Here is a 576,716-nt window from a genome sequence, read left to right as displayed (position 1 = left end):
TGTCGTCCCCACCACCACCTCTCCAGTGGTCGACCAGGATCAGACGCAAGCCACAGAGACTGGACTTATGAACATTTGTTGTGTTTGCTATGTTCTGTGTTCTCGCATTCGACAGCTGTTTTCACATGTACATATGTTCACATCCAATGCATGTACATATGTTAATATTGGCCTATTCTTGTAAATACGTTCACATATGTTATCCAAACATAAAAAAAGGGAGATGTCATGATATGCGGACACACACATAATGATATACAGACAAGCAGCTAATGGACACAGAGAACAGGACATGACCAATAAGCAGGCAGGACACTCAGGGGGTGGGATCTGACTATAAAAGACACGAGGCACTCACACTCCGCCTCTTTCCACTGATGAACATCTAGAGAGTCAGTCAAGGGTGTTGTTACAATCTCACACCCTCACCACGTGGCTAAGAGCTAGTCTGGTTCAGTCAGACAGAGTAACCACAATTAAGTTAGCAGAGAGCCGAACTCACAGAGAACTGTGCTAACTGTGCTATTAGTTCAATAAACCTGATTGAACTAACTTCAAGGTCTGGAGTATCTTTTTGATCTGTGCTGCATCCAGTTGCAGCCAGTGTTATACCAGTGTACCTAACACAACACTGATGCCCATCCCTGCTGCCAGGGGCACCGTTGGCTGTTACTACCCTCACTGGGGGCTACTGTGGGTGTGGCCCTCAGTGGTTCCCCGGTGGGTGGCTAACGGTTGGGTGGGGAGTTTGGGGGCAGGGGAAGGGGCGCGCTGTAGCGGGGGGTGGTTCCAGGGGTGGGTGCATCCATACGACCGGTGTCACTGTGTAGAACATGGGGCCGAGGTGGGTTGTCAGCAAGATGGCAGCCATAATGGCGTTCAGCGCCTGGGCACTGCCCCAGTCCTGTGAGGGGCCATCCTGGCTGCTCGGTCTGTCCCCACCCCCCACCCCTGGTAGGGACCCCCCGCCATGGCCAGCAAGGCTGGAGTCCGGGCCAGCAATTGCTGGTTGTCTTAGCTGCATTGTGAAATCTGAATTGTTGTAAGATTCTGCATGGAACTGTCACAGTGACATGCACACTAGTATTTCATTTGTCCCTACCCCACCAATTCAAGTTGGAACCCCTCATTGTGCTCTACCCACAGCCCTCTCCTCCCCTCTTCCCTGCATCCTTGTTCCATACCTCATGCTAGGTATGAAAATGAAATGAAATGAATGAATGAAATTAATGAAATGAAATTAAATTTCATTCATTCATTTCATTTTCATTTCATTCCTTGTTCCATACCTCATGCTAGGTATTACGAAGATGTGTAATAAGTCACAATGATGTGTCATGTGCTTTGTGGTATAGTAAGCTGTATTTCTATTCAGCTGTTCAGATAGATATCAAACTTCTTTAAAAGAACTGTTGCCAAACAGAGATACTGGGCTGAATTCTCCAGACAGCGACGCCGACATCGCATTCGGCGATTGGCCGGAGAATCAAATTTCCTGACCAAATAGGGGGCGGCGCCGCTTTTGTGATGCTCCACCCCCTCCAAAGCGGCGTGCTCGGCCACGTATCGACGGCCTCAGGGCATTGCCTGAGGCCCTCCCCCGATGGTCCGTCTCTGACCGGCCAAATTCCCGACGTCGCGGGACACTTGTGGTCTCAGCCGTCGGGAACTCGGAGTGGCGGCTGCGGACTCAGTCCAGCACCACCACAGTTGGGGAAGAGCCAATCCGCAGGCCGGCGGGGTACTTCACCAGGGGCTAGAGGCACCGTGGGAGGGTGGTCTGGGGTGCGCGAGCCTGTCGAAAGGGGAGACTATTTCGAGGGCCGGGTCCGTGAGCGGCCGCCGGCATGTTGCACAGCACGGCCGCTGCAGGCCGCCTGCGTGCGTATGCGCAGCCACGGACCCGGCAATTCTTCGGGCCGTATCGGCAGCTAGGGCCGGGTGCTCTACGCTGCCTTCCTGCTAGCCCCCAGTAAAACGGGGAATCGGTGGCCATTTTGTCTGGCGTAAAACACCACCGTTCCCATGCCGGTGTGGGGACATAGCCCCAGAATCAGAGAATGCAGCCTAGTGACTTTAAAATGCCTGCTGACCGACAAATTGGCCAAGTGTGGAAATTTCAGAACATGGAATTACATGACTTTCAGCAGTTCCTCTAATTTAGTTTGTATCTTCCATTGTCTAAAACCTTTACAAAACCCAAGGTTAATGGGGCGCGATGCAGCAGGCTTCAAACTAAGTCCGCTGCCGGGCGCATTTAGCCGGGTGTTTCTTGGAGGCTGTAGTTGAACATTCAGGGAGTGGAAGTCCTTGCAGTTGAAAAACTGCACTCTTTGCAGCTGTGGAGATCTGAGAGCAATGTGGTTGTATTCAATGGCTCCCTGCACTTGTGGAAACCTGTAATCCGGCATCCGGGCCAGTCTGAACCTGGTCAAAATGGATGTAGTTGTGAGCCCTTATGAAGAGTGCATCCATCACCTACCTCCTTGATGCATTTTCTTTTAATAAATATTTTTATTTTCCTCCTTTTTCACATTTTCATCATATTTACAACAACAAATAATTAACAATAACAACAAATACAATGGCAATCCCCGAGCCAACAATCCCTTTATCCCACACACCCTCAAACAGTTCCCAACATTTTGAATACAAAACACCATTCCAGGCCCGTGATGCATTTATGAGCGGAGGCTTGTGGGATGCGGCAAAGATCACCTATGAAGCCCTGAAAGAAGTCGGTCACGTAAAGATTGAGAGCGGCCGTGACTTTCAAAGCCACAGACAATGGATACATTCCAAGTCCATGTGGCGCTAATTCCCGAAGAAGGTGGCACAGATGAGCCACCGTGTCCCCGGACAGCCGGAATCTTTGCCAACACTGGTTCGCATTCATCTGGAGGAAAGTCCAGCAACGTCTGTAGGCCTTGAGCTGTGGAAGCAGCCTCTGACCGATCGCTCGCTGGGGTTCTACGTGTGGCTGCGGACCACATCCTGCCACCTCTTCCTCCTCGGGGCAGCACGGTAGCATTGTGGGTAGCACAATTGCTTCACAGCTCCAGGGTCCCAGGTTCGATTCCGGCTTGGGTCACTGTCTGTGCGGAGTCTGCACATCCTCCCCGTGTGTGCGTGGGTTTCCTCCGGGTGCTCCGGTTTCCTCCCACAGTCCAAAGATGTGCAGGTTAGGTGGATTGGCAATGATAAATTGCCCTTAGTGTCCAAAATTGCCCTTAGTGTTGGGTGGGGTTGCTGGGTTATGGAGATAGGGTGGAGATGTTGACCTTGGGTAGGGTGCACTTTCCAAGAGCCGATGCGGACTCGATGGGCCGAATGGCCTCCTTCTGCACTGTAAATTCTATGATAATCTATGAATGTTCTGCTCCTGTCTCTGGAGAGCCAGGAGCCTGCTGTAAACTTCTCTCCCCTCAATGTGCAAGAAGAATTATAGCAAATTCCACAGGCACCATCTCTCTCGCAAGCTAATCACTGCAAAGGACAAGAAAGTGGGAGTTAATGCTGAGCTTTTGCCTTCAAAAGTTGATACTTTGATGAATTACCTTCAGTAGCTGTGTCTTGGCAATACTACTCCTTTTTAAAAACGTGAAGCGGGCACAATGGCTACTGAGGGGAAGTGAGGAGGTGAGTAGCCATTTCCATTTTCCGACATGCAGCTCAAGGGCACTGTAACTGCTGTCCCACTGCTTGGGAAGGTTTTGGGGTGGGGGGGGGGGGGAGGTTGGGCTTGGTTGGGGAGCTGAAGCATTCCAGGTCGGCGGTCGCCCCTGGGTCGGGGGGGTGGGGGGGGAAAGCTTTGCATTGGTACCAATGTGGAACGGTGACATTTCCTTGATGTTTGATAGTTAGTGTGGTATATGGAATGTTACGTAGTTGATTTTCAAATCCTTGTTACTGTTGGCCGTTTTCTAAACAAGATATTCTCAATGGCTTCTCGAGAGTGCATGTGCCATGTCTCAGAGGATGACTTTTGCATCACATTTCAATCAAACTGTGAAACCTGAACAGTGTGCCTGAACCCGAGGAGCATCAGCACCGTCGAGGCAGCAGCCAACAATCAAACACTCAAAAGCTGTGCTTCAGTACGGAGGCTATCCTCGCGATCAAAAAGTGTGTGGATCAGGGAAGGGCACATGAGCACGGTCTCCTTAATGTTACTGGCAGGAGTATGGGGTCTAGGGGCTCCTGTTGTGGCTGGGGCTGAGTGTGCAGAGTGAGGGTTTCCATCATGACTGACTCGCTGGATGGGACTCTGAGAGAAGGCGGGACACATAAGGGGAATTTGAGGGTCCCGGGGTGGAAGCCCTAACTGATTGTTGGTTTGGCTCCTTCTCCAATTCTTTACAGGTACCAAAATGGATGGTTGTGTCGATCCTGCAGAGGATGTTCTCACATTTTGGTGGCAGCCCAGGCGACCAGACGCCGGAGAAGGCGGCAGTGACGCCGTAGGCTGGAGGCGGCACAACATGTGCAGGTGGCGGCCGCACACTCTGAAGATCCAGCTGCCCATCAGGCCGAGGAGGAACCCAAAGGGGGACGCCAGCGATTGTCCAAGGTCTACAGGGTTTGTTGGTCTTTCAAGGAGATGATGGACAGAATGTGACACAAGAGACTCCATCTCAACAAAGAGACAGTGCGGCACCTGTGCCATGTCTTTTTGGACTTGGCATCCCATGGAGGAGGAGGAGGCCACCCACTCCCGGTGGCCGTGAAGCTCACCGCAGCCTTGACATTATATGTCATTGGATCATTCTGTGGCTTGAGCAAGGACTTGTGCGGCATTTCATAAACTACAGCTCCCAAGTGCATCAGTATGCACGGGCAGCAGAATATATTAACTTGGAGCTGGACCAAGCCCACTAAGATGCCCAGACTGCAGGATTCTCTGCTGGGATGCACGAAGTCCAGGGGGTAATTGATGGCACGCATGTTGCCTTGGACGCATCAATGCATCAGGGAGTGCTGTTCATTAACAGGAAAGGGTTCCTCTCTCTGAATATTGAGCTCATATGCGACCACTTATCCGGATCATTCACGTGTGTGCATGCTTCCCAGGGCATATGCGTGACATCTACATCCTGGGGAACTAGGAGATCCCTGGGTTGGCTCTTAGGGGATAAGAGGTACCCGCTTAGATCCTGGCTGGTGATGCCAGTGCAGAGGCCGTGACTGAGGACCAGAGACCTGATATAACAAGGGAGATTTGACAAAGAGCCATTCAAACTCAAAACGTTAACTCCCTTTTCCAGCCACTGATATTGTCAGACCTGAGATTGTCCAGTATTTACTGTTTTGTTTCAGATTGCACCATCCACAGTAATTTACATTTATAGCGAGGCCCATGTTGCCACCCATGCTGTTATTGAGCACCAGACTGCTCAAAATGTGGTTCTAATGCCTGGGCCACTCTGGTGGTGCACTGCAGTACACTCCCAGGAGGGTCTCACACTTTGTGGTGGTTTGCTGTGCCCTCCACAAACTGGAACAGCAGAGGGGCAACAGGCTGATGGAGGAGGAGGCGAGACATGTGGCCTTGTCAGAGGAGGAGGGGAAGCAGGAGGAGCTGGAGGACGTGCCCGAGGGGTACCTGCAACAGGAGCCGGAGGATAGAGAACAGGTGGCGGAAATGGCCCAGCATGCTCGGAGGACCGGGAGGCCCTAATCCTCACCATCTTCTCATAGGTCGAGGCTTTATCAGTCAGCTCACCCACTCCCCCCAATCCCCTCCTACTCCCGATTCCTCCCCTCCCCCCGAATTCCCTCCTTCCCCCATTCCCCGACCCTTCCACTCCTCCCGCAACCACCGTGTTCCACCCTCCAAGGGCTTGTGTAACATTGCCCTGTGTCAGCACTGTCAGCGAGATAATATACAAGGCAGGACAGCGATGATTACTTGTCGTGAGGCTAGCTCTGGTGCTCCTCAGTTTATGACAAAATCTGACTCTGTCTTTCTGTTGGCATCACGCTTACACCCATCCTCTGAATGGGGTGTGCATCGGGGGGATTTGAACTCGGACCACTGTGCCTGGGAGGTGCGGGTGGGGGAGCGGAGATCGATACTGGATGGATGTGCAGGTCGGCCCGCTTTGAAGATTAATGTGACAGAGGCTTCGCATGTACGAGGTGTAACATGTTTTAATGGTGAACATTTGACATTTCAATTCTACCTAGCCACAGATAGTGATACCCCACAATACCCTCCCCCCCACCACACCCTAATGCCTACTCAGTGGTCCTCAATCTTCTTGATCTTACGTGATCTACTGCTACGTCTAGGCGTGTCTCCAGGATGCATATCTGAGGTGGAGGCAGCCTGCTTCATTCATCACCCTGTGGCCTTTGATGCCCTTGGCGGACATACTCTGGAGGGTCTGGAGCCGCAGGACCCCTACCGACTTAACGGTGTCACTTGCATTGCTGTGCCAGCCTGTTTTGCTTGCTGCCCTTGAGATGCGCCGGTGTCAGGAAGGAGGGGCTGCCATTGTCTCCTTAGTGGCAGGACCCGGGTTGGCCTCCAGTGCTTCCTCCTCTCTGACAGTGCCCGTCGAGTCTCCACGGGATGGAGGGTCAGCTGGATTGATCTCCAGAGGCCATTGAGTAATCTGTCTCTGCCAGTCCTGGTGGCTCCCCATTATCTGCACCACGGTGTTGATGCCCAAACTCCTCAGTGACTGGACAATGCTCTGGAGTCCCTCGGCAATGTCCACCTGCGTCTGGGGCACAACCCTCGTGATGTGGTTGGTTTGCCTGTAGAGACACCCCAGCACACAGGTTGAATGGTCGGCAAGGTCGGCACTATTGCCTCACAACCGCAGGATCTCAGTTTTGATTCTGAAGTTCTCCCGTGTCTGCGTGGGTTTATCTTGGATGCTCTGGTTTCCTCTCACATTCCAAAGATGTGCAGGTTTGGTGTGGTATTCTTGTGTTGCTAATTTTAGGATGGTTGGCTTAGTGTTCACAAGGATCACAAATAGCTTTAGATTGAACAAAGCTATCGATTTATTAACACTACTAATTTGGATTCGACACCTACTCCTAGATAATACACAGTTGATAATGAACATATATTCTACACTCAACTACTACTAATAGCTACACTATAGCATTAACTATGATCTGTTGTCACTCACACTATCTTTCGTTCTGTTTATTCTCTAGCTTTTCCACAAATCACCTTTAGGATGCAGTGACCGCAATGCATGTATGCAAATTTTCCCCGCAACAGCTAATCAGCAGCTCCACTCTACTGCCCTCTGCTCTCTACTGCCCTCTGCTCAGGTTAGGGTGTGGAATGGACTGCCTGCTGTGATAGTGGAGTCGGACACTTTAGGAACTTTCAAGCGGTTATTGGATAGGCACATGGAGCACACCAGAATGACAGGGAGTGGGATTGCTTGATCTTGGTTTCGGACAAGGCTCGGCAGAACATCGAGGGCCGAAGAGCCTGTTCTGTGCTGCACTGTTCCATGTTCTAAGTTCTATGTTCACCTTAACCTCTCAACCCTAAGGCTTACATATGTCTTATATATTTGTATATCTAGCTCCCCCTAGTGGTTGATTTAGACATTTAATTAACCCTTGCTGCTCTTACATTTATGATAATGTCACATTTGGTGGATTGGCCATGATGAACTGCTCCTTCATGTCTACAGGTTAGGTGGGGTTACGGGGATCGGTGGCGGGTTGTGTGAGCCAAGGTAAAGTGCTCTTACAGAGGGCTGGTGCAGACTCGATGGGCCAAATGGCCCCCTTTCGCACTGTAGGGATTCTCAGATGGATCAGGGTGCTCTGCTTAGCCTGTGTGCCCTTGCTTACAGTCGAAGGGGTTGTATGTGTTCACCGACTCCACAAACGATGCAGGGAAGCCATAGCAGTCACAAAATAAGTTAAGCGCATCAAGGGGTAACTATTGAATGGCAATCAGAGATAGATACATCAGTGTTGAGATGGTGGGCATAATTGGCTTAGCTGTCAAACTGAAGGAATGTTAATTGACTAATGGCTCAAGGATATCACTGCAAAGGAATGTTCATTGCTGTCATGCCTCACTATTAGAGTTGTTACAGTGGCCGGGATTCTCTGAGCCTCCACGCTGAAATCACGCTGGGGCGCGGAGAATGGGGCGTTAGACCCGCGATCGGGTCCGACGCCAGGACGCGAACCTCCGGCGACCGGAGAATTGGTGCCTGTCGAGCATGCGCAGTCAGCACAGCTCTAGTCAGGGGCCTTTGAAAGAGGCCCCCGCAGCGATTCTCCGTGGCCGACCGGCTGAGTTCCCGCCAGCGTGGTTCACGTATGGTTCCACCCGGCGGGAGCTCGGCATCACGGCTGCGGTGGCCATCCTGGTGGGGGGTGGGAGGATCAGTCTCCGGGGAGGTCTCCATAATGGCCAGGCCCGCAATCGGGCGCCACTGATCGGCAGACGTGCGTGGTCTGGGAGGCGGGGAGCCTACCTTCTTCCGTGCCAACCCGCTGTGTGGGTCCGCCACGTCACTCACGTGCACGGACCCGCGCCAGAAGTGCAGGAACGCATATCAGTATCCGGAGCTGCGTGGAGCACTCCGGCGCTGTGCTGGTCCCCTGTGGGCCACGGAATCGCTGGGCCAAGAGATCCATTGACGCTGGCGTAAAACACTCCGGTGTTTAGGCTGGCGTCAACACTTAGCCGGCGTTTTGAAGAATCCCGGCCAGTGAGTACTGAACTCGCAGACAGCCTCTCCCCATGTACCCTACATCTGAGTGGATCATTCGGCCGAAGGTAACTTGGTCCCCACCCAGCGCACTTGCCCAGGCTTTCCTTCACAGTGTCAGGGCCCATCTAAATGGCAGAGGCCGAGCAGCTGAATAATGCAGCCTTAGGATGGGAGAGTTTTGAACTTAGTGTTCTTTCCCTTCTGGCACGGAGTGCTCTCCCGTTCAGGGACCAACTGTTCCCCTCTTCTGGCACCAAGGCCATTGTCCCTTTGGACTGGCTCCATTGCCTCTGCAGTCCCTATGCCTCCAGCCCCGATCCCTCAGTTTTTGGCCCAGCATGTTGGTCCCTTTTGATTCTGATGGTTGTCTCCCTCAACTGGTTACCCCTCTGCCAGTTGCCTCCCCTGCTGGTCCACCCACTCTGCCAGCTCACTCCTCTGGTTGAGCAGCCTTGCTGGTTGGTCCCCTTCTGCTGCTCCACCGCTGCCACACCTTTGACCCAGTCGTTAACTCACCCTCCCCACCTTTGGTCCAGTTGCTGACTTATCCACCACCCACCCCAAGGTCAATCATCACTTTACCTCACTGCACACCAAGGTCCTTTGCGGTTCCCCCTCATCATTGCCAGTGCTTTCTCTCTCCCGGAAGGCAGTCCTGGCATGTGGCAAACTATGTGCTCACCTCTGACCATCCCTCAGAGGTGAGTTTGCCGGTTTTCTATTTTAAAAAGCTGCCATAAATGGTTCCATTCTGACAGCATGTCGGCGTGGGCAGACCTTTGAACGTAGGAGGATGATTGCTATGGGGAGGCCTGATAATGAGATGTTTAATGTATTACAATGAAGTTCCTGACTTGGCATGGAGGGTACCCTATTACGTCACTAGCATGGGAAGAGGGGTCGGGTTGCAGAGACAGTTGCAAGGATAATCCTGCCGACGGCAAACATGATGGACGCGATCTTCCGGCCTAGTTACACTCACACTCAAGCGTAACGAAGCCGCTGAAGAGCGGGAGAGGCCAAAAACGGTAACCGCGCCAGGTGTCAAACAGTTGGTGATGTAACTGGCCCACTCCCATCGGCAAAATCGGGATCTCGCCGTAGCATGGCGAGAAACCAATTATCACCACTTAAGCCCCATGAGCACGAGCCAACTGTCATCCATCGGCCTCATGTCATTTCCGGCCTCCTCAACAAATGCTCATGCTGACTCCGATTAGTACTCCTTTTTAAAAACGTGAACCTGACGGAAGGGCTTCTGTGGGTACCCGAGGAGGGGAGTAGCCACCTTTGAGAACTCGGGTGTGCTGGGCTTGCCACCCCAGTGCTCGGAGGGGGAGGCTCTGGGAGGGCAATCGCTCGCGGCACCACCGTGCCAACCCCTGGACCCCAACTCCATTGTGGTGTAACCCCTGTCCATGCCCATCTGCCGCACTGATCACCAGTAAGCCCCACCGACTGCTTAGGCCTCTGGCTGCATTGCTGAAGACAATCTTTAGTAGAGAATTGGCAAATGATTAAGTGAGCACTTGACACATGCCAAGTGGGGTCCCGTGGGTAGGCGGGCCAACTAGCATGTGCGACTCATTGTCTAGCATTCTGATCAAACCTAGACACTGGGTGGGAGTCAAACACCACACATGCAGCAGCCAACATCCGAACACCCAGGGGATGGGACACAGCTCCCGGGACACGACCATGGCCGGAGGGTGGGTGAGTGTCACGTGGAGGGGTTGCCTGGAGAGACAGGCAAAGGGTTCGGGGATCAGCCCGCATTGCGGAAGAAAGTGACAGAGGCATCATAATGGTCGTGCAAAAAGGTGTTTAATGTGCTGTACAATACACCATTTCTAATAGTGCCGGCCCTCAACCCCACCCTCTCCTCACCCCCTACCTCACCCCTTCCCCTACCCCAGTGCCCTTAGTGATTCACAACGTGCTTGGCCCTCCTAGCTCTCCCACTACGTCTTGGGGTTTCCATCTAAGGTGGAGGCAGCCAGCTGTTTACCTAGTCCCATGGCCTTCGATGCCCCTGGCAGGCATCCTCTGGGGACTCTGGGACCAGAGGGCCCTGGCTCACTTGTCGACGGAACATGCACAGTCCTGCCGCCCTGTCCCATGTGCTGACCTTGAGGCGTAGCCTCATCAGAGGGATAGAACTCGGGGAAGCTTGTGGCCACCATCGCCGTCCAACGGGACGGGTCCGGGTTGGCACTCAGTGCCCCCTCCTCCCAGTCGGTGTCCATAGGACTCCGGGGTTCATCTTTTGACAGAGGGGCAGCTGGTTCGAGCCCCGGCTGCCCCAGCATCATCTGGCTATGCCAACCGTGGTGGTTCTCCATGGTCCGCACTATCGTGTCGACTCCCTTGGCGATGTTCCTCAGTGACTGGGACACATCTCCCAGTGACTGGGCCATGCTCTGCAGTGCCTCAGCCATGCCCTCCTGCCCATTTGACAAGCTCCGCAATGCCTCAGCCATTCCCATCTGAGAACGAGAGATGCCCAGCAGAACCCCATCAATGACGGACTGGTACTGGATGGGCAGACATACTGCCGAGACCCTCAGCCATGGCCGTCACCGACTGCGCGATGCCTTGGCCACCTTCACTTGTGGTGCCAACGTCATGCACCAGGCTCTCCACTGCGGTCGCCTCACCAGCAGTGCTGGCCTCGGTGCCGCTCATTAACGGCACCATCTCCTGCGCCCATAGCCTCTGGGACTCCTCCACTCGGCTACGGATCTGTGGACTGACGTTGACATCTCCTTCTGAACGTCCTGGCTGCTCCCTATCATCTCCATCAGCAATCAGGCTGGACCCCAGCTGGGTCCAGATATACCTCCAACTGAATTATTGCTTGGGGGTTCCTGCCTCCACCTGATGTACTTGAGCAGCGGTGTAATGATCACCAGATTGTTCCCCAGAATGTTGACCATTAATATTTCCCATTGAGGTGTGTGTATCTGCGCGGGTGGAGGGTGGGGATGAGGGCTGTGCCACGACTGTAACAGTTGCATCCTCGGAGCTCTCCTCCGCGGTGTTGAATCCTCGGAGCTCTCCTCCGAGGTATTCTCCTCGGAGTCGGGAGAGGGGGCCGCCCTGGATGGGCCGGCGCTGTCAGCTACTGGACATGCGTGAAAATGGACATGTGGTCAATGGGAGGGATGGGTCAGTCAGTAAGGCAATCACTACTCACCTCTGACAGGTCCTCCGGATGGAGACTGATGATCCCTCATCTCTGTGGCATCTGCCTGCCTCCGCGCGGGTGACAGCCCTGTCCTCGGCAACACCAGTCACCTCCAGAGCCACCGATTATGGGAGAGCTATTCCTGAGGGGACACAAAGAGGGCATCATCAGCCACACGTGTGGTTCACAGTTGTGGGGGTGGATTGTGAAGGGAGGGTTGGGGTGGAGGGAGGGTTGAAGGGGTGGGTGGAGGGAGGGCTGAAGGGGGAGGGGAATGGAGGGAGGATTGGGTGTCACCTGAGGGATGCTCCCTTGGGGGGGTTGGGGGATGGGACATTGGTGTCTACTCACTCTGGCTGCCCATTGTAGGTCATTGACCTACTTCCGACACTGGAGGTCAGTCCTCCTGGTCACATTGCCCGAGCTGACTGCAGCTGCCACTTCGTCCAAGGCAGCACTGGCTGCCCTGTGTCTCACCCTCTGGGACCCTCGGGGGAACAGGACATCCCTCCTGGCCTCCACTGCATCCAGGAGCCTCCCCAGGTCAGCATTCCCGAATCTTGGGGCTGGTCTCCTCGGCGCCATTGTTGCTAACTGGCTGGGGTTGGCTGAGCAAGTGCAGCTTAAGTGCTGCTCGGCATTGTTAGCGGGGGGGCTGGCAAGCGCGGTTCAGACGAATCAGCTGGTGAGCCAGCATTGGGGCAAGAAGCCCTTGAGGCCTTGTTAAGTGGACCAATTAACTTTGAATAGTGTTGCCATTCTTGCCTGGCCGAGTGGCGGGAAACTCGCGACAGTTCCCGCTCAATACAGCACTTGGAAAGTTTTTGGGAGAATCGCACCCGATATCTCGCGATATTTTGGCCATCCTCACCCAATGCGAACAGAAGCACAAAATCACAGCCAATCATACAACTCTCCCCTTGTAACTCTTATATTTAGATGTGATGTACCATCAATTCACTACAAGACGATGAGAACGAGTGAACATAGGCTTTATTATCCAAGAACTTGCATGCCTGTGACTGCAGTAACAATGAGCGCCGTCCACAGGCAGCAGGTCTATATACCGTCCCGGGAGGGGGGCGGAGCCAGAGGCGGAGCCCATCAGGGTTCCAGTACAATACATGGAAGGAGATCATATTACCATTCCCTGGCCACAGGCCACAGTACTATACAGACAACTTATATTATGGTGAATACATTCACCACAAGATGGAAATACTTTCTTTGTCATGTAACAAAGTCGAAATATTTGCAGTCTGGACAAAAAGGCTTGAATGAATTTGTAACAGACACACGGAACAACTCAACTTAAAAATGCAATTGATGTTACTGCACAGACAGGAACTACTGTGCTCCAGATATTGTTTAATGTTCAGCATTCATATACTGTTTAAATTAAATAAGAACAGTTTTTAACCATTTAACTACTCAACCTGTCTACATCATGTTCATGGGACTATTGCATGAGTGATACACCCGCCAAAAACATTTACGTGGTTAAGCCTCTCTACTTGAATTTTGGTGGTTCAGTATGATCCACGAGTTAAGGCTGGAATTCTCCGGTAATTCGCTGGTGGCAGGTTCCTCTGGTCCCACCTGCAGTGCACACTTGTCTGCGGGTTTCCCAGTGACGTGTGGGTGGCCTCAATGGGAAATCCCATTGATATGTGGCAGGAATAGAGAATCCCACCACCAGCGAATGGCACGCCGCCGAGAAGCACGCAGCTGGGGGACTGAGGAATCCCGCCCTCAATCATATTTAACTCCGAATATGTTGTTATACCGTCACTATTCCTCTAATACTTATAATCTCCATATTGGATATTAATTTAGCAGATGGGTGTAAAGGAAAGGTTTCCTGATTTGTGGGCATTTTGGACATTCTGGAGCCTGGGACATGCCTCAAATACCACTTTTTCTGAAACTCCGAGTAGACGCAGTGAGCACGATTTCTATTTGGTCTTTTGGACCTCTGTAAGGTGTTCTTGCACAGATTGTATGACAGCTTCATTATCAGAATCAATTTCATTCAAATTGCATGTGAAGTGTTCCTTTTATAATGTCTCATTCTTTGCACTGGGATCATTTGTTGTCTCTGTTTGGCCTCGACTGGGCAGCACGGTAGCACAGTGGTTAGCACTGTTGCTTCACAGTTCCAGGGGGTTCGATTCCAGGCTTGGGTCACTGTCTGTGTGGAGTCTGCACGTTCTCCCCATGTCTGCGTGGGTTTCCTCCGGGTGCTCCGGGTTCCTCCCACAAGTCACCTTGTTAGGTGAATTGGGCATTCTGAATTCTCCCTCTGTCTACCCGAGCAGGCGCCGGAATGTGGCGATTTGGGGCTTTTCACAGTAACTTCATTGCTGTGTTAATGTAAGCCTACTTGTGACAATGAAGATTGCTTTACTGTAGATGGTACAAAGAGACACTCCAAAACTACGACATCCTACTTGGAAGTTATTTGTTCTCTGGGGTAATTATAATCGGGAGTTTTCAGCTTGCTTTGTGGTAAGAGTATATGGGAAACATGGCTTAATAGAATCATGAGTGTGCTAAAAAGTGCATCATGGGGAGGGGGGAACGTGTTAATAACCCTATCCACTGCCTGAAAAATATACATAGCCCAATTTCAAGGCTCACTTACTTTAGTATGAAAGCAGCTGAGTGATGTTTCCAGTAGTACAGAAAGCCAACTGTAAATTAAGTATTTGCAATATACTGTAGACAGGAAGGTAATAAAAACCAAGGGAAATTGGAATGTGAGGGTTGAGTTTAATGTGGGCAGCAGGGGGCCTTACGTCCACTGTCAAAACTGACAATACCTCCCGCCACCCGACCTCTGGGAGCCCAAGGGAGTTAATTCCCGTGAAGGCAGTGAGTTCCCAGCTCCAGTGTGGGTACATTTCATTGCTGCACTTCCCCTTGTAGGACGGAAATCCAGCCTCTGTGGACTGCCAGCCTATCAGAGGCTAGCAGCTTACCATTACTGACAATGCTTCAGTAAGCAGTGGTTGGTGCTGGTCATGCAATAAGGGGCTGGATTCTCCACAGCCCCGCTCCAAAATCGCATTTGGCACGTGGGCGGAGAATCAACTTTCATGCCGAAATCGGGCCCACCGCTGGTCCTGCGATTCTCCAGGACCCAGGAATCAGCGTGTTCGCAGTACTCAGCGATCCTCCGCTCCCAACCGGCCGAGTTCCCGACGGCGTGGTTCTACCCAGCTATTTCCGTTCAAGAACCTCGCAAGGTGGCTGCGACTCAATCCGCGGCCGACCTGATGGGGGGATCGAACGCCGGAGGGAGCCTTATGGGCAGCCGGGGGACAGATCGGGCTGGTCGGATCTTCCGGTGCGCGGCCGATCGGGGGGCCCACATTTTCCAGCTGCCTCCGCGGTCCGCGTACACCATGGCGCTTGGCGTAGCCGCTGGAGGCCGCCGCCATGCGCATGCGCGGCCTAGAAACCGGAAGTGCGGGGCCCGTATCCACAGCTAAAGCTGCGTGATTCACTCTGGGTCCCTGCCAGCCCCCTGAAGGTGAGTGAATTAGCTGATCTTTTTTATTGGAAACTCTGGAGTGAAACGCCAGTGATTGTACGCCAGCCTGGGGACATAGTCCCATTTTAGGAGAATCCAGCGCAAGGTCTTTAACAGGGATCATCGGTAGATTCCTTGGAGAAAGATAAGTGAGGGCACGATGGGGGTCATAAGGAGAGGTTGCAAGTGGGAGTGGGAAGGGGTCAGAAAAAAGAGCAAGGTGCTCGCTGTCTATAGGACTCCCTCCTTTCCAATGCTTGATACCAGGTCCCTTGATCAGGCACTGTGTGTGGGCAGGTTCACTTGTCGATCTCTGAGCAAGTACTCCATCTGCCACTGATTGAAAACTCATGGATCTCAATTACCATCCAGACAAGAAGGTCACCCTCAAGCCTTTGTGCCCTGGACTTAATCAGACAGAGGCTGTGAGACAGTGGGGCATTCACCCTGCAGTCTGCCACCTGATCAAACAGTAACCTTCACATTGGGGGAGAAGGGCGGACAGTAAATTCTATCCTAAGTCTTGAAACTTGGAATTATACTCCAGCTCAGGCAGAAAGAATATATGGCAGCATAGGTTGAGGTTGATGGGTGGCAATTGGTTTAAAATTGATGATGTTGATTTCTATTAAAGGCCTCAGTCACAGTGTTTAATGGTTGAAGAGATACAATGTAAAAAGAGGGATGTCAGAGAAGGTTAGCAGGTATAAGAGCACCTACCAAGGTGACAGAAAATGTAGTTAGGCTCTAGTACTTGCACGCACCCAAATATAATTGAGGGCAAGATCCTTCCCTGCTTTCTGCTCAGGATGTAGGCGGTTTTAAGAGAACACCTATCACTGTAGTATAACATTGTCAAATGTCTAATTTCCCAAACACCTTCAACAGCATTTGTTTTCTTACAGACTGTTATCTCAGTCAATCTGCTACCTACACATAATTCACACAAGTGGCTGATGTATTGGACAGCATGGTCATGGCTTTTCTATTCTTCTCTCACTGAAGTGCAATGGCAGTGTCACACAGATGTTCAATGTCACTACAGGGCTACTGATATCACCTGTGTAGGCCCCCAGAAAATTCTGTTCCTCCCAACTTGTTCCTGTTCCTCCTAACTTGTTCCTGTTCCTCCCAACTTGTAACCCTCTGACTCACCTGCTACTACTTTATTCATCTCATTTCTAGGGTTGGTGGAATGATTCCACTGTATACAATGCAGAAGGATATGAGGGCTAAGCCTGCAACGTGTTGTGAGGTGCTATCTTTTCTGGGCCACTAACAGTGATGACAAAGGGAATTGCACTAAATTATAACATTGACCAAACTGTGAAGTTGGCTATAAAATACTTTGGGATGTTCTGAAAACGTGAAAAGTTCCCTATCAAGTCAAATTTGTTCTCTCTCACTTTCCTTTCTCAGCTACAATGGGAAGAAATGTTAAAGTTTTGGCTCTAAGAAATACTTTCAGACAAAGATTACAGGTATTTCAGCAGTTGTATCGTTGATCATAAGGGAGCAAAAGGGTAAGGGACATGTTTTCCTTTTATTGATGTCAAGTCCGAGTCGAGCGACCACTCGGAAGCAATGAGAATTTATACACTATTTATTTACTTATTCAAATACACTCTTACTCCCTCAAGGGACTCCCATGCCAGGCCCACACTAAGGTGAGGGTATTTATGTCCCAAGGTCCCTTAGGTTAAGGGTGTAGCTCCGCAACTTCACCTGAGGAAATCATATGTAGGTCAGGCTACTGGGCACCTGATGGTACAGAGCCCATGACCTTGGGTTGGGTTGTAACAATTCACAAACAGTATGATGATGAAATATTTATAATGAATGTTACATTTAGTGATTTTTTTAAGGAAGCAATTTATGGAGTTCAATGGATTGAATTGAATTGATTGAATTTGTTCATTTTCACGTGTACCGAAGTACAGTGAAAAGTATATTTCTGCGAGCAGTTCAACAGATCATTGTGGTGGTATGTATTAGGGGTAATACGGTACACCACGTGTCGACAGGCTATTGGTGGAGGGATGCCAGGTCCTGATAGGATCTGCCACCTACTGGACTCCACCCAGAAATGCCGGTATAAGAACCCAGTTTTTCCCTCCATTTCCCTCAGCAGTTGCATTCTGTAACCACGCTGCTGGGGATAAAGTTCTGCTTAATAAAGCCTTCAATTGACATTACCTCAACCTGCCTCGTGTCATATTGACGGTGCTACAATCATTAAGTACATAAATAGAAAAGGAGATAAAAGAAAATACATAATCGAGCAACACAAGTTATACAATGTAACTACATAAGCACTGGCATCGGATGAAGCATACAGGGTATAGTGTTAATGAAGTCAGTCCATAAGACGGCCATTTAGGAGTCTGGCAACAGCGGGGTGGAAGCTGTTTTTGAGTCTGTTTGTGCGTGTTCTCACACTTCTGTCTCTCCTGCCCAATGGAAGAAGTTGGAAGTGTGAGTAAGCCGGGTGGGAGGAGTCATTGATTATGCTGCCTGCTTTCCCCAGGCAGCGGGAGGTGTAGATGGAGTCAATGGATGGGAGGCAGGTTCGTGTGATGGACTGGGCGGTGTTCACGACTCTGAAGTTTCTTGCGGCGCTGAGCCGAGCAGTTGCCATACCAGGCTGTGATGCAGCCCGATAGGATGCTTTCTATGATGCATCTGTAAAAGTTGGTAAGAGTTAATGTGGACAGGCCGAATTTCCTTAGTTTCCTGAGGAAGTATAGGCGCTGTTGTGCTTTCTTAGTGGTAGCACGACGTGGGTGGACCAGGACAGATTTTTGGTGATGTGCACCCCTAGGAATTTGAAACTGCTAACCATCTCCACCTCGGCCCCATTGATGCTGACAGGGGTGTGTACAGTACTTTGCTTCCTGAAGTCAATGACCAGCTCTGTAGTTTTACTGGCATTGAGGGAGAGATGGTTGTCACTGCACCTCTCCACTACGTTCACTATCTCTCTCCTGTACTCTATCTCGTCGTTATCCGGGATCCGGCCCACTCTGGTCGTACCGTCAGCAAACCTGTAAATGGGGTTGGAACCAAATTTTGCCATGCAGTTGTGTGTGTACAGGTAGTAGAGTAGGGGGCTAAGTACGCAGTCTTGCGGGGCCCCGGTATTGAGGATTATTGTGGCCAAGACCACTGATTGTGGTCTGTGGGTCAGAAAGTTGAGGATCCAGTTGCACAGTGAGGAGCCAAATCCTAGGTGATATGAGATTGGCTGGGATTATGGCGTTGAAGGCAGAGCTGGAGTCAATAAATAGGAGTCTGATGTAGAAGTCCTTGTTGTTGATATGCTCTTGGGATGAATGTAGGGCCAGGGAGATGGCGTCTGCTGTGGACCGATTGTGGTGGCATGCGAATTGTAATGGATCAAGGAGCGTTCTGGGAGTATGGAGTTGATGTGCTTCATGACCAACCTTTTGAAGCACTTCATTACGACTGAAGTCAGGGCCACCGGACGGTAGTCATTGAGGCACGTTGCCTGGTTCTTCTTTGGCACCGGTATGATGGTGGTCTTCTTGAAGCAGGTGGGGACCCCGGAGCGGAATAGGGACAGGTTAAAGATGTCCGCGAACACCTCTGCCAGCTGGTAGCACGGTAGCATTGTGGGTAGCACAATTGCTTCACAGCTCCAGGGTCCCAGGTTCGATTCCGGCTTGGGTCATTGTCTGTGCGAAGTCTGCCCGTGTGTGCGTGGGTTTCCTCCGGGTGCTCCGGTTTCCTCCCACAGTCCAAAGATGTGCAGGTTAGGTGGATTGGCCATGATAAATTGCCCTTAGTGTCCAAAATTGCCCTTAGTGTTGGGTGGAGTTGCTGGGTTATGGGGATAGGGTGGAGGTGTTGACCTTGGGTCGCGTGCTCTTTCCAAGAGCTGGTGCAGACTCGATGGGCCGAATGGCCTCCTTCTGCACTGTAAATTCTATGATCTATGATCTATGGTCCGCGCAGGCTCTCAGTGCACGACCAGGGATCCCGTCGGGGCCCGTCGCCTTCTGAGGGTTCACTTTCAGGAATGCCGATCTGACTTCGGAAGCTGTGATGGTGGGTATGGGTGTGTTATGGGTTGCTGAGACACTCAACAGCAGACTGTTGGTTTCCTGCTCAAACCGAGCATAGAATGCATTGAGTTCATCGGGGAGGGGTGTACTGCTGCCAGAGATGCTGCTCAGGCTTCGCTTTGTAGCCCGTTATGTTGTTTAGGCCTTGCCACAACTGCCGGGTGTCTGTCTGTGACTCTAGCTTGGTTTGATATTCTCTCTTGGCATCTCCGATGGCTTTGCGGAAGTCGTACCTGGATTTCTTGTCTATGCCATGGTCGTCTGACTTGAACGCCTCAGACCTGTCCTTCAGTAGGGAGTCAATCTCGTGATTGAGCCATGGTTTCCAGTTGGAGAACGCACGTACTGCTTTCTTTGGCACGCAGTCATCCACACATTTGCTGATGAAGTCTGTGACGGTGGTGGCATACTCATTTAAGTTGGTCGCTGAGTTCTTAAATATGGACCAGCCCACTGTCTTTAAGCAGTCATGTATGCGCTCTTCTGTTTCCTCGGACCAGCACTGCACGACCTTCTTAGCTGGATTCTCCCGCTTGAGTTTCTGCTTGTATGCCGGGAGAAGGAGCACCGTCTTATGGCCTGATTTCCGTCGGGGGATGGAACATTGGCGCCCTTGATTTTTGAGAAGCAGTGATCAAGAGTATTGTCGCCCCTGGTGGGACAGGAGATGTGCTGGTGGAAGTTTGGCAGTACACTCTTGATGTTGGCCTTGTTGAAGTACCCGGCCACGATGAACAAGGTGTCCTGTTTCATAGTTGTTTATAACTGTGTACAGTTCGTCCAGCGCCTTCTTCACTTCTGCCTGGGATGCGTTGTAGACCGCTGTGATAATGGCTGAAGTGAACTCACGTGGAGAATAATATGGGCGGCACTTCACGGTCAGGTATTCCAGGTCTGGGGAGCAGTAGGTCGCCAGGGTCACCACATCCAAGCACCAGGAGGAGTTGATGAGGAGGCAAACCCCTGCACCCTTCGCTTTGCCTGATGACGCGGTGGGGTCTGCCCGATGAATTGAGAAGCCTTCAGGTTGTATGGCACAGTCCGGTGAGGCGAGGATGAGCCATGTCTCTGTAAAACAGAGCACACAGCAGTCTCTTACTTCCCTCGGAGAGGTAAGTCTACCGTTAAGTTCATCCAGCTTGTTTTCGATCGCTTGGACGTTTGCCAAGAGTATGCTGGGGACAGGGGTCTTGAAACCGCGTTGCTTCACTCTAATCTGCAGACCACCACGTTTCCCTCGCTTCCTCGGTCGGCGGCTGCGGCATTCAAAATCATAATGTGAAACTTGAATGACTTATCTGACCCCTTAGTGCAAATTGTGTACTGATTCTGGCACTGGCCTTTGCAACGTGATATACTCGTTTTGGTCCTTGCCCACCATTGCTCTCATTCATGCAGATCTTAAAATTTTAATTTGGCTCAATAGGTATTATAACAAAAATGAATAGAAAGTCATTCCTCATTGTTACAAATTCATGAGATCTTTGAAAAAGTCTTCTTCAGGTTCCTCTTACATAGATTAATTTTTAGACCTCTAAATTCTTCAAGTTTTATTTGAGATTGAATGTAATGTTGGATTAGACTTTTCACAGTGAATAACTGGCATTATTAATAGCTCACTCTTTGTAAGAATTATCAGTCATAAGGCTTGGAGCTCAACCCATTTAATTCTTTTTGTTCTGCAACTGAATCTTCATGAAATTGGAAAGAAATTAATACGCCACAAGACATTTCCATTTTACAAAATAAATCAGAAAAATAATCGATTGCAAGGTGCTCATGTGTGAAATACCAGGCTTATAACAAGTAATTCTGCTGTTAGACATTTTGGTGTTTGGAAGGTCTTGCAAAATTCAGTTGATGAGAATTTGAAACATCAATAGTCAGGATCTTAATTATGATAAAGATTGTGTTTAATTGAAAAACCTGGATCAAACAAACATAGAAATTATTTTTATTTTGTCTCAATTGGTAAATCATGAACCAAAATTTAAATAAGATCCAACAAGCGATATCCTAATGACCTGAGAATCTGAACCATTGGATTACCATTAAGTTCACTTCTTGGTTTAGGAGTGACATTTACTATAGATGGGCAAGGACTGGTACCCATATTTACTTACACATTTGTGAGCAAACAGCTCACAAAATCATTTTGTTTGAGGAAGCACTTTAGCGATTTTATCTGATACTGACTCTGCTTCTTCGCAACATTATATATTGGTGTTTATAAATTAGTCCAGAGTGCTGGCCTTAACCATTCTCCTACTTTTTCCAATGCAATAATGACAACGTCCTATTTCAACTCGATAAGAAGATGGAAGTGGTCGCACAAAGCGTGGCTATGTGACCCGGAGTCTCGGAATAGAAATCAGACAGTCTCCCTTGCACTAACAGCAATAAAAGGTCAACCCACATAACCGGAACACTTTTATTGCTTGGATCTTGACCTAGTTTTCGATTTGGATGGAGATCGGGGTGGTGATTCGAATGAATATCTTTAATTATAGAACACCATCCGAGCATCAGGTTACCTTTTGGATTATTTCCAATATTTTTACTTACCTCTTACTAATCAACCTGTAAAAGCAATTCAGAATGTGCCTCTGAAGCAATCGTAGTTCAATGGTTATTCTAATACTATAATGCAACAGTTAGGGTATTGGCATTAAGGGATGATCCATTTGAGTATCAATATTTCAAATAAGCAACTTCTTGTTTAATCAAGCTCAGAAAAACAAGTCTGCAAGATGGTGTTTGCAATTTGGTAGTGAGCTCATGAATGTAAAGTTGTTAAACCAGGTTATTGTTCTTTTATTATTTATATTGAACCAAAAGAAGGTCTCTGAATATACAGAGAGAAAACCTTGAGATTCCAGCTGATTCATGCCCAGATAATAACTTAATCTGGGCAGAATGTCAATTTGCATAAAAGCTAATGGACTTTTAAACTAAGTGGGCTCCACCATAATTGCATTACCTTCAAGTATTCATGACCCTTTAAGTCCATCAATTGACCTCTTTGACTGAATTACTTCCTGCCCACAAGTCTGGCCATGCACCAAACCGCCAACCATCCCAAACCAAAAGCAAGTTTCCACCAATTGTGATTGTTCGGTGTAAGGAGGGAGTACTTTACATTATGCCCAGAATCTCACGCACACGACAGCTGTAATTATTTGAATTCAAAAGAAATCAGTTGATGAACAATGAATTTAAAAAAACTTCAAGCCCTCCATGCTGATACAGAAAGCATACTCCCTTTAAAATATACTCCCATTTTAACCACCCCACACCCCCGGGAAACCCGCAAGAACGGTTGTGCAGCCACCGGGAAAATTGAATTGCAACCACCGGAAAATTCCGGCCCAAGTATTTCAATTTATCTCAATTAATAGTGATAAAATAATTGATTATTCAGATGAGAACTGCAATGGGAAACAGGGCAACAGTGATATTTCCAAATTTGGAACTTAAAAGTTGTGAGAGATATCTTGCAAAACTTACATCGAAAATTCATAATTGGATGACAAAGAGTAAAATATCCTTTCTAGTATAAGGTTGTACTGTTGGGAGGCTGCAATTTGGGTGGCATAGTGATTAGCACTGATGCCTCACAGCACCAGGAACAAGGGTTTTATTCTGACCTTGGGTGACTGTGGAATTTGTACATTCTCCCCGTGCCTGTGTGGGTTTCCTCCGGGTGTTCTTGTTTCCTCCCAAAGTCCAATGATGTGCAGGTTAGGTGGATTGGCCATGAACAATGTGTGGGGTTATGGGGATAAGGGAAGGAGTGGACTTTTGTTGGAGTACTCTTTCAGAGATTCGGTGCAGACTCGATGGGAATTCTATAATAATTTCGGGGCTTATATTTAACAACACAGTCAGTGCAATAAGTGCCAATAATTAATAATGTGTCTTGTTTGTAATTACCTTGTTACAATCCCTGTGGGGAATCATGGGCGGGATACTCCGACCCAGCACCAGGTCGGAGAATCGCCGGGCGGGGGGGGGGGGGCGCGCGAATCACGTGACACCGCTCCGACGCCAGTCCGCCGATTCAATGGCGCCGGCGCGGTTGGTGTGGAGTCGGTCGCGGGCCACTGAACGTGGCCCCCCCCGGCGATTTTTCGCCTCCGATGGGCCAAATGCCCGTCGAATTCGCCAAGTCCCGCCGAAGCCATTTGCGTGTGGTCCTACCCGACGAGACCTCAGCATTCATATTGCTTGTGTGGAAGAGGGGGGATCTGACCCCGGGGGGGGGGGGGGTCCATGGTGGCCTGACCTGCAATCGGGGCCTACCGATCGTCGGGCGGGCTTATCACGGGGGGAGCCTATGTTCCTCCGCACTGGGCCTCTGTAGGGCTCCGCCATATTGCCCGGGGGTCGGCGCGGAGAAGGCAACCCATGCGCAGGCGCAAAATCGCGCCGGCCATAGCGAGCATGCGCAAACTCACGCCGACCGTGGCGCTCCAGTGCCGTGCTGGCCCCCTGTGCGGCGCAGGATCACTGCTCCTAGGGCCCAGATGACGCCGTTGTAAAACGCTCTGGCATTTACGACGGCGTCAACACTTAGCCCCAGGATCAGAGAATCCCGCCCTATACATATTGGGCAGAATTCTCTTTTTCTGGGACTAAGTGCTGACACCGACGGAGAATCCATGGACTGTTACGACAGAAAAATTGGCACCGCACCTGGACCATTCCGCTACCGTTGAGGGGCTAGCACCAGCGCCCCGTGGAACACAGTTGATTCCCATGGAAAATGGTGCAGGATTGGCCTGGTCCATGATTTACGCTCAGGAGGCTGACAAGCTGCAGTCGCACATCCCCAGAAACACACTTATTGAAGCCAAAAAGATAACATTGATTGTGCTGGAGCGCGCCCATACAGCTGATGGGTCGGCTGGGGCCAGAGGGCACCCCAAAGAGGACACATGTACGACCCCTTGCACTAGGTTTAAAGTAGGCTGTTAGCGGTGTGCGCAGCACCCCACAGCCAACCTCCTGGCCATCCCCAACTACTCTGCCCCATCGGCCAGTGCCCCAACTGTCGGCAAACCAAGGCGATGTTGAACACTGTCTGTCCCCCCCCCCACCATGCCAGGTTCACGATTTTTGAAAGCACAAGTGAACCATGCCATCGGGAACTCACCCATCGGAGGTAGAGAATCGTGGGTGGGTCCACTAATGATATGCAAACGGTATTTAAGGTGCACGCGGAGTGCAATGCAATGACGCCATTTCCGAGGTGATGGAGAATCGCGATTTGGCGTCAAACTGGCACCTGCCACGCTTTTGCCGTACAAAGCTATTCTACGCCCAATCACAGTCCCCGATTTGGCGTCGGCTAACGGAGCCTTTAACTTTTCCTTTCAAGCCTTATGCTCCAATGTATTTTTTGAATTAGCAGACGAGTTCTTAATCTGTGGACACATCTTTATTCGAAACATTAATTTTAGCTGCAAGCTTTCAAGTTGCCATTTTTCTTGCATAATTGCAACTGCCTCGGTGGGCTTTCCTGAAACCTCTGGGGACAGTGATAACTTATCCCCAGTCAAATCGTGTCCCAACAAGAAATCAACACCTTCAATGGGTAAAGTAGGAAAGATGGCCACAGTAACAGGACCAGTAATCAAACCACATTTTAAATTAAACTGTAAACATACAAAGGAACCGGTAATCAATTTCCATCAGTACTCTACACCAATACTTTAATATTCAGCTAACTTTTTGGAGAGTGCTTCATGTCACCTGCTGACATCAGTGACGATGCTGATCCCTCAGGAAGATAATCAATTTGCCTGACTCACCAGATGAACATGGGGATACTCTACCCAAGAGCAAAAAGAATTCTGCATGGGTATCCATTTCCTGATTCATCCTGTCAGTGAATGTGGGGAGGCTGCCTGGTTGCCATGAACTTTGCCAGTCAGGAAAATATCACCACCTGGGGGAATACCCCTTGACTGGACAAGCATGACAGGCATGGTTTTTAAATTCGAGCCTTCGCCTTCTTTATGCCCTTTCTTCTGACAAAATGTAGCTTGTCAGTCCCCTTAAAGTAAACCTGCCCTCTGAACCTTAACTCCTCCTAACCTAAGAAAGCGTTTTATCTTTACCTTCTCCACTTTCATCAGCAGGGCCAGATCTCTTCTGATCATTGACCTTCCTCTCATTTCAGTTTCTCTGGAAGGTTCCAAAGTGGGGTCTGTTCTTCATACCTTATGAATTGGTTCATAAATTCTTCCCTTATGTTCCAAACTTAGGGGTTTTCCAGGTGAGACCATAACCCCAAAGGGAAACTATTTTTAAAATTCTTCCTTCAATATTATCTCCCTAAGGTTTTCAACATTCTGTCCAACTTCATCGACCTGCACCACATATCGGACGCCATATCTTTTTCTCTGTCAATTACATAATTGGCCTGACCTGTTCTCTTTCTCAAATTTCCAAATGTCTGTCTATAAGTCTCTGGCACCAACTTTCAAATGTTGAGTACAGTGGTCTTACCATCCTCGTAATCACATTGGTGCTATGCTGAAAGAGATGACCACACATTCAAGACCTTCTCTTCCAAAACATACTGTAAAGAGCATAGCCTACTGTTCTTCAGGCCAAATCAGATGTGTGGCAATTTTCTGGAAGGACACCTCTTCATCTCCACTCCCTCCCAGGCGCCTTGGAAATTCTTCAAGAATCTGGTCATCTTACATTATCCACTCATGCTGTGCTTTCGCCTGTAAATTACCTTTAGTCAACACTTTTGAGTCTCTGAGAGTCAGATCTTCCCTTTCAACATGTCAATTTCCAAATAAAATCTAGCAAAAGCAAACATGAGATCTTGGGCAGGTTTCTCTGTTTGGAGACTATTGTTCTCCCACCGGAGCTGAATTGCACCAGATTTGTGCTCACCCTGGGAGCGCAAATCAAGAAGCGAGTCCCAATCCTTAGCCATGCAAATTTCTGCATTGGAAGGATTGCGAGGGACTCTCTCGGGAATCCTGTTATCAGGCTGCCATTTTGAGCGGGGGGCCCGATAATGAGGTCCTGCAGCTGGGTCCCCCGGCAATGCAATATGCCTTCCCCCACCACAGTATTTTCTGGGTCACCTCCCTGCCCTCCCAACATCCACCCAGTACGGGGTGACCCCCCCCACTGCTCCCCAGCAGAGACCCCTGAATTAAAGTAACCCCAAGAGACCCGCTAATTAAAGAAGCCACTATCTGGAAGACCGCCAGTAGAGAGACCCCAGTCAGGAAGACCCCCAGAGCAGAGACCCCTGTCCGGAAGCTAGAGAGCAGTCCAGACAGAGACTGTGAAAAAAATCACTGCTTTAAAAGTCACATGTGCAATGCACCTCCTGGCTCAGCTAGGTTCCAACCCTTCAGATCTTTGATCTGCAAGCCATGAATTCATTGATATTGATTTTACTCAGCTGTGATTGACAGCTTCCACACACACACAGCAATGTTTTGTTCATCTCCCTTCACGCTTGAGTGAATTTGAAGTAGTTAGCTGTGAAATTAACCGCAATGTTTCTAGACATCAAGCTTTGATTGGCAGCTCCTAGACCACGTCAAACAGAGTTTAGTGCTTTCTGTTAGGTTCACTGCTGACTACTTCAAAGTCACTCAAGCATGAAGGGAGATGAATGGAAAGCACTTCACTCAGTTTGTGCCCTTGGCCCATCGTGAGGTCCACAGTATCAGGTACATGCTTGTCACGACCTACACCAATTCTCATCAACATGATTCCTGGCACAAAGGACCGGAGAACCACGCGGGCCTGTGGAATATGGTGCCCGTTCCATTAAAAGGATGCAAATGGGTTTAATGAGCCTCAATCCTGACGCCAGCGGGTTACTGCAGCATTGGAAAAGGTGTTGTTTTGGGGTTTTTCCCCGCCGCTGGATTCACTGCCGCATTGGGGACTCCACTACCAGTGGCGGGCGGTGGAAAATCCAGTCCCTTGTTTTTTAAAAACACTGGAAAGTTCTGATCACCCATTTTACTGTCTCTGGACTTAATATTGGACTTGAGCCCCAATGTTGTTATGATTCCCATGGAGAAAATATGAACCAAATTTACTGAATGTCCCCAAAATCAAGAAATTATTAACAAGATTTCATTTTTTGTAACTTTTACTTTAACAAAATGCAAATTGAGCATGAATTAACAGGCAAATTACAGTTGGTATGAACTATCAATCACTCATAGAATTGCAGATAAAATAAATACTATTTCACACAAGATTAAAAGCATTCATATCGTTCCCAGCACAAATTTGGCACCATGTACAGTCTTTCCAACTCTGCCTCTGGAATGTAAAATCTCTCACTTTTCTCACTCAATGGATTTCATCCTCAAGTCACCTGCAATGATGACTTTCATCTGATTCCATCTGATTTCCCCAGAGACAGTTATCACCCAAACAGCTACTTGTGTGGAATATCCTGATCTCAGTCCATGACAGTTTTGATGTCACATATTCCTCAGTGACTCCTTTGCCTGAGTGTTTCAATGCACCATCATTAACAAAGGATGGCTCTGGCAAAATGGAACATAGTCATAGAATTATCCAATTCACCCCCTTTTCTCTAACCCTGTCTTCAGTTTTCTGATCGCTTTACCGAGATTACACACAAAGATCCTCATAAATATGCCTTCTCGGTTCCCCCCCTGCTGTAACTATTTGTCTCAGGCCACACAATTCCTGTATCTTAAAGTCCTTCCTGTTGGCACTTCCAGGTCAAGGATCACCAGGTTACATGGACCTTATTATCCAAAAAAACAAACATTTGCTCCCTTTATAATTGATGTAAATTCTTAAAAGTCCCTTCAAACATTCGTAAAAACGACAGATTCTACAGATATTTTAAATAAATCACAATTTTTCCAAATGTGCTGCTTCCGGGTCAAAGGTTGGCGAACAGCCTCAAACTTTTTAAAACACTTATAGAAAGGTAACAGAATTCATAACAGATTAGAATTGGTGATCAGCTTTGTACAATGTAAACATTTTCAATATAAACATTGCCTGGTGAAACCACAGAAATCTCTCAATATTCAAAGGAGAATCACATAGCACAAAACCACACCATTGTTCAATATTGTTTAACAAATTGCCTGAGTCTCTCATCAAAGGCTCATCAATTTTTCATAAGTATAGAAGTGATTTTTTTTTTATCTCTGAGGGGGTGGAAAGTGAATGCAGATTGGGTAGTTTGGGGGAAAGAGCTCAACATAGTTTTGTTGAAACCCTACTTTTTGTACAATTCAAAATGTTTCTTTTAAGTTTATATAAATACCCTGCAAAAGAATGCTTGTCATTTTCCAGCTCTAATAGCAGTATTTGCACTAGAGTAAGCTCGCAATTTTCTTTATGCGAAGCCGTTCATCCATTGTAGCTAATTACAGACACAGAAGCCATCTGCTTACCTGCCCACTCAGATTTTCCATTCAGATTGCAAATATATTTCTCATTTCGATTAGTCTCCTCAATCTCTTCACAAATAACTTGCAAAAAATGCACTTAAAAAGGGAAAAAAAATCATGTATAATGGATGACTGGTGAGGAATTATTAAAATACATGTGGTATTGATTAGTACCACTCACGGGTTTAACTATTCTAAGCCAACAACACTGCTGACAGCATTTGCCTATTCAATGGAACTCTTGACACTACTAGTAGAATAAAAGTGGCAGAAACCCGAGATATCTATACATCTGGAGGAAAAAAAATCTTTATTAGGGTCACAAGTAGGCTTACATTAACAATGCAATGAGGTTACTGTAAAAATCCCCTAGTTGCTCCATTCCGGCGCCTGTTCAGGTACACAGAGGGAGAATTCCGAATGTCCAATTCACCTAACAGCACGTCTTTCTGGACTCATGTGAGGAAACCGGAGCACCCGGAGGAAACACACGCAGACACGGGGAGAATATGCAGACTTTGCCGCACAGACAGTGAAATAGAATCCTTACACAAGTTGGAAATGATACAAAATGCCTGGCTTGCCTCCTTGTCCAATGGCCATCCTTTTGACTCTCAGTATACACTTACAGCATTATTACAAACGTGAGTACTCCCTATCGAATAGTTTTAAGTCTTCAGTGCAATGCCACTCTTGCATGCACAAGGAACAGTAGAGTATATAGGTAAGAAAAATTACTATTTAACGAGCATAGATTAACCATTAGATGAAATGGAAAATGCACCATGTTGTAAGGTTACGAATCTTAGCACAATCTGTTTTAAAAACGATCAGCTTCCGTGAAAAGTTTATTCTGCAATCAGTATGGCGTCAGGACATTTTGGTTTACTGACAAATCTATGTTCAGGATCCTGATTAAATCTTTAATTCACTCCTCTAACGCCTTACAAAGGAATTACTTAAGAATTTGTCTGCTAATGCACGTCACAGGATGCATGATGCTTTTCTCAGCTCGTGAGTTGTTTTATATTTCACCATGTTCAGATAAAAATTAATTTGATTTACTAATAAACTGTTCGATTACACATTGAGTGAGTGAATTAACTCTTCATTGCCGTACAAAGTCAGACCACTAGGCATGTACTCTACTGAACAATATTCATTGCTTGCAAATAACAACTTAAAGTGGCCACACACATGCTTAATAAACGTACAGATATATAGCAGATGAATGGCAAATCATTAATGGATAGAGTTGCTCATAAAAAGGCGCAGCAAAGATTACACAGCCAATTCCATGGATCACAATAAGTAAACACTATTGGGTGCTGAGGATTAACCACTGTAGTGATATGTATTCGGAGGTTATCAATTGATTAATTAGGTTGAGAATATTTTTTCAACTGGTGACAATTTTAAATTGTCCAAGCTATTTGTATGACTAACAGAATGCATGACCTTTCAAAATGCTACTGTTGAGCCATAGAATTACGGAACAGTACAGTATAGAAAGGAGACACTTGAACTATCAAGTTTGAGGCAGTTCTTTCGAAGAGAAATCCAGTTAGTTCCACTCCTTCGCTCTTCCCTTTATCTCCTCTAAATAGTTACCTAATTCACTTTTGAAGACCACCATTGAATCTGTTCCCACCAGCCTATCAGTCCCTGCAAATTCTAACTGCATGCTGCATAAAATAAAAGAAAAAGATCCATCTCCCGGAAGTTCCGCTGCCGCATGTGGTGTCCCAGCGTCCGGTCTCTGGAGACCTCCATATTCACTTCCAATCACTGCGAGCAACAGCGCGATCTTTCTGGCATCCGATGCTGCCTCGAGGTCAGAGGCCTCGATGTACAGGAGGAACTTCTGTTTGAAGACTTTCCAGTTGGCGCTGAGGTTGCCGGAGATCCAGAGTTGCGAAGGAGGCTGGATGTTTTCCATGCCGCTGGATGGCTGCTTGCTGGTAATTGCAGATGCACTCGAGGTAGGTTCGTTAGGATTAATAGCACTCTGGTACCATGATGTGTTAAGTAAGTTGGTTCAACGTTGACTGCAACTGGATGCAGTGAAACTAGAAACAGGCTTCTGACACAGGAGATGGTCCAACACTGTTTTATTGAACTTCCTGATTGCTGTACATAGTCTGCTGTGAGTTGACACTGTACCAATCTAACTGATAACCTCCTACTGGCTTGATCAGACTAACTCTCTACCTCATGGTGATAGTGCTCACTGGCTTGTGCACTCTTACTATCTCAGTAGCTGTGTCCCGTAGAGAGAGGGAGAGTCTTAATGCCCTGTGTGCTTTATAGTGGTAGTGTCCTGTCTGGTGATTGGTTGTTATGTGTCGTGCACTGAGAGCCTGTGCGGACCATAGATCATAGAATTTACAGTGCAGAAGGAGGCCATTCGGCCCATCGAGTCTGAACCTGCTCTTGGAAAGAGCACCCTACCCAAGGTCAACACCTCCACCCTATCCCCATAACCCAGTAACCCCACCCAACACTAAGGACAATTTTGGACATTAAGGGGAATTTATCATGGCCAATCCACCTAATCTGCACATCTTTGGACTGTGGGAGGAAACCGGAGCACCCGGAGGAAACCCACGCACACACGGGGAGGATGTGCAGAGTCGCACAGACAGTGACCCAAGCCGGAATCGAACCTGGGACCCTGGTGCTGTGAAGCAATTGTGCTATCCACAATGCTACCGTGCTGCCCATTAACGGGATGCAAAACAGTTCCATGCAGGCTTCTGGCGGGAATGGTGGCGCACCATGGCTGGTGGTAGCACACATTCCCGCTGTCATTTTACGCTGACAATAAAACAACGTCTTGGCTCATGCCGCAGTGTCTCCCTCCCACGCCATTAAATCCACTGCGTTGTGGGGGGGTGGGGGGGTGGAAATTCTGCCCTTCATGATTATAAATGCCTCAATCAAACCTTATCTTAGACTTCTCCACTCTAAGGAGAACAACTCCAGCTTCTCTAATATTCACATATCGGCGTTCCATAGTGCCAGAACTGTTCTGGTAAACATTTACAATACCCTTTGTGTCCTTCGTAAAGTGACCAAAATCATGCAAAATATTCCCGTTAGGGCCGAACCACTAGGTTCAGCATAACATTGTGGGTTTGCTGTCGACGCCTCCATTAATAAAGTCAAAGATCCAATTCAATTTAGTGACTGCGTTGTTAGTTCAGGGGTTTAGTTACCTTCAAAGATTTATGTATCTGTATCTTCAGGCCGTTATGTTCCTTACCCCACTTTAAGGTTGTATTGCTTAAATTATATTGCTTCTTATTTTCCTTGGAAGATCACTTCAATGATAGAAATACAGGATGATTAAATCACCTTCAAAATAAATAAATAAATAATGTTTCTTGTCACAAGTAGGCTTACATTAACACTGCAATGCAGTTACTGTGAAAAGCCCCTAGCCGCCATATTCTGGCACCTTCAGGATTCTCAGCTGGCACGGGAATTCATACCCGCGCTGCTGGCCTTGTTCTGCATCACCGACCAGCTGTCTAGCCCACTGAGCTAAAGCAGCTTCCGAGCTAAACCAGCTTCCAATGCCATTTTTAATGAGGTTTGCTCATTAAAAATGATCAAGCTACATATATTTTCCAGTGTCTCCAAGTATTGGATTTGGCTCAGGAGTAACAATCTTAACTCCAACTCGTAAATTCACGTCCCACTCCAATGATTTGAGCATAACAGAAAATACTGTAAATATTCAGCAGCCAAATAGCGTCTGTGCAGAGAGAAACAGATACACTGTCAGTCTGAATAGTTAACTCTGTTTCTCTCTCCATAGATCCAGCTGACTGACAGAATATCTTCTGCTTTTATTTAACATTTGGCTCCAGAGCACATTACAGCCTCGGTCCGAACATTGAAAAAAAGAGTTGAATTCCAGAAATGAGGTGAGAGTGACTGCAAGTCAATATGTGACTAAATGTAGCATCAAGGCGACCTCCCAAAATTGAAGTCAATGGGAATCAGTAGGTGGGGGGTAACTCTCCACTAGCTGGAGTCATACTTTGCACAAAGGAAGGTGGCTGTGGCTGTTGGAGACCAATCAACTCGGCTCCAGAACATCACTGCAGGAGTTCCTCAGGATAGTGTCCACGATCCTACCAATTCAGCTACTTTATCAATATCCTATTTCCATCATAGGGTCAGAAGTTTCAACATTCACTGATGATTTAACAGTGTTCAGTGCCATTCATGACTCCTCAGATTAATAAAAAACAGTCTGCCCCTGCATGTAGCAGGACCAGGGTGTTGATAATGGGGTGATGGATGTAAATAATTGTTATCTATTATATTTTGTTGTAGTAATGTAATGCTATTATAAATATTGTGTTCAAATATATACAGGCAGTATGTCTGCTAAAGCTGTGATTAAGGGGTTGTAAAGGTGAGATTATCATTGATTTTAAGCATTTACCTGTTTACATATAGTTGGCTAGCGAAATATTGTTTATATTTATATTTAGAGGGTTCCCTGGCTGTAGATAACTTATGAGGGATTGTGTTTGGTCCGAGCTAAGCAGGTCATGGGATATCTTACTGCGGGAAGACTGGAGATGCTTTATGCTTGGGATGCAGATGATGTAACTGATGGGAGGAGCCAGCTCTGCTTGTAGGTTTGCAGTTTGCCATTGTATTTTAGTCCGACAAGACAGACATATTTTCAGGTTGTTCTTTAAAGGGTGTCTCCCCCGAAGTTCTGCACAGAGAAGCAAGTAACCCTGATTGTTAAATTTATTTATAAGTGACATTTGAACTGTATTGGGTTGCTTAATTGGAATGTGCAGTGGCAGGTGTAGATAGTGAGTTCAAGTCATTTTTTTCCTTTTTTTTAATAACTTTTTAACTGTGGTTTGGAAAGCAAGTACAAAGTTGCTAACGTGATTGGTTCTGTTTTTAAATTAAAGTTTGCTTTAAGACAAAAGATACCTATTGGCCACTGCTATCACTCCTGTGGTTCAGTAGTATTCCCTCACAGCCTTACAAACTGCACATTTTTGAGATTCTTATATGAGAATCCTAACAATGGCAATTAGCATTCGTGGCTCATGAGTGTCAGGCAAGGACTATGGCTGGGATTCTCTAATCCTGCGACCAAGTTCTGACGCCGGCATAAAAAGTGGTGCGAGCCACTCCAGCGTCAACGGGCCTCACCTGCCAGCTATCCACCCCTTCCCCGGGGGCTAGTGCGGCGCCGGAGTGGTCTCCGCAGCTCCGGCACCCGAAAGCCGGTGCGCCACGGCCGCCACGAGTTCGCGGATGCGCGCCAGGGCAAGCACGAGTTCGCGCATGCACGCGGGTTCACGTCTTGGCGCCGGCCACCGGGCAATATGGCGGAGCCCTACAGGGGCCCGGCGCTTTGGAACATAGGCCCCCATGGAACCAGCCCTCCTGCCGATCGGTAGGCCCCGATCGCGGGCCAGGCCACCGCAGTGGCCCCCCCGGGGTCTGATCCCTCCACCCCCCCCCCCCCCCACGAGGACGGCCCCCCGCAGACAGAGCTCCAAGGTCCAGCCGTGCGGAACCATATGCAACCCACGCCGGCGGGACTCGGCCGAACTCAGCGGGCACTCGGCCCGTCGAGGCCCGTCGAATGGCGCGGGGCCACTTTCAACGGCCCCCGACCTGCGCGGTGACGATCCCGTGGGCGCTCCAAAATCGGCGCCGGAAAATCGGTGAGCCGACATCGGGGAGGCATGTCACGATTCTCACCTCCCCCAGGGATGGGGTCGGAGAATCCCGGCCCATATTGTTTTTTTCATAAATTGAGTACCCAATTTTTTTTTTCAATTAAGGGGCAGTTTATCGTGGCCAATCCACCTAACCTGCACATCTTTGGGTTGTGGGGGTGAAACCCATGCAGACATGGGGAGAATGTGCAAACTCCACACGGACAGTGACCCAGGGCCGGGATTTGAACGCAGGTCCTCAGCACCGCAGTCCCAGTGCTAACCACTGCGCCACCGTGCTGCCCTCGGCAAGGACCATATTTAACAAATGATAGTCTAACCACCTTCCCTTGACTTTCCATGCATTCCCAGCACCAAATTCTTCACTAGTGACATCCTGCAGGACATCATTGATTAGAAACTGAACATAATCAGCTACGCAAATACATTGGCTACAAGAACAGGTCCATAGAATCCTGTATAATCTGTAGAATACCTACAGTGTAGAAGGAGGCCATTCAGCCCATCAGGTCTGCACTGACCCCCCCCCAAAAGGGCATCCTCCCTAGGTCCACTCCCGCACCTATCCCCATAAGCTCACCTAACCTGCACATCTTTGGACACTGAGAGACAATTTAGCCTGGCCAATCCACCTAACCTGCACATCTTTGGACTCTGGGAAGAAACCGGACCAGCCAGAAGAATCCCACACATACACAGCAGCAATGGAATGCAATGGAATATTCTCTCCTTGCCTGAATGAGTGCAGCTCCAACAACAGGCAAGAAGCTCAACCCAATCCAGGACAAAACAGCCTACTTTATTGGCAACCCATCAACAACCTTCAACGTACATTCCCTGCACCATCAACACACAGTGATAGCAGTGTGTGCCATCTACAAGGTGCAATGCAGCAACTCACCAAGGCTACTTCAATAGCACCTTCAAAACCAGTGAACTCTACCACCTAGAAGTACAAGGGCAGCAGATACATGGGAACACCATCACCAGAAAGTTCCCCTCCAAGTCACACGCCATTCTGACTTGGAAATATATCATCGTTCATTCACTGTTGCTGAGTCTAAATCCTGGAATTCTTGCCTAACAACACTGTGGGTGTCCCTACAACACACAGATTGCAGCAATTAAAGAAGGTGACTCACGACTGGTCAGAAAGAGTCAACGTTTCCTGGTACTTAAGTTGGAATTTTTAATTGTTTAACAAATTTCATTGATTGTTGAATAGACTGCACCAATATATGAAAGGGATGCAGGTGGCACTGTTTTGCTGTGGAGAAGTGACTACTGAACACAATAAACCTGGAGTCGAAGACTTCAAGACTTGCTTCCTAGTTCTTATTATAGAGTGACCATCGGAGCTTAACAACAACCACCTTCTCAAGGGAAATTATGGATAGACAATAAATGCTGGCCTGAGTCGTTGATGCCCAAATCCTGTGAAAGAACAAATAAACATAGGGAGTTCGACACACTCCAGGATAAAAGAGCCTGTCCGATTTTCACCCTTTCTAACACTTACCACATTCACTCCCTCCATTGGTGACACACAGTGGCTGCATGCATTGTCTAACATCTGAAAGAAGCACTGCAGCACCTCGCCAAGGCTTCTTCAAAGACATCTGCCAAAACTGCCTAGCACCTCGCAAAACAAAGACAGCAGGTGCAAGGGGACCAATACTATCAGAAGGTTCTGTTCCAAGTCACACACCATCCTGAGTTGGAATTATATCAGCTGTTCCTTTATTGGCACTGACTCAAAATCCTGGACCTCCATCCCTAATAGCAATGTGGGTGTATCAACTCCACATAGACTGCAGTGGCTCAAGAAGGTAACCCACCACCACTTACTCAACAGTAATTAGTGATGGACAGTAAAGGATGGCTTGCCAATTATGCCCTCATCTAATGAATGAACAGCAAAAAGCTGGACAAGATATGAAACCAAGAATGATGAAGAAAATATAATGTATCATTAACCAAGGGATAAAAATAGTAACATCATAATGCCTATAATTTTCTTGAAAACTGTATTTTGCATTGGGCTGCTTAATTCTGTCAATCATGCTATTTGCATGCTAATTATGTAGCCCTAAATATTGAACAGCAGTACGTAATTACAGCTAAATTGTAGCACCATTGTCATGCAGAACCTTTTACTGGCTTTTCTCTGAGCTGGACACGTGATTAGAACTGACAGCATGAAAAGCAAAGCGGTTAGAAACTGACAAAGGCTGAGAGATTCAAATGTTTCGAGGAAGAATTACAAGCAATTTCATTTGTTCTCCTGTTTGAGTGTTCCGGGTGCTTTCACAGAGAGGGAGGGAGGGAGGGTCGAGATGACCACCTTTAGCTGTGCCTTATTCAAAAGTTTCTTTTTCACTGTGAAATCATGTCTCTCCTGAATACTAATTAGGACCCCAGAATTGCTGGAGCCATGTACAAGGGAACCTCAGTTTGGAGAACCATGCATGATCCTGGTAAAAAGACAGCTGGCCCACAGCTAAAATCACCAAATTTTGCTCGAGTTCAATCTTATTTGCTCTTGCCTCAGATTCTTGTCAGATATTCCTGTCAGGATGACGGAGAGCTTGTCAACTTAATGTCTTCAGGTTTACTGTAAATAACAACACGTTTTACAGGTTGAGTCATTGATGAAGTCTTGATAAAATGTGTTGCCATATTTAGCAAGAGATTTCCGCTCCCTTGGAGGCTCACAGGATAAATCCACCATGAGAAAGGGAACATTGCAAGTAACAATATATAGATAGACTCGTGAGCTGAACTAGTGAATTAAAAAGGGCATGTTACATATGGAATATGAATAGGTTGACAATTTGTTTCAAAAATAGTTCTGCGATGTCGTAGAAATAATATCTAACCAGCTTTGAAATCCAACTAAGTCAGATGGTGCAGAGATTGGGCGCTATACTAAATCGCAGGGTGAAGTAGCTTTTTGTTGAGATTAAAGCCGATTAGCAAAAAGGACCATCACTAATTTATGATGCAAACTAACAAGGTTCATTGGACCAATAAAGATTTTTACTTAACATTTCATTAATCGAGGCATGGCATGATACATAAGTTCAATGCATGTCAATCTGTCTTTCTTATGGATCTCTTAACGTCTGAGTCTTCTCTTCTTCGTTCCTTGAACCCGGTCTCTTGACTTATGGCGTTCTTGAAATTTTAGCTTCACTAACTTAACTCTAACATATATACAAACTTCTTTGCAACTTTCAGACTTCAATTGCATCAACCCACAACATCCCAGTCCACCTCAACTGTTGAAGCTACACACTTCTCGGCTGTTTGCTGAATATTTGATTTTCTCTCTTTCCCTCTCTCCCTGGTGGAGACAGTTTTCTAACAAAGAATATTCACTCTCTCTTAAAGCAATTCCTTTACCCTTAACACTGGATTCAAATACTGATCTCTATACACTGAACTGGAAACAGCAATCTTCAACCTGTGACAATTACTTTAGTCTCCAACTAAGCCAAGTTAGCCTAAACTAATTGGGTTTGAACGGTAACCCCTCAGCCCAAGACAAATACAAAAATGTAAATGTCGACACAGACCCAGATGCCCAGAGGCTGCTCTCCCCTCCGAGAGTTGACTGGTGGTGATTTAACCTGAGGGTCACCATACCTCAGGCGAAGGATAAGGTTGAGAAGGTAGGGCCTTCATGAATAACCTCAGCCGGTGCAGAAATCCCAGAATCCCAGAATTTACAGTGCAGAAGGAGGCCATTCGGCCCATCGAGTCTGCACCAGCCCTTGTAAAGAGCGTCCCATGCCTCCACCCTAACCCAGTAACCCATGCCTCCACCCTAACCCAGTAACCCCACTTAACCTTTTTGGATACTAAGGGCAATTTATCATGGCCAATCTACCTAACCTAATCTTTGGAATGTGGTAGGAAACCGGAGCACCTGGCGGAAACCCACGCAGACACACTGGGATAACGTCCTCACAGACAGTGACCCAAGCCAGGAATCGAGCCTGGGACCCTGGAGCTATGAAGCAGCTGTGCTAACCACTATGCTACCATGCTGCCCCTGCATTGAACCTGCGTTGTTTGCATCACTCCATGTCACATACCAACCAGCCAGCTAACATGACAAATTTACGTCAACTTTACAGATGCTAACTTCCAAACAAGTGCCCACTCCGAACTGACTCTCCCGGCAATGCCACCTGCCCCAGAAAGTATCTGGTAACAAAGGGTATACCTTGGTAAGAGCAAAAATCTTAGGGATGCACCCCTATTTTTATATCCTGTTTGAAGGTAGATTTACAACATTTAGCCCAAGTGTGTATCACCTTTGTCAACACAATTAACAACTTTTAACCAAGTATTTCAAACACTTGACCAATGGAAGTGCACTCTGGGCATCTCCACAACAACCTAATCAATAGGCGTTATAACCTTGTCATCCCTTCTAACTTCTAACTATAACTTATATCTTTGTACAGAAGGTCCTGGAATGTCGGCGCACTGAGCGCTTTCAAAGAGAAAAAGCTTTTAATAGGCTGTAACTGACAGGGTACTGGTTTCCTTTTCATTTCCCTTTACACTTGAATGCATCTCAAGTACCCTGCTATGAAGCTAACCATTTTTATAAATATCTAGTAGATAAGTGCTTTCACTTCCTCTGTTTTGCAGCAGAAAACATTGAACATCTTTATGTGGTGAGGACCTGTTAATCATAGTTAAATGTTTATAAATATTGTGGTTAGCTTCAAAGCAGGGTAGTTGAGGTGCAGTCAAACACCTGGCTGTCTGGAAGCTATTTCCCTGTCAGTTGAAGCCTACTAAAAGCTATTTCTCTTTGAAAGTGAATAGAAGCTTCACAGATCAAATGATCTGAGAGGTTTTAAAGCCTCGTGATGTGTTTTGGCATTCTATGGTGTAACAGCTGCTGCTTTCAACACTTCTGTCTGAGGAGAGAGATGCAAGCAGCTAGTAAGTGATGAAGCAATGTTTCTGCCTGGATTGTCCTTGAGCTTCCAGGCAGGGGTGACTGATGGTGGGGGAAGGGGTGGGTCTCTGATATGGGGATCTCTGTTAAGAGGGTCTCTGTTATAGGGGTTTCTAATGGGGTCTCTGATCTGTGGGTCTCTGATATGAGGGTACCTGATGGGGTCTCTGATATGTGGGTTTTCTGATATGTGAGTCTCTGATATGGCTATCTCTGATATGGGGGTCTCTGATTGGGAGTCTCTGATTGGGGGTCTCTGATATGGGGGTCTCTGATTGGGAGTCTCTGATTGGGGGTCTCTGATATGGGGGTCTCTGATATGGGGGTCTCTGATATGGGTATCTCTGATATGAGGGTCTCTGATTGGGGGTCTCTGATTGGGGGTCTCTGATATGGGGGTCTTTGGTTTGGGGGTCTCTGGTATTGGGTTTTCTGGTATGGGGGTCTCTGATATAGGGGTCTTTGATCTGTGGGTCTCTGATATGGGGGTCTCTGATATGGGGGTCTCTGATATGGGTGTCTCTGATTGGGGGTCTCTGATATGGGGGTCTCTGATATGGGGGTCTCTGGTATGGGGATCTCTGGTATGGGGGTCTCTGGTATGGGGGTCTCTGATATGTGGGTCTCTGATATGTGGGTCTCTGATATGTGGGTTTCTGATATGTGGGATCTCTGACATGGGGGTCTCTAACATGGGGGTCTCTGATATGGGGGTCTCTGATATGGAGGTCTCTGATATGAGGATATCTGATGAGGTCTCTGATATGGAGGTCTCTGATTGTGGGTCTCTGATATGTGGGACTCTTCTAGGGGGCCTGATCAGAGATATCTGTTGGGGGTCTGATGGTGGGTTCTGTTGGAAGGACTGGGGTTGAGGTGGCAAGATTTGCATTGTGGAGGGGACGGGGCCTTCCGATGGACTTTGGGGGAACGAACAGTAATACATACACCTTGACCTACCATGGGGTCCACCATGGAAATACTTGCACCAATCCAAGCCCACAACAGTCTGTTTGTTGTGGTAGGCAAGGAAATGTCAGAGTTTCTTGTGTAGTTACAGAGAAAAGAACGGAAGGCAGGGGCGGCGGAGCTTACGGTTGGCATAAGTAGCCCAGTCCATCATGCGAACCTGCCTCCCATCCATTGACTCTGTCTACACCTCCCGCTACCTGGGGAAAGCGGGCAGGATAATCAAAGAACCCTCCCACACGGCCTACTCACTCTTCCAACTTCTTCCATCGGTCAGAAGATTCAAAAGTCTGAGAAAACACACTAACAGATTCAAAAACAGTTTTTCCCCACTCTTACCAAATTCCTTAATGACCCTCTTATAAAGTGAACTGATCTCTCCACACATCTTCTCTACTGAGTAGCATTTCCCTCTGATGAAAGCAGACATGCTTCTGTGAGTGATTTCAGCAATGAAGAGAGGAGTGAGCACAGTCAAATGGCGCAATTCGACCACCGCGTTGTGCCTGGTGTGGATGTGGGTGCGCCGGGTAAATAGCAAGAAAGGCCAAAATCGAGATTTGCACCAGGCGCAAACAAGCTTGCAATTCACCTGACCCAGTCCCAATGGCAAGTTCTGGATCTCGCCCAATAATGGCGGGCATATCATTAACCTTCATTTGCATTAATTTTAATCTCATTAGCGAGATTGAAGTCTACTGCAACAGCCTCCCAGGAACTACCCGACTCCCCAGCGAGAAATTATGCAGGCCTTGTTTAGTACTCCTTTTTAAAAACGTGAAGCTGGCACAATGGCTGTTGAGAGGAATGATATGCCTTCAATAAGCACACGACGAGAGACGAACATAACTGAGGCTTTAATACACTAAACAGTAAGCCTCCTGGCCTCTGACCCAAACTGGGTCGGAGGCAGAGACTTGCCACCTTTATACATGAGCCTGAGGGGAGGAGCCACAGGCGGAGCCAGCAGGGACAAACCCAGGCATGCACAACACAACACAATGCAATACAATGCAATACCGTGGTTTACCACATTCACCCCTGTTTAAAAAAGAGTTTGGCGGGGGTGAAGTGGTCTTAAAGGTCAAGTCTGTCGGGAGCCTTGACCTTCCGCCGTGATCGCCTCAGTCCCGGCTGTGGTGTGGGCACCGGTGTCGAGACCTGCACATCCGGGAGCGTGTTGTCTTCTTCTTCACCCAGATGTTGAGTCGGTGAAAGGGGGGCGGTGTATGGGCAGAGGTGGTGGTGATTGTTGCCGGTGGGCCTGTGGGTGCTAGTTCGTGAGGTAGGTGGGCAGGGGCGGGGGAAGACAGTGTAGGGTCGGGGGTGGTGGTGGTGGTTGCTGGGGAAACTGCAGGTGCCAAATCCCGAAGGGAGACTGTGTCCTGCCGCCCGCCCTGATGTGCCACGTCGGCATATTGTGGATATCCATGGAGGAGCAGGACCTTTTTGATGAGGGGGGTCTGATTTATGGCTCCGGAGGAGGACGGGACCTGGGACTGCCAGCCAGGATGGGAGCGAGACCCCGGAGGTGGATTTCCTAGGGAAAGCAAACATACACTCGTGAGGAGTCTCGTTGGTGGCTGTACACAGGAGCGACCGGGTGGAGCGGAGCGCATCGGAGAGGACCTCCTGCCAAAGAGGGACTGGGAGACTTCTAGACTGTAGGGCCAGGAGGACGGCCTTTCAGACCGTCGGGTTCTCCTTCTCCACCTGCCCGTTCCCCCGGGGGTTATAGCTGGTCGTCCTGCTGGAGGCGATGCCCTTGCTGAGCAGCAACTGACGCAACTCGTCGCTCATGAAGGAGGATCCCCGATCACTGTGGATGTAGGCGGGGAACCCAAACAGGGTAAAAAGACAGTGCAGGGCCTTGATGACGGAGGCAGAGGTCATGTCAGGGCACGGGATGGCAAAAGGGAATTTTGAGTACTCGTCAACGATGTTGAGGAAGTACACGTTACGGTCAGTGGAGGAGAGGGGCCCTTTGAAATCGATGCTGAGGCGCTCAAAGGGGCGAGAGGCCTTTACTAGGTGTGCTCTGTCTGGCCAATAGAAGTGCGGTTTGCACTCTGCACAGATCTGGCAGTCCCCGGTCACGGTCCTGACCTCCTCGATGGAGTAAGGCAGGTTGCGAGCCTTGATGAAGTGGAAAAAACGGGTGACCCCCCGGGTGACGGAGGTCATGGTGGAGGGCCCGTAGTCGGTCTACCTGTGCGCTGGCACATATACCGTGGGATAGGGCATCTGGGGGCTCATTGAGCTTCCCAAGAACTTCCCATGCGCGAGTTGGCGCCAGCCAATCTGCGCATGCGCACGTGACGTCATTTACGCGGCGCCAGTCACGTCATTTACGCGGTGTCGCTTTTACGCGGCGCCAAGGCCCGGCGCATGTAAATGACGCGGCGCCGCTCCTAGCCCCCCAAGGGCGGGAGAATAGGGGGCTGGGAACGGCCTCCGACGCCGGAGTGAAACACTCCGGTTTTCACTCCGGTTTTGGGACTTAGTCTCCCGATGGGAGAATTGCGCCCGTGGAATTTTATGTCGTTGATTTTCAAATCTTTGCTGCTGTGGACTGAATCGGTGGTGTTCTGTGACAGCAAAGTTGGCGCCGTTCCGAGAGCAATTTATCAACCATTAATGGGCTAGCCAGTGCCAGTGCACCACGTGGAACATGACCGATTCCAATGAAAAACTCTGATTCGCCAGAGTCGGGATTCAGTCGGGATTGACACTCGAGAGGTTGACAAGCTGCAGCTGTACATTAGCTAATGAATTCAGAATTCGGGGCATGTGGGAGGAAACCAGAGCAACCGGAGGAAACCCATGCAGACATGGGGAGATCGTGCACACTCCACACCGAGAGTGACCCAAGCTAGGATTTGAACCTGGGACCGTGGCACTGTGAAGCGATATTGCTAACCACTATGCTACCTTGCTGCCTGGTTAAGGGTGCTGAACATTGTGCAGTCATCTGCGAACATCCCCATTTCTAACCTTATGATTGAAGGGAGGTCATTGATGAAGCAGCTGAAGATGGTTGGACGTAGGACACTACCCTGAGAAACGCCTGCAGTGATGTCCAGCATCTGCGAAGCGGGAGGCAGAGTGTCCACCGGCATTGTCCTTCCGCCTGACATGTCCAGTGGGTGCTGAGGCCATGATATCTGAAAACTGGAAAGTCTGCAACTCTCTCGTAGGCAGCACCCTGGGGCTCCTTACCAACATTTGGCATTCTCCGGAGAGCTGCCTGTGCTCTTTGTAAGGCCACCTCTGGGTCCCCATTGCACACGGTGCCCGCCGCACCCCAGTCCCTACAGGCAGCACTGCGCTAATGTCACAACACATTTCATGCTGGCCGGCCCTTAACTGGACAGCCAGCCTGAATTCGGGTCCGGGGTCTGATTGCAGCCAGGAGTAGGCATCGCATCCATTCCTGGGCCTTTAATTAGATGTGAACAATGCGCGCAAAATTCAGGCCTATGTTTTGAAACAACCTGATTTTAAAGGCTGTCTAAAATTGATCCGTGCGGGAACGCTCCAGATGTTGTTGACTGAATCATGCAAAATGACTTGGGAAATAATTGAAGATCCCAGTTTGCTCAGTTGTCGCAGTGAGATGTGGGGCCACATTCAAGATCAGGGGCAGGATTCTACCAGCCCGGGGCCGGGCCGGAGAATCCCTGCGACCGGCGCGAATCACGCCACGCCGGCCCGACGCCGGCATGCGATTCTCCGCAGTGCGGAGAACCGGCGCAATTGTCGCCAGCGCGGTTGGCGCGGCGCCGGTCGGGTGGCCGCTCTACGCCGAGTCCCGCCGGCGCCATCCACACCTGCTCTCAGCCGGCAGGACCTCGCGTTGAAGGGTCAGGGGGCGGCCTGTGGGGGGGAGGGAGGGGCGGTCCGACCCGGGGGGGGGGGGGGGCCTCCGATGTGGCCTGGCCAGCGACCGGGGTACACCGATCGACGGGCCGGCCTCTCTGGCTGGGGGCCTCGTTTCTTCCGTGCCGGCCCCTTTAGTCCTGCACCATGTTGCATCGGGGCCGGCGCGTTGAAGGAAGCCACTGTGCATGTGCGCATTGGCGCCGATGCCATTGTGCATGAGCGGACCCTGGGATGCCCATTTTACGCCGGGATCAGCAGCTGGAGCAGCGTGAACCACTCCAGTGCCGTTCTGGTCAGGGCCAGAATTGTTGATCCTGAGGCCATGTTGACACCGTTGAGAAACGCGACGGCGTTTCCGATGGCGTCAACACTTAGCCTCAGGATCATCGAATCCTGCCCCAGCTTTCTCAATTACTCACTCTGCACCCGTCTCGAGCGTCTCCACTGAGGACAAGAAAATAAATTTGTCCATAATTTTGAAATATGGCAATAAATCAATAAAAGAGTTTCAGTACTTAGTTGTATCCATTTACTTAGAAATACATCATTCAGAAATAGTCTAATCAGCCCAACTGATCTATGCCAATGATGTATGCTCCATGAAAACTTCATCTTCCTGACTTCACCTCACATCTTCATCTTTGATCCCTTTCTCCTTCATGTTTTTATCTAGCTTTCCTTTAAATGCATCCATCTTATTTGCTTCAAATACTCCTTGTGATAGCAAATCCTGCATGCAAATTCCACATTCTCACTTCTCTCCGAGGAAAGAAGTTGTTGCTAAATTCCCTATTTATTTTATTAGGGGCAGATTTAGAATCACCTGATTTATTTTGCTCCTCTATTTCTGTTTACTCTGTGAGATATCTGCTGCTCCCAATTTTGCACATCAAAATCAGTTTACAGTGGCATCCCTGGTCATTGGAGGTATTACAATGGTGACAGTTTAGAATTTGCAGTTCCATAGCTCGCCAGCAGTGACAGTGTGAAATGATCCTAGCCAGGTCTGAATGCTTTCACCATTGCTGTGTTATTTCCCCAACTCTTTCACTCAACCCCATTTTGTTGGAATTATCTCGTCATCCCTCTCTGGCTGATGCAGACATATAAAGATCCCCAGAGAATTGTTCGGAGCAGATCAAGAGATCTGGTGCCTTGGTTAATATTTTTTGAAAATAAATTGATTTCCTGGATTTGTTTCGGTACAGTGAGGACCACTCGTGTTAAACTTCTCAATGTCTAATACAAATGAAAGTCAACACTCAACCAATAGTGAGAGATGGCAGATGGAGTTTAATCTGGACAAATGTGAGGTAATGCATTTTGGAAGGTCTAATGCAGGTAGGGGATATACAGTGAATGGTAAAGCCCTCAAGAGTACTGAAAGTCAAAGAGATCTAGGAGTACAGGTCCACAGGTCACTGAAAGGGGCAACACAGGTGGAGAAGGTAGTCAAGAAGGCATACGGCAGGCTTGCCTACATTGGCCGGGGCATTGAGTATAAGAATTGGCAAGTCATGTTGCAGCTGTATAGAACCTTAGTTAGGCCACACTTGGAGTATAGTGTTCAATTCTGGTCGCCACACTACCAGACGGATGTGGAGGCTTTAGAGAGGGTGCAAAAGAGATTTACCAGAATTTTGCTTGGTATGGAGGGCATTAGCTATGAGGAGCGGTTGAATAAACTCGGTTTGTTCTCACTGGAACGAAGGTGGTTGAGGGGCGACCTGATAGAGGTCTACAAAATTATGAGGGGCATAGACAGAGTGGATAGTCAGAGGCTTTTCCCCGGGGTAGAGGGGTCAATTACTAGGGGGCATAGGTTTAAGGTGAGAGGGGCAAGGTTCAGAGTAGATGTACGAGGCAAGTTTTTTACGCAGAGGGTAGTGGGTGCCTGGAACTCGCTACCGGAGGAGGTGGTGGAAGCAGGGACGATAGTGACATTTAAGGGGCATCTTGACAAATACATGAATAGGATGGGAATAGAGGGATACGGACCCAGGAAGTGTAGAAGATTGTAGTTTAGTCGGGCAACATGGTCGGCACGGGCTTGGAGGGCCGAAGAGCCTGTTCCTGTGCTGTACATTTCTTTGTTCTTTGTTGTTGTTCTTTGTAATATCACCAAACACCGCTTTTCTTGTCCATTTGCTGCAGGCAAACTAGCTGTATGTTTGTCGACTTAACAACAGCAACTGCACTTGAGAAGTTAGTGTTTGGTTGAGAAATGCTGTAGAACACCATGAGTGTGTTGCATAAATAAAAGACTCATTCTTTCCTCTGGATCGTAAACCACTCTTGGCAGTGCTGTCAAATAACCATCTGCAATAAATTGTTGAAGAAAATCCCAGATTAGGTGCACCATTATTACTTTCCAGTTGTTGGTCTGGTGGTAATTGACTGAAGTACAGTCTGGAAAAGGTACTTAAAAACCTCTTGGAGTGATTGTAATGCTATTATTTTCTAGTTATTTGAAGCATCTGGATCTTGTTGAAATTACATTTACAAGCAAACATATCTATTAATTTTAGCCCAAATGCAACTCTCTGACAGGAAGGGTATTTACCACCTTTTAGAATAGACAGAAGGATTAGATGTGTCCTTTGAAGTGTTACAGAAGATCAAAGATAATTGTTGTTGATGACAAATCATTGAAAGCCCTAATAATTAATCTGAGTACCTCACAAGACACAGAAATAAGTAGACGTTATAGTCTTTCAGTTTTAAACAGAGAGTTTAGTGGGTAATCTTCAACTGTCAGATAATTCCTTATCTGAAAAACAAGCAGCCAACAATTGAAAATTATAAGGAAAGGGATCCAGGTCACATCCAAAGCCTGCCTAATCCAATTTTTAGACAATTAGTTTGCCTGCCTGTAAAAGGCTTAAGCATGTAAATCAGGGCCCAATGCCCGTTTTCGGAATCTAATTGCAATTTTAATTTGTATCAGACAATGAGCGAGATAATGAAGAAAAAAGCCCAGGCAACTGCTATTTCCTTTAAATCTAACAAAACTGTGGCTTGTTGCAAGCCCATTCAAGGCCCTTACTGTGGATTAGCTGCTGCCCCACCACACCCCACACCCGCCTCAATCTGCTGGCCAGCTCTGTATAGAAGCCAACCAAGTTTCCACCTTACCGTCTGCTCTGTTGACTTTGTGCCTGTTATAGATATTTTTTGTCCAATAGAGACTTGATCATCATTCAAGCGAACAGCAATAAGACTTCTGTATGAGGCAATATGTAATCAAATTTCAATAAGGTGATGTAGTACATGGTTAATAGCATTCCTGTGTTGCCTCCTGGACACTAAAGTGCCAAATCCAGAAACTGAACTTAGCTGAAGGTATTGATAAAGTCTGCTCACTAGATATATATACATAGAACATACAATGCAAAAGGAGGCCATTCGGCCCATCGGGTCTGCACCGACCCACTTAAGCCCTCACTTCCACCCAATCCCCGTAACCCAATAATCCTTCCTAACCTTTTTGGACACGAAGGGCAATTTAGCTTGGCCAATCCACCTAATCTGCACGTCTTTGGACTGTGGGAGGAAATCGGAGATCCCGGAGGAAACCCACGCGGACATAGAACATGGAACATAGTACATACAGTGCAGAAGGATGCCAATCTACCTAACCTGCACATCTTTGGGTTGTGGGGATGAAACCCATGCAGATATGGGGAGAATGTGCAAACTCCACACGGACCCAGAGCCGGGATCGAACCTGGGACCTCGGTGCCGTGAGGCAGCAGTGCTAACCACTGGGGCACCGTACTCCAATTCAAACAGCACAGATGAAAAGTTATCAAAAGCCCAATACCAGATGGGGCTGCAGTGGAGGTAATGGGAAGCATGACACTGCATAATGTTTTGGTTTTTAACAATATGTCGGGTGGTGCATCCCCAATGAATGATGAGTGTGCATTTCCTGCCCCTTTTATTGGAGATTGTACAGGCTGTTTAACATGTTGAAGAACTGTGATGGCTCAAGACAAACACTGGAGACATTCCAGTAACACAAAGGGGTTTATTAACGATAGGCGAAGGTAACTATATACAGGGACAGAACAACAATGGTTAGCTGTGGACTCTCTCAGCTCCATTGTCCACGCTATCCAGGATCCTGCTCCAAGAGGTCTAACCACTTATAATCAGCATTCCAATTAAAATGTGGTGCTGTCGAAGTTGAATAGTGGTGTTTCAACATTTCCACAAACATTCTTTTTTCTCATTTGGGAGAAAAATGAAAATTGTTCATCATTTTGAGTTGTCAAGTTGACACCATATGGAATGTAATCAATGGCAAGCTGTTCATGATGGTGATACAGGAAGTGGGTGTCTCTTCCACTTTCATGTTGGGAGCTGGCACTCACACTATTCATGTGAAAATTTAAAGGGCCTGCACTGGGCTTCTGCAATAATGTTGTAGTAGTGTGTTTCCATTGGAGGATCCTGCCGTTAACTGACAGCCCAGTAGATCTAAACCACATGTGAAACAGCTGTCTGGGCAAGCAGGGAGTCTCTATAATCAACACCATGACTTCCACCTCCACCTCCGTCTGTTCTGCAGCTTGGTCAGTGTAGTGTTCTTTGTGTTGCTTATTTAGGATGGTTGGTGTAGCGTTCCACAAAGACCACAGTACAGCTTTTACTTAAACAAAGCTATGATTTTATTTACACTACGAAACTGGTTTTTGACACTTAGTCCTTTTAGAATACAGAATTGATCAACAACATCGCACAACACTCATCTACTGCTAAACTCATTAACTGGTATAAAGTATAATCTAACCTACCCACACTAACTGCTCTGATGACCTTCACCAGCTATCTCCTGCATACACTCCTCCCCTATGGTCTAGCATCACTGCTTTATATAGTAGTATCTGCAGCTCCCTCTAGTGGCTATTCATGGTACTACATTAACCCTTATAATGGTGGTAGTTATGATAATACCAGTCAGTTTGTACTTGCAAGCCTTTATAACCCCCAGCTCCCCTCAAACGTATCACTCCCCTCCACTCATTTAAATATATTTTCCTGGTAATGGGCCTCCCTCCCCCATTCCCCACACCGAAGACAGCAGGGTCTTCCCACTGCACACTTCCACACCCTGACCCCATCCACTGCCCTAATCCCAACCACTGTCCTCCCTCAGAATCCTCTTCTATTCCTTTATTTCTCAAGCCCACCCTTAGTATAGCTTCAGATCCCTTTTCCATTCCTCTCTGCCCCTTCTCAGCTATTGCATAACCACAGATGTGACAGAAATCTCCCGGAAAGAGAAATACTGATCTTTATTCTTCCGGCGATGTGTACAATGGAACAAAGTATCATCAGTCCGTGAGTGCATGGCCCATGCAGTACTTCCATAGGTCATCTCAGCTGTCCCTGCCCAAAAGCTTTTTTTTTTAATTTAGAGTATCCAATTCATTTTTTCCAATTAAGGGGCAATTTAGTGTGTTCAATCCACCTACCCTGCACATCTTTGGGTTGTGGGGGCGAAACCCACACAAACACGTGGAGAATGTGCGAACTCCACACGGACACTGACCCAGAGCTGGGATCGAACCTTGGACCTCGGCGCCGTGAGGCAGCAGGGCTAACCCATTGTTGCCTTTTCTGTGGCTCTGCTGTAACTATGGCAATCAGTGAGGTTGTCCTCCTTTCTTTTGATATCTATATTCTAATGCTCAGAGTCGCCAGGTATCGAATGATACCACCACAAGGTTCAACCGGGTAGCGGTCAAAGAGCCAAACACCAGTTAGTTAGTTCAAGGTCAAGGGTAATTTATTTACACACAATTAGTCATGCAACATAAACACTACTAGCTAACTACACCTATCGACTAAGACAACCTGTACTTAACTTCAGGCACCCGGCTTAGGTCAGAGGAACAGTGGCCGCTGTTCGATTCTGGATCTGTTGAGTCTGTAGAAGTAATTGCTGCTCCACTAGGCTCATCCACCTGGTAGCGGGCATTGAACTTGGACTTGCTTCTGGTGGTGCTGCGATTGGAGATGGTCGGTGCCGGGGCGCCAGGTCCAAAAGAGGATGAACGCATGGTGGACTCTCTTCTTATGCTTGGGGTTTTTTGCGCTCTTTTGGGCGGTCCTTCAGTTTGGACCCCACTAATTGGGTGATCCCTGATCACTATGTTCGATTTCAAACCAATAAATGGGCAGGTGCCTGGATGGCTGGGTGTGTCCCAAGCGGTCACTGACCCTGTTGTTTACGCTTCCCGAGAACAGGGAGTGACGCCGAAATGTCTGGGACTGTACCGGTCGCTCAAGCACCAGTTCTTCGTCTGGCGGAGATGGGCCATCAAATGCTAATTGGCCGGGGTTTCGATACCGTCTGGATTCCTCACTCGCAGATGGCTACACCATGCGCCACCGCCCAAAAGCTTTTGAAAAGTTCTTCTTCAAACTGTCAAAAACACCATTCGATTGCTTTTTCTATCTTGCCATGTACAGGATTGGTGAGGGGGAAAAATGCATAAGCATAGTGCTTATAATCAAGTATTTACAATTTATCTTCAAACTCATTATGAAGACAGAATTTAGATTACGGTTGCATTAATGTCTGGTTTCATGTTTCATGCATTCGTTGCCTTAAATGTCAAACGATTCTGAGGATTAGTTCCTCGTACTTTACAGTAGCCCTTGTAATTCCTTTACCAAAGCAAACGGGCTAAATCAGTAAAGATTCAATGCCCATGTAAAAAAGAACATTAGGTTGGTTGCCTCCAGTAATAAACATCATTTCAATTTCAAGTACAAAATCTCCAATCACGACATGGATGGATGGGGGTGAGTAATTGTGATGGAGGAAAAATTCAAACCTGAAAGAATATAATAGAGCGTGTAATGAAACTAATCCCACAGAACTAATAGAACGTTTTAACTTGTCTCGTGCCTTCTAAAACCTACCTGGTAGATATATCCCAGTTAGTAGTAGCAGCCTACAGTTAGCGAAAAAGGCTGACTGCTGCATTTTGAGGGGCTTGAAGAGAAAATAAATCTGTTGGCAAAGCAAATTCACCCCAATCGAGCTGACCGACAAGTTTTAAAAAGTAGGAATTTAAGATCTGTTTTAAACTATAAAAACTGGTGACTGGAATTTATTTTTCCAGTCATCAGCAGTTTGTGCGACTTTAATAGATTAACTGTATCTTCTCTTAAGCCACAAACGGAGCAAATGGTCAGAAATATATTAAATAAGCAGCAAGCTGATTACAGAAAGATTCTACAGCTTTTCCTCCATATTTCTCTGTCTCCACTTTTATTTTGTTTTTCAGACACCAGGGAAGGAACGGGAGGAGACATTCAGTCCCTCGAGCCATTCTATTCGAGCATGGCAAATTTGTGCCACAGCTCTTTTTACCCTTCTTTCATATTCCTTATTACGCTTACCTAAGAAAAAACAATTGGCCCCAAGCTTAACATTTTCAAGAAAGGATTAGAAGATTTCCGGCACCCTCTGTGTGAAAAGGTACTTCCTGATTTCACTCCCCTGTGATGGGTAGTCCAACCCCTTCCCCCTCCCGGCCTGCTCCTGTTAATAACCAAATGACGGGCAGAAATGTAGCATAGTTACGGCCTCAAATTAGGGCCGATTTTGTGGCATTTTACTGCGAGAGGAGCAGACTCCACTGTGTGTGGAGGATGCTAGCTCAGTAGATGCAGGTCCCCTGCAGCAGGCCAAGAAACCTTCAGCAGGCTACATTCTTCGATGTCAGAACCACAGGCAGGAAAGTTCAGACCCACAGCTCAAATGATTCAGTCACAGGAGTTTCCCCTCCGCTTCTAGAAATCTACCAGTTTTAGCTCCAACAATGTTTAATTTCTACCCATGCCTCTTTTGATGATATGCAATTATGTAAATATTAACAGATACAAGCTCCAACCAGCAGGTGGCAGTGAAGAACAACCATGTGGCACTGCAACCTCGAAGAGTCTGGAGATAGTCCTTGTAGTGGATAGTCGCATTTGTAATGGCTTTTGGATAATTTCATAATAATGATTTAATAGTTAGTGCTTTTAGCAGTTTTTATATTGTTATCTGACCCACATTATTATTAATCAATAAACATTCATCTAGTCATGAACGAGATGTTCTCTGGTGCACTAATTCCGTCTGGCTAAGCACAAGAATATAACACCTCTGAGGGTGCCTCCATTTTAAGATGCCCTTGTGATCTCTGACTTGCCTCAGCAGCGCCAACCTCCTGATGCGGTTGCCAAGGTGCCAGCCATCTGGATCCTTAAGCACCAAGAAAATTCAACCCTGTAATTCACTTCACAGAAAAATAACAGGAGGTTTCAATATGCAGGGCAAAATCTGTGTCAACTGTGCAGCTCTTCATCAGTTGAGTGAATCGGATAACCATACATTAAATCAAGGTGAGACAGATGGCATTATTGCCAAGTCTATTGATAAAGTGAAGATTTATGCTATGGTGAAATAAAATGAAAGCAAATAAAAAGAAGAGCTTGGTGACCCATCTTTAGGTATAGTAACTCCAATGTAAAAACTGAAGTAATGGGTTCCAGTCCATAGGGTTCCTTGTTGTGGAGGTGAGGTAAAGGGGAAAGTCAGAAACACAGGCAGGAAAGGTCAAATGATTCAGTCGGAGGAGTTTCCCTCCACTTCCCTGATGAATATTCTTGTCAGGGCATCAATCTGAATGTTCCAATAATGTGGTGCAATGATGCACAATTGAGAGCCCTGAAGTTGCTGATTGTTCACAGCTCAGTCGGCTGGTCATACCCATGCTGCTGGCCCATCATAGGTTCCTCCAAACTACAGGCTAATGACACACTCAAATGTCAGCTGGTGATACTGGGGTATACCAAAGTCATTTTGTAGGCAGAAGTTGAGTGCTTTTAAGCAGTTTGAGGAGTTTTTCCTTTGTTCACTGGATTGCCAAGTTAGCTGTATCTGTGCTGCCAGAAGCAGGAGTTGAAAGCTGCTGTGAGATGTCCCGATGGAACACTGTATGGAGGTAATCATGGACTCACTCTTCCATGCTTTATAGTGTGGCCAGAATCTAAAATGGGGTTTTGGATGTTTATCTATTCCCCTAAAGTATGCTGTTCAAGTCTGTCGTTTCTCAAAACCCATCATTTTGTTTACAGCAAGTATTTCACATTTGGAGTGCTTCATGAGGCTGGAGTTCTCTTCCTTTTAGATCTTTCTTACCTTTCAGTCATGTGGTCTGACATCATTATTGCAATGGCATCTGATATTAACCCTTTGCTCAACACCTCCCACAAGTCTTTACCTCTAACATATTTACATTCTCATACATCTCCCCCCAACATCTCAGACTTCACAGGGTTAGTCCCTTAGGTGCCTTGACCAATCTCCCTGATCTCGTTCTGATGTCCTTTTCTGACTGAAGATATTCCACAAACCTCCTTCTTTCTTTCATTGTGAGTGTTCTTCTCCTGGGTACCTGCAGAGTTTGTAGTAGGTATTTCTTCTTCATCAGGATATGAGTAATAACCCCAAGTTTCTATTCACTTGCCCTCCAAGGATAAGGCTCTGTCATAATTCCTTATGGTAACCTAGACTGCCTGCATCGATGGTTGTGGAGCTTTTTCAATGATTGTGCCTTCATTCTGCTGATCTCAGATGCAGACTCTCTCTCCAGACCTCAGCACTCACGTGCTCTATGCCTGTGATTAAAATTCCAAGCCTGATTGCTTTTCTGTTCGCCTTCACGCTGTCTTACCATCTCATGGTCGGTGTGGTAATATTTGTTTGAGCTTTTGTTTGAGAGATGGAAGCTGTGTTCTTAATCTCTTACCCATTAATAACTCTGATGATGAGAATGCATTTTGTAGTGGTGAGATTTGATAATTCAGAAGAATGAGATTAAGGTCTTCGTTTTTCCTTAAATTGTTGACAGATCATACCGGGCGGCATGGTAGCACAGTGGTTATCACTGTTGCTTCACAGTGCCAGAGTCCCAGGTTCAATTCCCGGCTTGGGTCACTGTCTGTGTGGAGTTTGCACATTCTCCCTGTGTCTGCGTGGGTTTCCTCCAGGTGTTCCAATTTCCTGTCCCGAAAGACGTGCTGTTAGATAATTTGACCATTCTGAATTCTCCCTCTCTGTACCCGAACAGACGCCGGAATGTGGCGACTAGGGGATTTTTACAGTAACCTCATTGCAGTGTTAATGTGTGCTTACTTGTGACAATAAAGATTATTATTATCTCTCTGCTTTTCCAATTGCAGGTTGATCATGAGGTGAACTGGTTATATGAATAAAGTCATACTTGTTTGAAAAATTGTGGGAGTAGCTCATTAAAAAAAGTGGCTCATTGTCAGATCCTATGTGTTGCAATAATTCCCTTGATTATATAACTGTGATACTGTACAATCGGTTTACTTCAATCCACGGTGAGTAATAATCTATGACAATAAGGAAGATTTTCCCCTTCAATCCAAAGAAGACCATTCCCAGGTGCTCCCACGGCCTCGATGGAAAAGTAGAAGGTAATAGTGGTTATTTTTGGTCTTGGTTGTTTATGAGACAAATTAAACAGTCAGAAATCATTTCTTCTACAAAGTGAGGAACGCCTGACCAACAGGCTAATTGCTGAGCTCTCGCATGACATGAGGTGACCTTGGTGAACATCAAGCCAAAGTGCTATTAATATGACTATTCCCTCTTTGAGGGCTAGTAAATCTTCAATTACTGTGAGGGGTTTGTGCTGTTCAAAGTACTGCCGTAGGATCAGATTAGTGGGGATATAACTTGGCCATCTTTCCAGATAGTATTTTCAGATTTGGAGGGATTCTTTATCTCGTTGCTGTCTTTAAAAAAAAAAATTCCTGCAACCTTTTTGCAGTAGTTGCTAAGTGCTGAGTGATTAAGGGTGTAAATGCTTCAAACTTCTCAATGAAATGTAAACCCTCTTGTTTGGTTCCCTCTGGACTGTGGATTTTGGCAGTTAATCATGGACAAGGAGTCCAGCTTGCTGACCACTTTTACAACAACATTGTTTGTTAACACCATATTGGTTTATGAAGCCATATTCAGTTGTTATTGTTTCAATAGGCTTCCCTTTGCAATAGTGTTTGCTCCAGGAATTCTCCAGAGAACAATGTCTCCCTCTCTAGAGGGCATGAAGGTGTAACATACCCTGGGAACGACTTACTTGTACATGGCTTCAGGAGAGAAGTGCATGATCGCAAGGTCACAGCAGTCCAGAGTGTCTCACAGGATGCAGGTTGAACATTTGAATGTAATATTTGGTAAATAAAGTTTCCGTGGCTAGTTTGGCAGGCCATTGGGTGGATCACATGCTTCACTAATTTATTTCACTGATTTAGGTCCACGCAGATTCTTATAGGGACGTTTAGTTTTGGGACTGTGATCATTCCCGGACACCATTTTGTTGGCACAATGATTGATGATACAACCCCCTGGTGCTGCATTTTTCAATTTCTCCTTTGACTTTCTCTGTGAGTGGGGGTGAGGGGCTATCCTCGGTGTAAAGAACCAAACTGATGCAGCATCATTTCATAGGGTGAGACTTGGTGTTTAAATTCCACAGCCCCGTAAATACATTTACAAACACATTTTGAAATATACTGTCATGAGTCTCATCAGCAACTTCATTTACTTTATTGTTTAATTTAAGTTTTTGACATGCCTTTCCACTGAGGAGAGAGCACTCTTGATTTTGAACAACATGGAGAGGCTTGAGGATTTCTCTGTGTTCATATTTCAGCTCCGCCATGAATTGACTTCTAAAGTTGTCCCACGAGGAAAATGTAATTTAATAGAGGAGATTACAGTGTAGTCTGTTTTAATCATTTGACTTCCTCTGATAAAACAGAAACTCCTGCTCCTGTGTCTAGTTTAAACTCTGTAGAATATCCATCCACTTGGTGAGAGTGGATCCACTCCAATACTTAGGGTGTGGATTTTACATGTGTTTTTGGCAGGAGTAAAAAGAAAATAGGGTCGGTGCCCACCTCACCACCTTCCCCGCCCACCCTGAGCTTAACTCCATTTTGCGGATCGATAGGCCACCAGTTCCTGAGGGCGAGACTTCCTCTCCATTGAGAATAAGAAGTTTCATCACCAGACAATTTAGCCTGCCCACAGATGTTATGGCTGCGGGGTGAGTGATGAGTCAGCATGGAATGAAACAGCTTCAGACCAACATTGCTTCTGGGGAGCGGGCCACTCCCCTCCCGTGCCCCCAGCACCAGAACCAAACCACACCCAACATAACCCCCCATAATATGCATTCCTTGTTTTCAATATCATCTACCTCCTAAGGGAAGGTTGATTGATTAATTACTTTGCTTGTCATTCTTTCACTTGTATGTGGCTCTGTTTTCAACATTTCTCCCTTTTTGACAACCTCCAACAGGTTGTCAGTATTTTCAAACAATTTTGAAGTAGCCTATTTTCCCACTGTTGTGGCACCTTGCTACCCACCGCCCCCTCTCCCTCTTTCTGGACATTCTTTTCACTTGTGCAGTTTGTTCTCATGCGGAGACATTTCAAAATGGCGGTTGACATGTTTTACCCCATTTTGGTGGTCTGCGGCTTTGATGCGCTTTCTCTCTCATGGCCTACAAATTGAATGGTTTCACTCGATCTTCTCCACAGGAACTCTCCTCCCCTGCAAACAAATACCTTTCTTGAGTTCCGTTTTCCTAGAATTGAGGCAAATAGATTCTGAAGTGAACTTTGTCCGGATAATGAATTTTTTCTCTCTGAAGGAAGAACTAACATCCCAACGTGCCCGACAGCCAATGAGTACTCTTGAAGTGTAGTCACTGTTACAATGTCAGAAATAGGACAGGCAGTTTTTACACGTAGCGAATACCCTACAAACAACCATGTGACAATGAACATATAATCTGTTGTGGTGGTATTGGCTGAGGGATGAATATTGGTCAGAATACTGGGGAGAACTAACTTCCCAGCTCTTCTTTGGAATATGGACAGAGGATCTTTGACACCCACCTGAAAGCTAGGGCTTGGTTGAACATCTCATCCAAACGATGGCATCCCTGATGGTGCAGCACTCTCTCTGTCCTACACTGAAGTATAAACCTAATTTTTTTTGTTAGATTTATTCATGGGTTGTGAGCACCACTGTCAGGCCTGCATTTATTGCTCATCCCTAACTACCCTTAACTGACGGTGTGCTAGGCCATTACAGAGGGAAGTAAAGAGTCAGCCACATTCCCGTTGTACAGGAGTCACTTATCAGATGCAGTAGGGTAAGGACAAAGATTAACTTCCCAAAATAGGGTTGGTACAGCAAAGAGGTTTTTAACAACAATCCAGTAGTTATGTCTTCACCGTTAATGATCTTCGCTTTTTATTCCATATTATGAACGGAATTTAAATTCCCAAGTTGCATGGTGGGATTTAAAAGCATGTCTGCAGCTCATTGAGACGAGTCTACTGACATAACCATCATGTTATCATTCACCTAAACTCAAAGTCACAACCTTCCGTCTCAGAGATGGTTAACCATGGCTGATACAATTATCTGTGCGACTATGTGAATGGGTCAACAGCAAGCTTGCATCAAAATGGCACATGAGATTTTAGGGTTTTGAACTCAGAAGCATCATTTCCTTGTTCAATGCCAGACTCCCACCTGAATCCTGTCGGAATATGGTTGCGGAATTATAAGTGACAGGAGCTTGCCATCAGCAACCATAGAGGACCTTCCCAGGCACTGAGGTAAATGGTTGATGGGAAGATGGGTGTATTACTCTATGCCGAGTCAATGTGAATAAATGTATTATTCTACTGATGTTTCTGGATTATCTTGGGATTTACCATGTTAGGTTGCAGGCACTGGACTTGCGGGATGGAAGCTGATTTGCTTGAAGAGTTTAAAATTGGAAGAGGATTCAGAAGGGTAGTTGAATAAATTATTTCCACTGGAAAGGAATCCAGAACAAGGCAGGTAATATTTTAAAATTAGAGCTTGGCCATTCAGGGGTGATGTCTCGAAGTACTCCTTAATATAAAGACTCACAGAAACTCTCTGCCCCAAAAACCTCTCCTCATTAGTCAGTTGAAGTTTACGCGGCTGACATCAACAGACTTTCAGTAAGGTGCAGGAATCAAAGGTTAAATAATTAGGTGATGAATCAGACCTGTCATGAAGCAACTGAAATACAGTATGGATTTGAGGAGCTGAATGGCCTCCTCCTGTTCCAATGACTAAGTATATTACTTGATGTAAGTTCATTGTGACTGAGTAGATTTGTCTGTGACGGGTGGGTGTAGCTGAGTATGTTTCCATAAGCAGGTTTGATACGGCACATTATTTTGTACAGGCTGCATATGATTAAGTACCTTGCTCTATGCGGATTTGATGTGACTGGATGTATTCTTTGTGAAGGATGTATGTAACTGGATATAATACGAGAAGCAGGTTGAATATGAATAAGTGTAACTCTGCACAGATTAATATGAATGAGTATATTGTTCTACAGAGATTGAGCTGTGACTGAACATATTACCCTAAGAAAATTTTACATGAATCAGTACATTATTCTGTGCAGCTTGGAATGTAATTAAATGTATTAATCTGTGAAGATTGGGTTCAAGTGTTACTCTGTGAGGTGATCTCCCCCAGATCTTAAACCAGGATGCATCGAGCAGATGATATATATTTTGTGTTAAATGTTATAAAGTATTTATCTGAAGGCAATTTTCAGTCAATTATTGAGATCAATGTAAAGGCACTTAAGAGAATTGATTGTGCTCCCTATTAACCTTTACCACATGTACAGAAAATCATTGCCATTAGATTGTGCATTTTTGAATTGAAATATATATGCTTTCATAGAAATTTCAGGTGACAATTAATAAGAATAATTTTTATTTGTGTCATAAGTAGGCTTACATTAACTCTGCAATGAAGTCACTGTGAAAATCCCCGAGCCTGTTTGGGTACACTGAGGGAGAATTCAAAATTCCAATTCACCTGACAAGCACATCTTTCGGGACTTGTGGGAGGAAACAAGGGCACCCGGAGGAAACCCACGCAGACCTAGGGAGAACATGCAGACTCTGCACAGGCAGTGACCCAAGCCGGGAATTGAACCCGGGTCCCTGGTGCTGTGAAACAACAGTGCTAACCACCATGCTACCATGCCGCCCACTGCCTCACTGCTTCATTTAATAGATGCTTATTGATGAGGGCAAATAAACACTCTATAATTTTCTTTCCCGATACACCAATGATGACTCCTGTCAGTTCAATGGGGTTCTTCTGAATATTTTTGACTGTACATCAACTCATGTAATCATAAGGCGAGTTCATCATGTGACATTTATGCAACCTCACAATATACAGATTTTGAACACTTTTACACGGGAAGATAGGAAAAGGAGTAGGCCATTCAACCCCTTCAGCGTTCCCATTATTCAATTCAGTCAGGGATAATCTGTATCTTGACTCCACATAACCACTTTCGTTCTGTAACCCTAAAAAACTTTGCCCCAAAAAACAATCTATCAATCTCAGTTTTGAAATTTTCAACTGGTCAGGCCAGAACAGCTTTTAAGGGAAGAGAGTTCAGGTTTCCACTATCTTGAACTCTCTTCCCTTAGTGTGAAGAACAACTTCATCAGCCCTGAATGATCCAGCTCTAATTTAAGGTGACACCCTCTTTTTTCTGGACAGTTCAACCAAAGGAAAATTCTTCTCTCTCTACACTATCAGCTCTCTTATTAATCATCTTAAACTCCTCAATTTTATCACTGCATAATCTCTATACTCAAGGAACTATACAACTTGTTCTCATACTTGACCCTAAATTTGTCCTTGTTGGAATTCAAACACTAATGTAATGAACATAGAACATACAATGCAGAAGGAGGCCATTCGGCCCATCGAGTCTGGACCGACCCACTTAAATCCTCACTTCCACCCTATCCCCGTAACCCAATGACCCCTCCTAACCTTTTTTGGTGACTAATGGCAATTTATTATGGGCAATCCACCTAACCCGCACATCTTTGGACTGTGGGAAGAAACCGGAGCACCCGGAGAAAACCCACGCAGACACAGGGAGAACGTGCAGACTCCGCACAGACAGTGACCTAGCAGGGAATTGAACCTGGGACCCTGGCGCTGTGAAGCCACAGTGCTAATCACTTGTGCTACCGTGCTGCCCATAATCTTGCCTGTAATCTTGTGCCATAATACACATATTGAGTTCTTCAGTATAATAGTCTCTCTAATAGTTTCTAATAGTTTGTTATTTATATTTCCTTAGTAACAAAGGCACAGGCCAAGATTTTCTGCCCCTATTTTCATGGGGCGAAAATGATGGAGGGGGTGGAGAATCGAGGTGGGGTCCCAAAATGGCTTCTACTCCAGCTGGATTTCCCTATTTGATTGTCCCTGTGGTGATATGCATACATGCATATCTGTATATAACTGTAAATAACTACAAATGTATAAAGCTGGTCATCAGTACATATATTGACAGTTATGACCTCCTGCCAGTAGGTGGAGCCAAATATACACCAGGTGACTGACGAGACTCAGCAATTGGTAACAGGGTGGATAGTAGGACGGTCACATTTTACAGTAGCTCTCAAGGAACTCAAATGTCTGTGGCTGTACATAGGTCTGTTGGTTACCTGCACACAAGTTTAATAATATATACTTGTTCTAGCTGAACATACAATTTCTATGTGTGTATTCATGAGCAGGGCAGCCATAGAGCACAATAGCCCCCACGCCCCCGCCAATGACATAATGGGAATCCTGGCTTTAAAAGTCAGGATCCCAATTTAGATCAATTTGAATCTCATTATCAGGCCTTTACTCCTGATTGTTCCGCCACATTAAATTGTCTATTCACACTGAAGGGAATCATGACAGGTCCCGCACAATGTGCATCCGATGAAAAGAATCTGCCGGAGGTGCATATGTGAGTGTAGCCCCCATGGGGGAGAGGGTCATGCCCAGGCACCTCTCCCGGCACTGTCCCTGGCACTATCCAGGCACTGTCACCTGGATCTGCCCCTTTGCACTACCTAGCCAATCAGAGCCCGCCCTACCAGTATGATGCCCTGGGACCTGCCCTTTCCATCTTGTTTTGGTGAAGGGTTTGATTATTTGGCAGGAAAACCCAGCAAGACAGCCAGCGAGCTGCTCTTCAATTTCCATACCCAGGACAACACTTTGCCAATACACCGGGAAATTCCACTCACAGTGGCAGCCCCTGTCATTACCTTCATATTGATTAGTAGTTAAAATAGTGAGTCAATGCGATTGGATGACCAGTTTCTGGATGGCCTCCGTTCAGTCTGCAAATATGACCCCGGGCTTCAGCTGGCCGACCATTTTAATTTTCCCTCTTGCTCTGATGCTGACATCTCTGTTCTCGGCCTACTGCACTCTTTCTTGAAATTCAACGTAGTCACAAGGAACAGCACCTTGGGCGCGATTCTCCACTCCCACACCGAAGTGCCCACGCCGTCGAGGTTCACGACGGCGCGAAACGGCCCCGATCCCGACCGATTCAGGGCCCGAAAATGGGCTAGGATCGGGGCCACGAGAAACTCGGGGGGGCGTATCGCGAAGGCCGCGTTGTCACCGCGCGACGCCCGAATGACGCGGCGCTGTGTCATAAATGGCACGATCCACGCACAGAGGACCCGGAGGAGAAGAGAGGAGATGGCTGAGCCCCGAAGAGCCGCACCGAGGTTCCGGGACACGGACCTGGACACCCTGGTGGATGAGGTCGAACAGAGAAGGGACACCACCTGCCCAAGACGTGGGTATCGCCAGCCATCCAGTGCGGTGAGGCGTGGCTGGCAGGAGTTTGGCACCGCAGTCAGTGCTGTGGGGCAGACCCCCGGACAGGGAAGCAGTGCCGCAAGAAGCTGCACGACCTCACCCGGGCTGCCAGGGTAAGTGCCATGAGGGTGCCCCGCCCGGCACAGGGGGGGGGGGGGGGGAGTGGGGGGGGGGGTGCAGGGGGGTTGGGAGTGTTGGGGGGGATTGGTGCATCAGGGGCGGTGGTGGTGGGGGGTCACGGTGCCCAACTATCTACTCGACCCACATGAGCCCCGGGACCCCCCTGGAGTGAAGCCATGGCGTGCTGTCTCCTGAACCAGCAACAATGTTGTCTATATCTGCATGCCCTGATGATACCCACCTAATAGTGATGCTTTATCCAACCCCCCCCCCCCCCCCCCCGCCCCCCACAGGACAAGACAGCGCACAACCAGCGGGAGCGCATGAGAACCAGAGGGGGTTCTCCTGTCCTGCACCCCATAACCGTTCACGAGCAGAGGGCCCTGGACCTCGCTGGGGGATCCGCCACCCGGGAGGTCTCGCCATGCCAGGTCGGAGGCGCAGAAGCAAGTGAGAGAACCCTGCATGTCCTCCCCACTCCCAAACCGTCATCGCCCCCCTCACACTCTGGCCACTGCACCCCAGATCCCATCCCCCCTCACACTCTGGCCACTGCACCCTCGATCCCATCCCCCCTCACACTCTGGCCACTGCACCCCTGATCCCATCCCCCCTCACACTCTGGCCACTGCACCCCCGATCCCCTCCCCCCTCACACTCTGGACACTGCACCCCCGATCCCCTCCCCCCTCACACTGTGCACCCACCACCACCATACACCCGGGCCACCGTGTCTAACGAACCCCAAATCTTGTGTTCCCCAGGGCCACCCGCCGAACCTTCAGGGACGTCTCGCCCAGGAAACAGCGCAACATCGCCAACCGCAACTGCATCCAGGGACGCACGCCAGATATTGGCAGTCGGTCGGACAGGAGGGCAGGCCCCTCAGTCTGGGACGCAGAACCGGGACGCTCAGACCACCGAGACAGACATTAGTGAGGGCACAGGGTGGACAGTCATGTCGAAGCGCACATCACGGCCACACACCCGCTGGATCCACCTGGAGGTCAAGACGACATGGCCCGCATGGAGCTTGCGCCGGGCCATGAGGGGGACCAGTACACACCAGACTTCCTGACGGATGATGACCTCGAGCTTGCGGCACTGCTGTCTCCCACACCGTTCACCATCACAGAGACACCCACCTCGGTTGGGCATATAAGTGATGAGGCTCCCGGGTCACGGTCTGGTACGCACCCCACAGCCGAGCCGGTACAGCAGGTGGAGTTTGGAGCAGCCGAGGGGCTGGACGGTCGGAGGGCAGCCCAGGCCCAGCAACCAGCTGCCACCCAGACGGTTCCCGGGTTCCTGGATGTAATTGACCCACCCGGACAACCGATGCGTGTCGACACCCAGGGACTGAGTAACGGGATGAGGGCCATCTTCCAGGACCTGCACACGCAGTTGGAGGAGTCTATCCGCGTCCAGGAGCAGGGAGTGGTGCCGCTCATCGCAGCCACCCAGGCCGACACCGCACGGGTGGCGTCCGCGGTGGAGGCAATGGGTGAAAGGGTTTCGGCCATGGGCCAGGTTCTGCAAGGCGTTGGGCTTCACGTGAACACGTCATCCATGGCCCAGGAGAGGGCTGCCCTCTCACACCATCTCACAGAGCCAACAGGACATTGCCGCCGCTCTCGGGGCCCTGGCCGAGTCTCACCATGCCATGGCCCCGTCCCAGCAAGCGATGGCGCAGTCCCAGCAGTCGGTCGCGGAGAGCATTGACCGCCTGGCGCCGTGTTGGATGGCGTCGTGCACTCACAGGTCGAGATTGCACAGTCCTTGGCAGGAATGTGGCACTCCCTGGGCTCCGTTTCGGCGAACATTCGGACTGTGGTCGAGACCGCTGCAGGCCTCCAGGACTGGCAGCGCTAGGTGTCGGTGGTGTGACGCGGCATGTCTCCGAGTGCATCTCCGTCCCACAGTGAGGCCCGGGGGCCACCGGGCTCCCCGAGGGAGGAGGTTCTGGGGCCCGTCCTGGTAGCTCCATCAAGGGACGTCCCGGTACACTCGGCCTCCCCCCGTTCCATCCCTGGCACAACTGGTGGGGAGCGGGCAGGTTAGGGTGGCACCACGCCATCCAGCACGCCCGCCGAGCAGCCTGGCCCATCGAAGCCGGGCCGCCCCAGGAAACGTGTGCTGACGGGGAGCCATGTCGAAGGACGTGATTCTCAGCAGTCCGCCTCCACTCCTGCTGTACCATCTGGGAACACACCTAGACGTAGTGGTAGTGCCCGTAAGGCAAAGATGTTAGGCACGTAAGAAGTTGGCACGGGTGCAGGGCACAGTCTAGTTGTAGTGGGTAGGGCACCTATGTTAACCACACGAATAAACCACACTGTTGAATTTGACTTGTAAGACTGTGTGCTATGTCCGGTGCCATGGGGGCTCGTGAGGGTGCCCGATTGGCGTAGTGGTATACGAGCCGTTCAAGGTCTGTTCCGGATGTGCTGACCCTTCCCCCCCCCCCCCCGCCTCCCATAATCGGACACCGTTGTCCTCGGTACACCGACGCCAGCCACCCCACGGGCATGTGGTGAAATATCCGTCACAAAGGCTGTGACCACCGGAGTGCATAGTTCAGCAAGAGCCATGAGTCAGACCTCGGCTGGTGAATCTGAGCACACAGCTCATCGCAGAGCGGGCCGTCATCATTCAACATGGCACTGATCACACCCGCTTACCCAATCATCAATGTTGTGCAATCCCGTAGTGCCGCAGTGGTAAGGTGATGTGGAATTGTTGCCGTGAACGCGGTGCGGGTGCGGGGGGGAGGTGGTGGGCGCTGTGTGGTGCCCGTGTACAGGAGTGATGGTGCAAGTGGCAGTGTTCAGCGAATCCCACCCCCACAGTGTGTGAACCGTGCGGCCACCAACGCGTCGCGTGCCCGCTGTCCGCGGCGGTGCCGTTGCGCAGCCTCCTGGACGTAACGAGCAGCCGGGCAGTGTCTGTGTCCTGCGCCCCTCCCCCCACCCCTGATGCGCCCCATCATCCTCATCCTCCGCATCCTCCTCTTCCCCATCCCCCTCGTTTGCTTTGGCTCCGGTGTCGTCGGGTCCTCCCTCCGACTCCTCCACCAGGTCATCTCCCCTCTGCATGGCAATGTTGTGCAGCGCACAGCAGACCACAACTATGCGACCGACCCTGTCGGGCCGGTTCTGCAGGGCCCCTCCTGATCGGTCCAGCCATCTGAAGCGCATCTTCAGCAGCCCGAAGCACCGCTCCACCACACCCCTGGTTGCTGCGTGTGCCTCGTTGTATAGGCTCTCCGCGTTGCTGTGAGGCCTCCGTATTGGCGTCATCAACCATGACCTCAACGGATAGCCCTTGTCACCCAGCAACCAGCCCCTCAGCCGGAGGGGGCATCCATCGAACATTGCGGGGATGAACGACTGTGCCAGAATGTAGGCGTCATGCACACTGCCGGGGTTCTTTGCACACACGTGCATGATCATCATGTGGGGGTCGCACACCACCTGAATGTTCATGGAGTACACGCCCTTTCTGTTCATGAACACGTCCCTGCTGTCTGCTGGTGGGCGCATGGGGACGTGCACACCATCGATGACACCCTGGACCATCGGTATCCCGGCCACCTTGGCGAATCCACGTGCCCGTGCTTCCTGCTGTGATCGGTCCTCGGGGAATTAAATGTACCTGTCCGCAATGGCGTACAGGGCGTCGGTGACGGCACTGATGCACCTGTGGACTGATGCCTATGATATCCTGGATAGGTCCCCGCTCGGCGCCTGGAAGGAACCGGTCACATAAAAGTTTAGGGCCACCGTCACCTTGACGGAGACTGGTATCCTCCCATTCCACGTGGTGCGAGGTGCGCCACGAGCTGGCATATATGTGCGGCCATCTCCCTGCTGAACCGTAGTCTCCTCCTGCATGCGATGTCCGTTAGGGCCTTGAACGACATTCTGTCACGGTACACCCTCGGCCTTGCTGGACGCCTGTGGCACCCTGGCACCACCATCAGTGGATCCTCCTGCTCCACCTGCTCCTCCTCCTCCTCCTCCTGCTCCCCCCCCAAGCACTTCCTCAGCATTCCTCGCCGTCTGGCGGTCAATGTTCCCCTCGGCATCCCCCTGTACATTCGGTTCCTGAGCGCCTGCGGCCTGCGCGTCGACAACGGGCCACTCCGCGGCCATCCCCTCTGCTGCACCGGCAACCACTGCATCTGCAGCCACTGTGGGCCGTCTGACTCTACGCTGCCGGATGGCAAACTCCAGAGCTGCGGCTCCAACCACGGCAGTAAACACCGCTGTCCGGTTGGCATACATGGTGACCTGCAGGAGGGTGGTGGGGGGGCAGAGAAACGACATGTTAAACCAAGGTTCTTCCACACCTCGCCAGCCGGGTTGCATGGGATCCCTGTGTGTCCCGATGGCCTGGTCGCGCTGTAGACACGCAGCCAGCCTAACACCTGGTCACTGTCTGCGCCCCACGGTCAGTTCACACTGCACTGCTCATCAGTGTGCCACTCGCCTGTGCCCATCAGCCACTCGCAACCTGTGGCCGTGTCCTCATCACCGTCCTGCCATATCAGGGTGGCTGACATGTGGCATCCACGGATGGACGATACCATCCACACTCTCCCTCACCCCCCCCCCCACCTGCACGCCGCTCCCTCATCCCCCCTCCCACCTGCACACTCTCCCTCATCCCCCCTCCCACCTGCACACTCTCCCTCGTTCCCCCCTCCCACCTGCACACTCTCCCTCATCCCCCTTTCCACCTGCACATTCTCCCTCATCCCCCCCTCCCACCTGCACACTCTCCCTCATCCCCCCCTGCCACCTGCACACTCTCCCTCATCCCCCGTCCCACCTGCACACTCTCCCTCATCCCCCCTCCCACCTGCACACTCTCCCTCATCCCCCCTCCCAACTGCACACTCTCCCTCGTCCCCCTCCCACCTGCACACTCTCCCTCATCCCCCTTCCCACCTGCACACTCTCCCTCATCCCCCCCTCCCACCTGCACACTCTCCCTCATCCCCCCCTCCCACCTGCACACTCTCCCTCATCCCCCGTCCCACCTGCACACTCTCCCTCATCCCCCCTCCCACCTGCACACTCTCCCTCATCCCCCCTCCCACCTGCACACTCTCCCACACCCCCCCACTTTGGTCGCAGCCTTCTCGGGTAAGCCGACCCGGTCTCCAGGAGCTGCGGAACAGTCCGCTCACCTCCTCCCTGCTCAGCAGGTGTGAATGGCGACGGCGTGAACTGGGGTCACGGCGTCGGGACTTCAGCCCATTCGGGCCTGAGAAGAGCAGGGGTGCCGGAGAATCGCCATTTTGGGTGTCTCGGGTGATTCTCCGGCCTGCGCAGCGCGGAACTCAACGGGGCCATTCTCGCCGCTTGGGAGAATCGCGGGAGGGCGTCGGACCGGCGTCGCGGGAAAATTTGGCGGCCCAGGCGATTCTCCCAACCGGCGCGAGAGTGGAGAATCGCGCCCCTTATCTTTTGAGGATGCAATTCTGAACTCAACTACGATTTTAACTATTTCAAGCCATGATGTCTGCCCCTATTTTGTTTCATTTTATTTGCATGTCATGGTTTTTCTCTATTTTTTCTGTCTTTGGACATCAGCACAATGTCTCTAGGTTTTGTGAGGGCCATGAAGAATCCAGCAGAAATTTATAGAGTCAAAAAGAAAAGGACTTTATTTCCAATAATATGTACACAGCAGCAGTAGTTCAAAATTGCTTCCTTCTCTAGCTGATACCACACTGGCCAGCTCTTTTATATAGACAAAACTGCTAATGATTTCCCCACCCCCCTCATTGGGGGAGCTCACACTCCATCTAAGTAGCCCACACTCTGAGGTGCAGGAGTCTGTCTCTGAGCTCCTGCTGCTTCTGGCGGGAACCGTGCTTCTGGACCTGGTATGTTATTCTGTGTGCTGGCTGCCTTTTTCAGACTTTGAAACCTGGACTATGGCAAGGGATAATGGTGCTATGACCGATTGGATGGGGGGAAGAAGTGCCTGTTGCTGATGCCATTTGCTTGCAGGAGAGAGAGAGAGGAGAGTGCTTGCTTGCAGTTGCCACGCCGGCAACTCGTACTTGTTAACAGCTGCCTTTCTGCTTATCGGCTTGGATTGGAGGGAGGAGCAGATCTTGGTTGGCCTGCAGCCAGGCTGAAAGTGGCGTGGAACGGACTCAAAGAACAAAGAAAAGTACAGCACAGGATTGGGCCCTTCGGCCCTCCAAGCCTGCACCGGCCATGCTGCCCATCTCAATTAAAATCTTCCACACTTCCGGGGTCCGTCTCCCTCTATTCCCATCCTATTCATGTATTTGTCAAGATGCCCCTGAAATGTCACTATCGTCCCTGCTTCCACCACCTCCTCCGGCAGCGAGTTCCAGGCACCCACTACCCTCTGTGTAAAAACTTGCCTCGTACATCTCCTCTAAACGTTGCCCCTCGCACCTTAAACCAATGCCCCTTAGTAATTAACCCCTATACCCTGGGGAAAAGCCTCTGACTATCCACTCTGACTATGCCCCTCATAATTTTGTAGACTATCAGGTCGCCCCTCAACCTCCTTCGTTCCAGTGAGAACAAACCGAGTTTATTCAACCGCTCCTCATAGCTAATGCCCTCCATACCAGGCAACATTCTGGTAAATCTCTTCTAGACCCTCTCTAAAGCCTCCACATCCTTCTGGTAGTGTGGCGACAAGCATTGAACACTATACTACAAGTGTGGCCTAACTACGGTTCTATACAGCTGCAACATGACTTGCTAATTCTTATACTTAATGCCCCGGCCAATGAAAGCAAGCATGCCATATGCGTTCTTGACTAGCTTCTCCACCTGTGTTGCCCCTTTCAGTGACCTGTGGACCTGTACTCCTAGATCTCTTTGACTTTCAATACTCTTGAGGGTTCTACCATTCACTGTATATTCCCTACCTGCATTAGACCTTCCAAAATGCATTACCTCACATTTGTCTGGATTAAACTCCATCGCCATCTCTCCGCCCAAGTCTCCAAACGATCTAAATCCTGTTGTATCCTCTGACAGTCCTCATCGCTATCCGCAATTCCACCAACCTATGTGTTGTCTGCAAACTTACTAATCAGACCAATTACATTTTCCTCCAAATCATTTATATATACTACGAACAGCAAAGGTCCCAGCACTGATCCCTGCGGAACACCACTAGTCACAGCCCTCCAATCAGAAAAGCGCCCTTCCATTGCGACTCTCTGCCTTCTATAACCCAGCCAGTTCTGTATCCATCTTGCCAGCTCACCCCTGATCCCGTGTGACCTCACCTTTTCTACCAGTCTGCCATGAGGGACCTTGTCAAAGGCACTTACTAAAGTCCATATAGACAACATCCACTGCCCTACCTGCATCAATCATCTTTGTGACCTCCTCGAAAAACTCTATCAAGTTAGTGAGACACGACCTCCCCTTCACAAAACCGTGCTGGCTCTCGCTAATCCGTCCATTTGCTTTCAAATGGGAGTAGATCCTGTCTCGAAGAATTATCTCCAATAATTTCCCTACCACTGACGTAAGGCTCACCGGCCTGTAGTTCCTTGAATTATATTTTGCAGTTTTTGACTGGATGGTGTTGGAGACCAGGGGCGTCATTCTCCGCCGGCGGGAGTCTCCGTTCAGCCGGCGCCCGGGGGTTTCCCGACGGCGTGGGGGTGCCCCACAATGGGAAACCCCATTGACCGGCCGGTGTTACGGAGACTCCCGCCGGCCGGTCGGCGCAGAAATGTGGCGGGGCGGGTAGGAGAATTTCGCCCCAGATGCCGGGACTGTAAGAGCAGTAGGGGGGGTGGCCCATTTGACTATGTGTACTGTTTGTACTGATGTTGGTTGTGTTTTGTTGTTGGGGGATTACATATTTATTATTGTATTTTTGTCATGTATTTTTATTTTGAGCCTAGCGGCTGGGTGCTCGCCACTTGAGGCCCTGCTGCTTCTGTGCACCGGGGGTTATGGGGCCATTCCAGGTGCTAGTGAATGGGAGGGGTGTTCCCCCTCTCCCTCCTCAACTGTGCACTGAATACGACCCTGGACTCGTACATGGTAAGAGATTGGGCCCGTTCGTCAAAAGATAATGCTGGGGACCCACTGGGCATCACCAGCAGAATTATGAACAAACACCAGGTCTCCGGGCACATACTGCCGGATCAGCCGACGTCGAGATGCCAATGTCCAAGAAAACCATGTTGAAGCTGGTACGAAGTCTGCGGCCCATTAGGAGTTCTGCGGGAGCTATCCCAGTCACCGCATGCGGAGTTGCCCTATAAGAAAACAAAAAAAGAACCAGTCTAGTGTCCATGGACCCAGAAGACTGTTTCTTGAAGCCCTGTTTGAATGTCTGAACTGCGTGCTCCTCCAACCTATTGGAAGCCGGTTGGTACGGAGCGGTGCCACATGCCGTTCACGTTCCTGAACCCCACAACTCCTCACTTGTGAAAGGAGTGCCATGCGTGCTGAAATATAAATGCATCTTCTCGATGCTTGTGCGGGATGTTGTTCCTGCCATCCTCAGCACTTTGAGCCACTTTGATTGGGCATCGATCAATAAAAGGAACATAGAGCCTTGAAAAGGGTCGGCAGAATCTGCATACAAGCGCGCCCAAGGCCACCCGGGCCATTCCCAGTGATGGAGGGGCGGGGCCGGCAGAAGCTTCCAATGCTCTTGGCAAATGGAGCAGTTTTGGGCCATCTACTCAATGTCGGCGTCGAGGCCTGGCCACCAGACATAACGCTGGGCCAACATAATCATTTTGGTCATGCCCAGATTAACTTTATTTACAATAACATATACAGAGCATCAGTAGTTCACCACTGCTTCCTACTATAGCTGGTACCACACTGGCCAGCTCTATTTATACAGGTGAAATCGCTAATAATTTTCCACCACCCTCATTGTGGGAGCTCATACTCCACCTGAGTAGCTCACGCTGAGGTGTTGGAGGAGAATCTGTCTCTGAGCTCCAGCTTCTTTTGGCTGTTCCCCTGTTCCTTGACATGGTGTGCTATTCTGTATGCTGACTGCCTTTTCTAGACTTTGAAGCCTGGCCTATGGCAAGGGTGAATGGTGTTACAACCAGTTAGATGGAGGAAAAGTTGCTTTCAGGGGAAAGAGAGGATGGAGTTGCCTGCCTGCAGTTCCCACATCTGGAACTCGTACTTGTTACTGGCTGCCTTTCTGCTTACTGGCTGGGAGTGGAGCACGGGGTGGATTTTGGTTGGCCGGCTGCCAAGTTAAAAGTGGAGAGGAACAGTTTTGGAGTTTTGGACTGGATGGTGTCTGAAGACTGGATGCTGGAACTGTGAGAACAGCAGAGCGCTGGCCCAATTGACTATGTGTACTGCTTGTACTGATTTTCATTTTGTTTTATTGTAGGGGGAATTGTATGGTAATTATTGTATTTTTGGTGTATATTGTTATTTTGGGCCTAGCGGCTGGGTGCTCACCAGTTGCAGCCCTCCTATTTCTGTGCATTGGAGGTTGAGGGGTCCTTTCTGGTGCTAGTGAGGGGTGTTCTTTCTCTCTCCTCAACTGCACGTTGCCGGGGGGGTGGGGGGCGGGGGGGTGGGGGGAGGTGCGGGGGGGGGTGGTAGTGGTGGCTGTGTGCTGGTTTGAGAGCTGGTGATTTTGGGTTTTTTTGGTGTCTTGTAAATGATTTTTGCATTTTACTGATTTTCGTGACTGTTTGTATTCTTGAGTTGTCAAGATACTTATAATATCTTAGGGGATAACCAATAATCCCCAGCCAATTGTATTCAGGCAGGTTATAACACCAGGCATATATTTTGTTTATGTATGTCTTTTGTTCCCCTGTCACTGTTAATTTTGGCCCTAGGACTAATTCCAGTCAGACTAACTTCTGTAATACTGCCTCTTATACCATTTAATCTCTCCTGTCATCGACTCTATCCAGACCTTCCTTTTGTCCTTTTTCACACCCATCCTTTCTCAAAACTTCTTGAGCCGGATTCTGCATCTCTGAGACTAAGTGTTGACACCGACCAGAAATCTGTGGAATTCCACGACAGCATAACTGGCGCTGCACCTGAACCAATTCTGCTACTGTTAAGGGGCTAGCACTGGCACCACGTGGAGCCCAACCGAAGCCAATGAGAAATGGTGCGCGATGTGCCGATTTTGCAATTGACACTCAGGAGGCTGACAAGCTGCAGCCACATATACACACTTCACTCCCCACACACACCATCGCAGCCAACAAGATGGCAGCACGCTTCACGGATGCTGAGCTGGAGATTCTCTGGGACGCTGTGGAGGAGAGGGGGAAGACGCTGTACCTCGCCTAGGAAGGAGGCTGCCAGCTGCTGTCATTCACCGTGCCTGGGCGCAGAGGCTGGGAGCACCATGGGTAACGCTGTCCAGACCAGCCAGCAGTGCCGGAAAAAACTGCATGACCTCCTCAGGGCGGCCAGGGTGAGTAGACAGCACTGTGCCCTTGGCACGAACACCAGACCCACACACCAGTAACCCTACCCCCCAACCCGGAGGGCGGCTGAATTCCCACCCTGCACCACATGCCGGTACCCATACCAGCCCCCATGGCCGGATGCCCTGGCTACTGAGACCACCAGCTACCCACTCTCTGGGCTGCAAGCGTCGGTCTGTCTAATACTGTCATTTTCTGTTTGGCCCCCCAGGAGAAAGCCTCCCACCAAGAGCGGGAGAAGCCTGGAGAGGGACCGTCGGACTTGCACCCCCCTCACCATGGCAGAGCAGATGGCCCTGGTCATTGGCGGTGGCCCGGAGGAAAGGGAGGTCGCCGGGGTGGGTTTCGGCGCAGGCGAGGAAGGAGACCCTGCTCAATTGCGATAGGGGAACATGATTACAGATTTTAAATCTGCATTGGATACTGTACTATCTGTCAGAGAAATAGTTCACATTAGCTTACAAGAGGCTTGCATACGTCAACTAAGGCATTACACTTTGCTAAAGCATTTGAATTAATCACTGAGGCTTGTAAGGATCAACATTACATCTAAGAAACTAGTAAACAACACAACTTAAAATACATTGCAAAATCCAAATGTACTTTAGCGCTGAATCAGCGTGAAGGACAGGGGTGCTCTTGAAGGAGTCAAGAGCATCAGAGTCAAGGCCATGATATTCCAAAACCAACTCCGTTGGGCCAGCCATATGCTTATGATGTCAAAGTCCTGACTGTCAAAGCAAATTTTCTTTGCCTAGCTCAAGGAAGGATCCCAAACAAGAGGAGGGCAAAGGATGTGTTTCAAAGACACTCTGAAGGCTGACCCCAAGAAATGCAACATTGACGTCAACACCTGGGACCCTTGCTCAGAAGAGACCTACTTGGAGGAACCTCCTGATTGAAGGCACACAATTCTCCGACGACAAGAGGAGGCCTGGAAAAGGAGCCTGAGAAAAGAATAGTTGTGATCTAGAATCCAAGGAACGATCCCACCTTTTGGAAACTCCTGTCAACTGAGTGATTGACGAGCGGCTCTAGGATCGGGCTCACCAGCCAGACAAGGACCCACAGAACCCATGACCAGTAACATGGAGTATATTGGGTGGGCAATCATACTCATTAGCGAGTGATCACCGAAGATTACATACACTCCAAACTAATTCTATCCATTATAGTTCCTTTAATGGAATAACATCCTCATGACAAATCAAAGCTTAAAAAAAATCTTTCTTTCACTTCCTGTGACTCCAAACTCCTTTATACATTAAAGTACTTTTTAATAGAATTAACAGCGCCATGACAAAGTAAAGTTAAAAATATGTATACATATATAACTTTCACTTTATGTACATTTTAAACATATTTATAAACACTAAACACGAATATTATAAAACATTAACACACCAAAAAAATTGACTCTGATATCTCCTGCCTCTGCTCAATGATTCTGAACTGAAAAAAAAAATGTAAGTACTTACCTAGCATTGGGGAAGACGACCAAGTTATCGCTGTCAGGTTTTCATTCAGCCGATTCAGTGCAGGTGATAAAAAACGGACCGGTAGTTTAAGCATGGGGCGCTTTCAGCACCCATGTCCGTGCGTCGGGACTTCTGCTTCGTCCCGACAAGCATGTGTGGCGGTGAACCTACACAAACGAAAAAAGGAGCAGATGTTGTGGGCCAATATGTTTTTCATTTTATCCAAAAATCAAACTTCAGCCGATAATTATTACTGATGAGCTACTTAAACTGCTGCACAATTTGTCCCTTAATCCGGAACATTCTGCAGCACCAGTGTAATGTTTATTATATTTACCAGGTGTCATAGCTCAGGAATAGCACCATCACTTCTCGTGTCCGAAGGTTATGAATAGATATCCCACTCTAGACATCTCATTACTAAGTCTAGGCTAACATTTTGTGTAAAAGGCATTTAAATACATGATAGATAAATGAATAGTGCTTTATCATGATTGGGAATCATTTTGACACTACAAAACTACAAGATGATGTGTAGAGCCCTTGCATCTAACTTTCACATATTTATTTGGTCTGTTGAAAAAAAAGTAATATGATAACCCATCATTCAGTCCGGTTGTACAAGCTATTTTCAGAATAACTCATTTACAGCTAACAAAGATAGATCAATAAGGACTTGAACTCAGTTCCCAAAGCCTTCAAGCAGTCAAAGGTATGAAAGGATATTTAAAGATATATTATATTCCTTGTAGATCATCTGCAGGGGAAAGCATCCCAATTAAAATAGACAGTTACTCCAATAAGTTACGCATGAGCAATTTTTCACGGATTACGAATTTAACATTTTGCAACACAAACCACAAATCTTTCTGCCAGGATTATTGCAAATAGTTCAACAGTGATCTGCAATTAAAGCCATGCAAGCATTTAATGAAACTCATTCTCACAAAATTTTAGCAAGGTGAAAAAAACTCTCTTCACAAAGCTGTGCCAAGGTCCACTGTACCCTCCACACTTCATGCATTACAAATTTTGCATCACACTTGCAACTGAATAGCAGAAATTTCAGATTTATAAGACTGTGACCCAGTGACAGGACATGGTTAGTATCTTCCCTATTAGTCCACTAACAGAATAGGTCGGAATTAAATTAATCAGAGATTCCAATCACAAAACAACAGTTAGCAATCGTGATGAACTGAAGAGCAGCCAATAAAATAGTTTTTAATATTCTGTTGACCAAGAAAACCCTTCTCGATCAGCTTAATCAGACACAAGAAAACACACATTGTCAACTGTAATTCTATTTTATTTGAGTAATACAATCTTCAAAATGAATCACACAGACTATGACTCAGACTCCCAACTGAGCTCTAGGTATTACCCATCATAGTGAGGGAGGCTGGTCAGACTGAGATCACTCAGTGTGGATATCTTCTTCCCTGAGCTCCGAGCTCACGGTCCTTCTGTGATGGTTGCTCCTCGGGGTTCCCAGGTTGTCGCTGACAATGTGTTCCAATGTTCCTTCTTTTATCCAGGTTTTCCTGCCGCTGAGTCATGATATACACACACACACCTGGCCTGAATTCCATTGTCTCATCAAGACTTAAACTCATTAGTAGAAATAATCAGGATACCCCTGTGCAACCAGGGTGATTTAATCAAGATCCATTGTCCTCTGAAATACTCTTGTCTGACCTACTATTAGCCCATTATGGAGCCTGATGGCCTCTTTGTTGTTCTTTCGACCAACTGCAAACTTGATCACTCCCGTCTCGAAGATACATATTCATAGCATAGTCTTTTGTCCTTATGTGTAAATGTGTTAGCTACTCTAAGTGGGTAGGGCAGAATTGAAGACGAGAGATAAGTTGCGGCAAACGTGTGATTGACAAATATGTCAGAGACATAAGATAAAAGGGAGTGTTAATGGTGCTGTTAAGGGATGAAGAGTGCTAATAGTAGGAAAAGGTGAGCTAGCAGAATGGGTTAATGGGAGCAACCTTAATGGTCAGGGACAGGTGGCCATGTGGCGGAGGGGTGGGCTTGTGTTGTGGCAGACCAAGGAACTGAAAAACAACCAACAACAAACTAAAAAAGATGGAGGGGGAAGTTTACTGTCTAAAGTTGTTGAACTCAAGCTTGAGTCCAGAAGACTGTCAAGTATCGAATCCAAAGAAGAGGTGTTGTTCTTCCAGCTTGTGTGGGCATTATTGGAGCATTGCAGCAGGCCTAAGATGGACATGTGGGCATGAGAGCAAGATGCTGAGTTGAAATGGGTGACACGGTACCACAGTAGTTAGCACTTTTGCTTCACAGCACCAGGGTCCCAGGTTTGATTCCTGGCTTGGGTCACTGTCTGTGCAGAGTCTTCACATTCTCCCCTTGTCTGCGTGGGTTTCCTCCGGGTGCTCCGGTTTTCTCCCACACGTCCCGAAAGACGTGCTTGTTAGGTGAATTGGACATTCTGAATTCTCCCTCAGTGTGCATGAACAGACGCCAGAGTGTGGCGACTAGAGGATTTTCACAGGGACTTCATTGCACTGTTCATGTAAGCCTACTTGTGACAATAAGAAAGCTTATTATTATTATTAAATGTGAAGTGACTAGAAGGTTGGGGTTATTCTTGCGGATGGAGCGAAGTTGTTCCACAAAGTGGTCACCAAGGTCACTCACCATAATCCTACATCATGATGATTTTGGCCAGCCCTGTTTACATTTTCTGGCTGATGTCCATCTTAGAGCAACTTTCCAGTTCACTCTTAGTACATCATTAGCATGTGTTGGAGCCAAGTTATCCAGCACGTCTTGATCTCAAGAACCATCTGTAGCAACCAGTCTTCTGGCACAGGTCCTCATTGGAAATTTTATTTAGACAGTTGATTTTGCAGACCTTATATAGGCAGCTATTATTAAAGGCATTGACCTTGCTCATGTCTGTGTCCATTAGCCTCCAACTTTCAGATCCATATGGGAGGATTGACTTTACATTACTGTTATAGAGTCTTATTTTGCTCTGAAGACTGATTGTTTGGACTTCCAGATAGTTCAAAGTCTGCTAGCTTCATTCAGCAGGGCCTTGATGCCCTCATGAGCCTGTTGATGTTGCTGATCAGGCTGCCGAGGTAAGTGAAGTCCTCAACATGTATTTATTCTTGAGCAAAGAAAATTAATTAAAAATACTTTGCAAACTTACTTAACCTCTTCTCCTGAAAGTTGAATGTTCTGAGAACATTCATATTCTCAAGATTTAATCTTCACTCACCTGATGAAGGAGCTACGCTCCGAAAGCTAGTGATTCCATATAAACCTGTTAGATTTAACCTGGTGTTGTAAGACTTCTTACTGTGCCTGCCCCAGTCCAATGCTGCCATATCCACATCATGAATCCCATTAAAGTACTAAGACATAATTAAATTAATCAGAAATTTCAAAATGCCAATCACCGAAATAGCAGTTAACAATCGCGAATAGCTAAAGAGCAGCCAATAAAACTGTGGGTGGATCTTTCCAGTCCCGTCCACCCTGGGACCGAACATTCCCACCGAGGTCAATTAACCTTTCAATAGTCCGCCAAATTGCCTGTCAAAATTTACCTCTGTTTCTTACTGCCTCCAACCTCTGTTTTCTGTTAACCTGCGCAATCATGGCCAGAAGTAAGATTTGTAAAAACTTTACAACAAAATGCTCAAATAATGTTTTCTGTCAGCAGCATGTGTGCCTGTTTCCTGAAGATTAAATCACAAGTGTATGAGGGTTCCCAGACATCCAAGCACAGGGCTAAAGAGCTGGCTTTTAAAGCAGACCAAGGCAGGCCAGCAGCACGGTTCAATTCCCGTACCAGCCTCCCCGAACAGGCGCCGGAATGTGGCGACTAGGGGCTTTTCACAGTAACTTCATTTGAAGCCTATTTGTGACAATAAGCGATATTCATTTCATTTCATACAGCAGAAGAGATTGCGTGAGTTAAAGTATCTGTCTATCATTCCAAAAATTCATTTGTGCTAGCGATAGCATTTTCTTTTTCACTTTGTAAGGTATTTTTAATTAATATTCTTTGCTCAAGAATAAATACATATATTTTTGAAATATATACAGTTTTCTTGTCACTGCGGAAAATTTTGCATTGTTTGTATGTTTCCATATATTACCGGAGCTAAAAATTGCTTGGACTCAGGACAGTTTTAAGATTCCCTGGGGTTTGGCACAGTGGTTAGCATTGCTGCCTCACAGTGCCAGGGACCCGGGTTTAATTCCAGCCTTGGGTGACTTTGTGGAATTTGTAAGGTTCTGTATAGAACCTTAGTTAGGCCACACTTGGAGTATAGTGTTCAATTCTGGTCGCCACACTACCAGAAGGATGTGGAGGCTTTAGAGAGGGTGCAGAAGAGATTTACCAGAATGTTGCCTGGTATGGAGGGCATAAGCTATGAGGAGCGATTGAATAAACTCGGTTTGTTCTCACTGGAACGAAGGAGGTTGAGGGGCAACCTGATAGAGGTATACAAAATTATGAGGGGCATAGACAGAGTGGATAGACAGAGGCTTTTCCCCAGGGTAGAGGGGTCAATTACTAGGGGGCATAGGTTTAAGGTGAGAGGGGCAAGGTTTAGAGTAGATGTACGAGGCAAGTTTTTTACGCAGAGGGTAGTGGGTGCCTGGAACTCACTACCGGAGGAGGTAGTGGAAGCAGGGACGATAGGGACATTTAAGGGGCATCTTGACAAATATATGAATAGGATGGGAATAGAAGGATACGGACCCAGGAAGTGTAGAAGATTGTAGTTTAGTCGGGCAGTATGGTCGGCACGGGCTTGGAGGGCCGAAGGGCCTGTTCCTGTGCTGTACATTTCTTTGTTCTTTGTTCCCCGTGTCTGCATGGGTTTCCTCCGGGTGCTCCGGTTTCTTCCCACAGTCCAAAGATGTGCAGGTTAGGTGGATTGGCCATGATAGATTTCCCCTTAGTATCCAAAGATGTGTAAGTTAGGTTATGGGGATAGGGGGGGGGGGGGGGGGGGGGGGGATCATTGGTGTGGGAGTGGGCCTTTGTAGAGTGATTTCGGAGGGTCAGTGCAGTCTCAAATGGCCTCCTTCTGCACTGTAGGATTCTATGATCGATTTAAACCTCTGGCCTACATGTAAACTGCAATTATTGTACTTTGTTTTGTGATGGATTTTTGGACCTTTTCTTACATTGGAAGATGGCATCCATTGTGGAGATAAGAGTAGGTCATTCAGCTCCTCAAGCCTGCAGCACCATTCAATTAGGCGTGTACAGAACTCTATTTACCTGACCTTTGCTATGTAAACCTTGCAAAGTATATTGATCTCCACTTTAAAAATGTCCATTGCTGAAGCATCCCCCAGCTTTTGACGAAGCGTGGGTCTTGTGGGCAGAAAAAATAGGTTGGCCTGTGTTATGTTTGTGTACTATGATAATAAATGAATCAGTGTACGACAGAACATCTAGTTCAAGACTAGTTATTTAATGCTGAATCAACTGTGAGTAACTAAACTATTGCTAACAAAACGGTGGACATGCTACTAACAGCTCCTGTAACTCTGTTCAAGACTGACTTTGTCCGGTTCCTGTGTCCTGTTCCTCTTGCATGACACCTAGTGGTCAGAGACTATATAAACTTTTATGTCCACTGTTAATGCATATCATTACATCCCCTTTCTTTGAAATTTTTGAACATACTACACATCATTTCTGTAAACAATATACATGATATGAGTAACATGATATGAGGACACAATTCACAAATTTTATTGTCCAATCACAGATTCAGCCACTCTGGTTTCTTTATCTTCCTTGCCGACTTTCTCAACCTTGGTATGCATGGTGAACCTGTGTTACTAGTTTGAACATTTGTCGGTGTATCTGATAAAGTTGTGTCACTGTTCTGAACATTGTTCTGTATATTCAAGTCTGACTCTTCCAATGTTTGTGTTGGTTCAGGTTGATAGAAGTCTTCACTAATACCATCGTCTTGCTGTTCTTGAGCAAGTTCTTTGTTTCCAACAATGCCCGATGATTTAATCTCAAGTTCTGTCCTTGTTCTGTCATTACCGTGTATGATCTGGGACCTGCCTCTTGTGGTAAAGTAGCTTTTCTAGACCATCCATCAGGATCCTCAATCCTTACATCATCACTTGGAAACAAAGATTTAAGACTCCTGGTTGCTCTATCATAATATGTCTTCTGTTTTTGCTTCTGAGATTCCAGCTTACGTCTTAACGTTTCATTTTGCCTTGTCTTTGTGTGGAATGGCATTGTGGTATGTAGCTTGCAATTCATCAGTAACTCTGCAGGTGACAAACTACAGCTTAAATGTGAAGTTCTATAACTCAGTAGAGCTAGATAGACAGACTTGCTGTCCATAGCCTTTTTTAATAGCTGCTTTATGATTTGAGCTCCCTTCTCAGCTTCACCATTCGATTGTGGGTCTAATGGACTCAAAGTAATGTGCTCAAAATCATACTGCATAGTAAACTCTTGCCATTCTTTGCAATTAAAACATGGTCCATTATCACTCATCACAGTTTTTGGTATGCAAACGTCGATTTTGTATGCAATATCACAAAACTTGTCGAGGAGCTTGACAAAATAGTCAAGGACTATCAGATGTTCCTGGCCATTGAGGTAGAATAAATCCATTGCAACTTTTTTGTCGCGGAGCTGATGGTATTTCAGCTATGTTCATTGGTCCTTTCGCTTGCCAGTGCTGATACTGTTGACATGATTCACATTTCAGAGATAGAATTTCATAGAATTTACAGTGCAGCAGGAGACCATTCAGCCCATCGAGTCTGCACCGGCTCTTGGAAAGAGCACCCTACCCAAGCCCACACCTCCACCCTATCCCCATAACCAAGTAACCCCACCCAACACTCAGGGCAATTTTGGACACTAAGGGCAATTTAGCATAGCCAATCCACCTAACCTGCATCCGGAGAAACCCATGCACACACAGGGAGAACGTGCAGACTCCGCACAGTGACCCAAGCCGGGAATCGAACCTGGGACCCTGGAGCTGTGAAGCAATTGTGCTAACCACCATGCTACCGTGCTGCCCTATCATGATTTGTATATCCTTATTTGTACCAGGCCAATACACAGTATTTCTGGCTCTCCGTTTGCACTTCTCAATCCCGAGATGACCCTCATGAATTTGTTTTATCAAATCGCTGCGTAGAGATTGTGGAATCACAATTATTTCTTGCCTTAATAGTAGCCCATTGACTACACTTAGCTCAGATCTGATTTCATGATATTTTGTGCAAGAACCTTTAGGTCAACCATTGTTAAGGTTTCGCATTACCATCTGCAACACCTCATCTTTTGCTGTCTCTTCGACAATTCGTTTCGACTTTTGTGTCTGATGCTGGCAGTGCATCAGTGATCATGTCTATGTGAGTCTGTACATCTTCGCCACTAGAGCTGACATTGTGTGCTGTTGGAGCCCTGAATAACGCATCTGCTACCACTATATGTCTGCCAGGCGTGTATACCAACTCAAAGTCATGTCTTTGTAGCTTCATCGTGGAGACATTTTGTTGCTATTCTTTTTAAAATTGCAACCAGTGGTCAATGATCCATCTCAATGGTAAATGTGGGTAGGCCATATATATATGTCTGGAATTTTTCCAAGCCAACTACCAGTCATAGGCATTCTTTTTCAATCTGTGCATATCTGCACTCAGAGTCCTTCATTGACCATGAAGCATATTCCACAGGTTTCCAATTGTTTCCATCTTCTTGTTTCAGGAATATTACATCTATACTTTTGATGCATCAGTAGATATTTTGGTGTTCCTTGGTGAATCACAAAACGTCAGCACGGGCGTGGTTGTAAGAGGTTTCTTTAGCTGGAGCCACTCCTGCTCATACTGCTCTGCCCAAGTGAAATCATTCACTTTCCGTAGGAAGCCCCTGAGACCTGATGTTTTGACTGAGAGATTGGGAAAAAAACCTCCCTATGAGGTTGATCATGCCCTTTGTTCGTTGTACTCCTTTTTTTCCCGTGGGTCGGGGCATGTTTAATGTGGCATTAATCTTCAGTTCATCTGGCTCCATTCCATGAACAGAAAGCTTGTCGCCCATGAATGTAATCTCCTGTACTCCAAACTGGCATTTGGCCTCAGCCCATTCCGCCTGATGCTTTGGAAGACCTTGATCAGTCTATCATTGTGTTCCTCGAAGATGGAAGCCCATACAATAATGTTGTCTGCATAGACCTCGGATCCCCTCAATGTCTTCAATGATATGTTCCATAGCTCTGTGGAATATTTTGGATGCAGATATAATGTCAAAGGGCATGCAACAAAAGCAATACCTGTCAAAAGGAGTATTGAATGTGCAGTACTTGGTACTTTCTTCATCAAGCTTGAGCTGCCAGAATCCCTGCGATGCATCGAGTTTGGTAAAACATTTCACATCAGACATCTCTCTTGTGATCTCTTCACTCTTTGGAATTTGATAATGCTCCCTTTTAATGTTTGCGTTCAAAGGCTCGGGATCCATGCAAATCCGGAGATCATTATTCTTCTTTTCCACACAGACCATTGAGCTGACGCAATCTGTAGGCTCTTCTATTTTCCTTATGACTCCAAGTTGTGTTATCCTGTCTAACTCTGCCTTGAGACAGTCACGCAATGTTGCTGGAACTCTACGAGGGATGTGTATCACCGGTTGAGAATCCTCTCTTAATTGTACTTTATATGTGAAACGCAGGAAACCAAAGCCCTTGACTATTTCCGGAAAGGTCTGTACGATGAAGTCCACTGAGCCACTGTGTGTACTCAGTGCACAGTCAGTGCTATGGACTCTTTGCACCAAATCCAGGGTCTCAAACATTTCATCACCCAATAATGATTCACGACCTTCAGCAACAATTGAGAACTTCAGTTTATATCATAGAATTTACAGTGCAGAAGGAGACCATTCGGCCCATCGAGTCTGCACCGTGCTGTCCATTGTTTGTGCACTTTGTTTCTTTTACTTGCATGTCTAATTTGCACATAGCCAAAGTATCAATCTTTTTACCATTGCAGTCCTTAAGTAAGACCAATTTATTCTGAATTCTCTGTGTTAGCTGCATTGTCTTAATATCACTTATACTGATTAGGTTTGCCTTCGCACCAGTATCTAATTTAATAGTAATTAGCGGTCGATTGATAATCAAAGGTACGGTCCATTTGTCCCTTGTTACTGCTGCAACATAATTTTAAACATTGCTCATACATGTGGGCAGTATTTTATTTGGTATGGCTTCATTTGCTGTGTCTTCATCCGACACCAGGCCAACAAAAAATGTGTCACTTAATTTAGTGTCATCGATCACGTTAATCGACTGCCCTGCATTAATTTCCTTATTTGAGAAATAATGTTTCGCAAAGTGATTCTTCCCTTTGCACTTTGTGCATATATTGCCAAAAGCTGGACATTGCCTTGGTAGGGCAGCACGATAGCATTGTGGATAGCACAATTGCTTCACAGCTCCAGGGTCCCAGATTCGATTCCGGCTTGGGTCACTGTCTGTGTGGAGTCTGCACATCCTCCCCGTTCGTGCGTGTGTTTCCTCCGGGTGCTCCGGTTTCCTCCCACAGTCCAAAGATGTGCAGGTTAGGTGGATTGGTTGTGATAAATTGCCTTTAGTGTCCAAAATTGCCCTTAGTACTGGGTGGGGTTACTGGGTTATGGGGATAGGGTGGAGGTGTTGACCTTGGGTAGGGTGCTCTTTCCAAGAGCCGGTGCAGACTCGATGGGCCGAATGGCCTCCTTCTGCACTGTAAATTCTATGATAACAACATTGTTTCTATGCAATCGCTGTATGTTCTTACCGTTTAGAATGGCTGCTGAGATTACGTTTCTTTTCTAAGTGCATCACAAGATCAGTGGCGGCTGTATCGCTTGCAATATTCATGTCAAAATGTATTACATTAAACGTAGTTCGCAGGCATGGCCAATTTTTATGGCATCCGCTAATTGAAGCTTCCATTCTCATAAAAGATGCTCTCGCACCTTAGTATCAAGCAATCCTCCAAAAGATTTGATCTTTAATCATGGAGGAATTCAGAGTCGCAAAGTTATATGTCTGCGCTTTCAGCTTAAGGTCAGTAAGGAACTATCAAATGATTTATAAAATTTACAGTGCAGAAGGAGGCCATTCGGCCCATCGAGTCTGCACCGGCCCTTGGAAAGAGCACCCCACCTAAGCTCAAACTTCCACCCCATCCCCACACCTCACCCTATCCCAGTAACCCCACTTAACCTTTTATGGACACTAAGGGCAATTTAGCCTAGACAATCCACGTAACCTGCACATCTTTGGACTGTGGGAGGAAACCGAAGCACCTGGAGGAAACCCATGCAGACACAGGGAAAACGTGCAGAATCCGCAGACAGTGACCCAAGCCAGAATCGAACCTGGGACGTTGGAGCTTTGAAGTCAGTCTTCTGCCTGCGCATTGTACAATACTCGTCAAATTTTTGATCACAGAATCAAATTCTTACTCTTGCTCATGCCTGAATGTATTATATATTTCAATTGCCTGCGGACCTGCTACCGTGAGCAAAAGGCAACTTTTTTCTCGTCCGGCTGTGCCTGCAATCCAATAGCAGAAACATACAGTGTGAAGTGCTGCTTAAACGCGTGCCAATTTCCATCCACATTACCAGTAAGTTGAAGCTGTTCTGGAGCTTTCAGACGGTCCATTTGAAGAACCACGGGCGGGATTCTCCGGTCTCTGACGGCGAAATCGCGTTCAGCGATCGGCCGGAGAATCCCAGTTTGCGCCGGAATCGGGGGGGGGGTGGGCGCCGCTTTTATGATGCTCCATCCCCTCCAAAACTCGCAGAGTATGCCACATGCCATCGGGACATCACCTGAGGCCCTCCCACGATGTTGCGCCCCCAGTGGGCCGAATTCCCGATGCCGTGGAACACTTATCCTATTTGTTTTCGCTGCTGACTGAGTCCAGTGCCGTCACAGGTGGGTGGAAGCTGTTCGACGGGCAGGGGGGCATTGGCAGGAGTTGGAGGCACTGGTTGAGGGTGGTCTGGGGGTGGCGAGCCTGGTCAAAGGGGGGCAATTTTTGCCAGGCTGGGTCCGCGCGTGGCCGACGCCGTGTTGCACGGCAATTCTCCGGCCATATCTGCAGCTATTGCCAGGGGCTCTACACTGCATGCCTGCTAGCCCCCCACCAGATGGAGGATCGGTGCAGCCTTTGCACCATTTTTTCAGGCATAAAACACCATTGTGTCCGCGCTGGTGTCAGCACTCAGTCTTCAAATCAGAGAATCCAGCCCCACATTTTTCTTGTAGCAATGTTTCTTCTTCGTTCGATGACTGTGCTGTTCAAATCACACCGGGTACCATGTTATATTTGTGTACTATGAAAATAAATGAATCAGTGTGCAACAGAACATCTAATTCAAGATGAGTTATTTAATGTTGAATAAACTGTGGGTAAACTAAACTATTGCTAACAAAACTGTGAATCTTTTAAACATGCTACTAACAGCTCCTGTAATTCTGATCAAGACTGGCTCTGTCCGGTTCCAGTGTCCTGTTCCTCTTGCATGACATCTAGTGGTCAGAGGCTAGCAACACTTTTATATACATGTTTTCTACACTGTAACTGCATATCATTACAGCCTGTATTATCTTAAAAGTTCCACAGGACCTAATGCTCCTTTCTCCATAGTGCAGAAGAAACACCGAATTGCATTCTCCATAGTTAGATTCTAAACATTGCATCAGAGAGACATTGATCAAGCTCGGCCAATTCCTCAAAATAATCTTCACAATAATCTTTATTAGTGTCACTAATAGGCTTTCATTACACTGCAATGAGGTTACTGTGAAAATCCCCTAGTCGCCACTCTACAGCACTTGTTCGGGTACACTGAGGGAGAATTCAGAGTGTAATATTGTGCAATTGTGGTGACTGGCAGGTAACTTCCATGAAACTCAACATTGCGCCCCCTCTAAATTAATCATGTTCAGGGCCTGGCAATGGTACCGATGCAAGGCAAGTCTCCAGGACTGTAACTTAACAACCTAGAAAAACACCACAAATACTTATTGACCCTTTGCACCATGTATAGAATGCTTAAAGGGGGCCTGGAAATGGCCCTTCGGGGTTCTGCTGGATAATGGAGCAGAAACGAGGAGAGATAAAGCACTTATTCATCTCGTTTGGAAATTGGCTGAGAGACTGGCTGAGCGTGGGGAAAATAGACAAGCAGCCTAATTGGCAGAATGCGGCATTGGAGCTGCACAAGAATTTGTATTGGGGCATTAACCATTTGTCATCTTTATCAACAGCTGAGGAGATAGGATAGAAAGTCACATACAAGAATTTGCAAATGGTAGAAAGACATTGCACGAGATTGTCCGTCTGCCGATGTCGGAATCGGGAAACGCGATCGGCGGAGAGTCACACGCCAGCCAAAAATCGAGGCCGGTGATGGTCGCCAAATGAAATGCCATGCTCCGGTACCTTGACAGCTGTGTAAATGCATTCTACACTGCACGTACAGTAAGCATCAATGGCATATCATTAACAAGGCTCTCCGGGGCTCTCGCGATGCTCCTCCTCTGCCAGGAGGTATTACGGATGGCGAGGTTCACTTGTGGTTTTAAAAATCAACAAACAGGTACAGTGACAGAGAGCGGAGGTAGGTCACATTCCCAGAGATGCAATGGTGGGCTACCGGTCCTGCCACTGACATGGCTGGCTAGGTGAGCGTGTCTGCCAGGGCCAGAGGGAGTAGCGGGTGTTGGCATCGGGGTGACCCCTGGGACCAGGGTGGTCCCCGACTCTGTGTCTGCATCTCCATTATCGATGGTACCGCTGTTCCCAAAAGCCAGAGATCCACCTGAACGGCAGCAGCAGAACGAGACAGCACCACGCCTGTCAGGACACCCGAGCAGCAACCTGGCCCATCCAGTCCCGGTCGCCCCAGAAGACGCCTGCCCATGGGGACACAGGTCACAGGGCAGGGATCACAGCAGGCCGCCTCCATTCCTGCGGTACCGCCTGGGGAACCATCTAGATGTAGTGTTAGGGCCCGTAAGGCAAGAAAGTTAGACACCAGTTAAGGTGACAAGGGAGCAGGGCACTGTTTAGTTATAGGGGCTAGGGCACACACCTATAAATATTTGTTCACATTGAACACCTGTTACCACTGTTACAACCTGACTCGGTGCTCTGTCTGATGGGTGTGGGGGGTGGACTGGTCTGGGCAGGCCAGGGAGATGTAATGGGGGTGGGGGGGAATGGGCGGAAGTTGTAGGTGGGCTGCCCCCCCCCCCCCTCCGGCCATCACCATCAGCGCCACCCCAGGGATCCGATGGGGCTGTGTGATGAAATGGCCAGCTCTCATGGAGGGATCACCCAGGTGGATGGTGGAAAGTTCTACCGTGGGCAGGAGTCAGACAGTGACATACAATGCGGAGCACCAGAGCTCATCGCAGAGCGGGTTGTCATCATCCTCCATCCCATGGACCAGACCCAGTGCTACTGCCACCCAGGGTCCACACCCCGTAGTGCGGCAGGTGTGTATCATGGAGGGAGTTGCAGGCAGGGGGTGACCGGGGAGTGAGGTGGGGGGGGGGGGGGGTGGTGGTGTTGCTGTTTTGCTGATGTTCAACCTCCTCCAGCACATCACCCCTCTGCTGCGTGACGTTGTGGAGGGTGCAGCAGGCCGCCACGATGCGGGCCACCCACCTAGTGTCATACTGGAGGGCCATCCAGAGCGGTCAAGGAACCTGGTCCGCATCTTCAGGAGGCCGATGCACCACTCGATCATGAACCTGGTAGCTGCATGGGCATCATTGTAGCGGGCCTCCATGTCAGTCTGTGGTCTCCGGATAGGTGTCATCAGCCACGACCGCAGTGGGTAGCCCCTGTCGCCCAGGATACAACCCCCAGCTGGGCGAGCATCTTGAACATATCAGGAATATACACGAGGCCTCATGCGGCGCTTCCTTGGCACCTTCTCCTCCTCAACCTGTTGGGCGGCTTGCTCTCCATTCTGGGTGACTGCTGTAGTGATCTTTGTATGTGTTAATACATGTTAAGTTACTGTAAAAACGTACAGACAATTTATCACTAGATGGCAACACTAACAGCACCTATAAAAGGCGTTTCCCACTCTTAGTGTGTGTAGAACAGCTAGAGTGAAGACGTGATCAGATCAGAGTGCAGTGTATTGTAATAATAATTGTTAATTTAATCTAAACTTACTTACTTGTTTTACTAGTTTAGTATTGAAGTGAAAGAACTCATCAGTTTATTATATATTACGCAATAAACATTTTGTTAGCATCTGGAAATAATTTGTTCATTTTTGCTGAAGGCAAAGATAAAAGTAAATTCGGATTGTCGCAAAATTTGATGATCATTGCAAAATGCAAACCAATGAAATTTTGGAGAGATTCAGATTTCACAAGTGTTTAAAAAAGAATGGAGAATCCATCACTAGCTTTATCACTGATCTTAAACTTCTCGCCCAGACTTGTATTTTTGCTGATTTGAATGACTCTCTCATCAGAGATCAGATTGTTTATGGAATAATGGACGAAAGTCTAAGAGAAGCTCTATTACGGCAAAATGATTTAACTTTAAAAATCGCTATCGAAAAGTGCATTTCAAATGAGCAGAGTAAAAACCAATACTTAGAATTTTATCCACGAGGAAAAGGCATGGAAGTCCACCATGAGGTTGAGAAAGTTAAAATGGTGTTGCAGGCAGCAAAGAAGCACATTCGAGATGGCAGCTGTCTTGCACGCGCACATTCCAACTCAGGACATGCGCAGTTCGTACCGAAATGCGAGACTCCGCAAAAGAAGTCTGCGCATGCGCGAACGTCACTCATGAGTCAGAGAGACGACGTGTTACAGATGTGGTAACGCCCACTTAAAGGGAAATTGTCCTGCTCAATCAAAACGCTGTTTAAAGATTAAACAACTTTGTTTCTCAAAGCAAATCATCAGCAAATTTTCTCCCAACCGCACAGAAAAAGTATTATAATGTAAGATCAATTGAAAAACATGAAAGAATAAATTCACAACAGAATTTTTTGGACAAAGATGAACATTTTTCTTTGGAAAACACATTTTTTTTGGATTCATTGAAGCATCAGCAAAGACAGATTTTCAAGTAATAAAGCCAGATCTTCAAGCAACAAAGTGAAATCTTCTAGCAACAATAAAAGATCTCCATGCAACAAAGAAGGTCCTTCAGAAAGAAAACATCATTAGTAACGACAATGAATGGACAACGGCCGTGCATATTAACAACAGCCCTATAGTTTTTAAGCTGGACACTGGCACTTCTGCCAATTTGCTCAACTGTCAGGATTTATTATCCATCCAAGGGGATTACAAGATCTTACCTGCGGCATGCACACTTAACGATTGTAATGGCAATCAGATTGAGTCACAGGATTCATGTCATTTAACAGCTCTCAACAGAGACATTCAGAGAACATTATGATTTGAGATGGTGCATGACCACAGATCTTCGTTATTCGGTGCACAGGCATGCAAGGAGTTGTAATTGTTTCAAAGGATCTTCCTGAATACATCTGAGACATCTACATTAGAAAGTGATATTCAACAGTTACTCAGTGAATACCCTGATGTTTTTCATGGTATGGGCACATTGCCATATCAATATAAAATTCTGCTAAAAAAGGATGCGCAGCCTATAATCCATCTACCCAGAAGAGTACCAGCGCCTCTAAGTGAAAGATTGAAAGAAGAACTAATGTGATTACAATCTCAAGGAATCATTTCCAAGGTAACACATCCGACAGATTGGGCTAGTTCCCCGGTCTGTGTGAAAAAAATGTCAGGAGATACCAGAATTTGTATGGATCCTAAGGATCTTAACAAGAATATACAAAGAACAAAGAACAGAGAAAAGTACAGCACAGGAACAGGCCCTTCGACCCTCCAAGCCTGCGCCGACCATGCTGCCCGTCTAAACTAAAATCTTCTACACTTCCGGGGTCCGTATCCCTCTATTCCCATCCTATTCATGTATTTGTCATGTATGTCGAGAACATTATCCTATACCCAAAAGAGAAGACATCACTTCTGAAATGTCAAATGCAAATATTTTCACGAAGTTGGATGCCTCAGGCAGGTTTCTGGTAGATGCAGCTTGATGACTCAAGCAAGGTCCTCTGTACATTCAACACACCTTTTGGAAGGTACTGCATTAATAGGATGCCTTCGGGATCATCTCTGCCTCAGAGATATTTCATCAAATTGTGGAGCAGGTGACCAAGAACATAGATGGTGTTCGAGTCACTGTGGACAACATCATTATCTGGTCTACCACTGAAGAAGGGCACATTGCAAGGCTCAGGAAGGTATTTAAACGCATACATCAGTTTGGTTTAAAGTTAAATCAATCAAAATGCACATTTGCAACCTCATCATTAAAATCTCTTGGGGATGACATTTTGTAAATTTCCTAGGGAAGTTCATATCCAATCTATTTTCCAGGACTATTGCACTACATCAATTAATAAAGAAAAACACTGAATTTGAGTAGACTCCATGTCACAATGCAGAATGGCTGGACCTTAAACAATAACTAATACAGGCTCCAAGCTTGAACTGTTTTGACCCAACGAAGCCCACAAAAATCTCGACTGATGCACGTCAAGAAGGCATAGGTGCAGTCTTACTTCAGCAAGATGACCACACCAACTGGGTACCAATTGCGTATGCATCAAGAGCCATGACAACAACAGAGTGAGATATGCGCAAATCGAGAAAGAATGCTTCGGACTCGTAACAGGTATTTCGATATTTCATGATTATGTTCATGGTCTACCTAAATTCACAGTTGAAACTGACCATCGACCTCTCGTAAATATCATTGATAAAATTCTCAGTGATATGACCCCAAAGTTACAGAGAATGATGATGAAATTAAGGAGATATAATTTCACTCCAACCTGTACGCTCTGTACACGGCGAAGTCGAGACATCCTTTGTGAGGAAACAGCGAGAGTGAGGTTGAAACTTGGTAATTTGATGCAGTGAGTTAATTCGGTGCAGAGTGGGAGAAGGTGCTTTTTCCCTATCGTTTTGTTTTCCTTCTTCTGACTTGTAACTGTTAATCTGCAGCGAGAGATCTGTTAAATTTGAAAAAAATAACATTGAAAAAAAAATCTAATTAAAATTTATCAATAAACTAGGTAGAGGAGTAACTAAACCTGAGGGCAGAGATTAGTATTTAGCATTTAATTTCACAGTAAAAATCTAGTGTCAGGGCCATATAGTTAATTGTAACTCCATCTATCAATAATTCAAGTATTATTTTAAATTAACTAACTAGTGCTTAAATGTCACTCACATTTCCAACTGTGAGATATGGCAGATCTGTGACGCTTCCAGCGTTCCAGTCAACTACACCTGCAGCAAGTGTAACCAATGGCAACTTCTCACAGACCGTGTAGTTCGGTTGGAGCAGCAGTTGGATGCACTTAGGAGTGTGCAGGTGGCGGAAAGCGTCATAGATAGGGGTTATAGAGACATGGTCACATCCAAGGTGCAGGCAGACAGATGGGTGACCGCTAGAAAGGGCAGGCAGTACCCTGTGGTTGTTCCCCTCTCTAACAGATATACCGTTTTGGATGCTGTTGGAGGGATAGCCTATCAGGGGAATACAACAGCAGCCAGAACAGTGGCATCACAACTAACTCTGTTGCTCAGCAGGGGAGGGCAAAGTGCAAGAGAGCAATAGGCACAGGGGACTCTATAGTAAGGGGCACAGATAGGCGCTTCTGTGGACATGAAGAGACTCCAGGGTGGTGTATTGCCTCCCTGATGCCAGGGTCAAGGATGTCTCTGAACGAACACAGGACATCCTGAAGGGGAGTGTGGCCAGCCAGAGGTCGAAGTACACATAGGTACTAATGACATAGGCAGGAATAATGATGAGGTCCTGCGGAAGGAGTTCAGGGAGTTAGGCAGTAAGTTAAAAAGCAAGACCTCGAGGGTTGTAATCTCAGGATTACTCCCTGTGTCACATGCCAGTGAGGCTAGAAATAGGAGGATAATGCAGCTAAACACGTGGCTAAACTGGTAGTGTAGGATTTCAGATTTCTGATTTCTGTTTCAGATTTCTGGGCCATTGGGATCTCTTCCAGGGCAGGTGGGGCCTGTACAAGAAGGACGGGTTACACCTAAACTGGAGGGGCACTGATATGCTGGCTGGGAGGTTTGCTAAATTCACTCTGGAGGATTAGTATGGCAGGGGGGTGGGAACCAGAATGTGAGGTTTGAAGGTGTAATAACTGAAGGGGAAATAGAGAAACAAAATAAAAGAACAACATCACCCTCAGGCAGACCACAAAATGTGACAAGTGTGAGAAGGGAGGTGGTCAATGCAGGATTGAGGGTGTTGTACCTAAATGCACGCAGTATACGGAACAAGGTGAATGCGCTTGTTGTGCACATTGAAATTGGCTGGTACAATGTTGTGGGCATCACAGAGACGTGGCTGCAAGGGGTTCAGGGCTGGGATCTAAATATACAAGGATATGTGTCCTATCGAAAGGACAGGCAGATGGGCAAAGGGGACGGGGTTGCATTGTCAGTAAGGAATGAAGTTAAATCAACAGCAAGGACCGATATAGGATCAGACGGCATAGAATCTCTGTGGGTAGAGTTGAGGAATCGCAAAGGGAAAAGACCCTAATGGGAGTTATGTACAGGCCCCTGAGCAGTAGTTGTCATGATATTCAGGTACACATCATAACACATACATACGTACATACTGATGGACAGATCAACGGACCAATCAACACACACAACACGACAGCCAATCACAGGCAAGAGCATACACAGTACAAAACAGGGAACACTACACTTCCTGGGCACTCGAGCAGGAGACGTCTCAGGGCACAGAGCTCATTGCAGGCCACTCAGACATCCACCATGTGCTGAGTACCACTACAAGATAGAATTAGTAATAGGTCCACAGAATCAAGAGTCATGATCAAACCTCAGTAAACAGTTTACCAATGTGAATAGATGTTTGAAATAAAACTGCGTTGTACCATTAACAACTGTGTTGGTTCATCTGTGTGGCAGAGCACCCAACACTTCAGTAGTCAGGAGGTGGGACAGAAAATAAATCAGAAGACAGAAAAGGCATGTTAAAAAGGCAATATTACAATAATCATGGGGACTTCAATATGCAGGTGGACTGGGAAAATCAGGTTGATAGTGGATCCCAAGAAAAGGAATTTGTGGAATGTCTGAGAAATGTTTTTTTGGAGCAGCTTGTGGCAGAGCCACTGAGGAACAGGCAATTCTGGATTTAGTGATGTGTAATGAGGCAGACTTGATTAGGGAACTTAAGGTGAACGAACCCTTTGGGAGCAGTGACCACAATATGATAGAATTTACCCTGCAGTTTGAGAGGGAGACGCTGCAATCAGATGTGACGGTATTACAATTAAATAAGCATAACTACAAAGACATGAGGGAGGAGCTGGCCAGAGTTGATTAAAAAGGAGCCTAGCAGGAAGACAGTGGAACAGCAATGGCAGGAGTTTTGGGGGGTTATTCGGGAGGTGCAACAGAAATTCATCCCAAGGAGGAAGAAACATGCTAAGGGGAGGACAAGGCATCCATGGCTGACGAGGGAAGTCAAGGACAGCTTAAAAGCTAAAGGAAAAGCATACAAAGTGGTGAGGATTAGTGGGAAGCCAGAGTATTGGGAAGCCTTTAAAGGTGAGCAGAGGACAACTAAAAAAGCAATAAGGGGGGAGAAATGAATTATGAGTGCAAGCTAGCTAGTAATCTAAAGGAAGATAGGAAGAGTTTTTTTCAATATATAAAAGGTAAGAGAGAGGCAAAAAATAGACATTGGATCACTGGAAAATGTAGCCGGAGAAGTAATAATAGGAAACAAAGAAATGCCAGAGGAACAGAATTTTTTTTTTGCATCAGTCTTCACGGTGGAAGACACCAGTGGGATGCCGGAGCTCCAGGAGAACCAGGGGGCAGAGGTGAGAGCAGTGACCATTACTAAGGATAAGGTTCTGGAGAAACTGAAAGATCTGAAGGTGGATAAATCACCCGGACCGGATGGACTACACCCCAAGGTTCTAAAAGAGATAGCTGAGGAGATTGTGGAGGCATTGGTGATGATCTTTCAGAAATCACTGGAGGCATAAAGGGTCCCAGAGGACTGGAAAGTAGCTAATGTAACACGACTGTTTAAGAAAGGAGAGAGGCAGAAGACATGAATTCATAGGCCGATTAGCCTGACTTCGGTCATTTGGAAGATTTTAGAGTCCATTATTAAAGATGAGATCGCGAAGTACTTGAAAGTGCATGATAAAATAGAACTGAGTCAGCACGGCTTCATCAACGGGAGGTCATGGCTGACAACTCTGTTAGAGTTCTTTGAGGAAGTAACAAGGAAGTCAGACAGAGGATGTGATTTATTTAGATTTCCAGAAGGCCTTTAACAAGATGCCGCCAAAGTTTAAGAGCCCATGGTGTTCAGGGTAAGATCCTGGCATGGATACAGGATTGGCTGACTGGCAGAAGGCAGATAGTGGGGATAAAGGGGTCTTTTTCAGGATGGCAGCCGGTGACTAGTGGTGTACCTCAGGGGTCGGTTCTGGGAACACAACTTTTCACAATACATATTAATGATCTGGAGGAAGGAACTGAAGGCACGGTTGCTAAGTTTGCAGATGATACAAAGATCTGTAGAGGGGCAGGTAGTATTGAGGAAGCAAGGGGGCTGCAGAAGGACTTGGACAGGTTAGGAGAGTGGGCAAAGAAGTGGCAGATTGAATACAATGTGATAAAGTGTGAGGTTATGCACTTTGGAAGGAGAAATGGAGACATAGACTATTTTCTAAATGGGAAGATGCTTATGAAATCAGAAGCACAAAGATTCTTGGAAGTCGTTGTTCACGATTCTCTTAAAGTTAACGTGCAGGTTCAGTCGGCAGTTAGGAAGGCAAATGCAATGTTAGCATTCATGTCCAGAGGGCTAGAATACAACACCAGGGATGTACTTCTGAGACTATATAAGGCTCTGGTCAGACCCCATTTGAAGTATTGTGAGCAGTTTTGGGCCTCATATCTAAGGAAGGATGTGTTGGCCTTGGAAAGGGTCCAGAGGAGGTTCACAAGAATGATCCCTGAAATGAAGAGTTTGTCGTATGAGGAATGGTTGAGGACTCTGGGTCTGTACTCGTTGGAGTTTAGTAGGATGAGGAGGAATCTTATTGAAACTTACAGGATACTGCATGGCCTGGATAGAGTGGACCTGGAGAGAATGTTTCCACTTGTAGGAAAAACTTGAAACAGAGGACACAATCTCAGACTAAAGGGACGATCCTTTAAAACAGAGATGAGGAGGAATTTCTTCAGCCAGATGGTGGTGAATCTGTGAAACTCTTTGCCGCAGAAGGCTGTGGAGGCCAAATCACTGAGTGTCTTTAAAACAGAGATAAATAGGTTTTTGAGCAATAAGGGGTTATGGGGAGAAGGCAGGAGAATGGGGATGAGAAGAATATCAGCCGTAATTGAATGGTGGAGCAGACTCGATGGGCCGAGTGGCCTAATTCTGGTCCTATGTCTTATGGTCTTATGGTCTATACTCCGGGTAAAGAGTTAATCATTGCAGACACACCTTTCGAAATCTATCAACACTGAAATTCGTCCAATGGAACCAATTAATGATATAGAACCTCATTTACAACCATACAGAGAAACACTTCCTGCGTCAGATCAAAAACTGAAGCAGATCTGTGAAGAAACACAGAAGGATGTAACCTTATGTAGAGTGATACATCATCTACAACATGGATGGCCAAAAGGACACTGTCCACAATACCAAAGTATACAAGCTGAACTGACAATATTAGATGGCATGCTACTCAGAAATGATAGAATTGTCATTCCAGAAAGTCTCAGGTCAGAAATGCTGAGCAAACTTCATAAGACCATAAGACATAGGAGCAGAAGTAAGGCCGTTCGGCCCATCGAGTCCACTCCACCATTCAATCATGGCTGATTTCAACTCCATTTACCCGCTCTCTCTCCATAGCCCTTCATTCCTCGAGAAATCAAGAATTTATCAACTTCTGTCTTAAAGACACTCAACGTCCCGGCCTCCACCGCCCTCTGTGGCAATGAATTCCACAGACACACCACTCTCTGGCTGAAGAAATTTCTCCTCATTTCTGTTCTAAAGTGACTCCCTTTTATTCTAAGGCTATTCTAAGGACATCTCAGCATCGAGAAGTGCAAATGAAGAGCTAGGCAAGCTATGTACTGGCCGGATATTAACAAGGACATTGTTGAAATTATTATGTTATGTTCAACATGTCAGGAACATCAACCATCTCAATGCAAAGAAACATTACAACAACATGACATTACTACGTAACCATGGGTGAAAGTAGGAATAAACTTATTTCATTAATTTGGAAAAGAGTACATTCTTCTGGTTGACTACTATTCCAATTTTCCGGAAGTAATGAGACTACCTGATCTCACCTCTGCAGCTCTGATCAAAGCACGTAAAGAAATCTTTGCGAGGCATGGCATACCGCAAACTGTTATGTCTGATAATGGTTCGTGCTTGCAAGCTGGGAGTGGACGGAATTTTCAACACCATATAATTTTAGTCAAGATACGTCAAGTATCAATCAAATGGAAAGGTGGAAAAATGTGTACACATTGTGAAACAATTATTGAGTAAAGCTAGAAATTCTCAATCAGATTTCTACTTAGCTTTATTATTCTACCGAGCCTCTCCATTGAACTCAGGCTTATCACCAGCACAAATGTTCTATAATCACGACATTAGAACCACATCACCTCAAATTCATGTTGCTGATCCTGATCAACGAGATGTTTTGAAGAAGATTCATCATCAGCGTGAGAAACAAAGAAATGACTACGACCAACATGCAAAAACACTTTTCTCACGCACCCTCCACACCTCAGAAATCCGCCACTCCTCAGTGGAAAAGGAGGCCCAGGCCATAGTGGAAGCTGTGCGACATTGGAGGCATTACCTGGCCGGCAGGAGATTCACTCTCCTCACTGACCAACGGTCGGTTGCCTTCATGTTCGATAATGCACAGCAGGGCAAGATCAAGAACGACAAGATCTTGCGGTGGAGGATCAAAATCTCCACCTGTAACTATGAGATCTTGTATCGTCCCGGAAAGCTGAATGAGCCTTCCGATGCCCTATCCCATGGCACAAGTGGACCGCCTCCGAGCCCTCCATGAGGACCTCTGCCACCCGGGGGTCACTCGGTTCTATCACTTCGTGAAGACCCGCAACCTGCCCTACTCCATCGAGGAGGTCAGAACAGCCACCAGGGACTGCCAAATCTGCGCAGAGTGCAAACCGCACTTCTACAGGCCAGATAAAGCGCACCTGATAAAGGCTTCCCGTCCCTTTGAGCGCCTCAGTCTGGACTTCAAAGGTCCCCTCCCTTCCACCGACCGCAACACGTACTTCCTGAACGTGGTTGGCGAATACTCCTGATTCCTATTCGCCATCCCCTGACCCGACATGACCGCGGCCACGGTCATTAAAGCCCTCTGCACCATCTTTACACTGTTCGGTTTCCCCGCCGACATACATAGCGACAGGGGGTCCTCCTTTATGAGTGATGAACTGCGTCAATTCCTGCTCACCAAAGGCATCGCCTCGAGCAGGACGACAAGTTACAACCCCCGGGGAAACGGGCAGGTAGAGAGGGAGAACGGAACGGTCTGGAAGACCGTCCTGCTGGCCCTACGGTCCAGAGATCTCCCAGTCTCCCGCTGGCAGGAAGTCCTCCCGGACGCCCTCCACTCCATCCGGTCGCTGCTTTGCACCACAACAAATCAAACACCTCACAAATGCCTCCTTGTCTTCCCTAGGAAGTCCTCCTCCGGAATGCCACTCCCGACCTGGCTGGCAGCCCCGGGACCCATCCTGCTCTGAAAGCATGTGCGAGTGCACAAATCGGACCCGTTGGTCGAGAGGGTCCATCTCCTCCACGCGAACCCTCAGTACGCCTACGTGGCGTACCCTGACGGCCGACAGGACACGGTCTCTCTGCGGGACCTGGAGCCCGCCGGAACTCCACACATCCCCCCAACACCAATCACACCTCCCTCCCACCGGCACACCCCACAGCCGCCTCCTTCCCGGGTGGATCGGTCCTTCCCCCGGAACCGCCTAGGGGTAGTGAAGCAGGAAGAGACATCGCTATGCTCCCAGAGATGATGGTGCCCCAGCCAGCGCCTGCATCACCACCGGCGCTGAGACGGTCGGGGAGGACGACCATGGCACCCATTCGACTCATCGAATCTTTATAATAAAGCAAGAAATGCCTCTGTAAATAATTCAGTTGCCCAGTAAAAGCGGCATTGTAAATAGTGCTAGTAGTTTCACAGTCGCTGTGTTAGTGGCATCCCAGGTACCGACTCTGTAAACCCCTACCACCATACGGCCCACTACCCCCGCCGGGTTCTTTTTTAACAAGGGGTGAATGTGGTGGTATGCATTAGCGGTATTATGGTACCCTGTGATGCCGAGAGGCTATTGGTGGATAGACGCCTGGTTCCGATTGGATCAGCCACCTACTGGCTCCACCCAGTATGGCGGAGTATAAGAGCCCGGGTTCTCCCAGCAGCCGCATTCTGTAACTGTGCTGCTGGGGAACAAGTCTACGTAATAAAGCCATCGATTGACTCCTTCTCATCTCGTCTCGTGAGTGATTGATTGTGCTACAATGGCTAAGCAGTTGTTGCGGAACACACATTTCTCCTTATTGTATGTGAGATTAAGGAGCTTGGCGGTCTGGAGAAATTTTAGGAGGTTAGCATCGTGGTCCTGCTGATCGTGGCTGCAGATGGTGACGTTGTCTAGGTACGGGAAGGTGCCTTGCAGTCCGTACCGGTCAACCATTCGGTCCATCTCATGTTGGAAGACTGAGGCCCCATTAGTGACTCCGAAGGGAACCCTAAGGAAGTGATAGAGGCGGCCATTTGCTTCGAACGCAGTGTATTGGCGGTCCTCCGGGTGGATGGGGAGTTGGTGTAGGCGGACTTCAGGTCCACTGTGGAAAAGACCCAATACTGTGTAATCTGATTGACCATGTCAGATGTGCGTGGGAGGGGGTACGCGTCGAGCTGCGTGTATCGATTGATGGTCTGACTGTAGTCAATGACCATCCTGTGCTTCTTCCCAGTCTTTACTATTACCACTTGGGCTCTCCAGACGCTGTTGCTGGCCACAATGATGCCTTCCTGCAGGAGCCATTGGACCTCCGACCTGATGAAGATCCTGTCCTGGGCACTGTACCGTCTGCTCCTGGTGGCGACGGGTTTGCAATCCGGGGTAAGGTTCAGAAACAAGGAAGGTGGATCGACCTTAATGGTCGTAAGGCCGCATGTGGTGAGGGGGGGTAGGGGTCCGCCGAATTTTATGGTTAAGTTTTGGAGGTGGCGTCTCGGATTAAAGGTTCTGTGTGCTGGACTGCCAAAACTGCCTGGCAGTCACAGTTCCTCCCCAGGATGTGCAGGGCACACCAGAAATCACCTCGGGACTCACCGGGGAGTTGCTGTCTCGTGGACAGGAGGTGCCTGGCCTATAGTTGATTGACTGGCCGAACGTAATGTCCCTTCAGGAGTAAGTGGACGCATACCGGATGAGAGGAAAAATGTCAGGGCTCACCCGTGAATAAAGGACTTGGAGCTTCTGTGCGTCCGAGGGTTCCTCAGAGGATGTTCGGAGGAAGCTTTCGAAGCAGGCTAGCCAGTGGCCAAAGGCGGACGTAGCATTGGCTGCTTGAGGGCTCAGCTGCAGGCGATCAGGCTTGATGTGAAGATCCATCGTTTTGAAATCTTTGCTCAATAAATTGATGCACTATCAATTGCCACAAAGACGAGGGTAGTGGAATAATCGAGGCTTTACTGAGCAAAGATGTTGTGCCTCCTGTAGCTGCTACCAGAATGGCTGCAGCATCGGGGCGCACACACATCTATACGCCGCCTACTGGGCGGAGCCAGCAGGCAGGGATTTACCCATGTACCTCTAGTATATGTGTCTTACCGTAATACATATAATACAGATAGTGGTGACGACCACTGAGGCCCAACAGGACCTACTCCAAGACCCAACCCCAGGAGCTCCCAAGGAGAAAACAGAACATGGGACCCAGCCCAACCTGCCTCAAGAAGCCCATGCCTGCGACCCAGGACCCCTGAAACAGCGGAGAACCCGTTCGAGGACCGGAACACTCCGCAAGGTATTCCCATGCTCGCAGAACGCCAGGACCTGACCGGATCGCAAACATGCCCCCCCAGCAGCTCCACTACCTCAACCAGCAGCCGGGACCCTGCCAGACGTGACCCCAGAAACGTAACCAGCGCCCTGGTCATCGTCAGTGCCCCGGCCCCCGCCAGACATAACCACTTACCTTCCACAAGGGCAGACTTCTCCTGTCGGATCCCGGGACCATCCAGCCGCAGCCGCCGACTGAGCAGGCAAGGGAAACGGGGCAGTCTGCAGGTGAGACTGAAGCAACGCGGTTTCAAGACTCCTCTCCCCAGCATACTCCTGGCAAACGTACAATCAAACAAAAACAAGCTGGATGAACTTAACGCTAGACTTACTTCTCAGAGGGAAGTAAGAGACTGCTGTGTGCTCTGTTTCACAAAGACACGGCTCACCCCCGCCTCACCGGACTGTGCCATACAACATGAAGGCTTCTCAATTCATCAGGCGGACCGCACCGCGCCATCAGGCAAAGCGGTCCCTGGTCGTGCACTCAGAGCCTGCAAGGACCAGCTAGCAGATGTGTTCGCGGACATCTTTAACTTGTCCCTACTGTGCTTCAAAGTCCCCATCTGCTTCAAGAAGATACCATCATATCGATGCCAAAGAAGAACCAGGTAACATGCCTCAATGATTACCGTCCGGTGGCCCTGACTTCAGTCGTAATGAAGTGCTTCGAGAGGTTGGTCATGAAGCGCATCACCTTCATACTCCCAGAACACATCCACTGCAATTCGCATATCGCCACAACCGGTCCACAGCAGACACCATCTCCCTGTCCCTACATTTCATCCGAAGAGCATCAGACTCCTATTTATTGACTACAGCTCCACCTTCAACACCATAATCCCAGCCAAGCTCCTATCACAGCTCCAAAACCTAGGACTTGGCTACTCACTCTGCAACTGGATCCTCGACTTTCTGACCCACAGACCACAATCAGTAAGAATAAACAACACCTCCTCCACAATAGTCCTCAATACCGGGGCCCCGCAAGGCTGTGCACTTAGCCCCCTACTATACTCCCTGTACACACACGACTGTGTGGCAAAATTTGGTTCCAACTCCATCTACAAGTTTGCTGGTTTTACGACCATAGTGCCGGATCTCGAATAACAACGAGTCAGAATACAGGAGGGCGATAGAGAATCTAGTGGAGTGGTGCAGCGACAACAATCTCTCCCTCAATGCCAGCAAATCTATAGAGCTGGTCCTTGAATTCAGGAAACAAAGTTCTGTACACACCCCTGTCAGCATCAACAGGGCCGAGGTGGAGATGGTTAGCAGTATAAAATCCCTGGGGGTATACATCTCCAAAAACCTATCCTGGTCCACCCACGTCGACACTACCGCCAAGAAAGCACAACAGCGCCTGTACTTCCTCAGGAAACTAAGGAAATTCAGCATGGCCACATTAACCCTTACCAACTTTTACAGATGCATCATAGAAAGCATCCTGTCTGGCTGCATCACAGCCTGGTATGGCAACTGCTCGGCCCAGGACCGCAAGAAACTTCAGAGAGTCGTGAACACCGCCCAATCCATCACACACACATGCCTCCCATCCATTGACTCTATCTACACCTCCCGCTGCCTGGGGAAAGCTGGCAGTATAATTAAAGATCCATCCCACCCGGCTTACTCACTCTTCCAACTTCTTCCATCGGACAGGAGATACAAAAGTCTGAGAACACGCACGAACAGACTCAAAAACAGCTTCTTCCCCGCTGTTTCCAGACTGCTAAACAACCCTCTTATGGACTGACCTCATCAACACTACACCCCTGTATGCTTCACCCGATGCCGGTGTTTATGTAGTTACATTGTGTACCTTGTGTTGCCCTATTTGTATTTTATTTTATTTTATTTTCATGTACTTAATGATCTGCTGAGCTGCTCGCAGAAAAATACTTTTCACTGTACCTCGGTACACGTGACAATAAACTCTGCACAAACAGTCATCCAAGGCCGGAATTTAACCCGGGACCCTGGAGCTGTGAAGCCGCAGTGCTAACCGCCATGCCGCCCCGAATTCCCAGCTTTGTAGGTTTGCACGACAATATGTATGTTTCTCAGAAGATTGACGGTGTTCATTGCTCATCGCCTCGGCAATTTCTGATTTGTCATTCACCTGCTGTATTTTGTCCGATGGGACACCGGATGGTTATTCTTATTGCTTGAAATTACCTGTTGTGTCCAGTCTGTTTTGCTCTTTGGAGGTGCACTGCTCCTGTCAAATAACCCTTTCTGCCACATGCCTTGTAGATATAAAGGAAAGCTGGGAATTTCCTTGGTGTATGAAGAAGGCCACACCTTGCTAGGTTTGGGTGTGCTTGTACCTGTATCAACAATTTAGTTGTACTTAAGGCCTATGAGCTTCATTGACCTGCGAGGATTACATTACACTTACATCCACCCTTGAATAGTTCTTCGATGCTGTAGGTTTTGGGCTTGTCTAGCAGATATTCAGTATTCTTCCATGGATGCAAAAACCAACTCAACAATTCTGCCTGCTAGCTCTGCATTTGAAAAATCACACATTATGTACCCTTTTCTCTACATCTGCTGATGAAGTCATCTTTGGGATCTGCAGGCTTTCCTCCAAATGATATGAACTTGCAAGTTTAACCTGATACTGAACCGGTCTTCCAATGTGTTCCCTATCTTTTGGGGATCCTTTAGCTCTTCAGTTCTTAATCCTGGTGAATTAAGCCTCTGTAAACCTTAATTCCCAAATGCTAGGTGAATTGTTGTGGTTTGCTTGTCTGGTTCAGATGCATCTGAACCAAGAAGACTTTTCTCTGCACGTTGTTTAAACATTGAAATTTGTACAGCAGGGCAGCCACTTCCCAATTCAGACTGGGGAATTTTGTCAACCGTCTGATAATATCCACTTGACCTTCCCACCCCCATTCTACCTGGGGTGAGTTTCGATGTAGTCAGTTCCACACGCTCATCCAAAGCTTCGCCCGTTATGACCACAACATTCTCTTTGTGACATTTTTTATTTTTGTTTTGTTGGACTCTTCCTTGCTCATTATTGACCAGTCCCCCAACCCAGGTATGCATCTTTCCTGTGTGAGCTCACCCATTACTGGTTGTTATGACGTGGATGGAAAGCTTGAGGACATCAGAGCCGCAGAGATTGGTATCTGTGTTCTATGCCAGGCCATTGTGAAACTGAGGTTGGATGGCATGACTCACTTCCCTTAAAGTGACGGCATACTGCCACAACTTAAAGACATATCACAGCATCCACTAGTTGCCTCTCGGATGAAAATCCAACCAATTAACTCTGTTTCTCCCCCCACAGATGCTGCCAGACCTGCTGAGTATTTCCTGTAGTTTCTGTGGTGATATGCCTGTGGGCTATATCAGAGGTGGATGGTGGCGACCTCCAACAAACATCAGGCCATTTGCAGAAGAAGATTGAGAGGGTAGTAAGACATACAAGTGAATGGTCAATGTTGGTGAAGATTCCAGAGGAGCAATAAGCAGACTCCATGATAACGTGCTCTGTAACAGATTGCTATCTTACCACCTGAGACTCAATAAAGATTCTGGTTTGGAAAAGTCGAGGTGTTTGGTGGATTCCTTCGTAAGGTACAGAAGACCAAACACAAAGTTTCGGCTTTTATTTCAGTGCTGCATCATCCACAGTACATTTTGCTTTTGCATTCACAAAGCATGCCAGGTCTTGCTGATTATTCACACGAGTAAAATCCTGGTCCAACCATGTCTGTCCAAACAGAACTGTTTTTTTGGCAACACCAAACGCTGTTGCAGCAATACTTCCCAAAGTGCAAAACAAATGAGTTTAATCTTTTCAGTGGTTGCATATATTTCTTGCCCTTACCCTGAGATGGCTTGCACATTCAAAGCAATATGGGAGTCAATGTTAGGAATGGAAAAGTAACCAGATTTTGATTGGGACTTTCCACCCCCGGCCACTGCTGGAATCTTCCAGTCCCACCAAAGTCAATTGGGCCACCGAATCTCCCCCGGTTGGTCCCAGAAAATCTCAGCTTTTGTTTTCCATACAAAATGTCAGAAGATAAAACATAAACTCTGCACGTTTTTTCCTGTGGTAGTTTAAAAGCAGGAACAATGTATACTAATGCTGCTTCCCTGATTGAACACAAATTTGTTCTTGAAGGGAATGTTGATTGGGAAAGCCACCTGCCTGCAGCCCACGATTGTCCACCCACTAATTTAAATGGAAGAAAAGCCAGGCACTGTGGGCCCACAATTTCTGAACCATTGCACCTTGCTAAGTGATCCAATTGTGGAATCAGCCATATTATATAGTGGCTGATCTCTTCCAATGGAAATCTGCAAGTATGTTAACAAAGCTGATCACAGAAAAACCTACGGAGAAGACTGATACTTGGGAAAGGACTGAGATGAGAAACAAATTGGAACAGGTTTTTTAAATTTTGTAGTGGATACCAGTTTGTTATGCCAGACGCATTTCTGCTATTTGTATATATATATATTTTCTCAGAGTTTATAAAACGGCAGTAAAACAGTACATTGATATCAACATTGACAAGCTCTGGAAATGTTGTTCCATTATTCAAGTTTGGAGGGAAATTCTGATTTTAAATCCTGATTTTATCTATCCAAACAGAACCTTTTTTTTGCAATACCAAATGCTGTTGCAGCAATATTTTTAAGGAAAAAAACAAATGAGTTGACTCTTTTCACTGTTGTATATATTTATTGCCTTTAGTCTGAGGTGGACAATAAAAGTAAAAGACTCTTTCCCCCGGATTCTATGCAGAGACTGGGTAATTTATGTAAGAACAGCAGGTGAGAACTAACTTACGCACTTGCAATGGAAAAGGAAAATACCATTTATTTTTCAAAGTCAATTGAAAGCATTTACTACTCGTAAAAATCCCTATTCTTTCAATCAAGTGATTCAATCCCAAGAGCCATGTGATGAATCCATAGAATCCACACAGTGCTGAAGGAGTCCGTTCGGCCCATCGAGCTGGCACCGACCCTCTTAAAAATCAACCCACCTAGTCCCACTTCCCCACCCTATCCCCGTAACCGCACCTAACCTGCACAGCTTTGGACATTAGGGTCAATTTAGCATGGCCAATTCATCTAACCAGCATATCTTTGGACAGTGGGAGGAAATCAGAGCATTCGGAGGAAACCCACACAGACATGGGAAGAACGCGCAAACACCACATGGTTTGTTCAAGGCTGGAATTGAACCCGATGCCCTAGTGCTGTGAGGCAGCTGTGCTAACCATTGTGCCACTGTGCCGCCCCATAAAGGTGATTCCTCTTATGTATAGAATATTGCTGCCCTTGGTAGCAGGCTTGATGATTTTCCCCCACTCTCTCTGTTGCTGAGTATTTGACAAACCACTGGGACCAGAATTAAATGCACTGTTATCATTGAGATGACCTGTGGGAGTTAACGGAACTGAAAAATTCTTCTCACGAGCTGTTCAAAGTGAGCAATTGCAATTATATTTGGGTGCATATGGCTAAAAATGATAAGCTTTGTATTTTGACCCACTTCAAATTGGTAGTCAGTCTAATGTGTCCAAGGAAACTTAGATGATCAATGGATTTAACATAAATAAAAAGAGGAAGTGCTGGAAAAACTCAGTGAGCCTTGCAACATCTGTGGAGAGAGAGACAGTTAACGTTTTGAGTCGGTATGTCTCTTCTTCAGAGCTGAGATGGACTTAGAAAATGTGTGAATAAATGGAATATTACAGCATAGTAATTCTCAATTATCTTATTACTTTAAGACACCAAGAAAGATAAAACATTAAGGGATCATTGGAAGTGACAGGCAATCATCTGCCAATAAGGCTACAGTTCACAATCGGCTTATGTATTAGATTTGTTCTTCATTATGTGTACAAAATGATCATCCCGATGACATTTATTAGTTTTACACTTTCCACAGGGACTGGATGTTGCTGGTCTGTTTTATCTCATGAACCAAAGCTTGAATCCACCTGATGGAACAAATACAATTTGCTGCCTGCAAGATTTAGAAGCAGAATTAGTTTGAACAGCTGTGTGGTAAATATTCCACCACATCACTTCTAGTGTCCAACCGGTGCACATATCAGCTATTGTTCATTCCTATCCCATCTTCGTACAATGGCTGGGAATGCCTAATTCCCAGAATATGTCCTCCTGGAATTTGGGAGGAGCAGTTCAGTGTCTTTACCCAAATCTTTCCCCCCTGATTAGCTAATAGCACTAATGTTCACATAAAATAATGCAACCATTTACATTTATGTAGTGCCTTCAACAAGGGCACTTCACTGGTGAGCAATAAGGCACAAGAATTGACACTGAGCCAAAGTTGGGACGGTCTTCAGCTGAACCATTCTGGGACCAGTGTTCTAGCGAATAGGATAAATAGGTTGGTCACAAGGACTTTAAACTAGCAAGTTGGGGGAAGGGAAGTGTAAAACTATGGACAGTCAAATGGTTAATGGAGATCAAGGCAACAGGTTACGTGACAGGTTATTATGTAGAGATATGGGTTCAAAGACAAGGAAAATTAGGAGAAAGGGTAAGAGGAAAAATAAATTGCGAAAAGTTACTGATCAAGGTGTTAGGATTCATAACAAAGACATAAAAAACAGCATAAGTGTACTTTACCTGAATGCTCGTAGTATACGAAAGAAGGTAAATGAGTTGATGGCGTAAATCATCGTGAATGACTATGATTTAGTGGCCATTATTGAAACATGGTTAAAAGATGGTCACAACTAGGAGTTAATTATCCAAGGGTATCAGACTATACGAAAGGATAGAATCGACGGTAAGGGCAGTGGTGTAGCTTTGTTGTTTAAGGATAGCATCCGGGCAATAGTTAGGGATGATATTGGTGCTATGGAGGACAAGGTTGAATCAGTTTGGGTGGAAATCAGGGGCGAAATTCTCCCCCAACGGCGCGATGTCCGCCGACTGGCGCCAAAAACGGCGCCAATCAGACGGGAATCGCGCCGGCCCAAAGGTGCGGAATGCTCCGCATCTTTGGGGGCTGAGCCCCAACATTGAGCTAGGACGGCGCCGGAGGGATTTCCGCCCCGCCAGCTGGCGGAAATGGCGTTTGTTGCCCCGCCAGCTGGCGGAAATGACGTTTGTTGCCCCGCCAGCTGGCGCGGAAATGCGGCGCATGCGCAGGAGCGTCAGCGGCCGCTGAAAGTTCCCGCGCATGCGCAGTGGGGAGAGTCACTTCCGCCTCCGCCATGGTGGAGGCCGTGGCGGAGGCTGAAGGGAAAGAGTGCCCCACTGCACAGGCCCACCCGCGGATCGGTGGGCCCCGATCGCGGGCCAGGCCACCGTGGGGGCACCCCCCGGGGTCAGATCGCCCCGCGCCTCCCCCAGGACCCCGGATGTCTCCGAACAGGTAGAGCGCATCCTGAAGGGGGAAGGCAAACAGGCAGAGGTCGTTGTACATATTGGTACTAACGACATAGGCAGGAAGGGGCATGAGGTCCTGCAGCAGGAGTTCAGGGAGCTAGGCAGAAAGTTAAAAGACAGGACCTCTAGGGTTGTAATCTCGGGATTAATCCCTGTGCCACGTGCCAGCGAGACTAGAAATAGGAAGATAGAGCAGCTAAACACGTGGCTAAACAGCTGGTGTAGGAGGGAGGGTTTCCGTTATCTGGACCACTGGGAGCTCTTCCGGGGCAGGTGTGACCTATATAAGAAGGACGGGTTGCATCTAAACCGGAGAGGCATAAATATCCTGGCCGCGAGGTTTGCTAGTGTCACACGGGAGGGTTTAAACGAGTAGGCAGGGGGGTGGGCACGGGAGCAATAGGTCAGAAGGTGAGAGCATTGAGGGAGAACTAGGGAATAGGGACAGTGTGGCTCTGAGGCAGAGCAGACAGGGAGAAGTTGCTGAACACAGCGGGTCTGGTGGCCTGAAGTGCATATGTTTTAATGCAAGGAGTATTACGGGTAAGGCAGATGAACTAAGAGCTTGGATTAGTACTTGGAACTATGATGTTGTTGCCATTACAGAGACCTGGTTGAGGGAAGGGCAGGATTGGCAGCTAAACGTTCCAGGATTTAGATGTTTCAGGCAGGATATAGGGGGATGTGAAAGGGGAGGCGGAGTTGCGCTACTGGTTCGGGAGAATATCACAGCTCTACTGCGGGAGGACACCTCAGAGGGCAGTGAGGCTATGTGGGTAGAGATCAGGAATAAGAAGGGTGCAGTCACAATGTTGGGGGTTTACTACAGGCCTCCCAACAGCCAGCGGGAGATAGAGGAGCAGATAGGTAGACAGATTTTGGAAAAGAGTAAAAACAACAGGGTTGTGGTGATGGGAGACTTCAACTTCCCCAATATTGACTGGGACTCACTTAGTACCAGGGGCTTAGACAGGGCGGAGTTTGAAAGGAGCATCCAGGAGGGCTTCTTAAAACAATATGTAGACAGTCCAACTAGGGAAGGGGCGGTACTGGACCTGGTATTGGGGAATGAACCCTCCGGCCAGGTGGTAGATGTTTCAGTAGGGGAGCATTTCGGTAACAGTGACCACAATTCAGTAAGTTTTAAAGTACTGGTGGACAAGGATAAGAGTGGTCCTTTGATGAATGTGCTAAATTGGGGGAAGGCTAATTATAACAATATTAGGCGGGAACTGAAGAACATAGATTGGGGGCGGATGTTTGAGGGCAAATCAACATCTGACATGTGGGAGGCTTTCAAGTGTCAGTTGAAAGGAATTCAGGACCGGCATGTTCCTGTGAGCAAGAAGGATAAATACGGCAATTTTCGGGAACCTTGGATAACGAGAGATATTGTAGGCCTCGTCAAAAAGAAAAAGGAGACATTTGTCAGGGCTAGAAGGCTGGGAACAGACGAAGCCTGCGTGGAGTATAGGGAAAGTAGGAAGGAACTTAAGCAAGGAGTCAGGAGGGCTAGAAGGGGTCACGAAAAGTCATTGGCAAATAGGGTTAAGGAAAATCCCAAGGCTTTATACACGTACATAAAAAGCAAGAGGGTAGCCAGGGAAAGGGTTGGCCCACTGAAGGATAGGCAAGGGAATCTATGTGTGGAGCCAGAGGAAATAGGCGAGGTACGAAATGAATACTTTGCATCAGTATTCACCAAAGAGAAGAAATTGGTAGATGTTGAGTCTGGAGAAGGGTGTGGTGATAGCCTGTGTCACATTGAGATCCAAAAAGACGAGGTGTTGGGTGTCTTAAAAAATATTAAGGTAGATAAGTCCCCAGGGCCTGATGGGATCTACCCCAGAATACTGAAGGAGGCTGGAGAGGAAATTGCTGAGGCCTTGACAGAAATCTTTGGATCCTCGCTGTCTTCAGGGGATGTCCCGGAGGACTGGAGAATAGCCAATGTTGTTCTTCTGTTTAAGAAGGGTAGCAAGGATAATCCCGGGAACTACAGGCCGGTGAGCCTTACTTCAGTGGTAGGGAAATTACTGGAGAGAATTCTTCGAGACAGGATCTACTCCCATTTGGAAGCAAATGGACGTATTAGTGAGAGGCAGCACGGTTTTGTGAAGGGGAGGCCGTGTCTCACTAACTTGATAGAGTTTTTCGAGGAGGTCACTAAGATGATTGATGCAGGTAGGGCAGTGGATGTTGTCTATATGGACTTCAGTAAGGCCTTTGACAAGGTCCCTAATGGTAGATGAGTACAAAAGGTGAAGTCACATGGGATCAGGGGTGAGCTGGTAAGGTGGATACAGAACTGGCTAGGCCATAGAAGGCAGAGAGTAGCAATGGAAGGATGCTTTTCTCATTGGAGGGCTGTGACCAGTGGTGTTCCACAGGGATCAGTGCTGGGACCTTTGCTCTTTGTAGTATATATAAATGATTTGGAGGAAAATGTAACTGGTCTGATTAGTAAGTTTGCAGACGACACAAAGGTTGGTGGAATTGCGGATAGCGATGAGGACTGTCGGAGGATACAGCAGGATTTAGATTGTTTGGAGACTTGGGCGGAGAGATGGCAGATGGAGTTTAATCCGGACAAATGTGAGGTAATGCATTTTGGAAGGGCTAATGCAGGTAGGGAATATACAGTGAATGTTAGAACCCTCAAGAGTATTGAAAGTCAAAGAGATCTAGGAGTACAGGTCCACAGGTCATTGAAAGGGGCAACACAGGTGGAGAAGGTAGTCAAGAAGGCATACGGCATGCTTGCCTTCATTGGCCGGGGCATTGAGTATAAGAATTGGCAAGTCATGTTGCAGCTGTATAGAACCTTAGTTAGGCCACACTTGGAGTATAGTGTTCAATTCTGGTCGCCTCACTACCAGAAGGATGTGGAGGCTTTAGAGAGGGTGCAGAAGAGATTTACCAGAATGTTGCCTGGTATGGAGGGCATTAGCTATGAGGAGCGGTTGAATAAACTCGGTTTGTTCTCACTGGAACGACGGAGGTTGAGGGGAGACCTGATAGAGGTATACAAAATTATGAGGGGCATAGACAGAGTGCATAGTCAGAAGCTTTTCCCCGGGGTAGAGGGGTCAATTACTAGGGGGCATAGGTTTAAGGTGAGAGGGGCAAGGTTTAGAGTAGATGTACGAGGCAAGTTTTTTACACAGAGGGTAGTGGGTGCCTGGAACTCGCTACCGGAGGAGGTGGTGGATGCAGGGACGATAGTGACATTTAAGGGGCATCTTGACAAATACATGAATAGGATGGGAATAGAGGGATACGGACCCAGGAAGTGTAGAAGATTGTAGTTTAGTCGGGCAGCATGGTCGGCAAGGGCTTGGAGGGCCGAAGGGCCTGTTCCTGTGCTGTACATTTCTTTGTTCTTTGTTGTTGAGACCCCCCATGCCGCCTGGTCCCGCCGGTAAATACCAGCTTTGATTTACGCCGGCGGGACAGACAATTTCTGGGCGGGACTTCGGCCCACCCGGGCCGGAGAAATGAGCGGGGGGTCCCGCCAACCTGCGCGGCCCGATTCCCGCCCCCGCCCAATCTCCGGTACCGGAGACTTCGGCGGGGGCGGGGGCGGGATTCACGGTGGCCAACGGCCATTCTCCGACCCAGCGGGGGGTCGGAGAATGACGTCCCAGGAATAGTAAGGCGAAAAGGTCACTGATAGGAGTAGTCTATAGGCCACCAAATAGTAACAGGATGGTAGGGCAGGCAATAAGCAAAGAAATAACGGATGCATGTAGAAATCGTACAGCGGTTATCATGGGAGATTTTAATCTGCATATCGATTGGTTTAACCAGGTTGGTAAAGGCAGCCTTGAGGAGGAGTTTATAGAATGTGCCCGGAATAATTCCCTGGAACAGTATGTAATGGAACCTACAAGGGAACAAGCGGTCCTAGATCTGGTCCTGTGTAATGAGGCAGGATTGATTAATGATCTCATAGTTCGGGATTCTCTTGGAAGGAGCGACCACAATATGGTGGAATTTAAAATACAGTTGGAGGATGACAAGGTAAAATCAAACACTAGTGTTTTGTGCTTAAACAAAGGCGATTACAATGGGATGAGAGAAGAACTAGCTAAGGTAGACTGGGAGCAAAGACTTCATGGTGAAGCAGTTGAGGAACAGTGGAGAACCTTCCGAGCGATCTTTCACAGTGTTCAGAATAGGTTCATACTGACAAAAAACGTTAGAAAGGGGAAAAATCGACCGTGGATATCTAAGGAGGTGAGGGAGAATATCAAATTGAAGGAAAAAACATACAAAGTGGCAAAAAATTAGTGAGAGACTAGAGGACTGGGAAGTCTTTAGGGGACAACAGAAAGCTACTAAAAAAGCCATAAAGAAGAGTAAGGTAGACTATGAAAGTAAACTGGCTCAGAACATAAAAGCAGATAGTAAAAGCTTCTACAAATATACAGGACAAAAAAGAGTGACTAAGGTAAATATTGGTCCTTTGGAAGATGAGAAGGGAGATTTAATAATAGGAGACGGGGAAATGGCTGAGGAGCTGAACAGGTTTTTTGGGTCAGTCTTCACAGTGGAGGACACAAATAACATGCCAGTGACTGATCGAAATAAGGATATGATAGGTGAGGACCTTGAGATGATTGTAATCACTGAGGAGGCAGTACTGGGCAAGCTAATGGGGCTAAAGGTAGACCAGTCTCGTGGCCCTGATGGAATGCATCCCAGAGTGTTAAAAGAGATGGCTAGGGAAATTGTAAACGCACTAGTGATAATTTATCAAAATTCACTAGACTCTGGGGTGGTCCCAGAGGATTGGAAAGTAGCAAACGTGACACCACTGTTTAAAAAAGGTGGTCGGCAGAAAGCGGGTAATTATAGGCCGGTAAGCTTAACTTCGGTTGTAGGGAAAATGCTGGAATCTATCATTAAGGAGGAAATAGCGGGGCACCTGGAGGGAAATTGTCCCATTGGGCAGATGCAGCATGGGTTCACAAAGGGTAGGTCGTGTCTGACTAATTTGGTAGAATTTTTTGAGGACGATACCAGTGCAGTAGATAACGGGGAGCCAATGGATGTGGTATATCTGGATTTCCAGAAAGCTTTTGACAAGGTGCCACACAAAAGGTTGCTGCATAAACTAAAGATGCATGGCATTGAGGGTAAAGTGGTAGCATGGGTAGAGGATTGGTTAACTAACAGAAAGCAGAGAGTGGGGATAAATGGGTGTTTCTCTGATTGGCAACCTGTAACTATTGGTGTCCCTCAAGGATCAGTGTTGGGCCCGCAGTTGTTCACAATTTACATAGATGATTTGGAGTTGGGGACCAAGTGCAATGTGTCAAAGTTTGCAGACGACACTAAGATGAGTGGTAAAGCAAAAAGGGCAGAGGATACCAGAAGACTGCAGAAGGATTTGGATAGGTTAGGTGAATGGGCTAGGGTCTGGCAGATGGAATTCAATGTTGCCAAGTGTGAGGCTATCCATTTTGGGAGGAATAACAGCAGAATGGATTATTATTTAAACGGTAAGATGTTAAAACATGCTGCTGTGCAGAGGGACCTGGGTGTGCTGGTGCACGAGTCGCAAAAAGTTGGTGTGCAGGTGCAACAGGTGATTAAGAAATCTAATCGAGTTTTGTCTTTCATTGCTAGAGGGATGGAGTTCAAGACTAGTGAGGTTATGCTGCAATTGTATAGGATGTTGGTGAGGCCGCATCTGGAGTATTGTGTTCAGTTTTGGTCTCCTTACCTGAGAAAGGACATATTGGCACTGGAGGGAGTGCAGAGGAGATTCACGAGGTTGATCCCAGTGTTGAGGGGATTAGATTATGACGAGAGGTTGAGTAGACTGGGACTATACTCATTGGAGTTTAGAAGGATGAGGGGGGGATCTTATTGAGACATAAAATTATGAAGGGAATAGATAGGATAGATGCGGGCAGGTTGTTTCCACTGGTCAGGGAAAGCAGAACTAGGGGGCATAGCCTCAAAATAAGGGGAGGTAGATTTAGGACAGAGTGTAGGAGGAACTTCTTCACCCAAAGGGTTGTGAATCTCTGGAATTCCTTGCCCAGTGAAGCAGTTGAGGCTCCTTCTTTAAACGTTTTTAAGAAAAAGATAGATACCTTTCTAAAGAATAAAGGGATTCGGGGATATGGTGTACGGGCCGGAGAATGGAGCTGAGTCCACAAAGATCAGCCATGATCTCATTAAATGGAGGAGCAGGCTCGAGGGGCCAGATGGCCTACTCCTGTTCCTAGTTCTTATGTTCTTACGTTAAAGAAGGAGATCCATCAGGGCAGGTAACCACAGGTTTGGTCAAAGTGATAGGCTTTCAGGTGAAGTAGGCTTTCGAGATGGAAAGGTTTAAGGGGAGAATTTTCACTGCACGGCCCCAGACAGCTGAAGAATGTGATCTGATTTGAATGGGTGTGATGGATAAGAGAACACTGGTATGCTGGATGTTGGGGCTAGGCCACTCTGTTGGAGCGTTGTGCAGAAGCTTTATGTAGCGTCCATGTGAATGCTTTGATGCTGGCACTGGGTGAACCGAGTGGAGAAAACCCCCAGCACCATCACCTTGATTCGCAAAAATCTCCCCTTCCCTTGAGAGGCAAAATTAATCCATTTTGAAAATCCCCAGGCAGTGAGAACATTAAACAAGAGCTGTTCATGTATTTATTTCATAGCAAAGATGCTTAAAAGTGTCAAAACCCAAGGGGAGATTTATTAGTGTTTAATTACTGTTTAAACAGCTGTACATTTTGCGCAACATCAGTTCGAATGAGAAGCAGTAAAAACTATATCGCTTGGTCTGCACGATCTATGGAAATGTGTGTGATTGTCTCGCATTGAAAGTGCATACCTATGATTTTATAACTCCAAGATTCATTTTCCTAACATGCTACAGCAGACAATTTATTGAGCAGCGTTGCTCACTGAATGGAAATAGTATCATTGCTATGCATTGTGTGTCTTCCAAAGTCTATTTCAAAGCAGCTATATATTGTGTTAATAAACAGTGATGCAGATTTTATGTGATGAGCCATTCTTTGACGCAAGTGCCACTTTGACGTGTCCGTTTGACTTGCGGTCCTTCAAGTCTCCTACAATCTCTGACTCCTGAATAAGTGTGGCAGTATCCTCATGGATTGCAATAGAGGAGGTGCAAGAGGCCCTTCAATCCTCCAAGTGCACCCTTGATCACTAAATTGCTCAATCATATTCTTTCTAGTATCAAATGTGTTAAATTCCATCTATTCTGCTTGGTTCGCTGGTGTTTGTGATACCATATGCATTAACTTCTACGTTTCCAGCAATGTGGGAAAATAGTGGGTTGCATGTGGCGCTTTTTGAAAACAGTATTGAAATGTACATTATCATCACAGTATGAAAGGCACACACTTTTACTATCTGTTATTATGGATGTAAAGCCCTTCTCTCTATACATATGATACAAACTGATGGATAATTGAGCCCTCTAGTTCACTCATAGTTGCTCCTTGTTTCACACACCCTCCTGCTCGAACTCTCTTCCATATCACTCAGTTCCATCACTTCTGCCAGCTCACTGCTCTCTCTCTTATTTGCCCTGACCCTAATCGTCAATGGGTCACAGACTTGAGGGAGAACTATCAAACGTCAGCCCCTGATAAAAGCCTTGGACACTTCTTCCTGTACCTGCAGAAGTAACTGACTGCATTCCCCAGCAGAAATACGACCAACTTAATTTGACAGCATTGATTTTCAGAGGAGCTCTCAATTTTAAAATGAGTAGAAAACCCAGCCGGTGTAAATTTGGCCCTTTATTGCGGAGGAGCTAGCTCAAATGGGTAAGTTCTGAATATTGATGATAAAACTGGTGCTTCTTTGCAATCTGCAATACAAGGCTGACAGTGGGAGTTAAGTCTTCACTTCAGGAACCCGAGGAATGTTTTTGGCTTGTCTCTCCTATCTGCAATAGAACTGCAGATGTGTGTGTGCTGACGGTGATGGATTAGCTTTTGCAGTGGCAACTCACCTCGCTGACAAGAGAATCTTGTTCCAAAACTGAACAAAGTATCCTCATCAGCTTTGGCCTCTCATTTACAATAAAACGTCCCTAGGCTAGCAGAAACTGAAAACTGTGAGCAATTGATAATCACTTCACGATTTAGATTATTCATTACATAACTGCAAAGCTAAACACTTCAGCATTTTAAATTTATTACATTGTATTCATTGTCATCTTAACCTTCTTTCATTGTCGTCCTGGCTCCCCAGCTTCAGATTTAGGGACTACATCAGTCAAGCGCTGGGGAATCCCTTTCTCGGATGTTTCCAGGTAAGGAGTTACATGGCAATTGTCCGGAAGAACCAACTTTCCCTGGACAATTGTGCTGGGCTGGGAATCATCCAACAAAGCGATATAAATCGCCAACTTCAGATGCTTCAGCCAGTGTTCAGTTAATAGTTACTCTGAAAGAGTTAGAACAAATAAAAGCACTTGTAACTTCAGCACAACTATTTTAAGCACTCAGACCAAGACCAGGGATTCTGTAACCACCACCCCCCCTGCCCATCCTGATTCCCCGCCATGGGATTCCCTCCCCACTCCTCGATCCCCAGCCTCACAGGTCTCCACCCTGACCCCTAATCTATTGGGCCGTACTCTCAGGCTCACTCCCCAACTGACACCACTGCCCCACCCTCGACCTGACACCCCCATCAACCCCCCATCCCAACATGGCCCCCATACCTCGACCTGACATCCTTCCCAACTGACATTCGACAGCCCCCACCCCAACCGCACCCCTGACTCATCACAACACCCACCACGCGCCCCCCCCTCCCCCCCACCATCCCGGGCCTGATCACCCGCACCACCTCCCACCCGACAACCCCTCACTGTCGTGATATGCAGACACACACATAATGATATACAGACAAGCAGCTAATGGACACAGAGAACAGGACATGACCAATAAGCAGGCAGGACACTCAGGGGTGGGATCTGACTATAAATAAGACGAGGCACTCACACTCCACCTCTTTCCACTGATGAACATCTAGAGTGTCAGTCAAGGGTGTTGTTACAATCTCACATCTTCACCACGTGGCTAAGAGCTAGTCTGGTTCAGTCAGACAGAGCAACCACACATAAGTTAGCAGAGAGTTGAACTCACAGAGAACTGTGCTAACTCTGCTATTAGTTCAATAAACATGATTGAACTAACTTCAAGGTCTGGAGTATCTTTCTGATCAAAGCTGCATCCAGTTGCAGCCAGTGTTAGACCAGTGGACCTAACACAACATGATACCAGGAGACTACAAATTTAAGGTGGCTTACCTCAATCCGTTCCGTGACGACCAGCAAATGTATCCCGGCACCATGGCGAAGATTCAGGCTTCTCACCAGCTCAGGACCTCCGGCAATCTCAGTGCCAACTGGCGGATATTCAAGCAAATGTTTCTGCTGTACATCAAAGCATCAGACCTCGAGGGTGCGTCTGATGCAAGAAAGATCGTGCTTCTCCTCTCGACAGCGGGTGATCAAGCCATCGAACTCTTCAACTCGTTTAACTTCACCGAAGGCCAGGACAAGACAAAGTTTCAGACCATCCTGGACAAGTTCGATAGTCACTGTGAAGTGGACACCAATGAAATCTTCGAGCGCTACATGTTCAAACAACGTCTTCAAGGTAAAGATGAATCTTTCATGCCTTTGAAACTAACCTCCGCCTACTAGCGCTGTCCTGCAGCTTTGGTGATATTGCTGACTCCATGATCAGAGACCAAATCGTGTTTGGAGTTCACTCTGATCCTCTGAGAGAGCAGCTCTTAAAAATCAAGCATATGACCCTGCCAGTCGCGATTGAAACATGTACAGTGCATGAGCACGCAAAACGTCGGTATTCCCAATACAAATCGGCTCAAAATGTGAAACCTGCCTCCCACAAGGCAGAGAGTGCGCAGGCCATCTCCTGGATGCATCGCCTCAGCATTGAAGACAGCGGCCATCTCGTGCGCTTTTCCCGGAGCCCCACGCATGCGCGATGCGAACGGGATAACGAAACGACCGACACCCACACTGCGCAGGTGCAAATGTCTGCCGACCGCACTGCGCATGTGCGACAACATACACCGCGTCACGATGCCGACGTCATGACGTGTCCAAACTGTGGTGACGCCCACTTAAAGGGACACTGCCCTGCAAGAGGCAGGCGATGTTTAAACTGCGGGAAGCCTGGACACTATGCAGCCTTGTGCAGGTCTGCACCAGCAGTCAGGGGCCAGCGCTCCCAATTCCGCCGACGGCGTGTCCAGAATGTGCAATGACGATTACAGGATTCTGATCCTGGCAGTACAACGGATCCAGAGGACGAGTGCCTGGAGTCCGCCTACCGAGTGGGCATCATTACCACAAGTGAACATGCCACACCTAACTCATCTCGCATTCAGTCCATCCTTGCTGTGGATTCGGAGGCCGAATGGTGTGCGGTGATGCAAGTCAACCGCTGCTCCATCTAGCTCAAGCTGGACACAGGTGCTTCTGCCAAGCTCCTCTCACAGGCAGACTTCAAACGCTCCGAGAAGCCCCCCAAGGTCCTTCCAGCAGCCTGCCAGCTCCTGGACTATAATGGTAATGCCATCACGGCACTGGGGTCCTGCCATCTACTTGTCTCTAATCGGAGTACCCATGCACGGCTAAGGTTTGAAATTGTCAATCCAGACAGGACATTCCTACTGGGCGCGCGTGCCTGCAGAAAGCTAAACCTGGTGCAGCGGGTTTATTCAACGACATCCTCCAACGTCGATCTTCAAGCTGGCATTGACGACATCCTCGCTCAGTATCCAGGTGTATTTGATGGGATGGGCACTTTGCCATATATGGTACAAGATCCTACTGCGACCTGATGCCAAGCCAGTGGTCCATGCACCACGCTGGGTCCCAGCTCTGCTGAGGGAGCGACTGAACGAACAGCTCAAGGAGCTGCAGCAGCAGGGGATCATTTCCAGGGTAATCGAACCGACTGACTGGGTCAGCTCGATGTTGATGGTTAAAAAACCATCTGGAGACCTGCGCATCTGCATTGATCCCAAGGATCTCAACCAGAATATAATGCGTGCACACTACCCCATCGCGAAGTGGGAGGAACTCACCAGTGGGATGGCACATGCACGGTTTTTCACGAAGTTAGTTGCATCACATGGATTCTGGCAATTTCAGCTGGATGAGTCCAGCAGAAGGCTCTGCACCTTCAACACACCGTTTGGCAGGTTCTGCTATAACCGTATGCCATTCGGCATCGTCTCGGCATCGGAGATATTTCATTGCATCATGGAGCTGATGATGGAGGGCATCGAAGGGGTTCGTGTGTATGTGGACGACGTCATCATATGGTCCACCACCCCTGAGGAGCATGTTTCCCGTCTCCAGCAGGTATTCCGTCGTGTCCACGCCAATGGCCTGAAGCTGAACAGGGCCAAATGTTGCTTTGGCATGACGACATTCTAGTTCCTAGGAGACCAGATCTCTCAGCAGGGCGTGTGCCCCGAAACAGACAAGGTCAAGGCCATCGCTGCCATGAAGGTCCCAGATGACAAGAAGGCGGTATTGCGCTTCCTGGGCATGGCCAATTCTCTGGGCAAGTTCATCCCAAACATGGCCTCACACACCACGGCTCTACGAAACCTAGTGAAGAAGTCCACTGCCTTCGAGTGGAAGGCGGCCCATCAGGCAGAATGGTTGGAGCTGAAAGCCAAGCTCACCACTGCTCCCGTATTGGCATTTTCCAACCCAGACAGGGAAACAAAAATCTCAACAAATGCGAGCCAGGATGGCATCGGTGCGGTCCTGCTGCAACGCGTTGACACTTCATCCTGGGCACCGGTTGCCTACGCATCAAGGGCAATGACGCCCACTGAACATAGGTATGCACAAATCGAGATGGAATGCCTGGGCCTTCTCACTGGCATTCTCAGGTTTCACGACTATCATAGAATCATAGAATTTACAGTGCAGAAGGAGGCCATTCGGCCCATTGAGTCTGCACCGGCTCTTGGAAAGAGCACCCTACCCAAGCCCACACCTTCACCCTATCCCCATAACCCAGTAACCCCACCCAACATTAAGGGCAATTTTGGGCACTAAGGGCAATTTAGCAAGGCCAATCCATCTAACCTGCACATCTTTGGACCGTGGGAGAAAACCGGAGCACCCGGAGGAAACCCACGCACACACGAGGAAAATGTGCAGACTCCGCACAGACAGTGACCCAAGCCAGGAATCGAACCTGGGACCCTGGAGCTGTGAAGCAATTGTGCTAATCACTATGTCCTGTCGACATTCACAGTCGAGACGGATCACAGGCCCCTGGTCCACATTATCCACAAGGACCTTAATGACATGACGCCTGGGTTGCAGCGCATCCTCCTCAAACTCAGAAGGTACGACTTTGGCCTGGTCTACACGCCTGGCAAGGAGCTCATCATTGCCGATACACTGTCCCGCTCCATCACCGTGCCTAGTGAACCACTGAACTTCATCCGGCAAATTGAGTCACAGGTTGAGTCACAGGTGCAGCTGTGTGCTAGCACCCTCCCGGCATCTGATGAGAAGGTGATTTGTATCCGTGAGGAGACAGCCAAAGACCCCCACTTGCAGCATGTTATGCAACACCTAGCCAATGGCTGGCAAAAAGGGCAGTGCCCTCAATTTTTCAATGTAAAGGACGACCTGATGGTGGTTGATGGTATCCTCCTCAAACTGGACAGGATTGTAATTCCACACAGTCTCCAGAGCTTGGTGCTCCGTCAAATCCATGAGGGCCACCTGGGTGTGGAAAAGTGCAGACGCAGAGCCAGGCAACCTGTCTACTGGCCCGGGATCAGCCAGAGCATCGCGAACATGGTCCTTAACTGTGCGACCTGTCAATGCTTCCAGCCAGCGCAGAGTAGGGAGACACTTCAGCAGCATGAAATCGAGACCTCCCCGTGGTCCAAGGTTGGCATCGACCTCTTTCGTGCAAATGGTCGTGATTATGTGTTAATCATTGATTACTTTTCCAATTACCCTGAAGTCGTGAAGCTCTCAGACTTCACATATCGGACCGTCATCAAGGCCTGCAAGGAGACGTTCTCCAGGCATGGTATCCCACTCACTGTCATGAGTGACAATGGCCTGTGCTTCAGCAGCCATGAATGGTCTCTGTTTGCCCAGTCGTATCAGTTCAAACATGTCACTTCCAGCCCACACTATCAGCAGTCAAACGGAAAGTTGAAAAAGGGGTGCACATAGTGAAGCAACTCATCTGCAAGGCCGCGGATTCTGCGTCTGACATTCACCTTGTGCTGCTTGCACACAGGGCGACACAACTGTCCACTGGTATGTCGCTGGCTCAACTCCTGATGAACAGGGACCTGCGAACGACACTTCCAGCCATACACGTGCCCAACCTGCATCACCTCCCGGTGCTGCAGAAGGTGCAGCAACTCCGAGACCGGCAGAAACAGGGCTATGATGCTCATGCCACCGATTTGCCCGTGTTATCCCCGTCAGACACTGTTCGGGTCAAGATCCCTGATGGAGGCTGGTCAGCTCCAGCTGTCGTTGTTCCACAGGCTGCCCCCTCTTGAATGTTGTGCGTCTGGCTGATGGTTCTGTTGTGCGACGAAACAGACGGGCACTGCGAAAAGTTGCCTGCCCGCAACCACATTCTTCTCCATTTCCTTCTGTTGTTTTGCCACCTCCTGATACCTCGACTCACGAGGCCACCAGTCAGGCTTCAATCCCGCCCATCAAGGCGCTGTTGTCCCCACCACCACCTCTCCAGCGGTCGACCAGGATCAGACGCAAGCCACAGAGACTGGACTTATGAACATTTAGTTCTGTTTGCTATGTTCTGTGTTCTCGCATTAGACAGCTGTTTTCACATGTACATATGTTCACATCAACTGCATGTATATATGTTAATATTGGCCTATTCTTGTAAATACGTTCACATATGTCATCCAAACATAAAAAAGGGGAGATGTCATGATATGCAGACACACACATAATGATATACAGACATGCAGCTAATGGACACAGAGAAGAGGACATGACCAATAAGCAGGCAGGACACTCAGGGGTGGGATCTGACTATAAAAGGCACGAGGCACTCACACTCCACCTCTTTCCGCTGATGAACATCTAGAGAGTCAGTCAAGGGTGTTGTTACAATCTCACATCTCCACCACGTGGTAAGAGCTAGTCTGGTTCAGTCAGACAGAGTAACTACACTTAAGTTAGCAGAGAGTCGAACTCACACAGAACTGTGCTATTAGTTCAATAGACCTGATTGAACTAACTTCAAGGTCTGGAGTATATTTCTGATCTGAGCTGCATCCAATTGCAGCCAGTGTTAGACCAGTTTACCTAACACGACACCTCCAACCCCTGACCTGGCATGAACACCCACCCCTGATCTGGCACCCACCCCACACCCGACCCAACACCCGCAACCCAACACCCACCTCACCACTGAATGGACAACCCCTCTCTAGCCAAATCCCATCCACTTACCTGGACACTTACCTTCTCCCTGGCCTGCCAACTTCACGGAACCCTTTAAACCGATCTGCTTTACGGCAGCCAGTGCAATTAAAAAAAGGGGTGTGGAATCTTTGTGCTTCACCGGTGCCGGGCTGCACTGGGCCTTCGGGGACTCTTTCACTGCAAGTGCCAAGCTGCGCCACCAGAGATTTGAACAAAGCTTTCTCGAGCAGCTAAATGCTCTTTAAACTCTTGTAATTCCAGCGTGCCAGGACTTTTTAAAATGAGTAGGAAGTTATGGATCTGTTTTTGAAGCTCTATTTCCTAGCCTTACATGTTTCCTTCATTTTTCCTGACTCACATTTCATATAATAATAATAATTATTATTATTGTCACAAGTAGGCTGACATTAGAACTGCAATGAAGTGTCTGTGAAAATCTCCTGGTTGCCACACTCCGGCGCCTGTTTGGGGACACTGAGGGAGAATTCAGAATGTCCAAATTACCTAACAGCACATCTTTCGAGACTTGTGGGAGGAAACCGGAGCACCGGAGGAAACCCTCGCAGGCACGGGGAGAACGTGCAGACGCCACAAGTACGTGACTCAAGCCAGGAATCAAACTTGGGACCCTTCAGCTGTGAAGCAAGAGTGCTAACCACTGTGATACCGTGCCAGAATAGAATTACATAGTTTTTTTGACGCAGAAGTAGGTAAGTAGGGGAATCAGTTCTTGTTGTTTTTTTAGCCTCCCTTTACCTGTTGCTTTCATTTTTCTGGCTCCTGTTGCATATTTTGAAATTGCACATCGCTTCCAACACCATTGTGGGGAAATATTGAAACTGTGGGAAAATATACTGTGCGAGAATATTGAATCTTCAGAGTAACACATCAGCTTTTCTGAATCCAAATGTGACAATGAAAGCGCAGCCAGTAAGTTAGTTATAAGTGACAACGCTGGTGTAAAATGTTGTTATAAAGTGCTGAGATGGAGCACCAATCAGGCGTCACAATCCAAGATTGCTAAGCAAATGGGGGACAAAGAAGGTGTGTGACCAAAAACGTGCATGTATAAAGCTTGACCCTTTGTGCGCATGGGTCTGTTCATTGTTCTCTCTTCTTTGTTCTCTTTTCATTGTTCTCTTTCTTTTTGCCCTTCTGGACCTTTTGATTCTCTTTCTTATATTTGAATTTGAACAAACTAAGTTTTGCAACAAACTCAGTCTCAACCGACCATCGGACCTCATCTCTTATTAGAAAATAAGGGATCCTACAATCATCCTCCAATTGGTTGAAAATCGAACCACAGATCTTTGCCTGCAGAAGGAGGCTGTTCTGTCTATTTCACCTGTGCTCTGGCTCTTAGATAAATCTATCCAATTAATCTCACTCCCCTGCTCTTTCCCCATAGTCTGTCAATTTTTTATTTTTCAGGAATAAAGCCAAAGAGATAGGCCCATCCCATTCACATGTTCACAGTAAATCCGTGTAAGAAACACATGGGGGGGGCGATGCTCCGAGCCCCGTGCCGGGCCGGAGAATCGCCGCAACTGCGCCACGACGCCCCAACGCCGGCGCGCGATTCTCCGAGGTGCGGAGAATCGGCGCCATTTACGCCGGTGCGTTTGGCGCGACGCGAGCTGCGGGCAGCTGGAATCGGCGGAGCCGCCAATTCTCCGGGCCGAGCGGCCGCGCCAATATGACAGCGTCCCGCCGGCGCCCTTCACCCCTGGTCACTGCCGGCGGGAACTCTGCGGGAACGGTCGGGGGGCGGCCTGTGGGGGTGGGGAAGGGGGGCTCCTTCACCGGGGGGGGGGGGGGCCCTCCGATGGGGTCTGGCCCGCGATTGGGGCCCACCGGTTGGTGGGCCGGCCACTCCCCCCCTTGGCCTACTTTCTGGCGCACCGGCCCCTGAACACGGACTCCATGTTGAGTCGGGGCCGGCGCGCTAAAGAAGTCCCCCACGCATGCGCAGGTTGGCGCGGCACCCATTGGCCGCTGCGAAAGGAGGCTGGAGCGACGTGAACAGCTCCAGTGCCGTGCTGCAGAATTGGTCGTACCAGGGCCTGGTTCGCACCATCGTTAAACGCGACGGCATTCACGATGGCGCGAGCACTTGGGCTCCATATCGGAGAATCGCCCCCATGTTTTTTAAACATTTTATTCACATCTTTTTTTATTAAAGGCTCTCTTTTTTCACAGCACAGTAATTGTGTCCCATTGATTCAACACAAGACAAACCTAAATCTTTTCAGCACAAAAAATGACAGATTGTTTTGAAGGAGCCAACCCATTCAGCTTTCAACCCGAGAGTCTAATTTTCTATTGGGCTGTCCAGAAATTTCTGAACTGAAAACTGAACATTCAAGATTTACTTTGCTCCAAAAAATAAAAGCCTCTTTATTGTTACTCACAAATTAAGTGGCTTTTAAGTGAGTTTTTTACTGAAACAACAATAAGGCTGATAATTGAAGTCTTTAGTCTCCCCAGTTCTGATGCGTCAGTGCAAAAATGGTTACCCTGTTCTCCCAGCAGGGATGGGACGACACGGTTGAATTAACCGTGCAGCCGAGAATTGAAAGAGTCAGGCGGATGAATCCGAAAAGGTGCAAGTGAAGATTGGCAATTGGTCCATTTCAAACTGCTCACAGGTCAAAAATGGCATTGAAGACAGGGTGGAAGGCTGGGTGTTTTCACTCTTTAGTGAAGCAATATCTCATTGTATAGGGAGCACCTGACGAGGGGATTAGAAATGTGAAAATAGGTGATAATGAATTGGAGAATTGGGCAAATGGTTGTGAAATGACTGTGATGTTTGTTTGTTTAAGTTAATATTATTAAGGTTGTAGTGTTGCTACAAAGAACATGCAGACTTTGTACTAATTCAAAGTCAGTTTATTTACACTACACTATAAATTGTGAATTCTCAAGTATGCCGAAAAAACTAATAGATCAAATAACGACAATACAAAGAACTACTGAAAAACACGACTGTCTCCAACCATCTCTCCTAACTCACTTGAAGATCATGTGGACCACCGTGTGAGTTGTGAGATGTGCTCTTACTCCATCTAGTGTCTGGATGCTGTGATTACACATTATTCTAAATGATCATTCATATATACAAAGATGATATACAAAAATACAAAGAAGATATTGAGATATCATTACAATGACAATCTCATAATTTGAGCAGTTTGGATAATCAGAATCTTACAGCCCAGAAGCGGGCCATTCAGCCCCATTTGGCCATGTTGGTTCTCTAAGAGAGACACCAATTAGTACCTGCTCCCTGCTCATTTTCCCCATCGTCCTGCACAATCTTGCTTCCTTAACTGGAGATCTAATTCCCTTTTGATAGTCACTACTGAATCTACTTCCACCATCCTCTGGAAGGGACTTCCAGATCATAAGAATTGGCTGAGGACGTAAAGTTCTCCTCATCTTCCCTTTGGACTATAATTATAATGCAAAGCCAGGGAACAAGGTCACTGCTTTACATGGCAGTATAATACCGTGGGAAGAAAAGAACAACATTCACTGTTCGCCAATTAATTCACACTGTGTAAAAATTCGGACTGTATCCTCAACTCCTGCATGTGGGCAAAAGCAATTGACTGATTTGGAAATCAATGGGTTTTCCAGCAGCTTATCATAGCACATCACAGGGGGCGGCCAAAATTCTCTGTCATCCTTCGTGGCTGGGATTTCCTGGTGCCGCTGAAAGTGAATGCAGTTTTGGCTTGGAACGCCAAATTCTCCGCTCTCGCTCGCAACGGATCCCGCCACAGACCAAACCAGAGAGTCCCGCCCAGTGTGTGTGGGGCCTGGCCATTGAAATTTGTCCCAATTCAAGACATCTGCCATCAACAAAGATATAGGTCATTTCCATCCAGTCCCACCCCATTGTGGGAATCACCAGCGAAAGATCTCATGAGCTCGGGTGGGGATTTCCGGTCTCAGGGTGGGCGGGGCTGGAAAATTCCACCTATACAGTTCACAACTGAATGAAAGCGTGGAATTAAAAGTAAGAAGGGAAATACCATGTGCAAATTATCTTGTGTTTGGTGTTGAAGCACACATTGGAGCGAACGTTCCATTGAACAGTTTACAAATTCCCCATTGTACAACCTGGCAACAGTTGAGAAATTAATTTTTGGTATTTTAAATTTTCGCAGATGAGATGTTCCCATTTGCTCCCTTATGACTTTTAAAAATTTAACCAGCACCCAGCGCAAATTAATTACATTGTCTCTGGATAAACTGCTTACTGGGAGATGGGTATGGGGCAGCCCTTTCACACTTTGAATTTACCCACAATGTTGCCCAGTCTCTGTTCGAATTATAGTTTTTGGATAGACAATTTATATTTTTGCGATGGTAAAAAGTGTGCTTTATTTTTAGGTGTCAGCTTTGGTTAAGTTTCTAACCTTCTTCTCCATGAGTCAAAGGGCCAGAGGTTTTGGTCCACAACTCAAGCACAATGGGTGGAATTCTCCAGCCACCCAGTTCCAGGGAGATGCTGCACCGTTCACCGTTTCTCTGCTCCCACCACGGTCATTGGGAATTCTCATTGAAACCACCCAACATCACCAGAGAACCCGCTGCCAGCAAACGGCCAGAGAATTCCGGCCAACATCTAGGTAGATACATTTTTGCACTACTGAGGGTGTGCAGCATCGTCAGAGGTGGCATCTTTCAGATGGGACATTATACCGGGTGGCAATCAACTCTTTCAGGTGAACATAAAATATCCCTTGGCATCGTTTTAATGAGAGCAGAGATTTCACCCAATATCCTGCATCATGTTTGTCCCTCAACTAACATCACCAAAACAGATGAGAGATACTTGGGCCAGATGAAAATGGGCACTAAATGTGCTAATAAGGAACACCAACTGGATTTAGAGTGCAGTTTTCAAGCTAATTGGTGATTTGAAATGCCTGCTTATTTACTTATTTGTTTAATCTTTATTTAGCCAGGTGAGTCAAAGAACAAAGAACAAAGAAAAGTGTAATGTTGGGTGTTCTGATGTACAGATGAACCAACACGGTTGTATTTGGTACAACGCTGTTTTATTTCAACTTGTTATTTACAGTTCTGTCTTGATACTCTGCACGTGGTGACTCCCTGTGTGTGATGTTAATCAGGTCCTGTCCTTGTCCTGGTCTCCAGATCTACTGGCCACCAGGTGTCGTATTTCTTCTCTTATACTGTCTGTGTCCTTGTCTATGATTGGTTGTCGTGTTGTGTGTGCTGATTTGTCTGTTGGTGTGTCTATCATGATGTGTGTGTTTGGATATCATGACATCCCCCCTTTTTTACAAAATTATGTGCCTACGTGGTTATAAATACGAATGTGTCGTGAGTGCATCTAAAAGTGTGTGTGCGTGATATTTACAGCAGGTGCATGTGGCGTAACTATATACATGGGGCGATGTTGGGTGTGACATGCTAACGAGGTTGTACCATAACAAAACAGGAAGACGAAAAACTTTGAAATGTGGTCCGGTCAAACGATATCTGGAATGATAAAACAATAACATGTTACAATACAATAGTGTTTCAACTTTAACGTGTGAACAGTCTCATAAATCCAATCTAGTAGGTGTGCGACGAATTCGGGTTGAGGCTCCTCAAGGGTGGGTCGAGAACCACCGGCTGAGGTGCGAACCTGGCCACGGGTGGCGATGGAAGGGGCATGATCTGTGGCAGCTCCACAAAGTCATCCTCGGGAACCAGTGGAGGACCCGGCGTGTGTGCACTGTTCGGTTGCGAGCATGGAAGGCGGCGAAGGGCTCGCCGATTGCGGCGACGCACTGATCCATCCGGCATGCGTACCAGGAACTAGCGGGGAGCCACACGTCGGAGAACTTCGGCAGATGCTGACCAGCCACCATTTGGCAGATGAATGCGGACTTTATCCCCGGAGGACAGGGGGGGAAGATCAGTCGCCCTTGTATCGTACAGACTCTTCTGGCGATCACGCTGCAGTTGCATTTTCATGGAGGACACAAGCTTCCACCGCAGACGCTAAGGTCAGGCCTTTAATTTTAAGAAGCTGCTGGCGTAGGCCACTGGAGGCAACGCCAAAAATGATCTGGTCCCGGATCATGGACTCTGAGGTGTTGCCGTAACCGCAGGACTGCGCGAGTATGCGGAGGTGCGTCAGAAAGGGTTGAAAGAGCTCATCCTTACCTTGCAGGCGTTGCTGAAAGATATACCTCTCAAAACTTTCATTCACTTCAACGTTAAAGTGCTTGAGGAGGACCGTGTCATACTTGGATTGGTTCTCGCCTTCCGCGAACACCAGTGAGTTGAATACATCGATGGTGTGCTGACCTGCGGTGGTGAGGAGCATCGCAATCTTTGTTTCATCCGAGGCACTCTGTTTCTCGTTGGCTCGCATGTACAGTTCAAATCGCTGCTTGAAAAGCTTCCAATTGGTGCCAAGGTTCCCAGCGACTTGCAACGGCTGCGGTTTGTTGGTGATGTCCATATCTCAGGATGGCAGGTTTGCCGGCAGGTATCGATCCACTCCTGTACCATGTAGTGTTGGGTGTTCTGTTGTACAGATGAACCAACACGGTTGTATTTGGTACAACGCTGCTTTATTTCAACTTGTTATTTCCAGTTCTGTCTTGATACTCTGCACGTGGTGACTCCCTGTGTGTGATGTTAATCAGGTCCTGTCCTTGTCCTGGTCTCCAGATCTACTGGCCACCAGGTGTCGTGTTTCTTCTCTTATACTGTCTCTGTCCTTGTCTGTGATTGGTTGTCGTGTTGTGTGTGCTGATTTGTCTGTTGGTGTGTCTATCATGATGTGTGTGTTTGAATATCATGACAAAAAGTACAGCACAGGAACAGGCCCTTCGGCCCTCCAAGCCTGTGCCGACCATGCTGACCGTCTAAACTAAAATCTTCTGCACTTCCAGTGTCCGTATCCCTCTATTCCCATCCTATTCATGTATTTGTCAAGATGCCCCTTAAACGTCACAATCGTCCCTGCTTCCACCACCTCCTCTGGCAGCGAATTCCAGGCACCCACTACCCTCTGTGTAAAAAACTTGCTTCGTACATCTCCTCTAAACCTTGCCCCTCGCATCTTAAACCTATGCCCCCTGATAATTGACTGCTCTACCCTGGGAAAAAAGCCTCTGACTATCCACTCTGTCTATGCCCCTCATAATTTTGTAGACCTCTATTAGGTCGCCCCTCAACCTCCATTGTTCCAGTGAGAACAAACCGAGTTTATTCAACCTCTCCTCATAGCTAATGCCATCCATACCAGCAACATCCTGGTAAATCTCTTCTGCAATCTCTCTAAAGCCTCCACATCCTTCTGGTAGTGTGGCAACCAGAATTGAACACTATACTCCAAGTGTGGCCTAACTAAGGTTCTATACAGCTGCAACATGACTTGCTGATTTTTATACTCAATACCCCGGCCAATGAAGGCAAGCATTCTTGCTTGCCTTCATTGACTACCTTCTCCACTTATGTTGCCCCTATCAGTGACCTGTGGACCTGTACACCTAGATCACTCTGACTGTCAATACTCTTGAGAGTTCTACCATTCACTGTATATTTCCTACCTGCATCTATTCCAAAATGCATTACCTCACATTTGTCCAGATTAAACTCCATCTGCCATCTCTCCGCCCAAGTCTCCATACGATCTAAATCCTGCTGTATCCTCTGACAGTCCTCATCACTATCCGCAATTCCACCAAACTTTGTATCGTCTGCAAACTTTCTAATCAGACCAGTTACATTTTCTTCCAAATCATTTATACACACTATGAACAGCAAAGTCCCAGCACTGATCCCTGCGGAACACCACTCGTCACAGCCCTCCAATCAGAAAAGCACCCTTCCATTGCTACTCTCTGCCTTCTATGACCTAGCCAGTTCTGTATCCATCTTGCCAGCTCACCCCTGATCCCATGTGACCTCACCTTTTGTACCAGTCTGCCATGAGGGACCTTGTCAAAGGCCTTACTACAGTCCATATAGACAACATCCACTGCCCTACCTGCATCAAACATCTTTGTGTCCTCCTCGGAAAACTCTCTCAAGTTAGTGTCAATTGAGAACCAATTCTCAATTACAATAATGACCTGGCCAAAAGACTAATGCACAACAATATAATTCATTTAACCATTAAAAACAATAAAATACAAATTAACAGTGAAAGGGAATCAGCAGTTTAGCAAGTACAAGCATCAGTCAACAAAGTCTTAACCCTTCGACGAATCGCATCCACGGTAATAAATTTAGTCACTTCGGCTTTCATAGAATTTACAGTGCAGAAGGAGATTATTCGACCCACCGAGTCTGCACCGACCCTTGTAAAGAGCACCCAACTTCAGCCCACAACCCCACCCTATCCCTGTAACCCAGCAACCAAACCTTTTTTGGACACTAAGGGCAATTTAGCATGGCCAATCCAACTAACCTGCACATTTTTGGACTGTGGGAGGAAACGGGAGCACCCGGAGGAAACCCACGCAGACACGGGGAAAACGTGCAGACTCCACACAGACAGTGACCCAAGCCGGAAACCTGGGATCCTGGAGCTGTGCTAACCACTATGCTACCGTGCCCCCTTTAGATTGAATTGGATTTGGATTTTTTTATTGTCACATATACCGAGTTCAGTGAAAAGTATTATTCTCTGTACAGTCCAGACAGATCATTCCATACAGATCATTCCATACATGAACAAAAATTCACAGGTCATACATAAATACACAAATGTAAATAGATAGACACAGGCTACGGGTGAAGCATACAGAGTGCAGTACCTCTCAGTAGAGAAGATGTGTGAAGAGATCAGATCAGCCCAAAAGAGAATCGTTTAGGAGTCCGGTAACAACGGACCAGTTTGATTAAGGCACATGATGTCAGCTGATAAGAAGAAACAGTAAAATGCAATGGATGGTTCAAATGACCAAGTGTTTTCCTGAGCAAGGTTCGGTAAATAATAATAATAATATTTATTATTGTCACAAGTAGGCTTACATTAACACTGCAATGAAGTTACTGTGAAAAGCCCTTGGTCGCCACATTCCGCTGCCTATTCAGGTGAACAGAGGGAGAATTCAGAATGTCCAAATCACCTAACAGTACATCTTTCAGGACTTGTGGGAGGAAACCGGAGCACCCGGAGGAAACCCATGCAGACACGGGGAGAATGGGCAGACTCCGCACAGACAGTGACCCAAACAGGAATCAAACCCGGGACCCTGGAGCAGTGAAGCAACAGTGCTAACCACTGTGCTACCATGCTGCCCATAATTAACAGAAGCCAGTAGAGTTGGCGCCTTGCATGTAATGAGGGCCCATTAATCAGGGAGTACAGGTCACAGTTATGGGTGTGAAAATTGACACTAGTCACAGATCTAATTGCAGAGTGAAAAAGGAGGCCTAACTTCGGAAGAGAGATTTTGGAGGCCATTTCATAAATTAGGTCACTGTTATCAAAAACCGGTGGGATAACTCTGGTCTATCTTGTGGAGTGAATAACGTGGGACTCATTACGATATAGAAGACCAAGTCTAACTTAACCTTAGCTTGTCAAATGTCAGTGTGGGAATTAGTTGTTAAAGCATGATCCAGCCAGATTTCGAGATATTAATAAGTTAAACTTGCTCAAGTTCAGAATTATCAGGCATTACATTTTTGTGATCATAGGTAGGTAAAGACTTTTTCCGATAAAATAGCATAAACTTAGTTTTAGTCGAGTTCAGTGGAAAGTGAAGACCAAGAAATGCTTGTTGTACATTAACAAAACTAAATTTCAAATGGTGCAAAATAGAAAAAATGGATGGGCTCACAGAATATAAAATTGTGTCACCTGCATGCAGATGGATAAAAGTGATCCCTATTGCTTAAACTACAGAAACCCCCAGGTTTAACACTTAACTGCCGATTAGACCCTTTTCTTGAAACAGTGTATGTGGGCCTCTTCGGATCCACTTCCACGGAAAAGTGTCGATTGCTCTGTCTGGTACACAGCTGCAAGTTGCAGAATGGCTCAAGGGCTGAGGGAGAGAGTCCATTGATTCTCTGATGTCGCACTGGAGATCGTAGTGCAGAACATCCAGGGGAATAGGGCTATGCTGCACCTGCAATGGGAGCAAATCCATCTTGTCCCTCTCTCCCCCCTCGCTCCTGCAGCAGCTGGAACGCTCCACCCGCCCTCACAAGTCATACCTAATCAGAAACAAGTGAGACAGCAGGCAATATTCGACCAAACATTTACTTTCTCTTTGTGAGTCATGTAAGGTGCCAAGGTTCCCGGTGGAACAGCAGAGCATTTTCTCTTGGTAGAGAATTTTCAGAATAAATATTGCTTTAGCATCGATGAAGTCTTGACAAATTGTGCTAGGAAAGCCTTCTGATGTATTTCAAGAGTTCTCTTCACAGCTCCACCAGTGATGACCATGAAATGGCGGATATTACTTTAAGTGGTGAGAATCCCTTTAAAGAGCATTTAAAACCAACCTTAATGTCCTGAATACTCCAAAAAAGCTAGATGCTATTGGGAGCGTGTATTTGTGGAATCGTTGACCACCAAAATGTCTTGCAACTTCTTTAATGGGCATCAGTGGGAGTCAATTGTTGTATTTACATCTGGACAATTGTTCTTTAGCACTGGCTTTGGCCCTCTTTACAAAAATAGTGTCTTACGTCAAAGACGGCTAAAGCTAGCATTTCAGCCCTACTCCATCTTGCCCACCATGTTGACTATCTCTTTCGTGCCTCCCAAAATGAAAAATTAAATGAAATGAAAATCGCTTATTGTCACGAGTAGGCTTCAATGAAGTTACTGTGAAAAGTCCCTCGTCGTCACATTCCGGCGCCTGTTCGGGGAGGCTGGTACGGGAATCAAACCGTGCTGCTGGCCTGCCTTGGTCTGCTTTAAAAGCCAGCGATTTAGCCCAGTGTGCTAAACCAGCCCCTAATTTGGCCCCCAATATCTGTTCCTTTATTTTACTGCAGGTATGGGGCCTTGCTATGTACAAATTGACTGAAGCATTTCCTACTTTGCACCAGAGACTGCTCTCATAAGTGCTTCACTGGTTGTAAGGCACTTTGGGACATATGTGAAAGCCACTGTATATCTACCAGTCTTTTCTTTGCTTTTTACTAAGAGTGATTGCTTTGTGGACAACAGTGTGGTAATAATAGACTTGGGCTTACAGAGCTGGCTGGTTTTGTCCAGCGCAGAACAGAATGTCCTTGTACTGTCAGAATGAATACTTAAACACTTTTGTAGGTGGCAGCCAATCATTAATAAGTATTATTTTAATCACTTCAGCAGGAATAACCTTAGCTTTGTAGCACTGGGGAACAGGTCCACCCTTCTCTTACTCATTCATGTTGCTTAGTCAGGATGGTTGTTCTTTGGAATCTTGGTTTCTAGGCAGACGAGGAATTTTGTCTCCTGTTTGCATTTTAGTCAAATGTCTCCAAAGCTGAAAAATGGACAGAGATTTTGCAAATGTGCTTTGTAAATGTGAATGAATACAGTGAATTGAGAGTGTTGGAGTGTGAAAAGGAAAGCAACCCCTGAAGTTAACCCTGTTTGCACAATGGAAACTGAATTGGCCGTACTGACTCACTAAAGTCTCCTGTTCGGAGAGAGGCCAACACCACAGCTGCCAATTAGATGCAATGTAAAGTTAGTATCACTTGAGCTCCGCTTGGCACAGCATATATTTGTAGACTTGCAGGAACTTTTTATTTTCAAATTCATGTATGGGATGTAGGCATTGCTGGTTAGACCAGCATTTATTTCAATTCCAATTCTCTTCCTGTACCTAGTGGTGCACCCAGGCAGACTTTCCATTGTTTTCATAGCTACTAATTCCCAGAACAGGACGTTAGTCTGTGGCCAGGGGCTTATTGCTTGAGGGGTGCCTCTCCACATCAAGTGTGGCTGACCAGAAGTCAGCTCTTACTCCAGCTATTGGCATGTTGGAAGGATTTGCAGGTTTACACACCCAACTAGTCTGACTGCGTTTTGAATGCACCTTCCTTGGCCATTAAATCTCAGGTGGGACTGGAGAAGGGCCATTAAGGATAGGCAATAAATGCTTCCCTAGCCAGCAACACCCACAGTCCATAAATTAATAAAAACAACATTTTCTTGCAACAACATTCATTCAAGTCAGGATGGTGTTTGGCTTCTGAAATGTTAGATTGATCATTTCCATCTGGAAAGATGCTATCCACTTCTCCTCGATTCTGTTTTCCTGGGTAAGTTCACTTTCTGTTTAGCACAGGGCTAAATCGCTGGCTTTGAAAGCAGACCAAGGCAGACCAGCAGCACGGTTCAATTCCCGTAACAGCCTCCCCGAACAGGCGCCGGAACGTGGCGACTAGGGGCTTTCCACAGTAACTTCATTTGAAGCCTACTTGTGACAATAAGCAATTTTCATTTCATTTCAATGCTGATTGTCTATCAGGCGCTAGCTGACTTAAATCTGACATCCCTTGGGGGAAGACACTGTTGCTCACCTCAGCGACGCACTTATATTTTCCTACAAGTGACTTAGGCAGCACTACAACCTTTCTCCGCATCTTTTAAATTTGACACAGATATACTACATTGCCTCGGCAAAGAACACTAAGCACAAGTGTATTGACTTATCTAAGAGTTCGGGGCGGGATTCTCCATCGGCCGACGCTGGCATCGGGAAACGCGATTGTGCGGAGAATCAGTTTTGACACAGAAATCGTGGCGGGTACCAACTTTACACCAAACCACAATTCTCCGGTGCCCCTACAGCAAGGCAAACACCATTTGCTTATCATTAGGGAGGCCGACCCGGTTTTCTCCGGGGCCTCCGTAATTCTTCGCCTCCACTGGGGGGATTTCCCGATGGCGAGGTTCACTTGTGCTTTTAAAAATTGAGAAATAGTCACTGTGGCTGGTGAGGGAAAGAGAGGAGGTAGGGCATGGAGAGACGGGACCATGGGCTGCTGGTCCTGCCACTGGCTGGACTTGCTGGGTTGGGGTTGGGAGGGGGTCTTTTCCAGGCCGGGTGGGAAGGTGACAGAGTGATGGGCATGGGGCCGGGGTGACCCCCCCATGCGACTGGGACAGTGTCCAGGCATGGACCACCATTGCAGCAGCCTGCAAGGTAGCCAACTTGCTGCACACCTACTGACCACCCACCATGGCGCGAGTTCTGCAGTATGCCACCGGCCATCTGGGTGCCACCAACCCCGCACCACAGCCCCCACCCTTCACCCCACAACCCTCACACCCCACACTCCGCCATACCACTCCCCGCCAATCGGCCGCCACCTCGAAGTGGGGCATGATGCTGCCTGCCCATGGGCAACGCCCACAGTAGCCCTTATGGGGGCTTGGGGCGGGGGCCGCGGAGTGTACTGCTGGCATGGGCATGGGCAGTGCCAGCGGATGACTCCTCTGGCAGTAGGGGCATGTGCCTGGCCCAGAGGCCACCATGGTGCCAGGCACCAATGGGGCCATGGGTGCGGGGATGGGGGGAGGGGGGAACATGCAGGGCAGAGTCTGCAGTGCCAACCGGGGCCACCGTGTAGCCCGTTGGACCTGGTTGGCATGGGGTCATGCACCATGCTAACATGTCAGCCTTTCACCCCCTTCAGACAATGGATTTTGGAGTACAATCAATAATGGTGGCCTTCCCCTCGTCGCCGCAGCTCGAGGGATGAACTGAGGCAGTATGAGCTGGAGTTGCATGAGTAGGAGAAAGCTAGAGCAGCGGAACCTGTCCCAGAGAAACAGGAGACAGCCGGTGTGGATGGCGAGCTGCCCACCCAACAGGCCAAGGAGGAGCAAGTGCAAAGGTGGCATTGCATTCAGGCCTTGTGTGTACTGGCAGAGCCTATCATTCGAGGACCTGCCGGACCGGGCATGCCGTCGAAGACTCCGGCTGAGCAGGGAGGCAGTGCAACGTATCTGCCGGATAATGGCGCACCTGGCACAGCGGCAGAATGGTGAAGGACAATTGTTCCAGGTGGCTGTTCAGGTGACAGCTGCCCTGAACTTCTATGCCACAGGATCCTCCATGCAGTGATTGGGGACCTGTCCGGGATCTCATAGAGCTCAGTGCATAGATGAATCTGCGCCATCACAGAGGCTCTATATGCCCAGTCATCCAATTGGACCGAGCAAACCAGGCTGCCCGGGCAGTGGACTGCACCACCATCGCCGAGATGCCCCGGGTACAGGGTTGATTGACAGGATGCATCTCATCCTATGAGCAACTACAGATGACAGGCTGCTTTTCACAAACCGAAAGGAGTTCTACACGATGAACGTGCAGCTAGTGTGTGACCATCAGATGTGCATCATGCACGTCTGCGTCCGAACCCGGCCGTATGCACGCCGCTTTCGCCGCGGCACACCCAACGGTTCTTCTCTTCAAGGGGACCCCCGGCTGGGGGGTTGGCTCCTGGGAACAGGGGTTATCCGCTGTGGTTGTGGTTGATGACGACTATCCGGAAGCCGCAGACTGACACGGAGACCCGGTACAATGACGCTCCTGCCGTGACCAGGGGTGTGATCGAACGGTGCTTCGGCATCCTGAAGATGCAGTTCAGGTGCCTGGACCACTTTGGATTTGCCCTCCCGAATAGCGCCTGAAGGGTCTCCCGCATCGTGGTGGCCTGGTGCGTTCTCTACAACATCGCGCAGCAGAGGGGTGACGTGCGGAAGGAGGAGGATGAACGCCAGGCCTCGTCCAATGAGGAGGATGCTGGGGAGAGCGAGGATGGGCAGGACATGGGGCCCGGGCAGGTAAAGAAGCCTGCACAAATTGTATGCCAGGGCCAATGCTGACGGGATGCTGTGATCGCCTCCAAATTCACCAACTGGGGCTGGAGGGGACCGGCCAGGGGCATGGATACCGCTTCCCATCCCCAAACCTAGCTCCTATCATTTAGCTGTGCCCTGTAATTGTGCCAACTTACCTGGTGTCTAATGCTCTGCCCTACAGGCCCTAACTATGCCTAAGTGGATCCCCAGATGGAACAGCAGGAGTGGAGGCGGCCTGCTGTGATTCCCGCCCTCTGAACTGGGTCCGCTGTGGCAACCGGCTTGATGGGCCAGGCCGCTGCTTCGGTGTCCCAGGTGGCATGGTGCTGCCCTGTTCTACCCGCTGCCCATGAGATGCGCCAGGAACAGGAGGGGAGCTGTACGAGGCACTGCGATGTTCTGGCACCTCCCCTGCGTGAGTCACCGACACGGGCCCCATCAACTCCTCCTACCTCGAGGTGCCCGATGGCTACCAGGCTACTCCATGGGACAGGGGTGTGAGCGGAGCTAACCCCTGAGGCTCCCTGCCAAATGTCGTTGCCAGTCCTGGAGGCACGCCTTGGCCAGGCTGTGCATGCTCGCAGCCATGGAGCACAAGGAATGGAACACCTCCATCTGCGAATACCCTACATAACGCTGCGACTGTGCCACCACCTTCTGGGTCTTTGTCACACCAGCCATTGATTGTGCCATCTCCCTCTGGGACTAGGCCACCTCCCTCTGTGCCTGTGTCATCTTGGCCAGCACCTGGGCAATGTCGCCGATGCTCGCAGCCGTGTCCCACTGTGATTGGACTACACTCAGGAGGGCCGCTGCAATGTCCAGGTGGCCCTGGCACATGGCTACCTGTGAGAGAGCAGCCCTGTCTTGGACATTGGCCACTGCCTTCACAGAAGTGTCAATCGTGAACCTGGCGAATCCCGCACCGTTTTTCATTGGAATCGGTCATTTTCCACCTGGCGCTGGTACTAGCCCCTCAACAGTCGCTGAATCGGTCCAGGTGTGGCACCAGTTTTGCTGTCGTAGAACTCCACAAATCCTGCCTCGGCGGCAACACTTAGTTTCAAGAACAATGAATTTCACTGCAGGTCTTTCGTTCTGTGACTCACCGTACACATCGCTGCAGCTACCACTGATGACTTCCAGGTTAATGATACACATGCAGTCCCACTTGTTGTTAATTGAGCACTTAACTGGGGCCTTGTCATCTTTCCCACCATTGGCAAAATAGAAAGGCATTGCGTAACCAACTGATGCCTTCCTGCACCTTTTCGCCAGCCTTCACAGAGCCATCCAGCTCACCCCTAAAACTGTTATATATGTGCGTTATTGTAGTTGTCTGCAATGTCTCCTTTAGAAGGGAGTCACATGACATGTGTTCTGTCATTGTCATTTGTGGGCTTTTGCCCTTAATCTAGTACCAAACCTTGTACAGTAAAGGCAAATTCCCCTATTCCCCGTTTTCCAGGGGGCTAGCTGTCCAGACCGTGCAGCCGTGCATGCGCATGGCGGCCGCTGGCGGGTCCACGCATGCGCGCAGCAGCCCACTTCAGCATGGGCGCCGCCGACATGGCAGACCCACACAACGGGCCCGCACGGAGGAAGGTAGGTCCTCCCCAGATCGCGATGGCCTGCCGATCAGTGGCCCCCGATCGCGGGCCTGGCCACTCCTGAGGCCCCGCCCCCCCACCAGGACAACCACCGTGGCCGCGGTCCGAGCTCCCGCCAGGTGGTACCAGATGTGAACCACGTCGGTGGGAACACGGCCAGTCGACCGCGGAGGATCGCCGCGGGGGCCTCTTCCAACTGCCCCCGACCTGCGCCGCCTCGACCGCGCGTGACTCGCAGGTCCACGGAGAATCACTGAAGCATCGCCACGCCGGATTTCGGGAGTGGATGGCTATTCTCCGTCCCCGCGCCGGGCGCGATTCCGGCGCGGAGGGTCGGAGAAACCCGCCCTCTGTTCCTACCGTTTTTTAATGGGATTTCCCATTGAAACCAGCCCATGCCCCTGGGAAATCCATTGGTGGGGGTACACGTCCTACGGAAAAAGTGAATCGCAACGGCTAGGGAATTCCATCCCATATCTCCTTCCATGTTCAAAGAACAAAGAACAATACAGCACAGGACCAGGCCCTTCGGCCCTCTAAGCCTGTACCGGCCATGATACTAACCTTGGCCAAAACCCTCAGCAGTTCCTTGTGCCGTTTCCCTCTGTATCCATTCTGTTCAATCAGAATTTTATATATTTAGAAGTTGTAATAGTCATTGACTCAATACAGAACAAAATAACAGAAGAAATTACATGTCATCAATAAATAGCAATAATAAATGATATTATTCCACTATATGTTGGTTCATAATTATTTTCCTTAGTTTGGAGTCAAGCTAGCAATGAAAGGTTTCAAACAGTTAAATTACTAATTTCCTTATTTTAAAGCTGCAGCTTAAAAAGACCACAAAGTATGCTGCTTGTAAGATAATTCCTCTCAGGACATCAAATAAACTGTGATCCATTGGCCACTGTACTTTTCAAGAATGGACCATCCACATGTAGAGGTCTTGCAGCGCAGTGGATAACATCTCTGCCTCTGAGCCAGAGTCCCACCCCAGGACGTGATGCCCAAGGAAGGTGTGTTCATAACATGGCTAACAGGTTGAATATCAATCTGCAAAATACTTCCAATACAACAGCCCCTCAAGCTGTAAGCCTCAGGTGTCAGACGAATGACCTGTTCAGGGAAAACCTCATTATGGCAACAGTAGAGAATCTGCCTTGTGCACAACTTGGTGTGGGACGAAAAATAACAACCGTCCATATACTGACCTATTTAAAGCAACTAAACAAAGACAGCTACAACTGTTACCAACTGACAAATATATGAAGAGACAATGTTGAAAACATACATTTTATATTGTAATTGTCGACCAAAGGATCATACTTTATTAATTTGATAAAAGCAAAAAGGAAAATTAAGTGCACGATTTAATGACCTCATTGCACTTGACTTGGTGATGCGACAAGGACATTTAATCTCGAGAGATTTGCGATGATCGGAATGGGCTCTAACAAGATCTCGCGAGGCTCGTGATCTGGATCTTGCCATCTCTGGACGAGATCCAGATTAATATGTTTACATTAGTCATTCGGCTGATTTAAATATGTCTACACTGGATTCTCCCGAGGCCCGGGACCTAACGGCCTCACCTGGGAGACATCGCCATGGCACTGTTTAGCACTGGTCCACACAAACTTGGACCAGGCGTAATGGCATCTTGGGGTCTCCCAGGCCATTGGAGACCCCCGGGTGGACAGGCTCTGTGCAAGATGGTATCCTGGTATTCCAGCTGGCACCCGGACACCTTGGCATTGCCAGTCTGGCAATGACAGGGTGCCTGGGTGGCACTGCCAGGGTGCCATGCTGGCAGTGCCAAGGTGCCCAGGTGCCAGGGATCGGGCCTGAGGGGATGCCCTGCCTTTAAGAGGGGTGATTCGATGATCCCTAAGAGGTAAATTGGGGCAGGAGGGGGATTCTAGAGACAGCGGTGGGGTGTCTGAGGGGCGTCGAGAGATTGGTGCGCCATTTAAAAATCACGCCCCGATCTCTTCCTGCAGCAGGAAATTAGTTAAGTGCCTCGGCGAGGCTTTCCAAAAAAATTGTCAGAGTTCCGTTTGATAGAGGGGTTGTTCTCAGTGCTGCAGGTGTTGAGAAACTCCCTGTTATACGCACCCAAAACAGGGCTCAGTTTCCTTTTGTTAAATCGCACCCGCAGTCTTTCATTGCAAACCTTTTTCCACTGTAGCTTCAGGAGATAATCTGTGCAGTTACTTTACCAAACGAATTCAGGCCAAATGGAGGTATCCTTACTTTTATGGGCTTCATATTAAGTAACACATAAAGCTCAACGACTCTTGTGAGACAATATATTGTGTGCAACCGGCTATTATTCCAATATATTTTCATGGCAGCCTCTTGGAGTGTAGACTGAACATTTGTTTTATGCTATTTTTAATCAAATTGATACAAAGCCAAGAATCAGATCATAAGGTTGACGCTCGATCGATAACTCCGGAAGCGAGATTGGAGACAATTGAAGGCTTTATTACACTAGATGCTTGCCCCAGCAAAGCAGGTACAGAAGGCAGCTGCTGGGACGACACGGACTCTTATACCCTGCCTTGCTGGGCGGAGCCAGCAGACAGGCTTAACCAATGAGAACAGAGTACCTTCTACACCAATGGTCTTCCAGCATTACAGAGTACCGTAATACCACTAATACTGACAACCACAAAGGTCAACTGTTAGTTAGCATTTGCAATTATATTTGATCAGAGTCAAAACCCCATCGGCCCACAGCATTCCCTTTCCTCTACAATAAAGAACACGCCCTCCAAATATAGTTAACTTCTAATATAATGTTAAATATCACAGGATAAACAGTTTACGTGCACGATTTAATGGAAAAATTTCCAAGTTTCATTTTGTTGGGCAATTGGCGGGGTGTTTCACGACGGTTGCGTTGGCAAGTACGCGGCTCCTAGTTAACAGCACTTAGTGCCGGAAATGAGTCACCATGAGCTTCGCGCCATTCCTGGATGTCCCGCCGTCTGATTCGCCAGACTCGCTCCTCAGCACCTCACCGCAAACAAGAGGGAGCTGGTTTTAAATACTCCCTCACCACTCACTCAGTCAATGCACAAGCATAGCAACACGCAGACCTGCTCCTTGCTTTGGGGATGGTGACATGGCCAGGCTTTTCAACGCAATAGATGAGAAATGTGCCACTGTGATTCACCCGAGGGGGTTAGAGGACTAGCAGCAGGGTTACCAATGCTGCCTTGGAGACAGTGGCAGGGGCTGCCAGTGCGGGCAGCATGACAAGGAGGACTCCCGTCCAATGTCAGAACAAGACCAACTACCTCCACCGAGTTAGTTACCACTTCCTGGCATCAGTTCTGTCTTACATCCCTCAATTTCCCAAACCCCCCCGCTCCCCCAAATCACCGACTGACACCTCGCACCATCCCCATATCCAATCTTCATGCTGGTCCCGCAGCACTCCCTGGCACCCACCAGCACAACCTCTTCATGTCCAGGTGTGGTGCCAGAAGTGCCACCTGCTATAGACCACATTGACCCATCGGGGTGAGTTCTCCGTTTGGGAGACTAAGTGCTGATGCCGGGACTGAATCACGAGTGTTCTCCGTTGACAAAAGTGGTGCTGGTCCCGGAGCAATTCAGGAAGCGATAATGGGCTAGCACTGATGTTGTGTGGAACGAGTGCATGTTGGCACCAACCCCCTTGCCTCACACCAATAGCCGATCTTCCCCCGCCCCCCCACTTAGAGGGCAATCGAACACTACCCACCAGCAGGATGCTCACATCCCACCCTGCGCCACATACCACCAACCACACTGCTCATCTTGGCAAGGTGCCCTACGCAGGTAGGCCACCAGCTGCAGACCCCCTGTGTTGCCCGCGTCTGAGTGTCTAACACTGTGCATTATCTGTCCCCCAGGAGAAGGCAGCCTCCAAATGCTGAGAGAGAGAGCAGACCAGAGGGGGCCCGCAGGAACTGCGGTCCCTCACCGCTGTTGAACGAAGGGCGTTGGTGATTGGTCATGGGGCCAGAGAGCTGGCAGTCGCCAAAGCGGAGGTCGGCGCCTGTGAAGCAAGTGATCTTCTGATGGAGCGATGTCCCCATGGCAAGTGCCTGAATGATTACCAATCGGTGGCCCTGACATCTATTATTATGAAGTGCGTCCAAAGGTTAGCCGTGAGTCACATCAACTCCAACCTTCCAAAATGCCTTGATCCACTGCAATTCTATTACTGCCACAACCGGTCCACAGCAGATGCGATCTCCCTGGGCCTACACTCATCCTGGAGCATCTCAACAACAAGGACACCTACGTCAGACTCCTGTTCCGCTCCTGCATGTGCCCCAACCCCCGCCACCACCCCTACACCCCTGGTCCCGTTGGTGCCCAGCACTGTGGGTCCTCTGGCCCTGGTGCCTGTCCCTGATGCCAGGGGTACCATTGGCTGGCACTGCCCATGCCAGCGGTATGCTCCGTAAGCGCTACAGTGGGCATTGCTTTAGGTAGGCCACCTGATGCCCTGCCGGCGGATGGCGGCCAGGTAGGGGGGGAGGTATGGAGGAGAGTGGGGTTGGAGGGGTGAGGGCACCCATACGGCCGGTGTCGCTCTGCAGAGACAGGGGCCAAGCTTGGTGATTAGTGGGAAGTGCAGCACGATGGCTGCCTTGCAGGCCGCAACAATGCCGGTCCGTGCCTGGACACTGCCCCACACCAGTGGGGGGTCAACCCGGCCACTTGGCCCATTCCGCCCCCCCCCCCTCCAAGCCCTAGTAGCCCAGCCAGTGTTGGTCCGGTAGCCCATGGGCACGCCTCTCCATGTCCTACCTCCTCTCTCTCTCTAACTCATCAGCCATGATGCCAGTTTCACGATTTTTAAAAGCACAAGTGAACCGCGCCGTCGGGAACTCGGCCCATCAGAGGCGGAGAATCGCGAAGGCCCGGGAGAATACCGGGTTGGGCCCGCTAATGACATGCAAACGATGTTCACTGTACCTATGTTCCAGAACGCATTGTCGCCACTGTCGAGGTGACAGAGAATTGTGATTTAGTGTCAAAACAGCGCCCACAGCGAATTTCGGAGTCAGAACCTACTCTCCACCCAATCGCGTTTCCTGATTTCACGAGCAGTCAATTGAGGACCCCCCCTCATGATGTGCTCTCACAACTAACAAAACTAATTCTTCATTAGCAATAGCCTTCAGCTGTGAAGCTGGAGGCTGTTCACAGTCAAAAGGGGTTAAAGTGACTTTCCGCATAGAACCAAGAGCAGGGCTCTGACCTGGAAGTGTTTGGTAGGACAGAAAGGCAGCAACTGTGGTTGCCTGTTATGGATCTCCACAATATTTAAAGATGTCTTGACGGCATCACATGCAAAAAGCCCCTCACCTCCCCCCCCCCCCCGACCTGGAACACTTCTGAACCCCAGCCAAGTCCAACCCCGACCCATACCCGAGGAGCCCCGCCCACCCCCCTCATCCGAACCTTTGACCTGCATGTCGGAAAATGGAAATGGCTACACACCTCCTCAGTTCCCGTCAGCAGCCATTGCGGCAGCTTCATGTTTTTAAAAAAGGAGCACGAACCAGCACCCATGTGATTTCTAAGGGGAGCCGGTTAATTCCCGGGAGGCCATCGCTAATGAGATGGAAATGAATGTGAAGGAAGATTAACGATATGCTCGCTAAATTTGGGCGAGATCCGGAACTCACCTTTGGGAGCAGGTCGGTTAGATAGCAAACTGATTCACCCTGGATTTTTGGCCTATCCTGCTCTTTAACCGCACGCCCAGATCTGCCGGGCACACGCAGTGGTTAAATCACGCCCATGTCAAACTCAGAGGGAGTTTTGGCTGGCCTTGTAAGTAAATATGAATAATGTCACTTCTCAGTCAATTATGAGGTTAATGATCTCTTTTAGGGCTTTTCAAAATATGTGTCTTCTATCCTTCCTTATCTCAACCTGGGGCTGGTTTAGCACACTGGGCTAAATCGCTGGCTTTTAAAGCAGACCAAGGCAGGCCAGCAGCGCGGTTCAATTCCCTTACCAGCCTCCCCAAACAGGTGCCGGAATGTGGCGACTAGGGGCTTTTCACAGTAACTTCATTTAAGCCTACTTGTGACAATAAGTGATTTTCATTTCATTTCAATGTGTGCATGCATCATGTAGTCTGGTGTCATTTCACACAAGCCAGAATGATCCTACATTCAGTCCCTGGTCTGATCTGAGTTTCCAGATCTTAGCTCGGATAACTGTCCTACAATTAGTCACTCCCCTCCACCCGAGCTAGGGCAAGGGAATAATCAGTCAGTGTTCTCGATTGTGAGCCAATAACCCTGTTGAAAAATATCTGTGGATGAGGTTCAAGTGAAAAAGAAGAACTTGCATTTATGTAGCATCCTTAATAACTTCATGACATGCCAAAGTCCTTAACAGACAATCAAGTACTTTTTGAGCGTTAACGTTTTGTTAACCATTTTAACATGACAACCATTTTTCACATAGCAAGATCCAAAAACTAACAATGAATTATGACCAAATAATAATTTTCTAGGTATTGGTTGAAGGATGAATATTGGTCAGGAGACCGTGGTAATCTCCTGCTCACCTTTGAAATAGTGTTATGGGATCTTTTACATTCATCCCAGAGGGAAAAGGGGGAAGAAAGCCCCTCCGGCAATGCAGCACCACCTCGGTACTGCACTGAAGTGTTTGGACCAGGTTTCTTTGCTCAGGTCACTGGAGTGAGATTTGACCCCACATCTGGTGAGGATCATGATCAACTATAATGCAATGTCCCTGTAGAGCTGAGAAGTCTGCCATCAAATACTGTGTGGGCTCAGTTACCCCAGCACCGAGAAGGTGGCTACAATGGCTGCAATGGCTGCGGAACCGTATGCTGCAAAAGGCAGACAAAAATGGAGGGAACATGAGAGCGGAGAAAATTACATTAATTTAAATGCTGAAATCCCTGTGAATGTTTAATGAGAAGAAGGACTTTTTAATGCAGGAGGTAGTGGGAGCCTGGAATTCACTGGCCAAGTTGGTGGTGGCAGCAGAGACCCCAAATTCTTTTAAAACAACTGTTTTCATCAGTTTTCTTGGCCTGCTGCAATGTTCTAGTGAAGCGCAACGCAAACTGGAGGAACAATATCTCATCTTCCGGGTACGCACGCTACAGCCTTCAACAACTTCAGATGATCATCTGCGGCCATGATCAGCAAGACCATGACACCAACCTTGCCAAATTTCTCCGCACCTCCACTCTGCTCAACCTCACTTACAACAAGGAGAAGTGCGTGTTCAGCACGAACCGCTTAGCCATCCTCAGCTATGTGGTCCAGAACGGAGTTCTGGGGCCTGATCGCGACCGCATGCGCACCCTCATGGAACACCCCCTCCCCCTCCAATGTTGCCTGGGGTTCTTTTCTTACTACGCCCAGTGGGTCCCAAATTATGTGGACAAGGCCCGCCCACTCATCCAATCCACTGTTTTTCCTCTAACGGCCGAGGCTCACCAGGCCTTCAACCGTATTAATGCCGACATCGCCAAGGCCGCGATGCACGCAGTCGACGATACGCTCCCCTTCCAAGTCGAGAGCGATGCATCAGACGTCGCTCTGGCCGCCACCCTCAACCAGGCAGGCAAGCCCGTGGCATTCTTTTCACGAACCCTTCATGCCTTCAAAATTTGGCATTCCTCCGTCGAAAAAGAGGCCCAAGCCATCGTTGAAGCTGTGCGGCATTGGAGGCATTACCTGGCCGGCAGGAGATTCACTCTCCTCACTGACTAATGGTCGGTAGCTTTCATGTTTAACAACACACAGCGGGGCAAGATCAAAAACGATAAAATCTTGAGGTGGAGGATCGAGCTCTCCACCTACAACTACGAGATTTTGTATCGCCCCGGTAAGCTCAACGAGCCCCCCGATGCCCTATCCCGAGGTACATGTGCCAGCGCACAGTTGGACCGGCTCCGGACTCTGCACGACAACATTTGTCACCCGGGAGTCACATGTTTGTACCACTTCATCAAGGCCCGCAATCTGCCCTATTCCGTCGAGGAAGTCAGGGAAATCACCAGAGACTGCCAGGTCTGTGCGGAGTGCATACCGCACTTCTACCAGCCAGACCGTGCGCGTCTGGTGAAGGCTTCCCGCCCCTTTGAATGCCTCAGCGTGGACTTCAAAGGACCCCTCCCCTCCATCGACCGTAACACATACTTCCTCAGTGTGGTAGATGAGTACTCCAGATTCCTCTTCGCCATCCCATGCCCTGATATGACGTCTGCCACCATCATCAAAGCCCTCAACACCACCTTCGTTCTGTTCGGCTTCCCCGCCTGCATCCACAGCGATAGGGGATCCTCATTCATGAGCGATGAGCTGCGTCACTTCCTGCTCAACAAGGGTATCGCCTCGAGCAGGACGACCAGCTATAACCCCCGGGGAAATGGGCAGGTGGAGAGGGAGAATGGGACGGCCTGGAGGGCCGTCCTGCTGGCCCTATGGTCCAGAAATCTCCCGGCCTCCCGCTGGCAGGAGGGCCTCCCCGATGGACTGCACTCCATTCAGTCGCTCCTATGCACTGCGACTAATGACACACCCCATGAACGTCTCTCCTTGCCTTCCCCAGGAAGTCCACCTCCGGGGTATCGCTCCCGACTTGGCTTGCAGCTCCAGGACCCGTACTCCGTCGTAAGCAGGTACGACTCCACAAGGCGGACCCGTTGGTTGAAAGGGTACAGCTACTCCATGCCACCCCACAGTACGCCTACGTAGCGTACCCCGACGGCCGCCAAGATACCGTCTCCCTTAGGGACCTGGCACCATCTGGTTCCACACACACACACACCCCTCCGACCCAGCGCCACCCTCCCCTGTCCCGGCGCACCCCACCGTAGCCCCCGCCCCAGGACAATCCGTCCTCCACCTGCCCATGCCCGAGCATGACGAGGATTTCGGCATGCTCCCGGAGTCACTGAGGACCAGACCGACACCGGAATCGCCGCCACCACTGCGGCGCTCCCAATGGCAGATCAAGGCTCCGGACCAACTGAACCTGTAACTTGATCGGGACTCCATTTTTTTCTCTGTAGTTTAAACATGTACTTGTATGTAGTTCTCCACCACCTCCGCCGGACTCAATTTTAACAGGGAGTGAATGTGGTAGTCACCACTGATGTATATATTAGGTGATTTGTGGTAAGGCCCTGCACTACAGGTACGGGGGTAGTTCCCTGCCTGCTGGCTCCGCCCAGTAGGCGGAGTATAAATATGTGTGCTCCCCATACAGCAGCCATTTCGCCAGTTGCTGTAGGAGGCCACACATCTTAGTGTCATAAAGCCTCAGTTGCATTCAACTCTCGTCTTTGTGTAATTGATCGTGCATCACCTTCACCACCTCGACCCATTTGTTTTCATTTCATTTTAACTGTCTTTTACCATTTCTTTCTTTCTTAATATACTTTTAAATTCCCCCACCCAATTGTATCCACCTTTCCTTCACCTTTCTCCTCTTTGCTCCCCTTCCCCTCCTCCCACATCTACAGTTCACCCTCTGATGTTAGTTTCCCTGCTGTTTGACCTTTCACATCTTTTGTTCTCTCTGGCAACTGCCGTTAGCATTCTTTTCCCTTGGTTTCTGTGGCCATTAGCACCCGGTTTCCCTGGGTTTCTGTGGCTATGACTCATCTTTCATTCTCACTCCACAGTATAAATATTTCCCACTTTCTCTGTCTGTTAGCTATGACAAAGAGTCATCGGACTCGAAACATTAGCTCTTCTCTCTCCCTACAGATGCTGCCAGACCTGCTGAGATTTTCCAGAATTTTCCCTTTTATTTATTTTAAAACACACCTGGATCTGCACCAAGTGCTGTACGATACAGGGTTATGGAACGGGGCAGGGAGGTGGGATTAGAAAGAGCACCTGGGTGCCCTCGGGCTTGCATGGACAAGAGGGGCCGACAGGCCTCCTTCTGTGCTGTAACGTTTCTCTGTTTCTATGATTCTAAGAATGAAATAACGGCATAATCAAAAAAAAACAACGCAGATGTTTATGATCCACAGGTGGAAATTTGAGCTGAAACAGCATTGCAAGCCTTGGAAGGTGAGCGGACTCCCAGTGGGCTTTCGGGAAGGAATTTTGTCAATTATCCAAAGCCATTCACAAAGGCAGCAAAAGTCAGTCATGAGAAGGAGCAACTTCGAGGTCAGCCTGGCTGAATGGTAATCCCAGCATATAAAAGGGAAACATAAGCAGCCTCTGCTGTCGCAGGAACTGGTGAGACATTTTGCAGACACACACAAAAGGCACTTTTACCCCTGTTTTTTGGTCAACAAGTAGCTTTCTAAACTGCATGGCTGCTATTGCAATCATGGTGAGCAATCAGGGTCTTCTTCCCCTTGCTTGCACCGATGAACAAAAGAATGAGACACAAAGCAATAGGGAGGTGCGTGCTGAGGACGCATTGCCGGGAAGGCAGCAGATTCAGCAGAAGCTGAAAAATGTTCATGGGAATTGTGAGGAGGCACTTTCACAGGTGTAACTGACGGTGTCGTGAGTCGTGTTCCTGAAATAGAAGGCATCGATTAAAGGTCAGTACTCCCTATGATAAAACACCCCACAAAGTTCCATTCCATCTGCTCGCACATCTGATGCTATGAATCTATCTTTATTGTCTTTTTAAGCCCTCATCAGAAGTCTGAAGTTGGAGGCTGGTGATTACCTTTACTTATGATAACTCACGCCTGCATTCCCAGATTGGGAATACTGTACAATGTAGACCGTGGATTAGAAATTCAATTTATAGCCTCTTGTTTTGTATCTGTAAAAGGCATTATCCCTTTATATTTTACATCACAGTCTACTGCAGCCAATCTGGATTGGAGTCATCTTGGCTCAGGCTGCTTTTAGTTCCCCAGAGCACTTGCTGGAAAATGGCTCAAACATGCAAATTGGGGTCCCATTACCAGATGTGGATGGAATCTAGTAGCTCAGCGGTAATGCTATTGGATGAGTAATCGAGAGGCCCAGACTAGAGCTCTGGAGAAATCAGTTCAAATCCCACCATGCTATCTAGAGGGATTGAAATTAAATCAATTGAACCGGAATAACAAAAAAAATCTGTGCTCGATAATAATGGTCATGAAACTACCGGATTGTAAGAGAAACCCATCAGGTTCCCTAATGACTTTCAGGGAAGGAAATATGCCATGCTGAACTGGTCCAGACCCATTGACAGCAATGTAGTTGGCTCTTAACTTCCCTTTGAAATGACCTAGCAAGTCAATCAGTTGTAAGTGGCTCGCCAAGGCCCGTTCACGGGCAATGAGGGATGGAGAACAAATGCAGACCTTGCACTCACACACGAGGGATGAATACATTTTATTTTAAAAAGGTGTCGAGCTTACTCGAGGCGCATTCCACCCAGTTGTACCAGATGTTGAACGTCTGGCCAGTGCAGTTTAATAGGGTTGTGAGAGACACTGGAAGACAAGGCTGAAAAAATGTTTGGTTTGTATTTTTGTGAGCCCAGGAGAAACAGGAATGCTAACCTGGTGCTGGGTTCAATTGCTGATCATTGCACATAATCCCTTCCGCAACCAGGTGCCATGGGCTATATGGTCGCCACTGTTGCCAGCCGGTACCTAGCCACGCATAACCACTCTCCCCCACCCCGACCCCCTCCCTGCCCCCCCTCACCGACCCCCCACGCCGGCAACCCCCCCAAACCCCCTCCCCCTCCACCCCTCTCCCACCCCTGACCCCTCCCCTACACTCCCCACCCTGACCTTCCCCAACACCCCTCCACTGCCCTCACCCCCGACCCCTCCCCGACCCCCCCTCCACCAGACACCGTCCCGCCCCCCTGGCCGTGGGCGGCCTCCGCCTTCGACAACAGCACCCCCAGCAGCCACGACCGTGCCGTCTTGGCATCTCTGGCGTCCCCCCCCCCCACGCCGACCCCTACCTCCTAATTCGTTGGCATCAGCCAACACGATTGATCGACGCCGTTCTAAAGGATGTTTGATTAACTCCGGCGTGAGCTGCGGTCACGTCGGCGAGACTGCGGCCTATCCGGCCCGGGCATTCACTGCAAGCCCAGGGACCAGCACGTCGCGCCACTTATGGTGATTCTCCGACCCGCACGGCGCACTCCGTGTTAGCGTGGTTTTGGCCGGGTTGGAGTAACGGAGTCCCGGTGTCGAAGCGGCGTGGCAGGATTCTCGCTTCCCCCCTCCCCCGGCAATTCTCCGACCTGATGCGAGCTCGGAGTATCCCGGCCCTTAAATTTTCTTCCAAACAGTGAATTCAAATCGAGTCCCGACAGGTGAACAGGAGCCATTCTTACCAATTTAATTTGCTTTTTTAAGTGAATATGGAGTTACAAATACAAGAAACACACTGATTCCAGTGTGAAGTCATGTGTTTATAGAGCAAACGTGTAACTTATCATGCTAGTGACTGAGATTGTCGCAAAACCCCCTCGCCCCAACCCCCACCATCAACACTCTCCCTGCTTTGAAATCTCGGGCGAAATTCTCCGTTATCGGCGGAAAGTCCGCCGATCGGCGCAAAAAACGGGACAAATCCGACTTGCGTCACGTCGGAAAAATGGGTCGATAGTCTCCGGCCCGAAATGGGCTAGCAGCGACGTAACGGGATCCGCGCTTGCGCAGTGGTTCACGCCGTGCAGCGTCATACGTGCTGCACGGCGTGACGGCTCATAAGGCCGCGCTGCTCTCCCCCACCCGACCGCAACACCCGACCGCAACACCCGACTGGATGGCTGGCCGTCGCTCAGCCCCGAGGTTCGAGTCACGCGATGTGGAGGCGCTCCTGGACGCAGTGGAGCAGAGGAGGGACGTCCTGTATCCCGGGCACGGCCGCAGAGTTGCCCCACGCCACAGCCGGCGTCTGTGGAGGGAAGTGGCAGAGGCCGTCACCGCTGTGGCCCTGACACCACGGACAGGCACCCAGTGCCACAAGAAGGTGAACAACCTCGTCAGAGCAGGCAGGGTGAGCCTCCCCATATCCCCCCCTTCCCATATCCCCCCTCCCCCATATCCCCCATATCCCCCCTCCCCCATATCCCCCCATCCCCCATATCCCCCCTCCCCATATCCCCCTCCCCCATATCCCCCCTCCCCCATATCCCCCATATTCCCCCTCCCCATATCCCCCCTCCCCATATCCCCCTCCCCCATATCCCCCATATCCCCCCTCCCCATATCCCCCCTCCCCCATATCCCCCATCCCCCTCCCCCATATCCGCCTCCACCATATCCCCCATATCCCCACGCCCCCATATCCCCCCTCCCCCATATCCCCCCTCCCCCATATCCCCCATATCCCCCCTCCCCCATATCCCCGCTCCCCCATATCCCCCCTCCCCCATATCCCCCATATCCCCCATATCACCCCTCCCATATCCCCCTCCCCCATATCCCCCCTCCCCCATATCCCCCATATCCCCCCCTCCCCCATATCCCCCTCCCCCATATCCTCCCCTCCCCCATATCCCCCCCATCCCCATATCCCCCATATCCCCCATATCCCCCCTCCCCCATATCCCCCCTCCCCCATATCCCCCCTCCCCCATATCCCCCATATCCCCAAGTGAATCTAGCCCTAACCTTAACCTCTGCAATGCACGCGCAACCGATGGCATGCATTCATATACCTGCCTAACACTGTTGCCTTTTACCCCTGCCCCCGCCCCCCCCACAGGAGAAGCGCGCACACACCAATAGGGAGCATGTGAGGACTGGAGGAGGGCCCGCTGATGAGAGGCCACTGACCATACACGAGGAAAGGGCCCTGGAACTGGCTGGCGGACCTGAGGACCGGGAGGTTGCTGATGCAGAGGTCGGGGGCGTACTAGCGAGTGAGCCACCGACAGCCCGTCCCCATATCCCCTCTCCCCTATATCCCCCTCCCCCGTATCACCTGATCACTGCCTGATGTCTAACCATGCATGCTTCATTGTGTATCGCAGGTCCAAACGTCCAGGCGCCCATCCCCGCAGATGCAGACCGCCCGCAGGATGCCCCTCGGAGACCACAGGAGACAGAGAGACCCGTACCCTCCAGCATGCGACGCCCGCAGGATGCCCCTCGGAGACCACGGGAGACGGAGAGACCCGGACCCTCCAGCATGCGACGCCCGCAGGATGACCCTCGGAGACCACAGGAGACGGAGAGACCCGCACCCTCCAGCATGCGACGCCCGCAGGATGCCCCTCGGAGACCACGGGAGACGGAGAGACCCGGACCCTCCAGCATGCGACGCCCGCAGGATGCCCCTCGGAGACCACAGGAGACGGAGAGACCCGCACCCTCCAGCATGCGACGCCCGCAGGATGCCCCTCGGAGGCCACAGGAGACGGAGAGACCCGCATCCTCCAGCATGCGACGCCCGCAGGATGCCCCTCGGAGACCACGGGAGACGGAGAGACCCAGACCCTCCAGCATGCGACGCCCGCAGGATGCCCCTCGGAGACCACAGGAGACAGAGAGACCTGTGACCCTCCAGCATGCGACGCCCGCAGGATGCCCCTCGGAGACCACAGGAGACGGAGAGACCCGCACCCTCCAGCATGCGACACCCGCAGGATGACCATCGCACACCACGGGAGACGGAGAGACCTGGAGCAACAGGGAGACGACACCCCCGTCACGTGCGGGAGCGACCACCCAGCGACGAGGGTGGCAGCCACAGGCCCCCGGCACATCCGAGCCAGGACACCACTACCCAGGACACCACTACCCAGGACACCACTACCCTGGACACCCCTACACGGGACAGCACTACCCAGGACACCCCTACCCAGGACAGCACTACCCAGGAAGACGAAATACCGGACAGTGACTCAGAGTGGATGGGTGGAGACGAACCCCCACCCCAAAGTGCCATGGACTCAGAGTGGGACGAAGAGCACGACACAACGCCACTGCTGTCACCAACACCCTCCACCATCGCAGAAACACTCACCACGGTTGGGCACTTTAGTGATGAGGCGTCTGATACACTCACTGGTGCGCACAACACAGCCGTCCCGGTACAGCAGGTGGAGGTAAGAGCAGCAGAGGGACTGGGCGGTCGGAGGGCAGCCCAGCCCAAGCGAACATCTGCCGCCCAGATGGATCCCGGGTTCCTGCAGTTACCACACCCACACATAGATCCGATGCAACCACCGACCCGGAGACGAGCGAAGAGGGTGACGGGCGGCTTGCGGCGGCTGCGGTCGCAGGTGGAGGAGTCCACCTGCGTCCAGGAGCTGGGAGTGGTGCCGGTCATGCGTGCCACCCAGGCCGACACCGCACGGGTGGCGTCCGCGGTGGAGGCAATGGGTGCGATGGTGTCAGACATGGGGAATGGTTTGCGAGGCCTGGGGCCTTCCGTGCAGGCGGCGTATGTGGCCCAGGAAATGGCTGCCCTCTCACAGGAGACCATGAGCCAGTGCCAGCGCCAGATGGCAGAGGCGCTCAACGCCATAGCCCAGTCTCAGCAGGCCATGGCCCAGTCTCTGCAGGACATGGCCCAGTCTCAACAGGCCATGGCCCAGTCTCTGCAGGCCATCGCTGAGGGCATCGGCGCCAGTGGCCATGTGCGAGCCGGCATCGCACTGTCACAGACAGGGTTTGCCAACCCCCTGGGCTCCATGGCTGCAAACCTGCAGACCCCTGTCGATACCAGCACGGGCCTCCAGGACTGGCAGCGCCAGATGTTGGGGCGGCGTCGGATGGCCAGTCCGTTCGCATCCCCCACCCATATAGAGGCCTGGGCCATCGGGCACCCCGAGGGAGGAGGAGGTGGTGTGGTCCGTCCCGGCTCCCTCTGTAGGGGAGGTCCCGGTACACCGCGACACCTCGGACTCCCCCCCCTTCCGTTCCAGGTGCATCAGGTGGGCAACGGGCAGGACAGGCTGGCAGCTCGCCATCCCAGTCGCCCGGGCCGCAGCCTGGCCCATCTAGGCCAGGACGCCCCAGGAAACGGCCGCCAAAGGGATCCAGTGTCAGAGGGCAGTAATCACAGGAGTCCACCTCCAGTTCTGCTGTACTGTCTGGGGAACCACGTAGACATAGTCAAAGGGCCCGTAAGGCCAAACAATTAGACACTGAGTAAGTTGGCACGGGTGCAGGGCACAGATGAGTTTTAGGGGCTAGGGCACGTGCATGAACTCCTTTGGTTATTAAAGTCAATGTTACACCTACCGAAGCTGCCTTTGTGCTCTGTCCAAAGTGTGCGGGGGTGTCATGTACGTTGAGCGCAAGTGTGTGTGTGAGGGGTGGTCTTACCTCAGCCCCAGGTGAGTCTGCCCCCTTCCCCCTGGGCCACCATCAATATCCCCCGGGCAGAGGACGGGACCGTGCGCTGCAGTGTCACAGCCGCATGCAGGGGTGGTCCGGGTGGATGGTGGTACTGTGGCCATGGGTCAGACATAGTCCAACGATGTAGAGCCAGGAGCTCATCGCAGGGCGGGTTGTCATCATCCTCCATGGCCTGCGATAGACACGCGTCCACCCGCAACTGTGTGAGCCCGGCCCATTGTGCCGCAGGTGGATCGGCAATGGGGGGGGGGGTGGTGTGCATGCGGGTGGGGTGGGTGGGGTTGGGGAGGGGGGTGAGGGTGCTGGGTGGGTGGATGGGTGGGGGGTGTGGGTGGTCGGCTGGTGCCATGGTGTGCGGTCTGTGGCCATACTACCCGATTCCCACGCACATCTAGTCAGTGAAGCAGGCGTCCATCAGTCTGTCCCGTGCCCGCTGGGCCAGCCGGTAACGGTGGACAGCCACCCGCCTGTGCCTACCCCGTCTGCCCTGACCATTGCCCCCATCCCCCTCATCTGGGGAGGACTGGGCCTCTTCCTGCTGCTCCTCCACTCCGCCCTCCTCTGCCTGCGGCACATCGCCCCTCTGCTGGGCGATGTTGTGCAGGACGCAGCACACCACAATGATGCGGCCAACCCTATCTGACCGATACTGGAGGGCGCCCCCAGAGAGGTCCAGGCACCTGAAACACATCTTCAGCACGCCAAAGCACCTCTCGATCACTCCCCTTGTCGCTACATGGGCATCATTGTAGCGGTTCTCCGCCTCATTGCGTGGCCTCCGTATAGGCGTCATCAGCCACGATCGCAATGGGTAGCCCCTGTTGCCCAGCAACCAGCCCCTCAGCCGGGGATGGCGTCCCTCGTACATGCCGGGGATGGATGACCGCGACAACACGAATGAGTCGTGTACACTGCCTGGGTGACGGGTGCAGACGTGCAGGATCATCATGCGGTGGTCGCAGACCACCTGTACGTTCATCGAATAGGTCCCCTTCCTATTAGTGAACACGGCCCTATTATCTGCAGGTGGCCGCACGGCGACGTGCATCCCATCGATCGCGCCCTGGACCATGGGGAACCCGGCCACGGCAGAGAAGCCCACGGCCCGGGCATCTTGGCTGGCCCGGTCCACGGGGAAGCAGATGTAGCGGTGCGCCATGGCATATAGGGCATCTGTCACTGCCCGGATGCACCGGTGCACCGATGTCTGCGATATGCCGGGCAGGTCCCCACTCGGTGCCTGGAATGACCCCGTTGCATAAAAGTTCAGGGCCACCGTAACCTTGACGGACACGGGGAGAGGGTGTCCCCCGCCAGTGCCACGCGGTGACAGGTGTGCCAGCAGGTGGCAGATGTGTGCCACGGTTTCCCGGCTCATCCGGAGTCTCCTCCTGCATTCCCGGTCCGTGAGGTCCTGGTATGACTGCCGGGGCCGGTACACACGGGGCGCCCTCGGGTGCCTCCGTTGCCGTGGGGCCACGACGTCCTCCTCCCCCTCCTCGTCCTGTCGGTCAGGTGTCCCTCCAGCCTGGGCGGCTGCCGCCTGCTCCTCTGCGGCAGCCTGCGCCGCCTCTCTGGCACGCTCCTCCTCCTCCTCCTCCTCCTCCTCATCCTGGGCAACATAGGCATGAGCGGCTGCCACCACGGCGGCCAACATCGCTGGATGATCTGAAAACATGACGGCCTGGTGGGGGGGGAGGGGAACGACGACATGTCATCATTGCCCATATCCCCTCCTCCCCCCAGCCAGGTGGCATGGACCGCATGGGTCCAACTGTTGGAGGCTGGCACCTGGCCAGGTGGACCAACTCACTTGCCCTCCCGACCCCCTCCTCGGCACGGAACCCCCCCAACCCCCAACCTCCACCCCAGCACGGACCCCCCCCCAACCTCCACCCCAGCATGGACCCCCCCCAACCTCCACCCCAGCACGGACCCCCCCCAACCTCCACCCCGGCACGGACCCCCCCCCCAACCTCCACCCCGGCACGGACCCCCCCCAACCCCCAACCTCCAACCCGGCACGGCACGGACCCCCCCCAACCTCCACCCCAGCACGGACCCCCCCCCAACCCCCAACCTGCACCCCAGCACGGACACCCCCCCAACCTCCACCCTGGCACGGACCCCCCCCCAACCCCTAACCTCCACCCCAGCACGGACCCCCCCCAACCTCCACCCCGGCACGGACCCCCCCCCCAACCTCCACCCCGGCACGGACCCCCCCCCCCCCCCAACCTCCACCCCGGCACGGACCCCCTCCCGGCACTCCCCCGGAGCCCAGCCTACTCTAACCACCCCCTCCGCCGCACACACACACACACAACCCGAGACACACCTCTCCTCACGCAATCAGACTGCGGCCACGCCATTTCCTGCCCAGAGCCAACCCCCCAGGCCGTCACTCACCTCCACGCTGGTCGTCGTGAGCCTGGAGCACCGGGTCACGCCGATGAAAAGGAGGTTTGATTCACGTCGACGTGAACGGTCATCACGTCGTTGGGACTTCGGCCCATCCGGAAGGGAGAATATCGGCAGGCCGAAAATCGGCTGCCTTGCGCAGACCCGTGACATTCTCCGCGGCAGCGGCGCCATTAACGCCCCGCCGACTTTTCTCCCATTGGAGACTTCGGCAACCGGCGGGGGCGGGATTCACGGCGGCCAACGGCCATTCTCCGACCCCCTGGGGGGTCGGAGAATGACACCCCTCTTCTTTCATATAAAATATTGTCACGCTGGAACTTTCTCACAAATGTTTTGTTGCTGGAGTGCCGTCTTCGACAGAATAGTCAGTTTGTGATGGTTGTCTTAATCCACATTCAATGGGGTTATGTTCACATCAGAGCTGCTGTTCCACCCAGCGCTCTATCAAGGATTGTATTTTCAGATGCAAGGAGTAGGTCTGCCCGTCATCCCTTTGAATGGATCTCACATCAACATTGTTGGCATCTGGCCTCCTTAACAACTGCACAAGAGTGAACAATTTCGAAGAGATCTGCAGCTTTAGTCAGCCTTGAAATAGTTTTCAATAATCTTGTCACAGGAAGAAGCAAGGCAAAGGAGAGAACCAATCTTCACCCATCGTCTAGTGTGGTCGAGTTTGAACAAAGCAAATAAACGTTAATGGATGAAGCTGTTTTATTAGCTCTAATTCTGTCACCTTTGCTCACGAGTCGCCAGGTATCTTTCTGATACCGCCACGTGGTTCAAGCTCCAGTAATGATTAATAATGCAGCAAACCGCTTAGTAAATGTTAAATCAACGATCATTTATTGTATACAGCAATAAATACTCATACAATAATCCTACTTCTAGACTATTCCCTACCACTAAAGGCCAATACTTAACTTTGGTGATGGCCCACCAGGTCAGGGAAACGAATGGTCTATCGAATTGGGTCTGGCCTGCGGGATTCAAAAAGGCTGGTACGGATCGATAGTCTGGAACACCTATCAGGTAGCGATCGCTGGAGTAAGACTTACTTGTTCTTTCGTCGAAGGGTCACGAAGGTTGCGAGTAGGAGAAGAAGGGTCGATCTGAACTTGGCCCCTAGTTTTATAGTCCCTAGGGGCTTCCCGCCTCTCGGGGCGGACCTTGACCCTGGTCCCAAGTGATTGGACTTGGTCCCAATCACTGGGTTCGATATGCTCCAATAATGGGGCGATTCCTTGATCGGGGAGTGGTCGTCCACCTTTGTCTCAGCCACTGCTGGCGCCGAAAGGTCTGGATCGGCTTTCAATTGCTAATTTGTAGCAATTGTTCCCGGGGATGGCCGATTAAAATGCAGATGGCTGGGTTGATGTGCTGTTAATGGTTGCAGGTATCGGTCTGGGCCGACTTCCCCAGAGCCGAATACACTGTTCTGTCTGCAGCTGTCCGTTTGAGTCCTGTTGGCTGATTTTCCCATCAGCCTCTTTCGTTCGCCATTTTACATCGGGGTTTGGCCATTTTACTCGGGAATCAGCCATTTTAGGTGGCTACAAAGCGAGGTGTTACAAACAACTATGGATGCAAAAGCTAAATACTGCAGATGCCGAAAATCTGAAATAGAACCGGAAAAATGCGATGAATTCTCAGCAGGTCAGACGGCATGTGTCGAGAGATGAACGATTCAGATCAATCATCATCTTTCTCGCTTCAAAGATATCACATGAACTTTTGAGTATTTCCTGTATTTTCAGTGTAAACGTGGGCGCAACAAGATTGTTGGGGCACATATGTTATTACAGCCTCACAGCCTATCCTTTTCAAATCAAATTTCTTCTCCCCACCCATTTCTGATTAAATATATATATAAAAATAAATAGATAGACATTGTAATGGGATGGGAGTTGACAGCGGCATAGTGGCAATGTCGGCAGTAGTAATTCAGTGGCCCAGACTAATGCGCTGGGGTTATGGGTTCAAATCCCACAAACTAGATTCCAGCTTATATTCTACTAGCCTGAGCAGAATTGAGATCACAACCAGGATCTTACTGAATGGTAGACAAGCTCAAAGGGTCAAATGGTCTACTCCTGCTCCTAAACCATTTGTTCCTATGATGAGATGGATTAAGATGGTATGAAGATCGTATAGAGAATCAACATTGCCATAGACCTGTCGGAATGAATGGCCTGTTTTTTGTGCTGTAAATTTGATGTAATTCTATGTACAGAGACCAAAAGCTGATTACTAATCAGCAGAACAAGCCAGTTTCATCAGGCTTCCACATTAGCCCAGTGATTGGTAACAGCACGAGATAAATTGCGAATTGTGAAAAGTGAATTCATAAGCACGGGAAAAGTATCAAGGAGTTTTACGGAGCTTGTTCCAATGGCACAGCTGGGGTGTCCTGCGGTTATTAATTAAACTCTGCCAAGACAGGCCCTGTAAAGTTGGTTTGTTTAATTCCCACAATCGCAGTGTCCACCGTAGTGAAGAAAGAGCAAGGTCAGGAATTTGCAGCTTACAAACCTTCGATGTCACAGTGCCATCAACAATACATAGTTGATTAATGTTTTAACCCCACAGGCCTCTCCATTACTTGGACACCTTGAGAAACCACCTATTCAACATATCATTATTTGCCATTTTGTTAGCTGAAATGGGTTTTTAAAATATAGTAGTCTCCTCAAGCAAGATGCTCGCTTTCTTTCCTGTTCTTAATATCTTGTGAACTTCTAAGTTTTATTGTTTTCTAGGAATGACAATCTACTTAGCATTAACATTTCATATTTTTTAAAGTGGCTACAAACCTCCAGGTTAACTTTAATGACCTTGGAACACTCTCTTGACTACTCAGTCCTGTCTATTTTTAAATATATGAAGGAACTTATACAATTTTTAAGCTGTACCCATACCTTCACATGGACACATTTTTCAAAAATTGGTGGTACTATAGAGGCATAGAGCTTTACACTACAGAAAGAGATCCTTCGATCCGCCTTTCCTGCCATCAAGCATTTATCTATTCATTTTTCCAGCACTTGGTCCACAGCCTTGTAGGCTATGGTGTTTCAAATGTTCAGCTAAATGTTTCTTAAATGTTGTGAGGGTACCTGCCTCGACCAGCTTTTCGGGTAGTAAGTTCCAGATTCCTATCTACCTATCTACGTTCATCATAATTTTGTGCATCTTAATCAGGTCCCCCCTCAGCTCTCTCTGCTCTCAGGCATACAGCTCAAGACGTACCAGACTCTCTTCATAGCTGAAACTATCCGGCTCAACATCCTGGTGAATGTTGTAATGGGATGGGCAGCACGGTAGCATTGTGGATAGCACAATTGCTTCACAGCTCCAGGGTCCCAGGTTCGATTCCGGCTTGAGTCACTGTCTGGATGGAGTCTGCACATCCTCCCCGTGTGTGCGTGGGTTTCCTCCGGGTGCTCCGGTTTCCTCCCACAGTCCAAAGATGTGCGGATTAGGTGGATTGGCCATGATAAATTGCCCTTAGTGTCCAAAATTGCCCTTAGTGTTGGGTGGGGTTGCTGGGTTATGGGGATAGGGTGGAGGTGTGGACCTTGGGTAGGATGCTCTTTCCAAGAGCCAGGGCATACTCGATGGGCCGAATGGCCTCCTTCTGCACTGTAAATTCGATGAATCTCCTCTGTACACTTTCTAGCGCAATCACACCCTTCCTATAGTGTAGTGACCAGGGGCGAGATTTTCCGACCCCCCGCCGGTTGGCGGGCCCCCCCGCGATATTCTCCGGCCCAGATGGGCCGAAGTCCCGCCGCTAAAATGCCTGTCCCGCCGGCGTAGATTAAACCACCTACCTTACCGGCGGGACAAGGCGGCACGGGCGGGCTCCGGGGTCCTGGGGGGGGCGCGGGGCGATCTGGCCCCGGGGGGTGCCCCCACGGTGGCCTGGCCCGCGATCGGGGCCCACCGATCCGCGGGCGGGCCTGTGCCGTGGGGGCACTCTTTCCCTTCCGCCTCCGCCACGGTCTCCACCATGGCGGAGGCAGAAGAGACTCCCTCCACTGCGCATGCGCGGGAATGCCGTCAGCGGCCGCTGACGCTCCCGCGCATGCGCCGCCCGGAGATGTCATTTCCGCGCCAGCTGGCGGGGCACCAAAGGCCTTTTCCGCCAGCTGGCATGGCGGAAATTTGTCCGGCGCCGACCTAGCCCCTTAAGGTTGGGGCTCGGCCCCCAAAGAGGCGCGATGCCCGACTGATTTGCGCCATTTTGGGCGCCAGTCGGCGGACATCGCGCCGTTTCCGGAGAATTTCGCCCCAGATCTACACACAGTACTCTAACTGTGGCCAAAATACGTTCCCTCAATTTTTTTTCCTCCCCCCCTGCCCCCCAACAATGTTTTTGCAAATCCGCCAAGCGGCTTAATTTCCCAAACAACCCTAGACTCATACTCTCAAAATACTTTGGTGTGTACTGAGTTTTTCCTTATACTGTCTCTTACCACCCTATGAACTGATAATTTACAGTCTTTGAATGCTGCTTAGGATTTAGCCCCAATTGCTATAAGATCTCACTCTCTGCCAGCGGAAAGAGTAGATGTGAAGCTACCCTGAGCAGTTTCTGTCCCAAGTAAGTGTGAGTCAATTGCAAAACAAATAACCCCTAATGTGGCCTACCTCAGTAAACGAATAGAATAAGTGTTTACAACGGTGAATTAGGAATACTCTGCTGAAGCTGTGGTTAATGTAGGTAGTTGGACCAGGGAGAATATTTCCGAATTTTGCTACACCTGAACTCAAAATGCTTCATATTATATTTAAACTTCAGAAGGGGAAAATGTTTGAATTCTTCAAGTCTGTCGGCCTCATGTTAATTAGCGCAATGTATTCTGGCAGTGGCAACTCATCTCGGTGCTTTTCACTCCATTAAAAAAAGTAATAAGAGGTCTTTGGTGTACGTGAATGTCATCCTGCCTAAGGCAAGCTATTTTCCTTTTTTCTTGTGTTGCCTTTGTTAGTCAATGGAACTGTGTTGGGTGACATGTTAGAAATGATAATATATTCCCCAGTGTACTCCTGCTGACTGGAATGAGAGAGGGAGAGCAGGATAAAGGGCACCTTGCCCCAGGCAGAAGGACATGAGCAGGTGCACTGGCATGTTTATCATTCTCTGCAGGGGAAGAGAATACTGATGCAGAACACATTCTTGGATGTTTCATTCAACAATGGAAATGCTCTCCCAGCAAGCCCAACTACATTCTTTCAAAGTCATCAAATCAAATCAAAATTAAAAAAAAAACCTCTTTAAGTGCAGCAAAACCCGTACATTTCCCACTTTCAAGGACGACTGGTAGATTGGCTGTTACATTCTACATGGCAGATACCTATCAACTATGATCTCACTGAACATCAGAAAATGTTTCCTACTGGTGCACTAAGGTAGACTTTTGTCTGTTTCCATAGTGAATAATTCCCGGAAAAGGTCTGTGGCTAGGGGCTTATAGCTTGAGGAGGCAGCACTCCACATCAAGTGTGGCTGACCAGGAGTCTCTCCCGCTCTTACCACCAGCCATTGGTGTGTTGGAAAGATATGCAGGTTGTCACACTCAACCCGTTTGACTGCATTATGAACGCACCTTCCTCAGCCATCAAGTCCTGGGGTGGGACTCAAACCTGGAGCTCCTGGCACAGAGGCAGGCTTGCTACCCTCTGTGCCAAAATACCTACCCAGAACAAGTTTAGAGGGTTTGAATGGTCTACGGCTGTTCCTATGTTCTGATGCTCCGATTCAATCTTAGTTGATTCATTATACCCATGGCCATATCCTCAATTTGCACCTGTTCCTTTTTAACTGACAATAGAGGAGACCATTTTGCTTGTTAACCACTCTCTGAAATTATTTCCAAATCTATTAACTGTAACTGCACCAAGTGGAGAGAGAATATTTGAAGCAGCCTTTTTTCTGTTTGCAATATGTTTCTTTTTTTCTTCAAAGTGTTGTTTACTTTCATCCTTCAAACGTAACATGGTTCAATATCTCAGTCCTACTAAGATTGACTGGGGGCAGCAGATGACAGAAAAAGGGAAATTTGAAAAAGGGAATTAAAAGCGGCGTGAAAGGAAAATAATTATATCAGATGTGTTTGTGACAAAGAAGTACATGATTAAAATGACGTTGCAAGTTGCTTAAAATATCATTGTGACCTTCAAATATGCTAACAGATGCATCATGCGATTTGTTTCACTAAATCTCCATGGGTGTCATATGCTAATAAAAAAGACCTTTGCATACAGTTTCACAAAATACTATAAATATACCGTGCTTAATTTAGTTATTCAATTTGTTGGCACTGAAAAAAAATCAGTCTTTCCACAGACCCGTACTAAGTGCGAGTTTCTAAATTCATGTCAAATGAATGTGAAAGTGTCTGTATTCTGATGTATTATTGAATGGCACAGCGTTTGATCAGAGGCAATGGAAACAAAGGCCCAAAAGGAAGTTTCCCTGAGAAAGTCAGCTTGTAATATAGCGCTGGTGTGATGATACAGTGAAGGGTCAGCTTTCAAAGAGACACCTTCATTTTAATTGTAGCTGCACAGGCATATGGAGAGAGCAATTGTGTCAGTGGTAAAATGTTAAAGCAAAGCTACAAACAGACTCTCAGTAGCTCAATTGGTAGGTGCACTGAACTATAGCGACGGAAACTGTATGAGGTGTCAGCCACAACTCAGTGGTCACACTTTCACCTCAGAGTCAGAAGGAGATGAGTTCAACTCTTGCTCCAGAGATTGAGTACCTAATCTAGGCTGACATGCGCATGACAGAATATAGTCAGTGCTACCTTTCAGTTCAATGCTTATGTTCCTTATTTAATCTCATGCCCCCTCCAAAGCCACCCTCCCCCTCCATCCTTCCCTAATTAACGGCATCAGCATAATCCTCTATTTTCTTCCCCCCTTTTCTGCTTATCTAACTTTCCCTTAAACAAATCAATACCATTGCCCCATCTACTCTGTGGTATTGGGTTCCATGATGTTACCACACTCTGGAAAAAAAGGACATTCTTCTGAATTCCCCATTTGATTTCTTGGTGATGATCTTATACTAAGGACCTCTACTCCATTTGGATTCTTATTTCCAAGCAATCAGTGTCTTCTTTACCAAATTGTAACGTTTTGTTGAAATTTATATGTCAATGACATGCCTGTTCCTCAAGTTCATTAATGTTTTCTTATAATTTGTTGCCATCCTCCTTAGCAGTGACTATCCCACCCAATTTGATGCTCTTTGAAAATTAGAAAATGTGTTGTGGTCAGTACTAATCCAATGGGGACTTCATTTTCCATTCTCTTCCACCATGAACAGCTCTGTTTTCTATCTTTCAGAAACCCTACTGTCAATAGCTTCCTCAACATGTTATATTTCCATTCTTCAATCTAGGTTGGTTAGCACTGCTGTCTATGGCGCTGTGGACGTAGGTTCAATCTCGGCCTTGGGTCACTGTCTGTGTGGAGTTTGTACATTCTCTCCGTGTCTGCATGGGTTTCACCCCCACAACCCAAAGATGTGCAGGTTAGGTGGATTGGCCAGGCTAAATTGCCCCTTAATTGGAAAAATAAAATTGGGTACTGTTGCGTGAAAATGTCCACAAGCAGACCTTAACGTCAGCAAAAGAAGCAATTTATTGTTGTAGAGCTCTGGAAGAAAGGTCCTAGACCCCTCGATCTTGCCGGCACACTTTCTCTCTGAGCTGTGGCTTAAACTGGATTAATAAACACTTTCAAAAGCAAAATTAGTTTGCATTGTCATTTACAGACAGCCAATCAATTCTCGTTTTGGGCACGTATAGCAGGGTGTTTCACGGCACCGACAGTGCCGAGAATGACCCCACTACCTAACAGGACCCTGCTATTCTTTGGGCCCCAGTCAAGAATACGCCACCGAAGCAGCACTCCAGTCATTTCCTGCACTGATGAGCTCAGCTCGCCAGTACAGGAAGAGCATTCATGGATTGGGGCACCATTTTTAAATGCGGCAGCTTTCAATCTCCCTTCTGCTCCTCCCATACGCACCTTGGCAGTGCCTCTGCCAGGCTGGCAGTGCCAAGGTGTTCAGGTGCCAGCAGGGTACCACCCTGCCCAGAGCCCAGACACCCAGGGGTCTCCAATGATTTGGGAGAGCCCCAGGTGCCGTTATGCATGGTCCATGTTTGCGTAGATCAGTGCTAAAAGGCAGCATGGCGAGGTCTCCCAGGTGTGGCTTTTAGTTTCTGGGCCTCACTGGGCGGCACGGTAGCACCGTGGTTAGCATTGTTGCTTAACAGCGCCAGGGTCCCAGATGCAATTCCTCCTTCAGTCACTGTCTGTGCGGAGTCTGCACATTCTCCCCGTGTCTGCGTTAGTTTACTCCAGGTGCTTCGGTTTCCTCTTACCAGTTCCGAAAGACGTGCTTTTTAGGTGAAATGGACATTCTGAATTCTCCCTCAGTGTACCCGAACAGGCACCGGAATGTGGCGACTAGGGGATGGTCACAGTAAGTTCATTGCAGTGTTAATGTAAGCCTACTTGTGACACTAATAAAGACTAAAAGATGAAAAGGAGAATCCAGCGCAGACAACTGTAAATAGGTCTAATGGCTCATTGAATCTCATTCGGTCTCACGAGGTGTTCCGAGTGTCGTAAATCTTGCGAGAGGCCTCTTGCGAGATTTAACGGCCTTGTCGTGCCGACTCGGTGACGCGACAGGGCCATTAGATCGCATTAGAAAAGTAGGAGCAGGAGGAGGCAATTCGGCCCTTCGAGCTTGCTCCACCATTCAACATGATCGTGGTTGATTCTTTATCTCAACATCTCCAACGCTCTCCCCATACCTCTTAACATGTTTGGCGTTTATAAATCTATCTGTTTCCTTCTTAAATATATTCAGTGACTTGGCCTCTGCAGACCTCTGTGGTGTAGAATTCGACAGATTCAACACCCCTTGAGTGAAGGAATTTCTCCTTATCCCAGTCCTAAATGGCCTACCCCATAGGTTAGGTAGAGGGGTGATGTGGTGGGGAGTTGGCGGCGTGGGTGTGGGGGGACGGTGGCTGGAGAGAGTAGGATTAAGGGAGAGACTGGCTAGGAAGTAAGGGGGGTTTGAACTAAGGGAGCGGGGCTGCCCTCCGTTAGGCCAAGGACAGCCTGGGCAACCCTCTGCCTCTCCCCCTACCTTCCTTCCTTCCCTTGCAACATTAACGTTTACAAAATGGGATTTCCAAATGTTTTATGGCATGTGTCGTCTATTATCAGGGTTAATTGGCTTGGTAGCAAGTTGAGTTGATCGTTATTTAGGGCTGCCGATTTTGATGCCTACCCACTTCCTGTATTATGAGGGAGAGCTCGGGGGTGGGTGGGAAGGTGGTGGGAATGACAGCCACCCCATCTTACTTGTCACTTCAGCCCCCACCCACCCCCACAGGAAACACGTCCACCAGGCATGTAAAATATTTACCACCCCCGAGGGGGCGGAGCGCACAAGGGCATCAACATAATACAATACAATACAGTGGTGAATTGTAGCAGCAATACGTTCACCACATTCACCCCCTGTTAAAAAATTGAAGTCCAGCGGGGGGTGAAGTGGGCTCACAGATCGAGTCTGTCCAGTGCCTTGATCATTCTCTGTGATCGCCTCAGCTCCGGCTTCGCTGCAGGCACTGGTGTTGGGCTCATTGACTCCCGAAGCGTGTCGTCTGGAGCTTCATCACGGTGGGTCGGCGATGGGGGAGGGGGGGCGTAGGCCGTGTAGGGGCGGGGGCGGTGTTCGGTGTGGGGGGGGGTGCGTAGGTGATGGTCGCTGGATAACCGGCGGGTGCCAGATCCTGGAGGGATTCTGTATCTTGTCGGCCATCGCGGTGCGCCATGTAGGCATACTGAGGGTTGGCATGTAGGAGCTGGACCCTCTCGATCAGGGGGTCGGACTTATGGCTCCTCATGTGCTTCCGGATGAGGACAGGCCCGGTGTTGTCAGCCAGGACGGAAGCGAGACCCCGGAGGTGGATTTTCTGGGGAAGACAAGTAGATGGTCGTGAAGGGTCTCGTTCGTGGCTGTGCAGAGGAGTGACCGAATGGAGTGGAGCGTGTCGGGGAGGACCTCCTGCCAGCGGGAAACCGGGAGACTTCTAGACTGGAGGGCCAGGAGGACGGCCTTCCATACCGTCACGTTCTCCCTCTCCACCTGTCCGTTTCCCCGGGAGTTGTAGCTGGTAGTCCTGCTCGAGGCAATGCCCTTACCGAGCAGATACTGACGCAGCTCATCGCTCATAAACGAGGAGCCCCGGTCACTGTGGACGTAAGTGGGGGATGGCGGGCCTTCACCAGGTGGGCCTTGTCTGGCCGATAGAAGTGCGGCTTGCACTCCGTGCAGACTTGGCAGTCATGGCCCTGACCTCCTCGGTGGAGTAGTGGAGAAGCCAGGTGACCTCCGGGTGGCAGAGGTCATTGTGGATGGCCCGAAGTCGGTCATCTTGCACGCTGGCGCATGTGGCGTGGGACAGGGCATCTGGGGGCTCATTGAGCTTCCCAGGACGATACACGATATCATAATTATAGGTGGAGAGTTTGATTCTCCACCTCAAGATTTTATCATTCTTGATTTTGCCCTGCTGTGTTGTTGAACATAAAGGCTAGCAATCGTTGATCGGTGACGAGGGTGAATCTACTACCGGCCAAGTAGTGCCTCCAATGCCGCACAGCTTCCCAATGGCTTGAGCTTCCTTTTCGACAGAGGAGTGTCGAATCTGAGAGGTGTTGAGTGTATGGGAAAAGAAGGCCACGGGCCTGCCTGCCTGGTTAAGGGTAGCAGCCAGGGTGACATCCGACGCATCGCTCTCCACCTGGAAGGGGGGGACTCATCCACCGCGAGCATCGTGGCCTTGGTAATGTCTGTCTTGATGCGGCTGAAGGCTAGGGGGGCCTCGGTCGTCAGGGGAAAGATGGTGGCTTTGATAAGTGGGCGGACTTTGTCCGCACTGTTGGGGACCCACTGGGCATAATATGAGAAGAATCCCAGGCATCTTTTCAGGACCTTGGGGCAGTGGGGGAGGGGGAGTTGCAGGGCGCATGTGGTCGGGGTCGGGCCCTAGCACTCCGTTTTCCACGACATAGCCGAGGATGGCTAGTCGGGTTGTGCGGAAAACGCATTTCTCCTTGTTGTAGGTGAGATTGAGGGCTTGGGGGGTTTGGAGGAACCTCTGAAGGTTAGCGTCGTGGTCCTGCTGATCATGGCCCCAGATGGTGACGTTATCCGTACGGGAACGTGGCCCGCAGCCCGTACTGGTCAACCATTCGGTCCATCGTTCTTTGGAATACGGAGACCCCATTGGTGACGCCGAAGGGGACCCTGAGGAAGTAGAAGAGGCGGACGTCTGCCTCAAAGACAGTGTAGTGGCGGTCTTCCGGGTGGATCGGAAGCTGGTGGTATGCGGACTTCAGATCTACCGTGGAGAAAACCCGGTAGTGTGCAATCTGATTAACCATGTCCGCTTTGTGGGGAAGGGGGTATGCATCGAGTTGCGTGTAATGATTTATGGTCTGGCTGTAGTCTACAACCATCCGGTTCTTTTCCCCGGTCCTGACGACCACCACTTGGGCTCTCCAGGGGCTATTACTGGCCTCGATGATCCCCTCCCTCAAGAGTCGCTGGACCTCTGACTTGATAAAAGTCCTGTCCTGGGCACTGTACCGCCTGCTCCTGGTGGCGACGGGTTTACAGTCAGAGGTGAGGTTTACGAAGAGCGAGGGAGGGGCAACCTTAAGGGTCGCGAGGCTACATACAGTGAGAGGGGGTAGGGGTCCGCTGAACTTCAGGGTCAGGCTTCTGAGGTTGCACTGGAAATCCAGTCCTAACAAGAGAGGAGCGCAGAGATGGGGGAGGACTTAGAGTTTAAAATCGAGGTTCGCGACACAGCACCCCCGGATCTGCACTGAATGTAATCCGGACGCAAGTGAGATTGTTTGGGATGCGGAGGAAATCTAGAGGGAACAGCGCCTTACCGTCTCCAGATGGATGGAGCTCTCCGTGCTCCCAGAGTCAAACAGACAGGACGTTTAGTGCCCATTGACCCGGACGGTCATCCTGGAGTTCTTGAGGTGCTTGGGCCATGACTGGTCGAGAGTGACAGCGCCAAGCTGTGGGCAGCCGGTGTGGTTGGTGATAGAGGGGTGGTTCCAAGGTGGCGGGCCCCATCGGTCGCACGTGTTGGGCGGCGTTGAAGATAGCGGCCAAGATGACGGCCCCCGTCAGTCGCACGTGTCGGGTGGCGTTGAAGATGGCATTGAAGATGGCGGCCCCCTTGAGTCGCATGTGTCGGGTAGGGTTAAAGATGGCGGCCCCCACAGATAGCACGAGGCGGATGACGCGTCTGAAGGGGGCGTTACCAGCAGGCACGCAGCCACGTTGCGGGGTCTGCGGGCCTGAGAGTCTGTGAGTCGCGCCTGCGATTTTGGAACTTTAGGTCGGGTCAAGCAGACATTGGCAAAATGTCCTTTCTTGCCGCAGTCGCTACAGGTCGCGATCTGAGCTGGGCAACGCTGCCTGGAGTGCTGGTTCTGACCACAGAAATAGCAAGGCGGCCCTCCGGTTTGGTCAGGCTGCCGCGCAGCACAGGCCTGGGACACCCTTGGGTCGGGCGATGGTCGCGCCTCTGGCGCCCATGAGGAAATTGCGTGGTCAGAAGGGAAAGCATTTAGGCTCTGTAAGGCTACCTCTAACAAGGTGGATAGTTTTACCGTCTCTTCTAGGTCGAGGGCGCCCTTTTCGAGCAGGCGCTGTCTGACATGGTTGGACCAGACTCCAGCCACATAGGTGTCCCGGATGGCGAGTTCCATGTGCTGCGAGACCGTGACGTCCTTGTAGTTGCAGTTTTGAGCGAGTACCCTCAGATCGCGAAGATATTCCTCTAGCGATTCCCTGGGGCATTGACGACGTGTGGTGAGGAGATGCCGCGTGAACACTTCGTTCACCGGCCTCACACAATGTCTTTTCAGGATCGCGACTGCGGCTGCGTACGTGGTCGCGTCTTCGATTAGTACAGAGATTCTGTGGCTCACCCGGGCATGGGGGAGACTCAGCTTCTGTGCCTCGGTGATGGCGGGCGAGGAGGAGGCGGCGAGGTAGGCCTCAAAGCAGCAAAGCCAGTGTGAAAAGATTCCTTTTGCTTCAGCTGTCTGTGGGTCAAGTTCCAGTCGATCAGGTTTGAGGGCGGCTTCCATTGCGATATCTTAGCTTATTAAATTGATGCGACCATCAATTCACACGAGACGATTAGTAGAAGTGAACAGTGGTTTTAATAAGCTAGATCTGTGCCTGCCTGCGACTGCTCTGTACTGAGTGCCGCCTACTGGCTTCAGACCTATATACCACCCCTAAGGGGGCGGAGCCACAGGCAGCCCACAAGGGCATCAACATAATACAATACAATACAGTGGTGAATTGTAGCAGCAAGACGTTCACTACAGTATGAATCTCTGTTTCAAAGACTAAGTGCTGACGCTGAGACAGAATCGATGGACTTCTACGATAGCAAAATTGGTGCCGCTCCCAGAGCAATTCAGGAACCGTGAATGGGCTAGTACCGGTGCCACGCAGAACATGACAGATCCCAATTAAAAATTAGGTCGGATTTGCTGGGGTCGGGATTGGTATTTGACAGGCTGGGAAGCTGCAGCCGCATATTAGAACTCCACTCTCCACACAAACTCATACCAGCCAACAGGAGGTTGATGGGTCAGTTGGCGCCAGAGAATACCTAGTGGGGGTGGCCTGGAGGAACATCCATACAACTCGGTGCCCTAAGTTCACAGTGAGCAGTCACCAGCATGCGCAGCCGCATGGCTGCCTTACCGGCTGCAGCAATGGTGTTGCATGCTTGTCCACCCCAACCCCACAGTCCAACTCCTGGCTGCCCCCCTGTTCTCCTCCCAGGCCTGGCAGAAGCCCCTGGCCAGCGACACAACTGTCAGCAAACTATGGCGATGTTGGACACTTTCTATACCGCCTCTCTCTCCCTCAGCAACCACGGTTTCCAGATTTCTGAAATCACAAGTGAACCTCGCTGTCAGCAATCCCTGCTGGCAGAGCATCGTGGAGGCCCCGGAGAATGCGGGATGGGTCAGGCCCACTAATGATTAGCCAACGGCGTTTACTGTACGTGCGGAGTAGAATGCATTGACACCGTCGTCGAGGCACCGAAGCATGGCATTCTGGTGGACGGCCAGTGCAGGCCACAATTTTAGCCTCACAACTGATTCTCCACCCTTTCCTGATATCGGCATTAGCCAACAGAGAATCCCACCCATGGAGTCAATGGCTGGTGAACAGAGTCTGTAACAGTGACTGAACATGTTGGGCAAGTTTCTCCATCCCACCGCACCAGATTTCAGGTGCAGCGCATCATCCGGATTCTCCATTTGCCGGCTGGTCAATGGGGTTTCCCATTGTGGGGCAGCCCCACGCCATCGGGAAACCCCCGGGCTGCTGGCAAAACGGAGCATTCCGACGGCGGAGAATTGAGCCCGATATCTTCATTCTTCATTCCAATATTGAATCGGATAATTCTGCTCCTCCTGTCTGGCCGTTTTTATGTCTAGAAATGTCTGTGTCCCTTGGCAACACGCAAATGAATAGCAGCAGGCTGGAGTTGCTGCTCTTGCCTGCCAGCTCATGGCAACTGCACCCAGAAGTCAAGTAGGGAAGAATTTTGTACCTGATGGTTTGGTGATAGCTTTGTATTTGATTACTATGCCAACACTTGTCTGGGTACTTGTGTCAAATCACTAGCGTTTGTCATGTGAGAGTACCTTTAAGAAATGGGTGTTTATAAATGGGTGTGTCTATAAATATCTGTAGTGAGAGTACCTTTAAGAAATGGGTGTTTATTACTGCAGTGATGTCAGAGAGTGGGTGGAGCTGAGCTGTCTGTCAGTTTTTTACTTTCATTTTAGGCTGTTTGCTGCAGGGTGTGTTTTAGTTTCGTTTTCAGGGTTGGAGCTGAAGCCAGACAGAGCAGGTGTACTGTTGATCTCTCTGCCATGAAAATACTATCTCTTGATCATTTGTTGAATTCAGAATTATAAATATTCTCAGTAGTGAATGTAAACCTAATGTGCTTCTGTTCAAAGGTGTTTCTTTTGTCTTCTGGATGTTGTTTGGGAAGTTATTAAGGATTACTTAGTGTTGTATTCTTTGGGGTTTGTATTTGAATTAATGGTTGCTAAGATGTTCACTGTATGTTTTAAAAAGGTTAACTTGAGTTCATAGAATAGACATTGTTTTGCTTAAAAAATACTTTTCCATTTCTGCTGTACCACACCTGTAGAGTGGTTCGTGTGCTCCCCATACCACAATATATTAAAAGTTGCGGGTCAGGTGAACTGCATGATACCCTTTGGGGTTCTCTAAACCCTGGCCCATAACACTTTCATGTATCCATACATAGGTCAGTGTCTTCAGGAAAATAATGGGTAAATTAGAGTGAAGCACAATTCCTTTTAACTTGATGGCCATTGCGAATGCCTAAGTCAAAAGATCAAGAAATAAAGAATTACTTTGTCAAAGGACACTGAGTCACAAATGAAATCACAAATTATCCTCAACCCTTCAAAAAACCTCCTGCTTGTGAATTCACTCAAACAGCAAATCCCTTCCATAATTATTTGTTTTGAATTAAATTTCTGCCCTGCAGAACCTTTTCTCGTTCCAAATTAATCCTGTAATTAGTTGAGGAATATTGTCCTGCCACAGGGTTTCCCATTGGCTGAAATGCTCAGGGCCGGAATGACACCTTGAAGAATATGCTGACTAGGTGGATCATTGCAGATTGTTCACAGATCACCACAGTCATGCATGATGCTGATTCAAGGCAACCCTGGCCTTCACCGAGCTGCAGTCTAGCTGTGGAGAAGACAACAGAAGCACCCACATCCTGCTCGCCCCCACTGCAAGATTCAGCATGCTCCTCGCGCATACATATCGGATTAGTTGACCAAGCTGGTGCATGGTCAGCCGTCCAGCCTTGAGCTGAAATCACTTACACTTCCATTCCTGCGTCTCAACTTATACTCCAGACCGGAAGACCCAACTCCTAAGATTTAAGCATAACAAAGATCCGCACTGGGCCACATGAATAGTAATTGTTAACATTTGTGATATTAAAACATATTTTCTAAGCTGAGGTTTCAGTGGGCGGTGCTGTTTATATTATCAACTTCAGGAAACATGTCAACTTGCTTCAGTCAACTTTGCAACCAACTTTAGAATTACAGTAGATCTTTCAAAGGTACAGGACAAACATAAGATTGCGAAAGAAACAGAGAACCCAAAGGAAGTGGGATGACTTGCATTGTCTGTAATACCAACTTGCAGGTTCAGTTTCCTCAAGAGTCAATGAATACCATAACAAGTATGCAAAATGATTGCTGAAATATCGGAGCATACGTCCTGATATGACCAGTTGACTTCCGTTTGTTCCTTTGACACTGATTCTGGGCTGGGTGGATGAACCTGTAGAGAATGGTCAGTGTCGTACTTGTTTCAGAAATGGACCATTTTTGAGTCTCAGTTGTATGCGCCACCTGTGCTGAGAATATCTCACAATCCTTCAAGAATGGATTAACTGACGGACGTTCAGCAATGAGATTTTCAGGGGAAAATAAAACGAGCCAGGAGAGGACATCACATTGTGTCAGGGCAACATCAAAATAAATGAGTTCTAACCACGCACATATATCATGAGTCAATGTAAGGACAGGATTTGATTCACTCAGTCGAATCAAAGAGTGACAGCTGAGCTTTATCACTGAAACTAAGAAAGAATGAAATGTGAAGGTCTGCATTTAGTAATACCAGTCTGCTGATACAAAATACAAATCTGCATATTTCTTTCTGTTTGAATGTGTCCTGTTGCACCTTCTACTGGTCCAGAGACTATGAGCTCTCTCAGCTCACTCCTGTCACACCCTCTTCTGTTCCTTTACTGCAAGGCTCTGCAGTGGAATTCATCTTGGGTGGAAATGCTAAGTAGGCCCTATTTTCTTGCTCAACCAAGTTACTTTCCAGTAAGGTGATCCTTTGCCTAATTTACATAACGCCACTCGCATACAAAGGAGAAGTAAACAACAGGGGCTAGATTCTCCGCTCCGCACCCCAATGCCAAAATCGCGTTCGGCGACGGGGTGGGGAGAATCCGTTTTGCCGCCAAAATCAGGAGCTGCGCCGGTTTTTCAATTCTCCACTCCCCGAAAATCGACAGACTCAAGGAGGACGCCGCCTTGAATATCCACCGCCTCAACCCATTGCCTGAGGCCTGCCCCGCGATACTCCGTTGCTGACTGACCGAATCTCCGAGGGTGTGGCTTACATGTGTTCACACCGTCCGGGATCCTCGGGTGGCAGCTGCGGACTCAGTCTGGGGCTGTCACATTCGGGGGAGGGTCAATCATCGGGCAGGAGAGTCTTCATTCGGGGCTGGGGGCAATGTGGGCGGGCGGCCCGGGACGCACGAGCAGCCGATGCGGGACACTACTTTGGCGGTCCAGGTCCGTGGGCTGAGTCCGCCATGGAACACAGCGCAGCCTCTGCAGGCCGCCATTGTATGCATGCATGGCCTCTGACCCGGACGTGCTGGGGGCCATTTCAGCAGCGAGAGCTGCTCTACGACAGCTCCCTGCTGGCCCCCAGCAAAACGGGGAATCGGTGGCCTTTTGACAGCAGTTTTCCTGGCATATAAGACCATAGTTTTCACAACGGCGTCAACACTGAGTCTCAAAATCGGAGAATCCAGCCCCAGTTTCCTGAAGTTACGCCAATTTCAAATTCAAACTCAAAATTTGTGCACAGCTGAACATGAAATCATAATTCTGGTGTCACATTGCACTTTGCTCAGACCTGCACTGTGAAAGCATTTGTACAGCATTAGAATTTGCTCTGTTAAAATGTGAACAGCTTTCACAATTGCATTTTCTGAAGCATGCTGGGATAGAGTTTCTGCCAGTTTGTGCCATGTCAATCAATGTAAATCTGTCAAACCAGAATGAAAGCCCAGAGAACCCAGAGAATTTCAAACCTAAGTTAGATCGAGTGCAAATCGAGCTTTCCCAATCTTTTAGGTTGGTTTAAAACTCCTTTTGTCCAAAGCTGGTCCAACCCATAAAACCGGTCATGCCCTGTGCCCCGGAACAATGATTTTCAAACATTTTTTCCCAGGGCCCACTTTTGCCAACTGGCTGACCTTCGGGACCCACGCCGGCCATTTGCACAACCCAAGCCAGCCGACCTTCACAACACAAGTTACATTCGCTTACCTTTAATCCGAAAGGGGAGCCTGCTTGGTCGTCATGATCTCGCTTGAATCAGGTTCCAAGGACAATCAGGGTGGCAGGGCACAATTTCAAAGTTTGTGGCTAATACAAAATTTGAAAGTATTTCAAACTGTGAGGAGGAAGTGTAGGACCTTAAAAGGACAAAGGCGTTTTGGTGGAGTGGGCAGGCAGGTGGCAGATGAAGTTCAATGTTGAGAAATATGAAGTGATTCAGTTCGGCAGGAAGAACATGGAGAGACAGGATAAAATAAATGGTACAATTCTAAAGGGGACATAGGAGCAGAGGGACCTTGGTGTATATGTGTGTAAGTCATTTGAGATGGCAGGGCTGGTTGAGAGAGGGGTTAATAAAGCGTAGAGTATCATGGCCTTTTCTAGGCCCGTAGAGTACAAAAGCAAGAGATTATGTTGTACACTGGCAAGACACAAACTCGGCCTCGGCTAAAGTATTGCATCCAGTTCTGGGTACCACAATTTCGGAAAATGCAGAAAAGATTCATGAGAATGGTTCCAGGAGCAAGGAGCTTCAGTCATGAAGATAGCTTGCAGAAGTATGGGCTGTGTTCATTTGAGAAAAGAAAGCTGGGAGAAGAATTGATAGAGGTATTCAAAATCATACAGTCTGCAAATAGTAGATAGGGAGAAACTGTTCCCATTTGTGAAGATCAAGAACGAGAGAGCAGAGATTTAAAGTAATTAGTAAAAGAAGCAAAAGTTATAGGAGGAAATCTTTTTCATCGAGCGAGTGGTTGGGATTTGGAATGCGTTTCCTGAGAGTATGGAGGAGGTAGGTTTAATAAAAGCATTCAAAAGGGAATTAGACTGTTAGCTGAAAAGGAAGAATGTGTAGAATTCTTTGAAGATTTATTTCAGAATTTAAATTTAATTAATCATCTACCATGGCAAGAATTGAACCTTGCACCCCAGAGCATTGCCTCAGGTTTATGATTTCAGTGGCTTACACCACTAGGCCACAGGAGGACCAGTTGCACTTAGATAGGTTACTTATTCAGAGAGCTGATGCAGACAGGATGAGCTAGATGCCCTCCTTCTGTGTCGTAACAATACTCTGTTTACAATTTAGGAGCAGGAGTAGACAGTTTGGTCTTTCGAGTCTGCTCTGCAATTTAATAAGCTCATGGATGATCTGATTGTGGCTGTAATTTTACATTCCTGCCTGCACCCCCATAACCATTGACTGCATTGTAAGTCAAAATTAACTAATGTCTTGAATATATTGAATTATCCCGGCCGGAATTCTCCGAAATCCCGGCCAAGTGTTGATGCCGGCGTCAAAAGTGGCGCGAGTGACACCGGCGTCAACTGGCCTCCAGGCCCAGTCATTCTCCCCGTCCTCGGGGTCTAGAATGGCCGCCGGAGTGCTGTCCGCTGTTCCAGCACCAAAAGCCAGCCCGCCATGGCCGGCGCGGGTCCGCGCCGCGGCTGTCTCTGCGCCGGCCCCCGGGCAACATGGCAGAGTCCTACAGGGGCCCGGCACAGAGGAACATTAGTGGCCCCAGGAATTAGTGTGCCCGCCGATTGGTTGCCCCCGATCGTGGGCCTGGCCGTGGAGGCCCTCCCCCCCCCGGAGTCGGCTTCCCCACCCCCAACCAGGACGGCCCCCGCAGCCAAAACGCTGATGGCCCGCCGGGTAGGGCCATATGCAAATGACCCCGGCGGGACTTGGCGGAACTCAGCGGGCACGCGGACCCTCGATCGTGCAGAGTCGCCGCCGGGCTGCTTTCAACGGCCCCCCGACTGGCACCGCAGCGACCGCACCGGCGCGAGTGGCGTCGATTCTCCGGTTGCTGGAGAATCAGCGGCCCGGCATCGGAACGGTCTGGCTGGATCCCCCCCCCCTCCCGATTCTCCGACCTAGCGCGGGCTCGGAGAATCCCAGACCCTATCCTCCATTGTTGTCTGAGGCAGAGAATTCCAAAGACAAATTTTTCCCAGGGAAAATAAATTCTTTGCATCACTTCCTAAATTGGGGTCTCCTGATATTTTTAATATGCCCCTAGTATTAGATTCACCATTTTCACCATCTAACCTGCCAAGATCCTCAAAACCATCCATGTTTGAATAAAATCGCCTCTCATTCTTCTAAGCTCCAGTAGGTGTGGGCCAAACCTGTTCAACCTTTCCCCATGAGACACTGTATTGGTTCAAGCAAGATGTTCCTTTGGCAATTTTACAAATTAATTTTAGCAGAATCTTGAATTTTAACTTTACCAATTCAATTCCAAGTGTAATTCCCTGGTTTCACCCAAAGATTGAATTTACTACCCACCCCCACCCAAAGTGCTTAATGTGCGTGAAAAATCTTTTGGTGGCTTCACAATTACATTTTTATGTTGTCAGAGTTTGTCACATTAGAAACTGAGAGATTCCACAATAAAGAAGGTCCTTAATGGTGTATGCTCCAGACTTCCCTTAGTGCCCAAATGTCTATGTATCTTTCTGCTTGTTCAACATCCATTTTATTTTCCAATGGAAGCTAATGACATTCTGAGGAACTTTTTGGTGGAAATTCCTGCAAATTTTGTCATAACTTCACATTGGGGTGTTTGAGGAAATTCCTGGATATTTTGATTGTGTGCACTGATTGAATCGGTTTACTTAAAGGAAATTTTGCATTTTGCTGTAATAAAATATCCATTATCATTGGAGCTTAAAACTGCTGTTCAAATCATGTATTTTATTGACAGAGCCTTGTCACTTGTATGGATGAGCAAAGATCTTAAAAATAAACAATGCTTTCCTCACAAACCTCAGATTTATGGATTGACAAGAACTGTGAACTATGTATCGAAAATCTAATTGATTACAATTTGGGCTGCCGATTGCTAACTTGCTGAAGATGTGCTCTTGTGTTGTGGACATCATAGAATCGCAGAATTGTTAAGGTTCAGTAGGAGGCCATTCGGCCCATCGTGTCTATGCCGGCTCTCCAAATGAGCATTGTAACTGAGTGTGATTCCCATGCCTTTTCCCCATACCCCTGCACATAGTTTCTATTCAAATACTCATCTAGTGCCCACTTGTCACAAAGTATGCAATGTTATCTGGTCGGGTACCCCAATTTGGAACACTGGTTCGTGGGGGTGTATAGTTTTTTTTTTTGTAATGGTGTGAGGAGACAAGTGAAACCCCAATGAGAATAAGGGGTGGGATTCTCCGATATCGGCACGATGTCCGCCGACCGGCGCCAAAAACGGCGCAAATCAGTCCGGCATCGCACCGCCCCAAAGGTGCAGAAGTCGCCGCATCTTGAGCGGCCGAGCCCTCACCTTGAGGGGCTAGGCCCGAGCCGGACTGATTTCCACCCTGCCAGCTGGCGGGAAAGGCCTTTGGTGACCCGCCAGCTGGCGCAAATCTGACTTTACCGGGCGGCGCATGCGCGGGAGCATCAGCGGCCGCTCACGGCATCCCCGCGCATGCGCAGTGGAGGGGGTCTCTTCCGCCTCCGCCATGGTGGAGACCATGGCGAAAACGGAAGGAAAACAGTGCCCCCACGACACAGGCCCGCACGCGGTTCGGTGGGCCCCGATCGCTGGCCAGGCCACTGTGGGGGCACCCCCCGGGGGCCAGATCGCCCCGCGCCCGCCCCAGGACCCCGGAGCCCGCCCGCGCCGCCATCCCCCGCCATCCCAAAGGTGGTTCAATCCACGCCGGCTGGCGTGGGTTGACAGCGGCGGGACTTTGGCCCATCGCAGGCCGGAGAATCGCCAGGGGGGGGCCGCCAACCGGCGCGCCGCGATTCCCACCCCCGCCGAATATCCGATGCCGGAGAATTCGGCAACCGGCGGAGGCGGGATTCACGCCAGCCCCCGGCGATTCTCCGACCCGGTGGGGGGTCGGAGAATCCCGCCCAAGTAGCCCAGTCATCGTGTGACAATTATTAAAGACTTTATTAAAGTAAAGAAAAGACAAATACACATGAACAGGACTACTCTACTGCAATTAAGGCATATGAATTACTAAACACACACAGCACGGTAGCATTGTGGATAGCACAATTGCTTCACAGCTCCAGGGTCCCAGGTTCAATTCCGGCTTGGGTCACTGTCTGTGCGGAGTCTGCACATCCTCCCCGTGTGTGCGTGGGTTTCCTCCGGGTGCTCCGGTTTCCTCCCACAGTCCAAAGATGTGCAGGTTAGGTGGATTGGCCATGATAAATTGCCCTTAGTGTCCAAAGTTTCCCTTAGTGTTGGGTGGGGTTACTGGGTTATGGGGATAGGGTGGAGGTGTTGACCTTGGGTAGGGTGCTCTTTCCAAGAGCCAGTGCAGGCTTGATGGGCTGAATGGCCTCCTTCTGCACTGTAAATTCTATGATAATCTATGAGTTGATGTAGAACAAGCCCCTTGTTCCAAAATGTATTGATGATACCTGAACTCCCCTGTTTCCCAAACAACATCAAAAGGAAATAGTTAAAAAGTACCTATTCAGTTCCATTGCCATTTCCCTGTTCCCCATTATGGCGGTATGGAGGTTAGCACTGCTGCCTCACAGTGCCAGGGATATGGGTTCAATTCTGGCCTTGGGTAACTGTCTGTATGGAGTTTGTTTGTTCTCCATGTGTCTGCGTAGGTTTCTTCTGGGTGCTCCGGTTTCCTCCCACGTCCAAAGATGTGAGGTTAGGTGGATTGGCCATGCTAAATTGCCCCTTCATGTCCAAGTCTGTGCGGGTTAGGTTTCGAAGATAGGATGGAGCGGGTGGGAAAGTGGACATGAGTAGGCTGCTCTTTCGGAGGGTCAGTGCAGTGTTGATAAACCAAAAGGCTTCATTCTGCACTGCAGGGATTCTATGATTACTACTTCTTCAGCCTCATTTTCCAGTTGTCCAATGTGTATTCATGCCTCTCTCTTAGCTTTTATATATCAAAAAATCTCTTGCAGTTTTCTTTTACATTGCATCCTAGCTTACACTCATATTCATCTTCTGACCCATTTTTTATTGCATTTTTATTATCTTCTGCAGCTTTTAAACTTCCAAATCGTCTGTCTTCCCAATCATCCACGACCCACTGTATGCTTTTTCTTTTGATTTAATGCTGTCCTTGACTTCCCTTGTCTGCCTTGTCCTCCCCTCAGCAAGTTTCCTCCTCCTTGGGATGAATTTCTGTTGCGCCTCCCGAGTAACTGTCCAAAACCCCTGCAATTGCTGTTCCACTGTCTTCCCTGCTAGGCTCCCCTTCCATTCAACTCTGGCCGGCTCCTCCCTCATATCTTTGCCGTTACCTTTGCTCAAATGTAATACCATTACATCTGATTCCAGCTTCTCCCTCTCAAACTGCATATTGTTGTTCCGACACCCTGGGCAAGTGTGCAGTCAATTCCAGCCTCACAGACCCCGGAGTCTGTAGCCACCTAAACTCCCGATTTAAAATGTTGAACGGCAAAGGCTGATGGGAAAGTCAGCCAACATAGACAGAAACCAGCAGCTGCAGGTTTGCTGTGTATTTACCTCTGCAAATGCCAGACAACATTGATACCAGCGACCATCAGCATAACAAAGTAGCAGCCATCTGCATACTGATGAGCAATCCCCGGGAACAATAAGTAACATTTTGGACACACAAAGCCAAGCCAGACTCCTTGGCGCCAGCAGGAGCCAACACGAAGGAGGTGAACGAGTACCTCAAGACCGCCCATCGATCAGGGAACCGCTCCAGTATTGGAGAAAATCGAACCAAGCAATTGGGACAAAGTCCATTCACTTGGGACCAGGTACAGGGTCCGCCCCGAAAGGCCGGAAGCCCCTGGGGACTATAAGAGTTGAGCCCCAAGTTCAAATCGCGCTCTTCACGCTCTCTTTTCAGCTCTCTTCACCTCTGCGTCCTGCCCGGGTCACCCAGCAACACGAACCAACATTGACCGTGACCGGTGCAGTGACTCCCGACAGAAGTAAGTCTTAATTCAACACTCACTACGAGATAGGCGCTCCTAGCTACCAATCCGTACCAACTTCGAATCCCGCAGACTCAGAACCCGAACGAAAGGCCATTTGTTCCCCTGACCTGGTGGCCCAGTCTGAAGTTAAGTATAGGCCTGATAGTTGTAGAAGTAGCTTAGCCATAGAATTTGTGCATGAGTAGCGATTACTGTGTATAATAAATGTGCTTTGATTTAAATCTTACTAATCGGTGTATTTGGGTTATTGATCATTACTCGGACTTGAACCTCGTGGCGGGATCATAAAGATACCTGGCGACTCGAGAGCAAAGGTAATAAAACAGAGCAATTGAACCAAGGAGAAAGTTCGCAACAAGTCCCAACATCAGTGAATTAACCAACAATTCTTACGTTTTCCTGAGATCTCTGAGCCTCAACCGCCCCAATGACTTACAGACACCAGGGGCGTCATTCTCCGACCCCCCGCCGGGTCGGAGAATGGCCGTTGGCCGCCGTGAATCCCGCCCCCGCCCCCGCCGAAGTCTCCGAAGGGAGAAAAGTCGGCGGGGCGTTAATGGCGCCGCTGCCGCGGAGAATGTCACGGGTCTGCGCAAGGCAGCCGATTTTCGGCCTGCCGATATTCTCCCTTCCGGATGGGCCGAAGTCCCGTCGACGTGATGACCGTTCACGTCGACGTGAATCAAACCTCCTTTTCATCGGCGTGACCCGGTGCTCCAGGCTCACGCCGACCAGCGAGGAGGTGAGTGACGGCCTGGGGGGTTGGCTCTGGGCAGGAAATGGCGTGGCCGCAGACTGATTGCCTGAGGAGAGGTGTGTCTCGGCTTGTGTGTGTGTGCGGCGGGGGGGGGGGGGGGGGGGGGGTGGTTAGAGTAGGCTGGGCTCCGGGGGAGTGCCGGGAGGGGGTCCGTGCCGGGGTGGAGGTTGGGGGTTGGGGAGGGGGTCCGTGCCGGGGTGGAGGTTGGGGGGGGGGGTCCGTGCTGGGGTGGAGGTTGGGGGTTGGGGAGGGGGTCCGTGCCGGGGTGGAGGTTGGGGGGGGGGTCCGTGCTGGGGTGGAGGTTGGGGGTTGGGGAGGGGGTCCGTGCCGGGGTGGAGGTTGGGGAGGGGGTCCGTGCCGGGGTGGAGGTTGGGGGTTGGGGAGGGGGTCCGTGCCGGGGTGGAGGTTGGGGGTTGGGGAGGGGGTCCGTGCCGGGGTGGAGGTTGGGGAGGGGGTCCGTGCCGGGGTGGAGGTTGGGGAGGGGGTCCGTGCCGGGGTGGAGGTTGGGGAGGGGGTCCGTGCCGGGGTGGAGGTTGGGGAGGGGGTCCGTGCCGGGGTGGAGTTTGGGGGGGGGTCCGTGCTGGGGTGGAGGTTGGGGGTTGGGGAGGGGGTCCGTGCCGGGATGGAGGTTGGAGGTTGGGGAGGGGGTCCGTGCCGGGGTGGGTGATGGGAGGGCAAATGAGTTGGTCCACCTGGCCAGGTGCCAGCCTCCAACAGTTGGACCCATGCGGTCCATGCCACCTGGCTGGGGGGAGGAGGGGATATGGGCAATGATGACATGTCGTCGTTCCCCTCCCCCCCACCAGGTCGTCATGTTTTCAGATCATCCAGCGATGTTGGCCGCCGTGGTGGCAGCCGCTCATGTCTATGTTGCCCTGGATGAGGAGGAGGAGGAGGAGGAGGAGCGTGCCAGAGAGGCGGCGCAGGCTGCCGCAGAGGGGCAGGCGGCAGCCGCCCAGGCTGGAGGGACACCTGACCGACAGGACGAGGAGGGGGAGGAGGACGTCGCGGCCCCACGGCAACGGAGGCACCCGAGGGCGCCCCGTGTGTACCGGCCCCGGCAGTCATACCAGGACCTCACGGACCGGGAATGCAGGAGGAGACTCCGGATGAGCCGGGAAACCGTGGCACACATCTGCCACCTGCTGGCACACCTGTCACCGCGTGGCACTGGCGGGGGACACCCTCTCCCCGTGTCCGTCAAGGTTACGGTGGCCCTGAACTTTTATGCAACGGGGTCATTCCAGGCACCGAGTGGGGACCTGTCCGGCATATCGCAGACATCGGTGCACCGGTGCATCCGGGCAGTGACAGATGCCCTTTATGCCATGGCGCACCGCTACATCCGCTTCCCCGTGGACCGGGCCAGCCAAGATGCCCGGGCCGTGGGCTTCTCTGCCATTGCCGGGTTCCCCATGGTCCAGGGCGCGATCGATGGGATGCACGTCGCCGTGCGGCCACCTGCAGATAACAGGGCCGTGTTCACTAATAGGAAGGGGACCTATTCGATGAACGTACAGGTGGTCTGCGACCACCGCATGATGATCCTGCACGTCTGCGCCCGTCACCCAGGCAGTGTACACGACTCATTCGTGTTGTCGCGGTCATCCATCCCCGGCATGTACGAGGGACGCCATCCCCGGCTGAGGGGCTGGTTGCTGGGCGACAGGGGCTACCCATTGCGATCGTGGCTGATGACGCCTATACGGAGGCCACGCAATGAGGCGGAGAACCGCTACAATGATGCCCCTGTAGCGACAAGGGGAGTGATCGAGAGGTGCTTTGGCGTGCTGAAGATGCGTTTCAGGTGCCTGGACCTCTCTGGGGGCGCCCTCCAGTATCGGTCAGATAGGGTCGGCCGCATCATTGTGGTGTGCTGCGTCCTGCACAACATAGCCCAGCAGAGGGGCGATGTGCCGCAGGCAGAGGAGGGCGGAGTGGAGGAGCAGCAGGAAGAGGCCCAGTCCTCCCCAGATGAGGGGGATGGGGGCAATGGTCAGGGCAGACGGGGTAGACACAGACGGGTGGCTGTCCACCGTTACCGGCTGGCCCAGCGGGCACGGGACAGGCTGATAGCCGCCCGCTTCACTGACTAGATGGGCGTGGGAATCGGGTAGTATGGCCACAGACCGCACACCATGACAACAGCCGACCACCCACACCCCCCACCCATCCACCCACCCAGCACCCTCACCCCCCTCCCCAACCCCACACACCCCACCCGCATGCACACCACCCCCCCACTCCCAATTGCCGATCCACCGGCGGCACAACGGGCCGGGCTCACCCAGTTGCGGGTGGACGCGTGTCTATCGCAGGCCATGGAGAATGATGACACCCCGCCTCCGATGAGCTCTTGCCTCTACATCGTTGGACTATGTCTGACCCATGGCCACAGTACCACCATCCACCCGGACCATCCCTGCATGCGGCTGTGACACTGCAGCGCACGGTCCCGTCCTCTGCCCGGGGGATGTTGATGGCGGCCCAGGGGGAAGGGGGCAGACTCACCTGGGGCTGAGGTAAGACCACCCCTCACACACACACTTGCGCTCAACGTACATGACACCCCCGCACACTTTGGACAGAGCACAAAGGCAGCTTCGGTAGGTGTAACATTGACTTTAATAACCAAAGGAGTTCATGCATGTGCCCTAGCGCCTAAAACTCATCTGTGCCCTGCACCCGTGCCAACTTACTCAGTGTCTAATTGTTTAGCCTTACGGGCCCTTTGACTACGTCTACGTGGTTCCCCAGACGGTACAGCAGAACTGGAGGTGGACTCCTGTGATTCCTGCCCTCTGACAATGGATCCCTTTGGCGGCCGTTTCCTGGGGCGTCCTGGCCTAGATGGGCCAGGCTGCGGCCCGGGCGACTGGGATGGCGAGCTGCCAGCCTGTCCTGCCCGTTGCCCACCCGATGCACCTGGGACGGAAGGGGGGGAGTCCGAGGTGTCGCGGTGTACCGGGACCTCCCCTACAGAGGGAGCCGGGACGGACCACACCACCTCCTCCTCCCTCGGGGTGCCCGATGGCCCCCAGGCCTCTACATGGGTGGGGGATGCGAACGGACTGGCCATCCGACGCGCCCCCGACATCTGGCGCTGCCAGTCCTGGAGGCCCGTGCTGGTATCGACAGGGGTCTGCAGGTTTGCAGCCATGGAGCCCAGGGGGTTGTCGAACCCTGTCTGCGACAGTGCGACGCCAGCTCGCACATGGCCACTGGCGCCGATGCCCTCAGCGATGGCCTGCTGAGACTGGGCCATGGCCTGCAGAGACTGAGCCATGGCCTGCAGAGACTGGGCTATGGCCTGCTGAGACTGGGCCATGGCCTGCTGAGACTGGGCTATGGCGTTGAGCGCCTCTGCCATCTGGCGCTGGCACTGGCTCATGGCCTCCTGTGAGAGGGCAGCCATTTCCTGGGCCACAGACGCCGCCTGCACGGAAGGCCCCAGGCCTCGCAAACCGTTCCCCATGTCTGACACCGTCGCACCCATTGCCTCCACCGCGGACGCCACCCGTGCGGTGTCAGCCTGGGTGGCACGCATGACCGGGACCACTCCCAGCTCCTGGACGCGGGTGGACTCCTCCACCTGCGACCGCAGCCGCCGCAAGCCACCCGTCACCCTATTCGCTCGTCTCCGTGTCGGTGGTTGCATCGGATCTATGTGTGGGTGTGGTAACTGCAGGAACCCGGGATCCATCTGGGCGGCAGATGTTCGCTTGGCCTGGGCTGCCCTCCGACCGCCCGGTCCCTCTGCTGCTCCTACCTCCACCTGCTGTACCGGGACGGCTGTGTTGTGCGCACCAGTGAGTGTACCAGACGCCTCATCACTAAAGTGCCCAACCGTGGTGAGTGTTTCTGCGATGGTGGAGGGTGTTGGTGACAGCAGTGGCGTTGTGTCGTGCTCTTCGTCCCACTCTGAGTCCATGGCACTTTGGGGTGGGGGTTCGTCTCCACCCATCCACTCTGAGTCACTGTCCGGTATTTCGTCTTCCCGGGTAGGGGTGTCCTGGGTAGTGGTGTCCCGGGTAGTGCTGTCCCGGGTAGTGCTGTCCCGGGTAGTGGTGTCCCGGGTAGTGGTGTCCCGGGTAGGGGTGTCCTGGATAGTGGTGTCCTGGGTAGTGGTGTCCTGGATAGTGGTGTCCTGGATAGTGGTGTCCTGGGTAGTGGTGTCCTGGCTCGGATGTGACGGGGGCCTGTGGCTGCCCCCCTCATCGCTGGGTGGTCGCTCCCGCACGTGACGGGGGTGTCGTCTCCCTGTTGCTCCAGGTCTCTCCGTCTCCCGTGGTCTCCGAGGGGCATCCTGCGGGCGTCGCATGCTGGAGGGTTCGGGTCTCTCCGTCTCCCGTGGTCTCCGAGGGGCATCCTGCGGGCGTCGCATGCTGGAGGGTTCGGGTCTCTCCGTCTCCCGTGGTCTCCGAGGGGCATCCTGCGGGCGTCGCATGCTGGAGGGTTCGGGTCTCTCCGTCTCCCGTGGTCTCCGAGGGACATCCTGCGGGCGTCGCATGCTGGAGGGTTCGGGTCTCTCCGTCTCCCGTGGTCTCCGAGGGGCATCCTGCGGGCGTCGCATGCTGGAGGGTTCGGGTCTCTCCGTCTCCCGTGGTCTCCGAGGGGCATCCTGCGGGCGTCGCATGCTGGAGGGTTCGGGTCTCTCCGTCTCCCGTGGTCTCCAAGGGGCATCCTGCGGGCGTCGCATGCTGGAGGGTGCGGGTCTCTCCGTCTCCCGTGGTCTCCGAGGGGCATCCTGCGGGCGTCGCATGCTGGAGGGTTCGGGTCTCTCCGTCTCCCGTGGTCTCCAAGGGGCATCCTGCGGGCGTCGCATGCTGGAGGGTGCGGGTCTCTCCGTCTCCCGTGGTCTCCGAGGGGCATCCTGCGGGCGGTCTGCATCTGCGGGGATGGGTGCCTGGACGTTTGGTCCTGCGATACACAATGAAGCATGCATGGTTAGACATCAGGCAGTGATCAGGTGATACGGGAGAGGGGGATATAGGGGAGGGGGGATATGGGGACGGGCTGTTGGTGGCTCACTTGCTCGTGGGGCCCCGACCTCTGCATCAGCAACCTCCCGGTCCTCAGGTCCGCCAGCCAGTTCCAGGGCCCTTTCCTCGTGTACGGTCAGTGGCCTCTCATCAGCGGGCCCTCCTCCAGTCCTCACATGCTCCCTATTGTTGTGTGCGCGCTTCTCCTGGGGGGGGGGGGGGTGGTGGCAGGGGTAAAAGGCAACAGTGTTAGGCAGGTATATGAATGCACGCCATCGGTTGCGCGTGCATTGCAGAGGTTAAGGTTAGGGCTGGATTCACTTGGGGATATGGGGGAGGGGGGATATGGGGAAGGGGGATATGGGGAGGGGGGGATATGGGAATATGGGGGATATGGGGGAAGGGGGGAATATGGGGGAGGGGGATATGTGGGAGGGGGGATATGGGGGAGGGGGGGTATGGGGAATATGGGGGAGGGGGATATGGGGGATATGGGGGAGGGGGGATATGGGGGATATGGGGGAGGGGGGATATGGGGAGGGGGGATATGGGGGATATGGGGGATATGGGGGAGGGGGGATATGGGGAGGGGGGATATGGGGATATGGGGGAGGGGGGATATGGGGGATATGGGGGAGGGGGGGATATGGGGGAGGGGGGATATGGGGGATATGGGGGAGGGGGGATATGGGGGAGGGGGGAATATGGGGGATATGGGGGAGGGGGATATGGGGGATATGGGAGATATGGGGGAGGGGGGATATGGGGGAGGGGGGATATGGGGGATATGGGGGAGGGGGACATGGGGGAGGGGGGATATGGGGGATATGGGGGAGGGGGGATATGGGGGATATGGGGGAGGGGGGATATGGGGGAGGGGGAATATGGGGGATATGGGGGAGGGGGGATATGGGGGATATGGGGGAGGGGGGAATATGGGGGAGGGGGGATATGGGGGATATGGGGGAGGGGGGATATGGGGGATATGGGGGAGGGGGGGATATGGGGGAGGGGGGATATGGGGAGGGGGGATATGGGGGAGGGGGGAATATGGGGGATATGGGGGAGGGGGGATATGGGGGATATGGGGGAGGGGGGATATGGGGGAGGGGGGATATGGGGGATATGGGGGAGGGGGGATATGGGGGAGGGGGGATATGGGGGAGGGGGGATATGGGGATATGGGGGAGGGGGGGATATGGGGGAGGGGGGGATATGGGGGAGGGGGAGTTATGGGGGAAGGGGGGAATATGGGGGATATGGGGGAGGGGGGATATGTGGGAGGGGGGATATGGGGAGGGGGGATATGGGGAATATGGGGGAGGGGGGATATGGGGGATATGGGGGAGGGGGGATATGGGGGATATGGGGAGGGGGGGATATGGGGGAGGGGGGATATGGGGGATATGGGGGAGGGGGATATGGGGGAGGGGGGAATATGGGGGATATGAGGGAGGGGGACATGGGGGATATGGGGGAGGGGGGATATGGGGGAGGGGGGATATGGGGGAGGGGGATATGGGGGATATGGGGGAGGGGGGATATGGGGAGGGGGGATATGGGGGAGGGGGGATATGGGGGAGGGGGGAATATGGTGGATATGGGGGAGGGGGGATATGGGGGATATGGGGGAGGGGAGATATGGGGGAGGGGGGATATGGGGGATATGGGGGAGGGGGGATATGGGGGTGGGGGGATATGGGGGATATGGGGGAGGGGGGATATGGGGGATATGGGGGAGGGGGGATATGGGGGATATGGGGGAGGGGGGATATGGGGGAGGGGGAAATATGGGGGATATGGGGGAGGGGGGATATGGGGGATATGGGGGAGGGGGGAATATGGGGGAGGGGGGATATGGGGGATATGGGGGAGGGGGGATATGGGGGAGGGGGGGATATGGGGGAGGGGGGATATGGGGGAGGGGGGATATGGGGGAGGGGGGAATATGGGGGATATGGGGGAGGGGGGATATGGGGGATATGGGGGAGGGGGGGATATGGGGAGGGGGGATATGGGGGATATGGGGGAGGGGGGATATGGGGAGGGGGGATATGGGGGAGGGGGGATATGGGGGATATGGGGGAGGGGGGGATATGGGGGAGGGGGGATATGGGGGAGGGGGGATTTGGGGGAGAGGGGATATGGGGGATATGGGGGACGCTCACCCTGCCTGCTCTGACGAGGTCGTTCACCTTCTTGTGGCACTGGGTGCCTGTCCGTGGTGTTAGGGCCACAGCGGTGACGGCCTCTGCCACCTCCCTCCACAGACGCCGGCTGTGGCGTGGGGCAACTCTGCGGCCGTGCCCGGGATACAGGGCGTCCCTCCTCTGCTCCACCGCATCCAGGAGTGCCTCCACATCGCGTGACTCGAACCTCGGGGCTGAGCGACGGCCAGCCATCAAGTCGGGTGTTGCGGTCGGCTGTTCCGGTCGGGTGGGGGGGAGCTGCGCGGCCTTATGAGCCGTCACGCCGTGCAGCGCGTATGACGCTGCACGGCGTGAACCACTGCGCAAGCGCGGATCCCGTTACGTCGCTGCTAGCCCATTTCGGGCCGCAGACTATCGGCCCATTTTTATGACGTGACGCAAGTGGGATTTGCGCCGTTTTGTGCGCCGATCGGCGGAGTTTCCGCCGATAACGGAGAATTTCGCCCCATATTTGTAAGTATAACATGAAACAAAACCTGATTATTTTAATAAGAGGAGAGGTAAACATGGAATGGAAATAATAGAGAAATGGGGCGGGTTTCTCCGACCCCCCCCCCTCCCCCCGCCGGCCGGCGGAATACCTTCGGAACCGTTTGGCGCGGCGCCAAGTTCAGCCGGCGCGGCGCCAACCCTGCCAGCGCTGGCCTAGCCTCTGAAGCTGCAGAGGATTCCGCACCTTCCGGGCGGCCCGACGCCATACTGGTTCACGCCACTCCTCAGCATCGGTACGGCCCACCCCGCCGAGTCGGGGAGAATCCTGCCCATGGTGCGCTAATCTAACTATTCCCCAAACCCCATCCCACCCTCCAAGCAGGCACACACAAGACAGTTATACTGTGGGGGGGGGGGGGGGGGGGGGGGTGGAGCAGAGAAGGTTTAGCAATGGTCAAATAGATGTTTTCAAGATAATGGGAGATTCTGATAGAGTATATCGAGAACAACTGGTCCCCCTGACAAATGAGTCAGTTATTGAAGGTCATAAATTCAAAATCACTGGCAAGAGACGGAGAGAGAATAAAAGAATCTTTCTCACTCAGTGAGTTATCAGGCTCTGGAACATGCTACCTGAAAAAGTGGTGGAAGGTGACTCCAGAAGTAATTTTAAAAGGTGTTGGACAGATACGAGAGGATGAGGAACTTGGAAGGCTACAAACAAAAAGCAGGATGTGAGAGTAAGCATGACTACTCTTCCAAAGAGCTTGCACAGGCATAATGGGCCGAATGGATTCATAAGAACATAAGAACAAGGAGCAGGAGCAAGCCATCTGGCCCCTCGAGCCTGCTCCACCATTCAATGAGATCATGGCTGATCTTTTGTGGACTCAGCTCCACTTTCCGGCCGAACACTATAACCCTTAATCCCTTTATTCTTCAAAAAACTATCTAGCTATATCTTAAAAACATGTAATGAAGGAGCCTCAGCTCCTTCACTGGACAAAGAATTCCATAGATTCACAGCCCTTTGGGTGAAGAAGTTCCTCCTGAACTCAGTCCTAATCTACTTCCCCTTATTTTGAGGCTATGCCCCCTAATTCTGCTTTCACCCGCTAGTAGAAACAACCGGTCCGCATCTATCCTATCTATTCCCTTCATAATTTTATATGTTTCTATCAGATCCCCCTGCATCCATCTAAATTCCAACATACACATACCACCTGCATCTATGCACCATCATGGCCCTTCTTGGATGCACCCAATGGTCAGAAATTTCAGCCTTGATATCTCGACCAGTATCAGGAAACTCTGGCTCCATCTGGTGCAGCCAATTCCAGGGTAAATATCTGAACTATGATGATAACGATCAAAGAATAGTCAAAGCATCATGAGTGCAGGTTAGCCCACTGTTATTAACAAAAGGTTGGGTGTGTTTCAGCATTTGTCGCTCAAAGGAGCTGTCTCTCCTTATATTTCTGCACATGATTGACCCTTTTAGATCTCCAAATTTTCTGGGATTATGTTTTTCTGTCCCCTTTAATGGAACCAAAATGATAATAGTCACTTGGTAGTACAAAGCTTGAGAATTGTCGTAAAAAAGAGACATGCTGTTGAATCTTTCTATCTAGCAGTCATCAGGACTGATGCAAGAATACCCAATTTCAAAGGGAACAACAATTCATACTGCATGAGAAGATGGTGCTGATAGGTTAGTAAGTGGGCTCTGTTTGGTAGAGGTGTTGCCATGGAGAATGTACCAGAGAATAGTTAACAACCAAGCTTTTGTTTAAAAACTAACCAGACCAGTCGACTCTGATTGGTCAAGGCATTGCCTTGGGAAATGAACCAGAGAATGGCTATTGCCTAAGCTTTTGTTTAATGGAAATAGGCGCAGTGCATGGACATGTTTTCTTTGTTTACAAAGGACAGGGTCCTGTGTGTGAATATACATAGCTTCATATATTGTGCCATTTGAACACAAAATGATCATCATTATTGGTCAAAACTTAAAGTTGAAAGACACGCTTTGATGCATTTATGGCTTATGTGATCCTGCAGATTGATGTGCCTGCATTATTTCTCACTGTAGTTAATTGATTCACATCATTTTTATATGAGTCATTGTGCATCTAATCTGTTCCTCTCACACTTGAACAACGTTCGACTGTAATATCTATATGGGAATTCCAAGTGTCATTCATCAACAACTATTGATCATAAATAAGGGAAGAAAGTCAACAAACAAATCATCTGAAACTGATTCTTCCCTTATTTATTTCTCGATGGTCACATCACAGGGATAGATTCAACTACAATTTTGTAAGAGATTAACTTGGTTCAAGTTCCTTCAAGATTGTAACAAGTTTCTTGAAAACACATGGGGTTGGATTCTCCGCAGACCTGTTCCGAAATCGCGTTCTGCACGAGGACAGAGAATCCACATCCACGCCGAAATCGGGCCCGGCACCGGTCCGGCGATTCTCTGGGACCTGCGATCACGCCGCACGGTTGGGGGCCCATTGACAGAGGCCTGCCCAACGATCCTCCACTCCCGACCGGCCGAGTTCCCGATACCGTGGAACTAATCACCTATTGCCGGTCGGGATGAGTCCGCAGCCACCCTGGTAGGGGGCGGGGGGATCGGACCCATGGGGTGGGGGGGGTGCTTATAGGCGGCTGGGGCGTGCTTGTGCGCGATTAGATGCTTGGGTGTGCGGCCAATCGGGGGTCTAATTTTTGCATCTGGCTCCACGGTCTGAGTCTGCCATTGGGCTCGCCGTGGCTGCTGGAGGCCGCTGCTGTGCGCATGCGCGGACTCCAAATCGGAGATGCGGGGTCCCATATCCTCAGCTAAAGCTGTGAGTTGTACTCCGGGTCCCTGCTCGCCCCCTGTAGGGTATTGAATTCGCTGTACTTTTTTACAGGAATCTCTGGAGTAACACACCAGCGTTTCGCTGGCTTGGGGACAGAGTCCCATTTTGGGAGAATCCAGGCCCCTGCTGTTTCTGATACTCCTGTGCAGGATTGTCTCTTTTGTTTCACCATATGATAAGTGAAATGGGATACAAAAGTGAGTAGTCAAGATATTCTCTCAGATATACAACAGATATTTTTAGGGATATTTTTTCCTTTGTCCTCTTCCCGCTCTTTATGGCAATTTCCTATTATTTAGAACTTTTCACCCACATGCTCTCTTCAAGGCAATCATTTTCTAGGCCTCTACAATTTTGGCTTGTTACTTAACTACTTGGCTGTAGACAGGTGCAGCTGATGTTGATTTTCCTGAATTATTTTCTTCTCTTCCAATGAAATGTCTCGTAGCCCCTTTATGACACCAGCTCCACTGTTGACGCAAATCTTGCCTTCCATTGCTCCATGCCTGCAACCAATTCCTGCTGACTTCCCAAAGTCAATGCTCATTTCACAATTTAACTGGATTATAATCTGGAAAAGCCTCCGGAGCCTTTTCACTGCACAGAATGGCCGAATCCATGTGGGATTGGCAGGAAAACTGTCATTAATTTAACAATTGAAAGAAACTGTGCCAAAGTGGAGGAGGGGAGTGGAATTTAAATGAAAACTCAGTGATTGGTGACATTCCATTAGAAAAATTATTTCAGATATAAAACTGTTTGCCAGGAGTACAGTTGTTCCAAGCAACCTCGGTTACTATTGCACAAATAACAGGAAATCCATTCTGTGTTCTCTGCCCATGATTTGTATTTCATTTTGATGCACCTACCAATATTTGGATGGTTGCACTGGTCAAAATCTTCCATCCTCATTTGCAGCTGGGATTTTCCGGTGCCATGGAGTTTGCGCTGGAACGCCAAACTTTCTGTTCTTGCTCGCAATGGAACCACCCATGGACGAGATCAGAGAATCCCGCTCACTGAATGCGTTTTATTGATTTAAACACTTGTTTTGGATATAATTTTTTATTGTGAAGAAACAAATGGAGTGGGGCATTAGGATTGTGATAGCATTACTGGAGGTGTGACCCAGAAGCAATAGTTCAAAACCCACCAAAACAGCAGGAGGGAGGATGTATATTTGATTAGCTATTAAATCTGGAATACATTACTCGACTCAGTAATGCTCAGGAAATTACAAGGCTGTTGGAAAACCCCGTATGATTCACTGATGTCCTAAACACCTTCTCAACCTTGTCCCTTGCCTGAGGTGTGGTGACCTTGGGTTAAATCAGCACCAGTCAGTTATCCTTCTCAAAAGGGAGAGGAGCCTTTGGTCCTCTGGGATCCGGCTTTTTCAAAGTGGGGGTTGTGGGCAGGTGCAAAAGAGGTCACGGTGTTCCCCAGCACAATGGAGAACAGAAAGAGTGACACAAAAATGGCGTTTGTGACAGAAGATAGGAGAGAATGCATGGCCCAGGATTGAGGAACTGCAATCCAGACAGTTTGGGGTAATCTGGAACCATCATATAGACAAGACTAAAGCCGGGTAAAGGGACATCTGATCGTCATCAATCAAGCCGATTCTTCACTGAGCTGAACTGAAGTCTTTCAGTCAACTAGCCTTAAATTGAGGAGCTTTTCAGGAATCTCACCAAGAGATTCAGTCCCCATTTCTGTTGAGAAACGTGCACAGACCCTCACCCTACAAACCCTCCCCATATACACAGGCCCTCACCCTGCAAACCCTCCCCATACACCCAGACCCTCACCCTGCAAACCCCCCCATACACGCAGACCCTCACCCTGCAAACCCTCCCCATACACGCAGACCCTCACCCTGCAACCTTCCCCATACACCAGACCCTCACCCTGCAACCCCCCCCCCCCATACACACAGACCCTCACCCTGCAAACCCTCCCCATACACACATACTCTCTCGGTCCTCTCATTGGAAGGGGCTTTTGGGAAGCCAAACACCAGATTGGGGAGTTTACTCTCCCAAAGCAAAACCCGTTGCATTTACCAGATTAAACCTGACATGGAAAAATCACACTCAGACTCTTTCACAATAGTTACTGAAGGAAAATCGTCCCAATTTTAGGGAATATCGTTGTTTTTGTCCGACCCCCTCCCACCCTAAAAAATGTTTGAACCGTTAAGTGAAAAAAATATTGATATATCAGTCCAAAAAGCAGCTTTCTCAAGTTTAAAGCTGTATCCCTTTGCCTTCCTCAAACAGTTTAATATACAGTAAAGTTCTGGATTCATCTTTCCCAACCATTTTTCCATCCTCTTCTCCTGCAAGATTATCTATAAAATTAGGGGCTGTTAAGCCTCAATTTCTGTAATCTTTCCTCTGTGTTAGTTGTGGCTCAGTGGGTAACTCACTTGTCTCTCGGTCAGATGATTGTGCTTTCAGCTCCACGTCTCGGCGAACACCCCAGTGTACTACTGCAGAGGTACTGCCCTGTTCAAAATGTTGCTTTTCAGATACCATGTTAAATGGAGGCTCTGCTTCTCATGTGGATGTAAAAGATTCCACGGGACTACATTGAAGAAGAGCAGGTGGTTCTCCCTGGTGTCCTAAGAAACATCCTTAAATCGACATCACACAATAAAACACTCTAGAGGTGGAACAACGGCACAGTGGTTATCACTGCTGCCTCACAGCACAGGCAGCTGGGTTCAATTCCAGCCTTGGGTTACTGTGAGTTTTCACATTCTCCCCATGTCTGTGTGGGTTTCCTCCAAATGATCCGGTTTCCTCCCACAGTCCAAAGATGTGCAGGTTGGGTGGATTGGCCATGGTAAATTGCCCCTTAGTGTCCAGAGATGTGTAGATTAAGTGGGGTTACGGGGATAGGGCAGGGGAGTGACCTAGGTAGGGTTATCTTTCAGAGGGTCGGTGCAGACTCGATGGGCCTAATGGCCTTCTTCTGCACTGTAGGGATTCTATGAGTCTATTTGTCTAATTATCAGGTTCACCTATCATATTAAAGGTAAGTGAATGTGGTATGGGTCCAGAAGGTCGGCCAGTTGGCAAAAAGCATGTCCTGGGAAAGAAAGCTTGAAAAAACACTTCTCTGGGACTATAGCAAATTCCAATTTCACAAGGGAGTAAATCTGCTATCTTTACTCAATCTGCTCAACATGTGGCACTGATCTCACAGAAATGGAATGAACTCTTAACGGCCCTCAGGTACGACTTAATAAAGCATTCAGCAAGGAAAATGAGGGATGAGCAAAAAATGCTCACCTTGCAAAGCATCACTTGCTTGTGACACTCACATCCCAAGGATGAATAAACAAAGTTTCAGAACACAATTTGAGCAACTCTGGAAAGCTGGTGACCAGAATAACCTGACAGGAAGATCTACCCTGAGGAAGTCACGCAACCGAGAAATTGCAGTTGTGAAGCAACATCCTACCACTTTACAGAATAATAATTGCTTTGTCACTTGCTGCACAGCTGAGCACTACCTGTGTTACAATTGATTCTCAATCCTAGACTAGCTGTTTCCTGGTTTGCACGCAATGCTTTGATTGACATTTTGAAGACCAATTTTTGATCTCTGTTTCCAATGTTGACATCTATTCCTATCTATTTTATTCTTTCAAATAATAAAACAGATAGGGATACTGGTATCACAATAAAAGTCCTTCTTGATTTAAGGTGCCCTTTTCAGATCTATTTAGGTTTTGGAAGAAAATTATATTCCAAATCCATCCTTAATTGCTTTTATTGCTAATTAATGTGTGAGGTATGAATTGTCCAGTTAATTATTTAGGGTTGAATTGTCATTGATAAATTTAAATCAGTACTGAGAGTCAAAGCAACAAGCAAGTTAGTCAGATTTAGTACAGAAGGATATTAGAAGGTGATATTAGAAGAAAACTGACATCAGAGTGAAACAAAATGTCCCACCTTCACAAAGAAGCTTTCTCAATATTAGAATGCCCCAAAATGCCGAATTGCCTATGAATTACTTCAGAAGCATAATCATTGTTCTGATTTAAAATCATGGAGGCATCAACTGGTGGGATAAGGATTCTCTCCCACAGATTTCATCTGATGTGACCAATGGCATTTCCCAACCAATTAGCTGTTCTAGAGCACGGTCAAAGACAATTTTAAGCAGGTACAAGAACTGAAATGGACCATTATGTCACTTGATACTGTTCCACCATTCAATGTGATCATAGCTGACTTGTACCCTAACTCCATCCACCTGCCTTGTCTCACTTCGCCTTTATACTAGTAAAAATCTATTGATCTCAGATTTAAAATAAGTGAAGAGGACATTCAGTAAGCACATACTTCTGCCACACTGTGTTTACTATATTACTACAATTACACAGCTCTTCCTCGAGGCTTTTCCTTGCCTGGTTGATGCTCCGTAACTGCAAAGCTGAAAAAAGAAATCATTTTAAGAAGAACATCCACCTCACTGAGGCACCTTCAGGCCAATCCACATCCAACAACCTGCTCTGAAAGTTCTGCTCATATTTTGACATTTTACCCCCCCCCCAGCAGCTGAGACGATTCACAACATGCTAAAGTAACCCACAACGTTCTAAATAAAACAGCCAAATCAATCTTAAATAGAAGTCAATTTGCCTGAAAGCCCACTGTTAATGGATCCTTTAAAAAAGTTCCAGATCCACATTTTTGGCAAAGTCTAAGCAGTTCTTCTTTGGGACGTATCCTATCTGTCTACAAGATTTCACTGAAGTACATCTATTCGTTTTTGAAATATTTTGTTTGCAGATTAACAAACAGGGGCAAAATCATTAGCTTCACCCACCTTCAGTGGCGGAAGTAATTATTAACTGAGCTAGCATCAACTTTTTGCGAGAAATGATTCAACTCTTTTGCTTGAAGTTTCATGTAAAAGTGTTTGTTTCTTCTCCGAGGCCTGGTTCTGAATTTAAGATTATGTCAGCTTGTCCGAGACTCCTCCCACCAAAGAAAAATGTTTCTCTCTGTCTGCCTCACAAATCCTTTCAAAAGAAAAACTGAAAACCTCAATCAAATCCCATTTAATCTTCTAAATATAGGGGATACAAGCCTAAGTTTCTTCATTTTGTCCTCAGAATTTTATCCTTCAAATGCTGGTGACATTCTGGTGAACCTATACTGCATTCTTCCTCAGGCCACCTTTCTAAGGTGTGCTGCCCAGAATTGTAACAGTACTCAAAAGGTCGTTGAACCAGAGCTTTGCATAGCAGCAGCAAAAATTCCCTTTATATTCTAGCCCTTTAGTTATAATGCTAAGATTCCATTAGCCTTTCTGATTATCATTTTAACCTGGCTACTACATTCCAGTGTCCTGTGTACATGGACATAGCACCTGGTTTCATCAGCGCTCTCTGTGTGTGCAGAGATAACACCTGGTGTGATCAGTGCTATCTCTCACTTTGTACTTCTATTAAACTGTCAAAGCAATATGAAACCATGTAAAACTAATTAGAAATCGGTACCTTTGAATAAAGGAGACAAGTTAAAAACAGGAGGTGTACATATAAAACAAGGAACAACATTTTGTAACCATGTATATATTTCTACAAAATCTATGAACAGGAGAAAAAAATTGCATGAAGTAAATTAATATTTTCTCATTTTAGCTGAGCTCTTTTTATAGGAATCTATTTCCTGCTTCCAAAATTAATAACTAAATATATACGAGTGGACTTTCCACTTTGGGCTCAAATTTGAGTTTTTCTTTTCCCTCACGTTACCACTCAAATCTATTTGCTTATCACTCAACAGAAATTTTGCCATGAACCAGTCTGATCGAGCAACAATTTGGATTGTAATTTATTAAAAACAATTTTGCCTCAAAACCTATTTCTTAATATATTTCAAAGTGGTAGTTTGGTGCCAGTGTAGTAACACAGCCAAAAATACCGGGGCTGTTTAGCACAGGGCTAAATCACTGGCTTTGAAAGCAGACCAAGGCAGGCCAGCAGCACGGTTTGATTCCCGTAACAGCCTCCCTGAACAGGCGCCGGAATGTGGCGACTAGGAGCTTTTCACAGCAACTTCATTTGAAGCCTACTTGCGACAATAAGCGATTTTCATTTTCATTTCATTTCATTCATTTTCAAAAATGATTTATATCGCAAATAAATCAGCATTTTAAATCACATTGTTAACTCACAAGTTGTGATTTTAAAATAATTATTTTCTAGATTGCCCTTGAGAAGATGGTAGTGAGCCACATTCTTGAATGCAGCAATCTATGTGGTGCAGGTACACCCACAGTGCTGTTAGGGAGGGAGTTCCAGGCTTTTAACTGTGGCCACCTAAAATGGCCACCCGCAAAGGATAAAGGGAATTGTGGTCAAGTCAGGACAGAAACAGTGCACAGCCTCTGTGTATTGAGCAAAGAAAAACCAGACCGAACTGAAACTTGCTCCTATTGAAGGTCAATCACCGATTTCCCCAGGACAATAGACTCAAATTAAGGAATAACAACAGTAGTAGACCCCCCGGCGCCATCTTCCCTTATTTGGAAAGGCATACGCACTTGGAACAATAACAACTAGGACCTGCCCAGCCATCAAGGTACCAGCCCCTAATTGCCGGTATTGATCAGAGTGATCGAGACCATATCAATCCATTGGATCCTGAGTTAATTAATCATGATGTAGACATAAGAAACTCTGAACCAATAAAGCCAAATCCGTCCGATGTAAAACCATGGAGACCGGCTCAATTAGAGATGGAAATACAATGCGTGTTGGACATATTGCAGAAACAAGCGGAACTGCTGTGCTCCACAGAACGGCAAGTAGAGTCTGAGAGCTTGACGGCCGTAAAGTGGACGCACCGGTTCTGGCTTCCCTGGAATTTTCCAGACCATTTAAAATGGCCACAGATGCCAGTGACTGGGGTTAGGGGCATTGCTACTACAAGATGACGATGCAGGAATGGAGAGGCCAGTGGGATATTTTTCAGAAAAATTAAGTCTGTGCCAAATAAAGTATTTCACCAAAGAAAATGAAGCCTTAGCCCTGCTGCTGGCCCTGCAGCACTTTGAAGTATATGCCAAACTTGTATACTGGGGTTGGATATGTATTTGCGATTTATGTCTTACATACCTCACAATGAAACGTCCGTATCTGAAGTTCAATTCTTTAAGGGGGAAGGTATGTAAGGGACCTTCCTGTTTGTTCCTGTTTATTCCCTGTTTATTTCTTTATTTCCCCATTCTTTTATTTTTCTGTTACATTTTTGATCCATGTTGATTATGGACGTGTATCTTTAAAGCAGTGGCCTGTGCCTTTAATTCAAGCAGAAGCCTGTGCTGGTTTGACCAGGAGACCATAGACTGACCGGCACCAATGACAGAGATTGGCTGGGACCCGGTTTGATTGATTTGGTTGGTGGTCAATTGGTGGGCCCAAAAGGTTGTGCTCTGTCTGGTAACAGGTGATTATTGGATATTATCCTCCTGGAATGTTTACAGAGTCACAAATTCTAATTTAGTTTCACTTTTGATTCTGCAGCCTGGATTAAGGGAACTAACTAACTCTCTCCAAAAAGATCTAACTAATCTCTGCGCATCATTCTTTTGAGCCTGCAAAGGCCTGAAGTCAAGCCTCGAGCTGAAAGCAAGGTTTAATGTGAAATTAAGTCTCTAGAAAGGATAATATGGGCCTGAATGTGAACCTCAAGATGAAGGCCCAGTTTGATAAGAAATAATGTGTTTCTCCAGAAAGCCTGCTGCCTATAAGTGCTGTATTTTCTAACCTGTGGGGACCCTGAATGAACGACTCTGCAAGGAAGACCATTACCAGCTGTAAACCAGAGATTTTAATCAGCAAGTGTGCTGTGAGGAAAACATGCTAAATAATCACCATGTGAAGCAAAGACTCTTAACTTTTGACCTTCATCCTTATTATTTTACCCCTTTCCACCCCTCTGTGTCTGTCTATCATGAGTGTGTGGGTAGAGAATGCGACAGTTGAAGAGGGTAGTACATATTAGCTTGTTGTTATCCAGTTGCCTTCACTGCATATTTCATGATATTCCTTGGTATAATTAAACAGCAATTGTGTTTCAACTAACAAACCTGGTGACTGCAATTATTGGGCAGCCAAGGGCCAAAGACTTAAGGGTTTTCTTTAATAATTATTGGTTCATTTACTTGTGATGTGACTCCGTGGCATGAAGGGCAGAAATTGACCGGACACTTGCTCAGGGTGGCATAGCACCAATTTTGTGATTGCAAATGGTTCATAAAAAGGATGCAGAATAATTACCTAAATGTATTGGATTATAGCTTATTAAAAAACATGTTAAAAAAAAGCTTTTAAAATGTGTCTATTTAACGTCCTTACTCCCAGAACCAGTTTAATTTTTGGCCTCCTCAGTTGCCCTCGAACAAGCACAATTCACCAAAATGCCTCGCGATGATTAATTATTGCAGGGGTCATGACCAATTTTGTAGCTGGACTAAGCTTCTAGTGAGTTTTTTTTTAAACCAGCTTGAAAACTCAACTTGTGATGGATGTAATTAATGCTGAAACACCTTTGAGTGAACTGCCTGGAGAAAAAAGCCAAGTGGAAACTCTACTTCATAATATTTTACATCCATTCTCTTTTTGCTGTGACCTGAAATTTTACTGTCCAAGATAGATACTGAAACAATTTTGGTCAGTTAAAAAAGATGAGGCTCTGACAACCAGTGAAGGCATTATTGTGAAGCTTTGAACTGTAGCCTTTTGTGTTGCACCACCTTTGAAATCTAGAAAACCACAAGGGAACCAATTTTAACTTTGAAAGTACAACAAAGACAAGTTCAGAAGAACTTTAGCAAGCTTCTTTAATTTGCAAGCGATAACTTGCAGCAAGGTACATTCCATATCAGAGGAATACATTTTTGATACACTGGCTGTCTTATGTGTTGCCTTTCCATAGAATGGAGTCCATAGAATGCCTGCAGTACAGAAAGAGGCCATTCGGCACATCAAATCTGCAGCAGAACTAACTAGTTTAACCATTGTAACGTTTTGCTTAAGAAGAAGACAATCATAGAATCATAGAATTTGCAGTGCAGAATGAGGCCATTTGGCCCATCCAGTCTGCACCAGCCCTTGGCTAGAGCACCCTACCCAAGCTCATGCCTTCATCCTATCCCCAGAACCCAGTAACACCACCTAACCTTTTGGATACTACGGGGCAATTTAGCATGGTCAATCCACCTAACCTGCACTTCTTTGGACAGTGGGTGGAAACCAGAGCACCGGGAGGAAACCCACACAGACACGGAGCGAACGTGCAAACTCCACACAGTCACCTAGAACAAGGAAAATTACAGCACAGGAACAGACCCTTCGGCCCTCCAAGCCTGTGCCGACCTGAAGCCGGAATTGAACTAGGGACCCTGGAGCTGTGAGGCAGGATGTGCTAACCACTGTGCCACTGTGCTGCATGGAGAGCTGGCGAGAGACACACTAGCCCCAAGTTCATAACCTCAAGTTCTGACCACCAGAGAAGGGGGAGGCGAAAGAAGCCAAGCTAAGAAGTTGGGTTTAACTAAGACGGGCCTTGCATTTGCCTCTGGCAAGTAGGTCTGAGGGAAGGAAGGGGAGGAGGTACAGCGAGTGACTCCCCACAATAAGCAGCCTATATATGTATATGTGTATGTGTGTCCGGTTCACTCCCAGTCTCAGGGGGTTGTCACACATTCTGTCACTCACTCTGTCACTTTCACACTTGCCCTCACCACTGACGGGGGGACTAAGGCTGGGAGGGAACATAGAATCCTTAAAACAGAATCAGAACAGCTGCTGGGTCAGCAGGTGGAGGTATTGGAGATTTTAACCAGAGGGTCGACAATAACCTTGTCCTCCAATACAGGCTCAGTCTTTACTTCATCTACAGTAACTTTATCAAAGTGGGGGTCGTGACCCACGTGTGGACCACAGGCGGGTGTACAGAAAGAGTGCCACGCAAATGGCTTTTGTGACAGGAGATACGAAAGAATGTATGGCCCAGGAACGAGAAGCAGAGTGGACTGGCGGCTGCTAAACATCCAAACACCAAACCAGACAGTTAGCTGTAACGTGGAACCATCACACGGACAAGACTAAAGCCGAGTAAAGGACATCTGACCGTCATCAATCAATCTGATTCTTCACTGAACTGAACTGAAGGCTTTCAGTCAACTAGCCTTGAATTGAGAAGCTTTTCTGGATCACCCACCAACAGACTCAGTCCCCATTTCTATTGAGGAACTTGCACAGACCCTCACCCTGCAAACCCTCCCCATACACACACACTCTCTCTCTCGGCCCTCTCATTGGAAGGGGCTTTTGGGAAGCCAAATCCCAGATTGGAGAGTTTACTCTCCCACAGCAAAACCCGCTGCATTTACCAGATTAAACCTGGACCGGAACAATCAAATTTGGGCTCTTTTACAACAGCTACTGAAGGTAAATCCTCCCAATTTTAGGGAAACTCAATGTCTTTGTCTGTCCCCCTCCCACCCCAATAAAAACGTGCACTTTAAGTGAAAACATGTTGCTATCAGTCCCAAAAGCAGCTTTCTCGCATTTAAATCCGTATGTTTTTGTCCTGCTCAAACAGATTAATTTTCAGTAATGTTCTGGATTCATGTTTCCCAACCATTTATGAGCTAAACTCCTCTTCCCCTGCAAGATTATCTTTAGGATTCGGGGCTGTTAAGCCTCAATTTCTGTAATCTTTCCTCTGTGTTAGTTGTGGCTCTGTGGGTAACTCACTTGTCTCTCGGTCAGATGGTTGTGCGTTCAGCTCCACGTCCAGGCTAACACCTCAGTGTAGCACTGCAGGGGTACTGCCCTGTTCAAAATGCTGCTTTCCAGATACCATGTCAAATGGAGGCTCTGCTTCTCATGTGGATGTAAAAGATTCCACGGGACTACATTGAAGAAGAGCAGGAGGTTATCCTTGGTGTCCTAAGTAACATCCCACAATCAACATCACACAAAAAAACAGATTAAAAGCCTCACCTGTCATATTAAAGGTAAGTGAACATTGTGTGTGTCCTGAAGGTCAACCAGTTGACAAATGTGTGTCCGGGGTAAGAAAACACTTTGAAAACACTATTCTACACGTGGCTCTGGACGAGGATTCCAAGATGTTCTCCTGGGCTTCAAAACAAGTAAAATTCTGACATCTCGAGGCATTTTTCCCACCACTGGAACTCCACTCGTGTTGTCAAAGTCCCGATACCACAGCCCCGACTGGAGACAAAACAAAAAATAAGGATAAGTGACTTAGGGAATGGCAGAGTGCGCCACCACAGGGCCCAGGCCAGGTCGCAGTATAAGTAAACTGGGAGGGTGCCAAAACAATATGATAACCAGGGTCATCAGTTATTGTTTGAGAACCTGCCTCAGGATTTTGCTGAGATGGAACTGAAATAATTTTTCATGACAAGAGATTCTGGAAGGAACCTGTATTAACACCAGGGGAGGGATTCTCTGATCCTGAGGCTAAGTATTGACGCTGTCGTAAACGCCGTCGCGTCAACAGGCCTCAAGGTGCAGCGATCCTGCACCGCACAGGGGGCCAGCACTCCACTGGAACGACTGACGCAGCTCCAGCTGCCGATACTGGTGTCAGAAACAGCGCCACGGGTCTGCACATGCCCACTATGGCCGGGTCGAACTCATGCATGCACGCTAGTTGCCTTCTCCGCGCCGGTCCCGACGCAACAATGCGGAGAGCTACAAGGACCCGGCATGGAGGAACATAGGCCCCCACCAGGAGAAGCTGGCCCGCCGATCGGTAGGCCCTGATCGCGGGCCTGGCCACGTTGGAGCAACCCCCCGGGCTCGGATTCCCCCTCCCGCCCACCAGGCCGCCCCCCGCAGGATGAACGCCGAGGTCCCGTCGGGTAGGACCACACGTGAACGGCGCCGGCAGCACTTGGCCCATCACGTGCGGAGAATTGCTGGGGGGCGGGCGCCTAGAGTGGCCCCCGACCGGCATCGCAGCGGCGTCGCGTGAACCCCCCGCCGGGCACTCTTGCTGCCTGGTGTAGGTCGTTGACCTTTTTCGCCACTTGAGGTCAGTCATCCTGGTCATACTCCCAGAATTTACAGCCGCTATCGCTTCAACCCAGGCAGCACTGGCTGCCCTGTAGCTGACCCTGGGGACCCTTGGGCAAACAGGACATCTCTCCTGGCCTCCACTCCGTCTAGGAGACTCTGGAGGTCTGCATCTCTGAATCTTTGGGCCGGTCTCCTCGACGCTATTGTTGCAAGCTGACTGGGGTTGGCTGAGCAAGTGCAGCTTAAGTGCTGCTTGACCTTGTGAGCAGGGGACTGGCGAGCGCGATACTGACGAATCGGCTGGCGAGCCTTCATTTGCGGCGTTACGCCCATGGGGCCTCATTGTTGGACCAATTAACATTGAATAGTGTTGCCGGTCTCACTAGGCCTGGTAGCTCGCAGCTGTTCCCACTCGCCACCACACTTCAAAATCTTTCCGGAGAATCGCGCCCTTTGAATTCCTTACTTACTCTGCTCGACTTAAAGCTATGTCCATGGACCAAAATAATAGAGACAAAATAAAATAAATAGGAATTAAGGGAATCAACAGGAAAGGCCCCAACACTAAGTTTGCAGCACTCAATGACAAAAAGGTCCAAAAATAAGTCATGAGGAGGGACAGGAGGGACTGAGTTCTGGCTGACCTGTTACACAGCCAATAACTGCTGTTATCCTGAAGAACCACAATCATAGGCTGAATATCCTGTCAATTAGCATGGTTGACCTGCCAGGTTGGCTGCTTTATGTTATATTACAGGGGTGTAATATATATGCAACTTATTTGTCTTGCCGTGTTATACTGAACTTGATGATAAACAGTCAAAGTCTTCCAATTGATGACAAATTATTTATTGAGTAACAAAATAATATACTTGTGAGTTCTTTACTTTAATACTTTGACTAATAGTAGAATTAACTAAGATTGAATTAAATTAACAATGAATATAATACACTACACTCAGCTGATCACACTACTACCCTCTAGCTACAACACGAAGAGAAGGAGAGAAGAGAACGGGAAACTGCTTGAGTTTGCTTATATACTCCCTGTTAATGTTGCCATCTAATGATCATCTGACTGTACATTAAGTAATCATGTATTTATATATACACTTTGGACATTGCCCATTTAGATTGATAGGTCTCTTGGCCAATAAACCCAGGCGCCTGAGGACCTTGCGGTTAGGACTGTCTGTAACCCCGTCTCCTGGGCCCTGGTTCTAAAACACTTACACATCGCAATTAGTTTCTAGCTCTTTACAGATGTTTACAGATAATACAACAATATATAATAGGCTGTCACTTTTCTTATTTCCTGCTTGACCAGAATAGTACATCATCACAGTTTGAATTATTGCCAGTATTTGGGTTTCTCTCTCATCAAATGTAATTACAGCATTCTTCACCAAGTGTCAAGCTGCTGTACTTATTAAGTGACCAAAATAAATAATAGGGATGATTTGGAAATGAAATAAATCTGAATTCCGGTGATGATGTTGCACATTTGAGGGCAGCACGGTAGCCTTGTGGATAGCACAATTGCTTCACAGCTCCAGGGTCCCAGGTTCGATTCCAGCTTGGGTCACTGTCTGTGCGGAGTCTGCACATCCTCCCCGTGTGTGCGTGGGTTTCCTCCGGGTGCTCCGGTTTCCTCCCACAGTCCAAAGATGTGCAGATTAGGTGGATTGGCCATGATAAATTGCCCTTAGTGTCCAAAATTGCCCTTAGTGTTGGGTGGGGTTACTGGGTTATGGGGATAGGGTGGCGGTGTTGACCTTGGGTAGGGTGCTCTTTCCAAGAGCCGGTGCAGACTCGATGGGCCAAATGGCCTCCTTCTGCACTGTAAAGTCTATGAAATCTTGGGCGTCATTCTCCGCCGGCGGGAGTCTCCGTTTTGCCGGCGCCCAGGGGTTTCCCGACAGCGTGGGGCTGCCCCACAATGGGAAACCCCATTGACCGGCCGGTGTTACGGAGACTCCCGCCGGCCGGTCGGGGCAGAAATGTGACAGGGCGGGTAGGAGAATTTCGCCCCAGGTGGCTCTCCTCCCGCCGATCCGTAAAACATTCACTTTTTTCACAAAAAACTTGCCATAAATCCCAATGATATGTTCCCCAAATGTTAAGAGGATGGGGGATGAGAGAAAGAGAGAGGAAAATGATGGGAAAAAGCCAGTCCAGGGATTGCATGGAGACCAGAAGTGGAAGGGGTCGGGAGCAGAGGCAGTCGGACGAGCCGACCAGCGCACGAGGCGGCGGAGCGCAAGTCTCGCCAGAGCGAAAAGGGCAGAAAAGCCAAGTGCAAAAGTGGATGGCATCCCTCTCAGAGGCACTGAAGGAGCACCGGCAGGAAATTAAAACAGACCATACAGGCGCGGTGCGCGGTGGCCAAAACCCTGGAGCAAATACAGATTGGCCTGAGCAGGGCTGAAAAGAAACTGAAGGCCCAAGAAGCCACCATCAAGGACTTTGAAAGATCCGCAACTGACCAGAGTGATTGGATCGTGGCATTGGAAAAGGAGGTGGCGAGACTGGTCGCTATGCAGGGCAGCCTGAGGGGAAAGGTCGAGGACCAAGAGAATCGGTTAAGGGGCAGAACCTGCGGATCGTGGGCCTGCCTGAAGGAACCAAAGGCAAGGACCCCATGAACTACGTGTCCCAGAGCCACCTGGTGGGAAGGAGACCTTCCCGAACCCACCAGAAAAAGACAGGGCCCACCGGTCATTGCGACCGAAACCCAAAGCCAGGGGAAAACCAAGGGCCATTATTGCCAAACTGCACCGGTACCAGGACTGGGAAAGAATCCTGGGCCAGTCAGTCCAGGAACTGCAGTTGGGAAGGACATAGACTCTGAATTTATCAGGACATTGGGGCTGACCTGGCCAAGCGCAGTGCGGAATTCAACAGGGCGAAGAGCGGCGCTGTCTTTGGCATGTTGTACCAAGTCAAGCTCTGGCTCACATATTCGGGCAAGAACACTTTTCTATGGCCCCTGCTGAAGCAGCCAAGTTTGCCGCAGAGTACAGTCTGGAGTGACAACAGGGAAAGCGGTAAAGGGCCCCGGGCAAAGGCAAAGAACAACAGCACGGCAGCAACCCAACAAGGTGGGGGAGAGGGGGGGGAGAAAGAACGGGCAGAAACTACAGAAAGCGGGCGGGAGGAAAATGAGACAGTAACACGTGGTCACCTCACTATCAGGAAAGCTAGTGTCGGGAGCATGCAGCAGATAGAGGCCGCAGCACAGCCCCAAAAGGGGCTGATAAATAAGAGGTCAATGTTCAAGGTGACGAAGACGGTAACGGACTCAAGGGGACAGTACGTCATGGTCATTGGGGCCCTGGACGGGGCACCGGTAGCACTTGTTAACAGGTACGCTCCCAACTGGGACGACACAAAATTCATTAAAAAGACCATGGCGGAAGTCCCCAAAATAGCGACGCACTGACTGATCATGGGGAGGTGGTGGGGGGACTTTAACTATATACAGGACCCACAGACAGACCGGTCGAACCCTAAAACGGGGAAGACTTTGAACATGGCAAAGTAGCTTGGTTGCTTTATGGAGCAGATGGGGGCGGTAGACCCTTGGAGGTTCACCCACCCAGGGGAGAAGATGTTCTCCTTCTCCTCCCCAGTACATGACTTATACTCAAGGATTGACTTCTTCGTGGTCGGGAAATCGGTGCTTCCAGGGCTGGTCAAGGCGGAATACTCCCCGATCATAATCTCAGACCACGCTCCACATTATATGGATGTGAGGTTGGAGACAGGTAATACCCAATGCCCCACATTGAGGTTGGATACTGTCCTACTGGCCAACAAGGCTTTCAGGGAGAGGGTATCACAGGTCATAGCTGAATATACAAAAACAATCAAAATGGGAAGGTCTCACCCTCCACATTCTGTGAGGGGCTAAAGGCCGTGATTAGAGGGGAAATTATCACCTTTAAAGCGCAAAGAGACAGAGAGGAGGTAGCAGCTAGGCAGCAGTTGATTGACTCCATACTGGAGGTAGACCATAAATACTCTGAGGCCCCGACAGTAGAGCTCCTGGCGGAGAGGAAGAAGCTACAAATAATCTTTGACCTGCTCTCCACAAGGAAAGCAGTGCACCAACTCCGCCAGGCACGGGGGACCCTATACGAACATGGAGACAAAGCCAGTCGCCTGCTGGCACACCAGCTGAGAAAGCCGGTAGCCTCTAGAGAGATCATGAAAATTAGAGATAACAGAGGCACACTAGAAACAGATCCAGACAAGGTGAGCAAAACCGTTGAGGCCTTTTACCGGTGACTGTACACCTCAGAGCCCCCAGCAGGGGTCTCGAGGATGAAACAGTTCCTCAATGAACTGGACATGCCAGTTGTGGGTCTGGAAGCACCGCTAGAACTGGGAGAGATCATGGGAGTTACGGAGATAGGGTAAAGACGTGTGCTTGAGTAGGGTGCTCTTTGTAAGAGCTGGTGCAGACTCGCTGGGCCGAATGGCCTCCTTTTGCACTGTAAATTCTATGATTCCACAAATCTATGATTCATTGCCAATCTCAGTACATATACCCTGCTCTATACCCTGCGCAGGACTAATAGAATTTACTAACTGCAGTAATGTAGTAATGTCAGTTGTTAACTTTTTTGCTGTGGGTCATAAGTTTCCTATTTCTAATCCTTTGGTCCTTTTTATGCAACATCAGGTTTTTTTTACCGTTATTCAGATTATCTTACTACCTAAAGCTAGGTCATGGGCTTTATTGCGCTTTCGATTGTAATCTGAAAGGCTAACTTAAAGTCGCGCAGATTCAATGTGCAGTTTTTCATGCAATCCACGAATCAGATCGGACAAGATTGCAATTCTTACTCCGTCTGAGAGGAAAGTATTCTTCACAGAATTTAAAGCATTTCCTTTGCTCATGTGTTATTATGGATTTTATTTTCCTTGTCAAGAAACCTTGGCTACACTCTAATGAAATATTCTCTCCTATTTTTCCTTTGGGTATCATGTGCAGGTTGCTGGAGGGTTAGTAGGCAGGGGACAGTGGGGACGGGAAGGATGGGGGACGGACGGTGGGGGGTGGAATTGAGATTGTCTACCCACTGGGCTGCCATCCATCCCAACCTCTCCACAATGTTATGGTGGAGCAGTTGAGGCTTAGACCAGCCCAGCCACCTTTGCCGCAGTTGAGGCCCTTAAATGGCCGATTATAGACCACGTAAGGGCCATTTTAGCATCAAGTTTCTGGCTGGCAAGAGGATTCAGGGGCAGGGGAGAAGCCCGAAAAATGACATTGCTCAGGTCTCTGTATGAGAGGGTTGAATGGTTCTTCCATCAATAGCCTCCCTCAATGTTAGGCCCACCAACACCCACCCCCCTCCCACCACCACTACCACCACCCCACGCTGGGGCTTCCCTCTTTCTGAGGTGGAATTTGCTCCTGAATGAGGGCAGGAAGTTTCATCTCCAGTCCAAGAATCCTTGTTGAAGCATTAAATTGCTGAATGGGGAAGCGAGTATTGGTAGCTATACATTCACCTCCAACCCCAAGGATGGAGGGAAGGAAACCCTGCCATTCTAAAAATCTTGGACCATCCTTAAATTTCTACGAATTCTTTTCATACTCGAGCTCGCAAATCTCTCATGTTATTAATAATATCCAGATTGAGTGTTATGTGACACATGCATACAGCATCGTATGAATTCTGCTTGACTGGCAAGCTTCATGCTCTTGTCAGCTTCTGAAAGAATTGGAGTTTTGCCCAGAAACCTTCATTTTACATTCCAATTGTTCCAAGATGTCCAACCATCATTTTTAAACCAGGTACTCGATCTTTCATGTTTCTTTATATTGCGTTACTGCTCCCTGTGACTATGCCCCTTGTTTCTTTTCAGGATCTGAATCAGCGATTTCCCTCCACTTACCATCAGACGTTTTTCAGAGATGTCATGTGAGTGTTTTGGTCAAATTTCTCCTTCATCCCCATTCTCTGCCTTCTGCCAGTCAGCCAATCCCCTGTCCATGCTAGTACCATGCCCCTAACATCATGGGCTCTTGTCATATTTAGCAGCCTCCTGTACACCACCTTGTAAAAGGCCTTCTGGAAATCCAAATAGATCACGTCCACTGATTCTCCTTTGTCGAACTTCCTCATTACCTCCTCAAAGAATTCTAACAGATTTGTCAGACATGACCTACCTTTGATGAATCTGTTCTGACTCAGTCCTATTTTATCATGCATTTCTAAGTACTCCGTAATCTCAGTGTTAGTTACAGGCTCTAAAATCTTACAAACAACCAAAGTCAGACTAACCGGTCTATAATTTCCTGTCTTCTGCCTCCCTCCCATCTTAAGCAGGGGTGTTACATTAGCCATTTTCCAATCCTCTGGGACCTTCCTTGATTCCAGTGATTCCTGAAAGATCACCACCAACGTGACTCACAATTGCACACTTCCAACTCCACTGGGACTCACCCAAGGCCCAGATGAGACACAACATTGGAGCCTTTGGAGGAAAAGCTTTTTAAGATACAGAATCACCTCTGGTTTAAATAAAAAGTCAGAACAGGAACAAGTAAATACGCTTCTTTATTTATCAGGATCAATTGCAGATTACATAATTGCATGACAGGATACTAATGAGTCATCGATGAAGTACTAATATCTTTTGACATTTATTTCAACTCGTGATCCAACAAAATATTGAAGAGCGGCAAGTTCTATTTTCCAATTTAGGGACAATTTACCGTGGCCAATTCACCTACCCTGCACATCTTTTTGAGTTGTGGGGTGAGACCCATGCAGACACGGGGAGAATGTGCAAACTCCACACGGACAGTGACCCAGAGCCGGGATCGAACCCGGGTCCTCGGCACAGTGAGGCAGCAGTGCTAACCACTGCGCCAGCCGTGCTGCCCTGCCAAGTTCAATAAAAAGTATACAATATGCCTCCTTAACCACTTCCGGGGAAACTATTGATTCCTTCATAAATGACCTCCACAGGATGGAAGAGACGGGTGAATATATGTATTTAAAATCTGAGCTCAGCTGAGACAGAATCATGGTGGTGCTGCAGTCCATGCTGAAGTATACCTTACCCGAGACAAATCAATCCAACTAATTAGATCGTCTGGTCTACATAAGCAACACCAAAAACTCCTAAGGAGAGAAAGTGCCACATGGGGCAGAAGTCAACTCTGAGTCCATTTTATCAGGTTGCAAAATTCAGGAATCACCCAGCTCAGGCAAAGGAATTCCTGAACCTCCCAGTGGAGCAACCTTGCCAGCGCTGTGTTGTGAAGCACCCTCACGGGAAAGATCAGTGTCCTGTGAGTACTGCCCAACACTTCCACTGCAAAAGACAGGGACAGTTTGGTAAAATATGCAAGTCAAGACTCTAACACTGCACTGGCGGCCTCAAGGTCGAGACCAAAAACCCAGAGACAAACAGCCATGCTTCTTTTGTGAGGTCTGTCATAATATGCACTCATGCACATAATGAGGTAAAGACAGGCAGTGACAGACACCCAGGTTAGCCAATCAACACACAGGACAGAACACAATCAATCACCAGACAGAACACTAGAGGGGGGCTTTCTATTACAAAACACACAAGGCATCAACACTCCGCCTCTTTCCACTGGTGACAACTGTCGTGGCAGTCAGGGTGTATATATCAGTTAGCACCTTCTACACATGGCTCAGAGCTAGTCTGATCTAGTAAGTTAGAGTTAGTACACTTAGATTAGTAGAGTGTCAACACACAGCAAGCTGTGTGCATTGTTACAGAAGCTCAATAAATCGTATTAAACCAATGTCTAAGTTTGGTGTCTGCTTTCCAGTACAACTGCATCCAGTTGCAGTCCGTGTTATTCCAGGGTAAATAACACGACATGATACCAGGAGTCTACTTCATCTAAGTAATTTACCTTAAATAATTCCGTGATGACCAGCAAGTGCCTTCTAGTGGCATAGAACACAGAACATTACAGCGCAGTACAGGCCCTTCGGCCCTCGATGTTGCGCCGACCTGTGAAACCACTCTAAAGCCCATCTACACTATTCCATCATCGTCCATATGTCTATCCAATGACCATTTGAATACCCTTAGTGTTGGCGAGTTCACTACTGTTGCAGGCAGGGCATTCCACACCCTTACTACTCTCTGAGTAAAGAATCTACCTCTGACGTCTGTCTTATATCTATCTCCCCTCAATTTAAAGGTATGTCCCCCTCGTGCTAGACATCACCATCCGAGAAAAAAAGGCTCTCACTGTCCACCCTATCCAATCCTCTGATCATCTTGTATGCCTCAATTAAGTCACCTCTTAACCTTCTTCTCTCTAACGAAAACAGCCTCAAGTCCCTCAGTCTTTCCTCATAAGATCTTCCCACCATACCAGGCAACATTCTGGTAAATCTCCTCTGCACCCTTTCCAATGCTTGCTCATCCTTCCTACAATGCGGTGACCAGAATTGCACGCAATACTCCAAATGCGGCCGCACCCGAGTTTTGTACAGCTGCAACATGACCTCATGGCTCCGAAACTCAATCCCTCTACCAATAAAAGCTAACACACCGTACGCCTTCTTAACAACCCTCTCAACCTGAGTGGCAACTTTCAGGGATCTATGTACATGGACACCGAGATCTCTCTGCTCATCCACACTGCCAATAATCTTACCATATACACCACATCAACTGCTTTACCCTCATCCACCTGTTTGGTCACCTTCTCAAAGAACTCAATAAGGTTTGTGAGGCATGACCTACCCTTCACGAAACCGTGTTGACTATGTCTAATCAAATTATTCCTTTCCAGATGATCATACACCCTATCTCTTATAAACCTTTCCAGGATTTTGCCCACAACAGAAGTAAGGCTCACTGGTCTATAGTTACCGGGGTTGTCTCTACTCCCCTTCTTGAACAAGGGGACAACATTTGCTATCCTCCAGTCTTCTGGCACTATTCCTGTTGACAAAGATGACATAAAGATCAAAGCCAAAGGCTCAGCAATCTCCTCCCTTGCTTCCCAAAGAATCCTAGGATAAATCCCATCCGGCCCAGGGGACTTATCTATTTTCACCCTTTCCAGAATTGTTAACACCTCCTCCTTATGAACCTCAAGCCCTTCTAGTCTAGTAGCCTGAATCTCAGTATTCTCCTCGACAACATTGTCTTTTTCCTGTGTGAATACTGACGAAAAATATTAATTTAGCACCTCTCCTATCTCCTCGGACTCCAAGCACAACTTCCCACTACTGTCCTTGACTGGCCCTACTCTTACCGTAGTCATTCTTTTATTCCTGACATATCTATAGTAAGTTAGAGTTAGTACACTTAGAGTAGTAGAGTGTCAACCCACAGCAGCATGGAGAAGATCCAGGCCCCTCCACAGCTACGGATCTCCAGCAATCCCGGCGCCAACTGGCGGGTCTTCAAGCAGAAGTTCAGTCTCTACATTGAGGCCTCGGGCCTCGAGGATGCATCCGATGCCAAAAAGATTGCGCTGCTCCAATCGACTGCGGGGGACCAAGCCATCCAAATCTTCAACTCGCTCACTTTTGCCGACGGTGAGGACAAGACCAAATTCAGCACAGTTTTAGCCAAATTCTACAGTCACCGTGAAGTCGAAACAAACGAGAGCTTTGAGCGCTATGTCTTCCAGCAACGCCTTCAGGGTAAGAATGAACCTTTTCAATCCTTTCGAACTTATCTCCGTATATTAGCGCAGTCCTGCAAATATGGTGTCACCGCTGATTCCCTCATCAGGGATCAGATCGTGTTTGGGGTCCACTCCGACGCCCTGTCGGAGCAGCTCCTAAAAATAAAAAACATGACCCTGCCAGTCCCAATCGCAACGTGTAAAGTGCATGAACAGGCAAAAAGTCGCTACTCCCATCTTAAATTGGCAGAACAGGACTACATGAGTTCTCCCAGTGAGTTCTCCCAGTGAGCCAGAGAAGACAGAGCCAGGAGTGAGACACAGCTAAGAGTGAGTTTGGGAATTTGAATCTAGGTGGGAATTCGAAGCTGGGTGGGGAGGAAGTGCTTTTTATACCTGGTAAGTGACTGGTAAGTAGTGTTTCTGTTTTTCTGTTTCTTTTCATTGGTATATTTATTTATTTTTTCTTTGTTGTGTTTTTTTGTTGAAATTGTAGTTGTTGAAGTTAACCGAAGGTTTAAGACATGGCAGGAGATCTCAGACCCGTGTCATGCTCCTCGTGTGCGATGTGGGAGCTCAGGGACACGTCCACTGTCCCTGGCTCCTTCACGTGCAAGAAGTGTGTCCAGTTGCAGCTCCTGTTAGACCGCTTGACGGCTCTGGAGCTGCAGATGGACTCACTTTGGAGCATCCGCGATGCTGAGGACGTCATGGATAGCACGTTTAGCGAGTTGGTCACACCGCAGGTGAACGGTACTAAAGGAGATAGAAAATGGGTGACCAAAAGACAGAGCAAGAATAGGAAGGCAGTGCAGGTGTCCTCTGCGGTCATCTCACTGCAAAACAGATATACTGCTTTGGATACTGTTGAGGGAGATGGCTCACCAGGGGAAGGCAGCAGCAGCCAGGTTCATGGCACCATGGCTGGCTCTGCTGCGCAGCTGGGCAGAAAGAAGAATGGCAGGGCTATAGTGATAGGGGACTCAATTGTAAGGGGAATAGACAGGCGGTTCTGCGGACGCAATGGAGACTCCAGGATGGTATGTTGCCTCCCTGGTGCAAGGGTCAAGGATGCCTCGGAGCGGCTGCAGGACATTCTGGGGGGGGGAGGGTGAACAGCCAGCTGTCGTGGTGCCCATAGGCACCAACGATATAGGTAAAAAACACGACGAGGTCCTACAAGCTGAATTTAGGGAGCTAGGAGTTAAACTAAAAAGTAGGACCTCAAAGGTAGTAATCTCAGGATTGCTACCAGTGCCACGAGCTAGTCAGAGTAGGAATGTCAGGAAAGAGAGGATGAATGCGTGGCTCGAGAGATGGTGCAAGAGGGAGGGATTCAAATTCCTGGGACATTTGGAACCGCTTCTGGGGGAGGTGGGACCAGTACAAACCGGACGGTCTCCACCTGGTCAGGACTGGAACCGATGTCCTAGGGGGGGTGTTTGCTAGAGCTGTTGGGGAGAGTATAAACTAATGTGGCAGGGGGATGGGAACCAATGCAGGAAGTTGGAAGGTAGTAAAACAGGGACAGAAATAAAAGGCAGTAAGGGGGAAAGTGTAAGGCAGAGAAGCCATAGTCAAAAATCAAAAAGGGCGACAGTACAAGGTACAGTGACTGAGGGGAGCTCAGTGAATAGGATCAGGACTACTAAAAGAAATAAAACAGGAAGTGAAAACATTAATGGTCAGCGACGCGGCAGGTTGTTACATGAAGATATGGGTTCAATGACAAGGAAAATTAGGAGAAAGATTAAGAGGAAACATAACTTAGGAGAGGTTACTGATCGAGGTGTTAAGATTCAGAACAGAGGTAAAAAAGCCAACATAAGTGTACTTTACCTGAATGCTCGTAGTATTCGGAATAAGGTAAATGAGTTGATGGCGCAAATCATCGTGAATGACTATGATTTAGTGGCCATTACTGAAACATGGTTAAAGGATGGTAACGACTGGGAGTTAAATATCCGAGGGTATCAAACTTTTCGGAAGGACAGAGTGGATGGTAAGGGAGGTGGTGTAGCTCTGTTATTTAAGGATGACATCTGGGCAACAGTAAGGGATGACATCGGTGCTATGGAGGAGAAGGTTGAATCCATTTGGGTGGAAATCAGGAATAGTAAGGCGAAAAAGTCACTGATAGGAGTAATCTATAGGCTACCAAATAGTAACATATGGTGGGGCAGGCAATAAACAAAGAAATAACTGATGCATGTAGATATGGTACAGCAGTTATCATGGGGGATTTTAATCTACATGTCGATTGGTTTAACCAGGTCGGTCAAGGCAGCCTTGAGGAGGAGTTTTCGAATGTATCCGCGATAGTTTCCTAGAACAGTATGTAATGGAACCTACAAGGGAACAAGCGGTCCTAGATCTGGTCCTGTGTAATGAGATAGGTTTGATTCAGAATCTCATAGTTAGGGATACTCTCGGAAGGAGCGATCACAATATGGTGGAATTTAAAATACAGATGGAGGGTGAGAAGGTAAAATCAAGCACTAGTGTTATGTGCTTAAACAAAGGAGATTACAATGGGATGAGAGAAGAAATAGCTAAGGTAGACTGGGAGCAAAGACTTTCTGGTGGAACAGTTGAGGAACAGTGGAGAACCTTCCAAGTGATTTTTCACAGTGCTCAGCAAAGGTTTATACCAACAAAAAAGGAAGGACGGTAAAAAGAGGGAAAATCGACCATGGATATCTAAGGAAATAAGGGAGAGTATCAAATTGAAGGAAAAAACATACAAAGTAGCAAAGATCAGTGGGAGACTAGAGGACTGGAAAATCTTTAGGGGGCAACAGAACGCTACTAAAAAAGCTATAAAAAAGAGTAAGATAGATTATGAGAGTAAACTTGCTCAGAATATAAAAACAGATAGTAAAAGTTTCTACAAATACATAAAACAAAAAAGAGTGGCTAAGGTAAATATTGGTCCTTTAGAGGATGAGAAGGGAGATTTAATAATGGGAGATGAGAAAATGGCTGAGGAACTGAACAGGTTTTTTGGTTCGGTCTTCACAGAGGAAGACACAAATAACATGCCAGTGACTGATGGAAATGAGGCTATGACAGGTGAGGACCTTGAGAGGATTGTTATCACCAAGGAGGTAGTGATGGACAGGCTAATGGGGCTAAAGGTAGACAAGTCTCCTGGATCTGATGGAATGCATCCCAGAGTGCTAAAAGAGATGGCTAGGGAAATTGCAAATGCACTAGTGATAATTTACCAAAATTCACTTGACTCTGGGGTGGTCCCGGCGGATTGGAAATTAGCAGACGTGACGCCACTGTTTAAAAAAGGAGGTAGGCAGAAAGCAGGTAATTATAGGCCAGTGAGCTTAACTTCGGTAGTAGGGAAGATGCTGGAATCTATCATCAAGGAAGAAATAGCGAGGCATTTGAATGGAAATTGTCCCATTGGGCAGACGAAGCATGGGTTCATAAAGGGCAGATCGTGCCTAACTAATTTAGTGGAATTTTTTGAGGGCATTAACAGTGCGGTAGATAGTGGGGAGCCAATGGATGTGATATATCTAGATTTCCAGAAAGCCTTTGACAAGGTGCCACACAAAAGGTTGCTGCATAAGATACAGGTGCATGGCATTAAGGGGAAAGTAGTAGCATGGATTGAGGATTGGTTAATTAATAGAAAGCGAAGAGTGGGGATTAATGGGTGTTTCTCTGGTTGGCAATCAGTAGCTAGTGGTGTCCCTCAGGGATCAGTGTTGGGCCCACAACTGTTCACAATTTACATAGATGATTTGGAGTTGGGGACCAAGGGCAATGTGTCCAAGTTTGCAGACGACACTAAGCTAAGTGGTAAAGCAAAAAGTGCAGAGGATACTGGAAGTCTGCAGAGGGATTTGGATAGGCTAAGCGAATGGGCTAGGGTCTGGCAGATGGAATACAATGTTGACAAATGTGAGGTTATCCATTTTGGTTGGAATAACAGCAAAAGGGATTATTATTTAAATGATAAAATATTAAAACATGCTGCTGTGCAGAGAGACCTGGGTGTGCTAGTGCATGAGTCGCAAAAAGTTGGTTTACAGGTGCAACAGGTGATTAAGAAGACAAATGGAATTTTGTCCTTCATTGCTAGAGGGATGGAGTTTAAGACTAGGGAGGTTCTGCTGCAATTGTATAAGGTGTTAGTGAGGCCACACCTGGAGTATTGTGTTCAGTCTTGGTCTCCTTACTTGAGAAAGGACGTACTGGCACTGGAGGGTGTGCAGAGGAGATTCACTAGGTTAATCCCAGAGCTGAAGGGGTTGGATTACGAGGAGAGGTTGAGTAGACTGGGACTGTACTCGTTGGAATTTAGAAGGATGAGGGGGGATCTTATAGAAACATATAAGATTATGAAGAGAATAGACAGGATAGATGCGGGCAGGTTGTTTCCACTGGCGGGTGAAAGCAGAACTAGGGGGCATAGCCTCAAAATAAGGGGAAGTAGATTTAGGACTGAGTTTAGGAGGAACCTCTTCACCCAAAGGGTTGTGAATCTATGGAATTCCTTGCCCAGTGAAGCAGTTGAGGCTCCTTCATTAAATTTTTTTAAGATAAAGATAGATAGTTTTTTGAAGAATAAAGGGATTAAGGGTTATGGTGTTCGGGCCGGAAAGTGGAGCTGAGTCCACAAAAGATCAGCCATGATCTCATTGAATGGTGGAGCAGGCTCGAGGGGCCATGTGGCCTACTCCTGCTCCTAGTTCTTATATTCTTATGTTCTTATGTACATGCCTCCCACGAGGCAGAAAGTGTACCTTTTGCTAAGGTTCCACAAAGGAGACTGATAGCCAATCAGTCAATGGGATCGAAGGAAATTTGGCAAATTGGATCCAAAATTGGCTGAGTGGCAGGAAGTATAGAATCATAGAATTTACAGTGCAGAAGGAGGCCATTCGGCCCATTGAATCTGCACCGGCTCTTGGAAAGAGCACCCCACTTAAGCCCACGACTCCATCCTATCCCCGCACCTAATCTTTTTGGACACAAAGGGTAATTTATCATGGCCAATCCACCTAACCTGCACATCTTTGGACTGTGGGAGGAAACCGGAGCACCCGGATGAGACCTACGCAGACACGGGGAGAACGTGCAGACTCCACACAGACAGTGACCCAAGCCGAGAATCGAACCTGGGACCCTGGAGCTGTGAAGCAACTGTGCTAACCACTGTGCTACCGTGCTATCTCGAGTAGAGGATGAAGGTCGAGGGCTGTTTTTCTGACTGGAAAGCTTTGTCCAGTGGGGTCCCACAAGGATCCGTGTAAGGGCCATTGTTGTTTGTGTAAATTATTTAGATGTGAATGTAGGAGGATCGATCAGTAAGTTTGCAGATGATGCGAAAATGGGTGGGGTGGTAAATAGTGAGGAGGATAGCTAGCCTTCAATTACAGGTGGATATAGACGGATGGTCAGATGGGCTGATCAATGGCAAATGGAATTCAATCCGGATAAGTGTGAGGTGATGCACTTGGGCAGGACAAACAAGGCAAGGGAATACATGATAAACGGCAGTTTCCTGGGAGGCACCGAGGATCAGAGGGATCTTTGTATGCCTGTACACCGGTTCCTTAAGGTAGCAGAGCAGATGGACACAGTGGTTAAGAAGGCATATGATATACTTACCTTTATTAGCCGAGGCATAGCTTTTAAGAGCAAGGAGGTTATGTTGGAACTGTAGAAAACATTGGGTCGGCCACAGCCAGAACATTGTGTGCAGTTCTGGAATCCACATTACAGGAGGGATGTGATAACACTGGAAAGGGTGCAGAGGAGATTTACCAGGATGTTACCTGGGCTGGAGAGTGTTAGTTGTGAAGGTTTCTGCCCACAGTCCAAAGGTGTGCAGGTTAATTTGACGAGTCAGGATTCATGCATGTGTGTGAGCCTAGGTGACGTGCTCTTGTGGAGGGTCGGTGTAGACCCAATGGGCTGAATGATCTCTTTCTGAATTCTATGGAAAAGATCAGCCAAGGAGTCTTCTTCGTCTATGCCTGAGGCTGGCCTTAGATCCTTTGCACACTCAAATAAGGGCCTACCACCTGCTTGAGGTACAACATTGGCTTGCCCTAAGGCAGCTAGCATCATTGAGTGTTACACTCAGGGAAAATCTAAAACAAATCAGTTAAGTTGCCTCACCTCTCAATATGAAGCAGGAATACTACTTCTCCCTGAAACTTCCATTCCCTGCCCTGATTTCTGAAACACACCTCTCTGCCTTGCGGCTTTCCACTCTCACCACACACCTGTGGGAAATGAGGGAAAGTCATAAATCCCCAAAGCTTGTAACTCCCCATTCTGCGTGACGCTCTCCTTTCCTGAGATTTCCAATACCCCTTGTTTCCTGCCCAAATGCTACTATTTCCCCACCTTCTGAAGATTACGATCCATTGTGATGCCAGCTAACTTAGAGCCACGACGTGCTGGAGGATGAGGATGAACGGCAGTCCACGTCCGAAGAGGAGGATACGGGTGAGGGGGGAGAATGGCCAGGACATGGGGCCCAAGCATTCACGGGAGGCCACACAATGGGTGCGCCTGGACCAACGTGCACAGGGTGCCCTGATCGCCTCCAGGTTTACTGGCTGGTGGTGGTGGTGGTGGTGGTGGTGGGACGGGAGGGTGAGAGGACAGACCAGGGACACATACATCGCATCCCACCCCATTCCCCTCCCCTAGCTACCCGTCTTCAACCCCCTCCGTGATACATACTGTCATGATATCCATATTTACATATCATGGTGCAATCACACACACACACTGATGGACAGGTCGACGGACCAATCAACACACTTGCAACATCACAGCCAATCACCAGTGAGAGCACACGCACTATAAAACAGGGAACACCACAGTTCCCGCTCATTCCAGCAGGAGGTAGCTCAGAGCACAGAGCTCACAGTGTGCCACTCAGATATACACCATGTCCTGAGTGCCTCTCTAAGATAGTGTTAGGGCTGGGTCCACAGGTTAGCTGGTGAAGTACGAACCACAGCCAGAAGTTAACAGTTGTTATTATTCAGAACAATAAAACAGAGTTGTACCATCTGCAACCGTGTTGGTTCGTTTGTATATTGGAACACTCAACACGACATGATACCAGGGTTGGAAACTCGCCAGCGACTGTGAGACCTACCTGCACATCTTCAGAGATCCGCCATCCTGCGCCATGGACACCATCAGCCCGCCGCAGCCGCTCCAAATCGCTGGAAATCTCGGCGTCAACTGGAAGCTGTTTAAACAGCGCTTCCAACTCTTCCTAGAAGCCACAGACAGGGAGAATGCATCGGACACCAGGAAGATCGCTGTCCTCCTCTCCACGGCCGGGCAACACGCCATCCACATCTACAACCCCCTGGCATTCGCGGAAGGCGAGGACAAGACGAAGTACAAGACGGTCCTTCTAAAACTTGAGCAATACTTCAGCGATGAAGTGAATGAGAGCTTCGAGAGGTGCCTCTTCCAGCAGCACCTGCAGGGTAAGGATGAGCCTTTTCAATCCTTTTTGACACACCTCCGTATCCTCGCGCAGTCCTGCGGCTATGAGGCCACCTCCGATTCCATGATTCGGGACCAGATCATTTTTGGGGTCACCTCGAACACCCTACGGCACCAGATCCTCAAAATAAAGAGCCTTACCCTAGCCACTGCCATCGAAACCTGCGTCCTCCACGAAAACCCGATCAGCCGGTTCTCCCAATTCCAGGCGGCTGAATCGGCAAGGCAGGGGTCCTCTGAGGCCAAGCGGGTCCAGTCGATCGAGTTCCTCCCGGCCCGCGGCCCGGACGAGGGCGGCCATTTCGCGCGCTTTCCGAGGCCTCCCGCGCTTGTACGCGCCAAAAGAGGGGACATTGGCGCAGAGGGGTGTGACACGCAGGCGCGCTCTATGCAGGACTGAACTGCGCATGTGCGATAGCGCAACGCCCGCCATGACGTCACGACGTGCGGCAACTGTGGATCCCCACATTTAAAGCGGCAATGTCCAGCCAAAACTCAACAATGCCTCCACTGCGGCAAGATAGGCCACTTCACTGCCTGCTGTCGAGCAGCTCAACCTGCCAACGCTCCGCAATTCCGCCAGCCTCGCAGGGACGTGCGGGCCATTCAGCCTTCATACACCGAGTCATACCCTGACGATGTACAAACCGGTGATACCGATGACCGGGAAGCCTTCCGCATTGCTGTAATAGACAGAAATCGGATGTCCCCAAGTAGAACCCACCAGCCGATGCCAGTGCACAGCGTTCATCTGGGCGATGAATGGTGTGCCACCCTAACGGTCAACCCAAATTCGTCGCCCACCTACTAGCCTGGACTTATGAGCCTGTTTGCACATTGGACTCACTGAATTGTTGTGCAACAATGTTAACGTGTTTCTCTTTTTTTTGTCGTTCCAGGAGTTCTCTTTCGATATTTGATAATTGTTTTGTTTGTGGTACAACCTCGTTGTTATGTTGCACCTGACACCTTCCTATGTATATAGTTTAGCCTCATGTACATGTTGTAAATATTGCACACACATACTCAGTCGCACTCAGTACACACCAATATTTATTGCCATGTAGGCACATATTCTTGTGAAAAGGGGGGATGACATGATATCCATATTAACACATCATGGTGCAATCACACACACACACTGATGGACAGGTCGACGGACCAATCAAAATCACAGCCAATCACAAGTGAGAGCACACGCACTATAACACAGGGAACACCACAGTTCCCGCTCATTTCAGCAGGAGATAGCTCAGAGCACAGAGCTCACAGTGTGCCACTCAGAGATACACCATGTGCTGAGTGCCTCTCTAAGATAATGTTAGGACTGGGTCCACCGGTTAACTGGTGAAGTACGAACCACAGCCAGAAGTTAACAGTTGTTATTATTCAGAACAATAAAACAGAGTAGTACCATCTACAGCCGTGTTGGTTCGTTTGTATATCGGAACACCCAACACGACACATACCTGCAGCACTATGGGGCCCTGGGTTAGCAGTAACAGCGGATCTGGCTCATGGGATGGAGGATAATGATGACGGGCTCTGTGATGAGCTCTAGTGCTCCGCATCATTTGAGATCCTCTGACTGCTGCCCATAGTACCACTTTCCACTGTCCACCTAGGTGATCCCTGCATGCGAGCTGGTCATTCCACCACACGGGCCAACAATTCTCTTGGGTGGTGAAGGTGGGGATGGTGGTGGTGGTGGGGGGGGGGAGAGGGGGGGGGAGGTGGCGGGGGTGGGGGGGTGGGGTGGGGGGTGGTTGGACATCAGAACGGTGAGCGCTGGCTGAACTGCGGTCCCCGAGCAAAGCGCATCCATAACGTCTGCCCATCCACTCCCCACTCACCCCCTGTGGCCAGCCCAGAACAGCCCACCCCTCACACCCTTCTGACAGAGCACCGAGGCAGGTTGTTTGATGTGAAAACATATATACAGATTCATGCCCTAGCCCCGATCACTAAACTTTGCCCTGCAACTGTGCCGCCTTAACTGGTGCCTACCTTTCTGCCCTTACGGGCCCTTACGCACTCATGCCCATGGGTCTCTGCTCTCCTGGCCCCATAGGTGCCCGGCATTGTGGGGACCTCTGGCCCTGGCATCCATCCCTGCTGCCAGAGGTGCCGTTGGCTGCCATTGCTCATGTCAGTGGTACACTCAACAGCCGCCATCCAGCGCCCCCCTGTAGGGGGTTACTGTGGGCGTTGCCCTTGGGTGCGCCTTGTGATGCCTCGCTGGCGGGTGGCGGACAGTTGGGAGTGGAATGATGGAGGGTGGGGTTCGGTGGTGGTGGGTGGGGTGGGCACCCATACAGTCACTCTGGAGAACCAGGGTCAAGGTGGATGGTTAGTTGCAGGCCACGGCAATGGCGTTCGTGCCTGGATACTGCCCCAGTCCCATGGGAGGTCACCCTGGCCCCATGGTCCATCATCATAATAACCACCCACCCCCTCTCCCGCCCCGGACTAGCAAGTCCTCCTCTGATACCCAATCAGCCATGCCATTATCAGGACCGGCAGCCCACAGTTGCAACTCTGCATGTCCTACCTCCTCTCTCTCTCTCATTAGCCATGGCGCCTGTATCCCGATTTTCAAAAGCACAAATAAACTCATCACCGGGAATTTCTACCAGTGGAGGCGGAGAATCACGGAGGCTCACCGGTTGGGTGTGCTTATGATATGTCAACGGCGTTTACTGTACGTGCGGAGGGGAACGCATTGATGCCGCTATAAGGGCACCAGGGAATTGCAATTTGGCATGAAACCGGTGCCCACCACGATTTTGGAGTCAAAACCGATTCTTCGCCCAATCACGTTTCGGAGAATCCTGCCCCCAATAACTGACCATAATAAGACAAAAAATAACACTTACCTTTCAATAGTACAGAAAAGCATAGAATAGAATCATAGAATGCCTACAGTGCAGAAGGAGTCCATTCGGCCCATCAAGTCAGCACCGCTCCTCTGAAAGAGTACCCTACCTGTGCCCATTCACTCGCCCTATCCCCATAACCCTAACTAACCTACACATCTTCGGACCTAAGGGGAAATTTACAGCATGGCCAATCCACCCAACCTGCACATCTTTGGACTGTGGGAGGAAACTGGAGCATCCGGAGGAAACTCATGGAGACACAGGGAAAAAGTGCAAACTCTACACAGACAGTCATCCAACGCCGGAATCAAACCCATGCCCTTGGCGTTGCGAGACAGCAATGCTAACCACTGTGCCACCCTTGGAGATATCAGCAGTCTGCCTGCCTGCCATTATTTCAACCATGATTATGCAATGTCTCTGTGTATCTTGATTGATTTGTTGATGCATGCATGCTGTGTTGATTTTTACCATTTGCTCTTGCTTTCTCCCACCAAGCATGATATTTGAGCAAAACTTCTCTTCATTGTGAGTATTGTGCTGTCAGATGATATTATATATTGACAGCCTGTCAAGTTTCTGGTATCACAATGTGAGCTTAACAAACTATTCTTCCCTAATGGCACATACACCAATCACTTGGCGCACACAGAACTTTACGACTGTCTTAACAAAGTATAACTTTTTAAAATTCCCATAGCAAAAATGATATTCACTGCATTGGTGTTTGTTGTGACTCTTTCTGCTTAACCAGAGGACTTCTCACCACGCCAAAGGCAAACTACTGCAAAATGGTTGAAATCTGAAATAAAATTGAAAATAGTGGAGATATTCAGTAGGTCAGGCAGCATTTATGAAGAGGGAAAGAGATTTAACTTTTCAGGTCAATGAACATTCTCCAGCTCTGGAAAAAAGTTAGAGATGTAACAGGTTTTAAGCAACTGTAGAGGGAAGGAACAGATGGATGGTGGGGAAAGAATGAACGGGAAGGTCTGTGACAGGATAGAAGAAAGGGAATGTTGATGATAGGATAGAAGGTATGGGAGGTAAATGACAAGGATGATGATATCACAAATAAAGAAATATAGGCCAGAATTTTCCATCTGTTCATGCTAGCAGGATCTTCTGGTCGCACCAATAGCGCACTGCCGCCAGGAGGTTCCTGGCGGCAGGGGGTGCATTCAATGGAAAACCCCTGTTGACAATGGCGGGACCGAAGATCCTGTTACCAGCCAATGGTGGGCCACCTCTGCCACTACGAAGCACGTGGTTGGCCGGGGGGGCGCATGGAATATACTGCCGAAAGATTGGGTCAAGAGGAGCTGTAGCTGGCAATAAATAGCAAAGTGGAATATAGTCCTGGCCGGAAGCGAAGTGCGAGAAAGTATAATTGAAATGGAGATGAAAATTAGTGGGCTGATAATGGATACTGGGTGACAGCCTGACACCAGAGATGAAGAAAACGACATTGAGGAAGGGAAGAGTCAGAGATGAACCACGCTAGGGGTAAGGAAAGATTACAAATTTGAAATAAACTTGATGAAGATGTACGGTTTGGGGTGAAAGCCAAAAATTGCACGGATTGAGACATCAATATTCTTCACCACTTTTACTGCCACTTTGATGGTTTCAAAGCAACATGCAACTTAAACAAATCAAATTCGCTGCTTAATACAGTATAATAATCTGGGGCGGCATGGTGGCTCAGTGTTTAGCATTGCTGCTTCACAGTGCCAGACACCCGGGTTCAATTCCGACCTCAGGTGACTGTACAGAGTTTGTATATTCTCTCCGTGCTGTGTGAGTTTCCTCCATGTGCTCCGATTCCCCCACTCCACCCCCCTGTAGTCAAACGGTTAGGGGGATCAGCTGTGCTAAATTGCCTCTTGGTGCAGTTTCAGGGATAGGGTGAGCGATTGGGCCTAGGTAGGGTGTCCTTCCTGAGGGTTGGCACTCACTTGACGGGCCAAATGGCCTTCTTCTGCACTTTAGGGATTCTATCAGAAGACAGGTCAACATTTTAAATTTGTGAAATAAAGGATGATTTTGTTTCTCCTATGAAGAGACACATTGTGATGACTTTTAACCCAGAAGCAGAACAGGACGGAAAATGTATTATTTCTTTAAAATATCTGTGGAATCTACAGTTGGTTTGAAGAATATCTGAAAAGGACTTTGAAGAGTTTGCATCAATTGTAAAGAGATCAATTGTAATTGTCTTGAATAATAAGAAATACATGTGACCTGACAACCCTCACCCTGGAAGCAGTGTCAACTGGATTAAAGTTAACATACATGAGTTAGATATAAGGAGAACTGAAGACAAAGGACAGCTGCAGCAAAGGCAAGAACAGAAAAGGTACATTTACTCAGAGCCATGTGTGTGTAATACAGTCAAACAGGACAGAAAGCCAAAGATGGGAATCGATCAGTAATGAAATGAATAATTTTACTGCTCCTGCTCCTGTGAGGTAATGCATTTTGGTAGGTCTAAATTTGAGGGGAAATATACCGTAAATGGCAAAACTCTTAGGAATATAGAAAGTCAGAGAGCTCAGGGTGTACAGGTCCACAGATCTTTGAAAGCATACGGAATCCTTGCCTTCATTGGACAGGACATCGAGTATACAAACTGGCAAGTCATGCTACAGTTTTACAGAAACTTGGTAAGGCCGCACTTGGAACATTGTGCACAATTTTGGCCGTCACACCACCAAAAGGATGTGGAGGCTTTCAAGAGGGTGCAGAGGAGGTTTACCAGGATGTTGCCTGGTCTGGAGGGTGTTAGCTGTACGGAGAGGCTGAATACACTCGGATTATTATTATTACAATGAAGGAGGTTAAGGGGCGACCTGACAGATGTCTCCAAGATTATTAAGGGCATGGATAGAGTGGATAGGCAGGCATTCTTTCCCAGGGTGGAGGGGTCAGTCACTAGGGGCATAGGTTTAAGGTCCATGGGGCAAAGTTTGTTGGAGATGTGCAAGGCAGGTTTTTTACACAAAGGCTGGTGAGTGCCTAGAATGCGCTGCCAGGGGAGGTTGTGGAAGCAGATACATTAACGGCGTTCAAAAGGCATCTCGACAAATACATGGATAGGAGGGTATGGAGGGATCCGGTACAAGGAATTGCTGAGGGTTTTGGCCAAGCGTGGCATCATGAAGGTTACAGGCTTGGAGGGCAAAGGGCCTGTTACTGTGCTGTATTGTTCTTTGTTCTATATTGCTCTTTGTAAAGGTAAAGTCACCATAGTCCCAGATCACCATAGGCTGCTTTCCTCTTTTACGGGGGGAAAGCTGAAGGGTGGTAATTAAACCTGAGGGTCACCAAACTCAGATGAGGGGCAAGTTGAGAAGTCAGGGCCTTCATGGATAACCTCAGCCTGTACAGGAATTGAGCCCGCACTGCTGGCCTTATCCTGCATCACATACAACTGTCCAGCCAACTGAGCTAAACTGGTTCCTAAATGCACAGATTTTTTCACCTATCCAGCCACAATTATTCAAAACACCCACAGTATTCCCTTGCCCACTGGCAACATGTTTCTCTCCACTAGCTGTTCCACTCCTCAATTCACTTGCTTCTATCGCCATAAATTCCTCTTCCTCAGTTACTTTTCTTTTCTATTCCCCACCTCCTATTTCCTCCCTCCTCTCTATTTCCTACCTTTTCCTCTCCCCGTCCCCTCCTCCCTCTCTTAGCCCAACCCCCACTATCAGTCCTTTTCCTTTCTTTACTTCCTTTCAACCTTCCCCAAAGTGGTTCCATCTTCGATGTGCAAAGCCAAGAGAGCTTGACGAGAAAACAATGGGAGAATGCAAGGGAAAGCACATTTCCAGATCCGTGATTGCTGTCAAAGAGTCCAGCTGTCCAAGTAACTGATAAGAATAGAACAGATTCAGAGTAAGAGGTGAAAGAGACAAAAGAAGGATCAGGAGAATGTCTCCAGGAGACAAGTTGACGTGAGTTTAGGAGATTAGACAGGGATGCTTTTGTTATATTATATGAAACTGAAACAAGTCAGCTCTCTGTACTGTCAAGTATTTACAACTGAAAAAGCGTTTCCCATTTTTCTAATTAACATAATTGATCACTAAGTTTTCAGTGAAATTAGAAAGCTGAAAACTTTGGGAAGAAATATTGCACAAACAGTTCTTAATGAATGCAGACTTGATCTATGAATAATGATCTTCTGACTTATTGGATAAATGTGTCTCCCTAGTGTGCATACACACTAAGTCACATTTAATTCTAAATAGCACTGAGTTAGTTAATTTCAGCAAGGACATTTGTTGTCCATCTTTCCCCGGGGTTAGGGAGAAGAAATTTGCCAGTTATCCCTCTTCTAAGTACCGATCCATGGTGGGAAACTCAATCATTGGGCCTGAACATCTGCCCAGCATAGCAACCAGAGACGGATTGCTCCTACTTGCCATTACAGAGACCCGGTTGAGGGAAGGGCAGGATTGGCAGCTAAACGTTCCAGGATTTAGATGTTTCAGGCGGGATAGAGGGGGATGTAAAAGGGGAGGCGGAGTTGCGCTACTGGTTCGAGAGAATATCACAGCTGTACTGCGGGAGGACACCTCAGAGGGCAGTGAGGCTATATGGGTAGAGATCAGGAATAAGAAGGGTGCAGTCACAATGTTGGGGGTTTACTAACAGGCCTCCCAACAGCCAGCGGGAGATAGAGGAGCAGATAGGTAGACAGATTTTGGAAAAGAGTAAAATCAACAGGGTTGTGGTGATGGGAGACTTCAACTTCCCCAATATTGACTGGGACTCACTTAGTGCCAGGGGCTTAGACGGGGCGGAGTTTGTAAGGAGCATCTAGGAGGGCTTCTTAAAACAATATGTAGACAGTCCAACTAGGGAAGGGGCGGTACTGGACCTGGTATTGGGGAATGAGCCCAACCAGGTGGTAGATGTTTCAGTAGGGGAGCATTTCGGTAACAGTGACCACAATTCAGTAAGTTTTAAAGTACTGGTGGACAAGGATAAGAGTGGTCCTAGGATGAAAGTGCTAAATTGGGGGAAGGCTAATTATAACAATATTAGGCGGGAACTGAAGAACATAGATTGGGGGCGGATGTTTGAGGGCAAATCAACATCTGACATGTGGGAGGCTTTCAAGTGTCAGTTGAAAGGAATTCAAGACCAGCATGTTCCTGTGAGGAAGAAGGATAAATACGGCAATTTTCGGGAACCTTGGATAACGAGAGGTATTGTAGGCCTCGTCAAAAATAAAAAGGAGGCATTTGTCAGGGCTAAAAGGCTGGGAACAGACAAAGCCTGCGTGGAATATAAGGAAAGTAGGAAGGAACTTAAGCAAGGAGTCAGGAGGGCTAGAAGGGGTCACGAAAAGTAATTGGCAAATAGGGTTAAGGAAAATCCCAAGGCTTTTTACACGTACATAAAAAGCAAGAGGGTAGCCATGGAAAGGGTTGGCCCACTGAAGGATAGGCAAGGGAATCTATGTGTGGAGCCAGAGGAAATGGACGAGGTACTAAATGAATACTTTGCATCAGTATTCACCAAAGAGAAGAAATTGGTAGATGTTGAGTCTGGAGAAGGGGGTGTAGATAGCCTGGGTCACATTGAGATCCAAAAAGATGAGGTGTTGGGTGTCTTAAAAAATATTAAGGTAGATAAGTCCCCAGGGCCTGATGGGATCTACCCCGGAATACTGAAGGAGGCTGGAGAGGAAATTGCTGAGGCCTTGACAGAAATCTTTGGATCCTCACTGTCTTCAGGGGATGTCCCGGAGGACTGGAGAACAGCCAATGTTGTTCCTCTGTTTAAGAAGGGTAGCAAGGATAATCCAGGGAACTACAGGCCGGTGAGCCTTTCTTCAGTGGTAGGGAAATTACTGGAGAGAATTCTTCGAGACAGGATCTACTCCCATTTGGAAGCAAATGGACGTATTAGTGAGAGGCAGCATGGTTTTGTGAAGGGGAGGTCGTGTCTCACTAACTTGCTAGAGTTTTTCGAGGAGGTCACTAAGATGATTGATGCAGGTAGGGCAGTGGATGTTGTCTATATGGACTTCAGTAAGGCCTTTGACAAGGTCCCTCATGGTAGACTAGTACAAAAGGTGAAGTCACACGGGATCAGGGGGGAGCTGGAAAGGTGGATACAGAACTGGCTAGGTCAGAGAAGGCAGAGAGTAGCAATGGAAGGATGCTTTTCTAATTGGAGGGCTGTGACCAATGGTGTTCCACAGGGATCAGTGCTGGGACCTTTGCTCTTTGTAGTATATATAAATGATTTGGAGGAAAATGTAACTGGTCTGATTAGTAAGTTTGCAGACGACACAAAGGTTGGTGGAATTGCGGATAGCGATGAGGACTGTCTGAGGATACAGCAGGATTTAGATTGTTTGGAGACTTGGGCGGAGAGATGGCAGATGGAGTTTAATCCGGACAAATGTGAGGGAATGCATTTTGGAAGGTCTAATGCAGGTAGGGAATATACAGTGAATGGTAGAACCCTCAAGAGTATTGAAAGTCAAAGAGATCTAGGAGTACAGGTCCACAGGTCATTGAAAGGGGCAACACAGGTGGAGAAGGTAGTCAAGAAGGCATACGGCATGCTTGCCTTCATTGGCCGGGGCATTGAGTATAAGAATTGGCAAGTCATGTTGCAGCTGTATAGAACCTTAGTTAGGCCACACTTGAAGTATAGTGTTCAATTCTGGTCGCCACACTACCAGAAGGATGTGGAGGCTTTAGAGAGGATGCAGAAGAGATTTACCAGAATGTTGCCTGGTATGGAGGGCATTAGCTATGAGGAGCAGTTGAATAAACTCGGTTTGTTCTCACTGGAACGAAGGAGGTTGAGGGGAGACCTGATAGAGGTCTACAAAATTATGAGGGGCATAGACAGAGTGAATAGTCAGAGGCTTTTCCCCAGGGTAGAGGGGTCAATTACTAGGGGGCATAGGTTTAAGGTGAGAGGGGCAAGGTTTAGAGTAGATGTACGAGGCAAGTTTTTTATGCAGAGGGTAGTGGGTACCTGGAACTCGCTACCGGAGGAGGTGGTGGAAGCAGGGACGATAGTGACATTTAAGGGGCATCTTGACAAATACATGAATAGGATGGGAATAGAAGGATACGGACCCAGGAAGTGTAGAAGATTGTAGTTTAGACGGGCAGCATGGTCGGCACGGGCTTGGAGGGACGAAGGGCCTGTTCCTGTGCTGTACATTTCTTTGTTCTTTGTTTGTTCTTTGTACTTTGTAAACTTGTAATCTTTTCAATCCTTTTTCGCCCAACCTTCCAACTCAGACTAGGAGAGAACTGTGCAACGCGCCTGAAGCCTTCAATCGGGAGCTACTAATTCAGAGGCAAGAAAGCCAGCACCGCCACCCCCCCCCCCCTTTTTATGGCACAAACTGCCAAGTGTCAGGTGGTTTTAAGGTCCAGCCAGGGAGAAGTAAGTTTGTCAGGTAAGAGATTAGAATTTTTATGGGATTCGGTCACTCAAGGAGAGTGCAAGTGTGGGGAGGTCGGGCATCTGGGTGGTAGACGGAGTGAGCAGGATGGACAGTCTGAGGAGGGGGTCAGACAGTCGGAGGGGAGGGCCGAATGGCCAGAAGGGAGAGTTGGAGGGGAGGGCCAGACTGTCGGAGAGGAGGGTCAGATGGTCAGAAGAGTAGGTCAGACAGTGGGAGGGGAGAGTCGGTCAGTCGGAGGGGAGGGTAACGCAGTTGGAGGGGAGGGGTAGACAGATGAATGGGGGAGGGTCAGACAGTCGGAGGGGAGGGGAGGATAGTCAGAGTGGAGGGTCAGACAGTTGGAGGGAGGGGTCGAACAGCCAAATGTGAGGGTCAGACAATTGTTGCATAGGGTCGGACAGTCAATGGGGAGGGCCGGACGGTCGGAAGGGAAGGTCAAAGGGGAGGGTCGGATAGTCAGAGGGGAGGGTCAAAGAGTTGGAGGGGAGGGTCGGACAGTCGGAGGGGAGGGTCAGATAGTCAGAGGTAGGGGTTGGACAGCTAAATGTAAGGATCAGACAATTGGAGACTAGTGTTGGACAGTCGGAGGGGAGGGTCGGACAGTCAGAGGGGAAGGGAGGGCAGTCGGTGGGGAGGATGAGACAATTGGAGGATAGGGACGGACAGTCGGTGGGGAAGGTTGGACAGTCGAAGGGGAGGGCCAGGCAGTCAGAAAGGATGGGAGGATTAGACAGTTGAGGATGAGGGTCAAGCAGTTGGCGGAGGAGCGTAGTGGAGGGACGATCTGGTTGTTTCAGGTCAAGCTTGGGGAATGGAATTGGACAGTCAGGGGTAGGGCGCGAGTCATGTCAGTTGGGCCTGGAGGAAGGTAGAGTGATAGTTGGTTATTGGGGCATGTTCTGGGGTGGGGGGGGAAGAATTGTTGAGGAGTCCCAGGTGAGGTCGGTGTGGATCTGTACAATAGCTACCCAGAAGCTAGAAGTGCTTTTAATTCTTCTAAACCTCTCTGAGTAACTGGTGATGTAGCACAGTTGGAACCATCCAAAGTTTGCGATTTAAATTGCATTTTCATATGGTTCCCAGTGCAGGTCACATGCCAATCAGGAATTTATACTTCCTGGGAAATTACTGTGCAAACCTTACTTGGGAACTTCTGGTTCCGAGGGTGGTCCCCTAGCGCAACGTTGGGGTACCACCCAGTTACACTGCCCTGGAGGCCGAACGTTATGCCCCCTGTGTTTGAGCATGGCCGAGATGTGGATCAGAATTGTTCTGATGTTCTCCATCGATAGATTGTTCCCTGTTATTTGTTATTTCTCGAGGACCTGTAGAATTGACTGGAGATGATACGTGAAAGAAAAAGGCAACAGACTGTTAAATTTCAAGTCATAAAGATCGAGTCTACCAAACTGTAACCTATTTGATGCGCAATCAATTACTCTCGAGACAAGGTGAGGCATAACTAATAGGCTTTAATCTGCTAGAACTCTTCCCCAGCTGCTTCGATACAGAAAGTGAAGGCTGCAGGGACGGCATCGGTTCTTATACTCCGCCTCTCAGGGCGGAGCTATGTATATCAGCCAATGGTAGACTCCTGGGTCTAACCAATGGTCATGCACCTCTCAGGTACCGCAATACCTGGTATTACCACTGTTGCTCTTTTTAACCTTCGTCTATTTGCTCTGATTACGTCACCTTTGCTCATGAGTCGCCAGGTATCTTTATGATACCGCCACGTGGTTCAAGTTCAGGTTATGATTAATAATACAGCACACCGCTTAGTAAGGATTAAAACAACGGTCATTTATTATATACAACAAGCAATATTAATACCCTAATACTACTTTCTATGTAATAAACCTATCACTACTGGCCAATACTTAACTTAGGAAGAGCCCACCAGGTCAGGGAAACGAATGGCTTGTCCAATCAGATCTGGCCCGCGGGATTCAAAGGGCTGCTACAGGTTGGTGGCTAGGTGTCTCTACCGGATAGCGATCGCTGGATTCAAACTTACTGTTGCCGGTTGCTGTTCTTGCGAAGGTCTCGAGCAGGTGAAGAGGAGAGAGAGAGAGATCTGAACTTGGCCCCTCACTTTTATAGGGCCCAGGGGCTTCCCGCCTCCCGGGGCGACCCTTGACCCTGAGTCCCAAGTGATTGGATTTGGCCCCAATCCCTGGGGTCGATGTGTCCAATGGTGAGGCGATTCCTCGATCGGGGGGTGATCGTTCACCTGTCTTTGTTTCGGCCACTGCAGGCGCCGACAGGTCTGGCCCTGTATTCAATTGCTAATATGTTGCAATTGTTCCCGGGGATAGCCGATTTAACTGTGGATGTCTGAATAGATTGGCTGCAAACAGTCCTGAATGTAACTGCAAATACCTGGGTTGATGGGCTGTTGATAGCCCTGAGTATCGATCTGGGCTAACTTCCCCAGAGCCGAATATGCAATACTGTCTGCAGCTGCCTGCTTGTGTCTTGTTAGCTGCTTTTCCCAGCAGTCTTTCGGGTTAGCCATTTCAAACTGGGTTTTGGCCAGATTAATCAGAACGCAGCCATTTTACGTGGCTACAATCCCGCTTTATGATCCTAACGCGAAGCGTGAAGGATCACATAAATTTGTCCTCTTCGTTCCCTGACCGGGGGGGGGGGGGGGCGGGGGGGCACCTCCTACATGGCCACCACTCTGACCCTAGCTATGCACAAAAATTTACCTAAACAATTCTTGAGGGCGCTATGTCAGGCAGGGGCATGTATCTATAAAAAATAAACTGGGAACCTCTAATTTTACCTAAACAATTCTTCAAGCATTATACAATCTTATCTCTCTAAACATACAATAACAATCATAACATTTAATATACTCTTTCCTGGCTTGGCAGTCAAGCTCAGGATCATACATTTCCATACATTTTCTTTTTATTTACAGGAAAAACCGCCAGTGCGTGTTTTATTATTCATATGTCACGGGGGTCTGGGGTCTGGTCATAGCCCAATATCGGGGATTGGATCCGATAGACCGGGGTTCGAGCGCGGTACGCTCTCCTTTTCCATTTGCGGAGGCGCATGGTCTGTACTGCACAACTGAGAAGAACCAATGCCAACAGTGCCTCAATGACGTACGATAGGGAGTACCAAGTTATGAACTTGGCACACCAGGATAATGCAGCGTGGCTGGTGACTGGGCCCTCGGTACTACTGGGCCGTGAAGTGTTAACAGTAAAGGGGTTTGGAGTGATGGGGTCCGCGTTCCCGCGCAACCAAAAGTTCATCAAAAGAGTGTTGAGCACGATGGAAGGAGGCCTCATGGCTGTCTTCTTTCCTTCCTTTTCCTGTGTTCGCTGGTTTTCTCCGGACTTGGAGCTTCTGGAGTTCTGTAAGACAAGCATAGTGTGTGTAAATACTTCGGTTTACTATCTGGTGTGTTAGTGTGTCTGTCCTTCTTGGGGCCAATTAAACCCTTATAATTGGTCACAGTATGTGACTCTCCCCCCCCATTTTTTTTTCCAAAACAAATGTTTGGACACGGCACACTTCCCAATGGTGGACCAGTGCTAGGTTTATCATCCAAATGTTCTAGGATGTAAATAGCATGTGGCAGCAACCCAAAGGTTGCCTAAATTTAAAAAAAACGTTTTTGAAAGAAAAGGTCGAATGAGGTGTGTGTGGGCCGCGACGGGTAAGACTTGGGTGGAGTCCCCGGGTAGGACGGCTACCAATACCGTATCTTCCCTACCCGAGCGTTTTTGACCAACGGGGGTGGGGGGGTCCCCAGGCAGGGCGGGTCTCACGCCGTTTCTCCACTGCCTGAGCGACCAAAGAACGGACAAAAATGTAGTCATCATGGTGGGGTTACTGTTCTGATTCTACCATCAAATCAGAAGAGTAGCTACGATCGGGCGTCTGAGGCAAGTCCTCAGGGGTATCGGCAGAATGGGCGAGTGGCCGCGGTGGGTGTCAGTGGGAAAAGTTAAAAAGTTCAGGTGAATGGGCGTGGGGCGGTGAGAAAATTCTCCTGTCGGACGAACAACATTTAACAAACAGACAGACAACATAAAACATTCTGCAGGTTCCATCAGAATACGGGACATCGTAAATCACATTTGGGCTGGGGTGTAATTAGCATATGGAGGGAGTGCAGCGTGACCAAAGAAGAAAGGAAGGAGGAGTGAAACAAAAATGAAGTGGCCTTGCTGAGGTAACGCTGCCATGAGAAGTGGTGGGTAAGCGCTCACAGTGTGCATGGGACAGCTGGGACCTTGTAGCTGCTGTGGGTGGTGTTCTCTTTCATATCTGGGAGCTAGTCTAGCTGGTGGGGGTCTCCTGCAATCTCGGGCGAAGTGTCCTGGCTGCTCACAGTTGTAACATGACCCCTGAGGCACATAAGGTGGAGCAGGCTCTCTGGTGCATTGTTCCCTTGGGTGTGGTTCCCTGGGTGGGGGGTCGGGGCTGTTGGTTTCTTTGCTGATTCGGGGGGCATTTGTGGGATAATACCGTTGCTGTTTCAGGGGGGCTTGACATTCTCGTGCGTAATGTCCTAATTGTCCGCAATTGTAACATTCCGGTGGTTTCTGTGGGGGGCTGTTCCTTCCTTCGTTTACCCATGCGGGGTTCTGGTGCGTTTTAACTGGATGTATGTCTGCCTGCTCTTCCTCGGGTTCCCTAACTGCGGGTTTGTCTGCTTCTGCCTGCTGTTCTTCAGGATTTTTAACTGTGGGTTTACTTTGTACAGACTACTCCCAGGCGCGGGACAATCTTTTTAAAACCCATTTCTCATTGTGGGCTTCCTCTGAGAGGTCATAATTTGTACAGGCTTTTTGTCCTGCCTCTGAAGCATGGGAGATAAGGGTGCGGGTCCATTTGGCCATATTGTCTGCGGGCAAATAGGCACGGTCTACATTTCCGAAAACGGCTTCGAAGTGAATCCACAAGCGTCCTGCGAACGCTGTGGAGTGTTCAGACTTTTTCTGTCTGCACTTATTTAGACCGTCTACGGGGTCGCCCCGGTTGTACCCGATCGCATCCAGGATCGTGGAATGCATTTCTGCAAGGGTGCCTCCTCCTACATTCTGTGGGTCGGGAAGGGCTGCTGCGACCGATGGGTCTAAGCTGAGGACCATGAGCTTTACCTGCTCTTTCTCATCCAGGCCGTACATGGTCGCCTGGTGTTTGACGGTGGCAAAGAAATGGTGTGGGTCTGAAGCGGGGAGGAACGGTGTGATTTTGGCACACGCGTCCCGTAATTGGGTCACTGTGAGGGGGGTGGAATATAAGACCTCCGCCTCGTCTGCTGTGGCAGTGCGGTGGGTTGCCTGCTTGTGTCTTGTTAGCTGCTTTTCCCAGCAGTCTTTCGGGTTAGCCATTTCAAACTGGGTTTTGGCCAGATTAATCGGAACGCAGCCTTTTACGTGGCTACACCACATTCACCCCCTGTTAAAAAAAGAGCCCGGCGGGGTGATGGCCAGCGTTAATGGTCGCCTTTCGCATGGTATGACCAGGTATGGAGGTGCCGTGATGTCGAGGGTAATAACAAAGTGTTCATGGTGCAGCAATCAGTCGATCGTGTGGCCTGGTCGTCCTTCTGGAGCCTCTGGACTGCGGCGGTGATTCTGACGAGGGTCCGGGCGGTTGCGACTCCGGGAACGTGGTGTCGTCCTCCCAGGCAGCTTTGTCACCCCTAGGCGGCGCTGTTGGGGCGAAAAGTGGGCAGGGGGAAAAAGCGCCTGTAGGGGGCGTCAGTGATTGTTCGGGCCTAGGCAGGAGCGGCGGGAGTACTGACCCTCCATGGTGCGGGTGCGCGTGGGGCTCCGGCGGGCGCCAGGTCCCGAAGGGAGACCGTGTATTGGCGGCCGTCAGGGAATGCTACATAGGCGTACTGGGGGTTGGCATGCAGCAGGTAGACCCTCTCGACCAACGGATCCGACTTGAGCATGTTTCCGAAGCAGGATGGGTCCGGGTGTCTCTAGCCAGGTTGGGAGCGAGGTCCCGGAGCGAGGTCCCGGAGGAGGACTTCCTGGGGAAAACAAGGAGACGTTCATGAGTTGTCTGATTTATGGTTGTACAGAGCAGCGACCGGATGGAGTGGAGGGCCACCGGGAGGACTTCCTGCCAGCGAGAGACTGTGAGATTCCTGGACGGTAGGGCCAGCAGGACGGTCTTCCAGACCGTTCCGTTCTCCCTCTCTACCTGCCCATTTCCCCGGGGGTTGTAACTTGGCGTCCTGCTTGAGGCGATGCCTTTAGTGAGCAGGAATTGACGCAGTTCGTCACTCATAAAGGAGGACCCCCTGTCTATGTGAATGTATGCGGGGAAACCGAACAGTGTAAAGATACCCTGGAGGGCCTTGATGACGGTGGTCGTGGTCATGTCCGGGCAGGGGATAGCGAATGGGAACCAGGAGTACTCGTCAATCACATTAAGGAAGTACGTGTTGCAGTCGGTGGAGGGAAGGGGGCCTTTGAAATCCATGCTGAGGCGTTCAAAGGGACGGGAAGCCTTTATCAGGCACGCCCTTTCTGGCCGGTAGAAGTGCGGCTTGCACTCCGCGCAGATTCGGCAGTCCCTGGTGACTGTCCTGACCTCCTCGATGGAGGAGGGCAGGTTGCGGGTCTTGATAAAATGAAAGAAACGAGAGACCCCCGGCTGGCAGAGGTCCTCGTGGAGGGATCGGAGGCGGTCCACTTGTGCGGTGGCACAAGTGCCACGGGACAGGGTGTCAGGAGGCTCGTTCAGCTTCCCGGACGGTACAAGACCTCGTAATTGTAGGTGGAGAGTTCTATCCTCCACCGCAGGATCTTGTCGTTCTTAATCTTGCCCCGCTGTGTATTATCGAACATGAAGGCAACCGACTGTTGGTCCGTGAGGAGAGTGAACCTCCTGCCGGCGAGGTAATGCCTCCAGTGTCGCACAGCTACTACTATGGCCTGGGTCTCCTTTTCCACCGAGGCGTGGCGAATTTCGGAAGCATGGAGAGTACGGGAGAAGAAAGCCACAGGCCTGCCCATCTGATTGCGGGTGGCTGCCAGAGCTACGTCGGACGCGTCGCTCTCGACCTGGAAGGGGAGGGACTCGTTGATGGCGCACATCGTGGCTTTTGCAATGTCTGCTTTGATGCGTCTGAAGGCCTGGCGTGCCTCTGTCGACAGGGGGAAGGTTGTGGACTGGATCAGGAGCCGAGCCTTGTCTGCGTAATTGGGGACCCATTGTGCGTAATAGCTGAAGAACCCGAGGCAGCGCTTCAGGGCCTTGGGGCAGTGAGGGAGGGGGAACTCCATGAGGGGGCGCATGCATTCAGGGTCGGGGCCTATGACTCCACTTCGCACTACGTAGCCTAGAATGGCTAGACGGTCGGTTCTAAACACGCATTTATCCTTATTGTATGTCAGATTAAGGATTTTCGCGGTCTGGAGAAATTTTCGGAGGTTGGTGTCGTGGTCCTGCTGGTCATGGCCGCAGATGGTGACGTTATCCAGATACGGGAACGTTGCGTGTAAGCTGTACCAGTCCACCATTCGGCCCATCTTCTTCGAAGTCAGTGTACTTGCGGTCACCATCACGGAGGTGTAGCTGGTGGTAGGCAGTCTTGAGATCCACCATGGAGAAAACCTTGTATTGCGCGATCCTGTTTACCAGGTCGGCTATACGGGGGGAGAGGGTACGCATCCAGCTGCGTAAACCTGTTGATGGTCTGACTGTAGTCAATGACCATCCTATGTTTCTCCCCGGTCTTTACCACCACTACCTGAGCTCTCCAGGGACTGTTGCTCGCTTCGATGATCCCTTCCCTCAGCAGCCTCTGGACCTCCGACCTGATAAAGGTCCGGTCCTGGGCATTGTACCGTCTGCTCCTGGTGGCGACAGGTTTGCAATCCGGGATGAGGTTTGCAAACAGGGAAGGCGGGTCGACCTTAAGGGTCGCGAGGCCGCAGACTGTAAGGGGGGGGTATAGGGCCGCCAAATTTAAAGGTCAGGCTTTGCAGATGGCACTGGAAATTCAGCCCAAGGAGGGTGGCTGCGCAGAGGTGCAGCAGGACGTACAGGCGGAAATTGTGGAATTTCCTGCCTTGGACAGTGAGGTTCACTAGGCAGAACCACTTTATCTCCACCGCGTGTGACCCGGAGGCCAGGGATATCCTTTGATTTACGGGATGGGTGACAAGAGAACAGCGTCTTACCGTGTCAGGATGAACAAAGCTTTCCGTGCTCCCAGAGTCGATCAGGCACGACGTCACATGGCCGTTGATGGAGATCGTCGTTGTAGCTTTCGCAAGCGTCCGGGGCCGACTCTGGTCCAGAGTCACCGAGGCCAGTTGCAGTAATGGAGAGTTCTGGTCGGGCAGCATGTAGTCGGCTGTGCTGGGGGCCTGGGGCCCCATCCAAGATGGTGTCACCCATGGGTCGCACATGGAGTCCGGGGATGAAGAAGTTGGCGGCGGTGAGGGACAAAATGGCCACGCCCGCGGGTAGCACGTGGCCTGAGGATAGGGGGGTGGCGGTGAGCGCTGGGCGGTCGGGGCCTGAAAGGGGGGTTGCCGATAGTCGCTGGAGACCGCGGCCACGGCGCGGGCCTGGCAGACCCCCACATAGTGGCCCTTCTTGTCGTACACTTTGCGGGTGGCGGTGCGGGCCAGGCAGCGCGGGCGAGGATGATTCGCCTGCCCGCAGAAGAAAGAGCGTTGTCCGGTGGCGCTAGCGGACCGTCTCGCCGCGCAGGCTTGCGGGGTCAGGGGAAAAGTCTGAGAGGCTGCCGCTACGGGGTGCCACGCAGCCCAGGGGGCCGCCGCGCGTTCGGGAGCAAAGGACAGCGCGTTTTTGTAGGCAACGTCCATGGACCCCGCCAGAGCCCGTGCCTCAGTAAGTCCCAGAGTGTCCATTTCTAGGAGCCTTCGGCGGATATCGGGGGACGTCATACCTGCCACGAAAGCATCCCTGATCAAACGTTCCGTGTGCTCGTTCCCCGAAACTGGCGGGCAGCCACAGTTTCGGCCCAGCACCAGCAGCGCCCGGTAGAATTCTTCCAACATTTCCTCGGGGCTTTGCCTCCTAGTCGCCAGCAGGTGACAAGCGTAGACCTGGTTCACAGGGCGGATATAATGTCCTTCTAGCAGCTCGATCGCGGCAGCATAATTCTCTGCCTCCTCGATAAGATGCTAGATCCCAGGGTGCATCTTTTGTCCTTCCGTGGGGGTGCCGGCAGTCGTGTCGAGGTAGCCCTTAAAGCACGCCAGCCAATGTTTACAATCACCTCCAATGTGTAGAATTCTTCAATCAAGAATGCTATTCAAATATAACATTTTCCACCAAGCTTCTTCCTTCTTAGGCAATCCCTTAGGATTGAGGAGAACTTGTTTTCACTCCGGTTTGATGAGTTCAGAGGTGGCTGGTAAGTCCAGTGATCTGCAGGCTCTTTCACACACAGGACAGCTGGCACTTGAAGGGTAATGCATGTTTGAGTTATTTGCAGGTTTGTGCGCTCATTCCACCAGCGCAGTTTCCCCTCTGCACTGAAGACTTTCCATGTGTTTCGTGCCTTCCGGGTAAGAGTTCTCCATTTTAGCCTCTCACAAGCTGTGGACCTGGCAGGGTTGTTTAACCTCTTCAGCGATTCTTTAAGGGCACCTCTAAAATGCTTCCACTGTGTATGAGACCGGGCCCATTGCCTGGAGGACTACGTCAGTGTTCACTGTGTCCCCGGCACTGAATGTCTGCATGAAGGCTACTTCACCCAGGTCAAAAATGCGTAGCTATGAGCGGCAATGTGAGTCTACCTTGGAGCGGTCCTGCCGCTGGCGGATCCATGAGCTGGGAATACGAGACAGAGGAGAGTTCTGAGTCATCGTCCTATGAGCAATTCCTCCGGTGCGACCCAGTGGTGGCATACGGTGTCGTACGGTAGCTGAAGAGGAAGCGAGCCAGCCATGTCTCCCAATGTCCAGCGATCATCTTCTTCTTGGCCTGCTTAAAGGTCTGGACTGCCCGTTTGGCCAATCATTTGGAGGCCGGGTGGTTTGGACCAGTCCTCACGTCCTGAATTCCATTCGCGGCCATGAATGATGCAAAGTCTTGGCTGCTGAGTACCGTCCCATTATCGGTAACCAGGACCCTGGGAATCCCGTGTGTGCGAAAGATGTGTCGGAGCCTGTCTACGGATGTCCATGCAGTCGCGATTTACCCCCGGTGGACCTGGTGCCACTTGGAATGGGCATCTACCAGAATAAGGAATGTGGCTCCCTGGAATGGGCTGGCGAAGTCCACGTGGACACGGGACCATGGTGTCTCTGGCCATTCCCATGGGTAAACCAGACAGGTGCGGTCCTGAGACCTGTAAAACAGTGCAGCGGCAGGGGAGTGTCCTCTGCTTCAGGGTCATACATGTAGTACATCCGGCCTCTTGGGGGGGGGAGGCAGGTAATGGTGACTGTTCTGTTGCTGGGGAGCGGCATCCCTACGTGATCTCCATGAGCCTCACTCCTGGTCACGGCATCACAGTAGAAATTTGCCTTGGCAATAAGGGATACATTGAGGATCATTGTATGAATCACCTGTTATACTCTCCTCCTGATGTTAAGTACCATTAGCTTTAATAGGCAGGTACGATACTGGACAGCCCATGTGATGTCACCCATTTAGTGCTGGTGTCAAGGTGAATTTTTTCCTTGTTGTATCTGAGCTTCTCTTGCCAAATCAGATAGACATTTCTCAGGGTTCTTTGACCAGATGCTGTTACATGCGCCATAGTGCTTGCTGTCTAACTCCAATGGAGTTAATGAAGATGAACATTTTTTAAAATCTTTGACATTTTTGACCAGAGTTTACACTTCCTTGCCAGAAGGTTTGAAGATTGGAGGGCACATAAAGTCCACCAGGTGGTATTCACGCCAGAAATACACCTGTAACCCCCCCCCCCCACACACACACTCCCCGCTCCCCCCCAACACAACCCCGAGCTGTTTAGAATTTTACGAATGCAGGGAAGGCATTGGGCCTATTGAGGACCTTAAGCAGCCAATCAATGTCCACTTAAGGGCTTCACCCCACCACTGCCAGTACTTTATCCACACTGGGAGTAGCTTACACCATGCAGGAAGCCTGGCAACTTCAGTTGTATGAGCTGTTGCTGGGCTGGGAGGGAGGACCTATCTTGGGAGACTTCCTTGAACCATAGGATGAATTCTCCTCTTAAGGTTACCTCTCCCCCTCATTTAACCCTTCCCCCTAGCCTCTTAAATCCAGCCATTCACTCCCCTGACCAGAATCCCTGACCGTGATCTTACCTGGCCTCAAACTACCTGTTGACCCAGTAGTGACCATCGTCCCTGCTGGCACTGCTGGAGTGACAGATCTTCCATCCGTCCGATTGGCAGGCAGTTCTTAATCTGGGACTCCTCCTGCGACAGGGGCGGAAGTTTTGTTTAAAGCAATTAATACAGTTCCCAGCATTAAATTGCTGTGGAGCTGGATCATGGACCCCACCCAAAAACCTTTAGGCCGAGAGGCAGGGGTTAGTGGCACAGCACACCATTAAATTCAGCTTTGACGAAGAGTCATCCAGACTCGCAACGTTAACTCCGTTCTGTCTCCATAGATGCTATCAGACCTTCTGAGATTTTCCAGCAGTTTCTGGTTTTGTTTCAGATTCCAGCATCTGCAGTAATTTGCTGTTATATTATTAAATTCAGCCCGTTGACGTTGCAGCCATCTAACGACCATGCAATTGTTAACGCAGCCCCATATCCAGCAGTGGACTTAACTTGAACATAGAACATAGAACACAGAACGATACAGCGCAGTACAGGCACTTCGGCCCACAATGTTGCACCGAAACAAAAGCCATCTAACCTACACTATGCCATTATCATCCATATGCTTATCCAATAAACTTTTAAATGCCCTCAATGTTGGCGAGTTCACTACTGTTGCAGATAGGGCATTCCACCACTCTTTGCGTAAAGAACCTACCTCTGACCTCTGTCCTATATCTATTACCCCTCAGTTTAAAGCTATGTCCCCTCGTGCCAGCCATTTCCATCCGCGGGAGAAGGCTCTCACTGTCCACCCTATCTAACCCCCTGATCATTTTGTATGCCTCTATTAAGTCTCCTCTTAACCTTCTTCTCTCCAACGAAAACAACCTCAAGTCCATCAGCCTTTCCTCATAAGATTTTCCCTCCATACCAGGCAACATCCTGGTAAATCTCCTCTGCACCCGCTCCAAAGCCTCCACGTCCTTCCTATAATGCGATAACCAGAACTGTACGCAATGCTCCAAATGCGGCCTTACCAGTGTTTTGTACAGCTGCAACATGACCTCCTGACTCCGGAACTCAATCCCTCTACCAATAAAGGCCAACACTCCATAGGCCTTCTTCACAACCCTATCAACCTGGGTGGCAACTTTCAGGGATCTATGTACATGGACGCCTAGATCCCTCTGCTCATCCACACTTCCAAGAACTTTACCATTCGCCAAATATTCCGCATTCCTGTTATTCCTTCCAAAGTGAATCACCTCACACTTCTCTACATTAAACTCTATTTGCCACCTCTCAGCCCAGCTCTGCAGCTTATCTATGTCCCTCTGTAACCTGCTACATCCTTCCACACTGTCGACAACACCACCGGCTTTAGTGTCATCTGCAAATTTACTCACCCACCCTTCTGCGCCTTCCTCTAGGTCATTGATAAAAATTACAAACAGCAACGGCCCCAAAACAGATCCTTGTGGTACGCCACTTGTAACTGAACTCCATTCTGAACATTTCCCATCAACCACCACCCTCTGTCTTCTTTCAGCTAGCCAATTTCTGATCCACATCTCTAACTCACCCTCAATCCCCAGCCTCCGTATTTTCTGTAATAGCCTACTGTGGGGTACCTTATCAAACGCTTTCCATATACATATATGAAATCCATATACACCACATCAACTGCTCTACCCTCATCTACCTGTTCAGTCACCTTCTCAAAGAACTCGATAAGGTTTGTGAGGCATGACCTACCCTTCACAAAGCCATGCTGACTATCCCTGATCATATTATTCCTATCTAGATGATTATAAATCTTGCCTCTTATAATCCCCTCCAAGACTTTACCCACTACAGACGTGAGGCTCACCGGTCTATAGTTGCCGGGGTTGTCTCTGCTCCCCTTTTTGAACAAAGGGACCACATTTGCTATCCTCCAGTCCTCTGGCACTATTCTTGTAGCCAATGATGACATACAAATCAAAGCCAAAGGTCCAGCAATCTCTTCCCTGGCCTCCCAGAGAATCCTAGGATAAATCCCATCAGGCCCCGGGGACTTATCTATTTTCAGCCTGTCCAGAATTGCCAACACCTCTTCCCTACGTACCTCCATGCCGTCTATTCTAATAGCCTGGGTCTCAGCATTCTCCTCCACAACATTATCTTTTTCCTGAGTGAATACTGACGAAAAATATTCATTTAGTATCTCGCCTATCTCTTCAGACTCCACACACAACTTCCCATCCCTGTCCTTGACTGGTCCTACTCTTACCCTAGTCATTCGCTTATTCCTGACATACCTATAGAAAGCTTTTGGGCTTTCCTTGATCCTACCTGCCAAATACTTCTCATGTCCCCTCCTTGCTCGTCTTATCTCTCTCTTTAGATCCTTCCTCGCTACCTTGTAACTATCCATCGCCCCAGCTGAAACTTCACACCTCATCTTCACATAGGCCTCCTTCTTCCTCTTAACAAGAGATTCCACTTCTTTGGTAAACCACGGTTCCCTCGCTCTACGCCTTCCTCCCTGCCTGACCGGTACATACTTATCAAGAACACGCAGTAGCTGATCCTTGAACAAGCTCCACTTATCCAGTGTGCCCAACACTTGCAGCCTACTTCTCCAACCTATCCCCCCCAAGTCACGTCTAATGGCATCATAATTGCCCTTCCCCCAGCTATAACTCTTGCCCTGCGGTGTATACTTATCCCTTTCCATCATTAACGTAAACGTCACCGAATTGTGGTCACTGTCCCCAAAGTGCTCTCCTACCTCCAAATCCAACACCTGGCCTGGTTCATTACCCAAAACCAAATCCAACGTGGCCTCGCCTCTTGTTGGCCTGTCAACATATTGTGTCAGGAAACCCTCCTGCACACACTGTACAAAAAACGACCCATCTAATGTACTCGAACTATATCTTTTCCAGTCAATATTTGGAAAGTTAAAGTCTCCCATAATAACTACTCTGTTACTTTCGCTCTTATCCAGGATCATCCTCGCCATCCTTTCCTCTACATCCCTAGAACTATTTGGAGGCCTATAGAAAACTCCCAACAGGGTGACCTCTCCTTTCCTGTTTCTAACCTCAGCCCATACTACCTCGGAAGATAAGTCCCCATCTAGCATCCTCTCTGCCACCGTAATACTGCTCTTAACTAGCAGCGCCACACCTCCTCCTCTATTGCCTCCTTCTCTGCACTTACTAAAACACCTAAACCCCGGAACCTGCAACATCCATTCCTGTCTCTGCTCTATCCATGTCTCCGAAATGGCCACAACATCGAAGTCCCAGGTACCAACCCATGCTGCCAGTTCCCCTACCTTATTTCGTATACTCCTGGCATTGAAGTAGACACACTTCAAACCACCTACCTGAACACTGGCCCCCTCCTGCGACGTCAAATCTGTGCTCCTGACCTCTATACTCTCATTCTCCCGTACCCTAAAACTACAATCAGGTTCCCATGCCCCTGCTGCATTAGTTTAAACCCCCCCAAAGAGCTCTAACAAATCTCCCCCCCAGGATATTTGTGCCCCTCAGGTTCAGATGTAGACCATCCTGTCTGTAGAGGTCCCACCTTCCCCAGAAAGAGCGCCAGTTATCCAGAAATCTGAATCCCTCCCACCTGCACCATCCCTGTAGCCACGTGTTTAATTGCTCTCTCTCCCTATTCCTCATCTCACTATCACGTGGCACGGGCAACAACCCAGAGATAACAACTCTGTTTGTTCTAGTTCTGAGCTTCCATCCTAGCTCCCTGAAAGCCTGCCTGACATCCTTGTCCCCTTTCCTACCTATGTCGTTAGTGCCAATGTGGACCACGACTTGGGGCTGCTCCCCCTCCCCCTTAAAGACCCGGAAAACACGATCCGAGACATCACGTACCCTTGCACCTGGGAGGCAACATACCAAACGTGAGTCTCTCACGCTCCCACAAAATCTCCTATCTGTGCCCCTGACTATCGAGTCCCCAATTACTAATGCTCTGCTCCTCTCCCCCCTTCCCTTCTGAGCAACAGGGACAGACTCCGTGCCAGAGGCCCGCACCCCATGGCTTACCCCTGGTAAGTCCCCCCCCCCACAAGTATCCAAAGCGGTATACTTGTTTCTCAGGGGAACGACCGCAGGGGATCCCTGCACTGACTGCTTCTTCCCAGTCCCTCTTACAGTTACCCATCTATCTCCAATCTTTGGTGTAACTAATTCCCTAAAGCTGTTATCTATGACCTCCTCTGCCTCCCGAATGATCCGAAGTTCTTCCAACTTCAGCTCCAGTTCCCTAACTTGGTCTTGGAGGAGCTGGAGATGGCAGCACTTCCTGCAGGTAAAATCAGCAGGGACACTAACGGCATCCCTCACCTCAAACATCCTGCATCCTCAAACATCCTCAAAACTTGCTCACATTATTCATTGAACTGAAAGATTGTTGTTTAATTTATTTTCTAATAGGTTAATTTCTTTGTGAAGCAAACTAATTTCACTCAATTTCATTTTTCAATTGGTATTTCAGACAACTGATCAAAGAATAGCCTCTCTTTTTTTGAAAATCCCCCCAAAAATTGCATTACCATATTCTGAACTCAAAGGCACGGAGACAAATTGGCCCAATTTCCAACACAGACTCTGATTGGCAGGAATGCTGAACGCGACATGCCAGCCTCATCAATCTTTGCGAATTCTTTCTTGTCCCATGGCAACTCTTGGGATACTCCTTGGATACTTTCCATACATTGTGCCACTATCCTTTCATCATTTGTTTCTGTCCCTGCAGGGCAAGCTTTTGAGGGTTGAGACAAAATAAAAGGTTAATGCAATCGCCTTGATGAATAGCCTGATTAATAGGAATATACAGAATGAGTTTCTCGATCGTACAAACTCTGTTGAGCAAATGCTATTTTGATGTTTTGCTTTGAAGGAAGCATTGAATGCGGGAGAATAATAGCGCTTTTGATGATCCACTCGTAGTCGGCTGTGCTTTGAAAATGTGGTAAATGTCACACAGAATTGATGCCATGGCTCAGAATCAAAGTGCATATATTTGACAATCTGTACATTGATTTGCATCAATGACGGAGGTAGGTACAAAATTTCACCCAAGCTTTTTATGCCTCGTATATATTTTTAACATATTTTAGACGGTGGTATTGAACAAATTACTCATGGAAGCGGATTTCATAAAGCAAGTTATTTGGATCAGAGAATATAAACCTGCCCACAAAATTAATTTTATTTAGGAATTATTGATCCAATGTCATATTTTATTCAGGAATAATATATGGTAATACCATAACAAAGTGAAACTTTTTAGAGTTATGTTTGTCTCCTTAGACGTTTAGATATATTCACTGTCTTGCAGATTTCTACAAGAAGGTGGCATAAAATGACTTAAAAAGCGTTAATTTTTCAGAAATTGGATTAGAAGAACAGAACTTTATACTTTGAAGGTTGTGACGAATCTAGGAATTTTAGATTTATATATACTGTATTATATGTATCTGGTGTAATAATGGTTAAAAACTTGGGTTACTGTGTATGTGTCTGCTGCAGTAAGGTATTTTAAAATCTTGGCTTAAAAGATGTGCAGACACTGTGGCGACAGAAGGGATAATTAAGGCATCATGTAATGAGATCATCATCATTTCAAACTGTGTTTATGTGTAAAAGACAAGCCGAATGGATTTTTGTTATGATTTCTATGGAGTAGATACAACTTAAGTAATTAGGTCATAGGACTTGAATGGGATAAGGATGATGTAATTAATGGGAAGGGCCAGGGCCTGAAGCAGTCAGGCTTTGAGTAATTCAGTTTAGATTTGACTGTGAACAGAACAGCAGCTTTGGCGAAAAACTGTCAAGTTAAACAATGGTTTGACACAGGCAAGAATCTTCAGGACCGCTCGCTCTCAAGGCAGTCTTTTGAAAGGAATTCTTTTATTAGAGGCTGGCAAATACTCTTGTGATTGCTAGCTGTATTTAAAAGTGAATTTTGACCAGGGTTGGGTTTTGCCTGATTGGAGATAAAGAAAATAGCAGTGAGGATGGTAAAATGTTTAATTTTATTGTTAAACATTGTTTAACTGTTAATTGTAAGCTATTTCTTTTATGATGTGAACATTAATTTAATACTGTGCTGGTAATAAATTTGTTTTACTGTAACATATCCATATTTGTGCATTGAGTCACTCCTGGAATGAAGTGTCCTTTCCTCACAGCTTTAAAAATAAAAAAATATTGGGGCTCCTGTCCGGTATCCCAGCAAAGGTTGGGGTCTGGCCCAGGTAGTAATAAGGTGTAGGCACAGTTGTAATGTAGGAAATTAAGGAAGAAACTTGTGTACAGCACAGGTGCACAACAGCATTATGTTAAGAACCAGCTTATCTGTCTTTCAGTGACGTTGGTTGGGGAGTAGATATCAGCCTGGGAGAACTCCTCCACTCTTCATCAAAAATTAATTCCATGGAATATTTTCTGTCCACCTGAGAGGGCAGGAGATTCCTTGTTTTATCGTCTCATCTGAAAGATAATGCCACAGTACTTTCCCAGGACAACGTTAATTTGGTGCCCTGGGGAACTCACAATGTTATACCTCAGAGATAATCATTAAGGTAAGGCTGGCACATAAGTTGCTTATTATCATAGTTATTCCTGGAATTATGTATACATTCACTTATGCTGTATTTGTCTTTAATATCCGCGGATTGCATCACCATGATTTCTCTTTGCTTGTCTGCTATAAAACTTAAAACCCAACCTTCCATTTGACAACAAAAACGGGTTGATAAAATAAGGGTTGATCAAACCTGAACTAGAGAAAAGACTATAGGAATAACTAATCCATTCAACCCCTCAAGTCTCTTCCAACATTCGGTGAGATTGAGGTTGATCTGTCTCTTAAATGCATCTAACTGATTTGGCTCCATTATCCGTGTGTATCATTTTATTGTCTATCTCTTTTAGACGACAAATTGAGCTAAGTCTACTGTTTTCTGGAGAGAGAGTTCCACACTTCCACCATTCTTTGCAGGAGCAAGTATCCCCTAAATTCTTCCCTCAATGACTTGGCTTTAATTTTACGTTTATGTCCCCTTATCCTGCACTCTCCCCACAGTGAAAAATGTTTATCTCTGTCTAGTCTATCAATTCCTTTCAAAATTCTAAACCACCCCCTAACTTCTTATATTCCAGGGAATACACGTCGAGACAGCTAACATCAGAACTAAAGCAAGCTGCAGATATGGTTGCTCGAAAGAAACAACCACTCTTTGCCTTCGCTGAACCTGAAGACTATTTCTTAGACGTGGTCCCCTTAACCAGCTTGTGGTGATTATTTGCTGGACTTAACTTGTAAAGTTACTTAATGGGCCGAATGGCCTCCTTCTGCACTGTAAATTCTATGTTCTATGTTCTATGTTAATATTGGATGTTGTCTGGGAAAAAGGTGTGTCTCAGACTTCAGATAACGTAGGTTTGGGGACCAAGGGATATTTTCATGTAAAATTACGTGTCTATATTCATCGGTATACTTAGGATCATAGAGTATTATAATCCTTCTTGCCATGTGTGTTTCTGTTTTTGTTTTAAGTTAACAAAACCCCACAAACATGACAGTACTTTTTTAAAATCTGGCGACGAGGATGTTTTTCCAGTGAATAAATATTCTTTATTAATTGTTCACACAACAACTGGACTGTTCCTCATCAGTACTCAGGCCTCTATCATTTACAACTTACATTACTGACATGGGTGAAGGGACAGAGTGTATTGTAGCCACATTTGCTGATAAAACAAAGATCATAGATCATAGAATTTACAGTGCAGAAGGAGGTCATTCGGCCCATAGAGTCTGAACCGGCCCTTGGAAAGAGCACCCTACCTAAGTCCACACCTCCACCCTATCCCCATATATCCTCCCTATCCCCACACCTCCACCCTATTCCCGTAAGACCATCTAACCTTTTTTGGATACTAGGGACAATTTAGCATGGCCAATCCACCTAACCTGCACATCTTTGGACAGTGGGAGGAAATCGGAGCACCCGGAGAAAGCCCACGCAGACACACTGATTTTTAAAAATAAATTTAGGATACCCAATTCATTTTTTCCAATTAAGGGGCAATTTAGCGTGGCTAATCCACCTACCCTGCACATCTTTGGGTTGTGGGGGCAGAACCCTCACAAACACAGGGAGAATGTGCAAACTCCACACGGACAGTGACCCAGAGCTGGGATCAAACCTGGGACCTCGGCGCCGTGAGGCTGCAGTGCTAACCACTGCACCACCGTGCTGCCCCACGCAGACACAGCGATGTAACAAGGTTCCCACCCAGTCATTTAAATACATTTTAATAAAATCGTTATATAATTAGCGGGCTTCTCTGCCATATACTCTCCCCACATTTAGAATTTCCCCCTCGTCGACGTGACGTCATGTCGGCGAGGTTTACACCTGTTTTTTAAATACATGAAGCAGTTGAGGGCAATCCAAAGGAGGCGCACAAGTAAGTATGGCTGCCGGGGGAGAGTGACATGCTAACACTGTCCCCTGGCACCCTCTGGGGTACTCCATTGGGGCGTTTTCCCTTATGTGTGGGTGGGGGAAGGGGTTGCCCCAGTGCTTGCGGGATCGTCCCAATCTCTGTGGATCTGGTGTTGCTGGCTATATAACGCCCCACCCCGACATAGAACATATGGAACAGAGAACATAGAACATTACAGCGCAGTACAGGCCCTTCGGCCCTCGATGTTGCGCAGAGTGCCAGCAAATAAAAATCAGGAGGGAATTCTCGGTTGTGCAGCTGGAGAGCTGCATGCCGGTTTTCCCGTCTCAGCCAGAACAGAGTGGAAAGCACCGCCCAGTGAATGTGCATAAATTTGGCAGATAGAGGAGGATGTGGAGAGTGGCGAATGTCGTGCCCCTGTTCAAAAAAGGGACTAGGGCTAACCCTGGGAATTACAGGCCAGTTAGTCTTACTTCGGTGGTAGGCAAAGTAATGGAAAGGGTACTGAAGGATAGGATTTCTGAGCATCTGGAAAGACACTGCTTGATTAGGGATAGTCAGCACGGATTTGTGAGGGGTAGGTCTTGCCTTACAAGTCTTATTGAATTCTTTGAGGAGGTGACCAAGCATGTGGATGAAGGTAAAGCAGTGGATGTAGTGTACATGGATTTTAGTAAGGCATTTGATAAAGTTCCCCATGGTAGGTTTATGAAGAAAGTAAGGAGGCATGGGATAGTGGGAAATTTGGCCAGTTGGATAACAAACTGGCTAACCGATAGAAGTCAGAGAGTGGTGGTGGATGGCAAATATTCAGCCTGGATCCCAGTTACCAGTGGCGTACCGCAGGGTTCAGTTCTGGGTCCTCTGCTGTTTGTGATTTTCATTAATGACTTGGATGAGGGAGTTGAAGGGTGGGTCAGTAAATTTGCAGACGATACGAAGATTGGTGGAGTTGTGGATAGTAAGGAGGGCTGTTGTCGGCTGCAAAGAGACATAGATAGGATGCAGAGCTGGGCTGAGAAGTGGCAGATGGAGTTTAACCCTGAAAAGTGTGAGGTTGTCCATTTTGGAAGGACAAATATGAATGCGGAATACAGGGTTAACGGTAGAGTTCTTGGCAATGTGGAGGAGCAGAGAGATCTTGGGGTCTATGTTCATACATCTTTGAAAGTTGCCACTCAAGTGGATAGAGCTGTGAAGAAGGCCTATGGTGTGCTTGCGTTCATTAACAGAGGGATTGAATTTAAGAGCCGTGAGGTGATGATGCAGCTGTACAAAACTTTGGTAAGGCCACATTTGGAGTCCTGTGTACAGTTTTGGTTGCCTCATTTTAGGAACGATGTGGAAGCTTTGGAAAAGGTGCACAGAAGATTTGCCAGGATGTTGCCTGGAATGGAGAGTAGGTCTTACGAGGAAAGGTTGAGGGTGCTAGGCCTTTTCTCATTAGAACGGAGAAGGATGAGGGGCGACTTGATAGAGGTTTATAAGATGATCAGGGGAATAGATAGAGTAGACAGTCAGAGACTTTTTCCCCGGGTGGAACAAACCATTACAAGGGGACATAAATTTAAGGTGAAAGGTGGAAGATATAGAAGGGATATCAGAGGTAGGTTCTTTACCCAGAGAGTAGTGGGGGCATGGAATGCACTGCCTGTGGAAGTAGTTGAGTCGGAAACATTAGGGACCTTCAAGCAGCTATTGGATAGGTACATGGATTACGGTAAAATGATATAGTGTAGATTTATTTGTTCTCAAGGGCAGCACGGTAGCATTGTGGATAGCACAATTGCTTCACAGCTCCAGGGTCCCAGGTTCGATTCCGGCTTGGGTCATTGTCTGTGCGGAGTCTGCACGTCCTCCCCGTGTCTGCGTGGGTTTCCTCCGGGTGCTCCGATTTCCTCCCACAGTCCAAAGATGTGCGGGTTAGGTGAATTGGCCAATGATAAATTGCCCTTAATGTCCAAATTGCCCTTGGTGTTGGGTGGAGGTGTTGAGTTTGGGTAGGGTGCTCTTTCCAAGAGCCGGTGCAGACTCAAAGGGCCGAATGGCCTCCTTCTGCACTGTAAATTCAATGATAATCTATGATAAATCTCGGACAAAGGTTCGGCACAACATCGTGGGCCAAAGGGCCTGTTCTGTGCTGTATTTTCTATGTTCTATGTTCTATGTTTATGTTGGAAAATGTGATGTACTTTACTTTGGTGGGGAGAATTAAAGAAGCAGAATGTTTTTAAACCGGGGAGAGATTGTACAATGCTGCGGTATAAAGGCACTTGGGTGTCCTCATACATGAATTGCAAACAGTTAGCACGCAGATAAAGCAAGAAATCAGGAAGGCTGGGGCAGGGGAGGGAACCCTTTGTAGGGGTGGGTCGCCTTGGGAAGGTGGTGGGGGGGCGAGGCACTGGGGAGTGGGGGGGGGGGCAACCGTGCACGGCACCACCATACCAATTCCTGGATCATGTGTGTCATAATATACATCAGTACATTATGGTGCAGTCACATACACACACTGATGGACATGCAGTAGGACCAACCAGCATACATAACAGCGCAGCCAATCACCAGTGAGAGCACAAGCACTATAAAGACAGGGGACGGGAGAGTTCCCGCTCATTCTAGCAGCAGCCAGCTCAGAGCACAGAGCTCACAGCCTGCATCACAGACATTCACCATGTGCTGAGTGCCTCATCCATAGCTAGTGATAGGAAAGGGTTAAGTTAAGCTGGTATTGCTTATACCCACGTTTACAGTATGTTAGCATAGTTGAACAGTTAATAAAATAGCGTTACACCACTTCCAGCATTGTTGGCTTGTTTGTGAACCAGAACACCCAACATGACATGGTACAAGGAGTAGCCGCAATCTAGCGCTTGTGCGACCTACCTGCAACTTCTCAGCATTCCGGCATCCTACAGCATGGAGAACATCAACCCGCCGCCGCCGTTCAGCATCGCTGGCAATCTCGGCGTAAATTAGAAGATATTTAAACAGTGCTTCCAGCTCTTCCTCGAGGCCACGGACAGGGAGAATGCATCGGACACCAGGAAGATAGCCCTTCTCCTCTCCACGGCTGGGCAACATGCCTTCCACATCTTTAACTCCCTGATATTCGCGGACGACGAGGACAAGACCAAGTCCAAGACGGTGCTCCTCAAATTCGACACACACTTCAGTGTTGAAGTCAAGGAAAGCTTCGAAAGGTACCTGTTCCAGCAACGCTTGCAGGGTAAGGACGAGCCTTTCCAATCCTATTTAACACACCTCCACATCCTCACGCAATCCTGTGGCTCCGGGCCCATCTCCAACTCCATGATAAGCGACCAGGTTGTTTTTGGGGTCATGTCGGACACCCTGCATCAGCAGCTCCTTAAAGTTAAGCAATTAACCCGAGCGACATCCATCGAGACCTGTGTCCTGCATGAGAATGCCACCAACCGGTACTCCTACATACAGGCAGCTGAAACGATGCGGCAAAGGCCCCGTGAGGTGGAACGGGTCCAAACGATCGAACACCTCCCGGGTCACAGTCTGGAGGAGGGCGGCCATTTTGTGCGCTTTCCGAGGCCTCCCGCGCTTGTACGCACCAAACGAGGGGACGGTGACGTGGAGGAACGCGATGCGCAGGCCCGCACCACGCAAGACCGTACCGCGCATGCGCAGTGGCGCAACGAGCGCACTGATGTCACAACATGCGGCAACTGTGGCTCCGGCCACTTAAAGTGGCAATGCCCTGCAGAATCACGACAGTGCCTACGCTGTGGCAGGCTTGGCCACTATGCTGCCTGCTGTCGAGCAGCCCAGCCTGCCAACTCGCAACAATTTAACCAGCCTCGCAGGAATGTTCGGGCAATCCAACCCACCTTCACCGAGTCCGATCCTGACTTCATGAAGACCAGTGACACCGAGGACAGGGAGCCTTTTCGAGTCACTGTCATAACAAAGAACAAAGAACAAAGAATAAAGAAATGTACAGCACAGGAATAGGCCCTTCGGCCCTCCAAGCCCGTGCCGACCATACTGCCCGACTAAACTACAATCTTCTACACTTCCTGGGTCCGTATCCTTCTATTCCCATCCTATTCATATATTTGTCAAGATGCCCCTTAAATGTCCCTATCGTCCCTGCTTCCACTACCTCCTCCGGTAGCGGGTTCCAGGCACCCACTACCCTCTGCGTAAAAAACTTGCCTCGTACATCTACTCTAAACCTTGCCCCTCTCACCTTAAACCTATGCCCCCTAGTAATTGACCCCTCCACCCTGGGGAAAAGCCTCTGACTATCCACTCTGTCTATGCCCCTCATAATTTTGTATACCTCTATCAGGTCGCCCCTCAACCTCCTTCGTTCCAGTGAGAACAAACCGAGTTTATTCAATCGCTCCTCATAGCTTATGCCCTCCATACCAGGCAACATTCTGGTAAATCTCTTCTGCACCCTCTCTAAAGCCTCCACATCCTTCTGGTAGTGTGGCGACCAGAATTGAACACTATACTCCAAGTGTGGCCTAACTAAGGTTCTATACAGCTGCAACATGACTTGCCAATTCTTATACTCAATGCCCCGGCCAATGAAGGCAAGCATGCCGTATGCCTTCTTGACTACCTTCTCCACCTGTGTTGCCCCTTTCAATGACCTGTGGACCTGTACTCCTAGATCTCTTTGACTTTCAATACTCTTGAGGGTTCTACCATTCACTGTATATTCCCTACCTGCATTAGACCTCCCAAAATGCATTACCTCACATTTGTCCGGATTAAACTCCATCTGCCATCTCACCGCCCAAGTCTCCAGACAATCTAAATCCTGCTGTATCCTCAGACAGTCCTCATCGCTATCCGCAAGTCCACCAACCTTTGTGTCGTCTGCAAACTTACTAATCAGACCAGTTACATTTTCCTCCAAATCATTTATATATACTACAAAGAGCAAAGGTCCCAGCACTGATCCCTGTGGAACACCACTGGTCACAGCCCTCCAATTAGAAAAGCATCCCTCCATTGCTACCCTCTGCCTTCTATGGCCTAGCCAGTTCTGTATCCACCTTGCCAGTTCACCCCTGATCCCGTGTGACTTCACCTTTTGTACTAGTCTACCATGAGGGACCTTGTCAAAGGCCTTACTGAAGTCCATATAGACAACATCTACTGCCCTACCTGCATCAATCATCTTAGTGACCTCCTCGAAAAACTCTATCAAGTTAGTGAGACACGACCTCCCCTTCACAAAACCGTGCTGCCTCTCACTAATACGTCCATTTGCTTCCAAATGGGAGTAGATCCTGTCTCGAAGAATTCTCTCCAGTAATTTCCCTACCACTGAAGTAAGGCTCACCGGCTTGTAGTTCCTGGGATTATCCTTGCTACCCTTCTTAAACAGAGGAACAACATTGGCTATTCTCCAGTCCTCCGGGACATCCCCTGAAGACAGCGAGGATCCAAAGATTTCTGTCAAGGCCTCAGCAATTTCCTCTCCAGCCTCCTTCAGTATTCTGGGGTAGATCCCATCAGGCCCTGGGGACTTATCTACCTTAATATTTTTTAAGACACCCAACACCTCGTCTTTTTGGATCACAATGTGACCCAGGCTATCTACACCCCCTTCTCCAGACACAACATCTACCAATTCCTTCTCTTTGGTGAATACTGATGCAAAGTATTCATTTAGTACCTCGCCCATTTCCTCTGGCTCCACACATAGATTCCCTTGCCTATCCTTCAGTGGGCCAACCCTTTCCCTGGCTACCCTCTTGCTTTTTATGTACGTGTAAAAAGCCTTGGGATTTTCCTTAACCCTATTTGCCAATGACTTTTCGTGACCCCTTCTAGCCCTCCTGACTCCTTGCTTAAGTTCCTTCCTACTTTCCTTATATGCCACACAGGCTTCGTCTGTTCCCAGCCTTTTAGCCCTGACAAATGCCTCCTTTTTCTTTTTGACGAGGCCTACAATATCACTTGTCATCCAAGGTTCCCGAAAATTGCCGTATTTATCTTTCTTCCTCACAGGAACATGCCGGTCCTGTATTCCTTTCAACTGACACTTGAAAGCCTCCCACATGTCAGATGTTGATTTGCCCTCAAACATCCGCCCCCAATCTATGTTCTTCAGTTCCCGCCTAATATTGTTATAATTAGCCTTCCCCCAATTTAGCACATTCATCCTAGGACCACTCTTATCCTTGTCCACCAGTACTTTAAAACTTACTGAATTGTGGTCACTGTTACCGAAATGCTCCCCTACTGAAACATCTACAACCTGGCCGGGCTCATTCCCCAATACCAGGTCCAGTACCGCCCCTTCCCTAGTTGGACTGTTTACATATTGCTTTAAGAAGCCCTCCTGGATGCTCCTTACAAACTCCGCCCCGTCTAAGCCCCTGGCACTAAGTGAATCCCAGTCAATATTGGGGAAGTTGAAGTCTCCCATCACCACAACCCTATTGTTTTTACTCTTTTCCAAAATCTGTCTACCTATCTGCTCCTCTATCTCCCGCTGGCTGTTGGGAGGCCTGTAGTATACCCCCAACATTGTGACTGCACCCTTCTTATTCCTGATCTCTACCCATATAGCCTCACTGCCCTCTGAGGTTGTCCTCTCGCAGTACAGCTGTGATATTCTCCCGAACAAGTAGCGCAACTCCGCCTCCCCTTTTACATCCCCCTCTATCCCGCCTGAAACATCTGAATCCCGGAACGTTTAGCTGCCAATCCTGCCCTTCCCTCAACCAGGTCTCTGTAATGGCAACAACATCATAGTTCCAAGTACTAATCCAAGCTCTAAGTTCATCTGCCTTACCCGTCATGCTCCTTGCATTAAAACATATGCACTTCAGGCCACCAGACCCGCTGTGTTCAGCAACTTCTCCCCGTCTGCTCTGCCTCAGAGCCACACTGTCCCTATTCCCAAGTTCTCCCTCAATGCTCTCACCTTCTGACCTATTGCTCCCGTGTCCACCCCCCTGCCATACTAGTTTAAACCGTTGTGACCAAGAACAGGCTGTCCCCGAATCGAAAGCACCAGCCACGGTTGGTACACAGCATTGATCTGGACGACGAGTGGTGTGCCACCTTGACGGTCAACCCGAATTCGTCACCCACCTCAGAGACTTGATTTATGAGCCATACAATGTTGGACTCAATGCTTTGTTCTTTCATCCTGTTTCAGAATTTCACTAGTTTGTTTATAGCATTCGGTATTAGTTTTATTGTTGGTGTAACACCTTGTGTTTCTTTTCTCTGCACCAGGCACCTTCCCGTGTATACAGACTAGCCTCATGTACATAGTTATATAAATACTGCACACACATGGTCAGATACACTCATTACACGTTATTTATTCTCACATAGGCACATGTTCTTTGTAAAAAAGGGGGATGTCATAATATACATCAGTACATCATGGTGCAATCACATACACACACTGATGGACATGCAGTAGGACCAACCAGCATACATAACACTGCAGCCAATCACCAGTGAGAGCACAAGCACTATAAAGACAGGGGACAGGAGAGTTCCCGCTCATTCGAGCAGCAGCCAGCTCAGAGCACAGAGCTCACAGCCTGCATCACAGACATTCACCATGTGCTGAGTGCCTCACCATAGCTAGTGATAGGAAAGTGTCCACAGTTAAGCTGGTATTGCTTATACCCACGTTTACAGTATGTTAGCATAGTTGAACAGTTAATAAAATAGCGTTACACCACTTCCAGCATTATTGGCTTGCTTGTGAACCAGAACACCCAACACGACAATGTGTACCTATTCCGGAGGCAATCTTTGTCCCAACCCGTCTGCCCCACTGACCACCCATGACCCCCACCAACTGCTGAGGCCTCTGGCCGTGCGGCCAAAGGCTATTGCTAATAGGAAAGAGGCAATCGTGGTTAAGTGAGCACTTCACACAACCCTTGTGGATCCCCGTGGGTGGGTGGGCCATGTAGCATGTGGGAGTCATTGCCTAGCATCCCAATCAGACCGTGATGCCTGGACACTGTTCCTGAACACTGCGGGAGACAACACCATGGATGCAGCAGCCAACATCCGAGCAACCAGGGACTGAGATACAGCTCCGGAGACGTATCCACAGCCGGAGGGTGTGTGAGAGAAATGAGGAGGGGACCAACACCTGGTCTAGGTGACATTACAAGCAGGTGTCTGGGGTATAGGGTCCTTTGAGGGGACTCGTTGTGGCCAGGAGTGCGTGGGTCGGGCCTTCCAAGCGTGGGGGAGGGAGGGATCAATGGGGGAATGGGGTGGGAGCCACTGCTGTTTGTCAGTCTGACAACCTCTCTGTGTGTACGGTATGTTGTAATAGATATAGGACAGAGGTCAGGGGTAGGTTCTTTACGCAAAGAGTAGTGAGGCCGTGGAATGCCCTACCTGCTACAGTAGTGAACTCGCCAACATTGAGGGCATTTAAAAGTTTATTGGATAAACATATGGATGATAATGGTATAGTGTAGGTTAGATGGCTTTTGTTTCGGTGCAACATCGTGGGCCGAAGGGCCTGTACTGCGCTGTATTGTTCTATGTTCTATGTTCTATGTTCTATGTTGGACCCCGCAGTACAGGCCTCAGTGGTGCTGCTCGTAGCTTGGGCGGCCAGATGCTGGAGATGCTTGTATCAATAGCGTCTGCAGATGCTCGAGGCGGTGGCCCATGTGTCAGAACCCATCCCACAACCTGAGGACCTGGCCACCTATCAAACTAGGCAGGATTCCGAAGGGGGGTACCATGAGAGGCAGCGCGGTACAGGCATTGCTGGTCCTTTGAACAGATGACGGTCAGTGCGTACCACAGGAGGCTCCGCCTCAACAAAGAGATGGTGCGGCACCTGTGCCTGGTCCACGTGGACTTGGCACCAAGTGGAGGAGGAGGACACCCACTCTCGGTGGCCGTCAACGTCACTGCAGCCTTGAACATTAACGCCTCGGGATCATTTCAGGCTCGAGCGGGACCTGTGTGGTATCTCTCAGGCCACGTTCCACAGGCGCATCCGACAGTTCATGGATGCCCTGTTTGCCTGTGAGGAAAACTACATCAACTTTGACATGAACTAAGCCCAACGAGATGCCCGGGCAGCAGAACTTTCTCCCATCGTCGGGATACCCCAGATCCAGGGGCTGATAGATTACACGCATGTCGCCTTGCACTCACCTGGCCATCTGGAAGTGCCCTACGTTCACAGGAAGGGGTTCCACTCCTTGAACATACAGCTCTTGTGTGACCACCACATGAAGATCATGCATGTGTGTGCACGCTTCCCAGGGAGTGTCGACGACAGCTACATCCTGGGGCAGTCAGACATCCCTGTGCTCACCCCAGGATGGGCGCTGGCTCATGGAGGATAAGGGATACCCGCTGAGGACCTGGCTAATGACAGCAGTACGGAGGCTGGAGACCGAAGCGGAGATCTGGTACAACAAGGCCCATGTGGCCACCCGGGCTGTCATTGAACAGTGCATCTGACTGCTCAAAATGCAGTTCCGATGTCTCGACTGCTCCAGTGATGCCCTGCAGTAAACCACTCGGAGGATCACCCACAATGTGGTGGTCTGCTGTGTACTCCACAACCTTGCACAGCAGTGGGGAACGTGCTGGAGGCTGGTGATGAGGAATATGCGCCCACCTCCGACGAGGAGGAGAATGAGGAGAAGGACGAGGATGATGAGGCAGCTCCGGGCCAGCAGGGGCTGGAGGGTGATCCCAGGGAGGAACTGGAGGACCAGCCAGATGCTGCCGGACAGGTGACACTGGCAAGCTCGGACGGCCAGGGAGGCCCTCATATTCATCTGCTTACATAGGACGTGGCCTGGTCTGTGATCGATACCTTCCCCACCCTCCTCCCCCATCTCCCACCCTCCCAGGGTTTGTGTCACATCTGTCCAGTGTGCTGGGACTGTGTCGACACCATCAGCGGGTCACGTTGAGAGCAGGGAGATGATAACCCACAGGGAACTGATTGCCGACGTTCCTCAATCTATGCCATAGTCTGATCCCTGCCTGTCTGCTGAATGCTCGCTCACACTATTGCCTGCACGCAGTGCGCCGAGGGAGGGGGAGCTGCCTGGAGAGATGTGCCAAGGGGTCGGGGGTCGGCATGCATTACGCAGGAAAGTGAAAGAGGCGTCATAGTAGTTGTGGTCAAGGGTTTTTAATGTGTCACAGGTGTCCAACAATTCCCCACTCTCCTGATGGTGCTGCCCCACACTCCCCACCAGCCCCTCAGTCCCTTCCACCCTCTTTCCCCTACCCTCAATGTACTTAACCTTCCCAGCTCAACCACGATATCTAGGTGTGTCACCAGGATGCATATCTGAGGTGGAGGTAGACAGCTGCTTACCACATCCATGGCCTTTGATGCTCCTGGCAGGCGTCCTCTGGGGGCTCTGGGGCTGGAGGGCCCAAGGCGCACTTGTCAACGACACCTGCACAGCCGTGCCACGCTGTCCCGTGTGCTGACTTTGAAACGTGGCCTCATTAGAGGGGTGGAACTCGGGGGAGCTGGTGACCACTATCCCTACTCCATGGAACGGGTCCGGGTTGGCACCCAGTGCCCCCTCCTCCTGCTCGGTGCCCATAGGGTCCCGGGGTTCACCCTGGGATGGAGTTGGACTGAACTCTGCTTGTCCTGGCAGCTCCCCAATGTCTGCACCAACACTTCGGTGATTCTCCTCACTGATTGCGACATGTTCTGCAGCACCTCAGCAATGCCCACCTGTGACTGGGACAAGCTCCGCAGCATCTTAGCCATTCCCATCTGAGGCTGGGACACGCCCCACAGAATCTCATCAAGCTCGGTCTGGTACTGGGTGAGATCTCCCAGCGAGGCGACATTCAGTCAAGGCCTTCAGCCATGGCCATCACCGATTGCGCCACGCCTTGGACACTTCCACTAATGGTGCCGATGTCGTGCACCAGGCTCTCCACTGCAGTCGCCACCCTAGCAGTGTTAGCGTCAGTGCCACACATTGCCGGTGACATCTCTTGTGCCCTCCAATCGGCCATGGATCTGCTGCAGTATCGGCGACATTTCCCTCTGAATGTTCCGACAACTCCCTAATGTCTCAATCAGCTCCGGATATACCTGTTCCATAGGCTCAGCATCTGGGTGGGACCAGCAGGGTCATGGGAGCCAGCAGGTTTCTGACTGCGGTCTTGCCTGGGGGTTCCTGCCTCCACCTGATGTACATCAGCACCTGTGTGGTGCTCACCAGAATGTGCCTCAGAAACCTGACCACTAATGTTTCCCACTGAGGTATGTGTCCCTGCACTGGTGGAGAGTGGGGGGTGACATCTGTGATGCATCGATTGGGGCACCCTTGGAGCTCTCCTCTAAGGTGTTCTCCTGGGAGGCAGGGGATGGGGCCACCCCAGATGTGCCATGGCGTCGGCTGGAGAACCTGCGGGAGAATGGTCATGTGGTCAGTGGGAGGGATGGGTCAGTCAGTGTGACAATAATTAATGTTTGACATGTCCACCGGTTGGTTCCCGTGCATCATCACCTCTGCGATGTCCGCCAACCTCTGCATTGGTGACCATTCTGGCCTCAGCCACCCTGTCACCTCCAGGTTCTGTTTCTCGAAGGTGGTGAGGATTCATATGTCCAGCACACCTCCGCCAGTCTGGGCCCGCTCCCCGGGATTGTAGGAGAGCGTCTCCTGCAGAGACACAGAGGGGGCATCTTCAGCCGCACGCGAGGTTCACAGTGGTGGGAAGGGGCATGTGGAGAAAGGGTTGGAGGATTCAAGTTAGAGAGGGGTGAAGGGATGGTTGGGGGTCACATGGAGGGTTGCGGGTTGGTTGCTCGCGTTGGGGCGGAAAGGCCTTGTAGGAGGAGGGGGCGAAGTGGGGGAGGGGCGTTGGTGTTAATTCACCCATGTTGTCCGGTGTAGGTCGTTGACCTTCTTGCGACACTGGAGGCCAGTCTTCCTGGTCACTCTCCTTGAGTGGCACGGTGATACAGTGGTTAGCACTGCTGCCTCACAGCTCCAGGGACCCGGGTTCAATTCCGGCCTTGGGTCACTGCCTGTGTGCAGTTTGTACGTTCTTCCCATGTTTGCACGGGTTTTCTCCAGGTGCTCCGGTTTCCTCCCACAATCCAAAGATGTGCAGGTTTGATGGATTGGCCATGCTAAATTTCCCTCAGTGTTCAGGGAAGTGTAGGGTAGGCTATGGGGTTTCAGGGATAGGGTACAGTCGATGGGGGAGTAGACTTGGGTTGAGTGCTCATTTGAAGGGTCGGTGCAGACTTGATGGGCTGAATAGCCTCCTTCTGCACTGTAGGGATTCTATGAGCTCAAGGCCACTGCCACTTTGTCCCAGGCGGCTCTGGCTCACCCTCCAGGACCCTAGGGGGAACAGGACATGCCTCCTGGCCTCCACCCCATTAAGGAGCCTCTCCAGGACTGCAACCCTGAATCTTGGGGCCGGTCTTCTCAGCGCCATGGCTGCAAGCTGAATGTGGTTGTCTGTGTATGTGCTGTTTATGTGCTGCTCGACCTTGTTAGCGGCGTGCTGGCGAGTGAGATCCCAACGAATCGGCTGTTGAGCCTTCATTTGCAGCATGAAACCCGTGGGGCTCGTTAATGGACCAATTAACATTGAATTGCGTTGCCGGCCTCTCTGGGCCGAGGGCCGGAAGCTCGCGGCAGTTCTCACTCGCTACCACACTTGGAAATCTTTCATGAGAATTGTGCCCCTAGAGTTTAGATGGCTGGACAGCTGCTTTGTGATGCTGAGCAAGGCCAGCAGCGCAGGTTCAATTCTCGTACCAGCTGAGCTTATTTTGATGCCCCGCCTTCTCAACCTTGCCCCTCGCCTGAGGTGTGGTGATCCTCAGGTTAAATCTCCACAAGTCAGCTCTCCCCCTCAAAGCGGAAAGCAGCCTATGGTCATCTGGGACTATGGTGACTTTATCTGCCTAGAGTACTAGGCACAGTTTTGTTCACCCTGTTTAAGGAGGAATATACTTGCATTGGAGGCAGTTCCGAGAAGATTCAGTCGGTCAATTTCCGGGAGGAAGGAGGTTGTCAGGTCAGAAAGGCAAAATGATCAAGATTAATCAAATTTGGCTTTGAATATGAATTTTGGCAGACCATGGGCGGGATTCTCCGTAATCGGCGCGATGTCCGCTGACCGGCGCCAAAAATGGCGCTAATCAGTCCGGCATCGCGCCGCCCCAAAGGTGCGGAATTCTCCACACCTTGAGGGGCTGAGCCCCCACCTTGAGGGGCTAGGCCCGCGCCGGAGTGATTTCCGCTCCGCCGTCTGGCGGGAAAGGCCTTTGGTGCCCCGCCAGCTGGCGCGGAAATGACTTTGCCGGGCGGCGCATGCGCGGGAGCGTCAGCGGCCGCTCACGGTATCCCCGCGCATGCGCAGTGGAGGGGGTCTCTTCTGCCTCTGCCATAGTGGAGACCATGGCGAAGGCGGAAGGAAAAGAGTGCCCCCACGGCACAGGCCCGCCCGCGGATCAGTGGGCCCCGATCGCCGGCCAGGCCACCGTGAGGGCATCCCCCAGGGCCAGATCGCCCCGCGCGCCCCACAGGACCCCGGAGCCCACCCACGCCTGCTCCCGCCGGTAAGATAGGTGGTTTAATCCACGCCGGCGGGAGAGGGTTGACAGCGGCGGGACTTTGGCCCATCGCGGGCCGGAGAATCGCCGGGGGATTCCCGCCGACCGGCGCGGCGGGATTCCCGCCGACCGGCACGGTGCGATTCCCGACCCCGCCGAATTTCCGGTGGCGGAGAATTCGCGACACGGCGGGGGCGGGTTTCACGCCGGCACCCGGCGATTCTCCGACCCGGTGGGGGGTCGGAGAATCGCGCCCCATGTCTTTTATATCTCAATGATGCTGCAAAACCTGAATGGTACTTTTAGCTATTTACAGGGAGTCATCAATCACTGATAGTTAGGTTCAATGAAGCAGAGAATTTCACGAGGCACGCCTCACAGATTGCCACAATTGCATGACACAGCGTCACATATTTTGTGTTTGAACTTCACTGTGCACTCATTTGAAGCTTTACACCATCAATTTGGAATATTTGTATGGTAGAGTATTTATTCCTCCTTCTTGGAAAATTATACAAACTGCGCTTTCTTTTGACAGATTACATTGTAAGCTCAGACATCCATTGCACCTGTGATGTCACATTTTCGTCATCCTTTGTAATAACCTCCTTGCTCAGGTACCCAATTCACACGTGTGAATTATGTTTCCCTTTTGTGTGAAGCCATGGGAAAACTCCTCACCCGAAGCTTCTTGCAACCCAATGATTCAAAGCGCTGGGCATTTATTATTATGCAACCTTAGGAATAATATTTGGAAGATAACTCAAAAATGCAACTTATTGCAATAACTTAGAAAGATATTTTAAGAATTATTGTTGAAGCAAGGATTATAACTGTATTGGCTCCTGCATTTAGACACACTCATTTATATACAGAAGACTACTGGTATCCCAGGGACCTGAGATTCAATTTTCATGCTTGTCTGCAGTCTTTTTTCTTCCCCAGGCCTTAGCCATGCTCAGTCATTCATGAATGATTGAGACAAACTTTGGGCAGCCGCACGCTTGTGTTATATAAAAATTGTATTTTTTTGTGCCTTTACTTCATTTTTCTTTGTAATCCAACTGTGTTCTTGATCTTCTGTATGCGGGGGCACTGGGGATGCTGCAGGGGGGATGGCCAGTGGAATGTTGAAATTATGCCTGATCACATGTGCTTTTTGATTTTCTTCCGCTATCCTTTTAACTGGCTTCTTTGTAAAGCTCCAGATAACAGGGGGATAGAAAATACTGAACATAATAGAAGCAAGACCCAAGATACAAAACAAAAAGCCAGAAAAGGCAGCAAAGAAAAGCTGTCACTACATGACATGCATTATCACAAACACTCACATTAGAAAAGGTCATGGACCGTCCACAAGCATTGTCAAAATCGCTAATAATTAGAATATTTATGCATTGACTATTGTTCTATATATTTAAATATCAGAAGGCATGGAAATCATTTCAAGTTTGTCATCTTATCTCAGGTTCAGATATTAGATGAGCAATCCAACTTGGAGTTACAACCGAAGAGAATAACTACAGTTTTAATGAATTAAAATGGAGAAGAATAGGCCAGTGTAAGGACTGATGCACTATCAATCACGACGAGACGAGAGTAGAGAGTAATCGAGGCTTTATTACACAGAGATGTGTGGCCTCCTACAGCTGCAGCCGAAATGGCTGCCGTTTGGAGACCACACACATTTATACTCCGCCTACTGGGCAGGGGTCTACCCCCGTACCTGTAGTGCAGGGGCCTTACCGTAATACCCTTGTATGCAGTGCAGTATATACAATATAATACAACAGTGGTGACTATCACATTCACCCCCTGTTAAAAATGAGTACATAAAGGTTGTCATTAAAATTTCAGAGAAGGTTACAAATTTAGACGGTCGGGCACCTTGTTCTGTTGTTGAGAGCGCCGCAGTGCTGGTGGCGAGTCAGGCGTTGGCTCGGTCATTGGTGACTCCGGGAGCGTGTCGACATCCTCGGGTGGGACCAAGGGGAGGACGGATTGTCCTGGAGCGGGGGCTGTGGTGGGGTGCGCTGGGGGAAGGGAAGGTGGCGCCGGGCACGAGGGGGGGAGGTGTGTGGGGACCCAGGGGGTGCCAGGTCCCTGAGGGAGACTGTGTCTTGGCGGCCATCAGGGTATGCTACGTAAGCGTACTGCGGGTTGGCGTGGAGTAGCTGTACCCTCTCAACCAACGGGTCCGCCTTGTGGAGCCGCAGGTACTTGCAGAGAAGAACGGGTCCTGGAGCTGCTAGCCACGTTGGGAGCGAAACCCCGGAGCTGGACTTCCTGGGGAAGGCAAGGAGACGTTCCTGGGGGTTTCGTTAGTCGCCGTGCACAGGAGCGACCAAATGGAGTGAAGTGCGTAGGGAAGGACCTCCTGCCAGCGGGAGACTGGGAGATTTCTTGACCGTACGGCCAGCTGGACGGCCTTCCAGACCGTCCCATTCTCCCGCTCCATCTGCCCATTTCCCCAGGGGTTGTATCTGGTCGTCCTGCTCGAGGCAATGCCCCTGTTGAGCAGGTACTGGCGCAGCTCATGGCTCATAAATGAGGATTCCCGGTCGCTGTGTGTCGTGTTGGGTGTTCCGAGATACAAACGAACCAACACGGTTGTAGATGGTACAACTCTGTTTTATTATTCTGTATAATAACAACTGTTAACTTCTGGCTGTGGTTCGTACTTCACCAGCTGACCTGTGGACCCAGCCCTAGCACTATCTTAGAGAGGCACTCAGCACATAGTGTATGTCTGAGTGGCACGCTGTGAGCTCTGTGCTCTGAGCTATCTCCTGCTGGAATGAGCGGGAACTGTGGTGTTCCCTGTTTTATAGTGCGTGTGCTCTCACTGGTGATTGGCTGTGATGTTGCATGTGTGTTGATTGGTCCATCGACCTGTCCATCAGTGTGTGTGTGTGATTGCACCATGATATGTTAATATGGATATCATGACACTGTGGACGTAGGCGAGGAAACCGAACAGAGTGAAGATGGTGTTGAGGGCTTTGATGACTGTTGCAGACGTCATATCGGGGCAGGGGATGGCGAAGGGGAATCTGGAATATTCGTCGACCACATTGAGAAAATACGTGTTGCGGTCGGTGGAGGGGATGGGCTCTTTGAAGTTTACACTCCACGCAGACCTTGCACTCTCTGGTGATAGCCCTGACTTCCTCGATGGAGGAGGGCAGATTGCGGGCCTTAATGAAGTGATAAAAGCGGGTGCCCCTGGGTGACAGAGATCGTTGTGCAGGGTCCGGAGTCGGTCCACTTGTGCGCTGGCACATGTACCTCGGGACAGGGCAACGGGGGCTCGTTGAGCTGACCGGGACGATACAAAATCTCGTAATTAAAGGTGGAGAGCTCAATTCTCCACCGCAAGATCTTATCATTTTTGATCTTACCCTGCTGTGTGTTGTTGAACATGAAGGCAACCGACCGTTGGTCAGTGAGGAGAGTGAATCTCCTGCCGGCCAGATAATGCCTCCAGTGCCGCACAGCTTCAATGATAGCTTGGGCCTCCTTTTCGACGGAGGAGTGCTGAATTTCAGAGACATGGGGGGTGCGGGAAAAGAATGCCACGGGCCTGCCTGCCTGGTTGAGGGTGGCGGCCAGAGCGACGTCTGATGCATCGCTCTTGACTTGGAAGGGGAGCGTCTCGTCGACCGTGTTCATCGTGGCCTTGGCGATGTAGGCCTTGATACGGTTGAAGGCCTGGTGGGTCTCAACCGTCAGTGGGAAACCGGTGGAGTGGATGAGTGGGCGGGCCTTGTCCGCATAGGTAGGGACCCACTGGGCGTAGTACGAAAAGAATCCCAGGCATTGTTTGAGGGCCTTGGAGCAGTGGTGAAGGGGGAGATCCATGAGGGGGCGCATGCGATCGGGATCGGGCCCTAGAACTCCGTTCTGAACCACATAGCCGAGGATGGCTAATCGGTTCATGCTGAACGCACACTTCTCCTTGTTGTAGGTTAGGTTGAGGAGTTTGGCGGTGTGGAGAAATTTGGAAAGGTTAGCGTCGTGACCCTGCTGGTCATGGCCGCAGATAGTGACGTTATCCAGGTACGGGAAACTGGCCCGCAGTCCGTACCGGTCAACTATTCGGTCCATCTCCTGTTGGAAGACCGATGATGTGTTGGGTGTTCTGGATCACAAACAGGTCACCAACACTGGAAGTGGTGCTACTCCATTTTATTATAAGGTTAACTATGTTAACATACTTGAACTGTGGGTAAATGCAATACCAGATTTAACTGTTGACCCTTGCCTAGTCCTAACCAGGTGATGCACTCAGCACATGGTGAATATCTGTGTTGCAGGCTGTGAGCTCTGTGCTCCAAGCTGGCTGCTACTAGAAAGAGCGGGAACTCTCCCGTCCCCTGTCTCTATAGTTCGTGTGCTCTCACTGGTGATTGGCTGCGGTGTTATGTATGCTGATTGGTCCCACTGCATGTCCATCAGTGTGTGTGTGTGTGTCTGCACCATGATATACTGGTTTATATTATGACATTTCCCCCTTTTCTATAAAGAACATGTGCCTGCGTGACAATAAATGTCGTGTAGTGAATGTGCCTGACTATGTGTGTGCGTGTTATTTACATGACTATGTACATGGGGCTAATCTATTTACACGGGAAGGTGCCTGGTGCCGACATTATATACAAACTACTGGAATGATGAAACAGGATAACAGAACAGATCAAAGAGTCCAACATTGTAAAACTCATAACTCAAGTCTCTGAGGTGGGCGACGAATTCTGGTTGACCTCCTCAAGGGTGGGTCAGGAGCCATCGGTTGAGGAACGGGCTGGGCCAAGGCAGAGTGAGGAGGATGCAGAGTATTCGGAATCTCCACATAGTCCAGGTTAGGGACAACAGGAGGGTGTGGCACCGGTGGAGGATCACGGAGTGAGCGTGGAACGAGACGAAGGGCACGCCGATTGCGGCGGCGAATGGAACCATCTAGCTGATGAACCAGGAACGAGCAGGGAGACACCTGCCAAAGAATCACAGCAGTTGCAGACCAGCCACCCTCCGGAAGATGGATGCGGATGTTGTCATCCAGCGCCAGTGCAGGGAGATCAGTCGCCCGAGCGTCATGCGCCGCCTTGTGTTGTGCACAAGACTGTTGCATCCGCTGAAGGACCGGAACGTGGTCGAGGTCTGGGACGTGAATGGATGGCACCGTGGTCCTGAGGGTGCGACCCATGAGCAGCTGGGCTGGTGACAGGCCCGTGGAGAGTGGGGCTGAACGATAGGCCAGCAAGGTGAGGTCGAAGTCAGACCCTGCATCGGCAGCTTTGCAGAGGAGCCGTTTGACGATGTGGACTCCCTTTTCCGCTTTGCCATTGGATTGGACGTGCAGGGGACTGGATGTCACATGCACAAAGTTGTATCTGCTGGCAAAGTTGGACCATTCCTGGCTCGCGAAGCAGGGGCCATTGTCCGACATCACAGTGAGTGGATGCCGTGTCGAGAAAAGGTCTCCTTACAGGCACGGATGACCGCCGATGATGTGATGTTGTGCAGGCGTACGACCTCCGGGTAGTTCGAAAAATAGTCTACAATCAGAACATAGTCCCTGCCGAGCGCACGGAACAGGTCAACACCTACCTTAGACCAAGGGGACGTGACCAACTCTTGGGGCTATAGGGTCTCACGTGGTTGGGCCGGCTGGAACCGCTGACAGGTGGGGCAGTTGAGCACTGTGTTGGCGATGTCCTCATTGATGCCGGGCCAGTACACAGCCTCTCGGGCCCTCCGTCGGCACTTCTCCACGCCAAGATGGTACTCGTGTAGCTGTTCCAAAACGAGCTGGCGCATGCTGAGCCGGATCACGATGCGGTCCAGCTTCAGGAGGACACCATCAACTACTGCCAGATTGTCTCTGATATTGTAGAACTGCGGGCATTGGCCCTTGAGCCACCTGTCCGTCATGTGGCACATGACACGCTGTACTAGGGGGTCAGCCGCCGTCTCGCGGCGAAGGTGGATAAGGCGTTCATCCGTGGCCGGCAGATTGGAGGCCGTGAAGGCCACATGGGTGTCAACCTGGCAGACGAACACCTCTGGGTCACACGGGGTGTTGACTGCCCTGGACAGAGCGTCGGCTATGATCAGGTCCTTGCCCGGGGTGTTTAGGAGCTGGAAATCGTACCGTCGGAGTTTAAGCAGAATGCGCTGGAGGCAAGGGGTCATATCATTCAGGTCTTTTTGTATAATGTTGGCCAGCGGGCGATGGTCGGTCTCGACAGTGAATTGGGGGAGGCCGTACACGTAATCATGAAATTTGTCGACCCCAGTCAACAGGCCCAGGCATTCCTTTTCGAACTGCGCATAGCGCTGTTCCGTGGGGGTCATAGCACGTGACGCATATGCAATGGGGGCCCATGATGAGGCCTCATCACGTTGCAGGAGCACCGCCCCAATGCCAGATTGGCTGGCATCCGTTGAAAGTTTTGTTTCCTTTGTGGGATCAAAAAATGCCAATAGCGGGGCCGTGGTAAGCTTGGTCTTAAGCTCCTCCCATTCGCACTCGTGGGCGGGAAGCCATTGGAAGTCTGTCGTCTTCCTGACCAGATTCCGGAGAGCTGTGGTATGGGAGGCGAGGTTAGGGATGAACTTCCCCAAGAAGTTGACCATGCCCAAAAATCGGAGGACCGCCTTCTTATCCGCTGGCTTCTGCATGGCCGTGATGGCTGCCACCTTGTCCGCATCCGGCCGCACACCAAACCGGGTGATGTGGTCCCCTCGGAACTTGAGTTCCGTCTGGCCGAAGGAACATTTGGCTCTGTTGAGGTGAAGGCCTTGGTCCCGTATTCATTTGAAAACGCTCTGGAGGCTGTCATGATATTCAGATAAACATCATGGTGCAAACACACATACACACTGATCAACGGACCAATCAATACACACGCAACATCACAGCCAAGCACAAGCAAGAGCAGACACACTATAAAACGGGGAACACAACACTTCCGATTCATTCCAGCAGGAGACAGCTCAGGGCACAGAGCTCACAGCAAGCCACTCAGACATTCACCATGTGCTGAGTGCCTCTCCAAAATAGTGTTAAGGCTGGGTCCACAGGTTAGAGGGTAATGAACGAACCACAGCAACCAGTTTACAAATGGTAATAATTGTTAGTAATAAAACTGAGTTGTACCTTCCGCAACCGTGTTGGTTCATCTGTGTAGCAGAGCACCCAACACTACATAGTACCAGGATTGGAACCCAGTACCTGTGAGACCTACCTACGCATCCTCAGGAATCCGCTATCCTGCGCCATGGACACCATCAGCACGCCGCAGCCGCTCCAAATCGCTGGAAACCTCGGCGTGAACTGGAAGTTGTTCAGACAGCGCTTCCAGTTCTTCCTAGAAGCCACAGAAAGGGAGAATGCTTCGGACACCAGGAAAATCGCCCTCCTCTTCTCCACGGCAGGGCGACACGCCATCCACATCTACAACTCCCTGGTGCTCGCGGAAGATGAGGACAAGACGAAGTACAAGATGGTCCTTCTCAAACTCGAGCAACACTTCAGCGTCGAGGTAAATGAGAGTTTCGAGAGGTACCTCTTCCAGCAGCGCCTGCAGGGTAATGATGAGCCTTTTCAATCCTTCCTTACACACCTCCGTATCCTTACGCAGTCCTGCGGTTATGAGGCCACCTCCGATTCCATGATTCGGGACCAGATAGTTTTTGGGGTCTCCTCGGGCACCCTACGCCAGCAGCTCCTCAAGATAAAAAGTCTCACCCGAGCCACCACCATCGAAGCCTGCGTCCTCCATGAAAACACGACCAGCCGCTACTCCCAATTCCAAGCGGCCGAATCAGCACGGCAGGGGTCCTACGCGGCCGAATCGGCAGGGTAGGGGTCCTACGAGGCCGAGCGGGTCCAGTCCATTGAGTTCCTCCCTCCCCGTGGCCTGGACGAGGGCGGCCATTTCGCACGCTTTTCGTGGCCTCCCGCCCTTGTACGCGCCAAAAGAGACATCGACATAGAGGGATGTGACGCGCAGGCGTGTTCTACGCAGGACCGAACTGCGCATGCGCGATGGCGCAACGAACGCCATGACGTCACGACGTGCAGCAACTGTGGATCCACACATTTAAAGTGGCAATGTCCAACACAGAACCGACAATGTCTCCGCTGTGGCAAGATGGGCCACTACGCTGCCTGCTGCCGAGCAGCTCAACCTGCCAACGCTCCCCAATTCCGACAGCCACACAGGGACGTGCGGACCATTCAGCCTCCATACTCCGAATCATACCCAGACGATATACAGACCAACGATACAGACGACAGGGAAGCCTTCCGCGTTGCGGTCATCGACAGGAACCGGATGTCTCCAAGCAGGACCCACCAGCCGATGCCAGTGAACAGTGTCAATCCGGGTGATGAATGGTGTGCCACCCTAACGGTCAACCGATCACCAATCACATTCCGTCTGGCCACTGGTGCATCCGCCAACCTGATAGCATGGTCAGCCTTCTACGCCTTGAATGTCAGACCACCAATTCGGACATCCCGTAATAAGATGGTCGACTATAACGGAAACCTTATCCCGGCCATGGGATCCTGCCAGCTTCAGGTGATGCACAATGTGTATAAGGACACACTATCCTTCGAGATCGTTGGTTCATCAAAGGGTGCAAGGTTCTCCACCTCGTTCAGCGGGTACACACTCTGTCTCCAGAAGGCACGTCAGACTTCCCGGATGCTGAATTTAGGGCACAGCTCCACTCGCTCCTCGCCCACAACCGGGAGGCATTCGAAGGCATGGGCACACTGCCGTATACCTACAGAATACGGCTCAAACCGGATGCCACCCCGGTCATTCACGCACCTCGTAGAGTCCCAGCACCACTCAAAGACCGCCTCAAGCAGCAGCTGCAGGATCTCCAGGACCAAGGAGTGCTATCCCGGGTCACGGAGCCCACGCCATGGGTCAGCTCCATGGTGTGCGTTAAAAAGCCCTCTGGCGAACTCCGGATCTGCATCGACCCGAAAGACCTGAACAACAACATCATGAGGGATCACTACCTCATACCCAAATGGGAGGGGATCACGAGCGAAATGGCCCGGGCTAAAATTTTCACAAGACTTGATGCCTCGAAGGGTTTTTGGCAGATCCAACTGGATCAGTCCAGCAGGAAGCTGTGCACCTTCAACACTCCTTTCAGCAGGTTCTGCTATAACAGAATGCCGTTTGGCATCATCTCGGCATCCGAGGTATTCCACAGAATCATGGAACAGATGATGGAGGGCATCGAAGGGGTGCGCGTCTATGTTGGCGACGTCATCATCTGGTCCACCACACCACAGGAGCACATTAGTCGTCTCCAGCGTGTATTCGCGTGGATACGGGAACACGGCCTGCGCCTCAACCGAGCAAAGTGCTCCTTTGGCCAAACTGAGCTTAAATTTCTGGGGGACCATATATTCCGGTCGGGAGTGCGTCCGGATGCAGACAAAGTGAGCGCCATTACAGCCATGCCGCAGCCGGCAGACAAGAAAGCAGTGCTACGCTTTCTCGGGATGGTCAACTTCCTGGGGAAGTTCATTCCCAAACTTGCCTCCCACACAATGGCTCTTCGCCACCTAGTTAAGAAGTCCACGGAGTTCCAGTGGCTGCCCGCACACCAGAAGGAATGGGAGGAGCTCAAAATTAAACTCACCACAGCCCCGGTATTGGTGTTCTTCGACACCTCTTGGGATACGAAGATCTCGACTGATGCCAGCCAGTCCGGCATTGAGGCGGTACTCCTGCAACGGGACGACACTGCATCATGGGCCCCGGTCGCCTATGCCTCGCAGGCCATGACCCCCACAGAACAGCGCTATGCGCAGATCGAGAAGGAGTGCCTGGGTTTGTTGACTGGAATAGATAAGTTCCACGATTACGTGTATGGTCTCCCTCAGTTCACCGTGGAAACCGACCATCGACACCTGGTCAGCATCATACATAAAGACCTGAATGAGATGACCCTTCGCCTCCAGCGCATCCTACTCAAGCTCCGGAGGTACGACTTCCAACTGGTCTACACCCCGGGTAAGGACCTCATCATTGCGGATTCCCTATCCAGAGCAGTAAGCACACCGCCCGATTCGGAGGGGTTCGTCTGTCAAGATGAAGCGCATGTGGACTTCACATCGGCCAATCAGCCAGCTGATGATTCAAGTCTGGCCCGTATTCGCCGGGAGACTGCGGCTGACCCCATTCTACAACGTGTGATGCGCCACATGACGGGAGGGTGGCTCAAAGGACAGTGCCCACAATTCTACAATGTCCGGGACGACTTGGCCGTCATTGACGGTGTCCTCCTAAAGCTGGACCGGATTGTGATTCCACACAGCACGCACAAGCTGGTCCTCGACTAACTGCACGAAGGCCATCTGGGGATCGGGAAGTGCAGACGGAAGGCCTGAGAAGCTGTATACTGGCCGGGCATCAGTGATGACATTGCCAACATGGTCCTCAACTGCCCCACCTGCCAAAGGTTTCAGCCGGCGCAACCTCCTGAGACGCTTCAGCCCCATGAGTTGGTGACGTCCCCCTGGGCGAAGGTGGGTGTGGACCTTTTTCATGCACTTGGCAGGGACTACGTAATCATCATAGATTACTTTTCAAATTATCCAGAGGTCATACGCCTGCACCATTTAACATTGTCCGCTGTCATAAGGGCCTGAAAAGACACCTTCGCACACCATGGCATTCCGATTACAGTCTTGTCAGACAATGGGCCCTGTTTTGCAAGCCAAGAATGGTCTTCTTTTGCTGCTTCGTATGGCTTCACACATGTGACGTCCAGTCCTCTGCATCTCCAGTCAAATAGCAAGGCGGAAAAGGGCGTTCATATCGTCAAGCGGCTCCTCTGCAAGGCTGCTGATGCCGGATCGGATTTCTGCTTAGCCCTGCTGGCCTATCGCTCGGCCCCACTAGCCACTGGCCTCTCACCAGCCCAGCTGTTGATGGGTCGCGCCCTCAGGACCACTGTGCCATCCATTCTTGTCCCTACACTCAACCACATTCCAGTACTGCAAAGGATGCGATAGCAGCGTGCTCAGCAGAAGGTGGCACACGACACTCGGGCAACTGATCTTCCTGCCTTGGCGCCTGGAGACAACATCCGCATCCACCTGCCAGAGGGTGGCTGGTCGGCAACTGCTGAAGTTCTCCGACGCGTGGCTCCCTGCTCATTCCAGGTTCGCATGCCTGATGGCTCCATTCGCTGGCGCAATCGCCTGCTTCCGCGCTCGCTACGTTATCATGCGCCAGTGCCATGCCCTCCTGTTGTTCCTGATGTCGAATTTGTGGAGCTTCCTGCCACCATGCCCATTCCTCTGCTGCCTGTGGCCAGGCCCAATCCTCAGCCGGTGGTTCCTGACCCACCCTTGAGGCGGTCAACCCGAATTCGTCGCCCACCTACTAGGCTGGACTTATGAGCCTGTTTGAACATTGGACTCACTAAAAGTTTTATGCCACTATGTTAATAAGTTTCTCTTTTGACGTTACAGGAGTTCGTTTTGATGCTTGATGTTTACACTTGTTTTGTTGATGGTACAACCTCGTTGCTATGTTGCACCTGACACCTTCCTATGTATATAGTTTAGCCTCATGTACATGTTGTAGATATTGCACACGCACACATTCAGCTGCACTCAGTACACGTCTATATTTGTTACCACATCGGCACATATTCTTATAAAAAAGGGGGGATGTCATGATATTCAGATAAACATCATGGTGCAAACACACATAAACACTGATGGACAGATCAACAGACCAATCAATACACACGCAACATCACAGCCAATCACAAGCAAGAGCAGACACACTATAAAACGGGGAACACGACACTTCTGATTCATTCCAGCAGGAGACAGCTCAGGGCACAGAGCTCACAGCAAGCCACTCAGACATTCACCATGTGCTGAGGGCCTCTCCAAGATAGTGTTAAGGCTGGGTCCACAGGTTAGAGGGTAATGAACGAACCACAGCAACCAGTTTGCAAATGTTAATAATTGTTAGTAATAAAACTGAGTTGTACCTTCTGCAACCGTGTTGGTTCGTCTGTGCAGCAGAACACACAACACGACGGAGGCGACTGATATGCTCCTGCGGGGTGGTGGACCAAATGATGACGTCGTCAACATAGACGTACTCACCCTCAATGCCCTCCATCATTTGCTCCATGATCCGGTGGAATACTTCTGATGCCGATATAATTCCAAACGGCATCCTGTTGTAGCAGTATCTGCCAAACGTGGTATTAAAGGTACACAGCTTTCTGCTGGACCTGTCTAGTTGAATTTGCCAGCATCCTTTCGAGGCGTCAAGTTTGGTGAAGATGTTGGCCCGAGCCATCTCGCACGTGATCTCCTCGCGCTTGGGGATAGGGTAATGCTCCCTCATTATGTTGCGATCAGATCCTTTGGGTCAATGCAGATCCGGAGCTCACCGGAAGGCTTCTTTACGCACATCATGGAACTGACCCAGTCGGTTGGTTCCGTCACTTTGGAGAGTACTCCTTGGTCCTGGAGGTCCTGCAGCTGCTGCTTGAGGCGGTCCTTGAGGGGTGCTGGGACTCTGCAAGGTGCATGAACCACAGGCGTGGTGTCTTGTTTGAGCAGGATTTTGTAAGTGCATGGACACGTGCCTATGCCTTCAAAAATGTTGCGGTGCTGGTCGATGATGGCATTGAGTTGCGCCCTGAAGTCCGTATCCTGGAAGGCAGACGTGTCCTCTGGAGAGAGAGAGTGTACTCGTTGAACGAGGTTTCGGAGTTTGCACACCTGTGTGCCCAGCAGAGAGTCCTTCGAGGAGCCCACGATCTCGAAGGGAAGGATGGCTTTCGCGAGTTGTGCGTCACTTCGAGTTGGCATGAACCAGTAGCAGGAATGACGTTGCCATTGTAGTCCACTAGTTGGCAGGTCGACGGAAGAATGGTTGGTTTAACCCCAAGGGTCTGAAAGTCTGACCACGCTAGGAGATTAGCGGAAGCACCAGTGTCCAGGCGGAATCATATCTGGGATCGGTTGACCGTCAGGGTGGCACACCACTCATCGTCTGGATCAATGCTGTGCACCGACAGCGGCTGGTGGTTTTGATTCGGGGACAGCCTGTTCTTTGTTATCGATCCGACTGGAAGCGGTGTTTAAAAATCTTCCAATTGACCCCAAGATTGCCGGTGATGCGGAGCGGCGGCGGTGGGTTGATGTTCTCCATACTTCAGGATGCCGGAATGCTGATTAGTTGCAGGTGGGTCTCATAAGTGCTAGTATGCAACCACTCCTTGTACCATGATGTGTTGGGTGTTCTGGATCACAAACAGGTCACCAACACTGGAAGTGGTGCAACTCTATTTTATTATACGGTTAACTATAGTAACATACTTGAACTGTGGGTAAATGCAATCCCAGCTTTAACTGTTGACCCTTGCCTAGTCCTAACCAGGTGATTATCATAGAATCATAGAATTTACAGTGCAGAAGGAGGCCATTCGGCCCATCGAGTCTGCACCGGCTCTTGGAAAGAGCACCCCACCCAAGGTCAACACCTCCACCCTATCTGCATAGCCCAGTAACCCCACCCAACACTAAGGGCAATTTTGGACACTAAGGGCAATTTATCAAGGCCAATCCACCTAACCTGCACATCTTTGGACTGTGAGAGGAAACCGGAGCACCCGGAGGAAATCCACGCACACACATGGCGCAGGATGGCGGATTCCTGAGGATGCGTAGGTAGGTCTCACAGGTACTGGGTTCCAATCCTGGTACTATGTCGTGTTGGGTGCTCTGCTACACAGATGAACCAACACGGTTGCGGAAGGTACAACTCAGACATTGTGTTTTGTCTGTCCGCAGAAGTAGCACTTGGGTCCCCCGGGGTTGGTTGGCTGCCGTGCGGCGCAGGTGTGGGGTTGGCTGGGGGCGGTCGCTGATGGGGTCCACAATGGGGTGGCCATGCAGTCGGGGGCATACGCCTATACGTTGCGTGAGGCGACTGTGAGCGAGAGCGCTAGTTTCTTGGTCGCCGCGAGGTCAAGCGTAGCCCCTACTAAGAGGCCGACCCTATGCCCTTAATGAACACGACTCTCATTAGCAGGTTAGAATGTTCAGCGGCCGAAACGGCCTGGCAACCATAGTCTCTCACCAGGGTGAGCAGGGCACGCCAGAAATCTTCCACAGGCTCACCGGGAAGTTGGTGCTGCATGGACAGGAGGTGCCTGGCGTAGATCTTGTTGGTCTGGCGAGCGTAGTTCTCCTTCAGTAGTGCCATGGCCTCTGCGTAGGTAGGCGTGTCCTGGATGAGGGGAAAGACATCGGAGCTCAGCCGCGTGTACAGAACCTGGAGCTTCTGTGCTTCTGGGATTGGGACTGTCGCAGATCCGATGCATGCTTCAAAGCAAGCTAGCCAATGTGCAAAGTCCTTTTTGCCGTTGTCTGCTTGAGGATGGAACTGCAGGCGATCCGGCTTGATGTGGAGATCCACCTTTGTAAAATCGCTGTGTAATAAATTGATCACAGTACGAAGTCTTACAACACCAGGTGAAAGTCCAACAGGTTTGTTTCGATGTCACTAGCTTTCGGAGCGCTGCTCCTTCCTCAGGTGAATGCAGAGGTCTGTTCCAGAAACACATATATAGACAAATTCAAAGGTGCCAAACAATGCTAGGAATGCGAGTATTAGCAGGTGATTAAATCTTTACAGATCCAGAGATGGGGTAATCCCAGATTAAAGAGGTGTGAATTGTATCAAGCCAGGACAGTTGGTAGGATTTTGCAGGCCAGATGGTGGGGGATGAATGTAATGCGACATGAATCCCAGGTCCCGGTTGAGGCCGCACTCATGTGTGCGGAACTTGGCTATAAGTTTCTGCTCGGCGATTCTGCGTTGTCGCGGGTCCTGAAGGCCGCCTTGGGGAACGCTTACCCGGAGATCAGAGGCTGAATGCCCTTGACTGCTGAAGTGTTCCCCGACTGGAAGGGAACATTCCTGCCTGGTGATTGTTGCGCGATGTCCATTTACATAATAAATTGATGTACTATCAATTACGAGACGAGAGTAGAGCGTAATCGAGGCTTTATTACACAGAGATGTGTGGCTTCCTACAGCTGCTGCCGAAATGGCTGCCGTTCGGAGAGCACACACATTTATACTCCGCCTACTGGGCGGAGCCAGCAGGCAGGGATCTACCTCCGTACCTGTAGTACAGGAGCCTTACCGTAATACCCTCGTATGCAGTGCAGTATATACAATATAATACAACAGTGGTGACTACCACATGGACCCATCATGTAAGATGAAGCCTGCCTTTCCAATCAACTCCATCGGGACCTCAGTCAGTCACGACCAGTTCTAAAGTACTGAGGTTTAAATTTTACTGTGCCAGGATTAGATGCTTGCAGCTTTCAGTTCCACAGTTCATCAGATCACACTCTGAGAAGCTAGGTTCACACTGCTACCCTATCAAAAGACTGGAGCTGTTGAAAATATATATATATATCTTTTACTCCAAAGCATGGTAATCACTCTATTCTTGGAGCACGAGGTTCTGAGTATAATATGGTCTCCAGATTAATCCTGGCTGAAATGTAAAGCAATCATAGACACCCCAGGTTACCTTAAATGAAGGAGAAAATAGATGCTGTTAAATACAGGTGTCACGTTTCTGATTGCATTGTTAAATTTATACAACATTGGCCTGCTGGTAAGTAGGAGGTGGTGACTGTGTAATGTATCCGTTTGTACAATCCAGGAGTTGGCAACTCTTGTTGTGTGAGCTAAAGAGCCTTCTTGTGATACCAATTGACTGAAAAATATTTAAATGCGCAGCTGCTAATGTAACGAATAGAGATTTTGTGTGGGCAACTACCACAGGGAAGAGCTGTTAAGTTATTGTGAGAAGTATGACACCTGAGCCACTGCCTGTCTGAAACAAGAGACAGATGGCTCATTAAGGACATCATTCTACACTCACATCAGATATTATACAAAAATGTAAACAATAAGCTTCGAACAGTTAGTACTGGGAAAGAAAGCTGCAATTACTAGAGGGTCCAAACTTAAACATTGGTTTTGGGCATGTTTGACCACAGTGTAGAACATAGAACATAGAAAATACAGCACAGAACAGGCCCTTCGGCCCACGATGTTGTGCCGAACCTTTGTCCTAGATTTATCATAGATTATCATTGAATCTACAGTGCAGAAGGAGGCCATTCGGCCCCCTGAGTCTGCACCAGCTCTTGGAAAGAGCACCCTACCCAAACTCAACACCTCCACCCAACACCAAGGGCAATTTGGACATTAAGGGCAATTTATCATTGGCCAATTCACCTAACCCGCACATCTTTGGACTGTGGGAGGAAACCGGAGCACCCGGAGGAAACCCACGCAGACACGGGGAGGACGTGCAGACTCCGCACAGACAATGACCCAAGCCGAAATCGAACCTGGGACCATGGATCTGTGAAGCAATTGTGCTATCCACAATGCTACCGTGCTGCCCTTAAGAACAAATAAATCTACACTATATCATTTTCCCGTAATCCATGTACCTATCCAACAGCTGCTTGAAGGTCACTAATGTTTCCGACTCAACTACTTCCACAGGCAGTGCATTCCATGCCCCCACTACTCTCTGGGTAAAGAACCTACCTCTGATATCCCTCCTATATCTTCCACCTTTCACCTTAAATTTATGTCCCCTTGTAATGGTGTGTTCCACCTGGGGAAAAAGTCTCTGACTGTCTACTCTATCTATTCCCCTGATCATCTTATAAACCTCTATCAAGTCGCCCCTCATCCTTCTCCGCTCTAATGAGAAAAGGCCTAGCACCCTCACCCTTTCCTCGTAAGACCTACTCTCCATTCCAGGCAACATCCTGGTAAATCTTCTTTGCACCTTTTCCAGAGCTTCCACATCCTTCCTAAAATGAGGCGACCAGAACTGTACACAGTACTCCAAATGTGGCCTTACCAAAGTTTTGTACAGCTGCATCATCACCTCACGGCTCTTAAATTCAATCCCTCTGTTAATGAACGCGAGCACACCATAGGCCTTCTTCACAGCTCTATCCACTTGAGTGGCAACTTTCAAAGATGTATGAACATAGACCCCAAGGTCTCTCTGCTCCTCCACAATGCCAAGAACTCTACCGTAAACCCTGTATTCCGCATTCAGATTTGTCCTTCCAAAATGGACAACCTCACACTTTTCAGGGTTAAACTCCATCTGCCACTTCTCAGCCCAGCTCTGCATCCTATCTATGTCTCTTTGCAGCCGACAACAGCCCTCCTTACTATCCACAACTCCACCAATCTTCGTATCGTCTGCAAATTTACTGACCCACCCTTCAACTCCCTCATCCAAGTCATTAATGAAAATCACAAACAGCAGAGGACCCAGAACTGATCCCTGCGGTACACCACTGGTAACTGGGATCCAGGCTGAATATTTGCCATCCACCACCACTCTCTGACTTCTATCGGTTAGCCAGTTCGTTATCCAACTGGCCAAATTTCCCACTATCCCATGCCTCCTTACTTTGTGCAGAAGCCTACCATGGGGAACTTTATCAAATGCCTTACTAAAATCCATGTACACTACATCCACTGCTTTACCTTCATCCACATGCTTGGTCACCTCCTCAAAGAATTCAATAAGATTTGTAAGGCAAGACCTACCCCTCACAAATCCGTGCTGACTATCCCTAATCAAGCAGTGTCTTTCCAGATGCTCAGAAATCCTATCCTTCAGTACCCTTTCCATTACTTTGCCTACCACCGAAGTAAGACTAACTGGCCTGTAATTCCCAGGGTTATCCCTAGTTCCTTTTTTGAACAGGGGCACGACATTCGCCACTCTCCAATCCCCTGGTACCACCCCTGTTGACAGTGAGGACGAAAAGATAATTGCCAACGGCTCTGCAATTTCATCTCTTGCTTCCCATAGAATCCTTGGATATATCCCGTCAGGCCCGGGGGACTTGTCTATCCTCAAGTTTTTCAAAATGCCCAACACATCTTCCTTCCTAACAAGTATTTCCTCGAGCTTACCAATCTGTTTCACACTGTCCTCTCCAACAATATCGCCCCTCTCATTTGTAAATACAGAAGAAAAGTACTCATTCAAGACCTCGCCTATCTCTTCAGACTCAATACACAATCTCCCGCTACTGTCCTTGATCGGACCTACCCTCGCTCTAGTCATTCTCATATTTCTCACATATGTGTAAAAGGCCTTGGGGTTTTCCTTGATCCTACCCGCCAAAGATTGTTCATGCCCTCTCTTAGCTCTCCTAATCCCTTTCTTCAGTTCCCTCCTGGCTATCTTGTATCCCTCCAATGCCCTGTCTGAACCTTGTTTCCTCAGCCTTACATAAGTCTCCTTTTTCCTCTTAACAAGACATTCAACCTCTCTTGTCAACCATGGTTCCCTCACTCGACCATCTCTTCCCTGCCTGACAGGGACATACATATCAAGGACACGTAGCACCTGTTCCTTGAACAAGTTCCACATTTCACTTGTGTCCTTCCCTGCCAGCCTATGTTCCCAACTTATGCACTTCAATTCTTGTCTGACAACATCGTATTTACCCTTCCCCCAATTGTAAACCTTGCCCTGTTGCACGTACCTATCCCTCTCCATTACTAAAGTGAAAGTCACAGAATTGTGGTCACTATCTCCAAAATGCTCCCCCACTAACAATTCTATCACTTGCCCTGGTTCATTACCCAGTACTAAATCCAATATTGCCCCTCCTCTGGTTGGACAATCTACATACTGTGTTAGAAAAGCTTCCTGGACACACTGCACAAACACCACCCCATCCAAACTATTTGATCTAAAGAGTTTCCACTCAATATTTGGGAAGTTAAAGTCGCCCATGACTACTACCCTATGACTTCTGCACCTTTCCAAAATCTGTTTCCCAATCTGTTCCTCCACATCTCTGCTACTATTGGGGGGCCTATAGAAAACTCCTAACAAGGTGACTGCTCCTTTCCTATTTCTGACTTCAACCCATACTACCTCAATAGGCTGATACTCCTCGAACTGCCTTTCTGCAGCTGTTATACTATCTCTAATTAATAATGCCACCCCCCCACCTCTTTTACCACCCTCCCTAATCTTATTGAAACATCTATAACCAGGGACCTCCAACAACCATTTCTGCCCCTCTTCTATCCAAGTTTCCGTGATGGCCACCACATCGTAGTCCCAAGTACCGATCCATGCCTTAAGTTCACCCACCTTATTCCTGATGCTTCTTGCGTTGAAGTATACACACTTCAACCCATCTCCGTGCCTGCAAATACTCTCCTTTGTCAGTGTTCCCTTCCCCACTGCCTCATTACATGCTTTGGCGTCCTGAATACCTGTATATAAGATTATAACTCGTAACCCTTGCGCATCATGATGAATGTGATATTACCACTTTTGAACAAGTTTAATAAATGTTTCCCTACTTTGGACAGAATCTTCTGGCCCTGCCAATAGCGGGGAGCTTGGTGGATCGGGGAACTTAATTTGGCAGGAGACTAAAAATCAGTTTCCTGTCGACGTGGTGAACTTTGGGAGTCTTGGGATTTTAACGGTTGATTTAAAAGCAACTTGAAGGCAGATCGATCTTCCCAATTAACAATGTTGAGAAGCCCAATTGCATGCATGAGTCAGTCATAAAGATTATTAAAATGACCTTGCTGGAATAAAGTTCCCCATCAAATTAAGTTCCTTGCCAGAAAAAAATTAGTGTGTTCACTTTTATGACTGTATAAGTGGCATGCGCTTGACAAGGTCATTGCTTGGTGGGTCAGGGGGTCCTGTTATTAGATAGGGGATGGGGTTCCAGACATAGATGGTCAGAGGGAGATGGTCCTAAAGGGCGGGGTCAGTGCAGTCTACAGCAGGATCCTGGGCGTTGAACTGAGGCTCCTGGACAGTAGGGGGTGGGTGGCACAGAAACAGACAAAACAGGTGGTTCAGATAATGGGAGGAGTAAGGGTCAAGGTGAGAATGGAAACGGTAAAGGAAATAGCCTCAGAAGAGTGAGAGGGCATGTGGAAGGTTTCACAACATCGGGATCCCATCAACGTTTGGAGCTGCCATTCATTCCATGCAATCTGCCATCTGCTACTACCAAAGGCAGGGATGAAGGGAGGGAGGGATGTGGATGCTTCCAAGGGATTGTGATATGGCAGCAAAATCCCAACTCCAACCTCGAGACTCCCAGGTGAATAGTCATGACTGGCAAGGGCTAGAATGTGCGCCGCCGTGGTGACTACCTGTGCTGGTGGAGGGTGCAGACAAAAGGTGTGATAGTTCATCCTCTGACACTTCTGAGACATCCTCATCAGCGATAAGATTGGGCTGGTTCTCTGGCCAGTCTCCTTTGTTGACCTCCCCCTTTTCTTGCTGGTACCTGATATGGAGAAACGAAAGATCAGTAGATGCATATGCAGACTCCTTAATTAAACCAAATGTGTTACTCAGTGGGCGCAGCTATCAACTGTAGACTGGAGGCAGTCTCACTGGCTTCCTCAGGCAGTCCTATCTCTCCTTCAACACAGGTAAGTTCTTGCTCCTTTTCGGGTAGCCTGGCACCGTGGTCTTCAAAAGAGGTAAGGACATGAATGCCCAGAACGTCGCCACTGGTTTTGGCCTACTCCCTGTTATTGTGGGTATTCTTGTCCTGCAGGCAGACTGAAGAATTGAGTATCATCCCAATGGGTGTGTGAGCAGTTTAGAAGCATTATGGCAGCTGCTGAGCCATCTCCAGTAGATGATTAACTAGCAGGGTGCCCTGCAACATATAGAAGATTGAGAGCGTGAAGTGGCTGGTACATATACAGTACACATGTCTGTGGTGATCCCCCTGCACCCTCAATCTCTGTAGTGGGCCCCCGGCGGAATGGGCAACAAACAATGAAAAATGGCATTGACATCGGCAGGACCGGAAGATCCCATCGTCGGCCAATGGCACGCGATGGGCCAGTGAATCCCGTCCTTAAATTGCCAGATGCCCTCATGATTATCAGTTTGCAATGAGCAGAAAGTGCACTGGCCATGGCAGAGCACAACAGACCATTCATCCTCTTCCTGCACTGCTGGGTGGTTCTTAGGTGGGCTCCATGGTTGCTACCCTCCATGGCCACCTCCTCTGAGGCTACTGTGATCAGAAGGTAGGGCCTCCTATTGCCATCCTGGGAAACCAGGACCTGCTGCCATTCCTGGATGGCCTTGAGGAGAATGCCCAGGGTGAGATTGCTGAACGATTGGTCCACATGTTGTTTTCCCCTTTGCAACATTCTGATTGATACAGAATAGATGCGGCGAGTGAATAGCTGACTGGGTGCCCTTTAAATATGGCTCCCGGATCTTTGATCCTGTAGGGTATGTCACAATATACACCAGTATATCATGGTGCAGACACACACACAGCAAGACCAATCAACACACACAACACCGCGGCCAATCACCAGTTAGAGCACACTCACTATATAGACAGAGGGCATCAGAGTTCTCGCTCATTCGGGATGCAGCCTCTCAGAAGGACAGAGCTCACAGCACAGATGTTCACCATGTGTTGAGTGCATAGACTGGTTCGGACAGGCATAGGTCTTTAGTTTAATCTAACATCATGTTAACCCACAGTGAAAGTATGTTCAACGGTTTCTAACTTAATAAAATAGTGTTGCACTATTTTAAGTGTTGGTGGCCTGTATGTGTTCCACGGATCCAGAACACGCAACACAACATGATACCAGTAGTTGAGGGATGTTAGAACTTCTTAGACCTACCTGCCGGTGATCTGCCTTTCACCAGCATCTAACCATCCTGCAAAATGGACAGCGTCCGCCTGCCGCCGCCGCTCCGCATCACCGGTAACCTAGGGGCCAACTGGAAGATATTCAAACAACGCTTCCAGCTCTACCTTGAATCCACAGACCGGGAAGCTGCCTCAGACACCAGGAAGATCGGTCTCTTCCTATCCATGGCCGGGGAACATGCCATCCACATTTGCTGATGGTGAAGATAAATCAAAATTCAAGACGGTCCTCCTCAAGTTTGACACTCACTGCGACATCGAGGTGAATGAAAGTTTTGAGCGCGATGTATTCCAAAAAGCGTTTGCAAGGTAAGGATGAACCTTTCCAGTCCTTTCTCACCCACCTCCGCATCCTTGCGCAGTCCTGTAATTACGGACCCACCTCCGACTCCATGATACGCGACAAGATCGTTTTCGGTGTTCAGTCGGACCCCCTACGCCAACAGCTCCTCAAGGTAAAGCAGCTCACCATTGCCATCGAGACCTGCATGCTACATGAACACGCCACTAGTAGGTATTCCCACATCCAAGCGGCTGAAACGGCACAGCAAGGTCTCCACGAGGCAGGATGGGTCCAAGCAATCGAGCAACTCCAGGGCCTAAGCCTGGATGAGGGCGGCAATTTTGGGTGCTTTTCGCGGACTCCCGCTCTTGTGTGCACCGAACGAGGGGACAGCGACGTCGACGAACGTACTGTGCAGGCGCGCACCACATTACGACTGCACCGCGCATGCGCGGTGGCGCAGCGAACGTACTGACTCTACGACGTGTGGCAACTGTGGCTCCGCCCACTTAAAGCGGCAATGTCCTGCCAAATCCCAACGATGCCTGCGATGTGGCAAACTTGGCCACTATGCTGCTTTATGCAGATCAGCTGAGTCTGCCAACTCTTGTCGCTCCAGCCAGCCTCGCAGGAATTTCCGGTCCATTCAACTCATGGTCACCGAGCCCGATTCGGACCTGCTACCCGATATTGACACCGAGGACCCGAAGGCGCCTTTTCGAGTCGATATCATTACAAAAAACAGGGTGTCCCCGAAGCAAAGAATCCAGCCGCTATCGGTATACAGCATCGATCCAGACGATGAGTGGTGTGCCACCCTTACGGTCAACCGATCACAAATACGATTCCGCCTGGACACTGGTGCCTCCACCAATCTCATTGCGCGGTCTGACCTCCAAAGCCTTCGTGTCAAACCAGCCATCCTGCCATTAGCCTGCCAGCTATTAGATTATAATGGCAATGCCATTGCTGCCAGCGGCTCATGCCAACTTGAAGTGACGCACAGGTCACGCAAAGACATCCTTCCCTTTGAAATCGTGGGCTGCTCAAAAGCCTCCCTGCTTGGCGCGCAGGCATGCAAGCTGTTGAACCTAGTTCAGAGAGTTCACTCTCTCTCTCCTGCTGACACATCTGCCTTTCAGGACACTGACTTCAGGGCGCAGCTCAACGCCATTATCAACCAGTACCACAATGTCTTCGAGGGCATTGGCATGCTCCCGTTCACCTACAAAATTTTATTAAAACCGAATGCCACGCCTGTGGTGCACGCACCTCGCAGGGTCCCAGCATCCATTAAGGACCGCCTCAAGCAGCAGCTGCAGGACCTCCAGAACCAAGGAGTGATTTCCAAAGTCACGGAACCGACCGACTGGGTCAGTTCCATGATATGTGTAAAAAAGCCTTCCGGCAAATTGAGAATTTGCATTGATCCCAAGGATCTAAATCGCAGTATCATGAGAGAGCACTATTCAATTCCCAAGCGCGAAGATCTCACATGTGAGATGGCTCGCGCCAAGCTCTTTACCAAACTCAACGCCTCAAAAGGATTCTGGCAAATCCAGCTCGATAAATCCAGCAGGAAACTCTGCACATTTAACACCCCCTTTGGAAGATATTGTTACAACAGGATGCCGTCTGGGATCATCTCTGCATCAGAAGTGTTCCATAGGATTATGGAACAAATGATGGAAGGTATTGAAGGTGTTCGCGTCTATGTCGATGACACAATCATTTGGTCCACCACTCTGCAGGAGCATGTTAGTCGCCTCCAGCGCGTATTCAGACGTATACATGAGCATGGCCTCCGCCTCAACAGGGCCAAATGCTCTTTTGGTCAGACAGAACTCAAGTTCCTCGGGGACCACATCTCCCAATTGGATGTGCAGCCGGATGCAGACAAGGTAGCTGCCATCACAGCTATGAAAACACCAGAGGACAAGAAGGCTTCCTCCGATTTCTGGGCATGGTCAATATTTTAGTGAAATTCATCCCTCACCTCGCCTCTCATACCACGGCTCTCAGGAACCTGGTCAGGAAGACGACAGACTTCCAATGGCTCCCTGCCCACGAGTGCGAATGGAGGGAACTCAAGGCAAAACTGATCACTGCCCCGGTCTTAGCTTTCTTTGATCCAGCAAAGGAGACCAAAATTTCGACCGATGCCAGTCAATCTGGCATTGGGGCAGTGCTCCTTCAACGTGATGAGGCCTCATCATGGGCCCCCGTTGCATATGCGTCATGTGCGATGACCCCCACGGAGCAGCACTACACGCAAATAGAAAAGGAGTGCCTGGCCCTTCTGACCGGTGTTGTTAAGTTTCACGATTCTGTCTACGGACTTCCTCAATTCACCGTCGAGACCGACCATCGCCCGTTGGTCAATATAATACAGAAAGACTTGAACGACATGACGCCTCGCCTCCAGCGTCTTCTTCTCAAGCTCCGGCGATATGACTTTCAGCTGGTATACACCCCACGCAAAGACCTCATCATTGCCGACGCTCTCTCCAGGGCAGTCAACACTCCGTGTGACCCAGCGGGATTTGTCTGCCAGGTTGACGCCCATGTGGCATTCGCGGCCTCCAATCTACCTGCCTTGGATGAACGCCTCGTCCAAATTCGCCGCGAGACGGCAGCTGACCCCTTGCTACAGCGTGTCATGCACCACCTAACGGACGGGTGGCTCAAGGGCCAATGCCCTCAATTCTACAATGTCAGAGATGATCTGGCGGTAGTAGACGGGGTTCTTCTAAAACTGGATCGCATTGTCATCCCGCATAGCATGCACCAACTTGTCCTGGAACAACTACACGAGAGCCACCTTGGCGTGGAAAAGTGCCGCCGACGGGCCAGGGAGGCAGTGTACTGGCCCAGCATTAATGAGGACATAGCCAACACAATGCTCAACTGCCCCACTTGTAGCGCTTCCAGCCGGCCCAACCACGTGAGACCCTGCTGCCCCATGAGTTGGTCATGTCACCATGGACCAAGGTGGGCATCGACCTGTTCCACGCGCTGGGTAGCGACTATGTCCTGATCGTGGATTACCCGGAGGTGATACGGTTGCACAATCTCACCTCGACTGCAGTCATTCGCGCATGTAAAGAAACCTTTGCTCGACAAGGCATCCCGTTCACGGTTATGTCGGACAATGGCCCCTGCTTCGCCAGCCAAGAATGGTCCAACTTTGCCAGGTGGTACAATTATGCCCATGTGACGTCCAGTCTCCTGTACCCCCAATCCAACGGCAAAGCAGAGAAGGGAGTACATATCGTCAAACGGCTCCTATGCAAGGCTGCCGACGCTGGGTCTGATTTCTACCTTGCCTTGCTGGCCTATCGTTCCGCCCCACTGTCCACGGGCCTGTCGCCAGCCCAGTTACTCATGAGTCGCACCCTGAGGATGACGGTGCCGTCCATCCATGTCCCAGACCTCGACCATGTTCCGGTCCTTCGCCGGATGCAGCTGTCTCGTGCACAGCACAAGGCGGCTCATGACTCCCGTGCAGCTAATCTCTCTGCTCTGGCTCCAGATGACAACATCCACATCCATCTTCCGGATGGTGGCTGGTCTGCAACCGCTGTTGTCCTTCGGCAGATGGCCCCCCGCTCGTTCCTGGTTCGTCTACCGGATGGCTCTATTCTGCGCTGCAATCGACGTGCCCTTCGTCTCATTCCACGTTCGCCACATGATCCTTCAGTGTCGCCTCGCCCTCCTGCTGACCCAGCCACGGTCTATGCAGAGCTCCCTGTCACTCTACCTCCCCCTGACTCTGACGCAGTCCAGCCCGCTCCTGAACCGGTGGCTCTCGACCCACCCTTGAGGCGATCAACCAGAATTCGTTGCCCACCTCAGAGACTAAATTTATGAACTTTTCGAATTTATGGACGCTCTGAATTGTTCCGTTGCTTTGTTTGATCGTTTCCCTGGTTTGTATATAGTGTTGATCTTGTTATTCTTGTTGCATACTGCTCCTCTGCACCAGGCACCTTCCCATGTAAATAGCTTAGTTCTCATGTACATATTCCTGTAAATATGTCTTCGTACCCCACACATAGTTAGGAACATTCTCCCCACACATTATTTATTGCCACACACGTACATTTTTTATAAAAGGGGGATGTCATAATATACACCAGTATATCATGGTGCAGACACACGCACCGATGGACACACAGCAAGACCAATCAACACACACAACACCGCAGCCAATCACCAGTTAGAGCACACGCACTATATAGACAGAGGGCATCAGAGTTCCCACTCATTCGGGATGCAGCCTCTCAGAAGGACAGAGCTTACAGCTTACAGCACAGATCTTCACCATGTGCTGAGTGCATAGACTGGTTAGGACAGGCATAGGTCTTTAGTTTAATCTAACATCGTGTTAACACACAGTGAAAGTATTTTCAACAGTTTCTAACTTAATAAAATAGTGTTGTACTATTTTAAGTGTTGGTGGCCAGTATGTGTTCCACGGATCCAGAGCACCCAACACATCAGGGTAATGACAAGCTTGGCCAATTTTGGTCAGCCCTCGCTATGAGATTTGGAAATTGCGGATGCATAGCAGATGGCTTGAGCAGCAGAAGATCATGGCCATTCAGCCTTTTCCTCCCTCCATCCTCCCATCCCCTTCCCTAGAATAAGCCTCTTCCAATCTGTGCCAGATGCCTAACCTAGTCAGTGGAACTGAATATTCCGGCCATTTAAACAGTGGTTAAACTTCAAAAGTACTCCGTTATTGGCTTCAAAGCATTTTGAGATATCCGGGGATCATGAAAGGCACTATATCATTTAAGATAGAAATAAAACTCACAAGCCAAACATGGAGTGAAAAACATATTGGGGGGTAAAAATAGTAACGATAAATAGTAAAATATTTGCTGGTGTTTATTGTTGTTTTAAAACAGTTATACTGGAGAGGCAAATCAAAACCGTAATCTGATTGGCCTTTACTGCAGTTTCCGATGGTTCCTGACTCGGGATGACGTTAGAGTGATTTGGTCACTTTTACTTATTGTTCTGCAGTCATTTCCTGGGAGTGAGTTATCAATTACTGTTCAGTGAAATTATCAGTCAAGTTAACTCTCCCCAGAGTTCTGTTACATTTTCCAGACTGCTTGCTGACGAGGGCAAACACATCACAATTTAGCATCAAATTTAAGTTTGTCGGAGGTTGACTTCCAGGGCACAGGTTTGACTTTGATCCAACCAAAATTAAGAAGCAAAAATCTGCGGCATCAAACCTCACCTCTCAGCAAGTTCCTTCAAAACCGGTGCTTTACGACGGAAAATGCATTTAGACCATCTCCTTGTGTGTCAGGTTCAGGCTCGTCATTATCATTTCCAGTTTGGCTCCAGGTTCGCCAGCCAAATATCTCTGCAAAAGAATACATTTCAATTGTGTGAGGTAGTGTAAAATGGGTGACAGCAAATTGTCAGTCCGCAAATGGAAATGAAAATGGGCAGAGTTGTGAAATGTGCGGCCAATTCACTGTTACTTAACTTGCACAGTGCACAGTCAAAATCCCTTAAAGATGTTTGAGATAGAAATGCCTCACATTAAGGCTGTTGGGGAACAAGGGTGCAGAGAATGGGCAGGGGGAGAAGCCAGCGTCCACATTAAATGCAGTGACAGACTGAGAAATACCAAAAGCATCACATCCAAATGATTTTCCACTGTCAGGTTTAAGTAATGAGGTTGAATTTAGCTCAAAATTCTTGGGTGTTTGTTCGATCACACTCATACAGATGGAGCAGAACTCTTGCTAGTTCTAACCTCAGGTCATAGAATGTACCTGAATGGATCATTTGGAGGGCTGGTATCATAGAATCCCTACAGTGCAGGAGGAGGTAATTTAGCCCATCGAGTCTGCATCGACCCTCCGAAAGAGCACCCTACCGAGGCTCCCGCCCCCACCCTAACCCTCTAACCCGAACTTACCTGCACATCTTTGGACACGAAGGGGCAATTTTATCATGGCCAATCTACCTAAACTGCACATCTTTGGACTCTGGGTGGAAACCAGAGTACCCAGAGAAAACTGACATAGACAAGGGGATAAAGCGCAAACTCCACACAGTCACCCAAGGTCAGAATCAAACCCAGGTTCTGGCGTTGTGAGGCAGCAATGCCAATGACGGTAGCAACAGACTGAGTTCTTATCCACCCTTATGAAACACAGTAGCCTAAAATGCTCCACCTACAGTTTCCCAATGCTCAATAGGCCAAAAGAAAACAATTAACTTTTTGAGTCTCCCACTCCAACACTTTTGCCTCTGGGCCAGGTAGTACATCACCTTTAGGATCGATTGCCTTAGTCTGACTCAGGCTCGGGGTATTTTGAAAGCCATTTCTTCACTACCATACAGTCCTCAAATGATATGAAAGACACTTGCCAGTGTATCCGAGAAACTCTCCCAAGCATGTCTCCTTGACATGGTGGAAGATTCAACCACTCCCCCCATCACTCTAAAATTAGCAGTACAAATGGGGGGGAAATCCTCGTGTAACTGCCAACTTCCCAAATTTCACTCTTTCTCTCAGCCAAATCAAAACTTCCGCCCTTACCAACTTCACAAATTTTGTGCATAATTTTGTGTTGAAGCGGTCGATTTCCGGTTTGCTGGTAGTTACCTAATTGTGTTGCACCTTTCTGAGTCACGCAACTAAAAGTAAAAGATAAACGTGTAATTAAAGAACCATTTATTTCAGTCAATATCCATCATCAGGCTTGTGCAGCGTAGGTGCATTTTTGTTTTTTTAAACTATATTTACTTCAAGTGTGGAATTGTCAATGCATTGATCTGTGGTGCTCTTTGTGTTGTTAATACTCAGGATGGATTCTGGACGTAGTGTACACAAAGACCACAAAGCTAAGTTAAATTAACAAAGCAAAATTTTATTACATTACTTATTGTACAGTTCAAACATGATTCCTAAAGCTAGCAATATTATAAACTATAATTACAATCTACACTATACTAACACCTATCTCACACACTATCTCTACTTGTTCTCTGCTCGCCACCTCTCTCTAACCTTCTCCCAGAAGTCTCAGAGGCATTCCTTTTTATAGGTCGGCTCCCCAGCTCCATCTGGTGGTAGGATAAAATATTACACTAATTCTTAACATGCGAGACAGTATGCATAATGTCACATCTCCCTTTCTTTGAATATGGAAAACATTTTTCAAACATTTCATACATACATGTATGGGAATATGCAGACAGCAAATACAATGTCATATGTCAGTGAGAATGATATAACAGAGTATATCATTCAGAGTAACTGTTCAGAAGTTCAGATGATAAGGCTTCTTTTTTATTCTTGTTGATTTTCTTAATGCACACTGTGTAGCATTAGAACTGTCCTTTGGTCATTTGTAAAGGAGGACACAAATATTTTTGGAAATCTGACATTGTGGAAAATAGAGTCCGGTTATGCTGGAGGTAGGTCTGGAGTATTAATTGCATTCTTGATTTTGAGTAAAGCTCTTCGATTTCTTCTATACATTGCTCGTGCTTTCGTTTGGACAACGTATGAACGTGGTGCAACTTCACTCATAACTTTTGCTTTTTCAGACCACCCACCAGTCGGATTTTGTATACGAACAATATCTCCTAGTAGAGGTCGATTGTACTATGAACCTTGTTTGTTCTTCTGTTGAAGCATTTTTTTGTGTACCATCTGATCATCCAGATTTGGAAAAGTTATACCTGGAAGAGATGTACACAGCTTTCTACCTATCAACAGCTGGGCTGGTGATAGACCTGATACCAGTGACGTGGTTCTGTAACTCAACAATGCCAAAGGAAAATCTTGCTGGTCATCATATGCCTTTTAGAATAGCTTTTTGATGATTCCAACACCTTTCTCTGCTTTTCCATTTGACGGTGGGAACAATGAACTTCATGTGATCTGTTGGAAGTTGTAGCATTTGGCAAACTAAGACCACTCCCAACAACTAAAACATGGACCATTATCCATCATTACTGTCAGGGGTATTCCGTGTCTTGCAAATATGGAGTTCGCGGCTCGAATGACTGATTGAGCAGCCAAATCTGTGAGCAACTACTTCTGGATAGTTTGAGTAGTAGTTGATTATGGTCAGGTAGTCTTTACCTCGAAAGTAAAATACGTCCATCCCGAATTTGGACTATGGGATTGTGATGATTTCACTAGATGTGAATGTCTCTTTCACTTGTGATGATTGATGCATCTGACATACATCACAGTCTTGCACAAAGCTTTCCACATCCTTGTTTATGCCTGGCCAACAGACTGATTGCCATGAATGTCTTTTGCATTTTTCTATGCCCTTATGTCCTTCATGAATACGAGCTAGAATTTGCCTTCTCATGGATGAGGGAATGACAACTCTATCATGTTTTAGTAGGAAACCATTTATGACAGTGAGGTGTCATCTTTCACGCTCCTGAAACTATTACAGCTTCCATTGGGCCATCCTTCCATCAAGTGTTTCATCACATGCTAAAGGAGTCCATCTTTTGTTGTTTCTTCACGTATTAGGCAAAGTTGTGCATCTGACACTGGTAGCATGTCTGCTATGAACTTGGCTTGAGCTTTCACATTCAAGATTACCTCTGACGTTGTCTCATCCGTGTAAACTGTGGCACGTGACAAAGCATCTGCCAAGATAAGATCCTGGAGTAAATGATAATGTAAAATCATATCTATGAAGTTTCATCAGCATTCTTTGTAAATGTGGTGACAGTTATTTAGATTTGTTCTAACTGCGTTCACTGAAGGACAATGATCCGTTTCAACTGTGAAATGAGGCAGTCCAAACAAATTGTAGTGGAATTTGGTGATACCAGCAAGTAAACCTGTACATTCTTTTTCTATTTGTGCATTTCTCTGTTCCATTGGAGTCATTGCAGGCAAAGCAATGCAACAGGTTTCCAGAGATTGACCTCGGATTACTGAATTAGTACAGCTCCAATTCCATTGAGCTTTGACAAAGTGTCATCTGGACTTGAAATGTAAGCTCGTTTCTCTCCTTACAGATGCTGCCAGACCTGCTGAGATTTTCCAGCATTTTATCTTTTGGTTCCAATCCCATTCTGACTGCCATCAACTGAGATCTTAGTTTCTTTGGCCGAATCAAAGAATGCTAACACTGGGGCTGTTGTCAATGACAACTTCATGTCCTTCCATTCAGCTTCATGCTGAGAGGTCCACAAAAAAGAAACATTCTTCTTTATGCGGTTTCTTCAGGCTGTTGTTCTGGTTGATAAATCGGGAATGAATTTACCCAAGAAATTTATGACACCAAGTATCCTTAGAATGGCTTTTTTATCTTTTGGAATTGGCATTTGACCAATTGCATTTACCTTATCTTGATCTGGTTGCACACCATCACTCGAAATTACATCCCCAAGAAATTCAATTTCTCTATGCCAAAGTGGCATTTGTCTTTGTTTAATTTCAGGCCATACAAATCAATTCTCGTCACTACTTGCATGAGCCATGAACAATGTTCTTCTGGCATAGTTGACCATATTATAACATCATCGTTGTGGACTCTAACACCAGGTATGCCTTCAGTTATCGTTTCCATCGCCCTGTGGAATATTTCCATCGCAGTGATAATCCCGAAAGGTAGCCTGTTAAAACAGTACCTCCAAACGGTGTATTGAAAGTGCCCAATTCTCTACATTTATTATCCAACTGAAGTTGTCTAAATCCTCGTGAGGCATCCAGTTTCATAAAGTATTTGACATGAGCCATCTCTGCAGTGATTTCTTCTCGTTTCGGCATCGGCATTCAGCATCAGTCCCATTTGATATTATTATTGAAATCTTTTGGATTAATGCATATGGGTAAGGCACCATTTGGTTTGCGAACACATACCATTGAGCTCACCCAGTCAGTTGGTTCAGTGATTTTGCACTGCAACATCCTGTCCAGTTCATTGTTCAGTCTCGTAAAGGTGCTGGCATTCTGCGAGGTGGATGTATTACCGGCTTAGCACCGCTCTTTAGCTGAATGCTACAAATGAACGGTAATGTGCCCATTGCACTGAATACATTTGGGAATTTGCATCAGATCTCTTCTGTCTCATCACTGAGAGAACCAATACATTGGCTGGCAGTATGGATTCTCTGCACTAAATTTAGCTGTATACATGCATCCACACATATCAATAACAATTTAGTTGAGTCAACTATCTCAAACTCCCAAGGAACGCATATCTCACGGTTCTTGACTGTGAGGCAGCATGAACCTCTTATTACAATTTTGTTTCCATTGTCGTCAGTTAGACGACATTTGGATGATTGTATCTTCGGAAACTTTTGATTAGTATCAGATCAGGAATTAGATTAGCATGAGCACCTGTGTCAAGCTTAAATAAAACATTTGAACTATTCACATTCAATGGAACAGTCCAGCCCTTCTGATCTACAGTTTGAAATTTTTAATTTTTATCAGTGTCCAATTGATTGACCTTGGTAACCGCATCAACTATGAAAGTGTCTTGTAGAGTATACTTCGGTGTTTCAAAATTTGAATGAGAAATTTTTCTTCTGCATCTGTTTTGCACATTCTGTACTTTCTGATTGTATTTTGACGATTTTTTTGGAGAAACCCCACTGGTTTCGTCGAGGTTGAATGATATTGGGGGACAAAATGATTTGTTTTACGGCATAGCAAACATTTGTTTCTAAGTGCAGGGCAGATTTTTCTAAAGTGGACATGTCCACAATGCATACACATCATCATGCTGCTTGCGTCATGTTCAAAATGACCACCTGCAGTGGCACGCTGATTTCTGAATTGCATCACTGGGTTAATGGCATCGGCCACGTTTTCCGATTTTGCGCATTTTTCCCGAGCCTTAAACTCTGCATTTTGGTGTGTAGCTTGTTCGCTAGCCTTAGAGAGATTAATCGCTTCATGTAAAGACAAAGTGGCATGCCGAAGTAACGTTCATGCAATCGCTCATCATTAACGCTAAAAACGATTTGATCACGGATGAAAGAATCCGTTATTGACGTAAAATTGTGAGTCTGAGCTCAGTCTTTTTTAAAAATAATCTTTATTGTCACAAGTAGGCTTACATTAACACTGCAATGAAGTTACTGTGAAAAGCTCCTAGTCGCCACATTCCGGCACCTGTTTGGGTACACAGAGGGACAATTCGGAAAGGGAGGAAAACGGAGCAGCCGGAGGAAACCCACATATGCATGGGGAGAACGTGCAGACTCCGCACAGACAGTGATCCAAGGCCGAAATTGAACCTGGGACCCTGGCGCTGTGAAGCAACAATGCTAACCACTGTGCTACAATACATGAATCAATCAATTGACCTTGTTGCTGCATCCATTTTTAAACATGTAGCACTCATAGGTTTCATTAACCTGGGTTTTGCTTTGGATGTCGAATTTTTTTATTACCAGTTCCAATTTGTTTTTATCATTACTGTTTTCAAATTGGAAAGAATTGTACAGCTCAATTGCTTGCGGTCCACCTACAGTTAGGAGACGGGTAATTTTATGCTGGTCAGTGGCAGACTCTAGCGCAGAGGCAGATAAATACATTTCAAACTGTTGTTTGAAAGTTCTCCAATTGAGATTGAGTTTACTAGTTGTCTTGAAGTGCCGGGGCTTCAGCAGACTTTCCATCTTACAGGCTGGAACTCGCTGCTGTCAATGAGATCGGGTCAATAGTGCGATGGTTCTTCTTTTCTTTTAACTTAATCTCTCTAGCTAACTATTTGCTATGTTTTCAGGAATCACTCCTACGTGCCATGTGGTGTTCTTTGTGTTGCTAAAACTCAGGATGGATTCTGGATGTAGTGTGCACAAAGAGCACAAAGCTAAGTTAAATTAACAAATCTAAATTTTATCACACCATTTATTACACAGTTCGAACACAATCTATACCATACTAACATCTATCTCACACACTAGCTCTCCTTGTTCTCTGCTCGCCTCCTCTTGCTAACCTCCCAGAAGGCTCAGAGGCATTCCTTTCTTTAGGTCTGCTCCCCAGCTCCATCTGGTGGGAGGACACAATATTACATTAACTCTTCATCCCTTACAATGCCTTGAGAAAATAAATGGATACTTTATTTTCTGTGTGTGTTTTATGTGCAAAATGGACCCATTTTGCACAGGATTTAATACTGGATTACAGTTCATTCTTTTCGTAGATGTCAAGGGGTGGGGGGAAGAGCTAAGCAATAGTGTTTTTTTTTGCTGAGAATATTTGATCCCACATCATCATCGGCCCAGCACCGTCATAAGGACTGTAATTTTTCACTGAGGTCCATCATTGCCATCCCAGAGTGACACGGGGCAGACAACCTCTCCCAGAGCAGTGAGACAGAGATTACCATAGAATTCCCACAGTGCCGAAGGAGGCCATTCAGCCCATTAAGTCTGTATCAACCCTCTGAAAGAGCACCCTACCTAGGCCCACTTCTCCAACCCATCCCCGTAATCCCGTAATCCCACCTAACCTGCACATCCTTGGACTGTGGGAGGAAACCGGAGACTCAGAGGAAACCCATACAGGTGCAGGGAGGAAGTGTAATCTCCACACAGACAGTCAATCAAGGCTGGATCTGAATCCTGGTCCCTGGCGCTGAGATGCAGCAGTGCTAACCACTGTGCCACTCCGCCCCAATGATAACCTGACTGAATGCCAGTGACCAGTGCAGAGCTGCTTTCTCAGAATGACAGTAGGAAAATTAGATTTTGGATCAACCCATGCTGTTTCCATCAATGTTGTGACATCTGAAGAGGCTTGGGATTAGATTGCAATTCTCTGCTTCTCCTTCTGTGAGCATTTTACAGATGGCTTGGACAAGAAACATTTTTGTTACAAGAATCATAATGTCACTGAAACAAGAAACATAATATCATTTAGCAAACATGATATTTTGTATAATGTGTGCTCTTTTGTACTCGTGCTCATACAACCTGAATTTCAATTTTAAAAAAAAATATTCTTTATTGTCACATGCAGGCTTACATTAATACTGCAATGAAGTTACTGTGAAAAGCCCCCAGTCGCCACATTCCGGCTCCTATTCGTGTACACAGAGGGAGAATTCAGAATGTCCAATTCACCTAACAGCACGTCTTTCAGGACTTGTGGGAGGAAACTGGAGCACCCGAAGAAAACCCACGCAGACACAGGGAGAACGTGCAGACTCCGCACAGACAGTGATCCAAGCCGGGAGTCGAACCTGGGACCCTGGCGCTGTGAAGTAACAGAATCCTAACCACTCTGCTACCGTTATTGTTGCTGCTACTTTTTTGAAGTTATTTTGGCTCATATAAGCAAGAAAGGCAAGATTAGTATAAAGTGCATCATACCATGAAATGAAAATCACTTATCGTCACAAGTAGGCTTCAAATGAAGTCACTGTGAAAAGCCCCTAGTCGCCACATTCCGGCACCTGTTTGGGGAGGCTGTTACGGGAATTGAACCGTTCTGCTGGCCTGCTTTGGTCTGCTGTCAAAGCCAATGATTTAGCCTTGTGCTAAACCATGCAATGTTACTGCAGTAATACCAAGGGTCTATCTTTATTTTTGCAGTCAAAAGAATAAAAAAATAAAACATACAGGAGGGTAATTCTTGTCCTTCATCAAGGGAGCAATAGGTTGGCAGAGCAAATTGTTTAACCATAAGACATTTCAAGCAAAAATGTGTGGGTCTGAAAAGTGGCAAGCAATCTGCCCCTCCTCCCTAGTGAAGGAGAAAATCACCCCCAAGTGCGTGTAAATGGGTACAGTCCACTTACTGCATAATTCTCTTATTCATCATTTGGACATAAAAGTACAAAGATTTGTTTTCTTTGTTCCTGCAGAGGCTATTAATCAGAATTATTGTAGTGGAAGTTTTGAGCTAGCCTCAGTGAACAAGCGCACTCACTCCACATTATGTTTTTGCTAACTGTTCTGACAATGTTTATTACTCAGCCCAATCTGCTGCACATCCTCCGAGCTGTCTAACTTCTCTTTCCTTTGTCTGCTCTGTATTTATGGGGATTTCAGTTCCTTTGAGGAAACCAATCACTTGCTGGCTTTTGATTTAAATTGTCGCAGAAAGTGACAGATGTACTGGATTTTGATCAAACCTCATCACCTTGTCAGCCCTGTTCAGTCAATCCTTTCCTTAAGTCTGGTGGAGAAAATATGTTTCAATAACAGTCCATAGTTACATTCCCCTAAGCAGAGACGTGCAGTTAAAGGCTTTAAGTGCCTTTGGTATTTTGCACTCGGAGTTCCAATGGCAGGGGTCAAAAATACATCCATAAATTTTGTGAGCTGGGTCTCAAAAATCTGATCTTACTGATCTTGATGGGCTCCAATTTTTTTGTGCACAGCATCATTTTGTGATTTGGGGTTTATGCCTGATTTTTTATCTCCTGCACATTTTGAGCGAGAGCTTCAAAAAGCATTTTCATTCTATTTTCATAAAAGTATTGATATTCAAACCATCATCTTCCAATTTCCAAGCAGATCTAAGATGCATCCCCATGTTTAGTCCACCCACTTAACTGAGTATTGAAGCGGAAACTGCACTGTCACCTGCAAAAGGGTGCTCTGAAAGGTACGCAACCTTTTTTGGCTAACAAGTACAGGGTTTTCTTTCAAGGGCTGCAATCACAATGCCGAGAGTGATAGAATATCAAACAAACATGCCACGATCTGTTGGCACCAGAGTTGCGTAGCAACAATCATTATTATGCCACCTATCTGACTACAACAAAACAAAGTTCCCTTTGCACAATCTGGTTCGATACTGAGCACATACTTATAATACTAAATAGAAAATCCTTCTAAGTGACTCCCCGTCAGAGGAATATGAGTAATGGCTGCCTCCCGTGGTTCACAGGAAGTCACTTGGGATTGATCGGATCTTGTACTTCCTGGTGCCTGTTTATTAGATGTGCGTTGGCTACATGTACTACTGTAGTAACCAGTTGATCCTGTTTGTTTTTTGATATGACCTTTAACAGCATATTGAATGTGTCTGTGGCATCACCTGGACGGTCAGTCTTATCCAGATTTCCCCTGCTAGCAGATATGTCTGCAGGATAGCTATTGACCTTCCCAGGAGCAGAGCCAAGGGCAGCAATGATGCCACTGAAAACCTGCATTCTAGCTCTCTCCATCCTGAAGGTAGAAGCTGAACAAGATAGTCTGTTGTGCATTGGGACCGAAGGTCTCCACGGTAAACCCTCAATCAAGAGAGGATTTCTTCCATTGGAGAGTAAACTGCAAATACTGTAAACCTTGCCATGACATCCTTGCCGATTCATCTTATTGCACGCCTATGCAAATATAGCATAAGGACTTCTCCTAGCCATCCCTCAGTAAGTTTTTTATACAGACTCACATGATTCTTCATTTAAGGAGTAGGAAAGAAAGTGGAGACCACAATCATATCAGCCATCACGTATTTGAATGGCAGGGCTGGCTTGAGGGGCTGAATAGCCCACTTGTGCTCCTAATTCATACGATTGTATTCTCAGTGAATGATCTTCACTTACAAGCAACTCTTGTAAAGCTTGCTTATACTTTTCAGCCGAGGAAGAATCTGAACTGGACCGGAATTCTCCGTCCGTTGGGTTTCTCTGTTCTCGCCGGCAGCACACCCCCACCCATGGTATTCCCAGCATCGTGGAGTGGCTTCAATGAGAAATCCCATTGACAAGCAATGGAAGTAGATTATCCCGCCACTAGTGAACGGCGAACCGCTGAGAAACACGCAGCTGGGAACCGGAGAAACCAGCCCCTGATCTTTAAGCCAACAGGTTACCAGTTCTCAACTTACACTGTGTTCAATTCTCCACATCCATGCTCTCTTATAAAGCTCCTTATGTGAATATTCCAGGGTAGATATCATTATGCCGATACTTGCGAAGAAGAAGTGAGTTTTGTAATTCCTGAGCAGCTCCTCGGACAAGCCTACAGAACAGGAAGGGACCTTGTGTACCAATGCTAGCTGCTAGGTACACCTCCAACCAGTGACTACATGGAATATAATGTGTGTTGTGCTTGAGTCAATGGTTCGGACAGCAAGTGAGTGATTAGGGGAAGAAGGCTGTAGCGCACAAAGACTCCCGAGAGACGAATAGAGGTGAAGTCGATGAGGCTTTATGAAGCGTGACTCGTTCCCCGCAGTTCAGCAACAGAGTGGAGCTGCGGGGAGAATTCCTGGTTCTTATACTCCGCCTTCAGGGCGGAGCTAGAGATCAACAGCCAACCAGGACCCGGGATCTGTCAGCCAATGACATCACGGCTTCACAGTCCCACATGACCCCTAATGCATACTACCACATTCACCCCTTGTTAAAAATGAACCCGGCGGGGTGGTGCTTCGCATGGTGGTAGGGGTTTACAAGGCTGGTCCTGGGAGGAAAAAACTTTTGCATGTCATTACAGTGCCCTACACTGGGCTATGTACAGGGTGTTTTGTTTTGAACTATTTACAGTATTCGTAAGAGGGAAAAGGAAAAAAAAAACATTCTCGTTAAAGTCCACAACATTCTAGTGTTACACCGATGCCACGAGTCCGGCGGGCAGTCTGGTCGTCCTTTTCGATCGCCTCAGCCCCGGTGGTGGTGGTGCTTGTTCCAGCGTTGTCGCCTCCGGGAGCTTTACGGTTTCTGCTTCAGCTTCACTTCTGGTCGGACCTGGGAGGAGGACCGATCCTCCCGGGAAGGGGGCTGTCGCGGGGTGCGCCGGTGGCAGGGAGGGGGTGATTGGTGTCGAGGGGGTGTGTGTGTTGCCGGCGGGCGCCAGATCTCGCAGGGAGACCGTGTCCTGTCGGCCGTCGGGGTACTCCACGTAGGCGTACTGCGGGTTCGCGTGGAGGAGGTGAACCCTCTCGACCAACGGGTCCGACTTGTGCGCCCGCACATGTTTCCGGAGCAAGATGGGTCCTGGGGCCGCCAGCCAGGTCGGCAGCGACGTTCCAGGGGACGACTTCCTGGGGAAGACAAGGAGGCGCTCATGAGGCGTTTGGTTAGTGGTGGTACACAGTAGCGACCGGATGGAGTGGAGGGCGTCCGGGAGGACCTCCTGCCACCATGAAACTGGGAGATCCCTGGACCGTAGGGCCAGTAGGACGGTCTTCCAGACCATGCCGTTTTCCCTCTCTACTTGCCCGTTCCCCTGGGGGTTGTAGCTGGTCGTCCTGCTCGCGGCTATACCCTTGCTGAGCAGGAACTGGCGCAGCTCGTCACTCATGAAGGAGGACCCCCTGTCGCTATGGACGTATGCGGGGCAACCGAACAGTGTGAATATGGTGCTAAGGGCTTTAATGACTGTGGCCGCTGTCATGTCAGGGCAGGGGATGGTGAAGGGGAAACGGGAGTACTCGTCCACCACGTTCAGGAAGTATGTGTTGCGGTCGGTGGAGGGGAGGGGCCCTTTGAAATCCAGACTGAGGCGTTCAAAGGGACGGGAAGCCTTGATCAGGTGCGCACTATCCGGCCTGAAAAAATGCGGTTTGCACTCTGCGCAGATGTGGCAGTTCCTTGTGACTGTACGGACCTCCTCCACGGAGTAGGGGAGGTTGCGGGACTTTATAAAATGGTAGAACCGAGTGACCCCCGGGTGGCAGAGGTCCTCGTGGAGGGTTTGGAGACGGTTAATTTGTGCGTTGGCACATGTGCCGCGGGATAGGGCATCGGACGGCTCGTTCAGCTTTCCGGGACGGTACAAGATCTCATAGTTGAAGGTGGAGAGCTCGATCCTCCACCTTAAGATCTTGTCATTTTTAATTTTGCCTCGCTGTGCATTATCGAACATGAAAGCTACCGACCGTTGGTCAGTGAGGAGAGTGAATCTCCTGCCGGCCAGGTAATGCCTCCAATGTCGCACAGCTTCCACTATGGCTTGGGCTTCCTTTTCCACTGAGGAGTGGCGGATTTCTGAGGCGTGGAGGGTTCGGGAGAAAAAGGCCACGGGTCTGCCCGCTTGGTTAAGGGTGGCCGCTAGAGCTACATCGGAGGCGTTGCTCTCGACCTGGAAGGGGAGGGACTCGTCGATGGCGCGCATCGTGGCCTTTGCGATATCCGCTTTGATGCGGCTGAAGGCCTGGCAAGCCTCTGTCGACAGAGGGAAGGTCGTGGTCTGTATTAGGGGGCGGGCCTTGTCTGCGTACTGGGGGACCCACTGGGCGTAATATGAAAAGAACCCCAGGCAGCGTTTTAGGGCTTTTGAGCAGTGAGGGAGGGGAAATTCCATGAGGGGGCGCATACGTTCGGGGTCGGGGCCTATTATCCCATTGCACACTACATATCCCAAGATGGCTAGCCGGTTTGTGCTAAAAACGCACTTGTCCTCGTTGTATGTGAGGTTCAAGGCTTTAGCGGTCTGGAGGAATTTTTGGAGATTGGCGTCGTGGTCCTGCTGATCGTGGCCGCAGATGGTTACGTTGTCGAGATACGGGAACGTGGCCTGCAACCCGTGTTGATCAACCATTCGGTCCATCTCCCGTTGGAAGACCGAGATCCCGTTTGTGACGCCAAATGGGACCCTTAGGAAGTGGTATAATCGCCCGTCTGCCTCGAAGGCTGTGTACTTGCGGTCACTTGGGCGGATGGGGAGCTGATGGTAGGCGGACTTGAGGTCCACAGTGGAGAAGACCTTATATTGGGCAATCCGATTGACCATGTCGGATATGCGGGGGAGAGGGTACGCATCTAGCTGTGTGTACCTGTTGATGGTCTGGCTATAGTCTATGACCATCCTTTGCTTCTCCCCTGTCTTTACTACTACCACCTGTGCTCTCCAGGGACTATTGCTGGCCTGGATTATGCCTTCCTTCAGTAGCCGCTGGACTTCGGACCGAATAAATGTCCGGTCCTGGGCGCTGTACCGTCTGCTCCTAGTGGCGACGGGTTTGCAATCCGGGGTGAGGTTTGCAAACAAGGATGGGGGCTCAACCTTGAGGGTTGCGAGGCCGCAGATTGCGAGTGGGGGTATTGGGCCGCCGAATTGGAAAGTTAGGCTCTGCAGATTGCACTGGAAGTCTAATCCCAGTAATGTGGGGGCGCAGAGTTGGGGAAGGACGTAGAGCCTGTAGTTTTTTAACTCCCTCCCTTGCACCGTTTGGGTCACTATGCAGAAGCCTTTGATCTGCACGGAGTGGGATCCTGCAGCTAGGGAAATCTTTTGCGCACTGGGACGGATGGTCAAAAAACAGCGTCTTACCGTGTCGGGGTGGATGAAGCTTTCTGTGCTCCCGGAGTCGACCAGGCATGGTGTCTCGTGTCCGTTGATCAGCACCGTTGTTGTCGTCGTCTGGAGCGTCCGGGGCCATGCTTGGTCCAGCGTCATTGAGGCCAGACGTGGTCGTAGTGCTTCAGCGTCTTCCTCGAACCCCGTGGAGCCGTCGATGCTGGGGTCCATTGTTGCCGTCCAAGATGGCGGCGGGGTGAACAAAATGGCCACCCCCATGCATCGCACATGGTTGGGGGTCACAAGATGGCGGCGGGGGTGGACAAAATGGCCGCCCCCATGCGTCACGCAGGGCTGAGGGGTCCCAAGATGGCGGCGCCCCCCCTCCCCTCGTGGTGGCCGGGACCCAAAATGGCGGCGCCTGCGGGTCGCACATGGGGCGCTGGGGGGGTTGGGGAGCGTTTGGAACGCGCAGGACTCCTTCTCCGGGGACAGCGGCGACCCCCCGGGACCGGCACACAGCCGCAAAATGGCCCTTTTTCCCGCAGCTCTTGCAAATCGCTGCGCGGGCCGGGTAGCGCTGCCGGGGGTGTTTCGCCTGGCCGCAGAAATAGCAGCGGGCTCCCCCGGGACGACTTGGCGTCTGAACCGCGCAAGCCTGTGGGGGGGGGTGTTTGTCGCGACGGGGGTCCACGGAGCCCAAGGGGCTGCTGCGCGGTCGGGGCCGTAGGCGCGGGCGTTTCGCGCGGCCACATCTAGTGAGGCTGCAAGGGCCCGTGCCTCTGAGAGTCCTAGCGACTCTTTTTCTAAAAGTCTTTGGCGGATTTGGGGAGAGTTCATACCAGCCACAAACGCATCGCGAATTAACATGTCCGTGTGTTCAATCGCGTTTACCGGCGGGCAGCTGCAGGCCCGTCCCAAAATTAGCAGCGCGGCGTAGAATTCGTCTAGCGATTCTCCGGGACTTTGTCGTCTCGTTGCGAGTTGGTAGCGTGCGTAGATCTGGTTCACTGGGCGAACATAGATCCTCTTTAGTGCTGCGAACGCCGTCTGGAAATCCTCTGCGTCTTCTATGAGAGGGTAAATTTCCGGGCTTACCCTCGAGTGCAGGACCTGTAGTTTCTGGTCTTCTGTGACCCGGCCGGGGGCCGTTCGGAGGTAGGCCTCGAAACAAGTCTGCCAGTGTTTAAAAACTGCTGCTGAGTTCACTGCGTGGGGGCTGATCCTCAGGCATTCCGGGACGATCCTGAGCTCCATAGTCCTTTAAGCACACTTAATAAATTGTAGCGCACAAAGACTCCCGAGAGACGAATAGAGGTGAAGTCGATGAGGCTTTATGAAGCGTGACTCGTTCCCCGCAGTTCAGCAACAGACTGGAGCTGCGGAGAGAATTCCTGGTTCTTATACTCCGCCTTCAGGGTTGAGCTAGAGATCAACAGCCAACCAGGACCCGGGATCTGTCAGCCAATGACATCACGGCTTCACAGTCCCACATGACCCCTAATGCATACTACCACAAAGGCCATCAGAGAAAAATGACACCCACTGTCAGCGGGAGAAGGCCTCCTACTTTGCACTCCATGGCTCATACACCATCAATATCCAATGCATCCCCCCCTATAGCTGCTGAAGGTCAGAAACCCATCGGCCATTCTCCTGTTCAGATTTGTTCCATCGCATTGTAAGGGAAACAGAAAAGTAATGTCGACATTTCAAAATGCAAATCCATCCTTGGGCATATCTCACATTCTAGAGTGTGGGTGAATGTTTGACATTTAATCTTGGAACTTGGCTGCATTATCAGATGTGAAGCCTGTTGAAGAGTAGCTACGAGAAGAATCATAGTTGTAAGTTGCAGTTTGTGTCTGCACTGTTGTGTTAATGGACATATGTGGGCAGCAGTTGATAGTAAGGCTGAGTGTGGATATGGGTGGCATTGGCTAGGCCAGCATTTATTACCAATCTTTACTTTTCCTTCAACAGGTGGTGGTGAACAACAGCCTGCTTGAACCGCTGAAGACCATGCGGTGTAGGCACATTCACCGGGCTGTTAGGGAGGGATTTCCAGGATTTTAACTCAGAGACAGTAAAGGAACTGTTATGTAACAGTTTGGCAGACCTTGTGGTGGCATACTTAAGTCATTCATATGTTGTATGAGAACATTTCCCTTGGCAGCTATCTTCAGGTCTGGTAATTTACTCTGCTAAAAATGCCAAATATTGAAGATAGTGCCAACCCTGCTCATCACGAATGTTCCCTCTCAGGTCCCTTTATGGTGTGTAGCCCATTTGCTGCACTATGCTGTCCCTTTAAGATTGAGGTGCAGTCACTTCTAGTGTGCGGCCTCTTTGTTCACTGTGCGGTAAGTTGCTGACTGCTGCCTACCCAACCAGCCTTGCTGCTTAGAATGGAAAGTTGGTCTGCATCTCCTCTTGGACGAGGTGGACTGCTCGGACATGGGCAAGATGCTTTGGAATATCACACTATTGAAAATATGGACATTCAGATCCTATGGTGCAGAGACATTTATGTTAAAATTTAACTCCATTGAGACTGTGGGGCAGTCAGTCATAATTTCAAATAGGAAGGAAAATTGGACGTAGTGGCTAATGGACAGCCAGTCCACTACTGGCTGCTTTGAGCCCTGCTTAAATTGGATTTTACCCCCATGCTTTGCTGACTGAAATATTTTTCTCCCCTCCTGTTTATGCCTACAAGTGGAAGAATTCCGCTTGCAGACTCTGGGCTACAAGCTGCTGTGCAGACAGGAGTTCAGGAAGAATACATAATAAACCTTGTTCTGTCGTCTGGGTAGATATTCTGTCGCACAGTATTCTCTCCCAGAGGCATTCACAACTGTTTCTTGTTTTCTTTTAAATAGCGTGATTAATATCATGTTTGATTGCTAATTGAATCAAGATGTCTTGCTACAATATTTTGCAAATCTTAAAGGGCAGAATTTTGTATGAACGCCCGACCCAGAAGAGCACAAAGTAGCCTGTGATGTTGTCAGGTGAGGATCCTGACGCCATCCCGCACTCGCGTGATATTTCAGCCGACAGGCACAGGCAGAGATCAACAGCTTGCCAACCAACAATTATGGAGCCAATTGAAAGGATGATTGGCCCAATTGCCTGGAATATTACATTGCCCGTATGATTTTTAGGTTGTTGCATGGGCAGAACGGGCAGGCAGGCAATCCGCTTTTCAAACTTTCTCAATCACGGGTGGGAAGGAGGGTGGTGCCTCAATCTGAAGGCTCCTTCAGAATTGGGGTGCCCACCCCTCCAGAAGCTGGAACCTCCAGCCCTCACTCCTCCCCTGGCCTAACTCCCAACCACACGAACCCAGAGGGCATCAGCAACCATCCCGCCCCCGGGAACGTAACTTGGGAATGGTCCAGCACTTATCTCCAGGCAGAGCGCTGCAGTATCTCTTCAGGCCACAGCAGCGCTGTGCCTGGCCGGGTTGGAGAGCAGTTGGCCAATCAGATTGGTCAACAGTTCTCCATGGCGGGATTTTCTTCAAGGGCGGACGGAGGACGGGCGGCACGGTAGCTCAGTGGTTAGCTTCACAGCACCAGGGTCCCAGATTCGATTCCCGTTTAGGTCACTGTCTGTACGGATTCTGCATGTTCTCCCTGTGTCTGCTTGGGTTTTCTCCAGGTGCTCTGGTTTCCTCCCACAAGTCCTGAAAGACATGTTGTTAGGTGAATTGAACATTCTGAATTCTTCTTCCGTGTACGAAAAAAAGCTGTGTGGCAACGAGGGGATTTTCACAGTAACTTTATTGCAGTGTTAATGTAAGCCTACTTGTGACAATAAAGATTATTATAGGAGGCGCCCACTGCCAATCAACGGCCAATTATAAACACTTTTGTTTGCATTGCAGAAACTCATCTAACCTCCTGAGACAGCACTTTCCAAATCCCTGGGCACCGCCATTGAGAAGAACAAGGGTAGCACCACCTAAAATTTCCCCAATAAGTCACTCAGCAACCTGACTTGGAAATATATCACCATTCCCTCATTGTCACTGGGTCAAAATCCTGGATCTCCCTCCTAACAGCACTGTGGGTGTACCGACAATAGAGACTGCAGCGGTTGAAGATGGCTCACAATCACCTTCTCAGGAGCAATTAGGAATGGACAATAAATGCTGGCTGAACCAGCGATGGCCACGTTCCATGAATTAATTTTTTCAAATGCCCAAATAATCTAACCGTATGTTATGAAAGTGTCTGAACCTATTGCATATTGATGAGGTCTAAATTTAACATCTACCGGACATCATTACATGGGAACATCGAGCTATGTGCACTGAATATCATCAAATAGCTTTCAACCATAAAATGAAAGAATAATAGAAGGGTTCTCCATTCTGCCAACCGCGTGTTCTTCGGCGGCGCACCCTCGCCCACACCTGCCAATCGGTTTTCCCATTGTGGCCATCCCGCACCGCCAGGAAAACTGCTGGGGGTGGGGGTGTTGCCTGGCGAAACGGAAAATCCCGCCGGCAGACAAGTCTGCCCAATGTGATTTGTAAGGAACAGTTAAATCAGAAAATCACATCATCAAAGTCCTTGGGCGGATCCTCCATCTCGCCGCACCAGTCTTCTGGTACGCCGCGCCCCCACGTGCAGTGGGATTCTCCGTCCCGGCAGCCGGCCAATGGTGTTTCCCATTGTGGGCACCCCCACGCCGTCGGGAAATCCGCGGGCGTGAGTGTGCTGCCGACGACACGGAAGTTCCCACCAATACAGGATCCAGCTCCTTGTATTTTCTAAAGCCATACTTGGTGCAACATGACATCAGGGATAGAATTTAAGAGACAGCATGTACCGCCCTCTTTTTTGGTTCACTGTTATCATCTGCTGGTTAAGTAATTACATCTTTGCTATTGATGGCTTCCTGCCCAAAGGGTTGAATCAGTAATTGCTTGACCTTTGTCTTCAAAATATAGTTCTTTAGATTTCAAACGAAAACCCCTTCACTTTCCCAATCTGGCCAGTTCTCAGTCGGGACAGTTGGGTGAGGACAAAGGAATGGAGGGCAATGGGAGCAAATTTGTGTCTAAATGACCTATAACCTACAGAAACAGAAGCATTTGTCTTTTTGTGGCTTGACAGTGGGAGGGGGTGGGGGGCGGGGGGGGGGGGGGGGGCGGCGGGGAGGGGGGGGGCTTGCTTCTTGAGGCTGTGTGCCCCAAGGAGGGGGTCCTCCGTAACAAAGGCCATCCCCCTGGCCCTGCACCACAGGGTTTCCCCCCAATTGCTGGGATTTGCCTGCATGGCCCTGGCCTCTGTGAATGGGGCCTCAAAACAGAGGCATCCATTCATTCATTTTGCAGCCTTAGCAACAGCCATTTCTCATGGTGGTGCCTCTGAGAGTGCATAGCTGCCAGTCTCTGATTACACCAACAGCGGAAAGAACCAGTGTTCCATCCTTGACTGGATGGTAAAACTAGTGGTGGCCAATTCAACGGTCACCCCTGAGAAGACTGTCACTGGTTTAGCATGCTCTGGTCCCTCATATGTTTCCAATATTGGGATTTATCTGCTCGTAAATAAAATCTCAGCAACTAACACCTTTTCATTCTCCGAAGAGGCTGCCCGATCTGTTGACTATTTCCAGCAATTTTTGTTTTTATCTGAAATTTCCAGCGTCTTCATTGTTTCATTGTTCATCTTCTTTTGTTGTACAAATATTTGTGTGGTTATATTTAGGTGCTACGGAGAAGTAAAGCGGTAGATGAGGTTAGACTTGTTGGGAGAATGTATGAAGCTGTTGTCTCATTGATATCAGTCTCGGTTAGATTTTCCTCTCTGTGGACACATGATGAAAGAGAAAAATTGTAAATACGCTGAGCGGCAGGGATGAATTGAAAGACTCGATGCAGAGATTGCTGGTAAGGAGAAGGGAAGCAAGGGGGAATATTGTCAGGCACTGCAATTGCAGGGAGAGCGACAGAATCATCTGATCTCAGACTGAGATCCATGAAGGTGGTGCAAATGTGGCTCCAAATGAAAGCATGAATACCCATGAGGAAATAAAGTTTTCTTCTCGTGGAACATTTGCCAGGTACATTGTAAAATAGGAAAGGCTGGTGGGGTTGATGCTCATGGGGCCTCATTGTTGATCTCACATTTTAACTGACGCCGTATAATGACTGTACAGCGACATTAGTATTTTGCTTTTGCCCCCCCCAAAAAATCATTATTCAGAATGTAAACGTGTCTGCTCAATGAAGTCACATGTTCACAGACTTAAGACTGCTACAGTACAAGCTTTTTATCGAACATATGTTTCTGTGGTAATGCGGCGCCTTTCAGGGGCGTGCCCTCGCGGGTTGCCATGACTGGCTTGGGGCCTATCATGCAGGAACACATGAACCCCAACCAATGGGGGATCAGCTTAGGTTCTGGGGAAGGGAATTTTGGTCAGAGAGAACCCAGAACCCAGAGAGTTGACACCTATATTTGACACTCTGGGCGTGATTCCCTGGTCGCCGAAATCACGTTCAGCAATCGGCCGGAGAATCAAAGTTTACGAACAAATCGGGGGGCGGTGTTGCTTTTGTGATGCTCCGCCCCCTCCAAAGTGGCATATCGATGGCCTCAGGATGTTACCTAAGCCCACCCCCCGCGGATGCTCCACCGCCGACTGTCCACGTTCCCAAAAGCATGGGTCTCTTATGGTCTCATCCGGCAGGAACTTGGCCGAATGACCGGGTCCGTGGCTGCCCAGGTGCACGGTGGCGGTCTGCAGCGGCCGCGCCGTACAAGTTTGCGCCAGCCACGGGCGGACCCGGCCTGCCAAATACTGCCCCCCTGTAACTCTCCTCGCCACGCTCCACCAGTATCCCCAGTCCCCACCAGTTCCCCCAGCCCCCGCCGAATGTCCCCCTACCAGTGGAACAGCATCCCCCCCCCCCCCCCCCCCGGACTGTGGTGGCACTGGACACAGTCTGTAGCTGCCATGCTGGTTCACGAAAGTTGAGAGGACACATGTCCTACGCCGTCGGGAAGTCAACCCACCGGGGTGCAGCATCGGGAGAGGGCCTCAGGTGACGTCCTGAGGCCGTCCCAATGGCGAGCGGCATACTCGAGTACTCCATTTTTGACAGGGCGGAGCATCCGAAAAATGGCACCGCCCCCGATTTTGGCGTGAAAAGGGATACTCCGGCTGAACGCAATTCCGGCGTCGGCAATCGGAGAATCCCGCCCTAACTGTTGATGCCAATGCAGAATTTGTGGACTTTCACGACAGAAAGACTGGCACCGCACCTGCACTGATTCTGCTACAATTGGAGGATATCTCCAAACCAATCATCTGCCATATGCTCCTCATGGCTTCCTTTGAAAGCCATAATCTTCTGTGGTACTGGACCTCTGTCATGTCCAAGCAGTTTGATCTTTGCCTGTACACCCTGGCAGCTGAGTAGTGGAGCACTCCTCACCGTCCCTGCTGTCCCTCATGACCCTGTGCCTGTGCCCCTGCTCGAGGTGGATGTCTGCAACCACCAGGCCTCCTCTCTCTTTGTTTCCTTCACTCCTCAGCGGAAGAGGTGTTCCCTGTTGAGTAAACAATGCCCATGTGAGGGCACAAAAATGGGGCTGACCCGTACACAAAGGGTGGCAGAGGGAACCAAACTTCCAGCCCAACACAGAAATATCTCTCTCAAAACCACAAAACACCAACTCAATCCTCTCCCTGAAACCCCCAACTCCTCGTCCAGCATTTACTCTATTCCTGTTTTATCCGACACTTGAATCCAAAAAGTTGGAAAATGGTTGAGCCGCCTGTCTGTGTTTCCTGTGCACTGAGTTTGAAATTGCACAGAGCAGGTAAAATGTTGGTCAATTGGGGATTTAATCCCCTTAACAAGCTGGATAATTGCTGGTGGGCATGCTACCGATCCGCACCTGCGCCCACCAACCAAAATATTGCGCAGGTGCATGCCAGGATACACGCTCGACATCACCACACACTATTTAATGCACTTCCAGGTCGGGTGCACGCCCGGCCGGCAGACATAAAATTCTACCCTCTGGGTAGTGTGTCCAGCCTGTACGACTCAAAGAGGAATTAGAATGGGGCCACAAGGATGTTGCTGGTTCTTAATACAACCAGGTGCAGGATGAGTGCATGAAATTTATACTTGTTGGAGAAAAATGGACATATGGGGAAAGGAAAGAAAATGATCTAGATTTTAACATTCATGAGGCGAGCTGATAGATTGATGCTGGGAAGGTTCTATGTTGAGTCAAAGAAATTCTAGGTTATCACCATTTTGAGTTCAAGCAAACCCAAAATGAGCGTAGTAAAAGGACTGATTACTTCAGACTGAGAGTTGAGACGAGTATAGGGCAAACAGTTGTAATTCAAACAAATGAAAAATATGTGAATGCATGGAATCTCAAATAAATGTTAGAATTTCACAGCAGCCAGCCAGCACGTGGCACAGTGGTTAGCACTGGGACTGCGGCACTGAGGACTCGGGTTTGAATCCCGGCCCTGGGTCACTGTCCGTGTGGAGTTTGCACATTCTCCCCATGTCTCCTCAAAGATGTGCAGGTTAGGTGGATTGGCCATGCTTAATTGCCCCTTATTTAAAAAAAAGAAAATCACAGCCTCTAGAGCAGGAATAAAAAGAGAAAATGTGGAAATACCCAACAGATCAGAGTTGAAGCTGTGAAGTCAATGTCGTGCTTCATACATTGGAGATATGCAGAGATGAAACAACAGGGAATTCTCCATACCTGAAACTAAGGGCTGGATTCTCCGATTGCCGAAGCTGAAATCGCATCCGGCGATTGGCTGGAGAATCCGTTTTGACGCCGAAAACGAGGATCTCGCCGTTTACGGATGCTCTGCCCCTCATAAATGGCGTCATCGCTGAGTATGCCGCAGGGATGGCCTCAGGAAGTCACCCTTCCCAATGCTCCGCCCCCAATGGGCCGACTTCCCGACGGCGTGGGGCACGTGACCTCTTAGTTTTCGGGGACTTCGCGTGGCGGATTGTGTCCAGCCGTGCCACCGTTGAGGGGGGGAGCTGTTCCACTGGCGGGGGCTGGTGGGGCAGGTGGGGGTGGTCCGGGGTGGCGAGAGGGTTTACAGGGGGGCACTATCTGGCAGGCCAGGTCCGCGCGCGGCCGCCGCCATGTTGTACGTTGTTGCTAACTTGCTGTTGTTTCTTAATTTGGCTCTGTTTAATTACGTTTGCTCAAGAGTCGCCAGATGTCTTTCGACACCACCACAAGGTTCAAACCCGAATACTGATCAAAGTCTCGATACACCAGTTAGTAAGTTCAAAAGCAATGCTCATTTATTTACACACAGTCAAATATACTCATGCATAAAACTCTACAACCTAAACTATCACTATCACTAAAAGCCTATACTTAGCTTCGGGTGCCCACTCAGTCAGAGGAACAATGGCCGTTGCTCGGTTCTGAGGCTGCTGGGTTGAGCTGTTTACAGGAAAGCAACTAGGAGCGTCTATTTCGTAGCGTGCATTGACTTGGAACTTACTTGGTCTGGCGTAGCTTTGGCAGGTCTCTGCTCGCTGAGAGCCAAGGCCAAGAGAGCGATTCTCTCTTGGGGAATCCTTTTTATACCCAAAAGGGCTTCGCGCGCTTTTGGGCGGGCCTTGAACTTGGCCCCAATTAATTGGACCATTTCCCAATCGTTCTTATCGATTTTCCTCCAATAGAGGGCTGGGTTCCCTGATTGCTGAGTGTGTCCTAGGTGGCCGTTGGTTTGCTTTGTTTTAGTCTCCTCTGGCGCCGGGATGTCTGTCTTAGCATTGTTTACCTAATTGTTGTCTTTTGTTCCCGGGGATGGCTTATTAGTATGTAGATGGTTCTGCAGTATCGGTCTTGTCTGAGAGCTACAGCTCCAATCAACAGACAGACCTTGCACCTGCGTGCTTTTTTGGTATTGTCCAATTTTCCCTGCAGTCTTTGCAAAGTGTCCATTTTGTAATCGGGACGTGGCCATCCCAGATGGCGACAACATCGCGATCGCTGTAGGTGGCCTCTATGCGCATGCGCGGCCATGGACCCGGCGATTCTCCATCCGTATCTGCACATAAAGCTGCTTTACGTGGCATGGCTGCTAGCCCCGCACTGGGCGGAGCATCGGTGCAGGGGCGGCACCGGCCTTTTGGTCATAAGACTAGACATATACTCCGGACATAGGCTCAAAATCGGAGAATCCAGCCCGAAGTGTTGACTTCGGCGCAATATTTGTGGACTTCCACAACAGCAAAACTGCTGACGCACCTGGACCGATTCAGCAACTGTTGAGGGGCTAGCACCGAAGCCACATGAAACACAATTGATTCCAATGAGAAATGCCAGATTCGCGATTGACATTCAGGAGGCTGACAAGCTGCAGCTGCATATACACACTTCACTTTCCACACACACCATTGTAGAGGGTGCCATCTCTGCTACTCCACTACTGGGCCGATATCTGGGGTTTGAGTATCTGTGTGTGTCTCTCTCCAGCTGGCACTGAAACTTCAGAGGCCAGGGGATGCCGCACTGGGACACCTCCACTGAAGAGAGCACTGAATCAAGCCTGCCGTTTATCCCTAACCGGAAGCCTGAGGCTTATATCACACAGATCTCCAGACCCCTACCAATGCCCAGGTGATTCTCTCTCTTGCCGGTGGTGCAACACCCACCCGGTTCCTACTTCGCTGGAGTAGCTTTCCCAAGAGAGAGAATAGGACACTGCTGTTTATTACCTAACCAGCAGTCTGTCCTGAGTGAATCGCTCAAGATGACCCTAGATTCTTGAACCCGGAATTAAGGTGAGGAATATTTTAACAATGACTTGGTCAGAGATCGCTGGTGAGAGATTGAAGAATTTAAAACGACTCCAATTATCAGCAAATCAAGGTTTATTGCAAAACCCAGGTCAAAATCATCAAACAGGAGAAATTATAATAAAATCTTAAACTCTAACACAAACTAAGTCTATTCAGAAAGTACTATAACGGACACAACGAAAATCTTATTGTTACACAGTTTTAGCAATGACACAGAACACAAATCAAGTCTCCTTCCCCAAAGCCTCAACCACTATCAAAGTCAAGGGAGCTTCGCAAGCTGCTGCAGGGTACTTACGGTCACAGGCTGCAGAGGTCAAGTCAAAGGTGGAGAGGTCGAGCCAAGAGCCAAGAGACCCTCAATCGAAACACAGCCCCTTTTATACCCGTTTTACCAGGCTTTTTCTGTGTTCGGCCAGCCCCTTTTGCATTGAATTGGTAAGGTTTAAAGTTCCCGCTGGTCCCGCCCCCTTTGAGCCGGTCAGAGCTGTCGACTTCCGGGTTTTCCTCCTCCTTTGCGTTGTATCAGTCCAAGTTTAAAGTTCCCGCTGGTCCCGCCCCCTTTGAGCCGGTCAGAGCTGTTTGCTTCCGGGTATTCCTCGCAGGTCCGCTCCTTCCAGCCAGGCAGACCTGCCGTGATTCTGTCAAGATTGGAGTACCTCCCCCAGGTCCGCCTCCAACTTGGTTTTTTTCTACCGCTCGCGATTTGAATTTGGCGCCGACTCCGCCCCCTCCTCCCAGTGAGTTCCTGCCGGTGGCTTCTGTCAAGATTGGAGTACCTCCCCCAGGTCCGCCTCCAACTTGGTTTTTTCTACCGCTTATCTTCAAGGGGCTTTTCCAGCGCAATATACTGAACCCAGACAGTCTGCTTTTTAGGATAACAAGGTTAGGCTCTCTTGTGAAGATTTTCAAAAGGTCTTCCAGCTGCTCCGGAGATGGCTGCTATTCTCACCTTGCTATGTTGATGGGGTGTTAATTGGATTCTGCTCTGGTGGAGGCCAGGTCATTTACATCTGCATGGGGCTATGACCATCCCATTGTCCTGCTTGCAGGCAGGCCCCCTGTGTATTCCCGTGCCCCTTTGTCTGTGTGTTAATCTTATCTCGTTGTCTGGCTCCTTCTTCCTTGTAGCTCCTAGGGGGGGGTTTGTAAATACCTATGCCCCTACTCAGCTCAGCGGACCAAGCCTGCTGGGAAATCTGGTTACGTTCTCTTGGCTGAAAAGTCAGTTTACAGTCTCTGGGTTTTATTCTTGGGCAGTCCAAAAAGCCGAATTGCCCGAAAACCTTACACCATCCCAGCCAACAAGATGGCAGCGAGGAGAACAGCACCCCGTTTCATGGACGCTGAGCTGGAGACCCTCTAGGACGCATTGGAGGAGTCATCTGGTACCCCAGCCTGGGAAAGAGGGTGCCACCACCGTCAGCGCCACCAGCAACATCGTCCGGACCGACCAGTACAAAACCGCATGACCTCCTCAGGGTGGCCAGGGTGAGTACACAACACTATGCCCATATCACTAATCCCTGACCCACACACCCGGAGCCCTACCCACTCCCCCCATCTGGAGGGCAGCCAAACCCCACCCTGCAACACATGTCGGCACCCGTACTGGCTGCCACGGCTGGGTGTCCTGGTCACTAATATCATCAGCTGTCTAACACTGTTGTTTTCTGTTTCCCCTCTTCCCCCCCAGGAGAATGCCACCCATAACTGTCAGGAGCAGGAGAAGACTGGAGGGGGGCCGCCAGACCTGCGGCCCCTCACCGTGGCTAATCAGAGGGGGCTGGATGTGGTCTGCAGCCCAGAGGAAAGGGAGGTCGCTGGGGTGGAGATTGGCCGTGGGCCAGGAAGTGAGACCCTGCTGAGTTGCAGTTCCCCATTCCACGTGTATCAACTCCACCCCCCCCTCAGTAACACCACCCCCACATCGTCCTCACCCCCAAAATCACCCTACACCACCATCACCCCCACCCTCACATTCACCCCCACCATCCCTACTTATTCCCATGGACCCCCACCATCCCTATTTGTTCCCCCGGCCCGCAGTCGAATCATGCATCTTGTCTTATGTCTTGTAGGACCTGCTGGTGATAGGGCGGATCCATCAGGTGTCCACCGCCCCCAGCCAGTGCCACAGACTGAGCTCTCCCCATATGCGGAGCACTGATGGGGAGAGCAGCATGGATGGGAGCCATATTCCTGTAATTCAAGGCACCCTGGAGCTCAAGTCCGAGGATGACACTGATTTCTCGTCATAGCTGTCTCCACCACCATCCACCATCCCAGAAACATTCACCTCAGCTGGGCTCTTTATTGAGGAGGCTCCTGGGACACCCTCTAGTATGCACCAAACAGTTGATCCGGTACATCAGGTGGAGGTAGGAACACCCGAGAGGGCGGACGGTCAAAGGGCGGGCCGACCCCAGGAGCTAACTACCGCCCAGTAAGGTTTTGGGCTTCTGGAACGGACAGTCCCATCGATCGTGCAGATGCAGTTGCAGAGCCAGCAACTACATGAGGGGTTGTCAGCGAGCATCCAGTATCTGCAGATGCAGTTGGCGGAGTCCCACCACGTGGGGGGGCAAGAGGTGGTGCCGACTATGAGTGCCACCCAGGACAACACCGCACTTGTGGCGTCTGCGGTGGAGGCCTTGGGGGCAAGGGTTTTGGCTATGGATCAGCATGTCTAAGGCCTTGGGAATTCTGTGCAGGCACTGGCCGAGGCCCTGGACAGGGTTGCCACCTCACAATCAGCCATGTGCGAGAGCCACCAGGAAATTGCAACGGCGCTTCTGAGCGCAGCCCAGTCACAGCGGGCCATGGCTACGAACGTCGGCAGCACTGTCCAGGCGTGGGCCAATGTGGCGCAGACACAGAGGGAGGTGGCCAAGTCCCAGAGGGAGATGGCCCAGTCACTGGCTGATGTGCTACAGACCCAGAGGTGGTGGCACAGTCAATGGTTGATGTGGCACATTTCCAGATGGCGATGATACACCCCTATGCTCCACGACCGCAAGCATGCAGATCTTGGTCGAGATCAGAGCAGGCCACCAGAACTGGCAGCGGCAGTGGAGGGAGAGCCTCAGGGGATAGTTCCACTCGCACCTCCGTCCCATGGAGTAGCCTGGGGTCACTTTGCATCCTGAGGGAGGAGGGAATATCGGGGCCCCTGAAGGTGACTCCCGCAGGGGAAGTGGCAGAGCACCGCAGCACCTAGTGTTGTGTTAGTACTCTGGGATAACACAAGCTGCAACTGGATGCAGCTTTAACCAAAAGATACTCCAGACCTTGAATTTAGTTCAATCTGATTTATTGAACCAGTAGCACAGTTAGCACAGTTCTCTATGAGTTCGACTCTCTGCTAACCTAAGTGTGGTTACTCTGTCTGACTGAACCAGACTAGCTCTTAGCCACATGCTGGAGGTGTGATACTGTACATACACCCTGACTCACTCTGTAGATGTTCATCAGTGGAAAGAGGCGGAGTGTGAGTGCCTCATGCCTTTTATAGTGAGATAGCACTCCTGAGTGTCCTGCCTGCTCATTGGTCATGTCCTGTTCTCTGTGTTCATTAGCTGCCTGTCTGTATATCATTATCTGCATGTCTGCATGTCATGACACCTATGACTCTTCCTCTCCTGTCCCTTGCACATCTGGTGAGCAGCGGGCAGAACAGGGTGACACCATGCCACCTAGGACACCCGAGCTTCAGCTGGGTCCATCCAACCTGGCCATCCCAGGACACGGCTGCCAATGGGGACCCAGGTCGCAACGCGGGAACCACAGCCGGCCGCCTCCACTCCTGCTGTACCGTCTGGGGATCCACCTAGACGTAGCATTAAGGCCCATAAGGCCAGAAGGTTCAACACCAGTTAAGTCGACATGGGTGCAGGGCACAGGTTAGTTATAGGGGCTAGGGCACTTATCTGTAAATATTTGTGCACATTAAACACCTGTTAACACTGTTAGAACCCTAACCTGCCTCGGTGCTCTATTAGAGATGTGTGAGAGGTAGGCTGGTCTGGGCTGGCCAGAGAGGAAGTGTGGGGAGTGGGGGGGGGGGGGGGGGGGGGGGCGGGGGGGCGGGGGGGGGAATGGGCAGATGTTGTGACATGGCCTGGGCTTCACAGCTCTCCACCCCCCCCCCCTCAACCGTTACCACCACCGACACCCCAGGGATCAGATGGGACCATGTGATGGAATGGCCAGCTCGCCTGCAGGGATCACCCAGATGGTGTCACATGAGGGGTTGTCGGCGGTGGAATCTGCAACTGTGGATATCGCAGAGTGTGTTGCCGTCATCCTCCATCCATGGACCAGACTTGGTGTTACTGCCATCCGGGATGCCACACCCTCTAGTGCAGCAGGTATGTATCACTGAGGGGGTTACAGGAGGGGGGGGGGGGTAGAGTGTGAGGTGGGATGCGGTGTCCGTGCATCCCCCATCCCCCCCTTAATCGGTGAACCTGGAGGCGATCAAAGAGTCGCATTGGCCATGGTGCAGACGTCGCACGGCCTCCCGTACCTGCCTCGGCTCCATGTCCAGCCTATCATTCCCCCTCCCCCACATCCTCCTCATCGGATGAGGCCTGGTATTCCTCCTCCTTTTCCAGAACATCGCCCCTCTGCTGTGTGATGTTGTGGAGGACGCAGCAGGCTGCCACGATGTGGGTGACCCTCTCAACATCATACTGGAGGAGCCCCCCCAGAGTGGTCCAGGCACCTGAACCGCACCTTCAGGAGGCTGAAGCACTGCTCGATCATGCCCCTGGTCGCTGCATGGGCGCCATTGTAGTAGGTCTCGGAGTCGGTCTGTGGACCCTGGATAGGCGTCAGCAACCACGACCGCAGCAGATAACCCTGTCACCCAGGAGCCAACTCCCCAGCCGGGGTGGCGTCTCGAACAAGTTATGAATTGTTGAGTGTGCCAGGATGAAGGCGTCGTGCACACTGCCCTGGTATCAGCCGCAGAGCTGCATTAGCTATGAGGAGAGGTTGAATAAACTCAGTTTGTTCTCACTGGAACGATGGAGGTTGAGGGACGACCTGATAGAGGTTTACAAAATTATAAGGGGCATAGACAGAGTGGATAGTCAGAGACTTTTCCCCAGGGTAGAGGGGTCAATTACTAGGGGGAATAGTTTAAGGTGCGAGGGGCAAGGTTTAGAGGAGATGTACAAGGCAAGTTTTTTACGCAGAGGGTAGTGGGTGCCTGGAACTCGCTACCGGAGGAGGTGGTGGAAGCAGGGACGATAGGGACATTTAAGGGGCAACCGTCTTGACAAATACATGAATAGGATGGGAATAGAGGGATACGGACCCAGGAAGTGTAGAAGATTTTAGTTTAGACGGGCAGCATGGTCGGCACAGGCTTGGAGGGCCGAAGGGCCTGTTCCTGTGTTGTACTTTTCTTTGTTCTTTGATGCGCATCTGTTGGTCACATATCAGCTGCATGTTCATTGAGTGGATCCCTGTTCGGTTTGTGTGGAATAGCCTGTCATCTTCAGGCATTCGTAGGGGGACATGCATCCCATTGATCACCCACTGGACCCGGGGAATCCTGTTGATGCCGGTGAACCCTCCTGCCCGGGCATCCTCGTGGGCCCGGGCATCCTCGTGGGCTCGGTCCACATTGAAATGCATGTATTGGCTGACTGGGGATATAGGGCCTCCAGATGCACCAGTGCACCGAGGTCTGTTGCATTCTGGACAGGTCCCCACTTGGCACCTGGAAGTACCCCATGGCATAACAGTTCAGGGCGACTGTCCTGTCGGTGCCTGGTACCATGAGGGCTCTGGCCCTAGCGCCCATCCCTGTTGCTGGGGTGATGCCCTAACCAGTAGTACACTCCATGGCACCCATCCTGCGCCCCCCATAGGGGCTACAGTGGGCATTACCCTAGGTGGGCCATCTGATGCCCTACCAGCGGGTAGCAGCTGGTTTGGTGGTGGAGAATATGGCAGAGGGTGGGGTGTGGTGTTGGAGGGTGTCGTGTTGGTTGTTCTGATGTACAAACTATTCAACACGGCTGGAGATGATGTAACTCAATTTTATTAACTACTCAACTGTAACAGCGCACTGCTAACTTGGGTACATGCATTACCAGCTAATGTGTGGACCCTGTCCTATCACTATCTGGGTGAGGCACTCAGCACATGGTGAATGTCTGAATGGCAGGCTCTGAGCTCGGTGCTCTGAGCTGGCTGCTGCTGGAATGAGCTGGAACTGTAGTGTCCCCTGTTTTTATTTTTTCTGAGAACTAGGAACAGGAGTAGGCCATCTGGCCCCTCAAGCCTGCTCCGCCATTTAATGAGATCATGGCTGATCTTTGTGGACTCAGCTCCACTCTCCGGCCCGTACACCATATCCCCGAATCCCTTTATTCTTTAGAAAGGCATCCATCTTTTTCTTAAAAACGTTTAAAGAAGGAGCCTCAACTGCTTCACTGGGCAAGGAATTCCAGAGATTCACAACCCTTTGGGTGAACAAGTTCCTCCTACACTCCGTCCTAAATCTACCTCCCCTTATTTTGAGGCTATGCCCTCTAGTTTCGCTTTCCCCGACCAGTGGAAACAACCTGCCCGCATCTATCCTATCTATTCCCTTCATAATTTTATATGTTTCAATAAGATCCCCCCCCGCATCCTTCTAAACTCCAATGAGTACAGTCCCAGTCTACTCAACCTCTCGTCATAATCTAATCCTCTCAACTCTGGGATCAACCTAGTGAATCTTCTCTGCACTCCCTCCGGTGCCAATATGTCCTTTCTCAGGTAAGGAGACAAAACTGAACACAATACTCCAGATGTGGCCTCACCAACACCTTATACAATTGCAGCATAACCTCCCTAGTCTTGAACTCCATCCCTCTAGCAATGAAAGACAAAACTCGATTAGCCTTCTTAATCACCTGTTGCACCTGCACTCCAACTTTTTGCGACTCGTGCACCAGCACACCCAGGTCCCTCTGCACAGCAGCATCTTTTAACATCTTACCATTTAAATAATAATCCATTATGCTGTTATTCCTCCCAAAATGGATAGCCTCACACTTGGCAACATTGAATTCCATCTGCCAGACCCTAGCCCATTCACCTAACCTATCCAAATCCTTCTGCAGACTTCCGGTATCCTCTGCACTTTTTGCTTTGCCACTCATCTTAGTGTTGTCTGCAAACTTTGACACATTGCACTTGGTCCCCAACTCCAAATCATCTATGCAGATTGTGAACAACTGCGGGCCCAACACTGATCCTTGAGGGACCCCACTAGTTACAGGTTGCCAACCAGAGAAACACCCATTTATCCCCACTCTCTGCTTTCTGTTAGTTAACCAATCCTCTACCCATGCTACCACTTTACCCTCAATGCCATGCATCTTTAGTTTATGCAGCAACCTTTTGTGTGGCACCTTGTCAAAAGCTTTCTGGAAATCCAGATATACCACATCCATTGGCTCCCCGTTATCTACTGCACTGGTAACGTCCTCAAAAAATTCTACCAAATTAGTCAGACATGACCTACCCTTTATGAACCCATGCTGCATCTGCCCAATGGGACAATTTCCCTCCAGGTGCCCCGCTATTTCCTCCTTAATGATTGATTCCAGCATTTTCCCTCCAACCGAAGTTAAGCTTACCGGCCTATAATTACCCGCTTTCTGCCGACCTCCTTTTTTAAACAGTGGTGTCACGTTTGCTACTTTCCAATCCTCTGGGACCACCCCAGAGTCTAGTGAATTTTGATAAATTATCACTAGTGCGTTTACAATTTCCCTAGCCATCTCTTTTAACACTCTGAGATGCATCCCATCAGGGCCAGGAGATTTGTCTACCTTTAGCCCCGTTAGCTTGCCCAATACTGCCCCCTTAGTGATTACAATCATCTCAAGGTCCTCACCTATCATATCTTTATTTCCATCAGTCACTGGCATGTTATTTGTGTCTTCCACTGTGAAGACTGACCCAAAAAACCTGTTCAGCTCCTCAACCATTTCCCCGTCTCCTATTATTAAATCTCCCTTCTCATCTTCCAAAGGACCAATATTTACCTTAGCCACTCTTTTTTGTCTTATATATTTGTAGAAGCTTTTACTATCTGCTTTTATGTTCTGAGCCAGTTTACTTTCATAGCCTACCTTACTCTTCTTTGTAGCTTTTTTAGTAGCTTTGTGTTGTCCCCTAAAGACTTCCCAGTCCTCTAGTCTCCCACTAACTTTTGCCACTTTGTATGTTTTTTCCTTCAATTTGACACTCTCCCTCACCTCCTTAGATATCCACGGTTGATTTTTCCCTTTTCTACCGTCTTTCTTTTTTGTCGGTATGAACCTTTTCTGAACACTGTGAAAGATCGCTCGGAAGGTTCTCCACTGTTCCTCAACTGCTTCACCATGAAGTCTTTGCTCCCAGTCTACCTTAGCTAGTTCTTCTCTCATCCCATTGTAATAGCCTTTGTTTAAGCACAAAACACTAGTGTTTGATTTTACCTTGTCATCCTCCAACTGTATTTTAAATTCCACCATATTGTGGTCGCTCCTTCCAAGAGGATCCCGAACTATGAGATCATTAATCAATCCTGCCTCATTACACAGGACCAGATCTGTGACCGCTTGTTCCCTTGTAGGTTCCATTACATACTGTTCCAGGAAATTATCCCGGACACATTCTATAAACTCCTCCTCAAGGCTGCCTTTACCAACTTGGTTAAACCAATCGACATGCAGATTAAAATCTCCCATGATAACCGCTGTACCATTTCTACATGCATCCGTTATTTCTTTGCTTATTGCCTGCCCTACCATCCTGTTACTATTTGGTGGCCTATAGACTACTCCTATCAGTGACCTTTTCGCCTTACTATTCCTGATTTCCACCCAAATTGATTCAACCTTGTCCTCCATAGCATCAATATCATCCCTTACTATTGCCCGGATGCCATCCTTAAACAACAAAGCTACACCACCGCCCTTCCCGTCCATTCTATCCTTTCGTATAGTTTGATACCCTTGGATATTTAACTCCCAGTCGTGACCATCTTTTAACCATGTTTCAGTAATGGCCACTAAATCAGAGTCATTCACGATGATTTGCGCCATCAACTCATTCACCTTATTCTGTATACTACGAGCATTCAGGTAAAGTACACTTATGCTGTTTTTTATGTCTTTGTTATGAATCCTAACACCTTGATCAGTAACTTTTTGCAAATTATTTTTCCTCTTACCCTTTCTCCTAATTTTCCTTGTCTTTGAACCCATATCTCTACATAATAACCTGTCACGTAACCTGCTGCCTTGCTCTCCATTAACCATTATACTGTCCATAGCTTTACCCTTCCCTTCCCCCCAACTTGCTAGTTTAAAGTCCTTTATAGTGCATGTGCTCTCACTGGTGATTGGCTACGATGTTGTGTGTGTGTTGGTTGGTCCTACTGCATGTCCATCAGTGTGTGTGTGATTGCACCATGATATGCTGATCTAAATATCATGACATCCCCCCTTTTCGCAAAGAATATGTGCCTACATGATAATAAATAAAGAAGTGTAATGAGTGCATCTAATCATGTGTGTGCAATATTTACAACAATATGGACATGTGGCTATACTATATACACAGGAAGGTGCCAGGTGCAGAAACTAACTATGTTCCACCAAGAACGAAACCAATGTTATTAACAAACAATAACAAAATCTTAAACAGTATGGCAAAAAGTCTGAAACAGTATGTCAGAACAAGTTAGTGAGTCCAATATGGAAAGGTTCATAAATTAAGTCTTTCAGGTGGGCGACGAATTCGGGTTGACCGCCTCAAGGGTGGGTCAGGATCCACCAGCTGAGGAACGGGCTGGGCCACGGTCGAGTGAGGAGGATGCAGGGTGTCCGGAAGGTCAACAAAGTCCATTGCAGGGACAACAGGAGGGCGTGGTCCCGGTGCAGGATCTCGTAGCGAGCGTGGAACCAGATGAAGGGCACACCGATTGCAGCAGCGAATTGAGCCATCAGGCAGATGAACCAGGAACGAGCGGGGAGCTATCTGTCGGAGAAACTCAGCGGTTGCCAACCAGCCACCCTCCGGAAGGTGTATGCGGTCATTATCTCCAGGCGCCAGGGCAGGAAGATCAGTCGCCCGAGCATCATGTGTCGCCTTTTGTTGCTCACGCTGTTGCTGCATCCGCCGAAGTACCGGAGCATGGTCGAGGTCTGGGACATCAATGGATGGCACAGTGGTTCTGAGGGTGCGACCCATAAGCAGCTGGACCGGCGATAGGCCCGTGGACAGTGAGGCCGAGCGATAGGCCAGCAAGGCGAGGCAGAAGTCAGATCCTGCATCAGCAGGCTTGCAGAGGACCCTTTTAACGATGTGGACGCCCTTTCTGCCTTGCCATTCGACTGAGGATGCAGAGGACTGGACGTCACGTGTGTGAAGTTGTATGAGCTCGCGAAGGAAGACCATTCCTGACTCGCGAAGCAGGGGCCATTGTCTGACATCACGGTGAGCGGAATGCCGTGGCGAGCAAAGGTCTCTTTGCAGGCCCGGATAACAGTCGATGACGTGGTGCCGTGCAGGCGTATGACCTCTGGATAGCTGGAAAAGTAGTCGATGATGATGATGTAGTCCCTGCCGAGCACATGGAACAGGTCCACGCCCACCTTCGACCAGGGGGACGTGACCAACGCATGGGGCTGAAGGGTCTCACGGGTTGTGCCGGCTGGAATCGCTGACAGGTGGGGCAATTGAGCACAGTGTTGGCAATATCCTCACTTATTCCCGGCCAGTACACAGCCTCTCGGGCCCTCCGCCGGCACTTCTCAACGCCGAGATGGCCTTCGTGCAGTTGTTCTGAAACAAGCCGGTGCATGCTGTGTGGGATCACGATGCAGTCCAGCTTGAGGAGGACACCATCAAAGACTGCCAAGTCGTCCCGAATGTTGTAAAACTGTGGGCATTGTCCCTTGAGCCACCCGTCCGTCATGTGGCTCATCACACGTTGCAGAAGGGGGTCGGCCACAGTCTCACGTCGAATGTGGGCCAGGCGTGCATCAGTGGCCGGCAGATTGGCAGAAGTGAAGGCTACATGTGCATCGACTTGGCAAACGAACCCCTCAAGGTCGGACGGCGTGTTGACTGCCCTGGACAGAGAGTCCGCTATGATGAGGTCCTTACCCGGGGTGTAGACAAGTTGAAAGTCGTACCTCCGGAGTTTGTGCAGAATGTGCTATAGGCGAGGGGGTCATATCATTGAGGTCCTTTTGAATGATGCCAACCAGCGGGCAATGGTCAGTCTCCACAGTGAACTGGGGAAAGCCATACACATAGTCGTGGATCTTGTCAACGCCAGTCAACAGGCCTAGGCACTCTTTTTCAATCTGCGCATAGCGCTGCTCTGTGGGGGTCATGGCCCGTGACGCATAAGCGACTGGGGCCCATGATGAGGCGTCATCCTGTTGCAGGAGGACTGCCTCAATGCCGGACTGGCTGGCGTCAGTCGAGATTTTCGTCTCCCTTGCAGGATCGAAAAACGCCAATACCGGGGCGGTGGTAAGCTTGACCTTGAGCTCCTCCCATTCACGCTGGTGTGTGGGAAGCCACTGGAATTCAGTTGTCTTCGTGATAAGGTGCCGGAGAGCTGTAGTGTGGGAAGCGAGGTTAGGGATGAATTTTCCCAGGAAGTTGACCATTCTGAGAAAGCGTAGCACCGCCTTCTTGTCTGTGGGCTTCTGCATAGCCGTGATGGCTGCCACCTTGTCGGCATCCGGCCGCACCCCCAACCAGGAGATGTGGTCCCCCAGGAACTTCAGCTTGGTTTGTCCAAAAGAGCATTTGGCTTGGTTAAGACACAGGCCCTGGTCCCGTATCCGTTTAAAGACGCGTTGGAGGCGACTGATGTGCTCCTGTCGTGTGGTGGACCAAATAATGATGTTGTCTACATAGACGCGCACCCCTTCGATGTCCTCCATCATCTGTTCCATGATGCGATGGAACACTTCAGAGGCCGATATGATGCCAAATGGCATCCTATTGTAGCAGTATCTTCGAAATGGAGTGTTGAAAGTGCACAGCTTCCTGCTGGACTGATCCAATTGAATCTGCCAAAAGCCCTGTGAGGCATCAAGCTTGGCGAATATTTTTGCCCGAGCCATCTCGCAAGTGATCTCCTCACGTTTGGGTATAGGGTAGTGTTCCTTCATTGTGTTGCGATTTAAGCCTTTCGGGTCTATACAGATCCGGAGCTCGCTGGAAGGCTTCTTGACGCACACCATGGAGTTGACCCATGGAGTCGGCTCCGTTACCCAGGAAAGCACTCCTTGGTCCTGAAGATCCTACAGCTGCTGCTTGAGGTGGTCCTTGAGGGGTGCTGGGACCCTGCGAGGTGCATGAACTACCGGGGTGGCATCCTGTTTAAGCTGGATTTTGTATGTGTAGGGCAGTGTGCCCATGCCCTCGAAAACACCCTGGTTGTGCATGAGGATTGAGTTGAGCTGCGCCCTAAATTCTGCATCTGGGAAATCGGACGTGCCTTCTGGAGAGAGAGTGTACACGCCGAATGAGGTGGAGGATTTTGCACGCCTGTGCGCCTAGCAGAGAGTCCTTTGAGGAGCCCACGATTTCGAATTGTAGTATGGCTTTACGTGAGTTGTGTGTCACTTCGAGCTGGCACGACCCTGTGGCGGGGATGACGTTGCCATTATAGTCAACGAGTTGACAGTTGGATGGCAGAATAGGTTGTTTAACCTTCAGGGTCTGGAATGCTGACCATGCGAGGAGATTGGCGGAGGCACCAGTGTCCAGACGGAATCTGATCTGGGATCGGTTGACCGTCAGGGTGGCACACCACTCATCGCCCGGATCAATGCTGTGCACTGACAGCGGCTGGTGCTTTCGACTCGGGGACAGCTTGTTCTTGTTGATGACAGCAATGCGGAAAGGCTTCCTGTCCTCAGTGTCACTGGTCTGTGTGATGTCGGGATCGGACTCGGTGAACGTGGGTTTAATTGCCTGAATGTTTCTGCGAGGCTGGTTAAACGGGTACGAGTTGGCAGGCTGAGCAGCAGGCAGCATAGTGGCCCAACCTGCCACAGCGTAGGCATTGTCGTGCTTTGGCAGGACATTGCCACTTTAAATGGGCGGAGCCACAGTTGCCACACGTCGTGACGTCAGTGCATTTGTTGCGCCACCGCACATGCGCGGTGCAGTCTTGCGTAGTGCGCGCCTGCGCATCGCGTTCCTCTGCGTCAGCGTCCCCACTTTTGGCGCATACAAGCGCGGGAGGCCTCGGAAAGCGCGCGAAATGGCCGGCCTCCTCCAGACCGCGGGCCGGGAGGTACTCGATCGTCTGGACCCGCTCCGCCTCGTGGGGCCCGTGCCGCGCCGTTTCGGCTGCCTGGATGTGTGAGTACCGACTGGTGACGTTCTCATGCAGGATGCAGGTCTCGACGGCAGTCGCCAGGGTAAGTTGCTTGACCCGAAGGAGCTGCTGGCGCAGGGTGTCCGACATGGCTCCGAAAACTATCTGGTCGCGTATCATGGAGTCAGAGGTGGTCCCATAGCCACAGGACTGCGCGGGGATGCGGAGGTGTGTTAAATAAGGCTGGAAAGGTTCGTCCTTACCCTGCAGGCGCTGCTGGAACAGGTATCTTTCGAAGTTTTGTTTACTTCAACGCTGAAATGTTCATCGAACTTCAGGAGCACCGTCTTGTATTTGGTTTTGTCCTCGCCATCCGCAAATGTAAGGGAGTTAAAGATGTGGATGGGGTGTTGCCCCGCCGTGGAGAGAAGAAGGGCAATCTTCCTGGTGTCCGAAGCATTCTCCCTGTCTGTGGCCTCGAGGATGAGCTGGAAGCGCTGCTTGAACAGTTTGGATTGGATTGGATTGGATTGGATTTGTTTATTGTCACGTGTACCGAGGTACAGTGAAAAGTATTTTTCTGCGAGCAGCTCAACAGATCATTAAGTACATGAGAAGAAAAGGGAATAAAAGAAAATACATAATAAGGCAACACAACATATATAATATAACTACATAAGCACTGACATCGGCTGAAGCATACAGGGTGTAGTGTTAATGAAGTCAGTCCATAAGAGGGTCATTTAGGAGTCTGGTAACAGTGGGGAAGAAGCTGTTTTTGAGTCTGTTCGTGCGTGTTCTCAGACTTCTGTATCTCCTGCCGATGGAAGAAGTTGGAAGAGTGAGTAAGCCGGATGGGAGGGATCTTTGATTATACTGCCCGCTTTCCCCAGGCAGCGGGAGGTGTAGCGGGAGGTGTAGATGGAGTCAATGGATGGGAGGCAGGTTCGTGTGATGGACTGGGCGGTGTTCACGACTCTCTGAAGTTTCTTGCGGTCCTGGGCCGAGCAGTTGCCATACCTGGCTGTGATGCAGCTAGGTAGATGCTTTCTGTGATGCATCTGTAAATGTTGGTAAGAGTCAGTGTGGAGATGCTGGTGGGGTCCCGGTATTGAGGACTATGGTGGAGGAAGTGGTGTCGTTTATTCTCACTGATTGTGGTCTGTGGGTCAGAAAGTCGAGGATCCAGTTGCAGAGTGAGGAACCAAGTCCTAGGTTTTGGAACTTTGCTATGAACTTGGCAGGGATTATAGTGTAGTCAATAAATAGGAGTCTGATGTAGGAGTCCTTGTTGTCGAGATGCTCTAGGGATGAGTGTAGGGCAAGGGAGATGGCACCTGCTGTGGACCGGTTGCAGTGGTATGCGAATTGCAGTGGATCTAGACCTTCTGGGAGTATGGAGTTGATGTGCTTCATGACCAACCTCTTGAAGCACTTCATTACGACTGAAGTCAGGGCCACCGTACGGTAGTTATTGAGGCACGTTGCCTGGTTCTTCTTTGGTACCGGCATGATGGTGGTCTTCTTGAAGCAGGTGGGGACCTTGGAGCACAGTAGGGACAGGTTAAAGGACACATCTGCCAGCTGGTCCGCACATGCTCTGAGTGCACGACCGGGCCGGACCTGTCGTCTTCCAAGGGTTCACAGTTGGTATGGGTGTGTTATGGGCTGCTGGAGCACTCAACAGTGGATCGATGGTTTCCTGCTGAAACCAAGCATAGAATGCACTGAGTTCATCAGGGAGGGGTGCACTGCTGCCAGAGACGCTACTGCTGGAGATAATTGAATAATGAATACTATATCCTTTTTCCCTTGTAAAACTATGTAACTATCCGACACAACAAATACACATTTACTTGTCGACGTACGTGTTTATGTACATTGAGTTGTGCCTTAGAGGTCAGTGTTTTATCTAAGCATAGAAGTAGTCTTTGAATTATTGGGGTCACTGATGACAGCACTGAGATCTACAAACTTGAGATTTTGGTTCCGTATGATCAGCTTAATGAGGCAAATGATTTCAACCGCTGATCAGAAAATATATCCTCATAACCACTGTCCTGGTTTGCTTGACTATCAAACGTCTTGTATTCTAATTTGTCTTGTCATCAAACAAGTAATTATTAGTACTGAGCAACTGCTTGATCTCCATTGGTCCTGATAGAGATGATGCGAGCCAATAGTCATAATTTGACCATTTTATGTGAACCCGATCTCCAGCTTCCCTTGCACACGTTTGCTTGTCGGAGTACGCGTTTACTTTACTATGTCTCTTTGAGATTTTTGAGGTTTTGCTCTGACATTCTCATTGAATACTGGTGGATGACCTAAGAGTGGGCAGTGACATGAGAAAGTTCCCACTAGCCGTAAGCTTAGGAGATGCCTTTCCAGTCAGAAAGGGTGGGGTGAATCGATATTGTGTGAAGTAGGATATGACTGGATTGTTCAAACATATTCCCTCCAAAAGGCTAGTGGTGCTCGACACAATTTTGAGTTCTTCTTCAATCTTCCTTACCTTCGCCGTTCACATCTTACTCTGCACGGAAGATGCTTTGCTCCTGTTTTCAGAATTCACATTCCACTTTGATCCCTCCCTCTGGCCTCTTACCCTATCTTAATATTTTTAACTATCAGCCTGACATTGGTCTTCTAAATTTTTTCACTCCCCTCACTCACTCTAACCCATCGTTCTCTCAACATACAGCATGCTGTTTCCTTAGTTCCTGCCCTGTTTGATAACTAGCCCACTACATGGTGGAGGTTGGGTGCCTCTGGTCCTGTCCTCCTTCCTACCCTTGAGCATGACCACTTTGCTGAAAATGAAGTCAACATTTCCCAGATGGACACTGGTCTCATCCACATCATGGCCTCCAATCTCATAATCCCCCAAATCTATAAAGCCCACCTCTACCTCCTCCCAAATCCAACAGGACTCTCCTGGAAAAATTTGTTTCAGCCCGATTCTGGGATAATCTCAGATCTATTTTGCCTCACCTTGTCTAGTCACTTCCAAACTGCATCCTCAACAATTCTGACACCCTTTACTACTTTATCTGTTTGCATTTTCCTGACCCGAATCATCTTCTGTTCATCCTGAATGTTCAATGTTTCTACAGCTCCAACCCTACTGGATGACCTGCAGCCCCTTCACTTCTTTGAATGCGTGCCTACCCAATCTCCTTTGTGTGGGTACACTTAAAATAACTTCTGCTTTGACTCCAATCAATTCCTCAAAATAAAATGTCACAATGGACACCCATGTTGATCCTAACGATGCCTTCCTTTTCAGGGGATATGGAAAACATTCTTTGTTCCAGCCCTGCTCACGTCACCTCCCATTTTTTTCTGCCACATGGATGACTGTGTTGGCATTCCTTCCTGCTACAACCCGTACTGGAAAGTTTTGTCAACTTTGCTTTATTTTCACCTTTTCCCCTTACTTTTACACAGTACACTGCGAACTTTTCCCTTGACTTTAATTTTTCTATCTCCATTTCTGGGGATAGGCTGTCCATTAACACCTGCTATAAACTTACAACAATCTCAACTACACTTCCTCGGACTCCATTCCATTTTCCCAGTTTCTCCATCTGTATTATATCATTTCGGATGATGCCACCTTCCACATCAATACTTACTTTTATTTTCCATCCCTTTCCTTTGCATTAGCCTTTTTGGTTATTTTTTGCATTTGATTACTATGACAGCAGGGTGCCGCTGTGAATGGTCTGAGCAAAATTGGTGGCCAATCACTCCAGAACTGTTGACAGATTTATTTTCCTCTCTGCCGAGAATTTGGGGTCACGGTTTACAACACGAGGATTAAATTAACCGAAGAATGACTGCGCCTATGTGGGTTTTTGGAATTTCTCAACAAGGATATAAGAACAGAAACAACGCAAATGAAAATCTTCCTACTGCAGAACTGCTGTATAGATTTAATTGAATTGAACGTCCTCTGGCTCACTCTGCTCAAATATACCTACCAACAAAACAATACTTGCAGTGGGAAGGGTCATTAATCAAGCACTAAAATCCAGTAGAACTTTTAGAAACTAATTGTCTTTTGAGCAGATAATGCATTGACAGGAATGTGCTCAATAACAGGATTGGGCTATATTATCATTCGTAATGAGAGTTTATTTTGATCAATGATGGTTTTATATTAGAATAGTATATGAATGTCTTGAAATCACTATGTTCAATATTAATTGAAAAAAATAAGTCGGCAGTTCATTTGAAAGTCCTGTTTAAAATTAGCACATTAATGCATTGATTTAAATTAAAGTGCAGAGGGATTTCTCGCAAATGCACAATGTTTTAGTCACTAATATCACACAGTATGATTTCAAGATTAGAATTTATTTATTTAGGTGATACAGGCATCCCTAATGTAGTGATATCATGGTTGTATAGTAATTCACTGACTGACCACTGGAAGTCTCAATGGGATAGAAGTGAATGTTAGACACAGGTGACCCCAGACTGACCAGGGAGCTAGGAGAGAGATAGTGGGGTTTGTGTATGTTCATACTGTTATTCATCCATTGTTTTTTATATATTTTATCCATAGTTAATGTTCAGAAATCATTTATAGCTTTAGCTACAAGTGTTCTTGTAATATAAATCAGGCCATCCGACAAGAACATAACACCGAGCAAGGCCTGTATTTAACACCATACCCCACTTGCCATTGAAAGGGTGAGCGACCAGATTGAAGGTTCATGTCGTGGAGGTTCACCATAGTGCCGTGGTTTCAGGATTTAGATCAAAACTGTAATAAGATCTGCAGCCGAGTGGGTCTGGTGAAATCTCAACTGGACATTGGTAAGCAGGTTATTATCGATCAAATGCCACTTAATATCACTGTAGACAATACCATTTAGAACTTTACCGCTAATTGAGAGTAGAGTAATCGGGTATTAATGGGTCTAATTCAGGCTTGTCCAACCTTTTCACGTAGGGGGTGCCACATTTCAAAATTCTTCTCACTCAATGTTCCAATGAGCAAATTGCAGTAAGATAAGATTTTCTCACACACACCCAGGCTCGTTCGTTCAAATGCACCCAGGCTTGGGAGCTTTGGGCATCTTACCGAGGAGGGCCACTGTAAAGGGATGCCTATTCTGTCCTGTCTGGGGCTTCAGCAGACACGGGCTGGCAGCAGGGGCCAGGCTGGTGCTCTTTCTGTGACACTGCTGTTCCTTGTGGACTCTTGTTCCGCTTCGCCATCTTGAACACTGTGCTTCTTTGGAGTGCCAGTGCAGGAGGGTGAACGAGAGTACAAGTGAGCAAGAGTGAGAGACAGCCATAGCAAAGCCAATGGCAGAGAGAGCCACACTGTGGAAACAAAATGCAAACCACTCATCCTCCCACTGTTCACTGCTCCTCCAATTGTGATGAACTCAGCAAATTCAGGAGAAAAACTATCTCTAATTGGATGGATCATCCATTCAGCATTTCTGGCTTCAGTTAGTTATGTATGCTTGGCTCTGCCCTTGTTGGGGGTGGAGATATTTCATGGAGCCTCATCCTCCAGGTAGTTGCTTAATTGTGCACCATCCTTCATTTATACATATCATGGTGAGAGGGAGTCTGAACCAAATAACCACATCCCAATCTCCACGACTCTGGTGTTTACATAGAAAACAAATATGTAAGAGAGAACACAATCTAAACAGGTTACTTACTTTTTTCTTACAATCTTCTTCATGTCTAAAGATGTGCAGGTTGGGTGGATTGGCCACTCTTTTGAGGTCAACCAAATATAAGAAAGACAACAAACTTAGGGATAAAGCAAAAAAAAAAAAAACTGCTGGTCTTGATAGGGGCACTGCCCAAACGTAATGAAGATCAATGGAAATTTAAAAAAAATATATCAAATGTGAGTGCAATTCAAAGGGTCAGTAAAACATTCCAACCTGCGGTTCTCACCAAGCACAGAAGGCTTTGATGGTGCCTTTGGACACAGCATGCTTCCTTTCCAGAGACACCCATCTGTGAATATAGCTGTGGAAGAGGGGTAGACTGTCTGCTCGGACGATCCCCTCGATCCCCTGCTTCCTTGACCTATAAATGGTGAGCTTTGCCAGGCCCAGGAGCAGGTTCACAAGCACGTAAGTTGTCAGGATGGCCGAGTGGTCCAAGGCGCCGGACTTAAGCAGACATTGAGGACTTGATGATTTCTGGTCCTTTTCTAGGGTCGTGGGTTTAAATCCCACTCCTGACATCCCTCTTTGGGCAGCACGGTAGCACAAGTGGCTAGCACTGTGGCTCCACAGCGCCAGGGTCCCAGGTTCGATTCCATGCTGGGCCACTGTCTGTGCGGAGTCCGCACGTTCTCCCCGTGTCTGCGTGGGTTTCCTCCGGGTGCTCCGGTTTCCTCCCACAGTCCAAAGACTTGCAGGTTAGGTGGATTGGCCGTTAATGACCAAAAGGTTTAGGTGGGGTTATTGGGTCACGGGGATAGGGTGGAAGTGAGGCTTAAGTGAGTCGGTGCAGACTCGATGGGTCGAATGGCCTCCTTCGAATGGCCTCCTTCTGCACTGTATGTTCTATGTTCACGTCCTCCGACTTCCTCGCCCCTCTCCGCACTGGGTGCCCATTGATCAGGGGCAGCACGGTAGCATGGTGATTAGCACAATTGCTTCACAGCTCCAGGGTCTCAGGTTCGATTCCCGGCTTGGGTCACTGTCTGTGTGGAGTCTGCACGTTCTTCCCGTGTGTGCGTGGGTTTCCTCCGGGTGCTCCGGTTTCCTCCCACAGTCCAAAGATGTGCAGGTTAGGTGGATTGGCCCTGATAAATTGCCCTTAGCGTTGGGTGGGGTTACTGGGTTATGGGGATAGGGTGGCAGTGTTAACCTTGGGTAGGGTGCTCTTTCCAAGAGCCGGTGCAGACCCGATGGGCTGAATGGCCTCCTTCTGCACCGTAAATTCTATGATAAATTCTATGATCAGGAGTGTGTGGCTGAATTTCAAATAAAACTTCGACAGAAGGTTTATCGGAAATCTAAAAAGGGCCTAAAACATGTAACATAGAAATGGTCCACATTCTCCACAAGGCCACAAAAATGGCAGGCTTCTTTGGAGTCGGTGAACCGGTGTAATCAATAATTGTACTGCACTGCTGCATGCAACACCCTTCATCCCAGGTCCCCAAGATTGAAGGGGAGGACTCCTCCATAGAGGGACCTCCAGTGGAGACCTCCGCCACTGGACGGCAACAAGGCACGCCATGGTGGGTACAGACGAGGGTAAGGAAGTGAAGGGTGCGCAGCAGCAGCCACTCTCGACGACAGCAACAACTTCACAACTCCAAATTCTGTGAAAACGCATTAGGTCCGACGAGGTGCAGGTTAGGTTACATGGTCATGGGGAAGGGGCAGGAATTGGACCTTGGTAGGGTGCTGACTAGGGTCAGTACAGGCTGGATGGACCGAATGGCCTCCTTCTACACTGTAATGGATTCCATGGAAAATCAGCTATTCACAATTGGTCCCTAATTACGCAGACAAGGCTCGACCACTGATCCAGTCCATAACCATCCCCCTGTCGACAGAGGCCCGCCAGGCCTTCTGCCGCATCAAAGCGGACATCGCAAAAGCCACGATGCATGCCATCGACGAGTCCCTCCCCTTCCAGGTCGAGAGTGATGCGTCCGACGTAGCTCTGGCGGCCACCCTCAACCAAGCGGGCAGGCCCGTGGCTTTCTTCTCCCGCACCCTCCACGCTTCTGAAATCCGCCAATCCTCGTTCGAAAAGGAGGCCCAGGCCATTTTGGGACAGCACGGTAGCCTTGTGGATAGCACAATTGCTTCACAGCTCCAGGGTCCCAGGTTCGATTCCTGCTTGGGTCACTGTCTGTGCGGAGTCTGTACATCCTCCCCGTGTGTGCGTGGGTTTCCTCCGGGTGCTCCGGTTTCCTCCCACAGTCCAAAGATGTGCAGGTTAGGTGGATTGGCCATGATAAATTGCCCTTAGTGTCCAAATTTGCTCTTAGTGTTGGGTGGGGTTACTGGGTTATGGGGATAGGGTGGCGGTGTTGACCTTGGGTAGGGTGCTCTTTCCAAGAGCCGGTGCAGACTCGATGGGCTGAATGGCCTCCTTCTGCACTGTAAATTCTATGATCTATGATAGTAGAAGCTGTGCGACACTGGAGGCATTACCTGGCCGGCAGGAGATTCACTCTCCTCACGAACCAGTTGGTTGCCTTCATGTTCAATAATGCGCAGCGGGGCAAGATTAAGAACGACAAGATCTTGCGGTGGAGGATAGAAGTCTCCACCTACAATTACGAGATCTTGTACCGTCCCGGGAAGTTGAACGAGCCTCCTGATGCCCTGTCCCGCGGCACTTGTGCCACCGGACAAGTGGACCGACTCCGAGCCCTCCACGAGGACCTCTGCCACCCGGGGGGTCACTCGTTTCTTTCAGTTCATCAAGACCCACAACCTGCCCTACTCCATCGAGGAGGTCAGGAAAGTCACCAGGGACTGCCAAATCTGCGTGGAGTGCAAACCGCACTTCTACCGGCCAGAGAGAGCGCATCTGATAAAGGCTTCCCGTCCCTTTGAACGCCTCAGCATGGATTTCAAAGGCCCCTTCCCCTCCACCGACCGCAGCACGTACTTCCTGAATATGATTGACGAGTACTCCCAGTTCACATTCACCACCCCCTGCCCGGACATGACCACAACCACCGTCATCAAGGCCCTCCAGGATATCTTTACACTGTTTGGTTTCCCCGCATACATTCACAGTGATAGGGGGTCCTCATTTATGAGCGACGAACTGCGTCAATTCCTGCTCAGCAAAGGCATCGACTCCAGCAGGACGACCAGTTACAACCCCCGGGGAAACGGGCAGGTAGAAAGGGAGAACGGAATGGTCTGGAAGACCGTCCTGCTGGCCCTACAGTCCAGGAATCTCCCAATCTCCCGCTGGCAAGAAGTCCTCCCGGTGGCCCTTCACTCCATCCGGTCGCTGCTCTGTACTACCACAAACCAGACACCTCACGAACGTCTCCTTGTTTTCCCCAGGAAGTCCTCCGGGACCTCGCTCCCAACCTGGCTAGCAACACCCAGACCCGTCCTGCTGCAGAAACATGTGAGGGCGCACAAGTCAGACCCGTTGGTCGAGAGGGCCCACCTGCTGCATGTCAACACCCAGTACGCCTACGTAGCATTTCCCGACGGCCGCCCACCAGAGCCCCACGTGCACCCGCACCGTTGCCCTCAGTCCCACCCTCCCCGCAGCACCTGACCGGAGGGTCAGTACTGCCACCGCCCCTACCCAGTGCCGAACAGGCACCGACGCCCCTTACAGGCGCCCCTCCCCCTGCCCACTTTTCACCCCAACAGCGCCACCTAGGGGTGACGAAACTGCCTGGGAGGAAGACACCATGTTCCCGGAGTCGCAACCGCCGGGCCCCCACCAGGATCATCGCCGAAGCCCAGACGCTCCAGAAGGACGACCAGGCCACCCGATCGACTGATTGCTGCACCATAAACATTTTTCTGTTACCCTCGACATCACGGTACCTCCACACCTGGTCCTACCATGCGAAAGGCGACATTAACGCTGGCCATCACCCCGCTGGGTTCCTTTTTCACAGGGGGTGAATGTGGTAATACCAGGTGTTGCAGCACCTGAGAGGTGGATAACCACTGGCTAGACCAAGGAGTCTACCATTGGCTAACGTACATAGCTCCGCCCTGAGAGGCGGAGTATAAGAACCAATGCCGTCCCAGCAGCCTTCACATTCTGTATCGAAGCTGCTGGGTACAGTTCTAGCTGATTAAAGCCTATTAGTTATGACTCACCTTGTCTCGAGAGTAATTGATTGTGCATCAGTGTCATTCACCTTTAAGCTGTCAATTCAACTCCACATTCAGTACCATAGAGTAAATACGGTAATATGAAACTGAATCTGCATTTCACCACGTTGCGTCCTCCTGTCTCTTGGACAAAGGCATTACTATGTATTTCTATCATATCCTTTGACTTCACCTAATAGTGAGAAACCATTTCTCTCAAGAGACCATCAAGAACGAGAGGTCACAGATTCAAAATAGTTGGCAAAAAAAGTGATGTGAGGAAAAGTTTTGTTTCACACAGAGGGCCGTTAGATTCTGGAACGAACTTCCTGAGAGGGTGTTGGAGGTAAAAGAGAACTCGATTGCTATCTGAAAAGAAAGAATATGCAAGGTTACGGGGTCAAGGCAGGAATGGGACTAGACAAAAGGCTCTTCCAGACAGGCAGTGCAGACTCAATGGGCCAAATGGCCGCCTTCTGTGCTGTAATAAATTTAGTGATTCAGTGATTCTATGGCCACATTCTATCGAGAGGGAGAATTGTCTCACTCCAGCTTCTTTATTTCATCTAGTCTCTGAGCGTCTCTTGCAATGCAAATCTTGTGGCAAAATTGGGTCATTTTATATATTTTATTTTATGCGGTTCTGAAAAAGCTGGAGCAAAAGATAAGCTGCTTTCCCCTCACTCAACTTTAATATGTCAGCTTTGAAATAAGTTTTCTGTGGGACCAGGTCAGGTTGTTTCGATTTGGAAGTTAATCAGGATAAAATGGGCTTTATTCGAAGGGCTAATTAAATTGTATATGGTCAAGGGATTAGCAGGCACTCAGAAAAGCACCTGCTCATCAGTATTCAACTCAACAATTTCAACCATTGTGTCGTTCAGCACGAATGACTGACAGCTCCGGCTTCAGAAGTTCTGGTGCTGGATAAAAACTGAGGAATCTCCCTCAAGACTTTAAGTTCTGGCAGGAAATCCAAGGTTCTTGGATTCATCTGAGATTTTGCTTGTTAGCCTAGCATTTGGGATGGCGTACTGACGTACATGGAGGCAAAGCAAGTTATATCTTCTTACGTCCAGTCATTTAATGCAAACTTCATCCAAGCATCTTATTACACCTCAGAACCTGTGACAAATAAATTCTAAGAAGAGAATGTTTAAACTGCAACCCCCCCCCCCCCAAATCGGCTGTTTACGACAATATTGTTTTGAATGTAGCATCATTTGGCTTTTGTGCACTAATTAAGCTGTAAACAAATTTGTTATAAAATGTAGCCAACAAGCACTGGCCCGTTGCTGTAATATTTTCTACCCTTGGAAAGTTCTCTAGTGTGGTATCTGCTGAATTAGATGGGGAGGGTGCATTTAATTCCAAATTAGCTTTGTTAAAAATTATTTATACAATACTTTGTTAAAATCACAACTTCAGTGTCAATTTGAGTTGACAGAAAATGTGAATTGAGGAACTTAAAATTGATAGACACGGGCTGAAATTCTTCATCCTGAGTCCACTAACGAAAGAATAAAAGATGTAAACTTCATATCACAAGACACCATTGGTCTGCAATATGCCTCCCTTTCTTGTTGGAGAAAACCCACAACTCCCTAAATCTAATCGTACGCAATATAGAAATGAGTCAGAGAACTGTCTCAAATAGTTTATTTTGCATTCTTCCCAGAGGACGTGCATTCATTTGAAAATTCAGAGGTCAAAATTTGAACACATTTTAATCCATGGGCAGATATTTGAGTGACTGCAATCTAAAACTGGATGAAACCTGGACTCAGTGACAAGTACCATTGTAGCTAGAGTCCTGATCAAAATGAAAATCAAGCTGGGGAGTAGCCAGCCCACTCGTTCCACAAATCAGTTAATGCATCCTTTCTAATTTCATGAACAAACGATTCCCTAATTAGATCATTGACAGAGACCAACAGCAACTCATACAAATTACCACTTTTACTCTTCATGAATAAATGAAGACATCTAATCAGAAAGAAAAAGACATTGTTAAGCTGTGCCAAAGACTAAAAATATAGATTTTTGCAAGAGACAAATAACATAATTATGCGCAATGACAGAAAGTAAGAGAATAATAAAGAAGTAATGAAATCTCTATCCACTACCCGCCTTAAAACCATTTATAATGAACTGATTAAGAATCCCACTAAGTTCCGTTCATAGCAATTAACTATAGCTTCTGTCTAAGTTAGACTAAGTGATAATACACTAAACACGAGTTTTAGCTTTGTTATGTCTGTAAATAGTGTATTTGATGTCTTGTGGACTCAAGCTTGGGAAGAAGATTACTTTGCACAGATCTCTGTCCATAATGTGCATGACATCTTTTCAGAGTAAATCTTCTGAATACAAGTATAAGCAGATATTTACCTGGATTTGCGCATAGGTGCTGATTCATCAGGAAGACTGCATTCTACATGCTATAATCTTTTCAGCAACCAAACTTTTTCTACCTCAAGCTCATTTTAGGTATATGGCACTGATGACCCATCAAGAATTTACTGTCCTTGCACCTACTTTGTCCATTATATTTTTCTCCAATGTCATGAGACAAGCAGTCTGGTATTGTACTTCCCCACCAGTTGGCCACATACTATTTTGCATTTTCAATTTGAGCTTCCTTTCACTTCATTTTCCTCTTGTATTTTCTTTGCATCTTCAGGTTGAGATATCGCTTCAAGAGAGACTATGCTAATGAGTAAGTAGCCAGGATGTAAATCATGTGACCAGCAGACATTGTTTAAAGGAGCTTTCCGTTTAGCTAACAGCATGCGGTGTGATGGAATTTCAACTGTACTTTTCTGTTAACAGCTGTTGGCTCTTTATCGTAAACCTGTCTGATGAGTAATCCTGTGCTACATCTTCAAATAAACTGAACCTCTGTTTGGTTTGCGAGTCCTGTGCGAATGTGGTAGTCACCACTGTTGTATTATATTGTATATACTGCACTGCATACGAGGGTATTATGGTAAGGCCCCGGTACTACAGGTACGGGGGTAGATCCCTGCCTGCTGGCTCCGCCCAATAGGCGGAGTATAAATGTGTGTGCTCTCCGAACTGCAGCCATTTCGGCAGCAGCTGTAGGAGGCCACACCTCTTTAATAAATCCTCGATTACTCTCTACTCTCGTCTCGTCGTAATTGATAGTGCATCAATTTATTACACAGAGATTTTACAAAGATGGATCTCCGCATCAAGCCGGATCGCCTGCAGCTGAGTCCTCAAGCAGACAACGCCATAAAGGACTTCGCACATTGGCTAGCTTGCTTTGAAGCATACATCGGATCTGCGACAGACCCAATCCCAGAAGCACAGAAGCTGTACACGCGGCTGAGCTCCAATGCCTTTCCCTTCATCCAGGACGCACCTACCTACGCAGAGGCCATGGCACTACACAGAAGGAAAACTACGCTCAGCAGACCAACAAGATCTACGCCAGCACCTCCTGTCCATGCGGCACCAACTTCCCGGTGAGTCTGTGGAAGATTTCTGGCGTGCCCTGCTCGCCCTGGTGAGAGAGTGTGATTGCCAGGCCGTTTGGGCCGCTGAAGATTCTAACCTGCTAATGAGAGACGCGTTCATTACGGGCATAGGGTCGGCCTTAATCCACCAATGCCTCTTAGAAGGGGCTACGCTCTTTACCTCGCGGCGACCAAGAAACTAGCGCTTTCGCTCACAGTCGCCTCACGCAACGTACAGGCGTATGCCCCTGACCGCATGGCCCACCTCTCCTTGGCATCGTGGACCCCGCCAGCGGCCACCCCATCGTGGACCCCATCAGCGACCGCCCCCAGACAACCCCAGGCCTGCACCGCGCGGCAGCCAACCAACCCCAGAGGACCCAAGTGCTACTTCTGCGGACAGACAAAACACCATTGGCAGCGCTGCCCAGCACGGAGCGCGCTCTGCAAGGCCTGCGGCAAGAAAGAACATTTCACTGCAGTGTGCCAGGCCCGCTCAATCGCCGCTATTGTCCCTGCACCCCCCGCATGCGGCCAGTGGGTGCCGCCTTCTTCCTCGCCTCAGACCATGTGCGGCCTGTGGGCATCGCAATCTTGCTCCCCTCACAACACGTGCGGCCCGTGGGCGGCGCCATCTTGCTTGCCTCGCAACCAATGGGTGGAACCATCTTGCCTGCCCAGGACATGTGCGGCCCAACGGCGCTGCCATCTGCCCACCTAAGGACCCCTGCCCATCGGGCAACTCATCGGGCCGCTCATCGCCTGCAACCGCCAATGACCAGCCGCGTCTCGCCTCCGTCACAATCGACTAGTCCCGACCGCACAACCTCGCGATCACGTCGACAAAGGTGAAGGCCGACGGGCATGAGATATCCTGCCTTCTGGACTCCGGGAGCACTGAGAGCTTCATCCACCCCGATACGGTTAGGCGCTGCTCCCTCGCGGTACACCCCATTAGCCAAACAATCTCCTTGGCCTCCGGATCCCGCTCCATGGCAATCCGTGGGTGCTGCATCGCCACCCTCACCCTCCAGGGCATAGAGTTCAGCGGCTTCCGGCTCTATGTCCTCCCCAACCTCTGCACTGCCTTGTTACTCGGCCTGGACTCCCAGTGCAACCTCCAGAGCCTAACCCTGAAATTTGGTGGGCCCTTACCACCCCTTAATGTCTGCGGCCTCACGACCCTTAAGGTCGACCCGCCTTCTTTGTTTGCAAACCTCACACCGGATTGCAAACCCATCGCCACCAGGAGCAGACGGTACAGCACCCAGGACAGGACCTTCATCAGGTCTGAGGTCCAGCGGCTGCTGCGGGAAGGTATCATTGAGGCCAGTAACAGCCCCTGGAGAGCCCAAGTGGTAGTGGTGAAACCGGGGGAGAAAAACAGGTTGGTCGTTGACTACAGTCAGACCATCAATCGGTACAGGCAGCTCGACGCGTACCCCCTCCCACGCATCAGATTGCACAGTACCCGGTCTTCTTGACAGTGGACCTGAAATCTGATACCACCAGCTCCCCATTTGCAAGGCCCTTACACCATGTTTGAAACGGACGGCCGCCTTTACCATTTCCTGTTGTATTATATTGTATATACTGCACTGCATACGAGGGTATTACAGTAAGGCCCCTGTACTACAGGTATGGGGGTAGATCCCTGCCTGCTGGCTCCGCCCAGTAGGCAGAGTATAAATGAGTGTGCTCTCCGAACTGCAGCCGTTTCGGCAGCAGCTGTAGGAGGCCACACATCTCTGTGTAATAAAGTCTTGATTACTCTCTACTCTTGTCTCGTCTTAATTGATAGTGCATCAGTGACTTTGGTAAGTTAAGCAAACAGAGCAATACAACATGGTGAGTGGCAATGGTCCCTCCTGAATGAAACAATGAACAGACATCTACAGGAATTGCCGCATCATTTTGTGCTGGACAAAGGCTGCATGTGCATTGAAGACCCATGGACACAGAGACCCTTTGCAGGCAGTGTGTCCATCTATGCCGTGGGAATAGCACTCGAGGATGTTTCACAGAGCAGTGAGTAGTTTGTCAGGTAACCAGATTGACGGTGAACCGGGCAATCCATTTTGAATCAGACAGTCAATTTTGAGTTGGACAATACAAGCTGCCGAGCTATTTCAACATCCTCGAGTGCTATTCCCACGTCATAGATGGAAAGTGCGCAAAACAGAAAAAAAAAGTCCCGACAGCAAACAGTCAAAAAAAGAGGGAGGGAGGGGGGATGGACACCGTAGCTGCATTGCCGATTCTCCCCACAGAGTAGAGAAGCTACAAAGAAAATCAGGAAAAATCACAAAGACGACCACTAAATTCCCCAGCACATATTGGAAAGTCACTGATGTCCTATTCAAATTTAGGAGTTTTAAATAAAGGATGGAGCTATTTTTTTTTAGATTTATCTGTTACAGAATCGCATAAACAAGAAAATAAAGATAGCCATTGGAAATGAGTGGTTGCACAGAGTCAGCACTTTGGGCCTCTCCGAGGAGATTCAGAAGGATCCTGTGGAACATACTGGAGAATCAACTTTGTGTAAAGATGAACTTCAGAATACATTGTTAACAGCAGATGGTTTACAGACAACAAGCACAAGAATTAATCGATCAACTCGTCAGCAGGCACTGTGATAAGGACAAGGACTGTGATTCCTTCTTGGAAGCTGGGCTGTCCAAACAGGTAATGGAGCCGGTTGTAGCTTCAACTCCAGTTGGAGCTTTCCAAAACAATCTTTTGGAGAAAACGAAAACTCAAACCATTGATGCGAAAACAATTGTAGCTGAACAACAACATCTACAAACATTACAAACTACAAGGGTAGCACAGTGTTTAGCACAGTTGCTTCAGAGCTCCAGGGTCCGGGTTCGATTCCTGGCTTGGGTCACTGTCTGTGTAGAGTCTGCACGTTCTCTCTGTGTCTGCGTGGCTTTCCTCCGGGTGCTCCGGTTTCCTCCCACAGTCCAAAGATGTGTAGGTTAGGTGGATTGCCCATGCTAAATTGCCCTTAGTGTCCCAAAAAGGTTAAGTGGGAATCAAACCTGGGATCCTGGAGCTGTGAAGCAACTGTGCTAACCACTATGCTACCGTACTGCCCTACGTCAGTGAAACAACTGGGAGTACTCGTCAATCACGTTCAGGAAATACGTGTTGCGGTCGGTGGAGGGGAAGGGGCCTTTGAAGTCCATGCTGAGGCATTCAAAGGGACGGGAAGCCTTTATCAGATGCGCCCGTTCTGGTCGGTAGAAGTGCGGTTTGCACTCCGCGCAGATTCGGCAGTCCCTGGTGACAGTCCTGACCTCCTCGATGGAGTAAGGCAGGTTTCGGGACTTAACGAAATGGAAGAACCGGGTGACTCCCGGGTGGCAGAGGTCTTCGTGGAGGTCTCGGAGGCGGTCTACTTGTGCGGAGGCACAAGTGCCGTGGGATAGGGCATCAGGAGGCTCGTTCAGCTTCCCGGGACGGTACAAGATCTCGTAATTGTAGGTGGAGAGTTCGATCCACCACCGCAAGATCTTGTCGTTTTTTATCTTGCCCATTATCGAACATGAAGGCCACCGACCGTTGGTCCGTGAGGAGAGTGAATCTCCTGCCGGCCAGGTAATGCCTCCAGTGCCGCACAACTTCTACTATGGCCTGGGCCTCCTTTTCGACCGAGGAGTGGCGAATTTTGGAGGCATGGAGAGTGCGGGAGAAGAAAGCCACGGGCCTGCCCGCTTGGTTGAGGGTGGCGGCCAGAGCTACATCGGACGCGTCGCTCTCGACCTGGAAGGGGAGGGACTCGTCGATGGTGCGCATCGTGGCTTTTGCGATGTCCGCTTTGATGCGGCAGAAAGCCTGGCAGGCCTCCGTCGACAGGGGGAAGTTTGTGGATTGGATCAGGGGTCGAGCCTTGTCGGCGTAATTAGGGACCTATTGTGCATAGTAGCTAAAGAAGCCTAGACAGCGCTTTAGGGCCTTGGGGCAGTGAGGGAGGGGGAACTCCATGAGGGGGCGCATGCGTTCAGGGTCGGGGCCTATGACTCCATTTCGCACTAGGATGGCTAGACGGTCGGTGCTAACATGCACTTCTCCGTATTGTAGGTCAGATTTGTAGGTCTGGAGAAATTTACAGAGGTTGGTGTCGTGGTCCTGCTGGTCATGGCCACAGATGGTGACGTTGTCAAGATACGGGAATGTTGCGTGTAAGCCGTACCGGTCAACCATTCGGTCCATCTCACGCTGGAAGACTGAGACCCCGTTTGTGACACGGAAGGGAACCCTTAAAAAGTGGTAGAGCTGCCCATCTGCTTCGAAGGCAGTGTACTGGCGGTCGCTATTACGGAGGGGTAGCTGGTGGTAGGCAGACTTGAGATCCACCATGGAGAAGACCTTGTATTGCGCAATCCTGTTTACCAGGTCGGCAATACGGGGGAGAGGGTACGTGTCCAGTTGCGTAAATCGGTTGATGGTCTGGCTATAGTCGATGACCATCCTATGTTTCTCCCTGGTCTTTACCACCATGACTTGAGCCCTCCAGGGGCTGTTGCTCGCTTCGATGACCCCTTCCTTCAGCAACCTTTGGACTTTGGACTTGATGAAGGTCCGGTCCTGGGCACTATACCGTCTGCTCCTGGTGGCAACGGGTTTGCAATCCGGGGTGAGGTTCGCAAACAGGGAAGGCGGGTCGACCTTAAGGGTCGCGCGGCCGCAAACAGTAAGGGGGGTGTATAGGGCCGCCAAATTTAAAGGTCAGGCTTTGTAGGTGGCACTGGAAATCCAGTCCCAGGAGGGTGGCTGCGCAGAGATGCGGCAGCACGTGTAGGCGGAAATTGCGGAATTCCCTGCCTTGGACGGTGAGGTTCGCGAGGCAGAACGCTTTTATCTGCACCGCGTATGCCCCGGAGCCAGGGAGATCCTTTGTTGGATGGGATAGGTGACCAGAGAACAGCGCCTTACCGTGTCGGTGTGGACAAAGCTCTCCGTGCTCCCGGAGTCGATGAGGCACGACGTCACGTGGCCGTTGATGGCAATCATAGTGGTGGCCTTCGCTAGCGTTCGGGGCCGACTCTGGTCCAGGGTAACGGAGGTCAGCTGCAGCAAGGAGTTGAGGTCGGGCAGCGCGTAATCAGCCGTGTTGGGGGCTTGAGGCCCCATCCAAGATCGCGCCAGCCATGGATCGCACATGGAGTCCGGGGATGGGGACTCCGAAGATGGCGGCGGGGAGGAACAAAATGGCGGCGGGGAGGAACAAAATGGCGGCGCGCACTGCTCCAGCGTGGCGGAGACCAGCTGCAGCAAGGAGTTTTGGTCAGGCCCCATCCAAGATGGCGCCGGCCATGGATCGCACATGGAGTCCGGGGACGGGGACTCCGAAGATTGGATCGGCGAGGGACAAAATGGCTGCGCGCACTCCTCCGGCGTGTTTGCCAGGGGGCAAAATGGCCACGGCTGTGACGCTGCCTGGAGGGACAAAGGCTGCGGTGCGCGTTGGGTCGGCGGGGCTGGGAAAAAGAAGTGCCGTGGGCCTTGGACAGTTGGGACTTGAAAAAATGGCTGTGGTTGAACAGCAGGGGCCTGGAAAAACGGCTGTGGGTACTCGCTGGATATCACGGCCACCACGCGGGCTAGGCAGACCGCGGCATAGTGGCCTTTCTTGCCGCACCCTTTGCAGGTGATGGTGCGGGCCGGGCAGCGCGCGCGCGCGGGTGATTCGCCTGGCCGCAGAAGAAGCAGCGCTGCCCGACGGCGGTAGCGGGGCACCTTGCTGCGCAGGACTGCGGAGTTAGCGGGTAAGTCTGCAGGTTAAGTGGGTAAGTTTGGGGGGGCTGCCGCGGCGGGGTGCCACGCAGCCCAGGGGGGCGCGGTGCGCGCGGGGGCATACGCAAGGGCGTTTTGGTACGCCAAATCCATGGACCCTGCCAGGGCCCGGGCCTCGGTGAGGCCCAGTATGTCCATTTCGAGGAGCCTTCGGCGGATGTCGGGGGAAAACATACCTGCCACGAAAGCGACTCAGATTAAAAGTTCAGTGTGCTCGTTCCCCGTCACCGCTGGGCAGCCGCAGTTTTGGCCCAGCACTATCAGTGCCCGTTAGAAGTCTTCGAGTGTCTCATCTGGGCTCTGACGTCTTGTTGCCAGCAGGTGACGGGCGTGGACCTGGTTCAGTGGACGAAAGTAATGTCCTTCCAGCAGCTTCATGGCTTTATCATAGTTCGCTGCCCCTTCGATCAGGGGATAGATCACCGGGCTGACCCGCGAGCGTAGGAGGTGCATCTTCTGCCTTTACATGGGGGTGTCGGCAGCCGTCTCGAGGTAGCTCTGAAAGCACGCCAGCCAATGCTTCAAAATCGCGGCAGAGTTTTCAGCGTGAGGGCTGAGCTGAAGGCACGCCGGCTTGATGTGGAGATCCATCCTTCAGAAGTACTTATCTGATTAAATTGATACGCAATCAATACGCTTGAGTCCACGTGGAGTCATATCGATTCAGCTTTAATCAGATAGAACTGTACCCAGCAGCGATGTTACAGAAGTGAAGGCTGCTGGGGTGGCACCGGTTCTTATACCCCGCCTCTCAGGGCGGGGCTATGTACGTTACCCAATGGTAGACCCCGCGGTCTACCCAATGGTCATTCACCTCTCAGGTACTGCAATACCTGGTACTACCACACAAGATTATCTCTCTCTCTCTCTCTAATGCAAAAAACACAGTCACTCATTCATTCTCTTTCTCACACATTCACGCTCACACAATCATTCTTACATTCACTCATATTCTGACACGTTCACTCATTCTCTCACACTCACTCACTCTCTTTCACACACATTCACTCTCTCTGACAGGCCTGTTGCCATTTTATGCTCAATTGAGCATTGATCGGCAGCAGGCGGGACTTCCATCTGCCCTTGGATCAAAGTCCTGCCTTGGAGGGGGCGGCATGGCAGCACAGTGGTTAGCACTGCTGCCTCACTGCACTAGGGACCTAGGTTCGATTCCCTGCTGGGTCACTGTCTATGCGGAGTCTGCACGTTCTCCCCGTGTCTGCGTGGGTTTCTTCCGGGTGCTCCGGTTTCCTCCCACAGTCCAAAGATGTGCAGGTTAGGTGGATTGGCCATGACAAGTTGACCTTTAATGTGGGATTAAAGGGTGGGGGAATGGGCCTAGGTAAGGTGGTCTTTTGAACTGTCGGTGCAGACTTGATGGACTGAATGGCCTCGTTCTGCACTTTAGTGATTCTATGAGAGCTGTTGGCCAATCAGAGTGGCCAACAGCTCTCCAACCCCTCCAGGCACAGTTATGTAGTGGTTGGAAGAGGTACTGAGAGCAGTGATGAGAATTAGGTCCTTGGACTGCACTTCTGGTATGAACCAGGGTTCACTAGGGTGGGAGGGAGAGTAGGAGATGTCCTCGGGGGTTGTGAGGGGGGAGCGATTTCTATCTCAGGGGGTAGACCGGGGGGCAGGGAGCTCCCAGGACTCTGGGAGAAGGCGCCTCAAACCTGAAGGGGCCTTCAGATTGAGATGCCCCCTTCCCCCTCTTCCCCTCTGAGACCGAGTATAAAAACGTTTTCTGTTTGGCACCCTGAACCAACCAGCGCCCTGTAATGATATGTAGACAGACATGTAACTAAAGGGTTAATCACAACACCTAGCTGTAACACTACCACTAGAGGGCATTACAAAACCCACTCTATAACTGAGCTCCCAGAAGCTCTCGCTCTTTTCCCATGCAGGAGTTACCAGATAGCAGCAGTGTAGCCGAGTAAGATCACAGCCGAGACACCATGTGTAGCTTAGATACAGTTTGTACAGTTATTTATCCTTACTATGTTGCTAGAGTTAGTTCAGTGGAGTGTCAAACTCATTTATTAGTTTTATTGTCACTTAATAAATTCTTTCAGTTTACTTCGAAGATTCAAGTATTCTTCAACATCATCTACAGTTAGTAATGACATATATTATTTAAACCCAGCAATATAACACGCCCGCCAGCCTAAAAATGGAGGCTGGGCAGGAAAATAGGATATGGGTGAAACTCTCACGGCCCTACCTTAAATTTGCATCTGGTTGGGGAGAATCTTGACCATGCAATTTTACGTTCCTCCCACCAAGGCAGGAGCATAAAATTCCAACCATTATTTGCAACTTTCTCTTCATAACTCTGCCTCCTCATGCTTCATAATACCCTGGTGACACATTCCCCCTTTTCCATTATTTTCATAGTAAGAAGTCTTGCAACACCAGGTTAAAGTCCAACAGATTTGTTTTGAATCACTAGCTTTCAGAGCACAGCTCCTTCCTCAGGTGAATGAAGAGGTGGATTCCAGAAACATATATATAGACAAAGTCAACGATGCAAGACGATACTTTGAATGCGAGCTTTTCAGGTAATTAAGTCTTTACAGGTCCAGAAGGAGCAACTGGAGAGAAGGAAAAAAACCACAGCAAAAAACTGCACCGACCTCCTCAGGAGACAAACACGGGACACAACCGACAGAGTACCCTTCGTCGTCCAGTACTTTCCCGGAGCGGAGAAACTACGACATATTTTTCGCCACCTTCAACACGTCATCGATGAAGACGAACATCTTGCCAAGGTCATCCCCACACCCCCACTCCTTGCCTTCAAACAACCATGCAACCTCAAATAGACCAATGTTTGCAGCAAACTACCCAGCCTTCAGAACAGGGACCACGACACCACACACCCCAGCCATGGCAACCTCTGCAAAACGTGCCAGATCATCGACATGGGTACCACCATTACACATGAGAACACCACCCACCAGGTATGTGGTACATACTCGTGCGACTCGGCTAACGTTGTCTACCTCATACACTGCAGGAAAGGATGTCCCAAAGCGTGGTACATTGGCGAGACCATGCAGACACTGCGACAACGGATGAATGGACATTGCACGACAATCGCCAGGCAGGAATGTTCGATTCCAATCGGGGAATACTTCAGCAGTCAAGGGCATTCAACCTCTGATCTTCAGGTAAGCGTTCTCCAAGGCAGCCTTCAGGGCCCGCGACAAAGCAGAATCGCCAAGCAGAAACGTATAGCCAAGTTCTGCACACATGAGTACAGCCTCAACTGGGACCTTGGATTCATGTCGTATTATATTCACTCCCCACCATCCGGCCTGGGCTTACAAAATCCTACCAACTGTCCTGGCTTGAGACAATTCACATCTCTCTAACCTGTGATTATCCCTCTCTCCAGTTTCTCCGTCTGGACCTGTAGACTTAATTACCTGCAAAGACTCGCATCAAAGTATCGTCTTGCACCATTGACCTTGTCTATAAAAATATTTTTGGAACCCACCTTTTCATTCACCTGAGGAAGGAGCAGTCCGAAAGCAAGTGATTCGAAACAAACCTATTGGACATTAACCTGGTGTTGTAAGACTTCCTTTTGTGCTCACCCCAGTCCAACACCGGCATCTCCACATCATTATTTTCATGTTCTTTCATTTCAGTGTTCAAATGCTCCCCCGCACTCTCCCGCTTGCTTTCCCTCGCATTCTCTTCCTTGTCTCTCTCTTTCTTCCAATCATTCACATGCTCCCTGTCTTGTGCTTCCCTCAGCTCATTTCCTTGCAGCCCGTTCTCCTACTGAACAAGTCAGTTGCTCGTGTCAGGGCCATTGGCTACTTTTCCCAGCACATGGAAAGGCCCACATCTTAAGCACTGGTGAATAACAGTGAGTTGATTGGGGTTCAACTGGACTGGGGTTCCAAAGCCTCCGGGAATGACCCAGAATTTCCTGGAATCAGGGTGTTCCTCCCTGTGCACATTCTCCAATAGTCCCGAGGATCGCAGTGTACTTTTCTTTACAGAATGCATCACAAATCCACATCTCAACTCCATGTCCAGATCTGACCATTGCCGCAAGGATTTGGAACCATGTGGAGTACAGTCAGGGAGGGGGCACAGTAGGAGAATTGGGGGCAAGAAAGACCCTGGGGGTGGGGGTGCATTGCCACTGGTGTGTCTGTCAGATAGATTTCCCTGGAGGTGGCCAATTCGGAAGTTGTGTCCAGAATCTCTGTCCATTCAGAAATACCAGTCGCGTTTCATGGATGGATGTGGATATGGCTGTCTGCCGCCTGTGCAGATGGGCAATGTGGTTGGTAAAGCCCAAGCTGCAACTTTAGTGCGACTCCCGGGTCCCCTGAGGGCACGCAGCATTCACTCATTACTCCTGAGGTGCGAGACAGCCACTTGAGACAGGAGGTGCTGCCAGAGCCCAGGGCCTCTATGAAGGTATGGGCCCGAGTGATTAGCATCATCTGCACTCTCCTAGGTTTTGCTCCAGTGTATCTATGCCACACACACAATGAGTTCAATTTTCAGCTTGTTCATTACGCCTGAAGAGACCATATCGGATATTGGCCACAGCCCACTGGCATATCTTCTCGGGACATGTGTCCTAAATAGGGTATAAACAATGGGACAGCTTCGCCTCACTATCCCAGACCCAATGGTCTTGTCGAGCAAATGGTTTGCACTGTTGAGTCATTAATCATGAAGTACAGGAAACAAAACAAAGATCTCCGTATCACCATGTTACATTTAAGAACAATACCCTTAAACCTGGGCTTATCAGTGGAATTCTTGTTCGGAAGGTAGGTTTGGACAACATTGCCAACCTGCCCCATTTCTTAGAAGCACAAGAGAACCTTCTCAAAAAACAGCGACAATGATCATGGTGCATGGCCAACATGCTGGTGTGGAACTGCCCATCTGCACCTGGAAATAAAGGTTTGAGTCATACATCCTACCCCGGGAACTTGGTTACCCACAAAAGTATCCAAAGTGTGTAATGAGTCTCGATCCTACGAAGTCACAATACAACTTAGCAACGTTAAGAAAGAACAGAAACCAACTAAGGGAAGTATACAACTGCATATCACCTCGCAGTCCAACTGTGTATCGACCAAACCTATAGGTGGTCTTGGAGAGTGACTTGTGGAAGATGACCAGGAAAACAATCAGCATTCCCCAACAATACACAAGATACCAACACACCACATGTCAAGGACACTCAAATGATGATCTAGCTCTTAGTAAGGTTGTACAATTACAAGGTCCGGGAGGATTGGTAAACCGCCTGTACATTACACGGAAAATTTTACATTTTTACACCCTCAAATCTTTGAACAGAGATTTATTTTTTGTGCAATTAATTTTTGAAACTATCCTAATGTATGTTTTGTAGATGGTAAATGATCAGAACCGAGTTATTAGAAATAAAACTTGGTTTATTACAATACACTAGTATTTACAATATAAGTCAGGTCTGTCTAGTTGGTTCCATACTTGGTCGACTTTATGCAGATCTTAACCATGAGTGATCTAGGGCTCCCCGCCACCATGGTGGAGGAGCTTGTATTCGGCACGATTCACAGGGAGACTGATTGGTCCAATCCTGTAAGCCTTGTGCGAGTTCTAACAATATGTATTTTCACTCTTAGTGCGTGTTATCTTGGGGCAAAAAATTGATGTTATGCTTTAAGAGAGAGTATGTTCCTGGATAAGTAACCAGGATGTAAACCATATGACCAGCAGACATTGCTTAGCGGAGCTTCAGTTTATCGGGCAGCATGTGGTGTGAAGGAATTGCAGCTGTACTTTCCTGTTAGCAATACCTGTTGAATCTTTATAGTAAATATATATTGTGAGCAATCCTGTACAACATTTTCAAATAAACGGAACCTACCTTTATTCTCCCTGTCCTGTGTGAGATTGGTTAGTTTGTATTAAGCAAACATAGAAATGCAACAGTAACGGGGTTAAAAATATCTTTTGTGCTTTTCCAAAAGCTCCGATGGTTCTTGCTTCCAGCACATGGATTTAAATGGACACATCCCGTTAAGTTACATCTCATTAGTCTCTCACAAGGGAGCTATGTGCAATTATGCAAATATATTGACCAGTTTGCATGTAATCAGTTCATTAGATCTCTTGCTAGATGTGTACTGACACCTAGCCACGGAAGACTGAATTTCTGCAGGCCCTGAAATCCTTTTCCACCACAACCACCCACTCTTCCAAACTCCAGCAAGACATTTTCTCCTTCTAGTCTTCATACATAAACAGAATGTACTTCTAGAAATGTAACTTATCGATATCGGAGAAACTAGGAGGAATGATGGAAATGGCATTGCAATAATTTAGCAACAAAAAAGGGCATTGTGTCCAATTTCTTTTGACCATAAATCAACCCCAACCACCTTTCCCCCAATCATTTCTTTCTCAAGAAGTATGTTTGCTAGTTGCATCTTGAATCCATTCCTACTACTTCAATGCCTTTCCGTAGCCGGTGCAGACTCGATGGGCCGAATGGCCTCCTTCTGCACTGTAAATTTTATGATCTATGATCTGATAGTTTACATATGAACAGCATAAATATGTGAAAAACAGAAGTACACGATAGTTCGATAAAAATATGTTCTTAATTGTCAACGTTTGTGTTCAACAAGCCAATCAGAAATATTGACCAACAGAAGCAAAATATACTTTGTTACTGTCAAAGCTTTAGAAGACCATAAGATGTAGAAGCAGAAATAGGCTATTTGGCCAATCGAGGCTGCTCCATCAATCAGTGTGATCATGACTGATCTGTTATATCCTCAATTACACTTTCCCGCCTTATCCCCTTGATTCCCTTACTGATTAAAAATTTGTCTATTTCAGCCTTGAACATACCTAATAACCCAGTCTCTGCAGCCCATTACGCTAAATAATTCCACAGATTCACTACCCTCTGAGAAAATAAATTCCTCTCATCTGTCTTAAACGAGTGACCTCTAACTCTGAGATTGAGCCCTCTGGTCCTAGACTCTCCCACAACCCCGCAGCACCTCTCCTGTCAAGAGGATTTAGCAAGAGAATAATGAGCCCAACTTGGTGTCCTACTTCTTGCAATCACCCCAATACCCATCAACCTTTTCACCCTTCTCCAGATCGGGTTAGGCATCATACAAAACGTTGACGAGATTCCTCCATCCGATCCCAGCATCATCTTGTGTCAGGAATTCCCATGGCATTTTCAAAGGGTGGGGAAGCTGAAGCAGAAATATTATTTCCCAGTGTTCCGAGATGCTATTCCAGTGTGTCCATTCAGCCTTGTGGAGGGATGGGGGGGAGGGGGAGGCATATCCCCTATTGCTCAATGTTAATGAGGAACTTGGCCACCTGTTACAAATGGGGATTTATTCCCAGGCAAGTGGGAATACTCTCCACTTCCTGGATGAGCGCAGCCCCAACAACACTCAAGAAGCTTAAAATCATCCAGGACAAAGCAACCCGCTTGATTGCTCCCCCTTCGACAAACATTCAAGCTCTCCACCACCGTGTGTACGATCTACAAGATGCACTGCAGTACCTCACCAGGTCCCTTCGACAGTACCTTCCAAAGCAACGGCCACTACCATCTAGAAGGACAAGAGCAGCAGATACCTGGGAACCCCACCACCTGGAGATTCCCCTTCAAGTCACTCACCACCCTGACTTGGAAATATATCGCCGTCCCTTCGCTGTCGCTGGGACAAAATCCTGGAACTCCCTCCCTAACAGCACTGTGGGTGTACCTACACCACAGGCACTGCAACGGTTCAAGAAGGCAGTTCACCCCACCTTCTGAAGGGCAAATAGGAATGGACAATAAATTCTGGCCTAATGAGTTAAAGTAACATACAACCAGCCTGTTGATGCTCTCGCCTGGTCACATTTCCCAGTCTAATGGCTGCGTCCAGCTTTCTTAATAAAGCCATGAAAAGGAAAGTTAACTCAATGGAATCTGTAGATGATAGTTTAGCTAAGCTCGCCAAAGCATCCTTTTTATACAACTCGATACAAACAGAGGGTTTTGGGAAATACCTCTTGACAAGGAACCAAGTCCACTGCTGAACATCATCACACCTTTTGGTCGATTTTGCTTTTACTACCTCCCTTTTGTCTACTCTTGAGATACTTTAATGTACCATGTTCACCATACTTAAGGACAAACAAGATGCTCTCTGCCATTTGGAGGACATTCATACACATGGTTTTACAAGAGAGAAACATGACCTTAGGGTAAGAGAATTTCTCAAGACACTCCAGGAAGCAGGACCCACACTGGGCAGCAAATACGAGTTCACCAGATCCAACATAAAATCCCTAGAACACATCATTCAATGGTATAGTATTCCAGTAAATCCTAAAAAAAACAAAGGCTATTATGAATTCCCCCAACCAAAATGCATCACTGACATTCAACGTTTCCTGGACATGGTAAACCAGATGGGAAAGTTTATCCCTAATTTTGTCGCACCCATGTAGCCCTTGAGAAATCTCCTGCCGAATGGCTAACACTGGTTCTGGGGTGTGAATCAAAGGCTTTCAATCCATTATAAATCAACTTCTCTCCTCAATGTCCAGGTGCACTATGACCCCACATTGCCTTCGGTCGTCGCTGCAGACACTTCCTCCATGGGCCTTGGTGGTGTTCTCATCAGCTGCAAAAGAACAAAGATAAGAAACTTGTCTATTTTGCTTTGAGATCTCTCTCGGAAACAGAATGAAGATATGCCACTATTGAGAAAGAGGTACTTGCGGTGTGTGGGTTGTCGAGCATTTTTCTGATTATCTGACTGAGCTGCCTTTCCAGGTGGAAAAAGACCACAAACCCCTCACACGTTCCTCAATTCCATGTAGATTGTTAAGATGCCTATCCTTATTGAATCATTTCACCTCTGGTTGATGTGGTACTAATATGTTGCTATTTTCTGTCCCAGGGAAGTCACAAACTATGGCAGAATCTCCCTCCAGGATCCTGGTCGGCCAAGCTGTTGCCCATGATTCCACATTGGTGTCAGAGGTGGAAGCGCTTTCCATGATTGTTGGGTCTCCTGTCCATATCCGCCATGATGCTTCAGGATGCTTCAATGCTCCTAAAAAGAGGATGCCATTTGGGTTAAAGTGTAGGAGTTCTGTCTCCAAGTGTGGTCAATTTACGACAGTTCATTGTTCATAATGGTATCTCTCATGTCACAAGCTCTCTTCTTCACCAACAAGCCACTGGGGAAGCTAAGGGTGCAGTCCGCATGGGTAAGGACTTAATGTCCACGAATTCAGATTAGCATTGCAACTCTCACAGTATTAGGCTACTACCTTGACCAATGGATTCTCTCTGGCAAAGGTTCTTGTGGGCTGATGTTTAACAACACAGTTTCCCCTGTAGCTGGCAAGCCTTAAGCTGCAATATAATCCTCGCTGACCAGAATGTAATGAGGGTGAAGGAGTTGAACCCCTGAGAAAAACAAAGTGACACACAGAGAGAAAGCTTTGCCACCATTGATGTTGGGCCAATTAATCTGGATCTGGGACTGAAATGCTGAAGATCTCATTCTCACTAGCATGGAACACCTGCATTCATTTTTGGCCCAGTCGCAGCCTTGTACTATCCAAAGAAACTGAAGAGCCCTCACCACACTCACACCCAGACCCCTGAAACACTGTGGATGCTCTGACAACTGTTGCACACCCCTGGACCCAGTCCTCCGACCCAGTGGAGCAGTCACCAGGACACATTTGGGCAGAGTAGCTGGGAGACTCGGTGGGGGGAGAGCAGGGAAAAGGAGGCAGTAATGTAAATAGTTTGAAACCTAAGACGATGTAAATATTTGAAGAGTTAGTTCCATATTGTTGTTGAAACGAAGGTGGTGTACTTGAAGGGAGATTGTCGTGCAAAGAGTCAACAGAATGCATACGCTAATCTATCGGGCAGGTGATGATGATGTGGCACTCACATCAGGGCACAGTAGGGAGTAGACAGGCTGCCCAGTGAGGCAATGTGCCTTCCTGGTAAGTCATGACGTAAATACTGGAAACCTTGTCAATAAACTCATTTTTAAATAGACACAGTGATGCGCCTTCAGCTCTCCCTTGCTATCATCCTGGTTTAACACCTTCTGCAACAGAGATGGACTTACACAAGTTTACCATCAAATTGTGGTGAAAGATCAAGCGAATCTCCACAGAATTTCAAAACCAATGTAAGGGCTACTTTATATACTTTATGCATTCGTAAAATGTTAAAAGGTTCAATGTAACATTACCTGCTAATCTTTTCTCATAACCTCTCACTGCTTCCCATATTAGGATTTTCAATTCTCTCTTGTATTTTCTATTATCTTCCTGGTTTGTGCTGGCAAAGCATAAATTCAAAGGAATGCCAATGTGATTACTGTGGATAATGGTGGGTGGAGAGCTGTCACTGCAGTACATGGGAGGGAACAGCAGTACAGAACTGGAGACACCATTCTATCAGTAATGGTACCATTTTGAGGTAAATAAAGCACAATCATTAAAGCTGCCCTGTGCTCTATTCATTTGTATCTTTCAACTCATTGAAGCCCTGCTGAATCATCCTGTGATAGTTGTTATTTCAGTCCTCTGTCAGTATTGTCCACACAATGATACATTATATAAAAGGTACACAAACAGTTATGACCTTTTGTTATCACTGTTGGGCAATATTGCAGTCTGAGTGAATGACTTGCACCTATTACATTCAGATTCAGTAATTACCTGAACTCATCATGAAATTGTTTCTGCTTATTAAGTTTTTAAAATGCTAATTTACCCTGTAACCTTGCAGTGGGGGCTATAATGTTCCATTTAAAGTATCTTTGTAGAGATGTCGTTGTAATTACAATTCTGGCAATTTAGGGTTTAGCAATCTCGTGACATAGCTGCACGTTAACATGCCTCTTGTCTAATTTTGAAAGTATAATACTCTGATTACAGATTGTACAGGCTCCCAATATGTCAGTTTAAAAGCTTTATTAATTTCAAGAATATGTGCATTGTAGCATGAAAGATCTTGCCATTTATAGTGTGTTTTCCTCTGATATTATTCCTCCCAAGTTTATCACTTCATACTTCTACACAGTGAACCCTAATGGACATACTTCTGATTGTTTACCTCTCTCTACCTTCCTGAAGTCTACATCTCACCCCACCCACCTCATACACAAAGATTTACATTTGCTCAGTTCAAATTAGGTCATTATTCAAACTGGTAAGGGCAGCTCGGTGGCGCAGCATTGGGACTGCGACGCTGAGGACCCGGGTTCAAATCCCGGTCCTGGGTCACTATCCGTGTGGAGTTTGCACATTCTCCCCGTGGCTGCTTGGGTTTCACCCCCACAACCAAAAAACTTGTGCAGGTTAGGTGGATTGGCCATGCTAAATTGGCCCTTAATTGCAAAAAAAAATAATTGGGTACTCTAAATTTTTTTTAAAAACATTATTCAAACTGGTAGTTAATAATACTTCGATGTTTATAGAATCAATGCGGCCAGTCAAAGCATGACCGACCAAGAGTTCACATCTATAAATCCCTATGCAGCACATTATCAATTTGTGGTAAGACATGAAGGAGCCGGTGAGGAGGTGGAATGCACCCGCAAAGAAGAAAGGTGATCAAAGAATGAGTCATTTTACAAAATGAACCGACTAATTACTGCGCAGAGCAGCAGGCACTGTGGGATGGATTTTCAAGACAGGGTCAAGAACCCAACACCTGGATGGATTCTGGGTCCCAAACCCCCGCCTGAACTGCTTTGCTTTGGCCTCGCAGAGCTGTGTTTGAATATAATCAATGAAATGAAATGAAAATCGCTTATTGTCACAAGTAGGCTTCAAATGAAGCTACTGTGAAAAGCCCCTAGTCGCCACATTCTGGCGCCTGTTCGGGGAGACTGGTACGGGAATTGAACCATGCTGCTGGCCTACCTTGGTCTGCTTTCAATGCCAGCGATTTAGCCCTGTGCTAAACCAGCCCCAAGCCAATGTGAGGTGAGCTTGATGCCCAATTAGAGGTGCTGAGATAAGGTTGCCAACTTTGGTTGGCCACATTCTGGGAGGTGCGGCGGATGTGTCTTCATGGAAAGCCAACGACATGGCACAAGCAGGTTCTAGGTTTATGAGTTGCCTGTACGAATGGAAATACATGAATACAAATACTGCCCCACCTCATCTTACTGCTGTCCTTGCACTGCAATTAAAGGAGGAGAGATAATGGAAATATCAGCAACAAGAAAATCTAAATCTTAACTGAACTGCTCCTTAACTTCTGTCACAGCCATACCCAGTTGTTGCTCTACCTACACCTCAACGTCTGGCATTTCAATGGACAAGTCAGATCACTACCACCCACAACCAACCTCACCCACTCCCCCATCTTGGCCACAGTCCCTTCAGGGAGTTCTAGCCTGCTCTCCGTCCATCTCCCCACTCCCTGCCTTGCAACGATCAAGAGACCACATTTCCCAGCCAATGCCAAGGGACCCTCTTTCTGGGCTTCAGCAGTGATGAAGCTTGTGGAACAAACTGGGCAAAATCACTCAATGGCGTCAATGGAATATAGTTTTTAAAATCTCCTCAGACGCTTTCTTTGTCCACTCGGAGATTGATGCTAAATCAGGAGACTCCCAGCCATTCTGGGAAGGTTGACAACCCAATGCTGAAGGTCTCCAGAAGGTAGGAGCTGCCTGTCGGAGGCTAGCAGCAAGGCAGGTTGCAGCCATGTTGGCGATCGCTACTGCCGTGCATATTACATCAGGCAGTTTGTTGAGGTGGAATGCGATGTGAAGTGTCCATGGATGAGAAGAGTAGGAGCGGTGCTTGTGCTGGTGCCCGTTGATACTATGGAGTAAATTTAAAAAACACTTCTAAGCAATTTGCCTGGGCCCCACAATGAAAACAATTGAACATAAAGGTGCTCAAGCCTGTACAGGCTTGCCAAAAACGTAATTAAAAATGACATTCCTGAAGGGACAGACCATTTAAGGAAAGGAGCCGTTAATTGGCAGCGATTGCATTTCCTGCTCCCTCCCCCCTCCCCCTCCCCCAATCTTCTCACAATTCGCAACTGTTTCCGAGGCGAGGTATCAAGATGGCTTTGGGGATGTGATTTTGAATTCCTGCCTGCACTTGCCTCAACTCTATGGCCCTTTGAAAACCTGGCCCAAAATCCTGAACAAATTCTGTTGTTTAATGTCCTGCTGAGGGGAAGCTGTGATATTGTGCAAAGCCTGTGTGGAGAAGGAGGTGGAACCACCAAATTCCAATTTAATGTTGTTCGGAAGGAAACTCCAGGCATAAAATTGATTCTCAGTAGCATACAGTGCGACTCCTTCGATGACCTCTTCGGTATATTGATTCATTTATCATTTCATCAGTTCACTGAGAACAAGTTTTGAAGTGAATGTTTTCTGCTGGCTGGGAACAGCCATTTTGTGCCCTGGAAAGAATATTATCTGCTGTTTGTTATTTGATGGAAAGACACACTCATTCCCATGACTCTTTCCAAGATACAAGGACAGGGAGCCCGAAACGAGAATGGACGGGACTCTCCGTTGGCCGACGCCCAAATCAGGAAATGTGATTTGACGGGGAATCAGTTCCGACGCCAAAATCGTGGCAGACACCGATTTGACGCCAAATTGTAATTCTCCTTCACCTCGAAAATGGCGTTTCACTCCTCATGTACATGTTTGCATATCACCGTTTGCATATCATTAGCAGGCCTGACCAGGGATTCTCCGGCACCTCCTCTATTCTCCACCTCCGATGGGCCGGGTTCCCGACGGCGTGGTTCACTTCTGCTTTTAAAAATCATGAAACCGGTGTGGTGGCTACTAAGGGAGAGAGAGGGGGGGGGTACAGAAAGTGTCCAACATGGCTATAGTTTGCTGACAGTTGTGCTGATGGCTGGGGACATCCACCATGGCCAGTGGGAGTAGCGGGGGGTGGCTAGGAGGTGGGCTGTGGGGTCAGGGTGGATGGACATGGAGCACCTTTGCCGCAGCCGACAAGGCAGCCATGCCGCTGCACACACCACTAACAGCCCACTTTGAACCTGGTGCCACGGGTCGCATAGGTGTCAACCCCCAAGGCGCATAAGTGCTCTCTGGCCCCAGCCAACCCGTCAGCTATATGGGCGTGCCCCAGCACAACTAGTGCCATCTTTTTGGCTTGGATAAGTGTGTCTAGGGCGGGTAATGTGTATGTGTAGCTGCAGCTTGTCAGCTTCTCGAGTGTCGATCATAGACCCAGTGTATCCCGCACCATTCTTCAGTGGAATCGAGTGTGCTCCACACAGCACCGGTGCTAGCCCCTCAAAGGTAGTGGAATCGGTCCAGTATGGTGCCGGCTTTTCTGTCGTAAAAGTCCATGGATTCTCTGTTGGCGTCAACACTTAGTCCCAGAAATGGAGAACCCTGCCCCATTTCTTTGCAAAACAAATTGGCGTGGGAAATTATTTTTTAAAATAAATTTAGAGTACCCAATTGATTTTTCCAATTAAGGGGCAATTTAGCGATTCCAATCCACCTACCCTGCGCATCTTTGGGTTGTGGGGGCGAAACCCACACAAGCACGGGTGTCATGATATTCAGATAAACATCATGGTGCAAACGCACATACACACTGATGGACAGGTCAATGGACCAATCAATACACACATAACATCACAGCCAATCACAAGCAAGAGCAGACACACTATAAAACGGGGAACACGACACTTCCAATTCATTCCAGCAGGAGACAGCTCAGGGCACAGAGCTCACAGCAAGCCACTCAGACATTCACCATGTGCTGAGTGCCTCTCCAAAATAATGTTAAGGCTGGGTCCACAGGTTAGAGGGTAATGAACGAACCACAGTAACCAGTTTACAAAGGTTAATATTGTTAGTAATAAAACTGAGTTGTACCTTCCGCAACCGTGTTGGTTCGTCTGTGTAGCAGAGCACCCAACACGACATAGTACCAGGATTGGAACCCAGTACCTGTGAGACCTACCTACGCATCCTCAGGAATCCACCATCCTGCGCCATGGACACCGTCAGCCCGCCGCAGCTGCTTCAAATCGCTGGAAACCTCGGCTTTAACTGGAAGCTGTTTAAAAAGCGCTTCCAGTTCTTCCTAGAAGCCACAGAAAGGGAGAATGCTTCGGACAGCAGGAAAATCGCCCTCGTCCTCTCCACGGCAGGGCGACACGCCATCCACATCTACAACTCCCTGGTGTTCGCGGAAGGGGAGGACAAGACAAAGTACAACACGGTCCTTCTCAAACTCGAGCAACACTTCAGCGTCGAGGTAAATGAGAGTTTCGAGAGGTATCTCTTCCAGCAGCACCTGCAGGGTAAGGATGAGCCTTTTCAATCTTTCCTTACACACCTCCGTATCCTCGCGCAGTCCTGCGGTTACGAGGCCACCTCCGATTCCATGATTTGGGACAAGATAGTTTTTGGGGTCACCTCGGGCACCCTACGCCAGCAGCTCCTCAAGATAAAAAGTCTCACCCTAGCCACCGCCATCGAAGCCTGCGTCCTCCATGAAAACACGACCAGCCGCTACTCCCAATTCCAAGCGGCCGAATCAGCATGGCCGGGGTCCTATGCGGCCGAATCGGCAGGGCAGGGGGTCCTACAAAGCCGAGCGGGTCCAGTCCATCGAGTTCCTCCCGGCCCGGATGAGGGCGGCCATTTTGCGCGCTTTTCGCGGCTGCCCGCGCTTTTATGCGCCAAAAGAGACGTCGAAGCAGAGGGACGTGACGCGCAGGCACGCTCTACGCAGGACCGAACGAACGCCATGACGTCACGACGTGCGGCAACTGTGGATCCGCACATTTAAAGCGGCAATGTCCAGCAAAGAACCGACAATGCCTCCGCTGTGGCAAGATGGGCCACTACGCTGCCTGCTGCCGAGCAGCTCAACCTGCCAACGCTCCCCAATTCCGACAGCCTCGCAGGGATGTGTGGACCATTCAGCCTCCATACTCCGAATCATACCCAGACGATATTCAGACCGGCGATACAGACGACCGGGAAGCCTTCCGCGTTGCAGTCATCGACAGGAACCGGATGTCTCCAAGCAGGACCCACCAGCCGATGCCAGTGAACAGTGTCAATCCGGGTGATGAATGGTGTGCCACCCTAACGGTCAACCGATCACCAATCACATTCCGTCTGGACATTGGTGCCTCCGCCAACCTGATAGCATGGTCAGCCTTCTACGCCTTGAAGGTCAGACCACCAATTCGGCCATCCTGTTGTAAGATGGTCGACTATAACGGAAACGTTATCCCGGCCATGGGATCCTGCCAGCTCCAGGTGACGCACAATGCGTATAAGGCGACACTGTCCTTCAAGACTGTTGGTTCATCAAAGGACTCCCTGCTAGGCGCACAGGCGTGCAAGGTTCTCCACCTCGTTCAGCGGGTACACGCTCTGTCTCCAGAAGACACGTCAGACTTCCCGGATGCTGAATTTAGGGCACAGCTCCACTCGCCCCTCGCCCACAACCGGGAGGCATTCGAAGGCATGGGCACACTGCCCTAGACCTACAGAATACGGCTCAAACCGTATGCCACCCCGGTCATTCACGCACCTCGTAGAGCCCCAGCACCACTCAAAGACCGCCTCAAGCAGCAGCTGCAGGATCTCCAGGACCAAGGAGTGCTTTCCCGGGTCACAGAGCCCACGCCATGGGTCAGCTCCATGGTGTGCGTTAAAAAGCCCTCTGGCAAACTCTGGATCTGCATCGACCCGAAAGATCTAAACAACAACATCATGAGGGAACATTACCCCATACCCAAATGGGAGGATATCACGAGCGAAATGGCCCGGGCTAAACTTTTCACAAAGCTTGATGCCTCAAAGGGTTTTTGGCAGATCCAACTGAATCAGTCCAGCCGAAAGCTGTGCACCTTCAACACTCCTTTCGGCAGGTTCTGCTATAACAGAATGCCGTTTGGCATCATTTTGGCATCCGAGGTTTTCCACAGAATCATGGAACAGATGATGGAGGGCATTGAAGGGGTGCGCGTCTATGTTGGCGACGTCATCATCTGGTCCACCACACCACAGGCGCACATCAGTCATCTCCAGCGTGTCTTCGCGCGGATACAGGAACACGGCCTGCGCCTCAACCGAGCAAAGTGCTCCTTCGGCCAAACTGACCTAATTTTTCTGGGGGACCATATATTCCGGTCGGGAGTGCGTCCGGATGCAGACAAAGTGAGCGCCATTACAGCCATGCCGCAGCCGGCAGACAAGAAAGCAGTGCTACGCTTTCTCGGGATGGTCAACTTCCTGGGGAAGTTCATTCCCAACCTTGCCTCCCACACAACGGCTCTTCGCCACCTAGTTAAGAAGTCCACGGAGTTCCAGTGGCTGCCCGCACACCAGAAGGAATGGGAGGAGCTCAAAATTAAGCTCACCACAGCCCCGGATTGGCGTTCTTCGACACCTCTCGGGATACGAAGATCTCGACTGATGCCAGCCAGTCCGGCATTGGGGCGGTACTCCTGCAACGGGACGACACTCCATTATGGGCCCCGGTCGCCTATGCCTCGTGGGCCATGACCCCCACAGAACAGCGCTATGCGCAGATCGAGAAGGAGTGCCTGGGTTTGTTGACCGGAATAGATGAGCTCCAAGAATACGTGTATAGTCTCCCCCAGTTTACCGTGGAAACCGACCATCATCCCCTGGTCAGCACTATACATAAAGACCTAAACGAGATCACCCCTCGCCTCCAGCGCATCCTACTCAAGCTCCGGATGTACGACTTCCAACTGGTCTACACCCCGGGTAAGGACCTCATCATTGCGGATTCCCTATCCAGAGCAGTAAGCACACCGCCCGATTCGGAGGGGTTCGTCTGTCAAGTCGAAGCGCATGTGGACTTCACATCGGCCAATCAGCCAGCTGATGATTCAAGTCTGGCCCGTATTCGCCGGGAGATTGCGGCTGACCCCATTCTACAACGTGTGATGCGCCACATGACGGGAGGGTGGCTCAAAGGACAGTGCCCACAATTCTACAATGTCCAGGACGACTTGGCCGTCATTGACGGTGTCCTCCTAAAGCCAGGCCGGATTGTGATTCCACACAGCATGCACAAGCTGGACCTCGACCAACTGCACGAAGGCCATCTCGGGGTTGAGAAGTGCAGACACAGGGCCTGAGAAGCTGTATACTGGCCGGGCATCAGTGATGATATTGCCAACATCGTGCTCAACTGCCCCACCTGCCAAAGGTTTCAGCCGGCGCAACCCCCTGAGACGCTTCAGCCCCATGAGCTGGTGACACCCCCCTGGGCTAAGGTAGGTGTGGACCTCTTTCATGCGCTTGGCAGGGACTACGTAATCATCATAGATTACTTTTCAAATTATCCAGTGGCCATACGCCTGCACGATTTAACATTGTCTGCTGTCATAAGGGCATGCAAAGACACCTTCGCTCGACATGGCATTCCGATCACTGTCATGTCGGACAATGGGCCCTGTTTTGCAAGCCAAGAATGGTCTTCTTTTGCTGCCTCGTATGGCTTCACACACGTGACGTCCAGCCCTCTGCATCCCCAGTCCAATGGCAAGGCGGAAAAGGGCGTTCATATCGTCAAGCGGCACCTCTGCAAGGCTGCTGATGCCAGATCAGATTTCTGCTTAGCCCTGCTGGCCTATCGCTCGGCCCCACTAGCCACTGGCCTCTCACCAGCCCAGCTGTTGATGGATCACGCCCTCAGGACCACTGTGCCATCCATTCTTGTCCCTACACTCAACCACATTCCAGTACTGCAAAGGATGCGACAGCAGCGTGCTCAGCTGAAGGTGGCACACAACACTCGGGCAACTGATCTTCCTGCCTTGGCGCCTGGAGACAACATCCGCATCCACCTACCGGAGGGTGGCTGGTCGGCAACTGCAGAAGTTCTCCGACGCATGGCTCCCCGCTCGTTCCTGGTTCGCATGCCTGATGGCTCCATTCGCTGGTGCAATCGCCGGGCTCTTCGCCTGCTTCCGCGCTGGCTCCATGATCATACGCCAGTGCCACGCCCTCCTGTTGTTCCTGATGTCGAATTTGTGGAGCTTCCTGCCACCATGCCCACTCCTCTGCTGCCTGTGGCCAGGCCCATTCCTCAGCCGGTTGTTCCTGACCCACCCTTGAGGCGGTCAACCCGAATTCGTCGCCCACCTACTAGGCTGGACTTATGAGCCTGTTTGAACATTGGACTCACTAAAAGTTTTATGCCACTATGTTAATAAGTTTCTCTTTTGTCGTTACAGGAGTTCGTTTTTGATGCTTGATGTTTACACTTGTTTTGTTGATGGTACAACCTCGTTGCTATGTTGCACCTGGCACCTTCCTATGTATATAGTTTAGCCTCATGTACATGTTGTAGATATTGCACACACACACATTCAGCTGCACTCAGTACACATCTATATTTATTACCACATCGGCACATATTCTTGTAAAAAAGGGGGATGTCATGATATTCAGATAAACATCATGGTGCAAACACACATACACACTGATGGACAGAACAATGGACCAATCAATACACACGCAACATCACAGCCAATCACAAGCAAGAGCAGACACACTATAAAACGGGGAACACGGCACTTCCGATTCATACCAGCAGGAGACAGCTTAGGGCACAGAGCTCACAGCAAGCCACTCAGACATTCACCATGTGCTGAGTGCCTCTCCAAGATAGTGTTAGGGCTGTGTCCACAGGTTAGAGGGTAATGAACGAACCACAGTAACCAGTTTACAAAGGTTAATATTGTTAGTAATAAAACTGAGTTATACCTTCTGTAACCGTGTTGGTTTGTCTGTGTAGCAGAGCACCCAACACGACAACGGGGAGAATGTACAAACTCCACACGGACAGTGACCCAGGGCCGGGATCAACCCTGGTACCTTGGCGCCGTGAGGCAGCAGGGCTAACCAACTGTGCCACCGTGCTGCCCGGAAATTATTTTGACAAGTAATTGATAGATTATTTCCTATGTCGTGTTAACTATTCTATATTGTGGAGTCCTAATTTTAAACAGGCGTAGAAATTTGGTCCGTGGTGCCCGCTCAAAACTGGAAACTCTCAGAGTGGTCCATGCAGTGCCTCCTGCTGCTTTCCGCATAGCTCATGCAACATGCCATGCTGGAACGGGCACTGACGCTGATATCCCCTGTGCAAGCCACAAACCTCCCAAATACCATGATGTCACTCAGTCCTACCAGCTGAATTGAAACTCTATTTGCATACTTGGACCGTACAGGTTGATTCAACATATTCACTTATTACTCACCGGAGAATATATGTTCAGCCAAAGATGGACCCAGCAATATATGTTTTGTGAAGGTCCACCGACCTTTGCAGGCGGTAGGCATTTTAGAATAACTCCTGCTATTGCAAGGTCTCAGGAAGTTTGGCCAGGTGTTTTTGGAAGTGTAGGGATGAGCTTGTAGATTGGTTGGAAGTGTTCCTGCATCCTCACAAAGACAATCGAGTATTTTGTGACTTGCCTACACAAAGGGCAGAATCTTCCGTTTCCACCATTGGCAGGGTTCACAGTGGGTGAATAAGCGGAAGCTTTGGCAGGTGTCAGGAAATCAGGTCAGGAACTTCCTGAAATGAAATGAAAATCACTTATTGTCACAAGTAGGCTTCAAATGAAGTTACTGTGAAAAGCCCCTCATCGCCACATTCCGGCGCCTGTTTAGGAATTGAACCCACGCTGCTGGCCTTGGTCTGCTTTACAAGCCAGCTATTTAGCTCACTGTGCTAAACCAGTCCCTAATAATAATTGTTGACTGTCAAAGTAGGCTTCAATGAAGTTATTGTAAAAAGCCCCTAGTCGCCACATTCCGGCACCTGTTTGGGGAGGCCGGTATGGGAATTGAACCCGCGCTGCTGGTCTTATTCTGCATTACAAGCCAGCTATTTAGCTCACTGTGCTAAACCAGCCTGTTCCTCTTCCAACGGTCATGATAGGTTTCCTGCTGAGGTTCGGGGGGAATCCGTTTTGCATCTCAAGCACGGTCATTGAAATCCCAAAAGATTGGAATCATGCGCCCTATCAAATCTTCCAGCTCGCAAGCAAGAAGTTATGCCATTCTGTTACCCAACTGCATAATCATGGTGTGATTCCAGTGAGGGAGAGTTTTAAAACACTTTCCTCGTAGTGGAAGGGCATGGTTGCAAGAGACAAAGGTGAGGGAATGTGTCCAGAGAAGACATGGAGGAGCTGGATGAGAAGAAGGGGAGCATGGAGTAAGAGGGGAAGAAAGGCATGAAGTGGAAGGGAGAAAGGCATGTTGGGAAGGGGAACTGGGGGTGGGACGCGGCCGCAATGTATCGGAGGAAATGGTCAGTCGAGTCAACATCAGAATCCTGGGGGGTGAATTGGGGATGCTGATGATAGGAGGGGCTAATGAGAGGGGGGAGTGGATGCGACAAGGTGGGAGGGTCAAGGTCTGGGTGTAGAGGGTATAGTTCAGACAGTGGGGTCATTGAGAGGGACAACGACAGTGGCACAGATAATGGGCGTGGGGCAGGTCAGTGTGGGCTCAACGGGGAGAGATGGCATGTGGAGATTGACCGTGATTGGGTCCAGGACAATGGGAGGGGGTTGCAAGACTCAAGGGTTCACAAGAGGAGAGTGAAGTTGACTTTGTTGGGGGGGGGGGGGGGGGCATTAATGGTAAGGGGGGGAAGTTGTTGGGTGACAGGGGGAGGGTAAATGGCAGTAGTGACAAATTGACATGATACATGCGCCATACTGAGATGGATCCAGCTCCTCCATGTCCAACGGCAAAACACCAGGTAGGCGGGAAGGTCTTCTCAAGTGGGTAGAAATGGATGTCAGCACAAGTGGACAACTAACGGAAAATCCTAATAATCATGTGGCGAATGCATGAGAGCTCTTGCTTTTCAAATCCTCAGTATTTGGTGAAGGCCACATGGCAGCAGGTGTGGCCCAGGGGGTTCTCACTACAATGAGATCCCAGCAAGGTGCAGAGCTACCATTTACTGTGAGCCTTTGGCCATCCGCTCCAGACAGAGTTAGGGAAGAAGGGGGATGGGAAGGAGGGGGATACTTTCAAGGTGGATGGCAGCTAAATCGTGGCTCCAAGCCTCCATCCCCCTGGGGAATGGACCTGCCTGACAAGGCCACATCTGCTTACTCTTTCCATTGTGACAGGGCCTCTCCATAGAGTCCCGAGTGAAGTGGAGGCAAGCAGAAGAATGTGAGTGGGAGGCCTCTCACCTATGGCAGTCATCACCCTTGTCAAAGAGCGATGTCTCCATGGGCAGCTATGTATTACGGGGTGGAAGACTCAGCCTTGGTTCTCATCAGGAAGGGTTGAGCGCACTCAACCATTAAAACAACTTGCACCAAGAATAAGTCCAGGAGACTTCCAATTAGATATTTCGAAGTGCAAAAACCATATTCAATGATTGTACACCCTTACCACCTGTGTTAATACAATACTTCATCATTTTATTAACTCTACCACTACATCTAGTTATATCCCTACATCCGCAGCAGAGCTGGAGGCAACCTTGCCCTATAATGAATTTGGTGGGAATCCTCTGGAGGTCTGCGGCCTGGCAGACCTCGTTCTCCTTTGGGTTTCCTGCTTGGATGCAGTGGCACCCTTCTCAGCCGGAGCAACTGGAGCTAATGGGAACACACACAGAGGGGGCTGAGAATGTCTGGACACCCATGGAGTGTTTTGGGTGAATGTTCACAGGATGACCGACTAACAGTCCTCCACCCTTTGGATGTCCACAATCCCCTCCGTGAGGAGAAGAGTACCTGGAGGAAAGTTGAAATGCCCCATTCCCCTCCCATGTAGGCACTACAAAAGTTAACGATGGCTAAAGCGATAGATTGCAGGTCCGAGCGCATCTTTGTCAGAAATTGGGTGTTCTGCTGGACATGTTCCCCATCGCATTCACCAGCCTCCCCATTGGGACTTCGATGCACTTGCATTTCGGAGCGAAGTTATCCGAGAGCACGCGGGTGGACTCTTCCTCCTCTTGTTACACTGTGCTGAGAGCTCCTGACACCTTTGTCTGATGTTCCCCTGCATCTCTTCGATACTCCAGCATCTGTTCTATGGCCTCTTCTAGAGGTTCATCATCTGAGTCAGCCTTAGCAGAGGCTTCTTCCCCAGCAGTCCTCCAAGTGCCTGAGACCTTGGCTGTCACCGCCCCCTCCGGCTGTGGACACTCGTCTGTGCAATGGCCATCAGAGTGTGAGCCCGAGCCGAATGAGCCTCCGACACGTGTGTCTTTGGGCTGTTGGAGGGTGCAGGTGAACACTCTGGTGGCTGTAGAGGTTCAACGTCGTCCTCACTCTCTTCCGAGGTGTCCTGGGAGCTGGGCTGTACTTCAGGCGCATGGGATGGCCTCAATCTCTGCCGGCTGGGGTGGAGAGAAGAGAGACTGCCGAGGCTAGCTCAAACTTGGCACTCAGCAGTCACTTTGATTTTCCACAGTTGTGTGAATTATACATGCTTCCTCACCCGATGGAAGCGGGCACCCGACCTTGCCATTGGTACAGGCTTGGTAAAGATTGTCCTCTGCCAGTTTGATAGCCTGTTGTTCAAATTCTGTGAGGGGCCGGTGATCAGGCGTCCACCACCTACACCCAGTTTTCTCTCTCTCCCTTCTGTTTTTGGCCACCTTCTCCTCCATAAAGACAGATAGATGGTTTGTGAGCATGTATAATAAAAGAGCAGGTCTCAGGGTGCCAATTCAGTGGCTGCTAACTGACCTCCTGACAGCACACGGGCAACAGCGGTTCAATAAGACAGCAGCCCACCATTTTGTCAAGGACATTTGGAGCTGGGCAAGAGAAATGCTGCCCTTTCCAGTGATGTCCAGGTCCCATGAGAGAAACACAAATGAATGGTGATTATGGGTTGGGAGAGTGGAAGACTCACTTGCCCCAGCAGCGTGGATTAGATCATTGACCCATTTCCTACACGGTAGTCTCCATCCAGGGATGCACAGCTGAAGCAGCGAGCTGCAGCTGGTTGCCAATTGCTCATCCTTCTTCATATTAGTGAAGGCTTGCCTTGGATGCCTTTTAAATATGGCGCCCGGACTTGATGGTGATGTAACCGACTTTCTGACCGCCCCGCCATGCAACCTGATGCATAACTAATGAGGTGAAGAGTGGATTGCATGTAAACACCCACCCCGCGCCACGGTGGGAATGATTCCAAATTTCTGTTCCCGCCACCAAACCAATGGAGGAAGGGGAAGTTTCTGCCTAAAGGCTCCAACAAAGCAGTGGGCCGCAACTCCAGTGACTCTGTGTCAGCAGCATAACAGTGTGATGGAGCAAAGAGAAGTGAGGGGTGGTGGGGGGAGGGTGGCGCGATGTAGTGGTAAGGCACTGGACTCATAATATAGGATTCCAGAGGCCCCTTGGGATATGAGTTAAAAAAGTAGCTCATGAAATTTGAATTAAATTAATTAATTAAATTCTGAAATTGAACCTGGGGTCAATAACGGTGACAATCAAACCATCATCGACTCAGCTGGTTCACTAATGTCCTTTATAGTGAAGGAATGCTGCCTTCCTTCATTGGTCTGGCCTACATTTGACTCCAGACCCATAGCAATATGGTTGACGCTTTGAGACGAAGTGCTGTCACCGGCGTGGAAACAGTGGTGATTAGAGCAAAAATGGCTGCACCGATTCAGGAACTCTGGATGGGCTAGCACCATCGCCACTTCATCTTTTGTACCAGTCTGCCATGAGGGACCTTATTAAAGGCCTTACTGAAGTCCATATAGACAACATCCACTGCCCTACCTGCATCAATCATCTTTGTGACCTCTTCGAAAAACTATCAAGTTAGTGAGACATGACCTCCCCTTCACAAAACCATGCTGCCTCCTCCTGCTTCTATTTGCAATGTTCCAATGCAACGTCTGGGCTGCAGACTTTGTATGTTTGACAGCTGCAGCCTTTCTGTGTCCCTGGGTTGCCCAATGTCCCATCGAAATTTGCGGGCGACCATTTCAGATGGCCATATATCCCTTCACTTGATCCTTAATGCGAAGTTTGGTGGATCACAGACTCGGACCAATACCTGCCCTGCATCCCCAGTCACTTGTCCATCAGGTCGGACCCTAACTCTACATACACAAATCCCGAATACATAATACAGGAATAACAAAGACAAATATACATTACATTACAGACTTAATGCGGTTAGATAAATGGAAGTGTCCTTACTGTAAGATAAACTTGGAAGTCTAATACAAAGGTGGGAAAATATCGTAAACCTAACACAAAAGTGGAGAAATACTTTCTGATATAAATTGCAGAAAATATCAACGGTAGTGGAGATCAATGTAAACAGGCTGGCCTTAAGAATTTACAGTTCTACACAGGTCATAGACAAGCCAACCTGGATACTCAGTGCAAAACAAGCATGAGTCCCCGGGGATCTTTAGTTTGGCTGAATTAAAGGGCCCGTGCAGTAAACATGAGTCCCATGTCCTGGCGCTTCGTGATCTCTGCTGTCCACCCACGGAATTGGACCGTGAGGATGAGGAGGTAGATTAAGGTAAACAAGATCAGGATGACAGCCAGGTGGGGGCGGAGTCGAACAATGGGGTGTCTCTGATCCAATCCCAGGAATCATCCCACCAAGTGCTGGCCTTGATTTCTGCACCTGGTGACATCCTGGGTTTGCTGTCTCTGGGCGTCCTGGGGGATCAAGCATAGTTTCTGTTATTATCGCACGCCTAATGTCTGCAATAATTCTATCATATTCTCACTATCCATGACCCCCCCCCTTTTAATTTTTCATTTAAACATGTTCGAACCCAACACAGCCTTCTCCTGTCGGAGGCTTGGAGTGGTCGGAGCCTGCCTTTGACCACTTCCTTCTTAATACAACCATATACTGGTTGAAGTTTGACTCCAGGGCAACCAGTTGTATAAAGTTTTGGCCCAGGAGCACAGAGGTCTGACCTGAGAAGAGGGGGCCGAATTGTAGGGCAGCCCAATTCCCTCACAGCAGCACTCGCCAGAGGGTTGGTAAGTGTAAATAGCATGTGGGGTCAGTCCAAAGGGACCTCTGGAGAAGAGAGAAGAAGAGGATGAGTTGTGACCTGAGTCACTGAATACATTTTCCATCCCAAAACCAAACAGTGGGGTGTGGGGCAACAGTTTTGGGTTGAGACCTGCCCAAGTGTTTGGTACTTTAAGTAGCAATTCCAGATCGTGGGAGTCAGAGGGAAGGAGGGGGTTAGGGGTGAGAGAGGTGTGTATGGGCCGCAGTGGGCGAAGAATGTGTGGGGTCCCCGGATAGGGCTGGGGAAGTGCCATTACTCCACTACCCAAGTGTGCTGAAGAACAGGAAGAGTGTGTATTCCTAGGAAGGGGCTACTTCCTAGTTCTGAATAGACCGGTGGTTGGAACCAGCAGGAACGCAATGGTGATATGTTGGGAGTCCAACGACAGATCACAGGACGAGGGTATGTAGTTGGTGAGGGACTACCTCCTAATATGTGGTAGGTGCGGTGACTCCCACTCACAATGAAGGTGACGATCAGACTCTGATCGGTGGGGGAGGGGGGGGAGAAGATGGTTCGGGAATGAATATAATTGTGGGTTGATCCAAGTGAAATACACTTGGGGAAGGGGGCAGATAGTATACATACCAATTGCTCTGAGTAGTGTGGGACAATCGTAGGGTTGTGTGGCAGGCACACAACGTAGTATGGGTTTGTGGTCTGTTATCTGTGGACGGAAAGACGGCTCAGCATGAGTGCTGATGATGAAGGTGCTCTCAGAGTCTGATCAGTGAGAGGCGAGGGACAGTTCAAATTGCAAATCACGTGCAGGGAGGAGAAGAAGGGATGGGGAGAGGAGGGTGAAACAATGCACAAACAGAGAAGACGTGCGTGTGTGGAGCACAGATGATGGGGCAGGTTCCATCAGAAATCGTGTACCATGCCTATTGGGAGGCGTCCGATTTTCCTCATATGGGCACCTCAGAATATTTGTGGTCCACATACCTCAGAACACTGCGCTCCACAATTGTTCTTGTAATACCCCCATGGGAGGTTCATCCATGGAATCATCTACCACCGCTGGGCGCCAGACCTGTGTCTGCTGGTTGATTGCATTCATTGGGTTCAGGGTTACCATATCCTGGTTCTTGAATCATTCGGCTAATCTGACCAACTGTCTGGCATGGCCCCATGTCCAATAGGGTGATTGGAGAGAGTGAGTGTTTGTGGGGTGGTTGCGTTCCGTGTGTAAGATAGCTGATGCAAGGCTACTGGGAGAGTGGAGGAAATCCTGTAAGTCGTGCCAATCATACAGTGTACAGAGGTCATGAGGCCCGTCTAAGTCCCTTAGATCCAGCAGGTCGCTTTGTTCAAGTTCAAGTTGCGGGCGGGGTGTTGTAGGGGAGGCAGTAAGGGACAGCTCATCAGATGGTGGGGGGGAGGAGGGGAGTAGATTGGGGGAGGGGTGTTGTCTTCTCCCATTGCCAGTGTCTGCCAGTGTGACATGTTGGGCGTGGCTACTCTGCGCTCCGTAGACCTTGAGCTGGTTTATGTGGAATCAACCAAGTCTTGCCGTTAGGGTACGCTATTTTGTAAACTGAGGGGCTCCCCTTATCTGAAATGGTGTAGGGACCAGTAATTTAGGGGCGAGGAAGGAGCTCGGGTTGTACAGTAAGATCATGACCTGCTGCCCTGCTGTATATTCTACCGGATATTCCTTTTTGTCGAAGTAGGCTTTACTCTGCTACATCCTAGCGCCTAGTCGGACAGCGGCAGCCAGTTGGGCCGCTTTAATATTTTTGGTGATGTGCTGTGCTGCTTTCTCGTGAGTCAGGGCTGTCATAGTGGGGTCGGCCAAATCGAGTCCCACAAATAATCTATCCCCTTCAGAGGCCTGCCTGTGATGACTGTGTGTGGGGTGAAACCGGTGGAGCATGAAACTGTGGTCCTCATTATCATTAGGACGAGAGGAAGTGCTGTATCCCAGGTGATGCTGGTTTTGCTGCAGTTTTCCAAATTATAGATTTTAAAGTGTGGTTCAGGCGTTCTACAATGCCGCTGGACTGGGGTAGTATGCTATGTGAAAATTCTGTTTGATCCCGAACATAGACATGACATTCTGCATAACCCGGCCTGTGAAGTGAGTTCCTTGGTCTGACTGTGGGGGAGACCCCAGCGTGTGAAGATTTGGTGGGCAACGACCTCAGCGGTAGCTCTGGCGGTGTTGGTGCAGGTGGGAAATGCTTCAACCCATTTCGTGAAGGTGTCAATGACAAGCAGTACATATTTAAATCCACTTCAGCATGGTGGGGGTGGGCCGATGTAACCCATATGGGGAATCGTCCAGGGACCCTCCACAGGATGGGTGTGTCCTATATGTCCCCTCCTGGCGTAACTGCCGGGAGTATTCTGGACGCAAATGAGGCATCTTCAATATAATAAGTGACATCCTCCTTTAGTTCCGGGCACCAGCATAATGGTGGTCCAAAGCTTTCTCCATGCCCTGGTGTCCCTGTCCATCATGGGATTGGTATCTGAGCTTGTTTCATTCCTGAACAGGGATCACATCATTCCCGCCCTGTAAAAGAATTCATCCTTCCATTTATCGTAGGAGGTCGGTAATTGCCGTTCAGAATTTGTTCTAGGGAATCATCTGTGCGTTGAGATTGAGCTAACCCGGCTATGTTAGTCTGGGAGATGTTAACCTCATTCACTGGCTCACCTCCGGGTGGCTGCCAGAAAAGCCCATTACGGGCACCGACTCTGGCTAAGGTATCGGCCTTGCAGTTGCCAGGTGGGGAGGTGCGGTGATGGCTTCTTATAGTTCGGCTCACGTTTCCCGTGCACATCGCTCAGGTCTTGCCACCAAGTGTGCCCTGTCGCTTAGGGCCTGTGTTGGTGTGTGATCAAAAGCCTGACCACATGGACCAACCTTTCCCTTTGAAACTACTACCCCCTCCCATATGGGACACCTATCTGCTCCTGTCTTCTGTGCCTCTACACTGTTACCTGTTGCCTGAGCTGATATACTTACGTCAGGGAACAAGGGGGTAGAGGGTCAATTGGATAGCGGGTAAGGCTTGTGGCTGTGTTCCAGCCCTAATCCTTCTGAATCTGTGTGCAAATTTGCAGAGTTTACCCTATCCTCCCTTGTTAGGTACGCATGCAGTTAATACACACTTCCAAAATTCGGTGATTTGTCCAATACAGAGTTTACACCTGTGGTTTCTTTTTGATTTTTAATTAATCCTCACGAATAGAGACCTTAATATTCCCTTCGATTTGCTTGGAATCCTGGCCGTAAAATGGGGCAGTTGCCTTCCTAATTCGGGCTCAGCTTAAATCTCCAAGAATGTAGGTCCTGTGGGAACTTTCGGGACAACAATTGTTACTTCCAGTCGAATACCGCCAGAGTGGCCAGATTTGTTGTACCTTCTAAACTAGTGTGTCTCCAGCCAGTATACAATGGACAAATGACCACACAAGTTGTATAATACAATAATATTTTATTACACACACAGAGTTAATATCAGTCAATCACACATACACACAGGTTGGACTCTAAACTAACAAACAAAAGACCAACTTAACTTCCAGGTGACTGGCATGTACAGAGCAGATATGGCCTTATCTGTAATCCTTCGTCTGGCAGTGCTGGATGTCTGTCACTGGTCGTTTGTGACCCCGGCTCTGGACCCTCTGTGGATGGCATGGATGTTCTTCTCCTTGGCTTGTGAAGATCTCACCGTTGTTTTCGTCAGTGGTCGAGTGTGCGGGTGGTGGGCTGCGCAGCATCTGTTATCCCTTGTAGGTTTTGCGCGCTTTTGGGAGGTCCTAGGTAGATGTCCAATAGATCGATCAAGCCTCGATCACCCTGATTGACCTGAACCAATTGGGGGTGGACGCCTTGATGGCGGGACGGGTCCCAGAAGGCCATGGTCGTTAGTGTCCGAGGCACGTAGGCCTTACCACAAAAGGAATCCGATACTACCAAGTCTGCCACATATTGTTAATTTCTACCAGGAGCCCATTGTTCCGGGATGGCCTTTTCCCTGTATCACTTTCTGCAAAGTCTGGGCTGCAGCTTTAGTATATTTGCAAGCTGCAGGCTGTCATCGTTTCTGTGTTGACCAATTTCCCATTGATCTTTGCGGGCGGCCATTTTAGATGGCCATTACCCTCACCCCCCTCACACCCACCCCCCCTTACCCCCAAACCCCAACCCCCTCCCCACACCCCCGTCTAATGATACATGTCGTCTTGTGTCTTACAGGACCTGCCGGAGATGGGGCTGGTCCATCCGGAGTCGTCCGCCCCCAGCAAGTGCCAGAGCCGGTGCCCCCCAGATGGCCAAGCACTGTTGAGGAGAGCAGCCTGACACACGGAGCTCGTGACAGAGGAGGACACCGACTTTCCGTCTCCAACACCGTCCAGCATCCCAGAGACTATCACCTCGGTTGGACATATTAGGGAAGAAGCTCCTGGGGCACTATCTGGTGTGCACCACACATCTCACCCGATACAGAAGTTGGAGGTGGGAGCAGCCGAGGTCAGACGGTAGGCCGGCCCAGGAACCATCTGACATCCAGACGGGTCCCGGGCTCCTGATACATCCAGTTCCAGTCACAATAGAGATGCAGTCAGAGACCGAAGAACCACAGGAGGGGTGACGGCGGGCATCTAGCACCTGCAGGCACAGGTGGAGGAGTCCTTCCATGTGCAGGAGTAGGGGGTGGTGCCGGTAATGCGTGCCACCCAGGTCGAGGCAGCATGGATGGTGTCCGCGGTGGAGGCATTGGGGGTGACTGTGTCGGTTATGGGTCAGCATGTTCAAGGCCTGGGGGCATTCTGTGCAGGCAGGGGTCAAGGCCCAGGACAGGGCTGCCCTCTCAGAAGCAGCCATGTGCCAGAGCAACCTGGACATCGCAGCGGCGCTCCTCAGCATGGCCCAGTCTCAGCATGCCATGACTGGGAACATCGGCGGCATTGCCCAGGCGCAGGCCGGCATGGCGCAGACACTGGGCGGGATGGCCCAGTCCCAGAGGGAGGTGGCCCAGTCACTGGCTGATGTGGCACAGACCTTCAGGGTGGTGGCACAATCGCAGCGTGATGTGGTGCTGTCCCATACGGAGATGGTCCACTCCCTGTGCTCCAACGCCGCGAACGTGCAGACCCTGGTTGAGACCAGAGAGGGCCTCCAGGATTGGCAGCACCAGGTGGTAGGGGGCCTCAAGGGACGGCTCCACTCACAACCCCATCCTGTGTAGTAGCCCAGGAACCATCGGGCACCCTGAGGGATGAGGAGGTGATGGGGCCCGTGCCGGTCACTCCCAGGGGAGGTGCCGGATCACCACAGCACCTCTAACATCCCCCTTCCTGTCCCTGGCACATCTGGTGGGAAGCGAGCAGAACAGGGTGGCACCACGCCACCCGGGACACCCGAGGAGCAGCCGGGCCCATCCAGGCAGGGTCGCCCCAAGAGATGCACGCTGACGGGGACACTTGTCGCAGGTCAGGAGTCACAGCAGTCTGCCTCCACTCCTGCTGTACCATCTGGGAAATCACCCAGGCGTAGTATTAGGGCCCATAAGAGCAGAAAGTTAGACACCAGTTAGGTTGACTCGGGTGCAGGGCACAGTTAAGTTATAGGGGCTAGGGCACAGACTCTGTATATATTTCCGCACAATGAACAACTGTAACCACCGTTAAAACCCGCCTCGGTGCTCTGTCCGCAGTGTGTGGGAGTGGCTGGTCATGGATGGCTGGGTGAGTGGGGGGGGAGGACCATCACAGGCCCCATGCGAGGACCTCCCCCCCCCCCCCCCCCCCGCCCCCCCCCCCCTCCCCACCCCCACCCCCCACCTGCCTGTGTCCCGACCGTCCCCAGCACCCTCACCCCAGGGATCCGACGGGACCGTGTGATGGACTGTCCAGCTCACATGCAGGGTTCACCCAGGTGGAAGGTGCTACTGTGAGCATGACTCAGACGTTGTCAAACGATGTTGAGCATGGATATATAAGGAGGGGTTGTGCATGCGGGCGGTGTGGGAGGTGGGGGGGGGTGGGCCTGGGGTGTGGTTTCCAACTCCACCCCCTCGCCACCCCCTCCCTCCTAGTCAGTAAACCTTGAGGCATTCAGAGCGTCCCGTGCCCTCAGCCTCTGGTGATGACGTTGTGTGGCCTCCCCTGCCTGCCCGGGCCCCATGTCCTGCTCATCGTCCCCCTACCCCGCATCCTCCGCGTCGGTCTGTGGCCTATGGGTAGCCCCTGTTGCCCAGAAGCCGATAGTCAGCCGGGGAGTTTAACCCTCAAATATGTCAGGGATCACCAAGTGTGCCAGAATGAAGGAGTTAAATACATTGCCCGGGTATCGGGCACAGAGGTGAGTAATCCGCGGCTGATAGTCAAAGACCAGCTGGATGTTTATCGAGTGGTACCCCTTTTGGTTCGTGTAGAGTGGCAAGTTATCCGCCGGTGCCCGGAGGGCAACATGCATCCCGTCTATGGCCCCCTGGACCCGGGGCATCCCAGTGATGGCAAAAAACCCCACTGCTCGTGTCATAATATCCACACATGTATATAATCAAGTGCAGACAGGCAGCGATTGACACATTCAGCAGCTCTGGCAACTGCCTTTAAACTTTCCGCTGTGCTTCCATTGGAGCCGGCACCTGCCCCCCAGGATGACCAGTAAGCACACAGTACAGTGCAGCCAATCACCAGACAGGACACCACCACTATAAAGCCAGAAGGCACTCGGTTTCCCGCTCTCTCGGGACCCAGCCACTGAGACAGTCAGAGTCCACGAGCTAGCACAGTGCAAACACCGTGCGGTAGCTAGTAAGTCTGGTCAGGCTAGTACAAGGTCTCCTGTCAGTTCAGTATAGTGTCGACCCACAGTTAAACATGTATGTTAGTTCTATCGTTCAATAAAACCGCGTTGGATCTTCTACAGTGTTAGAGGTCTGTTTCTCGCATCGCTGCATCAAGTGCAGTCCACACCGAACCGACCTGACTAACACATCAGCTCGGACATCGTGATGGGCTCGGTCCACATGGAACTGGATATATTGAGGTGCCTGGGCAATTAGGGCCTCCGTGATGGCACGGATACATCTGTGCACCGAGTTCAGTGGGACCCCAGATAGGTCCCCACTCAGCGACTGGAAGGACCCTGTAGCATAGACGTTCAGGGCGACCCTCACCTTGACGGTCAGTGGAAGCGGGTGTCCTCCCCCATACCCCTGCGGCGCCAGGTGTGCCACCATCTGGCAATGCGTCACACTGTCTCTCTGCTCAGCCGGAGTCTCCAACAGCATGCCTAGTCCGGCAGGTCCTCGAATGATAGGCAGTGCCGGTACACACGAGGCCTCATGCACCTCGTCCTCCTCGCCCTGTTGGGCGGTCGGCCCTACAGCCTCTGCGGCCACCACCTGTTCCTCTGCTGGGCGTTCTGCTGCTGCAGCCTCAGCCTCCTCACTCGCACGGTAGCAGGGCATCTCGCAGAGCTGCGGCCATCACCACAGCAGCCAGCATTGCTGGTTGATGTCCAAAAACCATTGTCTGCAGGGGGTGGAAGACCAACATGTTAGCTTGGCGTATACTTCCATGCCCTGACAGGTTCCTTGCGTTACACGGTGGCCCCGGTTGGCATTGCGGGTTCAGCCACGAATGTCCCTCCCCCACCACTGCACCCGTGCTCTGTTGTTTTCCGGCCCCATTGATGCCCTCAGTCCTGGCGCCCGTCCCTTCTGCAAGGATAACCGTTGGCTGGCACTGCCCTCACTGGGGGCTGCCATAGGTGTGGCCCTGGGTGGTCTCCCGGTGGGTGGCTGCTGGTTGGGGGACACCCCAGCTGCTCAGCCTCCCTCCCCGGCCCTGGCAGGAGCCCGTGCGCCGCTGCCAGCATGGCCAGTGTCCTTGCCAGCAACCCGCAGTCACTCCAAGCCATTTCCTACCTCCTCTCTCTCGCTCAGCAGCCGGGAGGCCAGATTCACGATTTTTAAAACTACAAGTGAACGACACCGTCCGGAACTCGGCCCATCGGAGGTGGTGAATCACGGAAGTCCAGGACAACAGAGTGTCAGGCCCACTAATGAGAGGCCTGCTCTACTTTTACCCCGCACGGCGAGCGACGCAATTACACCATTTTCAGGGTGCCGGAACATCCTGATTTGGCATTAAACCGGCGCCTACCCTGATTTTGGCATCGGAAGCTATTTTGCGCCCAATCATGTTCACGATTGTGGTGTTGGCAAATGCAGAATCCCACCCTTCATCTTTGTTCATGTAGCAAAACCTGTCTGTTAGCTCCCCCTCTGCTGTCCAGTAAATGCCACATCAAATGTCAAATCAAGAAAAAATACATTTTCATTAGCACCGTGTTATTGAGCTCTCCTCTTGTGTATGCTGTTCTCCAGTGACTGAAAGCAGACAATCAGAAAGAGGAAGGTGATGAAGGGAAGGGGGTGAGGGAGGAAAGGGAGGAAAACAAAAGGTCATGGTTTGCATATCGTGACAGACAGCAGGATGAATGTGAACTGGGAAATGGGACAAGGGCACAAGGCAAGGAAATGTTGTCATGACCAATCTTCCCAGAGATGCCAGTTGCCCCAGGCTCTATCATAGCCAGCCCCATGATACAAAGAGCCATGTCCTTCTTGGGATTCAGGAGATGCAGGCATCCTTGTCCCTCGTTAGTTGTGTTCTGCTGTCTTTCATTGTGAGCCAACTTGACCTTTGAGAGAAAGAGAAGAATGCCAATGAGTGCATTGTGTTTGTGCCTTCCACAGCTGAATGGTAGCCCTAAGTCCTGAGAGGCAGAGGCTGCTAATGGTTTAGTGATGAGGTATGGTGCCTTGAACAATCTGATAGGTTGATGGTGTGGTGGATAGAAAATGCCAAGTGAAGATGTATTAATTGATCTCGACCACTATGTGAAACATTGGGGTGATATTTCAGGGATTGATTTCCCTGGCTACCTTCTCCCAATCAGTTCTGAGAATGGACTGTGACGGCCTCCTGACCTACCATGGAACCATGGCTTCTCTCCTTCTGTTGCCTCAATGACTAAGGCCTCCAGAGCCACATAGTGAACCTGGCAATCCACCCTCTGCCCTGGTGCTCCACTTTCCTTCTTTAAAATTGCAGCAACAACATTCAGCAACGGCCTCCTCTAATTCAGTGCATCTTCCATTTTATTTTATTCATTCATGGGATGTGGGTGTCACAGGCTGTGCCAGCATTTATTGCCCATCCCTAATTGCCCCTGAGGGGGCAGTTAAGAGTCAGCCACATTCCTGTGGGTCTGGAGTCACATGTAGGCCAGACCAGGTAAGGGCAGCAGACTTCCTTCTCTAAAGGACATCAATGAACTAGATGGGTTTTTTACGACAATCGACAATGGTTTCATGGTCATCATTCGACTTTTAATTCCAGATTTTTACTGAATTCAAATGTCACCATCTGCTGTGGTGGGATTTGAACCTGGGTCCCCAGAGCTTTACTCTGGGTCTCTGGTTTGCTAGTCCAGTGACAATACCACTACGCCATCCCCTCTCCTAAAAGGGACAGATGGCGTTTAGAAAGTGCAGGCTGCCTGAACGAGTACACGCTGTTTGGCAGCCCTGCTGAGCACTTGGCCAACGAGAAGCACGGGCCGCTCTTGGGTCGATGTTAAAATCAGCTGAATTAGAAGGCGACAGCAAATTTGCCACAGACCTCCAAGGCAAGGGGCACTAGAAAGGTCTAAATCACACACCCCATGCTCAAACAAAGGCACAAATCAATTTTGAGGCCATACAATGCAATACTGGGGGATTGCTGCACTGTCAGAGGCACTGCCTTTGGATGGAAAATGAAAGCGAGATACCCAGATGACCCAGAGGTATTGTGGCTGCATACAAAAAAAACCTGAGCATTCTACAGGCACCCCTCAACCAACATCACCAATGTCTCTGGTCATTTTCTCATTGAGACTTTCCTGTATGAAAGTTGGCTGCAGCAATTGGCTACATAACAACACAACTACATAAAAGAGAGCCATTCAAATGAGGGGAGAGAAAAGAAATGTAGTTGTAATTGGGGATAGTTATAGTTAGAGGCATTTACACTGTTCTCTCTGACCGAAGGTTGTGTTGCCTACCTGGTGTTCGGGTTCAGGATATCTCATCTGGGCTACAGAGGAACTTGGAGTGGGAGGGTATAGATCCAGTTGTCATGGTCCACGTAGTGCCAATGACATAGGTAGAATAAGGACAGAGGTTCTGCTAAGGGAGTATGAACAGCTAGGATCTAAATTAAAAAGCAAGACCAAAGAGGTAACAATCTCTGGATTACTAACTGAGCCACAAGCTAATTAGCACAGATTCAATAAGATTAAGGAGGTAAATGTGTGGCTCAAAAATTGGTGCGGGAGCAATGGGTTTGAATTCATGGGGTATTGACACCAGTACTGGGGAAGAAGGGACGATCTTCATCTGAATCATGCTGGGACCAGAGTTCTCGCGAATCGCATAACTAGGGCTGCAGATAGGGCTTTAATCAAATAGTGGGGGGGGGTGCTCAAAGGAGGAGGTAAGAGTATAGGTTAGTGATGTGGCGGATGGTTCCAGAAAGTAAAGGTGAGGGACAGAATGGGTGAATGTCTTTATGCAACAAGAAATTATAGAAGAGTAGGGGAAATTTAACAGTGGAACAAATGTAAAAGCTTTGTATCTAAATGCACAAAGCATTCAGAACAAACATAATGAGTTGACAGTGCAAATAGAAACAAATGGGTATGATTTGATGGTGGTTACTGAAACATGGTTACAGGGAGACCAGGTCTGGGAAATGAATATCCAAGGGTAGGCAGTGTTCCCGAAAGATAGACTGCAAGGAAAAAGAGATGGCATAGCCTTGCTGTGGAAAGGGATCAGTGCTGTAATGAGAAATGACATAAGCATGGAGATCACGATGTGGAATCAGTCTGGGTAGAAATCAAAAATAGCAAAGGGAAATAGTCCTTGGTAGGTGTAATCATAGGTCTCCAAACAGTAGTTCTACAGTGGTGCACAGTATACACCAGGAAATACTGGGGGATTGTAAGAAAGGTACAACAATAATCACGGGTGATTTTAATATGCACATAGACTGGAGAAATCAAATTGGCAAGGGTAGCCTGGAGGGAGAGTTCACTGAATGTATCAAAGATTTTTTCCTGGAACAGTATGTTGGGAAACCAACCAGAGAGCAGGCTACTCTGGATTTGGTATTGTGTAATGAAGAGGGGTTAATTAATGACCTCATAGTTAAGGGTCCTCTAAGAAGAATGACCATAGTATGATAGAATTCAAACTTCAGTTTGGGGGGCGAGAAAGTGGAGTCCCACACTTGAGTTCTGGAATTAAACAAAGATAATTACATAGTATTCTTGAAAACTCACCACTATTCTTAGGAGTCCCCCTATACCAAAAAAGGCCGACATTCTAAATGGTGATCAGGGATTTTCACTCCCCGACTCCGATGCAAGCTTCAATTGGTGCTATTCAGGTCAAACTATGTTTTCAAGTTATCCCCCGGTATAGCCCATACCTTCACCGAAGATTTCATCCACTTACCACTTAGTAGCATCGATCCTGGGTCCCGCATTGCTAAGTAAGTAAAGTAGACTTTGGAATAACCACTATTTCAGGTTAAATTAAGTTATGTTATTATTATATTTTTTCTTTTAAAAGCTGCAATTACTGTCTTTACAGAAAGGAAAAAGATCTTGCTTCTGGATCCTTCTGGTTGGTTGAAGGGGCCTTCAGGTCCAACTTGACAATCAATCTTCTTTAAAGTCTGGTCTTCTTTAGATGTATTCGCTGATGAGCTTGGTTGCTGTGTCCTGTCTTTCCCATGTACCGAGCTATGAGAGCTGGCTCTGCTAGCTATCTCTGAGCTGACTCTGAGCTGACTCTGCCTACTCTTTAAATTCGAGTCTTCCTTCGATGTATTAGCTATTTTAGCTCGGCTGCTTTGCCCTGTCTCTTTCCCATGACCGAGCTGACTGTAATCTGACTCTGCGTATCCCCTCTCTCTCTCTCTCTCTCTCTCTCTCTCTCTGAGTTCTGGTTCTGGTTCTGGTTGCTGTTCCCTTTCTTCGGGTTTATATATTTTTCTGACAGTTTTCTAGTTTTTATGACTTTATTGTAAAGTAACGTTTTTCACTTTGATTGTAGAAAGTATCTTTGATCTAAACTTTCTCATTCAACTAAGTATTCATTTTGACATGACTTCATCTCATTGCTCTGATTACATTGTTTGCTTGGTGATGTTCAAAATGCTTTGACTTCAAGAGGTGTTAATTTTGGTTTGGTTCCTGTCATTTCTATAGTTTTATTTTCCAATTGTGTCCTCAGCTCATAATTTTGACTTTGATTTTGGCTTTAAATTATGTTTCTTGTAGACTGATAGTCTCCAGTTTTCTTTAATTTACCTGGTATCAGCAAATTTTCACACCTAGAATTATCACCAAATTCAACTGAACCTCATCCTTTTTTCCAGATGTTTACTAAGATAGTTACTTTTAATTAAGGTGTGAGCCATTGTTTTGGCTTCATTCAAAATCCTATTTGTCTCGTTTGCTAAGCCTGCTTGACCAAGGCTATCTGCATTTTACAATCCTTCCCTGGCAGCTGCTGTTAACCCTTTGTGGGATCTTTCCCTGTATCCTCACATGTTTCTCTCAGACCAGGTATTGCCAGACTTCCGTGTTTCAAATGACACATATTTCCATATTTTCAATAACAATAGGCATGAGAACAAATTTGACCCAAGTAGAGTGGGCAGGAAGGGTAAAAGGTAGGACAGCTGATGAGCTGTGACAATGGTTTGGGAGATAGTCAATTCCTCACAACTAAAATATATCCAGTAAGGAAGAAAGATAGTAAGAGAGTGAAAAAACATTCATGACTAAATAAGGTCAAAATAAAGACAAAAACAGGCGGCATGTGGCACAGTGGTTAACACTGCAGCCGACGGCGCTGAGGGCCTGGGTTGAAATCCCGGCACTGGGTCACTGTCCGTGTGGAGTTTGAACATTCTCCCTGTGTCTGCGTGGGATTCACCCTCACAACCCAAAGATGTGTAGGTTAGGTGGACTGGCCACGTTAAATTACCCCTTAATTGGGAAAAAAAAATAATTGGGTACTCTAAATTTATAAAAAAATTAAAATAAAAAAAAATAAAGACAAAAACAAAGTTATATCATATTGCAAAGGCCAGTGGAAGGCTGGAAGATTGGGAAACTAGCAAACATAAACAAAGGGATACTAAAAAAATGATAAAAAGAGCTAAGGTAAATTACAGAAGATAACTAGCGCAAAATATCAAAAAGGATAGCAAAAGCTTTTATAACTACATAAAAGGGAAGAGAGTCACTAAAGTGCATATTGGTCCTTTGGAAGATGAAACCAGAGTTAATAGTGGGGAACACAGAAATGGCAAAGATGCTAAATCAATACTTTGCCTCAGTTTTCACGGTGGAGGACACGAGTCCCACTCCTATAGGAATGGGCAATTCAGAGGTAATAGAAAGGGAAGAACTTAGAACAATCACCATCAATAGAGAAACGATACTCAACAAACTATTGGGATTGAGGGAAGACAAGTGTTAAAGGAAGTGGCAGCGGAGATAGTGGATCCATTGTGGTTATAATATTCCAAAATACCCTGGATACTGAAAATGTTTCAGTGGATTGGAACAATGCTAACGTAACATCCTTATTTAAAAAGGGATGGAGGCAGAATGTGGGAAATTACAGACCAGTTAGTTTAAAATCTGTTGTTGGGAAATTGTTAGCATGGTAGAACAGTGGTTAGCATTGTTGCTTCACAGTGGTGGGGACCCGGGTTCAATGCCCGGCTTGGGTCACCGTCGGTGAGGAGTCTGCATGTTCGCCTCGTGTCTGCATGGGTTTCCTCCAGGTGCTCCGATTTTCTCCTCTAAGTCCTGAAAGACGTGCTTGTGAGGTGATTTGGACATTCTGAATTCTCCCTCTGTGTAGCCGAACAGGCGCCGGAGTGTGGCAACTAGAGGATTTTCACAGTAACTTCATTGCAGTGTTAATGTAAGCCTACTTGTGACAATAAAGATTTTTATTACTATCAAAGACGTAATCACAGGACATTTGGAAAGTCAAAACGCTACCCATCAGAGTCAGTATGGTTTTATGAAAGGCAAATCAAGTTTGATTAATTTGCTAGAGTTCTTCGAAGCTGTAACAAGCAAAGTGGATAATGGGAATCATGTTGATGTAGTACATCTGGACTTCCGGAAGGCATTTGATAAGCCCCTGTATTCTCACCTTAGCTGGTACAATGCTCAGTCACATTTTGCTCTCATCACGGGGCAAGCTTTAATAATGCTTAAATCCTTCCTTGTGCAAAGTATTCATTCTGAGGTCCAGCTTTGCCTTGCAGAAAAAATAATATGAGTAGATTTGTGTTCGGAATTGGATAGTTGTAGCAAATGCCGTAGCATTTCCAGTCAACAGTTTAACTCTAATTGCATGTTTCTGGAGAAAACTGCAGTGTATATGGGATGGCATTGTTAAGATCTGAAAAAAGCGAAGACAAGACAATTCCGTTCGAGCAAAAACATCCATCCCTGCCTCTTCTTACAGAAGTCAATGCCACTGTTGTGCGTTGTCTGGTTTCATTTCAGGTCTCCAGCATGTGTCAAAATAGTTGGGCAGGTGGAATTTCCTCTTATTTTCACTCCTCTGCTGCTAATATTCAATTGCAAAAGGATCTCCTGCCAGCAAATGTGTTCCAGATTAGTACTGAAAATGCAAGATTCACACCTTGTACATCATAACAACTCCCCTGTGAGATTTTCACCATTGCCCTCCTGTTTTGTAATTTAAGGAACCATTCTAAAAGGCCACTTATCCAATGGGGACAACATTCTGAGCACACAGTGACAAAACATAACCCCACCTGCTGCCAGTGTATACTCAAAAAAATGTCTCCAATGAATATATTTTGAAATTGTAATCAATTTACTGTAAAGTCTGAGAACTAATTTGCACCCTTGTGTATGTGTGTGAATATGGCCTAATTTATTTAGAATTTGACAGATGTTTCCCTTTGGATCTAGAGTGTAGAAGCAGCCCACAAAGGATTATGTTAAATTATGAGGCTTTCATGATATTTAAGTAACACCTTGGCTCTTATTAATATTCATTATATTATCCATGCCAGTGGTGTACGTTAGATTCACTACTGGGCAAGGCTTATCCATGGCATCACCTGCATAGATGAGAGAATTGCATTCAAACAAGTATTTACATTTGGAATTATTCTTTCAGCACTATAATCTAATAGTTTTATACATTATGTTTACTCATGATTTTATCAAATAAATAAAAGGCAGACAAGCCCTTAATGTCTTATCTGAAAGCTGCTCCCTCCAACAGTGCTGCACTTCCTAAGTATCTTAAGTGTTATCAGCAGACATAATCCTCGGTAACTACATGATCTAATTCAGGGGCAGGTGGGTCATAGTGTCATAGAGTCACAGAGTCTTTACAGCACAGAAAGAGGCCCTTCGGTCCGTCAAATCTGCACTAATCATAAAGCACCTATCGACTCTAAACAGTGCTCTACCACTGAGCAAATGTTGACATCCATCAAAGGACCCTGATACCACATCTTCTTTACCATGTTGGCATTAACCCAGTGTCCTAGGCAATATTCACCCCTCTCCACCATTGCACCAAAGACGATATGATTATTCATATCAACATTGTTCTCAGGATCTTGCCATGCACAAATTGCTACCATCATTCCCTAAATGGCAGCACAGTGATTAACACTGCTGCCCCAATGTCAGGGACATGGGTTTAATTCCGGCTTTGGGTCACTGTGTGGAGTTTACATGTTCGCCCTGTGTCTGCGTGGGTTTTCTCCTGGTATTTCCTCCCATAGTCCAAAAACGTGCAGGATAGGTAGGGTTACGGTGTTACAAGGATGGGGAGGGGAGTGGGCCTAGGTAGGGTGCTCTTTTGGAGGGTGGGTGTAGACTCAATGGTCTGAATTACCTCCTTCTATATTGAAGGGATTCTGTGGAAAACTACAACAGTGACTAAACCTCAATGGTAGCTATTTGGCTATGAAGCACTTTAGGCTATCCCGAGGTTGTGAATTGTGTTATATACATACAAGCTCTTTTGTTATAGAATTGATTAAATGGAATTAATAGGAATACAGATGATAGAAACATGCAGGTTTGTATTGAAGACAACAAGCATCAGTTTTACAGCTGTTTGTTGAAGTTTTTCATCAGGTTTGTTTTGCTTCTTCTTTCGTACAGGCAATCCTGTTGTTGGTTCTTTTACAGTAATTTACAATTTTACTTTTTATAATTAAAGGTGATTGTTATTTAATATTTATAAGTGAACAACATTTTTAAATTTGTTTTTAATCTGTGAAACTACTTTAATCTGCATTACATTATTACATAATGTCAGGTGTGGCATGCTTAAAAGTGTTTGTTTGCTTTAAGTTAGATTATGGCAACTGAAAATTTAGTTGGGAAGAAGAGAAATCAGAACGTCTCGAACTTCGAACAATGGAGATTCTTGAAGCAGGATAAAATGTAAATAACAGTCTCCTTACAGACCTGCAGAAAGAGTCATAAAACACCGTCAGGTTTCTGAATTGGTCATAAGATTTATGGACTTCTTGTTTTAGCTGTCACTGTCCTTGTAAAATCTGGGCCGTAATTCTCCAATCCAGTGACCAAGTTCTGACGCCGGCGTGAAATGTGGCGTGAGCCACTCCGGCGTCAACGTGCTTGAAGTGACAGGTATCCACCCCTTCCTAGGGGGCTAGCATGGCGCCGGAGTGGTGTCCGCAGCTCCGGCGCCCGAAAGCCGGCACACCACGACCGGTGAGAGTTCGTGCATGCGCGTGGGTTCCCATCTCCGCACCGGCCCCCGGGCAATATGGCAGAGCCCTACAGGGGCCCAGTGCGGAGGAACACAGGCCCCCACGGAACTAGCCCGCCCACCGATCGGTAGGCCCTGATCACCGGCCAGGCCACCATGGAGGCCCCCCGCCCCCCCCCCCCCCCCCCCCCAGAGTCGGATCCCCCTGCACCCCCACCAGGACGGCCCCTGCAGACAGAACCCCGAGGTCCGGCTGGGCGGGACCATACGTAACCCACGCCGGCGGGACCCGGCCGAACTAGGCGGGCACTCGGCCTGTCGAGGCCTGGAGAATCGCCGGGGGGCTACTTTCAACGGCCCCCGACTGGTGCGGCGGCGATCCCGCGGGTGCGCGAGAATCAGCGCCGGAGAATTGGCAAGCTGAAGTCGGGGCGGCGTGGTGCGATTCTCGCTCCTCCCGCCCCCGGCGATTCTCTGGCCCGAGCGGGGTCGGAGAATCCCGGCCCGGATTTTTTACATTTCTTTTTATCATTATTATATTTCTGCCTTGTTTACTTCAATTATCTTATTCATTTATAATTATCTCATAATTAAATGTTGTGTTTTGATGTTTCAGTAAAATTTGAAAAAGTTAAAGGAAAACATTATAAATACAAAACTTTGATACCACGTTAACTTTTAACTTAACATTTAACATTAGCAGCTTCGAGATGACATTTCATTTCATAACTACCTCAACTTTTCCAAATTATTTGCAATAAAATATATCGTTTCACTTTAACACATCAATAAAATATTTTTTAAATTCGAGCACAACTGTTCTGTTGTCTTTCTGTAAATAGGGTACAGGAGGAAAGGGAGGGAATGGGAGGGGAGATGAGGGGAGGGAGGGGAATTGGGGGAGGGGAAAGAAGGGAGGATTGATATTTTACTGTGCCTGTTGTGTTTATGTGGTCGAAGAAGCGAAGATGCGACTGTAGGATTGGGCTCATCAGCCATGCAAAAGCCCACAAAACCCATGACGGTACGGATTTTCTTAGGCGGGCAATCATACTCATTAGTAAGTGATCACTGATAATTCCATACGCTCCAGCCCCATTCTAGCCATTATCGTGCCTTTAATGGAAATAGCATCCTCATGACAAACCAAGATTTAACAAAAAACTTTCTTTCACTTTTTGTGACTCCAAACTCACTTTATACATTAAAGTACTTTTTAATGGAATTAACAACCTCATGACAAACTAAAGTAAAAAATTGTGTATATATCTTTCTTTCACATTATGTGCATTTTAAACAAATTAATGCACATTAATATTATAAAACATTAACCCACCAAAAAAATGTACTCTGATGGCTTCTGCCTCTGCTCGATGATTCTGAACTGTAAAAAAATCTCTATGTAATAAATTGATGCACTATCAATTACGACGAGACGAGAGTAGAATGTAATCGAGGCTTTATTACACAGAGATGTGTGGCCTCCCACAGCAGCTTATGAAATAGCTGCTGTTCGGAGAGCACACACATTAATACTCCGCCTCCTGGGTGGAGCCAACAGGCAGGGATCTACCCCCGTACCTGTAGTACAGGGGCCTTACTGTAATACCCACATATACAAATTAAAAAACAGTGGTGACTACCACATTCACCCCCTGTTAAAAATGAGTCCAGCGGGGATGGTGGAAAACTACATACATACAGATTGGTTTTAAAATTACAGAGAAGGTTACAAATTGAGACGATTGGATGCCTTGATCAGTCATTGAGAGCACCGCAGTGCTGGTGGCGACTCAGGCGTCGGCTTGGTCTTCGGTGACTCTGGTAGCATGTCGAAATCCTCTTCATCCCCGGGTGGGAGCAAGGGAAGGACGGATTGTCCTGGAGCGGGGGCTGCAGTGGGGTGTGCTGGGGGAGGGGAGGGTGGCGCCGGGGCGGGGGGTGGGGGGGGTGGGGGGGGGGGGGTGAGGTCCCAGCTAGTGCCAGATCCCTGAGGGAGACTGTGTCTTGGCAGCCATCAGGGTACGCTACGTAGGTGTACTGCGGGTTCGCATGGAGTAGCTGTACTCTCTCAACCAACAGGTCCACCTTGTGAAGCCGCACGTGCTTGCATATGAGAACGGGTTCTGGAGCTGCCAGCCACGTTGGGAGCGAAACCCTGGAGGTGGACCTCCTGGGGAAGGCAAAGAGACGTTCATGGGGGGTTTCGTTGGTCGTGGTGCACAGGAGCGATCGAATGGAGTGAAGTGCGTCGGGGAGGACCTCCTGCCAGCAGGAGGCCGGGATATTTCTGGACCATAGGGCCTGCTGGACGGCCCTCCAGACCGTCCCATTCTCCCGCTCCACCTGCCCGTTTCCCTGGGGGTTGTAGCTGGTCGTCCTGCTCGAGGCAATGCCCCTGTTGAGTAGGTACTGGCGCAGCTCTTCGCTCATAAATGAGGATCCCCGGTCGCTGTGGACTAGGCGGGGAAACCAAACAGAGCGAAGATGGTGTTGAGGGCTTTGATGACGGTGGCAGATGTCATATCGGGGCATGGGACGGCAAAGGGGAATCGGGAATACTCATCAACCACATTAAGAAAGTACGTGTTGCGATCGGTGAAGGGGAGGGGCCCTTTGAAATCCACGCTGAGGCATTCAAAGGGGTGGGAGGCCTTCACCAGGCGCTCACGGTCTGGCCAGTAGAAGTGCGGTTTACACTCCGCGCAGACCTGGCAGTCTCTGGTGATAGCCCTGACTTCCTCGATGGAGTAGGGCAGATTGCGGGCCTTAATGAAGTGGTAAAAGTGGGTGACTCCCGGTGACAGAGATCGTCGTGCAGGGTCCGGAGTCGGTCCACTTGTGCGCTGGCACATGTACCTCGGGACAGGGCATCGGGGGGGCTCATTGAACTTACCGGGGCGATACAAAATCTCGTAATTGTAGGTGGCGAGCTCGATCCTCCACCTCAAGATTTTAACATTTTTGATCTTACCCCACTGTGTGTTGTTAAACATGAAGGCAACCGACCGTTAGTCAGTGAGGAGAGTGAAACTCCTGCCGGCCAGGTAATGCCTCCAATGTCACACAGCTTCAACGATCGCTTGGGCCTCCTTTTCGATGGAGGAGTGCCGAATTTCGGAGGCATGGAGGGTGCGGGAAAATAATATATGGGTCTGCCTGCCTGGTTGAGGGTGGCGGCCAGAGCGATGTCTGATGCATTGCTCTCGACTTGGAAGGGGTGCGTCTCGTCGACCGCGTGCATCGCAGCCTTGGCGATGTCGGCCTTGATACGGTTGAAGGCCTGGTGAGCCTCGGCCGTCAGTGGGAGAGCGTTGGATTGAATGAGTGGGCGGGCCTTGTCAGCATAGTTTGTGACCCACTGGGCGTATCACGAAAAGAACCCCAGGCATCGTTTGAGGGCCTTGGGGTAGTGGGGGAGGGGGAGTTCCATGAGGGGGCGCATGCGATCGGGGTCGGGCCCTAGTACTCCGTTCTGATCCACATAGCCGGGGATGGCTAATCTGTTCGTGCTGAACACACACTTCTCCTTGTTGTAAGTTAGGTTGAGGAGTGTGGCGGTGGGAGAAATTTGGAAAGGTTAGCGTTGTGGTCCTGCTGGTCGTGGCCGCAGATGGTGACATTGTCCAGGTACGGGAAAGTGGCCCGCAGTCTGTACCAGTCAACCATTCGGTCCATCTCCCTTTGGAAGACCAAGGCCGAAGGGAACCATAAGGATATGGTAAAGGCGCCCGTCTGCTTCAAACACAGTGTACAGTCCGCCTTACGGATGGGGAGCTGGTGGTAGGCAGAGTTCAGGTCCACTGTCGAGAAGACCCGGTACTGTGCAATCTGATTGACCATATCAGATATGCGTGGGAAGGGGTACGCGTCGAGCTGCGTGTACCGATTGATGGTCTGACTGTAGTCAACAACCATCCTGTTTTTCTCCCTGGTTTTCACCATTACCACTTGGGCTCTCCAGGGGCTTTTGCTGGCCTCGATGATACCTTCCCGCAGCAGCCACTGGACCTCAGACCTGATGAAGGTCCTGTCCTGGGTGCTGTACCGTCTTCTCCTGCTGGCGACGGGTTTGCAATCCGGGGTGAGGTTTGCAAACAGGGAAAGCGGGTCGACCTTAAGTGTCGCGAGGCCACAAACAGTAAGGGGTGGTAGGGGCCCGCCAAATTTCAGGGTTAGGCTCTGGAGGTTGCACTGGAAGTCCAGGCCGAGTAGCAAGGCAGCGCAGAGGTTGGGGAGGACGTAGAGCCGAAAGCTGCTGAACTCTACACCCTGGACTGTGATGGTGGCAATGCAGCACCCACGGATTGCCATGGAGTGGGATCCGGAGGCCAGGGAGATTCTTTGGTTAGCGGGGTGTACCGCGAGGGAGCAGCGCCTTACCATATCGGGGTTGGATGAAGCTCTCAGTGTTCCTGGAGTCCAGAAGGCAGGATATCTCGGGCCCGTCGACCTTCACCTTTGTCTCAGCGGTCGCGAGGTTGTGCGTTCGTGACTGGTCGATCGTGACTGAGGCGAGACACGGCTGGTCGTCGGTGGTTGCAGGTGATGAGCGGCCTGATGAGGTGCCCGATGGGCAGGGGTCCTGAGGCGGGTGAGAAGGTGGAGCCCATGGGCCGCATGTGTCCTGGGGCAGGCAAGATGGCGGTGCCCATTGGTTCTGTGGCAAGCAAGATGGCAGCACCTACGGGCTGCACGTGGTCTGAGGAGAGAAAGATGGTGGCGCCCACTGGCCACACGTGGGGAGTGCCGGGACAATAGCGGCGATAGAGCGGGCCTGGCACACTGCAGCAAAATGTCCCTTCTTGCCACAGGACTTGCAGAGCGTGCTCCACGCCGGGCAGTGCTGCCGGGGGTGTTTTGTCTGTCCGCAGACGTAGCACTTGGGTCCCCCGGGGTTGGTTGGCTGCCGCGCGGTGCAAGCGTGGGGTTGGCTGAGGGCAGTCGTTGATGGGGTCCACGATGGGGTGGCCACTGGCGGGGTGCATGATGCACAGGGGGGGTGGGCTGTGTGGTCGCCGGCATAAGCCTGTACGTTGCGTGAGGCGACCGTGAGCGAGAGTGCTAGTTTCTTGGTCGCCGCGAGGTCAAGCATGGCCCCTTCTAAGAGGCGCTGGCGGATGTAGTCAGACCCTATGCCCGTAACGAACGCGTCTCTCATTAGCAGGTTCGAATGTTCAGTGGCAGTCACAGTCTCTCACCAGGGCGAGCAGGGCATGCCAGAAATCTTCCACAGACTCACCGGGAAGTTGGTGTCCCGTGGATAGGTAGTGCCTAGCGTAGATCTTAAGGTCTGCTGAGCGTAATTTTTCCTTCAGTAGCGCCATGGTCTCTGCGTAGGTAGGCGCCCTGGACGAGGGGGAAAACGTTGGAGCTCAGCCGCGTGTACAGAATCTGGAGCTTCTGTGCTTCTGAGATTGGGTCTGGCGCAGACCCGACATATGCTTCAAAGCAAGCTAGCCAATGTTGGAAGTCCTTTTAGGTGTTGTCTGCTTGAGGATGCAGCTGCAGGCTGTGGTATTATCGGTAATACGGTACCTAATAGGCTGGAGCACCATTGGTGGAAATTGTATGCTTTCTATTGGTGAGGATGTATGGTAGCTCCGTCCTGCTGGGCGGGGTATAAGAGCCCGTGCCGCCCCAGCAGCCTTCATTCTGTACCTGAGCTGCTGGGAGAAACATCTAGCTTATTAAAGCCTTCAGTTGGACGACAACCTCGCTTTAGTGGTCATTGGTCGTGCATCAAATTAATAAGCTAGTTTTTTTAAGAAGAAAGGATGGAGCTCCGAATCAAGCCGGAGTGTCTGCAACTTAGCCCTCACGCGGCGAACTCAGCGGCAATCTTCAAGCACTGGCTGGCATGCTATAAAGGGTATCTCGGGACGGCCAAAAACACACCCATGGGAGAGCAGAAACTGCAAGTCCTGCACTCAAGGGTGAGCCCGGCGATTTACACCCTCATCAAGGAAGCGGAAGACTTCGATGCAGCAATAGAGCTGCTAAAAGGACACTATATTCGCCCGGTAAACCTGTTCTATGCCCGGCACCTGCTTGCAACAAGGCGACAAACACCTGGGGAATCGCTGGAAGAATTCTACCGTGCACTCCTGGTGTTGGGGAGAAGCTGCAGCTGCCCGCAAGTTTCGGCGAGCGAACACACGGAACTCTTAGTCCGGGAAGCTTTCGTGGCAGGTATGCTATCCTCACAAATCCGTCAGCGACTGTTAGAAAAGGACACCCTGGGTCTCAGGGAGGCACAGGCTCTTGCAGGCTCCCTGGACGTGGCCTCCAGGAACGTCCGTGCTTACGTTCCCAACCGCGCGGCAGCCCCCTGGGCAGCGTGGAACCCCTCCGCCGCCGACCCCGAGACTTCCCTCATCCCCCCACAGGCCTGCGCTGCAAGACGGCCTGGCAACCTCGGGGGGCCCCGCTGCTACTTTTGTGGGCAGGCCAAGCACCCCCGCCAGCGCTGCACGGCCCGCGCATCCACCTGCAAGGGATGCGGCAAAAAGGGCCATTTCTTGGGGGTATGTCAGGCCCGTGCGGTTGCCGTGGTCTCCGGTGGCGAATGCGGACCGCAACCACAAACTTCTCCACGGTCCCCGTGCGGCCAGTGGTCGCCGCCATCTTCCTATTCCAGGGCCACGTGCGGACCCCGGGCGCCGCCATCTTGTTCCGTGGACGCCACGTTGGAGGGATGGGCTCCACCATTTTGTGCACCCCCAGCCATGTGCGACCAATGGGAGCCGCCATCTTGGATGAACCCCCAGGACCCCAGCTCGGCTGACCACGCACTGCCTGAAGAGAACTCTCAACTGCTGCGATTAGCCTCGGTGACCCTGGATCAGTCCCGGCCTCGAACACTCTCAACTGCTACAACGACCGTATTCATCAATGGGTACGAGACGTCCTGCCTAATCGACTCTGGGAGCACGGAGAGCTTCATACACCCCAACACGGGAAGGCCCTGTTTTCTCCTCATCCACCCCATTAATCAAAAAAATCTCCCTAGCCTCCGGTTCACACCCAGTGGAGATAAAGGGGTTTTGTGTAGCAACCCTCACAGTCCAGGGAAGGGAGTTCAAAAATTTCCGTCTCTACGTCCTTCCCCACCTCTGCGCAGCTACACTCCTGGGTTTATACTTCCAGTGTAACCTCCAAAGTCTAACCTTCAAATTTGGCGGCCCTACAGCCCCCTTACTGTCTGCGGCCTCGCGACCCTGAAGGTCGACCCGCCTTCCCTGTTTGCGAACCTCACCCCGGATTGCAAACCCATTGCCACCAGGAGCAGACGCTACAGTGCCCAGGACCGGATCTTTATTAGGTCAGAGGTCCAAAGGCTACTGAGGGAAGGGGTCATTGAAGCTAGCAACAGTCCCTGGAGAGCTCAAGTAGTGGTGGTAAAGACCGGGGAAAAGCATAGGATGGTCAGCGACTAGTCAGACAATAAACAGGTTTACGCAGCTGGACGCATACGCTCTCCCCCGCATATCCAACCTGGTAAACAGGATCACGCATTATAAGGTCTTCTCCACGGTGGACCTCAAGTCTGCCACCAACTCCCCATCCGCACTAGTGACCGCAAATACACTGCCTTCGAGGCAGATGGGTGGCTCTACCACTTTTTAAGGGTTCCCTTCGGTATCACCAACGGGGTCTCGGTCTTCCAGCGCGAGATGGACCGAATGGTTGCCCAGTACGGTTTACGGGCAACATTCCCGTATTCTCGATAGTGTCACCATCTGCGGCCACGATCAGCAGGACCACAACACCAACCTCTGTAAATTCCTCCAGACCGCTAAAATCCTTAACCTAACATACAACAAGGATAAATGCGTGTTCAGCACCGACCGCCTAGCCATCCTCGTCTATGTAGTGCGAAATGGATTTATCGGTCCCAACCCTGAATGCATGCTCCCCCTTCTGGAGTTCCCCCTCCCTCACTGCTCCAAGGCCCTGAAGCGTTGCCCAGGGTTTCAGCTGCTACGCCCAGTGGGTCCCCAACAATACACATCCCCTGATCCAACCTACAGCTTTTCCCCTGTCGATAGAGGCCCGCCAGGCTTTCAGCCGCATCAAAGCAGACATTGCAAAGGCCACGATGCGCGCCATCGACGAGTCCCTTCCCTTCCAGGCAAGAGCGATGCGTCCAACGCAGCTCTGGCAGCCACCCTCAACCAAGCGGGCAGACCCGTGGCCTTCTTCTCTCATACCCTCCATGCTTCCGAAATCCGCCACTCCTCAGTCGAAAAGGAGGCCCAGGCCATAGTAGAAGCTGTGCGAAATTGGAGGCATTACCTGGCCGGCAGGAGGTTCACTCTCCTCACGGACCAACGGTCGGTGGCTTTCATGTTTGATAATGCACAGCGGGGCAAGATAAAAAACGACAAGATCTTGCGGTGGAGGATCGAACACTCCACCTACAACTACGAGATCTTGTATCGTCCCGGGAAGCTAAACGTGCCTCCTGACGCCCTGTCCCGCGGCACATGTGCCACCGCACAAGTGGACCACCTCCGAGCCCACCACGAGGACCTCTGCCACCCGGGGGTCACTCGCTTTTTCCATTTTGTCAAGACCCGCAACCTGCCCTACTCCATCGAGGAGGTCAGGACAGCCACCAGGGACTGCCAAATCTGCGCGGAGTGCAAACCGCTTTTCTACTGACCAGAGAAAGCGCACCTGATAAAGGCTTCCCGTCCCTTTGAAAGCCTCAGCATGGACTTCAAAGGCCCCCTCCCCTCCACCGACCGCAACACGTACTTCCTGAATGTGATTGATGAGTACTCCCGGTTCCCATTTGCCATCCCCTGCCCCGACATGACCACAACCACCGTCATCAAGGCCCTCCATAGCATCTTTGCACTGTTCGGATTCCCCGCTTACATACATATTGATAGGGGGTCCTCTTTTATGAGCGACGAACTGCATCAATTCCTGCTCAGCAAGGGCATCGCCTCGAGCAGGATGACCAGTTACAACCCCCGGGGTAACGGACAGGTAGAGAGGGAGAATGGAACGGTCTGGAAGACCGTCCTACTGGCCCTATGGTCCAGAAACCTCCCAGTCTCCCGCTGGCAGTAAGTCCTCCCGGATGCCCTCCACTCCATCCGGTCATTGCTTTGTACGACCACCAACCAGACACCTCACGAACGTCTCCTTGACTTCCCCAGGAAGTCCTCCTCCGGGACCTCGCTCCCGACCTGGCTGGCAGCACCCGGACCCATCCTGCTCCGAAAACACGTGCGGGCGCTCAAGTCGGACCCGTTGGTCGAGAGGGTCCATCTGCTCCATGCTAACCCCCAGTACGCCTACGTGACTTACCCCGACGGCCGACAAGATACGGTCTCCCTATGAGACCTGGCGCCGGCCGGAACCCCACGCACACCGCAGCCACCAGTCCCACCCTCCCCTCCACCGGGGTATCTTACAGGAGGATCGGCCCTTCCGCCGGCCCCGTCTAGGCCCCCACACCCACCGACGCTCCCCGCACGCGCTCCTTCCTAGGTTAACCGTTTTCCCCACCAGCGCCGTCTAGGCGTGCCGAATCTGCCATGAAGATCGAAGCCACGCTCCCGGAGTCACAAACGCCGCGCCTCCACCGGAGTCACCGCCGAAGCTCCGACGATCACAGAGGACGACCAGGGCCCCCGATCAACTGATTGCTTCATTTTAAATTGTAAACTGTAAACTGTAAATGCAAATCATCAAATGTACATAGCTATCAGAATTGCAAATAGTTACAAAACACTGAACGGAGGTATTATGGTACCCCCATAACTAATTCTACCACGTTGCCTTGTTTGTAGTATCAGGCCACCACCCCCGCCGGACTCTTTTTTAACAGGGGGTGAATGTGGTATTATAGGTATTACAGTACCTGATAGGCTGGAGCACCATTGGTGGAAACTGTATGCTTCCTATTGGTTAGGATGTATGATAGCTCCGCCCTGCTAGGTGGGGTATAAGATCCCGTGCCACCCCAGCAGCCTTCATTCTGTACCTGAGCTGCTGGGGGAAACATCTAGCGTATTAAAGCCTTCAGTTGGACTACAACCTCGCTTTAGTGATTAGTGCATCACAGGCGATCCGGCTTGATGCGGAGGTGCATCTCTGAAAAATCTCTATGTAATAAATTGATGCACTATCAATTATGACGCGACGAGAGTAGAATGTAATCGAGGCTTTATTACACAGAGATGGGTGGCCTCCTACAGCAGGTTATGAAATGGCTGCTGTTCGGAGAGCACACACATTTATACTCCGCTTCATGGGCGGAGTCAGCAGGCAGGGATCTACCCCCATACCTGTAGTACAGGGGCCTTACCGTAATACCCATATATACAATATAATACAACAGTGGTGACTACCACAAATAGTGCAACTTAAAATAGCGTAAATATGTATCGTGGATAGCCAGCCAAGTTAGTGCTGTCCCTTGAGTTTTCATTCAGCTGGTTCCGCACAGCAGTGGAAGAAAAACAGATTTAAAAAACAGGGTTGGTAGTTTAAGCGATGGGTGGGGTGGAGGGTGGGGACTTGGTGTGGGCATTGCGAGGGCCCCTAAACAACTGTTATCACTCTGCAGAACCAGGGGCCAAGGTGGGTGGTCACTGGGGTGTGCAGCAAGGGGATGCCTTTCAGGCCGTGGCAATGGCGATCCATGCTTGGACACCGCCCCAGTCCTGTGGGGGGTCACCATAGCTACAAGGCCTGTTTCCCCATCACCCCCCACCCCTGACCCTCAAGCCCCCACCCACACTCCAGCGAGCCCAACCAGACTCCAGTCCAGCAGCCCATGGTTGAGTCTCTCCGTATCCTACCTCCTCTCTCTCCCTCATCAGCCACGACACCAATTTCAAATGCACAAGTGAATCTCGCCACCAGGAATTCAACGGAGGCGGGGAACCACGGATGGCTCGGAGTAATGCGGAGAATAAAGGGTCAGGCCCGTGAATGATATATCAAAGGTATTTAGAGTATGTGTGTCCTGGAACGCATTGCCGCTGCTGTCAAGGCGACGGAGATTTGCGATTTGGCGTGAAATTGGCGCACTTCCCAGTCCAATCACGTTACCCGATTCCGGTGTCAGTCACCGAATAATCCCACCCCCTATTTTTCATGCAATTACTCCTGGAGCAAATCATTCTGACCGCACAGGCTTACAAATAAACTAAAATATTGGGGTTTTGGTTCAGTATCCTAGCCACAGTTGGGGTCTGGTCTTGGATAGTAGTAATACCCGCCCTTCTCATGTCCAGCGAAAAGCCCGATCCTCCCCAACAAATTTGCCATGGTAAAATTTTAGAGTCCATTATTAAAGATGAGGTTGCAGAGTAATTGGAAGTGCATGATAAAATAGTCCAGAGTCCAACATGGCTTTGGCAAAGGGAGATCATGCCTGATAAATCTGTTAAAATTCTTTGAGGAGGTAATTAAGAAGTTAGACAAAGAAGAACCAGTGGACATGATCGATATAGATTTCCTGAAAGCCTTCAACAAGGTGCTGTATAGGAGGCTGTTAAATCAGTTAAGTGCCCAAGATACTGGCATGGATAGAGGATTGGCTGACTGTCAGAAGGCAAGAGTGGGGATAAAGGGGTCTTTTTCAGGATGGCAGCCAGTGATTAGTGGTGTGCCTCAGGGGTCAGTGTTGGGACCATAACTTTTCACAATATGCATTAACGATTTGGCAGAAGGAACTGAGGGCATTGTTGCTAAGTTTGCAGTTGATGCAAAGATGCAGAGGGACAGGTAGTATTGAGGAAGCAGGCGGGCTGCAGAAGGACTTGGACAGGCTAGGAGAGTGGGCAAAGAAGTAGCAGATGGAATACAATGTGGAAAAGTGTGAGGTTATGCACTTTGGTAGGAATAATGGAGGCATAGACTATTTTCTAAATGAGAAAAGGGTTTAATCCTCGTTCAAGATTCTCTTAAAGTTAACCCGTGGGTTCAGTTGGCAGTTAGGAAGGCAAATGCAATGTCAGCATTCATGTCAAGAGGGCTAGAATATAACAGCAGGGATGTACTTCTGAGGCTGTATCAGGCTCTGATGAGACCCGATTTGGAGGATTGTGAGCAGTTTTGGGCCCCGTATCTGAAGAAGGGTATGCTGGCTTTGGAAAGGGTCCAGACGAGGTTCACAAGAATGATTGCTGAAATGAAGAGCTTGTCATGTGGAAAAGTTGAGAATTCTGGGTCTGTTGGAGGTTAGAAGGGTGCGGGGGTATCTTATTGAAACTTACAGGTTGAGAGGATTAGATAGAGTGGACACGCTTCCACTTGTAGGAAAAACTAGAATCCAAGGCCACAGCCTCAGACTAAAGGGGCGATCCTTTAACACTGAGATGAAGAGGAGTTTCTCCAGGCCGAAGGTGGTGAGTCTATAGAACACTTAGCTGCAAAAGGCTGTGGAGGTATATTTAATAATAATAATCTGTAATATCACTGAGTGTATTTAATAATAATAATCTTTATTGTCACAAATAGGCTTACATTAACACTGCAATGAAGTTACTCTGAAAATTTAAGACAGAGATAGATAGGCTCTTGATTAATAAGAGGATCGGGGGTTATGGGAATAAGGCAGAAGGATCGGGATGAGAATCATATTAGCCATGATTGATTGGCGGAGCAGAAGCAATGGGCTGAATGGCCTAATTTTGCTCCTATGTCTTATGGCCTTATGGAATTGCACGCAAACCCCGATCTTGGTAAAAATAAATTCCAAGTGCCATTGCATGGTCAGATTCGCTCCTATCGAGACTACCGGTGATGACGACGTGCAGAGCAGTCGCACGTTGGGTGGCTCTCCGCCCATGGACCTGAAAAACAGCCACTTTTCAACATAATTCGATTAAAAGATGCAGCAATCCATTACCCAACATCAATAGGACAGAGAAAGGAAGAAAGTGAGGGATTAGAAGCAAAAATGCCCGAAGGAAATCAAGCTACAGGCAAAACATGCACCAGGAACAGAAGGGGCCAGGAGTGACCACACTCAGACGAGCCGACCGGCACACGAGGCGGCGGAGCGGAAGCTTCGCCGAAACGAAAACAGCAGGATAGACAGGAGCAAATTGCCCATGTACCAGGGGGGAACTGGAAGGCATCCTTCGCCGAGGCGCTGAGGGAGCACCAGCAGGAAATAAAAGCAGAGGTAAAAGCGGACATTGAGGCCGCGGTGAAGGCAGCGGTGGCCAAGACCCTGACCAATACAGCTCGCCCTGAGAGGAGCAGAGAAGAGACTGGAAGCCCAGGAGCCGACCATTAAAGAGTTGGAAAAGGCTGCAAATGACAAGAGCGATTGGATCATGGCACTGGTAAAGGAGGTGGCGAGGTTAGGCACGACGCCTGGGGAGCCTGAAGGGCAAAGTGGAAGACCAAGAGAACCGCCCGATAAGGCAAAATGTACGGATTGGGGGCCTATTGGAGGGGATCGAAGGCAGGGACCCCACGGTATACGTGGCTGAGATGGTGGGCAACTTAGTGGGGAGGGAAACTTTCCCCAACCCACCAGAAATGGACAGGGCACATCGGTCGCTGCACCCGAAACCCAAAGCTGGGGAGCAACCGAGGGCAGTAATAGCCAAAATGCAGAGGTACCAAGACCGGGAAAGAATCCTGCGCTGGGCCAGGCAGACCAAGAACTGCCACTGGGAAGGGCATAGTATTGCCATATTACCAGGGCAGACCTCACCAGGAAACGGGCTGAGTTTAACAGGGCAAAAGGAGCCCTGTACAAGAACGGCGTACGCTTTGGTATGCAGTATCCAGCGAAACTCTGTGTCACACATCAAGGCAAAGAACATTTCTTCACAGCCCTCGCCGAAGCAAACAAATTTGTCGAGGAATGCGGGCTGGAACACCGACAGCAGGGGAAGCAATAAGGGGCTTCTGGCAAGGAGCAACAGCACGCCAACGAGCCGACGAGGTGGGGGGGGGGTGAGACAGCTCCTCACCTCCCCCCTCCCCCCACCTCCACAAAACACACCCTTAACAACAAAAAGCAAACTACTACCCGAGGGACCACTTCAGGTGAGAAACCGTGGCTTAGTACGAAAGAAGGGGCGCAGCAGAGAAGGGAGAGCGAAGTGGCAAGTGAGAGAAGTGCAGGGTAAGACGGGGAAAGAACGGGAAGTAACTACAGAGAGCGAGCGTGGGAGAAGCGAGACAGTAACTCCCGGGGGGGGGGTCACCGCACTAGCAGGAGAGCTAGCGCTGGGGGTATGCAGCAGAGCAGGGCCGCAGCGCGCCTGTGGTGAATGTATTGCTCTAACAATTCGCCATGTGCATATCTGTATTACGCTGTTGCCCATGTGGGCTCCACCTATGGACCATTGTAAGGTATTACCTATGATGTAGCATGTTGGGGCCTGTGTGGGCTCTGCCCCTGGCTCCATCCCTTGGGGGGAGGTATAAAGAGCACTCTCCCTGTAGGCGGAGAGTCTCCCACTAACAGATCAGTCGCAGGCAGGCACTGTTCTAGTCGATTAAAGCCACAGTTTACTTCTACTCCTGGTTTCATGTGAATTGATGGTCGCATCAATTTAATCAACTACAACGCCACTATGGAATCGGCCCTCAAACCTGACCGACTGGAACTCGATCCGCAGGCCGTGGAGGTGAAAGAGATATTTTCGCACTGGCTCCGCTGTTTCAAGGCCTATCTCGCAGCCTCCTCCTCGCCTTCCTTCACCGACGAACAGGAGCTGAGTCTCTTCCACGCACGGATGAGCTATCGAATCTCTGTTTAACTGGAAGAGTACTTACGTGACCTCAAAGTCCTTGCACGAAGCTGCAATTACAAGGCCGTTACGGCCACTCAACATATGGACCTCGCCATCCGGGACTGGAGTCAGGTCCAACTACGTGAGACAGCGCCTACTCGAAAAGGGTGCCCTGGACCTGGAAGAGATGGTAAAATTAGCCTCCTCTCTGGAAGTAGTGTTCCAAAGCCTTAACGCATGCCCGTCCGATCACGCGACCCCCTCGTGGACCGCCGACCAAAGAATACCACAGGCCTGTGCCGCACGGCTGCCTGCTCACCACAGGGGGCTACCCTGTTATTTCTGTGGCCAGCCTCAACACCCCCGGCAGCGCTGCCCGGCCCGGAACGCGAACTGCAGCGACTGCGGGAGAAAAGGACATTTTGCTAAAGTTTGCCTGGCCAGGTCCAAAAACTCTAAATCGCAGGCCCGACCCTCAGACTCACAGGCCCGCAGATCCCGCAGTGTGGCAGCGTGTCTGCCGGCTCTGCCCCCCCCCCCCCCCCTTCCCCCGACGGGTCATCGGCCTCATGTTTCCGTGGGGGCAGCCATCTTCCAGCCAATATAACGTGTGCGACTTATAGCGTGTGTGACTCATCTTGGCCTCCTCACCCACGCGGCCCGCCACGTACGATTCATGGGGGCCGCCATCTTGGACGCCTTCTTCCTCACCGCCCGACACGTGCGACCGATGGGGGGCCGCCATCTTGGCTGCCATCTGCAACGCCGCTCGACATGTGCGACCAACGGGGGCAGCCATCCTGGAACCGCCCCAACACCTCCAACCACGCCGGCTAACCGAAACTCAGCACGGTCACCCTTGACCAGTTGCGATCCAAATTTCACCGCCGACTGCAAACCAATCGCTACCAGAAGTAGGCGGTACAGCATCCAGGATAGGACTTTTATCAGGTCCGAGGTCCAGCGTCTCTTGCGGGAGGGGATCATCGAGGCCAGCAATAGCCCCTGGAGAGCCCAGGTGGTGGTCGTCAGGACCGGGGAAAAGAACCGTATGGTTGTAGATTACCGCCAAACCATAAACCGGTACATGCATCTCGATGCGTACCCCCTTCCCCAGATCGCAGACATGGTTAATCAGATCGCGCACTACCGGGTGTTCTCCATGGTGGATCTGCAGTCTGCGTACCACCAGCTCCCAATCCGCCCGGGGGACCTCCACTACATGGCTTTTGAGGCAGACGGCCGCCTCTTCCACTTCCTCTGGGTCCCCTTTGGCGTCACGAACGGGGTCTCGGTCTTCCAAAGAACGATGGATCGAATGGTGGTCCAGTACGGGCTGCGGGCCACATTTCCGTACTTGGACAACATCACCATCTGCGGCCACGATCAGCAGGACCACGATGCCAACATCCAGAGATTTCTCCAAACCACCCGAACCCTTAACATCACTTACAACAAGGAGAAATGTGTTTTCTGCACAACCAGACTAGCCATCCTCGGCTACGTGGTGAAAAACGGAATTCTAGGACCCGACCCCGAACGTATGCGCCCCCTCCTGCAACTCCCCCTTCCCCACTGCCCCAAGCCCTGAAAAGGTGCCTCGGGTTCTTTTCATATTACGCCCAGTGGGTCCCCAAATTTGTGGACAAAGCCCGCCCACTAATCAAGGCCACCATCTTCCCACTGGCAGCTGAGGCCCGCCAGGCCTTCAGCTGCATCAAGGCGGCAAAGCCGCGATGCGCGCGGTGGACGAGTCCGTCCCCTTCCAGGTGGAGAGCGATGCATCAGAGGTCGCCCTCGCCGCTGCCCTCAATCAAGCAGGCAGACCGGTAGCGTTTTTTTCACAAACCCTCACTACCTCCGAAATTCAACACTCCTCAGTCGAAAAGGAAGCCCAAGCCATTGTGGAAGCCGTGCGGCACTGGAGGCACTACCTCGCTGGTCGGATGTTTACCCTCGCATCGACCAATGATCGGTAGCCTTCATGTTCGATAATACGCTGCGGGGCAAGATCAAGAATGATAAGATCTTGAGGTGGAGAATCGAACTCTCCACCTATTATTACGATATAGTACATCGTCCTGGGAAGCTCAACGAACCCCAGATGCCGTGTCCCGCGGCACATGTGCCAGCGTGCAAGATGACCGATTACGTACTATCCACGATGACCTCTGCCACCCGGGGGTCACCCGGCTTCTCCACTACATCAAGGCCTGCAACCTGCCCTACTCCACCGAGGTCAAAGCTGTAACCAGGGACTGCCAGATCTGTGCGGAGTGTAAACCGCACTTCTATCGACCGGATAAGGCCCACCTGGTAAAGACATCCCGGTCCTTTGAGCGCCTCAGTATCGATTTCAAAGGGCCCCTTCCCTCCAACAACCGCAACACATATTTCCTCAACATCATCGACGAGTCCTCCCACTTCCCCTTTGCAATCCCTTACCCCGATATGCCCGCGGCCACCGTCATTAAAGCCATACATAGTGGCTTCACCCTGTTTGGTTTCTCCACGTACGTTCACAGTGACCGGGGCTCGTCGTTCATGAGCGACGAACTGCGTCAGTACCTGCTCAGCAAGGGCATCGCCTTGAGCAGGACTACCCGTTCTCCTTCTCCCCAGTACACATCGTATATAGCAGGATTGGCTTCTTTGTGATGGGGAAAACGGTGCTTCCGGGGCTGGTCAAAGCGGAATACTCCGCAATTGTAATCTCCGACCACACTCCACATTATATGGATGTGAGGTTGGAGACGGGCAGCGCCCAATTCCCCACATGGAGGTTGGACACTGTCCTATTAGCCGACAAGGCTTTCAGCGAAAGGGTATCACAGGCCATAGCGGAGTGTACGGAGAAAAACCAAAACGGGGGGGTCTCACTCTCCATGTTGTAGGGCGCGCTAAAGGCCATGATTAGAAGAGAAATTATCGTCTTCAAAGCGCAAAGAAACAGGGAGGAAAGGACGGCTAGGCAGCAGCTGGTCGACTCTGGGGCAGCAGCTGGGGCAGCACGGTAGCATAGTGGTTAGCACAGTTGCTTCACAGCTCCAGAGTCCAGGTTCAGTCCCCGGCTTGGTTCACTGCCTGTACGGAGTCTGCACGTTCTCCTCGTGTGTGCGTGGGTTTACTCCGGTAGGTCCGGTTTCCTCCCACAGTCCAATGATGTGCGGGTTAGGTGGATTGGCCATGCTAAATTGTCCTTTGTACCCAAAAAGATTAAGTGGGGTTACTGGGTTACGGGGATAGGGTGGAGGTTGGGATTGGGTAGGGTGCTCTTTCCAAGGACCGGTGCAGACTCAATGGGCTGAATGGCCTTCTTCAGCACTGTAAATTCTGTGATTCTGACTCCATACTGGAGGTAGACCGTAAATACTCTGAGGCTCCGACCGTAGAGCTCCTGGTGGAGAGGAAAAAGCTACAAATGGACTTTGATCTGCTCTCCATGAGGAAGGCAGTGCACCAACTCCGCCAGGCACAGGAGACCTTATAAGAACACGGAGAAAAACGAGCCACCTGCTGGCACACCTGCAGAGAAAGCAGGCAGCCACTAGAGAGATCGCACAGGGACAATAGAGGCACATTCGAAACAGACCCAGAAAAAGTCAACAAAATCTTCAAGGCCTTTTACCGAGGGCTGTATTCCTCAGAACCCCAAGCAGAGGAACCGGGGATGAAACGGTTCCTCAATGGACTGGACATGCCTGTTGTGGGACAGGCCAGAAAATGGGGCTTGGAAGCACCACTAGAACTCGGAGAGATCATGGAGAGTATTAGCTCCATGCCGGCGGGGAAGACGCGGGGCCGGACGGGTTCCTGGCGGACTTCTACAAAAGATTTGCGACAGCACAGGCCCCGCACCTGCGGGAGATATTCACAGATTCGCTAACGAGGGGAATACTGCCACCTACACTAACACAGGCCTCAATCTCGCTAATACATAAGAAAGACAAAAACCCAACGGAATGTGGGTCATACAGACTCATCTCACTACTAAACGTTGATGCCAAAATACTGCCAAGATCCCAGCCAAAAGGCTGGAGAACTGCGTACCAGGGGTGGTCGCAGAGGACCAGACGGGCTTTGTCAAAGGTAGACAGCTAGCGTCGAACATCAGGCCCCTGCCGAACCTGATAATTACCCCATCTGGGGACAGAGCACCTGAGATGATCATCTCCCTGGACGCAGAAAAGGCCTTTGATAGAGTCGAGTGGCAGTACCTCATAGAGGTACTGGAGCGGTTCGGGCTCGGATCAGGGTTCACTTCCTGGGTGAAGCTCCTGTACAACGCTCCCATGGTGAGCGTATGGACAAACAACACCAACTACTATTACTTCAAGCTGCACAGGGGCACCAGGCAGGGATGCCCGCTGTCCCCACTGGTGTTCGCCCCAGTGATCGAACCGCTAGCGATCGCTCTCAGAACAGCAAAAAGCTGGAGGGAGGTCCAAAGGGGAGGCAAAGAGCACAGAGTCTCGCTCTGTGCAGATGATCTGTTCCTCTACATCTCGGACCTACAAAGCAGCATGGAAGAAATCATTGTGCTCCTGAAAGGATTTGGTGCCTTCTCGGGCTACAAACTCAACGTGAGCAAAAGCAAGATATTTCCGGTGTACCCACAAGGAGGAGGGGCAGCACTAGTGGGACTACCGTTCAAACACACTCAACACAAATTCCGCTACCTGGGGATCCAAATCGCTCATGGCTGGACGGGAATCCACAAATGGAACCTGACCAGACTGACAGAGGAAGTCAAAAAGGACCTGCAGAGATGGGAGACACTCCCACTCTCCCTCGGGGGGAGAGTGCAGACGATCAAAATGAACGTGCTGCCCAGGTACCTCTTCCTACTTAGATCTCTCCCGATCTCTATCCCCAAGGCTTTTTACAACTCACTGGACAAATTAATCATGGCGCTTGTGTGGCGGGGGAAGAATGCTAGGATCCCAAAGAAGGTCCTACAGAAAACAAAGTCCAGGACAGGGGGGACACTGACGTTAGGGACCTATACACCGACGGCAGGGTCACAACATTGGACAAACTGAAGGAGAGATTTCAGCTAGCTAGGGGCAATGAACTAAGGTACCTGCAGCTTAAAAAATTCCTACGGAAAGAGACAAGGGTGTACCCACAACCACCATGACAGACACTGGCGAGGAGTTACTTGACGCAAACATTCCAGGTAAAGTAAACTGTAGCGACATGTACGAATGACTGGTAGAGAGGGTTGACACTGTACTGAAAGCAATGAGGAAAAAATGGGAGGAAGTCCTAGGGCTCGAAATAGGGTGGGGACTCTGGAGTGAAGCACTGCCTAGGGTCAACTCCACCTCCACGTGCGCAGGACTCAACCTAAGGCAACTAAAGCTGGTACACAGAGCCCACTTAACAAGAACCCAAATGAGGAGGTTCCTCCCGGAGGTGGAGGACAGATATGAACGGTGCTAAGGGAGCCCGGCCAACCACACCCACATGTTCTGGTCTTGCCCCAGTCCTGCTGGGTACTGGATAACCTTCTTCGAGGCAATGTCCAAAGTGGTAGGGGTGAGGGTGGAGCCGTGCCCAAAAGTGGCGGTCTTCGGGGTATCAGACCAGCCAGATCTCTTCATGGGGAGGAGTGTGGATGCCCTTGTGTTTGCCGCCCTGATCGTCATAAAATCCTGCTTGGCGATCAGCAGAACCACTCAAAACTGCAGACTGGCTGTCCAGCCTATCAGAATCTCTCCAAATGGAGAAAATCAAGTTCGCCATCCGTGAGTCAGATGATGGCTTCTTCAGTACATGGGAGCCATTTACCCAACTGTTCCGGGACGTGTTTGTGGCCAACGCACAGGCTGATAAATAATCAAGTAGCCATAAACTGGGGTAAAGTAGCCAAAACATGAGAAAAGAGAAGGAAGGAGGGAAAGGCCCAGGGGGGGCGGGGGTGGGGAGCAGTGCAAGAGGGGGTGGCCAAAATCAATAGAAAAGAAACATGAACTGCAGGGAGGTAGAGGGAGAGGGGGTGGGGACGGGGGGGGGGGGGGTAAAGAGGGGAGAGGGGGCAGGGAGGGGGGGGAAAGAAGGAAAGGCAGAAGGCAAAGAACAATAGAGGGGAACCAGAGGGGGGGGGGGGAAAGACGAGGGAGCACAAACTGGAAGGAGAGCACAGGAAATGACAACGACCATGACAAATACAGCAACAGAGAGTAACAAAGTATCGGAAGAAGGAACGACGAACGGCCGAAGCAGAGGCAAACGCATAACAACAACAGCAAAAACCGACCAGGAGAAGCAAGCAACATCAGGGGCACCACCCAGGCATCCCCTCCCCCCCTACCCAGATCCATTTTGTATTACTGGTGGTGTATGTACTCTCTTTGTTTGAAAAAAAATGGAAGAATACATGTATACAGGTATACTGCAATTGTATCTCCAGTACCTCGATGTATATACATTTCCCCAGTTTTTACCCCCCCCCCCATACATTGTTTTTCTTTACTTGTTATTTACGTGATTTTGCCAACTATATAGTGTTGTTGTTTTTATCTTGTTTGTATTATCTTCGCATTTTTTTTTCTTTCTTTGTGTACACCTGTAAATATACTACGTTCAAAAACCCAATTAAAAACATTCATAAAAAAAAAGATTTGCTCCTGTCACCAGCAGAAACATTTCGGTGTTCCCGCTGGCGGAGCACTTAGTCTTCAGATGGGCGAATCACGGCCACTATATCAGAGGTCTTTTTGTGGCCTTTGAATTAGATCTTTGTCACTAAATGTCCTTCTTTTACTCATAACTTGAAGTCTGAAGATCAAGAGCAAAGAAGGGTAAGAGAAGATTAGATAGAAGTGTTCAAAGTCATGAGGGGTCTGTCACCAGCAGACGGAGGCTTACAGTAATTGACAAAGAACCAGAGACAAGCTGAGAATTATTTTACGCAGCGAGTTGTCAGGGGCACAGAAGAAGGTTCAAAAGTAACTTTCGAAGTGAAAACGGCAGGAGAATGGGATTAGTTGGATAGCTGCATCAAAGAGTAGGCACAGGCAGAATGGGATGAATGGCCTTGTTTTATGCTGCATCATTCGACAATTTTATGATTCATACATTCAACAATTCATTTCTAAATTGTATTCAAAAAAATCTCCAAGGATTAGGTCTGCTGCTCCCACTTTGTATTTGTACATATAATACTTCTCCCCACCCGCAATCTTAGTTTCCTTTATTACACTGAAAACCTGGGTCATGTTTACATTTAATCATCTCCTCAATTGATTCAAAATTTAGTTGACTTTCTGTAAATCCCCTCTGGTCCTTCTATATCTTTTCATACAGATGATGATCACAAAGGTCACACGCAATTTATTTTTTATCAAACCATCATAAGCATTCTCTCATATTTTCTTTAATTTGATTCCATGACTTAACAAGCATAGTTCTGACATTCTATTTGCCTTTGAATGTCTGTCTTACACTGTGACAACACTTGACTTGACTCAGTTTGCTGATTGCTATCCCTTTCATTTTGTAATCATATTTGATATTTTCCCAAAACTTTTCACTATTGAATTCAATTTATGACTTATCTTTCCCAGTAGCCCTCTCTGAATGATACCTATTTCCTCTAAATGAACCTGCATTGACCTAAATTTACACTTTTAGTGTCTCAGAGGACACTGACGGGAGCCATACATAGATTTATTTACACTATTTACAAATGTCTGAATAACGCAGCATATCGCTCCCAGTATAATCCTAGCTGGGAGGACTAATCACACCAGGCCCTGTTTTGGGCCTGCTTTTGTGGAAGCTCATAACGAGCCCCAGGTGGTTGTCCCCCGCCCTCTACCTGGGAAGCTCGTACTCCACGAGTCTCACATGGAGATCAATGATGGTTTCCCCGTGGTCTTCGTGACACCTTTTTCCCCATAGTCCGAAGGTCTCCCTTCAACCACCAATAGTGGAGGCCTCTGCCACTTTGGAAGGTCTGACCACCCTTTCTGCTAGTCCACTAGAGGACGGTTGATAAGGGGCAACTCAAATATGCCAAATGCCATTTTGCCACATAAACACGGTAAATTCCTTGCTCGTGAATGCCGTGCCATTATCCGTCACTATAATCTCTGGGATCCCATGGCTGTTACAAGCACCGTGGAGCTTGTCAGCCCTGGCCCTGGATGTCATAGAGGTCATCCTGCATATCTTTAGCCACTATGAGTGGGCGTCCACAATCACAAGGAATATGGACTCCATGAAAGGTCCTACAAAATCTGTGTACAAAATTTTTGACACCCCTGGATGGCCACTGTGCAGGTCCTGCAGAAATGCTTCATGACCCTGTGGGGGGATGACCACAGGGGCTCCCCACAATATAAGCCACCCTCAAAACTGAGTTCGGAGAACTTCTAGGCGAAAGCCAGAAGGGCCTCCTTTTTCCCACAGCTCAACGGCGTGAGGCATACGTTTGCAAATTTTGTGAGTCCACGCACGTACCCGAGCAGCTGTCACTGGTAAGAGGTCCATGAAGTTATGTGTCACAATCACCTCATCCGCCACTAGTGGGGACAGGGTGCTCAACGGGCAATGCAAATGGCTGAGGGCGTCCACATGGACAATGTTCGCACCTGGACAGTGCTAGAAGGAATATTTGTACGCAGTGACCAGGACCATCCACCGCTGGATCCTAGCCGATGCTATTGCTGGGGTGCGTTTATCCTCCCTGACGAGGCCGCACAGCAGTTTATGGTCCATTATAATAGAAAAATGTCGCCCATAAACGTAGTAATGGAACTTCTTTGTTCCGAAAATCACAGCAAAGTCCACCTTCTCTACCTGCATCCAACAACACACCGCGCCCGCCAGGGTCCTTGAAGCGAATGCGGTGGAGCATTCCGTGCCATCATCCCAGCCATGGGCCAGCATCGGCCTGATGCTGTAGGATGAAGCATCACACTTTCATATTAGAGGCCTTCCCGGATCATAATGTGTAAGAAGCTGTTTTGAAGACAGATGTTTCTTAATGGCAATAAACGCCTTATCTTGAGAAACACTCCAGCACCACTCCTGGCCCTTCCTCAACAGCACATGGCATGGAGCGAGCAGAGACGCCAGGTTGGCAATAAACTTCCCGTAATAGTTAACCAGGCCCAAAAAGGACCCGAATTCAGCGGCGTTCTTCGGGGTTGGAGCCCCCTTTATAGGGCAAAATGTACCAACCTTGTCCACCCTGTAACCGAGATAGGTTACCACTCTAGAATGGAAGACATACTTACTGCGCTTCAGCCTGGTGCCCACATGGGAAAAACGGCAGAGCACTTCCTGTGGGTTTGTCATATGTTCCTTCTCTGCAGACCCCATAATAAGCGCATCTTCCAAATAGACGGGCACCTTCGGTAGGCCACCCGCTCAAAAATCGCAGAAACCCTGTGTACTCATACATTCCCCGATGCATATTGATGGTTGCAAACTTTCTGGACTCCAGATTCAGCTCCACCTTTAGGTAAGCATGGCTCATGTCCAGCGTCATTAAGAAGCATGCTGCAGCCAAGTTTGAGTCTAAATCCTCGACCCGGGGCATTGGTTCCGGTCCAGACACAAAGCCCTGTTAATAGTGAACTTGAAATCACCGAAGAGCCGGATGGTTTTATCAGGTTTCATCACAGACACCACAGGCACGGCCCAGTCCACATACTAAACAGGGAGGCCCCAGATCCTGCAGGCACTGTAGTTCCGTGTCAAATTTCAGAAGGAATGCAGAAGGGGCAGGCGTGAGATTCCTTGGAAGAAGCCTGTCCTGGACCCTCCGACGCCATTGCTGATCTGCCTGGTGTGATGCCTCCAGTCGATCTCAATGTCAACATGCCCGACATTGTATCTTCTGTTTCTGAAATGGAGGCGCAGGCGTCTGAGGTCTTGGATGCCGATGCAAAAGTTCAGCCGCCTCCTGCCGTTCATCCACCATGGAGTTCCTACCGCAGATGACATTCATTGGCGAGGTATACGCCGACTGATCTGGCACATCAGGGTCACAACGATTTGTCAGGAACAAAAAGAGTTGGATGTCCTCCACCTGCTCCACCTTCTCCTATCGGTCGTTGAGGGTTTCTTAGGATTTTGGGGAGGGAGGAATGTAATATCCCGCACGGGACTTGGGGTGGGAATGATTATCTTCCCCATCGCCCTCAAGGAGTATGATCTCCCCCGCTGAGGGGCAGGGGAACTCGATTACATATTGTATAAAAGGTCAGCCAGTAAGGCACTGACCAGAGAAGGAACCCAGTAGGGATCTACCAGGTAGTGCATATGTCATTATTGTGAGTAAACCTAGTTATGTGTTTTTCTCGGTGTGGACTCCCCATGTCCTTATTAAAGTTACAATTGCCATTTTCCAATCCTCTGCACCCTCCCTGATTCCAGTGATTCCTGAAAGATTACCATCAATGCCTCCACAATCTCCTCAACTATCTCCTTCAGAACCCTGTATTGTAGTCTATCTGGTCTGGGTGATTTATCAACCTTTAGACCTTTCTGCTTCCCCTGAACCTTCTCCTTAGTGATGGCCACGACACTCACCTATGCCCCCTGACTTATTGGGGTGAATGTATTCACCAGAATAAGCTGTCTGTCGAGTACTGTAATATGATCCCTTTTCCATGTAGTGTACTGGAACCCTGGTGGGCTCCGCGTTTGGCTCCGCCCTCCGGACCGTATATAGACCGGCCGCCTGGGGCGGCGCTCAGTTGTTACAGCGATCTCAGGCAGGCAGGTTCTTGTGTAATAAAGCCTATGTTCTCTCGCTCTCATCATCCAGCAGTGGAGTAATGGTACATCAATTTATTACACAAAGACATCACCATGGAAGCCGCTCTGAAGCCTGATAAGTTGGAACTCGACGCACAAGCAGCAGAAGCTAAGGAAATCTTCTCCCACTGGCTCCGCTGTTTTGAGGCCTACCTCGACCCCTCTGCAACGCCTCCCTCCGACGCCCTCAAACTGCGCCTCCTCCACGCCCGGGTGAACCACCGAATCTCGGGTACAATTCAGGACGCAGGCACATACGACGCGGTGGTTGCGATTCTAAAGAGACAGTTCGTGAAGCCCGTGAACGAAGTGTTCGCGCGGCACCTCCTCACTACCCGCCGACAACGCGCTGGGGAATCGCTGGACGAGTATCTGGAGAGCTTGACCCTACTCGCCCGCAACTGCAACTACAGGGATGTGAAGGCCGACGAGCATATGAAGCTGATGATCCGGGACACCTACGTGGCTGGGGTCCGGTCTAACTACATCCGGCAGCAGCTGCTGGAAAACGGGGCCACTGACCTACAGGACACGGTAAAGCTAGCCTCCTCGTTAGAGGTTGCCTACCAGAGCCTCAGCGCGTTCCCGGCAGATCCAGCGAACCCCTCGTGGGCACCACAGATGCGGCCTTCACCAGACCTGACTACGTCCCAGGCCTGTGCCGCGCGGCTGCCCGTTCAGCCCAGGGGACCGCCTTGTTACTTCTGTGGTCAGGGCCAACACCCCTGGCAGCGTTGCTCAGCCCACACCGCGACATGCAGCGACTGCGGCAAAAAGGGACATTTCGCCAGAGTCTGTCTGGCCCGATCCAAAGCCCCGAAATCGAAAGCATACCAGGTCCGACCCACGGACTCACAGGCCCGCAGACCCCACAATGTGGCTGCGTGCCTGCCGTTACCGCCCCCTTCAGACGCTTCATCCGCCTCGTGCAGCTCATGGGGGCCACCATTTTTAACCCAGCCCGGCTCGTGCGACCAGTGGGGGCGGCCATATTGGCTGCCACCTTCAGCACCAACCGACACGTGCGACCGATGGGGGCAGCCATATTGGTCGCCATCTCCGACCCAGCCCGACACGTGCGATCCGTGGGGGCCGCCATCTTGCGACCCCGATACCTTCGATCACACAGACTACCCGCAGCTCGGTGCAGTCACCCTCGACATATTGCAGCCAAAACACCTGAAGAACTCGATGATGGCCATCCGGGTCAGTGGGCAGGAGACCCCCTGTATTTTCGACTCCGGGAGCACAGAGAGCTTCGCCCACCCCGACATGGTAAGGCGCTGCTCCCTCCACATCTACCCCGTGTCCCAGACAATCTCCCTTGCTTCCGGATCACATTCGGTACAGATCCGGGGGTACTGTGTTGCGAACCTCGCGATATAGGGCGCTGAGCACGCTCATTTTAAACTGTATGTCCTCCCTCACCCCTGCACCCCGCTAGTGCTTGGACTCGACTTCCAATGCATTCACCGAAGTCTGACCCTAAAATTCGACGGACCCCTGTCCCCCCTCACTGTATGTAGCCTTGCGACCCTTAAGGTCACCCCCCTTCGCTCTTCACGAACCTCACCCCAGACTGCAAGCCCGTTGCCACCAAGAGCAGGCAGTACAGTGCACAATACATGATCTTTATCAAGTCGGAGGTCCAGCGACTCTTGAAGGAGGGGGTCATCGAGGCCAGCCACAGCCCCTGGAGAGCACAAGTGGTGGTTGTCAGGACCGGGGAGAAGAATCGGATGGTAATGGACTATAACCAGACCATTAATCGGTTCACACAACTTGATGCGTACCCCCTCCCCCGCATAGCGGAGATGATCAACCAGAACGCACTGTCCCGGGTGTTCTCCACGGTAGATCTGAAGTCTGCCCACCACCAGCTCCCGATCCGCCTGGAAGAGCGCCACTACACTGCTTTTGAAGCAGCCGGCCGACTTTTCCACTCCCTCAGGGTCCCGTTCGGCGTCACTAATGGGGGACTCGGTTTTCCAGAGAATGATGGACCGAATGGTGGACCAGTCCGGGTTGCAGGCTACATACCCGTACTTGGACAATCTTACCATCTGCGGCCATGATCAGCAGGACCACGACGCCAGCCTCCAGAGGTTCCTCCTGTCATAATATCCACTCATGTATATAATGAGATACAGACAGGCAGTGATTGACACACAGGATGACCAGTAAACACACAACACAGTGCAGCCAATCACCAGACAGGACATTACCACTATAAAGCCAGAGGGCACTAGGTTTCCCGCTCTCTCGGGACCCAGCCACTGAGACAGTCAGAGTCCACGAGCTAGCAAGTGCAAACACCATGCGGTAACTAGTAAGTCAGCCTACTACAAGGTCTCCAGTCAGTTCAGTATAGTGTCGACCCACAGCTGAATATGTATATCAGTTCTATCGTTGAATAAAACAATGTTGGATCTTCTCCAGTGTTAGACGTCTATTTCTAACTTCCCTGCATCGAGTGCAGTCCACATCGAACCTACCTGCCTAACACATCATGGTACCAGAGTGACACTGATCTTGACGGACCTACCTCGAGTGAATCAGCATTGACCAGCAAGCAGCCATCCGGTGAAATGGAAAAGATCCAGCCTCCTCCGCAGCTCCGCATCTCCGGCAACCTCGGCGCCAATTGGAAAATCTTCAAGCAAAAGTTCCTCTTGTACATCGAGGCCTCCGATCTCGAAGCAGCATCGGATGCCAGGAAGATCGTGCTATTTCTTTCCACCGCAGGGGACCACACCATCCACATCTACAACTCCCTCACGTTCGCTGACGACGAAGACAAAACAAAATTCAAAACAGCCCTGCTGAAGTTTGACAGCCACTGCGACATTGAGGTGAATGGGAGCTTTGAACGGTACGTTTTCCAGCAGAGGCTTCAGGGTATGGATGAACCTTTTCAGTCCTTCGTGACCCATCTCCGCATCCTAGCACAGTCATGTAACTATGACTCGACAGCTGATTCCATGATCCGCGATCAGATCGTTTTCGGGGTCCACTCCCACTCCCTTCGGCAGCAGCTCCTGAAAGTCAAACAGTTGATCCTCTCTGTCGATATCGAGACATGCGTTGTCCATGAGCATGCTAAGAATCATTATTCCCACATCAGGGCGGCAGAAACTGCAAAGCTGGCCTCCCACGAGGCGGAATGGGTGCAGGTCATTGCACAAATGCACATGTGTGCCACGACCGAGTGGATGACGAGCCCGACAATCCGACTGCGCAGGTGCGTACATCGACCGACCGCACGGCACATGCGCGATGGCGCTCGGAACGCGCTGACATCGGTGTCATGATGTGTCCGAATTGTGGCTCCACCCATTTAAAGCGGCAATGTCCGGCAAAAGGATGCCGGTGTGTACAGTGTGGCAAGCTTGGCCACTACGCAGCCCTTTGCAGATCTGCTCCACCCCTCAGCAGCCAGCAATCCCAGCTGCGGCGCAGAAGTGTCCGCTCAATACAACAAGGCATGCCAGATTCCGATCCCGACAGCCCAACAGACCCTGATGCTGAGTGCCTCAAGTCCCCATACCGGGTGGGCATCATAACTACACATGCGCTGCCTTCCACCACAATGGTGAAACGCCTCTCGATCCTCAGTGTGGATCCTGACGAGTGGTGTGCTGTCTTCACAGTTAACAAGGCTCGCATCCAATTTAAACTGGACACTGGCGCATCAGCGAACCTCATCTCAAAATCCGACCTCGACACCATCTGCGCCAGACCAAGCATTCTTCCAGCGGCCTGCCAGCTCCTTGACTACAATGGCAATGCCATAGCTGCCAGTGGCTCCTGTCAACTAGGGGTATCCATCAAGGCGATCAAGGCAGCACTGCGGTTTGAAATCGTCAGGCCTGACAGAGCGTCCCTGCTCGGTGCTTGAGCCTGCAAGCTCCTGAACCTGGTTCAGCGAGTCCACACCATGTCATCATCACCGGCGACGGCCTCACTTGATGGAAACTTGCAAGCCGACATAGATGACATTATCACGCAGCACCACAGCGTATTCGAAGGAATGGGCACGCTCCCATACCGATATAAAATCCTGCTCAAGCTGAACGTCACCCCCTGTAATTCATGCACCACGCCGGGTGCAGGCACCCCTCAAGGATCGTCTGAAGAAGCAATTTCAGGACCTCCAAGGCCAGGGCATCATATCGAAGGTCACAGAGCTAACAGACTGGGACAGCTCAATGGTCTGCATAAAGAAGCCATCAGGGGAGCTTCGCATTTGCATTGACCCTAAGAATTAAAACCGCAACATCATGCGGGAGCATTACCCAATACCAAAATGTGAAGAGTTGACCAGTGAGATGGCTCATGCCAAATTCTTTACTAAGCTGGACGCCTCCAAGGGTTTTTGGCATAGACAGCTGGATGTGTCCAGTCGCAAGCTGTGCACATTCAACACCTTTCGGTCGCTACTGCTACAACCGGATGCCTTTTGGGATCATATCTGCCTCCAAAGTATTTCACCGCATCATGGAGCAGATGATGGAGGGCATCGAGGGGGTGCGAGTATACGTTGATGACGTAATTATCTGGTCTATAACGCCCCAGGAACACATCGCGTGCCTCAAGAAGGTATTCCAGAGAATTCATGAACATGGTATCCAGCTCAACAGGGTCAAGTGCTCATTTGGTCAATCGGATATTAAGTTCCTGGGTGACCACATCTCGCAGCAGGGCGTGCGGCCAGATGCCGACAAGGTCTCGGCGATCAACGCCATGAAGAGCCCGGAGGACAAGAAGGCGGTCCTCCGCTTCCTCGGGATGGTCAACTTCCTCGGGAAATTCATTCCCAATATGGCATCCCACACCACGGCCCTCCGCCATCTCGTCAAGAAGTCGATGGAATTCCAATGGTTGCCCACGCATGAAGAAGAATGGTGTGAGTTGAAAGCAAAGCTCACCACAGCCCCGGTTCCAGCGTTCTTCGACCCAACCAAGGAAACCAAGATATTGACTTATGCAAGCCAGGACGGCATTGGGGCGGTGCTCCTTCAGCGAGATGACTCCTCGTCCTGGGCTCCAGTGACGTATGCCTCCAGGGCCATGATACCCACTGAGCAACGGTGCGCTCAGATTGAGAAGAAGTGTCTGGGCCTCCTGACCGGGGTAGTCAAGGTTCACGACTACGTTTACGGTCTGCCAAAATTCACGGTAGAAACGGAGCACAGGCCTCTAGTCCATATAATCCAGAAGGATTTAAATGACATGACACCTCGGTTACAGCGAATTCTTCTTAAACTACGCCGCTACGACTTCGAACTGGTCTACACGCCAGGTGAAGAGCTGATCGTTGCTGATGCCCTATCCAGGTCCATTACCACACTGTGTGAACAAAGTGACTTCATCTGCCACATAGAAGCGCAAGTGCAGTTGTGTGCCACCAACCTTTCGGCCTCTGACGAATCGGTGGTCCAAATTCATGAGGAGACGGCCAAGGATCCTCTGCTGCAGCGGGTGATGCAGCACCTTACCAATGGCTGGCAGAAAGGACAATGTCCCCAGTTCTATAACGTAAAAGACGACCTGACGGTGGTGGAGGTAATCCTTCTGGAACTCGACAGGATCGGAATTCCTCAGAGCATGCGGGCTATGGTGCTGGGCCAACTCCATGAGGGTCACCTTGGGGTCGAGAAATGCCGACGCAGAACTCGGGGGGCGGTCTATTGACCGGGCATCAGCAAGGACATTGCCGACACAGTCCTCAACTGCCCTACCTGCCAGAAGTTTCAACCAGCTCAACCCAAGGAAACGTTGCAACCGCACAAGATCGTGACCTCTCCGTGGTCCAAAGTAGGTATAGACCTTTTCCACGCCAAGGGGCATGACTACGTACTCCTGGTCGACTACTTCTCCAGTTACCCAGAAGTGGTGAAACTGTCTGACCTCACGTCGAAGGCGGTAATCAAAGCCTGCAAAGAAACATTCGCCAGGCATGGGATTCCGCTCACGGTAATGAGCGACAACGGTCCTTGCTTTTACAGCCAGGAATGGTCTGATTTCGCACAGTCCTACAACTTCCGTCACGTAACCGCCAGTCCCCACTACCCGCAGTCAAACGGGAAGGCCGAGAAAGGGGTCCATATTGTAAAGCGGTTGCTGTGCAAAGCTGCAGATTCAGGCTCCGATTTCAACTTGGCGATGCTGGCATACAGGGCAACCCCACTGTCCACTGGGTTATCCCCAGCGCAGATGCTCATGAATTGCACTCTGAGGACCACAGTTCCAGCCATCCATGTTCCAGACTTTGACTGCCTCATGGTCTCACAGAAAATGCAGCAGGCACCTGCCCAACAGAAGGCCACATACGATGCTCATGCCACGGATCTACCCGAGCTGGCCCCAACTGATCATGTTCGTGTCCAGTTGCCTGAGGGCGGCTGGTCAGCCGCAGCTGTTGTGATCAAACAAGTGGCCCCAAGGTCATCCCTTGTCCGCATGGCTGATGGCTCCCTGCTACGGCGCAACGGACGGGCACTGCGAAGAGTTCCACGCCCGCTACTTGACCGAAGTGCCCCGCCGCCTACGATGCTTCCTCCGGACGTACCCTGCCACGAGGCCACCGATCTACCAGCAATCCTGCCGGCCCATGCGACCACCGCGATGGCAGCGATCCCGTCTATCACATGCAGGCGGCTCCTGATCCACCTCTGCGGCGATCGACAAGAATTCAGCATCCACCACAAAGACTGAATCTATAGACTGAACTTTTGTACATTTTGTGACTTCATCGATTTAACCTCTGTAAATATTGTTTTGTTTGCCATGTATCTGCAGTATCAACACCTTCCTTTGTATATACGTTCATTTAGATACCTTTTGTATATAGTCAGGCATATATATATACATATATATATATATATACGCACGCACACCTTAGTATTTATCTAAAAAAAAGGGGGGAAATGTCATAATATCCACTCATGTATATAATGAGATGCAGACGGGCAGTGATTGACACACAGGATGACCAGTAAGCACACAACACAGTGCGGCCAATCACCAGACAGGATACTACCACTATAAAGCCAGAGGGCACTAGGTTTCCCGCTCTCTCGGGACCCAGCCACTGAGACAGTCAGAGTGCACGAGCTAGCAAGTGCAAACGGTAGCTAGTAAGTCTGGTCAGGCGACTACAAGGTCTCCAGTCAGTTCAGTATAGTGTCAACCCACAGCTGAATATGTATATCAGTTCTATTGTTGAATAAAACAGTGTTGGATCTCCTCCAGTGTGAGACGTCTGTTTCTAGCTTCCCTGCATCGAGTGCAGTCCACATCGAACCTATCTGCCTAACACATAACGCCCAATCCCTCAACCTCACATATAACAAAGAGAAGTGCATTTTCCGCACAACTCGGCTAGCCATCCTTGGCTATGTCGTGGAAAACGGAGTCCTAGGGCCCGACCGCGACCCCATGCACTTCCTCATAGAACTTCCATTTCCCCACAGTCTCAAGGCCCTCAAACGCTGCTTGGGGCTCTTTTCCTACTTCGCCCAGTGGGTCCCCAACTATGCGGACAAAGCCCGCCCAATTATCAAAGCCACTATATTCCCCCTGACGGCTGAGGCCCGCTCGGCCTTCAGCCGCATCAAGGCAGATATTTCCAAAGCCATGATGCATGCGGTAGACGAGTCCATCCCTTTCCAGGTAGAGAGCGATGAGTCAGACGTCACCCTGGCCGCCACCCTCAACCAGGCGGGAAGGCCAGTAGCCTTCTTTTCTAGAACCCTCCACGCCTCCGAGATTCGACACTCCTCTGACGAGAAGGAAGTGCAAGCAATTATGGAAGCTGTGTGGCATTGGAGGCACTACCTAGCAGGTAGGAGGTTCACCCTCGTCACCGACCAACGGTCGGTTGCCTTTATGTTCGACAACGCACCATGGAGCAAAATAACAAAGGACAAAATCTTGAGGTGGAGAATCGAACTCTCCACCTATACTTACGATATTAGGTATCGTCCTGGGGAGCTCAACGAGCCCCCAGATGCCCTGTCCCGTGCACATGCGCCAGCGCACAAGATGACTGACTTCGGGCTATCCACAATGACCTCTGTCACCTGGGGATCACTCGGTTTATCCACTTTATTAAAGCCCGCAAGCTGCCCTACTCCACCGAGGAGGTCAGGGCCATGACCAGGGATTGCCAAGTCTGCGCAGAGTGCAAGTCGCACTTCTTCCGGCCAGACAAGGCCCACCTGGTAAAGGCATCCTGGCCCTTTGAGCGCCTCAGTATTGATTTCAAAGGGCCCCTCGCTTCCACCAACCATAATATATACTTCCTAACCATCGTTGACGAATACTCCCGCTTCCCCTTCGCTATCCCGTGTCCCGACATGACCTCGGCCACTGTTATAAAGGCACTGCACAGCATCTTCACGCTGTTCGGTTTCCCTGCATACGTCCAGTGACCGGGGCACCTCGTTCATGAGCGATGAGCTGCTTCAGTGCCTGCTCAGTAAGGGCATTGCCTCGAGCAGGACTACAAGTTACAACCCGCAGGGAAACGGACAGGTGGAGAAGGCGAATGCGATGGTATGGAAGGCCGTCCTTCTTGCCCTCCGGTCTAGAAGTCTCCCGATTCCCCGCTGGCAGGAGGTCCTCCCCGACGCGCTCCACTCTATTAGATTGCTCCTCTGCACAGCCATGAACGAGATCCCTCACGACCGTTTGTTTGTCTTCCCTAGGAAGTCCATCTCGGGGGTCTCGCTTCCACCCTGGCTGATGACTCCGGTACCTGTCCTTCTCCGGAAGCATACGAGGAGCCATAAGACCGACCCTCTGGTCGAGAGGGTCCAGCTGCTGCACGCCAACCCTCAATACGCCTACACCGCGCACCAAGATGGACAGCAAGATACAGTCTCCCTCCGGGACCTGGCCCCTCCTGGATCCCATGCCAGTGCCCCCCCCGCCCCACTTCCTACCGCCACCCCCCCAACCTTTTATGACCCACGGGGCTCCTGTACAATCCATCCACCTCCCCCCTGCCAACCCCACTCCTCAACTGTCGCCGACATGCTGGACCGAAGCTCCAGGCGACACGCTCCCGGAGTCAACGACTACATCGGCAGCACTACCGCACCGCCGGGGCTGAGGAGGTCCAATAGAACAGTCCGGCCTCCAGACAGACTGAACATTTGATGACCCCACTTCACCCCCGCTGGACTTCATTTTTTTTTACAGGGGGTGAATGTGGTGAATGTATTCACCAGAATAAGTTGTCTGTAGAGTACTGTAATATGGTCCCTTTTCCATGTAGTGTACTGGAACCCTGGTGGGCTCCGCCTCAGGCTCCACCCCCCCGGACGGTATATAGACTGGCCGCCTGGGGTGGCACTCAGTTGTTACAGCGATCTCAGGCAGGCAAGTTCTTGTGTAATAAAGCCTATGTTCTCTCACTCTCATCGTCTAGCAGTGGATTCAACGTACATCACTTACATAAAGTTCTGGTATGCCACCGATGTCTTCCATCGTGAAGACTGTTTCAAAGTACCTATTCAGTTCCTCTGCCATTTCTTTGTTCTCCGTTATTAGTTCTCCAGCCTCATTTTCCAGTGGTCCAATGTCCATTCTTTCTTCTCTCTTATCTTCTATCTATCAAAAAACTCTTGCAACCTTCTTTTATATCACTAGCTAGCTTACACTCGTATTTCATCTTCTCCCCCCTTATTGCTTTTTTAGTTGTACTCTGCTTGCTTTAAAGGGTTCCCAATCCTCCGGCTTCCCACTAATCCGCACCATATTTTATGCTTTCTCTTTTTATTTAATGCTGTACAAGGCATCCATGACTTCCCTTGTCAGCCATGGATGCCTCGTCCTCCCCTGAACATGTTTCATCCTTCTTGGTGTAGTGATCTCTATGTGTGCATGTGCACAAGGTGTTAATGTGTAATCAGTAGCATCACATGATCACCAGAGGGCCGGACCAACAGGGGTATAAAAGGCAACCACATTGGGTCTCTCTCTCTCTCTTGGGTGCACTGTGATCAAAGCAACAGCAGACTAGTTTAGATGGTCAATGGAGTTACGTATCATTACCATAGTTAGATCTTTGTTAACCTTATCACACGCGTTCTCTCTTTTTCTCTTTCTCTCTCTGGGCACACTCTGTCTCACTGGGTACTCTCTCTCTCTCTGAGTACACTCTCTCTCTCTCTCAATGGATGCACTCTCTCATGAGGTGCCAAGTCTGCCAGAACATGGCACAGATGCTGCACTGTCTCTTTGTTGAGACGCAGTCTTCTGTGACACATGCTGCACCTGTACTCTTGGGCCGTCACTGGGGTCCGCCTCTAGGTTCTTCCTTGGCCTGATGGACAGCCGGGTCTTCAGAGTGTGCGGCGGGCCCCTTCTCAATCATCTGCCTTCCACGGCTGCCACCAGCACCGCATGGGCAGCCGTGGCAGGACTGACAGCACCAGTCATATTATTACATCTGTAAGGAATTGGAGAAGGACAGAGACTGACAATTAGTTAAGGCTTCCACACCAGTGTTGATTCCCAAATTTCTTTATCCGTCAGTCTGGCCTCAATAAAAGTTGAGAGCGATTTGCATGTATAACAAAAGTTATTTTATTCAGCTTGCAAGCTACCTAGTCCACAGTGATACAGATAACATGTTGCTTTCTGCAGCCCCGGGAACTAAGTGAATGTCCCAGACAAAGAGATCAGTACTGATACATTCAAATGGCATCAAGTTTCACATACTCGACACCCATAGGTCATCCTATGTCCCTCCTGACTTGTTTGATCTATTCTGATTGGCTCACTTCCAATCCCTTTCTCCGGCCTCTATCAATTCAGCATCACTCTCATAGACACACCTCTTCCTGCTTTTTCCCATGCGGTCTAAAATCCTTTGTCTCTACTTGCCAGAATCAAAGTGACTTATTTCTACATTACATTAACTAATATCTCTAAAGTAACTATTTTATATCACATTCGTCATTCCCTCCTTTTATCATTCCATGATAACCGAACTATCCAATCCATAGCTACGGTTCCTCATCTAAAAAGATCCGTCGCTGCATTTCCAATTCCTGTCTTAGCCCCCCTTCATCTGCTTCACCCTCATGGATTTTAACAGTTAAATTTTTTTGGGGGTTAAATTTTACCCATCACACATTTAAGGATGGCCAGGCCCACAAAGATGCAGCCGATAGCTACCACTAGATACATGGCCATATTTATCAACCAGTCCTTCCAACCTCCAAATCCCCAGTTACCCCAAGAGCCAGGATCCTGCATTCCGTCCAGGTGATCCCGTATGTGATCCATAAATTTAGTGATGTTATCCTGAACTCCCATGATACACTTGCCCTGCACTATGGCGCATACCCCACCCTCACGGGCCAGAAGATAGTCAAGAGCATACCGGTTCTGCATTGCAAACAACCGTAGCTGAGACAATTCCTTGGTTATTGCCCCGAGGGCTCCCAAGGTTTACTACCCGGGTTTTCCTCAGTTTGGCCTTTAACTAACTTAAGTGTATCTCCCGGTAACCTACGTTCTAGCTGTACTTCCCTTGTCATACGCCCCATCCTCTCTCTAGTCCCTTTCACTTCCTCATAGCCTCTTCCTACGCTCTTCTGACAGCCTGATATTACCTTTATTGCACCACTCTTAACACATCCAAAATCGAATTTACATGTATTCCAAAAACAAGGCAATATCCATATAATGTTCCCTTCCCATCGCCGGGACCGGTGCAACTGCTTCATGACTCCTGCATTCTCCTTAACTTTGATGACCTTCCATGAGTCGATACCATGTCCTCGTATATGGGGGCAGCGAAGAACATCACCTTTGCAGAGGTGATGTAACCTTGTAGATTGGTTGGGGCTACACAGATACATAATATTCCCCTTTTCCATGTCCATCGCCAATAACACGCCAAGCGAAGTGAGGCCAAATATCATACAGACGATGCGTAGCCACTCCATCATGCTCCACACCTGTAAAATAGCACTGGAGAAGGGAGGCAGGTTAGTATCCGACCTTTTACAGTAGTGGAGATGGGCTCAATTTACAGTGATGTAGGTGGACCCAAGCACTTCGCCCCTCCACTTTAACTGCTGTGGGGGTGGTAAGGAGAACTTGGAAGGGCCCGTCCCATCGCGGCTCCGACCCCTTCCTAGTCCAAGTTTTGACCATGACATAACTACCGGGCTGGACTGAAAGTGAGCTAGGTACTGGGGGCGATGGCTGGTGAGCCGCGCGGACCTGGCCATGGAGTTCCTTGAGCACTTGCGTGAGGGCTAGAACATAGGTGGTCATCTCTTCAGTCATCTGATGAAACTGAACCAGTCTGGGAACCTGCAGGCTCCAGGGAGTTCTAAGAGGCCTGCCATAAAGAATCTCGGCGGGAGAGAGCCGGGCCGGTCCCGCAGGTGTAACCCGCAGCTGGAAGAGGGCAACGGGGAGCAGCTTAAGCCATGTCAGTCCCGTGTCTGCTCTTAATTTAGCCAATTTAGTTTTGAGGGTCTGATTGTGTCTCTCAACCAACCCGGCCGCCTGCGGTCTATAAGCACAGTGTAACTGCTGGCGTATGCCCAACTGGGAGCAAAACTCCTTGTTAATTTGTCCAATAAAATGAGGCCCATTATCAGAACTTAACTGAGCTGGTATACCGTACCGGGGAATGATTTCCCGCATCAAGACTTTAACCACAGTAGCAGCTTTATTATCGATAGTCGGATACGCCTCAACCCATCTGCTGAACACATCCACAATGACCAAAACATATTTATAACATTGACACCTTTCCAACTCAATGTAATCCATTTGGAGCGTCTCAAAGGGACCACTGGGCAACGGGGTTTGCCCCATCCCACAAGGGATACCTTTTCCGGTGTTATATTGCTGACAAATGAAACACCGATTACTGATACTTTGGGCTTGAACCGGGCTCCCCCGGTGCGACTTGGCGTTTGGACCGCGCAAGCCTGTGGGGTGTCTGGGAGGGTCGGGGGTTTGTCGCGACGGGTGCGTACGGAGCCCAATGGGCTGCCGCGCGGTCGGGGCCGTAGGCGCGGGTATTTCGCGCGGCTTCGTCTAGGGAGGCTGCTAGGGCCCGTGCCTCTGAGAGTCCTAGCGGCTCTTTTTCTAGAAGTCTTTGGCGGATTTGGGAGGAGTTCATACCTGCCACAAAAGCATCGTGCATTAACATGTCCATGTGTTCATTTGCGTTCACCGGCGGGCAGCTGCAGGCTCGTCCCAAAATTAGTAGCGCGGCGTAGAATTCATCTATCAATTCTCCGGGACTTTGCCGTCTCGTTGCGAGTTGATAGCGAGCGTACATCTGGTTTACTGGGCGGACATAGAGACTTTTTAGTGCTGCGAACGCCGTCTGGAAATCCTCTGCGTCTTCGATGAGAGAGAAAATCTCCGTGCTTAACCTCGAGTGCAGGACCTGTAGTTTTTGGTCTTCTGTGACCCGGCCGGTGGCCGTTCTGAGGTAGGCCTCGAAACAAGTCTGCCAGTGCTTGAAAGCTGCTGCTGCGTTCACTGTGTGGGGGCTGATCCTCAGGCATTCCGGGATGATCCTGAGCTCCATAGTCCTTTAGTCACGCTTAATAAATTGTAGCGCACAAAGACTCCGAGAGACGAATAGAGTGAAGTCGATGAGGCTTTATTAAGCGTGACTGTTCCCCCGCAGTTCAGTAGTAGACTGCCTGCGGGGAGGAGTCCTGGTACTTATACTCCGCCTTCAGGGCGGAGCTAGAGGTCAACGTCCAACCAGGACCCGGGATCTGTCAGCCAATGACATCACGGCTTCACAGTCCCACATGACCCCTAATGCATACTACCACAACACTCAATAATGAAATAGGTCTACAGGACCCGCACTGCAACGGATCTTTATCCCTCTTCAGAATTAGCGATAGCGTCGCCTCCGACATTGTCGGGGGTAAAGTCCCTCCTTCCCTGGCCTCATTGAACGTCCTCACCAACAACGAGGCCAACAAGTCCACGTATTTTCTATAAAATTCCACCGGGAACCCGTCTGGTCCCGGAGTCTTCCCTGCTTGCATGTTCCCCAGCCCCTTAATAACCTCGTCCACCCCAATCGGTGCCCCCAGGCCTTCCACCTCCTGCTCCTCCACCCTCGGGAACCTCAATTGATCCAGGAACTGCCGCATCCCCTCCTCTCCCTCTGGGGGTTGGGACCTATACAGCCCCTCATAAAAGGTCTTGAACACCTCATTTATCTTCCCTGCTCTTCGCACCGTGGCTCCCTTTTCGTCTCTAATTCCCCTATCTCCCTCGCCGCTGTCCTCTTTCGCAACTGATGAGCCAGCAGGCGACTAGCCTTTTCCCCATATTCATACCTCCTCCCCTGTGCCTTCCTCCACAGCACCTCCGCCTTTCTGGTGGTCAAGAGGTCAAACTCCGTCTGGAGTCGTCTCCTGTACAGTCCTCCCTCCGGGGTCTCTGCAAATTCCCTGTCCACCCTTAAAATCTCCCCCAGTAATCTTTCCCTTTCCTTGGCCTCTGTTTTCCCTTTGTGGGCCCCAATGGAGATCAGCTCTCCTCTGACCACCGCTTTTAGTGCTTCCCATACCGCTCCCACACGGACCTCCCCATCATCATTGGCCTCCAGGTACCTCTCAATACACCCCCGTACTCTTCCACACACTCCCTCATCCGCCATCAATCCCACATCTAATCGCCAGAGTGCTCTCTGCTCCCTTTCCTCTCCTAGTTCCAGGTCCACCCAGTGTGGGGCATGGTCCAAAACCGCTATGGCTGAATACTCAGCTTCTTCCACCCTTGAGATCAACGACCTTCCCAGAACAAAAAAATCTATCCGGGAGTACACTTTATGGACATGGGAGAAGAAGGAGAACTCCCTGGCCCTCGGTCTAAGAAATCGCCATGGATCCACTCCCCCCATTTGGTCCATAAACCCCTTACTTCCGCAAGTCAGCTGACTTCAACTGACCCCGGCTACTCCTGCTCACTCCTTGACCCCCCCCCCGTGTGGGGAACTCCCATCCGCCTTGCGCCTGTCTTCCCGCCATAATCTTTCTGGCGCGGGAACATCCCTTTATCTGACCCGCCTCTTGTGGCACAGCTCCCTTTCCTCTCCCCCTCCCATTCCTCATTCTCCGCCTATGTCCCTTCTTTCCCCCCTCACCGGCGCCCACATTTCCTAGTGTCTCCCCCCATCCCAATTTACTTCTCTATTTACATCAACCATAACAATAACAATAACATTCCCTCCAGTATCAGTCCCTCAGTTCCGATCCAATTTCTCCTCTTTAATAAAGGTCCATGCTTCTTCCGCCGTATCGAAATAATGGTGTCTCTCCTGGTACGTAACCCATAGTCGTGCCGGCTGCAGCATCCCGAACTTCACCTTCTTTTTGTGTAACACCTCCTTGGCTCGGTTAAAACTCGCCCTCCTTCTCGCCACCTCCGCACTCCAATCCTGGTACACCCGTACCACTGCATTCTCCCATCTGCTACTCCGCACCTTTTTAGCCCATCTCAGGACCTCTTCTCTATCTTTAAGGCGGTGAAATCACACAATTGTCGCCCTGGGTGGTTCTCCCGCTTTTGGTCTTCTCGCCGGGATCCGATGTGCCCACTCCACCCCCAAGGGGCCCATAGGGGACTCAGCTCCCATCAATGAGCTTAGCATCGTACTTACATAAGTTCCACAGTCCACTCCTTCCACTCCCTCAGGGAGACCCAGTATCTGAAGGTTCTTCCTTCGCGCTCTGTTTTCTAGGGCCTCAATCCTTTCAATACACTTTTTATGGAGTGCCTCGTGCGTCTGTGTTTTGACCGCCAGGCCCAGGATCTCATCCTCATTATCCGTCACCTTCTGCTCCACCACGCGGAGCTCTGTCTCCTGGGTCCTTTGTGCCTCTTTGAGCCCCTCAATTGCCTGTAGCATCGGGGTCAGCACCTCCCTCTTTAGTAGCTCCACACACCGTCTCAGTAATTCGTCTTGCTCGGGCCCCCATGTCGCCTGGGCTTTCTCCGCCGCCATCTTGTGTCTTCTCCCTTTCTGTCCCTTCCGTCGAAGATTCCTCGCGCTGTAGCCGCCGCCGCCGATATTTTCCTCTTTCGTTGGGGGGGGGGGACTCCCTATTCACTCACCCCACACCGGGTTTCGTCGCCCAAAAATTTCCCGTCGGGGCTCTTAAAAGAGCCCGAAGGTCCGTTGCAGCTGAAGCTGCCGAAACGTGCGGCTTAGCTGGTCATCGCCGCAACCGGAAGAGGCATTGCCAATTTTTAATAAGCGTAATGAATGAGAAGTGATATGATTGAAAAATATAGCATTCTTAGAAGATAGACAGGGTAAATGTTGGGACGATATTTCACTCACGGGAGAGTGTAGAACCAGAGGACATAGATTCAAAGTAAGGATAGATTTAAGATGGATTTGAGGACAAAGTTTTCCCCTCTGAGAGTGGTGAATCTTTTGAATTCTTTATTCCAGGAAGATGTGGAGGCCGAGTTCTTGAACATTTTGAAGGCTGAAATCAACAGGTTTTTAATCGATTGATTGATTGATTGATTGCCACATGTACCAAAGTACAGTGAAAAGTATTTTTCCGCGGCCAAGGGAACATACACAATACGTACATAGTAGACAAAAGAATAATCAACAGAGAACATTGACAAATGGTACATCAACAAACAGTGATTGGTTACAGTGCGGAACAAGGGCCAAACAAAGCAAATGCATGAGCAAGAACAGCATAAGGCATAGTGAATAGGGTCTCAACAGGGAGAAAATCAGTCCGAGGGAGAGTCGTTGAGAAAACTGTTCCTATATCTGGATATGCGGGTCTTCAGACTTCTGTATCTTCTGCCTGATGGACGGGTCTGGAAGAGGGCAAAGTCTGGGTGGGAGGGGCCTCTGACAAAAATGTCTACCTTCCTGAGGCAGCGGGAGGTGTAGACAAAACCAATGGGTGGATGGTAAACTTGTGTGATGCGTTGGGCTAAGTTCACCCCACTCTGCAGTTTCTTGTGATCTTGGGCCAAGCAGTTGCCATACCAAGCTGTGATGAGGCTGGATAGGATGCTCTCTATGGCACACCTGTAGAAGTTTGTGAGACGTGCCAAATTTCTTTAGCTTCCTTAGGAAGTAGAGACGTCGTTGAGCTTTCTTGGCTGTTGCATCAAACATGAGTGGACTAGGACAGACTGTTGGTGATGGTGATGGTGATGCCCAGGAACTTAAAGTTATTGACCATCTCCACTTCGGAGCCATTGATGTAGACAGGGGGGGTGTCGTGCTGTGCATCCCAAAGTCGATGATCAGTTCTTTGATCTTTCCGACATTTAGAGAGAGTAGGGGAATTAAGTGTTATGGAGGTCAGGCTTCCCTCCAAGTCACTCACCAACCTGACTTGGAAATATATCGCCATTCCTTCACTGTCACTGGGTCAAAATCTTGGAACTCTCTGCCTAACAGCACCGTGGGTGAACCCGCACCTCTGGGACTGCAGAGGTTCAAGGAGGCAGCTCACCAACACCTTCTGAAGGGCAATGAGGGATGCACAATAAATAACTTCATTGAAGCCTACTTGTGACAATAAGCGATTATTATTATTAATGGCCTAGCCAGCGATGCCCACATCCCGTAAATGAATAAAAACATTTTTGAAAAGGCAGGAAAGTTGACTTAGTGAATGTTAAATCAATCAGGGGCAGGTGCCGTTGACGGTGCAGCCCCAGCTCAGGTTCCCGGCGGCAAGGGGTGTGTTCAATGGGAAACTCCATTGGCAACTGTGAGACCAGGAGATCCCGCCACCAGCCACTAGTGAGCTGCTCTCCGCACTGCAGAACACACTGTGGAGGGGAAGGAAAGTCACACCCTGGACATTGTTAAATGGCGGAGCAGGCTTAAAGGGCTGAGTGGCCTAATCCTGACCCTATTTCTAATGGCCTTATGGAAGTCTTCACAAAGCTTGAATTCTCACAAAACCAATTGGCACATCGGTTTTTTGCTGCCTTTAACTACAGGAATCAAAATGCAATTCTGTTTTTGAGTGAAACTAAACGGCATCATCTCACAAATCATGGGATTATGACTATTTCCCTATCCAGTACTGCCTTGCAATGTTACTATTTACCATGGAGACATTTCCTGTTTACATTTAAAAGGCAAGATTACTTTTTCTTATATTCTGATAGCTTGCTTCATTATTTCAATTTGACTTCTATACAAAAGAACTGGGGAAAGTTAAAGAGAAATTATTTTATGCAGGGAGTTATTAGGAACTGGAATTAGCTGCTGAAAAGAGTGATAGAAATTGATATAATAGTAATTTTCATATGGGAAGTGAATACTTGAAGAGGAAAGATTTGCAAGCCGATGGGGAAGTGAGAGGAGAGGAACTATTGGGTAACTCTTCAAAGAGGCACAATGTGCCAGATGGCATTGTCCTGTGCTGGAAGGTTGTATGATTCAGCGGGAAGTACAGACAAAGATGGTGGCTAAATTAAATTAGATTCATAGAATACCTACAGTGGTAAAGGAGGCCATTCGGCCCAAGGAGCCTGCACCGACCCTCTGAAAGAGCGTCTTACCTAGGCCCACTTCCCCGCCCCATCCCCATAACTCCACCTAACCTTTGGGCACTAAGGGGCAATTTAGCATGGCCAATCAACCTAAGTTTCAAACAGTTGGACTGTATTGTTTTGCTTAGAATTAAGGCCTGATTCTTTTTTATAAGTTGTGTTGGTGTGAAGTCAGGACTAAACACTCACTGGACTAATATGTTAAAACCTAAAATATCAGCATGTCTTGGGATTTATAATTACCATTACAGCACAAATCTTTCATCTGGTTTTTCGTAAAATACAGAACTTGGCTAAAGGGCCTGGATACGAGCAAGTGTGGACAGAGGAGCAGAGGCAAAGTTTGTCAAAGGGCAGTGGTTATTTTTTGTTGAGGCCTATCAGTGGGGAGATAGTTGCACAATAGAAATGTCACTGGACTTGTAATCCAGAGGTCCAGGCTAATACTTTGGGATGAAGGATTCAAATCCCACCACAGCAGCTCGTGGAATTTAAATTCACTTAATAGACTCTGGAACATAAAGCCAATCACAGTGACCATGAAATTCCCACTTGGGTCAGTAACGTCCTTGAGAAAAGGAAATCAGCCATCCTTACCTAGTCCAGTCTACATGTGGCTCCAGACTCACAGCAATGTGCTTGGCTCAAATTGCCCTCTGCAATGTCCTAGCAAGACACTAAGTTCAAGGGCAATTAGGGATGAATAATAAATGCTGGCCTGTCAGGTAATGCCCACATCTCATTAACTAATTTTTAAAAATAAATGGATGAAGGCATGATTGAATTAGGTGAGGGGTCTCATGGTTCTGATCTTTGAGAAAATAATGACTTAGATTTTGCCGTTTTAATGGTGGTGAAACTTTTAATGCTTCCCTAAAACTGACAGCAACTTCAGGAACCTGCACATGCACTGTTAAACACAGAAATCCAAAGGTTGCCAGTATTTCTATGCTTCTCCTGTGGGTGTGTTGCAGAGCTCCTCTGCAGGCTGCAACAATCAATTATTACAATCCCAGACCAGATCCCAACAGTTTCTAGGATACTGGACCGAAACCCCAATATCATAGTTTATTTTGTAAGACTGCGGAGAGAATGATTCGCTCCAGGAGTGATTGAATGGAAAAATAGGGGGTAGGATTCTCTGGTCTGGCACGTTTCTCAGCCGCTCGCCATTTGCTGGCAGTGGGATTCTATTTTCCCTCCGCTTGCCAATGGGATTTCCCATTGTAAGCACCCCACGCCGCCGGGAAACCCTCTGGCGGGGGGGGGGGGGGGGGGGCATTGCCAGCTGGAAAATTGATTCGCAACAACTGGAGAATTCTGAGCATTGATTTGGTATTTTAAAACAAAATTTTTTTCTGAACACAATATTAAACTCTAACTTCACAACCAAAAAGAACAGTTTACAATTACCCCTGAAACAATCCTACTCAATTTGCCATTAAATAACAAGAAAGAAAATCAGCTCTCTATTAATTTTTAAAATCAGCATGACATAGAGTGCTTCACTGAATAGATTTTGGCTCCTGTTAGAACCGCTTCAGACTCTGGCTGAATATCTTAAAACAGTTGCTTCACCTCAATTGTTTCAGCCTCTCTGTATTCAGACAAAACTGCTCTGCTTTAACGATTAATACTCTTTTTTTTAAAACATCCTACTGGGAGATTTGTTTTTACCTGTGGTCAAAACAAGGGTTACCAGATCAGGCTTCAATTATTCTCCCAAAAAACGTTCTCAAAAAATCTCTTAGCTCCACCCAGCAATTACATCATCGCCTCAAGCCGGAAAAACAAATTAACTTTCCTGGGTCTAAAAGCACGTTAACTCCCCAGGGACTGTCCTCAGTCAAGCCATAGTGCATTAACCCAGACTGAAAAACACATCTCTCTGGTCAATTTTACCTTCTGGCATCGAGATGTTCCCAGGCCTTACAAACCAGGATTCCTTACAAAAAAACATGACCACTGCAGTCAAACACACTGTAGCCCCAGGCATTTAACCCTTAAATTGTCCAATACTTAGAATCCAGTATTCCTAAAAATCCTCCATTTGTCATACAAATAAAAATCGCTGAATTGAGAAGAACATCCACTCTGATATTCTTGAAGCTGGATTTCTGTGGAGCTGGTGAGACTCTACAGACCTTTGAAATTGGCGGTCGGGACCCAATTCTGGGATTCCTAGGCTTATTCCCGGCACCCCCAGTTATCATCAGCACAGGATAAGGATTCAGATTGGTGCAGCTCAGGAGCCCACACCCTGCACTCACAGCTCCATTGCAGGTAGAGGCACCTCTTTGCCCTCTGCAATTTTTCAATGAGTCATAGTTCATGGCCTCTCAGAGATGATGGCAGTTCTAAAGGTCTTGCCCATGGCCCCCATTCCAACATACGCCTCTCCAACCTTTCCCAATTGCCCTATATACCCTCCAAATCAACCTATGCCCTTTCCCCCCCAATGGTCCCTCATATCCAGTGTGCCAACTTATGCTGCTCCACCTACCCCAATAGGTGGTATACCAATCTATTCATTCATAGAATACTTTCAAAAATTATTTTACTGCAGACTTATAAAAGTGCCAATCAACCATATTTTTAAAGTATCAAAAGCAGAAACTGCAAGCATTTGACACCTATTTCCTTGTGTAAATAAACATGAACTAACTGAGAAAATTACCTAAGAGAAAAATCAAGGTATCACCCACTCCTCCAGAACAAAATACCTGCCTTGTGGGCACTCTGTCCCGAGGTGGGCACATCAAGCTGGAAGTTTCCCCACTACCACTACCTGCCTCTCGGATGAAAATCCAGACCTTAGTCTCAATGGGTGGAACCAGCAGTGAGGTTCATGGTAGGGGGGTGTTGGAGACAACCAGGGTGAATTTCCTGAAAACACTTAGGTATGGAATTGGAACACACCGGGGGGGGGGGGGTGTTTTGGAAGACATTGGGTGGTGTGGGGTTGGGTATGGTGAACCCGGAAGGCTTAAACTTGAGTGGGGCGGGGGGAGGGAGGAGATTTGTTCAGAGGAAGAAGTCAGTGCGATCACTGGGGAATCTTGTGGGGCAATCCGTATACTACTGATATGAGGGGACTGTGACTGTGAAAGGGGCAGTGGAATGCAATACATGTGAGCATACAGACAAGGAGTAGGAGTCAGGCATTCAGCCCATCGAGCCTACTCCACCAATTAATATGATCATGGCTGATCTGGTAGTAACCTCAAACCAGCATCCCGTCCGGTCAATGGTCGCTGTTGATGGGGGTAGGTGGAGGGTGAGAAGAGGAGGGTTAGAGGTGGTGAACATTGTCTGAAAGGATATGTAAATCATTCTGAGGCAATGGAAGATCTGGATGTCAACGCCCTTGATGTCCAACAGAAAAACTTCGAGGTGATAGGAGGATCAGCAGGTGGGTGGAGCTGAAGGTCACGTCAACTGGACAACTGAAGGAGGACCTGTATAATCTATGCTAACAGTAGTAATAATAGTGATCTTTATTGTCAGTAACACTGCAATGAAGTTACTGTGAAAACCCCTCGTCACCACATTCTGGTGCCTATTCGGGTGCACTGAGGGAGGATTCAGAATGTCCAAATTACCGAACAGCACATCTTTCGGGACTTGTGAGAGGAAACGAGAGCAGACACAGGGAGAACATGCAGACTCTACACAGATAGTGACCCAAGCTGGGAATCGAACCTGGGACCCTGGTGCTGTGAAGCAACAGTGCTAACCATTGTGCTACCCTGCCGCAGGCAAAGATCCCTCTATAGAACCTAGAGTGATATGGGCTAGTGCGAGTAGGAGGCTTTTATGGTGTTGGGTGCTCTGGTGCACAGATGAGCCAACACAATTGTATGTGGTACAACTCTATTTTATTTTAACTCTTATAATACAGTTCGTTCTGGATACTCTGCACGTGCTGTCTCCCTGAGTGTGTCGTGTAGTAAGCCTGTCCTGGTCCTCCTCTGCAGCTAATACTGACCACCGGGGGTCGTGTCTGTGCTTTTATATCTTTCTGTCATTGGTTGTGGTGTTGTGTGTTCTGATTTGTCTGTTGGTGTGTCTATCATGATGTGTGTGTTTGAATATCATGACATCCCCCCTTTTTACAAAGATATGTGCCTACGTGGTTATAAATATAATTGTGTCGTGAGTGCATCTAAGAGTGTGTGTGTGTGTTGTGTACAGCGTGTGTATATGACGTAACTATTTACATGGGGCGATGTCGGGTGCGTCACACTAACAAGGTTGTACCATAACAAAACATGGATGCGAGAGAAAAAAAAACTTGAACAGTGGTCCGGTCAGACGATATCTGGAACAATAAACAACAACAGGTTATAATACAGAAGTGTTTGACTTTTTGAACGTATGAACAGCGTTATAAGTTCAGTCTAATGGGTGACCGCCTCAAGAATGGGCTGGTCCTCAAGCCGGTTCAGCTGTGGAGATTTGTGGTCACACTGGTTCACCTTGGACTGTTGGAGGTGATGCTGTTGCCGAAGTCTCTACTTTACCATTTGTTGTACTTCGTGCAGTGCTTGGTTTTTCATTCGTGCAAATATAACATTCAACATTTTTGTTAGTGTTGCCTTGGCTGTGGTTTGGTTCTGGTGGTGATGGAAGGGGCATGATCCGTGGCATCTCCACGAAGTCATCCTTGGGAACCAGTGGAGGATCCGGCGTGTGCGTACGGTTCAGTTGCGAGCGTGGAAGGCGGCGCAAAGCTCGCTGATTGCGCCTACGCACCAATCCATCCGCCCTGCATGCCAGGAACAAGGTGGAGTCTTTTTTCTTTTTATGTTTGTGGTGGACGGCATCTTGTAGCCGATGGGTCGTTGCCATCGAAGTAGCACCATCACTAATATCATGCAAGGCGATGACTGTGCCAGATGTGGAAGTTGGCCGAGACCGTGCACGCTGGTTCCGGCCACCTGCTGTGCCGGAAGGGCGACTCCGCAGAGAAACGTCGAAGCATGTCGCCTTGGAGAGAGAATTGTTGCTCGCATCAACGTCTGGCGATGGCGCAAATTGGTGTGTCCATCTTGGACCGCCGGTGCTGGTTGCCACTGCCGACCCAGTGGGACTGCCACGCGATCCATTCCCTGTCGCCGTGGCATCCGCCATCACCCTGAGCGTGCCATCACTGAGGCCGCAACACCGCCCGTCCGGAACAAGGTCTGGCGTGCGCGAATCAGAGTCGGCGCTTGGCTGCTCCCCATCTGGAGTCCGGTCTGCCTTCCATCGATGCCCCCCGTCCGGAGTCCCAACAGGTTCACTGGAGGCAGCCGAGATTCCCTGAAGCTGCACTTCTGGAGTCGGAACATGCAGGAATGCACCAACCAGTGGAGAGGCTCGAGCCATCGAGGGTGGAAGCGGTGCGCCGCCACCACAGTCATCAGTGGTCCCACCGTGATCGTCGAGTGCCTCGGTACGCACTAGGCGAGGTCTGTCACCTTGCACCTTTTGCATGGGAAGTGGGATGCTGTCGTCACTCGTCTCACATCCCGTGGATAGACCCTCATTAGCAGCTTGCTGTTCACTAGGGTTGGGTAAATTGTCAGAGTTTTCATCTGGTGGTGCACACCATGTCGGTGGACTGTCATTGTCTTGCCGTTGTCCTTCGTTTGGGCTTTTCTTCTTTGGAATTTTAAATCTTCCCCCAGACATTGCAGAACCTTGTTTATTACCCCCAAATTCTCCCATATGTATGGTCTTGAATATAGGATCCAATGTTTCTATCGACATTGTACTATTTTCAAAGAACATTCCGTTTCACTTTTCTTCTCAGGTACCTCATATGTATCTTTGTCTAATGTACATGCCTTCATGGTCTCTGGGTCTGATTTTGCTGGGACTGGCATGGTCACAGTCTCTCTTTTACTGTTCTCAATTGCCCACATTATACTCCCCATACATAACTGCTTAATCACTGGGGTTAGTGTGGTACAATGGATAATCGGGTCGACCTTATCTGCATCTTCACCATTAGTGGAAAGCACACTTGGTTCACTTGAAACTGCTGTGGGTTTTAAATTTGTTATCTGGCTACTCGATGTCGGTGTCCTCAGGATTCTTGCTCCAATGTTCTGCTCATTTATCAGTGGAGTGTGTATAGGTTCAATGCAATTAATGTTCCCCTCAAGGTTTGAAGAGTCATTACTGACTAACTGCTGGTCTCCGAAGTTGGGACTTTGCGGCGTTGTGTTGAAGGGAGACATTTGTCCCTGCTGTAGATATGATTCAGGTTGTGTTATTTCCATTACCTGAGGATCAATGTCTTGTCCATTTTTTCGATCCGTACTAAAACACTGGCAATTCTCAGTCTGCTCCTTGCAAGTTAAACATTCAATTAATTTCTTTAGCAAATCCTCAGCATCCTTCTGTGGCCGTGCAGCATTATTAATCTCTGTTCGGCTATAATGATCCTGAAGGTCAGCGCATAAACCTTTTTTCTTCGGGCTTGGACGAGGCGATTCCTTTGGCTTGTCTTCAGTTGGGCTTGAACAGTCTTCAGCGCTGTGCCCTTCATTGTAGCATGAGAGACCGTCATAGTCATGCTGCTGTGTAGTGGAGCATGGTAGGCTGTTATAGCCTTCTTGCTGTTCACGTGAGCATGGCAGACTTGCATCGTCTGCCGCTGGTTGGTCAGGAGAGGTTGCTAGACCCTCATGGTCTTGTTCCTGCAAGGACTGCACATTGGAGTCTTGCGTTGCTTCTATCGTGGAGGCTGTCCACGAGCTCTCTGTGGAGGCTTGTGACACTGGAGTCACTTCTTGTTCGTGCAAGGACTGCGCTCTGGAGTCTTGCGTTTCTGCAATTGTGGAGTCTGTCCACGAGCTTGCTGTGGAGGCTTGTGACACTGGAGTCACTTCTGGTTCATGCGAGGACTGCGCTCTGGAGTCTTGCATGTCTTCTTTCATAGAGTCGGGAACGTTGAGCGGGACGTGGACCACGCTCTGTGTGGCAGCAGGGCGCTCTCCGCGTGCTTGCAGCGCTCTCTGTCTGTTAATGTCAGGCTGCAGCATCATCCGGTACTGATAAGTTGGGATGTCATATCTGCTGGATTGTAGATCCTCAAATCCGAAAAATGAATCCGCATCTGCGTCGGATTCAATGTGGGGGCCGCCAATGTGCAACACGAAAGGTTCGTCCGAGTCATAGTCGTATAGGACCACGGAGCTATCATTGGGCTCGCGAGGTCCGGAAACACTGTAAAGATCATCATCGAAGTATTCGAGGTCGGAATCATCGGCTTGTGCGTAGGTAACTGCTTGTCGGAGGGTTCTTCGGAGGTCAAATTCATCTCCTGGGTCAATTTGCGGCAATGTGCTGTCATTCCAGGTGAGGGAAGGTTGTTTTACAGCTTTAACAGATTTTTGTTTTTTTGATTTGGGATGTTTCCCTTTTAAATTGGATTTGGGACGTTTCCCCTTTAAATTGGTGCAGTCTGGGGCCTCTGACATCCTGACGCTCGGTATGTAGCACGTAGGAAGCGACTGCGCATGCTCAGATCGCTGTTCCTTTACCGATGGCCGTTTTCTTGACTGCGCATGCGCAGCATCTCTCGCATGCGCAAACGAAACTTCCGGTTCTGCGCACTGCTCGCGCAACTGTGCTAGCGTGATACCTTTGGCAAGATGGCCGCCAACCTCGACCCAGCCCTCTCTCAGGCCCGGGATTTCGGCCTCTGGGAATTCAGGCTCCGGGATCCCAGCCACGAGGTGAGTACTGCAGCTTTTCTTACCTTTACTTGCCGATTGGATTGCGTTTTCTTCACAGTACTTGGAGAATTTGTCCAGGACTGCCTGGTAATCGTACCTTTGCTGCCTCCTGAAGAACCTGAAACTTGTGAATATTTCTCTTGCCCTTGCACCGGCGATGGTGAGGAGAAATTCAATTTTTTCACTATCATCCAGGTCTTGGAGTTCAGCTGCCACCAGGAACAATTCGAACACTTGCCGGAATCGCCGCCAGTTTTCGCGGAGATCGCCGCAGCACTGGAGCGGCTGCGGAACCGGGAGCTCTATCATTTTGCCTGGGCACTGCTGGTTGTCTGTGTACACTGAGGTACGCCGGCAGGTATCGATCCACTCCTGTACCATGTGGTGTTGGGTGCTCTGGTGCACAGATGAGCCAACACAGTTGTATGTGGTACAACTCTATTTTATTTTAACTCTTATAATACAGTTCGTTCTGGATACTCTGCACGTGCTGTCTCCCTGAGTGTGTCGTGTAGTAAGTCTGTCCTGGTCCTCCTCTGCCGCTAATACTGACCACCGGGGGTCGTGTCTGTGCTTTTATATCTTTCTGTCATTGGTTGTGGTGTTGTGTGTTCTGATTTGTCTGTTGGTGTGTCTATCATGATGTGTGTGTTTGAATATCATGACAGCTTTTAATACATGGCTTGCATGAGTTTTGACAATATGCAATGCCTCCACACACAGGCACAATTCAGGGGTCATAGACTGAATAATGCTGTGCCCCAGAAAGGAGGTGTGTCGGAGTTTCCACAGCCAATAACACAAGCTGCAGCAAGAAAAACTCAGGAGACTTCCTTGATGTGAAATGATTCATATATTTACAAAGATGCGAAAATGATATGCAATGATTTTACACCTCAATACGTTTTTGTTTTTCTTACCCTACCACTAAGTCCAGGTCCCCTTCACCCATAGCAGCAATGGGGGCAGCATGTCAACGACTGTCTTCGATGACTTTGTCTGAAGCCCTACACCAAGTGTTTATCTCTGGGCCAGGGGAGGGTGTAATTAAATGCTGTGATGGCTGCACAAGTGAGAAGTCATTCTTGCTCTCTTCCAAGGTGTCCTGGGGGCTGAGGCTGCCTTCAGGTGTGAATGCCTCACCATTTTTCTCCTGGTACTAGGAGAGAGAAGAGAATGAGAGATTGGCCAGCCAGCCAGCCTGGCTCAATATTGGCCCTCATCAATCACCTTGATTTTTCAAAGTTGTCTGGATTAAGCGTGCTTCCTCGCTAGATGATTGGGGGATGTTGATCTCACTGTTGCTCAGGCATAGTTAGGGTCCTCCCCTCCCAGCTCGACTGTCTGCTGCTCAAATTGTATGAGAGGCCAGATCTCGGGCATGTCCTCTCCCATCTTCTCCATCTCTCTTTTGTTGTTTGATGGATTGTGAGCACTTCTGGTGCAGGAGCAGGTCACACGCTGCTAATTCTGTGGCTAATTAGTAACATCCTGACTCCCGAAAGCCACCATGCAGGAGGCAAAAGCGAGAGATGTGAGGTAATACTTGCCTGGATAAATGAAGCTGAACACCATCCAGGATGCGGCAGACATCCAACAATACGTCCATCCACCGCCGACCCATAGTGGGAGCTGTATGTGGCATGTGAAAAATGCACTGCATCTCAAATGCATTTATTTTGCTATCTGTAAAATTCTAAATTAAAAGTTAAGGAATTTACTGGTTTTGACTTCCTGTTCTCTAAGTATACTTCAATGCTTACCTTGCACGTGGCATTGCTGCTGCTGGGGACCTGGAGACCCCCTTGACTCAAGCCAAATTTAAATTGAAACTGGGAGGAAGGAAATTCATGTCACAAAGATTGTTAGAGTTTTTGAGAGCGGCTTTTTCCAGGTCAGCGGTGAATATTGTTGCTTCACCGTAAACCCTAAAGTCGATTTTGATGGGCTGCTGTTAGAGATTGTATCATCAAGCTTGATTTCAAATTACCAGGATGAAGCAGGAATAAGAGGGCATTTGGCACTTAGAAAGGACAAGAGACAAAGGTTTGGTGCAGCAGTGATTAAATAGAAACATGTTACTACAGTTTGTTATATATGAAACAATAAAGCAGATAAATAGAGCTCCTTCCAATGTTGTGACACCCAATTACAGAATTGTTATGAAATCAATGATCCAATACTGAGGAATATGTCCCAGCATTATTGCTGGTCACTCCTGGACAAACATTAACTGTCAGCAAAAAAACAGACTTGCCAATAATCCAATAATGCTGTGCTTTGAGAACTCTACCTTTTAATGTAGAGTTAATACAGACCAATACAGATTAGAATACAGTTGTTTTAAGCATTAGGAATTGCTGGGGTGAAGTGAGTTTCATAAACATTTTCAATTTGTGCAGTTATAGAACCAGAGAGATTTATAACATCAAAATAGGTTATTCTCTGCTGTCGCTTTGCGAAAGTGGAAATATGACATTAAGATAGAGTGTCAGCCTTGATCATGTTGAATGGCGGAGCAGGCCCAAAGGGCCGAACGGCCTACTCTTGCTGCTACTTTCTATGTTTCGATTGTTTTTCTATTAAAACTCTTTCAACTATACTCTATTCCCCACAACTCGGCACCCTATTATGATTCAAATATATGTATATATATTTCTCTGAAACAATTCAAGGAAATCTGCTTCAGCCATTCCTTACAGAAAAGCATTATTTGCCAACCACTGACCTTACCCACATAATATTTGATGCCACTTGCTTACAGACACTGCCCCCACTACCCCCACCCAATCCACAAACCCCACATCCCCATTACTGATTGTCCAAGGATCTCAGGTCTCTCCAAATAATCCTATGTTCTTGTCAGCCTAGTGGATCTACATTGTATGCTCTCCTTTGCATTTATGTCGAAAAGTTAACTTGTGTTCTAACCATGGCTCAAACCGTACAGATGTACCACAATTTCTTTGCTCTGTACAGTAATTAGAAACCCAAAATATTATCGGTCAATTGTTGCTGCTTTATTTATCTGTTCTGAGGAATAATTTGACGGCCTTTGATCTGGAAGCAGTAACAGTAAGGACAATTTGTAATTACTTTAAAATGCTTGGAGAATCTGCAATTGTTTTTGAAATGTTTGAAAACTACTTTTAAGGATTTAGATTCAAATTCAATGTCACATGTACTGAGGTACAGTGAAAAGTATTGTTCTGCGTACAGTCCAGGCAGATGATGCCATACATGATAAACATAGGACATACAATAAACACGATGTAAATACATAGACATTGACATCACGGAGAATAGTGCCACACAGAAGAGATAATGCATAGAGAGATCAGTTCAGTTCATAAGTGGGTCTTTCAGGAGCCTGGTAACAGTGGGGAAAAAGTTGTTTTTGAATCTATTAGTGCATGTTCTCAACTTCTGTACCTTCTGCATGATAAAAGAGGTTGGAAGAGAGGGTAGCCCGGGGGGAAAGGTTTTTGATTATGCTGTGCGCTTTCCCAAGGCAGCAGGTGGCATAGACAGAGTCAAGGGATGGGAGGCAGGTTCACGTGATGCACTTGGCTGTGTTCACAACTCTCTGTAGTTTCTTACGGTCTTAGGCTGAGCAGTTGGCATACCAACCTGTGATGCAAGATGATAGGATGCTTTCTGTAGTGCCTCTGTAAAAATTGGTATGGTTCAATGTGGACATTCCGAATTTCCTTAGTTTCCTGAGGAAATATACACGCTGTTTTGCTTTCTCGGTCATAGCATCGACGTGGGTGGACCAGGTTGTTGTTATACCATGCCACTAGGTTTCCTATCTCCCTCCTGTACTCTGACTCATCGTTGTTTAAAATCCAACGCACTACTGTCGTGTCATTAGCAAACTTGTAGATGGTGTTATGGGCCAGGGTTTAGAAAACTCCAAAATATATTATCGAGTTCGCCTGACCTATAACTGTTTATTGAATGTGGCTGGGATGTGCACAGAAGCCTGCCTTTCAGGTGTTATGCAACCGAGTTCTTAGGCACTTTAAAAACAAAAAAAACAAGCTTTGTTCTAAGAATTTAGTTAACATTTGTATAAACACGCACAGTAAGAATTTTTATCAATTACAAACATAAAGACCCCACACAGCTACAGTAATCTATGTATAACCTTTAATGAATTTCCCCTTAACTGTTCCAATTCAATAACAAAATCCAAGTAAAACCAGAAACCCCTTTTCAAACGTGTGGCCCAGCACACGGTATTCTTACTGGTATAAGACTTGTTATTTATATTCTGAACCCTTTTCAAACAGCAGGTTTCAATTCCTTCCAGAAAGCAATTATCCTTTTTAAGTTATCAAGTAGTCTGGAAACAGCTTTTAAAATGAAGATATCAAAACACTTCTTTTAACCTGTGCAGTTCAAACCAGTCCAAACTCAAAGTGAAAGTGAAAACTCACAGACCCACAGTCCAGCTCCACCCGCACAAATGACATCACTGAAGCCATGTGATAAGACAAAAACCTTTCTTAAAGGGACAGTCACATGGCACCTCCCACCAAGAAAAGAAATAAACCATCAACATCAAAGATGGTTTCATTTTTCACCTTTTCACTTGCCTATTAATAACAATTGACAATAAACGCACATTTTTTAAACACAAACAAAACAGGCAAACATTGATAATAGTACAGTCCATTTTAGTTCTTCTTCGAGCATTGAAACTGCTTCTCTTTGAGTCGATTTCGGCGGCGTGAGAGCAGCTGGTTAGTCAGTTTCAGCGGGAGCATTGCGGAAGGAGGGTGCTGGGAGGTAAGTCAACCTTTAAAAGCACTTCTCTTTGCAGGGGCAGGCCAGTCGATTTTGGCGGCGTGAGAGCAGCTGGTTAGTCAGTTTCAGCGGGAGCATTGCGGAAGGAGGGTGCTGGGAGGTAAGTCAACCTTTAAAAGCACTTCTCTTTGCAGGGGCAGGCCAGTCGATTTCGGCGGGAGAACAGCTGGTTAGTCAGTTTCAGCGGGAGCATTGCGGAAGGAGGGTGCTGGGAGGTAAGTCAACCTTTAAAAGCACTTCTCTTTGCAGGGGCAGGCCAGTCGATTTCAGCGGCGTGAGAGCAGCTGGTTAGTCAGTTTCAGCGGGAGCATTGCGGAAGGAGGGTGCTGGGAGGTAAGTCAACCTTTAAAAGCACTTCTCTTTGCAGGGGCAGGCCAGTCGATTTCGGCGGCGTGAGAGCAGCTGGTGAGTGGTGAGTCAGTTTCAGCAGGAGCTGAGACTTTTTCTCTTTTCTTTAAATTAGTTTTTTAGGCGGGATCAGGAAGTCGACCCGCGGACGTCTGGGAAGACCCTCACCAATAAATTCTGGTGGAGAGGAAACCCGAGACACTACACGTGTAGTGTCTCCCGCCCGCCCTCCTCCTCTAACCTAATAATAAAACCCATTGGTCTGAGGTAAGTACCATATTTTTATTATATTATTATTATTTTTTATAAAAATTTAATTTAGTTGTTAGCCAGATCTTGGTAGAAAGTTAGAGGAATGGCAGGGAAGGGAGTACAATGTTCCTCCTGCAGGATGCTTGAGGTGAGGGATGCAGTTAGTGTCCCTGCTGATTTTACCTGCAGGAAGTGCTGCCATCTCCAGCTCCTCCAAGACCGAGTTAGGGAACTGGAGCTGGAGTTGGAAGAACTTCGGATCATTCGGGAGGCAGAAGGGGTCATAGATAGCAGCTTCAGGGAATTAGTTACACCAAAGATTGGAGATAGGTGGGTAACTGTAAGAGGGACTGGGAAAAAACAGTCAGTGCAGGGATCCCCTGCGGTCGTTCCCCTGAGAAACAAGTATACCGCTTTGGATACTTGTGGGGGGGGGGACTTACCAGGGGTAAGCCATGGGGTACGGGCCTCTGGCACGGAGTCTGTCCCTGTTGCTCAGAAGGGAAGGGGGGAGAGGAGCAGAGCATTAGTAATTGGGGACTCTATAGTCAGGGGCACAGATAGGAGATTTTGTGGGAGCGTGAGAGACTCACGTTTGGCATGTTGCCTCCCAGGTGCAAGGGTACGTGATGTCTCGGATCGTGTTTTCCGGGTCCTTAGGGGGGAGGGGGAGCAGCCCCAAGTCGTGGTCCACATTGGCACCAACGACATAGGTAGGAAAGGGGACAAGGATGTCAGGCAGGCTTTCAGGGAGCTAGGATGGAAGCTCAGAACTAGAACAAACAGAGTTGTTATCTCTGGGTTGTTGCCCGTGCCACGTGATAGTGAGATGAGGAATAGGGAGAGAGAGCATTTAAACACGTGGCTACAGGGATGGTGCAGGCGGGAGGGTTTCAGATTTTTGGATAACTGGGGCTCTTTCTGGGGAAGGTGGGACCTCTACAGACAGGATGGTCTACATCTGAACCTGAGGGGCACAAATATCCTGGGGGGGAGATTTGTTAGTGCTCTTTGGGGGGGTTTAAACTAATGCAGCAGGGGCATGGGAACCTGGATTGTAGTTTTAGGGTAAGGGAGAATGAGAGTATAGAGGTCAGGAGCACAGATTTGACGTCGCAGGAGGGGGCCAGCGTTCAGGTAGGTGGTTTGAAGTGTGTCTACTTCAATGCCAGGAGTATACGAAACAAGGTAGGGGAACTGGCAGCGTGGGTTGGTACCTGGGACTTCGATGTTGTGGCCATTTCGGAGACATGGATAGAGCAGGGACAGGAATGGATGTTGCAGGTTCCGGGGTTTAGGTGTTTTAGTAAGCTCAGAGAAGGAGGCAAAAGAGGGGGAGGTGTGGCGCTGCTAGTCAAGAGCAGTATTACGGTGGCGGAGAGGATGCTAGATGGGGACTCTTCTTCCGAGGTAGTATTGGCTGAAGTTAGAAACAGGAAAGGAGAGGTCACCCTGTTGTGAGTTTTTTATAGGCCTCCTAATAGTTCTAGGGATGTAGAGGAAAGAATGGCGAAGATGATTCTGGATATGAGCGAAAGTAACAGGGTAGTTATTATGGGAGACTTTAACTTTCCAAATATTGACTGGAAAAGATATAGTTCGAGTACAATAGATGGGTCGTTTTTTGTACAGTGTGTGCAGGAGGGTTTCCTGAAACAATATGTTGACAGGCCAACAAGAGGCGAGGCCACGTTGGATTTGGTTTTGGGTAATGAACCAGGCCAGGTGTTGGATTTGGAGGTAGGAGAGCACTTTGGGGACAGTGACCACAATTCGGTGACGTTTACGTTAATGATGGAAAGGGATAAGTATACACCGCAGGGCAAGAGTTATAGCTGGGGGAAGGGCAATTATGATGCCATTAGACGTGACTTGGGGGGGATAAGGTGGAGAAGTAGGCTGCAAGTGTTGGGCACACTGGATAAGTGGGGCTTGTTCAAGGATCAGCTACTGCGTGTTCTTGATAAGTATGTACCGGTCAGACAGGGAGGAAGGCGTCGAGCGAGGGAACCGTGGTTTACCAGGGAAGTGGAATCTCTTGTTAAGAGGAAGAAGGAGGCCTATGTGAAGATGAAGTGTGAAGTTTCGGTTGGGGCGATGGATAGTTACAAGGTAGCGAGGAAGGATCTAAAGAGAGAGCTAAGACGAGCAAGGAGGGGACATGAGAAGAATTTGGCAGGAAGGATCAAGGAAAACCCAAAAGCTTTCTATAGGTATGTCAGGAATAAGCGAATGACTAGGGAAAGAGTAGGACCAGTCAAGGACAGGGATGGGAAATTGTGTGTGGAGTCTGAAGAGATAGGCGAGATACTAAATGAATATTTTTCGTCAGTATTCACTCAGGAAAAAGATAATGTTGTGGAGGAGAATGCTGAGCCCCAGGCTAATAGAATAGATGGCATTGAGGTACGTAGGGAAGAGGTGTTGGCAATTCTGGACAGGCTGAAAATAGATAAGTCCCCGGGACCTGATGGGATTTATCCTAGGATTCTATGGGAGGCCAGGGAAGAGATTGCTGGACCTTTGGCTTTGATTTTTATGTCATCATTGGCTACAGGAATAGTGCCAGAGGACTGGAGGACAGCAAATGTGGTCCCTTTGTTCAAAAAGGGGAGCAGAGACAACCCCGGCAACTATAGACCGGTGAGCCTCACGTCTGTAGTGGGTAAAGTCTTGGAGGGGATTATAAGGGACAAGATTTATAATCATCTAGATAGGAATGATATGATCAGGGATAGTCAGCATGGCTTTGTGAAGGGTAGGTCATGCCTCACAAACCTTATTGAGTTCTTTGAGAAGGTGACTGAACAGGTAGACGAGGGTAGAGCAGTTGATGTGGTGTATATGGATTTCAGCAAAGCGTTTGATAAGGTTCCCCACGGTAGGCTATTGCAAAAAATACGGAGGCTGGGGATTGAGGGTGATTTAGAGATGTGGATCAGAAATTGGCTAGCTGAAAGAAGACAGAGGGTGGTGGTTGATGGGAAATGTTCAGAATGGAGTACAGTCACAAGTGGAGTACCACAAGGATCTGTTCTGGGGCCGTTGCTGTTTGTCATTTTTATCAATGACCTAGAGGAAGGCACAGAAGGGTGGGTGAGTAAATTTGCAGATGATACTAAAGTCGGTGGTGTTGTCGATAGTGTGGAAGGATGTAACAGGTTACAGAGGGATATAGATAAGCTGCAGAGCTGGGCTGAGAGGTGGCAAATGGAGTTTAATGTAGAGAAGTGTGAGGTGATTCACTTTGGAAGGAATAACAGGAATGCGGAATATTTGGCTAATGGTAAAGTTCTTGAAAGTGTGGCTGAGCAGAGGGATCTAGGTGTCCATGTACATAGATCCCTGAAAGTTGCCACCCAGGTTGATAGGGTTGTGAAGAAGGCCTATGGAGTGTTGGCCTTTATTGGTAGAGGGATTGAGTTCCGGAGTCGGGAGGTCATGTTGCAGCTGTACAGAACTCTGGTCCGGCCGCATTTGGAGTATTGCGTACAGTTCTGGTCACCGCATTATAGGAAGGACGTGGAGGCTTTGGAGCGGGTGCAGAGGAGATTTACCAGGATGTTGCCTGGTATGGAGGGAAAATCTTATGAGGAAAGGCTGACGGACTTGAGGTTGTTTTCGTTGGAGAGAAGAAGGTTAAGAGGAGACTTAATAGAGGCATACAAAATGATCAGGGGGTTGGATAGGGTGGACAGTGAGAGCCTTCTCCCGCGGATGGATATGGCTGGCACGAGGGGACATAACTTTAAACTGAGGGGTAATAGATATAGGACAGAGGTCAGAGGTAGGTTCTTTACGCAAAGAGTAGTGAGGCCGTGGAATGCCCTACCTGCTACAGTAGTGAACTCGCCAACATTGAGGGCATTTAAAAGTTTATTGGATAAACATATGGATGATAATGGCATAGTGTAGGTTAGATGGCTTTTGTTTCGGTGCTACATCGTGGGCCGAAGGGCCTGTACTGCGCTGTATTGTTCTATGTTCTATGTTCTATGTTCTTCATCACATTTGTGACAAAGCATCGGCGATCACATTTTCTCGTCCTGCCACATGTATAATTTTTTAATATTTCAGACGAATTGCTGGTAACATAAATGTTAAAATGTCGCAGAGCAAACATCAAGCTCAAAGCTTGCTTTTCAATTGCTGAATACTTCCTTTGGTGATCATTTAATTTTTTGAAAAATATCCAATAGGCCGCTCTATTCCATCGTCGTCTTCTTGCAAGAGCGCAGTACATAGGCCCACATCACTCGCATCGACAGCCACCTGATTCATTGATACTATTTTGTGTAATTTGGGGTGGCCAACACAGGAGCAGTGGTTAACACAGTCTGCAGGCCATTGACACTCCACCGCCCACTGAAATTTGTTACGTTTCTTCAGTAAGTCTGTCAGTGGAGCAACCACGCTGCTAAAATTCAGCACAAATATACGATAAAAAACACTCATGCCAAGAAATTGCATTATTTTCCTTTGTGTTGAAGGTATTGGAAACTGCCCAATAACTTTTGTTTTCACATCCCGTGGGACCATTTGTCCATGTCCAATTGTATGGCCATGGAATATGACTTTCCAAACACACTTTTAGCTCGGTTTACCACCAAACCCGCCTCCTGAAGTCGATCGAATAACTCCATCAGATGCTTCAAATGTTCATTCAATGTCTGACTAAAAATCACCAGATCGTCGATGTATATCGCACAATTGGGTAATCCTGAAATAACTTTGTTAGTTAACCGTTGAAATATGGCTGGAGCATTTTCATGCCAAATGGCATAACAGTGAATTGGTGTTTTGGAGCTACAAAAGCTGAAATCTCCTTCGCCCTCTCGGATAAAGGTACCTGCCAGTAACCTTTAAGTAAATCTAGTTTGGGAATAAAAACTGATTGTCCCACCTTTTCAATGCAGTCCTCCAAGCATCACACAATCATTGGGCACCGTCCGGTTTCGGTACCATCACTATGGGTGAGCTCCATTGACTGCAACCCACTTCTATAATGCCATTTTTAAGCATACTTTCAATTTCTTTTTAAACCTGTGCCAATTTTAGAGGGTTAAGTCTATATGGATGTTGTTTAATTGGAACAGCATTTCCTACATCTACATCATGCATAGCCAATTTAGTACTTCCTAACTTATTTCCACAAACTTGCCTACGTGATATTAATAACTTTTTTAGGTCAGTTTGTTTTTCCTCTGTAAGGTAACTCAATAATTTGTCCCAATTTTTAAGAACATCCTCGTTATCCAATTTAATTTGAGGCATGTCAAATTCAGAGTCATCTGGATTTGATTCTTCACTTTGAGTTAGAATCACTAAAACCTCCTCCTTTTGCTCTCCTTCCCTTTCAAAATACCTTTTAAGCATATTCACATGAAACACTTGGTGAGTTTTCCTTCTATCTGGCGTTCTTACCAAATAATTCACCTCACTCAATTTCCTTTTAATCTGATAAGGTCAACAAAACCTCGCTTTTAAAGGTTCACCTATCACTGGTAACAACACTAAAACTTTATCTCAACTGGTAAAACTACAAACGTTTGCTTCCTTGTCCGATACCTGTTTCATCACATGCTGTGCAACTTTCAATGTTGTCTAGTCAATTCACCTGCTCTATTTAATCGTTCCCTAATCCAATAATGTAATTTCAGACTGCTCACTCACCAATTTCTTCTTAATCAATTTAAGTGGTCCTCTTACCTCATGACCAAAAATTAGTTCAAAAGGACTGAATTTGCAAACAATACAAATGAAATTCCTTTGTCCCAATCCTCTGGATAATCTTGACAATGAGCCCTCAACATTGTCTTTAACTTCTGATGCCATCATTTTAACACTCCCTGCGATTCTGGGTGGTACGCAGTTGATTTAAATTGTTTTACTCCTCAGCTATTCATAACCTCGAGGCAAAATTTGACCTTTGATCCAATTGTATTTCTGTGGGTAGTCCATATCTAGTAAAAAATTTAAGTCACTCCTCCACAATCTTTTTATCTATAATATTGAATACTGGAATGGCCTCTGGAAACCTAGTAGACACATCCATTATGATCAAAAGATATTGATTCCCACTTCTTGTTTTAGGAAGAACGGTGATGACTGGGCACCTTAATTATGCCATATTTCCTATTTTTGGCTGTCTCTAGGATATGTCGGAGTAATGGGGCTGAGGGTAGGGGCTTTCCATCTGCGGAAACAAATCCTCTAGTTTACCACAGGGGTAGGAATTGCGTTAAGCTATTACAGACATACAAACTGTCCGAATATATGTCTGCTGGGGTCGGAAACGAGTCGGGGTGATCTACAATGTAAGCTATGGCTGCCGGTTCGGCTGCCTGCGAGCCTAGATGTCCTGCCAACTTTAGTGAAATCTCATCTAGGGCGCGTCCCTGCGCGTCCTCTACATAAATGCCGCAACCGGTGATTCTCTTTCCGTCCAAAACTGTGGAGGAGCCATCCACATAAATCTTCAGGGGTGCGCACATGTCTGTGGGCTGGGAACTCTGTGGTGTATTACCTGCTTTCCTGGGAGCAGACTTAGGTATAAATGGGCCTGTGTTGTGTTTTGTGGTGATGATCTCACACTCATGTGGGGTACCTGCATATTGCCAATTGTCGGCTCGGAAAGTGTGGGTCTTGGTTCTTTTGACTGTAATGTCCCGACCCTGTTAAAGAAGGGTCCAACGGGCTGCGCGGATTTGGCTGACTGTGCCATCTTTAAGTCGACCGTCTAATAATAGCTGTGTTGGAGTGTGTTCAGTGAGAATGGTGATGGCATTGAGCCCTGTAATGTAGGCGAAGTATTGTACTGCCCAAAAAACTGCGAGCAGGTGCCTTTCACAGGCAGAAAATCCTTGCTCGACAGGGTCTGACACGCGTGAGGGTATGCCATGGGGCGTAATTGGTCATGGCGTTCCTGGACGAGCACGGCCGAAAGCATTCGGTCGGTGCTTGCAACTTCAATTGTATACAGGGAAAGTGGATCTGGGATCTGTGCTGAAGGCTCTTTTTAAAGCATCCACAGCATCCGTGTGCTGTGGAAGCCATTCCCAAGGTGCCTGCTTCTTGAGAAGGTTGGATAGGGGCGCTACTTTTGTGGCAAAATATCAATGTGGTTTCGGCAGTAGCCAACCAGTCCTAAAAATGATCGGAGGGCTGTTGCGTGATGGGGAAGGGGCAATTTGACGATTGAGTCAATTCTCTTTTGCTCGATCTCGCGTTTACCATGTGTGATTACTGTACCCAAGTAAATCACTTTTTCCTGCAAAATCTGGGCCTTCTTGGGGTTGACTTTGCATTCAATTTCTTTTGGGAGTGCTAGGAGTTCGGTGAGAAGCGAAATGTGCTCTACCTTTGTGTCTGTCTGTAGTAGCAAGTCATCTACATACTGGACCAGACAATCGGGCAGGAAAATTTTGCTAGTCCATTTGCCAGCTGTCGGTGGAAAATGGAGGGGGAGTTGTGGAAGCCTTGTGGAAGGCACGTCCATGTATATTGTTGTCCCTGGAATGTAAAGGCAAATTTATATTGGCACGCTTTATCCAATGGAATGGACCAAAAGCCGTTGCTAATATCCAAAACCAATTTTTTTTTTTACTGGAGTCCCTGTTTGAGCATGGTCTTGGGACTCATGGCTATGGTGGGGGCTGCTACTGGGGTTACTTTGTTCAGTTCCTGGTAATCAATGGTCAGTCGCCATGATCCATCGGGTTTCCTGACGGGCCAAATTGGTGTGTTATTTGTGGAGGCCTTGAACAAGCAAACTCTCTATTAGCTTTGAGATTTCTCCCTCTGCCTCTTGGTGAAAACCATACTGCTATTGGTGTCTGGGGTCGGGACCTGTAATGTTTACCAAGCCAGCTATTTTGCCACAGTCGTGCTTGTGCTGTGCAAATGCTGCTTTGTGTTGCTGCAGGACTTCCCTAACCTGTTTGTCCTGGCTAATGGCTCGAGGATTGAACCAGAAGTCTACTACTGAGCTAATCCTGTTTTCATAGTCTCCAACTGTGAGCGTGGCGCGGGCTCGTGCTGTCTTTGCCATTCTCCATACACATTTATTAACTGGATCAAAAGACTGGTTGTGGGAGCTCATAAAATCGATTCCTAGGATGTGTTCAGCTGTCTGAGGTAGATCAACCAAAACTACGGGGTGTTTAGTTGTAATGTTCCCTATTTGTATCGCTACAGTGGCTGTGATGTGTCCTTGTTGTAAATTACCTATAAAGCCGCTGAGTGTGATGGTGTCTGTTGTGGGCCACGTGTCTCGCTGAAACATTGTGGAGGAATTGAGTGTGGTGCGGGACCCTCCTGTGTCCCAAAGAAATTCTACGGGGTGTCCCCGGTCTTTGCCTGCTACGACCTGTCTACCGGACTTGTCCCAAAGGGTGTCACAGACCCAAGTTGGGGAGCCCGAATACCGTCAGAGGGTGCCTTTCATCTCTATGTTCTCTGAACGGGCACCAACGCTATGGATTGGCTTTGCCCTATTCTTATTTAGGGTGCCTGTCTGTTGGTTTCTCTGATGCTTTTGGGGAGCATTGCACTCTTGTGCAAAGTGTCCTAATTGTTCACAGTTGCAGCATTCCTGGGGTTTTGGCTGTGGTTCGCTGTACCTGCCCTCATTTACCCATGCGGCGTTCTGATGCGCTTTTACTGGATTCATGTCTGCCTGCTCTTCCTCAGGTTTTGCAAATGCGGTTTTGCCTTAGACTGATTGCTCCCAAGGGTGGGACAATCTCTTCAAAACCCATTTCTCATTGTGGGCCTCGTCTGAGGGGTTGTAATTTGCGCAAGCTCTCTGTCCTGCGTCTGACGTGTGAGAGACTAGAATTCGAGTCCATTTGGCCATGTTATCTGGGGACAAATGGGCGCGGGCGAACTCTCCGAAAACTGCTGTAAAATGTATCCACAAGCGTCCAGCAAACATTGTGGGGTGCTCTGTCTTCTTTTGCCTACACTTGTTTCAGCCTTCTATTAGGTCTCCTCTGTTATAGCCGATTGCGTCTAGGATCGCTGTGTGCATCTCTTGGAGTGTGCCTCCTCCTACATTCTGTGGGTCGGAAGGGCTGCTGCGACTGAAGGGTTGAGGCTTAAAGCTGTGAGCATCACTTGCTCCTTTTCGTCCAGGCCGTACATGGTAGCCTGCTGTTTAACTATAGCGAAAAACTGGTGGGGGTCTGATGTGGAAAGGAACGGTGTAATCTTTCCACACGTGCCCCATAATTGGGTCACGGTTAATGGGGTTGTATACAGGAAATCTGCGTTTCCTTCTGCTGCGACCCTGCGGTGTGTGGTTACAGGGTTCATGGGGGTGTGTTCGCGCAGAATTCTCTCCAAAGGGGCAATCCTTTCCCTTTGAGGTACTTTATGATTTCCTCTTCCCATACGGGACACTGTCCTACTCTACTGGTCGCTGCAACCTCAAATTCCTGGGGGTTCATAAGGAGTTCCATTGCCTTCATTGCCATTTTCTCTATCTGGGTTCTCTGTTGAATTTGGAACAGGGGGTGATGAAGTGGTGATGTAAACACGGGTACGGCTTACGCTAATTTCCGGCCGACAAAACTCCTGACAGTTTTACGCAACAAAATCTCTCAGGTTTACCTTATATCCCTATTGGTACGCATGCATTAAAACACTTCCGAATCTCGGAGATTTGATCAGTATTGTTCTTACACTTGTGGTTTTTCTGTTTCTAATTGGATTCCAATTCAAATTTGGGTTATCTCGGAGTGGTTAGGCCACTTCTAGGTCGAGTCCCGGCGGGGTCGCCAGTAAGTGTTGCTAATTATGTTTCTCTTAATTTGGCTCTGAAGATGGCGGCCAATGTAATTACGTTTTGCTCTAGAGTCACCAGGTATCTCTCAATACCGCCACAAGGTTCAAAACCGAATACTGATCAAAGACTCGATACACCAGTTAGTAAGTTCAAACTCAATGCTCATTTATTTACACACACAGTCAAATATACTCATGCACAAAACTCTACAGACGAAACTATCACAACTGCTAAAGCCTATACTTAGCTTCAGGCACCCACTCAGTCAGAGGAACAATGGCCGTTGTTTGGTTCTGAGGCTGCTGGGGTGGAACTGGTACGGGATAACAGCTACGATCGTCTGTCTGGTAGCGTGCGTTGACCTTGGACTTATTTGTTCTGATGCAGCTTTGGCAGGTCTCTCCTTGGTGAGAGCCGGAGCTGAGAGAGCGATTCTCTCTTGGGGGATCCTTCTTATACCCAAAAGGGGCTTTGCGCGCTTTTGGGCGTGCCTTGAACTTGGCCCCAATTAATTGGGCCGTTTCTCAATCATTTCTATCGATTTCCTCCAATAAAGGGGTGGGTACCCTGATGGCTGGGCGTGTCCTAGGTGGCCGTTGGCCTGCTTTGTTCTTGTCTCCTCTGGCGCCGGGGTGTCTGCCTTGGTATTGTTTACTTAAATGTTACTCTTTTGTCCCCGGGGATGGCTCATCAGTATGGTAATGGTTTTGCAGTTTCGGTCTTGTCTGGCAGCTGCGGCCCCAATCAACAGAGAAACCCTGCACCTGCTTTCTTTCTCAGTATTGTCCATTTTCCCTGCAATCTTTGCAAAGTATCCATTTTGTAATCGGGAAGCGGCCATCCAAGATGGCTACACCTGCATCTACCCTGTCTAGTCCTGTTAGAATTTTATAAGTCTCTATGAGATTTACCCTCATTCTTCTGAACTCCAGCAAGAACAGTCCCAACCTAGACAATCTCTCCTCATATGACAGTCCCGCCATCCCTGGAATCAGTCTGGTAAACCTTTGCTGCACTCCCTCGAGAGCAAGAACATCCTGAACCTGGTCAGGAAGGCGACAGACTTCCAATGACTTCCCGTCCACGAGCGCGAATGGGAGGAGCTTAAGACGAAGCTTACCACGGCCCCGGTATTGGCATTTCTTGAACCCACGAAGGAAAAAAAAATTTCAACAGATGCCAGCCAATCCGGCATTGGAGCGGTGCTCCTGCAACGCGATGAGGCCTCATCATGGGCCCCCGTTGCATATGCATCACGTGCCATGATCCCCACGGAACAGCGCTACGCGCAGATCGAAAAGGAATGCCTGGGCCTGTTGACTGGGGACGACAAATTTCATGATTACGTGTACGGCCTCCCCCAATTCACTGTCAGACCGACCATCACCCGCTGGTCAACATTATACAAATAGACCTGAATGATATGACCCCTCGCCTCCAGCGCATTCTGCTTAAACTCCGGCGGTACGATTTCCAGCTCCTATACACCCCGGGCAAGGACCTGATCATAGCCGATGCTCTGTCCAGGGCAGTCAACACCCCGTTTGACCCTGAGGGGTTAGTCTGCCAGGTTGGCACCCATGTGGCCTTCACGTCCTCAATCTGCCGGCCACGGATCAATGCCTTATCCACATTCGCCGCGAGACTGCGGCTGACCCCCTACTACAGCGTGTCATGCGCCACATGACGGACGGGTGGCTCAAGGGTCAATGCCCGCAGTTCTACAATATCAGAGACGATCTGGCAGTAGTCGATGGTGTCCTCCTGAAGCTGGACCGCATCGTGATCCAGCACAGCATGCGCCAGCTCGTTTTGCAACAGCTACATGAGGGCCATCTTCACGTGGAGAAGTGCCGACGGAGGGCCCGAGAGGCTGTGTACTGGCTCGGCATCAATGACGACATCGCCAACACAGTGCTCAACTGCCCCACCTGTCAGCGGTTCCAGCCGGCCCAACCACATGAGACCCTACAGCCCCATGTCTTGGTCACGTCCCCTTGGCCTAAGGTAGGTGTTGACCTGTTCCATGCACTCGGCAGGGACTATGTTCTGATTGTAGACTATTTTTCGAACTACCCGGAGGTCGTACGCCTGCACAACATCACATCATCGGCGGTCATCCGTGCCTGTAAGGAGACCTTTGCTCATCACGGCATCCCACTCACTGTGATGTCGGACAATGGCCCCTGCTTCGCGAGCCAGGAATGGTCCAACTTTGCCAGCAGGTACAACTTTGTGCATGTGACATCCAGTCCCCTGCATCCCCTATCCAATGGCAAAGTGGAAAAGGGAGTCCACATCGTCAAACGGCTGCTCTGCAAGGCTGCCGATGCAGGATCCGACTTCGACCTCACCTTGCTGGCCTATCGTTCGGCCCCACTCTCCACGGGCCTGTCGCCAGCCCAGCTGCTCATGGGTCGCACCCTCAGGACCACGGTGCCGTCCATTCACGTCCCAGACCTCGACCACGTTCCGATCCTTCAGCGGATGCAACAGTCTCGTGCACAACACAAAGCAGCGCATGACGCTCGAGCGACTGATCTCCCTGCTCTGGCGCCGGATGAGAACATCCGCATCCATCTTCCGGAGGGTGGCTGGTCTGCAACTGCTGTGGTTCTTCGGCAAGTTTTTCCCCGCTCGTTCCTGGTTCATCTGCCAGGTGGTTCCATTCGCCGCTGCAATCGGCGTTCCCTTCGTCTCGTTCCATGCTCGCTACGTGATCCTCCACCGGTGCCACGCCCTCCTGTTGTCCCCAACCTGGACTATGTGGAGATTCCGAATACTCTGCATCCTCCTCACTCTGCCGTGGCCCAGCCCGTTCCTCAGCCGGTGGCTCCTGACCCACCCTTGAGGCGGCCAACCAGAATTCGTCGCCCACCTCAGAGACTTGACTTTTGAGTTTTACAATGTTGGACTCTTTGATCGTTCCAGTAGTTTGTGTATAATGTTCATTTCGTTGTTGGTGTGACACCCTATTTCTCTGCACGAGGCACCTTCCCATGTAAACAGATTAGCCTCATGTACATAGTTATGTAAATAACACGCACACACATACTCAGGAACATTCACTATACAATATTTATTGTCACGCAGGCACATGTTCTTTATATAAAAGGGGGGATGTCATAATATACACCAGTATATCATGGTGCAGACACACACACACACACACTGATGGACATGCAGTGGGACCAATCAGCATGCACAACACCGCAGCCAATCACCAGTGAGAGCACACGCACGATAAAGATAGGGGACAGGAGAGTTCCCGCTCATTCTAGTAGCAACCAGCTCGGATCACAGAGCTCACAGCCTGCAACACAGACATTCGCCAGTGCTGAGTGCATTACCTGGTTAGGACTAGGCAAGGGTCAACAGTTTGGGGCAGCATGGTAGCCTTGTGGATAGCACAATTGCTTCACAGCTCCAGGGTCCCAGGTTCGATTCCGGCTTGGGTCACTGTCTGTGCGGAGTCTGCACATCCTCCCCGTGTGTGCGTGGGTTTCCTCCGGGTGCTCCGGTTTCCTCCCACGGTCCAAAGATGTGCAGGTTAGGTGGATTGGCCATGATAAATTGCCCTTAGTGTCCAAAATTGCCCTTAGTGTTGGGTGGGGTTACTGGGTTATGGGGATAGGGTGGCGGTGTTGACCTTGGGTAGGGTGCTCTTTCCAAGAGCCGGTGCAGACTCGATGGGCCGAATGGCCTCCTTCTGCACTGTAAATTCTATGATATTCTATGATAATCTATGATAAAGCTGGTATTGTATTTACCCACAGTTCAAGTATGTTAATATAGTTAATTTTATAATAAAATAGAGTTGCACCACTTCCAGTGTTGGTGACCTGTTTGTGATCCAGAACACCCAACACATCACTGCCATGCATGGGTGCTGTCTCCATGCCGGTTCCTTCCAGATCCTGCCACACTGGATATGATCATGTGATTCTTAAATAATTTCATGGGTGGTATTTTTCTCCAGTACCACATTAACCGTTACAAATTCATGAAAGGGCCGAAGGACATCACTTTTAACTTCAAAGGTTCCCATTGTACCTCAAGTTACTTTACCCTGGAAAACAAAAGTATCTCAAAATTTGAGCAAATGGTCAAGCTGTTTCATGTTGCTACACGAGTGGTATTAAGCACTAACTTCAGTGGTATTAACCGTTAACAGGATGCTGCCGTCAAACCAAAGAGACCTTCTGCTTATCGCACAAATTAGTAATGTGGTGTATGAATTTCAGTGTCAGTGTGATGTCAGTTATGTAGACCGTGCATCCCATAGACAGGTGGATGATATAAAACAGCAGGTTCCTTCTGCTGTTCACAATGGGTAAGGTACATACCATACCCAAACAACCCGTGTTTGCAAAACTCAAAACACAGTGTCTAACTTTAGATGTGATTTCATGATTGGACAACATTTGCTAAATGCTCAGTGTGCTGAGAATTACGCTGAAAACCAATTTAAGATTGCCAGTCAGGCTCACATTGTGGTGCATTTTCATGTACTGGAAGCTACATATATCAATATACAAGACGCTGTTCTTTTCAGACAGAAACAACATGAGCACACATTCTGCCTGTTTCAGCTAAACGAAATAAGTGACAGCCATTCAATGATTCATTTCCCAGGGCAATGCCTTTATCAGGGCCAAACTACCTGGTTTAAATTTCAAACAATGCTTGGCAGTTATCTGTCAACCACCATCAACTGGAGCATTCTTTTTGGCAACATCGCTACCAATCAGAGGTCCACTTGTCAACCAATCAGCATTCTCATCTCTTACAGTAAAAATTGTTGTTACCTCTGATACTGGTATCCTTGAAAAGTGTCCTGATGAGTGAAAGATGAAAAGATTCAACGTGCCTCTTTTTTTCAGAAATGCTCAAATATTTGTTTACTCTCTTGTTTCCAACTCTCTTGCAAGTTTATGAATCTTTTAATTTAGCTCAGCAACTATTTTGGTGCGTTCAGTTGTCTTTGTTTCAGTTTTCTGCAAAATCCTTAAACATACTTAATAACTTAACTTGGGCATTCAGTTCCTTTTAAGCATTTTCCTACCATGCTCATTGACTGCTCCTTAGAGTTTTCCAAGTCACTCATTGGCTAATTAGTCTGTTTCTTAGAAGTTTCCTTTTCTGCTTGTAATGTCTAGATCTTCTCTTCCACAGTGCACATCTTCATGTTCTTCAGATTGGTCCAAAGCCACCAATTCATCATTAATTCCTCTTCCTTTTGCAGGCTTTTTTCATGATACTTAATAGAGGCATTGAGCTGGCTGCCCTTGTTGACTAGACCCCATCTCCTCCCAGGGTGGATGAAATTGTCACCACACTGAACTTCATGGACTCGTTGATGGCCACTGCATCTAGGATCCGTGAGTGGACCCAAACGGACCCGATTCTTCCCAAGGTTCGACATCTCATGTTATATGGTGGACAGCATCACAGCCCCCAGGTGAATTACGGGCTTACTCACCCAAGATGTCTGAATTTAGTGTGGAGGATGGCATCCTGCTTTGGGGTACGCGTGTCGTTGTACCAGAAAAGTGGCACAGTTTGATCCAGAAACACCTCCACAATGTACATCCATGGGTGTCAAAAATGAAAATGTTAGTGTGCAGCTATGTCTGGTGGCCGGACCTGGATGCTGACATTGAACGATTGGCCCAACAATGTTCCATCTGTTAGGAGCACCAGAAGCTCCCACCGGCAGCATTCCTCCACCCTTGAGAATGGCCGACCATGGGCTCGGTTGCATGCTGGTTTTGCCAGGCTATTTCAGAGGTTGATGCTCCTCCTCCTGATTGACGCCCATTCCAATTGGCTGGAAATCCACAACATGGTGCGACTACCCCCAGGACTGTGATTGAAAAGCTGCAGTTGATCTTTTGTACCCATGGCATACCCGTGGTGTTAGTCACAGACAATAGCACATCTTTTACAAGCGAAGAGTTCTCAGGGTTTCGGAGGGCCAAAGGGGTACAGCACATTCGCACTGCCTCGTACCACCTAGCTAACAAAGAGGGCAGTCCCTACGGTTGAGCACACATCACGAAAACAGTCTCCAGGGTCGAGGTTCATCCCACTAGTCACTGCCACTTTGCTGGTTTTTTGGGCCTCGCCGAATTTCTCGCCGCCGTTGCCACACTTTAGTCGATTTCCTGCAGGCGAGAATGGTTCCTCGCAGATTGGGGTGCCATTTTAATTGACAGCCCGATCTTTCACCCCATCCTTTCAGGTCCCCCCTCCCCGCTTTATTGACTCCCCAGCCACCCCCCCCCCCCCCCACCCCTTTACTCTCCAATCCTTTCGAAAGCACCTGGAACCACCCCCCATTGCCCTATCCAATAGGCAATGCTGCCTCCAGGTCCGACCCCTGATAGTGCCAACCAGGCACCTGGGTGTACTGGTGCTTTCAGCTTGAAACTGCCAGGGTGCCCTGTGACACTACCAGTGCACCCGAATGCCAAGGTACCACCGTGTCCTGTCCACGACCACCCAGCGGTCTCTAATGGCCTGTGAGTCCCTCCCCCAAGGTATCATTACACCTGATCCACGTTTGTGAAAAGCATTGCTAAATGGCACCCTGCCGAGGTCTCGCAGGTACTGCCGTTGACTCCCAGGCGCTGGATGCACACAGTATCCTGGTATTTCAATGAGCCATAGAACATAGAACAATACAGCGCAGTACAGGCCCTTCGGCCCACGATGTTGCACCGAAACAGAAGCCATCTAACCTACACTATGCCATTATCATCCATATGTTTATCCAATAAACTCTTAAATGCCCTCAATGTTGGCGAGTTCACTACTGTAGCAGGTAGGGCATTCCACGGCCTCACTACTCACTACTACTGCCATATGCAGATCTGGATTTCGCCCAGCGAGGGCGAGTGCCAGATCCAGATTGTGCTGGGCAGAGTGTGTCGGGTGACTTGCGACCGGCCCGGCGCGGAGCCCGATGTGGTCTCTTCCGCAATTCGCCCGTTGCATCTGGATCCGCGCATGGCGCAATACAGTTGTTAAATCATGCTCAGAGCTCTGGAAACTTAGAGTGGAATTGTTATTCTGTTGAATGATTATTCTTGTGGTGCAAAGTACCTTTTTGAACAAACTGGTTTCAATTTCAGATCAGTCTAGAAACTGGAAATTCTTTTGCTGACATTTTCAAGCCATTCTGAGCACTTGGATTTCAGGTCACTTGGTCAGTGAATGCATCTTCACATGACATCTTCCGCCTGTCACTTAGTCAATGAATGCATCTTCACATGACATCTTCTACCTGCCATTTGGTCAGTGAATGCATCCTCACATAACATCTTCTACCTGCCATTTGGTCAGTGAATGCATCTTCACATGACATCTTCCGCCTGTCACTTAGTCAATGAATGCATCTTCACATGACATCTTCTACCTGCCATTTGGTCAGTGAATGCATCCTCACATGACATCTTCCGCCTGTCACTTGGTCAGTGAATGCATCTTCGCATGACATCTTCTACCTGCCACAACATCAGCCTCTCATCCCCATAAGGTCATAAAACCACAAGACATACGAGCAAAAGTAGGCCACTCGGCACATCAAGTCTTCTCCCCCACTCAATGAGATCGTGGCTGATCCGATTTAATCCTCAACTCCACTTTCCAGTATTATCCCCATAGCCCTTTATTCCCTTACTGATTAAAATCTGTCTATCTCAGTCTTGAACATACTTAAGGACCCAGCCTCTAGAACCCTCTGTGGTAATGAATTCCACAGATGCACTACCCTCTGGGAGAAAAAGATTCCACTCGGATCTGTCTTGAATGGGCAACCTCTTACTCTGAGATTATGCCCTCTGGTCCGAGACTCTCCCTCAAGAGAAAACATCCTCTCAGTATCATTCACCTAGCAGCACTGCTCAGCACTCAAGACTTATTTTAAAAAAATGTTTTTTCCCAATTAAGCATAGCCAATCCACCTAATCTTCACATATTTGGGTTATGGGGGTGAGCCCCATGCAGACATGGAGAGAATGTTCAAACTCCACAAGGACAGTGACTCGGGCTGAGATTGAACCTGGGCCCTCGGCGCTATGAGGCAGCAGTGCTACCCATTGCGCCACTATGCCACTCTTGCACTCAGAAGTCATGCCGAACAACCCTAATACTCTACCTCACCCTCACACATCTACTACTGCTGCCAGCCTCGCAATCATCTCTCGCTGCCTCCACAGACTTCCAACAATTCCTGCTTTCATATACCCAAGAATACATAATAAATATCATCACCATTCCACCATCGTGAGCAGTTCAGGGTTATGCTTTCCCACATGGAGAGTCATGAAACATTAAGCATGGGTGAATAAGTGGACAGGGCTGGGAGTTAAATGGTAAAGTGTTTGTTTCCTGTTTTCTCAGCTCTCCGTACTATTCTTGTGTGAAGGCGTATTCATGAAAAGTGTCCCAAGGTGAAGAAAACAAAAAATGCTCCTGAAGGTCTTTTTAAAGGGTAATCGAAAAAAAAGATTTCTCACTTTTGTCCAGCAGATTGCAGTAAATAGGAACATTGATTTTATGGCTCACAGTTGTAAAGATCAAAGGTTAGAGTATACACAACGCTGGCTGAAGCACCAGATCGATGGGGTGGTACGAAAGAATCAGCTGCACACTCACTCCCACACTCACATTAAGGTGACTTCTGCTACCAGGACTGACTCAACTGTAAATTTAGAACCAAAACCCACAGATGAATAAACTTTCAGCTAACAAGTGCGCCAGACATATGTGGACACACATAGAGGATGTTGTTACCTTTGTCTAAGTGGGCACCCAGCATTTTATCTCTCGGATAAAACCATTAAATCTCAGTTGTTAGTTTCACAGAAGAGCTTCACATTTTTATAGAATCATAGTATCATAGAATTTACAGTGCAGAAGGAGGCCATTCGGCCTATTGAATGTGCACCAGCCCTTGGAAAGAACAACCTACTTAAGCCCATATCTCCACCCTATCCCCGAAACCCAGTAACCCCACCTAACCAGTTTGAACATTCGGAGGAATTTAGAATGGCCAATCCACCTAGTCTTTTGGGACTTGTGGGAGGAAACCGGAGCACCTGGAGGTAACCCACGCAGACATGGGGAGAATGTGCAGACGCCACACACAGTGACCCAAGCCGGGAATCGATCCTGGGACCCTGGTGCTGTGAAGCAACAGTGCTAACCACTGTGGTGCCATGCCGCTCCTTTTAAACTTATAGTTAAGGTAGGAATTTTCACTGCAACACGTGTAAGCAAGTGGCTTGAGTGTTCCCAAGATTCATTGACATGAAAGAGCTCTTAGCTCCACTGTTTACGTTGGATGAATTGCTAGATAATGTCCTACCCAGAGGCAAAGTGTTTTTTCAGTCCTCATCATCATCAGCTCTCTAGAACATATCGCATTCCAACTTTGTTGAATTTTGAATGAAAACATACTTTCTGAAAACCCTATGAGCTCTCCCAGTCTGTGAGGATGCAAAATAAAATATGTATTTAGGAAAGTCCTTACAGTTTCAGAATGTGCTTCAGGTGCCCTCAGAGTGCCTGGAAGTGAGATGTAACCTTCAGTAGATCAAGCCTTTCATCTTATTCCTACACTAGTGGAAAGTTTACACCGGATGCAGGCATTTGCATTTATTCACATTCATTTGCAAACTTTAACAAGCCAGTCTATAAAGCCCATCTCTGAAATCAGGACGTCGTCAATAAGTTATTTTTATAACTCTAGATTTCAGTCACATTGGGAACAACGTGAAGTTTGATCATCGTCTGTCTGTGTTTGAGCTGCCAAAATATGCTCATAAATTAAACTTCAGAGTGACAGTTGATACCGATCCCGATGTTAACACTCATAGTATGCATGTCAAATGCTTGGAAGTTTTGGAATAAGGTAACAAAAGCTGGTAGATGTGGAGCTTTAATTCCTCAGATCTAGGAAGGTTTCCAGTGCTGTGGATCTCTGTAGAGAAACGACTTCTGGCAATACACATGAATCCTTAAACGCATGGGCCAGTACAGCAGAACATGAAGTACTGTTCAAGTGTCAGACTGTAAAATAATCTCAGCAAGGTATACGACATTCTGGAGACTGAGCTATGGTAGCTTATCAGCTCTCACTTGACAACCTGATGGTTGGCCAGTTAGACAAACCAAAACCCCTGACTGGCAACTTGCACCATGGGAATCAAAACTACCTTGTGGAATGTGTTTGCCATCATTCATCTTATGGTGGCACAGTGGTTAGCACTGCTGCCTCACAGCACCAGGGACCCGGGTTCGATTCCGGCTTTGGGTGACTGTGTGGAGTTTCCATGTTCTCCCTGTGTTTGCGTGTGTTTCCTCCGGGAGCTCCGATTTCCTACCAAGGTCCAAAGATGTGCAGGTTAGGTTAAGGGCTTATTGAGATAGGACGGGAGAGTGATCTTTCAGGGGGTCAGACTCGACGATTCTATGACTTACTCATTCCAGTCATTTCAGTTCCCTCTATATTCTGAAAACAATTTTTAACACATTTTCAATTGAGTGAAATTATTTTGCTCCTATTTTTAAATTATTGAAAATAATTGACAGACCAATTAAACATTGATCTTTCTGCTGAGTGGAGTGGTATTTCAACATATCACTGGTTCATACAGGCACGAATGACTGCAGACGAGGTGAGGTCGTGCAACCGTATCACCTCCAGGTAATTCGAAAAGTAGAACACGATCAGGACATAGTCTATACCCGGTGCGTGGAACAGGTCGATGCCCACCATGGTCCGTGGTGACGTGACCAACTCATGGGGCTGCAGGGTCTCACGTGGTTGGACCGGCTGGAAGCGCTGACAAGTGGGGCAGTTGAGCACTGTGTTGGCTATGTCCTCATTGATGCCGGGCCAGTATATTGCCTCTCGGGCCCGCCGGCGGCACTTATGTAGTTGTTCCAGGACGAGCTGGCGCATGGTATGCGGGATGACAATGCGGTCCAGTTTTAGAAGAACCCTGTCTACTACCGCCAGATCATCTCTGACATTATAGAACTGAGGGCATTGGCCCTTGAACCACCCGTCTGTCAGGTGGTGCATGACACGCTGTAGCAAAGGGTCAAACGCAGTCTCGCGGCGAATGTGGACGAGGCGTTCATCCGTGGCAGGTATGTTTGGAGGCCGCGAATGCCACATGTGCATCAACCTGGCAGACAAATCCTGCTGGGTCATATGGAGTGTTGACTGCCCTGGCGAGAGCGTCAGCAATGATTAGGTCTTTGCCAGGTGTGTATACCAGCGGGAAGTCATATCGCCGGAGCTTGAGAAGAATACGCTGGAGGCGAGGCGTCAAGTCGTTCAAGTCTTTCTGTATAATATTGACCAGCGGGCGATGGTCGGTCTCGACGGTGAATTGAGGAAGTCCGTAGACATAATCGTGAAACTTAACCACACCGGTCAGAAGGCCCAGGCATTCCTTTTCTATCTGCGCATAGCGCTGCTCCGTGGGGGTCATTGCACGTGACACATATGCAACGGGGGCCCATGATGAGGCCTCATCACTTTGAAGGAGCACTGCCCCAATGCCGGATTGACTGGCATCGGTCAAAATTGTGGTCTCTTTTGCTGGATCAAAGAAAGCTAAGTCCGGGGCCATGGTGAGTTTTGCCTTGAGTTCTCTCCATTCACGCTCGTGGGCAGGGTGCCATTGGAAGTTTGTCGTCTTCCGGACCAGGTTCCTGAGAGCCATGGTATGCGAGGTGAGGTTAGGGATGAACTCCCCCCCAAAAATTGACCATGCCCAGAAATCGGAGGACCGCCTTCTTGTCCTCTGGTGTTTTCATAGCTGTGATAGCAGCTACCTTGTCCGCATCCGGCTGCACAACCAACTGGGGGATGTGGTCCCCGAGGAAATTTAGTTCCGTCTGACCAAAAGAGCATTTGGCCCTGTTGAGGCGGAGGCCATGCTCACGTATACGTTTGAATATGCGCTGGAGGCGACTAACATGCTCCTGCGGGGTGGTGGACCAAATGATTATGTCGTCGACATAGACGCGAACACCTTCAATACCTTCCATCATTTGTTCCATAATCCTATGGAACACTTCTGAAGCAGATATGATCCCAAACAGCATCTTGTTGTAATAATATCTGCCAAAGGGCATATTAAATGTGCAAAGTTTTCTGCTGGAGTTGTCGAGCTGGATTTGCCAGAATCCCTTTGAGGCGTCGAGTTTGGTGAAGAGCTTGGCGCGAGCCATCTCACATGTGAGTTCTTTGCGCTTGGGAATTGGATAATGCTCCCTCATGATATTGCGATTTAGATCCAGTCGGTTTGTTCCGTGACATTGGAAATCACTCCTTGGTTCTGGAGGTCCTGCAGCTGCTGCTTGAGGCGGTGCTTAAGGGGTGCTGGGACCCTGCGAGGTGCGTGCACCACAGGCGTGGCATTCTGTTTTAATACGATCTTGTAGGTGTATGGGAGCATGCCCATGACCTCGAAGACATCGTGGTGCTGGTTGATAAGGGCGTTGAGTTGTGCCCTGAAGTCAGTGTCCTAACGGCAGACGTGTCATCAGGAGAGAGAGAGTGAACTCTCTGAACTAGGTTCAACAGCTTGCATGCCTGAGCGCCAAGCAGGGAGGCTTTCGAGGAGCTCACGATTTCAAAGGGAAGGATGGCTTTGCGTGACCTGTGCGTCACTTCAAGTTGGCACGAGCCGCTGGCATCAATGGCATTGCCATTGTAATCTAATAGCTGGCAGGTTGATGGAAGGATGGCAGGATTGACACAAAGGCTTTGGAGGTCAGACCGCGCAATGAGATTGGCGGAGACACCAGTGTCCAGGCGGAATCATATTTGGGACTGGTTGACCGTCAGGGTGGCACGCCACTCATTGTCTGGATCGATGCTGCGTACCGATAGAGGCTGGATTCTTTGCTTCGGGGACACCCTGTTTTTTGTAACGATACCGACTCGAAAAGGCGCCTTCGGGTCCTCGGTGTCAATATTGGGTAGTAGGTCCGCATCGGACTCGGTGACCGTGGGTTGAATGGCCCGGACATTTCTGCGAGGCTGGCTGAAGCGATGTGAGTTGGCAGGCTGAGCTGCTCTGCATAAGGCAGCATTGTGTCCAAGTTTTCCACATCTCAGGCATTGTCGGGATTTGGCAGGGCATTGCCGCTTTAAATGGGCGGAGCCACAGCTGGCGCACGCGGAGTGTCAGTACATCCGCTGTGCCACCGCGCATGCGCGGTGCGGTCGTACATGGTGCGCACCTGCGCATTACGTTCGTTGATGTCGCCGTCCCCTCGTTTGGTGCGCACAAGCGCGGGACTCCACGAAAAGCGTGCAAAATGGCCGCCCACATCCAGGCTGAGGCCCTGGAGTTGCTCAATTGCTTGGACCTGTTCCGCCTCGTGGGGACCTTGCCGCGCCGTTTCAGCCGCTTGGATGTGGGAATACCGACTCGTGGCGTTTTCGTGTGACACGCAGGTCTCGATGGCGGTCGCTGGGGTGAGCTGCTTTACCTTGAGGAGCTGCTGGCGTATGGGGTTCGACTGAACACCGAAAAAGATCTGGTCGCGTATCATGGAGTCGGTGGTGGGCCCGTAGCTACAGGACTGCGCAAGGATGCGGAGGTGGGTGAGAAAGGACTGGAAAGGTTCATCCTTACCCTGCAAACGCTGTTGGAATACATAGTGCTCGAAACTTTCATTCACCTCTATGCTGCAGTGAGTGTCAAACTTGAGGAGGACCATCTTGAACTTTGTTTTATCTTCATCATCCGCAAAGGTGAGAGAATTGAAAATGTGGATTGCATGGTCCCTGGCTGTGGGTAGGAAGAGAGCGATGTTCCTGGCGTCTGAGGCATCCTCCCGGTCTGTGGCTTCAAGGTAGAGCTGGAAGCGTTGTTTGAATATCTTCCAGTTGGCCCCTAGGTTACCGGTGATGCGGAGCGGCGGCGGCGGGCAGACGCTGTCCATTTTGCAGGATGATGGTATGCTGGTGGAAGGCAGATTACTTGCAGGTAGGTCTAAGAAGTTCTAATATCCCTCAACTCCTGGTATCATGATGTGTTGGGTGCTCTGGATCCGTGGAACACATACAGGCCACCAACACTTAAAATAGTGCAGCACTATTTTATTAAGTCAGAAACTGGTGAACATACTTTCACTGTGGGTTAACACAATATTAGATTGAATTAAAGACCTATGCCTTGTCCTAACCAGTCGATGCACTCAGCACATGGTGAAGATCTGTGCTGCAGGCTGTGAGCTCTGTCCTACTAGGAGGCTGCAGCTCGAATGAACGGGAACTCTGATGCTCCCTGTGTTTATAGTGAATGTGCTCTTACTGGTGATTGGCTGCAGTGTTGTGTGTGTTGATTGGTCCCGCTGTGTATCCATCAGTGTGTGCGTATCTGCACCATGATATACTGGTGTATATTATGACAACTCCCTGACTGCACATCCTGTTCTCCACTAGAGACCCCCATGTGTTCATGTTGCTTATGCTGATACAGAGTTAGCCTTTTTAACCATCAGGCTTTGCTGGTGTCTTTACAAATGTATCAGGCTCCACTATTCTAGTAAGCCTGTTCTGTATTCTTGCTAAAGCATTAACATCCTTTCTCAAGTGTGGTGCCCCATATTGGACACAATGGTCCAGTTGGGGTTACAGTAGTGTATTTTACCTCTTCAATAAAACTCAATCAAGTTTGTCAAACACGGTTTTCCCTCAGCAATTCCATGTTAACGCTCCTTCATTAGACCCTGATTATTCAAGTGGTTGTTAATTTCCATAGAATAGAATCCCTGCAGTGCAGAGGGAGGCTATTTGACCCATCGAGTCTGCACTGACCCACTCAAAGAACACCTTACCTAGGCTCACTCCCTCCCCCCCCCCCCCATCCCCATAATCCCACCTAATCTGCACATCTTTGAACACTACGGGGCAATTTAGCATGGCCAATCTGCCTAACCTGCACATCTTTGGACTGTGGGAGGAAACGGGAGAACCCTAAAGAAACACGCACGGATGCAGGGAGAACATGAAAACTCCACACAGAATCAAAGCTAGGTTCCTGGTGCTGTGGGGCAGCAGTGCTAACCACTGTGCCACTATTCCACTCTGGTTAATTGTTTGCAAGATCTTCCCCACCACTGACATTATTTGATTGGCCGGTAATTGCCAGGTTTATCATTGAGAAAAACAGCAGTAGAGTGGCCTTTTTTAATCTTAAGAAATCAATTACATGCAACAGGAATAGCTTTCTCTTTCTCTCTCAGCCTCTCTCTCGAATTGAGGAAAATGCTTCAGCAACCTGCTAGAGCAAAACAGCCACATAACAGCACAGTCAGGACCGATTATGTTTCTCAGGCTGGTTTAGCACACGGGCTAAATCGCTGACTTTGAAAGCAGACCAAGGCAGGCCAGCAGCATGGTTCAATTCCTGTACCAGCCTCCCCGAACAGGCGCAGAATGTGGCGACTAGGGGCTTTTCACAGTAACTTCATTTGAAGCCTACTTGTGACAATAAGCGATTTTCATTTCATTTCATTTTCATTTCATATCTGTTATTTGGTCAAGGACGTAACTTCAGGCATGTCCCTTCATGTAAGTGTAGTTAGACCTGAGGGATTGTGCTTTAGGAGCCTCCTTCATTAGTCCAAGTGGCTGTTAATTTTTTCTCCTGGGTTATTATTCAATTGGCCTGTAATTGTCAGGTTTATCATTGTAAAAAGCAGCACCACTGAGAGAGGTGGCCGCTGCTGAAGTTACAAAGAAAAAGAGAGTGTGACTCTATTTTGAGGCACTCTGGAAATGAAGGTAGGAATGTTGTAGCTGTGCTGGGGCCAGGCAAGCTTGTCCTGGTGATTGGAGGGGAAATCCCTCGAGAGGGGCCGTCAAGGCCATCCCTACTTTGGATCACAGACCTTCCAAAGGCCAAACCCCCACCGGGAAGCCGCTGGGAGGTTGCATCATCAGTGTAATGGGTTAATCGAATAGAAATGCTTATAAGTGGTGTATACTATGATATATCCGTGGCATCAGTAGCCATGTGTGGGAGATTCTGTCAGCAGACACTTGTACAGCAGGAGAGATGTGTCTACTCAGTAACCCACCTTTTATATATTGTAAATAGTGTAAAAAAAATGTTTGGAGTACCTACCAGTGTCAGATTACAGACCTCTTCACAAGACACATGATACAGCATGTCCATGAAACAGTGGTGGTGACAACAATCTAAGGAAGAGTTGACGGGACACCCACAGCCTATGAGGACAACAAAACCTTGTGGGACCAACATCCCACAATTATGTCTAACCAAGAGGCTACCTGAAGAGGGAAATGATAGTGGCACGAGGCAACCAATCTCTCCCTTTATCCCTCCTGTTTGAAAGTTTTGAGGGCCCATATAAAGGCCGACATTGGAAGACATGGTGCAATAACTTCTTGAGGTACAGAACAATGTGGGTTCTTCTTACCAAAGAGAAGTGACTCCAGGTAATTTCATTCCTTTACACCATTGGGCTCTTTGCTGACGACACCTTTTTCAGCCAGGGGTTTGACAAAATCTCTGACGACATTGACACTGTTTTAACAGCCTGCGTCACATTTTTTGACTTCAGCTTGGGATACCACAGCTGGGCAATGTGCTTCAACAACACATTTCATGAGCCAATGGAATTGGTCAAATCATTTCTTACTGCTTCATGCAACGTAACTAGTTCTCGTGAACAGGAGTCCATGATAGAAATCGTGTTGCCGCTTGGCCATTTCATAGCATGAGTCAAGCCGGCCTCTGCATGCAAGTTCCGTTTATTACCCTCTTACACATCAAAATGTCGGCAAGGTCTATTTACCATTTAGTCCCAAACACGATAGCCCCACCCATGCAGAATCCTACCAAACTGGCCAAAAAAGGTACAAAACCATACGGCTGCCATCTTAAAGTGTTACGCTGCGGCACAAAGCGACAACACAGGTGGCCAGGCTGCCTTGCACTGGGCTCAGAGTGTTTCCAGTGTGGGAGAACAGAGCACTTCCAAAAGTTCTGTTCATTCAAAACCTCTAATAAATGGATAAAACACAGGAAACTACAGCTCACATCTTATCCGTGAGGGTCTTGTGGTGCAGTAGGTAGCATCCTTGCCTCTGGGCCAGAAGATCCGGGCGCGAGTCGCATCCCATTCATGATGGCCAAGGCTCGTAACACAGCAAGAGATTGAGTATTAACATTCAAAATCCTTCCAATACACACCAATGGTGGGGTGTAAGAGTGGGAGAGAGTCCTGGTCAGCCATATTTGATGCAGAGTGGCGCTCCTCAAGATATAAGCCTCTAGGGCAGCACGGAGGCACAGTGGGTTAGCCCTGATGCCTCACGGCGCCGAGGTCCCAGTTTTGGTCCCGGCTCTGGGTCACTGTCCGTGGAGTTTGCACATTCTCCCCCACAACCCAAAGGTGTGCAGGCTAGGTGGATTGGACTCGCTAAATTGCCCCTTAATTGAAAAAAAAAAATGAATTGGGTACTCTAAATTTATTTTTTAAAAGATATAAGCCTCTGATGACCTGGAAAAACTAGTTGATTTGTGCATCATTAGGTGCGGGGATAGAAATAAAACAAAAAAAACAGATCATCCAAAATATAGACCACAAACAAATAAATGCCATCTCAGGCTTCCTTGGTGAAGTGCAAGACCATTGCCAAGATCACAGCTCTGTAATATTAGTAGCCAAAGGGTTTAAAACCCACTTTAAGCTCCATGATGTCCAAAGGGCACACAAAAAAGGGCGTGGACCATACTCGAGTAAGAGATTTCTGCCTTAACGTTGGTCCTGCAGCCTAGGCCCTTTGTAAATACCATGAGCAACTCAGACACTTGACCGTCGTGGATGACCTCTTGGTTTTTGATCACCGCTTTGTCATTCCTCAGTCCATGTGGAAGAAGATCCTCCACAGGCTCCCGGGAGACCACAGACATTGAAAAATGCAGAGCAGCACATTGCAATCTGTGTGGTGGCCGGGCATTAAGGTTTTGTCCTATCTCGCCACACCTGCCGCATTAATAGCCAGATATCCATGGAACCGTGGTGCATCCAGGTTTACACATCGACCTTGGTAGGAATTTGGGTTCAATATCTTTGGTCATCAAGGCAAGACATATCTTGTTGCTGTAGATTACTATCCCAGACGGCCGGATGTAGTCAAACTCCACACCACTACAGCAGAGACGGTGATCCGGGTGCTGCAGAAGAAATCATCTCGGATGATGGTCCACAATTTACGAATTATCACTGCCGACAATTGGACCACCCCTATCACCAGCTCTCATTTTCATCCTCAGATAGATAGGGAGGCTCAGTGAGAGGGAAGGGTCAGCACGACCCAGATGCATAAGAATCCACACTGGCATTCAACCCTGTTACGCTGTCAAGCCACACTTCTGGCGAATGGGTTTTCTCCAGTCAAGCTGCTCGTGGGCTACAGTCTAAAGATATACATTGATCTACTGCTGAGGAGCCTCAAACCTAAAGTCACCCCTGCTGTGCACAGACAAGTCTCTGTAAAAAACAACAGTGGTAAAATTCCAGCCACAGGGCCAAGACCTACAACTCTTACCACCGGCCTTTGAATCTGCAGGCATAAGGCAGAAGGTGTCATCTTACAAGACCACAGCATCCATGATCACAGCTGGTCAAGATGCCATGTGGTACTTTCTGAAGCAACAGGAGAGCCCAGATTTCATTGATGTCAGTCACAAGAACGCAGACCAGAAAAGTGGTGAGGGCTTCATGCAGGCTTAATCAATAATCAGGGGACTCTGCGGGAGGGGAGGAGGCAGAGCCAATGCAATGTAAATAGTTTAAAGTAAATAGTTTGGACATAGTTGACACTTATTAAGTAGATAGGATACTTGTGGGGAGGTGTAGAGTAATGTATTAATGGAATGGATATGGTAATGAGTGACGTAGACTATGATGTACCTTTGTCAGCAGCAGGCATGTGCTAGAGAGTCTGTACAGCATACAGGCAGCACTCATGGCTTCTACTCAATGAATTTCTACTCAGTTCTACATTTCTACTCAGTAACCCACTTTGTATATATTGTGCATAATGTAAATTAACCAGTTTGGAGTAACTGCCTGAGTCAGGCTACTGTCCTTCTTCACAAGATACACAACACAGCATGTCCATATAACCTGTCCATATGCTGGTGGCCTCCCCACATGATAGGGGTGCCATTTCCTCACCAGCAAATTGCTGGAAGCCTGGGAATATGGGCATCAATTGGCCCGTTTAATTATTTAAATTGGGCACTTATCTCAAGTTGTCACCAACTGAGCTGTTGCCTATCCTGCCACTCGAAAAACCAGCTGGCAGCAGGATTGTGTCAGGGATCACTCACGATGTGGCTCCCTGGCATTTTACCAGCCTCTGCATCTCATTGCCGGCTACCTGAGAGCCAGTCCAATCACAGCCACACTTTTGTTCAGCCTCAGCAACAGCAGTTTAAATGCAAACTGTGGGCAGTTCAGAAAGATTTTTTTTTTTTTAATTCAGGCATATTTAACTTCACAATTTTATAAAAGAGTTGACTGTTCTGTCCCAGGTCATGTCTGCATTGTTCATTTTGTGCAGAGAGAGCGCTGTTGTGCATTGGGTAGAGAACAGAGTGAGTGGGCCAGTATAGCACGGTGTGTCCATCAACACTGATACCAAGCAGCAACCTGTAATCTATATTGCAAAAAGAGTGTTCTACATGCATTTCAGTAGGAAAGTGCACTTACAAAGTGCTTCGGGGCATATGTATTATTCACCACTGCATTATCAGTGCAGCTCCTTAGGTAAATCATATCACTCAAGGCCAGCCGATTATACTGAAGATTTGGACCTCAACTTGGTATTTTTGCAATGCAATGTAAAGTCAGCGGATCTATGCTACACTCTCATCTCCACCTCACTGATCTCAGGTACAAAGAAACAGCATGTACATTTCTTCACTGCATGCATGGAATTCCAAACTATATCATCACTCTTTCACTGTCGTTGGGTCAAAATCCTGGATCTCCCTTCCTAACAGTGTTACCCGTCCTGGACGAGAGTCACAACAGTCACATCACACAAACTACTTACACAAGTATGCTTGAATCAAGTTTAATTTAGTTGGATCAAATGTGTCACAAAATCTTTTGCAGTTAATTATTGTGTGGTGAATGTATTATGCCAATAATCCACCATTGTATTTGTATCTGTGCATTCTACTGGTTCCTTGAACTGATAATGATCTCTTTTTGAGGCCAGAGGCATCCTGCTGTCCTGCATCCTATTGTAGAAACTACATTTCCAGAAAGCCTCCAGGTAACCTCTGTGATTTCTTGATTATCTTTGTTATTTGGCCATGTTTCCCATCAGGCTCCAGTGTCTCTTGTAACTTGGTCACATTTCCCAGAAGGCTTAGGACCAGGGCTACAACAGCACTGTAGGTGCACCTACACCACATGGACTGCAGCAGTTCAAGAAGGTCACTCGCCACAAGCTTCTCAAGGGAACATCGGGACGGGCACTAAATGCCGGCCTAGCTAGCGAAGCCCTCATCTCATTAATTGCCCTTGTGGGCTCCTCCTATGGGCCATTGTATGGCATTATCCATAGGGGAACATGTTGGGGCCTGTATGGGCTCCGCCCATGGCTCCTCCCCTTGAAGGGAGGTATAAAGAGCAGTCGACCTGTAGGCGGTCCTCAGTATTGGGTCAGTCGCAGGCAGGTACTGTTCTAAGTTGATTAAAGCCACAGTTTACTTCTACTCCTGTCGCGAGTGAATTGATGGTCGCATCATATTGTCACACAGACTCATACTTAACCCTTAATAAAACTGCCACACAGACTAATATTCAATAAGTGTCACAAAAGCTTTCACTCAATAAGTGATAACTGCTACGCAACTCACGAATCGAACCCAAACCTCACCCCACTCAGAACAGACTTTCTCGAAGGATGCTTTACTGGTCACCGAGCCCTTGACTCAAGGTAATGTTCTGTGATGTTGGTTCCAGAGTTTTTGCTGATGAAGTTTTGAATCCCTGCTTCTTTATACCATTTCTTTTTGAAACTTGGATGATGGTTGCGTTTCACAGATCCAAACAAGATCCGTTTGTTCAGACAGATTCCAGCAATTACTGCTTTTTGGTCAACCCATAACAACTGCTAATGTTTTAAGGCCTGCCATTCTTCACACTAATGCATCTATCATCCTGCCCCTGCCTTTTTCCCACACTTTATTCTACTGGTTCCTTGAACTGATAATGATCTCTTTTTGAGGCCAGAGGCATCCTGCTGTCCTGTATCCTATTGAGGAAACTACATTTCCAGAAAGCCTCCAGGTAACCTCTGTGATTTCTTGATTATCTTTGTTATTTGGCCATGTTTCCCATCAGGCTCCAGTGTCTCTTGTAACTTGGTCACATTACCCAGAAGGCTTAGGACCAGGGCTACAACAGCACTGTAGGTGCACCTACACCACATGGACTGCAGCAGTTCAAGAAGGTCGCTCACCACCAGCTTCTCAAGGGAAAATCGGGACGGGCACTAAATGCTGGCCTAGCTAGTGAAGCCCTCATCTCATTAGAAAATGTTTCAAAAGCTATTTTGCTGTCTGATCTTCAAAGTTACCAGGCCATGGAAGGAAGCTTGTCTTCTCTCACGTCATAAAAAATATTTTGGAGCAGAATTTTAAAAGATCCAGGGATGTGCAATTGTACAGCTTGAAAGAACAATTTCTAAATTTGGAGTTGTGCTACACCGTAACTGATGTGAGAGTTGGTTCCTTAAGAGTTGCTTTACAAAGATTAGGTCTTAAGAGTGCTGGAATGATGCCCAGATATTCCTGGCAATTTTGTGCTGATGAATGCTTGAAGCAGCTTTGCATTGGATGAAAATAGGAATGTATCTGCATGCAAAATGTTCCTACAGTACCACATAGTTGTTACTAAACGTTTAATGATGTGCAAAATGTTTATTCAGGATAGATAGGAAAGGAAAGAAATTACAAGGAACGGCAGTATTGATTAAGGAGAACATTGTAATGTCCAGAGGGGTGAAGGACAAAATCTATTTGGCTGGAGCTAAGGAACAAATAATATGCAATTACGCTGTTCGGTATAGTCTAGGCCATCAATTAGTGGGAAGGATGGAGAGGAATAAACAAAGTAAATTGCAGAGAGGCACATTAATTATATAGTACTTAATTATCCAAACATAATTAAATAAAAAAAATCATGTTTGACAGATCTGTTGGAATTTTGTTGAGGATGTTACAGGCAGGATAGGTAAGGGAGAACCAGTGGATGTGGTGCATTTGGATTTGCAGAAGGCATCTGATAAGCTCCCATAACAAGAGGTTAGTATGTAAAATTAGAGCACGTGAGTTTGGGGGTAGTATACTGGCATGGATTGAGGACGGGCTAACAGATAGAAAACAGAGAATAAGGATAAATGTATCATTCTCAGGTTGGCTGGCTCGTGGAGTACCACAAGGGTCAGTGCTTGGGCCCCAGCTATTCACAATATGCATCGATAATTTGGATGTGGGGACCAAATTTAATGTTCCCAAGTTTGTTGCTGATACAAAACTTGGTGTGAATGTGAACTGTGAGGAGGATGCAAAAACACTTCAAGGGTGTCATGATATTCAGATGAACATCACAGCACATACATACACACATAATGATGGACAGATCAACGGACCAATCAACACACAAAACACGACAGCCAATCACGGACAAGAGCATACACAGTACAAAGCAAGGAACATGACACTTCCTGGGCATTCAAGCAGGAGCGGGTTCAGGGCACAGACCTCATTGTCAGCCACTCAGAGGTTCACCATGTGCTGAATACCAGAGTTTAATATGTTAAAAGTTCATTGAAATAAAACTGCGTTGTACCATTCGCAACCGTGTTGCTTCGTCTGTGGATCAGAGTACCCAACACTTCAAAGGGTATTTAGACAAGTTTACTGGTCAAATGTGTTGATGTCCAAAGGGGCGTTGGGAGTTCTTCTTCATAAGTCACTGAAATCCTACATGCAGCTAAAACAAGCAACCAGGAAGACAAATGGTGTGTTAGCCTTTGTTACAAGGGGGTCTGAGGAGTAAGGATGTTTTGCTGTAGTTGTATAGAGCCTTGGTGAGACTGCATCTGGAGTATTGCATGTAGTTTTGGTCTCCTTATCTAAGGAAGGATATGCTGACCATAGAAGGACTGCAACAAAGGTTCACCAGACTCATCCATGGGATGTTGGGATTGTCCTTTGAGAGAAGATTAGGAATTTGAGCCTGCATTTTTAAGATACAGAGAAATGAGAGATGACTTAATTGAAATGTACAGAATCCTTACAAGGCAAGACAGCGTAGATGCAGGAATTTGAATTAAGATGTTTCCCCAGTTGGGGGGGTTCTGGAACAAGGGGTCTCAGAATAAGAGGTAGGCAGAGATGTGGAGGATTTCTTCAGCTCGAGGGTGGTGGATATTTGGAATTCTCTACCCTAGAGGGTTGTGGAGGCTTAGCAATTGAGTATGTTCAAAGCAGAGGTGGATAGATTTCTAGATACCAATTACATCAAGGGATTTGAGGATAGTGCGGGAAGATGACATTGAAGTAGAAGACTAGCCATGGTCGAGTTGACATGGGGAGAACACACATACTCCACACAGACAGTGACCCAAGCTGGGAATCGAACCTGGGACCTTGGAGCTGTGAAGCCATAGTGCTAACTACTGTGCTACCATGCCACCCTTTAGGTTTGCACTTGCGATCCCAGGGCATACAAGGTTATGGGCCAAGTACTGGGAAATGGGATTAGAAAAGTTAAGTGGTTGTTTTTGACCGGTGCAGACTCGATGGGCCAAAGGGCCTTTTCTGTGCTTTATGACTATAATTCTAAGAGAGCAATAAACAGTTTACAGTATATTACAGTGGACAGTGTTGTAAGATATTGGGTACTATTTAGTAGGTCTTAATGAAGTCATCATGAAGGTTAACTATGTGTGCTTATTAACTGCAATATATCTGTGTATGCAAATACACAGTAAAGCATTCAAGCTAGGAGCTGTCTCCATGCTTGCTTGTGCACACGGTGCTGTCCAAGACTAGTCTGACCCCTATGTGCAGTTCTCTTACTTTACTGTGTGGATGGTACTGCACTCAGTCTCACATTAATCCCAATGTGCCAGACCCTGAAGCTACAGTGTGCTGCAAAAAGTGTTTGCATGAGTGAAAGATCCAGAGAAACAGTATACAATATACCAAAGTATGGGTTGGTTGGACAGACTGAACTGTTTCTGTTCCATTTATCGTATGTAATCCCCTGTATAATGCAATGGTGAAAGTGTATGAGAGGATTTGTCATTAGTTTTCTCCTGGCGAGGAAAACAGAAGTCGTGCTTCTGAAATAAATGTTCACAGTCTGATGTGTGTGTCTGTAAAACAAGTGACTCAGACAGAACTGACAATCAGAAAGAACATATCCTGCTCTAAAGACATTATTACCATTTGTGCAAGGAATAATTAATATTTTCCTTTTAAAAACAAAATATCTAATTTTCAAGCATTAAAACAATTAATAAGTCATGCAACTGTAATTCTTCTTATTATTGATAATAATAATTAGCAATATTGATAATAATAATCTTTATTGTCACAAGTCGGCTTACATTAACAGTGCAATGAAGTTACTGTGAAAATCCCCTAGTCGCCACATTCCAGCACCTATTCAGGCACACAGAGAGAGAATTCAAAATGTCCAATTCACCTAACAGCACATCTTCCAGGACGTATGGGAGGAAACCGGAGCACCCGGAGGAAACCCGCACAGACACGGGGCGAATGTGCAGACTCCGCACAGACAGTGACCAAGCCGGGACTCGAACCTGGAACCCTGGTGCTGTGAAACCATAGTGCTAACCACTATGGTACCATGCTGCCCATGATTAGGGTAAGTCTAATTTCATTATTACCATTTGTGCAAGAAGTAATTAATATTTTTCTTTTAAAAACAAAATATCTAACTTTGAAGCATTAAAAAAATTAATGAGCCATGAAACTATAATTCTTCTTAAGCAATATTGATTAGGGTCAGTCACTGTAATGATATTGCCACAGAAAAACTTGCAAATCATGCACTTGATCTCTTAACTTGGCACCACAGTTAACAGACAATGGAGTAGAGCTGGACTTTGTGTGGTAATGTTAAACAGGTGAGAGTCAGCAGCCCACATTCAGACAACATTGTGTAACCAGAGGGCAAGAGCTGTATGAAAGTTCAAGGTCGATGATTATGGAGGTAAAGGATTAGTGTATGGGTGACTGGCTATTCAAATTGAAAGGCTCATTTAATTGATCTGGGCAAATGAGAGTGGCTGCTAAGGATTATGTTGATGTGCTAATTGCAGTCTTCACATGCATTAGGTGTGCCGTATCTATCGCAAGGAGAAACCAGTTGCCTAACCCCTCCCTGTCCTTTCCCTGACAAGTCAATTGTGCCAATTTAGTCAGCATTGTAATCATAGAATCATAGAATTTACAGTGCAGAAGGAGGCCATTCAGCCCATCGAGTCTGCACTAGCTCTTGGAAAGAGCACCCTAACCAAGGTCAACACCTCCACCCTATCCCCATAACCCAGTAACCCCACCCAACACTAAGGGCAATTTTGGACACTAAGGGCAATTTATCATGGCCAACCCACCTAACCTGCACATCTTTGGACTGTGGAGGAAACTGGAGCACCCAGAGGAAACCCACGCACACACGGGGAGGATGTGTAGACTCCGCACAGACAGTGACCCAAGCTGGAATCGAACCTGGGACCCTGGAACTGTGAAGCAATTGTGCTATCCACAATGCTACCGTGTTGCCGTAATGGATGAGTGCGCTACTGATTGGGGCCCAATTTTCAACCCATTGGAATCCTAGCCCCCAAGCATTGAACTCCAAAGCTCATAATCTGGGCTACATAACAGAGAGGTGCCATAAATGTGGCCCCCAATGTAAGGTGTTATGATGAAGTCACTCATCAATTACCTCTTTGAAGGGATGAAGTGGCACAGTGTCTTGTTCCCCCATGATGTTAGAAAACAGGTCCATTGAATTCAGTCTGAAAATGCCGCAACTCCTCACCCTTTGGTCCACTGAGGCTCTCAAGGGTCAAAGTGCTTCATTCAGGTGGAGTTAAGATGGACAACTGCAGGGAAGTGGCTACTGTGTGACAGGGAAGGAAGTGAAGATTATTGGAAAGGTGCTCATACAGGCGAAAACGCATGGGTAGAAGTCCCAAATCCTGAGAGGACTGAAGGTCAAGGCATTGTCAGGACTCCTTATTTCTCACTTTGATGTTCTCTTCCTTTCAGATTTTGATTCTAGAGAATCATGGAGCCAGTCGAGTTGGCAATTATTCTGATTGTGAATGACCAGCAGCAGTGACATTGACATTCCGCTGCACATGGCCAGATACAGCGTCCTGCAGAGGAGGGGGAGGCAAGGCCAGGTAATCATTTGTGTACAGGGCCACAGATGGCAGGACCTCTGAGGAGACACTACCAGCCACGGGTATTCTGCCGTAAAAAATCCTACCACCAGATGTCAGAGAACGAGTGCCGGAGAAGACTGCGTCGATCCTGGAGGATAATCGATCACCTGTGCCACGTGATGCAGAGTCGGCATCATATGGACTGCAAGGGTGCCTATTGCCTGCCTCCCTGCCGCTCTGAACCTTGTTGCTAGTGGGTCATTCTAAGGCTGCATGGGTGACCTTTGTGACATGATCGCAGTCAGCAGCGCACAAGTGCAGAAGAGAGGTCACAGATGCACTATTTGTTAGGTTCCATATATATACCAACTTGCATTGGTCCAGGCGAGCCAGGACACCAGGGCCATGGAGGGGGAGGGGGGGTGGAAGGGGGTAGGGGTGGGGGGGGCTGCGGAGGGCGCCAGGAGATGGCTGGATGAGAGATCACCGTAGAGATGTGATGGCTGTGTGAAAGAGTTCAGCAGAAGACATTAAGAGGGATACTTACCTGGCTGCAAGAAGAAGGTCATTCATTTTTTCTGGCGCTGTTGCCACATCCTCTTATGAAGCAAGCTTGCACTGACTATTGCGGCCACTGCCTCCAGGAAAGGGTGGTGATCTTGCTTGATGGATGTCTGTGCAATCGTGGGTACAGGATGTCATGCCCCTGCTCCACACCAACCAAGAGTGTGGTGAAGGCTTCCTCTGTAAAATGTAGTGCTGTCTTCCTGGCAGCAATCGCCCCGACTGAGCTTGGAAATAGTGCTGGGGAGTCTTTCAAAAGGAGCACCCCATTGATTACAGAGATCAAGTTTCCCTGGATAGGGCATATCAGAGGCACATTGCTATGAGCTCAGCATGAATCACGTGGAAAAAAAATTGTGAAAGAGGCTGAATATTCATGAGGTTTCCCATTGACGGCACCGGCGTGATTCTCCCCGGTTTTCTCACCGGAACCAACACTTTAAGAAAATGGGCCAGAATTCTCCGACAGTTGGGATTCCCTGTTGTCTCTGGCGACACATCCCACCTATGGGCTTCTCGGCAGCGTAGGATGGCTTCAATGGGAAATCTCATTGACAAGTTGTTCAAATATAAAATCTCCCCAGCAGTGAACGGCGCGCCATCGAGAAACACGCGACTGGGGGGTCGGAGAATCCAGCCCGTGGCAGGATTCCGCCCACTGCATCTAATTGTCTATTTCCGTGCTGTAAAATTCAATGTAAATCGATGTGATTACACTTTTAATACAAACCAAAATGTCAGGAGGTAGATTTAAGCATTTGTAATTTGATATTGTGAGTGAACATCAAGAGAGGCTCTAGTTTTGCGAAAATTTGTTCAATGTAAGTTTGCAATTCTGACATCTCTCACTGATGGCTTTTTTTGGCAAAGGGAAACAAGCTCGAGAAGGCAGCTTCACACTTTCAGCTTCACAGGGGCCTGGTGGATCGCAGCAATCTCCTGAGCCATCAGTAAACAGTGACATCTGTGTGGAGATACAGTCAGATGCCAATTTCAGAATCAGTTTTTGGAATTGTGTAATGCAGGGTAACGTCCCTCCCCCCTTTTTTTAAAGGAAGCACCTGTTTTAATTCGTCTTATTTCTTTTCCTATCATTATTAATTGCAATCATTCACACTAACATCTTGTTCACCCATCTATTAGCTAACTGCCTAAGAAAAAAATTAGCACACGCTCATAATCCCTTTCTATGTGAAGTGGATAAACCATTCCAACTGACGACATTAAAAAATTCAATCGAACATAAACTTTTAATTTATTTAATTAACGTTCATACAAGATCACAGTTTTTGGGGGGATCTTTTATCTTTTGAGGAGCAAAGTATACAAACATTCCTTTCAAAGAATAAATAAAGTTGAAAGAAAGAAAGCCTTGCAGCTTTTATGGGTTGTGTAACGTGTCAGCCTACTCTCACCCACGGGTAAACACCTAAATTTACTTCCAGCACACAGCATCCATTATCTCTGGATTCAAAACAACATTCCTCAATTTGGTTAAGCAAGCTTTATTAGCATGCATCCCTGGCTTCAGTTAAAGAGATCAATGCAATTTACTTTGACATTTTAAATTAATCAATGAGCTTCACTAAATTATTTGTACATTAACGTCTTTATTCTCGATCGTCCTGATTCGTTTGGTGAATAAATGCACACAGAATGGAACTAAAGCCATAAAGGTCAGGTCCCCAGTCTGTGCTGAGTTAGTTCATTTGAAGCTTACCAGCAATTCATTGTTGGCCCCTCCCAAAACCTCCAGCCCTCCAGCATCCAAATGAACAAGGGCAGCAGGCGCATGGAAACACCTCCACCCCCAAGTTCCCCACCCACCAGGTCACACACTGTCCTACGCGGCCATAATGCAGCATGGTTGCACAGTGGTTAGCACAGTTGCATCACAGCTCCAGGTTCGATTCCCGGCTTGGGTCATTGTCTGTACGGAGTCTGCACGTTCTCCCCGTGTCTGCATGGGTTTCATCCAGGTGCTCCGGTTTCCTCCCACAGTCCTAAGATGTGCAAGTTAGGTGGATTGGCCATGCTAAATTTCCCTTTGTGTCCAAACATTTAGGTGGGCTTGCGGGGATGGGGTGGAGGTGTGGGCTTGAGTGATGTGCTCTTTCCAGGGGCCGGTGCAGACTTGATGGGCTGGATGGCCTCCTTCTGCACTGTGGCTTCCGTGATTCTATATGTCACCTGCCCCTCATCGTCACTATCGTGTCAAAATACACAACTCCCTACTTAATAGCGTCATTGGAGTACCTTCACCACACAGGCTACATCGGTGCGGGAAGGTGGCTCACTACCGCTGTCTCAAGGGCACCTAAGAATGGGCATCAGATGGTTGGTTTACCACACCCACATCCTGGAATGGATAAACTGAGTCCTACCATTTCCCTCTGCCATAATGGGCTGGTGTGCAAAATAATAGCAGTCATTAGGTTCTTTATTAATGTTCAATGCCCACTGGTATGGCTACTGGGTGAGAACAGGTTTGGAAGAGGAATGTGATAATGTCCAACATGGAACAGCCTACATACACTTCCTCAAATTACAAAATTAGTATTCACTGAGACAGAAGAGGAAGTTCACAGGAGAAAATTTCCTTCTCATCATGTTTATATTTTGTTATTTTACACAGATGCAAATGCTAGTTGCCCAGTCTGCCCAACCAGTGAATGCTGGTGTGTACTCTCCTCTGGTTCCCTTCCCATCACGTTCTCATTTCCTCATGCTCGTTTCCTTCAAACATCTACCTAACCAATAACCTTGGAAGTGCATCACATCTTGCTGCATAAATAAATTGCACCTCTCTTCTCTTCCAGACCTTTTACATTCAATCTTGTGCCTATTCTCTCTCATGTTGGGCCTTCAATGACTTTTTACAGTTTGCTTCTGTTTACCTTGTCCATTATTTTTAACAATTACATCAGAGTTCCAGATAAGAAGCCATAGAATCCCTACCGTGCAGAAGGAGGCCATTCATCCCATTGAGTCTGCAGTGACACTCCGAAAGAGCACTCTACCTAAGCCCACACCCCTGCCCTATCCCCATAACCCTGTGCATTGATCATGGCCAATCCATCTAACCTGCACCCCTTTGGACTGTGGGAGGAAACCGGAGCACCCGGAAGAAACCCATGCAGACATGGGGAGAACATGCAAACTCCACACAGTCATCCAAGGCCGGAATCAAACTCAGGCCCCTGGCGCTGTGAGGCAGCAGTGCCAGCCATTGTGCCACGTGTGTTGTTCTAATGACAAAGCTTCAGTTTCCAAGTTTTTGCATTTGTCTTTTAATGTGCCCAGCAGAAGCCGAGTTGTATTGTACTCTCTCTAACTATTCTTCCCACAGTGTCCAGTCCAGTATTGCTCATGGCACTCTAATTAAGATTTCATTAGGGTGCTCTATAAGTTCATCATTACCTCTTGGTATTTAACTTTGATTCACATTATGGTAATACATGGAATTGGTCTTTCTTTGTTACCATTTTATCAATAACATTTTCTCATTTCCTTTGGTCTTCTAAAGATTGAACTTCCTTGTGAAAAGCGGCGGAGAAACTTTAAATGTAGATGAGTTACATCAAAGACCACTTATGCTCTGTTTTCCGCACCCTTTTGCACCAGTTTAGGATTCATTTGAATTAGCCATGTCCACAGGACAAAATTGTGATATTTGATTGATGAAGGGGCTGGTTTAGCACAGGGCTAATTAGCTGGCTTTTAAAGCAGACCAAGGCAGGCCAGCAGCACGGTTTAATTCCCGTACCAGCCTCCCCGAACAGGCGCCGGAATGTGGCGACTAGGGGCTTTTCGCAGTAACTTCATTTGAAGCCTACTTGTGACAATAAGTGATTTCATTGTGCTGGTTGGCGCAGGTTCTTCAAATCGTGCTCATTGTTTTCCGGCTCAGAGGCACCATAGACATCTTTCCTGAATTTGTTTTTCACCACAAAATAAATTGTTGACTAAAAAACTGACACATGTCCACCTGGTGGAAGTATAACATTTTATAAAGCCATTTCAGTGGCTTTGAATCGCTTTCCGCATAAGCTGAGGATTGTACATACTAATTAAAACTGCTTTTTTTTGGTGTTAAACCCAGTTTCAGCTGTATCAATAAAACAGGTTATTATTTTTAAGCATATCAGGCAATGTTTTCCATGTGGAAAGACAAACAAAGAAAGGATGTTGATTGATTGCACTGCTGAATGGCAGGATTTACACCTGTGATTTAGTGGAAACTAAGTTCAACAGAGTTGGAACATTTTGTCAGCTTTCCGTGGTACTGAGGGCCACATTCATACCATACCCTTTAATTGTTAAATTCTAAACAGATCCACAACAATTCAACTCAGTTTCTTTTCTATTTCTCACACAAATTGAACAACCTCTCAGCAGTCGCACTTGTTGGGACCAAAGTAGTTTCAGGTCTCAGACGAGTCGATGCATCGAATGGAAGTTGCAAGTTGTGTTGCAACGTCAGTTCATAGTTAAGGGGCTCTTTGGACTTGATGCGTTGACTAGCTCCTCCTGCTCGTCCTACGCCATCCCAGTGATTCTGCTCATCCCATCTGGTCCGATGCTGGGATGAGGCTTAGCTGGTCAACACTTCCCGATCACATACTATTGATGCCATTCCAATAGCTCGTGGCAATTGTAAGATGTTCATGAATATGGAAGAAATCTTTTAAAATGAGATTTTCCATTTGTTGCTATTCGCAATGAGAGAGCAAAGATTGAGATAACACTTTGATCATCTGCTACCTGCCCTTTAATTTGAAGACATGGCCTGGCTTATTTTTTAAAGAGCAGGAGCTTTGGTCCAGGTGACATATTAGTTTGTTTGGTCTCATGTTATTCAGAGCAAGTCGTTCAGCATAGCGCGACAATTAGTCACTTAGGACACCAAATGAGAATCCCAAATTCAAGTAGGAAGGATGATTTCCCCTGACTGACTCTACATGTTCCTTCCCAGGATCGAGATCACCAATTTTAAATGCTTTTTTACAATTATCAAGCGCCTAATGTCAAATAACTATTATCCAGTCCTTGATATTAATATTTCTGCTTCTGTGGTTTCTTAAACTTTTAGCTGAGGCAATTTGTTGAGGATTTTCAAAAAACTAGTGGCGGGATTCTCCGTGGCTTACGTGGAATTGGGAAATGTGGTTTGGCGGAGAATCAGTTCCGCCGACGAAATAGCAGCGGGCGCCGGTTTCACGGCAAATCGCAATTCTCCGGTGCCTCGACAACGGCGTCAATGCATTCCAAAACACAAAGTTGGCATATCGTTAGCGGACCTGACCCGATATTCTTGGGGGCCTCCGCATTTCTCTTCCTCCAATGGCCCGAATTCACGATGGCAAGGTTCACTTGTTCCTTTAAAAATCGTGAAACTGGCGTTGTGGCTGATGAGAAAGAGAGAGGAGGTAGGACACGGAGAGGCTCGACCTTGAGCTGCAAGGCCGGACAATGGCCGGGCTGGCTGGGGTGTCGGGTAGCCCTGCCAGGGCCGGGGGGGTTGACGGTGGAATGGGCCAGGTGGCCGGGTGACCACGCTTCCCCCGCCCCCCCCCAACGGGATTGGGGCGGTGTCTAAGCACGGACCGCCATTGCTGTAGCCTGTAAGGCAGCTGTCTTGCTGCGTACCCACAGACCACCCACCTTGGCCTTCTGCAGAGATACCCCAGGCATATGGGTGTCCCCATCCCGCCACCTGGACGTCACCCGACAGAGAGGCATCAGGCGGCTCACCCAAGGACAACGTCCACAGTACTACCTATGGAGACACCAAACGTGTGCCATGGATTGTACCTCTGGCATGGGCAGCGCCAGCCAACGGTACCCCCAGCAGCAGGAACGGGTGCGAGGGTGCGGAGAGGAAAGGGGAGGGGGACATGCGGGAGCAGAGTCAGCAGTGCCAACCATGGCACCATGGAGCCTGTTGGACCAGGTGGAGCACAGGAGATATACACCACGCTGGCATGTTGACTTTTCACCCCCTGCAGGCAATGGATATTGGAATACAATCAGCATTGGTGGCCTTCAGGCAGCACGGTGACGTAGTGGGTTAGCACTGCTGCCTCACGGCGCCGAGGTCTCAGGTTTGATCCCGGCTCTGGGTCACCGTCCGTGTGGAGTTTGCACATTCTCCCTGTGTTGCGTGGGTTTCGCCCCCACAACCCAAAGATGTGCTGGCTAGGTGGATTGGCCATGCTAAATTGCCCTTTAATTGGAAAAATTAATTGGGTACACTAAAATTTAAAAATAAAGAAATGGTTGGCCTTCCTGCTGGTCGCCGCAGCCCTGGGGGGTGCCTTGCAGCTCTACGAGCTGGAGCTGCTCAAGGAGGAGGAAACTGCAGCAGCGGAGCGTGCAGCAGCGGAGCGTACAGCAGCAGAGCGTGCAGCAGCAGAGCGTGCAGCAGCAGAGCGTGCAGCAGTGGAGCGTGCAGCAGCGGAGCGTGCAGCAGTGGAGCGTGCAGCAGCAGAGCATGCAACAGCAGAGCATGCAGCAGCGGAGCGTGCAGCAGTGGAGCAAGAGGCATCTGGAGAAATGACTGCCCAAAAGGCTGAAGAGAAGGAGGTGGAAAAGAGGCGCCGCATGAGGCCTCGTGTGTACCGGCAGTGCCTGTCCTTTGAGGACCTGCCGGACCGGGCATGCCGTCGAAGACTCCGGCTGAGCAGGGAGACAGTGCAACATATTTGCCAGATCATGGAGCACCTGGCACCGCAGGGGAATGGATGCCTGCTCCCTGTGGCCTGAACTGTTATGCCACCATGTCCTTTCAGGCTCCAAGTGGGGTCCTGTCCAGTATTTCACAGAGCTCGGTGCACAGGTGCATCCGTGCCCTATATGCCCGGGAGGCACAATTCATCCACTTCACTGTGGACCGAGCCCACCAGGATACCCAGGCAGGGGGTGTTCACCGCCATCGCCGACATGCTCGGAGTCCAGAGGGTGATCGATGGGATGCATGTCGCCCTATGAGCACCTGCAGATGCCAGGCCGCTCTACACAAGTCTGCAGGGGTTCCACTCAATGAACGTGCAGCTGATACTTGACCATCAGCTGTGCATCATGCACGTCTGTGTCCGATACCTGGGCAGCATCGGACGCATTCCTGACCTCTTCGAGATGCCCCCTCCCGCCACCGGCTGGCGGGTTGGCTCCTGGGTGATAAGGTGTGGTCATGGCTGATGACACCTATCCAAAGGCTCCAGACTGTTGTGGAGACCCACTACAACAACACCCCTGCAGCAACCAGGGGCGTGATCGAACGGTGCTCCGGCCCCCTGAAGATGTGGTTCAGCTGCCGGGACCACTCTGGAGGGGGCCTCCAGTATGGTGCTGAGACGGTCAACGGCATCATGGCGGCCTGCAGCGTCCTCCACAACATCGCACAGCAGAGGGGTGAAGTGCTGGAGGAGGAGGATGAACGTTACGCCTCGCCTGATAAGGAGGATGCAGGGGAAGGCGTGGCTGGGCAGGAATCCGGGCCAAGGCCGACATGGGATGCTGCATGATGTGTGTGCCAGGGCCAAAGCGCACGGTACACTCTGACTGCCTTCAGGTTCACCGGCTAAGGGGGGGGGGGGGGGGGGACTGGCCAGGGGCACGGACACCGCATCCCAACCCCCGCCCCGGGTCACCACCCCCCCCCCCCACTCCCTCCCACCCCTCCCACCTGCAACCCCCTCCTTGATACATAACTGCCGCACTACGGGGCGGGGGCCCTGCCTTGGCAGTAACAGCAGGTCTGATCCATGGGAAGGAGGATGATGACATTCCACACTCTGGAATGAGCTCTGGTGCTCCGTATTGTTTGACAATGCATGACTCCTGCTCACGGAAGCAATTGCCACCGTTAACCTGGGTCCCGGACTTGACCTCTGGCATGTCTTGGATCACAGGCATAATAGAGCACGGTGGCGCAGTGGGTTAGCACTGCGGCCTCACGGCGCTGATGTCCCAGGTTCGATCCCGCCTCTGGGTCACTGTCCGTGTGGAGTTTGCACATTCTCCCCGTGTTTGCGTGGCTTTCGCCTCCACAACCCAGAGATGTGCAGGGTAGGTGGATTGGCCACACTAAATTGCCCCTTAATTGGAAAAAATTAATTGGGTACTCATAATTAAAAAATGGGGCTCCAGTGCGTGTCGGTCTCCTCGTCGCTGCTCGGCACACGGTGGGGGGGGGAGGGTGGGCTCAGATTGTCACACTGACTTGGGGCGGGGGACACCAGATGGTTCCGCCCCATCACCAGCAGGTCCTGCAAGACACAAGACGCATGATTAGACCATGGGCCAGGGGGGTGGAGTGGGGGTGGTGGGGGTAAGGGTGGGTGTGAGGGTGGTGTGGGGTTGAGGGTGGGAGTGCTTGTGTTGGGGGGGGGTGTTGACAAATGTGTTACAGGGAACCACAACTAAGCGGCATCTAATCTCCTCGCCCGAGGCCAATCTCTCTTTCTTCTGGCCCACCGACCATATCCAGGGTCCGCTGCTCTGCCACGGTGAGGCAAGATCATATGCCACCCCAAAGAGCGGCCCCAAGATTTGCAGGTGCAGAACTGGAGACACTGTTCGATGCCATGGAGGAGAGGCAGGACACACTGTTCCCCAGGGGTGAGAAGGAAACTGTCACCTACAGACGTAAACCGGGTCTGGACACAGATGATAGAGGCCATGTGCACCCTGGGCCGCACTGCCAGCACTGGGCAGCAGTGCAAGAAGCAGTTGCATGACCTCCTCAGGGTGGCCCTAGTGAGTCACGAACTCCGTGCCCCTGACATCAGCCCCGCACAACACCCCCTGCACCATCACACGCCCCCACGCGGCCCCTACCAGGTGGCAGCGTTAGTTGAGGGTGAGAAACCCTTCAGGCCAGCCAGAGTTAGCCAACTGCAGCACCGTTTCCCTGGCACCAACCCCCGTCCCCCATACCTGTATCCCACCACCACCCTGCCACCATCCGTAGGTGGCGATGGAACCTCACCTGCCTGCATTCCACGCGCATCCCACCCTGAACCGCATGCCAACATGCATACCACCCGCCATGGCTGGATGTCTTGCACACACAAGCCACTAGCCGCAAACCCTCTGTGCTGCCCAGGCCTGAGTCTCTCACACTGTGTATTGTCTTTCCACCCCCCCACCCCCTCCAGCCCACAACCGCAGAGAGAGAGAAGACTGGAGGGGAGTCTGCCGATATGCGACCCCTCAACACTGCAGAGCAGAGTGCGTTGGACCTGGCCGGTGGGCCCAGAGAACGGGCAGTCACCAAGGCAGAGGTCGGCATCGGGGTAGCAAGTGAGACCCCGATGGATTGCGGTGTCCCTTATGCACGCATGGCACCCCCTCTCCAACCCCCACCTCCCCACCCCCAACCCACCAACACCTCAAACACCCCCAACCCACCAACCCCACCCTTCAACATCCTCACCACCCCACAACCCCCAACATCCACACCCATGTGTCTTGTTTTTTGCCTTGCAGGACCATCTCGTGACGAGGCGGGGCCATGGATCGTCCCCCGACTGCAACACCAAGACTCATATGGCGGCAAGTCCAAAGATGTGCAGGTTAGGTGGATTGGCCATGCTAAATTGCCCCTTAGTGTCCAAAAGGGTAAGTGGGGTTACTGGGTTACAGGGATTGGGTGGAGGCCTGGGCTTAAGTAGGGTGCTCTTTCCAGGTGCCGGTGCAGACTCAATGGGCCAAATGGCCTCCTTCTGCACTGTAAATTCTATGATTCTATGATGAGGCACAACCTGCTGGCGACAAGCCCCACCCGCAAACCCGCAACACCCCAGTAGCCACGTCCGGGGAAGGCCCGATTTCTCTGCACTGCTGTCACCGGCACCCCTCCACCACCTACCTCAGGTAGGCACTTTAGTGAAGAGATTCCTGAGGCACTATCTGGTATGTACCACACATATGCTGCGGTACATCAGGTGGAGGTAGGAAAGCCGAGGGAGTGGACGGTCGGAGGACGGCCCGACCCCAGGGACTAGCTGCCGTCTAGATGGGCCTCAGGCTTCTGGGAAGAGCGGTCCAATCAATGTTGGAAATGCAGTAGCAGAGCCGGGGACTACATGAGGGCTTGTCAGCAATCATCCAGCACCTGCAGGTTCATTTGGAGGAGTCCAACTGTCTGCAGGGGCAGGAGGTGATGCCAACCATGAGTGATAACCAAGCCAGCACCGCATGGGCTGCGTCCGTGGTGGAGGGCTTGGGTGCAACGATATCGGCCAAGGGTCAGGATATCCAGGTCCTGGGGCACTCTGTGCGGGTGTTGGCCAAGGCAGAGGATAGGGCATCCATGTCACACGCAGCTACATACCAGGGCTACCTGGACATTGCAGCGGCGCTCCAGAGCATGTCCCTGTCACTCCGGCCATACCCCCATCCCAAGAAGTAGCCTGGGGTCCATCGGGCACCCCGAGGAAGAAGGAGGTGATGGTGTCTATGATGGTGAATCCCGCAGGGGATGTGCCAGAACATCGCAGTGCCTCTGAATCCCCCCCCACCACCACCTGCCCCAACCTGTCCCTGACGCATCCAATGGGCAGCGGGTCGAACTGGATGGTACCATACCATCAGTGACACATGAAAGAAAGCTGGGCCCATCTAGGCTTGGTCACTCCAGAGGACGTCCACCAAAGAGGACCCAGATCATAGTGCGGGATTCGCTCCCACTCCTGATATACCACCTGGGGAGCCGTCTGGACAGAGCGTTAGGGACCGTAAGGCCAGCAAGGCAGACACTAGTTAAGTTGGCATGGGTACAGAACATAGGTTAGTGATAGGGCTAGGGCACAATATCTGTAAAAAGCACTATTAATACCTGTTCACCAACGTTCCGAACTGCCTCGGTCCTCCGTCAGAATGGCATTTGGGATGGGGAAGGCGGGGAGCAGATGGTGTGCCTGGTCTGAGGAGAGGGGGGGGGTTGGTTTGGGAGCCCACTGATGTGGGGCACTGGCGTTGGTGGTGGGTACATGGCAGGGCACCCATGGCAGACGCCGCACACCACCCCGTTACCCCCATTCTCACCCCTGCCACTCCAGCCCCGTTCACACCCTCACCACTCCGGACCCAATTCCCACCCCGCCACCCCAGGGCTTCAATGGGGCCCTGAGATCGAATGGCCAGCACGCATGCAGAGATCACCCTGGCGGATGGTGGAGGGTACTACCTAGGGCAGGAGTCAGATTGCCAACGATGGAGAGCACTAGGACTCATCTTTAAGCATGCTCTCTCCATCTTTCATCCCATGGAGTGGACCTGCTGATACTGCGTGGGGGGAGGGGGGAGTTTGGGTTCAGGATGGGTGCTCAGGGGAGAGGGTGATTGGACGGGGTGGGCAACGGGGGAGGGGGTGATTCGTCGTGGTGGGGGACAGGGGAGGGGGTGATTCGTTGGGGTGGGGGTCAGGGGAGGGGGTGATTGGACAGGATGGGGGACAGGGGAGGGGGTGATTCATCGGGGTGGGGGACAGGGGAGGGGGTGATTGGACAGGGTGGGGGACAGGGGAGGGGTTGATTGGACGGGGTGGGGGACAGGGGAAGGAGTGATTGGCCGGGTGGGCGACAGGGGAGGGGGTGATTGGACAGGCTGGGGGACAGGGGAGGGGGTGATTCGTCGGGGTGGGGGACAGGGGAGGGGGTGATTGGACAGAGTGGGGGACAGGGGAGGGGGTGATTGGACGGGGTGGGGGACAGGGAAGGGGGTGATTGGGCGGGGTGGGCGACAGGTGAGGGGGTGATTGGACGGGGTGGGCGACAGGAGAGGGGGTGATTGGACGGGGTGAGGGACCAGGAAGGGGGTGATTGGGCGGGGTGGGGGACAGGGGAGGGGTGATTTGACGGGCTGGTGGGCAGTGGATGTGTGAGTGTGGGACGGGGCGGTCACGCCTCCGGTGGCCAGGCTCCCTAGTCGGTGAACCTGGTGGCAATGACTGCCTCCCGTGTGCGGTGGCCCAAACGCACATGTTGTGCAGCCTCCAGGGGCTGCCCGTGCCCCATGCCCTGCCCATCCTGACCCTCTTCCACATCCTCCTTGTTGGACGAGATCTGCCATTCATCCTCCTCCCCAGCACGTCACCCCTCTGCTGCGCAATGTTGCAGCCGGCACAGCCAACCTGAGCAAGACCTTCCTAACGCTATATTGAGGGCCGGTCCAGAGCAGTCCTGGCACCTGAACCGCATCTTCAGGATGCCGATGCGCCGTTCAATGATGCCCCTGGTTGTTGCAGGGGCGTTGTTGTAGCAGGTCTCCGCATCAGTTTGTGGCCTCTGGAAGACATCATTAGCCTTGATGACAATGGATTACCCCTGTCACCCAATAGCCAACCCCTCACCCGGAAGTGAGCCTCGAAGGTGTTGGGTACCGTTGAGTGTGCCAGGATGAAGGCAATGTGCATTGTGATGAACAGTTACTGCCTTATCATCATGTAAGGTGATGTCCCCTTTAAGACCAGGCTTGGAACCCTGGGGACTCCGCCTCTGGCTCCGCCCATCTGGGAGCCATACATAAAGGCCTGCCTCGTGGTCTGTATAGCAGTCAGCTCTCGTCCAAACCTGTAGCATAGTTATTAGCCTAATAAAGCCTTCTTTACAGTTTAATCTCTAAGCATCATTATTGAGGGTACCTCATGCATGTTGCCTGGGTATGGCGTGTAGTCGTGCATGATGAGCAGCTGATGGTCACAGACCATCTACATGTTCATCCAGTGGAGCCCCTTTCGGTTTGTGAAGGCCAGCCCCTCGTGCGGTAGTGTTCGTCGGGGGACATATTTCCCGTTGATCACCTCCTGGACCTGGGAAATCCCAGCAATGGTGGTGAATCCCGCTGCCCTGGCAACCTGGTGGGTTTGTCCATATTCAGCTTGATGTATTGCACCACCAAGGCAAACAGAGCCTTCATAACGACATGGATGCACTGTGTACGGAGATCTGTGAGACCCCAGACAGGTCCCCACTCGGTGCCAGGAAGGACCCCGCCGCGTAGAGGTTCAGGCGACGGTCACCTTGACGGCCACTGGAAGTGGGTGTCCTCCCCCATACTTCCACAGATCCAGGTGCACCAGGATGCAGCGAAGATGCCACACAGTCACCCTGTTCAGCCAGAGTCTTCGGTGACACATTCAGTTCAGGAGGTCCTCGAATGACAGGTGCTGCCGATATACACGAGGCCTGATGCGGTGCCGCCGTCCCACATCCTCCTCGGCCTGTTAGGCGGCTGGCCCTCCATCCTTACAGGCTGGCCCCTGCTCCTCTGTGGCAGGGTCCTCTTCTGCAGGGTTCTCCCCAGGTGGCTCCTGCTCGTACATCCACCAGGGCTGCGGCAGCCAGGGAGATTACAGCCATTCCTGGATGGATACCGAAATCCATTCTCTATTGGGAGGGGGGTGAAAGGCAGACGTGTTAGCATTGCAGTCACTCTCCTGCCCAGCCAGTCCAACGGGCCACATGGTGGCCCTGTCGTGCACTGCAGTCCATGTCCCCCTCCCATCCCATCCCACTCCCACCCCGGCCAATACCCCGGACATGTCGCCCTCTGCACCACACCTCTGGCCCTGTTGCTGCCTGGCACTGGGAGTCCCCTGACCCCGGCACCCATTCCTGCCAGCAGAGGTACCGGTGTCTGACATTACCCCTTCCAGCCGTACGCTCTGCAGCCCCTGTCTTGTTCCCTCCCATGGGATCTATTGTGGGCGTTCCCCATGGATGCCCCACCAGCAAGGTGGCATTTTTTGTGACAGAGGGAAGGGTCTCTGGGACCCTTGGGGGGTGGGGTTGGGGCACCCATATGACCGGTGGCCCTCGGCGCAACTAAGGGCCACGGTGCACAGTCAGTGGGGTGCGCTTCTGACGCACTATCAATTACCACAAAGACGAGAGTAGTGGAATAATCGAGGCTTTATTGAGCAAAGATGTTGCGCCTCCTGTAGCTGGAACCAGAATGGCTGCAGCACTGGCGAGCACATACATTTATACGCCGCCTACTGGGTAGAGCCAGCAGGCAAGGATTTACCCATGTACCTCTATTATACGTGTCTTACCGTAATACATATAATATTGCTAGTGGTGACAACCACATTCACCCCCTGTTAAAAACAAGAGTCCGGCGGGGGTGGTGGAAAAAAAAGAATTGCAAGTTCAGTCTGTCAGGGGCCTTGACCCTCCTCTGCGATCGTCCTGGTAGTGATGTGGGCGCCGACTTGGTCACCTGTGAGTCCGCGCGACTCTGGGAGCGTGTTGTCCTCATCTTCGTCACTCCTGAGTGGAACCAGTGGGAGGACGGATCCTCCTGGGGCGGGGGCTGTGGTGAGGTTCGCTGGGGGGAGGGGGAGTTGTGCAGGGGTGAATGAGGCAACCGGGGGGTGGGGGGGGGCATGGTGTCAGTTAGGGGGCCATGGGTGTGGATCCAGCGGGTGCCAGGTCCCGGAGGGAGACTGTGTCCTGGCGCCCGTCGGGGTGTGCCATGTAGGCGCACTGCGGGTTCGCATGTAGGAGGTGGACCCTTTTGACCAAGGGGTCCGACTTATGGGTCCGCACATGCTTCCGAAGGAGGACGAGTTTAGGAACTGTCAGCCATGTTGGGAGCGAGACCCCGGAGGTGGACTTCCTCGGGAAGGCAAAGAGACGTTCATGAGGGGTCTCGTTAGTCGCGGTGCAGAGGAGCGATCGGATGGAGTGGAGCGCTTCGGGGAGGACCTCCTGCCAGCGGGAGACCGGGAGATTTTTAGACCGCAGGACCAGCAGGGCGGCCTTCCGGACCGACCCGTTCTCTCTCTCCACCTGCCCGTTTCCCGGGGGTTGTAGCTGGTCGTCCTGCTCGAGGCGATGTCCTTGCTGAGCAGGAACTGACACAGCTCATCGCTCATAAAAGAGGATCACTGATCACTGTGGATATAGGTGGGGAAACCGAACAGAGTGAAGATGCTGTGGAGGGCTTTAATTACCGTGGCAGAAATCGGGGTATGGGATGGTGATAGGGAACCGGAAGTACTCATCGACCACGTTCAGAAAGTACGTGTTGCGGTCGGTGGAGGGGAGGGACCCTTTGAAGTCCATGCTGAGGCGCTCAAAGGGGCGGGAGGCCTTCACCAGATGGGCTCGATCTAACCGGTAGAAGTGCGGCTTGCACTCCGCGCAGACCTGGCAGTCTCTGGTGACAGTCCTGACCTCCTCAATGGAGAAGGGCAGGTTGCGGGCCTTGATGAAATGGAAGAACCGGGTGACCCCCGGGTGGCAGAGGCCATCGTGTAGAGCCCGGAGTCGGTCCACTTGTGCGCTGGCACATGTACTGCGGGAATAGGGCGCCAGGGGGCTCATTGAGCTTCCCCGGGCGATATAAAATCTCGTAATTATAGGTGGATAGCTTGATACTCCACCTCAAGATCTTGTTGTTTTTGATCTTGCCCCGCTGTGTGTTATTGAACATAAAGGCAACCGACCGTGAATCTCCTGCCGGCCAGGCAATGCCTCCAATGTCGCACAGCTTCCACAGTGGCTTGGGCCTCCTTTTCGACAGAGGAGTGCCGAATTTCGGAGGCATGGAGGGTGCGGGAAAAGAAGGCCACGGGCCTGCCCGCCTGGTTGAGGGTGGCGTCCAGAGCTAAGTCCGATGCATCGCTCTCGACCTGAAAGGGGAGGGACTCGGCGACCGCGAGCATCGTGGCCTTGGCGATGCCTGCCTTGATGCTGTTGAAGGCCTGGCGGGCCTCTGCCATCAGGGGAAAAACTGTGGACTGAATGAGTGGGCGGGCCTTGTCCGCATAATTAGGGACCCACTGGACATAGTAGGAGAAAAACCCCAGGCATCGTTTCAGGGCCTTGGGGCAGTGGGGGAGGGGGAGTTCCATGAGGGGGCGCATGTAGTCGGGATCGGGCCCTCGAACTCCGTTTTCCACGACATAGCCAAAGGTGGCTAAGTGTTGGTGCGGAACACGCATTTCTCCTTATTGTACGTGAGGTTAAGGAGTTTGGTGGTCTGGAGGAATTTTTGGAGGTTAGCGTCATGGTCCTGCTGATCGTGGCCGCAGATGGTGACGTTATCTAGGTACAGGAAGGTGGCCCGCAGTCCGTACCAGTCAACCATTCGATCCATCTCACGTTGGAAGGCCGAGACCCCATTAGTGACGCCGAAGAGAACCCTAAGGAAATGATAGAGGCGGCCATCTGCTTCGAACGCAGTGTATTGGGGGTCCTCTGGGTGGATGGGGAGCAGGTGGTAGGCAGACTTCAGGTCCGCTGTGAAAAAGACCCAATACTGCGCAATCTGATTGACCATGTCAGATATGCGTGGGAGGGGGTACGCGTCAAGCTGCGTGTACCGATTGATGGTCTGACTGTAGTCAATGACCATCCTGTGCTTCTCCCCTGTCTTTACTACCATCACTTGGGCTCTCCAGGTGTTGTTGCTGGCCTCAATGACCCCTTCCCGCAGAAGCCGTTGGACCTCCGACCTGATGAAGGTCCTATCCTGGGCACTGTACAGTCTGCTCCTGGTGGCGATGGGTTTGCTATCCGAGGTGAGGTTCGCAAACAAGGAAGGTGGATCCACCTTAAGGGTCGTGAAGCCGCATATAGTGAGGGGGGTAGAGATCCGCCAAATTTTAAGGTTAAGCTTTGGAGGTGGCAGTGGAAGTCCAGGCCGAGTAACAGGGCAGCGCAGAGGTGGGGGAGGACGTAGCGCCAGAAGTTGCTAAACTCTACGCCTTGGACGGTGAGGGTTGCAATGCAGTACCCCCGGATTTCCACGGAATGGGATTGATGCAACCATCAATTCACACGAGACAGAGAGTTGAAGTGAACAGTGGCTTTAATCAACTAGAACAGTGCCTGCCTGTCACTGCTCTGCACTGAGAGCTGCCTACAGGACAGCTGCTCTATGTACCTCCCTCAAGGGGGCGGAGCCATGGGCAGAGCCCACAAGGGCACCAACACGATACAAGCGGTGTAATACAGTACAATGGTCCATAGGTGGAGCCCACATGGGCATAGTATAATGTAATACAGTGGTGAATGGTTACCATAATACATTCACCACAGGGATCCGGAGGCCAGGGAGACTTTCTGGGTAACGGTGTGTACCGCGAGGGAGCAGCGCCTTACCGTCGTGGGGTGGATAAAGCTCTCTGTGCTCCGGGAGTCAAAAAGGCAGGTCGTCTCGCACCCATTGATTTTCACCGTCGTTGCGGTCGCGAGGATGCGGATCCAAGGTGATCGAGGCGAGCTGCAGCAGATGCTGGGAAGTCCCGGGCTGGTCAGCGGTGGTGGAGGTAGCGGCAGGCGATGAACGGTGTTATGGGCCAGGGTTTAGAGAATCCCAAAGTGTATCATGGAGTTCACCTGACTCACAACTTTTAATAGATTGTGGTATGGGGAGCACACGGCTTACTCTACAGGTACGGTACAGCAGAAAATGGACCAATGGTTTTTAAAACAAAACAATATTTATTCTATGAACTCAAGTTAACCTTTCTAAAACAAACAGTGAACATTTTAGCAACCAGTAAATCAAATACACCCCCCAAAGAATACAACACGAAATAACCTGTGTGCTGTCCTTTTACCATCCAAAAGACTTAACAAACCTTCAAACAGGAGCACATTACGGTTTACATTCAAGAGTGAAAACATTTATAATTCTTCTGAATTCACCAAACGATTAAGAGATAGTCCTTCATGGCAGAGATAAACATCAGTGCAGTTCACAGACACACCCAAGCTCTTCTCAAACTGAAACTAAAAAAGCAGAAGTGCAGCTCAGCTCCACCCACACTCTGACATCACTCCAGTAACATGAGGAGCTCCATTTCTTAAAGGTACATTTCTTAAACAGCCAGACGAGTAGGGGTCCTGAGGTGCCATCAAAAATGGCTCCGAAGATGACGGCGGCGCCCGCAGGGCGCACATGGTGGGCGGCATCAAAGATGGCAGCACCCATGGGCCACACGTGGCCTGTGGAGAAGAAGATGGCGGCGCCCCTGGGTCGCATGTGGGGGGTCCAGGAATGCCGTGTCTGGAAACAGCGGCGATCGACCGGGCCTGTCAAACAGAAAAAAAGTGTTCCTTCTTTCCACATCCGTTGCAGGTCATGCTCCGCGCCGGGCAGTGCTGCCTGGGGTGTTTGTTCTGCCCGCAAAAATAGCACTTGGGCCCCCCAGGGTTGGCTGGTTGCCGCGCGGTGCAGGCTTGCGGTGAGCTGGTGTCGGGTCCACGATGCCCACTATGGTGCCACGCGGTTGGGGGCGTATGACTGGATGTTACGAGAGGCCACTTCTAACGAGTTCGCGAGCTGCCTAGTTCCCGCAAGATCAAGCGTACCCCCTTCCAGTAGGCGTTGCCAAATGTACGCAGACCTCATGCCCGTAATGAAGGCGTCTCGGATAAAAGTTCTGCGTGCTGGACTGCCGAAACTGCCTGGCAGTCATAGTTCCTCCCCAGGATGTGCAGGGCACGCCATAAATCGTCCAGAGACTCTGGCGTATAGTTGGTTGACTGGCCGAACGTAATGTCCATCCAGGAGCTCCATCGCTTCGGAGTAAGTGGGCGCATCCCGGATGAGAGGAAAAATGTCAGGCACACCCGTGAATAAAGGACTTGGAGCTTCTGCGTGTCCGAGGGTTCCTCACCGGATGTTCGGTGGTAGCTTTCGAAGCAAGCTAGCCGGTGGTCAAAAGCGGACGCAGCGTTTGCTGCTTGAGGGCTCAGCTGCAGGTGATCAGGCTTGATGCGAAGATCCATCGTTTGAAAAATCTTTGCTCAATAAATTGATGCACTATCAATTACCACAAAGACGAGAGTAGTGGAATAGTCGAGGCTTTATTGAGCAAAGATGTAGCTGTCACCAGAATGGCTGCAGCACTGGTGAGCACACACATTTATACGCTGCCTACTGGGCGGAGGCAGCAGGCAGGGATTTACCCATGTACCTCTTGTTATAACCCGCCTGCTTACCATTGGCTGGGGACTAAAGACTATCCCACAATCCTGTGGGAGTATGAGCTTCCCCAATGAGGGGGGGCGGAGAAACCACTAGTAAACTCCGAGTATAAATAAAGCTGGCCAGTTTGGAACCAGCCGGAAGGAGTAAGCAGCAAGTGAAGTTGCTGCTGTTGTTGTATATATATATATATATGTTATTGTAAATAAATGTTATTTCTTTGTATCTTTGAAACTCGTGCTGGATTCTTCGTGGCCCTCACAAAACTGGCGATGAGGGTTAAAGTGAATAGCTGTCTACACTGCTGAAGCCACCTCCCTGGAATTTTCTTGGATACAGGTTGGAAGTTGTTTTCTATTACACCATGCCTCTGTACGGACGTTTGGATGTTTTTGATGCTGCGCTGGAAAGCTGGAACCAGTACACACAATGGATGCATTACTATTTCCGGGCAAACAATATCACCGAAAACGAGCGCCAGGTGGTCATATTGCTCACCGCCTGCGACTCGCATATGTTTGGGGTGATTAGGAGCCTTACGTACTCAGCTGTGCTGGACACCAAAACGTTTGATGAACTTGTGAATTTAGTGGGGCAGCATTTTAACCCAACCCCGGCCACCATAGTCCAACGTTACTGGTTTAATACCGCTGAGAGGACCCCAGGAGAATCCCTTGCCGACTTTCTATCCAGGCTACGCAGGATTGCGGAGTACTGTGACTATGGTGAGACCTTGTCAGAAATGTTACGCAACCGTTTGGTTTGCAGTATTAACAATGCGGCCACCCAGAGAAAGTTGTTAGCTGAGCTAACATTGACTTTTCAACAAGCCATTCAAATAGTATTGTCCCGAGAGAGCGCAGAATGAGGAGTGCAGGAGCTACAGGGAATGGAAGTGCATGCCTTGCGGCGCAACCCCTTCCGTCCGAAGACGTCCCCCCGCACTCCTGCGGTACCTTGGGCGAGGTGACGTCCGGATCGACACCAGTGGCCGTCGGACATTCCTCCCCGAAGGGAGCCTTCTCCAGAACCAATGGATGAGGAGCCATGTCCGTGTCAGACTTGTAGGCGCCGACCCCGTCGCGAACACCAGTCCTGGGGGCGCCAGAGGCGCCGTCGTTCCGACCAAAACTGGGACCAGCCCAGGGGCCGTACCTTCCATGTGGATGAACCTGCGGCGACTACTCCTGAGGACGTGGAGATGGAGGATGACTGCCTGCAGCTGCATTGTGTGGCAGCTCCCCGTGTGGCCCCCATTAAGGTGACAGTATGGGTCAATGGTCACCCACTTGAGATGGAGTTGGACACTGGCGCAGAGATCGCCCAGAGGACATTCGACCGCATCAAGCAGGGCATACAGACCCTTACATTAACTGGCACACAGGCCAGGTTGGCCACCTACACGGGGGAACCATTGGACATTGCAGGAACCACGATGACCCCTGTTGTTTATGGACGCCAGGAGAGGCGTTTTCCACTTATCGTGGTGCGCTGCCATGGGCCCAGCCTGTTGGGTCGGGACTGGTTGCGCCATTTGCGGTTGCAGTGGCAGCACATCCTCCAAACAGTTTCTGGAGGGTTGACTGAGGTGCTAGGACGATACCTTGATGTATTCCAGCCCGGTTTGGGGAAAATAAAAGGGGCCGTAGACCGTATCCAAGTCGAACCAGGAGCCACGCCGCGCTATTTCCGGGCGCGCCCGTGCCTTACGCCTTGCTCGAGAAAGTAGAAGGGGAGCTCACTAGTTTGGAAACTTTGGGTATTATCAGGCCCGTCCGTTTCGCTGACTGGGTAGCACCAATTGTACCTGTAATGAAGCCAGATGCCACAGTTCGCTTTTGATCAGTCACGATAGTGAAGTGGCAGCCATACACGTACTGGTGGAAACGTTTCACTGCAAAGACCACTGCCAGGCCCTCCTTCTCGATCTGCGCGTACTTTTTTTCCGCTGCAGTCAATGTGCGGGAGGCGACCGATATCCAATGCCTCGCATAGAGGATCTCTACGCGAAGCTTACGGGTGGACTCTCGTTCATAAAATTAGATATGAGTCACGCCTACCTACAGTTGCAGCTGGACCCTGCCTCCCGACCATATGTAACGATTAATACACATCGGGGCCTGTATGAATATAGACGTTTGCCCTTTGGAGTATCCTCTGCCTGCGCTATTTTTCAACGCGTTATGGAGGGCATTTTGAGAGGTTACAGGAGTGGCAGCCCATGGCTGTGCCTTTGGGACCATGTCTTATTTCCTCTCTCTCCATCAGCAGCCATGATGCTTGTTTCCTCCCAATTTTATACACCATAAGTGGACCTCGCCATACTACTCCTTTACACGATTATCTACATATTGATTAATTGGAGTTCAGGATACAACAGGAAACTAGGATGATTGATGTTGTATTATGCAACATTTCTATTTCATGAAAGCAACAGTGGTTTAAAAAGCTGAATGCCTGAACAATAGTTTCTAGAATTACACTTCCCTTTTAATTTTTCTTCTTTTCAATAGCTTTGTTCCCCCTTTTAAGAGGTTCATTCCAGTATCTCTCTGTACATTTGGTTGTAAATGGTGTGTGAGATTTATCTCCAGAGGCAGTATCATTATCACTCACCAGTTTATCTGATTTGTAGCTGTAAAAGCAATCTGGCAGCAGAACAGGATCCCTAAATCTTCGAATTGCATTTCAGTGACCTCAGGAAAGATGCTCCTACATTCCCTCAGACTAACCAAAGCATCAATTCGTTGCACACTTTGAATCTTGGCTTTCACTTCAAATGCTACAATGAAAGAGGAACTTACTAAATAATATCCTTGATTGATTAGAAATGTAGAGTGCAGGTAAAGTAAGATTTTAAGATACTGGCCGGGATTCTCCGAGCCCGTGCCGGGTCAGGGAATCACTGGTGACGCGGGAAATTCCCGCCACGTGCTTCGACAGCGGGACGCTCGGACCCGCATCCGCAGTGGCCATCTTGGTGGGGGTGGGAATCAGACTCCGGGGGGGCCTCCACGGTGTCCAGGTCCACGATTGGGGGCTACCGATCCATGGGCTCCCGCGATCTCGAGGGGGCCTACCTCCTTCCGTGCGGGCCGCCTTAGGGCTCCGCCATGTTGCTCGGCGTGGAAACGGCCACAATGCACTTTTGCTGGCACGGAGACAGCCGTTGTGCACGTGCGCGGACCCGCGCTGGCAGTGCGGGGCCATCTTTTGGCGTCGGAGCACCGTGCAACACTCCGCCACCATGCTGGCCTCCTGAGGGCCGCTGAATCACTGGGACAGGAGGCTCGCTGACACGGGCGTGCACCACGCCGCCGTCAACACTTATTTAAAAAGGACTATTTGAGAAAACCTGGAGAATGAGATGTTTTGTGGATTGCTTTATACCCTGCCTTGCTGTTGAATCCAATGACGGAATTGATGATCAAATGGATATCAGATGACTACCTGTTATCTTCGCACTGTTAATCTCAAATGCGACACATGATACTGCTACTCTTGTGTTAACAGTCTATCATGCTGTCAACAGTTGCAGTTTATCAGGCAGGGCAGGGATTGTTAAACAAGACCCAATATCTCTTGCCTCCCGCAACATCACGACTTTGGTCTTCAATGTTATTGTGGCCGTTCAAGAAAAAAAATTGGCCAACAGAAATGTGGTTCTCAGCAGATTAAGCAGTTGACATCCTGTCTTGTTCTGTGGGACAGAAAAGGAGTTTTACAATTGCTTTCTGTAGAGACCTTTCCCACTCCTTGGACACTGAAGAAAATAATGGTCACTTTAAAAAGGGTTACGCCTGAGCAGGCTTTTGCCTTTGCATTTGTAAAGATATTGCAACCACTGTCGAAACCATCTGAGATAAAGTAGGCCATTCCAAATGCAGCACCACTCAAGTGTAAGCCGAAAGTTTCATCGTGATCGATACAAGAAACATTGTGCGGGATCCTCCGTTCCGCCGCACCCGTTTTCTGATGCGACGCGCCCTCGCCGGCAGTGGGATTCTCCATCTGGCAGCTAGCCAACGGGGTTTCCCATTGTGGGCACCCCCACGCCGTCGGGAAATCCACAGGCGTGAGTGCACTGCTGGCAAAACGGAGGATCCCTCCGATGGAGAATCCAGCCCGTTAGTTTTATAAGGGGAAGGAGAAATTAGCAGACCATTCGACAGCAGTTCAGTGCATTAAAGATTTCAAAGGCTAATAACAGAACCATTAGGAAAGACTGAACAGGCTGGAGCTGGAGATAAATCAAGACTAAGCGATGATCCAGCATTGTGCTTTCAAATTATGAAAGGTTTTGAGTAGGTGGATGTAGAGATGATGTTTCCATTTGAGCAGGGAGTCCAAACGTACGTGGAATTGTACGATTGCCACTAAAAAATCTAATAAGAAATTATGGAGGAATTTTTTTACTTTCGGCTAACACTTGAGTGGTGCTGCATTTGGAATGGCCTACTTTATCTCAGATGGTTTCGACAGTGGTTGCAATATCTTTACAACTGCAAAGGCAAAAGCCTGCTCATGCGTAACCCTTTTTACTCAAAGAGTGTTGAGAATGTGGAACTAGCTACCATATGGATAGATTAAGCAAATAAAATAAATACATTTGGGAGAAAGCTGTAGTGTTCAGTTGTGTGTGGCTGTTGACATTGTGTATTGTGTGTTGTGAGTCAAGCCTATGGGTGTGGTTACGGAGAAAGAAAAAGTGAATTAAACAGGAAACTATTGGGAGCAGACATAAAGCATTTGTCGTAATGTCTTCTTCACCCATTGAACCTGGTGTGTATCATCTCTGCACATCTCTGAGACACAAAACACAATCCAAGCTAAATAAGTACAGGAGGGCAAAAGGTATATACATACGTGGTGACAGGATGAGATAAAGTAGGTGGAAGGGTGCTTGTGGGGAGCATAAACTTAACATAGACCCATTGGGCTGAATGACCTGCTTTTGTGCTATAAATTCGACATATCAGATGTAATTTATGTCTGGTCACAATTGTCATGATATTCAAACACACACATCATGATGGACACACTAACAGGCAAATCAGAGTACACAACACCACAACCAATCACAGACAAGAACACCAACCACATAAAAAGCACGAGCACGACACCTGGAGGTCAGTAGGTCTGGGGAGAAGGAAGCATGAAAGAGCTGTTGAAACACCACAAGCAGGGAGCCCCCCACGTGCAGAGTGCAAAGACCAAGTTGTAAATAGTGAGTTTAAATAAACAAGTGTTGTACCATATGCAACTGTGTTGGCTCTTCTGTGTGTTAGAACACCCAACACCACATGGTACAGGAGTGGATCGATACCTGCCTACCAACCTGCCATTCTGGACATGGACCACACCGGCAAACCGCAGCCGATGCAAGTCACGGGGAACCTAGGCACCAACTGGAAGCTCTACAGGCAGCGATTTGACCTGTACATCCGTGCCACCGAAAAACAGAATGTCTCGGATGATTCGAAGATTGCAATGCTCCTCTTCTACGCAGGCCCCCACCCAAATGATGTCTTTAATTCACTGGTGTTCGAGGAAGGCGAAAACCAGGCCAAATATGACACGGTCATCCTCAAAATGGACCAGCACTTTCAAACTGAAGTAAACGAAACTTTCGAAAGATACATCTTTCAGCAACGCCTGCAAGGTAAGGAGGAGCTTTTTCAACCCTTTTTGACGCACCTCCGGATTCTAGCGCAGTCCTGCGGTTACGGCACCACCACAGAGTCCATGATCAGGGACCAGATTGTTTTTGGCGTTGCCTCCAGTGGCCTACGCCAGCAGCTTCTTAAAATAAAGAGCCTCACCTTAGCGTCTGCTGTGGAAGCCTGTGTCCTCCATGAAAATGCGACCTGCCGTTTTGCCCGATTTCAGGCGTCCGAGTTGGCACGGAGGGGGTCCCCAGCCGTCGAATCGGCAAGCCAGGCCGCCCACGACGTTGAACGCATCCAGGCCGTCGATTTCTTCCCGCCCCACGGCCCGGACGACAGCGGCCGCTTCCCGCGCTTTTCGCGGTCTCCCGCGCAGGTGCGCGCCAAGAATAACGGCCACAACGAGGGACGCACTGCGCAGGCGCGCCCACCGCAAGATCGCACTGCGCATGCGCAGTGGCGCAACGAACGCCGTGACGTCATGACGTGCAGCAAGTGTGGAGGTCTACACTTAAAAGGGCAATGTCCTGCAAAATACCAACAGTGCAACAGATGTGCCATGATAGGCCACTACGCAGCCCGCTGTCGTGCGGCTCAACCCATGGATCCGGCGCATCCTCGACAACCTCGCACACGAGTCAGGACCGTCCAGCCCACGCATCAAGACTTCCAGTTAAGTGATGCAGATGACCAGGATGACTTCAGAGTTGCCGTCATTGATGTCAACAAGGTCAATGCCATCAATCCAGACGATGAGTGGTGTGCCACCCTGACGGTCAACCGATCGCGCGTCGCCTTCCGTCTGGACACCGGCGCATCCGCCAACCTGATTGCTTACTCTGCAGTCCAGGCCATGAAGGTCAAACCACTCATCACACCATCCCGGCTTCAGATGGTTGACTATAACGGGAACGTTATCCCGTCCGTAGGATCTTGCCAGCTACAGGTGACTCACAAGGGGTACACGGCCACACTCCCCTTCGAAGTTGTGGGCTCATCAAAGGACTCGTTACTGGGCGCACAAGCGTGTAAGGTCCTTCACCTGGTACAGCGCATCATGTCTCTCTCTCCAGATGAGATATCCGACTTCCCGGATGCTGAGTTCCACGCGAATCTCCATTCCCTCCTCGCTCACAACCAGGAGGTTTTTGAAGGCATGGGGACATTGCCACACACGTACAAGATTCGACTCAGACCGGACGCCATCCCTGTCGTTCACGCACCTCGCAGGGTTCCTGCGCCTCTCAAAGACCGCCTCAAGGCACAACTGCAGATTCTTCAGGACCAAGGGGTCCTATCCAAGGTCACGGAGCCCACGCCATGGGTCAGCTCCATGGTCTGTGTAAAGAAGCCCTCTGGCGAGCTCCGTATATGTATAGATCCAAAAGATCTGAACAACAACATCATGCGGGAACACTATCCCATCCCAAAACGAGAAGACCTCACCAGCGAGATGGCGCGAGCCAACATATTCACTAAATTGGATGCGTCCAAAGGATTCTGGCAGATCCAACTGGACCCGGCCAGCCGAAGACTATGCACATTCAACACCCCTTTTGGCAGATTCTGCTACAACCGGATGCCATTCGGCATCATTTCGGCATCTGAAGTATTCCACCGCATTATGGAGCAGATGATGGAAGGCATCGAAGGGGTACGTGTATATGTGGACGATATCATCATTTGGTCCACCACTCCGCAGGAACACATGCATCGTCTTCGACGTGTCTTCACCCGCATACGGCAAAATGGCCTGCGTCTCAACCGTGCGAAGTGTGCTTTCGGCCAGACGGAGCTGAAATTCCTCGGGGACCACATCTCAAGGTCCGGGGTCCGTCCCGATGCAGACAAGGTTAGCGCCATCACAGCCATGCCACGACCGGCTGACAAGAAGGCTGTCTTAAGATTCCTGGGCATGGTCAACTTCCTTGGGAAGTTCATTCCCAACCTGGCTTCTCATACAACAAACATGCGCCATCTCGTAAAAAAATCGACGGAATTCAACTGGCACCAGTCGCATCAGCAGGAATGGGAGGAGCTCAAGCACAAACTGGTCACGGCACCAGTGCTGGCCTTCTTTGACGCGACTCGCCCTACAAAGATCTCAACAGACGCCAGCCAATCTGGTATTGGAGCGGTACTCCTGCAAAAAGACAGCACGTCATCATGGGCCCCGGTTGCGTATGCCTCACGAGCCATGACCCCTACCGAACAGCGCTACGCGCAAATCGAAAAAGAATGCCTGGGCTTGTTAACTGGACTGGACAAGTTCCACGACTATGTGTATGGCCTGCCACGATTCACGGTCGAAACTGACCACCGCCCCCTGGTCAACATCATTAACAAAGACCTGAACGACATGACTCCTCGCCTCCAGCGCATCTTACTCAAACTCAGGAGGTACGATTTTGAACTGATCTACACTCCGGGGAAGGAACTCATAGTGGCGGACACTCTTTCCCGAGCAGTGAGCACACCACCAGATGCGGAGGGGTTCGTGCGTCAAATTGAGGCACACGTGACTCTGACAGCAGCAAATATGCCAGCTGATGATCCTTGTCTGGCCCACATACGCGCAGAGACGGCGACTGACCCTCTGCTGCAGCGAGTGATGCGCCACATGACGGAAGGGTGGCTAAAAGGGCAGTGCCCCCAGTTTTACAATGTGCGAGATGATCTCACCAATATAGACGGGGTCCTTATGAAATCGCATAGGATCGTCATTCCACACAGTGTGCGCCAGATGATTCTTCGTCAACTACACGAAGGCCACTTGGGTGTCGAAAAATGCAGACGAAGGGCCCGGGCGGCGGTATATTGGCCGGGTATTAATGAAGACATAGCCAACATGGTGCTCAACTGCACAACCTGTCAGAGGTTTCAGCCGGCGCAACCTCCGGAAACACTTCTACCACACGAGATGGTGACGTCCCCCTGGGCGAAGGTGGGTGTTGACCTATTTCACGCGCTCGGCAGAGATTACATTGTTATTATAGACTACTTCTCAAACTACCCGGAAGTCATGCCTCTCCATGATCTGACGTCGTCCGCAGTCATTGGGGCCTGCAAGGAAACGTTTGCTCGCCATGGCATTCCAAGGACTGTCATGTCAGACAATGGACCTTGTTTTGCCAGCCGTGAATGGTCGTCCTTTGCCGCAGCATATGGTTTCACTCATGTGACATCCAGCCCTCTGCATCCACAATCGAACGGGAAGGCTGAAAAGGGTGTCCACATCGCAAAGCGGCTCCTGTGCAAGGCGGCTGATGCCGGATCGGACTTTAACCTTGCCTTGCTGGCCTATCGATCGGCCCCGTTATCCACGGGCCTCTCGCCAGCGCAGCTACTAATGGGTCGCTCCCTCAGGACGACGGTACCTTCCGTCCTGGCACCGACAACAGACCATGAGGCGGTTCTTCGGGACATGCAACTGCAGCGTGATCGCCAGAAAGGTCGGTACGACACACGAGCGACGGACCTGCCCCCCCTGTCCTCCGGAGACAAAGTACGCGTCCATCAACCGTATGGTGGCTGGTCAGCACCGGCCGAAGTCCTCCGACAAGTGGCTCCCCGCTCGTTCCTGGTTCGCATGCCGGATGGTTCCGTGCGTCGCCGCAATCGGCGCGCCCTTCGCCGACTTCCACGTTCACAGCCACACAACACGCCAGATCCTCAACAGGCTTCCGAGGATGACTTTGTGGAGCTGCCGCACATCACGCCCTTTCCATCGCCACCCATGGCCATGCCTGCACAGCAGCCGGTGGTTCTTGATCCACCCTTAAGGCGGTCAACCCGAATTCGTCGCAAACCCATTAGAATGGACTTATAATACAGTTCATATGTTTAATAAGTTGGACAATTTTACATGATAACCTGTTGTTGTTTATCGTTCCAGATGTCGTCTGACTGGACAACTGTTCAAAATTTTTTTTCTTCTTCTCTCGTTCGCATTTCTGTTATGTTATGGTACAACTGGATTCATGTGACGCACTCGACATCGCCCCATGTACATAGTTCCGTCATAGACACATGCTGCACACGACACACACACACTCTTAGATGCACTCACGTCACGATCATATTTATTACCACGTAGGCACATATCTTTGTAAAAAGGGGGGATGTCATGATATTCAAACACACACATCATGATGGACACACTAACAGGCAAATCAGAGTACACAACACCACAACCAATCACAGACAAGAACACCAACCACATAAAAAGCACGAGCACGACACCTGGAGGTCAGTAGGTCTGGGGAGAAGGAAGCATGAAAGAGCTGTTGAAACACCACAAGCAGGGAGCCCCCCACGTGCAGAGTGCAAAGACCAAGTTGTAAATAGTGAGTTTAAATAAACAAGTGTTGTACCATATGCAACTGTGTTGGCTCTTCTGTGTGTTAGAACACCCAACACCACAACAATAATGGCAAATTGTGACACTACTATCTTAAGGACTCAATCCAAATGCTTTTGACAAGGTGCCACACAAAAGGTTGCTGCATAAGATAAAGATGCATGGCATTAAGGGTAAAGTAGTAGCATGGATAGATGATTTGTTAATTAACAGATAGCAAGGAGTGGGGATTAATGGGTATTTCTCTGGTTGGCAATCAGTAGCTAGTGGTGTCCCTTAAGTGATCAGTGTTGGGCCCACAATTGTTCACAATTTACATAGATGATTTGGAGTTGGGGACCAAGTGCAATGTGTCCAAGTTTGCAGATGACACTAAGATGAGTGGTAAAGCAAAAAGTGCAGAGGATACTGGAAGTCTGCAGAGGGATTTGGATAGGTTAAGTGAATGGGCTAGGGTCTGGCAGATGGAATACAATGTTGACAAATGTGAGGTTATCCATTTTGGTAGGAATAACAGCAAAAGGGATTATTATTTAAATAATAAAATGTTAAAACATGCTTCTGTGCAGAGAGACCTGGGTGTGCTAGTGCATGAGTCGCAAAAAGTTGGTTTACAGGTGCAACAGGTGATATAAGAAGGCAAATGGAGTTTTGTCCTTCATTGCTAGAGGGATGGAGTTTAAGACTAGGGAGATTATGCTGCAATTTTATAAGGTGTTTGTGAGGCCACACCTGGAGTATTGTGTTCAGTTTTGATCTCCTTACCTTTTCCCGCCAGCTGTGCACCCCCATCTGTGGGTTTCCCGGCGGCATGTGGTGGCTTCAATGGGAAATCCCATTGACAAGCGGCGAGAGTTTAGAATCGCACCACCAGCAAACAGCGCGCTGCTGAGAAACATGTGGCTGGGGGGGGGGGGGGGGGGGGGGGGGAATTTCGCCCCCTATCAGGCAGGTGCAGAACGTGCTCAGTGTGAAACTTGATGATGTGAAACCAGCAAGGAAAAATGCAATCATCCAAGTTTAAATTGGAAAATCTGAGTCATTATTATTTTATTTCATTTCTGGGATTCACATTATCATTCCCCACCCCCCCAGCCCAGAACACTCATTAATATCAGGGCCAAAGCATTTTTCAATTTTTCCGAACACAGATTTTAAGCTAACTAGTCAGGAATTATTGTGCTTCTGCACACTTTTTAAAAGTAGGTGCTAAATTGACCACTCTCCAGTATTCTGGTACATGGTTCCACTTAATTGAGCTCTTAACTCTAATTTGTCAGGTAACTCCAGGCCACGTGAGGCCAGCTTCTGCTGTTGTGATACTTGGGTGCACTCAAATTGGACTTAAGCAATGAGCAAGTGCCAGTATAATGCTGCTTGGCCTGCTGAGCGTTTCCTGCATTTTCTGTTTAAATTAATTTCCTGTTGGTTTGTGTCTTGTAATCGTGGACAAGCTGTCAGTTTGACTTAAATCTTCCACAATGTTGTGATAATGTATATTCCTTGCCTGATTAAATAACCACTGCAAAACTGGGCTTGCCTTGTCCAAGTCTGCATAATATTCCCATGAATGTCACGTTCTAGTAAGCATCCTGCAACAGAATCGGAGGGAGGAAAGTCGTACATTTATGTAAAGTCTGCAACATGAGCAACACAGGCAGAGAAGGCAGATAGGAGAACCTCTGTGAGGAGGGAGAGGAAGGGGGCTTTCCTTAGGAGACATTAAACCAAAGGATCTTCCGGAAGTAACACTCCGACATTGGGATTAGCCAAGGTGTAATGATATGTATATTGTCAATATAGTGAAGGGTTAATATTTGAATCAATGTGCAAATCAAACACTGGAGGGCATTACTAATTCACTGTATATAAGAACATTTCGAGGAATTCTAGGAGAAGTTAAAGAGAACATGGAGAGAGCAGAGTGAAAGTTGAATTGAGATATATAGCATGAGGTCAAGTCATAGTATAGTTTAATAGTTAGATAGAATATTGAATACTGTAGTACAGATTCAGTATCATTAGTTTATTGTCTATAACTCAGTAGAGTGTGCAAACTTCATTTTAGTTTAGTAGTGTCATAATAAACCAGTTTTGATTCAATCTTCTTATTTATATCTTCTTTGTCAAAACTACATCTGGCTATCTTGGGGAAAAAGGCAAAGAATATAACAAGGGCAGTTTGTCTTTTAATCATTTTTGAGATGTGTGTATCGCTGACTAGGCCAGCATTTATTGCCCATTCCTAATTGCCTTTGAGAAGGTGATGGTGATCCGGCTTCTTGAACCGCAGCAGTCCATGTGGTGTAGGTACACCCACCGTGCTGTTAGGGAGGAATTTCCAGGATTTTGACCCAGTGACAGTGAACTTGCAGTTCCTGACACAAAGTTAGCCTCTTACCTATGCACTGTGTGAACCTGTGAGCATTGGGTTGAGTGACAATGGTCGGGATTCCGTGCCTCCCTCCTCCTCAATTCTCATGGTGTGTTTTCCTGCAAACACACTGTTTTCCAGTCCCAACATAGTCCATGAAAATCCTTCCAGGTGGGAGGGGCTGGAAAATCCTGCTTTGTGCTTGATGCGCAATCAATTATTCTCAAGACGAAGTGATTCATAACTGAAGGCTTTAATCTGCTAGAGCTCCTCCCCAGCAGCTTCGATACAGAAAGTGAAGGCTGCTGGGACGGCACCGGTTCTTATACTCCGCCTCTCAGGGCGGAGCTATGTACAACAGCCAATGGCAGACTCCTGGGTCTAACCAATGGTCATCCACCTCTTAGGTACCGCAATACCTGGCACTACCACATTCACCCCCTGTTAAAAAAGAGCCCGGCGGGGATGGTGGCCAGCATTAATTGTCGCCCTTCGCATGGTATGGCCAGGTATGGAGGTACCGTGATGTCGAGGGAATTTACAAAGTGTTCATAGTGCAGCAATCAGTCGATCGGGTGGCCTGGTCGTCCTTCTGGAGCGTCTGGGCCTCGGCGGTGATTCTGATGAGGGTCCCGGCGGTTGCGACTCCGGGAGTGTGATGTCGTCCTGCCTGGCAGCTTCGTCACCCCGAGACGGCGCTGTTGGGGCAAAAGGTAGACAGGGGGACAAAGCGCCTGTAGGGGTCGTCGGTGTGTTGTCAGGCCTCGGCAGCAGCGGCGGGAGTACTGACCCTCCAGTCAGGTGCTGCGGGGAGGGTGGAGGTGGGGGCAATGGTTCGTGTGCGCGTGGGGCTCCAGCGGGCGCCAGGTCCCGAAGGGAGACTGTGTCCTGCCGGCCGTCAGGGAACGCTACGTAGGCGTACTGGGGGTTGGCGTGCAGAAGGTGGACCCTCTCGACCAACGGGTCCGACTTGTGCGCCCTCACATGTTTCTGAAGCAGGATGGGTCCGGGTGTCGCTAGCCAGGTTGGGAGCGAGGTCCTGGAGGAGGACTTCCTGGGGAAAACAAGGAGATGTTCATGAGGTGTCTGATTTATGGTTGTACAGAGCAGTGACCGGATGGAGTGGAGGGCCACCGGGAGGACTTCCTGCCAGCGGGAGACTGGGAGATTCCTAGACCGTAGGGCCAGCAGGACGGTCTTCCAGACCGTTCCGTTCTCCCTCTCTACCTGCCCGTTTTCCCTGGGGTTGTAACTTGTCGTCCTGCTCGAGGCGATGCCCTTGCTGAGCAGGAATTGACGCAGTTCGTCACTCATAAACTATCACTGTGAATGTTTGCGGGGAAACCGAAGAGTGTAAAGATACCCTGGACGGCCTTGATGACGGCGGTTGTGGTCATGTCTGGGCAGGGGATGGCGAATGGGGACCGGGAGTACTCGTCAACCACGTTCAGGAAATACATGTTGCGGTCGGTGGAGGGGAGGGGGCCTTTGAAGTCCATGCTGAGGCGTTCACAAGGACAGGAAGCCTTTATCAGGTGCGCCCTCTCTGGCCGGTAGAAGTGTGGTTTGCACTCCGCGCAGATTTGGCAGTCCCTGGTGACTGTCCTGACCTCCTCGATGGAGTAGGGCAGGTTGCGGGTCTTGATAAAATGAAAAAAACGAGTGACCCCCGGGTGGCAGAGGTCCTCGTGGAGGGATCGGAGGTGGTCCACTTGTGCGGTGGCACACGTGCCACGAATCAGGAGGCTCATTCAGCTTCCCCGGACGGTACAAGATCTCGTAATTGTAGGTGGAGAGTTCTATCCTCCACCGCAAGATCTTGTCGTTCTTAGTCTTGCCCCGCTGTGCATTATCCAACATGAAGGCAACCGACCGTTGGTCCGAGAGGAGTGTGAATCTCCTGCAAGCCAGGTAATGCCTCCAGTGTCGCACAGCTTCTACTATGGCCTGGGCCTCCTTTTCGACCGAGGAGTGGCGAATTTCGGAAACATGGAGAGTACGGGAGAAGAAAGCCACAGGCCTGCCCGCTTGGTTGAGGGTGACCGCCAGAGCGACGTCGGACGCATCGCTCTCGACCTGGAAGGGGAGGGACTCGTCGATGGCGCGCATCGTGGCTTTTGCAATGTCTGCTTTGATGCAGCTGAAGGCCTGGCGGGCCTCCGTTGACAGGAGGAAGACTGTGGACTGGATCAGGGGTTGGGCTTTGTCTGCATAATTGGGGACCCACTGTGCATAATAGCTGAAGAACCCGAGGCAGCGCTTCAGGGCCTTGGGCCAGTGAGGGAGGGGGAACTCCATGAGGGGACGCATGTGCTCAGGGTCAGGGCCTATGACTCCACTTCGCACTACGTAGCCTAGAATGGCTAGACGGTCGGTGCTAAACACACATTTATCCTTATTGTATGTCAAATTAAGGATTTTCGCGGTCTGGAGAAATTTTCGGAGGTTGGTGTCGTGGTCCTGCTGGTCATGGCCGCAGATGGTGACGTTATCCAGATACGGGAACGTTGCGCGTAAGCCATACCGGTCAACCATTCGGTTCTTCTCTTGCTGGAAGACCGAGACCCCATTCGTGACACCGAAGGGAATTCTTAAAAAGTGATAGAGCCGCCCATCTTCTTCGAAGTCAGTGTACTTGCGGTCACCATCACGGAGGTGTAGCTGGTGGTAGGCAGTCTTGAGATCCACCATGGAGAAAACCTTGTATTGCGCGATCCTGTTTACCAGGTCGGCTATATGGGGGGAGAGGGTACACGTCCAGCTGCGTAAACCTGTTGATGGTCTGACTGTAGTCAATGACCATCCTATGTTTCTCCCCGGTCTTTACCACCACTACCTGAGCTCTCCAGGGACTGTTGCTCGCTTCGATGACCCCTTCCCTCAGCAGCCTTTGGACCTCTGACCTGATAAAGGTCCGGTCCTGGGCACTCTACCGTCTGCTCCTGGTGGCGACGGGTTTGCAATCCGGGGTGAGGTTCGCAAACAGGGAAGGCGGGTCGACCTTAAGGGTCGCGAGGCCGCAGACAGTAAGGGGGGGTATAGGGCCGCCGAATCTAAAGGTCAGGCTTTGCAGAAGGCATTGGAAATCCAGCCCAAGGAGGGTGGCTGTACAGAGGTGCGGCAGGACGTACAGGCGGAAATTGTTGAATTCCCTGCCTTGGACAGTGAGGTTCGCTAGGCAGAACCCCTTTATCTCCACCGAGTGTGACCCGGAGGCCAGGGAGATCCTTTGATTTACGGGATGGGTGACAAGAGAACAGCGCCTTACCATGTCGGTGTGAACAAAGCTTTCCGTGCTCCCAGAGTCAATCAAGGAAGACGTCTCGTGGCCGTTGATGGAGATCGTCGTTGTAGCTGTTGCAAGCGTCTCGGGGCCGACGCTGGTCCAGAGTTACCGAGGCCAGCTGAAGTAATTGAGGGTTCTGGTCGGGCAGCGTGTAGTCGGCTGTGCTGGGGCCAGGGGCCCCATCCAAGATGGCGTCACCCATGGGTCGCACATGGTGTCCGGGGATAAAGAAGATGGCGGAGGCGAGGGACAAAATGGCGGCGTCCACCCGTCCAGCGTGGTGTCCGGGGGGCAAAATGGCCGCGCCCACGGGTCGCACGTGGCCTTAGGATAGGGGGCTGGCGGTGAGCGCTGGGCAGTCGGGGCCTGAAGGGGGGGTTGCCGATAGTCGCTGGAGACCGCGGCCACGGTGCGGGCCTGGCAGACCCCCACATAGTGGCCCTTCTTGCCGCACCCTTTGCAGGTGGCGGTGCGGGCCGGGCAGCGCGGGCGGGGATGATTCGCCTGCCCGCAGAAGAAACAGCGGGGTCCAGCGGCATTAACGGGCCGTTTCACCGTGCAGGCTTGCGGGGTCGGGGGAAGGTCAAAGGGGCTGCCGCTGCGGGGTGCCACACAGCCCAGGGGGCCGCCGCGCGACCGGGTGCAAAGGACAGACCGTTTTTATAGGCAACGTCCATGGACCCTGCCAGGGCCCGTGCCTCTGTAAGTCCCAATGTGTCCCTTTCTAGGAGCCTTCGGCGGATAGCGGGGGAGGTCATACCTGCCACGAAAGCATCCCTGATCAAAAGTTCCATGTACTCGCTCCCCGAAACTGGCTGGCAGCCACAGTTTTGGCCCAGCACCAGCAGCGCCCGGTAGAAGTCTTCCAACGTTTCCTCGGGGCTTTGCCGCCTAGTCGCCAGCAGGTGACGAGCGTAGACCTGGTTCACAGGGCGGATATAATGTCCTTCTAGCAGCTCGATCGCGGCAGCATAATTCTCCGCCTCCTCGTTAAGAGGCTAGATCCCAGGGCTGACCCGTGAGCGTAGGAGATGCATCTTTTGTCCTTCCGTGGGGGTGTCGGCGGCCGTGTCGAGGTAGCCCTTAAAGCACGCCAGCCAATGGCATGGGGGCTGAGCTGAAGGCACTCCGGTTTGATGCGGAGATCCATCCTTCCAACTGAAGTTCTAGCAGATTAAATTGATGCGCAATCAATTACTCTCAAGACGAAGTGATTCATAACTGAAGGCTTTAATCTGCTCGAACTCTTCCCCAGCAGCTTCGATACAGAAAGTGAAGGCTGCTGGGACGGCACCGGTTCTTATACTCTGCCTCTCAGGGCGGAGCTATGCACAACAGCCAATGGTAGACTCCTCAGTCTAACCAATGGTCATCCACCTCTTAGGTACCGCAACACCTGGTACTACCTCCGTGCTTTTTCTCAGAGCACCTTCCTTCTCTTCACATTACCTATGAGGCTACAGAGGCCGAGCAGTTGGCAGTTCTTGCATACGGGTAGGATGCGAGGGTGAGGGAAGGAGGTGGGAGGAAAGAACCTCACACTCCATCAACAGTTTCTAATTTATGGCACTTTTCAGGACAAGTGTGAGTGGAAAAGATGAGCAGCAATCTTCCCATTAAGCAACGTGGAGGTGCAGCAAACCGAATACAAGGTGGCCTATGGCGATGATTGTCCCTTTAAGGGCAACAAACGACTCCTTAGGTTACCTCACAAAAAGAATTTGTGCACTCGAACAAATTACCTACACATTCCAATATAATTCAATAGTGTGATGTGCCTAAGGCTGCAACATAACATCATCCAGGATGGCCTCATCATACTGGGTGCCGCACGATCCATTGCACGGATGACCATAGTCCTCAGGACTATCTATTGAGTGAATGAATACCCGATAGTTTTCCACCGGTCATCTCCTGGTGTGGGTGACCTTTTCTGGTAAGAGGGAGGACAGAATATCAGTGACTGTGCGTTTGGGTGATGTGCCCGTCATTGTTGAATATCTGGATGTACATAAAGGTATATTTCTGGAGCTGGTATAAGTGCAAGTTGTGTGTGGATGAGGTGCCGAATAAGAATGTTAGGAGTGCATCCTGAATGACAGAGTGTGATGCTGAATGAGTGCTGGGGGAGTGATGCATTAAGTTGTGTGAGAGTGGATTGTTTGGGACATGATGCATTTATTCACCTTGCGACCTGAATGCCGACAATACATTTTCTTTGGCACTTTTACCATGTTCATGATGCACGCTATGGGTATTCACAGTCCTTGTCATCTGTTCCCATTTCCTCCATAAGGTTAGAGGGATGACTTCCTACCCCTCACGCCTCCATTGTAAACATGGAGACCTCCCTGGTCTCATCCTTGTCATAATGTCCACATGTCCACTCATGTATATAATGAGATGCAGACAGGCAGTGATTGACCAGTAAGCATACAACACAGCACAGCCAATCACCAGACAGGACATTACCACTATAAAGCCAGAGGGCACTAGGTTTCCCGCTCTCTCGGGACCCAGCTACTGAGACAGTCAGAGTCCATGAGCTCGCAAGTACAAACACCATGCGGTAGCTAGTAAGTCTGGTCAGGCTACGACAAGGTCACTAGTCAGATCAGTATAGTGTCGACCCACAGCTGAATATATACAGCAGTTCATCTAGTTGAATAAAACAGTGTTGGATCGTCTCCTGTGTTAGACGTCTGTTTATAACTTCCCTGCATCGAGTGCAGTCCACATCGAACCAACCTGCCTAACACATCAATCCTCTGGACTGTATAAGTCCAAAAATCGGGGGCCATCTTCTTTCCTTGCTGTGCCATTGCGTCTCCCAGGATGGTTAAAAAAAGACAATTATTCGGCAGCCTGCAGTGCATTGTTGCAATTTTCCCTTTAACAGGGACTCTGCTTTTAAAAAGGGAAGTCTGCCTGAAGAATGTGTTTTCTTCAGAAGTCTGCCTGAAGAATGTGTTTTCTTCCGAATGTTACTCCACACCCTGGAATACATAGATAGTGCCTGAACTGAAATAGAGTCAAGATGTGCGCTGAAGCCATTTGTGGCCGCACTGCAGAATCCCCCCTCCCCCACCCCTCTGTGCCGTGTTTTCTGGCCGCACACCATTGGCCGGAGGTGGGATCTTTCGGTTCCCCCGATGGCAATGGAATTTTGCATTGTTCGCCAGCCTCGCTGCCGGTGTCACAGGGGCAGCACGGTGACATAGTGGTTAGCACTGCAGCCTTCCAGCGCCAGGAACCCAGATTCGATTCCGACCTCAGGAGGCTGTCTGTGCAGAGTTTACACATTTCTCCCGTGTCTGCGTGGGTTTCCTCCGGGTGCTCCGGTTTCCTCCCACAGTCCAAAAATGTGCAGGTTTGGTGGATTGGCCATGATTAATTGTCCCCAGGTGGGGTTACTAGGATAGGATGGGGGATTGGGCCTAGGTTAGGCTGCTCTTTCAGAGGGTCGGTAAAAACCTGATGGGCCGAATGGTCTCCTTCTGCATTGTAGGGACTCTATGACACACTCATCCTTCAACTTTGATTTGTCAGGCCAAGATCATCACTGTCTCCACCTGTGAAAGATCTGCCAACTGCTGCTCTAAATAATTAGCTGTGTTCTTAAAAACATCATGAAAACACTCTTCACATACTTTTGCATTATGGGTATTATACATTCTAGTATCATAATTTAAGGCTTGAAGTCTGCAATTCCTAATCCATTTGAAAAGGAGTCCTTCAACGGAAAACATTTGATTGAGCTGACATTTTCCTTTCATCATCACCATATTACTCATCGGGTTCAACACGCTTCTCCAATAAAGGTTGATATGAAGTACTTATTGAGGACTTACTGAGAATACCTGCGTCATATTTTGACCATCTTCTATGTAATCGACAATATTCTCTTCAGAGATGCCACCTCACTTTTAACAATTCTCTTTGACTGATATATTTCTAAACTACTTTACTATTCCTTTGGATGTGAAACAAAAATCCTCATTCTTCCTCTTGGCTGTCTTCATCCATCTTCTAACCTCTTGTTTCTTAGATTTTCATCTTCCTTTAGTCTTTTCATCATTATGTCAAGCTCACACAATGTAGGCTCATGCATATAATTATGAAGTGGACATTTAACCTTAAAAGAAAGTTACAAATGAGCACTTTAAAAAGAAATTATTCAAATAAGGATGTACATAACAACATACAATCAATCAATAATAAAATGAATAAAATACAATCCTAATTTGTGATTTTTCTTCTCTTATTTCTATTAAAACATTCCTTTTTCGCCTCCCCCTTATCCCATCTCCCCTGCCTCCCCTCTTTTTACCCACTGGCACAAACAGATCTGTAAATAGAGAGAACAGGTTCCATCTCGTCCAAAATTCCCCATCTGAGCCATGAAGGGCAAATTTTACTTTCTCAAGTTTCAGGAATTCCACAAGATCCCTCAACCATGTCGATATTTTTGATGGATCCTCTGGACAATCATTGTAGCAAAGACCACCATGTCGGTTCTTTTCCCTTCCATTAGTCCTGGTACTTCCGACACTCCAGAAATTGCCGAGGAGGTCCAGGTAATATTTCCACCTCCACAATTTTTAATAACGTTTTAAATACTGAAGTCCAAAACCTCACAAATTGTGAACATGACCGGAACATGTGGATGTTGTTAGCTGGTTCTCCTTTACACTGCTCACGTTTATCTTATACTTCTGTGAAGAATCTGCTCAGAGGGCAGCATGGTGGCGCTATGGTCAGCACTGCTGCCTCACAGCGCCGAGGACCCGGGTTCGATCCTGGCCCTGGGCCAATGTCCATTTGGAATTTACACATTCTCCCGTGTCTGTGTAGGTCTCACCCCCACAACCCACAAATGTGCAGGGTGGGTGGATTGGCCACGCTAAATTGCCCTTTAATTCGAAAAAGTAAAAAAAGAAGAATCTGCACTTTCTTTCCTGTGTCATTTGGGCCCGATGCACTATCTTGAATTGTATTAAGCTTATCCTAGCACATGAAGCTGGAGTATTAGCCCGGTGCATAATTTCACTCCATAGACCCCATCCCAATTCCATATCCTTCCACTTTTGGTTTATTTGTCCATTCGGTGTTTTCTTTGTGTCCATCAGCCATCTATAAATGTTAGTAATGTCCCATCACCCAAATCATCTAGGAAGAGCAATTCATCAAGGAGGTTGTTATCTGGTAGTTGAGGGAAAGAGGACAACTCCCTTTTCACTAAATTTCATAATTAAAGATATTTAAATTTCTCCTCCTTGTGCATTTTGTATTTTTCCCTCAATTTTTCAAAGTTCGCAAATCTACCTTTTAAGAATAAAGCTTTTACTTGTATCAATCCCTCTTTATGCCGCTGTTTGAGCACTTTACTTGTTAAAATAACAAGTCTGGAGCTGAAAGGTCGGTGTCTTTATTTGGTGTTGATCTTCCTCCTGAATTTTCACTCCAGAGTCGGAGGTGCAGAGCCAGGAATGCTCCTGGCTCTAGAAAGCTAACAAAGAACAAAGAAAAGTACAGCACAGGAACAGGCCCTTCGGCCCTCCAAGCCTGCGCCGGCCATGCTGCCCGTCTAAACTAAAATCTTCTACACTTCCGGGGTCCGTATCCCTCTATTCCCATCCCATTCATGTATTTGTCAAGATGCTCCTTAAACGTCACTATCGTCCCTGCTTCCACCACCTCCTCCGGCAGCGGGTTCCAGGCACCCACTACCCTCTGTGTAAAAAACTTGCCTCGTACATCACCTCTAAACCTTGCCCCTCGCACCTTAAACTTATGCCCCCTAGTATTTGACCCCTCTACCCTGGGAAAAAGCCTCTGACTATCCACTCTGTCTATGCCCCTCATAATTTTGTAGACCTCTTATCAGGTCGCCCCTCAACCTCCTTCGTTCCAGTGAGAACAAACCAAGTTTATTCAACCTCTCCTCGAAGCTAATGCCCTCCATTCCAGGCAACATCCTGGTAAATCTCTTCTGCACCCTCTCTAAAGCCTCCACATCCTTCTGGTAGTCTGGCAACCAGAATTGAACACTATACTCCAAGTGTGGCCTAACTAAGGTTCTATACAGCTGCAACATGACTGCCAATTTTTATACTCAATGCCCCGGCCAATGAAGGCAAGCATGTCAAATGCCTTCTTGACTACCTTCTCCACCTGTGTTGACCCTTTCAATGACCTGTTGACCTGTACACCGAGATCTCTCGGACTGTCAATACTCTTGAGGGTTCTAACTTCGAAGAAATAGCCCCGGACAGTAGTATTTTGGTTCTGGGGGGATGGAGCGGGGGGATAAATGAGCTGAGCCCACTGCCCCTAGAAAGAGTTCTGAGGCATTCACAAGTGTTGCCGAGTGCAGAACCAGGATGTCTTAAAGGCCGGCCTGAGTGTTCCAGCACATTTCCTCAGCTTTAGTGAGGTCGAAATCAGATGTTCTGGCCTGATTGATTCTTCCCGCCCACCAGCGTGATGTCACACTGGCACAACCTTCTACTGCTTTTTAAAGATGGGGACCAGGTTCTGTATATTTTAAAAGAGAGGAAGGATGTGAGTAACCCTCTCCACCTTGTACCATGGTTCACAAGGGGAAAGTATCCACTGCCAAAGGTGTTGGGGGTTTGGGATGTCGGGTTGGGGGTGAAGGGGGTGCAGGTCGGGGTTCTCTCCCTGGATGGGGGTCATGTTTGGTGTGTGTTGCCATGATGTCTGGTGTGCGCATGTTTTGAAATCTCTTCATAGCCCAAAGAAAGTCTTCACTGTGTGCTTTCAAAGCACTTCACAGCCAAAAATGAACGATAAGGCTTTTTGTTTACATAGCTGCTGACTGTCCTGAGAGATTCTAGAGGAAGGCCTTTTGTCTGAAACCCGTCCTCACTACCACTGATGAATCTTCAACCTGTGCGCCAAAGAAATAAGAATGAGCTTTCAGATAGCAGTTACCAATGGCCTGAGGATGTGGTCCGAGTGGGGGAGCGGGGCTCGATATATGGGGGGAACGTGAGTGAGAAGGCTGAAGTAGTTGTGCCCTCTAATATTCCTGAAAGTCTTGCTCGTCATCATTTACTCATCACCAATGTCAACTGTTACAGTCTTAAGTTAAGGAGAGGGGCTATGACAAGGGATGAAAGTTAGATGCAAGGCAATGGGAGGGAATATATTGAGCCTTCCAGCTGCAACCACTCGAATGTCCTGGAGGATCCAAAACCCTCAAGGTTCACATGGATGTTCAGTTGACCTGAATATGATGGATGGACGGCCATTGAAGTCGCCTGTCAGAGACCACAGTGCTATTGATCTGAAGGGAGGGCATGACTAGACGTGAGGCCATAACGACTCTGAAGGGGCGAGGACAGTGACAGTGGCTGATCAAGTGATGATGTTGGATTGGCATCAGACATTTAGGTTAATGCTGGCCGCCTGAGATGGCATAGAATTGGCAGCTTCCAGGACCGGGAGGAGAAGGGATGTTGTGAGGATTTGAGGTGAATGGGGTGGAATACCAACCTGACTGTCTTTCTCCCTTTCGCACATCCTTTGCTGAAGGTCTCCTGGATTGTTGGGATATGCTATGTCCTCCACAACTTGGCGCAACAATGGGGTGACTTGCTGGAGGAGGAGCAGGAGGAACAGGTAACTTACTCTGATGGAGAACGCGGCCAGGATGGAGAGCTAGAGGAGGACCTGGATGGAGGAGGATAGGCTGCAGCCAGGGTACACATGGGCAGGGGGACCAGGGATGCTGTCATCACTTCCAGGTTCTCCCAGTAGGAGGCTTGTTGTTCGGCAGATCCACAACACTGCCCCCGCACTCCTCCCCACCACAGACTTTTATGACCACCCCCCTTCACAACCTGAAGGGTTCATTGACATCTGAACAGGTGCTGGGTAAGGGTTTTCTATGTTTTTGAGTTGCTTGCCAAGGCAGAAGTGTGATGACGATTCGAAGTGAGGAAAGTTGTGATCCTCCTCAGGTTCTGCTTAGGTCTGACTGCTGTCCATCTATTGACTGCACACTGACTCCCAGGCTCAGGTAGCATTGGGGTCATATTCCTTTGTTCTACAGCTCCACAGGTGGAAAAGAGGCAAGTTGAAAGGTCAAATATGTGATGGTACAGTCATTCCTGGATTTTTTAAAATGAGGTGATTGGTGATCACGACACATCATTTAAACCCTAACAACCAGTGCATAGCTTCACCCATGCCCACCCTGTGCAACTAAAATTCCTTAATCTTACAAGGCACAGCTCTATGTCCAGGTGTGTTACGAGGTCACATATCAGAGGTGGAGGCACCTGTAGCCTGACATGCCTTTGACAGGTGTGTCCTGGAGGGCCTGGACTTGGAGGGTGTGGTAAACACCACCAGTAACATTGCATGCATTATGGTACTGCCCCTCTATTACAGGTACAACAGTAATCCCAGCCTGCTGGCTCCACCCAGCAGGCGGCGTATAAAAATGTATGCTCTCCTGCACTGCTTCCATTCTGGTTCCAGCTGCAGGAGGCACAACATCTTGACCAATAAAGCCTTGATAGTTTCACCATTCTCGTCTCGTGGTAATTGACGGTACATCAATTTATTGCACAAGATTTTAAAAGATGAACATCTTAATCAAGCCTGATCGCCTGGAGCTGAGCCCTCACGCAGCCAACGTCACATTCACCTTCGAGCACTGGCTAGCCTGCTTTGAAGGCTACCTCAGAGCAGCCACTGAAAACGCTCAGACTCACAGAAGCACCAAGTCCTCTACTCACGGGTGAGCCCTGAAATTTTTCCCCTCATCCGGGATGCGCCCACCTACACAGAAGCGATGACGCTACTAAAGGGACAGTACGTTAAGTCGGTGAATCAAGTGTACGCCACGCACCTCCTGGTCACGAGACGGCAACTCCCGGGAGAGACTCTGGACGATTTCTTGCGGGCCCTACAGATTCTCGGTAGGAACTGTGACTGCCAGGCAGTTTCGGCAGTCCAACACACCAAACTATTCATCAGAGATGCTTATGTCATGGGCATGAAGTCTACGTACGTTCGCCAGCGACTATTGGAAGGGGGTATGCTCGATCTTGCAGAGACTAGGCAGCTCGCTAACTCACTAGAAGTGGCCTCCCATAATCTGGAGGCCTACACCCCCGACCGCGCGGTACCCTCGTACGCATCGTGGACCCCACCAGCTGCCGACTCGAGCTCACGACAAGCCTGCACACTGACTCCCAGGCTCAGGTAGCATTGGGGTAGCACCAGCGGCAGCCAGCCAACTCCGGGGGCCCAAGTGCTATTTTTGTGGCCAGAGCAAACATCCCAGGCAGTACTGCCCAGCGCGGAGCGCGACCTGCAACGGGTGTGGGAAGAAGGGCCACTTTGTTTCCATTTACCAGGCCCGGTCGGTCGCTGCTGTTTCCAGGCCCGGCATTACTACACCCCCCACGTGGGCACCGCCATCTTCAGCGCCATTTTGGACGGTGCCTCAAGACCCCTGCTCGCCTGGCCGTTCGCTGCCTGCTGATACCTCCGCCACCGCTGATCAGCCGGGGACCTCCCAACATCTTCCGCAGCTCGCCTCCGTCACCCTGGATCAGTCTCGGCCCCGCAACTTCGCGACCGCTACTACAACGGTGAAGATCAACGGGCACGAGACGACCTGCCTCCTTAACTCCGGGAGCACAGAGAGTTTCATCCACCCTGCTACGGTAAGGCGCTGCTCCCTCCCGGTACTCCCCGTCACCCAGAAAATCTCCCTGGCCTCCGGTTCCCATTCCGTTGAAATCCGGGGGTACTGTGTCGCAACCCTCACCGTTCAGGGTGTAGAGGTCAGCAACTTCAGGCTCTACATTCTCCCCCACCTCTGCGCTGCCCTGTTACTAGGCCTTGATTTTCAATGCCACCTTCAAAGCCTTACTTTGAAATTCGGCAGCCTCCTGCCCCCCCCTCACCGTCTGCGGCTTCACGACCCTTAAGGTCGAGCCACCTTCACTGTTTGCGACCCTCACTCCAGGCTGCAAGCCCGTTGCCATGAGGAGCAGGCTGTACAGTGCCCCGGACAGGACCTTCATCAGGTTGGAGGTCCAACGGCTTCTGCGGGAGGGGATCATTGAGGACAGCAACAGCCCCTGGAGAGCTCAAGTGGTGATAGTGAAGACTGGGGAGAAGCACAGGATGGTCATTGACTACAGCCAGACCATCAACCGGTACACGCAGCTCGACGCGTACCCCCTCCCACGCATATCTGACATGGTCAATCAATTGAGCAGCACCGTGTCTTCTCCACAGTTTACTTGAAGTCCGCCTACCACCAGCTCCCCATCCGCCCGGAGGACCGGCAATACACTGCGTTTGAAAGAAATTGCCGCCTCTATCACTTCCTTAGAGTTCCCTTCGGCGTCAGCAATGGGGTCTCGGTCTTCCAGCGAGAGATGGACCGAATGGTTGACCAGTACGGGCTGCGGGCCACCTTCCCATACCTAGATAACGCCACCATCTGCGGCCACGATCAGCAGGACCATGACGCAAACCTCCAAAAGTTCCTCCATGTAGCGCATAATGACTTACGCAAGTCGAGAAGTGATGAAGTCTATTGAGGCTTTATTAAGCAAGACTTGTTCCCCAGCAGCTCAGTTACAGAATGCGGCTGCTGGGAGAACTCAAGCTCTTATACTCCGCCTCCAGGGCGGAGCCAAAAGTCGGCAGATCCAACCAGGACCCGGGACCTGTCAGCCAATAGCCTCTCGGCTTCACAGGTACCATATTACCCCTAATACATACCACCACATTCACCCCTTGTTAAAAAAGAACCCGGCGGGGTGGTGGTTCGCATGGTGGTAGGGGTTTACAAGGCTGGTCCTGGAACAAATTTCGAACAGTGGCTATGCATTTTTAGCCCAACATTTAGCTATGTACAAGTTTGTGTCCGAATTATTTACAACAAAATTATTTACAACAGAATTCTTGCTTTCTTGGTGTCACGCGGATTCCACAAGTCGAGCGGGTGGCCTGGTCGTCCTCGTCGATCGCCTCAGCCCTGGTGGTGGTGCAGGTGCTGGCTCGGGCACTGTCGTCTCCGGGAGCGTTGCGCTGTTCGTTCCTGTTTCTTTACTCCTGGGCGGGCACGGGAGGAGGACCGATCCACCCGGGAAGGGGGCGGTCGTGGGATGCGCCGGTGGCAGGGAGGGGGTGATCGGTGTTGGGGGTGTGTGTGTGTTGCCGGCGGGCGCCAGGTCCCGTAGGGAGACCGTGTCCTATCGGCCGTCGGGGTACGCCACGTACTGAGGGTTTGCGTGGAGAAGGTGAACCCTCTCTACCAACGGGTCCGATTTGTGTGCCCGCACATGTTTCCGGAGCAAGATGGGTCCTGGGGCTGCCAGCCAGGTCGGCAGCGACGTTCCGGAGGAGGACTTCCTAGGGAAGACAAGGAGGCGCTCGTGAGGCGTTTGGTTAGTGGTGGTACACAGCAGCGACCGGATGGAGTGGAGAGCGTCCGGGAGGACTTCCTGCCACCGGGAAACTGGGTGATCTCTGGACCGTAGGGCCAGTAGGACGGGCTTCCAGACCGTACTGTTCTCCCTCTCTACCTGTCCGTTCCCCCGGGGGTTGTAGCTGGTCGTCCTGCTTGAGGCAATGCCCTTGCTGAGCAGGAACTGACACAGCTCGTCACTCATGAAGGAGGACCCCCTGTCGCTATGGGTGTACGCGGGGAAACCGAACAGTGTAAAGATGTGCCAAGGGCTTTAATGACCGTGGCCGCTGTCATGTCGGGGCAGGGGGTGGTGAAGGTGAAACGGGAGTACTCGTCCACCACGTTCAGGAAGTATGCGTTGCGGTCGGTGGAGGGGAGGGGGCCTTTGAAATCCAAACAGAGGCGTTCAAAGGGACGGGAAGCCTTGATCAGGTGCGCTCTATCTGGCCTGAAAAAGTGCGGTTTGCACTCTGCGCAGATGTGGCAGTTCCTGGTGACTGTACGGACCACCTCCACAGAGTAGGGGAGGTTACGGGACTTTACGAAATGGTAGAATCGAGTGGCCCCCGGGTGGTAGAGGTCCTCGTGGAGGGCTTGGAGGCTGTCTATTTGTGCGTTGGCACATGTGCCTCGGGATAGGGCATCGGACGGCTCATTCAGCTTTCCGGCACGATACAAGATCTCATAGTTATAGGTGGAGAGCTCGATCCTCCACCTCAAGATCTTGTCATTCTTAATTTTGCCCCGCTGTGCATTATCGAACATAAAGGCTACCGACCGTTGGTCAGTGAGGAGAGTGAGTCTCCTGCCGGCCAGGTAATGCCTCCAATGTCGCACAGCTTCCACTATGGCTTGGGCTTCCTTTTCCACTGAGGAGTGGCGGATTCCTGAGGCGTGGAGGGTCCGGGAGAAAAATGCACGGGTCTGCCCGCTTGGTTGAGGGTGGCCGCCAGAGCTACATCGGATGCGTCGCTCTCGACCTGGAAGGGGAGGGACTCGTCGATCGGGTGCATCGTGGCATTTGCGATATCCACTTTGATGCGGCTGAAGGCCTGGCGGGCCTCTGTCGACAGGGGGAAGGTAGTGGACTGTATTAACGGGCGGGCCTTGTCTGCGTACTGGGGAACCCACTGGGCGTAATATGAAAAGAAGCCCAGGCAGCGTTTCAAGGCTTTGGAGCAGTGGGGGAGGGGAAATTCCATAAGGGGGCGCATGCGTTCGGGGTCGGGGCCTATCACTCCATTGCGCACTACGTATCCCAGGATGGCCAGACGGTTTGTGCTAAAAATGCATTTTCCTCGTTATATGTGAGGTTCAGGGCATTAGCGGTCTGGAAGAATTTTTGGAGGTTGGCGTCGTGGTCCTGCTGATTGTGGCCGCAGATGGTTACATTGTCGAGATACGGGAACGTGGCCTGCAACCCGTGCTGGTCAACCATTCGGTCCATCTCCCGTTGGAAGACCGAGACTCCGTTCGTGACGCCAAATGGGACCCTTAGGAAATGATAGCGTCGCCCGTCTGCCTCAAAGGCTGTGTACTTGCGGTCAACTGGGCGGATGGGGAGCTGGTGGTATGCGGACTTGAGGTCCACGGTGGAAAAGACCTTGTACTGTGCAATCCGATTGACCATGTCGGATATGCGGGGGAGAGGGTACACATCTAGCTGCGTGTCCCTCTTGATGGTCTGACTATAGTCCACGACCATTCTCTGCTTCTCCCCGGTCTTCACGACTACCACCTGGGCTCTCCAGGGACTATTGCTGGCCTGGATTATGCCTTCCTTCAGCAACCGCTGGACTTCAGACCGGATAAACGTCTGGTCCTGGACGCTGTACTGTCTGCTCCTAGTGGCGACGGGTTTGCAATCCGGGGTGAGGTTCGCAAACAAGGAAGGCGGTTCAACCTTGAGGGTTGCGAGGCCGCAGATGGTGAGTGGGGGTATTGGGCTGCCGAATTGGAATGTTAGGCTCTGGAGGTTACACTGGAAATCTAACCCAGTAATGTGGGCGCGCAGAGTTGGGGAAGAACGTAGAGTTCTTAAACTCCCTCCCTTGCACCGTTAGGTTCGCGATGCAGTACCCTTTGATCCCTACTGAATGGGATCCTGCAGCTAGGGAAATCTTTTGAGCGCTTGGCTGAATGGACAGAAAACAGCGTCTTACCGTATCTAGGTGAATAAAACTTTCCATGCTCCCGGAGTCGATCAAGCAAGGCGTCTCGTATCCGCTGACCAGCACCGTTGTTGTCGTCGTTTGGAGCATCCGGGGCCGCAATTGATCCAGAGTCACTGACGCAAGTCGTGGTAGTAGTGTGCGGAGCCATTAATCGGATCCCTTGGTTGAGAAAGTCCACCTCCTCCATGCAAACCCGCAGTACGTCTACGTGGCACAACCTGACGGGCGACAGGACACAGTCTCCCTCCGGGACCTGGCACCCGCTGGGTCCCCACCCACAACCCCCGATCCGTTACCGTTCCTTCCCCCCCCGGCTGCCTCATTCACCCCTGCGCCACCCACCCTCCCACCAGCGAACCTCACTGCAGCCCCCACCCCAGCAGGATCCGTCCCCTCATTGGATCCACTAAGGGGTGACAAAGCAAAGGACAACACGCTCCTGGAGCCGCAGGAGACCACGTCGGCGCCCACATAACCACCAGGACTGAGGCGATCGCAGCGGAGGGTCAGAGCCCCCGACTTACTCAATCTGTTATGTTTTCCTTCACCCCTGCCGGACTCTTTTTTTAAACAGGGGGTGAATGTGGTAAACACCACGAGTAACATTGCATGTATTACGGTACTGCCCCTGTATTACAGGCACAACAGTAAATCCCTGCCTGCTGGCTCCTCCCAGCAGGCGGCGTATAAAAGTGTCTGCTCTCCTGCGCTGCTCCCATTCTGGTTCCAGCTGCAGGAGGCACAACATCTTGTGCAATAAAGCCTCGATTGCTTCATCATTCTTGTCTCGTGGTAATTGACGGTACATCAGAGGGAGCCGGCCAACTTTTGGATGTCACTGGTCTTGCCATGTCATCCTGAAGCCTCAATGCCACCTGCCGCTTCCAGCCCAGGAGGACAGTCGTTGGCTGCACCATGATGTCGAAGCCCTCAACAACGGCCCTCTCTATCTGGACCAAGCTCTGGAGGCCTTCAGCAGAGGTCCTCTGTGTTTAGACCATGCTCTCTAGGCCCTCAGCCATGGACCTCAGAGTCCAAGCCATGCTTTTAACTCTGCCATTCATGGCTCTGAAAGCTTGCCCAGGTTTTCCACTGTGGGCACCACCATTGCAGTTTTGGCTTGGGTGCCACACAACGCCGGCAAATCTCCTGGACATGAGGCTTTGGAGCTCTTCCAATCGGCCTTGCTGTTGCAGGAATATTGCTGACAACCCCTCCTGGAATTCACGGCTCTGCATTTGCATCGCTCGCAGCTGAGAGTGGAACTCATCCAGAGGCACAACATCTGGCTGAGGCACAGTTGAGCCCTGGGATGCAGTTGACTCCGACTGCCCGCTCAATGGGATGTTCCTGTCTCCACTTGAGGTGCATCAGAAGCAGTGTGGTGTTGACCAGAAAGTGACCCAGTAGCCTGTCTGCTACGTTTGTCCACGGAGGTGCTTGAATCTACAATGATGGTGGCATGGTGATACCTGTGACGCATCATCTGTGTCATAGAATTTACTGTGCAGAAGGAGGCCATCTGGCCCATCGGGTTTGCACCGACCCTTGGAAAGAGCACCTTACTTAAGCCCACGCCTCCTCCCTATCCCCATAACCCAGTAAACTCACCTAATCCTTTGGACACAAAGGGACAATTTGCATGGCCAATCCACCGAATCTGCACATCTTTGGACTGTGGGAGGAAACCGGAGCACCCGGAGAAAACCCACGCAGAAACGAAGAAGTATGTGCAAACTTAACACAGACATTCACCCAAGGCCGGAATTGAACCTGGGTCCCTAGAGTTATGAGGCAGCAGTGAACATAGAACATAGAACATACAGTGCAGAAGGAGACCATTCAGCCCATCGAGTCTGCACCGACCCACTTAAGCTCTCACTTCCACCCTATCCACTTAACCCAACAACCCCTCCTAACCGTTTTGGACACTAAGGGCAATTTATCATGGCCAATCCACCTAACCTGCATGTCTTTGGACTGTGGGAGGAAACCAGAGCATCCGGAGGAAACCCACGCAGACATGGGGAGAACGTGCAGACTCCGCACAGACAGTGACCCAGCGGCGAATCAGACCTGGGACCCTGGCACTGTGAAGCCACAGTGCTAACCACTGTGCCACCGTGCCACCCACCATGTCCTCTTCAGAGATCTCATCCCAGGTGCTGTAAAGTGTGGAAGTGAGGTCTCTGCTCGTAGAAGGCCCGTGCTCATCGGCTGATGGTCCTGCAAGACAAGGGACATGATTTTAGTAAATGGCAAGGTCAAGGGTTTGGGCACTTATCAGCTCACTTGAGGCATGTCATCTTGATGGAGCTGCAGTGGCTCCTCACTTCTGTGTCGCAGTCTAACCTCACTGTCAGTGACTGCCCACACCCACCCCTTTCCACGAAGGGATTCAAAATGCACAGCTCAGGCATGCCCCTGCCCACTTCTCCCTCTCTTGCTTGTTATGCGCTATCATCTCCTGCAGGAAACCAAAGGATACACTATGAGCTGGATACCTGGCAGGTCAGAGGTTGAGGTCAACTGCCATTTATGGGCACCATACCGAGGCAGAAAGGAGTTTGGAAGAGAAGTGCCGGGGGAGGGTTGAGGACGATGTTGGGAGATCGAGTGCTGAGAATCTGCGAGATGGCGGCGAGTGGGTTAATGTTGACAATCCGGGTGACGGAAGGGACGAATGCCAAGGGGAGAAGGGGGGGGGGGCACTCACCCTTGCAGTTATTAGGGGGTCAATAATCTTTTTTCGACTTTGAAACCCCTATCCTCTTGGTCATGCTGCCACCCTCTCCCAGGCGGAAATCGTTAGGTTGCTCGGGGGCCTTCTGCCACGACTGGGTAGATGGTTTTCCGCCTCTTCTCCACACCATCCAACAGTCTTGACGGGGCCCCCTTCCAGAGCTGATCTGCGAGCAGCCAACCTCACTTGACTGAGAGTGAGTGCCGTTTAAATGCAGCGCCGCCTTGATTGGAGTGCGCAGCTGACCACCAGGGCAGATGAATCAATCAGATGCCTGGCAACTCATGCATATTTCACATGTGGGAGAAAATCATTACTGAGTGGCTCAAGGCTGCGATTTGGATTGGGCTGCAGTTGTGGATCGCTCTACCAGGCCAGCGGGAATTGCATCAATTCTCTCGCTGGAAATGCCACTTTTGTAATTTTGGGGGAAAATTCTGCCCAATTTCTCCTTACTTATTCTATCAAGACCAGTCATGACTTTGAACACCTCCATCACATCTTCCCTCAATTTTCTCTGCCCTAAGAAGGACAATTACATACTTGCTAATCTCTCCAAATAACACAAAATCGATTTGACTTTCTGACGGAGAGAATGCAGAAATGGGGAAAATTGTGGAACTTCGTAAATATTCTATTATGCCCGTTGGTGAGGGAATGTGAGTATGACACTTTGAATATAAAATATACAATCTGTTCCTTATTGCTCAAAGTCACATGATACAAATTATCTGATTATTCATCTATAAGCACTACATTTCTACCTTGTTATGTCAAATTATTGGATAAATGAAATGTTAATGGCAATAGGTGCCTTTGGAGTATCAGGAGGAAATGGCACAGTTTTAGCATTCGAACATTAAAACACACAATATCTCCATAGTAACCAACATCTCCTTAAGTAGGTTACTCCATTCCAGGTTTCACCTGTAGCACAAATAATACTGACCCCCACTGCCTCGAACCAAATTCTCTGCAAATAGGCTTCCAGTAAATTACTCTGAAGAGTGTTTGAGCCCCAATGTGGTGCAGCACAGTGGATGGGGTGGAGATTCACAGATTTAACACGCCACACTCATTGCCTACTCAGCACAGTGATAAGGAGCCATTGCATGTAAAGCCAGCAATTGCCAGAAGAGAGGAAATAAATATGATGGGGTGACTCCCCACAGCATTATGCATCTCCTAGAAGCCCACAACTGAGTGGCAACGATTGAGACTATTCCACCTTCCTAAGTGTGTTATGAGGCAATTCGGGAGAAGAGGTTTGAGGAAACAAGGGAATGCCATGGTAACACGAAATAAGTACAAATCTCTGTTTTATGTCATAAAATTTTGATTACTGTTCCAGTAATAGCAAATAAGCGGCAATATTTTACTTCCAGTCAAGTCTTCACTTCCCTATTTGCACTTCTCCACAAAGTATGAATTACATCAACAACTTACACTTATATACTTTAAAATAAAAAAGCAAAAGCCAAAAGATATGTGATGAGAGCTTTATAAAACTAAATATGACGCCAAGCCACATGAAGGTGATATTCGGTCAGATGACCAAAACCTTGGTCAAGGAGATAGGTTTGAAGAAGTGTCTTGGAGATGTAAAGTGAGGTAGAAAGGCAAAGATGTGCATTTCAGAGCGTTGGGCCTAGACAACTGAAACAGGAGCACCAATGCTGGAACAATTGGAAGCCATGATGCTCAAGAGGCCAGAATTAGACGAGTACAGATTTCTCAGAGTGTTGTGAGGCTGGAGGAACTTGCAGAGACAGGAAGAGGTGAGGTCGCAGGGGGATTTGAAAACAAGGACACGATGTAGCTTAACCGGGGTGCGACATAGCTCAGCAAGCAAAGAATTGTGGTGAATGGAACCTGGAGCAGAGTTTTGGATGACCTCGGGTCGACAGAGGAGAGAATATGAGAAACCAGCCAAGAATGGGCATAGAATATAAGGGCAGAAGATTATGATGGAGCTATGTAACATGCTGGTTAGGCCACAGCTAGAGTACTGTGTGCAGTTCTGCTCAACCCTCAATGGAAAGAGGTGATTGCACTGGAGAGGGTGCAGAGGAGATTCATCAGGATGTTGCCTGGGCTGGAACGTTTCAGCTATCAAGAGAGATTGGATAGGCTGCGGTTGTTTTCCACAGAACAGAGAAGGCTGAGGTGAGGCCTGATTGAGGCGTAAAAAATTATGAGGTGCGTTGATAGAGTAAAAAGGGAGAAACATTTCCCCTTAGTGGCGGGGTCAATAACCACGGGCATATATTTAAGAGCATAAATTCAAGGTAAAGGGGCAGCACAGTAGCACACGTGACTAGCACCGTGGCTTCACAGCTCCAGGGTCCCAGGTTCGATTCCCCACCAGGTCACTGTGCGGAGTCTGCACGTTCTCCCCGTGTCTGCGTGGGTTTTCACCGGGTGCTCCGGTTTCCTCCCACAGTCCAAAGATGTGGAGGTTAGGTGGATTGGCCGTGCAAAATTGCCCTTAGTGTCCAAAAAGGTTAGGAGGGGTTATTGGGTTACGGGGATAGGGTGGAAGTGAGGCCTTAAGTGGGTCAGTGCAGACTTGATGGGCCGAATGGCCTCCTTCTGCATTGTATGTTCTATGTATCTATGTCTCTATGTAAGGGGCAGGAGATTTAGAGGGGGATGATTTCCCCCAGAGGGTGGTGGGAATCTGGAACTCACTGCCTGAAAGCGTGGCAGAGGCGGGAACTCTTGAAACATTTAAGATGTATTTAGATGAGCACTTGAATTGCCATAGCATACAAGGCTATGGATCAAGTGCTGCAAAATGGGATTAGAGTCGATAGGTGGTAGATGGCCGGCGTGGACACAAAGGGTCGATAGGCCTCTTTCCATGCTGTATTGACTATAATGTACTGGAATAGTTGAGGCTGATGGCAACAAAGGCACAAATGAGCTGAGTCAGGTGATATTACGGAAGTTAAATCGGCAGTCTTAATGATGATGTTTTAAAAAGAGTTCATGAACCCATCTCAGGATCAGATGTGACACCAAGGCTATGAACAGCCGAGCTTGATCTCAGACTGTTGCCAGGGAGAGGGGTGCGAGTTGACGGCTCGGAATCGCAGTTTGGAGTGGAGACCAAAAACAATGGCTCCAGTCTCCCCAGTATGTTATGTCCATCTGACAGGGTGATTAGGAGCTTGGTTTCACATCTCAGCCAACAATCCTTCTGGATTGGACTAGAGGGTCAGCCTGGATTATGTGCTCAAATTGCTAGAGTGGGACTCAGCGCCACAACCTACTGACGCAGAGGTAAGTACCCTTCCCAATGAGCCACTGATCTTGCTGGATAGTAAGTGCATGTTCATTAGGTAAGCATATTATTGGGCTTGACTGTGAAGTCTACCTCAAACATTCAAATAGCTCTGCCTCATTGTCGAAGTGAAGGATGATGTAGAGATGCCGGCGGTGGACTGGGGTGAGCACAGTAAGAAGTCTTACAACACCAGGCTAAAGTCCAACAGGTTTGTTTCGAATCACTAGCTTTCGGAGCACTGCTCCTTCCTCAGGTGAATGAAGAGGTAGGTTCCAGAAAAATACATATAGACAAAGTCAAAGATGCAAGACGATACTTTGAATGCGAGTCTTTGCAGGTAATTAGGTCTTCACAGATCCAGAGAGAGGGTTAATCACAGGTTAAAGAGGTGTGAATTGTCTCAAGCCAGGACAGTTGATAGGATTTTGCAAGCCCAGGCCAGATGGTGGGGGGGTAAATGTAAGGCGACATGAATCCAAGGTCCCAGTTGAGGCTGTCCTCATGTGTGTGGAACTTGACTATAAGTTTCTGCTCGGCGATTCTGCGTTGTCGCGCATCCTGAAGGCTGCCTTGGAGAACGTTTACCCGAAGATCAGAGGCTGAATGCCCTTGACTACTGAAGTGTACCCCGACTGGAAGGGAACATTCCTGCCTGGCGATTGTCGCGCGATGTCCGTTCATCCGTTGTCACAGCGTCTGCAAGGTCTTGCCAATGTACCGCGCTTCGGGACATCCTTTCCTGCAGCGTATGGGATAGACAATGTTGGCTAAGTCGCAGGAGTATGTACCACATACCTGGTGGATGATGTTCTCACGTGCAATGGTGGCACCCATGTCGATGATCTGGCACGTCTTGCGGAGATTGCCATGGCGGCGTTGTGTGGTGTCGTGGTCGCTGTTCTCCTGAAGGCTGGGTAGTTTGCTGCAAACAATGGTTTGTTTAAGGTTGCGCGGTTGCTTGAAGGCAAGTAGTGGGTGTGTGGGGATGACCTTGGCAAGATGTTTGTCTTCATCGATGACGTGTTGAAGACTGCAAAGAAGATGTCGTAGTTTCTCCGCTCCGGGCAAGTACTGGATGACGAAGGGTACTTTGTCAGTTGTGTCCCGTGTTTGTCTTCTGAGGAGGTTGGAGCGGTTTTTTGCAGTGGCGTGTTGGAACTGTCGATCGATGAGTCGAGCGCCATATCCCGTTCGTACAAGGGCATCTTTCAGCGACTGTAGATGTCTGTTACGCTCCTCCTCATCTGAGCAGATCCTGTGTACACAGAGGGCTTGTCCACAGGGGATGGCTTATTTAATGTGTTTAGGATTAGGATGGAGAGAGCACAAAATGGTATCCTTCACTTAGGGAAGGAGGGGAACATGAAAAATAATTTAGGAAAAGTCACAACAAATTGCATTCATGAGACAGGATCTGAGATGAATGAAAGATTACGCAGAATGGTCTTGGCTGGCTTTCTAGCTAAATGATAAAAAAGAGGCGGGTGCTCAGCAAACAGAGTTAAAAATCCAAGTCAGAGAATATTTTTCCTCTTGCAACACTTTCCTAGCAAGCGATGTCAGTGTAATATCAGAAGGGAAAGAAATTGGGTTCCCATGTGAAAGAATAAGATTAGACCCACCAGCGAGAGAGTGAGTAGAATGTTAAAGGGTTCCTGATTGTTCCTGCCATCCAATGTCTAAAACATGAAGGATTGTGTGGCGATCTATGTAAAACGAGTGTAACAGTCAGAGAGTGAAAAATGAACAAGATGAATATTGTGGATATGTTAATCTGAAAGTCTTTGTGTTTGTGAGCACTTTCTGTTTGTGAGCACTTCTATCAGACTAAGGGCAGAACATTCTTGGCTGATTTACTTTAGATTTGAGCTCCAAGTAAATTGGAAATCATGAATCATTTTGACAGCAGCGTGCAGAGATGAATTACCTGCGTTATGGGGCTTTCTTTCTTTTTTCTTCCTTTCCCAGTGTTTTCCTGAATCATAAGAAAATGTATTATATTTTTGTAACAGATGAGTGGCCCAAGCAGTTCTAAAATTAGGAAGCTGCGAACACTATAGCAGCTTCACTCTTTTCAAAACAGATCTTTACAATTCTTATGAGAGCCACGCTCTCCACTGGATGAGAAAAACATCAGCGGACCTAAATGCAGAAAGGGTGGCCTGAGAGAGGGAGATCTGTCAGCAAGCTGAACTAAAAGGAATCACTGAAAAGTAAAAGGATGGCCAACTAAATAAATATACTGTGTCTGCTATTGTCTGTGATTGGCTGTCGTGTTATGTGTGCTAATTGGTCCGTTGGTCTGTCTATCATTATGTATGTGTTATGATGTATGTTTGAATATCATGACATCCCCCCTTTTTTACAAGATTATGTGCCTACGTGGTTATAAATATAAATGTGTCCTGAGTGCAGCTAAAGGTGTGTGTTCGTAATATTTACATCATGTACATGGGGCTTAACTATATACAAGGGATGATGTCAGGTGTGACATGCTAACGAGGTTGTACCATAACAAAAGAAGAACAACGTGGACATTTGGAACGTTCAAACGAGGCCTGTAACGATAAAACAGTGACATGTTTCCAACAGTGGTTGCAAAAGTTTGACGTGTGAACAGTCTCATAAGTCCAGTCTAGTAGGGGGGCGACGAATTCGGGTTGACCGCCTCAAGGGTGGGTCGAGAACCACCGGCTGAGGTGTGAGCCTGGCCACGGGCGGCGACAGAAGGGGCATGGTATATGGCAGCCCCACGAAGTCACTATCAGGAACCAGTGGAGGACACGGCGTCTGTGTAGGGTCCCGTTGCGAGCGTGGAAGTAAGCAAAGGGCTCGGTAATTGCGCCTACGCACGGATCCATCCGGCATGCGTACCAGGAACGGGCGGGGAGCCACGCGTCGGAGAACTTCGGCAGGTGCTGACCAGCCACCGTCTGGTAGGTGGATGCGGACGTTGTCTCCAGGGGCCAGGGAGGGAAGATCAGTTGCCCGTATGTCATACGATCTCTTCTGGCGATCACGCTGCAGTTGCATCCTATGCAGTACCGGAGCATGGTCTATTGTTGGTGCCAGGATGGAAGGCACAGTGGTTCTGAAGGCGCGACCCATCAGCAGCTGTGCTGGTGAGAGACCAGTGGCTAGTGGGGCCGAGCGATAGGCCAGCAGGGCGCGGTAGAAGTCCGACCCGGCAGCAGCAGCCTTACAGAGGAGCCGCTTGGCAATGTGAACGCCCTTCTCCGCCTTTCCATTGGACTGGGGATGCAGAGGGCTGGACGTCACGTGTGTGAAGCCATACGAAGCAGCAAAGGACGACCATTCATGGCTGGCAAAACAGGGCCTATTGTCCGACATGACAGTCATCGGAATGCCGTGGCGAGCAAAGGTGTCAGACGACGTCAAATCGTGCAGGCGTATGACTTCTGGGTAGTTTGAGAAGGAGTCAACTGTGATGACATAGTCCATGCCGAGCGCGTGAAATAGGTCGACACCCACCTTCGCCCAGGGGGACGTCACGAGCTCATAGGGCAGAAGCGTCTCAGGAGGTTGCGCCGGCTGAAACCTTTGGCAGGTTGTACAGTTGAGCACCATGTTGGCAATATCGTCACTGATGCCCGGCCAGTATACCGCCCCTCAAGCCCTCCGTCTGCACTTCTCGACCCCCAAGTGGCCTTCATGTAGTTGGTCGAGAACCAGCTGGCGCATGCTGTGTGGAATCACAATCTGGTCCAGCTTTAGAAGGATACCATCAATGATGGCTAGGTCGTCTCGTACATTGTAGAATTGTGGGCACTGCCCCTTGAGCCGCCCTTCCGTCATGTGGCGCATCACACGTTGTAGATGGGGGTCAGCCACAGTCTCACTGTGAATGTGGGCCAGACGTGCATCAGTAGCTGGCAGATTGGCCGATGTGAAAGCCACCTGTGCCTCGACCTGACATACGAACCCCTCCGCATCTGGCGGCGTGCTCACTGCTCTGGATAGGGCATCCGCCACGATGAGGTCCTTCCCTGGAGTGTAGACCAGTTGGAAGTCGCACCTCCTGAGTTTAAGTAGGATGCGCTGGAGGCGAGGGGTCATCTCGTTCAGGTCCTTCTTTATTATGCTGACCAGTGGGCGGTGGTCAGTTTCGACCGTGAACCGTGGAAGACCGTAGACGTAATCGTGGAACTTGTCTAAACCGGTTAGCAAGCCCAGGCATTCTTTTTCGATTTGCACGTAGCGCTGCTCTGTGGGGGTCATGGTCCGCGATGCATAGGCCACTTGGGCCCATGATGCCGTGTCATCCCTCTGCAGGAGCACTGCTCCAATGCCGGATTGGCTGGCATCAGTTGAGATTTTGGTGGCACGAGACGTGTCAAAAAACGCCAACACTGGTGCCGTGGTGAGTTTGCGTTTGAGCTCCTCCCATTCCAGCTGGTGCATGTGTTGCCACTGGAACTCTGTGGATTTTCTGACGAGGTGGCGCAGAGTCGTCGTGTGGGAGGCAAGGTTGGGAATGAACTTCCCCAGGAAGTTGACTATGCCAAGGAAGCGTAGGACAGCCTTCTTGTCAGCCGGCTGCGGTATGGCTGTGATGGCGCTCACCTTGTCTGCATCCGGACGGACCCCTGACCGGGAGATATGGTCCCCCAGGAACTTCAACTCAGTCTGGCCAAAGGAGCACTTGGCTCGGTTGAGGCGCAGGCCGTTTTCCCGTATGCGGGCAAAAACGCGTTGGAGACGATATATGTGCTCCTGCGGTGTGGTGGACCAGATGATGACATCGTCCACATATACGCGCACCCCTTCGATGTCTTCCATCATCTGCTCCATGATTCTATGGAAGACCTCGGATGCCGAGATGATGCCAAATGGCATCCGGTTGTAGCAGAACCTGTCGAAAGGGGTGTTGAAGGTACATAGCTTTCGGCTGGATGGGTCCAGTTGGATCTGCCAAAATCCTTTCGAAGCATCCAGTTTCGTGAATATCTTCACCGGGGCCATTTCACTGGTGATCTCCTCCCGTTTGGGTATGGGATAATGTTCCCTCATAATATTATTATTGAGGTCTTTGGGGTCAATACAGATGCGGAGCTCGCCAGAGGGCTTCTTGACACACACCATGGAGCTGACACATGGCGTGGGCTCCGTGACCCTGGATAGGACCCCTTGGTCCTGGAGATCCTGCAGCTGCTGCTTGAGGCGGTCTTTAAGTGGCGCAGGAACCCTGTGAGGTGCGTGAACGACCGGGGTGGCGTCCGGTTTGAGGCAAATTCGGTAGGTGTATGGCAGTGTTCCCATGCCTTCGAATGCCTCCTGGTTGTGGGCGAGGAGCGATTGGAGCTGTGCGTAGAACTCTGCATCCGGGAAGTCAGACGTGCCGTCTGGAGAGAGAGAGAGGATTTGTTGCACAAGGTGGAGAGCCTTGCATACCTGTGCGCCCAGCAGGGAGTCCTTCGATGAGCCAACTATCTCGAACGAGAGTGTGGCCGTGTGTGTTGTGTGTCACCTGGAGCTGGCAGGATCCCATGGCCGGGACAACGTTCCCGTTGTAGGCGACCATCTTGCACCGGGATGGCTGGATTGGTGGTCTGACCTTCATGGCGTAGAAGGCTGATCATGTTATGAGGTTGGCGGAGGTGCCAGTGTCCAGGCGGAAAGTGATCGGCGATCGGTTGACCATTAGGGTGGCACTCCATTCATCGCCCGGATTGATGGTGTTGACCCGGTTCGCATCAATGACCGCAACCTGGAAGCACATCCCTCAGTGTTGCCGTAGGTTTTGGCGCGCACAAACGCGGGAGGACTTAAAAAGCGCGCGAAACGGCCGCCCTCGTCCGGGCCGCGGGCCGGGAGAAACTCGGTTGCCTGGATGCGTTCGGCCTCGTGGGCGGCCTGGGTTGCCGATTCGATCGCGTGGGACCCCCTCCGTGCCGATTCGGTTGCCTGAAATTGGGCATATCGGCTAGTCGCATTCTCATGCAGGACACAGGCTTCAACTGCAGATGCTGAGGTCAGGCCTTTAATTTTTAGAAGCTGCTGGCGTAGGCCACTGGAGGCAACGCCAAAAACGATCTGGTCCCGGATCATGGACTCTGAGGTGGTGTCGTAACCGCAGGACTGCGCGAGCATGCGGAGGTGCGTCAGGAAGGACTGAAAGAACTCATCCTTACCTTGCAGGCGCTGCTGAAAGACATACCTCTCAAAGCTTTCGTTGACCTCAACGTTGAAGTGCTTGTTGAGCTTGAGGAGGACCGTGTCATACTTAGCTTTGTTCTCGCCTTCCGTGAACACCAAGGAGTTGTATACATCGATGGCGTGCTGACCTGCGTTAGTGAGGAGCATGGCAATCTTTGTTTCACCCGAGGCACCCTGTTTTTCATTGGCTTGCATGAAGAGTTCGAAGCGCTGCTTGAAGAGCTTCCAATTTGTGCCCAGGTGCCCAGCGACTTGCAACGGCTGCGGTTTGTTGCGGGTGTCCATGGCTCAGGATGGCAGATTTGCCGGTAGGTATCGATTCACTCCTGGTATCATGAGGTGTTGGGTGCTCTGAGGTACAGACGAACAAACACGGTTGTGATTGGTACAACGCAGTTTTATTCCATCTAACTATTTATACATCAGACTTGGCACTCAGCACATTGTGACTGTGTGAGTGTCTTGCTAGGAGGTCCTGGCCCTGTGCTCTCTCCAGATGGACTGCCCAGGAAGTGTCGTGTTTCTTGTCTTATACTGTGTCTGCTCTTGTCTGCGATTGGCTGTCGTGTTATGTGTGCTAATTGGTCCGTTGGTCTGTCTATCATTATGTATGTGTTATGATGTATGTTTGAATATCTTGACAATGGGCAGGATTTTCAAGCCCCTCCCACAGCCTTATTCCTGGCCGCAGGGGCAGCTCGCCATTGGCCGCCATTAAGGTCTTTCAGTCCCGTCGAAGTCAATGACCATTTGCATTGCTCGCCGGCCATGCCATTGGGGAAGCCATCGTGGGGCGGTCAGAAGATCCCACTGTCTGGAAGGACTGGGAAATTCCACACCAACTGGTCTGATTAGTAAGTTTGCAGACGACACAAAGGTTGGTGGAATTGCGGATAGCAATCAGGACTGTCAGAGGATACAGCAGGATTTAGATTGTTTGGAGACTTGGGCGGAGAGATGGCAGATGGAGTTTAATCCGGACAAATGTGAGGTAATGCATTTTGGAAGGTCGAATGCAGGTAGGGAATATACAGTGAATTGTAGAACCCTCAAGAGTATTGAAAGTCAAAGAGATCGAGGAGTACAGGTCCACAGGTCACTGAAAGGGGCAACACAGGTGGAGAAGGTAGTCAAGAAGGCATACGGCATGCTTGCCTTCATTGGCCGGGGCATTGAGCATAAGAATTGGCAAGTCATGTTGCAGCTGTACAGAACCTTAGTTAGGCCACACTTGGAGTATAGTGTTCAATTCTGGTTGCCAGACTACCAGAAGGATGTGGAGGCCTTAGAGAGGTGCAGAAGAGATTTACCAGAATGTTGCCTGGTATGGAGGGCATTAGCTATGAGGAGCGGTTGAATAAACTCAGTTTGTTCTCACTGGAACGAAGGTGGTTTTGGGGCGACCTGATAGAGGTCTACAAAATTATGAGGGGCATAGACAGAGTGGATAGTCAGAGGCTTTTCCCCGGGGTAGAGGGGTCAATTACTAGGGGGCATAGGTTTAAGGTGAGAGGGGCAAGGTTTAGACTAGATGTACGAGGCAAGTTTGTTACACAGAGGGTAGTGGGTGCCTGGAACTCGCTACCGGAGGAGGTGGTGGAAGCAGGGACGATAGTGACATTTAAGGGGCATCTTGACAAATACATGAATAGGATGGGAATAGAGGGATACGGACCCAGGAAGTGTAGAAGATTGTAGTTTAGTCGGGCAGCATTGTCGGCACGGGATTGGAGGGCCGAAGAGCCTGTTCCTGTGCTGTACATTTCTTTGTTCTTTGTTCTTTGTTCAAAATGAAGCCCTCAGTTAAATGGAGAAAGCTCATTTACTTTCATGGGATGCAGGCTTCACTGGATTGGCCAGCATTCTTATTATCCACCCATAATTGCCTTTGAGAATGTGGTGATGCGCTGCCATCTTGAACCCATGTACTAGCACTGGTACACCCTGGTACAGTGCTGTGAAGGAGGGAATTCCAGGAATTTGACCTAGCAACAGTGAAGGAATTGGAACTGCTGATTTGCAAGATGAAAACCCTTGATTCCAAAATATGGCATTCCTCATGAAGAAATGTCATATATGATGTGTTGGGTACTCTGGATCTGTGGAGACTGCGTTTACCTTAGCAGTAACATAGACAGGCTACCAACACTTGTAATAGTACAACTCTATTTTATTTAACTAAGAGCTGTTAAACATACTTGCTCTGTGGGTCGACACTATGTTAGATTGACTGAAGACCTATGCCTAACCTGACCAGCCTATACTGTTAACACATGGTGAATTTTTGTGCTACTGACTGCGGGCTCTGTCTGTCTCAGAGGCTGCATCCCGAATCAGCGGGAAAACTAGTGCCCTCTGTCTTTATAGTGACCGTGCCCTAACTGGTGATTGGCTGCTGTGTTGTGTGTGTTGATTGGTCTTGCAGTGTGTCAGTCAGTGTGTGTCTCTGCACCATCATATACTGATGTGTATATTATGACATCCCCCTTTTCTAAAAAAATGTGTGTTCGTGGCAATAAATAATGTAGTATGCGAATGTTCCTAACTATGTGTGGCACATGCGAGCATATTTACAGGACTATGTACAGAAACTCTAAGATATTTACATTGGAAGGTGTCCAGTGTAGATGGACAGTATGTAACACAAAATATAACTAGAACAACAGTATATACAAACCAGTGAGTTAATCAAACAGGGTAACGAAACAATCTGTTCATGAGTTCCAAGAGTCCATGAATTCAGGCAGTCTCTGAGGTGGGCGACGAATTCTGGTTGACCGCCTCAAGGGTGGGTCAGGAGCCGCCTGTTCTGGAATGGGCAGGACTGTGTCAGACTCAGAGGGTGGCAGAGCGAAAGGGAGATCTGCAAAGTCCGTGACGGGTTCGTCGTGACGGCGAGGCAGGACATGATGATCTGGTGGCGAGCAAGGAAGGAGTCGTAGTGCCCGCCTATTTCGGCGAAGAAGAGAGCCGTCTTGTAGACGAACCAAAAATGACCTGGGGGCCACTTGTCTGAGCACCACAGCGGTGGTGGACCAACCACCATCGGGAAGTTGGTCACGGACCTCGTCATCAGGAGCCAGAGCAGGGAGATCCGTGGCGCGGGCGTCGTACGCTGATTTGTATTAGGCCCAAGACAACTGCATTCGACGAAGGACCGGAAGGTTGTCCAAGTCCGGGACATGAATGGCCGGCACCGTCGTCCACAGCGTGCGATTCATCAACAATTGAGCCGGTGACAGGCTGGTGGACAATGGTGCTGATCTGTAAGCAAGCAGGGCGAGGTAAAAATCGGATCCTGCATCGGCCGCCTTGCACAGGAGTCGTTTGACAATGTGCACCCCCTTTTCAGCTTAGCCATTGGATTGGGGGGAATGGGAACTGGACGTGACATGTGTGAAGGTGTATCGTTTGGCAAAATTGGACCACTCCTGACTGGAAAAACACGGGCCATTGTCGGACATGACCATGAGCGGGATGCCATTGTTTCCTTGCACGCACAGATGACCGCAGTTGAGCTGAGGTTGTGTAGCCTAACTACCTCCGGGTAGTTTGAGAAATAGTCCACTATGAGGATGTGGTCCCGGCCAAGTGCATAGAACAGGTCAATGCCCACATTGGTCCAGGGGGACGTGACCAGCACATGGGGTTGCAAGGTCTCCCTTGGCTGAACAAACTGGAAACCCTGGCATGTTGGGCAGTTAAAAACAGCGTCGGCAATGTCCTCACTGATTCCAGGCCAGTACACTGCCTCACGGGCCCGTCGGCGGCATTTCTCCACTCCCAGGTGGCCCTCATGGAGCCGCTCAAGGACAAGGTTCCGTATGCTGTGCGGAATGACGATCCTGTCCAGCTTTAGTAGAATTCCATCTACCACCGCCAGGTCATCTTTAATGTTATAGAATTGAGGGCATTGGCCCTTGAGCCACCCATCTGTCAGGTGGAGCAGGGGATCGGTGGCCATCTCACGACGAATCTGGATGAGTCGTTCGTCCGTGGTGGGCAGATTGGATGCGGTGAATGCCACCTGAGCATCAATTTGGCACACGAAGCCCGATGGGTCGCAGGGTGTGTTGACAGATCGGGAGATTGCATCGGCGACGATGAGCTCCTTGCCCGGGGTGTAGACGAGTTTGAAGTCGTACCGCCTGAGTTTAAGGAGAATGCGCTGCAGGCATGGCGTCATGTCGTTAAGGTCTTTTTGAATGATATTGACCAGTGGCCTGTGGTTTGTCTCGACTGTGAACTTTGGGAGTCCATAGACATAGTCATGAAATTTGACGACTCCGGTAAGAAGGCCCAGGCACTCTTTTTCAATTTGCGCATAGCGCTGTTCGGTGGGCGTCATTGCACGTGACACGTAGGCGACAGGAGCCCACAAAGAGGCGTCGCCACATTGAAGGAGTACTGCTCCAATGCCGGACTGACTGGCATCCATGGAGATCTTTGTTTCTTTGGCCGGATCGAGAAATGCCAACACCGGGGCCTTGGTCAGCTTCGCCCTGAGTTCCCACCATTCTTGTTCGTGGGCGGGGAGCCATTGGAACTCAGTCGTCTTCTTAACTAGGTTCCTGAGAGCCGTGGTGTGGGAGGCGAGGTTAGGGATGAATTTCCCCAGGAAATTGACCATGCCCAGGAAGTGGAGGACCGTCTTCTTGTCCTCCAGTGTCTTCATTGCCTTAATGGCAGATACCTTGTCAGCATCTGGCTGCAAGCCAAACTGGGAAATGTGGTCTCCGAGGAATTTAAGTTCTGTTTGACCAAAGTAGCATTTGGCCCTGTTGAGGCGGAGGCCATGCTCATGGATTCGTCGGAAGACGCGTTGGAGGCGATCAATGTGCTCCTGCGGGGTGGTAGACCAGACGATGATGTCGTCCACATATACGCGAACCCATTCGATACCTTCCATCATCTGCTCCATTATTCTGTAGAACACTTCCGATGCAGAGATGATGCCAAACGGCCTCCGTTTGTAGCAATACCGGCCAAATGGGGCGTTAAAGAAGCAGAGCTTCCGACTGGATGCGTCGAGTTGGATCTGCCAGAAGCCCTTGGATGCGTCTAGCTTGGTGAAAAATTTGGCGCGAGCCATCTCGCAGGTGAGTTCTTGCGCTTTGGAATGGGAATGTGTTCTCTCATAATATTGCGGTTGAGGTCCTTGGGATCAATACATATGCGTAATTCGCTGGATGGTGTTTTCATGCACACCATAGAGCTAACCCAGTCAGTCGGTCCTGTAACTTTCGAAATTTGGTCCTGGAGGTCCTGCAGCTGCTGCTTGAGGCGGTCCTTGAGGGGTGCTGGTACCCTGCGAGGTGCGTGCACCACAGGCGTGGCATTTGGTTTTAACAAGATCTTATAAGTGTATGGGAGTGTGCCCATGCCCTCGAATACACCGTGGTATCGGGTGATGATGGCGTTCAGCTGTGTACGAAAGTCAGCGTCCTGAGATGCGGAAGCGTCAGTGGGTGACAGGCAGTGAACCCTTTGGACAAGGTTTAGAAGTTTGCACACCTGAGCACAAAGCAGGGAGGCTTCAGTGGATCCCACTATTTCGAATGGCAGGTTAGCCTTTAATAACCGGTGCGACACTTCAAGCTGGCAGCCACTGGCAGCAATGGCATTACCATTATAGCCCAGAAGCTGGCAGGCGGATGGCAGGGTGGTAGGCTTGACATGGAGGCTTTTGAGGTCAGACCGTGCAATGAGGTTGGCTGAAGCGCCGGTGTCCAGGCGGAATCGGATGCGGGATCGGTTGACCGTGAGGGTGGCACACCACCCGTCATCCGGATCAATGCGGAATATTGGGAGAGACTTGGCTTTTGTCTTCTGGAGCATCTTGTGTTTGGTGATGATGCCCAGCCAAAATGGTGATTTAGGGTCCTCGGTGTCAAGGTCCGGAATCAAGTCGGAATCGGTGACCGGTGGCTGGATGGTTCGGACAGCCCTGCATGGCTGGTTGCAGCGACAAGAGGTAGTAGGTTGAGCAGACCTGCATAGGGCTGCATAGTGGCCAAGCTTGCCACATTGGAGACAGCGTCGGGATTTTGCAGGACATTGCCGCTTTAAGTGGGCGGACGCACCATTTTGGGTGGCCACAGTTGCCGCATGTCGTGACGTCAGAACGTACGGTATGCCACCGCGCATGCGCGGTTGTACGTAGTGCCGCCTGCGCAGTGCGGTCTTCTGCCTCGCCGTCCCCTCGGTCAGTGCGCGCATGCGCGGGAGCCCGCAAAAAATGTGCAAAATGGCCGTCCTCATCCAGGCTTAGGCCCTGGAGTTGTTTAATGGCTTGCACCCGCTCTGCCTCGTGGGGACCTTGCCGCGCCATTTCAGCCGCTTGAATGTGCAAGTATCGGTTAGTGGCGTGTTCATGCAGAATGCAGGTCTCAAAGGCTATCGCAAGGGTGAGCTGTTTAACCTTGAGGAGCTGGTGGCGTAGGGGGTTCGATTGCACACCGAAAACGATCTGGTCACGGATCATCGAGTCGGAGGTGGAGCCGTAATTCCAGGACTGCGCGAGGATGCGAAGATAGGTGAGGAAAGATTGAAAAGGTTCATCCTTACCCTACAGACGCTGTTGAAAGACATAGCGCTCAAAACTTTCATTTACCTCGATGTCACAGTGACTGTCGAATTTGAGCAGGACTGTCTTGAACTTGGACTTGTCTTCACCTTCAGCGAAAGTGAGAGAGTTGAAGATATGGATGGCATGGTCCCCGGCCGTGGAAAGGAAGAGAGCAATCTTCCTGACATCTGAAGCAGCTTCCAGGTCTGTAGCTTCGAGGTATAGCTGGAATCATTGTTTAAAGATTTTCCAGTTCGCACCGAAGTTGCCGGTGATGTGGAGCAGCGGGGGAGGGCGGACGCTGTCCATACTACTGGATGGCTGATTGCTGGTCGAAGGCAGATCACTTGAAGGTAGGTCTATTAAACTCTGACATCACATACTGGTACCATGATGTGTTGGGTACTCTGGATCTATGAAGACTGCGTTTACCTTAGCAGTAACATAGACAGGCTACTAACACTTGTAATAGCAAACTCTATTTTATTTAACTAAGAGCTGTTAAACATACTTGCACTGTGGGTCGACACTATGTTAGATTGACTGAAGACCTATGCCTAACCTGGCCAGCCTATACTGCTAGCACATGGTGGATGTTTGTGCGACTGACTGCGGGCTCTGTCTGTCTCAGAGGCTGCATCCCGAATCAGCGGGAAAACTAGTGCCCTCTGTCTTTATAGTGACCGTGCCCTAACTGGTGATTGGCTGCTGTGTTGTGTGTGTTGATTGGTCTTGCAGTGTGTCAGTCAGTGTGTGTCTCTGCACCATCATATACTGATGTGTATATTATGACAATATATCCTACACAATCCGTAGCTACACAATGAAATCCTATATGCCAATTGGTCACCATATTAGAGGAAAAACTTAATTGTTCTGGAGAGAGTGCAGAGGAGGTTTACAAGGATATTACCAGGGCTGGAAAAGTGTAGCTACGAGGAGAGATTGGATAGATTGGGATTATTTTCCTTGGAACAAAGACGCTGACTTAATTGAGGTGTACAAAATCATGAGGGCAAGCGTTAGAGTGGACAGGATAAAATTGTTTCCCTTGGTGGCGAATTCAAGAACCAGGGGACGTTGATTCAAAACAAGTGGCAGAAGGAGTAGAGGGGGCATGAGGAAGATCATTTTTACGCAGAGGGTAGTGGGAGTCTGGAAGTTGCTGGCCGAGTTGGTGGTGGAGGCAGAGATCCTAAACTCTTTTTAAAATGTACCTGGATCTGCACCTTAATTGCTGTCAGGTACAAGGCTATAGATCGGGTGCAGGAAGGTGGGATTAGAAAGGGCACCTGGGTGTCTCGGACTGGCATGGACAAGATGGACTGAATGGCCTCGCTTGTGTTGTACCTTTTCTATGGTTCTATGCCACCTACAGGAGTGTTGGGAGCATTATTTATGAGTGAACCTTGAAGCTGCACCAGCGTAAATATATTGTTGCTGGCGATGGATAGTGCACCAAATTAAAACAATGGGATTGAAGTCAGGCTCATTGATAAATGCCTTTTCTGTTGGTTATGAGAGCACTACACGATTGCACTATCTCACCTAGTTCCTAGTGGGTGCACTGTTGATGGTTTCGTTCTAATGAGCGATTAAGATCACTGGTGGAGGAATAATGGTGTGAAGCGAGGTCTATCCTGGAGCTAGAGGGAATGAAACAATGTGGACAGAATGAAATCGAATCCAGCAGCCACTCTGACCTGGGAGCAGGCTGCACTTGGAGACCACAATAGAAAAGCGCGAGTAATTCAGCTCTGAAAAGTATATTTGCGTTCTAAAACAGTTGCACTCGCTGGAAATATACTCTGGATAATTGCATAATATATCTGCTTAAAACACTTAAAATACATCTAAGTATATCCTCCTTGGTAAATTACCATTCTTCACTTTCCATTGCCTCCAACTGCTGCATAACTCAGTCAATCAGATCCTAGCCTGTAAAATGTTCACTTTTCCCACAACCTGTATTTTCAGTGAGGTGCATGAAATTATTCCAGCCTTTGATAGGTTAGCAAAATGTTATCTCCCTTGTTCGGCGTGCCTTTTTAAAAGAAAAGAAATTATACAGATAACGGACATGATTCAGCCACCACGTTGTGCCCGGTGTGGAGTTGGGCGCAATGGGCGAACACCGTGAGGGCCCAAAATTGGACTTTGCGCTGGGCCAATCATTAGGTTCGTTTAAATATCCTGAAGCTGCTGTCACCTGGCGGCCAGAGGCAACAGCTGCGTCTGCGAGGCCTCAATCAGGTGCCAGTTAGTGTTGGTTTCCACAAGTGTGGGCCAGGCATGATGATACCTCGGGGTATCTCGGAGGCCATTAAAGTGCCCCAGATGGCCGGGGATAAGGCAGGATAATACCCTGGCATTCCTCTTGACAATCAGGTACCCTGGCAGAGCCAGCAAGTCACCCTGGCAGTGCCACATGGGCATCCTACAGTGCCAGCCTGATACTGCCATGGTGCCAGATTGGCACTGTGAGGGTGCCAGACTATCAGTGCCAAGGTGCCCAGGTGCCAGGTTGGTACTGACAAGGGTCAGGGTCCAGGGGGCCATGCCTATGAAAAGTGGTGCCCCGTTCTATAAGGAGCAGTTCCTACTGGTGGGTTTGACTCCCCAGTGCCGGAAAAATTTCTAAGTATGGCCTCACGGGTAGAAGCCTCCGAGGCCTCCAAAAAACAGTGAAATGCCATTGAATAACAGTGTCAATTTCGGCATAGCAGCCGTCGCAAAACACCCCACCAAACCAGACTTTGAACTTTTTCTGGTGAATCATGTCCAATTTGTCACTGACAGCATTTCCAAAGAAGAAATCTTATCAAAAACTTTAGGTTATACTTTAAAGCAAGGAATAACATTCAAAAGATGAATAATCACCATCAGGGCCACAAGAGCAGCATAGAGCCTTGCAACTAAAATGGAGAGAATGCGCCAAAACATAGACACCTGGTGCGGGATTCTCCCCTACCCGGCGGGGTGGGGGGTCCCGGCGGGATGGAGTGGCGTGAACCACTCCGGTGTCGGGCCGCCCCAAAGGTGCGGATTTCTCCGCACCTTTAGGGGCTAGGCCCGCGCCAGAGTGGTTGCCGTCCTGTTGGCTGGCGTGGAAGGCCTTTGGGGCCATGCCAGCCTGGGCCGAAGGGACTCCGCCAGCCGGCGGAAGTCCACGCATGCACGGGAGCGTCAGCGACTGCTGACGTCATCCCCGCGCATGGGCAAGGGGGGGGGTCACCTCCGCGTCGGCCATCGCGGAGGCTATGGCCGACGCGGAGGGGAAAGAGTGCCCCCATGGCACAGGCGCGCCCGCAGATTGGTGGGCCCCGATCGCGGGCCAGGCCACCATGGGGGCACGCCCCGGGGCCAGATCGCCCCGCGTGCCCCCCAGGACCCCGGAGCCCGCTCGCGCTGCCTGGTCCCGCCAGTAAGGGAGGTGGTTTAATTCACACCGGTGGAACCGGCATTACAGCAGCAGGACCTCGGCCCATGGCGGGCCGGAGAATCACCGGGTGAGGCCCGCCGAACGGCGTGGCGCGATTCCCGCCCCGCCGAATCTCCGGTGTCGGAGAAATCGGCGGCTGGCGGGGGCGGGATTCACGCCGCCCCCCGGCGATTCTCCAACCCGGCGGGGGTCGGAGAATCCCGCCCTTGAATTTTAAACTTGTCTTTTTTAAAACAGTGACACAGTCCAATTCTTGAGTGCAGAACATTCCACTTGCATCAGTTTTTGTTGTTGGTGGCATTTGTTATTAAGAATGTATTTCTGATCTGCACATGCATTTCACCCCCTTGGGGGAATTGTGGGGAAAAGTTAACAGGTTGATTATCAACCTATTAAAAAGCGCATCAACGATGCTTCTTCCTGAAGTGAGTTTGAAACCCAGAACCTCAAGACTTTGACTCTTATTGGAATCGCTGAACATGCAACTATTTCTTTAATGGATATTTAATGATATCCACATTAGCGCAGCATGGTGGTACAGTGGTCAGCCTGCTGCCTCACAGCGCCAATGTCCCAAGTTCAATTCTGGCCTTGGGTCACTGTGTGGAATTTTTCATGTTCTCCCTGTGTCTGCGTGGGTTTCCCCTGGGTGATCCGGCTTCCTCCCACAGGCCAAAGATGTGTGGGTTAGGCGGATTGGCCATGTTAAATTGCCCCTTAGTGCCCAGGGTTGTGCAGGTTAGGTTATGGGGTTACGGGGATAGGGCAGGGTGAACGGGGGAGTGGACATGGTTCGTGTCTCTTTCAAAGGATCGGTGCAGACACGATGGACCGAATGGCCTCCTTCTGCACTATCGGAATTCTATAAACAAAAAAGTTGAAGGTGGCTGCTGCCTGCTGAATGAGCATTATCTGCTGGCTTTCGGTTAAAGCATAGGTTTATAAAGAGATTAATGGGTTCATTGGAAGAGTCACACACAATCGTTTTCAACTTCAGGGGTAAGTAAAATATAAATGTCAGCACAAATTCCTGCAATGCAGAAAGTTTTAAAGGAGACATTTTAGTTAACTTCTGAAGTACTCTGTAGTTAGCAGCAACTCTTTAATGCATCCCCTAATTTCCACTTTTCTAAAACAGTTTTGAAATCTCTGAGTATGTCTGCCCTGTGACTGTGAAATGAAGGGAGATAAAAGCACATCTCAAGAGCTGAGAAAGAGTCATATGGTTAAATTGGAATGAGCTGAGTGCTCACATGGCCAAAGATGTATTGTCACCCTCTAAAGGGATTGTGTAGAATGGTTGACAGTAATTTGGCTGCCAGTGTTGCATCTCTCTCGATTTGGAGTGGACATAAGGTGGTTGTTTGCTATCCGCTGTTTTACCCCAATGCACAGAATCAAACCCAATCCCAAGGAGATTATGCACAGGCTGAGTTCCTGAAAACACCAGCTCATGTTGCTGTCATGTTAGCCAGAAAGGAAAGGGATCCAACTGTATTGAGTCTCTGCTTCTTTTTACATTCTACTTTCAATAAAGCCAAATTCATGGGTTAAATCAATTAAACTTCTTTCCAGACTGTGGCATCTCACAAGTTCCAACCGATGTAGGCTAGTTGCAATTCCTTCAGTTAAACTAATGTAATGCAATTGTTTTAGGAGAATATTTTAATATTTTGATAATTTAGTTTATAAAATGCATTTTTGTGACAGGTCAAATCCCTGCTACAATGACATCAATTACCAAAGGCAGAATTGCACAAATCTGTTTAACTTGACCATTTCATCAAAATGGTAATGCCATTATTGAAAAGGAGAGTTCAGAAACTTTCACTCCAATAGAGTTTCTCACTTCCTTCAGGTGTCTTAAAATCTATTATAGTCAATTTTACTTTAGGAAAGGGCGGCATGGTGGCTCACGGCACTGAGGACACGGGTTCGATCTCAGCCCCGGGTCACTGTCCATGTGGAGTTTGCACATTGTCTGCGTCTCACCCCACAACCCAAAGATGTGCAGGGTAAGTGGATTGGCCATGCTAAATTGCTCCTTAATTAGGAAAAAAAAATTACATTAGGAAGTGAGAAAGAGAGCTGCTGGAGTGCTCACAATCATTTTTTTAAACATTACAACAGCGAACGGAACGAACTCTAATAATCTTGTGGGCACTGGTCCAGATGTTATCTCATCAGGAGAGTTAACAAAGCATAGCGTGTTTGCTATTTTTGTACCAGGTTCTAGGGAGTTCTAGGTGGTAGTATCCCTACCTCTCGACCAGAAGCCCTGAGTTCAAGTCTTAGACATAGACATAGACTTAGAGTTTACAATGCAGAAGAAGGCCATTCAGCCCATCGGGTCTACACCGACCCTTGGAAAGAACACCCAGAACTTCCACCCTATCCTCGTAACCCAGTAACTCCACCTAACCCTTTTGAACAAAGGGCAATTTAGCATGGCCAATCCACCTAACCTGCACATCTTTGGACTGTGGGAGGAAACCGGAGCACCCGGAGGAAACCCACGCAGACACGGGGAGAACATACAGACTCTGCACAGACAGTGACCCAAGCTGGGACTCTGGGTTAAGGACTTGATGACCACAGAAGATACATTCATAACATGACCAAACAGGTTGAATGTCAGCCTAAAAATCTTCCCAATACACCTGATGTCAGGTGGTAAAGAGTGGAAGATGTTCCTGGTCAACTATATTGCAGAAGGTAATGGCAAACCACTGCAGTACTTTGGCAAGGATGGTCATGGGTCAAGTTGATCATTGCCAATTGGCCTTTAGTACATGGAACCTGAAGGAGGAGGGTGTTATGGGTCAGGGTTTAGAGAACCCCAAAGTGTACCATGGAGCTCACCTGACCCACAACTTTTAATAGATTGTGGTGTGGGGAGCACACGGCCCACTCTACAGGTGTGGTAGAGCAGAAATGGAAAAGTATTTTTAAAGCAATACAATGTTTATTCTTTGAACTCAAGTTAACCTTTTTAAAATATACAGTGAACATTTTAGCAACCATTAATTCAAATACAACCCCCAAAGACTACAACACTAAGTAATCCTTTAAGCTTTCCTTTTAACATCCATAAGACATAAAAACAAAACATTTAACAGAAGCACCTCAGGTTTGACTTCACTACTGAGAACAGTTACCACGGTGAAATCAGCAAATGAACATTCATAAGCTTGCAGAGATTCACACACATCCTACTGTGATTGCAGCTTCTCCAAAACAAAATGAAACCAAACCCATCCTGCAGCAAAAAGCCTAAAGCGAAAGTAAAAAGTTGACAGATAGCCCAGCTCCACCCACTCTCTGACTTCACTGCAGTAATAATCACCCATTTCTTAAAGGTACTCTTACTACAGATATTTATATACATACCCATTTAGAAACACGCATTTCTTAAAGGTACTCTCACATGACACCTCCCCCCAAGAAAAAAAAAATACCATCAACTTCAAGATGGTTTCATTTTTCACCTTTTCACTTTCCTTTAAGAAATGCACACAGTAAATATACTTTTTCATTTCAAAAAACAACACACGCAAACAGGTATAATAATATAGTCCATTTCTTTTTTTCTTCTTCTTCCTCCAACTGGAATCCTTCTTGATTGATAGTGTCTTTGAACAAGACGACCTCTGCATGATCCATCCATTTCTGTACGCCTCAGCATTTCTCTTTAAAGTCAGATACTTTAGTTCAATTTGATCACAGAGTCCCTTGTAATTTTCCAACACTGGAGCATTGGTTACCACAGCTTTCAGGCAATCAAATGCCTGTTGAAAGTACGCTGTCCACTGAAACATTCGATGTTTCTTCAGCAAGTCCATCAATGGAGCAATCACGCTACAAATCGTTTGCACAAATGTTTGATCAAATCCACTCATGCCAAGAAATCGCATAATTTACCTTCATCTCGAAGGTATCGGAAACTCCTCAATAACTGTTGGTTTCACATCACATGTGACCATTCGACCCTGTTGATTGTATGGCCAAGGAAAGTGACTTGGGCTTTTCCAAATTCACTTTTGGCTAGGTTTATCACCAAACCCGCCTCCTGAAGTCATCGAATAACTCCATCAGATGTTTTAAATGTTCTTTCCATGTCTGGCTGAAAATTACCAGATCGTCAATGTATACCGCACAATTGGGTAATCCTGAAATGACTTTGGTAGTTAACCGTTGAAATGTGGCTGGGGTGCTTTGCATCCCAAATGGCATAACTTTGAATTGGTATATACCATCTGGAGTCACAAAAGCTGAAATCTCCTTTGCCCTTTCGGATAAAGGTATGTGCCAGTAGCCTTTAAGTAAACCCAATTTGGAAATAAAAGCTGATTGGCCCACTTTCTCAATGCAATCCTCCAAACGTGGGCTAGGATAAGAGTCCGTTCTTGTAATTGCATTAACCTTTCTATAGTCCACACACAACCGTTAGGTACCATCTGGTTTAGGTACCATCACTATGGGTGAGCTCCATTAGCTGCAACCCACTTCAAATATGCCATTTTTAAGCATACGCTCAATCTCTTTATTAACCTGTGCCAATTTTAAAGGGTTTAAGTCTATATGTATGTTGTTTGATTGGAGCAGCATTTCCCACATCGACATCATGTATAGCCAATTTAGTACTTCCCAATTTATCTCCACAAACTTGCCCACGTGATATCAATAATTCTTTCAGGTCAGTCCGTTTTTTCTCTGGAAGGTAACTGAACAAGTTTTTGCACTGAGTGCTGAATTTGGTGCATTTTGAGTGGTATAGTAAGAGTTTGGTGACCGAGGGAGTATAAGGCTTCATTTTTATCTAAAGTTTAGTCTTTCTTTTATTTAGTTAATTAACTTAAAAGTTGCTGTTTGGTTTGGAAGAAGGTGAATTTTCAATCAGCTTTAAACAAGCTTCTACTTGTCAACACTTGCAGCTGGAGCCTGTTAATTAGTTAATTGGATTAGGCCAGTTTTCAGAGACTAGATTCACAGTATAAAAGTGATCCCCTACAGTGCAGACTTTGTTTGCACTGAGTGCTGAATTTGGTGCTTTTTGAGTGCTATAGTAAGAGTTTGGTGACCGAGGGAGTGCTGAATTTGGTGCATTTTGAGTGCTATAGTAAGAGTTTGGTGACCGAGGGAGTGCTGAATTTGGTGCTTTTTGAGTGCTATAGTAAGAGTTTGGTGACCGAGGGAGTTAGGTGAGGAGGGAGTAAGGTGCTCCTTTCATTTTGTTTCCGACATTTCCGCAAAGAGGCAGACATTGCAGGGATCCTTCGTGGCCGTTCCCCTTCAAAACAAGTATACCGTTTTGGATGCTGTTGGGGGGGATGACCTACCGGGGGAAGGCCCTAGCGTCCAGGTCTCTGGCACTGAGTCTGGCTCTGGGGCTCAGAAGGGAAGGGGGGAGAATAGAAAAGCAATAGTTGTAGGAGATTCAATGGTTAGGGGAATAGATAGGAGATTCTGTGGTCGCGAGCGAGACTGCCGGAAGGTATGTTGCCTCCCGGGTGCCAGGGTCAGGGATGTCTCGGATCGTGTCTTCAGGATCCTTAAGGGGGAGGGGGAGCAGCCAGCAGTCGTGGTGCACATTGGTACCAACGACACAAGTAGGAAAAGGGGTGTGGAGGTAATAAACAAGTTTAGGGAGTTAGGCTGGAAGTTAAAAGCCAGGACAGACAGAGTTGTCATCTCTGGTTTGTTGCCGGTGCCACGTGATAGCGAGGCTAGGAATAGGGAGAGAGTGCAGTTGAACACGTGGCTGCAGGAATGGTGTCGGAGGGAGGGCTTCAGGTATTTGGATAATTGGAGCGCACTCTGGGGAAGGTGGGACCTGTACAAGCAGGACGGGTTGCATCTGAACCAGAGGGGCACCAATATCCTGGGAGGGAGGTTTTCTAGTACTCTTCGGGAGGGTTTAAACTAATTTGGCAGGGGAATGGGAACCGGATTTGTAGTCCAGCAACTAAGGTAGCTGATATTCAGGACGCCAAAGCGTGTAATGAGGCAGTGGGGAAGGGAACACTGACAAAGGAGAGTACTTGCAGGCACGGAGATGGATTGAAGTGTGTATACTTCAACGCAAGAAGCATCAGGAATAAGGTGGGTGAACTTAAGGCATGGATCGGTACTTGGGACTACGATGTGGTGGCCATCTTGGAAAATTGGATAGAAGAGGGGCAGAAATGGTTGTTGGAGGTCCCTGGTTATAGATGTTTCAATAAGATTAGGGAGGGTGGTAAAAGAGGTGGGGGGGGGGTGGCATTGTTAATTAGAGATAGTATAACAGCTGCAGAAAGGCAGTTCGAGGAGTATCACCCTAATGAGGTAGTATGGGTTGAAGTCAGAAATAGGAAAGGAGCAGTCACCTTGTTAGGAGTTTTCTATAGGCCCCCCAATAGTAGCAGAGATGTGGAGGAACAGATTGGGAAACAGATTTTGGAAAGGTGCAGAAGTCACAGGGTAGTAGTCATGGGTGACTTTAACTTCCCAAATATTGAGTGGAAACTCTTTAGATCAAGTAGTTTGGATGGGGTGGAGTTTGTGCAGTGTGTCCAGGAAGCTTTTCTAACACAGTATGTAGATTGTCCGCCCAGAGGAGGGGCAATATTGGATTTAGTACTTGGTAATGAACCAGGGCAAGTGATAGATTTGTTAGTGGGGGAGCATTTTGGAGATAGTGACCACAATTCTGTGACTTTCACTTTAGTAATGGAGAGGGATAGGTACGTGCAACAGGGCAAGGTTTACAATTGGGGGAGGGGAAATACGACGTTGTCAGACAAAAATTGAAGTGCATAAGTTGGGAACATAGGCAGTCAGGGAAGGACACAAGTGAAATGTGGAACTTGTTCAAGGAACAGGTACTACTTGTCCTTGATATGTATGTCCCTGTCAGGCAGGGAAGAGATGGTCGAGTGAGGGAACCATGGTTGACAAGAGAGGTTGAATGTCTTGTTAAGAGGAAAAAGGAGACTTATGTAAGGCTGAGGAAACAAGGTTCAGACAGGGCATTGGAGGGATACAAGATAGCCAGGAAGGAACTGAAGAAAGGGATTAGGAGAGCTGAGAGAGGGCATGAACAATCTTTGGCGGGTAGGATCAAGGAAAACCCCAAGGCCATTTACACATATGTGAGAAATATAAGAATGACTAGAGCGAGGGTAGGTCCGATCAAGGACAGTAGCGGGAGATTGTGTATTTAGTCTGAAGAGATAGGAGAGATCTTGAACGAGTACTTTTCTTCTGTATTTACAAATGAGAGGGGCCATATTGTTGGAGAGGACAGTGTGAAACAGACTGGTAAGCTCGAGGAAATACGTGTTAGGAAGGAAGATGTGTTGGGCATTTTGAAAAACTTGAGGATAGACAAGTCCCCCGGGCCTGACGGGATATATCCAAGGATTCTATGGGAAGCAAGAGATGAAATTGCAGAGCCGTTGGCAATAATCTTTTCGTCCTCACTGTCAACAGGGGTGGTACCAAGGGATTGGAGAGTAGCAAATGTCGTGCCCCTGTTCAAAAAAGGGACTCGGGATAATCCTGGGAATTACAGGCCAGTTAGTCTTACTTCGGTGGTAGGCAAAGTAATGGAGAGGGTACTGAAGAATAGGATTTCTGAGCATCTGGAAAGACACTGCTTGATTAGGGATAGTCAGCACGGATTTGTGAGGGGTAGGCCTTGCCTTACAAGTCTTATTGAATTCTTTGAGGAGGCGACCAAGCATGTGGATGAAGGTAAAGCAGTGGATGTAGTGTACATGGATTTTAGTAAGGCATTTTAGTAAGGTTCCCCATGGTAGGCTTCTGCAGAAAGTAAGGAGGCATGGGATAGTGGGAAATTTGGCCAGTTGGATAACGAACTGGCTAACCGATAGAAGTCAGAGAGTGGTGGTGGGTGGCAAATATTCAGCCTGGATCCCAGTTACCAGTGGCGTACCGCAGGGATCAGTTCTGGGTCCTCTGCTGTTTGTGATTTTCATTAATGACTTGGATGAGGGAGTTGAAGGGTGGGTCAGTAAATTTGCAGACGATACGAAGATTGGTGGAGTTGTGGATAGTAAGGAGGGCTGTTGTCGGCTGCAAAGAGACATAGATAGGATGCAGAGCTGGGCTGAGAAGTGGCAGATGGAGTTTAACCCTGAAAAGTGTGAGGTTGTCCATTTTGGAAGGACAAATATGAATGCGGAATACAGGGTTAACGGTAGAGTTCTTGGCAATGTGGAGGAGCAGAGAGATCTTGGGGTCTATGTTCATACATCTTTGAAAGTTGCCACTCAAGTGGATAGATCTGTGAAGAAGGCCTATGGTGTGCTCGCGTTCATTAACAGAGGGATTGAATTTAAGAGCCGTGAGGTGATGATGCAGCTGTACAAAACTTTGGTAAGGCCACATTTGGAGTACTGTGTACAGTTCTGGTCACCTCATTTTAGGAAGGATGTGGAAGCTTTGGAAAAGGTGCAAAGAAGATTTACCAGGATGTTACCTGGAATGGAGAGTAGGTCTTACGAGGAAAGGTTGAGGGTGCTAGGCCTTTTCCCATTAGAATGGAGAAGGATGAGGGGCGGCTTGATAGAGGTTTATAAGATGATCAGGGGAATAGATAGAGTAGACAGTCAGAGACTTTTTCCCCGGGTGGAACAAACCATTACAATGGGACATAAATTTAAGGTGAAAGGTGGAAGATATAGGAGGGATATCAGAGGTAGGTTCTTTACCCAGAGAGTAGTGGGGGCATGGAATGCACTGCCTGTGGAAGTAGTTGAGTCGGAAACATTAGGGAACTTCAAGCAGCTATTGGATAGGTACATGGATTACGGTAAAATGATATAGTGTAGATTTATTTGTTCTTAAGGGCAGCACAATTGCTTCACAGCTCCAGGGTCCCAGGTTCGATTCCGGCTTGGGTCACTGTCTGTGCGGAGTCTGCACGTCCTCCCCGTGTCTGCGTGGGTTTCCTCCGGGTGCTCCGGTTTCCTCCCACAGTCCAAAGATGTGCAGGGTAGGTGGATTGGCCATGATAAATTGCCCTTAGTGTCCAAAATTGCCCTTGGTGTTGGGTGGAGGTGTTGAGTTTGGGTAGCGTGCTCTTTCCAAGAGCCGGTGCAGATTCAGGGGGCCGAATGGCCTCCTTCTGCACTGTAAATTCAATGATAATCTATGATTGATCTAGGACAAAGGTTCGGCACAACATCGTGGGCCGAAGGGCCTGTCCTGTGCTGTATTTTCGATGTTCTATGTTATCCCAATTTTTAAGAACATCCTCATTTTCCAATTTAATTTGAAATATGTCAAATTCAAAGTCATCTGGATTTGTTTTGCCACTTTGAGTTAGAATCATTAAAACCTCCTCCTTGTTCTCTCCTTCCTTTTCAAAGTACCTTTTAAGCATATTCACATGACACACTCGGTGAGTCTTCCTTCTGTCTGGTGATTTTACCAATTAATTTACCTCACTTAATTTGCTTTCAATCTGATAAGGTCCACAAAACCTAGCTTTTAATGATTTACCTACCACTGATAACAATACTAAAACTTTATCTCCACTGGCAAAACTACGAACTTTGGATTTCTTGTCCGCTACCCGTTTCATCACATTTTGTGCAACTTTTAAATGTTGCCTAGCCAATTCACCTGCTCTATTTAATCATTCCCTAAAATTTGACACGTAATCCAATAATGTAATTTCTGATTTCTCACTCACCAATTTTTCCTTAATCAATTTTTCATTTTTTCATTTCATTTTAAGTGGTCCTCTTACCTCATGACCAAAAATTAGTTCAAAAGGACTGAATTTGGTTGACTCATTAGGTGCGTCCCTAATTGCAAACAATACGAATGGGATTCCTTTATCCCAATCCTCTGGATAATCTTGACAATACGCCCACAACATTGTCTTTAATGTCTGATGCCACCTTTCTAACGCTCCCTGCGATTCTGGATGGTACACAGTTGACTTAAATTGTTTTATTCCTAAGCTATCCATTACTTCTTTGAATAACCTTGAGGTAAAATTCGACCCTTGATCCAATTGTATTTCTGTGGGTAGTCCATATCTGGCAAAGAATTTAAGTAACTCCTCCACAATCATTTTAGCTGTAATATTACGTACTGGAATGGCCTTTGGAAACCTAGTAGACACATCCATTCTAGTCAAAAGATATTGATTCTCACTTTTTGTTTTAGGAAGTGGTCCTACGCAATCAATTAGGACGCTTGTAAAAGTTTCCTCAAATGCTGGAATGGGTATTAAGGATGGTGGTTTTATCATTGCTTGAGGTTTCCCTATCTCTTGACATGTGTGACATGATTGACAAAATTTAACTACATCTTTATGTAGTCCAGGCCAATAAAAATGTTTTTGTATTTTAGCTTGAGTTGTCCTTATTCCCAAATGACCTCCCACTGGTACCTCATGTGCAAACAACATCTCCTCTCTATACCCTGCCGGCAACACTACTTAGAACATAGAACATAGAACAATACAGCGCAGTACAGGCCCTTCGGCCCACGATGTTGCACCGAAACAAAAGCCATCCAACCTACACTATGCCATTATCATCCATATGTTTATCCAATAAACTTTTAAATGCCCTCAATGTTGGCGAGTTCACCACTGTAGCAGGTAGGGCATTCCACGGCCTCACTACTCTTTGCGTAAAGAAAATTCAAATTTCACCATCTGCCATGGTGGGATTCGTACCCGGTCCCTAGGACATTACCCTGGGTCTCTGGATTACTAGACCAACAACAATACTACTACGCCACTGCTTCCCCACTTAATGAACCTCTGCCCACTTTTCATCTGCCTGCATATGAAAAGGTCTCCATTTTCTCATCAAGCCATCACTTTTAAGTAATAACACTCTGGTGTACACATAGATTCCTCTTCCGTGTATGCTTTCGGATACATCCGTTTTATTTCTACATCTTTCTGTTGTAACTCCGCCAATTTTTCTGAACTAAAACTATCCGCCTCATCCTCCATCTGTTCTTGTTCTTTTTCAACCATCTGATCAAAAATCTTTTCTGATAATTGCACTTCACCTTTATCTTCACTCTCTGATTTCTCTTCTTGTCTTAACCTGTGACTTTGCAACCTCGTTACTACACAATCCGGAAAAATCCCAGGATATTCGTCTTTCAACGCTTCAGTTGTCTGATTTTCCACTTGCTTATCAACCACAGTAGGCATCACTCCCACCTGCGATCCAACTATATCATTAAGCAAGATAAACTGTACTCCTGGAAAAGATAGTTTCTCTATTACTCCTACTACCACCGCAACACTTTTCACTGGACTTTCCAACCTTACCTTATATAATGGAACACTACTACTCTCACCCTGAATTCCACATATTACCACCTTTTCTGGAAATATTCTTCCCAAACTACATAACTCCTGGGGCGTCATTCTCCGACCCCCCAGCGGGTCGGAGAATGGCCGTTGGCCGCCGTGAATCCCGCCCCCGCCGGATGCCGAAGTCTCCGAAGGGAGAAAAGTCAGCGGGGCGTTAATGTCGGCGCTGCCGCGGAGAATGTCACGGGTCTGCGCAAGGCAGCCAATTTTCGGCCTGCTGATATTCTCCCTTCCGGATGGGCCAAAGTCCCGTTGACGTGATGACCGTTCACGTCGACGTAAATAAAACCTCCTTTTCATCGGCGTGACCCTGTGCTCCAGGTTCACGCCGACCAGCGTGGAGGTGAGTGACGGCCTGGGGGGTTGGCTCTGGGCAGGTGATGGCGTGGCCGCAGTCTGAATGCGTGAGGAGAGGTGTGTCTCGGGTTGTTTGTGTGTGTGTGCGGCGGGGGGGGGGGGGGGGGGTGGTGGTTAGAGTAGGCTGGGCTCCGGGGGAGTGCCGGGAGGGGGGTCCGTGCCGGGGAGGGGGATGGGGGGGTATCCGTGCCGGGGAGGGGGATGGGGGGTCCGTGCCGGGGTGGAGGTTGGCGGGGGGGGTCCGTGCCGGGGTGGAGGTTGGGGGGGGAGGGTCCATGCTGGGGAGGGGGATGGGGGGGGGTCCATGCTGGGGAGGGGGATGGGGGGGGTCCGTGCCGGGATGGAGGTTGGGGTGGTCCGTGCCGGGGTGGAGGTTGGGGGGGTGGTCCGTGCCGGGGAGGGGGATGGGGGAGTCCGTGCCGGGGTGGAGGTTGGGGGGGGGGGGGGGGGTCCGTGCCGGGGAGGGGGATGGGAGGGCAAGTGAGTTGGTCCACCTGGCCAGGTGCCAGCCTCCAACAGTTGGACCCATGCAGTCCATGCCACCTGGCTGGGGGGAGGAGGGGATATGGGCAATGATGACATGTCGTCGTTCCCCTCCCCCACCAGGCCGTCATGTTTTCAGATCATCCAGCGATGATGGCCGCCGTGGCGGCAGCCGCTCATGTCTATGTTGCCCTGGAAGAGGAGGAGGAGGAGGAGGAGGAGCGTGCTAGAGAGACGGCGCAGGCTGCTGCAGAGGGGCAGGCGGCAGCCGCCCAGGCTGGAGGGACACCTGACCGACAGGACGAGGAGGGGAAGGAGGACGTCGCGGCCCCATGGCAACGGAGGCACCCGAGGGCGCCCCGTGTGTACCGGCCCAGGCAGTCATACCAGGACCTCACGGACCGGGAATGCAGGAGGAGACTCCGGATGAGCCGGGAAACCGTGGCACACAACTGCCACCTGCTGGCACACCTGTCACCGCGTGACACTGGCGGGGGACACCCTCTCCCCGTGTCCGTCAAGGTTACGGTGGCCCTGAACTTTTATGCAACGGGGTCATTCCAGGCACCGAGTGGGGACCCGTCCGGCATATCGCAGACATCGGTGCACCGGCATCCGGGCAGTGACAGATGCCCTATATGCCATGGTGCACCGCTACATCCGCTTCCCCGTGGACCGGGCCAGCCAAGGTGCCCGGGCCGTGGGCTTCTCTGCCGTGGCCGGGTTCCCCATGGTCCAGGGCGCGATCGATGGGATGCACGTCGCCGTGCGGCCACCTGCGGATAACAGGGCCGTGTTCACTAATAGGAAGGGGACCTATTCGATGAACGTACAGGTGGTCTGCGACCATCGCATGATGATCCTGCACGTCTGCGCCCGTCACCCAGGCAGTGTACACGACTCATTCGTGTTGTCGCGGTCATCCGTCCCCGTCATGTACGAGGGACGCCATCCCCGGCTGAGGGGCTGGTTGCTGGGCGACAGGGGCTACCCATTGCGATCGTGGCTGATGACGCCTATACGGAGGCCACGCAATGAGGCGGAGAACCGCTACAATGATGCCCATGTAGCGACAAGGGGAGTGATCGAGAGGTGCTTTGGCGTGCTGAAGATGCGTTTCAGGTGCCTGGACCTCTCTGGGGGCGCCCTCCAGTATCGGTCAGATAGGGTCGGCCACATCATTGTGGTGTGCTGCGTCCTGCACAACATAGCCCAACAGAGGGACGATGTGCCGCAGGCAGAGGAGGGCGGAGTGGAGGAGCAGCAGGAAGAGGCGCAGTCCTGCCCAGATGAGGGGGATGGGGGTAATGGTCAGGGCAGTCGGGGTAGACACAGGCAGGTGGCTGTCCACCATTACCGGCTGGCCCAGCGGGCACGGGACAGACTGATAGACGCCCGCTTCACTGACTAGATTGGCGTGGGAATCGGGTAGTATGGCCACAGACCGCACACCATGGCAACAGCCGACCACCCACACCCCCCCACCCATCCACCCACCCAGCACCCTCACCCCCCCTCCCCAACCCCACCCACCCCACCCGCATGCACACCACCGCCCCCCCCCCCCCATTGCCGATCCACCTGCGGCACAAAGGGCCGGGCTCACACGCGTGTCTATCGCAGGCCATGGAGGATGATGACAACCCGCCCTGCGGTGAGCTCCTGGCTCTACATCGTTGGACTATGTCTGACCCATGGCCACAGTACCACCATCCACCCGGACCATCCCTGCATGCGGCTGTGACACTGCAGCGCACGGTCCCGTCCTCTGCCCGGGGAATGTTGATGGCGCCCAGGGGGAAGGGGGCAGACTCACCTGGGGCTGAGGTAAGACCACCCCTCACACACACACTTGCGCTCAACGTACATGACACCCCCGCACACTTTGGACAGAGCACAAAGGCAGTTTCTGTAGGTGTAACATTGACTTTAATAACCAAAGGAGTTCATGCACGTGCCCTAGCCCCTAAAACTCATCTGTGCCCTGCAACCGTGCCAACTTACTCAGTGTCTAATTGTTTGGCCTTACGGGCCCTTTGCCTACGTCTACGTGGTTCCCCAGACGGTACAGCAGAACTGGAGGTGGACTCCTGTGTTTCCTGCCCTCTGACACTGGATCCCTTTGGCGGCCGTTTCCTGGGGCGTCCTGGCCTAGATGGGCCAGGCTGCGGCCCGGGCGACTGGGATGGCAAGCTGCCAGCCTGTCCTGCCCGTTGCCCACCCGATGCACCTGGGACGGAAGAGGGGGAGTCCGAGGTGTCGCGGTGTACCGGGACCTCCCCTACAGAGGGAGCCGGGACGGACCACACCACCTCCTCCTCCCTCGGGGTGCCCGATGGCCCCCAGGCCTCTACATGGGTGGGGGATATGAACGGACTGGCCATCCGACGCCCCCCCCGACATCTGGCGCTGCCAGTCCTGGAGGCCCGTGCTGGTATCAACAGGGGTCTGCAGGTTTGCAGCCATGGAGCCCAGGGGGTTGGCAAACCCTGTCTGTGACAGTGCGACGCCGGCCCGCACATGGCCACTGGCGCCGATGCCCTCAGCGATGGCCTGCAGAGACTGGGCCATGGCCTGCTGAGACTGGGCCATGGCCTGCTGAGACTGGGCCATGGCCTGCTGAGACTGGGCCATGGCCTGCTGAGACTGGGCTATGGCGTTGAGTGCCTCTGCCATCTGGCGCTGGCACTGGCTCATGGCCTCCTGTGAGAGGGCAGCCATTTCCTGGGCCACAGGCGCCGCCTGCACGGAAAGCCCCAGGCCTCGCAAACCGTTCCCCATGTCTGACACCGTCGCACCCATTGCCTCCACCGCGGACGCCACCCGTGCGATGTCGGCCTGGGTGGCACGCATGACTGGCACCACTCCCAGCTCCTGGACGCGGGTGGACTCCTCCACCTGCGACCGCAGCCGCCGCAAGCCGCCCGTCACCCTCTTCGCTCGTCATCCGGGTCGGTGGTTGCATCGGATCTATGTGTGGGTGTGGTAACTCCAGGAACCCGTGATCCATCTGGGCGGCAGATGTTCGCTTGGGCTGGGCTGCCCTCCGATCGCCCGGCCCCTCTGCTGCTCCTACCTCCACCTGCTGTACCGGGACGGCTGTGTTGTGCGCACCAGTGAGTGTACCAGACGCCTCATCACTAAAGTGCCCAACCGTGGTGAGTGTTTCTGCGATGGTGGGGGGTGTTGGTGACAGCAGTGGCGTTGTGTCGTGCTCTTCGTCCCACTCTGAGTCCATGGCACTTTGGGGTGGGGGTTCGTCTCCACCCATCCACTCTGAGTCACTGTCCGGTATTTTGTCTTCCTGGGTAGTGCTGTCCCGGGTACTGCTGTCCCGGGTAGTGGTGTCCCGGGTAGTGGTGTCCTGGGTAGTGGTGTCCCGGGTAGTGGTGTCCTGGGTAGTGGTGTCCTGGGTAGTGGTGTCCCGGGTAGTGGTGTCCTGGGTAGTGGTGTCCTGGGTAGTGGTGTCCTGGGTAGTGGTGTCCTGGCTCGGATGTGACGGGGGCCTGTGGCTGCCCCCCTCGTCGCTGGGTGGTCGCTCCCGCACGTGACGGGGGTGTCGTCTCCCTGTTGCTCCAGGTCTCTCCGTCTCCCGTGGTGTGCGAGGGGCATCCTGCGGGCGTCGCATGCTGGAGGGTACGGGTCTCTCCGTCTCCCGTGGGCTCCGAGGGGCATCCTGCGGGCGTCGCATGCTTGAGGGTGCGGGTCTCTCCGTCTCCCGTGGTCTCCGAGGGGCATCCTGCGGGTGTCGCATGCTGGAGGGTGCGGGTCTCTCCGTCTCCCATGGTCTCCGAGGGGCATCCTGCGGGCGGTCTGCATCTGCGGGGATGGGTGCCTGGACGTTTGGTCCTGCGATACACAATGAAGCATGCATGGTTAGACATCAGGCAGTGATCAGGTGATACGGGGAGGGGGATATAGGGGAGGGGGGATATGGGGACGGGCTGTCGGTGGCTCACTTGCTAGTACGCCCCCGACCTCTGCATCAGCAACCTCCCGGTCCTCAGGTCCGCCAGCCATTTCCAGGGCCCTTTCCTGGTGTTCGGTCAGTGGCCTCTCATCAGCGGGGCCTCCGCCAGTCCTCACATGCTCCCTCTTGTTGTGTGCGCGCTTCTCCTGTGGGGGGGGGGGGTGGCAGGGGTAAAAGGCAACAGTGTTAGGCAGGTATATGAATGCACGCCATCGGTTGCGCGTGCATTGCAGAGGTTAAGGTTAGGGCTGGATTCACTTGGGGATATGGGGGATATGGGGGAGGGGGGATATGGGGGAGGGGGGATATGGGGGAGGGGGGATATGGGGGAGGGGGGATATGGGGGAGGGGGATATGGGGGATATGGGGGAGGGGGGATATGGGGGAGGGGGGATATGGGGAGGGGGGATATGGGGTAGGGGGGATATGGGGTAGGGGGGATATGGGGGAGGGGGATATTGGGGAGGGGGATATGGGGGAGGGGGGATATGGGGGAGGGGGGATATGGGGGAGGGGGGATATGGAGGAGGGGGATATGGGGGAGGGGGGATATGGGGGATATGGGGGAGGGGGGATATGGGGGATATGGGGAGGGGGGGATATGGGGAGGCTCACCCTGCCTGCTCTGACGAGGTCGTTCACCTTCTTGTGGCACTGGGTTCCTGTCCGTGGTGTCAGGGCCACAGCGGTGACAGCCTCTGCCACTTCCCTCCACAGACGCCGGCTGTGGCATGGGGCAACTCTGCGGCCGTGCCCGGGATACAGGGCATCCCTCCTCTGCTCCACCGCGTCCAGGAGCGCCTCCACATCGCGTGACTCGAACCTCGGGGCTGAGCGGCGGCCAGCCATCCAGTCGGGTGTTGCGGTCGGGTGTTCCGGTCGGGTGGGAGGGGGCAGCGCGGCCTTATGAGCCGTCACGCCGTGCGGCGCGTATGACGCTGCACGGCGTGAACCACTGCGCAAGCGCGGATCCCGTTACGTCGCTGCTAGCCCATTTCGGGCCGGAGACTATCGACCCATTTTTCCGACGTGACGCAAGTCGGATTTGCGCCGTTTTTTGCGCCGATCGGCGGACTTTCCACCGATAACGGAGAATTTCGCCCCTCATCTCTTACCATTGACTAGCTCCCGTATCTCTTAAAAATGTGACTTCTTTACCTGCTCCTCCTGATACACATGAGTAAACTTTACCCACACAAGTAAATTCTTTAAAGAGATCTGGCACCTTCTTAACAATCACCTCTTGATCAGGCTGTACACTCTTTTACACCCCCTTCACTTCACTTGGGCTTTCCTTTACCCCTTTAACAAACCCCACTGTCTTATCCTGTTTTACCACATCAGCCTTCCCAGTGCTTTTCTTCGACCACCAACACTGTGATTTTACGTGGCCTAGTTTAATACAGTGAAAACATTTGAAATGATTTATGTCTTTTCCACCCTCCTGGATTTCTTTTTTAATCGCCCATCAGATCACCTTTACCTTTACCACTTGAGTATTTCTCATGGCCCCAGTTTCTATCCCTCACAGGCTGTAAATGATGTTGGAAACCTGCTGTGATTTATGAATTAATTCATAATCATCTGCCATTTCTGCTGCTAATCTCGCAGTTTTAACCCTCTGCACTTCCACATGAGTTCTCACTACATCAGGAATTGGAATTTTTAAACTCCTCCAAAAGTATAATTTCTCTGAGAGCTTCATACGTTTGGTCTATTTTCAAAGCCCTTATCCACCTATCAAAATTACTCTGTTTGAGCCTTTCAAACTCCATGTATGTTTGACCAAATACTTTCCTTAAATTTCGAAACCTTTGTCTGTAGGCTTCAGGCACTAGTTCATATGCACCCAAGATGGATTTTTTCACCTCCTCATACGTCCCTGATACCTCCTCCGGTAGTGATGCAAACACTTCACTAGCCCTACCTACCAGCTTTGTTTGAATCAGTAATACCCACATGTCATGTGGCAATTTTATTTGTTTAGCTACCTTCTCAAATGAAATGAAAAAGGCTTCTACCTCCTTCTCATCAAACATTGGCAATGCTTGGACATATTTAAATAGATCCCCACCAAGCCTTCGACTATGA

General features: G+C 49.5%; 1 non-coding gene across 1 annotated transcript; it reads left to right on the top strand.

Annotated features, from left to right (window-relative positions):
- The first annotated feature begins 337,884 nt into the window (after positions 1-337,884).
- On the top strand, positions 337,885-337,990 carry trnal-uaa (transfer RNA leucine (anticodon UAA)). The gene is made up of 2 exons: positions 337,885-337,922; positions 337,945-337,990. It is a non-coding gene; the product is annotated as a tRNA-Leu (tRNA).
- Positions 337,991-576,716: the final 238,726 nt, after the last annotated feature.

Source organism: Scyliorhinus torazame, chromosome 1, assembly GCF_047496885.1.
Source record: "Scyliorhinus torazame isolate Kashiwa2021f chromosome 1, sScyTor2.1, whole genome shotgun sequence".
NCBI classification, from domain to species: Eukaryota; Metazoa; Chordata; class Chondrichthyes; order Carcharhiniformes; family Scyliorhinidae; genus Scyliorhinus; species Scyliorhinus torazame.
This window is presented reverse-complemented; position numbering and strand designations above follow the sequence as displayed.